At 44.4% G+C, this 536,500-nt stretch overlaps 2 protein-coding genes and 3 long non-coding RNA genes across 11 annotated transcripts; 2 read left to right on the top strand and 3 right to left on the bottom strand.

Annotated features, from left to right (window-relative positions):
* Positions 1 to 5,773: 5,773 nt before the first annotated feature.
* Positions 5,774 to 21,789, bottom strand: LOC309334049 (coagulation factor IX-like). Its single transcript, XM_081848234.1, has 8 exons — positions 21,645 to 21,789; positions 15,359 to 15,522; positions 14,874 to 14,901; positions 12,932 to 13,045; positions 11,225 to 11,353; positions 9,673 to 9,845; positions 7,540 to 7,654; positions 5,774 to 6,442 (listed from the first exon to the last, which is right to left on the bottom strand). Exons 1-8 carry the CDS (start codon positions 21,709 to 21,711, stop codon positions 5,898 to 5,900), a joined length of 1,335 nt encoding a protein of 444 aa, XP_081704360.1. The 5' UTR covers positions 21,712 to 21,789; the 3' UTR covers positions 5,774 to 5,897.
* Positions 21,790 to 82,312: 60,523 nt separating this feature from the next.
* Positions 82,313 to 322,983, top strand: FGF13 (fibroblast growth factor 13). 7 transcript variants are annotated; one of them, XM_081848314.1, is made up of 7 exons: positions 82,313 to 82,469; positions 92,591 to 92,814; positions 198,660 to 198,827; positions 279,812 to 279,922; positions 287,842 to 287,945; positions 318,252 to 318,450; positions 319,919 to 322,983. In XM_081848314.1, the coding sequence occupies exons 2-7, from the start codon at positions 92,766 to 92,768 to the stop codon at positions 320,053 to 320,055; spliced, it is 768 nt and encodes a 255-aa protein (XP_081704440.1). In that variant the 5' UTR covers positions 82,313 to 82,469; positions 92,591 to 92,765; the 3' UTR covers positions 320,056 to 322,983. The 7 variants fall into 7 exon arrangements, with proteins under 7 accessions (XP_081704440.1, XP_081704437.1, XP_081704442.1 ...); XM_081848311.1 differs by having other exon boundaries at positions 198,564 to 198,827; XM_081848313.1 differs by lacking the exon at positions 82,313 to 82,469 and adding an exon at positions 92,008 to 92,103 and having other exon boundaries at positions 198,564 to 198,827.
* Positions 124,424 to 127,490, bottom strand: LOC309334171. The gene is made up of 3 exons (XR_014152930.1): positions 127,330 to 127,490; positions 125,261 to 125,320; positions 124,424 to 124,613 (listed from the first exon to the last, which is right to left on the bottom strand). It is a non-coding gene; the product is annotated as an uncharacterized lncRNA (long non-coding RNA).
* Positions 322,984 to 356,048: 33,065 nt separating the features above from the next.
* On the top strand, positions 356,049 to 364,783 carry LOC309334158. The gene is made up of 4 exons (XR_014152921.1): positions 356,049 to 356,138; positions 359,616 to 359,672; positions 361,838 to 361,952; positions 364,696 to 364,783. It is a non-coding gene; the product is annotated as an uncharacterized lncRNA (long non-coding RNA).
* Positions 357,215 to 385,435, bottom strand: LOC309334157. Its single transcript, XR_014152920.1, has 3 exons — positions 385,239 to 385,435; positions 384,847 to 384,968; positions 357,215 to 359,176 (listed from the first exon to the last, which is right to left on the bottom strand). It is a non-coding gene; the product is annotated as an uncharacterized lncRNA (long non-coding RNA).
* Positions 385,436 to 536,500: the final 151,065 nt, after the last annotated feature.

The raw sequence follows: 536,500 nt of genomic DNA, 5'->3' as shown, positions 1-536,500 counted from the left end.
GCTGAAGTTCCTCCAATAAAATACTTGACCCCCCCCCCCAAATTGATGGGCATTGCCATTCAAATGGTGTGTGTGTGTGTGTGTGTGTGTGTGTGTGTGTGTGTGCTGCATCTTGTCATCAATTACTTGCCCCCATAATATTTTATTCAAGTTGACACCCCTGATTAGACCCATCACCCAGAAGCACACCCATCTCCTCTTCAACATTGATGCATCATCAGGCATCAACAGCTCAGAAGGATAGAGAGGGGAAGGGAAGACTGCCATGCTTCTCCTTACTTCTGTTTCCTGCCTACGCAGGTTTCATTTGGGAAAGAATGGGATTATAAACTGAGTATTTCTCAAATAAATGGAGCAGCACTGCCATTCCCCCCTTCTTGATCCCAGTAATCCAAATATGTAGCATGCTGATCTCAGCACTTCAGAAGGAATAAGCTTGAAATCTCTGTCTTGGGGCCTATTTGCGCTATACATTTAAAGAAGTATTATGCCACTCTCTCTTAGAGAGATGCCTCCCCCTCAAGGAGATGATTCCCCCTGGGAACTATAGTCTGTTAAGGGTGCTGAGTGTTGTTAGGAGGCCTCTGTTTACAGAGCTGTAATCCTCAGAGTGCCCTGGGAACAGGAATTGACCGCTCTGAGAACTGTAGTTTTATGGGAGGGGAATAGTGGGGAGTCTACAAACAACACTTAGCACCCTTAACAAGCTACAGTTCCCAGTATTCTTTGGGCGAAGCCATGACTGTTTAAAGTGGACTGGTGGTGCTTTAAATGCATAGTGCACATGGGGCTTTAGACTAAATCTGTGAGCCATCTCATGGCTTTAGTCTAAAGCCCCATGTGCACTATGCATTTAAAGTACCACCAGCAACGGGGTGAGCTCTTGTTGCTCGGTCCCTGCTCCTGCCAACCTAGCAGTCGAAAGCACGTCAAAGTGCAAGTAGATAAATAGGTACCTCTCCGGTGGGAAGGTAAACGGCATTTCTGTGCGCTGCTCTGGTTCGCCAGAAGCGGCTTCATCATGCTGGCCACATGACCTGGAAGCTGTATGCCAGCTCCCTTGGCCAATAAAGCGAGATGAGGGCCGCAACCCCAGAGTCGGCCACGACTGGACCTAATGGTCAGGGGTCCCTTTACCTTTGCCTTTAATAAAGGTGTTACCAGCTGCTGGCTGACTTTCCTTCTTATTGATGTGCATGGCTGCCTTTGTTCTTCTTAGTTTACTTTGTACTTTTTGCAGAGCACACATGCCGCAACAGAGTTCAAAATCTACATTTGCACCAAACAGCAATGCTCCTGTCTGCAGTAAGGCTGCACTCTTTGGTTACCTTAATTATTTAAGCTTGCATTGGGGTAGAATGGTCCCACCCCATTAATTAATTAATTAATTAATTTACATAATTCATTATTATTTTTTGTGCAAAGCTTATCTGTGATGGCATCAATAAACCGAGAGAGAACAGGAGTTGCCAACCTTCTTAAGGCAATAGGCACATTTGGATTTTTTGGGTGAGTGCTACAGGCACCACCCTGGTTACTCAGCCTCCTCCCAGGAGAAACAGAATGAGAGAAGGTGTGCATGCACACCCATTGCTTTTCCAAGTGATCTGACTTAAAAGTAGAATTAATCATGGGCTTTGAAAAGCACCTGTAAATGTCATGACCTCTGAATCCAGCAGCTGCCAAGGCTTGTGAGTCAGGAGCTGCAGATATTCCAGCCAAGGGACTCAGCAACATTAGTAAAAAAAAACCCAAACAAACCCAAGCATTATAAACATGCAACACCAGATGGCGCTGAAGAGCACAAAACATTTCTAGGCGATTTTATGTAGGAATTTTTTTTCTTTTGTTATAACGATTTGATTTATAACTTATTTATAGTGTGTGTTTTTCCCTGTGTTTAGATCCACCCAAGGAATGAGACCAGGTGCAGGGCTGTGAGTCTGCTGGTGGAACAGGAGCTGAAGCTGATGAACATGAGCCCCCCAAAGAGCCTCCTGCAGTGATGGCTGATGTCCAATGGGAGGGCAGAAAGCAGGGAGGCCAACAGTAGTCTAGTTTTGTTCCCATCCTCCTTGCTGCTGAGTTCTATAAGGGCAACACTGAGGTTGAGGAGGAGGAGGAAGCTGGCAGCCAGCACAACGGCTGGACTTGGATACAAGCAAGAAGGTAATCAGGAGGACACTGGCTGAGGGCAGATTTGAGGTTGCTGGGGCAGTGTACTGTGTCCCAACTGCCCTAATGGTCCAGCCTCTACTGACCTTCTGCATCTGTAAGGACAGAGCGTGGACCTTCATGAGCACCTTCTCCCGAGGAACACCCCCCATCAAGACCTTACCAGCCCAGCACTGAAGGAAGTGTACCAGGCCAGAGGATTGGTCCTTTAAGAATGTACAGTGGTACCTTGGGTTGAGTACTTAATTTGTTCCGAGGTCCGTTCTTAACCTGAAACTGTTCTTAACCTGAAGCACCACTTTAGCTAATGGGGCCTCCTGCTGCCACCGTGCCGCTGGATCACAATTTCTGTTCTCATCCTGAAGCAAAGTTCTTAACCTGAAGCACTATTTCTGGGTTAGTGGAGTCTGTAACCTGAAGTGTATGTAACCTGAAGCGTATGTAACCCGAGGTACCACTGTATAGTTAGTCACAAGGTGGTGGAGAGACTGCCTGAGAACAGAGGCTTAAAAGGGATTGGTCAGCTCCAAACCTCCATCAGGGCAAGCTGTCCACTCAGAGTTATCTGTGGCTATGGAACTTTCTCTATGGAATATGTTACTGGACTAGACTGCGACATTAAAAATGAAACTAACAACTTCCTCCTTCACCTCTGTGTATTTTTCAAGGGAGAAAATGTCAAGCACCCTCAGCTTTTCATGGTCAAGGGGGCAAGGGAGTGGGGGTGAGGCGCTCGGGGCTCAGAGGCTTCACGGGCACCAGGTTGGTGACCCTTAGATTACTGAAATGGTCCCCGAAGTCTGGAGTTTTGTTTCTGTAGGAGAGCTGGAACTCTTTTAAATGATCATTCTTGGCTGTTGAACCACAGTTTTACTGCAAAGCTTGCAAAAGAACATGAGTGTTTATTTTGGGTGGTGATGTTGTAGCAGACACTTATTGAGCTAAAGCGAAGCTGCCATCTGATTGCAGGGTACATTATGCATCTACAAATGCTAAATTGCCAATGGCTTCTGAAGCTCTTCTAATGTATTAGTTCAACAGTATTATTATACCACTCAACAAGAAAATGATACCTTGAATCCATTATAGCTTGAATGATGGTATGCTATCAGGCGCCAAATATTTGGCTTCCAACAGTTTTAAAAGATAGCCATGTCCTAATAATAATAATATGGCTCTCTCTCTCTCTCTCTCTCTCTCTCTCTCTCTCTCTCTCTCTCACACACACACACACACACACTTTAAAAAGAGGTAGGGTTCACTTAAAATAAATAAATTTCACACCTAAATACTTTGTCTAGGCAACCAGAATACACACAACATAGTGTTATGAGTTGGGTGGGGAAAGAGCAGTCTGTATGCCAGGACCCTTCTAATTCCTGGGTACAGCAATTGTTAAAAATCTAAGGAAAGATTTTAGTTCCTAGAATAGCCAGGCTAGCTTCCTGGTAAGGTAATGGCCTAATTATGGGCTATTAAGGAAACAAAGGAAGTGGTTCAGTGCCAGAAAACAAATGGGTGGACCCTCCTTCCTTAACTCAGTGGTAGTTAGAAAGACAAAGGCTGGAAGTAGCTGGAAGTAGCAGGCTGGGAAGGGAGAGGGTTAGAGCCATGCCTGATTTCTGTTTGACAATAAGGTTGTGGCTATGGGAGAAGCAAGACCATCTTGGAGTGTTATTGCCATGAACCCTCCCATCATAGGCTCAGATTGTATACGTGTGTAAATAAATCATATATTTTAATGACCACAGCCTCTGCTGTACTTCATTCTGAAGGAAGCACAAACCCTGGGTAAGCGCCTGGAACCCCTGGAATCTCACACTGCTCAGAGAGTGGGGGTGCAACAGTATTTTAGCCTTTTAATCTCATCTTGCTAGATCTGCATGCAGTTTTACTGATGAAGCTGCCTGGTTCTGCAAACCTGAATGTACTGTCTTAGAATGCAATCCTATATCTGTTTACCTGGGAGAAAGCTCCATTGGGTTTACTTCTGAGTAGACAGGTCTAGGATTGCAATCTTAAGACTTTTAAAAGCTTTACATTCCCATTGGAGGGTTTCATCTCACTCAATTCAGCAGACACCGGCTGCTCCCCCGGTGCCTGCACACAGGTGTCTGAATTTTCCTGCATGTTTTCCTCCACTGCCAATTCCTCAGGCACTGGCTCTTCCTCTTGCATGTTCACACACACCTACAATTTCTCCCACACACCCCTCTTCCACAACAGGCTCCCAGGGAGTGGAAAAATCAATCAGAAGCAGCCTCTCAGCTCTAGCCACCTTACATTTCCCCAATGTGGCTCCCCACCTTGTTTTCAGCTACCTTAGCTGCCCACCCACATTATGGATCTCTTCGGCCACCCCTTCCATCTGGGTGCCTTGCAGCTGGTTCCTGGGTCACTCTCAACCCCCTGTAGCAGGGCCCTCAACTTGCATGGAGTCCAAGGAAGCCTTTCACACACTCTGTTTGCAGCTGCTTCACCTCAGCAAACTGTCGCTGGATCATGTGCTCAAGCCGCCCCATGTCTTGCTGGCTTCACTGCTTCATCTATTTCTGGAGTTGAACTGCTCAAGGAGTGTTGCTGTTCCTCCTTCAGCTCTGGCACATCTTGGTCACAGGTCCCCCTCCAGGACATACAAATCCCACACCCCAATACCAAACAGCTGCAAATTTCCATGGGTTTCAAGCACTTACCCAGGCTTCATGTTTCCTGTGGAATGAGGTACAGTAGAGACTGTGGTTTCCCTATAATATATGGTTTATTTACACATACATATGTACAACCTGGGACGCGGGTGGCACTGTGGTCAAAACTGCTGAGCCTCGTGGACTTATGAGTAATGCAACCCCAGAGTCGGTCACGACTGGACCTAATGGTCAGGGGTCCCTTTACCTTTATGTACAACCTGAGGCTATGATGGGGCAGTGAGGGGAGGATGTTGGGTAGAATCCACAGCCTTGGATTCTAACAGAAATCAGGCATGGCTCTGTCTCTCTGGCTTCCCGGCCTGCTTCCAGCTTCCAACTTCTAGATTTAAACACTTGCCGGATCCAGGAATTAGAAGGGTCTTGGCATTCAGCCGACTCCGCTGCCCATCAACTCATAACACTATGGTACTCCAAACTACACCAAAAAAAATTTCCTCTCACTTTGAAATATAAACTATACTGTTAGCATATTTGTAAATATGTGTTAAATCTATCCGTTGAAAGAGTCTCTCACACACATACACACTGAACTTTTTGTCCCATGTTGTGTCCCAGTTTTGTGACGTTTTGAATTCAAAATGGTGCTGTTTTTAATGCGGTAATTTATTTGTGGTTTTATGGCACTTCATTCTGATACACATAATAAATGCACCAAGTGCTGATAGCATAGTAAGTGCATTAAAATGCTAAGTTCCCAAAGTACTTTACAGAGCTTTGTTTTACAATCATAACAACCTGGTGAGATACTTTTGAAAAACGGGTTGTGAGCTGAATCTGGTGTGGCTTATGATACTAAATATTGGCCTTCTACTGCCTTTTACCTTTCCATACTGTTCTGGACAACAATTCCTATGCAAACCGTTTTCAGATTTGTGCTGCTGGGCTTGCTTCTTTGTTTTTAATTCTACAAAACAAATTCAGAACAATACCTTAGGATGAGTATACCCCCCCCCAACTTACACTACCATGAGATGATTATTTTAAGGAACTGAAGACATCTAGCCCCTGGCTTAATTATGCAAGCTTTGTTGTGTTTCTTATCCACTGAATGTAGTCTGCAACTTCAGTGTAGACATCATAATCGCCCTTCAATGTACATTCTTCCCAGCAGCTGGCTATGGCTGTTAGAAACCAGGTGCCTTCTACATCTGTGGCATAAGGGCCGCCACTGCCTCCCTGGTGTGTTCTCTTAGCTGTGGCAGAGACACCAGCACAGAACATGTTTGGCAAGAGGGTAGACTCGCCATCCCTCTGACAAGTGCTCTGGTCAACACGGTGCACCTTCAGAACCTGGAGAACACTGGCTCTTTTTCGTTGGTCCTTTGGCCTCCACCAACCGCTCGCCATGCCTGATCCATGCTGCAGAAGGCTGTTTGTGAACTTCTCGCCTGCGATGCAAATCGGGGTGACGTAATAGTTCAGCTCCAGCGGTGAATCCAGCTCGAGAAGTGCAATGTCATTATGGTACCTGTGGGTAGTGTTGTATGCGGGGTAGCGAATCGCCCTCACCACCCGACGTTGTTGTTCAGTGTGGTCGAAAGCATCCGTATTGTGCTCACCTGATGAAAAAAGAGCCATTGGATACACATAGGTTCTTTAAATGGGAAATTTGGCATTCTGGACTTACACTTAGTTGTCAACACAGCATGCTCCAGGCTGTGTTAGATTAAAGCAACGAGTCCAGCACTGAACTCAAGGCACCAGTGTTAAGTATACAATATACACTGAAATGGGAAAAATAACTCTACAATGTGTCGTGTCTGTGTCGAACTGTGAAGCATTGCATGTATATTTCTGTTGAAGAGCAGCCTAACAGGTTAATCATTAGAGTGGCTGTATCACAGGACTGCATATCTGCTGGCTCAGTCACATGAAAAAGATGCGATTACAGGTCTGTGTATATGCTAATCTGTGGGCATCCATCTTGGTTGTGTGAGTTCTTTGTTTTCAAGCAACTGGAGAGTATGGATATATTAATTCTGTTCTTCAGTAAATCAGCCTCAGGCTAATGGACTGGATGCAACATATTTATAATCTAAGATACTTATTTCTTTTCAGCTACTGTTGATTAGGATCATAGAATAGGAGAGTTGGAAGGGACCCTGAGGGTCATCCAGTCCAGCCCCCTGCAAATCTTAGCTAAAGCACCCATGACAGATGGACACCCAACCTCTGCTTAAAAGCCTCCACCACTTTCTGAAGTAGACAGTTCCACTGTTGAGCATCTCTTACTGTCAGAAGTTTTTCCCCCTGTATGTTTAGTCAGAATCTCATTTCTTGTAACTTGAAGCTATTGGTTCAAGTTTGATTGTCTTTTGAATATTTTAAGTTATCTGTTTCTTATCAACAATTTAGATGTTTTGTTTAGATTTTTATGGGCTGCTTAGAGGTTGTCTTACAATCAAATGGCACATTAACTTTGTTAAAGGAAAATAAATAGATGGACATAAATAATGATCCCATGGAAAGGGAAAGTACTTTGTACGTGCTCAATGGCATTCTCTCCACCCCACCCCACCCCAAAGTCTAGGAACAGAATAAGGCCCCTAATAAACCTGTATCCAGCTTTATCATTCTACCAGCCCTCCTGAGACTCTAGGCAAAAATGAAGCCAAAGGTAATTCCAGCCACACCTCAAAGTTGTTTTATCACTTACCTGCCACAACAGTGTGTAGCCCATACCCGATGCAGTGTGCTGCGGTGGCAATCCACTTCTCATTGATGATTGTGCCTCCACACAGTTCTTTTCTCTCGTAGCTGAGCATATAAACCTGCGAGCGAAGGAAACAGTATGAGATCAGGATCGACCCCTTAAAGTACATATGCAGTTACAGCCCAATGGTAGTGTTAATGGCAGCTGCCTCTAGAGGGCAGCAAAGGCTGGATGGTGCAGCAGCACGCTGAAATTTATCAAAGAAGAAATGGAAGAGAACCCAAACAAAAGACTGAAAAAAACAACAACAGAGAGAAATACAGTAGCAGGTAAAGTGTATTTACTTATGCCTACATGCATAGAAATGAAGAATCAGGAAGGCTTGAGTGAATGTTTCAGGATACAATCCTATGCAGATTTGCCTGGCAGTAAAGTGAAGCAATTTAGTTAAAATGTAGAATTCTCTCCCGCAAGAGGCTGTGATGGTAGGTTATGTCATTTTAGGTAGGGAAACTTAATTTTTGCCAATTTCTTCAGTGAGGTGTCTGAAAAATACATTTTTGGGTGTGAGGAATTCAATTCTGCTGTTATTTTTGTGACTGGGCAAGTCTACATTTGAGGAAGAAGCACATAAACTGCTTTCAGAAAACCAAAGAATTTTAATCTGACCTTCTGAAAATGTCAGGTAATGCTAAACAACAGCAACAATTTACTGCAAGTATTTGGCAATCATTTTAATGATTTCTATGCAATTTTACACACATTTTACTTGCCAGGCAAAACTAAATTATATTAATTTAACCAAAATAACCTTTGAATTCCAAAGTCATTGTCAGGGAACTGACATCAGAGCGAGCAGAGCGAGAGGCGGAGGCAGGGCTCCAGAGCGATGCCGGAGAGGGGACCAGCAGGGGGGAAGGAATTCAGCATAACACCAGTAGAGAAGAGAGGGAGATGGAGGAATTGGTGACAGGGCTCCAAGACCCTTCACCCAAATCTAGAGGAGAGAGCGCTGGCACGCCCCTGCCTTCCCCTCACTTGCGCAGACGCGTTCCGCGCAGGGAACATAGGAGGAGACTTGGGGTCAAACAGCTTTTATGCTGGAAGAGGTTCAAGAAACGCCCACTGACGGATTCTGCAGGTGACTAACAGGTCACGGAGGGCGAGCTCTAACCCTAAACATGGTTGAGCAAACAAACTGACTAAACTGAAGGCAATTTACGCACAAGTAACCCCTTACAACCATTACAGTCATGTTACAACTTTTTAGCACCCATCATTTTTGGAATTTGAAAGTTGAAAAATTCAACTGGTCTTACATAGGCACTAACTTGGATTTCAATTTCTATACCACCCTTTATCAAAAGGTCCCAGGGTGGTGTACAACATTAAGAACACATTTCATGGAGCATAATTAAAGCAAAAATAAAAAGCATAGTAATAGCATAATAATAAAATAATAATCATAGTATCAGTCTCCCTCACCTCACAACTTTAACACACCATAGAGTATTTAATGGCCAAAGGCCTGGGTAATGTTTTGTCTGGCATCTAAATGTGTATAATGAAGGCACTAGCTGAACCTCCTTGGGGAAAGCATTCCACAGATGGGGAGCCACTGCAGAAAAGGCCTGTTCTCATGTTGCCACCCTCCAGACCTCTCAGGGAAGAGGCATACGAAGAAGGGCTTCAGAGAATGATCTCAGGGTCTGGGCTGGTTCATATAGAGAGAGGTGGTCCTTGTGGCATAGGAGTCCTGATTTGTTTAAGGCTTTACAAGTGAGCACCAGTACTTTGAATTTGGCCTGGAAACTAACTGGCAACCAGTGCAGTTGTGTCAGGATTGACATTATATGCTCAAACTGTCTTGTTCTGGTGAGCAATTGAATTCTGCACCAGCTGAAGTTTCCGAACTGTCTTCAGGGGCAGCCCCATGTATAATGCATTGCAGTAATCCAAACTCCTTTTACCCTTGTCATGTGGTTCCCAGACGATTGCCCAGAAGGGAATGTGTCCCTAAGACTGAAAAATGTTTCCCACCCCTTTAACTAGAGGGAACGGTTCTCCTGTAGATTGACTGATGGGGGCCTTCTATAGCTACCACATTTACAAAACAGCGAACTCTTGTTGCATTACCTGCCATGGAACTTCCCCCTTCTTGCTGTTTGTGCTGATTGGCCTGGGAGGCGTTGGTTCCACAAGAGCAATCTGGGCTTTATTGACAGACACGTCCCTGGGGTCACTGGTAGCATTGCTGCTTCTGTTCTTCGCTGCCTCTGGGGCTCCAATCCTCCCGCATGGAAAGGGCACTGTGGAGAAACTACAAAATCACTCATGTGCTGGAAAGTAGGCTCCGGTGCACAAGCGCACCTGCCAGAATTTGATTAGCCTTTCCTTGATGTGAGGCTGCTGCTGCAAGCATCATCGGATCACTCGTGTGTCCCCTTTTCAAGGGTAAGCCATAAACTTAACAAGGTGCTTTGTGTCAAATTGGACCATTGGATCAGGTCCATATTGACTGGCAACGGCACTCCAGGAATTAAGACAGGAGGCATTTCCAGCACTCCTGGGACACGATCGGGAACGGACATAGGACTTTTGCATGCATCACAGGTGTTCTGCCACCGAGCTAGGGCTTTCTCCATTTGTCCATTGGGTTCACTCAGTCACCTCCACTGACTGAGACATAGTAGGATATACCAGAGATTGAAGCTGGCACCTACTGAATGCAAGACAGGTGTTCTACCATGCAGCTATGAACCAAAGCAGCTCACAACAATGCCGGAAAATAATCCAGTAGTAAGGAAATCCATTGCAGCACATTGCAGTTGGAACGTATCAGCAAGATTTAAAATAAGCACAGACTCAACATTACCACAGGCTGTCTCACATTACAGTATACTGCATACCACCAAGACTGAGCAACCCACTAGCAATTCATACTAAAGTTTAATGATAAACATACTGTTATGTACTGAGTTGAATAGGATCCAAAATGCAGCAGTCTGATTGGTCCTAGAACAATAGGATTCAGAATGCAGCAGTCTGATTGGTTCTAGAACAATGCAGTAGTATGATTGGTCCGCAGGAGCCACCCAATCCAGCTCCAGGTGGAAGTGAATCCACAACCTGATTGGCCTACAGGAGAATCCCAGAATTAGCCAATCACATGCAGCCCATTGTGTAAATAATGTATATAAAGCTGATATTGTGGGGGAACTTCCATTTTTCCTCCTCACCACTATGAGCTGAATAAAGAGCATGGAATCCACTCTCGACTCCGAGTATATTTCACATACCAAGACAAAAATATAATTAATAGCAAAATAGTACATCAGCCTGAGATCTAAGAAACACCCCCCCTGACTTCTCACTTGTTTTTTTAAGGCTTCTTTAGCACTTCATGAAGAGGCAGGAAAAAGTAAAGCCTCCCCCCCCATCCCACCCCATCCCATCCCATCCCAGATGCAACTGACTAGCAAACCTTCTGGTATGACAACTGCAGGTAACTATTGGCTAGTACCCATTCCACCCAGATTTGGATAGTCTGCAAACAAATCCCTCACCTGGGAGGGAAGAACCTTTTATTTCAATGGAACCTGTTCCCACCAGGTTTGGAGTTTTATTCTGCTAAAAGGATAGAAGATTCATAGGTCAAACATTACTAAACAGTGCTCAAATCTTTTACCTGTTGGTTCACAGCTCTTCTGGTCTTCCATCAGTCTGTACCCAGGAGCACAGGAACAGACTGCCTTCCCTGTAGGGCCATTCTCACATATCTGCTTGCAACCTCCATTCTTCGCTGAGCATGTAAGGTCTGATTGGGGGGGGGGGTTGAAATTAAATTGAAATTTGCTTGAAACTTGCCAAAATACAAGACCATACTTGTGGCATGAAACAGGTGCAACAAGGATGCCCCCAAATCAACCACATTTTTGATCTGGTTCACACTGGCATGGTAATCTCATGATCTCCATTTAAAACTTGCATTTCATTCTGTTGGCTCAAGGCAACATACATGGTTCCTCCTCCTCAATTTTAACCTCACAACCCTGTAATTTAGGGCTAGTCAGTGTGGTGCCCTCAAGGCACTGTGGAACTCATCACCTCTGGCCAGCGTAGCCGATGGGAGTTGGAGTCCAACAACATCAGAAGAGCAAACACTTTATTTGTGGACAATGCTTTAAGAGACTTTGATAACTCAAGATTGTGGGAATTCAGATTGAGTCAGTAAGGTCTAAAACCACAGTTTACAGGTATCATAGGTACTGGATCAGACCCTTACTGCAAAAGAACACCCCACTCCTCCTCAACTTTATTGCATCATCATATCATTGAGATCTAAAAAATTGTCTTATGCTGATGACATCATTGGCACAGATCCACAGCCTGTAGTATAGCAGCAAATTCAGAAGCGTAGGGTCCCTTTGTGATAGTCACACCCTGCCCCTCAGAGCCACACCCCCTTCTAAGATTATACCATATTCTAAGACTATACAATAATCTTATAATTATACAATGATAATAATTAGGGATGCATTGAAAAATGATCAGTGCAGATAGCCATGTATTGCCTTTCAGATGGATCTACTCTTCTCTGTGCCGGTACATGGGCAAATGATTTGGAATGCTCCAATAACTTCTTTTGGAATGGCTTACTGTACGTTGTTGTTTTAAGTTCCATTATGCATAGAAGAACTTGCACACCATTCTCTTGCAACCGAAGCACCTGTCGTTTTCAGTGTTCCTAAATACTCGGCTTTGGAGCATGCAGAACAATTCCTCCTTGTGGCACTTCAAATATGAAACAGCCACCCGGGAGAGGTCCACCTTTTAGCATTGCTGTTCACTTTTTAGTGTGTTGTAACAGCCCAACTTAAAAAAGAACACCTTAACTTGTTTAGGTTGCCATTATTATTATTATTATTATTATTATTATTATTATTATTATTATTATCATCATCATCATCATCATCATCATCATCATCAAAGGTAAAGGTAAAGGTAAAGGACCTCTGGACGGTTAGGTCCAGTCAAAGGCAACTATGGGGATGCGGTGCTCATCTTGCTTTCAGACCGAAGGAGCCGGCGTTTGTCCACAGTTTTCTGGGTCATGTGGCCAGCATGACTAAACCGCTTCTGGCACAACGGAACACCATGACGGAAACCAGAGTGCATGGAAACACCGTTTACCTTCCTGCCAGAGCGGTACCTATTTATCTACTTGCACTGGCGTGCTTTCGAACAGCTAGGTTGGCAGGAGCTGGGACAGAGCAACGGGAGCTCACTCTATTGTGCAGATTCCAACCGCCAACCTTCTGATCAGCAAGCCCAAGAGGCTCAGTGGTTATTTAGTGGTTCCAGGCAACTGAGCACCCATTCCCCATTAACATACCAATCTCACAGTTCCTTCCTTCATATCCATCTAGGCACAGACATTGGTAGTCATTGGGTTTGCATTGACATGTTCCACCATTCATGCATGGCCTTGACTTGCATCCCTCGCCACCTTGGAAATAAAGATTCAATTGTAACTGTAACTAATTCATGAGTCATATTGTGATCTACAAATGGCTATCAATGCATTTTACCGCAGAAGCAAAAGATAAAAGAAAACGCAGGGCAGTGAGTCAGGAGCAGCATGCCCCCCCCTTCTCCTCCAGCCCCACTGCAAGGAGGACATTGGAAGTGTGCACTCCCTGCTTAATGCTAGCTATGGTTTAATGTCACATCCAAAAAAAGAGATAGCTGTGGTTGGCTTAAATGATGCCTTATTATTAAAAACAAGTCAGAAATCAAACTGTGGTTTAGTATCTGGCTTTTTTCAGCAAAGCAGAGTTTAAACTAATTGTCATTTCTTGTTTGGATGCAATGAGAAACTCTGGTCAGTTTAAACCAGCAAGCAGATTCTTCCAGTCCCCTCCTCTTCGAAGGAGAAGAGAGGAGAGCATAAGAGCTCTAGGTTCAAGCTGCTTCACTCATGTCATGCTAAATTATGGTTTAGTGATGGGCTTAAACTTCTCATTAATCAAAGGAACCTCTGCTCTGGTAAACAAATCTGGGGAAAAGGGACATCAATGGAGGAATCTAGCAGAAACAGAGTCTATGAACCCTTATAGTTTCAAGGGCAGTGGCGTAGCTAGCTGCTTAGGTGCCCAGTGCGGCACGAGCCACCCATGGGGGCGGGGTGAGTTGCGTGAAGCCTCTCCGTCGCCGCCCCTCAGCTGAGGGAGAGGCAGCGGGGAGATGCAAGCCCCATGCTGCTGTTTCAGGCAGCACAGAGCCTGCAGGCGCCCAAGCCACCACATCACTCCCAGGAGAGTGCACTCTTCCCACCTTGGATCAAATCTATGCTTCCAGGTGCTATAAGAAAGCTGCAGAAATAGCGCAGGATAGTGCACACCCTGGAAATGATCTCTTTCAGCTTCTGCCTTCTGGAAGAAGGTACAGGGTTATAAAGACTAGGACTAGCCGCCTGAGAAACACTTTCTATCCAAATGTGATTTTAGTTTTAAATGCAGTGTAAGGCGTCTCTATGGGAGTGTATTGTATTTTAAAAATGGGGTATCAGAGTTTTTTTGGGAGCTAACTAAGTTGGGATAGCTGGGATAGCAGGCTTGTTGGTTTTGAATGTCTTAGGTAGATTCCCCCCCGCCCCGCCCAATTTTGTTGTTCTGTATGGGACAATGACAATAAAGATTATCGTATCGTATCATATCGTATGGCTCAGGCATGCTGCAGGCCCCCTGGTAAATGCCGGCTCCCGCGGTGTGGCGCCCAGTGCCAGCTGCATTTCATTAAGTTTCTTGACTGAACTAAAAGTTTCATGAGGCCAATTTTTAAAAACTCATATTTTTGTCATCCCCCTCAGTGACGACACCCAGGGCGGCCTATACCCACTGCACCCCTTCCTTCCGCCACTGTTCAAGGGATGAGTGGTTGCGTATGCGTCAGTCTTTGCTGTCTCCACCTATTGTCAAAAATAGTTCAAAGCAAATCCATGGAAGTGTAGCTATCATTGTTGAAATCCAGTGTGATGCTATCCAGTGTGATGATATTCAGTGTAATATTAAAGACCCAAGCTTCTTCCATGTAATAGATAGAACAGTTCAGTGGTCTGTGGGCTGCTATTTGATGAACGCAGAATATTGTGGCAGCCTGTGATAGCCTGGTTCGCTCCAGAAACTGTGGACCAAAAAACTCATTGGCCCCACACCATGCCAGCTGCGACTGATGGAAGTTGGTGTCCAAACCATCTGGCTAGTGAAGGCAATTGGTGGGTGAAGGTAGCTGGGTTGGCGAAGGTAACCAAAGTCAGACAAAAAGATACTGCTTACCATAAGCGTATGTATTCCAAAATCTGATCTAGAAGAAAAATTATTAACATTAACCTCAATGGTAAATGCAGGCAGAGAAACAGCAAACAGGTTTATAGAACATTTGTATTACTTTAGTATTGACATCCAGGCATTTCACAAGCATTTTGGCAGGTTCACACCATAGGTCAGCACTGCCCATCTGTTCTGAAATATGTCCCAGAGTAGTTTAACAATCAGTCCCTCTTCCAGGGAATTCTGGGAACTGGAGCTCTGGGAGGGGAACAGGAGCCTCCTAACAACTCTCAGCACCCTTCCCAAACCACAGTTCCCAGAATGCTTTGGGGGAAAGCCATGACTGTTGAGGGGCTGTCCTGGTGCTTCAAGTGCCTGCTGTGGATGTGGTCCTAGTTGCGTTTAGTAAAGAAGATTGCTAATATTCCCACCCACCCACCTGCTCATTCGCCAAAGCACTCAGTGACCAGCATTTGAGATCTCACAATTACCGTTTGCAAGTCGTCTTCAAAGACTTCTCTTGCTTCCTCATAATCACATACTTCCTCAATACATTCACGCTCAAGGTTTCCTTGCAGAATTTCTTCCAGTAAGCCAGTATTGTGCCTCTTATGTCGGTGCAGTAGAGCATTTGCCTCATTCTTGTCAACAAAAACTTAAACATGAAAAGAAATTAGAAATCCACTGAGAAGGCTGCTACCAATGTTGTCCACCACCAACACCCTGTCCCTCGGAGTTGCATGAGGGGGAGGGGGCCTCCCTGCCCTCTCCATTGCATCACTGGTGCTGCTCCAGCCCTGTATTCCCAGCACTACCAGGCCATGCTGGGAATCGAACCTGGGATGTCCCATTATCACATTCTAAAGTACAGTGGTACTTCGGTTTACAAACCTAATCCAGTCTGTTCTTAACCGTTCTTAAACCGAGGCGAGCTTTCCCTAATGAGGCCTCCCGCAGCAGGTGCCCTTCCACCATTCGGATTCTGTTCTTAGACCGAGGTAAAGTTCGCAAACCAGGACACTACTTACGGTTTTATGGAATTTGTAAACTGAATCGTTCTTAAACAGGACTGTTCTTAAACCGAGGTACCACTGTAGTTGTGTTCTATGTTATTAATCAAGCACTTCTAGGAGCTTTTTTGTTTTGTTTTCCAATGTAAAGGTAAAGGGACCCCTGACCATTAGGTCCAGTCGTGACCGACTCTGGGGTTGTGGCGCTCATCTCGCTTTATTGGCTGGGGGAGCCGGCGTACAGATTCCGGGTCATGTGGCCAGCATGACTAAGCCGCTTCTGGCGAACCAGAGCAGCACACAGAAAGGCCGTTTACCTTCCCACCAGAGTAGTACCTATTTATCTACTTGCACTTTGCCGTGCTTTCGAACTGCTAGGTTGGCAGGAGCAGGGACCAAGCAACGGGAGCTCACCCCATCGCGGGGATTTGAACCACCGACCTTCTGATCGGCAAGTCCTAGATTCTGTGGTTTAACCCACAGCACCACCTGTGTCCCTTTTCCAATGTAGTTCTTATTAATTTTTTTAAAAAATCAGTGTGGCGTGAGCAAATTTTTATCATGACAGTCTGGCCCAGAGAAAAAAAAAGTATGAGAACTACTGCTTTATAAGTATATAAGAAGAGTCCAGCTGTATCAGGCCAATGGCCCATCTAGTCCTGCATTCTGTTCTCACAGTGGCCAACCAGATGCCTCTTTTGGAAAATAGCAGCTAAATTCAGAAGCATTACTGCCTCTGATCGTAGAGGCGGAACACAGCCTTCATGGCTTGTAGCAACTGATAGCTTTATCCTCCATGAGCAGGCATGCCAGGCCCCCTCAAAGTTCAGCAGTGTCCGTGCCCACATGCTGTGGGTTATGCTTGTGCTAAGCATGCAAGCCATGGGGCGTCCGCATGACATGTCCTCGCACCCCGCAGTGTGAATGCATGACGTCGCCCGGCCCCCTCAATCACAGTGGCAAGGTGGCATGCCTGTCCATGAATTTATTCAATCCTCTTTTAAAAGCCACCCTCTCTTAAAATCCTCTTTTAAAGCCATCCGAGTTGGTGGCCATCATCACTAGGGCCTCATACCTACAGGACTGCCTCTCCTGGTATGCCCCGCGGAGGACCTTACGGTCCATAAATAACAACACTTTGGAGGTCCCGGGCCTCAAGGAGGTTAGATTGGCCTCAACCAGGGCAAAGGCCTTTTCAGCACTGGCCCAGACCTGGTGGAAAGCTCTGTTGCAGGAGACCAGGGCCCTGCAGGATTTGACATCTTTCTGCAGGACCTGCAAGACGGAGCTATTCCGCCAGGCCTTTGGTCTGGACGCAGTCTAACTCCCTCTTTCCTTTGGAGAAATTCTTCTATGCAAAAGGCGGCCAGTTGGTTCCACCAATCAGAAAAGCATTTATCAGCAAAGTCCTCCCGATGTTACTGTATGGGGTTGAAATCTGGGGGTGGAATTTAAAAACACTACAACGGCTCGAGATTCTACAAAACTCCTTTGCACGAAAGGTACTGGGTCTCCCCAAGGGCTCGGTTGCTGCACAGTTAAGAACAGAACTGGGCCTCCCCTCCATTGTTGCGAGAGCCCACATTAGAATTATTAGTTTTTATTGTAAATTAATCAAAGCCCCAGGTTCCCTTTTAGCCAGGCAAGCCTTTTTAACTTGTCTCACAGCAATAAATGGTCCAAGGCCATGGAGACTATTACTGCACGCTACTCCCTCCCAGATCTGGACACGCTGTCAGCTTGGGATCAACATAAAATCCGGGCCGGGATTCTTACTAGAGACGAGGCCATGGACCGGGCACAGTCCACCCCAGCTCGCCTCTCCATGTGGCTCCCTAAAGTGAAAGTGGTAAGATCACTTGCCAACTACTTGATAGACCTGACGGAGCCCAATTTGAGAAGAGCGTTTACCGTGGCCCGTTTCCATTCTATACCCATGGCCTTCCTGCAGGGGATTTACTCTAAGACCCCTATTACTCAGCATCTATGTCCATGCACAATGAATGAAGTAGAGGACTTCATACATTTCTTTTTCTACTGCCCTATTTATGAGCTAATAAGAACTAAGCTCCTCCTCTTGATCCTGTCCACCATCACATCTAAGGAAGACTGTTTGAAATCGCTTCTTGTGGACGCAAATCCCCAAGTTACACATGGGGTGGCAATCTTTATAGTGCAGGCCTTGAAACTCAGGGCTACTCTGACGGGGTAGTGTGTCCTAGACCTGGACCTGTCTTAATTCTTTTATTACCTTTTTAACCTAATGTCCCGAGCCTATTTTGGGGCCATTATATGCTTTATATACATTCGCAGTAATATCGCTTTGAATTTTGTTTGGTTGTTTGTCTCTAGCATTTTTATTTTTATTTTTTATTTTATTTTTTTATCCTGCTATGGATGTATGCTAATGCAATAAAGGTTTGATTGATTGATTGATTGACTCCCTCTTTCTTTTTTTTGATGGAACCCCTTATATGGGATCCTGTATATAAATATTCCCTCCGCTCTTTGCTGGCCCTTGTAGGACCAACATGGATAGCTGGCCCTGGTGAATATTTGATGTTTCCTCCCCTTATGGTCTTGATTTATGGGCCGCCAGTAAAACAAGGCTGCATTTTAAGCTGTATTTTAATCAGTTGTTTTTTGTTTGTTTTTTAAACTGTATTTTATATTTGGTGTTAGCTGCCCTGAGCTGGGGAGGGTGGGGTATAAATAATTTATTATTATTATTATTATTATTATTATTATTATTATTACTACTACTACTACTACTACTACTACTACTACATCCTGTGGGAATGAGGTCCACAGTTTAACTATGCACAAACGTTCCCCCCCAACCCTTATGATTCTGAATAAAGTGCTGATTTAAGCTAGAACAGTGAAATATTATACTTTCTGAAGCGAAACTAGGATCTTTTGTGCCACAAACTAGACCCCAGATGCAAGACCTGTGCTCCTTCACGCTCTCACCCTTATACTTGCATATAACTGTTTGTCCTTGTTTCTATCTTTTAAAGTATGTATGATATAAAGGTAAAGGGACCGCTGACCATTCGGTCCAGTCGTGGCCGACTCTGGGGTTGCGGCACTCATCTTGCTTTATTGGCCAAGGGAGCCGGTGTGCAGCTTCCAGGTCATGTGGCCAGCATGACTAAGCCACTTCTGGCAAACCAGAGCAGCGCACAGAAACACTGTTTACCTTCCCGCTGGAGCGGTACCTTTTTATCTACTTGGACTTTGACGTGCTTTTGAACTTCTAGGTTGGCAGGAGCAGGGACCGAGCAACGGAAGCTCACCCCGTCACGGGGATTCGAACCGCCAACCTTCTGATCGGCAAGTCCTAGGCTCTGTGGTTTAACCCACAGCGCCACCCACGTCCCATGTATGATGTAATCACATCTTAATTACAAGTTTTTATCCTTTACCTGTTTTAAGTCTTACGCGTTCAGTTTATCCATATGTTTTATCTTATGCTAGTCTATGATCGAAATAAAGTTTGATACATATTCATATACATATTCACAACATTGTCTACAGGTGCTGTTATTATCCCTCTGTGGTTCATGCAGAAATCTTTTTCCAGCCCTACCCAGAGATGCCAGAGACTGAACATGAGGCCTTCTGCATGCAAAGCAGGTGCTCTGCCTCTGAACTGCAGCTGTTCCTCTAAAGTAAAGCATTTGCTCTTCCACCAAGATAAGATTGTCCTGCAGATATTAACCCAAGTGCAGAATGAAGTTGTGAGTTTTGTACTACTGAAATGCATCGTGTAAAATGTAGATCTTACATTATGCTGCATCTCATGAGCAACAAATGCCAAGATTATAAAGTGTAGACCTGGAGTATTCCAAAGACAGATGCGAAGCTGACGTCAGACTGACAATGCTTTTGGGGTCCATTTTTTATCCCATGCTCTGACTTAAGGTCATAATTAAACTTCCGATTGCCACCCATGGCTTATTTGCCAAAACGGAAGCACACTCTGTAGAGCCAGTTATATGCTCTTTAGTCCTGCTGACTGCAGCGAACAGGGGCTCAACTCTCCTCATCAAAAACAAGGCTACTCTGAAATTCCTAACTTTGGCTGGATCGCGTTTCTAGTTTGCATTATGCAGCCACAGACACATCCTTAAATGAATGGAAAAGGAAGCATTTAATCATTAAATCTAATGTGCATATTTTTTTACTCTGTTCCAAGGGACCTTCCTGGTGCAAATGGGTTGCTGACAACAAGGGTTTTTCAAATCTTGTTTTAATTTACCAGATTTACTCCAGAAAGGGAAAATAGAGGGGAAAGACGGGCTGACATTTTGATGTCAATGTAATTCCAGGTAGAACAGAGAACCCCCTGTCTTAAACCCTGGAGAGCTGCTGTTAAATGGACCTATGGTCTGATTCTGTAGAAGACAGGTTCCTATGTAGCTCATGGAACCCAAGATTTTAAGGTGATCCCAATTTTTTAACCCACACAAAATATCCATTTGATCAGAGCCTTTCTCAACCTCCTGCGCTGCCCAGATGTTTTGAACTACAATCCCCATCAGCCCCAGCTAGCATGGGAGGGGAGTTGCAGTCCAAATCATCAGGGGGGCAACAAGCTGATATTATGAAGGCTGATTTAATGAGGACTCCCTGCAGATATTCCTTTTTTAAAAAAATAAAAAATACCCATTTGGCTTCATACTCCAACATCAAAATTATTTTATTGATTGATGGCAATGTCTCCTGGGGTAGCTCAGGCAGTGGAGCATAAGACTCAGGGTTGTGGGTTCAAGCTCCACGTTGGGCAAAAGATTCCTGCATTGCAGGGGTTGGACTAGATGACCCTCATGGTCCCTTCTTTCCTCCAAGGAGCTCAGGGTGGTGTACATGGTTTTCTTCTTCCTCCTCCTCCTCATTTAATCCCAACAACAACCCCGTGAGGTGGGTAAGGCTGATAGGCAGTGATAGGCCCAGGGTCACAAACTGAACTTCCTGGCAGAGTTGGGATTGGAACCCTGGTCTCCCAGGTCCTAATCTGACGCTAGACTACACTGGCTCTCAGAGTTCGTTGTTCTTCATTATTATTAGTCTACACCTTATCTATGACCTCAAGTTTAATGGAGCTGCTTCCTTCTTCCTTGCATATCTGCCCCGCAAGTGGGTCAATTTTAAATCCGTACTCTAATAGAGACAAAGACCACATTAGATTAGAAATATCTATTCTTCGGACCTGGGAAGAAACCCTATGCAGCAGAGTGGGAGTTACTTCTGATGAAATGTGTACAGATAACAACTTCAGTCCCTGTTCTGTGCTATTGAAGGGGGTTAAGATTGTGCAAGAACTTCCTCTGCCTGACTGCCCAACTCATATCAGATTCAGTTGGGTAGCTGTGTTGGTCTGATGCAGTCTAAATAAATAAATAAATAAATAAATAAATAAATAAATAGTCCAGTAGCATGTTTGTGTGCATGCACACAAAAGCTTATACCCAGAACAAACTTAGTTGGTCTCTTAAGGTGCTAGTGGACATTTTAAGTGGGTAGGTAGGGTGCACCTGGCCCCTGTGCCTTTGCTTGCTGACTCTGTTTGCTTGCTCTAGCTGTTAATGAAAATTGGGTCCTGCATGATACTCCTCTGGCGGCTGAGTTTTCTTTAGAAGCTAGGATTTTAAAGATTTCATGCTGCTTGTAAATGTTTTGTCCCCTATCCGATGCCAGAGCTCCTTTCTCATTTCAAGTCAGAAGAAGCACAGGTGGCCAGATAGCTTTAAAATGAACTAACCTTCACATTCAGCGTAGAGGAGGCATCCTAGGAGACAGGCAGCAAGGGTGAAGAAGCTGATTGCCATCTTCTTAAAAGCACCACGGCTGGTTTGCTAATGAATTGTGGACTGGGAAGTCTCTTGGTTTAGGGGTCCGAAGTGCAAGTACATATTTGTTTTGATTTTGGCTTGACTCCAAGGTCATATTTAAATTTTAGGTCGCTGGATAGACATTTCAGGACATTTCTGAAATGGTTGCCCCTGTGTAAAAAGTTATTTCATTTTGTGCTCAACCCTCAGTTCATTTATTACTTTACGGTCCCTGAATGAATATTTCCAGGTGGTGCCGATTTATGCACAAGTTAAGTAAACTACAGTTTAGGGTGTCAGATTATGAGAGGAAAATTGGGGAGGTGGGGGAATGACTAAGGCCACAACCATACCAGACCATCAAAGTAGTATCATACCACTTTAAATAGCCATGGTTTTGCCCAGAGAATCATGGGAACTGCAGTTTGTTAAGGCTGCTCAGAGCTGTTAAGAGACCATGATTCCCCCCCTAGAGAACTACTGCTCCCAGAGTTCCATGGCAAGAGGGATTGTTTAACCACTTTTGCAGGAGTCATAATTATTATTTGTTTTCTGTATATGTGGATATGCAAATGTGAGAAAACAAGGGAAGCAAATAATTTGTTGGATGCAAACAGATAGAACCAATATCCACAATAACCTTCTCCAACAAACAATTGTTCAAGAAACCTTTGCAATAATGGAAACAAGCATATTAATTTTCCATTTTGGCTGTTTGTTGTAGTATCTAATAAAACATTTAACTTCCTCCAACTCAGTCCTCATTTCTGGGATTTGTATTTCAAAATGAGAAGGAAAGCTTCCATGCTTCAATAGATCACAGCCCAGCAATCCTGATCCGGCTTAATTTGCATTAGTCTGTACTGATAATTGTCAAAGGGCAGCTAATTAAATTTCAAAACGATGGTGCGTGCCCTGCGTTACTCATGTTCCAATGTTGCAACATAGGAACCACTTTATACCACATTAGACTATTGCTCCGTCTGGGACAGCATTGTCCACCCTAAGTGGCAGTGGGTGTCTAGAGTTTCAGTCTCTTGCATCAGAAATGCCAGGGATTGAAGCTGGAACCTTTTGCATGAAAAGCAGATGCCCTACCACTCAGCAATGGCCCATCCCTTAAGTAAGATTCTAGTTCTCAACATTTTGATCAAAGGGATACTTAGGCTGGATCTAGATGCATCAAAGAAATGTTTCAATTAAACGTGTCGTAAATTTAAACAGGGAAAACAGGTGGAGAAAAATGGGACTCCACAGTGCCATCTGGTGGCACAATGTTATAGGTAAAAAAGGTAAAGGACCCCTGGACGGTTAAGTCCAGTCAAATGTGTCTACAGTGGTACCTCGGGTTACAGATGCTTCAGGTTACAGACTCTGCTTTCCCAGAAATAGTACCTCGGGTTAAGAACTTTGCTTCAGGATGAGAACAGAAATCGTGCTCTGGCGGCAGCAGGAGGCCCCATTAATTTTGGAGGGGGAAAAGTGCGTCCTATAGAGCAAAAAATACGGTAATTCGTTCTGGAGGTCTGTTCTTAACCTGAGGTATCACTTTAGCTAATGGGGCCTCCCGCTGCTGCCACCCCGCGACATTTCTGTTCTCATCCTGAAGCAAAGTTCTTAACCCGAGGTACTATTTCTGGGTTAGTGGAGTCTGTAACCCGAGGTACCACTGTAAATCGCTTTTTCTTTACAGATCTAGCTGAGTCCTTAATTTACACAGGAAGTTGCCTTATACCAAGTTGGACTATTGGCCTATCTAGCTCAGTATTGGTGACTCTGACAATAAATACTACAATGGCTCTCCAGAGTTTCAGGCAAGTGTCTCCCCCAGCCCTATGTCAGGGACTGAAGCTAGGGCTTCTTGCAGGCAATCCTACAACATCTGAAGGGCACCAGGTTCCCCTCTTTTGCCCTGGGGCAAATTAGCACATCAAATGAGCTGGGCCAGTTCTTTTAACCAAGTTCTCTGGAGGCGGGTCTGTCTTCAGGGGAACAGACCATTCCCTCCTCTCTTCCTTATTTTCTTTTAATTAGGCTTGCAGATGAACTCACAACACAAATCCAGCTTTCATCATCTCCTGTCCAATATTTACAGGAAGCAACTATCAGGGAAAAAAACCCATAATCCTTGCCTGGCTCTACAAAAATTAAATTGAAACACACACACACACACACACACACACACACACACACACACGGCTTTGAAACTCTTCTGTTCAAAGGCAGCTTCCCTTGTTGAATAAACCCAGGATGCCTGAAAGATTCCCAATGAGATGAGTAAATACAATTATTAATTCATCACAAATGGTGCATTCTGCTGGAGAGCTAATAATGTTCCATCCTATTTCTTTTCCTGAAAGCAAATGCATTCTCAAGATTTTGTTTTAATCTGCTGGTAACTGTCTCATCTGGAAAGAAAAACAGGCAAACGAAACCCTAGACTCTGTGCAAACAGTTTGAGGAACAAGTTGGCATTCACTGACAAGTCCCAACTTTCACTTCCTCCTACAGAGACATTTTTAATGATTAAACAGCAACTAGGACACTGTCCTTGTCTTTATCTAAAAGTGCCCAGAATTGTTTTGAAAAATGGCTGAAAAAGATTCCCCACTCCTGACGTGTCAGCACCGAATCATTGGTTGCTCTGCTTTAAACTGGAAGTGGAACGAGGACTTCCGGGTTAGCGCGAACGGCTAATGGCGGATTCCCTCCGAGCTCCGGAGGGAATCGGCTCTACTGAGGACGGGTCTTGCCGTGCCGGCGACACGGGGACCCTCAGAAACCGCAGGCGCGGAAGCCTGCGGACTTGGTGACTCGGTGGGCACCTTAAGCGCCCTCCCCGACCCACGAAGAGCCTTTTTAAAGGCTGCGGAGAGGGTACGGAGAGTGGCGTGGTGCTGAGAGTAGACCGCTACCTCAGTAGAGCGAAGCCGCAAGCCATGGCCGGAGAGCGCTGACTTTCTTCCCAAAATTTGGACTGGATAACAAAGGACCCGTGAGTAGTGGAATTTGGACTTTAAAAATTTTATCCTGTGAATTCGGCACGATCGGGGGATGTGTTAAAGGGAAGTCCGCACCCCCTCTACTTATAGACGTTTCAAAGCAAGGAACGGAGAATTAAGGCGGATTGAATACTGTTTTGATGATTTAAAAGTTTCTCACAAATTTGATAGAACAAGATTTTTGTGCTGGAGAGAAAGGGAATTTGGAACTTTGTGTGTATCCCCCCCAAAAAACCCGGGAGTGTCCTATTTGGGTCCCGGAGGAAGAAGTGAAAGGAGTTTGACAGCTGTCAAAGAAGCTGTCAAACGGGCGGACAAAGTAAAGAATTTTGCTATTTAATAACTCTTGGAATTAAAGCTGATACATTTGGACTGAGGCGATTGGAAACAAAGTATTGATAATAACAAAGTAACAGATTATTGGAAAAGGACTACTAAATAACTGAAAGCCCCCTAGGGGGAATTAGCGACATTACAATGGCTGCAGAGGGAAAATTACTGGCGGAGATAGAAAAAATGTTCTTTCTCGTGGGAATTCTGCAGGAGCAGAGTATGGCTCTGAGTAAAGTTTTTATGACCTTGAATCCTGAAACAAACAACTCTGCTGAATGCACAAAGGAGATGCATGATAAAAATTCTGCAGCTGAGCAGGAAGAGATGCCTTTGGAATTGACAGAGAAAAAAGAAGGAGTTCAGACACTACAAGTGGAAAATATCAACCAGGAATCTGCAGCGTTAGAGTATGAGCAAGAAGACCTCTGGATTACAGACCTGCGAAAGATGAGAAAGAAGAAGAGAGAAGCCCCTGGAGTACTTGGAATATTAAAACTAGAAAGAACAAAGCAATATGATTGGGACTTTTCTCTTGAGTATGGAAAACTAGATGGTCTTTCGCAGCAAACACTCTTCAATATTCTGAATGAAAGAAAATATGATCTGACTCTGACTGAACTCCTTCGGGGTCTTAGGACCATCAAAGAGGACTACCAATATAGTTGGCAGAGAGGGACTGACAGAGAATCAGACGCCTCGGACGTGAGGAATCCGGGCTAGAAATATTTTTTGTTTGTTTTCTGGACATTTGTCTAGGAAGGGACAGAAACCGGGGCAGGGGGGGGAGAGAATAGAATTATAAAATGTTATGTTTTGTTTTACTTGGTCAATGTGACCTATAATTAATATAATAAAGGGAAAATTTGTGAAGGGGAAGTTAGATCGACCTTAAAAAAAAAAGAAATTAATGATTATAAGAGAATTGGATAGTTGAATATAGATAAACAAAAGAATTTAATTTTTAAAAGCAATGTGAATATCTTTAAGAGGTTAGGTAAGAACTTGCTGAATTAATTTTGGAATTGGGATGTAAGAGGAGGGGGTGGGGGGAAGTCAATGAAAGTGGGTAAAGAAACTTAGGGTATGTAATTGCATTTGTGTGTTTGTTTGTCTTTGTCTTTGTGTGTGTGTCTGTTGTTATAAAATGTAAAAACCCAATAAAAATTATTTTAAAAAAAAATAAAAAAAAAATAAACTGGAAGTGGAACAATGGTTCCACTTCCAGACCTGCAGGCCCTCCAGGTGTCCCTATTTTCCAGGGATGGTCCCAGATTTACAGAATCCATCCCAGTTTCTGATTTCACTCCAGAATGTCCTGCTTTTCCTTAGGACATCCCTATTTTCATTGGAGAAATGTTGGAGGGTGTGGAGTTATGTGATCCCCGAGCCAAGGAGATAAGGAACTATACAACTGGTATTGGAAGGTTTTTAATATTTGATGTTTTATTATATTTTTATATTCTGCTGGAAGCTGGGCAGAGTGGCTGGGGAAACCCAGCCAGATGGGCGGCGTATACATATTGTTGTTGTTGGTATTATTATTAAAAATCTGAAGGCAGCCCTGTATAGGGAAAATTTTAATGTTTAATGTTTCATGATGTTTCTATATGTAGGAAGCCACCCAGAGTAGCTGGGGCAACCCAGTCAGATGTGTGGGGTAATAATAATAATAATAATAATAATAATAATAATAATAATGAATAAAAAAGAATAGGACATCCCTATTTTCATCGGAGAAGTGTTGACAGGTAACTTGTAACAATCAGGGAAATCCCTTTTCTCCAGCCCCAAATGTTGGAGAGGGAAATTTTGATTGGGACCACAGTTTGTGGTTAAAAGGTTTTGTACTCTCAATCATTATTCTCTAACCCTCCCAGTCGCAATTTAGCAGGGTTGTTTGTGTGTGTGGATGCAAACGCAGTTGTATTTGGAAAGAGCTGACTCTTGGAGAGAAGTGACGGAACATAGAGACAGATATGGCAAAAGCAATCTAGGAAATCTGGCTCCGGGACTGACTGCTTTCACAATAAAGGGGAGCCTGTTTGTAATAGCTAGCTAAATAAATAAATAAATAAATAAATAAATAAATAAGTAAGTGAGATTAATCATCATCAATCATAATACACAGTGTGATAACACACCACCTGCAGTCCACTAGTACCAGTACCAGTACTATTTTTTTCTAGAGAGGTGCCGGAACTCACCATGAGCACTGCCCTTGTTCTCTTATAATGGAATGGCGCCCATGTTGCCAGAACTGAGTTCTGGTGAGTTCCAGATTGGGGGGGGGGGGGAAGCCTTGCACTTATCAGAATTTTGCAATGCAGTTCTCCCACCAATCAGTGTTTACAAAAACATATATTACGTAAAAGTGTGCTCAACAATGAATATTATTGGAAAATAACTTACAGTAATGCATTATTACTAGAACAAATTGCTTGCACATGATTCAAAACTGCACACAAAAAAGTGTTTGTTGGGTGGAATTCATACTATAATGAAGAATCTTCATGAGTAAACACCACAGTGCTGTAGAAACGTTCAGAACTGAATTTAAGAATGGGAAAATGAGAAATGGAGAGATCTGAAACTGGCAGATCCATCCACACGCCTACTAGAGTTCAAGAAGCAACACCCTGCAGCTTTCACTTACTTTCTGGGTGATGAGGATCTGCTTTAAAGTATCTGTAATCTAACCTGATCAAAACAGCTCCTTCAGTGCTGCAATTTTCTTGGTTGCCATTTCTAATTCACAGCCATTTATTTAATCCAGAATTGTCACTGTACTATTTCCATTCTATTTCTGTTGCTGTTAACTTTGCAAAGCTGTTTTAATGCCCTCTGGTGGCAAATGTCACAACAAAAAATCCTTGTCCATAACCGGCAATTTGAAATTGCATGGCTGGAGATTTCTCCCCCCCCCCCCAATTTTAATCACAGTGAGATGACCTACTTCTATGTATTTGAATCTTAAAAGGGGGAAAAATTAATTGCTTAGGCTACATGTTGGTGGCGGCAGCAGCGGCGGGAGGAGAGGAATCTTGCATGGCACTGGCTGTGTCCAGGATGCAAAATATAGAACCACCTCGCCTCCCATTCTTCTCCCAGTCCATCTCTCACACAGCCGTCTCCTCAGCAATTGGGGTCTAACAGGCATGTAACGTAGCTTTGCCAAAACTGCTTAAAAGGCTTGGGGCACATGAGTTTATCGGAAGGGCTGCAGCTCACTGGTAGAGCTCATGCTTTGCATGCAGAAGGTTCCAGGTTCAATCGGAAATGTAGAGCACAATTCTGCCTACACTGACTGGCAGCATCTTTCCAGGGTTTCAGAAACACGTCACTCCCAGCCTTATCTGGTGATACTGGGAAATGAACCTGGGACTTTCTGCATGTGAAGTATGTTTTGATGGATACGAATGCACAGACACATGGAGAGTTGCCATCCGCTTGCTTCACTCCCCCGCCTACCCACCACGCCCTTAACCAACCCCCCTTTCCTCCACATCTGGCCAACTCCCCCAACATTATACCCCCTCACTGTGCACCTCGTCCACCCCACCGTCTATCCCCTACCATATCAATCCCCTCCTCTCACAACCAGCCAGGAGCCCTGCCTGTTTTAAAGAAGAGAGGCACTTCAGAGAGTGGTTTTCCGAAGCAGCTTCCCCTCATTAAACATGTCACCCTGGGCTACCTGTCACCCTGCTGCACACACACCTCATGGCAGCCACACAGCTGCAGCATGGCATCCTTACATTTTTATGTACACAGTATAGGAAGATCTGGAGGGTGAGGGTATGAAAATTGGAGCAGGCATAAACACAACCTACGTCTTCTATGTCATAAATCAGTTCGACGCTACAGGTGCTGTTTCTGGGATTCAAGAGGACCTCATAGATCTGAGGCAGGCAATAAGGTACACCATGCCCCACTGGCTAATCCTTTTGCAATCTAATGGGAGCCCTTGGCAGGGATAAGCAGTTTATGCCCCCTTTTTTCATTTATTTGGCCAAGCAATCAAGACTCTGTGCTCCCAAAGGCACTTGTCTGGGACATCTCAAAAAGGCTGATGCCTTGAAGAGAAACTATAATTAAAAGCAACTCTACACTATCCCTTAACAAATCAATATTTTCCTTTCAGCTTGTAACAATCAGTCCAGTTGAGCCAGAGCAGGAAAGGTAATCTTCCCCCTCGATGACTAACATGGACACGTATATGCCCTCTTTCCAACGTGTCCTCAAAGCAGCTCACAACAATGGGGAAGCGGTTATAAAAAAATGCACCAAAATTTAATAAACAGAAACAAAATAAATAAAATATAATCATTTGCTCAAACAAACAAACAAACAAACAAACCTATTTTTCTGGACCAAAATGGAAGGTTTTATAGCTAGTAAAGAGGGAAATTGCTGGGTTCAAAAGGCCCCACTTCTAATAGCTCATATTCATATTAGACATAGGAATAGCAACTTTCCAGGATTTCAGACAGGGATCTTTCCCAGCCATTTCCTTGCAGCCAGTACTGAAAGCCGCATGTGTAATGATACTATTTGCCTCAATTTTGAATGCACATTTCAGGAAATGGGAAAGATGAAGAGGGAAGTTTTCAGGCACTGCCTTTTCTGTGCAAAATTGCCCCAATGCCAGTTCCTTATTGCTACCACCATGATCACCCACCCACTGAAAAAAAAGATATACCTTAGTTCCATTGCTAGTCCCAAGATTTTCTTAGGTTCTTTGAAATAACTTTTTTCCAGTGATGTCTTGGGAGAGAACCAGGGAGCAAAGAAGAAAAGTCGGTTCCTCATGGGCATCAGGAAGACTGGCTTAGGATTTGATACAAAGCAGAATTTGCAGTTCCATGCAAAATGTCTGCATCACCTTCCTCTTAGCCAGAACCTACAAGTCTTCTCCTTTCCATATGACTCTCCCCCTAATTCCTTGCCTTGATTTCTCTTGCAGCATCTCACTCACTATAATTGCCTGGGCATCCAGATCTTTCATGTAGGCTACAGACTGGCTCGCCTTGTTGCAAGTTCCCAGGACACAATGGAAAAATACCTTATCCTGGAACAGTCACTTAAATTGGTAAAAGTTAGGTTTTCAGTTCAGGGAAGGTCTTTTCTGCATCTGACATGGCTCTTCCTATAGTCTTACTAGAGGCTGCCTATCTGATACCCTAAGCTGCCGCCCTAGTTTTCTCCCATCCCACTCCCCCCCCCCAAAAAAGGGCACACCTGCTCCCTGGCCTGGCTTCCTGAAGGGGTGGCACTTTGCTACTGCTCCTCTTCTGAGCTGTGAAGCCCATCAGCTGAAAATAGAACAAGGGGAGAAGGTGTAAGAGAGACCTGGAACCAAACTTTCTGGAGCAGAGAGGAAATCACTGCAGATTTAGAGCTGTTTGACAGTGGAACAGACTTTCTCAGGAGGTTTTGGACTTTCCTTCTTTGGAGGTTTACAAGCAGAGGCCACGTGTCATGGATGCTTTAGGTCAGATTCCTGCATCACAGTGGGTTGGAATAAATGACCCTTGGGATCCCTTCTAACTCTACATTACTATGATTCTATGTTCTGAATAGGTATGTGTCAATCTGATTTGTGTGTGTGTGTGGTTTATTACTGTATATAAGACAATGAGAAAAAGTTGGCAAGGCATAATACGAGTAAAGCTCTCCATTATGAACTTTATTGACCCTGATGCCAGCCTCATCTCAAACATGTTCTGGAAGGGCTCAAGAGACATCCTAGACTCCTAATATTTTGCGTAAATAGCAGCACATGCAATCTAGTTACCAGCAAAATCTAATCAACACCTGCTGTGAAATGATGGTGTCCACATGGACAAACAGTGAATTAGCTTTAAGACAGGAAACAAACAAGGATAACCAGTGGAGTCATTGCTCACTAGGATTGTATTCTTTCCACTTTTAATTAAGCAGAATAAACAAAATGGGAAATAGGCAGGAAACTCTAGAAAGAAGCAACAGAACAATAGAAATATTGAAATTATAGGAATTGCTCATCTAAAAGTCTCCCTCCCTTCTCCATTAGAATACATCGGTTAAAATTAGTACAAAACCTAGATTTTCAATTATTAGTTAGCTCTCCAAGCTCCAACAAGGAAGTTCCTCATGATATTAACACACCATCTGCCTTAAGTGAAGGTATACTCTTCACCTTCTATTTATTGCCTTGCTATTAGTGTGGGTTCTGTGGCAAAACTGTCACACTCACTTTCTGTAGGCTTTTAAGAATAGTTAGATCTAGATGTTTATGTACTGTAAGATTCACTGCCAGCTTAAATTGCATTCATATTATCTGTCACTTTGGTGAATACTCAGCCCAAACTCCCTGATGATCTCTCCCAGCAGTTTCATATAGATACATAGATGTTGAAAAGCATGGGGGGGGGGGAGGACAGAGCCGTGAGGCCCCCACAAGTGAAACACCCCCCACTTTCTGGACATGGCTCAGGAAGAAAAAGCAGAGCCTCTACATAACAGTGCCCCCAACTCCCAGCCCTCCTAGGTGGTCCAGGAGGTTACTGTGGTCGAGGGCTTGAAAAGCCACTGAGAGATCCAGCAGAACCAGGAAACAGCTTTCAACTCTACCCTTAACCCACCAGAGCTCATCTATCAGCCTGACCAGGGCGGCTTCAGTCCCATCTGTGATGGGGCCTGGAACCCAGCTGAAAGGGGTCCAAATGGTCTGCAGTGAAACTTCAAGGATAATGTGGCTTAAGTCACTGAAAGAAGATACTGGAATACTTTAGGTAAAAGTGCAGAAGTCATCTTGCTTCAGGCCGAGGAAGCCAGTGTTTGTCCAAAGACAGCTTTCCAGGGCATGTGGCCAGCATGACTAAACCACTTCTGGTGCAACAGGATACTGTGATGAGTGCCAGAGTGCACAGAAACACCGTTTACTTTCCTGCCACAGCAGTACCTATTTATCTACTTGCACTGGTGTGCTTTCAAACTGCTAGGTTGGCAGAAGCTGGGACAGAGAAATGGGAACTCACCCCGTCATGCGGGTTCAAACCACTGACCTTCCGATCAGCAAGCCCAAGAGGCTCAGTGGTTTAGACCACAGCGCCACCTGCGTCCCTGCCTCCAAATCATGTACATGCACAGAAAACATTAGATCTAGCTGAAAGGCAACATATGGAGATCTGCATTGATTGTTGAAATGCATCTTTAATTGTAATTGTTGTATAATTATAAGATTATTGTATAATTTTAGCAGGTTGTGTGACTATGAGGAATTTGTGGCTGGACTATTATGAAGGGAACTTGCACTTCTGGACCCCTGCCTTTTGACACTGCCTAGGCTTGCCATATTTCAAAAGTAAAATTCCTGAAACCCACAAAGTTAAGCTTTTGGAGCTGATTTCGCTGCTTTATCTATCACATTGTGATACATCTGGGTTTTCCCTGACATTTTGCTGATTCGGCAAAATTCCCCCCATACGCCATTTTTACACCCAGAAACCAGGACATGTCAGGAATTTTCCTGACGTGTGGCAAGCCTAACCCTGCCAATCTCCATAGTCTCTGGCCACCTGTAGCCTCGCCATGCAATTAAAGTGATAACTCCATCCTCCCAGCACTTGGCACGCAGTGCCTGAGGCAGAACAAGCCCTCTGATTCCTCCAACACCAGGAGAGCTGTGGCTTCAGAGGCAATAGCTGTCCTGGTCCCTGTGAGGCCTCACTACAAGTCAAACAATCATCCTTCCAAGTGCTGTGATGCGGAAAGTCAAATTGCGTAAATCCACCATGATCTGGCTAAATGATGCAAATTATGCAAATATTATTTGATTATGTGATCTAATGACTCAGTTCAATTTGATTATACACAGATGCCGTTCGGCGTCAGTGTAAGTGCTTAATGGTTTCGTCTGAGAGCACTGTGCGCATGAACACTACAGGGGTGGGGAAGGGGGTATTTTGCTCTAAATGAAAAAGAAAGAGTAATGGCATTCTCAGAAAGAGAACAAGAGCAGCCCCAGGGGCTTAGGCGTGTGGGACATTAGGGATCAGCAAGGCCAGCCCAAACAATGAGACAACCTGGGGAAGTCAGGGACAAAGGATGTGTTATGTTATGTGGTTTGTCCTGACGTTCAGAGTCTTTTTTCTTTCACAGGTGGCTCAATCGAGATTCAGATCCCTGTGTGGCAGATGAGGTGCGTCAGCTCTTTGTCCTCCACTGATTCTGCATTTATGAGCAAACTATGTGATTAATATCATGGTTAACTTGGTCCTGAACAGAGTGCACTAGGGTGCTTAATTAGGGAGCTGGCACAATGGCATAAGGGTGAGCAGACTTATGGCTTGTCGGGTCAACTTCTTCTTTTTTTAAAACCTCTCAGACCTGGAGACAGTCCGGATTGAACCTGCTATTTAGGCACTCCTCCAGTCTAGAAATACAATCACATTTTGAAATGGAGAATAAGCTGTACACTGGGAACAAACACTGGAGGAAAAACACAACATTGTGATTTGTTGCTCTGCTCTTTAGATGTGTGGCTTGCTTTTTGGCCCTTGCATGCAAGGTCACTCTTGGATGAGCTTGTCAGTGAGTGGATGTACTCTGTGCCCATGGGGAGACTCCTTGTGCTCTGCTTACACACACACTTGATGGAACGGGCTTTGAATTGGCACCAGCTGGGAGCTCCTTAGCTACTCAGTGTTCTGTCAGAGCAAAAGAGAGTTACGGCTTGCTATTGAGGAGCTGGGGGGAAAGGAAATCAGGCTCACGAAGCCAGGACAAAGCAGGCAGGCAGTGATTTTGGACAGTCTGCGCACCTCTTCCTGGTGTGCTGCAAGCTATTGCCATTTCATGATGGCTAAATCAAGAAAATGAATAGCACGGTCATTTCCAAACACTGTACTTGCAGGGAACCTTTTCCATATCCGCTAAGGCTGGTTGGATCTACCTTAGGCTCTCCAAATGCCTTTGCCTGACCCTCAGAAATTTCATTAGGCCACACCCCTCAGTGGCCACACTCCTTGTTGTTTTGCACCCCTGGGGTTTACCTGGTTAGAAATATGGAGAATAGAGAGGAGTGTGTGAATGTGTAAAGAAAATAGGCAAGTAATATACAGTTGCTATACCCACTTTTGCCTCTGATTCCTGGATAGCTCAGTAAGTTAGAGCATGGTGCTGATAGTGCCAAGGTTGCAGGTTTGAACCCTCTATGGGGCAACTGTGTATTCCTGCATTGCAGGCGGTTGGACTAGATGATCCTCAGGGTCCCTTCCAACTCTACAATTCTATGATACAGTGGTACCTCAGGTTAAGTACTTAATTCATTCTGGAGGTCCGTACTTAACCTGAAACTGTTTTTAACCTGAAGCACCACTTTAGCTAATGGGGCCTCCTGCTGCTGCCGTGCCACCGGAGCACAATTTCTGTTCTCATCCTGAAGCAAAGTTCTTAAGCTGAAGCACTATTTCTGGGTTAGCAGAGTCTGTAACCTGAAGCGTATGTAACCTGAAGCATATGTAACCTGAGGTACCACTGTATTAAGATCTCAGCTACCTCAGCATGTAGCCCAGGAGGAAATGTGGCACTCTGGCTGAAAAATTCATAACTCATCAGCTTTTTATTATTTTATTTTTGATGGCCCTGCTTTCCTAACGTTTTGCTAACCACTACAGCAAAACATCGTGTCTCCATGATCACCTACCTTAGGCACGGTTTTTTGAGAGCATGATTAAAAAGAACAAGCTCCCGAGACAAAAAAATGAAATAGCCAAATTGAGCCTGTGAAGAATGGCAGATCGCATCAGCACATTGGCGCTCAGCAGCAAAGTGCTACCATTAAAATGGCATTATAAGGTAATTGATAGCTAAAATGGATCAAGCTGGAGGAAGGATTGACACAAGATAAGCCTGCTGTTGAAAGGGAGCTGGATGAAGAATTGACATGGTAAAAGCAGCTGCAAACTCAAACAATGAAACAGGAGAATGTAAACTAAAATCTGAGTAAATAAAATCATCAGGTGAGGAGAAAGAGGAGGTGCTGATGCAGTGCTTGCTGCCTCTGCATGGCTGAGCCCTTTGCTGCCTGTGTCTACTGCAGCCACCATTCTCTCCACCATCTCCTATGTCTCAGAAGAATATTGTTGCATGTCTTCCCAATCTCCAAGAGGTGGGAGATTGCAGGGGTTCCTGGCACTTACCCAGGGTTCGTTTTCCTTGGAATTAGGGCAGCGCAGGTGCCTTGATGATATATGGTTTATTTACACACATATAAAACCTGAGTGAACAATGGAGGGGCTCACAGCGTTAACACCCCAAGAAGGTCTTGCTTCTCTCATAGTCACACCCTTGGTTTCAAGCTGAAATCAAGCATGGCTCTCCCTCTCAGGCGTCTGCCTTGAAATATACTCGGAGTCGAGAGTGGATTTCATGCTCTTTATTCAGCTCATAGTGGAGAGGAGGAATGAAAGTTTCCCCAAAATATCTGCTTTATATACATTATTTACACAATGGGCTGCATGTGATTGGCTAATTCCGGAATTCTCCTGTAGGCCAATCAGGTTGTGGATTCACTTCCATCTGGAACTGGATTGGGTGGCTCCTGCGGACCACTCATACTGCTGCATTCTTCTAGGACCAATCAGACTGCTGCATTCTGAATCCTATTGTTCTAGGACCAATCAGACTGCTGCATTTTGGATACTATTCAACTCAGTACATAACATGCCTGCTGCTTGCTCCTAGCCTAGATCATTCACTCAAACACCCCCACCTCAACCCTGAGGGAGGGGGCCCCACCCATTTGCCCTCTGGTACAGAGCCACTTTCTTTGTTACCTATACTTAGGGGGCCATTAGCTCACGAAGAAGCTGGCCTGCGAAGTGCTTAGCCTGATGTAAGAAAGACAAAAGCTCTCCATTTATTCCTCCTCGAATTATACACTGTTTTGTTCAGTTTTTTGCACAGTAAAGTGTCAAGATGGCTTTTCTTCTCTGGACCTGCTAACAAAGAATTTTCTCCTAGATAAGCCTTTGCCAACCTTGTGTTCTCCAGATCTTTTGGGTTACTACTTGTGCATCAGCCACAGAAAACACAGCCATGCGGGTTGGGGCTAGTGGAGGAGCACCAGGTTGGCAAAGCTTGTCAAAGAGCTTGATATTGAGCATGCTCTAAACTGGGTAGGGAACCCGTGGTTCATACAGATGTTGTTGGACTTCCAACAGCCTCCACTAGTACAGTAAGTGGTCAAGGATGTGGGAATTGCAACTCCAACAGCATCTGGAAGGCCACAAATTCATCATTCCTACTCTAAATGCTCAAATGTGTTTCTTGAATATTCCCCCAAATGCTACTTTATTTTGATATCTGTGGTTGGGGAGCCAAGCAGCAGGAGAGAGTACTTGCTTTCATGTTCTGATTGCAGGATTCCTAGGAACATCTGATTAACAGAATGCTGGAATGGATGGGCCATTCATCGGATCAAGCAGGGCTCTTGTGACATGTCATCTCCAGCATACTGGTGACTGATAATGTCGTCATCTTGTTTGCTTAGCTTCCATACCACAGAGACTCCAGTGTTGAATAAAAACTACTCTGTAGTTTTTCACTGGGGGAACAAGGAAAGGGAATTGTCCAAGTGCTCTCTGTGGAAATAGCAGCCAAGTGTGAGGCTTGCAGTTTACTTCTAAGCACCGACTCCATTCCAAAGGAAAAAGCTGAGCAGTCACAAGCCATAAAGCAAAAGGCTTTAACTCTCAGCAGGGTATATAGGTTGGTGTTGGCAAAATGATTCATTCACACACACACACACACACACACACACACACACACACACACAGAGCAGCTTTCAAGAGTCATTCTCTAGTGGCTTTAGTTTTATTTCCCAATGCACTGAAGCCTTTCCCCCTAATTATCAAGGGTGCTTCAGAGCACAAATCACAACTTGTTTGCATGTGCTCTTGGTGTGCAGGGAGCATTGCAATCAAGTGTTGGAGGGGGATTTTCATCTGCCCAGAGAACATTTACTGATTTGCTACTAAGCCAGGTTCAAGGTTCTGGTGTTTATTTGCAAAGCCCTAAACAATTTGGGCCCTTAAAGGCCACCTTATCCCTTGTACTCCATCGGCTTCAGTGGGACTTCAGTGTCCCATGACCCTGAGTTTCAGCTGACCTTCACTTGGAGCTGGAGGGTGGCATGTTCAGCCCTGTGGAACTCCCTGTCAGTAGAAGAGCTCCACAAGGTAGCACCTGCCAAAGGCTCATCCTCTAATTAATTGGTTACAGTTGGTTACAGTTAATTTTCACAGGGTGGTATGGGTTTTAGTATTATACAGGTAAGCTGTTGTTGTTTCTGTTTTCAAATTTCTGTTCTTTTGTAAGCTGCCTTCTGTCCTGACAAGTGCATCTAAGAAATCTATTTAAGAAAATAATGTGCAGCCTTAGTTGTTTGTGTGGGTCAGTTTTGTTTTGTTTTTTTTTTTCCATATATTTTTATTAAGTTTTTAACAACACAAAAAGAAAAACTTATTTATATCCAAGTACATATCACTTATTTTCATTATCTGGACTTCCCTCAACTCTTCCGACAATCTTTCGCAATTTCCATCCTATCTACACATTTCCTAACTTCAACATTACTATTAAGTGTTACAGTTCTGTCTCTATATATCTTCACGTAACGTTCCTCATTCTTTCACAGTGGGTCAGTTTTGACTAATGGAATATTTGAGCAGAATGTTAATGAATGAATGCCTCTTTCTGCAAAAGGTAATAGTAGGGGTGAGCTGGTAGGGAAACGGTTTAAACCAGGCTGTGGAAAGGTATACACCTGCTGCTGTTTCTCCACATTTGCTGAAGAGAACCCAGGCATCTTCCCCCAGCCTCCCATATTAAGCAAATCATGACAGCAATGGCTGTGTAGTGACTAGCTGCCAGAGAGAGGTACTGGAACTACTAGCTCGAAGATGAAAAATCTAATGGGATTTGGCTTGCCCCTGAAGACTGAGATGAAAGGGTATGTCGTTCTTACACATGTATCACAGCCTTAGATTAAACCTCACTGGAGAATGAACACTTCAGATTTAGCCACAATAGCTAAATACCTAAGCTCCAGCAATGGTCCCATCACATGCATTCAGTGGTGCTGCAGAAAACCTTGCCATTCTATTTCCAAAATTTTCTTTTCCCTTTTCTGTACTAGCTTCACAGTCCTATATCAACTAATAAACTAGATCAGTTCACGCATCATGGTAAAGCAGGGTAGGCAGTCTTGTGTTACCTCCCTTTAAAAATAAAACCAGTTCCCTGGATCCATACTGGGAACCTAGTGTTTACACTGCAGCTCAGCTGGGCAGCCCCAGAGTTGTACTCAACTCAAAGTTGCACTAAGTATCTGTAGCTTTGTGAGGGGAACAGGGGATCTACTACCAACTCTCAACAGTTAACAAATTGCAGTTTCCAACTAACAAACTACAGTTTCCGAGCTTCCTTGAGGGAAGCTATAACTGTTTAAAGTGGCACAATGCTGCTTTAAATGTTTAGATGGATCTGAAAAAAGGTCTCCAAACATATTGCTTCAAAAATCCACAATGCATGATTGCTCTTCCTGCTCAGATAGCATTTGCAGCAGCTTAGCTTTTTCTGTACTGATTACACCCACTTACCGTATTTTTCGCAGTATAGGATGCACCTTGTTTTAGAGGGGGAGAACAAGAAAAAGAAATTCTCCCCCTCTCTGCTCAGCACCCCTTCAGCGAAGCGGCAGGGGAAACAGAGCCCCTTCCATTTCTCCTGCTGCTTCGCTGAAGGGGCGCTGCGCAGAAAGGGGAAGAATTTCTTTTTCTTGTTCTCCCCCTCTAAAACAAGGTGCATTCTGTGCATTCAAGGTGCATTTTTCCGAAGCCTCCTGAGCACAGCAGGAGTTCCCACTGCGCTCTGGAGGCTGCAGGTCGCTACCTTGGAAGCCTGGAGAGCGAGAGGGGTCGCTACGCACTGACCCCTCTCGCTCTCCAGGCTTCAGTGAAGGCAACCCGAAGCCTCAGGAGAACGGTGGGAGTTCCTGCTGGGCTCCGGTGGCTTTGGGTTCCTTTCAACCTGCTCTTTGGGGCTGGTGGGGGGGGGAGCGCTGCTTTCCCCCACCGCCAGCCTTGAAGATCCCTGAAGCCTTCGGAGCGCAGCGCGAGTTACCACTGTGCTTCACAGGCTTTGAGTTCCTTTTGCTGAAGCCGGGAGAGCAAGACTCTCCTGGCTTCAGCGAAAGGAACCTGAAGCCTCCGGAACGCAGGGGGAACTTGCGCTGCGCTCCAAAGGCTTCAGGCAGGTATCCCTGAAGCCTGGAAAGTGAGAGGGGTCGGTGTGCAGCGCGAAGCCTCCGGAGTGCAGAGGGATCGCTCCCTCTGTTCTTCGGAGGCTTCGTGTTGCTATCACTGAAGCCAAGGAGCCTGCATTCGCTCCATAGGACGCACACACATTTCCCCTTAATTTTGGAGGGGAAAAAGTGCATCCTATAGAGCAAAAAATACGGTAACCATTTACACATTTTACAAAATGCCTGGAGTGGATCCTTACCACACCTGTCCATTTGAACTGTGGAGAAGTTCTTTGTGGGTGAGGGTGAGTGAGGTAGGTGCGTTCCAAAATATTTTTTTTTGGCAGTGTCTCTTTTGCTGCTCTTTTAGATGTGGCAACAATTTTCTGTTCTGCTGCACGTTTTGACCAACCATTTTATGTTATGACTAAATATGGGGGATATATTTAGATCAGTTTGCATTTAAAGGTGAGTCTACTTAATCTGCATTTTCCAAAACAATATGAGAACCAAAACACATCAAAATTCACATGCCTCTGAATTCTGCAATGCAGTTCTCCAGTCAAATGGTGAGTACAAAAATGCATACACCGGGGTAAAGTGTGCATAAAAATCCATATATTAGTGAAAAAATATACAAAGGGGATTATATTAGGGGAAACTGCTTGGAAAAATGAGTACACCTGAAAAAAGAATGCATATGAATATATGTATGTGTAAATTCACACTAAAATGATGATGAAATTTCATGTGAAGTTTTTACTTACCGTATAATGAAATTGAAAAGCTGTCATCATGCTGTGGTTCCCATGGCTGCCAATAGGTGGGCATGACAACTCCAGCATGATGATAGACCAGCAGACAGGCAAGCAAGCAGCAAAGGTGGCAGGCAGCCTAGGCAAGCTTTTTAATGGAGAGTGAAAGCACTTCAGAAAGCTGTTTGGCAAACAATTCTCTAACGTTCCTCCCCTTTCCATCACTGGAACAGTTAGGTGGTCCTTCGTCCAAGCAATTGCTTGGATTATACAGTGGTACCTCTGGTTACATACTTAATTTGTTCCGGAGGTCCGTTCTTAACCTGAAGCACCACTTTAGCTAATGGGGCCTCCTGCTGCCGCTGCGCCACCACCGCACGATTTCTGTTCTCATCCTGAAGCAAAGTTCTTAACCTGAAGCACTATTTCTGGGTTAGCGCGGTCTGTAACCTGAAGCATATGTAACCTGAAGCGTATGTAACCCGAGGTACCACTGTATTTGTATTATTGAGTCAGGCAGTGAAGTGGTATATGACCAAGAGACAGAAATGCGATATTGTCTTTTCAGTGCTATAGAAGCAATTCCATAGAATGTTGCACAGGTTTCCTCTTAATTTTATTGAGATACAAGAAGAAGAAAATGTTGTGTTGGAGTTGTGCCCTAAATTAATTAGATTACCTGAATTCTGGCTTCACTCAGAGGAACCAAATTAATCTATCCTCTCCCTGTTGCTTCCTTCCAGGGTAATATACCCATTGCTGCTGGCCTAAATTACAGTTTCACATTTCCCAGTGACAGGCCTGTTTCATGCAGTTAGCAATGACATGCCTTTCCTGCAACACCATAATGCACCTTCAAAGCAGGCACTTCTAAAAATAGGTTATGCTTTCTCTAAAAAGAATCAATCAGTAAAGATGTTTAAAATTCCCCTCTGTATCCTTGAACAAAAAGAAGTCTTTTCATTTCAGGGCTTCATGGAAGCCATTTCACCATAATGGCCACAGGATATTTCTGAATCAACCCAACAAGGACCATCCCAGGGGCTGATCACAAATTCTGTTTGGGATGCTGAAGGTAACAGATCGGATGTCATGGAAACAGAGACGAGAGCTCGTTCTCAGCCCTAACTGTTGCCTTTATTTATTTCATTCTGATAAGCTATCTCTAAACTGAGAAAGGGGGGGGAGGTGCTGCCTGTGCTATAAATAGCACGCTGTTGGTATTTTAAACTCAGCCATGTTTAATAATATTGCCGGCATCTGCTGTTGGAATCTTTCCTTCATGCATGAGGGATGCATCGGTGCCAGGGAGGAGAAAAATCAATGCCGTCTCCAAGTTCTTTTGGGGGGGAAGATTTGATCAGAAAATTATTGAAGATGCTAATCCCACATATACATATATATGCATGAATGATATTTCCTCCTTGCCCACCTGCCCACTTGCAAACTCCACATTGCAAAAGATGCTGATGCTGCTTTTTGAGGCCAGCCAACTGAGGCCAAAGTCATATTAGAGCTGGCATGGTGCTGTGTTGGGCCAGAGAAGCCCCACAACATTCACTTGGGTGATCCTGGACCAGTGACTCTTTCTCAGCTCTCTCTGCTTACCTTGCAGGGCTCTTGTAAGGAGAGGCAAGGCAGAGGCTCTTCTGTCAGTGACAAGTTGGTCAGACTGGGACCAAGCCTAGGAGAGTTTGCATATAAGGCCAAGAGGGACCTTTATTGGCTGCCAGAGCCACACCAGATTAGGAGGGTCGGGGGAGAATTTCAGCTGCTCTGACTTACTGCTCCAAAGAGGCTACCTTGGCTGATGTGGCTTGTCTCCTCGCAATGCCCTCCATTAGCTGAGGTGTGGCACACAAGTTGATTGCTGTCCCCCTGGTCAACAACTGAAGACTTGTGCATACCCTGGTATCCCTCATGCACGATGTTTGTCAGGGGTTGGGAATCTCACCTGGGGCCCAAATCTGGCCCTTAAAGCCCCTTCCTTCCTTCCTTCCTTCCTTCCTTCCTTCCTTCCTTCCTTCCTTCCTTCCTTCCTTTTCTTTTCTTTTCTTTTCTTTTCACTACCACATTTGCTCACAGAAAGAAAGCTTTGCTTCTGCTCAGTGGTGACTAATTCTGATGGCTATGTTCTGCTTCCACTGTCAAGGGGCAGTATATGCTTCTGAATATCAATTGCTGGAGGCCACAGGAAGGGGAGAGTGCTGTTGTGCTTGGATCCTACTGTCAGGGACTGGCTGGACACTGAGGAGGTTGGATACTGAAGGAGTGGGCACCTGGAGAAGAGGGTCAGAGACTGGAGGAGCCTGTAACAGCAGGAAGATGAGAGGCAGAGGGGGGGAAATGCAGGTAAAGGAGGTAGGAGAGATGGTTCGGACTGGTGTAGAGTCAAGGGCTGCTACACCTCCCCCTCTTGCCCCCACCTCTCCTGCTCCACTGTCTCCCAGGACCAGAAGACAATTGAAGAGGGAGGAGCAAAAGCAGGTTATACTCAGGCATAGTGTAGCAGTTTGGGTGCAGGAGATACATAAGCTGAATGGGATATGTGTGAGGTCTCTCTGTTGTGGCAGCTGCCTCATCATGTGCACAACTAGGGGTAGCTAAGAGACGTAGGACTGAGGGACGTGCTTTACTTCCTAATTTGTAAGTGTACTATTGGCAATAAAGAGTTAATTCCTCACAGGCCATGACACCTACTTAGCATTTGCAGGTTTCCCATAGGCAACAGGTTGGCCTCTGTGAAAAGAGGATGCTGAACTCTGTGGGCCACCTAGGTAGCCCACCAGCAGTGAGGCTCATCTTATGTTCTTGTGATGGGAGGGTGGGCCTCCAAGAGGGTGTTGTTGTATTCTGATAAATATAAATTTGTGGCTAAGAGGCTTGTCCTGAGCAGGACCCAGCAATGGAGGGAGGAAGTGGTAGATGCTGAGTAACATGGGCAGGAAAAAAAAAAAGACTCACCATGTGATTGGATGCAATTATGAAAGTTCTCCTTGAGAGTCATTAAAATTTCCTTTGATAAGGGGGCATAGACCAAAGGCATGTTGACTGTAGGGGAAGCTGAGCCAATGCGATCAGGAGCTGAGGAGGAAAAGCAAACAGTGCAGTGGGGAGATATTTACTGAGAACTTTCAAGGGCACCACAGGAGGTATTGCTGGACACACCGGCACCCATGAGTGCCATGTTGGCAACCCCTGCTTTACCAGCATTCAAATAGCACAGCAGGGTATTGAATATAGATGAAGCCACCCACCTGTAGACATATAGTCTAAAATTTCCATCTAATCATGTTTCTTCCTTGCCTGTAATAGCTCCTAGAATGAAAAATGTTGACGATAAAACAACATTCCCCAGTGTCGTCATCCGAATGCAGAAAATAACTCTACTGCGGTATAGATGCCAGCATGCCAACCCTTTGATGCTAGCCTTCTGCACCCAACTGCCTCCCATTGACTTCAAAGCAGCAACAGGAAATGTGTTCCTCGTTTGGGGATATGATCCATCCTTTCACAGCAGCCCAAAAGCTGGAACCAAAGAGAGCGAGAGAGACAAGGATGACAAGCAAATGTCTCTTTCCTGCTTTCAATTAGCTATGCTCTGTAAAACCATAAAGCTTTTCTTCTTCTTTTGCTGCAGCGCAAGGCGGAAGGGTTAGCTGTCAACTCTCCCCCTCCCGCTTCTTCTTTCAAAGATTCCCCCAACTATGACTGCAAAGATATTCTGGGATACAATGAGATGAATGGGAGCTGCTTTCAGGATCTCTCTTGCTGCAAATTGGCAGATCTTGTTTACCATCCTTTGTTTAAAATCGGCACAAGGACAATGATGCTCAAGTTTCTGACGTATTTAGAGAAAGCAAACATTTTACTTTCCATTTATCATGGCAGTCGGGAGTGGGGAGGGGGGAGGAGGGAAGGGAGCCTGTGCAGTTTCAGAGTGGTGGGAATAGTAGCGGCAAATGATACTGTGGTCTCGTCCGTGCGTCACAGTGAGCCATAGTTAATAGCTCACTATGTAGGAGCCACATGCAGCCCTCCAGGTCTCTCTTTCTGGCACTAGCCCATATCTCTCATGGATCCTGCTTTGCACATGGAACATTTTCACCTGGCTGGAATGTGGCCTTGAATTCTGATCATGCCTTTTGCTTGCCTAAGTGGAGGACAGGGAGGGTTGTGTGAACATGTGTAGAAAACAGCCTACAGTAAAAAAAGGTAAAGTTTGCATTCATTGCTTCACCCATTTTTGCCTTGGGCTTCACCTACCACTGGCATGTGGGACTATGAGAGACTTGGGTCTGTGGTCCTCCTTCAGTGGTCATCTTCAACAGCCATTTCACCAGGCTATCAAAGGCAGATGGTGCTTCATGTCCTTTCCATCATCTCTGCTTCAACACCAGAACATTTTGGCTGCTCTCTGAAATCCCTCAAGAACTCTGCAATGCAGAAACTGTGACCAAGTTTTCTTTTTTTCCTTCTCCTTCCCAACTTGCTTTCCTTTTGTGCCCTGTCTCCTTGGAACCTGTTTTTGGCTGAAGAACTAGATTTTTTTTTTTTTTTAACCAACCTTTTAATTAATTTAAATAATGCTCAGGACTATTCTGTTAATCTTAATACATAACTATACAACAGGAAATGAGAATAAGATACAATCATTCTCATGCCTAAACAACCAGATATATCCCACCCACCCAACCAACCCAATATTCCCATTAATAACATTGCTTTATTGTCTCTGAGCTTTATTGCTAAAGCTTTACCTTCCATTTTCCCCTCATTGAGCCTCTGGAGAGCTTCTCTGATCTCTTGTGAAACACACGGCAATTTGCTTTGATTTCAGCTGTTACCGACTGTAATAGATCTCTCTCCCCCCCCCCCCGCATTATTTCCTGCTTTTCTCCCTTAACAGACAGGCACAAATCTGAGAATTTCCTGATTGCATAAGCTTTTAAAATTTATTTACTCTTGATTGGCGCTTTTAATCTTAAACTAGAGAAAGTAATTCATGCACATCAAAACAAATCTGAATGACAAAGAAAATGGGGGAAATCAGGAGGGAGACTGGAAATGCATTCCATTGCAGGAATCGTCATGCGTTGGTGATTGTTACAACTCCCATCACCATTGGACTACAAATCCCATAATCTCTGACTATCTCTCTACTCAGGACAGGGCTCCATCCATTTGCTGGTTTGAAACATTCTTCACCCGCTAATGCTCTGGTTTAATGATCGCTTCCCACATCAAATGGGGGCACCTTTTGCATGGTTGTACGGAGCCCCCCCCCCCCCCGGATCCCAGTGCGGCTCCCGGTAGTACGGGCTGGCTTCGCCCTCCCCAGGCTGGATACCTGGAGGTCTCCGCCTACCTCAGCCAATCGCCCAACCCCGCCTGGGGAGGCGTTGCCAGGGGATTGGCCAGGTAAGAGGAGGCACCGCCCTGCCCACACAACAGAAGGTGAATCTTACCTGCTAAGTGTCAGTCGGCTGCAGAGCTTCTCCCACCCTCCCCTCCCTCAGTTAAGTCTTCTTTTGCAGGTTAACCTCTTCTCCACAGGTACGTGGGCGCTGCTATGTCAGGGTCGCTGCTGAAGGGCCAGAAAGGAATTTTCCTGCATTGGCAGGTCTTGCCTTCCCTGTAGCAAAACGTCACAACTTTAGTGGTTTCATGCTTTGGGGGGCTTGAAGTGGTGACCCACACCCTCCCTGCGGCGGTGATCCCAGGGTTCCCCGTTAAAGGAGAGGCACTGGCCATACGTCGGCGAAATGGGGGGCGGGCTCTTTACTTGAACATATGTTCTCCAGAGCCAGCCCAATCCCCACACATTCTGGATAACCCTGAATTCGCCCAGATCCCTGCCTGGGGACTGGGAAGGATAAATGCCCAATGTCTGAGCCAAGGTCTCTCTTCCTCTGAAACTTGATAAAGTTGTGGCCAATTTTTATCCCATAGCACGTTGTCTTGAGTCATTATTCCACTCGGGAGTCACCTGGGGTTGGGGGGACTCCGCCTGTCCACACAATGACTCATCTCCCAGGTCACTCCCAGACTTCGTTCCCCTAAAGACCCACAGTCAGTGAGCTATCACCATGCCATGGGCGTAGCCAGGAGTTGGGGGGCAGGTTTTATGTTAGAGGGGGGCAACTGGTGGCGCAATTGGTTAGTTAGTTAGTTAAGTATTTTTATTTATTTAGTTGATTTAGGAGGGGCAGCTCCCCAAACCTTGATTAACTCCCCAAGCCTTGATTAATTCTGACTTTTATTGGATCCATAGATTTATGGTGTCTCACACCCCACAACCTCATAACAATTTGATGGCCCAGGGAAGAGCTGTAGCTTAGTGGCGGAGCATATGCTTTGTGTGCAGAAGACCCCAGGTTCAGTCCCAAGCATCTCCAAGTAGGGAAGGGGGGATGAACCCTTCCTGACATGCTGGAAAGCCAGTGCCAGTCAGTGTAGACATCACTGTACCGGATGGATCAGATGTCTAATTCAGTATAAGGCAGCTTTCTGTTTCCCCATGCAGGCCAGAGAGCTGCTGCCAGTCAGTGTAAGCAATGCTGAGTGAGAAGGATGAGTGGATCTGAGTTTGCAGAAAGAGAGCTGCTAAGTCCCTGTGGGGATTTTGTTTGTTTGCTTCTGTGTCCACGTGTATGCGAGAAGTGCGGTTACAGGGAACCAGGCAGAGGGTGCCTGCCCTGTGGAACACCCTCCCATCAGATGTCAAGGAAATAAGCAACTATCCAACTTTTAGAAGACATCTAAAGGCAGCCCTGCTTAGGGAAGTTTTAAATGTTTAATGCTGTATTGTGTTTTAAATATTTGGTTGGGAGCTGCCCAGAGTGGCTGGGGAAACTCAGTCAGATGGATGGGGTATAAATAAATTACTACTACTACTACTACTATGTCTTTGCATGTAGGAGGGCACATTCCACAGGTAGAGCCACCGCTGTGGCACGGAACCAGAAGTGTTTGCAATTATTCAGACTTAACACACTGAGGTTGAAAAGTACCAAGGGACTGGTCCTGTGGTACATCAAATCAATAATATAAGCTCTCTGAGCCTTCTGAGCTAAGAATAAACGCCAGCTGCATGGAATAACCGAAGATGCCTCTTTCCATCAGGCAAAGCACCCAGGGGAACACTTTGGCATGCTTTAAGTGATTATAGGTCAATGAAGACCAGATCATGTTTGACTTTCATTGCTGATTTTCTTTTCTTTTTTCTTTTGGTTAAAAGAAATCCTCCCCATTGTTATGAGATTAATGCTGATCCCTTTGTCAAGTCTGGGGTGGCAATGTTTGGAAGCAATCATCCTGAACTACGTTTGGACAATATGTGAAGGATAGGAATGAATTTTTATACTACAGATAAGAAAAGAGACATTCATACCAAGGACTGCTGTGCTTTTCTTATCCTCCCACACCCCATGCCTGAGCTCCCTATTGCCTCCTTGCTGGTTGTTGGGTTTTTTTAAAAAAGATTTAGATTACATTTATTTATGAAACCCTCATTTACAGAGAGTCAATCTTTTAAAATAAGCAATTTCTATATCTTGACTTTTTGTAAACCATCTTGTACAGAAAACAGCTGAAAGACTTAAAATTGGAAACATGTCAGCATTTGGTACATTAATAAGTTAGGTTTGAACCAAAATATCCCCATTATGGAAAAATACATATTTTGTTATGTGCAAATGGCTTCAGATACCTAATAGGTGCATAAATTACCATAAAGCATATATTCAATACAAAAAACAGCAACAATTTGTTGTTGACGAAGGACAGCTGGACATATAAAGGGCCCCATTACATTCAATAGCTGAAGGCTTCAGCAAACCTAAATCCAGCCCTGTCTTGGAAGCCAAGTCAACATTTACTTGGTTCTGTTCTTTTTGGTTAAAGAAGTGCTGGGGGAACTTGCAGACAGACACTGTGTTCAGGTGGGATTTAGTCACATGCCATACACTCACCCAGTTTAGGTTGTGTAATTAAAGTGGATTGGGGAGTGATTTGTACAATAAACCCTCTTTCCCAAAATATCAGATTTTTTTTGGCGATGATAGGAATCAGCATTGGGAATCACGGCACAATACTTGCTTTGATGCAACATTGGTAGGTAGGTAGACTAGTGCTGGGTGGGAAATTGTGTGTGTGTGTGTGTGTTTAAAAAATAGTCTGCACTCAGCCATTAAGTTCACCTTAGAATGGATGAGGAGGTTATAGGACATGCTTTATGTCTGAAAACTTCTGGATAGTATTAGAGTAGGTGAAAGCAGGCAATGGAAGGAAAGCTTTGTAGAGAAATAGTCTGTCCTTGCTGTTTTGGACTAATACTTGGAGGCAGTGGAAGCTGGTCCTTTCGGGGAAATGAAATGAACTTCCTCCTGCTAAGTCTCAGTGTTGCCTCTGTAAAACTCAGTAGAAAAAAGGTTCACAGAATCATAGAACTGTAGACTTGGAAGAGACTCAGAGGGTCATCTGGCCCCAACCCCCTGCAATGCAAGAATCTTAACTAAAGTATCCATGATAGATGACCATCCAACCTCTACTTAAAAACCCCCAGGGAAGGAAAGTCTACAACCTCCCGAGGGAGACCGTTCCACTGCCAAACGGCTCTCACTGTGTTTCCTTTGGAATGTAGCAGCACTCAGAAATGTTAAATTTCTAGAGTTGGTGGCGAGGAAACTGAATCCAGAAGCAAACTTTAGGGACCTGTGTTGACAAAAGTTGAACGAGGCATTTCCCAAAGGCAATAATCAAGACAAAATATGGACAGTGTTTTAGCATAACAGGTGCATAAACACACTGGATCAGGCCCTACAGGATCAGGCCAAATGCCTATCTTGCTCACCATTCTGTTCTCACAGTGGCCAACCAAATACCTCTGGGGGAAAAGGAGGATTTGCCTCTGTGATTTTTTGTTCAACAACCCTTGTGAAATCCAAATATCACTGCACAATTCCATCTTGGAAAGTGTCACCATTCACACATGAGAGCGGGGTTCTAGGTTTTGGTGATAATAGACTAGACAGGGCTGCCATACGTCCATAAATTCCTGGACATATCCGGAATACTGCATTCAGAAGCAGTGCCAAAAAATAAAAAGCTCAACAATTTTTCTGTCCAGATTTTCACTGTTTGAAATATGGCAACCCTATAGCTCTTGTGCTTTAGTGTTCAGTCTTCTTTAAAATACAGTGGTACCTCGGGTTAAGTACCGGTACTTAATTCATTCCAGAGGTCCGTTTTTTCACCTGAAACTGTTCTTAACCTGAAGCACCACTTTAGCTAATGGGGCCTCCTGCTGCCGCTGTGCCGCCGGAGCCCAATTTCTGTTCTCATCCTGAAGCAAAGTTCTTAACCTGAAGCACTATTTCTGGGTTAGCGGAGTCTGTAACCTGAAATGTATGTAACCTGAAGCGTATGTAACCTGAAGTGTATGTAACCCGAGGTACCACTGTAATAAAAATAATAAAAGACAACAGCCGTTAATAAATACACACTGAAAAATTAGGGCGAGCACTTTGTGAAAGTTGCCTTACTGTGGTTTTAAAGGAGTTATGAATATGCTCCTCACACTGCTTGCTTAGAGGTTTTTTTAAAAAAGATATACAGAATATTATTTTATGTATGGTTGTGTACCAGCAGACTTCATCTTGTTACCCAGATGATTTATTGGTTCCTAAAAAATTCAAGAGAATTTAAATTGCCCTGTCTTTTTCACATCATTGGATTTGCGCCTGGTTCTCAGCCATTTAAATATTCCGTTAGAACAACGACTTGGAGTGTTGTAATGAAAAATAGGTAATAATGAGTTGAATGGCGTACTTGTGCTGCGATCTTATTAACTACCAACCAGAACCACTTCATTCCATTTCCCGAGTAAAAGGAAGTATTCCAGAATATGAAAATATTCTTAGCCTTGTAGCATCTGGGGAGAGGGTGGATATGTGGGAGCTAGTATGGTAAAAAGGTTGCAGTGTTCGACTAAGACCTGGGAGACCAGGGTTCGAATCCCCACTCAGCCATGAAGATCACTGGGTGACCTTGGGCCAGTCACTGCTTCTCAACCTAACCCACCTCACAGGGCTGTTGTGGGGACTAAATGAGGAGGGGGGGGAGAACCATGCATGCCTCCTTCAGCTCCTCAGAGAAAAAGGTAGAATATAAATGCAATCAATCAATTAATCAATAAAAATAAGCAATGTCTCATTGAAATTGTGCGGCAGAAGTATATGGTCAACTATTATTATTCTTCCTTTGTAAATGTATGTAAATGCATTTTTTTTATTTAAAATATTTATATGCTGTCCTTCATGAAAATAAAATTTAAAAAATGTATTCTAGGGCAGTTAAGAAGAAGAAGAAGAAGAAGAGGAGGAGGAGGAGGAGGAGGAGGAGGAGGAGGAGGAGGAGGAGGAGGAGTTTGGATTTGATATCCCACTTTATCACTCCGTTTAAGGAATCTCAAAGCGGCTAACATTCTCTTTTCCCTTCCTCCCCCACAACAAACACTCTGTGAGGTGAGTGGGGCTGAGAGACTTCAAAGAAGTGTGACTGGCCCAAGGTCACCCAGCAGCTGCATGTGGAGCAGCGGAGACGCGAACCCGGTTCACCAGATTACGAGTCTACCACGCTTAACCACTACACCACACTGGCTCCTGTTTACAACAGTTACAGTTTACAACAGTTTTTAAACTGCTACTACCAACAACACCATAAAATGCAGACATAAAAACAGTTGGCTAAAGTGTTCAGATCTGCCCTACTTGAAAAGCTTGGATGGAAAAAAGGGGTATGCACCTAAAAGATAATAATAGATAATAACTAGTTATGCGATCCCTGAGCTGGTTAGCTGGTTCTATTATATCTGATGTAATGGTTGCTGGATACTTCATGTTAACCTTTTTTTCATTGCATTGTTTATATTTATTGCTTTAGCTTATACAATCTTATATGCAGATGGCTAATAATAATAATAATAATAATAATAATAATAATAATAATAGGCATTATTATAGTGGAGCACCATACCTGGAAAACCCTCTGCCTAGTTGAGATCCACAAAGTCTCAAAAGAACAGGTCCTTGAAAAACGGGGATCAGAAGAATGTTTTAGAAACATAGGAAGATGCAATATAATGAGCTAGATGATGGAAGTTGCAGTCCAGCAATATTTGGAGAGCCAATGATTAGCCACTATCTAGGCTGACTGACAGAAGCTCTCTAGGGTTTCAGGTGTCAAACCCCACAATGATTTGGGGTATGTGTGTCATAGCTGTCAACTTTTCCCTTTTCTTGTGAGGAATCCTATTCGGAATAAGGGGATTTCCCTTAAGAAAAGGAAAACATTGACAGCTATGGTGTGTGTGAACCTCAGAACTTCTGTGTGAAAAGTAAGTGCCGTACCATTGAGCTAACCCCACAAAGGGAATAAGTCTAAGGGACGTGGGTGGTGCTGTGGTCTAAGCCTCTTCGGTTTGCAGATCAGAAGGTCGGTGGTTCGAATCCTCATGATGGAGTGAGCTCTCGCTGCTCTATCCCAGCTCCTGCCAACCTACCAGTTCGAAAGCATGCCAGTGCAAATAGATAAATAGGTACTGCTGTGGCAGGAAGGTAAATGGCGTTTCCGTGCACTCTGGTTTCTGTCACGGTGTCCCATTGCGCCAGAAGCAGTTTAGTCCTGTGGGCACATGACCCGGAAAGCTGTCTGTGGACAAATGCTGGCTCCCTCGGCCTGAAAGTGTGATTAGTGCTGCAACCTCATAGTCGCCTTTGACTGGACTTAAGTGTCCACCCTGGCTGGGTCTGATAGAGTCCAAAAACATTTGCAGCAGACCAGGTCACCTTAAAGGGCCTTAATCCACAGCTGTTGGCTCCTCCAGCCTGCTATGGAGATAGCCTTGGGACTGAATCTTCTGAATGTGGCTGGGAAAGTGGAAGAACCTGGAATGGGAAGATGAAGACTCCTTGCCCAGCTCCTGCTGTGAGCTGTGTCCAGCTTGGAGAAGAGAAGACCTTCCTATTTGAGCTTTGAGAACCAAGGCTTGTGCACATTCCCCACCCCACCCCTGAAATGCTTTAATACATTCAGATCCTTACTACAAATTCTACATCTTCATTTCAGATGTCCATCCTCATCTCCCCCTCTCACCATCTCTCTGCTTCCTTTGCAGACACCCAGATTAGCACTGGTTCATCTTTGAGCCAGTTAATTACCTGTCAGAGCATTCCAACCAAATCAGAATCTCCATCACACAGATCAAAGAGGGGATTTGTGCCTGCCTGCCTAAACAAGAGAATCGGCACATCCATCAGCAATTATGATAATGGATTGGCTTTCCTGAGGATAACTAATTGCTATTTTGCCCAACTTCTACTCAAGTTTGCTGTAGAGATTAATTACTTGGCATATCCAGTATGCTGAATGATTGAGCAATAAGCTCATTTTCAGAGAGGGGTCCGTGGAGAACGTAACCAGTTCGCAGACATCTTAGGCACGTTGTGAGCATAGTTCTGCCTCCACAAGGTCCTTCCATACCTCCATAATAGAAGTGGCCCATCTGCTAGCAGCCACAAAGCCACATTCCCAACACTAAGATGCAGTTTGCCAGGGTATGTGACTGGCTTGACAGGGCAGTGGCAAAAGCACCGGCGAAGCTAATGCAGCACGCCAATTTTGCCCCAACCTTGCCATCCCTCTCATCCTTGTCCAAGTAAACAGCAATGACACCTGGCTTGGCATGAAGGCTTTACCTCCCAACTGACCACTACTGGTATTCTTGACAGCAAGGATGGGGAACCTGTTGCCCCCCAGATGTTGTTGGACTCCAACTCCCATCACCCCTGACAGTTCACCATACTGAGGCTGTTGGAGTTGGAGTCCAACAATGCCTTGAGAGCCTCATGTTTCGCACCCCCACTTTAAGGAAAGTATGTCTGTTGACCCATCTGTCAAACTACTGTGTTAGCAGCACCAAAGTGACCTGGGCAGTGTGTATTGAGATCCTGGGCTCCACAGACAACAAGAACCAGCCCCTCTCAGCCTTGCAGACATGGTCTAAGGGAAAACAGAGCAATATATTTGGTACCAGCTTGGCTGCAGGAGTTGCTGAAAGGAGGCATACAAGGTGCCATCAAGGCGTCTTAAGGATTTCTGTAGGGTTTAGCCTTTTCTTCTGAAGATATCTCACAAGGCAGCAGATGTTTAGAACAAGAGATTTCCTTCTCCTAGACGGGCTACCTTCCCTGGTTAATGAGCCCCATCTACCCCTCACTTACCTCCGCAGCATGTGCAGAAATTGCCTCCAAGATAATTGGACCTACTATTGGTCACATCCACTCAATCCAATGGAGCCTGTCTTGACATGTAGGGGAAGTCCCTACCTCACTGGTGGTTTGAGACCCATTGGCAACCCTCACCTGGGTTAGCTGGCCAGTCAAAGCTGTTTCCCAGGTTATGGCCATTGTCACATGCCGACAGCTTCTAGGAGAGCTGAATGCAGGGTGGGGACCAAAGGTTGACAAACTTCCCCAGAAGGAGCATAATGTGTCCCCCAACATAGGTACTATGCCTCCCCCAACACCCCATAGTGACATATAACAATATTGTAATAATTAATAAAATGCAGCCAATTATTACCCTTTCATCAAGAGTGAGGAAGTTTCTGGCATGGGCTTTTTAGCATCTGCACAGGAGGTTTATTTGCAGTCCTCAAATGACGCATGACAAAAACAAGTGTGTGATGCTGAAAGCCCATCAGAAGGTGAGTGCCAGTTTCTGAGGCTGTCACACAACAGCCTGGGAAAGATGTTTGTGCCCTCTACATCGTTTCTTGGGTGCTGGTGCAGACCCCAAGATGTGCTCCAGGAGGCGTAGGCTCTTGCATCTTAAATGAAGTTCTGGTGCCATTTCCAGCAAAGAGGAGATTTTCTGTCCCCCGTCCCCCCCCCCCTTAGGTGGCAGGCAAAGACCTCCATGGAAGTCAGCCAGCCATTGGAGAAAAGCTTGACAAAATATGAGTTTTTATTTCCGCCCAAACTAGCAGCACTTTGAGAGGAGGAAAACAGTAGTCGGGGGGGGGGGGGCAAAATAACAGGGGGAACAGAATAGCAAGGCCAGCCTTAATATGAAATAACGTGAAGGTTTGGGTGGTTGGTTCTTCCACTTTAAGGCACAAAACCCCTGAAGACTGAATTTATCCATGCTCCAAAATGTGTCTTACAAGCTTATATAGGTAGAGAAAGAAATTGTTCTAGTTTATTTATATCTCACCCCTAAGACATCTAAAAACAATTCCAACACAGATGCAGATTGGGACAGATCTCCACCTTAAAAGGTTTGTTGAAAGAGGAAGGTCTTCAGTACTTGCCAAAAACTGACAAATATTCAAGGAGAGGGAGGTGAGATTCCAAAGGGGAGTTGCCACAACACTAAAAGGCTCGATTCCTGCATTATGTGTTATGGGCCTCCAGATAAGATGATTTCTGCAAGAGGCCCTCACCTTGCAGTGATTGATTGGGTACATGAGGGGTGAGCTGATCATCCAGGCATGGCTAATAGCCCCTGATCATCCTCAGTTTATGTTTTCCTGAAGAACTCTATCTGCTAACCTGCCATGACATATCATTCTTCAGAGCAGCAATGATTACCATCAGCTGCTAACTTTCTGGTAATGATTTTTTAAAAATATTATTTTGTGTTTTTTGCTGCTGCTTTAGTTATCATTCTCCCTGCCTCTTTAGATAAGCTTTTCTGCGTCTGTTATGAGCTATGGTGTCTGCTAGAATCTCTCTCCTGCTACCCCTCCCCACCCGCCGCCGTTGGCTGTTCACATGAATTGATGTTTGAAGAAATTACTTTAGAGATATGTACCATGACTTCTGTTCTAATGATGCTGTGCTGATCGCACTGAGCACATTTTGTTGTCAAAGCACTTTGTGCGTGCACACACAAAAAAGAATAATGATTCCGGTGATTCTGCCTGATTCAAACAAAGGAAGCGTCACTCGCTTCGGAGGAAGTAAATGAAATATAATGCAAACATTATGCAGGGGCATAACATAAGGTGAACCATCATTTCCTCCTTTGAAGTGCATTTGTATAATTCCGTAAGTCTGTGTAGAGAAGGGCAGGCTGTAGCTGAGTGGCAGAATATCATTCTGCATGTACAAGGTTCCAGGTTCAACACCTAGCACCTCCATACCTTAAAGAGCTGCTGCCAGCCAGTGTTGACAATACCAGGCTAGATGGACTAATGGTCTGACTTGGCATAAGGCAGTTTTCTCAGAGCACGCAGGATGTCTAAAGCGCTTGGATAAAGGAAAGTCCTCTATGCAGTTTCAGGGCCAGTGTCAGCTCCTGGAATCCTTGGGCATCTTCCATGGCTCCGACACAAGGCCATGGCGTATCAGCATCTTCGAGAAACCTCCTTCTTTGCTCCCTTTTGCTGAATGCAGCTTGATTGACATGCCTGTTGGGAAAATTTTGTTCACAGCAGTTTTCTCTTCCCCCTCCCCTTCCTCACATCTAAGCAGAGGTGGAGACGTCAGCACCGAGAGCCTCGCTGGAAACATAATGGAGTGGAGAGCTGCCACTAACTTAATGTCTTTGTTTACATGCATCCTCTAATTTGCATAACATTCCCATTAGGTTGGCAGACATACAAAAACCGCCAAGGACGCCATTCACACACAGACCTAGAATCTTATCTTCTGCAGTGGTCAGTGGGGATCTGGCCTTTAAAATAGCTTCCTGTACAGCATGCCACAGTCCCTTGTGCTGGCCATTGTCACCATGTGCTGCTCCATCAGTTAATGGTTATCTGGGACCTTTGGGGTGTTCAGAGTGTCACACCTATGTTATCTTGGTAAAACAACAATCTTGTGGACATATTAGTATTATCACCCCCTTTTAAAACTCTCTTGAGACTCCTGCAGACGCTGTGCTTCAGCATGATAGATATAAGGAAACATCTATTTATCTGGAATGTTTTATTTGTGGGGAGTAAGTTCTGCTACATTATTTATCCCCCTGCCCTTGAGTCTGCTGTATCATTAGACAGAGTGAAGCACCCATCTCAGGGAGCAGTTGTGGTGGGTGGGCAGTGGGGGTAGCCTCCCACACCTTTGCTGAGCTCCCCACTTGCCATTCCCCTCTGCTGCAGGACAGAGCTCATGTGATCTACCTGTTATTCTGCTACTTTCAGCTGTCCCATTGCCCCTGTTGAAACAAGGCTCCATCTGCCCATTTAAAGCAGCACCATACTACTTTAAATAGTCAAGGCTTCCATCAGAGAATCCTGGGAACTGTAGTTTGTTACTGGTGCTGGGAGTTATTAGAGACCCCTATTCCCAGCACAGAGGTACAGCTGATTGTCTTGATTCAAAATGGCATCCACTTGTATCCAAATGTAGATAAAAACCTGCTCCTTGATCTAAGGAATCATCATGCAAAATCTGGTTATCTTGCATCCAAATACATAGTGAACAAACTGTAGAGTAGATACATATTGGGAAACTTTCACAAAACACCCTGAGGCTTATTATCAGAAGATTTGGAGGAACTTCTGATTTCATTGACTATGGCCTTTACCATATTTTTCGCTCCATAAGACGCACCTGACCATAAGATGCACCTAGTTTTTAGAGGAGGAAAGGGGGAAAGCCCCGTTTTGGGGGGGATCAGCTCACAGTTGTGCAGCTTCTTTTGCAAAGGGAAAAAGCCCCTTTTTTGAGGATCAGCTCAAAGTTGTTGAGCTTACTTTGCAAAGGGAAAAAATCCTGTTTTTATGGCGTTCAACTCACAGTTCTGCAGCTTCTTTAGGAAAGGAAAGGGAGCTGTTTCTACAGTTTCCAGACAGATAATCTAATCAGCCAGTCACATGTCGCTGGGGAAACAAACAGCCTCCGTCTGCAGAAAATTCAACAATGGAGGCCTGGGCAAGGGAGCGGGGCCAGAAAGGGAGCCAGCGATTGACCGCGCACTCGTTCCATAAGACGTGCAGACATTTCCACTTACTTTTTAGGAGGAAAAAAGTGTCTTACAGAGCGAAATATACGGTACTTGTATCTAGTAGGATTTCACTTGACTCCTCTGCATGAGATCAGACCACTGCATGTGTGACAGCAGTAACATGTTTCTTAGTCTAAAGCCATGCTATTCACTGACCATATGAAAAAGGAAAAGCACTACTTAATGCCACATAATCCCAGAAAAAAGCCACATCTGCATTATACATTTAAAGCACTATTAGACCAGTTTAACAGCCATGCCCTCCCTAATGAATCTATAGTTTCCTATAGGAGTTAGGAGACCCTTATTCCCCTCTTAGACACGTATCCAAAACTTGAATCTTGTAGCTAAGTGTAGAACCTGTTGCATCCTGCTTCTTATTAATAAGCTTGTTTTTAAATAGATAATATATGTTTGGCTCAGTAATGTGAGGCCTCTGGTTTTATTTGACTGCTTGACATTCTGTCTGCAAGTCTCTGTCAGGTTGTCCGTAACACTGTTAGAAGGGAGATCTGAATGACACACCCGGAGGGCTCAGTTCTATGTTTTGAAGCTTGAATAACAGCTTATTTTCAACATGGGTGAGGGAGTACCTAAAGTGCAGTGTGGCATCTTGCCTTGGAGACTGAGATGTTGGAATGAACATTGGGACACACACCCAGCTCTACCTCTCTTTTAAATCAGAACCAGTGAAGGTGGTGAAGGTCCTGTATGAGTGTCTGGAGGCGGTTGGAGGATGGATGGTGGCTAACAGATTGAGGTTGAATCCTGACAAGATAGAAGTACTGTTCTTGGGGGACAGGGGGTGGGCTGGTGTGGAGGATTCCCTGATCCTGAATAGGGTAACTGTGCCCTTGAAGGACCAGGTGTGCAGCCTGGGAGTCATTTTGGACTCACAGATGTCCATGGAGGCACAGGTCAATTCTGTGTCCAGGGCAGCTGTTTACCAGCTCCATCTGGTATGCAGGCTGAGACGCTACCTGCCCGCAGACTGTCTCACCAGAGTGGTGCATGCTCTAGTTATCTCCCGCTTGGACTACTGCAATGCGCTCTACGTGGGGCTACCTTTCAAGGTGACTCAGGAACTGCAATTAATCCAGAATGCGGCAGCTAGACTGGTGACTGGCAACAGCCACTGAGACCATATAACACCGGTCCTGAAAGATCTTCATTGGCTCCCAGTACCTTTCCGAGCACAATTCAAAGTGTTGGTGCCGATGTTTAAAGCCCTAAAAGGCCTCGTTCCTGTATACCTGAAGGAGCATCTCCAGCCCCATCATCCAGCCCAGATACTGAGGTCCAGCGCCAAGGGCCTTCTGGCGGTTCCCTCACTGCGAGAAGTGAGGTTACAGGGAACCAGACAGAGGGCCTTCTCAGTAGTGGCTTCTGCCCTGTGGAACGCCCTCCCAGCAGATGTAAAGGCAATAAACAACTATTTTACTTTTATTTATTTATTTATTTTATAATGATATTTATTAAGTTTTTGTTTAAACAATAAAAAACATACATAATAACATAGTATTTTCCAATATCCACATTTCATTCTCATCTTTGGACTTCCTCACATCTCTTGTTCCTGCATTCTAAACTCATAGATTTTGCTAGCAAATTATTAACCTATTTCAATTCATATGATGTAGTTTCCAATATTAAATCTCAAATTTTAGAATTTAAATCACTCTTTTGGAGACTTAATTATAACATACTATTTATCCAAAATTTGTCTTTTCTTTCAATTGCATTTAGATTTGTATTCCTTTTAACTAATTTGTTGGAGCCGAACTATTACTATTCTTACATCTTTCTTTAACATTCATACAATTTACAATATTTTTGTAGATAATCCTTGAATTTCTTCCAATCCTCCTCCACCAATTCTTCTCCCAGGTCTCGGATTCTGCCAGTCATCTCCGCCAGTTCCATATAGTCCATCAGTTGCATCTGCCATTCTTCCAGAGTGGGCAAATCTTGAGTTTTCCAGCATTTGGCAATGAGTATCCTTGCTGCTGTTGTAGCATACATAAAAAAAGTTCGATCCTTCTTTTGCACACTCTGGCCGACAATGCCTAAAAGAAAGGCCTCTGGTTTCTTAGGGAAGGTATACTTAAATACCTTTTTCAGCTCATTGTATATCATTTCCCAGAAAGCCTTCACTCTAGGGCAAGTCCACCAGAGGTGAAAGAATGTTCCTTCAGCTTCTTTACACTTCCAACATTTATTGTCAGGCAGATGGTATATCTTTGCAAGCTTGACTGGAGTCATGTACCACCTATATATCATTTTCATAATGTTTTCTTTCAAAGCATTACATGCCGTAAATCTCAAACCTGTGGTCCATAACTTTTCCCAGTCAGCAAACATTATGTTGTACCCTATGTCCTGTGCCCATTTTATCACAGCTGATTTGACCGTTTCATCCTGTGTATTCCATTTTAGCAGCAAGTTATACATTCTTGAAAGTATCTTAGAGCTGGGTTCTAACAGTTCTGTTTCTAACTTTGATTTTTCCACCTGGAATCCTAACTTTTTATCTGACTTAAAAGCTTCTTTGATCTGAGCATAATGTAACCAATCTCGCACTTTCCCCTTTAGTTTCTCCAAACTCTGCAACCTCCAGTTTTCTCCATCTTTTTCTATTATTTCCCAATATTTCGGCCATTTGGCCTCCATATTGAGTCTTTTCGGGGCCTTAGCCTCCATTGGTGATAGCCACCTTGGGGTCTTATTTTCCAATAAGTCTTTATATTTTGACCAGACATTGAACACTGCTTTTCTGACAACATGGTTCTTAAAAGCCTTATGTATTTTAACCTTGTCATACCACAGATATGCATGCCAACCAAAAGCATTATTAAATCCTTCCAAATCTAAAACATCAGTGTTTTCAAGAAGTAGCCAATCTTTCAACCAGCAGAAAGCTGCTGATTCATAATACAACTTTAAGTCTGGCAGGGCAAAGCCCCCTCTTTCTTTAGCATCAGTTAATATCTTAAACTTAATTCTGGGCTTTTTGCCCTGCCAGACAAATTTAGAAATATCTCTCTGCCACCTCCCAAAACACTCCATTTTATCCACTATCTGTAAAGTTTGAAACAGAAACAACATTTTTGGCAATACATTCATCTTGATAACAGCAATACGTCCTGACAAGGAAAGTTTCAATCTTGACCATACATCTAGATCCCTTTTAATTTCAGACCAACATTTTTCATAATTGTCTTTAAATAAATTCCTGTTCTTCGCTGTTATCTTTACCCCTAGGTATCTTACTTTTTTGACCACATTTAATTCTGTCTCTTTCTGAAACCTTTCTGACTCTAAAGGAGTCAAATTTTTTTCCAAAACCTTAGTTTTTTGCTTGTTAAGTTTAAATCCCGCCACTCGACCAAACTCATGAATCAGTTGCAATACCCTTTTAGTACTAGACTCTGACTCCTGTAAGGTCAAAACTAGATCATCTGCAAATGCTTTCAATTTATATTAGATTTATATTTATATTTATATTTATAATTTATATTATATTAGAGCGGTTTTAATCTTTATTGATGCGGAGAAAGCCTTTGACAACATTTCTTGGATGTTCATGAAGAAAAATTTGGAAGGGATGGGAGTCGGGCGGGGGTTTGAAAATGGAATAGAAGCAATTTATTCAGAGCAAAAAGCTAAATTGATTGTTAACAATGTGGTGACAGAGGAGTTCAAAATAGAAAAAGGGACACGACAGGGGTGCCCCCTATCCCCCCTATTGTTTATTTCAGTCCTGGAGGTGCTATTGAACATGATTAGAAAGGACCGGTCTGTACAAGGAATTGAGGTCGGAGTGAAACAATATAAACTGAAAGCTTTTGCAGATGACTTGGTATTAACATTACAGGAGCCAGTCTCTAGTACTAAAAGAGTGTTAGAATTAATTTCTGATTTTGGTCGGGTGGCGGGATTTAAGCTGAATAAGCAAAAAACTAAGGTTCTAATAAAAAATTTGACAACTACAGAAACAGATGAGTTCCTGAAAGAAACAGAATTAAATGTGGTTAAAAAAGTAAAATACCTAGGGGTGTATCTGACCTCCAAAAATTTGAATTTGTTTAAAGATAATTATGAGAAATGTTGGTCAGAAATCAAAAGAGACTTGGAAATATGGTCAAGATTGAAACTTTCCTTGTTGGGCCGAATAGCAGCTATAAAGATGAATGTATTGCCGAAAATGTTATTTCTGTTTCAGGCCCTACAGATCGTGGACAAAGTGGAATGTTTTGGAAAGTGGCAGAGGGATATTTCCAAGTTTGTTTGGCAGGGCAAAAAGCCCCGAATAAAGTTTAAAATACTAACTGACGCGAAAGAAAGAGGGGGATTTGCCCTGCCAGACTTGAGGTTATATTATGAATCTGCAGCCTTCTGCTGGTTGAAAGATTGGATTTTATTGGAAAACACTGATGTCCTAGATCTGGAGGGGTTTGATAATGCTTTTGGGTGGCATGCATATTTGTGGTATGACAAGGTTAAGGTTCACAAATTGTTTAAAAACCATATTGTCAGAAAAGCAATCTTGATGGTCTGGACAAAATATAAGGACTTATTGGAGAGTAAGACTCCGAGGTGGCTCTCACCGGTGGAGGCCAAGGCACGTAAGAGACTTAACATGGAAGCCTACTGGCCTAAATATTGGGAAATAATTGAAAAAATTGGAGACAATTGGAGGTTGCTGAGCTTGGAAAAATTGAAAAACAAGGTGCGAGATTGGTTGCACTATGCTCAAATCCAGGAGGTTTTTAAAGTGGATAAAAAGGTTGGATTCCAGGTGGAAAAATCGAAACTAGAGACAGAACTGTTAGAGCCAAAAAATAAATTACTTTCGAGAATGTATAATTTGCTGCTTAAATGGAATACACAGGACGAGACAGTCAAATCCGCCATGATAAAATGGGCACAGGACTTGGGGCACAACATTATGTTTGAAGACTGGGAAAGGTTATGGAACACCGGAATGAAATTTACGGCATGTAGTGCCTTGAAGGAAAATATTATGAAAATGATATACCGGTGGTACATGACCCCAGTCAAACTTGCTAAGATATATCACCTGTCTGACAACAAATGTTGGAAATGTAAAGAGGCGGAAGGGACATTCTTTCACCTCTGGTGGACTTGCCTGAAAGTGAAGGCCTTTTGGGAGATGATTCATAATGAACTAAAAAAGGTACTTAGATTTACCTTACCTAAGAAACCGGAGGCCTTTCTTCTGGGCATTGTGGACCAGAGAGTACTTAAGAAAGATAGAACTTTTTTTATGTATGCTACCACAGCAGCAAGGATCCTGATTGCTAAGCATTGGAAGACACAAGATTTACCCACGCTGGAGGAATGGCAGACGCAGTTGATGGACTATATGGAACTGGCTGAAATGACTGGCAGAATCCGAGACTTGGGAGAAGAAACAATCGAGGAGGACTGGGAAAAATTTAAAGACTATTTGAAAAAACATTACAAGTTGTATGAATGTTAAAAAATGCACTTTCTAGAAATTCTTGCTTCAGCATCGGTAAATTAATGAAATGGAAATTAAGGTACAAGAAGTCAAAGGTGGAATAATGAAATAACTTTATTGTGTTTAAGCTGAAACATGTAAGATTTGGGTTACAATAGTTTTGAAATTAGGCAACATGATAAAATGAAAGATACAATAAGTTTTGAAATAAGTTAACAAATTGCTGATATTTTGTATTACAGAGAATGCAGGGTTTGGAGGATGTGGGGAAGTCCAATAGATGTGCTGGAAAAAAGGATTATGGAAATTTGTAATTTCTCTACTGTACTTTTCTATTTTTGTCTTTATTTCTTTTTTCTGTATTTCATAAACTTAATAAAAATATTATAAAAAAAAACAATTTATATTGTTTCGCTCCGACCTGAATACCTTCCACTAACCGGTCTCCCCTAATCATATTCAGGAGCACTTCCAGGACCGATATAAACAGCAAAGGGGATATAGGGCAGCCTTGTCGTGTTCCTTTCTCAATTCTAAACTCTTCTGTCACCACATTGTTAACTATCAATTTTGCTTTTTGCTCTGAATAGATTGCCTCTATCCCATTATGAAACCCCCGCCCCATTCCCATTCCTTCCAAATTTTTCTTCATGAACTTCCAAGAGATATTGTCAAAGGCCTTCTCCGCATCTATAAAAATTAACACAGCTTTTGTATTAATGTTTGTTTGCAAAAGTTCCAAAATGTCAATAATATTCCTTGTGTTAGCAAACAAGTGTCTACCTGGGAGAAAGCCTGCTTGGTCCTTATGAATTACTTCATTAAGGACTTTTTTGAATCTTCTTGCTAAAATGTCTGCAAATATTTTGTAATCCACGTTTAAAAGGGAGATGGGGCGGTAGTTCCTAAGTTGCGTCTTTTCAGACTCTAATTTGGGTATCAATGTGATGAATGCTTCTTTCCACGACTCCGGTGCCTTCTTCCCCTCCATAATTTCATTGCAAACCTCCATTAATGGATGCATCAAATAGTCTTTCAATGTCTTATAATATTTGGAGGTAAGCCCATCTGGCCCTGGAGACTTGCCCAATTGCATGTTCTGAATGGCCTCCTCAATTTCTAATTGTGTTATTTTGTAATTCAGGATTGTTCTGTTCTTGAGAGACAACTTTGGTAAACCGTTCTTCTTTAAAAATTGTTCTATCTCTGATTCATTTTGCGGTCCCTGTGTATATAGTTGTTTAAAGTATTTCTGGAAGCACTTTCTGATTTCCACCGGGTTCTGAATATTTCTTCCCTCAGTTTCCAAGTTTGTTACTGTGTTCAACTTTTGCCTCTTTTTCAGCTGCCATGCTAGCAGCTTTCCACATTTATTTGCCGATTCAAAGGATCTTTGTTTCATTAACTTAATTTTCCATTCCACTTCTTGATTTATCAATTTTGAATATTGTGCTTGATGATGTTTAATTTCTCTTAAAATCTCCTTTGATTTCGGTCTCGATCTTAGCTTCTTCTCACCTTCTTTAATTTTCTCCAAAATCTTATCTTTCTTGTCATTCTGTACTTTTTTCTTAATTATATTTTGTTGTATCAGAAACCCTCTCATCACCGCCTTACTTGCATCCCAGACAGTTCTTTTTTCCACCGTAGTGTTCAGGTTTATCTCAACTATTATCTCAACAACTATTTTACTTTTAAAAGGCAACTGAAAGCGGCCCTATTTAGGGAAGTTTTTAATGTCTGATGCTGTATTGTTTTTAATATTCTGTTGGAAGCCGCCCAGATTGGCTGAATAAACCCAGCCAGATGGGCGGGGTATAAATAATAAATTATTATTATATTATCCAAGTCAGCATTCTGTATTTCAAGGGACGAAGCCCAATGGATGCATTTTCAAGCAAGAGCAAGCAAAACCTTTCAGACAATGTGTTCACATCTACAGCATACGTTTAAAGCACACTTAAACCACATTCCCCCAAAGAATCCCAGGCAATCTAGTTTTATATCCTACAATTCCCAGTGCCCTTAACAAGCTGCAGATTCCAAATGTGACCTTAACACACACACACACACACACACAACACAACACAACACAACACATCTGCTGCATAATACCGAGGGCTTAGCCACTCTTTCCAGGAATAGTCCATATTTTAAAGCTCTGTGTCTGAGCACTCCCTGCTTCTTTTGCTACACAAAACCCCACTTTTTAGTGCTCAGTTGGAGCAAACATCAATCCATGAAAAACCCAAACTGATGTTTGCTCCAAAAGAGCACCAAAGAGCAGGTTTCACAGGGAAGGCTCTGGGGTAAAAACAAAAAACAAAACTGCTCCAAAATGCTCAGATACAGAGCTTTAAAGTGCAGACTTTTGCCTGGAAAGAGCTCCATCTAGTTCAGCGCTGCTACCAGTGGCTCTCTGGGGTTTCAGACATGGGACATTTCCAGCCCTACATGGCTGGGATCCTTCTGCAGGCAAAGCAGTTGCTCTACCATTGAGCTCTTCTTAATGGTGCTTGGCAGAACAGACTCCTGCTAAGCCAACCTGGCTTTGTTCACTTTTTCCAGACATAGGCATGCTAACTTTTCCCTGTAGAACATTGTAGCCTACAGCAGGATATGCTTTTCGACCCATCCACTTCTTCCTCTTGAAATCAAGCTGTCTCTTTGCATCAGTCTCTTCAGGAATGTGAGGTAGTCTGATGTACCTTTTTGCTTTTACAAAGCTCTGTGGCACCGCAATGCAAGGGAGGCCAGTTCCCCAGTGGCATTACAGCTTTGATTGTGCGATATCCTCTGGTGGTAATAAGGGACTGGCAGATCTGTGAATTTCGTTTTCTTGCCTCCCCTTCCCAGTCTTAAGGTTAGTTTTCCACATTTCCACATCAGCCTGTGATATCTTTTTAAAAAGTCCTTATGAAAATTTATCAGCGTTCTGTTGCAAGTTTCTCCTAATGGACACATGCAATTTTGCCTAATAAACAAATTTTTATATGCAGAACTGGCACTGTTACAGGCACACCATAATACTTGTTCCGTATTTGTAATGCATTCATCTTTTAGTGTGGCAGTACCTGCACTTCAGAACTCCCTGCCTAGAGAAATCAGGTTGGTGCCTTCACTATATTCTTTTTGGTGCCTGCAAAAAGCATTTTTGTTTAGGCGAGCCTATCCAGATATGTAAACTGCTGACATGTGTTTAAATCTGGTTTTTAGCTTCTTGTCGATTTTAATTATTTTTTTAAATGTTTTAAATAATTTTTTAAACTGTTCTTTAAAATTATATTTTCATTGTTTTATTGTTTGAGTTCTTTTTAAACAATCAAGTGTTTATAAATTCCCCAATGCAACACATTTCTCTATATTATTTTCATGAATATATGCATTTTGATGTTCACTTTACCTAGGGTTGCCATATTTTGAAGAGTAAAAAAAGAAAACACATTTGCTGACTTTTACTTTTAACTATGGACCACTATGACATCTCTCATTTTAAATACTATATGTAGGCTATAGAAGCTGTGATAAATTGCTAGTAGCAATGTTCTAAACTTTCAAAATAATAATAATATATATTGCTCCCTCACTTGCCACATGGAAGTATTTGGGGTCATGTTCACATCTTTGTGAACATACGTGTGCACAGAATAATTTATTAAACTGTTTAACATGTACATATGGACTCTCCTTAAGGGCAGGTGGATGTTAACGCTTGCCCTCCCAGACTCCATCTCCAAGATCTTGTAGGTGAGCCAGCGTCCTTTAAGTTCAGCCACAAGAGAAGGGATTTATACAGTACAGTGGTGCCTCGGGTTACATACGCTTCAGGTTACATACGCTTCAGGTGACAGACTCCACTAATCCAGAAATAGTGCTTCAGGTTAAGAACTTTGCTTCAGGATAAGAACAGAAATCGTGCTCCGGCAGCACAGCAGGAGGAGGAGGCTCCATTAGCTAAAATGGTGCTTCAGGTTAAGAACAGTTTCAGGTTAAGAAAGGACCTCCGGAACGAATTAAGTACTTAACCCGAGTTACCACTATATGTATCTAGTTTAAGATGCTGTTCTGTTGTGATTCTCTGCTGCAGACAAGCTTGGCTGGGTGACTTAGATCTGAGTCTAATGCACTAGAAATTTTTTCTTGGGTTACTGCAAACAAAAAAACCCCAAACAAAAAACCTGGACATTTTTCCAAATTTCAAAAATCCGTCCAGACAGAAATTTTAATCCTGAGAAAGAGGATGTGTCCAGGAACAGGGGGACATATGGCAACCCTAACTTTGCCCCAGGATACATGTTGATACTATTATTATTAATATATGTAGTAGTAGCAGAAACAATTTTTCCCCAATGTGGAATTTGTTTTGTATTTGTTATATTGATTCACTTTTGCTGGAATTTGTAAACTGCTTAGAGATTTCTGCTAGAATATGAAGCAGTATACAGTATAAACTAACCAACTAGCTAAATAGCAATTGTCAGGGCTGGAGTCAGACACAGGTCAGCATGCAAGATGCAAGGCTCCGTTATCAGTGAAGTAACTCCTTATTCAAGGAAATAACATACAACTCTGCAACACTTCCAACTGACCTATCTCTCAGGTCTTGTCCCTTTGGAGCAGTTCCCAGGACTGAAGGTCCCTGCCTTCCACCCTTTCTAAGCCTCCTCCTCTCCCAGATGTTTTCCAAGCAGATCTCAAACTGCATCTTCCCACCTGTGGCCTTTGCTCCACTCTCCTCATTATCCTGCGCGTTCTTGGAGACAAGGTGTCAGGGAAGAATTGGGACGCTTGGAATCACCTGACATGATAGAGAGCACTTGGCAGGAGCCAGCAGCAGCAGAGGAAGGGGCGTCTAGTGAGGAAAGGCCCAGCACAGAGGCGTTAGAAACTGAAAATGCAGGGGATCAGGGAGAAGTGGCCAGTGAGTCGGCAGTCACGCAGGCACCTCAAGGGTTAAGTTCCAATTCAGAAGGAGGGGGGAGTTTTACGTCAAGCGGGAGGAAAAGAGACAGAGCCAGCAAAAGGTCATAAAGTTCCCACACTTTGCATGTTGGCGCCGCCCTAAATCATTGGCTGTATCTGCATCTTCGGGATCAGACTTATGGCGATGAGCTAATAATGAATTCTGTAAATACTTGTAAATAAAGACCATAAAAACTTCAACGAGTGTGAAGTGGTGATTGCCATGAAGAGACCCTGACACAAGGGGAGGGAGGAGCTTGTCACAGCAGGAGAGAGAGACTTCCTGGATTCTTCAGTAGTCTCTTGGACCCAACCCCATCTGCTTCAGCCTCAGAGTCTGAACTGTTCTCTGTCACTGGTGCGTCCTGCTCACTAAACTCTGTTGCCTCTTCAGTGTCCAGCCCCTCCCAATCTTCTCCGTCTGAGCTCTCCTCAGTGTCCCACCATCTATCCTCAGGCTCGGAGCCTTCCTCCTCTGAGGTTTCCATTGGGATTTCTCCAGCTTGTGCCTCCCAGCACTCTTCGTCATCCAGCCAGTGCCTGACAGCAATTTAGGCACTGCCCCCCCATGTCCAGGGTTACATTCCCTTCATCATCATGGGTCTGATTCAAATCTTCCCCTCCCTGCAACTATTTATTATAGATTAAAAAGCCAGGACATTATACCATTGCTTCAACTAATTAGGGCCTCCGTAGCCCCTTTTTTCCACATCAGAAAAGCTCCAAACACATTGAGCATCAGCAGAGAACCAATGTAAACATGCACAAATGTTTAGTATTAAACATTTGGCACCCTGTATTTTCCGCTACCTCAGACTTCTAAAATGGAGCGAGGCCCTGCGACGTTGAGTGAGGAGGGTTGGTTTTTATAGCAAACACAGGATGTGAAAGCCTAGCCAAGCTTCCCAACTCCAGAGTTATCCCCACAGCTGTCTGCTCTCTTCCTCTGCACCCCCCCTCCTGCCAAAAGGTCATCTCTCATGGGGCTGGTCCTTATTGCTTCCAGATGGAACTTCACAGGTCTGTGAGCAGCAGGTGCTTTTACGTGAGCTATGCTCAGCAGCAAAAGGCACAGCACTGCTTATGAAGGTTTAGCATGTCTGTCTCGGGACTTAAAATAGATGGCCAGTCGTCTTTCACAGTCACGTCTGCAGATAGCTGCCACATTTTCGGAAGGATGTAAACAAACTGCAACAGGTTCAGAGGTGGACAGCAAAGGTGGCATGTGGTATGGAATGTAAGTCCTATGAGGAAAGGTTGAAATAGCTGGGGACATGCAATGGGCACAGGGCACAAAATTATCGATGGGTAAATCTCTCAGTTTCTCATTGTTCAAATTTTAGGGCTCATCCACCACATTTCTAGGGACAAGTCCGTTTTCCCAGTGGGCTTTCTATTTTTGTCTCTGTGCGTTCCCTGGGAAAATCTATGTTTTACTGCTGAATCAGAGCAAATGGTGACCAGTTTTTCCATGTATTGCCATTTGCTCCAATTCAGTGGTGGAATGTGAGTTTTCCTGGGGAAAGTGCTGTGACCAAAACAAAACAAAACAAAACACTCAGAGATGGATCACTGAAAGCCTTGACCTGTGCCTAGAAAGTAAGAGTAAAAATAAGTGTAGATGAACCCTCAAATTCGGTTTTCCACATTTCTGCATCAGTTTGCATTTTTTTTTTTTAAAAAAAGAGTCCTCATGAAGTTTCACTAGTGAATTTCTCATAATATATTTTATTTATTTAATTTATATCCTGCCCCTCCTCCTGAAGGCCAGACTGACAATATGCACACATTTCTACTCAAATCTGCCTACATTTCCGCAAATCAGTTTTCCCTATTACAATGTGATTTAATATTATTTCCACCCATACATGCATTTCTATTCTCAATTTATCTTTGTGCTAGCATTTTTGTTTGCATTACTTAGGTGCAAAACTGCATTGCAAAATTTGGAAAAGTACAAATTTCAAGCAGCTGTTATTATTTGAGTTCACAAATTGCTTTGGAAAGTGCCAACTTGGTAGGTTTGCCTTTAAATGTGAAGGGAATCAGATTTCTCCCCCATCTCTAGGCAAGATAGCTCTCTTCAAATACCTGAAAAGGATGTCACAGAGAAGAGGACAAAGACTTGTTCTCTGCTGACCCCAAAGGACAGGTCTCAAGGGATCAAGTTATGGAGTGTGTGTGTGCAGATTATGGCTGAACTTGAGGAGAAACGTAGAGCAGTTCTACAGCAGCAAGAGAATTAGAGGCTGCACTGTGGTTTGTTGGGTTCTATGAATCAAGAAAGGAGTTGGACTAGTTGACATTCAAGGGGCCCACTGTTCCAACTCCATTATTCTTCGTGATCATGGGTGAAGCTGAGAATCAATTGCTGAACTTCACTTGACATATTCTTCCACGAAATGGCAAATGGCAGGTGCTTGTTTTACTGGAAGAAAATGAAATAATTCGAGATGGGTCAACTTGCCCTCCAACATGTCACAGAAGATAGCAGGGAGATGCTTGTCATGCCACTGGCCTCATACTCTGGAGCAGTGCCAAAGTCTCTGTCTCGCTTGCACACTGCTGGAGGCTGTGTTCTACCGACTGCATTCATTTACCATACAATCACTTTATGCTGCCTTATTTTAAATGCCGAGAAGTTGTTTGTTCTTTGAGATGCAAAGTATAATCTGAATTGTTTCCCTAAGTGAGCTTTGCCACCTGGGAAATGGTAGGCTGTGCCTTTGTGGTCCCTTAATATCTCTGCACATGCATCTAGGAGCACAGGAAGATCACTATTGTCTGTGATGACTGACAACAGCTGTGCAGGGTTTCGGGCAGGGCTCTTTGTCACCTGTACCTGGATGGATATATCAGTGATTGAAGCTGCGGACGTCTGCATGCAAAACAGATGCTCTAGCACTATACTACAGATCTTTCATATCACACACACACACAGAGAGAGAGAGAGAGAGAGAGGGAGGGAGGGAGGGAGAGAGAACTTATTCTGCAAAATAATTAATGAATTCCATTGTGAATGGTGGGTATCTGCCGTGGGCTATTTGTGAATGAGGAAATGGGAGAGGGCTCTCTGCAAACGTCATACGTTAGCTGGCTTGCATTCTGAGCAGGTGCACTCCTCTGCTGCAACTTGCTGTTCCCCACCCCTGCTTGCATATATTGATACCAAGCACTTTATTTAGCCAAAATGGCGCCAGGGTTCTTTTGTTGTGATCTGCTTCAACTGACTGCCACTGGCTACCCCCTCTGGAATTTGCTCTCTGGCAAATTAAGAAGCCTCCTGGCATGCAAGGAGCTGGGATTCAAGTTTCATCATTGCCTCTGTCCGAGCACCTGCTATTTAAGTGAGCATCCAAACTGCCTCTGTTTTTATTGGGTCACTTTTCATCATTATTTAAGAAGGCTCAGGGTGTGGGGTGTCTGAGTGGCCCTGCTGAGCTGGTGCCAAGAGGCAGTGATTATATATCTGGTCCAGAAGTTGCAATTAGTGCATAATGCAGTGGCAAGACACTTCTGGTGCTGAGTTTTGGTTGATCTGTACTAGGGATCAAGCCTTCAGTGTGGCAGGCTTCACCCTGTGGAACTCTCTGCCACTAGAAGGCTAGGAAGAATAATTCCTGCATTCTCTTAGATGTCTCCTAAAAACCGTTATTTAGAATTAGAATTTCGTTCTATTAACAGTCCTGTCTGTCACAAAGCCTCTTCCTATATGAAGCTACTTCATGAGAGGGTCTGTGAGCGATGTCATGGGACGGATTCCCCCCCCCCCCATATCACCCCCTGCCTTTGAGAGCCATGTAAGAAGTTGCCTGCAGGAGGGGAACCGCTAGCAGCATCATTCTGAGAGTGTTTCTAAGACCAGAGATGAAACTGACAAGTCCTCTTGTTTCTTTTGCTATTGTCAGGAGGTGCAGTGTTGTTACTTTCATAGTATTGAAAGAACAATCGTGGGTTCAATGGTCAAGAAGGCAGCTTCTGCATGTGCTGTAGAGGGAAGCAAGGGGCAGATGGGGCTCGTCCACCTGGCAAGTACATTGTACTTCTGGGTGTTCTCCCCCCTGGCTAGACTGAATGCTTTGTGCCTTCCTACAGAAGGAATCCTGCCTTCTGTACATAGGTGATATTGACATTCATTTATTGTTCCACTCACTTTTGTTCCTGGCCCCACCTATGCAGGTGGGTTGCTCAGAAAGGAATGCAGCACTCTGGCCAATATAAGGATATATGACACCTACTATTGAACTTGGCAGCTCTGAGTCTGCTGGCCAATAAATCCAAGCATCCTCCCCCCCCCCCATTTCAGTAAACTTTATTTTTAAATCCAGTTAATCTATCCAAGTCATTGAATGAACATTTTTGCAAACCGTGATGGAAGGCATATTACTGAGAACTAGCAAAAAGCTCACTTGCATATCCGCAAGAAGCTCAACTTCCCCTCCTTATTGATTAAGGCAGTGCACCCATAGCAAAAGTTCCTGCTCACCTGGTCAGTTTTTATCACACATACATATACACAAATACAAACACTGGGAGAAAATGAAATGAAGTGGCGAGGGAGCTGCGTTCATGGAAAGATCCCCAATGGGGAGGTCATCTTGCAGCCTGTGCAGGAGAAACCAATTAAGATCATGCAAAGTGACATTTGCAAGCTTTCTTGGTGCAGAGAAACAAGCCTTTGGCAGAGAGCAGCAACAGGGGACTGGCTGGCTTACAAGGGAGTCAAGGGCACCATTTGCTTTTTTTATATATATAAATATTTTTTATTAATTTTCCATTCAAACATATCTAATCATTATTATCCGCTTTACTTCTTTGGCTCTTTAGAGCCTGTCAACTTCCTTCCGTCCTGCCTCTTGGCTTTCAAAACAAACCTTTATATGCACACGAAAGCTCATACCTAGAACTAACTCAGTTGGTCTTTAAGGTGCTACTGGAAGGAATTTTTTTATTTTGTTTTGACCATGGCAGACCAACACGGCTACCTATCTGTAACTTTATATCACAGCATTTTATATATTTCCCAATTCTAATATAACTCATTACAAAATACCTCACAATTTAAATATAGAAAGGTAAGAAATGTCTCATTACAAGTCTTCAGATAACTGTACTAGTGTTGTTAATTGCTTACAATTATTTTTCAAATATTGTATAAATTTTGGAATACTTGATTGTGCTGCTTTCAGATTTTCCCGGTCAGCTTCGCCAATTCCGCAAAGTCCATCATTTTCATCTGCCACTGTTCTTTCGTTGGTACTTCTTGTTGTTTACATTTTTGGACTAAAGGAGTTCTTGCTGCTGTTGTTACATACATGAACAGTCTTTTCTCGTCTTCTTTTTTGTATCTCTTCACCTACTATATCCAGTAAAAAGGCTTCTGGTTTTTTAACAAAAGTGTTTTTAAACATTTTCTTTAATCATTATATATCATTTCCCAGAAAGCCTTTACCTCTTTACAAGTTCAGCACATATGGTAGATGATACCTTCCTTTTCTTTGCATTTCCAACACTCGTTGGATCTTGTCTTTTACATTTTAGCAAGTTTTGATGGTGTTAAATACCATCTATAAATCATTTTCATCACATTTTCTTTAAGTGCACTGCATGCAGTAAAATTAATACCTTCATTCCACAGCCTTTCCCACGATTCTAACTGAATATTATATCCAAAATCTTTAGCCCATTGTATCATCACAAGGGCACCATTTGCAAAACGCAATGCAAGCACCTTGTTGCAGTGAGAAGCTGTCATCCCAGTTGGGATGCCCAAACGTCCTAACAGTTACATTTGCGTGCCATGTTTTCTTGGAATGGTGAGAATTCAGTGGGAAGTGACAGCCACACAGGTAAGGATGGAGGAGACAATCTAATCTAGCCACATTTAAAGGTGAATCTACCCCTTCTCAGAACGAGACAGCTAGGGCTGTGACAAACTTCCCTTCCTCTACAGCATGCTGCAGAGCCAAATCTTTTTTGATATTCCCCACCCCCACCTTTGCCACCACCTGTTGGCGGGTTTGCCTCTTCACATCACACATACGATTGGGTTACACCAAGCTTAAGCCAAAGCCAAGGGAACTCTCAGTTGTACGTTAAGATTGCTGCTGAGTCAGGGCTCTTAACAACTCTCCGGGCCAGAAAGAAGCAGGCTGACAATATGGAAACCATTTGAATGATGGATATGGAGGAGGGCTCATGCAAAGCAGGGAGGGACCCATCTTCATTGCTGCCACCACCCATCACCACACAAAAAGAATCTTTTTCTCTTGTGTTTAGTTGGCGGTAAGCTTTTATCTCCTGCAGGGATTCAGTTTTGCCCAAATGTTGATATGAGCTCACTGGATCCTCACCTCACCAATTAAAATGCAGTTTGGATTGTAGTTGTTCGGTGAGTTTCTCGCTCCACTGAATTTCACAATGTTGTTTTAGGCTCAAGGAAGTGTATCAAAATGCATGGAGAAATGTGCACATTGAGATCAGATAATGCTTCAAAATCTATTATGTAAGCAAATACATTTAAAGTATGTGTTTAAATGTGAAATCTCATGCTTTAGAAACATAGATGGAAAACAGTTTTCAGCTTGAGAACCACATTCTCTTCTGGGGGCCGCATTCTAGTGGTAGCCGAGACCAGAGTTGGTGGAGCAACAAATATATATTTTAACTTTGTATGGTAGGCTAGTGACTACATGCACTAGCATACTGTTCAAAGATACAATTTACAGTTTCTGTTCTGCCCACTTTTGCCTCTAGCCCAGACCACTACTGGCATGTGGCCCCTAGAAAGTTGCACAGAAGGGAATGAGACCCTTGAGCTGATAAAGCTTCCCTGCCCCTGCAGTAATGCAATGGGGCAGTAGATGAATAATATTTTACTGGAGGGTGTGGTAGGAGGCTAGTTCAAATGCCTGAAGAGGATGAGAAGGTTCTCTTTGTGACTCTGCATGTTTCCTTCTGCAATGTACACCTTGCAATTGTACCAGTTTACAAACATGCATATATGAAGCTGTTTGGCTTGAGATGTTTCAAACTTAATGTGCCTTCTGTCATTCAGGCCAGTCTGGTGGTTCTCAAGCTTTTTCCTCTGGGCCACACTTTCAGAATAAAAATTTTCTCGCGCCACAACGAATTATTGATAGGAAATAGATTGGAAAAGGAAAAGAAAGAACTCCCAGCAGCACTTGATTTATACCACAGAACACAACTACCGTATTTTACCATATTTCTCCTGCTGATTCGCTGAAGGGGCGCTGCACAGAGAGGGGGAGATTTTTTTTCTTGCTCTCCCCCTTAAAACAAGGTGTGTTCTGTGTGTTCAAGGTGCGTTCACCCAAAGCCTCCGGAGCGCAGCGGGAGTTCCCGCTGTGCTCTGGAGGCTTCAGGTGGCTACCTTAGAAGCCTGGAAAGCGAGAGGGGTCAGTGCACACTGACCCCTCTCGCTCTCTAGGCTTCAGTGAAGGCAACCCGAAGCCTCAGGAGCGCGGCGGGAGTTACTGCTGGGCTCCGGAGGCTTCGGGTTCCTTTCGACCTGCTCTTTGGGGCTGGCGGTAGGATGGAAGCGCTGCTTTCCCCCACCGCCAGCCTCAAAGACCAGGTAGGGGAGCAGCGCAAAGGCTGCGCACCACCTTCCCGTTGCCCCCCGAGCTTGTGGGGCTGGCGGGGGGAAGCGCTGCTTTGCCCCACCGACAGCCTCAAAGATCCCTGAAGCCTTCGGAGCACAGCGTTGCAGGCTTCGGGTTCCTTTTGCTGAAGCCGGGAGAGCAAGACTCTCCTAGCTTCAGCGAAAGGAACCTGAAGCCTCCGGAATGCAGCGGGAACTCGCGCTGCACTCCGAAGGCTTCAGGCAGGTATCCCTGAAGCCTGGAGAGTGAGGGGGTCGGTGTGCAGCGACCCCTCTCGCTCTCCAGGCTTCAGCGAAAGCAATGCGAAGCCTCCGGAGTGCGGAGGGAGCACTCCCTCTGCGCTTCTGAGGCTTCGTGTCTACTTTTAAAATACTCAATATTGATCTTCCTTTCTTCCTTTTCTTTATCTTCTTCTTGTTCTTTTCATTTACATTTTACCTTTCATTTCTTTTCTTTATTGTGAATATTGTTTTGTAGAGGTGCAAATAATTGTAAATATCAGAAGTTAAAATGTTTTCTAATTTTTTTATTGGTTACATGTATTTTCCTTTTTTTGTATATTTGTATTTTTTTCTAATTTGTACTCAATAAAATTAGTAATAAATAAATAAATAAATAAATACATAAAGCTCATCAAGTGTCCATCTCCTCATCCCACTTGGCGGTGTCAGGCAACTTCATGTTTTGTCACATGAAATCAAGGAACATGGAGGCCTGCAGTAACCGGCCCAGCCTCTGGAAGTGCCGTGTATGGTAGGAGAGACTCCACAGCTGCTTTGATCCCTTCGTATTGCAAGAGCCTCTCTGGCGTCTCATGCTTGAGGAGGGTTTCCACCACTGCCTGAGCCTCGAGGTAGTTCCGCCAGTTTGTGTTCCACGTAATGGAAAACTTCAACGCAGCCTCTGGAAGGTTTGGGGAGGGGTTTGGGGAGGACACGTCAGGAAGGAGTGCAAGTTGCAGGCCGCGTGGCCACCTTGAACCAACACACCTCTCTTGCGAAGCTTGGCCAGGTCTGGGCACACACCTGACCTGCGCCTTTCTTCAAGGCAGGGAAGCAGATCCAAGCCCTCACCCCTTTTCCTGTTCCCGCTGGAGTCTTCTTTTGCTTGCCACGCCTGCGGGCTCTCTTTCGGCCAACGCTGCCAATGACAGATCTTAAAACCTTGGGGTTGGTGAGATTCGGCAATCGCAGCACCTTGCGCCTGCTGGACCTCCTGAGTGGAGCGGGTTGTGTCTTGCTCCTCGTGCAGTAGGGTGAAATGTGAGGAGTGTTGCAAGCCGGTGCAGAGGCCAAAGGTCTGGCCGAGATGGTAGAGCCCGGCTTCTCTGTCAGGGGCTTCTTCCTAACCCAGTGGAACACCAGTATCATACGCCTCTTAGATGGGTTGGACATGCTGAAGAAGGTGCTGGAGGCCCAAAGACCAGGGTGACTTCAAAGCGGAGGACGCAGCAGGCAGTTCCCTATCAATGGTGCCAAATCCAAGCAAATGTTAGCTCCAGTTCTGTTCAATCGATCCAGCAATTATGAACGTTAAAGAAGAGATTAATTCCTTAACCAGTAGGAAAAGACTTTCTGTGGCTTTTTCATAGATGGGAGCCCCCAACTACTGCCACTGTTGACAGCCTGTTTGCCCCTTCACTCTGCTTGAATGGGTTATGTCACAATGGTTCCTTCATCAGGTGTTTGTGAGCATGAAAATGCTGTTGGGAGTTTCAGCAATGAAGGCTCAGGCATAACATACTGTTTGAAAGTCTGAACATTTCCTCTTTTTTTATTTAACAAAATTTATATACCACTTTTATCATTTATATACAAATGATTAGGAGAGTAAGTTAAAAATATACTGTAGTTTATTCACTTATAGGCTATCCCACCTTTCCTCCACAGAGCATACACACTTCAGCCTCCACCTTCTCCATTTTATCCTGACAGCAATATTGTGAGCTAGGGCCATAGCTCAGTGGTAGAACAACTGCTTAGCATGCAGAAGGCATCAGGTTCAGTCCCCAGCATCTCCTGGTGGGCCTGGGAGCGTTCCCTCTGCACTTCGGAGGCTTTGCGTTGCTATCGCTGAAGCCAAGGAGCCTGCATTCGCTCCATAGGACACACACACATTTCCCCTTAATTTTGGAGGGGGGAAAGTGCGTCCTATAGAGCGAAAAAAATGGTACTTTAGAATATGATGAGGGAGCATTGGATTTGACAGTGTGGTGTAGTGGTTAAGAGCGGTAGACTCGTAATCTGGTGAACCAGGTTCGATTCCCTGCTCCTCCACATGCAGCTGCTGGGTGACCTTGGGCTAGTCACACTTCTCTGAAGTATCTCAGCCCCACTCACCTCACAGAGTGTTTGTTGTGGGGGAGGAAGGGAAAGGAGAATGTTAGCCGCTTTAAGACTCCTTCGGGTAGTGAAAAAGCCGGATATCAAATCCATATGAAGTCTAAAGTGAGACAAGCAAGCTCTCACCTCCTCATCAATACAAGGAAGCCTTTCTCTTTTGTCACAGCTAAAAATCCCTGTTCACAATGTCATGGATAATTGTAGAAGAATAGCCAATGCTATTCTCCAGCAATCTGGTTCAAACAATGATTCTGAATCACAGTTTGTCCTCAGTATCTCTTGATGCTCTTGCTCTCATTTTGAAAACAAAACAAAACCCTACTTATCCATATTCTGCAAATAAAAATATTGTTTTGATACTGTACTGTACTGTACTGTACTGTACTATAATGTTTAAATGTTTCTTAGATTGTCCTTGGATTTTCCTGCCATACACATCCTCTTTTCCTGCCATACCAGTATGTCACGCCACAACCTTTGAGAACCATTGGTCTAATCCCTGTTCTGAAAGAAATGCAGGGAAGGGGGAAGCAGCAGGCAAAGAAGTCCAGAGTCTTCAGAGAAGGTGATGACATGTTCATATCATGTTCACTCTCACTGAAACCATGGGCAACCCTTCTCCAAGCTGGTGCTTTCCAGATAGTTTTGACAACAACTGGTGCAACTGGACTTCTCTGCCACCCTTCCCCTCTGCAGGGAGGTCGGACTGATTCGGATGGTCCGCCCCCGCCACTTAATGGATCCAAATGGTTTCCAGTAGGGGATGCTTTATCCAGTGTTGATGGCCTTTCAGCTGATTCCCTGGTGGCCCGCTGGAATGTGGAGTTAACCAGGACTATTGAATGTCTGGCTCCAAAGTGCCCTTTCCGATTGCATGGAGCCCAGACAGCCCTGTGGTTTTCCACGGCTCTGAGGGCAATGAAACAATTGCTGAGAGGGCTAGAGCGCCGGTGGCGGATAACTCATTCTGAAGCTGACTGGACACAGGTTACAGCTCAATGTTGAGCCTACCAAGTGGCGATAGTGACGGTGAAGAATACATTCTTCATCGCCTCTATTGCATCTGCAGAAAACAGCAGCAGGAGACTTTTTCAGGTGGTTCACAATCTATCAGAACCACCTGCTCCATCGTGGCCCAGTACGGGCCACAAGATCTCCTGCAATGATTTTGTAAAGTTTTTTGCAGATAAAGTTGCTCAGATTCGGGAAGAAGTAGACACCACCGTGGGAGCAGGGCCGGGGCGGGAGAGTGCTAGAATGCTGTCAAGTCAAGTTGCGTGGGATCAGTTCCAATTTGTTACCTCTGCGGATGTGGACAGGCTGCTTGGATGAGTGAAACCAACCACCTGTCTCCTTGATCCTTGCCCTTAGTGGGGTGGTAAATGCTTCTCTCTGTGAGGGAGCCTTCCCAGACCCGCTGAAAGAGGCAGTTATCAAACCGCTTCTTAAAAAACCATCTTTAGATGCGGCCACGATGGCCAACTATCGCCCAGTCTCAAATCTTCCATTCTTGGGCAAGGTGATTGAGCGAGTGGTTGCTGAACAACTCCAGGCATGCCTGGAAGAAGCGGACCATTTGGATCCTTTCCAGTTGGGATTCAGGCCGCATCATGGGACTGAAACTTCCTTGGTTGCACTGGTCAACGATCTCCGGTGGGCTAGGGACAGGTGAGAGTTGTTTCCTAGTTCTGCTGGATCTCTCAGCGGCATTTGATACCATCAACCATAACATCCTTCTGGACCATCTTGAGGGGCTGGGAGCTTGGGGCACTGTTATACAGTGTTTCCGCTCCTTGCTCCTGGGCCGTGTTCAGAAAGTGGTGGTGGAGGAATAAGTGTTCAGACCCCTGGGCTCTCACTTGTGGGGTTCCTCAGGGTTATGTCCTCTCCCCCGTGCTTTTCAACATCTACATGCAGCCTCTGGGAGAGATCATCAGGGGGTTTGGGCTGGGCGTTCATCAATATGTGGATGATACCCAGCTCTACCTCTCTTTCAAATCAGAACCAGTGAAGGCGGTGGAGGTCCTGTGTGAGTGTCTGGAGGCAGTTGGAGGATGGATGGTGGCTAACATATTGAGGTTGAATCCTGGCAAGACAGAAGTACTGCTTTTGGGGGACAGGAGACGGGCAGGTGTGGAGGACTCCCTGGTCCTGAATAGGGTAACTGTGCCCTTGAAGGACCAGGTGTGCAGCCTGGGAGTAATTTTGGACTCAGAGCTGTCCATGGAGGCACAGGTAAATTCTGTGCCCAGGGCAGCTGTTTACCAGCTCCATCTGGTATGCAGGCTGAGACCCTATCTGCCCACGGACTGTCTCGCCAGAGTGGTGCATGCTCTAGTTATCTCTTGCTTGGACTACAGTGGTACCTCGGGTTACATAAGCTTCAGGTTACATATGCTTCAGGTTACACACTCCACTAACCCAGAAATAGTGCTTTAGGTTAAGAACTTTGCTTCAGGATAAGAACAGAAATCGGGCTCTGGTGGTGCGGCAGCAGCAGGAGGCCCCGTTAGCTAAAGTGGAGCTTCAGGTTAAGAACAGTTTCAGGTTAAGAACGGACCTCTGGAACGAATTAAGTACTTAACCTGAGGTACCACTGTACTGCAATGCGCTCTATGTGGGGCTACCTTTGAAGGTAATCCAGAATGTGGCAGCTAGACTGGTGACTGGGAGCGGCCGCCAAGACCATATAACACCAGTTTTGAAAGACCTACATTGGCTCCCAGTATGTTTCCGAGCACAATTCAAAGTGTTGGTGCTGACCTTTAAAGCCCTAAATGGTCTCAGTCCAGTATCAGTGGTGTAGCGTGGGGGGTGCAGGGGGGGCCGGGCGCACCGGGCGCAACATCTGGGGGTTAGGATTAGGGGGCGCAAATCCACGGGTTAGGGGGCGCAAATCCACGGGTTAGGGGGCGCAAATCCACGGGTTAGGGGGCGCAAATTACTTGCCTTGCCCTGGGTGCTGACAACCCATGCTACGCCACTGTCCAGTATACCAGAAGGATTGTCTCCACCACCATTGTTCTGCCCAGACACTGAGGTCCAGTGCCGAGGGCCTTCTGGCAGTTCCCTCACTGTGAGAAGCCAAATTACAGGGAACCAGACAGAGGGCTTTCTTGGTAGTGGCACCCGCCCCGTGGAACACCCTCCCACCAGATGTCAAAGAGAAAAACAACTACCAGACTTTTAGAAGACATCTGAAGGCAGCCCTGTTTAGGGAAGCTTTTAATGTTTATTAGACTATTGTATTTTAATATTCTGTTGGAAGCTGCCCGGAGTGGCTGGGGAAACCCAGCCAGATGGGTGGGGTATAAATAATAAATTATTATTATTATTGTTATTATTAGAAGAACTCCCATCAGTCTTGGTCAGGCCAGAACAGTACCAATCACAGCGTTCTCTCTCTCTCTCTCTCTCTCTCTCTCTCTCTCTCTCTCTCTCTTTCTCATAGGATCTTAGACAGCAGGAGTGCCTGCCATTTCTGGGACTGTTTCTTTCTGCTGCTCCTATATTTGCAATCACTAACACTCATCCAAGTTTCCCTTTTGCACCTGTCGGCATACGCCAAAAAGGATGGGGAAATGAGAGAGCTCAGTTGGCAGAACACGAGGCTCTTAATTCCAGGGTTGTGGGTTCAAGCCCCAAGCTGAGCAAAATATTCCTGCTTTACAGGGGGGTTGGACTAGATGGCCCTTGCGGTCCCTTCCAACTCTGTGATTCTATGTACCGTGACCTTCAGAAGCAGCTCTGTTGAAATGAGGCCAAAAGGCCCATTGGCAATGACCAGCCTGGTGCTCCCAGAAAACTCAGAAGCAGATAGTGAGAAATGTAAACTCTGTCTCATTGTTCCATATTTAATATTTAAGAAGAAGACAGTGATATAAACAACCCCTGTACCTCACTCAGCCACAATCACGGTCAGTTATGAGTGGTATTTTCCCCCTTTGACGTATTTGCACATCTGATTGACCTTTTACAGCTGTATTCTCAAAAATTAACAAACATACAGTGGTACCTCGGGGTACAGACGCTTCATGTTACAGACTCCGCTAACCCAGAAATAGTACCTCGGGTTAAGAACTTTGCTTCAGGATGAGAACAGAAATCGTGCTGTGGCAGCGGGAGGCCCCATTAGCTAAAGTGGTGCTTCAGGTTAAGAACAGTTTCAGGTTAAGACCTCCACAACAAATTAAGATCTTAACCAGAGGTATCACTGTGAGGTTTTACAGCTGGTCTACCTCAAGGCATGCAGCTGAGTGAGTCCCTTCATTTGATGTGGTATGCTTTAAGAAATTGAACACTCTCTGTGTGTACATACGTATGCATCACTGTGGTGGGCATGTGTTCAAAATGTGGCAAACCAGCGCTTTTGTTGGCCCTCCTCCAAGGGGAGCCATGGACGGCTGCCCTAATGCCCTTTCTTGACAGCACCCCTGACCACTCGTCTCTTCCTGGGGCCTCTCCTCTCCAACTTTGGCTCTGAAAGGGATCCTCCATGCTGTAAGGTGATCTGGATGCACAGCTGCCTTCTCCAGCAATTAGAGGAGAGCAACTTGGGAAGTCAAAACAACTTGAGGAATTCTGTTTCACTAAAAATAGCTGCTGGAGAAACCCTGTGACTTGCCACTTCTTTGGCTGGGCATGGCAGGCCTCTGACCCTTTTTACTGCATGGCTCGTTCTTCTGTCAACCTCCCCCTCCCCACGTTCTACCAGATTCAGAGGGTTGTTCCTCTGGAGTGTTTTCCCAAGGCCACGGGAAACTGGGAGAAGGAGTTGTGTTATTTTTTTGTTTTGTTTTTGTGCCATTGTTCTTGAGGATTTTTTTAGCACATGCTAAACTCATAGGATTAATTCAGGATTTTTACTTCTGTAGAGCACTGGAACTCCTGGCCAGGAATAGCTTCTAAGGCACACAGCTCACAGCCCTTTCTTGGATTAAGGTAGGTGACACAGTGGTGGTGGGGAGGGGAGCGTTGTTTGGGTGAACTGGATCCAACTTTGAAAGAAAATAAAAAGCTGGTGCATCCAGGGAAGAACATGAAAAAGTATCATTGGTTTTCACACTGTTTATATAGGTTCTTTACAAGCTTCTATCTCCCCCTCGCATAATTCCCTTGTGGTTTAATTGGAATTGTTGTTGTTTAGTCGTTTAGTCATGTCCGACTCTTCGTGACCCCCTGGACCAGAGCACGCCAGGCACTTCTGTCTTCCACTGCCTCCTGCAGTTTGGTCAAACTCATGCTGGTAGCTTCGAGAACACTATCCAACCATCTCGTCCTCTGTCGTCCCCTTCTCCTTGTGCCCTCCATCTTTCCCAGCATCAGGGTCTTTTCCAGGGAGTCTTCTGTTCTCATGAGGTGGCCAAATTATTGGAGCCTCAGCTTCACGATCTGTCCTTCCAGTGAGCACTCAGGGCTGATTTCCTTCAGAATGCATAGGTTTGATCTTCTTGCAGTCCATGGGACTCTGAAGAGTCTCCTCCAGCACCATAATTCAAAAGCATCCATTCTTCGGCAATCAGCCTTCTTTATGGTCCAGCTCTCACTTCCATACATCACTACTGGGAAAACCATAGCTTTTACTATACGGACCTTTGTTGGCAAGGTGATGTCTCTACTTTTAATTGGAATTACAAAGAGGATAAGGATAGTCTGGTTGGGTCTGACCAGATCCTTCTTTCTACTGTGGCCTTGGGAAGCCAGCAAGGAGTGGGTGCTGGTGAATATCCCTCTCCTGCTGTTGCCCATTTGGAAAGCAGCATTCGGGATATACTGATTTTAAATATGGAGGGTCCATTTAACTCTCGTAGCTTGTGGCCAACTCTCTTCCCCCTCTGTGTTTTCCCCCAGAATCAATCTTTGCCAACCAGTGCTGGTGGAGGCTGATGGGAATTGTAGCCCAAAGCACCAGGAGGATGCCAAGTTAGCAAAGACTGCCCCAAATTCCCTCTAAGCTAGTGGCCATCTCTACCTTGAATTTCAATAACTGTACAGGTGAAGAAGTCCTTTCTTTGTCTGGCTTGAATCACCCACCCTTTATTCCACTTTTGACAGATCCTAAGTTCTTGCAGATTTGAGAGCCAGAGGGGAAAAGTCCTTGTAGCATAGCCATTTTCTCCACATCCACCGAGAAGCTCTCTCAGTGCTGTCCTGTCCCTCATTGCTGAAGCAGAGCATCTGCTTTACCTGCAGAAGGTCACAGCATCAGTCTCCAACATCTCCAGCTACAGATGGGAGAAAACCCTGCCTGAAACCCTGGAGAGCTGCCGCCAGTCAGTGTAGACAATACCAAGGGTCTGAGGCAGCATGAGGCAGCTTCCTGTGGTGCTATGCTGCCCGCCACTCCAAGTAAAATAAAAAGTTATTCAAACGCTTTCAAACTTTCCTTCTGGAGGAGGTTTCCCAACCACCTGATCATGTTTGGGTTGCATTGCTAGGTACATAAAGGATGTGGGACCCTGGCCCATGACACAGATTTTCACTAGATTTTCAAATGCTAATTTACAAATATAGATTCTCTTAAGATGATGGGCAGCTGAAGTCTCACCCCATCATTTTTCCCTGGTGCCCTTTTATGCAAAGTATTTTTTTAAAGCTTTCTTAAAAGGGGAGGGCAATGAGGCAAGATATCCTGGCCTTGGAGTGACAAATCTTTGCCTCCCTGCCCCTAAAAGAAAACACTTCTGTTTGTGCTGTAACATTTAACCGTCTTTGTTCCATGACTCTCTTACTGGAGACTCTCTAGTCTTCCAGACTCCTTGTGTTTGTCAACAACCCCGCCCTCTCCAGCAGCAAATGAAATGCAATCCTGAATTGGGGATGGCTTTGCTTGAATCATGGAATAACAGCAGAAAGGGATAGAATGGAAAATGTAGGGGTGATGGGGAGATTTGATCCCTGATGCCCTTTTTGCAGTGGTTTGTAGAATTTCTGTAAAATGTAAGATGAATCCATTCCTGACTACCATGACACCATGCATGGAAAATTCAGAAGTGCAGGGTAGTCACAGCCACACAACACACCCTTCTAAGATTAAGCAACCCTTTAATATTATGCAATAATATTATAATTAGGAATGCATTGCAGTTACCAGTACAGATGTCCACATGTTGCTACTATTTTCTCTGCAGTAGAATGGACAGTTTGGAAGTGCTCTGATATATTCTTTCAGAGTGGTGTAAGTCATGTTTTTCTTGAGGCCCTATTGTATGCAGCAGAACTTGCAGCCACTCTCCTGAAACTGAAGCACCTGGTGTTTTCACTGTTCCTGTGTGCTTTGGAGCACACAGAACAATCTGTGCTCTGTGTTCTTCCTGGGCTCCTTCTCCAGAGTGACCCTAGGAGCCAATAAGAGGCTAAATCACCTCCTTGATGATGATGATGATTTATTAAATATGCATACCATCCTTCATCTGAAGATCACAGGGTACTTAACAACATAGAAATACAAAACGAGAACACAAACTACATAAAAACAAGAACAAGAGCAAAAACAAAAACAAAAACTCCTCCCCTCCAATCAGCTCCAATTGGTTCCAATCAGCTCAAAGGGTGAGAAGATTTATTTCCAGAGGCTAAAAAACTCACTTTCCTGCTAATTGAGTGGCTGAAGGAAATTGGAGCCAGAAAGTCTGCTGGGACCCTGCTGCAGTAATAGCAATGGGTCTTCAACCCTGAACCACTGCTCCTTCAGCCACACATTAGTGGCAGAGCAGGGATTGGCAAGGTTTACCTTGCATGGGCTGATTCACTCAAGCAGAGATCCCTCCATGGGCCAGATTGCTCACGTGCGTGAGCGTGCGCACTTGTGATTTCCAGTGTCTGCGTCTGCGCAGACGTGATTTCCAGTGCTGCGGAAGCGAGTCCCCGCACCACACTGTGCTGGTTTAGCGCAGCACACTGGAACTCGCCGAGTGGGCAGCTTGGTTTTGGGGTGGCTCATGGGCCAGTTAAATGACCCCTGTGGGCTGCTTGTGGCCCATGGGCCTTAGGTTGCCAACCCCTGGTGGTAGAGCATCTGCTGTGTATGCAGAAGGTCTCAGATTCAATCCCCGTCATCTCCAGGTAGGGCTGCAATTTTCCTACCTGAAACCCTGAAGAACAGTTGCCTGCTGTGTGGACAATACTAAGTTTGCTGGATCAGAAGCCTGGCTTAGTATAAAGCATGTTCTTATATCACATCATCCTTAGCTGAGTTTGTTGTGGGAAGTGTGTGTGGAGAAGCATGTCAGCTTTCAGGAGAGAAAAAAATAGCTGTTGAGAGCAATCAGCTAGCACTCTCTGAAGTGCAATGTGCCATCTTTGCCACCACCTGTAAAGAGTGTCATTCTGATTCTTATCAAGGTGTCCCAAACAGAAAACACAATTTTATTTGTTCAGGTAGGTAGCCGTGTTGGACTGACACAGTCGAAATAAAAAAATAAAAAATTGTCCAGTAGCACCTTAGAGCCCAACTAGGTTTGTTCTGGGTATTTATTTATTTATTTTAAAAAATATTTGTTGTTATTATTATTTACTCTTATTTCTTGCCTTTGAAACCTGCCCTTCCCTGCAGGGCAGGAGCTCAGCCTAACCCTGCCCACCCTCTCAATTTTATCCTCCCCTAACAACCTTGCAATGTAGGTGAAGCTGAGAAGGAGCCATTAGCCCAAGGTCACCCAGTAAGCTTCCTAGCTGAGCAGAGATTTGATCCAGTGTCCTATCTCTTGCTCTTGTCTGATGCTCACACCATTTCATCATTCCTGGCTCTCACCTCCTGGTCCAACTTTGCTTGGTTCCAAAGGCTTTCAATAACAGGAAGAAAAACACCTATTCCCCACCCCAGATTTAGACATCTAAAAGTGGCTGTGTTAATGATTGAAAGACTATTTGGCACTAAAATATGTGTTATAAACTCTCTCTCTTTGTTATTGTACCGAGTACAATGGCTCTTCTCCAAATTCAGGGTGACAAGTGAGGGCTGCAAAAGAATGTTGCAGTGCAAAGTTTTGCTGTTTATGATTCTAGCTCCTCTGTTCTGCTTTTTTTTTTCAGTTTTCCATGTCCCCTGCCCCACAGTGGCCAGTGTAGGGTTACCGTATTTTAAAGAGGAAAAAAGAGAGGATACATTTGCTGATATCTGCTTTTAACTATGGAACTCTATGATGACTATTTTACATATCCATGAAAAAGAGGGCATGTCCTGGATAAAGAGGTCAACCCTACTTCATAGAATCATAAAAATGTAGAATTAAAAGTGACCACAAGGGTCATCTGGTCCAACCCTCTGCAATGCAGGAATCTTTTGCCCAACATGGGACTCAAAACCATGGCCCTTGAGATTATGCTCTACCGACTGTCCTACTCTGTGGCCATAGAGCATGCTCAGTTCCCATTGGGCTGTTTTGGAGTTGCCTTCTAAAGATTTTCTGTGTTTCTGCTAACTTAAGGGTTTCACCAAGCCTTCTTACACCTTGAGTAAGGGAGACATTAAATAAACGTATAACAGAACACATGGTATGGTGAAAGGGGGTAGAGAAAAGTTTTTTTTCTCCTTCTCTCATTGCACTAGAAGATAGAGCCACCCAATGAAGAGGAATGTTGGAAGATTCATAACAGACAAAAGGAAGGCCTTCTTCACATAGCGCATTGTTGTACCACACAGCAAGAGACAGTGATGGCCACCAACCTGGGTGGCTTTTAAAGAGAATTAGACAAATCCATGGAGTAGAAGGCTCTCCATGGCTGCTAGCCCCAATCCGTATATTACACCTTCACTGTTGGAATGGGCGAATGAATACCAGTTGCTGAGGATTACAAGTGGGGAGAGTCCTGCTTCAGGGCTTTCCATGGGCATCTGTTGGCCACTGTGAGAAGAGGGTGCTAGACCAGATGGGCCCCCTTTTGGCTTGATCCAGTACGGCTCTTCTTACAGTCTATTGTGCATTGGCAAATGCCCTTTTGGCTACAAAAGGACTGATATGTTGAGACCTGAGATAAGTATTGGAATATAAGACTATGATACTCGTATCTCAACTTTCTAACATTATGGAACTCAAAGTAGTGTCCCACTGGGTTCCTGGGTGATCTCCTATCCAGGCATTGACCAGACCGAGGTGGCTGTATCCAACCATTCCTGGAATTAGACCCTTAATAAAACCATACCAAAATATGTGCCTTTGTGATCTGCAGAAAACCATGCTCCAGATATGGAAATGTTCTGGGAGTGCTAAATATTTTAAAAAGAAAAGAAAAAAAGAAAAAAAGAAAAAAGCAAGCAGACTGAAAGGGCTTGTGGTGGCTGACATCTTATGCAGCTCTGCTGTGGTCTATGAATTAATTGCTGCCTAGCTCCAGACAGCTCCAGAAGGCAAATGTTTCCTGCTCATTAAATTCTGTCTGTGACATTGTGCCTGGGTCAGACTATTGGGGGTTCTGACTTTCATACAGCAAATGGGGCAATGAAGCAGAAAGACCCCATTGATTGTGATTGGCCAGGAGATGGATGACATCAGCTGGGAACATCCACACCTCCTTATCATTATCCAACACTCTTAAAATGCTGGTGCTTCCTGAAAGGCTGGGAAGGGACAGAGCAGGAAGGGTTGGGTAGTGCGAGCATATATCCTATGCACATGTAGCCAGCCATTAATTAGATCTGATTCTAGCTCTTGCCTGCAAAGCTTGTGACCCATTAAACAATTCACCAACCACATGTGGTTCCTCTTGTTTCTGGCAGACTGCAGGGCTCATTGACTGGGCTACATTCAACTAGCAGTGCAGGTCAGTGTAGGAGAGCTACAGTTCCACTCAAGTCTTGCTTGCGGGCTTAAAATAGGCATCAGGTCTGCTGTGAGAACAGGACGCTGGATGAGGTGAGCCGCTGGGCTTGACCTTGCAGCCATGGCCAGAGGAAGCAATGTTTCTGAATAGCCATTGCTGGAAACCACAGGAGGAGAGACTTGGTTTTGTGTTCAGATCCTGCTTTCGGGCTTCCCATGGGGGCATCTGGTTGGCCACTGTGAGAACAGGATGCTGGACTAGATGAGCCACTGGCCTGATCCAGTAGGCTTTCCTTATGTTCTTGTGCGCTTACCTCTTTTGAGGGGCCACTACTTACAACCCTTCTCCACTGATGCAAAAATCTGAGGCATGTGTATAATTTCTGATACACATTCTTAAAACTCAAGCTGGGAAACCTTCAAAAGAACTATTGAGATATGAATTGCATGAGTTTGGAGCATTCCTAGTGTCCTCTAGTAGCAACCCACATCGTTCCCTCTCTAAGGCTGCAATTATTAATCTGTTTTAATCTTCTTCTTTTGAAGTTCGCATCAATTAATAAGACACCTCCAGTTAATCAGGTGACACTGTTTAACATAAAAGGTGATTATTCTTAGTATAAGTAGCTGGAGACATTAGATGCCATTTCAGATGAGGTCTTCTCCCTTCACTCTTCTGCAGGCGGGATGGCCTCTTTTTAGGGCAACATGTAAAGACAAACCATTAAAAAGTGTTATTCCCTCCCCTTCAACCTCCTCATTGTTTCAGTGTGTGAAATGTATGCATACTGAACCAGATAAAGATTGCTTCCGTCAGATAACAAGGCAGCTGTCATCTATCAGATAGCTCAACTGGTAGAGCATGAGACCCCTTAATCTCAGGGTTGTGGGTTTGAGGACCACATTGGGTGCAAGATTCCTGCCTTGCGATGGGTTGGACTAGATGACCCTTGTGGCACCTACCAACTCTGCAATTCTATGATCCTACCTACCTACCTACCTACCTACCTACCTACCTTCAGTGCTATATTTCTAGAAAAAGAGGTGTCAGAACTCACCATGAACACCTCCCTTGTTCTCTTATAATGGCAATGATGCCCAACTGAGAGGTGCTGGCATTGTGTTCCAGTGAGTTCCAGCTTTTTTAAAAAACCTCTGCAGCTACCTATATATCATATAGTTATGTGGATCAGCCCACATAAGCAGACATTGTCTGCTGTCCTAGGTGCTGACTGTGAATGGGCAACTTAATGGATCCAGCTGCTCTCCCTTCTTATGATCCATTATCCTTAAACCAAACTTGGACTGGACAGTCCATAAAATAGAGGATTGCATTCTGCAAAGTAGGACACATGCCCATTATTGGAGACGGGCATCAGAGTAGATTGAGAACGGGGAACCTCAGGCCTGCAGGCTATCTCTATCTGGCCCTTCAAACTTGCCCCAAGTCACCCCTCATCTCTACAACCCACTCTCTGGTCTTGCTTTTCATCCCAAGTGCTTTTGCCAGGCTGGACTGTGTCCTTGAACTCTGATCATGCCTTTTGCTTGCCTGCATGGAGGGCAGAAAGGGTTGTGTGAGCATGGGCAGAAAGCAGCCTACTGAACAAAGGTATAATTCACATTAGTTGCCCTGCCCACTTTTGCATCCATCCCCACTTGTCACTGGCATATGGCCCCCAGAAGGTCACCTGGAGAGGAATGTGGCCCTCAGTTTGAAAAAAAAGCTTTCACACCCCTGGGATTAATTGAAGATTTCTGTTTTAGGCATAAAGTGATTTATTGACTGACTCCAGAATATCAGCCAAGAGAAGCTCAGCATGCAGTCAAATCCAGTCAAAATTTGCATTTTAAGTTTTGCAATGCAAGACTTTGAGTGGAGGACGCAGCTCTGCCTCCTCCAAAATGCACGTTCAGTGACACCAAAGGTAATCATCACTTTTCTTTTCCTCTTTAAGAAAATGCTCAACATCCTTCTTGGGGAGTTATTTGGCATTTAAGATGAAGATGATGTTACCTTTGGAAGCCATTCATTATGGCTGAACACCAAGATGTGTGTCCAGGATTGGAGAACTTGCTCAACTCATCAAAGTCACACACACACACACACACACACACACACACACCCCACTTAAAGAATTTTAAAACCCAGATTTTTCATAATTTGTTTACGGCTAAAGGCGTGGACAATACATAACCTATGGATTCTTTTCACCCAGGTGACTTGGCAAGTCCTACCATTCTGTTGGATGGGGACTTACCTGAGGGGGAAAGGATGGCAAACACTATTCCCCCCTTTCTTAATTAGGAAGAAGAATTCACAAGCAGTGGGAGAACAAGTGTTGTGGATACTTATCCTCATGGTTCTTTCCTTGGTAGACCTTTCCAACTCCTCTGTTCAGCTTTGGTTCTGTTGGCTTCAGGGGCTGCATGACATCAAGAGTCAGCACAGCCAGGCATTTCCTGGGGGCTGCTAACAAGAGCCTCCTGAGACTGGGCCTCCTCTTCACCACTGCAGCCTCCTTGCTTCACCCTCCTCTTGCTCTTGCCCAGGTAACAGGAGCAGTGATGTTGAGGAGCCAGAGATGTCTCAGCTCTCTTGCTCATTGGCTCTCTAACTGGCAAGCAAGCAGGAGGCTGCAATGGTGAGGAAGAGGTGGGGCAGTGGATGGCGACAATGGAAGTGAACTGGGAGCCTCACTGAGGAAGGGGGCTCCCATGGAGGGTGTCTTGCCTGAGCAGCCACCAAAAGCTGGAGCTGTTTGCATTTTCTGCAGCTGTAAGATGAAAACTTGATGAAGGTGAAAAGGGATGGGTAAAAAGGAAGATGTGAAGGTCCACAATTCCAGCATGGGTCTCATCAAAGCCCAATTCAAAAAAGTGGTCCTAGAATTTCTTCCCCCTTCCCATGGTGTAAATCTACCCTCTGGTTTAGTGAATGTTTAAATCCACACAGGGTGGTTGCAGCTGAAAATTAAAGGCATTAATGCCTTCCAGATATTGAGCTAAGCAGCTGGGTGCAGGTGGTGTGATATTTTGCCCTTTTCACCCACTGTGAAATAACAGCATGATCCTAGGCATATCTATTTGGAAGTAAGCTCCATGGTGTGTAATGGGACTTACCACCAGTCCAGCATGCCCAATAGGATTGCTGTCTTGGATTCTTTACTTCTGCTGTCCCAGGGAAGTAAAATTCTGCCTTCCCTAACAGAGGCCAACCCTCTCTTAGAGGCCAGCCCTTTATTGGAAGGTGTCCTTGGTTGGAAGAGATGCTGGGTTGAAGTCTGCCTTAAAGATCAAGAAGGGAGGGCAAGGCAGCCCTTGGAAGTTGCTCCACATCCAGAACCTGGAGAGCAGGCACACAGGTCATAGGTTTCCCTATGGAGGAGCATTGCGTTGCTATGCAAATTTCATATGCAAATTTCATGCAAATTCAAAACCTTCTTTTATTACGCATTTGCTCTCCTTTCTTTTTTGGCCACGCAGAAGCAGCCCCCGCCCATCCCTCTTTTACTCCAAACCCAACAGGTAGCGCCTCTCTCTCCACCTGGGGAACAGCTTTGCCCATAGCTATTCTCCCTACCTGAACATACAATTTGTTGAGCGACTCTCCTGTGTCTGAAAAGAAACCCTGCAAGTTTTATCCACGCCCCTCTCTGCAGTGTAATGACCCCCCCCCTTCGTTTCTTCCAACACCTCCCTAGACTTTTACAAGAATCGTGTGTGTAGGAGCGGGGGGAGGCAGGGAAATTGCACGCTCCCTCCCCCAAGCGGCAACCCCACCGCCCTTCGCTTGAGTGGGGAGAACAAGAGAGGTGTGTGTAATTCTCTGCCTGCCAGTAGCATCTGGGGGGTGGGGGTGGGGGTGGGCTGGAGCTATTAGGAGTGGTGGTCCCCTCCTCCTCCTCCTCCTCTCCTGCTGCCTGGGAAAGGTGGAAGGAGGAGAGGGAATCTCTGGCGGGAGAGAGAGAGGCAGCAAACTGCTTTTGTCTCTTGCAAACCTCCCAGCCAAGGCGAGGGAGAATCCTGCGGATGTCCAGGGGACCCCCCTCGCTTTCACTGCCCCCCTTTCTCCTGTACTAGGCAGGAGGGGGGAGAGAGACAGCACCAGCCAGCAGGTTCAATACAGTCTTTGGCAGTGGTGGTGGGCTTTAAGAACCCTCCTGCACCAGGAAAAAGCACGAGGAGCCATCAAGATTTCCTCCTGATTCTTCCTTTCTTCCCCTCTTTCCCTTCTCTTCTTCCCCCCGTCCCCTTCCTTTTTTATTTATTATTTTTTAAGAAAAATACGTTTTGCTTTTAGGAGTTCCTCCTCTCTCCAACCCCCTCTTCGTTTACCCACAAAAGAAAGGTGGGGGGAAAAGAAGGCGCTCTCATCGCTCGGTCCACATATCTCCATCCACTGCCTGCATTTTCTGGAAGTCCAGTCGGATTGTCCACACGAGGTCTCTTGGGGGGATTTTACAACCAAACTGGGATCTATGAGCGGGAAGGTGATCAAGTCAAAGGAAGAGAAAGATGCATCTAAAGGTAAGGGGCCCGGCCAGGTGTGTGCGTGTGTGCGTGTGTCTCTCTCTGTGTTTTGCCGACCCCTTCTCCTCCTCTTCCTCCTGCATTCTCCACAGCCCCCCACCCCGCGCAACACTCCTTTGTCTATACACCCCCCTCCTCTCCAGAATTTCCTTTGTCTCTCTTTCTGCCTTTCCCTTTCCGTACTGAGCTCTGGGAAGAAAGAACGGGAGGGGGAGAATAAATGGGGACAACGGAAGCCTCTTTCCTATCTCCCCCCAGTTCACCTGCTTTAAGGCATTATTTTATTTTATTTTGCCTGGGTGGGTGGGGGCTGGCTTCCCAAGGTGTTTGGGTTTGACAGGTCCTCTTCTACCTCCCTCTTTCCAGCATTGTGAAGGGCGGGAAAACCACATTTGGGGGTGGAGGTAGACCTTTTCTAATGCTGCAGTGTCTTCCTTGGCGCTGACAGTTGGGGTGCCTTCCTTTGTGTGCGAGCGCCGCGGGGAGAGGCAGCATGTGCCTCGCCGGCTCCCGTGTTCTGCAACAGATCTGGAGGTACCAGGAAGTGTGGGAATATCAAGCCCGCATAGTACACCCTCCTTTATTTCTTTATAATTATCATCTTGGTGGTAGCAATTGGGGCTGGGGCTGTAGCCTGATATATGTTGGGCGTGTGGTGTGTGTGTGTTTGCGCGTATGCGCGCAAGGGAAACGTGCTATTCCCCCCTCCTCCTGGGGTGGGTAGTAGCAGCGAACATAGCCGGCGATGCTCACTCATGCGGTGCTTGGCAAAAGTCAGAAGTCTTCACACGCGTCTCTCTCGCCCTGTTACTCCCCCCCCCCCGCCAAACAACATTCCCAGGGATCTTCAGAGGTGCCACAGATGGAGGAGAGACATGGGGTACCACCACTCCTCCCCCCGGCAACTCTATGCAAAAGAGGCCGTTTAACTACCTGGTGTTGGAGCCCATCTACTAGCACATCTGTCCGTGTGGGTTATTCCAGCCCATATTGGAGAGGAAACAATAGGATATTATGGTCATAGCCCCTTTCAGGCCAGGTGGCCTGGGCGTTTAGATACAGCCCTTGCAAAGAAGCGGGGGACAGGGGTGGGAGGCTGGTGGTGCGGCGTGGTGGGGGGCTTCTTGAAAATTGTCCACCGAAGGTTGCATGTGTCCGAAAGAGGACATGTGATGCTTTGCATCTTATCTTCCCTCTCTCAGCCACTCCCCAAACCCACACAGACTTTCAAGCTTTCCCCCATGCAAGGGACTGGATTGCTTTTCTTCTTCTTTTGAATGCATAACAATTGCCATGGTGACAAAATAGAGTTGGGGCGGGGGGCGGGGACAGGAATGGAGATGAGAACTGTAAGAGGTTAGCGCCAGCGGATTACTTTCATAGACAGCCCCACTAGCACGGAAGGTAGACCAAAGCTCTTCGTGGGCTGGGCCTGGGAGAGAGCAGGGAAAATCGGAATGAGGAGTGCGCGCGCGCGCGTATTACCTCTGTGTGTATGTGTGTGTTGTGGGGAAGAGTAGCGAGCGATGCTTCCCAAACAATCCGTTCCACGCGCACGAGGTTGGTGCAAAGGTGTCCATTGCCATCTCACTTGCTATATTTAACCTTACTAAATTTAACATGCACACACACACACACACACACACACACACACGTTTGGTGCACCAGCCTCTAATCCCTCCTATTATATACAGCGCGCGCTCACGGGCACGCGCGAGCTCCCGGAGCTTTGTAAATTTAGGTTCTTGAAATGAGACATCTCCAGGCTGGGGATTTTTATTATGATTTTATCCGGGTGTGCTACTGATTCTGCAGCAGTTTGTACGTGCATGACCCTGCCTGCACCCGAGTGACCAGGAGCCAGCGGTTCACACGCACATACCTCGAAAAATAAACAAATTAGGGCCTAATGAAAATCGTTCGCATCTCAGGCTACACAGCATGGTTATGCCAAAAACCCTTTGTGGGTTGTGGTGGCTAAACTGTTGTATTCCCACTAGCCTCTGCCTGGACTCAAGATCTGCCTCCATTCCCCACTCCTCATTTAGTCTAAGTGGTTTGCGGACAAACAGATTGGTGTTGAGCATTATAGGCGACATCTATTTTGGGGGAGGAGAGGCATTATAAAGTTACCGTTTGGCCAGATGTCGTTGTTCAGTGAAGATGAATACAGAGATGAGTGTGCGTTTTAAATCAACATACAACCTTATTGTGAGTGGAGACTCTATTCCTACGTTCCCGAAACAGCTTGAACAAGTTGTCTTGCGGGACGAGGGTGTTGATTTTAGATGCATCCTCCCTTTGTAACGTTTCTAGTTCCAGCTGTACAATTTGACCCCCCCCCTGTTAATTCAGTATCAATGTATGCCGTACTTTTGATATCTGTTTCTAGCTCCTTTTGCTCTGGAGAGCCGAGTATGTGCATGGTGGGGCTGATTTATCTAACTGTCCGCGTGATGTTTTCTGGCCAGCCTTTACCACCCCCAATTTGTCTGGTATTCTTTTTATCTTCTTCCTTGTATCAGTTGTTAGAATGATTCTTCCCGGAGTTTTCACGGGTGAAACAATGCCCTTCTAGGTTCCTCCTGCCCACTGTTCGTCATACACAGAGTAAAGTCATTGAAATCTATGGACGTGATTAACTCCGTTAATTTTAATTTGTCTGCTCTGAGTAGAACTCAGCTGAAGTCAGCCCTGTGTTGACCAGACTTTTCAGACCTGATTTGCTGCTGCTGCTGTTGCTGTTGCTGTTGCTGTTGCTGTTGCTGTTGTTGTTGTTGTTGTTGTTGTTGTTGTTGTTGTTATTTCTTGCTGTTTAACATTCATTGCACGGACCCAGTCATGGCTGTTTTTGGAAGCAATGCATGTAGTTGGGGACTTGCTAGGGGGCTGGGTTGTTGATTATTCCTTCTTGCCTTTTTCAAGAATTTTGGTTCTACTGTAGACCCCAGATAAACTCTCCCTCCCCTGTATATTATTTCCTGTGCTGGGCAGACCGGTTTGCTGCATGACATAATCACCATTATGAACGTTACTCAGTGCCCTTAAATATAAATTTCTTAACATTTCAGCACATGCTCCTTAATAAACCCAGTCCTGTGGTCCTTAAAGCGTGAACTGCAACATGCTGTGCACCTAATGCACCTAATCATCCCAAAGGGTTGACTGCACATAGTATGACAATTTCCAGACAGACTCCATCAAAACAAAGTCAAACAGTATGAAAAGTTAGTAGGAATGCTTCAGCAAATACAACAGTGCATCACTTCTCCAGACGTCACCACCATCTGCTGGACGTCTGGCAGCTGCATGTCTGAAAATGATTTTGCACAGAAAAGTGTTGCACTTGAAGTGATGTGTGGTTATGTCTGTGGTGTTATATATTTATAGTGGCCTATTCACACATTCGGCCAGTCATGGCTTGATGTCAGTGTTGGGTGGAGCTTTACTGGGCTCGACTTAGAAGTGCCTTCCTTAAGATGAACTAACTCAGGACAGGCATATTCTGAGCTCCGAATCTCATCTCTCTCCCTCTCCTGACGGGTTCATAGGAAATGGCAATGACATCTTGAGGCATTACTTTGGAAGAGTTAGTGTGCTGTGGTGTGATTAGAGTGCCAGACTGGGACGTGGGAGACCAGGGTTCGAATCCATACTTGGCTATGAAGCTCACTGGGTGGGTTTAGGTCAGTCACTGTCTCTCAGCCTGACAGGGGTGTTGTGAGGAGAAGGAGAGGAGGAGTACCATGTGTGCCCCTTGAGCTGCTTGGAGGGGAAAGTGGGATATAAATGCAATAATAAATAGATAACAAACAAGCAAGCAAAGCTGCTCTCCATATAGGCATGACCATGATGGATGGGGGGGCCTCCTTATCCCAACCCTTCATGCCTCCCCCAATTTGTTTGCCCCAAAATTATCTTTCCTTATTGACTAGCAATGAGTAGAGTGGTGGCTGAGGTTTCCATTACCACAAGAGCATTCCCTAAACCCATGGGAAATGAAATCAAGGTCCCAGGAGCCCTAGGAAACTGTGTTTCCCAGGGGACCTGGCCCTTGTAATGCTACCGTGACCTAATGAAGGCCCCAGAAGCAGCCCTTCTCCTCACTGCCACCTCATCCTGGTAAGTTTCAGTGGGAAAGGTAATGGTAGTGCCCAGGGCAAAAGTAATTAATGAGTTAAGGATCAAAGTTCTGTAGGAGAGCATCTGCTTGGCATGCAGAATGTCCCAGGATCAGTTCCTCACCATCTCCAGGCAGGGCTGAAACTTTGGAGTGTTGACAATGCTGAGCTAGTTGGACCAGCCATCTGATTTGGCATCTTGTTTTTATTCATTTAGTTCACAACATTTCTATACTGATCAGTTGCAATAATACTTTGAAGCAGTATAAGGCTTGTTACTAGCTGAACCCAAACTTTGGAGATTCGTAAGATCTATTCAGTCATCCTCTCCACTGCTCCATCCCCATATTAGTATGACATAAGAAGGAGAGCAGGAGATGAACCCATTGGCCTCATCCCCTCCCTGTAGTTCCTGCAGCCCCCACTCACATCTGGAGGCTGAACATCTGCTGCAGGAAGCCTCACATTCTATTTATTCACTGAAAGCATTTTAAAAATGTCTTCAATCTGAAACAGAAATGAGGAACATCTGTGGGACTCCAACTTCCATCAACCTCAAGCACCATGGCCAATGTTCAGGGTGATGGCATGGAGGGCCAGAGGTTAGGCATCCTTGATCTACAATGGATAATAGGCTGGCATGCAGGAGACACAAAAGAAACTCATCTTTCCCAACCTATTTCCCAGCTACTATTCCCAGAGTGGTTTAACAGCCAGTCTCTCTTCACAGGGAATTGTAGCTCTCTGAGGGGAATGAGGGTCTCTTAGCAATCCTCAGTGCCTTACAACTCCCAAACTTCTTTGGGGGAACCCATGATTGTTTGAAGTGGTACCATAGTGCTTTAAAAGTATGGTGTGAATGTGGCCTCAGTCTCTCATTTTCCGAATCCTTGCTTCAGTTCTTCACATTTCCGCAGTAAAACCCCTCATGAAAATTCACCAACATTTTCATGTGGATTTATCCTAATATGAACAATTTTTAAAATGTAGTTTAGATTAATATGCACATTTTTTTCCAGACAATTGTCCCTAATATAATGCATTTTGTATGTTTTCACCAATGTATATGTCTGTATGCACTCTTTCCCCTGGAATGCACATTTTTGTTCTTGTTGGTTGTTCAGAGAAGTGTGAATTTAGAGGGATAATTGGGTTTCAGTTTGCTGATTTGTTCAGGTAGTTTCTCACTGAAGTGCAAATCCCAATTGCTTATTTCAGAGTCCTGTGCTTCTGAACTTATGAGTAAGCCTCTATTGAACTCATTGGGACTTACTTCTAAAGATTCCTAGAATCATCAAATTGTAGAGTTGGAAGGTACCTGGAGGGTCATCTAGTCCAACCCTTTGTAATGCAGGAATCCCAGCTGAAACATCCATGACAGGTGCCATGCAATCTCTGCTTTAAAAGCTCTAAGGAAGGAGAGTCCACCACCTTCAGAGGGAGTCTGTTCCAATGTTGAACAACTCTTACTGTCAGAAAGTTCTTCCAGATGTTTGTTGGAATCTTTTTTCTTGAATCCATTGGTACACATCCTACCTTCCAGAGTAGGAGAAAACATGAATTCTCATGTAACAGAGGCACATTGTTAATGCCTCCATCATCACTTTACCTGCCTCTGGAAATAGTTGAGACTCACTATTGCAGTATCATGCAAGTATCTTGCAGTATCATACCAACATATGGCTCTCAACCACTAGCAAATTTTTTAAAAAATATCTCACATTTTCTCCACAAAACTCAAGGTGATGTGCATGATTCTCTCACTTCTCATTTAAATCCCACAATTGCCCTGTGAAGTGGGTTCGGCTGAGAAGCAGTGATTGGTCCAAAGTCACCCAGTGAGCTTCATGGGTGAGAGGGGATTGAGTATTAGAGATAGTGGCAAAATAGAGACCACTGAATGTCCCCTTGCTCATTCAGAGCCCTGTTCGGCAAGAAGCAATATGAGAAGGCAAACCCTCCCAAGACATCATGCTTTGAAAAGATTTCAAAAGTGGCAAACAATTGCTTCCTCATTTCTCCAGTGCTAACATTATTCTTTGCTTCTCTCTAGGGGCGTTTGAGTTCTGAGATTCTCATTCTGGCCACGTGAAGCAGTCTGCCCTTGTGCCTATTTTCAGCCACGTGGTATAAATTCAGTTGGCTTCGCCCTACAGCTGGGCATGCTGTGTGGCACCAGCATTAAACTCTTATTTCAAAAATCATGAACAACACTCCCAAACTGGGATGCATTAAGCAGAGCAACTCGTTCCTCAAAACCTGTGGGGATTTGGGTTCAGGTTTCTTGGGTATACTGCACATCATGCCAGACTGCATTTGAAACTGAGGGAACTTCCAAAAGCATTTTTTGGATGTGCCATGGAATGAGGACAGCCTGCTTTTTTGAAGAAAAGTTTTCCAATACCCCTGTACAAATGCCCATTCTAAATTTGCTCTTTGGCACCCAGCCTTTTGAGTTCTAATGAAGAAAAGTACTATGTCCCTCCCTGTTAGTGAAATTTGCTGTCTTCTCCTGAGGGATTGCTCACTCAGTAGAGTATGAGACTATTGATCTCAGGGTTGTGGGTGCGAGCCTTACATTGAGCAAAAAATTCCTGCATTGCAGGGGGTTGGACTAGATGACCCCCGTGGTCCCTTCCAACTCTACAGTTCTATGATTCTATGAACCTTGCCCCACCCTCCCAGAACAGGAGAGATAGCCATATGCTTTGTTGGGTTTTAACGGGAACCCAACTTGCCCTTCCCAGACTAAAAGAAGAAGTGAAAAGCAGCTCTCTTTTGAAATTCACACCTCTAATTTTTGCATGGCAGTTCTCTAGCCGAAGAATGCACATCAAAATGCAGAGGTCACAGTAGTGCTCATTGGATCTGTTTGTACCCTAAATAGGCAAAGCGGGACCCTCCGGGTGGCTCAGCAATAAAACTGCTAGTATATTTGCCAAGCTAAGCAGGGACAAGTATGGTTTCAAATTGGACGGTGGGACCATGTGTTGAGATTCCTGCATTGCAGGGGGTTGGACTTAATGGCCGTGGGGTCTCTTCCAATGCTGCAGTTCTTTGATTTGGGGGTAGTTTTTCATGGTACTAAGTTCTGCTTCATCTGAAAGTTCTGTTTCAACTGAAAGCTTTTCAAAGTTACACAGACCGTTTAGGATATCTTAATGTCTGCTGGTTGCACTGCTAGACCTGACATAATCAGCATTTGTAAAACCTCATTATACAGCCTCATTTGGTAAAGCAAAGAGACAGAAGTAAATTTTTTTGTCTAGCCTGTATGGCTAAGGGGATCCAACAGCATATTAGCTTCAGTACAGAGAGCTCCAGGAAGACGTGGCAGATATTTTAAAGAGCATTGCAACTGAGGCTGTGTTCTTTGAACTTCAAACATCACAGGCAGGCTTAGAGCAAGGAGATAAACCCACATTATCAATTTATGGGATGAACATACCCTTCAAAGGGGCAGGCAGCCTCGTAACCATTTCAATCAGGTTCTCTCCTCTGCCTCAACCCCCCCGCCCCCGCCACCAACAATATTTTCATGGCAATGGACAGGTGTTATTTATTTGTGTATGTATTTGAGCGAGCTCTATTTTGCTTTGTGTCAAAAGACCTCGGGGCGGGCAAGGTTTAAAATGTAAAAATGAAAGCAAGGTGTCAATCACTCTGAATATTTTGACACCATAGGTCAAAGATTGTGTTACCCATAAGCCTGACAGAGGAGGAATAACTTCAGCTGGCCCCCCAAAATAGCTAGTGTTGGTGCCAGCTGAACTTTGGGGTATAGAGCAGACTGTTTCAAATCTGAGAAGGCCCTGCCTGTAAGTCTTGTAAATTCTAAATCTATGTGTGCCTTGCACAAAGTTAGCTCCACTAACAGAGTCTCCTTAGCTTACTATGGAGCCTGGGAAGGGATGTATGGGGTGCCATGTCGTTTGGGTAGATGGATCCTAAGCCATGGAGGGCTTTATCAATCAAAACTAAAGATTTGGAACTGGGGCTGTTGACAAGATGGCAAAAGGTGAAATACCACAATTCTATGATCGTGCGCCATCAGGTCCATGAAGACATGCTCATTGTATTTTGCAGCAGCTGCAGCCTTCAGGCCATATTCAAGGGCAGCTCCACATAGAGTGAATTACAGTAGTCCAAACAGTAAGTTTAGCTATGGCTAGGCTAGCCTTGCCGCAGCTGGACCTAGGAACAGGAACTCTGTGCCACTGAGGTAACTTAGGCCTCCAGCAACAAATTAGAATCTCATGTCCTCCAACATTTCTCCAATGATAATAGGAACATCCCATTCCATAATGATAATTTTGCTATTTATACCCCACACATCTTACTGGGTTGCCGCAGCCACTTCTCCAGAAGAGGGCACCTTCATAATTTCCACCCCTGGGGGTTGGCCATCCATGATGCCCCCATTTTGTCAGGCTTCATCAAGACCAGTTTAAGAAAGGCAGCATGAGCCATTGCTGAAGACGATTGTGAACAGAAGTACATATTATGTAGCAGATGCAGGTGCACCCGTTTGTGTCCTAAGAAAAGCAAGGTATTATGACCTGGATTAAATTCTGCAAACCGGGCAAGGTTGCTTTGTGTGTTTTGTGAAAGCATGGTGACTGGCAAGACTAGTATGGAGGCAGGAGAGAATGTGTGGGTGGGCTTACAGCGAGTGCTTGTTTTTGGCCATCTTTAACCCATATTTTTTTGCACTTGGGCTCCAACTTGAGAACCAATTCTGGCTTGGGGAGAGATGGACTTGGTAGGATGCTGAAAGGGGAGAACTGGCAGGTGTGGATAGAGTTAAGAAGTACTTCTCCCCCTTTTGTAATGCTAGAACTGAGATCAGTCCAATGAAACTGAGTGTTGGAGGATTCAGGACAAAGAAAGCACTTCACAAAGCAGCATAGTTAAACTACCTCCTGCAAGACGTAGTGAAGTCCACCAACGTGGATGGCTTTAAAAGAAGTTTAGATAAATTCATGGATTTTTAAGGCTCTCAGTGGCTACCATCCATGATAAGCTGTATCATGCCTACATCCGAATTCAACACCCTGTTCTGCTGTGACCCCTGATTCTATCTTAATTTCCAACCAATTTACATTTTTGCTCACTTGCCAGTCTTTGTGGCTTTTATTTGAATGACATGTTCTCAGAGACTGTGACTGACGCTTAATGGGCCATGCTTAATGATGTCACTGGGGCCACTCCTTGTGATACCACTGTAGGCCACTCCTAGGTCTCAGGTTTGGACCCTAAAATCTCAGGGTCCAGGATGCTCCTGACCTGGGAATCGTATGTGCAAATACTGTAACACTTCCAAGTGTCCCTATTTTCCAAAGATGTCCCTGATTTAGAGATGCCATCCCAGTTTCTGATTTGATCCCAGAATGTCCCACTTTCCCTTAAGATTTGCCTATTTTCATTGGAGAAGTGTTGGAGGTGCCTGAAGGCAATCCTGTAAAGGGAAGGGTTTCTAAAAAAACTTTTAGCATTTTATGTTTTTATATATCTTGGAAGTTGCCCAGAGTGGTTTGAGCAACCCAGTAAGATGTGTGGGGTATAAACAGTAAAAGTATCATTATGGAATGGGACGTCCCTATTTTCATCAGAGAAATGTTGGAGGGTATGGTATAGCAATTTACAGGAATATGGCAGGTCCCAATTTGTCTCCCACAATGCACCTGCTAACAGGACAAATTCTCTCCCCACTCTTCCCTCCAAATGCCAATCTTATTAGTACAATAAAAAGCTTAACATTTGTTCTAGGAAGTAATACAGTATTAGCAGAACCATAACATGTAATTTGTCTTTCAGATCCGGGTTTCATATCTCTAGCCAAAAAAGCAACACCTTTATACTAAACAAGAAGTTCTGCATCAATCTTTTCCATACAATGATGTGTTGTCAGCTCCGAACATCCTGTTCTGTGAAGACTGCTTGTTTTAAATGGCCAAGCCAGTGTTTGTGGTGTTTTAAATAGGCTGTTCATCATTAGAACTAGAAACATTTAATTCACTGCTGCAATTAATTGTAGAGACAATATTCCACAGAGGTCCAGTTGAAAATTCCCTTAGACTCTAATGGTATCATACTATTCATGTTTACTCAGATGTAAGGCCCATTGAATCCAGTGGGGCTTTCTCCCAGGTAAGCATGCATAAAATTGCAGCCTCAGGGATCCAGGACATATAAGATGCTGATGGAAAATTAAAAATTAGCTGTGTGTATAAAACAACCTGTCCTTTCATGAAGAAATCGTATTACTTGTTTCCAAAATTTCATTATGAAGGGACAAGACAAGAATATGTTATTGAAAGAAGCAGAGAATTAGAAATTGGCTTCCTCAGCAGTTGTGCTTTGCCAAATTGTATACAGTGGTACCTTGGTTTACAAACTTAATCTGTTCTGGAAGTCTGTTCTTAAACCAAAACCGTTCTTAATCCAAGGCACGCTTTCTCTAATGAGGCCTCCTGCCGCTGGTGCCCTTCTACCATTCGGATTCCGTTCTTAGACCGAGGTAAAGTTTGCAAACCTGGACACTACTTCCGGTTTTGTGGAGTTTGTAAACCAAATTGTTTGTAACCAGGGCTGTTCTTAAACCGAGGTACCGCTGTATTGGTTTTCGTTTATATAGCACTAGCAAGGTTTCCTCCAGATGTTGCTGGAGTACAGCTCCCATCACCCCAGATCACTGGCCATGCTGGCTGGGGCTGATGGGAGATGTAGTCCAATAACATCTGGAGGACATCACATTGGCTACACCTGATATAGTTAGCCTGTTGGAACTGAATTTTATAAAAATGTTTCGCTCAAATTAGCATGAATCCAAGCCATTAGTTTCCATATCCACTTCTATTCCTGCCAGAAGAACATTAATTCCCAGATCACAGTTCTCTTCACCTGATGAGTTTATCTACATTCAAAAGAAGTATTCCAAAATTACACCTCTTGGCTAGGTCACATAATCTTTGCAAAGTACTCTGAATGCTCTGAAGAGCAATATAAATACTAATAGTTCTTTGAATAACAAGTTGTTGAAGAAGATCTGTAATTAAGATAAGAGCGTAGAAGAGTCATGAGCACATAAAAAGAGTCCTACTGGATCAGGCCAGTTGCCCAGCTAGTCTACCATCCAATCTCCAGCCATAGTGGCTAGTAGTGGCCACTAATAGCTTACCCTCTATAAATTTCCCCAATCCTCAAAAGCCAGCCAAGTTGGAGGCCATCACTGTCCCACTGGATCAGACTAAAAACTTGTCTAGTTCAACATTATTCTCTTAGCATCCATGGAAGATGCAAAGGGTGAGATCCAGCAGTGGCTGATCTGGGCTCTCCAATTCCAGCCCTGTACAATGCTAAAATTAGGAGCCCTCTTCCTTTGGGTGCCTCCCACCCTTCCTCTGTGTCCAGCCAGTTGGTGACAGATAGGGCCACAACTCTTTAGACTGGGGAGGGGAAGCTCAGGCCCAAGGGTCAAACATGGTTCTCCAGGCCTCTATCTCTGGCCCTTGTAACTCTGTTCAGGCTACACCCATTGCCCAGCTGCACCCTTCTCTGTGTTTTCACCTGTTCTTGAACTCTGACAATGACTCATAATTTTTTTTTTATTAGTTTTTAAACAAATACAATAACCATTAGACACTTATCCAGCAGTACATCTAATGGTGTTTGTTTTATCCATTGTCTCTAGACATACACATTCAACATCCAAACATATTACTTAACATAACCTCTTCACTGAGAATTTTGAGCAGTTGGTATAACAAGGTCTTGGTTTTGGTCATTAACATAGTTAAAGAATGTCCATGTTCCCTGGAAGTCGTCTCTATTCGCTATGCCTTTAATTGCTCTGTGTGCCTGGTGAGATGCTCAGACATTGCTATATCCCATATCTTATGTTCGCATATGTTCAGGGGTACTTCAGTCTTGTCCTTCCATTGCTGAGCTATTGGTAAGCATACTGGAGCCAGTAAGAAGCCTGCTAGTTCACTGTGGTGCAGGGCATAGCCAGGGGGGTTATAAATAAAAATACTTAATTAACTGACCAATTGCACCACAGATAACTTGGTTCTGTCCCCCTTCCCAACATAAAACCTGCCCCACCTAAAATAAATCTTCACTATGCCCTTGGGGTGGAGCCTAAGTCTATGTGCAAAAATAGTAGGGCTAAGGCAGGATTTGGAGAAAGGGGTTGGCTTGAAATTGCAGATATAATGGGGAATACTCAATTCCAAAAGTTTTTAACATGGGGGCGTTTCCACCAAACATGAATAAATGAACCAAGCTAATGACTCTTGCTTTCTCTGATGGAGGATAGAGACGGGTGTGTGAGTCTTTGATGAAAGCAGCCTATGGTGCGATGGTAAAGTGTAGACTTGTTGCTCCTCCCACTTTTGCCCCTGCCCCCTCACACTACTGGCATGTGGCCCTATAAGGATGACCTGAAGGATATGTGGCCCTCAGACTGAAAAAACATTCCCCAACTTTGCTTTAGACATTTGAAGGCAGGTAGTGAGACTAGCCTTCCTTCCAAGTGGCCTTGCTTCCCTATTATAGACAAATTTCAGTCCACATGGAAACGAGCAGTGGAACATATAATAACAACTTTAGGATTCAGTCCACAGATCGTATTCAACATGGGGCACGAACAAGCAAAAAAACAACATTAAAAAGTGTGTGGTAGATATAGAACGACAGGTAGACCTAGCCAGGTCCCCCAAAATTTGGAAGATACTTGGAAGAAACTGGAAGAAACTGTAAACTGGAAGATACTTGACTTCCCAAATGCAGTACATAGCTAATCTCGAAATACCAAAACAACGAAGGGCTTTCACTTTGGCCCATTGTCAGGCCCTCCCTTAAGCAATTCAGGAAGGCTGTTATAGGAAGACACCTTAAGAGGAGAGGAAATGCCCATGTGGCTCTGGGCAGCAGGAAACAATGGAGCGTGCCCTTCTTCACTGCCAGTATTATATAGACATTTGAAACTAGGTTTATCCAACTCATTTTATATAAGTTTCCTGGGCATTCAGAACAACACAACATCTCCCTATTATTACATGACGAGAGCCCAGAAGTCACATATTCAGTTGCCAAATTTTGCGCTGCCATGATAGATATTTGATGAAGAATGGTCTATGCTACAATTCAGTCCTAAGCTGAAGGCCCATATTGTTAGATCTGCACTTCTGAAGCCCACCCCATATAGCTGTGTTAACTGATCTTTTAATTTTTCTTATAAATTTTACTTACCCATTATCTATGTTTAATTAAGTATTCTATATATATGTTGAAATCTACATTTGGTTCTTGCTCCTATTTATTTAATAATTATTAGATTCATATTGTCATGCTATTTATTTAGATGCTTTGCTTATGCTGGTCTGTGACCATAATAAAGTACTTGAACTTGAAGGCAGCTAGTATCATGTGTCCTCTTAACACTATCTGCTCCAAGCTAAACTTAGCCGGCCCTTTCAACAGTTCCTCCTAGATATAAAAACTGCAGACAGAAGAGACATCTCTTGGAGTTGAGGGGGGTGGATTTCTCTCCCTCCTTATATATAAACTGGTGCAGATTTTACCAATTTAGTATCCGATGAATCAAACACAACTCATATGATTAACAAAGTTCCCTTTCATCAGATGACAGCTCTAGTAAATGTGCAATGGGCAGAAATACTATAGCCAGATCCAGTGCTGGATTTACGTATAAGCTAAACAAGCTATACCTTAGGGCCCCACTCTCTTGGGGCCGGCAAAAAATTCAAAGGAAAAAAACCTGGATGTACATTCCCAAAATATAAGATAAAAAACAAATAAAATAAAACCTACATACAGCAACAGTGTTTTGTGTAGGCTCCTATGATGTAAAATAATGGACCACGCCTGCTAGCCTGCTCCCTAAAATATCACTGGTTTGCTCATTTCTATATATAGGGTGCCTACATTCTGCATGGACTGGTTCCATGGTCCATATAGTATATATTCAACACAAAAAATTGTGACAATTTGTTGTTGGCAAAGGCAGCTGGACATATAAAGGGCCCCATTACCTTCAGTAGCTTAGGGCCTCATCAAACCTAAATCTGGCCCTGACCAGATCAGAGCTGGGTTGAAAATAAACTGTGGGGATGAGGTCAGAGGATTATGCCCTTCTATTGACCTGAACACAGGTGGAGTGACTGCACATTTCCCCAACTTTACCTTTGTCAAAAGGATTGCTGCTTGTGGATTTTGCAACCAGGAGTAGTGCTGGTGGTTAAGCAAGCAGATTTCATCAGTGTCAAGAATTTGACATCTAACCTAAGTCTTGAATCATGATTGATAGGCGCTTGGCTGCAGGGAGCCACCTCCTGCGTCGGCAAGCGTTTAATATTAAACATTGTGGGCGATGAGAACAGATGTTCACCTCTGTGATTTGAAATTTAGATCCATCCAAATTTCCCTTTGAAGTTGGTGGGAGTTTGAAAGTCTGTCTCTCTAGGATTTCACCCCCTTCTTAATTAGTGATATATTGTTAACATAGTGGTGCTTGCAGTATTTACAGGAACAACGGCATTTCTGACTCATCATCTCTAATTTCATTTGATGCTGCTGCCAAAATCAAATAACTTGTTGCTTTGGAATGTGAAGCTGCATTGGGAAGGGCCCTGCACCTGACATGCCAGTTTGTGACACACACCCACACACCCACACACCCCTGACACTTTTACATTAGGGAAAAAGCAGAGCCATAAGTGATACCACAGGGAGGCAAGTGCCCTCCTTACATGTAGTCCATGTCCTCCACACATTATAACTTATTCATAAACTGGCTCACCAAAAGGCTGCAATGCTAAGTATGCTTATTTCAAAGCTTCTTAATGGCAAATTCCTGTACAGCATCAATGGGTAGCATGTGACTCAGTAATCCTTAGAGTCAGTGCTTTTCTTCTAGGAAAAAAGGTGCCCGTACTGCGTACCATTGAGCACTCCCAGAAATAAAGAACTCCTCAGAGTAGACCTATTTAAATCAGTTAACCTAATTGCATTGATTTTTGGAAGTCTGCTCTGAGTACCATTTAGTTGGATACTACCAATAGCTACTAGCGGTCTTGGCTATATAGTGCTTCCAAGATCTGGCTATCATTGCTCAATAGAGTGAGAGCTATTGTTCTTATTTCTGATTTGCAGGCTATATTTGGCATCTAGCTGGCTACTCAATCCTGCTTAATTTTAAAGGCTGATTCTAAATTGATGCTTTTGACTGATTTATCTGTTCATCTGTTTTGACTGATTGATTGTTGATTTTATTACTTAGTTGTAGAGACACCCAGAAGGTTTTATTGGAGGGTGACTTAAAAATACTGTAATCAAACAAACAACCAAACAAACAACATTGCAATCCTAAGTGTGTCCACTCAGAAGCAAATCCCTCTTAGTTCAAAGTAACTAAATTCCAGGTAAGCACTTATATAGTTTGTAGTCTAGACACATAACAAGGGAGACACAAGATCAAATTCCGGTGCACTGGATTGTGTTAAGCAAATCACTGATGTCACAACCTAACACCTCTCATAGGGTTTTTGCTGGGAGGAGCTTGGATGACTCCATTTATGTTTCCAGGAAAGCCTTTATGTTTGAATTTACATCTAAACATATAAATTAGGAAATGCACATTTTAGGCAAGCTGGTGTCCTCTTTGCCTGCTTTTGTTTGTGATGCATTTCACCTCTTCTGGCAATTCATAACAAAAGTGACCACCTGTGCTCTTTCTTTCTTCTAGTCAATGAATCCCCAGCACAAGTACTTGCAGCCCGTTAGGCTGATAACTCTTGTCAGCTAAATTTGCAAGCCCGGATTCAGCAAAATGTGATCACTTAATAAATGCAGACTGCTTATCTTCCTCTGGATGGTGTTATGGTAGCTGGAATTTTGCCAGCTCGTTTTCATTGGGCTGGGGTAGGGGAGGGAGACAAAAAATCTGCCATTGCATAGTGTGCTGACAATTAGCTGACATTTTACTCACTGGTTCAATCATTCTCCTGTGGATTTATTCTCTCTGTTAATACATTTCTTTGCAATTGGTGCTTCAGTCTTATCGTGGCACATCTTGTAAAGAGAGCTCACTGCCTCTGGTAGAGTCAATCTTTTAAAATTCTGTTACTGTTCTCCCATTCAGTTAATTTTGCTTTTAGCTGGCTTACAATTCCAAATGAGGCCAATGGGTGGGGAACCTTTGGTGCTCTAGAAGTTGCTGAGGAAAACTCCTCTCAGCCCCAACAAGCATGGCCAATGGCTAGGGATGATAGGAGTATAGTTCAGTAACATCTAGAACAAGGGCTGCATGTGGCCCTCAAGGCCTTTTTGGGTGGCCCTCAAGAACATTTGATGCCCCCCTCCGCAACCATCACAATACCTTCCCAAAGCCTAGTAATTAAGGCACTTGGGGATGCTGCATAAAGACTCTGACAGGTTCTAGAGTCCTCTAGTCTCCTCCCCAGAGCATAGTTAGCACTTTCCCTGCTTTGGGAAGAAGATGGGAGGGCTCTAGGACCCTGCCAGAGCCTCACACAGGGCCATGGGCCACAGGAGAAAAAGGTGGGCTACAAATGCATTTAAATAAATAAATATTGTTTCTGGGTCAAATGGGGATAGGAGAGACAGATACGAATATTTGTCTTTAGAAGATTGTGCTACCTATGGGAAAGATAAATGGCTTTTTTAAACAGAAAATAAAAGGGAGTTTGAAAGACGGATAGATGCTTGTTTTGCATACCTTTGTTCCACTTTTGCTTTGGGTTCAATAGGTTTGGTGGGGTTTGTATGTTTTCCAAAACCTGCCAAACCTCTTTAACCTGGGTCAGTAATGGTGCAAAATACAGGTGTGCCGTATACCATAGGAAGTGATGTCTCTTCCAAATCACTTCCAACTCCCTTAAGCACCATTGTCTGTTTCAGTTCATAGCACGACTTTTGTACTTTGCTTTCTGAAAACCTAAAACTGGGATCACTAATTGTACAGTTAATTAAGCACTTGAAGCAAAAAGCTTGTTAAAACCAATACACCATTTGTTACTTTTAGATGCATTTGATGCTGTCATGTTAGGTATGCTAATTGGACATTTGAGTCATGTCTTGTGTGTGTACAGGGAGAATAACTGTATTTTTATTTTATTTTTTATTTTTTACACAAAAGCTCCTGAATATCCCAATAATTATTCATCTGTGACTCACCTGTCTTTGTTTCTCATTATTTACTGAGGATCATGAAGTACTGTGTAGGTTTTCATAGGCAGAATCAGTTACCCCCTCTCAAAATGCTATGATTTTGAAAGTGAATGAATTCATGAAAAGGCAGAAAATTAATCCATCAAAAAGTTATTTAATGGAAAGACAGCTCTTTCTAGGTGTCTGTTGTGCAGCTTTTGGGGCTCATTTCACATCACAAACAGCAAGTGAAAAACAACAACTCCTCTGTTCTTGGACTGTGTAATCTGAGACAGAAGATTAGGGATAATATATTTTGAATGTGTCCCCTTGAAAACAAATCCCCTGTGCCATATTGCAAACATTCAAAGAACAAGGCTTGTTAAGAACTCCTGCACTTGACATATAAAAAACTTTAAGTGGGCTCCGCAACAAAATGTTGCAGTATGGAGCATTTCTGTTTAGGAATGGCTTCCTGTTGAGGTATGGCCATATTCATCATTAGTAACTTTGAAAAAGAATTTGAAAACATTCCTGTTTTCCTTAGGAGGAAGAATACTGTTCTTGGCCACCCCGAGTACATCGGATGGAAGAATGTTCTTAACCATAATCTACTTTTAGAATGTTTTTGATGGAAAGTGCTTTTAGAATTCTTAAAAACTGTTTTGTTTTTACTTTGTTTTTAAAGTGTGCATCTTCTTGCTGTCTCAGGCTCCTTGAAGAGGAATGGTGGGGTATAAATTCAATAAGCAACATTCACAATAATAATAACCTAGCTTTGTTCACTGGGGCAAGCTAAATCTGAGAACAAAAGAAACCTAGAATTTTCCTAATACCTAATCAGACCATTGCCCTACTAAGCTCCGTACAGTCTACACTGACTGGCAGCAGCTCACTAGGAATTCCCTCCCTGCCTTACTTAGAGATGCAGAGGATTAAATTTGGGGGCTTCTACACACCCAGCAGATGTTCTACCATTGAGCTATGACTTTTACATAGTTGGCAAACATCTGTGTTGGGAGGCAATGGAAGAGTGCACTTTGGGGGGGGGGTGCGTGATGTCAAAAACCTTTACATAGTTCCTTTTTAACTCCCACCATCATTCCTGGCTATATGGGGGCATATAGCCTGTGAGTTCCTGCGAGTTCACCTTGATCCACCGTGAAGGGAAAGTATCAAGGAAAAGCGAAGTCAGAAAGCAGGCAATGACAGCCAGTATTTTTCCAAACCAATACAAAAGCTGCAGCTGCACCGAAAAGCTGCAACGCTGCTAGAATATGATTCACGCAAAGTGGAAGAAACTTGTCTTGGACTAAGGAGGAAAAATGTTAATATTTCATGCATCTGGGGAGACATTCTCTACTCACTGCCTCAGGATGGCATGTTCCGCAGTGAGAACTTATTCCACACTGGGAAGTCTTTCAGTGTGCTTATTTCAAATGCTGAGCAGCAGCTCATTATTATGTGGCCAATCATGAGAGGTGGGGAGAGGGTAGGGAAACAATAAGGAGAAAGGAGAAAAATCCAGCCTTAAATAAGAGCAACATACTAGACGCCCTTAACCTTGTACTTTGGTAAGGGTGCTGAGAGTTGTTAGGAGATCCTTAACAAACTACAGCTCCCAGGAATCTATGGGGGGAAACCATGATTCTTAAAATGCTTTGAGTGTTTTAAATGTATTGTGTGGATATTACACTAAGTAAATTTTGTATGTATGTATGTATGTATGTATGTATGTATGTGTGTGTGTGTGAGAGAGAGAGAGAGAGAGAGATAAAGGGGTTTCTTGAACCATGCCGCCACTGCTACATTTAAGTGGCTTCATTGCTGCATCTAAACAGTCATCATACTTTTTAAAATCACCTCTTTATTACATATGCAAGAAAGCAAGACAATAACCAACCAATACCTCCCCCCACCACATAGAAATCAATATGGTTAACTTGACCCAACAGCAGCACACCCCCCCCAAACACACACACTGCAACTGACCACACCCTGGGCCCTCTGTTCTCTCGTACTGCCAGCAAAAACAAAGCACCTGTTTAAGTGGCAGTGACACAAAAGCTTTGCTCAGAATGAAATTTTACTGTCTTCCCCTTTCCTCCCCTCTTCCCACTTCCTCCCTCAACCCCATATTGCCTATAACAATGTCTCACTCTGAACATGACTGACTTGTTCGAAGGATTCTATGACTTGAAAGCAGAGACTCTGTGAGTTCTGTTGTTACCCAAGAAAAACCTTTAATAAGTGTGTGTGTGTGTGTGTGCGCACGCGCGTGCACACACACAAACACACGTTAGGTAGAAAATACCTGTAAATCATGGGATGATTTGCAGTAGATTTGCACTACCCTAACCTTTGGAATGCCCTGCCTTGGGTAGCTTGAGAGACACAAACTGTAACCAATATTAAATACCCCCGTTTAGCCAAACTCTCACAACCATCACTGCCTTATAGGACATCAGACCATTGATGCATCTAGCTCAGCATGATCTTCACTAACAGGCAGTAGCTGTCCTGCATTTCAGGAAAGGGGACCTTCCCTGCATCTACTTGGAGACACTGCTGATAGAATACACCTATTGGAATTCAAGGAAACAACTAAGTATCGCTAACCTTGCATACATCCCTTGCCTTGCATACAACCCTTGGGTGTCTTTCCTTGGATATGTGTGTGTAGTACATATTTTGGGTCTTTCAATAGCCTTTTCTGCATTGAGGGTTTTAAATCTTCAGATTAATAATAAGATGCCCCCTCTCCACCCAAACAGTCCGGACAATAAGATTCTATGTCTGTCCTCTCCTTCTGTGATGTCAGTGCAGGTTAGCCAATTGTCACCAGAGGCTCTAGACTCCATCACACATTGCAGTATGACTTTGCCTCCTGTGCTGATGAAGAAATCCATTTGGTGGGTTGGTGAGGCTAAAGGAGAAAGGTTATTCCTTAAGCTGATGACCTTAATTAGCAGCAATGTAAAATAAATAAACAAACAGTGGGCACCTAGCAGCAAGACAGCCAGTTTTCAAGGTAGGGAAGGAATAGATGCAAGTAAGCTTGAAAGCTGGTGCTCCCTCATTACCTTTTGATGTTGAGCTGATTACCTTACAGTGAAGACAACTAGTTGATCCCCCTGCTGGGAAGTGGCCTTATTAACCTCAGACTGAAATGACAAAGTCACAGATGTTCTCATCAGGATCCCCAATGAAGATTCATTTGCTGGGCTCCTCTTATGAAAGCAGCAATTAACTTGCTGGCATGGCAGGGGGATATATACACACACACACACACACATTCTTGTTGGTATATAAACGGCAGTGTTGAAAGACAAAAGCGCAAAGGCACTTTTTACTACCTGCAAGAAAGCAGCTCATCCGCTCTTAAATATCCTAATTAAAGGGGATGGTAGTAAACTCAAAGACAGAGATAATTAAGCAATGATCTTTCCAGGCCAGGCAAAAAATAAATAAATCACACACACCAACCTCCATAATGCAAATTGCAATGCCAGTGAAACCCATTGTGCAAAAAACAAAACCTCAGGACAAAAAGACCTACAGAAGCAAGGATCATATCAAAGCATCTAAAATTACCCATGGCTGCTAGCCATGATGGCTGTGTTCTATCTCCACTTTTGGAAGCTGCATGCTTCCAAATACAGGCAGCTGGATTTTACAAGTGGGGAGCCTGCTGTTGCACTCAGGTGCTGCTTGCAAACTTTCCATTGGCATCTCGGTGGGCACCATGAGAACAGTATGCTGGTTACAGATAGGTAGCCGTGTTGGTCTGCCATAGGTAGCCGTGTTGGTCTGCCATAGTCAAAACAAAACAAATTCCTTCCAGTAGCACCTTAAAGACCAACTAAGTCAGTTCTTGGTATGAGCTTTCGTGTGCATGCACACTTCTTCAGATACCACTTCTTATCTGAAGAAGTGTGCATGCACACGAAAGCTCATACCAAGAACTGACTTAGTTGGTCTTTAAGGTGCTACTGGAAGGAATTTGTTTTGTTTTAACAGTATGCTGGGCTAGAGATGTCTGTGTTTCCCCCCACTGCCAGAGGCAGTGTCTCTCTGAATACTAGTTTCTGGACTGGGGGGGGGGGTGTTGCTGCACTTGAGGTCTTCTCATCACTTGGCTGCCTACTATGAGAAAAAAGTGCTGGACTGGCTGGGTCTTCGGCCTGATCCAGAAAGGCTCTTCTTATGCTCTTAGCACATATGATGCAGATAACTCTTTAAGACCCTTGTAAACTAAAACAATGGAACAACAACCTCTAACTATTATCCCCAAACAGGAGCAGAATGCAGAGATTTAAAACACTAAAACAAATTATTCTAAAAAATTTTTTTTGAAAGCTTTCTGAGAATCCCCTTTAAGGAGATAACTTGGGGGGTGGGGGCAACATAAAAGGTCCTTTCTCTTGCAGCCATACTCCCTTTCTGAAGAAGGGTCTCAGCTGTGGACTTTGGTATGGCAACATGGAGGGGCTGGTTATCTTTTTTATAACCAACCTCTGGGACTGCATCATACCCCTTCTGTGACTATGCAGTTCATTTGTCTGGGGAAAATAAGATATGCATTTAAGGCTTAAGTGCACTGAGTATATCTGATACTCACCTGTACTATAACAGCTTTTGCTCTCAAAGGATCCCCCCACAAATGCTAGGATATCTGATATACTAACAGTTATACAGGAAACATACAGGATAGCTGAGATGGCTCAGCTGGTAGAGCATGACACTCTTAATCTCAAGGCCTTGGGTTCAAGCTCCATGTTAGGTGAAAGATTCCTGCATTGCAGTAGGTTGGACTAGATGACCCTTGTGGTCCGTTCCAACTCTGCAGTTCTGTGATTCTATCAAGCTGTCTTACAGCACATAAGAGCATTGTTCCACACTGAGTGGCAGCAACTCCTCAGCATTTCAAGCAGGGGTCTCTCCCAGCGTTTCCTGGAGATGCCAGAATCAAACCTAGGACATTCTGCCGGCAAACCTAGTGCTCTACTACAGACCTACAGCCCTTCCCCAATAATTTCTTATCCACAGTGGCTACCATCAAAAAATGTACAAGCAGCAGGAATTCAGGCTGTTTACCAATTCCATGTAGCATAGCAAGATGATTTCCAAACTTGGTGGAGGCTTATCTTGAACACTGTTTTGGTGAGAGTTCTGGATTTTTGAGTTAGGGAATTGTCTGTGTGACAGGCATTGTGTAAATGAAAATATTTCTTAGATGGTTGTGGTGCTCAGTGGTCTAATATCTGGGTTAGAAGCGCAGCTGAGCCAGCTTTGGAGGAAGGGTTTTTGTATATGGCTAAAGGCAGCCAATACCAGTTCTTGTCTGTTTTTGCAATCACTAAGGCTCCATACCTTTACTCAATGAGCATGAGCTCTACTGAACATAGGCAGAGTTCCCTGGGGAGAGGGATTGATCATTCAACCGCACTGAAACGGTAGCTCTGTGAGGGGAATTGGGATCTCCTAACAAATCCGAGCACCTGCAACGAACTACACTTCCCAAGATTTCTTGGGGGAAGCTGTGACTGTTTGAAGTGGTATCATGCTACTTTCAATGTATAGTGCAGCTGTGACTTCAGTATCTAAGTTTTGAATGGCCCTAACTGTTAAGGTGCTTTTGTTGCCACAAGACCCTTTCTTTGGTCACTGAAGTTTTGGCAACATTTCCACAGGGAACAAAAATCACATCCCCTTTTGCAGTGTCACCTGGTGATTTTTGTGACTGAATAACAATGTTTGGCTTTGCTGGCCCCTGCCACATTCAGTTTCAACCTGTCTTTCCAAGTAAGGAGAATCTGTGCTGGATAAAAATAATAAAACAGTGCCTCTTGGTGATTAATTTTTATTTTTGGAAAACCCCTGAGGGGTGGAAATGGCATGCAGTTTATTTGGGCAAAACTCCAGGTTTATATCAAGCAGCCAGCAAAAGTAACCCACAGGGAATAAAAATAATTTCCCAAATAACCAAGAATAGCATGGGCCAGCCAATTATTGATTGTTGTTAAATAGTTCTGCCCTTTTGTGGAATTCTACCTAGGAATGGATTTCTCTAAAGTGTTGTCACACCCACAATGACTTCCCTCTTCTAAGCACTTGGTAAAAGGGCCCTTTTGGGTACCACCAAAGATCTCAGTGATCAGGCACGGTTTTAAGAAACCAGGAAATTCTTAAGGTATCCTGGATGCAAATTGTAAAGGGCCTTGCAAATTAATTCAAGAACTTTGAACTAGGCTCAGCAGTGTATGGGGAGTTGGTGCAAAGTTTTAGCCCTGGATTCATGTTGTGCTGGCAAGCCCATCAAGACTCCAGCTGCTGCTTGTTGGACCAGCTGGAGCTTCCATATCAGGGGAAATGGAATCCCAAAGTGGATCCCATATAGAATGCATGGTTGATCTACCCCAAAAAGGGATATCATAAAATGAGTAAGAATATAGAAAAGGCCAAACTGAACTGATCAGTGGATTGGAGACCAGTTAAGAAGCCCCACCCTCCAAAAAATAGTCCAGGTTTACAAAATGATGGGTGGTGTGTAGAATGAAGATAGAAAGATGTTTGCTTCATAATATAAGAACTTGGAAGTGTCAAACAAAACTGACTGAAAGGTCAAAAGAAAGTACTATTCAATTCTTGAACGCCCTGAAACTCGTACGTTTTGGTTCCCAAATGATCGAGTGTTCCGGTTTTCTAATGTTCTTTTGGAAGCCAAATGTTTGGTGGCACTTCCTGCAGCCAATCAGAAGTCACGCTTTGGAAGTCAAACGTTTTGGAAGTTGAACGGATTTCTGGAACAGATTTCATTCGACTTCCGAGGTATGACTGTACACGATGCAGAATCGCCTTGTGGGATTAGATGCTACAGGATGTGATAAAGTTGGTCATTAATTTATTTTTTATTTTTTAAAAGAGGATTAGAGAAATTCACAAGAAGAAATATGTCAGTAGGCTAGCAATGGGGGTGAAATTTGCTCCATTTACATTTTGGTGCAAACTTGCCAGATTCATACCTTTCAAACAATGCCCAAACAAAAACACAGCCCTCCTCTGAAATGTACACTTCCAAATTTTTGATGCAGTTCTTCAAATAATGTGTACAAAAAATTGTGTATTAGTAAAGATAGCATGCAAGAGTACATTCTATTAAGTGGAAGCTGCAAAAATCTGTATATTACAATAAACATCCGTGGGAATGTGTACAAATTTTCATGTCATTTTTAATTTTCTTTTAAATCGCAAATGTATGCAGAAATTGACAGGTTCTTCCATTCCTGCAATGAGTTACTTCAGTGTAGCACTAAACCCTGGTTTAGCATTGCAATAACAAGGGTAGCCTCTGGGCTCGCACTTTCCACCTCCCCACCATGCTGTTAAAATGAGGAGCTAGACAGCTTTTGCTTCCATTATACGTACAAATTAACCACAGTATACACAGTGTCATCCAAACTTGAATCAGCCCTGTTTAATCTTAAATCTGGTTAGTAGAAATAAATCAACTTCAACACTTAGTTTATGAAGCTGGCTTGTTTCCATTAATTCTAGGTAAGGTCAACCAGAGTTTGGGATGAAAATGACATGCTAAACTATGGCTACTCTAAAATGGCAGTGGGCAATTCCAATCTCTTGATGTCACATCAGAAGAGGAGCGTGGAGGATAGAGCATGTGAGTTTAGGAGAGGATGGTTTCATTCTTGTTCCTTTAAACCAGGTGTTGGGAACCTTTGGCCCTCCAGATGTTGATGAACTACAATTCCCATCAACCTAGCAGGCATGGTCAGCAGTCAGGGATGATGGGAGTTGTAGTCCAGCAGCATCTGGAGGAAAAAAGATTCCCCATACCTGCATGAAAGCGTAGTTTTATTCAGCATCTGAACACAGCTAAATAACTGCTATATGTAGAGGCAATTTACACTTGAGATTCAGTTGTTGGAAAGAAACATCAGAAAAGGCCTATTTCCTTCAGTTTTTGGGCTTCCTGGAAGCATCCTGATGGCTGTTCTGGGAAATGGGATGCTAGACTAGATGACATTTAATGTGACTCAGCAAGAGAAGAGGGTTGTTTCTTCATAACCCGCTCTTTGGAATAATTTAGTGCTGACGTCTGCAAAATGATGGCAGTCTGGTTGCAACTAAATAGAGTACAAAAAGCTCCCCACCCCCCATATGAACATGTGGGTGTCAAGTGTCTGAACTCAGGCCCTAGATTTAGATCTGCACCTTCTATCACATGGAACAGAAGGGGTGGGGGGCATAAACAGTTTGGGTGTGATCCTAGTGGTTAAGAGCAGTGGACTCGTAATCTGGTGAACCGGGTTCGCTTTCCCGCTCCTCCACATGCAGCTGCTGGGCCAGTCACACTTCTCTGAAGTCTCTTAGCCTCACTCACCTCACAGAGTGTTTGTTGTGGGGGAGGAAGGGAAAGGAGAATGTTAGCCGCTTTGAGACTCCTTCGGGTAGTGATAAAGTGAGATATCAAATCCAAATCCACCCAATGTGGACAGATCAAGGGAAGACCCAGGCTCAAATGCCTATCCAGCCATCAAGTAATCCTGCAAATGTGGGCAAGCCATAATTTCTCAGCCTAGCCTACTTTGCATGGTTGTTGTGAGGATGAAAGGCAGACAGATACACCAGCCTGGGCTCTTCAGGGTCAGCTCTACTACCAGACAGCAGCCTTGGGATGCACAATTTCAATTTGTTTTAGTATTTTAAGTTTCGTATGTTTTAAAGTATGGGTGTGGATTTTTCCTCATTTTTATTGTTTTATCTTTTTGCAAACTGCTTTGAGTTTCTTTGTTTAAAAAGTAGTGTATACAATAAATAAATAAATGCTTAGGGTTGGGCAGTGGACGAAGATGTCTTTGGGCGCCCTAAGATAGACCTCTGCCTTCAGGATAAGTGTAGTATCTTGAAGATTCAACTGCCGGCATGATTGCTTTTGTAAATGGAATTGGGTGAGGCATCAGAAGCAACCTAACTTTTGTCTTGGAGTTCAGCATCAGGGTTGTTGTTGCTGTTCAGAACAGGATCATGTGACCAAGGGTGGCTCTGAGAGAGAGAGAGAGAGAGGTTTCCCTCTCTGGCAAATCTGTTTTCTAGCCCTCATGATAACAGAAGCAAACCTAGCATTGTGGGCAGGCACTATCCAACACCTGGAAACCAGAACAGCTCCAGTAGAGGTCTGGAGATTCCTGCTCTTCCCAAAGGTGGTTCTTCCTCTGCCCCCTTTCAAGGTCTTAATAGTTCCGCCCACATCTCCCAGTTCCATTCTTAACATGTGAACTCCCAATATGAAGATATTTCAGGAAGTCAACGTGAAGAGCCAGCTGAAGGGGCGGGTAATTGCCCCAGGTTAACAATGGAATTTGGAATGAAAGAAAATGACTTCGGTGTGGGTGCACCAAATATTATTTTAATTTGTTTGTTTAAAGCATTTTATATCCTGCTCTTCAGCAATAAAAAAGGGGAAAGGCTCCCAGAGCAGGGCACAAATGTTCATGATAGGACAGCCCCAATTTTCAGGCTTATGGTCTAAAAAGGCATAACGTAGAAGGAAAGGGGATTGGGATGGAGGAAGGAGAAAGGAAAAGAAAACTCAGGCTTTATTTCTTAGTTGTGGAGTTCATGTAATGACCATGTATAAATGTGAGATGCAGGTGGCGAAAAGGCTTGTCGTCACTGAAAGCCAGGACACCAGCAGAATGCAGGCTGTCATGGCACCAGATCCTTTCAAACTCTCCTGGTGAGAGGCATAAAAGCTCCTGTGCAAATGGCAACGTACTCCTTTTGGTAGTTGTCTCATTGGCTTAACGATCAGAAATGTGCGGCTCCCAAGAGAAAAGCAGTAGCATTGATTTCTTCCGGCTTCCATCCCCGGAAAAAATGAAATTATACCTTCAGGACATAAAGGATGAAATACCATATAAAGAAATATAAAGTGTGCAAGAAAAGAAATAAAAAGTCAGCATCCATTGTGGTACAGTGACATGTTTCTTGGAAATTTTCTCAACCGATTCAAATGGCGACCTACTTCATGCATCAGATTTGGCCACCTCAACATGATGTGTGTGTGTATTGGGGGGGGGGATGTCTCCATATATTAGAATTGTTCACACATAACTCTGAGCACAGGAGCACACTGTCTCTGCACATAGGCAAGTGTTCATGGGAAAGAGTGTAACATGCTAATTTGTGCCTCTCAACTGTTCTTTACACAAACTGTGGACTCAATAAATATAATCTGTGAACACGCTGCTATTATCTGAAGGCTATGCGTGTTAGGAGCTCTCAGCTGTTGAGTGACGAAGCTCCATGACACTGGGGAAACAAGAACACAGGAAGCTGCCTTGGTTCACCTAGCTCAGTATTGTCAACACTGACTGGCAGCAGCTCATCAGGGCTTCAGAACAGGATTTTCTCCCAGTCTCTCATGGAGACGCCCAGGATTGAACCTATGACCTTCTGCATGCAAAACAATTGCTCCATCCCTAAGCTACAACCCATTAAGAATTTTAATTCCCATTAGGACTCTTTTTTGCCTTCTTCAAAGTTGTTTTGCTAAACATACATTAGTGTGAATTTTGGTTGGTGTTTGATTTTTCGTGCGTGTTTTTGGAATGGTCTGCCTGACTACATATATTGGGACAATTCTCTTTTGTCTTTCTTCACAGAAAGTTCTCAGTGCCACCCTCCAACCCCAAAGAAGAGTCCCCATGATTAAGTTGCTTTGTATCTCTCTGTACAAGGAGAAGGGGGCATAAATTATTCATTTTCGGTGGGTGTTAAGAGACTTTGGCCTCAGCTGTGCTCTGAATATAGAAACTGAGAGGCTTATTCAGCATGGGTCAGGGGAAGCAGATTTCAAACAGCTTTTTGGCAAGTATGAAAGAAAATGCTGTTTTTTACTTTAAAAAAATTAAAAGATGACTAGACAAAAATAGATTTGCATGGGCATCTGTAACTATTATTAAGCGCTAGTTCACAGCCTGTCCTTATAACAGGTGCTTTTTTTTTTGTATGTGTGTGGGAGTTTTAATATTGAATTAATGCCTTTTATTGAGCCTTATAGCAAATGCAATCCACAAATACAGAATTTTACTTTGGAAATAAGAAGGCAGACATGGTAAGCTCTGACTGAGAGCAGACTGTGGTTGGTGGTGCTTTGCCCCATTTACCCTTATTGGCAAGCCTTCACTGGCCCCACCCCTTTATTTGCATCTCCTCACTGCTGAGTTCTGTTTCTCGCTCATCTGTTTCTCGCTCATCCTTAACCTGGTGCCACCCAGATGCCATTGAACTCTCAACTCCTGTTGTCCCTAACCATTGGCCATGCTGGCCACTGGGGCTGATGGAAGCTGGAGTCCAACACCTGCAAGACATCAGGCCAAGGTTCTGTCAGATAGATGAAAGTCTGTCAAGAAAACTAATGATGACTGAGGCAACCATGATGCCGAGGCAGCAGTGGCAGACATGGTGTTTTTTGTACCCGCCTTGTCTTCTTTCTGAAGCTGATAGCTTCTGAACAGTGGGATTCAATCTGCTGGAAACTGCAGGTGCAAAGGACTAACTCCTATCTCCCCCTGGGCACTTGGCCCTGCCTCAATTTCATGGCAGCTATTAACCAAAGAAAAAGGTTTTGGGTTTGGGTGACCATACAGGAAAGTCTTTATTTGAAGTGTTCCTCTGTTTGACGGACTCTACATCCCTAAGTTTTGGGAGAGTTTTCTTTAAAGGGTAAAAACCATTTGGAAGGAGAGTGAGGCTTTGACGTTTTCCACCAGAAATTAACAGCTGTACAGCGGACAGGGCAGTCACACTGGTCTTTGGCTCACAGCATTCTGTACTGTGATGAAATTGATTGTGTTTCTATTTAAATAATAGTAAATACTGCTAAATTTGCAAAAAAAGGGACACAAATCAATGCATTTTTTTTCCTGCAAATCTCTCTTTGTCCTCATCTCTTTGTTTTGTGACATGTAGAACACCCACCCTAATTTGTTAAATCTGACCAGAGATCTCCCATGTGCCACCTCAGCTGGCCTTAAAATGGATTGGCTTCTACTTTTCCAATAACTCCATCCCTTCTAGAGTCACCTCAGTAATAGCAAGTGGTTGTAGTCTCTCCTCACACATAATCTAAAATCTAGCTAAGAGTGAGATGCAATTGCAGGCAACAGGGCTGTCTGAGAACTTAGATCTCTTTGTAGTGGAAGCAGACATCACTAGACTAGATGGAACAATGGTCCAACTCTGTCTATCTGGTGCCATAGCCCCATAACCTGGGGACCTTGCATTGGACAGCTGAGGACATGGTTGAGGTTCAGAACAACCTTATTTGGAGGCCTCATACCCATCACCATTTTCTGACTCAGAGGATGAGTCTGCTGCAATTCCTGTGCCTCTCCAGAAGCCAAAGGCTACAGAATAAGCAGAGGATGCTTTAACCAACCAGACAGCTCCTCCTACATAAGGCTTCAAATGGTGCCAGCTCCCTGCAGACCCCACTTATCTGGAAGCTGCTTTAGCAGGTCTCATTGGAGCTATCCAAGGTCTGGTATGCTCTCTGACTGACTCCGACTTGCGAATGGGTGTTGCCTGCTCCATATGTGAGCCTCAAGCACCCACAGAACTGGAGGTAAGGCATCTTTGAATGTCAGTGTTGTGTGTGCATCTGAGGCCTTTTGTTTCTGGAACTGGGTCACCGATGGCTTGCTTGTTGTGCTAGTAGAATTGCCTTGCTGGGTTATTGTGGAGGCATTATTGTCAGAGGCTGATCCCCACACCTGAGAGTGAGGTGCATGGTGGCTGAGGTCAGGGTCACTTGGAGCTGCCCACTAGACAGCTGTTATGCCAGCAAAGCTCCTGTAAAGAGGGAGATGTTTATATCATCTTGGGCAGCTCCTTCCCCTTCTTGATCAACCAGCCAGCTCCCAATGGACACCTGGGTCATTTCTGGATTCTCCATGCTCCTGAGCATCAGAGCAAGGACCACCTAGCCCATGAGTGAGGAATCTCAGGTCCAGGGCTGAATGTGGCCCCCCAGACCCCTCTATTTGGCCCTTGGAATGCTCTGCCACACTCCCTCTTCCCAGGCCACACACCTTCACTGGTGGTCCTGCTTTGCACTGTTCTGGAACTCTGATAAATTCCTCTTCCCTGCCTGGGTGGAGGATCCAAAGAGGTGTGTGCACAAGTGTAGAAACCAGCCTACTGCATAAAGGCAAAATTTTCATATGTTGCTTTGCCTGCTTTTGCCTATGACCCGCCCCCCCCATCAGCATGGGCCCCTCAGAAGATTGCCTAGAAGGGAATGTGGCCCCCGGGCTGAGAAAACTTCCCCGCTCCTGATCTAGCTTACAGTTCTGTCACTCTGCTGGTGCTGTGCCAGACTACCTGTTTCCCCCTGCCTTTGCAAAGCCTTTGAGCAGAGCTGTCTCCTGTCTTCTTAAAGCCCAGGCTCCCCCCCTGAGCCTCTGGTGCCACTTTCCACTGCTGAGATATAAATATTTAGGGATCATCATCTCTTCCCTCTCCCAGTGACTTAAGCCTCTCTTGCAGCCAGCTTCATATGAGAGAGGGTTATATTTATACCAATGCTTTTGCTTATTGAGATGTTTATCGTGAAAACCCTCAGTTTTGCAAGCAAAGGCCTGGCAACTTTAGATGCAATATATGCTTACAAGAAATGAGGAATATAGCATTACTTTTCCCGATGCAATGCTAGTACTTCTGCCTCATTTTCTAATGTTCCTTTCACATTGCAATACCCGTTGCAATACCAGAAGTGTGTACTACATTCCATTACTTTTCCAAAATGGGTCCATATGTCAGGTGAAAGCTCAAATCAGTTGCAAAATCAGTTACAAAAACACGCAGGAACTGGAATAAACTGTGTGAATGCAGCCTTGGTTTGCATTAGGGCTGGCAACAAGAGTCAGCATATTTGGGCCTCTGGAGAGGGCTCAATCCCCAGCAGGGGCCAACTGCCAAGAGCTCATTGCGCCTATTGCAATGAAGAGACCAGCTCACCAAGGGAGGATGAGCATGAATGGTGTCTTGCTCCCAGCCCTTCTGGAGCCTGGAGTCAACACTGCTTCGCATGGCAACTTAGAAAGGCTAAGAAGAAAGGCTCAATCTCTTAGCCATATTTAGAAGGATGCTAATAACACCTATGGAGATGTAAGATAGAGGAAGCAGAGATGGGCCACATTTTGGAGTTCCGGATGATGACATTTTGGAAATATGTTGGCTTTGTAAAAGAGTCAGTGCTGCCCGGGGAGATAGAAATAGTTTAATAAAAACAGTTTTTAAAAGGAAAAGGAAAGAAAGAAACCTCTCTGCCTAGTTTCTCCATGTCATTCATACTTTTCTAAACTTCCATGTCACCTTTTCTTGAAACCAAGAAGTCCAGAAGGTTGCAAACGTTCTTCATGTGGATCACTTTGCTTGCCCTTTTCATTTGTTTGTCTGCATGGAGAACGAAGAGGGGTCCGTGAGGTCTGCATGTAGAAACTTCTGCATGGCTAAAATCCCATTCCCTATTTTATAGGATTGCACCTCAATCCTACATGTCAGCAGTGTGTTACAGGAAAAAAAAAAAAAGCAATGGGAATAACTTGTCTACAATCCTGCACATATGTATGTGCCCTTGAAATTAAGCCCCATTGAACTTTCTCCCATTCTGAGCAACCGCATGCAGGCTGTTTATCTTGTTGGGGCCAGAGGAAAATCTATGCCAAGGTAATCTTGTGTGTGTGATATCTCACATGGAACACATTGCTCATGAATTAAGTATTTACCTCCCTCCTTTTTGATAGGGGAGAATGTAAAACATGGGCAGATCATTTAAGGGCTGCCAATGCTCATTATCTTCAAAACCTTCTACACAGGACAAACGTCACTTGAATTAAAATCATTTGGAGGGAGGCGTCAGGGAGAAGAGAGGATGCAAAGAATGGAAAGAAGTAGCAGGAAAATGTGGCTGAGACACCAGTTCAGAGTTCCCAGACTCTGCAGTCATAAATAGCCATTCTGCAGTCATAAATAGCCAGCGCTGAAAAGCTTCTGGGGTTGATGGGACTGTCATTGTTGAGCCGTAAGGCTTGCACGCTTACTTTTCAATGCTTGCTTTTGGTGCTGGGGTCTTCCTAGGAGCAATTCAAGAGAAGGAACATCTAGAGGAATGGTTAGAACCAGATTTCAGGGCAGAACTCTGGGGCCCTGCAGCCTCTCTGCCCCTCAGTGATGGCAGGCACAAGTGACAGCAGGACATAGGGCACTAGCCTTTTGGGACCCATAGACCCCTTTGGAACATTCAGAAAGTGACATGAGCGCCACAGTTACAAAATGGTCGCCATAGGGGTTTGGCATTACACAAAATGGCTTCCACATCTAAAAGAGCCAAAAGAGGACGGGTGGAAAATGGTGCAGCAATGTCTGCACCCCCATCAGCCTGCCGTCAATGAAATAAACACATACCACACCCTCCAACATTTCTCTGATGAAAATAGGGACATCCCATTCCATAATGATACCTTTACTATTTATACCCCACACATCTTACTGGGTTACCCCAGCCACTCTGGGCAGCTTCCAACATATATAGAAACATAATAAAACATTAAACATTTTAAAAAGTTCCCTATACAGGATTGCCTTCAGATGACTTGGGGGATCGGATATCTCCATGCCTTCCAACATTTCTCCACTGAAAATAGGGACAGCCTAAGGAGAAATGGGACATTCCGGAATCAACTCAGAAGCCAGAATGACCTCTCTAAATCAGGGGCATCCCTGGAAAATAGGGACACTTGGAGGGTCTGACATACACCTCAGAAACTGCTACACCAGACCCTCCATGCGTCCCTATTTTCCAGAGACATCTCTGATTTAAAGACGTCGTCCTGGTTTCTGATTTCATCCCACAATGTCTCACTTTTCCTTAGGGCATCCATATTTTCTTTGGAGAAATGTTGGAGGGTATGCTACACTTGCTCACAGAGAGAAGCAGTCCTCTGATCAAAAGGCAGCATCCTGGTATCCAATAAAATGTGGTCACATTGTGCCTGGCCCTCCTCTGGCATCTGGTCCTCTGAAACTTGCCCATGTGGGAATGCAGGCTTAAAAAGCTTCACCACTTCTGATATGTATACAAATGCTCTTCCACTCCCTGCAGTTTTCGCTGGTCAAAAATCGGCTGCATGAAAACTTCTTTGAGCCCAGTGTCTTTTTCCAGCAGGGAGCACCTGAATGTCACTGGAAGATTCACAAGCATGGCTTGAAGACAACAACTGTCTCCTTTGCCCCTCAGCAGTTGGTATTCAGAGCTAGACTGCATATGAATGTGGAGGTTCTATTTTACTGTCATGGCTAGCAGCTGTTAAACTGCTGAGGAATATGAAGAGGAGAGTGTGATTGTGCTCATGACCTGCTTGCAGGCTTGCCAATGGCTTCTTGTCAGAACAGAACACTGGAGGAGCAAGACCTTTTCTCTCATCCAGCAGAGCTCTTTTTACAGACACAACTTTTGGGAGAGCTGATAACAGGCACTTTCTTACTACCATGTGCAAAAACATTCCTTTTGCTCCTCCTTTGCCTCGGGCCAAACAGCTTTCTAGGTTTCTAAAGCCACACAAAACCTGCTTGACCATTTACGGCAAAGGGATAATGAATGTTCCACCTCATAGGTACTACCTGTTGCACTACCATGAACAGGCTAGCAGTGGGGTGGGAGAATAACCCTCCCCTGTCTTCAGCCTGAGCTTTTATTAACCAAAGCATTTATTAAGCAAAGCTGGCAGAACCGGAGATGAGCTGGTACATTTATTTTAATATTTTGCAAGACAAATGTGTTGAGATTTGAAAAGGTGTTTTTTTTGTTTGTTTTTTTGTTTGTGCTCCAGCATCTCCCCCTCCATTTAGAAATTTCAGCTTTCACTGTGGCCCTAAATATGAAGAAACTTTGAAATGCATGCCTATTCTTTCACACACACTCCAACCTCACTTCAATATCCCTGGCCGTGAACTTTCCTTTTCTGAATTTGCATTTAATGTTGTTTACTTGGGTTGGCTAGGTGGTGGGGGAGGAGATCACAGCCTTTTCTTTCTTCCTGCTGTATTATACTTTCAGAAATGGGTTTGGTTTTTTTTGGGGGGGGAAGACAGATAATTATACTTAACTTACATGGAGGTGGATTTCTTTCAAAATCCTTCACTCCTCCTGAAAGAACAAAGTAACATAAAATGTATTGAGCTGTCTCTCTCCCTACTCCCTTCAATCTTTTCTGAACACAATCCCACAGTTGCCTGGACTTGAAGGTTGAGTTTTTAACTTGCAATATTTCACACACACATACACACACAAATTGCAAGTTCTCAGATTAAATATATACAACAGGGGTCAGCAAACTTTTTCAGCAGCGGGTCGGGTCCACTGTCTCTCAGACCTTGTGTGTGTGGGGGGGGGGGGGCGGTAGACTATATTTTTTTTGGGGGGGGGGAATGATGCTAGAGCACTACGAGCCCTGGTGGCTGCTTACCTGTGTCTTGTGAGCGGCAGGGGCTGGTAGCAGTCGGACGATGAGCGGCGCATGAAAGGGCTCCAGAGAGGGGCTGCTTAAAATGGCAGCCGCTGGAGCGCTGCTTCTGCTGCTGGCACCAACAAAGCCCAGCCGCCTTCCTCCTCTAGGCAGGGTAGGGAGAAGCCAGGAGGAGGGAGAGAGGGAGGAGGCAGAGGCGGCACCGTCGAGGGAGGGAGAGGGAAAGAACGCGCACACTAGCGATCCATGCGGCGATTCCCGGACTGTCCGCGGGCCGGATCAAGAAGGCAATTGGGCTTGATCTGGCCCACAGACCTTAGTTTGCCTACCCATGATATACAACAAACTGATGCATTTGCTGGAATATTTCCACTCAGATGCCCCCCCCCCCCGCCACTTCATAAGCCGGTGTTTTCAGAATTGCATTAATGGGGATGCTGACCAAAGATATCATTAGTGTCTTGGGTAGGAAAGAGAGATGTCAATTTTCCTAGTGCGAGTCTTAGATTATGGTGCAATCTCTAAGGGTAGTATTTACTTATTTACTTATTTTCTAGTATTCCTGACTGATCTTTTTTCCACCCAACCTTGCTTAGCTTTCAATAAGGGTAGCTGCTACCTAATTTACTGAGGGTAAGGCTAACAGTGGCTACTTTCCACAATGGCTGTGCTCTCCCTCCAATGTCGTAGGCATCATGCCTCTGAATGCCAGTTGTCTGGAATCACAAATGCATACCCTCCAACATTTCTCTGATGAAAACAGGAATGTCCCATTCCATGATAAAAAATTTACTATTTATACCACACACATCTTACTAGGTTGCCCCACCCCACCCTGGGTGGCTTCCAACATATATAAAAACACAATAAAACGTTAAACATTTTTTAAAAACCTTCCCTATACAGGATTGCCTTCAGATGGCTTGGGGGTTGGATAACTCCATACCCTCCAAAGTTTCTCCAATGAAAATAGGGACTTCCTAAGGAAAGGTGGATGGGATGCGGGTGGCGCTGTGGGTTAAACCACAGAGCCTAGGACTTGCCGATCAGAAGGTCAGCGGTTTGCATCCCCGCGATGGGGTGGGCTCCCATTGCTTGGTCCCTGCTCCTGCCAACCTAGCAGTTCAAAAGCACGTCAAAGTGCAAGTAGATAAATAGGTATCGCTCCAGCAGGAAGGTAAATGGCGTTTCCGTGCGCTGCTCTGGTTCACCAGAAGTGGCTTAGTCATGCTGGCCACATGACCCGGAAGCTGTACACCGGCTCCCTCGGCCAATAAAGCGAGATGAGTGCCGCAATCCCAGAGTCGGCCACGACTGGACCTAATGGTCAGGGGTCCCTTTACCTTTAAGGAAAGGTGGAACATTCCAGGATCAAATCAGAAACCGGGATGGCTTCTCTAAATCAGGGATGTCCCTGGAAAATAGGGACACTTATAGGGTCTGCAACTGGAGAGAGTGCTGTTGTGTTCAAGCCTTGCCCATTGGGACCACTGTGAGAACAGAACGCTGGACGAGATGGGCCTTATTTATTTATTCCACCAAGGGTTTATTTTGCAACGGAGAGCCGTTTAGATAATTTGATTGGCTGGTGCTGCTCCCTTTGTTTTATATATGCTTTAATATGATCATTTCAATAACATGGCAAAGCTTTGCACCCTGCCAGTTACCCTCTCGTTAGCTGCTCTGAACCATTTCGTACAGAAAAATAGGGAGCTGATAGATAGATGATAGATAGATAGATGATAGATAGAAAGATATATAGTTAGATAGTTAGATAGAGATAGATAGATGATAGATATAATAGCAGCATGGGACCCTAGCTCAGCTGCAACAGTGTGACGCGGCAGCTAAAAAAGCCAATGCAATTCTGGGCTGCATCAATAGGAGTATAGCATCTAGATCAAGGGAAGTAATAGTGCCACTGAATTCTGCTCTGGTCAGACCTCACCTGGAGTACTGTGTCCAGTTCTGGGCACCACAGTTCAAGAAGGACACTGACAAACTGGAACGTGTCCAGAGGAGGGCAACCAAAATGGTCAAAGGCCTGGAAACAATGCCTTATGAGGAACGGCTAAGGGAGCTGGGCATGTTTAGCCTGGAGAAGAGGAGGTTAAGGGGTGATATGATAGCCATGTTCAAATATATAAAAGGATGTCACATAGAGGAGGGAGAAAGGTTGTTTTCTGCTGCTCCAGAGAAGCGGACACGGAGCAAAGGTTCCAAACTACAAGAAAGAAGATTCCACCTAAACATTAGGAAGAACTTCCTGACAGTAAGAGCTGTTCGACAGTGGAATTTGCTGCCAAGGAGTGTGGTGGAGTCTCCTTCTTTGGAGGTCTTTAAGCAGAGGCTTGACAACCATATGTCAGGAGTGCTCTGATGGTGTTTCCTGCTTGGCAGGGGGTTGGACTCGATGGCCCTTGTGGTCTCTTCCAACTCTGTGATTCTATGATTCTATGATTCTATTATTCTAAGACTCTCCAGTCAATCTTTGGCATAATCAGTTCTTTTAAAAGGCTCAGGTTTGAAGTGGTAAACAAAAGCCCTCTCTGCTTAAGACCCCAATGAGCTACTGTCAGACAGAGTACAGTGGTACCTCGGGTTAAGAACTTAATTCGTTCTGGGGGTCCGTTCTTAACCTGAAACTGTTCTTAACCTGAAGCACCACTTTAGCTAATGGGGCCTCCAGCTGCCACCACGCAGCTGGAGCACGATTTCTGTTCTCATCCTGAAGCAAAGTTCTTAACCCGAGGTACTATTTCTGGGTTAGCGGAGTCTGTAACCTGAAGCGTCTGTAACCCGTGGTACCACTGTAGGTGTCACTGGGTAGATGGAGGCCTATTCTGAGGTCTCATTGCTCCTTTTTTTCAATATAGTTGGAAGAGCATGAGACTCTTAATCTCAGGTTCATGGGTTCAAGCCCCACATTGTACAAATTATTCCTCCATTGCAGGGGGTTGGACTAGATGGCCCTTCCAGCTCTACAATTCTATGATTCTGTGATTCAGCTTTTCTTTCACTGATGAGGTTGAAGCTCAAGTACAGTACAGGCTGAGCCCCTAGACATGTGATTGCTTGGTTCAGCTTTCAGCTATGTGGCAGACGTGGACCAGATGCTGCTTGCAGAAGGTGAAAACTTAAGGAAGCTGCTCAAATTGGTTTCTGCTGCAAATTAATTCTTAAATTAGAATGCCCTTGAGGCCTGTTTCTCTTTGGGGAATCTTGACTTCACCATTGCTAATAAATAAATAAATGGTGCCACAATTCTCATTTAGTTTTAGCATGGCCAGTAAATAAAATGTAATGTTGTTTATTGATAAAAAGTATTTCTGTATTGCCATATCATAAAATATCTGGGCAATTTTCAATGATAAAATATAAAACACTGCTAAAAACAATGCAGATAATCATTAAATTGACTGGCTGTCTGTACTGACTGGCAGCAGGTTACCATGAATTCAGACATAAACCCAGTGTTAGGTTAAAAGGAGACAGAGTCACCCAGGACATCAGTGGGCACATTTTGCCTGATATTGCATATCTGGCCCCCCCCCCCCTTCTTACGGCTGTGGATTTGACAGGTCTCAAACTGCCTTGTCTCCACATTTTGGCAGTCTTGGAATCTGGGTTTTACACCTTTCAAGAACAATTCTCTCCTTCATGCCTCCACCCTTCCTTCACATTATCCTAAAACATTTCTTTCTTTCTTTCTTTCTTTCTTTCTTTCTTTCTTTCTTTCTTTCTTTCTTTCTTTCTTTCTTTCTTTTGCTCAAAAGAAGCCTATTCCCAGCTATGAAATGGGAAGTTTTGCCTTACACATCTCCCCCTGAAGGGTTTAATTGCGTAATGCATTGTGATGAACAGATAAGTTCTAGAGCTGAGTTTCGCTTATCCAGAAGTTTAATGGGACATGCCATCTTTCTAGCCCAAATAAAGAGCAAGCACACTTGGTCCTCCTGTATGTTGGGTGTCATGTGAGTGTAATGGAGAATGTGGATGTCAGAGGTAAGACAGCAGTAAATCATACTGTGCAAGTTAGAGTTAACTCTTTATTAGCAAAAACACAATCAATACAGGAGTGTCAGGCCTAATGAGCACAGCAATTCATATCTGGAAGGTCTCATCCCCATGAAGCAGATGCTGAGACTGAAGATTCCTGCCTCCCCACAGCTGGCCAGCTGCCTAAGTCCCCTCCTCTCCAGGGTTTTCCCCAAGCAATCAAAGACTGCTTCTGTGCATCCTCCACAATTTTCATACCTCTTGTGCTTCTAGGAGACAAGGAGGGAGAGGTGTTTGCAGGTGTCACAGCAGGAGGGGGAGACACCCATGACTCTTCACCAGCCTGACTCATCTCTGCCTCTTGACTTCCTCTCTTGCTTCAGCTTCTTCCTCGGATTCTGGACTCCTCTCTGCCACTGACTCTCCCCACTCACTAAGCCCTTTTACCTTTTCAGCTTCTGACACCTCCTCCTCCCAGTCTTCACCCACTTCTCCCTCTGACCCATTCATCTTCATCCCACCAGCAATACCTGGTCTCTGAGACATCTTCCCCTGGGGATTCCCCAGCTGGTTCCTCCCACCATTACTCTGCATCCAACCAGTCCATGACAGTGGACCACCACAGTTGATATGCAAGCTCAGACTCTCTTTCAAGGACAGTCGCCTGATTGTGTCTGATAGTATCTTATAAGCATTCACACCCCTAATACATACTCTCAACCTTCAAAAGGACCCTGGCTAATTGCTAACTGGGGGCAGAACATCCCCAATATAGACTCTTATTTTTAGTACATTCAGCTGTTTTAACAGTCTTCCTAATTACCGCTGTTCTGTCAACTGGCAGATGATGAGTTAGATCTTCAGGTATTAAACTCAGCTGAGATCTGGATTAACTTTGAAGTTCAAGCAGCGAGCACTGCACGGCTGTGGAGCGGCACATAATTTTGAGCTTGATCCATAAGCTGCAGAATGAAAGCCGTGGCATAGAACACCTCGGGCCACAGAAATTATTCTGCCTGTGAATCTGAAATGTATATGTCATCCTCAGACAGATGCACAGATCAGCTTGTCCAGGCCTAAACTGTGGCTAAAGGCTGTTTATGATGCAGAAGTGGGATTGGGCAGCTAATTTTTTAGAGATAACTCCACCCCGAACACTGCCAGTTTCTTCTCTTGCAATAAAGTAAAATTAAATGCAATACTATGCTAGTTCACATAAATGACAGATGAACTGGTTTTTGAACTGTACCATTTCAGAATGCAGGTGGGGAGGATCGCTGCATACACACACACACACACACACACACACACACACACACACACACTTCCCTGTACATGTAAAGCAAGGTCGGGGAAATGTTTTGCCACATGCCATGGGTGGGTAGGACCAGAGGCAAAAATGATCAGAGCAACAAATACCAATTTTACCTTTGTACAGTAATCTCATTTCTATGCACATACTTAGGGGCGCGGGTGGTGCTGTGGGTTAAACCACTGAGCCTTGGGCTTGCCGATCAGAAGGTCGGTGGTTTGAATACCTGTGACGGGGTGAGCTCCCATTGCTCGGTCCCTGCTCCTGCCAACCTAGCAGTTCGAAAGCACGTCAAAGTGCAAGTAGATAAATAGGTAGTGCTCCAGCGGGAAGGTAAATGGCGTTTCCGTGCGCTGCTCTGCTTTGCCAGAAGCGGCTTAGTCATGCTGGCCACATGACCCGGAAGCTGTACGCCGGCTCCCCCAGCCAATAAAGCGAGATGAGCACCACAACCCGAGAGTCGGCCACGACTGGACCTAATGGTCAGGGGTCCCCTTACCTTTTTATGCACATACCTCTGTTTCCTTCCCCAGGAAAGAGAGAGGCACTTCTGGGCTTCAGTCACACATTCCAGCCAGGAAAAAATACTCCATGTGCAAAGTAGGGGCAGTGAGGGAGGTGGTCTGGAAAAAGTCCCAAGGGCCAGACCACCTGCACCCATATGAACGCAGGGGCTGACATCATCTATCTGCTTCCTCCTCTTTAGTTTGTGTTGCCCTTGTAGAATTCAACAAGAGGAGGAGAATGGAACGACTCATTTATTAAGAAAGGTTGCAGCATTTGGGATTTTATTTTATTAGTTTAGGGAAAAGGTGAGTAAGAGGTGACGTGATAGATGTTTATAAAATGATGCATGGCACAAAGAAAGAGGGTAACAAAGTGTTTTTCTTCCTCTCACATGCCACTAGAACTCATAGATATCCAATGAAGCTGAATGTTGGGAGCTTTGGGACAGATAAAAGAAAGGAGCTCTTCACTGACTCCCAGAGGAGGCTGTGACAGCCACCAGCTTAGATGCCTTTAAAAGAGGATTAAACAAATTCATGGAGGAAAGGGCTATTGTTGACTACTAGTCATGATGGCTATGCTCTTCCATGGATGGAGGTGGTAATGCTTCTGAACACAAGGTGCTGGAAACCATAGAAGGGGTCCTGCTTGTGGGCTTCCCAACGAGGGCAACTGGTTGGCAACTGTGAGACCAGGATGCTGGGCTAGATGGGCCTTCTTATATTCTTATGACAATACTGCAAATTAGTTGGCTCAGCCTGTCATTGACTCTGCTTTATCTCTGGTTGGTCTTCTGCCCAACCAGTCCTCCCAGCAGGTGATGAGAAGACCTCTGTCTGAGGCCCTGGAGAACCAGTAAGAGTGGATTGCTGAACAGTCTGCCCTGCTTCAAGGCAGCTTTGTATGCCCCACATTGTTTCCATACCTTGTTGTCAAGCTTTGAATTGCAGCTGCCACAGTTACGGTTATTTTTTTATTTATTTTTTTTGCATTAGATGCATTTGCCACTCAGATGACGCAATTAATTTTCTTACTTGAGACTAAATTGCCGCAGGCCCATTTAGATTAATTTAATGAACATCTTTATCATGCCTTTTATCTGAAGATCACTCAGATACAACTGCCTCTGGATTGAAATTCAAAATCCTATCTGGTGGCAAAACCGCAGCATCACGATGCCTTGTTGCAGAATGGTGCCCTTCAATGATGAATCACGAAGCGTGCTTTATTAGCATGGTTTATTCAATTTGTTGATGCTAATAATAACAACTCACAGCATTTATATAGCACAGCTCAAGTGTTCAACACGCCTCACATATTGTATCTCACAGATCCTTATGGCATCCTTATGGCATAGCTCTGGGAACACAGGAGAGAGGGTGGGCTTGCCTGCCTCATAGCTATGCATGGTATAGAGAAAGTGGACTGTTGGTCCACTCTGGAAGCAAGCTGGATGCACTGTGAGCCATTGGCCAATCTTGCATTATGAAACTCCTGCTTTTCAACTGATATATTGTGCTAAATTTCATTCACATCAGTGGGCATAGTGTGACACATCAAAGTACGTCGTTGGACAACGACACTACTCCCCCACCATTTCCACACATGCAAGTTTCTGTCCCCCATATGAAAACATGAAAGAACTGTATGCTATTATGCAGCCCCATATTTTGCCATTTTACTCTCATGATATTCCAGGCCACGAGGGCTGCAAAGGAATTTTTCTAGAATCAAATTACATAGAAATTAGCCTTAAACATGCCCCATGTTCCATTAGTTTTCTAGAAGTGGCTTTTATGCCATGTGAAGCTTTAGGGAAACTTTGGAGAAGTAGAATAAACCAACTTGTGAAGTTTTGAATGCATGGGCATCCAGGGTGGAGTCACAGAATTGTGGAGTTGGAAGGGACCCCAAGGGCCACCTAGTCCAACCCACTGCAACTCCTGCAATGCAGGAATCTCAACTAGATCATCCTGTTAGACCTCTGTTTAAAATCCTCCAATGAAGGAGAGTTCACTAAAATCCAATTAATGAATGAACTAAGTGAGTCTACTCTGAATAAGCTTAGCTGAATACCGTCCCCAAGGAATCTGAATATTGGAAGATTCAGGATGAGCAAAAAAGGGTACTTTTTCACATAGCATATGGTTGAATTTGCTCCCACAGAAGGTAGTGGCTGTCAGCTTGGTGCCAGAACACCTGCTTTGCATGCAGAAGATCTCAGGTTTGCTCCAAGGTTCAATTAAATCAGGGCTGGGAGAGCCTCCTGTCTTGAATCCTGGGGAACTGAGCCAGTCAGAGTAGACAACATTGAACCCGGTGGATGAATGGTCTTACTCAGTATAAGGCAGCTTCCTGTGTTCATTAAAAATAATAGTTCATAGAATTGCAGAGTTGGAAGAGACCACGAGGGCCCTGCAATGAATCTTTTGCCCAGTGTGGGGCTCAAACCCAAGGCACTGAGATTAAGAGTCTCATGGTCTACCAACTGAGCCACGCTCCACCTCACCCCATTTCCTCTTTTTAGAAAAGGGGAAGAATCCTCCAGAATCTCATCTGTTTCTGCCTGTTTGTTTTCCAATCTTCCTCCAGCAGGAGTTTGTGATTTGATGTGCGTATCTGTGTTGTATTTCAGCTTTTCAGTAGCATACCTGTCATCTGTGCAGCTGCGCCTATCACCTGCTATTCTGCTTAAACCACACTGGATTTAATGATCTCTCCTTACTCCCCACTGTGATATATTTGCTGCCATTTAGGCTGCCTCCTGCTGATAAGATTGGCCTTGAAGTCATTCGTTCTTTTTCTTCTTTTGCCAAGGTCCTGGCCAGCTGTCTGCTGGTATGGAAAATAAGAGGGCCAATCCCAAAGCAGTGCTTCACTCCAGGAGCGGGAAACCTTTGGTCCTCCAGATGTTGTTGAATTGCAGCTCACACCAGCAATTGTGTCCAATGGCCAGGAATGATGGGAGTTGCAGCTCTGCGACACCTAGGACACCGTTTTTTAAAACCTGTGTGTGTGTGTGTGTGTGTGTGTGTGTGTGTGTGTGTGTGTGTTGGAAATGGACAGGAACTAACATACATAGAGAATGTCCAGGGTGATCTTATGGCTATTTACATACAAGGAAGTGTGGGATGTAATCCACTGGGAGCAGTCAAATACAACATTGCTTGTTTTGCTAGTGTGGACATGCAAGGGAATGTTTGGTCCAGACAGTCAAATCTTCCAGTTCCTCCTGGCCTGGAGAATCTGTCCTTGCATGTGACTAGTAGGTGGATGTGCCCTTTCCAGACCTGGTAAAAGGCCAAAGCATGCTGCCTCTCTCTCTCTTTTCCATCTTCTTTTCGTCCTGCGAACTTCCTGGAATGAACTGCTGGCTGCCAGCCAAGCAGTCCCCCAGGTTAGCTTCCTTATCATCCTGTTAGTATAAGTTTGTAACTTTAAGCCTTAAGCCTGCCTTCAGGGATCACACTGTGCTCTGCCTGATCGTGAGTAAACTTTCTTTCTCTTTTGGCTTATGAATAAGACTGTGGTGTCTTTATTCTTTTAGGAGGGATTCAAGGGGTCTTACCAGGAAAACATTAGAACACATTTCAATCTGGACAAGCCAGATTGAATTGTGTATTGTTTTAAGAAACTCACACGAGTTTGCAACTAGTTTTCTACTGTGTGAGAGAAGGGAATGTAATCTCTGCTAAGTAAAGGAACTTGCTAGTGCAAGTTAGGATAGATATTAATAAACAATATATCCTCCTCTGCCACCCTGAACATTCCCACAGGAAGTCCCATTGTAGGGGAGATATGTTACTCAGAGGTACCGTAGATGTCAGAGGAGGGGAAGCAGTAAATCACACCATGCAATCTGGAGTTAACGCTTTTTTAGCAAAAACATGATTGACACAGGAGTGTCAGGCCTAATGAGCACAGCAACTCATCTCTGGAAGTTCTTGCCCCTCTGAAGCAGTTGTGGAGACTGAAGGTCCTCACCTTCCCACAGCTGCCTAAGTCTCCTCCATTCCCGGGTCCCTCCCAAGCAATCTGAGACTATGCTGATGTGCCTGCCTTTGCTCCTCCCTCACCACACCTCTTCCGCTTCTGGGAGACCAGGGGGGAGGGGAGCAGGATAGGGAGACACCTGTGCCTCCTCACCAGGCTGCCTCATCTTGGCTGCTTGTCCTCTCTTCTCTCCTGCTTCAGTTTTTGCCTCCGATTCTGGACTTCTCTCTGCCAGAAACTCCCCCTGCTCACTAAGTCCTGTTGCCGCTTCAGCTTCTGATACTTCCTCTTCCCTGTCTTCTCCTGCTTCTCTCTCTAACAACTCATAGTCATCCCACCATCACTCCTCTGACTATGAGCCTTCTTCCCTTGAGGGTTCCTCAGCTGATTCCTCCCGCCATTCCTCTGTTTCCAACCAGTCCATGATAGTTGATCACAGGGCATTGTTTTTCAGCTGGAACTCACAAGAACTCAGTTCCGGCACCTCTCAGGTGGGCACTATTGCCACTGTAAGAGAACAAGGGAGCAGTGGCGAAGCTGCATGCTCTGGCACTGGGGGCAGAGAGCAGGTGGGGGCATGGCTGGCACACGTCCCAGGGGGCGTGGCATGTGTCCCAGGGTCGCGGCATGCCGCCTGCGGGAGTGTGGCGTGCATCTCGGGGATGTGTCACGCTGCCTGCAGGAGTGTGACATGTGTCCCAGGGGCGTAGTGTGCATCCCGGGGGCATGGCGTGTGTCCCGGGGCGTCGCACACTGCCTGTGGGGGTGTGGCATCTGGCACAGTGGGTGTGGGTGTGGCATGTGTCCGGGGGGTGGCCACGATGGTACCCCCCTCCCTGATGGTGCTGGGGGTGGTGCGCTCCCCCTGCCCCCTTGTTCCTCTGCCAGAGCAAGCAAGGCATTCATGGTAAATTCCGGCACCTCTTTTTCTAGAAAAATAGCACTGGTTGAGCATCTGCTTTGCACACAATTCTCCACATCTCCAGGTAGGGCTGATTTTTTGTGGAGAGCTCCTACCAGTCAGATGAAAACAAGAGTCTTACAGAGAAGGGGCACAGCTTAGTGGTAGAGCATCTGACTTACATGCAGAAGGTACCGTGTTCAGTCTTCAGCACCTGAAGCTAAGACTGAGGAGACTCCTGCCTGAAACCCTGGAGAAGGTGGCTCAGTGCTGAATTAGATAGACCAGTGGTCTGAGAGTTTAAGGCTGCTTCTTATGAAAGCAATTGTGCAAGAACCTTGCATCCCTGCAATGTTGGCTTGTGCCCATCTGCACAGGTGAGGTGGAATGCTGGGAGCATAAGCAGACAGAGCTAATTCTAATCTTGTCTCCATCCTCGTCCCTGCTTAGTTCCAGGGGGGACAGCATTGTGACTAAGGAGGAGAAAGCTGATTGGTGGTGTTGCCCCTGAACTGTTTGCAAGTAAGAAGGCAGACAGTTGGGACAGGAGGATAAGACCATTGTGTTGCCCTGATCAGTGGCGTAGCGTGGGTTGTCAGCACCCAGGGCAAGGCAAGTAATTTGCGCCCCCTAGCCCATGGATTTGCACCCCCTAACCCGTGGATTTGCACCCCCTAACCCTAACTCCCAGATGTTGCACCCGGTGCGGCCGGCCCCCCCCCTGCACCCCCCACGCTACGCCACTGGCCCTGATAGACAAGCTTCCACTAATTATTAGTTTTTTGAACATCGCTTTTAGTGTTTTTGTGAAAGGAAGTCTCTTAATCTCTGGTGCAGCATGAAAGGAAGATGGAGATCTTCTTAAGAGGAGTTTTAAAAACGTATCTCACTTTGTGTCAGGTACAAATATTAGAAGCCTTTCATTAATGGAAAGAGACATTGTTTTGTAAAAGGAAGCATTTCCAAATGCTTTGCTGGATAGAGGTTTTGATAGAACTTTGATGTTGGCTTCATGAGAAATATAATTCCTTCGTTAAGTCTCGACAGAAGCAAGTGCATTGCTGTAATTGCTTTGTTAAGCCTCTGAGAACGCAGAAATTAATATCGTCAGCAAGCAGCTGGAGCTGAAACAAAAAAAACCAAAGATCATTATGCTACAAAGCTAATGTACTATTTCCAGCTTCTTTGCTTTGACAGCTAAAAAGGGGGGGGGGAATGGACCATGTTTTGAACAGCGATGGAGCAAGGTACAGACTCTTGTTCAGTTGAAATGCCTCATGTCCATTTAAGGCAAGTGGAGATCCTTTGGGATTGGGGCCTGGGATCAATTTGCCTTGCTTCATGTTCACAACCCACTACCATTGGACTTGGGATCCCTGGGGAACTTGGTTTCCTATGGCTCCTCCTTGTATCTGAAACACTGCTGTTTTCAGCTGTCTTCTAGGTGCCTTGACAGAACAAGGCAGGCATGGTGGCAGGTGAGGAGGAAGTGCTTGCTTCTGTCAGTATCAATGCTTCTACTGATGTGCCCACTCTCAAGCAAATTTAGGGGAAGGCGATAGGGAGGTAAGCATCTGGGATCATGGTGTTGCAGGTACTGAAAGGGGCATTACTCTTCTGGATCTGGAAAGAACCCAAAAATACTTGAGAGTTTCTTTTAAAGCATTTATTTATTCAGTTCATAACATTTATATAGCACTTGATTATAAAAAACAAACAAGCAAACCAACCAACCAACCTTCAAAGCAGTTTGCAAAACAAATAAAACAATAAAATTTATCACTAAAACAAGTTAAAAACAGCTATTTAGAGCATTCAAAAATAACTTAAATGAATAATGAGCTAAACAAACATCAACATTCCGCATAACGGGGTATGCTTGTCTAAACAAAACTGTTTCTAGCAGGCGCCAAAAGACTACAGTTAAAGGCAATATTATTATTAATAATAATTAAATTTGCATACTGCCCTTCATACGAAGATCACAGGGTGGTTCACAACAAAAATATATAAAATGAGAACACAGACACATTTAAAAGGCCATAGAATGTTAATCAGCCAAAGGTGGCTGGTTATAGAAAAACTTTTTTGCCTGGCGCCTAAAGATTATTTATGTAATGAATGCGCCCGGCGAGCCCCCCTGGGGATAGCATTCCACAAACGGGGAGCCACTGCAGCAAAGGCCCATTTTTGTGTTGCCATTCTGGACCTCCCATGTACGAAGCACACAGAGAAGGGCCTCAGGTGATCGTTATGTGATTTTTCTTATTATCAGTTGCTGGAACCCACAGGAGGGGAGAGTGCTCAGGTCTTGCTTGGTTTTCCATTGGCTGGATCAGGCCAAAGCAAGTCCATCTAGTCCAGAATACAGTTATCATGGTGACCATCTAGATGCCTGCGGAAAGCCCTCTAGTAGGGTTTGAGCACAACAGCACTCTCACCTCCTGTGGTTTTCACCAACTCAGAAACATTATTGCTTCCATCCATAGATGGATAGCACAGCCATTCTGGCTAGTAGTCATTGATAGCCTTCTCCTCCATGAACTTGTCTCATCCTCTTTTAATGCCATCCAGGTTAGTGGCCATCACTGCCTTCTGTAGAAGGGAGTTCCATAGTTTAACAAGGTGCTGGGTGAAGAAGGAGGTTCTTTTATCAGTCCTGAATCTTCCGATGTTCAGTTCATTGGATGTCCACAACTTCTGGTGTTATGAGAGGGCAAAAAGCATCTTTTTATCCACTTTATCCAAGTCATGCATCATTTTATAAGTTTCCATCATGTCACATCTTATATTTTTCTCTGAACTAAACTCCCAAATGCTGCAGCCTTTCTTCACAGAGTAGTAATTCCATCTTTGGAAAGGTGGTGTGATTATATTCCCTGTAACACACCTCTCCTGCACATGACTGCATTCTCAGCCCAAGTGGAAACATGAGCTAGCTTGGAACATGGTGTCATGCTTGCTAAGTTGCATTACACCCATGGCAAGATTGTTTGAAGGTAGTGGCTGAAGCTCAATATTAGAGCATCACCTTCGCATGCAGAAGGTCCCAGCAGAGGCAGTTTTAGGGTGGCATGACCAGCTGCACTGGGCACTGTGTTGCAGGGAGTGCCAAAACAATGCTGTAGAAAATGTTGTACGAGAGGTAAGGGGACACAGAATTTTAGCATCACACAGGGTGCCGCTGCTGAAATTTGAGAGCCCAAAGTCTGCCACCGATCCCAGGGTCAATCTCTGGCAGCTCTAGGTATGGCTATCTGAAACCTTGGAAAGCCATTGTCAGTTCGTGTTGACAATACCCAGATGGACAAGCAGACTGTCTCAGTGCAAGGAAGTTTCCTGTGTTCCTATAATAGTAATAACAATAATAATAATTTATTATTTCTACCCCCCCCCCAATCTAGCTGGGTTTCCCCAGCCACTCTGGGTGGCTTCCAACAAAACATTAAAATACAATAATTCATCAGATATTAAAAGCTTCCCTAAACAGGGCTGCCTTCAGATGTCTTCTAAAAGTCAGATAGTTGTTTATGTTTTTGACATCTGATGGTAGGGTGTTCCACAGGACAGGTGTGACTACCGAGAAGGCCCTCTGCCTGGTTCCCTGTAACCTCACTTCTTGCAGGGAGGGAACTGCCAGAAGGCCCTTGGAGCTGGACCTCAAAGTCCAGGCTGAATGATGGGGTTGGAGATGCTCCTTCAGGTATACAGGACCGAGGCCATTTAGGGCTTTAAAGGTCAGCACCAACACTTTGAATTGTGCTCGGAAGCGTACTGGGAGCCAATGTAGGTCTTTCAAGACCAGTGTTATATGGTCTCAGCGGCTGTTCCCAGTCACCAGTCTAGCTGCTGCATTCTGGATTAGTTGTAGTTTCTGGGTCACCTTCAAAGGTAGCCCTACATAGAGCGCATTGCAGTAGTCCAAGCGGGAGATAACTAGAGCAGGGGTCTCCAAACTAAGGCCCACGGGCCGGATAAGGCCCAAGGGACTTGTTTATCTGGTGAGACAGTCTGTGGGCAGGTATTTCTTTTTGGAGAAGATTGTTTTATTTTATTTTAAAATCACAAGTACAGACTGGCAGTGGTTTCTCCATTCCCAGAGATGTTCTGTTCCTCTCTTCATCATTTGCTGGCTGTAGTTTGATAGTGTTCTGCTTGAGTTTAATGCATGTAATATGCTAAGAGCTGGGGAAGTAAGTGGAAAGAAATAAATAAGTGTAAGAACGCTTTCTGTCTGTTGTGCATAACAAAGAATGAAGGCAAATTACAGCCCCAGGAAAGACATGAAACCATGCTAGCTTCTGCAGATGATAAAAAAGCAATAAATAAAAATGGTACACCTTGCGTTGCAGAAGTTGAGGTTCTTTGCTTCAAAAGATGAAGGCTTCTCCTTGTGCCTCTTAGCAGAGAGAGGATTTTATCATTATATATACATGACTATCTATGTGCGATAAGCCCCTGATATGACGCGATTTATTTCATTTGGCATTTCAATTCCTCTCTGCCAAGTTAGGTGTAATTGTGTAGACACGGTCACTTTTAATTTTTTATGGGTTTGTATAATGTACGATTAAGGGTGGCATGTAGGGGCACCAGAAAGTATCACTATCCACTTTTCACTTTAATTTTCTTTCGGCAATTCAATAATTCATCTTAACTGGATGATGAATGCCAGCATGAGAGTATACGATGGGCACACTGGAGAGAGAAATGGGTTTCTGCAATAGTGCCTTAAAGCCAATAGCGACTTTGGAAGACATTTTTGTCTACTATCAGTTGAATAGCTGTTTTAGTAACTGCAGCTTGCATATAATGAGCATAGATATGTTATTGGTTGCTGTCCTATATTTCTACCCCCCCTCCATCTGAGGTTGCCTTAATGAAGTGAACAAGAAAATGCTTGGGATGGACAGGTAGGATGTTTCTGCCCTTGATTTGTAAGCAGGCGAAGCATGTTTTTGACACCACCACCCATAGCATCATCACAAGTTGTGATGGGAAGAATGTTTTGCTTATTGATTTGAACACATTGGGAAGCAGCTTAGGAAACAAATGAGCCTGAAAGTGCAGCAATACATTCCTCTGGGCTGGAAAGCAATCTGGAGTTACATCACAAAAGTCAAGGCAGTGTGGATAGCCCATCAGATGGGTAAGCCATGTGATAGTGCCTGAGGCAACATCTCCAAAGAGCAATGTCAGATACTATTCCCAGCTGTTGGAGTGAGAAAGGGAAAGGGAACCTGGCACAGTGCTTTTCCTTATAGCCTGGGACAAAGTCAGAGAGCTGTACCCATGGTTAAACATACTTGGACTAGACTTCTGAAATTAATGGGAATGGCTGACATAGGTCACATCCACACAGTACAGAGAAAATGCTATTATATCGCTTTAACAGCCATGGCTTCCACTCTGAAGAATCCTGGGAGCCACAGTTCGCTAAGGGTACAGAGAGTTGTTAGGAGACTCCACCCACAGCTACATTTTCCAGCACCCCTAACACACTACAGTGGTACCTCGCGTTAAGAACTTAATTTGTTCTGGAGGTCCGTTCTTAACCTGAAACTGTTCTTAACCTGAGGTACCACTTTAGCTAATGGGGCCTCCCACTGCTGCTGTGCCGCACCGCCACATGATTTCTGTTCTCATCCTGAAGCAAAGTTCTTAACCCGAGGTACGATTTCTGGGTTAGCAGAGTCTGTAACCTGAAGTGTCTGTAATCCGAGGTACCACTGTATCTCCAGGATCCTGGGGTGAGGGGAATCCGTGAGTGTTCAAGTGTTACAAGAGTGCTTTAAATGTATAATGTGGCTGTGACCTTAGATCTTTTAATTCTATCAGGTCTACTCTGAATACAACTCACTTGATTACACAGCAAAAATTCCAAGCCATAGACACACATACTTTCCAAACTTCCACAGGGATGCATGTGTTTGTAACATCACTGCTCGTGCCAAGGGTCACAGCTTGGGAACTCCAGTTTTCTGTACGTAGTACTCATGTGCTCTTCAGTGGTTTGCTCCTGCAAGGGTTTTCCAAGGGATCTGTGTTATGTACTGAAGTTCTCACCCTGGGCCAGCAGGGGGATACTGTAGATAGTTATGCAAATGAAGGATCGAAAGTGACGTTCAGTGATTGGATAGTTTGTATGCAAATGAAGGATAGAAAGTGACGTTCAATGATTGGATAGTTTTAGAAAATGGCAACAGTTACATTGTTCTGGAGCTCTATATAAGCAGGCTGACTGAGCTCCTCAGTTAGTTCTGTTCCAGCTTACAAATAAAGAGCTGCTTTGGAGAAATCACTGTGTCGTCTGCTATGTCAACCCACAACTTAACAATCTGATGCTTGCAGATTCTTTTCCTTGAAATTTAAGAATGTTTAATCTCACAAGAGGTCTGTTTCTCCTTAGTACAGACTACAAAATATGAAAACAAAATCCCAACTCTCCTTCCCTCTTCAGGACAGGTCAAACCAGTTAAATTTGCTGAAATCCAACCTGTGATTTCAGTAGTTTCCATTTTTCAAGGTTATCAGTAAAGTATTTTATTAAAAGAATGCCATATTTCAACCAAATTGTCTACATCATATTCAATGCATGTAATCTCTTTGTTAATTTTTTCTGAAACAGCAATACACAGTACATTCTGTTTCCAACAAGAGATACACAGATGTTCCAGTCCTTTCCAATTCTGCACCACTAGAAGATATGATGCTACTGAAAGAAAAGTAATTACGCAGTTCTTTATAACAAAGGTCAGAGTGCCCTTCTTTAAAAATAATTAACAATCCCAAACTTGGGGTATATTCCACATGTTGGCCTGTAATAGAGTAAAGAGCAATCTACTTAAAACTCAAATTGACATTTGCTTCAACTGACTGCTAAAGAGTAGGTTTTCATGGGGAAAGCTCCGGGACAAAAAAACTTAAAATTAAACAAACACTTGGATATAGTACTTTTAAGTGTGGACCTGTGTCTGCAAAGAGCAAGGCAAAAAGTAAGTGTGGATAAACCCTAACTGTAAATCAAGAGTCCTCAACATTGTTTAGTATTCTACTGCAGTGTGAAATGAATGTTAGAAAGTGGTTCTGCCACCATTATAATCAGCAAAATAAGCCCCCTACTGAATGCACCCTAAGTGCCACATCTGTGCCTCTGTTCACCAATGGAACAGACCCTCACGCTGACCAGAAGATTGCAATGGATTTCGTCCAGGAAGGAGACATGTAGGGGAGGTGGACAACAACAGGGACACCCATTCCTCTGTTCTCCTTTATTATACTGCAACCCCTCTTTCATGAGATTTTTACTATTCCAGGCTGACATTCACAAATTATTTAATGATCTCATAATGGGTGCTAAGGGCACCAGCCTTCCCTTTGTAATGTCACAGGCCCTAGGGTTGCATGACAGGCAGGCCTTGACATCTAGATTAAAGCTAATTGCACTTGCAAAATCCATTAACTTCTGCAAAACGAATGTCTGTGCCCGGAAATGTTTTGGACCTGCAGAATCAACTTTCTTTGGTTGTGATATCAGATCTCAGAAGAATAGATGGGGCTGGGTCAGTTGCAAGCTCTTATCTGCACATAAAAGTCCTGCTCCTTTCATGGCATGAAGTCCTTTAAGGCATTTGCTGTATCGGGGATGGATTAACAATGAAGCGTATTGAGAGAACTGCCTCCTAAATTATATCTCTGTGTATATATATCTCTGTGTGATATATGAACATCAAGTTGCTAGTCCTCAGCATTATGCACAGAATCTTAAAAATCCCAGATCAGATTGTGGATACTCCAGGCCCTCAAATGAGATTGCCTTGCTGCAAACCCTTTCTGCTCTAAAAAGTGGACCCCCCCCCCACCGGCTTTTGAGTCAATAGTGCAGTCATGGGCTGAAAGCACCATTCTTTCCTCCATCCTGTAACCACAAGAGCCACATATTAGGAATGATAGAGCTGAATGAAATTCTCCTTCAGTTGTGTTTCGTGGTGAACAGAATCACTCTCCTGTTAATTCAGCGCCTCATAGAAAGCCTCCCTGCCGTACAAGAGAGGGGGAGAGAGATTTGATCTAGTTTGATTCATTGATTTCCCCCACCCCTAAACCTCTTTTTACATCTGTGTTATGTAATTCTGAATGTATTTTATTCAGAGCAAAGTCCAATTTAGACTCTGACATGTCAAATTCTGTTTGAGGGGGATTTTTTTGATGGAGAGAGAAGAAAATATTCTCCTGAGGCATCTGATTTTTTTTGAGGGGGAAGGAAGAGCAGAAATATGATAATGTGATGGGAATAAGACGTCTGTTCTGCTAATTTGAAGACTTCCCGATGTGGCAGAAGGAGGTCGCAATGTGAGAGGCACTCTTTTCTGTTCTGCCCTGTATTTGTTGCACATAGCAGCGTTTCCATTCCGCTGCAGTTTGCACACCACCAAAGACTATGTTAATCGACTTGCGGTTGACTGTGATAAAATTATGTTACTTAATTTACATAATTTGATTGGGTGGATTACATTGCTATTCTCTCATTCCAGACCATTCACTTCAGTGCAAAGGAAAGAACAATCCAACCAGGGGGTGGGGAGTAATTAATTGCTTCCTTTTTGCACTCTGAAAGCAACATCAGCAACTGTTAGTACAGTGGTATCTCTGGTTATGAACTTAATTCATTCCGGAGGTCTGTTCTTAAGCTGAAGCCGTTCTTATCCTGAGGTGCGCTTTTGCTAATGGGGCCTCCCGCTGCCTGTGTACCTCTGGCGCTTGATTTCCGTTTGCATCCTGGGGCAAAGTTTGCAACCAGGAGCAGCTACTTCCAGGTTAGCGAAGCTCATAACCTAAAGCATTCATAACCAGAAACATTCGTAACCAGAGGTACCACTGTACTGATCATTTTCACCAAACTGGTTTCCATCTTGAACATGGGACGAAAAGGTGGGCACTGGAAAATACATTTTCTGTTCTCACCATAATTCTCCAGCACCCCTAGCTACAAATGAGGGGTGGAATGGTCAAAGTTTTCTGCAAAACAAAACAAAGAGAGGCATTTCTGATATTGTTCAGGGAAATTCTTCAAGTTTCATTGCAAGCAAAAAAGGGTTTGTTATTAATTTAGAGCTCACTTTGCTTTTTTTAAAAAAGAATTCTGTGTCAGAAAGGAGGTAGTAATTTGTTCCTATGACACCGAGTGGGTGATTTATTTTTTTATTTGGTGGGGTATCAACCATTTTCTCTATAATTTTAAAATTAATTTTTAAATGCCTGCCTGCAAACTTTCTTCTGGGCCTTTTGGGAGTCTTTCAGTTATTAATATTCTCAGAACTTTGGGGGTAGGAAGAATCTGAGCCCAGCGTCCTTTTCAACTTGGGTGGGCACTTTATTTGAATGTCACACTAACTTTTTCTTTTAAAAAATAAAAAATGTCAGCTTTAATTGTTCATTTATACAGCTGAGTTAAAACGGAGCAGGCAGGAGAGAGAAGCAAGGAATGCCTTGGAGCATTTCTAAAGGAAGAACTCCAGGACATTCTGTTCTTAAGTCCAAGACGCTCTTCTGATCTTGTGGCATCATTGAATAAGGATAAGTGGTGTTTTTCCCCCCTTGCATTTCATGGGCATTACTTTCTTTTCCTTCTCTCATAACAGTAGCATTCAACATTCAATGTAGCTAGGTGTTGGAAAAATTCAGAAAGTGCTTGTTCACACATTGCAAATTTAAATTATGGACATTTCTCCTACCATGTGGGCCACCAAAATGAATGGCTTTAAAAAAGGGATGAGACAAATTCATGGGGGAAATTATAGGAGACTTTCTCCTTTGTTTTGGTTATGTTGGTGGCTACTAGCCAAGGTGACTTTGTTCCACCCCCACTGTCAGAATACTGTCCCCAGGAATCACAAGTGGGGAAGTTTGCTATTGTTCTCAGGTCCAGCGTGCAGGCTACCACAGACATCTGATTGGGTATTGTGAGAAAAGGATGCTGGACTAGATGGGCCATTGGCCTGCTCCAGCTCTCTTCTGATATTGTTATGGGATGTCAGAAAGAGAGAGAGCAGGGAGAGAAGGGGCTCTGTCCTCCTAGCCCAACATGCTATTCACATCAACAGATTACATCCAAGGAACTGGAACACTTCCCTGGGTTCAGAGACAGGTCACTATCTCTCTTGACAGTTTTTGAAGGAGATGGCTATCAGTGCCTTGGGAAGGCAACCCTCTCCCTAACATGGCCCCATTAGGAGCTGGGGGCAAGTATGCATGCAAAGAGAGAGCCATGCACAGTTTGGCTCATGTAGAACTGGAGAGGAGTGTTGAGACGACTGAAGCCTGAAAACACCTTAGGGGAACAAGGCCTCACTCTGGAGATCTGGCATGAAGTAGGGTACATTCACACCATTCATTTAAAGTGTTATAATACTACAGTAAACAGTCATGGCTTCCTCCAAGGAATCCTGGGAGCTGTAGTTTGTTAAGGGTGCTGAAAATTCTTGGGAAACCACTATTTCCCTCCAAGAGCTGCTTTAACAGTCAATCCCTCTTCCCTGAGAATTCTGGGAATAGTAGCTCTGGGAGAGGAATGTGTTTGGAGTGTGTGTGTTTTCTAGCAACTCTCAGCACCCCTAACAAACTACAGTTCCCATAGTGCTTTAAGTGTATGGCCTGAATGTGGCCTACACCTAAGCCTTGTAGGAGCACGCATGTAATTTGCTTTCACTTCTGCTCTGCTTATGGCATGTAAATATTACAAAAACACTGCACATCTCCAGTGTGCCCCCTCTCTCCCTCATCCAAAGGAAAGCAACCCTAGAACATGTTAGCCATCAGGGAAGTGGAGAACATGCTAAACAGAACACCCCCAGGACTTGCTTTTTCCACAAAGAAGCTTATTGTATCTTAGCTGTTGTTGTTGTTTCTTTAAAAAGAGATATGATTAGGAATTTAAGTGGGTGCGTCATTTTTATTATCTATGTAAATCAGCAGCAATGACAGTTTATATATCAGAGAAGTAGCCCTTCAAACCAATGTAGCTGCTTTGATGAGGAACTGATTTCTTGTGCGTATCAAGTCCCAAGATGTGTTGTTCCTTCCCTCATCTCTCTCCACTCCCATCAAAATATTGTAGTAGGATCTGTAAGAATGAGAGGGAATAGATTTCCCATGAACAGCATGGATGCTCATATGACTTCGAAGTTCTCCCTCCTAAACATGACAGATGTTTCTTATCTCACTCTTAGACACAGATCAACTCCCTGTTGGGAGACACATGTATTTTGTATAAGGCTGCCAGATCTCCAAGTGAAAGGCTGGCTTCAAATTATAGCATAGACGCTTGCGGGGGGCAGGGGCTGGGCTGTCCTTCTTCGCTCTTCTCTCCCAACTAACTTCTGTCTCCAGGACTCACCCCATGACATCACCAGTGGCCTGCCCCCCATAACTTCACCAGCGGCCACTCCTTAGGTCTGAGGTCTGGACCTTGAAATCTTAGAGCCTGGGATTCTCTTGACCTGGCAACCCTAATATTCCAAGGTATGAAGTGCAAACAGGATGGGAACTACATAGCGGTATCCAACTAAAGTGTCCCATCAGTGCAAGAATTTATGCTTGTGCAAAATAACTCTCCTCCCTTTCCTCCCTCCGCCCCTTATGTGCCCCATGCCCTTCACAGTTCTGCTCTGGAGGCTTGAGGCAACCCCTAGGACAGATTTGGGGGAATGCAGAGGAAAGAGGAAGGCAGTCCCATTGCACAAGAGGAAACCCTTGAGTTTTAGTTGGATACCACAATCAGGAAAGAATGGATAGATTCATTCCTGGCCTGTGTTGATGTTGAATGGGTTCATTCACAAGTGCATGCCATCTCATTTCCCAGCACCAGTGCAAGGCATGGTGCCGCCTGAGGTGAAACACGCCAGAGATGCCCCCTTCCCGGCTCTTATCTCTGCTTAACTTTTAGCCCCCTTCTCTCTGTTTTGCTCTGAACTACTCGGAACTTTTAAAGTATTTTTCAAAGAATGTCCCAGCACCCTGGAAAAGTAGTGATGGCAAGGCATCCTCACAGTGCATCACTTCCAGGATGCCTTGGACTGAGGAAGGAGCCCCTCTTCCTTCTTCAGAATGAGGTAAAGAAGAGGGTAGCCCTGTTTAGCGAAGTTTTTAATGTTTAATGCTTCATTGTGCTTTTAATTCTGTTGGGAGCTGCCCAGACAGGCTGGGGAAACCTAGCCAGATGGGCGGGATATAAATAAATTATTATTATTATTATTATTATTATTATTATTATTATTATTATTAAGGAAAGGTGCTGCTGCCACATTAGCCACAACAAAGCTTACTTGTAAGTAAGGGGGCGCCCCCTCTTTTAATTTTGCACATTCTTAAAAAGAGGGCTTTTTAATTTTTTAAAAAAGCAGTTTGTTTTGGGTTCAGAGACACAAGTTGCATCACAAAAATAAAAATAAAAATGTGAAATTCAATTGAGAGCATTGAATTTAGGGACATGAAGGTTCAAATCTACACTCTGGCATGAAGCTCACTGGGTGACCCTCTCAGCTAATTGTGGGGATTAAATAAGGAGAGGGAGAACTCTGTACACCGCCTTTGGCTCCCCTGGAGAAAAAGGTGGGATATAAACTCAATAAAAAAACAACAACAAACACCTATGTTCTAATTCACACACTAGACTGGGAGCTGCCTATATGAGGTCTGTCACAGAAATCAATTTTTGGATAGCTCAGTCAATAGAGCATGACACTCTTAATCTCAGGTCATGGGTTCAAGCCCCATCCCATCCCTGAATTTCAGGGGGTTGAACTAGATGATTCTCATGACACCTCAAGGTGTCAGAGCATTTTTCTCTAGGAAAAATAGAAAAGTGTGAGCCTTCTTGCAGTTGAAATAAGACATTGCATGGACTCTGCTAGCTTCCTCCTTCCCAGGGGCGTAGCTAGCTGCTCTGACACCTGGAGCGCCAGCAGCAGGGCAAACCGCCCACGGGGGTGGGGCGATCTGCGCACGGGGGTGCCACGGCAATCCACCCAGGGGGGCAGCGCAGTGAGTCCGCCTGCCGGATGCAAGGCCCATGCTGCCGTTATGGGCAGTGCAGGGCCCCAAGCCACCACGTCACTCCCAGGAGAGACGCGTGGCTGGGGTGTGCTGCAGGCCAGGCCTCGTGGTAAGTGCCACCCCCCGCAGTGTGCCATTTGGTCACCCCCCCCCTCAAGGCCACACACCCCACACACCTCTTCTTCTGCCTTTTCTATTACACCAACATAGGCTAAGGCAACCTTTGCCAACCAGGTGCCCTCCAGACTTTTAGGACTACAACTCCCATCAGCCCAAGCTAGCACATTGCTCACTGGGGGCTGATGGAAATTGTAGTCCAAACCATGTGGAGAGTATTAGGTTAGACCCGTGATGGCCAAACTTGGCCCTCCAGCTATTTTGGGACTACAGCTCTCATCATCCCTAGCTAACAGGACCAGTGGTCAGGGATGATGGTAAAGAACAAGGATTTATTGTCACACCAGGATGAGGGAGGTTGCAGGAAGGAGGGAGAGAAGACCAAGACCTTATATGGTAAAAAGAACTTATTATAAGTTTCGATTTCCCAGAAATCAGGTGACTTACAAGAAATCAGGTGACTTACAAGAGATCAGGTGGTATTCTATTTTGCAAATCTATATAAAGGGGCGCACCCAGACTACTGTGTACAGGTTGCGTACTGATCGCCCTGTGCCTTTGTTCTGCATATGCACTTCAAATAAAAATCCTGTTAATAACCTGCAAGAGCGTTTTGCCGCTTTGTGTGAATCTGTGCTTCAGGGACCCAAATAGCAGATATGTGTGGTCCTTCAATGGGAATTGTAGTCCCAAAACAGCTGGAGGGCCAAGTTTGGCCATCACTGGGTTACACAGTGAAGGAGGAGCAATGCTAGGGTTGCCATATTTCAAATGGTGAAAATCTGGAAAGAAAAGTTGTTGGCAAGATTGCCCCAAAAAGAAGAAGCCACCTTTGAGCCATTTTAAGGGGAAATCAAGGCTTTTTCCAGACATTCCATCCAGACACTGCTGATGAAGGCGATATTCTGGATATGTCCGGGAAATTCTGGATGTATGGTAACCCTAAGTGATGCCATTCTGTTACCCCATGGAAGCCTATGTCTGATTCAGAGAGGAGCCACAGTCCCAATGCAGCTGTCTCTGCACCACCAACTGCACAAGGGCTCATGTTAGGTTTAACGTCATGGTGACTTTGGCTTCTAAGCTGGATCACGCTGGGGAAGGTTTGCTCCATTAATCTGACAATATAACAAAGGTGCAATGTAACAAACGAGCCAATAAGTGCGCCTAATGATTGATTTGCATGCAGATCAAAACCCGATGGTTAGAGGAGTTTAAAAGCAAAACAGGCTGGTCCCTCCCGGGGTTTAATAGAAGCACAGAAATGAGATTGCTGCTGTTTCATTTTTGTCTCCCAACCCTCCCTCCCCTATTTTGGAAGGATTAAATTGCTTGTAGAATAGTGTGGAAGGGCTTTGTGGTGTGTCAGCAAAAACAAAACGAAAAAACAAAAAACCCGCACCACCCCATTATAATTTAATAGCATTCAGCACAAGATGAAGGGTCTTGATATAAAAGGCCTCAGCTGACGTCAGTCAGGGAGTAAAGCAAGGGAGGTTTGGTAGGAGTTTGGTCAAAATCTATATTGCAATTTGAAGCCTTTGTCATTTTCAGTCAGAAATAAACCCAGCTGCTAATAAATCCAAGCTGGTAGGGTGGAAGGGGGAAAGCAAGAAACGACAACTGGTTGCTGCCAACAACTGCAAAATAAGGGAGAAATCCTCGTGATTTCCTGGATCTTGATATAAATAATTTTTAGGGGTTCGCTCAGTAGAACTGCACCTGCCTTGCATATAGAAGGTCCCAGGCTCAACCTGCAATGGCATTTCCAGGTAGGGCTTGGAGAGAATCTCGCCTGAAAATCTGCAGAGTCACTGCTGGCTTTCGATATTGAGCTAGGTATTTATTTGTTTATGAATTAATAATCCTCACTTTCATAGAAGACATGGCAAGTCAGAACACAAAACAAGCTTCTGAAAGACACCTGAAGGAATGAAGATGTGCTTCCTGCCAAACCTTCTAGTGGCAGGGAATTCCACAGGGCAGGGCCTGCCACACCAAAGGCTCAGCCTCCGGTGAAAGCCAACTGAGCCTCAAGGGCATAGGAAACTGCCAGGAGTGCCCCATTAGATGATTTCAGTCAAAGTGGAGCATAAGTCCTTAAAGTACTTTGGGCCCAAGTTGTTTAGATGGACCAATGGTCTGATGCGCTATAAAGCAGTTTCCTATATTTCTATGAAAATTCATGATGAAATATGGGTACACACAGCTGTCGTCCTTCACAGGTAGATACATTCCTGGATGCCACCGGCAAACACACTCAACAGCAGATTTCCCTCTGCACCTGTTTGCTTGCTCTGTCATTTTTGGCTTTGAGCCAGAGATTAAACAGGGAGCTAAATGCACTCTTGATCTAATCCGATCAAGGAGTTCTTAACGTTCCTGTTTGCTGGATTTGAACAAGGCCAGGCCGCCCCTACGACAAGTGCTATGAGCTAGGGTAGATAATGGGGAAGAATGAGACAGAAAAAGGTAATTGGAGCTGGCAAAAAAGCAAGCATTTGTAGCTCTTTGGTTCATTCTTGAGTCATGAAATCCCATCACATATTGTGAAGCGTCCTCTGTACTCTCCCTCCTTCGCTTTGGTCAATGATGGCTTTGGCAGTAGGTTTTTATTTTGCCTTCTTTGTGTGTTTGCAAGGTGTGATGAAGGGTGCTGAGAGTCTGCTGACAACTGCAAGTGCTGTGGGAGATGGCTGGAGGGTGGTGGACTGGCTAAAAGCAGAACACTTGAGTGTTTGCTGAAGGATCTAGTGAGACTCGCAGAGCAGGGGGAGGGGTGTTTGTAAGAAAGTGTGTTGAAAACTCTGAATGGAATGCAAGGGAGGCTTAGTGCTTGCTGTGCAACCAGGACAGTTTGTGCTCTGTGAAAGTGTGAATGCTCTGAGAGCAAAGTGTCAGAGTCTAGGGAAAGAAAAGGTCACACTTGCCAAATACATACATACATACAGCCATGTGCATAAATTGTGCAAATTGATTATCTTTGCATGTAATGTTTTTGCAAAACAAAACAGAACCCCAACCTTTTTTAAAAACTAAGAAGGTCAAGTTGTCTCAAATACTCAGAGCAGACCCATTAATGGAGACGCAGCGGGTGGTGCTGAGGGTTAAACCACAGAGCCTAGGACTTGCCGATCGGAAGGTCGGCGGTTCGAATCCCCGCGACGGGGTTAGCTCCCGTTGTTCAGTCCCAGCTCCTGTCAACCTAGCGGTTCGAAAGCACTTCACAGTGCAAGTAGATAAATAGGGACCGCTCTCCAGCGGGAAGGTAAACGACGTTTCCATGTGTTGCTCTGGTCCGCCAGAAGCGGCTTAGTCACGCTGGCCATATGACCCGGAAGCTGTCTGCGGACAAGTGCTGGCTCCCGGCCTATAGAGCGAGATGAGCGCGCAACCCCAGAGTCGGTCACGACTGGACCTGATGGTCAGGGGTACCTTTACCTTTAAGTATGGTCCATTCATTTCATTGTGTCTACCCTGAGTAGGACTAGCATTGGATACAACCTTTGTGTAACTTACGTATTCCCCCCCCCCCAAATAGCCAAAGAATACAGAACACCCTTACCCATCATCACTGGTAAATCATGTTCAGCCAGCTTTTTGACTTCTGGAGATTGCAACACCTGTAGCTCACACACTTTCAAACTTACCTTTGCAGCAAACAATAAACACTAGAAATTTGCATTTTCAAATCAAGGAAGGTAAAGTGGAGAATGGCAGGAAGTGGAATTCCATGTCCCTTTTGCAGCTGTTCTGCACTACCATGTGACTTTAGCATGTAGGCAGCCACATGTACAAAAAGGGGAATAATAATAATAATAAAAAAGTGGAATACTCATTCCACACAATGAAGCATTGAGTTGGGATACCTATTCAGGATGTGGGTGCTTTTTCACTTGTACATGCACACCACAAACATTTATTTATATTCCCAACTCTTTCACAAACTATTTCCCCCCTAAAGGAGCTTGCAATAAAAACCTCAGATAACTGCAATGCCAAATAAGTCACTAAAAGCACAGAGAAGTTCTAAAAATCATCAGATTGAAGCATCAAGCAGCCTCTCCCATCTCCCCTGGGGCTGCTTAGAGATGTGAGTGCCCTGGGGAAAAGCAAACTTAAGGAAACCAAGGCCAGAAAGCTTATACATTCAGCTTCTGAAGAGCCAGTCTACCTAAGAGGACTCCCATCGCTCAACATTTTATACCATTCCTTTGTCTTTTAAGATTGTAAACCGCCTTGAGTGCCTTAGCAGAGAGATGTGTAAAGGAAACCAATCCACAGTAAATCAATCAATAGGAAAATCACCTCCTGCTAGTAAAATATACTAGCTGTTCCTTTTATAGATTGCCATGATTTGGTATATCCAAAGAAGGTGCTTCTGCAGGAGTAATAAATGTCATTTGAATTCATGAGGCTGTGTCCAAAGGCCATAGCAACTCACCAACTTTTAATCAGATATACAGTACTCATTTAAAACCACATAGAGGAAGTCTGAAAAAAGATGAATATAAAAGATATATTATGGACACAGGGAAGGTCACCTCTGAGAAAGGGAATGCTAAATGGTCGCAATAATAAATAAAAATACTGATTTGTGTTTTTAAAAGAACCAATAAGGCAAGTTCAACTTCAATAAGCAAGTGTAGTACAAATTACTTAAAATGCCTGCTGAAATAGAAAGGGTTCTGGCAAGCAGCTGAAATTCAACAGGGAGGGAACCTGTCTAATCTCAGGCAGGAGGGAGAGAGTGTCCTTGGATAAAGAATGCACAGCTCTTTTCTGAATCATCCCAGGTTTTGGTGCTGGAATCCTGCATAACGATATGGGTAATGTCTGCTGAATCATAGCTGATTCATCAGTTTCACTTGAGGCATGACAGACATGACTTTGGAGACATTCTTTAAAATAAAAATCTAGTTGTAGCCTTAAAGCTAGTATTCCCAATCCTTGTGCCCTCTGGATGCTTTTGACAACAGCTCTCATCATTCCCACCCAGCATAGTCATTGGGGGAAACTGTATTGAAAGCATCAGAATTCTTCCCCGCCCCCCGTCCCTCACCAAATCATCCTATATGACCACATTCACACCATACATTTAAAATTGCATGTTACTACTTTAAGGACTCATGGGAATTCTGGGAGCTGTAGTTTTTTGTTTAAATTGGGAGCTGTAGTTCGTTAAGGGTGCCGAGAGTTGCTAGGGCATGCCTATTTCCATCTCAGAGCTATGATTTCTAGAGCAGTGTTTGCCAACCTTTTTTGGGCAAAGGCACACTTGTTTCATGAAAAAAATCTCGAGGCACACCACCATTAGAAAATGTTTAAAAAATTAACTCTGTGCCTATATTGACTATATATACAGTGGTGCCCCGCAAGACGAATGCCTCGCAAGACTGAAAACCCGCAAGACGAAAGGGTTTTCCGTTTTTTGAGGCACTTCGCAAGATGAATTTCCCTATGGGCTTGCTTCGCAAGAAGAAAGCCTATAGGGAAATCTCCGGGGACCTCTTTTAAATGCTGGCGGTGGGGAGCAAAGCCTTCCCCCCCTCCGGCCTTCAGAAGAGGTCCAGGAAGGCCGGCGGGGGCCGAAAGGCTTTGCTCCCCACCGCCAGCATTTTAAAAGCAGTCCGGGATAGCAGGGAAGCGCTTCCCGCTATCCTGGACGGCTTTTGAAGGCAGGCGGGGGGAGCAAAGACTTTTGTTCCCCCGCCCGCCTTCAGAAGAGGTCCAGGACCTCTTCTGAAGGCTGGCGGGGGGTGAAAGTCTTTGCTCCCCCCTGCCTGCCTTCCCGGGAGAGCGGAGAAAAGCAGCGTGTTTCTCCGCTGTCCTGGACGGCTTTTGAAGGCAGGCGGGGGGAGCAAAGACTTTTGCCCCCCGCCCGCCTTCAGAAGAGGTCCAGGACCTCTTCTGAAGGCTGGCGGGGGGCAAAAGTCTTTGCTCCCCCCTGCCTGCCTTCCCGGGAGAGCGTAGAAACGCAGCACATTTCTCTTCTGTCCCGGACGGCTTTTGAAGGGGGGGAGCAAAGACTTTCCGCTCTCCCGGGAAGGCAGGCACGGGGGAGCAAAGACCTTTGCCCCCCGCCCGCCTTCAGAAGAGGCCCTGGACCTCTTCTGAAGGCGGGCGGGGGGCGAAAGTCTTTGCTCCCCTCTGCCTGCCTTCAAAAGCTGTCCGGGACAGCGGAGAAACACGCTGCGTTTCTCCGCTCTCCCGGGAAGGCAGGCAGGGGGGAGCAAAGACTTTCACCCCCCGCCAGCCTTCAGAAGAGGTCCTGGACCTCTTCTGAAGGCGGGCGGGGGGCAAAAGTCTTTGTCCCCCCTGCCTGCCTTCCTGGGGGCTTTTAAATCGCCCCGGGACAGCGGAGAAGTCCTCCGCTGTCCCGGGGCGATTTTTAAATGCTGGCGGTGCACTTCTTGCAGCCGGGTCCCAGGCCCAAGCTGGGCGGGCGAAACCCCGACGGATGCCGGCCTGAGGCGCGCCTAACCCTGCCCCGCCGCAGGGTCGAGGCCTAGCCCTCCTCCAACTGCCCTGCTCCCCGTGCCCGTTTCCTCCGAGGTAAGTGGCTCCAGTGGAGCTGCCTCCCGCCGCGCGCGGACTGGGCGCCCCGGGAAGGCGCAGCGGCGCCCCGACCGCCCCTCTCCGCCTGCGCTCGCTCCTCAGCCGGGCCAGCGGAGCACCGCCTGCCCAGCGCCCGCCACCCAATCGCGCGTCCTGGCGGCGGGAGGAGGGGGCGGCGTCGGCGCCCGGAGCCTGTGAGCCGAGGCGATGTGGGCCGGGCCTAAGCGCTGCCTCTGCCGTCATTGCTGCCGCTGCTGCCGCCGCCGCCATAATGCTTGTTTGCTTTCAATGAGTGTGCCCTCCCATGGCACACCAGGCAACGTCTCGCGGCACACTAGTGTGCCGCGGAACACCGGTTGGGAAACACTGTTCTAGAGATCCCTGTAAAGGGGGATTGAGAACTGTCACTCTTTGAGGGGAATAGGGGTCTCTGGCACCCTATTCCAGCACCCTTAACACACTACAGTTTCTAGGATTCCTAAAGGAGAACCCATGGCTCTTGAAAGTGGTATATTACTATTTTAAATGTGTAGCACAGGTGGCATATGGTGTTAATATGATGGGCACTTCCTTTTTTCTTAAGGACAACCCGTAAAAACCTTCCTTGCCATGTTCCAGTATTGTTGATCGACATATCTAGGAAGTACTTTTTATAACTGAGGGATGGCAGGAAAAATATATAGCTACTTCTCCACGATTGCTTGAAAGGCTGATTTCTAATAATAATGCAAATTATGCAAAAATATGTATGCATATATTCTTGAAAGGAGTGCACAAAAATATACATGGTTCAGGGGAAGCCAATTTATTTACACACACACACACACACACACACACCATGTATGAATTTTCATGCTGACTTTCCAAAACAAACTGCAAACTTACCTGGAAACAGGGTGAACTAAACTGGAAAAATGAAAGAGATAGATTGGCATATTTGCTGTCCCCAAGAACATAGGAAGCTGTCTTATTCTGAGTCAGACTGTTAATCCATCTAGTTCAGTACTGCCTACTCTGATCAGCAGCCCCTCCAGGGTTTCAGACAGACCTTCCGGGAGATGCCTTTGTGGGTTGAACCTGGCGTCTCCTGCATTCAAAGCAGATGCTTCAGCCCTTCCCCGAGCACAGGGGGACAAGTGTGGCAACAGCAAGGGACAAAAGTAAAACAAAACAGAAAGAAACAGAGTTGCCACAGAGCATCTCCAGAGAGGAGGCGTTCGCCCACACCTTCCATCTCACGTCCCCTTGGGCTCTTTTTGTAGTGGCTGCTGAGAAACAAATTACAGAGAACAGTAATAAGTCTGGGAGACATAAATGTGTTACTTACCGAAGGGCAATGCTTCAGGCAGAAATCCAAAACAATTACTTGAGTTACGCGCTGAGGAAGGGAAAGAGAGGTAGAGAGAAATTCTGGCTATAAACTGAAAGGTAGTGGGTTCACTTGCGATCTGACTGAGAAGAGTGTTTAAGATTTACATTGATCAGCATTGTTCTGAATAGCTCAGTGGACATCACAGCCTTTCTCAAGCTGATGCTTTCCAGATGTTTTGGGTGGCAACTCTCATCATCCACAACCAGCACATCTGGAGGTAACCTAATTGGGAAAGGCTGAGAATGTAATGGCCCTGCTGAACCAAGCGCCTGTCAAGTCCAGCATCCTGTTCTCACAGTAGCCAATCAGATGTCCATGGGAAGCCCACAAAGCAGGACAGGAGCACAGGAGCCCCCCCCCCCCCCCCGCCGTGGCTACCAGCACTGCCTCTGACAGAGGAGGTAGAACATACTGATCATGGCTAGTAGCCATTGTTAGCCTTATGCTCCATGAATTTGTCCCATCCTCTTTTAACGCCTTCTAAGGTAGCAGCCACTATAGCCTCCTGTGGAAGAGAGTTCCATAGATTAACTGTATGTTGCATGAAGAAGGATTTTCTTTTATCTGAACCTTCTAACCTTCTGCTTGGTAATTGTAAGTCTTGAATTCTTAGTATGTTGACATTGGAAGATGTGTTCCCTCTAGTCCACACTGATATGAAAATGTGGCAAACTGAGCGTGAGATAAATGAGAAAGTGAGAGAAACCCAAATTGACAGATTCATTCATCCTGAGTTGTATGTGCAGTGCTAACACCTGTTGAGATATGGTTTAAAAGAGTACGTTCATGGGAAGCAGCAGTTTTTCTGAATGTCAGTTGCTGGAAGCTGCAGGAGGGGTCCTGCTTTTGGCAACTGGTTGGCCACTGTGAGAACAGGATGCTGGACTAGATGGGCCATTGGCCTGATCCTGCAGGCTCCTCTTATGTTATGTCTTCCTTTTTTCTTCAGTGGGACATAGTTGATTTGTCTTTAATCTGTCTGATCAACAGAGTATTTTATTTTATTTTATCATGGTGTTGTGGGGACAAAAGCAGTGTTTGCTTTCTGATCCTGGCACCAGCCACATCACAGCTCCTTAGAAGTTAAATATTCATCAAAGGAAGCTTACAGTGGCACTTGATTGGCTAGTTCTGAAGAACTAATTTCCTTGCAGATTTCCCCTCTGATTTTAATGCACATGATGCCTTTACAAACAAAATCATGAAATGATTCCAATGTAAAGATTTATACACTGCAATAAAAGCGAAGGAGAAAATGGTAAAAACTGGAAGGGGGAGATAGCGTGTTCTCCTTCATGGAGAGCACGTGTTGCGGTGGGGTGGGATCGTATAGATGGCCATAGCAGTTATTGGTCTGTTTGAGTTACTGGGGAAATTTTGATGTTGCCAATTTGTGGGATAGACCAAGGGTTTTATATACTGAGTATGCAGCATTGAGCGTTCTCTTTTGCTGCGTGCACCGGATCACCTGCCCACCCTCCCTAATTTGGAGCTTTTGCGTTTGACCTTGCTATGCCTGTCATGGGGTCATCTGCTTTGGGGGCAGGGGCCTGGTAGGAATTTTGTCCATTTGGCTGATTGGCTGGTGTCATCTGGTTTTTGCCTAGCAAATCGTCACAACTCGTAAGGTTGCGGTTAGGCACTGGTTAATTTTTTGGTTGGTGGAGGGGAAGTGGTTGGCTGTGCCTGCCCCTCCAATGCTGCTGCTGCAAGGGAATTCCATTAAAGGAATCCAGGGGCTCACTATGCTTTTGTCCGAATCCCTGGCGTGGGGCTTGGGCCACGCAAGCCCCTGGGAGCATGCAGGGAGAGGTGGGGTCTGGTGCCCAGCTCCATTTTCTCCCCAATATTTTTTTCTTTACTGGCTTTCACTGGAATCTGGAAGTCAGTTCTGTCCCTGGGCGAGGACAGATAGTCGTAACCAATGCCTAAGCAACCACTCACATTTATGTATTTTAATAAAGTTGTGGCCAAAATTATGCCAATAATTTTGCCACTGGGATGGAGACTGCGAATAGAAGGTGTGCTTTGCATGCAGAAGGTCTCACATTCAATCGCCAGCATCTCCAGCTTGGGCTGGGAATGTCCTCTGCCTGAAACCTTAGAGAGCCACTGCCAGTCAGTGCAGGCAATACTGAATTGGATGGATCAGTGGTACATAAGGCAGTTTTTTGTGTTCCTAAAAGCAAAGTACTAGTGCAGTATGTATACAAATGGGATGTAAGCCCTGCTGAATTTAGTCACCAATTCACACATTAGTTGGCTGGGGGATTGCATGGCAAAATTTGAAGAGATGTTTTTGAGGGATGGCTGCATTTCGGCATGTGTATTGAGTCAGAAAGTGTGAACTAGGTAAGCTTGCCTTTAAATGAGAGCTGAATCACATTTCACTAGTTCTGGGTGGTTTGGAGGAGTCCAACACACTTATTCAGGCATTTTCCTCCCACGACCCTGTGCACAGTTATCCCATGATGGGAAGCACGGTGAGCTGAGGGGGGTGGGCTAGGACCACTTAGCTCACTCCCATCTCTCTTATTCAGTTGGGTGAGGGGGAATACCTGTCCCACTGTATTCTCTCATGAGGGCAAAATAAAGTTTTCAAATTTTAACTCCTTGTTCAGCCCAGGGTGGGGAATGCGATCCTAATTATTTCTTTCATTTGCAAGTGTTTCTTTTCCTTCTAACGTTAAGATAAAAACAATATCATGATGGGAAGCAGCACAAAACTAAGAATAAAATTACATTCTGAAGTAAGCATAAGATATATCATTAACTTTGTCTTATTGCTTTGAGCCTGGGATATGTGGGTGAGGGGGAGGGAAAGAATAATGTTTGACCAGCTAGAAGTTTGTCCAGCTTTCTGGACAAAACACCATGTTTCACAGCATTCTTTAATAGAAGACAAAATGGATATATTTGCATTTAGATGGTATTCAAAGGATAATATCTTTTCATAAGAAACCGCTGAGCAACCTGATGCCAGCTCCCTTAGCCTTTGTGTGCTCCCAGGGTGTGAGATGAACAGGCTCCTTGAATAAATCACAGGGTGAGAGTGGATAGGTGGTTTTTTTTTTAGACCTCACCATTTTTATAATGGGCTACAAATGAATTCCTCCAAATCTCAGGCACTTCGGCATGAGAGACTGTACTGTATGATATCCCCAACTGCACTTCTAAGTTGTCTCCGGCATTATAATTACACTTATGTTGTTATTCTCAAGAGTCATTTGAGTTTCTAACAAAACTGAAGAGGCACAATCTCAAGAAGCTGAGCTAGGAGGTTGTCTGTCTGTGAAATATTCCATGAAGCAGAACTTGTAGATACCCGAAACCCCTTTCATTTCCCCAGCTGTGAGAGCAATTGTCACTCGTGGGAATTCCAGCATAACTGCACCTGAAGGAGAGGTGAGACAGTGAGTCCCCCTCCCTTCATCGTCATTTGATGCTTCCACTGCCAACTATTTCACCAGAAGTGCTTCACCAGGTCGGGCAGAGCTGCTACACAAACTTTCTGGCAGGCAGGTTGCTGTTGCACACTGATGGGAGAGGGGTTGGGGCAAGGCCACAGAGAGTGTGGTGCTAACCTATTGACAGATCCAATCCAGCACTCCTGCGAGCGCATTTGCACCATGCCAACCTCTCAACTGGTAAGTGGCCTGTGAATGCTACCTGAATCCGAGAAGTGAGACAGCAAGGCCCCCTCTATTGGCCTGCCTTGGATGAGTTGTCATTTGGCTCTTGCTGTCCCAGAACAGCCTCCATCAGTGGCTGAGAGCCAGTGTGGTGTAGTGGTTAAGAGCGGTAGTCTCGTAATCTGGTGAACCGGGTTTGCGTCCCTGCTCCTCCACCTGCAGCTGCTGGGTGACCTTGGGCTAGTCACACTTCTCTGAAGTCTCTCAGCCCCACTCACCTCACAGTGTTTGTTGTGGAGGAGGAAGGGAAAAGGAGATTGTTAGCTGCTTTGAGACTCCTTCGGGTAGTGATAAAGTAGGATATCAAATCCAAACTCCTCCTCCTCTTCTTCTTCTTCTTCTTCTTCATCTTCATCAGCATCAGCATCATCAGCACCTGCCCAAAGCAAAGATATGAGGCCCTGAGGACCCCTCCATCAGCTTTTGCCCTGAGAAACAGGATCCTGGCTTAGGTACATCTTTGGTCTGGTCCAGCATTACTCCTCTTCTATTCTTATGACCATTCCATTAAGCTTCTCTATTTCAGAAGGGGCAGCTGTCTGAGACCACATAGTGAGTTCATGGAAGAGGTAAAGTTCAGAGCATATTCATAGCTCAGACTCTTGGCTGCTGAATGACACCAGCCTTCTAATGGGGCAATCGTGCCCTCTGCAGTGCTCTGGGGGGCTTTTCCAGATTACTGTGCCATCGTGCAGGCAGCGTAGCTAATGGTGGGAACAGCAGTCCTAGAAGAATCCTCCATCAGTCCCCAGGAGGGACTTTATCAAGAGCCATGCAGAGTCCAGTTCCAATGGATGCACAGTCTTGAGCCATTGCTCACTGTTCTGGTGCAGTGATAGCTACACCATGCCCATATTCCATCACTGTTTTCCTTGGGGTTTTCTTTTTTAATGAAATTCTTAACCCATGAGCGACACAGGAATATTACTCATGTGGATTTGTAGAAAAATAAATACCCAAGTGCCTGAACAGAAGGGGTGCTGGCTGTTGCCAAGATGTTATCTTTCTGGCTTTTGACTTGGCCCAAATCAGCTTGTGCCCAGCTGTAGTCAATTCTTTTTGTTGACTATTACTGCTCAGTGCCAGCCAGAAATCTGGCAGCCTTCCTTGATGTTTGGGTGGTGGTTTTTGTTTTGTTTCAAATCATGTGGTATGTTGAATGAGTGTGGGGAATAAAGATGACAACAGACACTGAGTCAATTGGCTTTAAGAGAGGATTAGACAAATCAATGGAGGATGAGGCTATCAATTGCTTGTAACATCATTGATGGCTATTCTGTGTCACTGCTGTCAGAGGCAGCATACCTCTAAATATCAGTTGTTGGAATCTCAAGTGAAGAGACCACTGATGCACTCATCTCCTGCTCTTCACTTAGAGACATGGGGTTGACAACATGAGATTAGGATGCTGTCAAAATCCAGATGGGCTGTTCTCCTAGTGGTACATCAATAAAACTACCAGCACCTTTGCAAAGCTAAGCAGGGTCCAGTATGGTTTCAAACTTGATGAGGAACCATGTGTTCAGATTCCTGTGTTGCAGGGGGTTGGACTAGATGACCCTTAGTGTCCCTTCCAACTTTACAATTCTATGATTATTAATTACTATATTAATTACTATATTATTATATTACTATATTATTAATTAATACAATTACTAAAGCAATGATAAGGGGAGGTTAATACCTTGTTTAGCCTCACTTCATTCTAAAGCTTTTTTAAAAAGGGATAATTAATTTAGGTAACAGGGGGACATGACCTGTGATCTGCTGTTGAAGTCTCCCGCAGTTTTGTGTTACAGTCAGCCTGGGCATTTTTGGGGCCAAGAGGTCCCCTCGTTCCAGTTATCATGCGGAAGTGGTATGACAAGGCCCATTGCTGAGAGATGGAATGTGATGTTTGCATACAAAAGACCCCATATTCATTTCCCAGCATCTCCAGATCAAGGAGTTCAAGAAGCAGGGCTTGGAACACCTTCCTGAGACCTTGCAGAACCAAGCGTCATGAAATGGAGACTATTTGGTGAGATGGAGCAATGGCTTGACTCTGTAGAGAGGGTTGGGAAGGGACAGTGGGTCAACAGTAGTGCAAAGACTTTGCGTGTGGAATGTCCCCAGGCCACCATATGTGCTGCAGCAGAACTGGGAATGACCTACTTCTGAATCATAGAATCATAGAATTACAGAGCTGGAAGGGACCGCCAGGGTCATCTACTCCCTGTAATGCAGGAATATGAACTAGATCATACATGACAGATGCCAATCCAACCAATATATTTGAAGATGGCTACCGTATCTCCTCTCCGTTTCCTCATGGAGGGAACTTAGATAGCTGTGGGAAGGTGGGGGGCTTTCATTCTTGGCAACTTGTTCTCATGGGAATGAGCTGCTCTGCTCATTGGCCTGACACTCAACCAAGTTTGGTGGAGATCGTGTTTTTGCTAATAAAGAGTTAACTCCTATGACACTTGTGCCCATTGAGAACGTTAGGGCAGAAAGCTGTGATACTAATAGTAGGAGGAGTCAGAACCAATGACAAGCAAAGCCAGCTCATCCTAATTTTGCTCCTGTCCTCCTCCCTTTTGAGTTCTACAAGGACAGCACTGAGATGAAAGAGGAGGACCCTGATTGCTAGCATCAACAGTTAGCCTTGCTGTCAGTAAGGCACCATGCAGCTGGGGGCTTGCTTAGGGCCCCTGCATAGGTCTCCCCTAAAGTAGGATATTGCAGAGTTGAAAACAGTTCCAAAAAGGGCAGCTAAAATTATCAAGGGGCTCCTTCATGTCTCCCCTAGGAGGAAAGGTTCCAGCATTTGGGATTTTTTTAGCTTTGAGGAAGGGCGAGTAAGAGGTGGCATGACGTAAGTTTATAAAATCATTCAGGGCATGGAGAAAGTGGATAGAAAGTTTTTCTCCCTCTCTCATAACCCATGAGAGTAGATAAAATGAAGTCCTTCATGCAGCACACAGCTAAATGGAGGAACTCCCACCCACAGAAAGCAGTGGCAGCTACTAACTTGGATTGTTTTAAAAGAAGATTAGACAAATCTGGCTCTGCTCTGCCTCCATCATTGGAGGCATTATGCCTCTGAATACCAGTTGCTGGGAGTCATGGGAAGGTAGAGTGCTTTTGTGCTCCTGTCCTGCTTGGAGACTTCCCAGAGGTATCTGGTTGTCCATTGTGCAAACAGGATACTGGACTGCAAGGGCCATTGGCCTGATGTGGTGGGCTCCTCTTATGTTCTTATGGCTGAGATGGGTGGGACAATGCTCCATTGGCCCCAAACACCAGTCTCCACTACCTCTGCACCTATGGAGTGCGTTTCGAAATGAATAGTAACTCCTTCTTTCTATGTACATTTTCCCCACAACTTCCCCTAATGTATCCTCCTTTTCGCAAAGCATAAACAGAATGCCCTACCCCTTTGCCACAAGGGATCACGGTGCAGAATTCATCTCTTCCTAAAAAGAAAAGAAAAGAAAGAACACCTTTGAAACTGCGCTAAAGTGGTTAATAATATATGAAAAGGAATATATACACACAGTGTGTGTGTGTGTGTGTGTGTGTGGCTTTAAACTGTGCCAGTTGGTTCCAGTGCATCGGATACATCCAATAGTATTCACAATCATGCTTCAGTTAATTCCGTCACAATGTGTTACTCCTTCTTCGGCAACATCTGCCATACCCTGCTCCTTCTTCTCTATTGTTCTTTGAAAAAAAAAAGAAAAAAACCATTTCTTGTAAAGCCTGCAAGGCGGTCAGAGGTGATGGGAGGAAACATAAACCCACCCTCGTGGCTTTTCTTGTCTCTTCCCCCCTCCTTTTTTCGCACTCACCGGGCAGAATCACAAACGATGATGTTTCGTTAGGTGGAGCAGCACATCCTAGTCCAGAATCTGAAAGAGGAGAATTTGCCGCAACATCCTGCTCTTTGATTGCACTGTTGGGAAACATGGTAATTTGTACACAGAGTAAAGAAAGAACAACCCCCCCCCCAGAGGAGCTGTGATGGACACCAGCTTTAAAAGCAGACTAGACAAATTAATGGAGGATGCAGCTATCAATGGCTATTAGTCAGGATGGCTGTGTTCTATCTCCACTGTTGGAGGAAGTACATAATTCTCAGCTGGACATTCATCCAGATACTGGCCAGACCTAGACTTGCTTAGCTTCAGCAAGGTCAAGACAAATTTATGGAGAATGCTACCACTGCCTATTAGCCAGGGCTATGAACTTCCTACACTCTCAGAGGCAGTATGCCTCTGAATACTTGCTGCTGAGATTCACAGGTAGGGAGAGTGCTGAAGTGCTTGGCTACTATAGTTGGCTACTGTGAAAAGCATATGCTGGACTGGATGAGCCACCATCAGGCTGATCGAGCAGGCTGTTCTTATTCTCTTTGCAAATGAACGGATCCAGTATTTTTTCAAGACTACTGGGAATATTCATCCCTTTCCACACCTTAAGCAGAAACCTATGCTTGTCTATGAGAAGTAAGCCCTGCTGTCTTCAGTGTGGCTTAGAGTTCGGTCTTACCCCCTGGCACACAGCAGTGGAGCTCAATGAAGCTGTGGAGTAGCTATCACCACACCTGAAGCACTGCTGCTCACACCAACCGAGGGGCATGAGTGGAGGACATGGGACAGGAAAAGTTTGCTGAGCCAGATTCAGGCGGGTGCAACCAGCAGGCCTGGATTTGGGGGCCTTTCCACAAATGCTGGTAACTGGATTGAAGGGGGATCCTCAGCTGGCTCAGCTCCACCCCTTCCACAAACATTCCTTTTGGAGGAAGGGGTTATGCTGGCTGACATCAATGGGTAGAGTGAGGACCTCCATGGCAGCAGAGCCACTGGTGCATCCTGGTGTGGATAGGCAATGCAGAGCAGAAGGATGCACCCCCCCACACACATTCAAATCCCCTTTGGAAGTGCAGCAGATTGTGGGGTTGGATTGCTCTGCCCTTGATAAAAACTGTGTTTAGGGTTGCAGCTTTCACTGCATAAGCAGTTGCAAATATAAAACATATGCCAAGTCAGTCTACTGCTCCATCTAGCTCACTTTTGTCTACATTGGCTGGCAGCAGCTCTCCGGGGTTTCAGGCAGGGATCTCACTCTGTTCTACTTGGAGATGCAGGGATTGAGCCTGGGACTTTCTAAATGCAAAGCAGATGCTCTACCACTGACCAGTGGCCCTTCTCCAATGTACCATAGCAATTCAGACTGACTAACATTGATGGGTTTCTGTGCTTTTGAGTGGGAACATGATACACAGGTGACAACACATGCAATACACAAAAGAGTCACTTTTTGAGTGGGGGGTGGGGGTGAGAATCCCATATCTGCTTTTGTGGACAGATCATTTGATGGCAGGATGTAGGAAGAGCTGCAGTACTGAAAAGACAACTTTCAAACATTGTGCCCAGCTGCAGCATGAGCCATCTTGAGGTTCCTCATTCATTTCTGACCAGAAGTTTGGATGCATTTTGCCAGACAATTAAAAGGCTTTTGTTAAGAGCCAAATGATTTCGTTTCAAAGATCCAATATTGGATATCCTTTATATTCACTTACAAGCAGCTGTGGTAGCAGAAGCTGAATTGGACTGGAGCAGTGTGTGAGAGAGTGTAAGCCCCCCACTTTATCCCAGAACCCACTGAAATTAGAGGGAAATTTGTGTACAATCTAGTACACAAATACCTGAGCTGTACACTTGTAATATGTAATGACTGTGTACAGTCTGAGCACCTATGTGTTCAATAGCTGGGTGGCACAAATCCACAAATGTACAGTCTTTCATAGCAACACTTGCAGATGTGTAGAGACAGCTTGTACTTATATTTGGGGTAGCCTTCTTCTCCTTCTCCTTCTCCTTCTCCTTCTCTCCTTCTCTCCTCCTCCTCCTCCTCCTCCTCCTCCTTGATTGTGTTTATAGCCAACCTTTCCTCCAAAAAGCTCAAGGTGGCATACATGGCTTTTCCTGTCTTTCTGCTCTGCTCCCAAGAACCCTGTGAGGGAGGTGAGATTGAGAGTTGGTAGCTGGCCCAAGTGGCCAAGTGGGAATTTGAATCCTAGTTTCCCAGGTTGTAATCTTAAGTCCCTGTCTACACCACACTGGTAATATTATTTTTTTTCCAAACCAGGGTACAATTTGCAGTACAGTGGTACCTCGGGTTAAGAACTTTATTCGTTCTGGAGGTCCATTCTTAACCTGAAACTGTTCTTAACCTGAGGTACCACTTTAGCTAATGGGGCCTCCTGCTGCCGCCGCTGTTCTCATTCTGAAGCAAAGTTCTTAACCCGAGGTACTACTTCTGGAGTCTGTAACTTGAAGCATCTGTAACCTGAAGTGTCTGTAACCCGAGGTACTACTGTACATGATTGGAGGAGAGAGTATGCAAGGCTCATTGATGTAGTGCCCAACAATAGTTGACTCAAGGGTTAGTCAACATGGTGACCTCTAGATGCACCAGACAACATAACCAACAGTCAGGGATGATGGGAGTTGTAGTCCAACATCTGTAAGGCAGCATGTTGACTAACCTCTGATGCCTGAAGCAGCCGCATTGGTACAACTCTTTACACCTTTATGTATGAGTGTACAGCATCTTTCTTATTTGTGTTTGTGTGTGTTGAATAGCATTCTCCTTGGCTTGGTTGCAGGGGCAACATTTTACCAGCAAGGCTCTCAGAAGCCAATTACTTTTTATTACTGTCATGCTTAACGGCTTATTGGAAACACTATAAAAAAAATCTTTTAAAAAGCAAAATAAAGCAAGCACACACCAAGCCACACTTCTCCTTCTTTAGGGATCAGAGACTGTGCTGATTTCAGATTGTTGGTACAGCGAAGTCTTCTCCTATCCCCCCTCGTATCTCTCTCGCGGGCATGCCAGCTTGCATCCAGTGCATCTGAGAAATTACTATAATTGGGTTGGGATGAATGATGTGTCTTCAGTTTATTATTTCATTGCCAGTTCATTACTTCATTGGCTCCTTGTCATAAAACTGGAGACAAGGAGGCCGACATCTGGAAGGGAGATGCAGTGGGACAGAGCCTTTGGGGTAAATCATTTTGATGAGGTCAGGGGTTTTGTGTGTGTTTAATATCTGTGATCAGAACATTGGATTAAGTTGCTGTGCGGCGTGGTAGAAAGCCACAGACTCTACGCAACTGAGAGCGCAGTCCATACACCAAGAGCCATATAGCAGGTAAATCAGAGGCCTCGTTCATCCCTCATCATCACCATTAACATTTAACATTTATCTTTCTTAAGAGTGTTAAAGGGCCTAAGGCAGTTTCCAAGCGCAGCAGATATCACAATTTCAGAATGAAGCTAATTGTCTGACTGGTTAGAAGGCAGCTTCGTATGCCTGCATTTCTCATACATGTTCATGTCTCTCATCTTAGTGTTTATTAGTACTGTGTGGTTTGCAAATTGACGGGTGGGTGCACCTGTCAGTTTCAGTTTCTCTCATACTCATTTTCCAAGTCTTAAGTTCAGTTCTCCGCATTGGCCAGATTCACCCCATACATTTAAAGCACTATAATACCACTTTAAACAGTAGTGGCTTACCCCCAGAGAATTCTGGGAGCTTTAGTATGTTAATGGTGCTGAGAGTTGCTAGGATAGTCGTATTCCCCTCCTAGGGTTACAGTTCCCAGAGTTCCCTGGAAAGATAGATTGGTTGTTAAACCATTCTGGGAACTGAAGCTCTGTGAAGGGAACAGGGGCCTCAAAATAACATTCAGCACCCTTAACAACAGCATCTTCCAAAATGCTTTGAAGAGGAAGATGTGGCTGTTTAAAGTGGTATGAAACTGATTTAAATGTATGGTGTGAATGTGGCCATTGCTGCCTCAGTTGTAAAAATTGTAAAACATTGCTCAGCATTTAAAAAATGTGTCAGCATTTTGGTGTGAATTGCACCAAATGCACATATTTTTGTATGCAATTTTACCTAGTATACACAATTTTTTCAAACAAATTTCCTTAATTGCTGATGCATTTTTTAATTATTTTGACTAATAGATGCATTCCTATGCACACTTTTCCTAGTGTGTGCATTTTTGCACACTTTACTTGGTTGGAGAACTGTACTACAAAATTCAGAGGAGTGTGAATTTCAAGGTTGACAGTGGTATGGTTTGGGAAGTGGGAATAGGGTCGATTTGTCTTTAAATGTGAACTGAATGGAATTTATCCCCATCCCCATTCACAGCCATCCTGCGCTCTTGCCTGCTGACAACGCTGGCAGACTGAACGTCCGGACTGGTTGATCTTTAGTCAGTTTACTATAAATAGTCTCATTTTGACATCAGCTGTATTGACAGCAGGTGGGGCCATGCAATGGGCCTTGATTGCCTCTTGGCATTTCTCACACTGAGGCATAAACACAACCCCAAAATGATTTCCAAATGTGGGTTCTGCAGCAGCGCTTTCCGCTGGCTGCTGCAAAGGGCATCAAACTTCTCTTGACTGTTCGCCTTCTAATCTTCATTTATCCCTTTGTTTTCGGAGACTGCTGGAGGTTTAATTTGGGGAGTGCAATGAAATGCAGCAAACGGTTGCTACAAAGCTGTGGAGTTTAGCTGGAGATCATAGTGGCAACTCTTAATTTTGAAGGTATTGGTTTATGTTGGATTAACCCCATTTAATCAAGAAACTTATTTTTCTAAAATAGCTCTGGAAAGTACAGAGGTGCTTCCCCCAAAGGCATTTCATGTTGATTTATCAAATTTACATTTATTCCTGTTGCTTCTTCCAGCTGTGGCTGCTGTTTAAACATGTCCTGTAGTGCTTTCTTCCCTTGTCTGTGTGAGTATTTTCCTTGATTTCCAAGCTGACCTAGCCACATTAGGTTGTATCCAGCTGCATCCTACTCAGAGTAGACCAACTGAAATTAATGGAATGAAATCAGGCATGGATTCAGCCTTGCACCTCTGTGGCAATCAAATTTGCTTGCCAGACTTGAGAAATAGAATGCCATTATTTTCTGCTTGCATGAAATGAACTTTGAAAACTTGAATATTTAGTGAGGACAAACAGAAGGAGATGCGTGGCATCTGATTGTGCTTTCTGGGCTTATAGAACATTCCTGTCTGTCCTATCTACCTATCTAGAAATGCCATTCAGAAACTATGCAAGTGACTAACCCGAGCACTTTCTCCTGAATACTCTGCAGTGCTTCAAGGGAAGGAGTGTAGCTTGCATTGTAAAAAAATTCCACCCCACGCTGTATTATTCTCACACAGCATTGTTTCCATTTTGCTGCAATCCATCTTCCACCAAAAACAACATCATTTCTCTTGCTGTTGTCATTACATTTTCCCACCCCATTTACTTCAATGCAAAGAAAACGCAACAGGGACAAAACTCTTAATCAATTATGTATCGTTTGTGGACTGAAAGCAGCAGCAGCAGCAGCAGCAGCAGCAACAACAACAACAAATATTGATTGGATTTGCTGGATTGATTCCAATTCTGGATGTGGAACAAATAATCGAACATCAGCAATTTCCCGTTTCTAGTGTCATCAGAATTCTCCAACATCCCTAGGTGTATGTAGATCAGTGATTGGGGTGACCTCTTGCTCACTGTGAAGAAAGAAGAAATGCATCACTGACAAAGGAGGACGAAGGAGGGTACCAGTTTGGATAAAATGTGCACATGCTAATTTATCTAGATGTATATGCAGAAAAAATGACTATAATTTAAACATCTCAAGGAAATGCTGGGAAATATTCCTGTCTTAAATCCTGGAGAGCTTCTGTCCATCAATTTATCCCAGGGATGAGAAAACTTGCTGCTTTCTAGATGCTATTGGACTACAACTCCCATCAGCCCCAGCCAGCACAGCTGAAGCTCAGGGTTGATGGGACATGGAGTCCAACAGTATCTGGAGGGTTGCAGGTTCCTAATCCCTGGTCTATGAACAGGGGCCAGAGGATCAAGCAATGTGGCGATGGACCACAGCTCGGTGGTAGATCTCAGTGGTGGCTAGTGCCTCTTAGGAGCCAGTATGGCATAGTGGTTAAAGTGTTGGACTAAAACTTTGAGAGACCAGGATCGGTTCAATACCCACTCAGCCAATGAAACTCATTTGGTGTCCTCATTTGCTGCCTATCAGAGTTTGGAGGAACAGAACCATGTATGTCGCTTTGAGCTCCTTGAGGGTAAGACGAGGCATAAATGCAATGAATGAATGAATGCTGGTAGGGAAGAAGGGAGGGAGCTCAATAGTTGGCAGAGCTAGAGCCAATGACAGGCAGAGACAAGTAATTCTAGCTTTGTCCCCACTCTCCTCTCCCTACAAGGGGATGCAGTGAGGCTGAGGAAGAGGCAGCAAGTGCCACCCTCTTGACTGGTTGTAGGAAGCAAGACTGATGGTCAAGGGCAGACTGAGGTTGGTAGGGCAGTGTCCCATTTTCCCTAATGAACCAGCCTCCTCTGGAGAGCAGCTGCTTTATATTGATTCAGTCAGACTATCTAGCACACCCACATCTTTCCCAGCCTGGCACCCTTCAGGTATTTTGGTTTAAAACTTCCATCATCCCTGGCCATTGGCTGTGTTGGCTGGGGCTGATGGGAATTGTAGTCCAAACTTCTGGAGGCTGCTGGACTGGAGAAGACTGATCTCTGCCGACTGACAGTGCCTCTCTAGGATTTGACATAGGTCCTGGAGATGCCGGGGATTAACCTTCGGCACACAGAGCAAAGCATGTGATGTGCCATGGAGCTAAGACTCTTCTCCTAAAAGATCCCATGTTCAATCCATCACATCTCCCGTTAAAAGGAAGCCAGGTGGCAAGTGGAAAGTGAAGACTCTAATCTGCTTGAGGCCCTGGAAACTGCTGCCAGACAGAGTGGACAATACTGCAATAGATGGACAAACAGTCTTTCGGCCACTATCTCATTCCCAAGCTATGTAGGCAAATGGCTCTAGAAGAAGAAGAAGAAGAAGAAGAAGAAGAAGAAGAAGAAGAAGAAGAGGAGGAGGAGGAGTTTGGATTTGATATCCCGCTTTATCACTACCCGAAGGAGTCTCAAAGCGGCTAACATTCTCCTTTCCCTTCCTCCCCCACAACAAACATTCTGTGAGGTGAGTGGGGCTGAGAGACTTCAGAGAAGTGTGACTGGCCCAAGGTCACCCAGCAGCTGCATGTGGAGGAGTGGAGACGCGAACCCGGTTCACCAGATTACGAGTCCACCACTCTTAACCACTACACCACACTGGCTCTCATGTGGACAGCAAGAGGGGATTTGACAGACCGAGCCCATCCTTTCGGCACCTCACTCTCACTTAGCCTAGGCACACAGGAAAAATTGGTTGAGGTAAAAGCCTCTCTTTCAGGTCATGCTAAATGGGGCTAGAGAAACCCGTATTGGAAAAACAAGTTAAGTTGGAGAAACATCATGGGATCCAGGTGCTCTCACGGAAGCCAGATTCCACCCTTCCCTCCACAACCTCCAGTTGCCTATTCATATATTCAGCAATCACTTGGGTCCTGCCACAAGGGGATAGAATTCTTTGTAATCCTGACATAAATCAGCACAGAACAAGAACGTTAGTGGATGAGAATGTATGCTGAATTAATTCCAGGAAGCAACAGCTGGTTGTTGGCATCTATATTTAGAGCAGTGGATTCCCAAATGGCAGGCCACAACAAGAGAATGACTGGCGGGCCAAGCAATGTTCATGAAATAATTCAGATAGTTGCAAGTGAACAGAGGAGATTCCATCTCTGGATGAGTTGGTGTTCTAGCTTTCCCAATCAGCCTCTGCTCTAGGAGAGAAGGGGTGGGTAATTTGATCCATTTCTTTTTGGGATTATGTCGGCCACCTTTCCATTGGCTGAGGCAGCTTTCAACAAAGCAAAGACTCAATAAAAATTCATAAAGTTTTCTTCTGTTGCATCTCTGCACCAGGTTCAATTGGCTCATTCAGTTGCTCCCATTACAGGGGCTCAGCAGACAGTAGTCCAGTTGGGGGAGGCTGCCTGTTATGCCTCTGCATATGTTCCTGTTGAATTTGTCTCCTACCAAGGAGCTGTCAGGAGCAGCTGGAACTATGCACAGCTTCCATGTGGTGAGTCTTCTGAGCTGCAGATGGCAGCTTCTCAGTGACTCTGCTCACCCGGGTTCACAATTGGTCCTCCTGGACAAAATAATAGAATCATAGAGTTGGAAGGGACCCTGAGGACTATCTAGTCCAGCCCCTGCAATGCAGGAATATGCAGCTGTCCCACACAGGGATGGATCGAACCTGCAGTCTTGGCATTATCAGCACCATGCTCTAACCAACTGAGCTATCCACAGGAAGGAATAGAAGAGGGCTTCCTAATCTACTGGGGCCTTTCTAGAAGAACAAGGTCTTCCTTGGGTATTTTCTTAGTTGCTTTTCCATCCTCAGTCCTGGCTTCTTCTTTGATCTTACCAGCTGGTTTGCCTGAGTACCGGCTGGCTCCACAGTTCCCAATTCTCAACTCCGGGCTCTTTCCAGACTCCTCATGGCCCAGCCTTCTCTAGGGAGGTGTATGTGTGCATGCATTATATCTGATTGGCAGGTCCAATCCTTAGCTCCCCCTTCCCCTGAAGGCTATTTTTGACATGTGGAGGGGTCCACCCACCTGTCAATCACCTAACATAGCAGTAGCAGTTGTCCTGGGTTTTTTTGCCTGCACTGATGCTCAGCTGATTTTCAGGGCTTGCATCCTGATGCCCAAGTCCCTATGATCCAGTTGTGTCTTTTACCTGCCCCACCCCTGACACCCTACATGATATCAGGTGCAGGCAGGTGGGTGTGACCTGGTCAAAATGGCCTTGAAGGCCAAATGACTGAGTTTAATATTGCATTTTTTTACATTGTGGTAGCCTGCTCTGGGACTTTATTGTGAAGAGCCCTAAGAGATTAATAATTAATAATAATAATACCTGTGGGCCAGAGGTTCTCCATCCCATTCCCTTTGAGTCATTATGCACCAGGAACACTCAGTTGCTCCTAACGCAGATAACACAATCGCCTTGTCTCCCTTGCCTCTGAGGGATGTTCACCTTTCACATCTCTGTATGAGCCCTAAGTTAGTATTGCCCTCTTGTGGTCAAGATGCAGAGAACAACAACTCACATAGGGGGACACAACACAGGAGAATGGGCTTCCTGCTGCAGGGGGGGGCAGTTGTTACCATCTCACAGACTGTTCTGCGTGCAAGATTGAAATGAAGTCCAATTTTGATTCAGTGTGGGTGATGTGCTTTACAAACCTTCCAGAGAATAAGCACTCTGCCATCTCCCAGGCACGTCAACAAGCCCAGCCTCTCCCCACCCACCCCCCACTGCCACCACCACGGTTTAGCTTTAATTGTGTGCTTGGTGTGTCAAACTTCAATTTGTCACCGTTGCCCTCTCCCCTCAGGCAAGAGCACAGTGTGCTCCGGCAAGATAGGTGCGGCTCATAAATGGCTCTGACGTATTCACGATTATCTTTTCTCAAACGCTGCAGCTCCAGACGTGGGTGAGCAATTTGGGAGGACTATGGGAGTAAATTTCTCCTTGGTTGTTTAATTTCGAGGTGGTAAATGCTTCAGATTTACGACAAAACATTGCAGTTTTGCAGACACCTCTTTCCCATTTCAAAGAGGAAGTGTTAGCAAGTGCCACAGCTGCACCTGTTTTCCGGGGACAGACCCTCCTTCTAATCCTGTTCCTTTGTAAATTCATGTTCCTACTTTGTCCTGCGGGAAGCACCTTGTTAAAATTCTGGTAATGCTGAGTTGCTAGCCTGGTCCTTCTGTGGGGTCAATGTCACCATATTGGCTTTCTAGAAGCTGATTCTCTGAATGGCTGTCTGTCTGGTGCACAGGTAGGAACACTTGTCTGCCATTAAGAATGGGCAAATCTGTCAGTTTTGGTTCCTCTCTCACTTTTCCCATTCTGAAGTTCAAGGTGTTACTATTAATATAGAAAGCCCTCAATGGTCTTTTAATGTGGCCGCGTTGCAACTTTGCTTAATGTACACCACTTTGCAAGCTTTTCGCCCCAGTATAGTGCAGTCTGCTTGTTATTTTCACCAATGCATGATTTTTATGTATATCTTCCCCTAAAATAGGCATTTTTTCCAGCATATTATTTGGCTGGAGAACTGCACTGTAAAATTTGGAGACGTGTGAATTTCATGTTATTGTTTGGGAAAAGGTGAATTAGGTACATTTGTTTTTAAATGAAAACTGAAACTAATTTCTGCTCCATCCCTGTTGCCATCACACATGCTGGCAGTGATGGGCTGGAGGCTGAACAGTTTATAACCTTTCGTAGGACAAGGATATGGTTTTGGCCCACACCTATATGGACATGCCCAGGCTATGAGTTCAGCTGCAGATCCTTGTTCATGGTTCTGCCATTAAAATCCAGCACACTGGCAGGCGCAAGAGAGGGTGGCTCTCTCCTTATGGAACTCCCTCCCACCAGATGTGTGTTTTGATTTCCTTTCTGGTAATCTTCAAATAGGCCTTAAAAGACCTGATGATTCCAACCCACTTTTAACTGAATACAGATGCTGTTTTATTATTTTAACTACAGGTGACTGGGGAAAATAAGTAAATGGAGAGCAGGGAAATCCCACTCACCATTTGGATATTTCCCACCAACCCGCTCATGCACAGTTCCAATTGCAGGCTTACCCAGTTTGGGGCAGCAGAGCAGGATGGCTCTGGTGTGACTCTCACCTCTTTTCCAAAGCCTGGCTCCTCCCTTACCCAGCTTTGGCAGGATGGTGGGAGGGTTCTCTACCTTGTAGGGGGACCCAGTTCTGAGAGTCCATGGCATTACATGGTTTTGCATTTACACATGGACACCTGGAAGCAAACCCTCGTGTAAAATGCGAGCTACCTTTATATGGTTTTATGATAGATGGCTAATATTCTTATGTTGTTCTTTGTTTAATCATATACCGCTTACTTGTCAACACTACTTATTTGTTCAATGCTTGCATATTGCAGGGGGAAAGTTAACCTACAAAGGGAAGGTGCCTTACACCAAGGGGCCATTGGTCCATGTAGTGTAGTACTGCCTACACTGACTGTAAGCAACTCTCAGACAGGGTCTCTCTTAGCCCTACTTGGAGAGGGAGGCCAGGGATTGAACCTGGGACCTTCTGCATGCACAGCAGGTACCACTGAACTATAACCCTTCCCTGCAACATCTGAAGGTGATCTTGGATTCCAATGGTGAGGGAGTATGGGCTCTCTATAGGGTCACAGATGTTTGCCATCTCTGTATTAAAATAACATTCTGAAGTTCCCAAATGTTGGACAGTGGCACTTATTTATCATAATTGCAGTGTTTTCTGCATCTGATTTTTCTTCTTTTCTCTTCCTTTAATCTCTGCCACAGTCATCCTGGAGTGTCTGAATACTGTCTTGGCACACTCTCGTCAGTATTCAATTTATAGAAACTTGCATGCATGGGTGAATGGTTTGGATTTGGGTTTTTTAAATAACTCTAGCATGGCCACCTGAAGTCCTAAAAATAGATTCTACTGTCTGCTGTCGGTTGAGGAATTTTAGTAAGTAGAAATGCAATTAATATGTCACAGCTCTGAGCAAAGAGTTATTTGCTTCCAGCTTCTTTGAAAAGCAAGACTGCTTTGTCAGAGAACCCACAGAAAGCGACAGCTGGCTGGGGTTATGTAATAATGCCCCTCTCATTATCTGGAAAACAGCAAGCTATGAACTTTTTGCAAGGACCAAAGAGAAAGGAATCTGTTCTCCATTTGAAATGCTAATGAGCTTTGGAGAGTGAAAATTTGCAGTTTGAGCTAAGATGGTAAGATGGTAAGGAGCCTTGGAAAGGTCCAGAGACACTGGATCTCAGGAGCAGAGTGGTGTATTAACCAGGTCCATGCCTGGTTTGCCTGAGGCCTGGAGCAAGAATCCTCAGTTGGCTGGGAGGCCTGGAGTGGCATGACAACATAAGTCTGGCAGACCCCTGGAGGGGCTTCTCACACAGCTTAGCCCTCCGAGGCCTGGGGCAAGTATAACAGGCTCCCCCCCCCCACAGACCGCATGAGCCTGCCATCACCCATTCCTCATATGGCTTGGTTTCCAGACCCTTGATCATCTTGGTCACCCTCCTCTGCACACACTCCAGCTTGTCAACATCCTTATTAAATTGTGGTGCCTAGAACTGGACACAGGACTCCAGGTGTGGTCTGACCAAGATAGAACAAAGTGGGATTATGATTTCCCTTGATTGAGACATACTCCTCCCATGCTTGAATTTAGTTTACAAACCCAAAGAGATGATATTCTTTGCCATGTTTCTTCTTGCACACACAAACAAATATTTCATTACTAATTTTCTCCCTCTTCCCCATCCCTGCCTCCTTTAGAAGTGGAGCATGTTTTGTCCCGTTTATTTCTAAATGAAAGTAACACTTGACAATCAACCTCTCGGGAGCCTTCGTGGCACCCAATTCATAATCTGTGAATCAGAAGCCTACTGTTTTCTTAAGTGGAGGGAAAACAGCAGAATAAAGGCCCGCTCAACAACTCTCTGCCATTTTGCAGTTAAGTACACTTTGAAGAGAATGAAAGAGACTGGGGAATAATGTTCTCTGTCTTAAAAAAATAATAATTCTCAATGAAGGCTCTTGATCCTCTAAGGATTTTTGTAAGCATTCTGGGTAGCAGCATTATTATTTTTTAAATCAGCTGAGTTTTTCTCTCACTCACTTTTCTTAAATTTTATTTAAAAGATCCTCCTTTTTAAAAACCCCAAAAGAGTGGTGCAGGAAAGAGGTGGGTGGAATCAAGTAGATCCCTTGAAATCTAGCACCTGAGGTTGTCATCTCCCTTTGTGGGTCACTTTCTTTCAAAGCCATCCTCAACCTTGTCAATTCTCCTTCCCACCAGCAGAAAATATATATCTCCATTTACTGGACTTCACCTTCCTAAAAGGTTATGGTCTGCGATGTAATTATTCTGACATTCTACCAAGTGCCATGGTAACAGATTGTGATGTCAGAAGTAAAGATTGGAGAAGGAAATGCTTATGGGAGGGAATAGACAGTGGAGAAAGAATTTCTCATTTTCGCGCTGGATTTTTCTGACATTCCTCTCCGGCAGTCTTCTTGCTTACTGGGGTTGGTGTTGAATAAAGAACAGGGTGGCAATAAAGGCAAGAGTTGGGGGTGGGAAGGAGGCAGCAAATTGCTTTTAGGCTCCCTGAGAATTTCATTTATTTCCAAGGTTGACGAAGTGCACACAGAAGCTCCTCAGACAGGAATGAAGGACATTTCAGCAGCAGCAATATGAAGACCTTGGGCCTGATGACCCAGGAACATAGCACGCTGTGTTACACTGAGTCAGATCTTTAAACCATCTAGCTCAGCATGGTCTACACTGGGTGGCAATGGCTCCCCTGCAATTCAGACAGGAGTTACAGAGAGCTGAACCTGGGACCTCCTGCATGCAAAGTAGATGCCCAGCCACTGAGGTGTGACCTTTAAACACAAAACGGAAGGTGCAAACTGTTTTGAATCATAGAATGGTAGAGTTGGAAGGGACTGTGAGGGTCATCTTGTCCAACCCCCTACAATGCTGGAATCCTTTGCTCAACGTGGGGTTCAAACTTGCCCTGTGCTCTTTGGGGGATAGAAATGCAATAGTAGTAGTAGTAGAAGTCATGAGAATGTGAAAGGTTTCACCCATTATACCTGAGGGACTCTTGCAAGGGGGCGGAGGAAATTCTTCTCCAAATACTAGAGGAGAAGACATATCCTTGGGGTTGTTTCACACATGGTGTAGAGGTCAGCCCAGTTTAATACTGAGTGTGCATTCAACAGGAAGCTGCAGCCAATCAGAATTCCTTGAAGTTGATGGCATGGCGTGATTGCTGGTTGGTTGCAGTCGCACTTCAAAGGTAACCTTAGAAATACCCAGTTCTCACAGCAACACACTTGGGCAATGCCGGGATTCCACTTCTGCTGACTCTGCAATTTAGGGTCTTCTTTTCTAGAGCTCAATGAAGGAGCTGAGCTAATGATGCAGTGGCTCTCCTCTTCCTCCTAGTAGCGGAGTGGCAAATTCAGAAGTTTGGAATCCTGCCACAATCACAGCCCCTCACAGCCACTCCCCTTTCTAAGATTCTACAGCCTTCTGAGGTTATACAGTAACATTATAATTATGCAAGAATAATAATAAGGGATGCATTGCAATGATCAATGCAGATGTGTTGCGTTTCAGCAAGATCTACTTTTTCTCTGTGCACGTACACCGGCAAATGACTTGGAGTGCTCCAATATCTTCTTTCCAAGCAACGTAATTTGTGTGTTCCTTGACATCCCATTGTACATGACAGAACTAGCACACCATTCTCTTGATACTGAAGCACCTTGTGCTTTCAGTGTTCCTAAATGCTTAGCTGTAGAGCACACAGAACAACTCCTCTGTGCTCTTTCCAGAAGGACCCTAGGAGACAATCCTCCATGGCTGACTCACCTCCTTTCACTCTTGCTCCAATTAGAAATTTGGCAACTTCTGCTCATCTGCTATCATGCTGACTATGTGGCTCTAGGATGCTGGAGTCAAGGACCCTATCGGGTCCTTGCTGCAGAAATAATATGGGTCTTTGATGCCCTATGACCCCAAACCACTTCACCTTTGCTTCCTTTTCAGCTAAACCCATTCACATGTGCCCCTCAATCTATGGTGCTAAGGAGAAGTGGAGGGGCCATCCCATTACCTTGTGGGGAACACACAAAGCCCCGTGTCACCAACCACTTCAAACTTGGAGACATCTCCAAATTTACATCTGATGTACTGTACTATGACACTGAAATTATGCAATGGGTATTTTTTGGGTGGGGGGAGACTATGGATGCTGAAATTTTAAGTTTGCTGTGCCTTTCATAGGAGTATTGTTTGGCATGTGAATGAAGTGCCATCCTATTAGTTCCACCTTGCTAACTTAAGGAATTAGGGAGATAGTGTTCTGTCTGGCAGTTGTTTTAGCTCCATGATCCTGTCAGTAATGAGTGAGAAAATGTATGCCTCTCACGTAAGCAGTGGAGTTAACCATTTCCCTTCCCTTCCTTTTTTTTTCCAGCTCTGTGTGAGAGCATCTGTTGCTATGTGCATAAACCTTCATAATCTCGGATTTCATTTTAGGAAAGAGTAAGTTCCTAGTCTCTGTGGTTACTAGAGAGAGAGTAGGGTGTTCACTTGTATATCACTGAAAAAGAAGGCACCAATTTGCATTTGCTAATGTTCAGAATTCAGCAATAATTACTGCTGTGTAAATAGAAGTATAGGGACATGGGAGGTGCTGTGGGTTAAACCACAGAACCTAGGATTTGCCGATCAGAAGGTTGGCGGTTCAAATCCCCGTGATGGGGTGAGCTCCCATTGCTCAGTCCCTGCTCCTGCCAACCTAGCAGTTTGAAAGCATGTCAAAGTGCAAGTAGATAAATAGGTATCGCTCCAGCAGGAAGGTAAACTGCATATCTGTGCACTGCTCTGGTTCGCCAGAAGCGGCTTAGTCATGCTGGCCACGTGACACGGAGGCTGTACACCAGCTCCCTCGGCCAATAAAGCAAGATGAGCGCCTCAACACCAGAGCCGGCCACGACTGGGCCTAATGGTCAGGGGTTCCTTTAAATAGAAGTATATCTCATTGTAACTCAGATAGTCTGGTCAGTGTTGCTGTTCACCCTACTGTCTGGGCACTAGCTGTCGATGGGCAGCTTCAAGGTTCCTGTTCTCCTTTCTTAGAGTTGTTTTTTTAAATCTTAAAATAGGCATGGACCAGACCGTTCTTCAAACACTAGATGCATTCACAAAGAACCACGGTAGGAAATGTTTGCAACGCCAGATGTTGCTGAACTACAACTCCCATCATCAATGGCTGCTGGCCCCCATGATGGGGGTTGTAGCTGAAAAACATGGTGAGGGGGCAAATGTCCACTACTCCTGAAAGAGAGGACTATCTTCTGTGTGGGTTTCAAAGAGTTGATCGTCTGTAAATCAGAACAGGTGACTATTCTGAATGTTAGCAGCATATTTTAGAAATCAGAGCTGCAAACCACAATACCATGAAACAAGCTTGTATCAGTAAATAATCAATACCGTCACTGAACAACCCATTTCATTCTCAACATTTCATCAGAGTTTAGCTAATACAGTAATTAATCTGTAGGCTGTGGGTTAAACCGATGAGCCTAGGACTTGCTGATCAGAAGGTCAGCGGTTCGAATCCCCGCAACGGGGTGAGCTCCCATTGCTCGGTCCCTGCTCCTGCCAAGCTAGCAGTTTGAAAGCACGTCAAAGTGCAAGTAGATAAATAGGTACCACTCCAGTGGGAAGCTAAACGGCGTTTCCGCACGCTGCTCTGGTTTGCCAGAAGTGGCTTAGTCATGCTGTACGTCGGCTCCCTCGGCCAATAAAGCAAGATGAGCGTCGCAACCCCAGAGTCGGTCACGACTCGACCTAATGGTCAGGGCCATATATGAATAAACAAAGCATTGCAGTAAGCAATTTGTAACAAGACAATAACACATACCTTTCAAGTTAAAGGTAATACTCTCTATAAACATTTCATCAAAAAAAAAAAAATCTGTTCATACTGCAACTGATAACTATGATGCCAGCTTTTTTAAAAAAAGAACAAAAAACAAACACCAGTTCCTGTGCTTATAACAGCAAGTGGATATGCTGATATTATCAAGTCATCATGCTTATCTTGCTGCCAGGAAAAGACTTACCTACTGACTTCTGTATGTGGGGTGAAACAGAAGCAAAAGAGGGTGGAGCAACAAATGCACAGCTTTCTCCATCTTCCAGTCAGGCAAACAAGAAACGTTATCAGACAGGGAAAAACACACAAGGCACAAAGCAGGGTTGCAAGGTATGTGGCCTGGGGTGTTCCAAGGACCAGATAGCAATTTCTGGCCTGAAGTTACCCACCCCTCTCTTAAAGGCACAAGAAGAAGCCCAGCTCCCCCACCTCAAACAGCTGTCAACCGGGGAACATCACCTGTTTGAAAAATAAATGTAAGAATATAGATATCCTTTGGGAAACTTGATCACCAGAGCCAGCCCAACACATTTTGCTCTCTGTTAACATAGGGAGGATAACATAGGGTTGCCTTATTTCAAAAAGTAAAAACCCAGACACAAAAGTTGATGAGCTGTTTCAGACAACCAAACCTGGCTAGGGTAGGTATGTTATCCTTAAGATTACATAGTTTCGCCTCTCCCCACCAATTCCACATACAAATGCCAGCTGAATTGGCTATTGACTCTGAACTTCAACACTAGCAATGGGACAGTGCCCTCTATTGCACCTGAGGACAGCAAGCTAGCTTAGGGTCTGCATGGCACACACACAGCTATGTCTGAAGTGGCTGCTTCACCCTGCCTGATGGTTGGGCCGGCTCTGTTTATTGCTTCTGCGGCAGGAAGAACTGAAATTAAACATTCTCCCCCCCCCCTTTGTTTATTGGCAAATGATACCAGAGGGAGCCTGAAGCTGCAGCCAGCTTGCATTGACATTCCAAGCACACAGGCTCAACTTGTAGAAAACAAAGAGAGGATCGATGGCAGTTCCACCTGCTGAGTGCCGAAGGAGAACTGGCTACAGGTTTTTCTCTGACCCAGATTTGACCAAGGGTATGCCACGACAACCCACAACCACTGCTTTCCATCTCCCCACATTTAGTTTTGTAGTGCACCAGTCCACTAATGCAAGAGGTGTGGGTGTGGGTGTGTGGAGAAACTGAAGGAGGAATGAAGGATAGAGAAGAACTGCTCAAGCCGACTTCCTTGAGCCAAAGGAGAGGCGCATGGCACAGGATACGCAAGATTTTCACCTTAGTAGAAACCAGGTGGCCTGTGTGCCTGCTCAGACTGCTGTTGATGGACACCCTTAAGGCCAACTCTGCTCTCCCATCTTTGGGTTATTTATTTTTAAACTGGACTTTGGACCACAAAGCCCTTCAAATAGAGTTCTCCTTGAAATAGAGGACTGTCACTTGGAACCTAGGACACATGGCATCCCTTCAACTAGAGTACAGTGGTACCTCTGGTTGCGAACGGGATCCGTTCCGGAGCCCCGTTCACAACCTGAGCAGAATGCAACCCACGTCTGCGCTTGCGCAAGTTGTGATTCGCTGCTTCTGTGCATGTGCGAGTGGCAAAACCCGGAAGTAACCCTTTCCGGCACTTCTGGGTCGCCGTGGGATGCAACCTGAAAACGCGCGACCTGAAGCAAACGTAACAAGACATATGACTGTACACCATGAAATGGAGAACCTTCCCCCAACCAGGTTTGCTGGTGGCAGATGTAGTTCAGGAGGGCACTTGGCTGGAACAGAGGACTATCCTTGGGAAATCTTGCAAGTAGAGAAGTGTCCTCTCTAAAGCAACACACCTGACCACCCTCATCCTCTCTGTATGCATCTGACAATATGGATGAAGTATAGTAACTGTGACCAACTTTGTAAGGCGGTTGTAGGAATTCTTGAGCTTAGGTATGAGAAGCATCTGAGCACTTGAAATGTATGACACCATGGTTAAGTTTTAAAGATTCATGGGCACTTGAAGCCAATGAGCCTCCACCTGACTCTTCTGTGTCCTGAGGTGGGTATAGATAAAATATGTGGCTTTCACAGGCAGCTTGTGGTTTAGTTATGCGAGGCCTGAGATTAGGGAGAAGGGGGGGAGAGAATCTAGTGGTGTCTGCATTGTTTTGTTCCTTGGGAGTGATCTTTCAATTAATGCAGGCAAAGCCAGCAAGTAGGGCCACACTGGCGCCTTATGGCGCAACTGGTGGGTGCAATTATGGTGTGTGCATGATAATGTCAAATGCCACCAAAGACACAAGCCAAAGAATTTGCAAACTGCACTCTCTTGAACCCAGTGCTCACACTGCAATTGGTGAGAGCACCAATTAAACACTGCCCCTCCTGTTCCTGCATTCTAAACAAAGGAATGTGTCTTAGGTTAAGCACAAGCTTTTCTTAAACTGCATTACGCATCATTAAGAAATACAAAAAGGCTACCTGCCCGAATGAGCTCAAATGCTCCCATCTTCGTTGCCTGTCGCTGACAGTGGGCACTAGTGGAATATTCTGTGCAAAGTGCTGCTACTTTCTGTTTTCCAGCTGAGGCTCATTGAACAAGCCCACATACAAAAACCACACACAGAGGCGCAAAGCTGTGTATCTGTGTGTGCACAAACAGAAACTGCAGCAATGCTGTTATCAAGCCAATTTGCTCTGATCTGGTGGCTCTAGAAGAGGTTTGGTTGGGGGGGGGGACCAAATGGCTGAACCCCACAAATGTGTTGGCTTGTTACCCAGTTACAAGTGGGGTGCGGTAGGGTGGGTGTTAGAGGAGGGGTAGTACCTCTGGTGGGGGGCATGTCATGCTCCTTCTGGGGTAGTTTGTCCATCTTTGGTCCCCACCAAAAATGTTTATGTTAAGATAAAATTGCACTAAAATGCTGACTTTTTCATGTGGACTTAAAAAATAGCAATCACAGACTGATGTGGACATGTGGCAAACTGAACCAAAGATTGGGAAAACGTAAAAAAGAGAGAAACTGAAATTGACAGATTTGTGCACTTCAGCAGAGGTGTGGATGAGCTGTCCTACCCTCCAAACTCTGATAACCCCCTCTTTCTAACACAAGAGAGAGATCTTCAGCTATCGCCTAACCATTGCCCCCACTGAAGAAGCACCAGACAATCATTCTGGACTATTAAACAGCAATCTGCCAAAGGGAAATGGCCATTCAGGAAGCAGGAACACCATTTAGGATGCAATAATATGTTCTGCTTTTTTCTGTTTCCATGCATCACGCAGCCATGTCTCACTTAGCCACAGTGTTTGCACAATGTCCCTTCTCAAGTTCCTTCACCTGCTCACTGATGAGTCAAGGTCCATCGGCAGCTATGTTCACAGAACGACATGTACTTGAAGTAAAATTGCTTTTGCTACTTAGCACAATACCCTTTTCTGTATGCAAAAAGCTGGGAATATATATTAAAATATTCTTTCCTGGCCAAATGTTGCAAGGTTGGAAAGAATGAAACACACTGTTAATTTTCCCCTTCCTTTTTATGAGGCTTTCCAGAGCCACGAGCGCGGCAGGGAACAAAGGCAATGTTGGCTGTCCAAAGGAGACTTCCAGGAAACAAGCTCATGGAGCACAATGAAACTGAATAGAAGGCTCTCTCTCTCCCCACTTCGCTGATGCTTTCAGCATGATTCATTGGTGGTGTGTTAATTGGGTTATAGATCCTCAAGGATGTTTCTGGAGAAAGTGTTTTGCCCAGGCAACATTGCAGGCAAGCCTTTCTGCAGTTTCTTCCAAAACATAGAAGCATATGAAGCAGGTTCATGGGATCAGACCCAAGCTTCATGGAGTGTCCGTAGTACAGTGGTAAAACACCAGCTGTGTGTGCAGGACAGGGGTGGGGGAAGCATTCTTTTTTCTTGACAGCCTCAGGGTCACATTCACTCAGGAACAAGCTTACAAGGGCCACATGCCAGGGTTTGTAGGGCCACAGGCAAAAATGAGTAGAGCAATAGAGGTGGCACTTTCCTCTTCTTCTTCTTCTTCTTCTTCTTCTTCTTCTTCTTCTTCTTCTTCTTCTTTATACCCTGCCTTCCCCGGCCAAAACCAGGCTCAGAGCAGCTAACATCAAATGTTTAACACATTAACATTAAAATCAGACAATCAATTAAAATACCTCCTAAAATCAAATCAAGGGACGCGGGTGGCACTGTGGGTTAAACCACAGAGCCTAGGACTTGCTGATCAGAAGGTCGGCGGTTTGAATCCCCGTGATGGGGCTTTAAAGGTTAAAACCAGTACTTTGAAACTGATCCTGATACCTTTACATGGTAAGCTACATTCCAGCCTACCAATGATGCCCCCACTCCATGTACAGTGAGTTAGGAATGCAAGGTCTACCTGCTGGATCAGGCCAATGGCTCATCTAGTCCTGGGTCTTGTTTTCAAAGTGGGCACCCAGATGCCTCCAGGAGGAGGCAGTGGATAACCATTGTGACTAGTAGCTATTAACTGTGTAGGAATGGCTACAAGAAATTCGGCTGCCATGACAAGATAATTTTTTGGGTGTTGTCCACCTGTTAAGCAGTAGCTAAAGGACAGGGCCGGTTTTACCATGAGACAAAGTGAGGTGGCTACTTTGCTGCAGAGGTTGAGGCACTTCCAGAGTCTGCATGCCAGTGGCACTGGGGGCCAGAGGCAAAACTGGGGGGCAGCAATTGCTGCAGCTGATGCCTTTCCACAGTGGAATGCATTTCAAACATGCAAATGTCAGAGGTGCCTCCATACTCCATCCAGGAAAGCAAGAGACATGATCATGTGCTTGGCACAATGTGGCCAGCAAAAGCACTTAAGAACTGCTTAGGTAGAGTGCCCAGGGCCAAACAGCAAGGCATAAAGGGCTGCATCTGGTGCCTGGGCATAAGGCTCCCTACCCCCTTGTATAAAAGGTATGTGGCCTGAGTTGAAAGGCATCTATTGAGAACTTTCAGCTCTGATTTGGGGTCTGGGGTGGGTGGGCCAAGAGGAGGACTGAAGGAGAGAGTTTGGAGGGAGGCAAAACTCACCATCCTTAGCGAAGTGTCTCACATAAGCCCCACCAAATGGTAGCCATCATATTTCTCTCTCTCGCCTGCCCAAAGCTCCCGTCTGAGAAATCCTTCAGTGACCATCTATCAGAAGTGACCATGTAGCAACCTTACTTTAAAGTGGGGAAGAGGAACCTGGTGCCCTCCAGATGTTATTGGACTCCAGTTCCCATCACCCATAGCCATTTGCCATGCTGGCTGGGGTTTATGGGAGGTGTAGTCTAACAATATCTGCAAGGCCACAGGCTACCGACTCCTGCCTTAAAGTATTGAACAGGTAAACTGCAGGCAATGAATAATTCTGACACATTTAGTAGGATGCCTTCCCACTTTAAATATTTCTGTGCTTTCAGCAATCAAATGGATAGTATTGAAACTTTCCATAAAGCCTTTCTCTGTGTATAATGGAGAACATCACTGGACTCAGTTGGGTCCAGGTCCACAAGGCATCTGGTTCACCACAGTGAGAACAGGACATTGGTCTAGATAAGTCTTTGGTATGATCCAGCAGGGCTGCCTTTATGTGTAGAGCCCCAAATTTTTAAAAAGTGGGCCTCAGCCAGTGCTTTAAATGGAAAACAGCTTTGGCTTCTTGGCTACAGAAAGCATCAATTAGTTTGTGGATGTTGTTTCCTTTTCATCAAAATGTCAAGTCATCTGACAAAATGTGTTTCACTGTGTGAAGTTGGTTGGATCCATTTTCCCATGAAGACAGGCCAAGGTGAAGGAGCCTTTTGAGTTGAGAAAACCAGCCAACCAACCAATCAACCATACAACTATAAAGGGATTGAGATTTATATAATTATGCTTGGTGTAGAAAACATGGATACAGATTGTTTTCTTAACTCCCTACCAGTACCCCAGGGAATTATAGAATTATCTGGTCATCCACCGAGATAGGCAGGGAGTTTTGGATGTGATCACAGGCTGAGAAGACATGGTGTGCCAGGAGACTCAGTCCTAAGCCAGGAGTCATCCCCTACATTTCTTTATTTCCAGTAAGATTTACTATGTAATTTTTGAATATAATAAGAATGTGCATATACTTTTGGAAGATGAGACTATGCAAATAAAATAATAGTTATAACACCAGCCCCTCCTCATTGGCACCCCTGCTTCACAGTCTTGAGGCTGTTTTTGAGAAGTGGCTCAGTTTCACTCGGACCCCTGGAAAGCTTCTGAGTAACACAAAAGCATCACTGACGGAGCTGCATTGCCCCTGTCAGAATTCTGACATCTTAAGCTTGCTGCACACATGGAATCAACTTTACAGAGACAATTATCTCACTCTTTGCCGAGGAAGCAGATGCTTTGCAGTAGCACAGTATCATTCCCAGCTTGTCACTGGGGTGCTATAAGTGAAATGGGGGTGTGATGCAAAATGCAATGATTATATTTAGTTGCCCAAGAGCTGAGACAAGGACAGCAAAGTTATGGGGTTGTTTTAATCACTGGAGCAGCCTGGGCGGGGGGATGGGGTAAGAACACAGATTAAACTGTATACTTTTGTACTTGCTCCTTGTTTTTAAAAAATTCAAACATTTCCTGTACGATGTGTGTGTGAGAGAGAGAGTGGTGGTGGTGGGACGATTAAAAATGGGGCTTTCAGAAAGCTTTCAGGGTGCCCTCTAGGCTGCAGTACCAGCCTGCCTGGGAACTAGTCAGCTGAACCCCCCCACCCCAGCCCATCAGATCTTCTCAGTCTGCCCGCCTGGGCTTAAACCTTTGTTGCTAGTTAGATCTTGCCTGACTTTGACTTCACAACTTCCCCCAGCTCCCTTTGATCCCTGGTTCTTGCTTTGGAAGTCAATCGCTACCAGTACTCAAGGATGACGGGACAGTAAAGTCCTCTTAACTGTGTACTAGCGTTTCCAAAGGGAATGCTCTGCAAGCACATTCCTGCTGCCTAGTACCTTAACAGAGTTTGAAAACTTTCTTACACCTGGAAATAAAGACTTCATCACCCCACTTTCTAAAGCAGAGGCAATTTATAGCTCATTGATGTGGTGATATCTTCATTTCACGACAGGCATTTATCTTTAGCAGTCATGATATACAATTATAAGCAAAAGTGCTGTGGTATTAACTTTGCGTACCAGTGTCAGAAATATAATGATTACCCCCCTCCAGCTCTTCACTGTGATTGCTGATTTGAGTTATATTTCATGCCTTTTAATGTGGTGGACATCAAGGCAACTGTGTCACACTGGTTGGTGTAAGACGAGTGTGTGTTTGCATGTCAGAGAGAAAGGAAGAGGGAGATGGGGAGGGAGGGAGAAAGATATTGGCTTATATGGTTGCTGAGTTCTGCCACACTCTACTGTGACCAAAACACAGAATCTGGGACTTCCAGGTTAGCACCTCTGGTAATGGTGGAATTCCTCTGATCGGGAGGAATTTGCTTCGTAGGAATCCGGGTCTGGCCGCCACGCTGAAGGAGCAGACTATGTAAATAAGGGTCTCTTTGATTTCTCATAGCTACTAAATGTAAGAAATGAAAATCAGGCAAGGCTAAAATATTGGAGGGACAGAAAAGCACACATGGGGAAAGAGTAGCAGAATAGCAACATTGTCCAATGACATCCACTTTTGTGTCATGCCACACTTCACTGTTGTCAAAGAAATTTAATGCAACATGGCAGTAGATCGATCATAAAGTCACCGTTCCATAACAACTGGTAATGTAATGTAAAATGAACATTAGAAACTGGGATAGAAGATCTAGCATTATAACCAGGATAACTAACACAATAATCCCTATGTTTGAATGCACTTTCAGAGTTATGGATGTGACTCTTACACTCCACAGACATTCCTCCATTCAGGCAAGCAAAATGAAATTCTCACAGTTCAACGACATATTCCAGCCAGGCACAGGCACTCAAAAACTGGACCAATGAGGAGTCTGACCTGGGGATGGGCAAACCCTGAGGAAAGTTTCAGGGGCCACATTCAGCCTGGGGTCTAAGGTTCCCCACCTTTGCTCTGAAGAAATCCATCTCCATATCCCTCATTCAAGTAGCTGCAGTCACAAAGTTCATAAGACTTTATTGACTCCACTGCATAAATCCCTCCTGTGTGCTTGACCCTTTGTGGCTTACATGACTTTCTCTCTCACACCTGCAACATTTCCTAGCTCACCAGACTATATTGCCAATGCCCCCTTTGACGGAAGGCTGTTAAACATTTCACTCTAATGGGTGTGCTGGAGTAGTATTTAAGATTGTGGACTTGTGTGTGTTCATTGGCTCCATTAAATTGTCCATATCTGCCACTGCATCAAGAAACAGACTTCCACGAGTGTGCATGTTGTTGTTGTTGTTTTAAAAAAGCCAGGCTTATTGTGATTCTGGGTTCTTCAACGAATTCCTTTCCTGGCTTTAGACCATTCATCATGTTAAGAGATGTTTTACTGTGTTTTACAGCAATGGCATCAATCATATCACAGGGAAAGTCCCCTCTGCATTCAAATAATATTTTATGACAATTTCAGATTCCAGGAATGGCTTCCAAACGGTGAGAATACAGAGCTAGTCAGCAGGTTGAGAAAAATTGTGTGGTGTAGCCCTTTGGGAACTGGAATCATGACACTTCTCCATCTGCTGGGGAATTTTTTTCATGGGCCATCGATCACATTCCCAGGAGCCACATGACAGGTGGAGCCAGAGGCAGAAGTGGGTGGAGCAATCAATGTGACTCTTAATTCTGTACAGTGTATTACATTCCACTCATACAAAGGATGGGTCTCCAGCCTCCATCGTGACAACCAAGATACAGGATCAGAGTTTAAGGAATGAAGGCAAAAGCACTTCCAGGGGGTACAGGTCAGGACTTTTGAGGGTTGTGGCATGGCCTCAGGAGATTCCCAAGGACCATAAAGAGGTATCAAGGGCCACATTTGGGCCCCAAACCTGAAGATCCCACCACTGATCTACTGATGGGCAGCAACTCTATGGATTTTCAGACAACTGTTTTCTGTAGGCCTACCTGGAGATGCTGGGGTCTGAACCCGAGACTTTTGACATTCAAAGCATGAGCTCTTACAACTGAGCTACAACTCTGACCTCCTACATTTTTCAGTATTTTTATACCAATCCTTGGCATCTCCAGCAGTTTTCAGAATGGAGCCCTGGAGGCAGTGCTGAACTAGATGGATCAATACCCTGGCCCAGTACAACTCAGCATATTACACTGGGTTATCACCGTATCATACTTTCCTATCCATCAAGGCATGCAGAAAGTCCCAGGTTCAATCTTTGACATCCCCAGGCAGAGACCCCTGTCTTAAATCCTGGAGAGCTGCTTCCAGTCAGTGTAAATAATAATGAGCTCAATGGACCAATAACCTGACTTGGTCTAATGCAACTTGCTATGCTCCTGCTTAAACCAGCCCTTTATGCAGACCCATAACAACTGGGACCTTGCATTATTTTTTTAGGACAAGGAACATTGCCCAGCTGTAGCACACATACTCAGCATGCAGAAGTTCAGTTCCTGACTATCTCCATCTAGGTTTTGGAGGGACATCTGTCTGAAACCCAGCTACTAGTCAGTGTTGTTGATGCTGAGTCGACTCAACCAATGGTCTGACTTGGTATAACGCAACATCCTGTGCCAACCTAGACAGAGTGTCTCAGTGGGGTGTGGGTCTTCACTGAAATGACAGGGGCTGTAACCCAGAGGCATAGCGTGGGTTGCTGGCACCCAGGGTGGGGTAAGTGTTGCACCCTCCTGGTGAAATGGGCAGCGGTCAGTCCCTTTGCCTGCCAGCGTCTCAAGGAAGTCTTTCCTTGCAAACTAGCCCCAACCTGGGAGCAGAGATAAGGCAGAGAAACAAGAAGTCAGGAGTGGGTTATACAGAGGACAGAAATGATGAAAATTCAGAAAGTGCAGATAAGTTGATGTGAGAGCTGAACAGAGATGCAATGAATGTTTGCAAATTGCCGCTTATGAAGTGAATATTCACTGCTGTGGAGAAATGTCCCAAGCAAGTAATGTATTGCCTGATCAATGGAGGAGAGAGGAGAAGTCGGAAAATCACCCTACCTAATGCAGAACAACCAGAATATCCCGTGCTTTGAAGAGGTTGGCAGGGCTGGCGCACAAAAGTCTGACATGATACGTGGCAGTTAGCCAGGACAGGCTGTGCAATGGATGGAAGAACCAAAGGGCAGTGGCAGCACCAGGGAGTGTGAAACAGCTGGTCAGTGCTTTGAATCAGAGACTAATAATTCAAGGTGCTGGTTTTAACCTATAAAGCCTTAAATGGCTCAGGACCACAATACCGGAAGGATCACCTCACTCCATATAAACCATCCCAGACACTGCGATCATCATCTGAGGCCCTCCTTCGTGTGCCTCCTCCTCGAGAGGTCCAGAGGATGGCAACAAAAGAATGGGCCTTCTATACTGGCTCCCTATCTGTGGAATGCTCTCCCCAGAGAGGTTCACCTGGCACCTTCATTAGGTGCAAGGCAAAAATGTTCCTCTTCAACCACACTGTTGGCTGATTAATATTCTACAGCCTTTTAAATGTAACTGTGGGAAGGGGGGGGGGTTGTTTTGCTGTTTTGTTTTTACTTATTTGCTTGCTTTTATCCTGTATTTTATTCTGTGAATCCCCCTGAGATCTTATAATGAAGGGCAGTACATAAATCTAAAAAATAAAATAAAAGGGAAAAGATCCTGATGAACAGAATTGTCCAGATCATGTGATGGCTGTTATTCAAGAAGGCAGCAATATCCATCAAGAAAAAACTGAAGGTTTCAAACTTACTTTATTTATTTAACTTTAAAAATCTTGTATATGACTATTCGTGTGTGTGTGTGTGTGTGTGTGTGTGTGTGTGTGATTTACAACTGTAGAAAATAAAACCATACAATAAAAATATTTTTTAAAATAGAAACCAGACACTGGCTAGCTATTGTGGAAATAGGTATTCTTAATTGCCTGCATAAGCCTGGTGGAATGGAAAAGTTTTCAGAAGGCTTTTGGAAACTGGCACAGAAGCTGCCAGCAGACTCTCTGTTGGCAGAGTATTCCTACGGTACTTTGCTGAGGACACTATATGGCTGAGTTTCTTGCTGTTATCAAGTGAGCCTCGCCAACTTGGTGAATATCCAGCGATGCTCCTGCTGATGACCTGTGCTCAGTCTGGAATATAAGGGTTCAGGCAGTCCCCGAGGGACCCTGGACCTAAGTGGTTCAGGGCTTTTGTAAATTAATACATCTCTACAAAACAGGGAGGAGAGGGAGCAAGAGAGAAACTAAGATCTTCTTGTTCTTTTTTTCTCTCTTGCAAGTGTCCTAGTTTCAGAGTCATTTTGTCAGATTAATCCCAAGCAGAAATATTTGCTTTCTCCCCCCCCCCCCCCGCACCTTTAGCAAGCTCTGTGCAGAACTAAATTTTTGGCATGACATTTTGTGGTGGTGGGGAGGGGGAATTACTAGCTTTGAAGACAACCTCCAGCTTCTCCCTGCTGCTACAAAGTTTCATGAATGCTCGCTTCTTAGTGATATCAACTCTGCCATGCTTTGCTAAATTCCCTTGAAATAAAAGCTGGCTCTTATTTTTAAGAGCAGTTACCCAGCAACACAGCCTCATGCCTTCCCGGATTTCTGTTGCCTTCCTCCTCCACAACTCCCTCCCCACCAAAAAACAACAACCCTGCTTTGTTCTGCTGTTAACTTTATGTGCTGCTTTTAAGTGGTGCATTCGGGTGAGTGTGTTAATGATCATTACCAATGACTGTCTGTTACCCTGTGAAGCGTTTCCTGGTGATTAAAGGGGGCATGCAAACAGACAATGGAACCATAGACCAGGCCAAAGGCCACAGCCTCAGGCTAACTGCCTAATCCCATGGCCTGATTACTTCTGCAAAAGTCATTAAGGTTTTGACGGGCAAATAAAACAATGGACCAGTTCTGCGTCCTTCTTCTAGACCTGGAACAAATTGTCTATGTGGTTTGCAATTGATGTGGGCGCTTGCAGAACCGACTGCTCTTCCATACTAAAATGCGGCAGGGGGCACCCCTAGTATTTCATGGTAAGGCTAGGCTAGTCCTCTTTTTCCTTCCACTCCAGTTCTCCTAGATAAAGGATTTTTGAGGGGATGGCCCCTGGCTTATTACATACCCTCCAACATTTCACTGATGAAAATAGGGAAGTCTCATTCCATAATGATAATTTTAATATATATACCCCCCAACATCTTACTGGGTTGCCCCAGCACTCTGGGCAGCTTCCAACATATAAAAACATAATTAAACATTAAAAAAATAAACTTCCCTATACAGGATTGGGGGTTGGACAACTCTGTACCCTCCAACATTTCTCCAATGAAAATAGGGACATCCTAAGGAAAAGCGGGACATTCCAGGATCAAATAAGAAACCAGGGATGGCTTCTCTAAATCAGGGATGTCCCTTGAAAATAGGGACACTTCGAGGGTCTGTGATTAAATTCCTTCCATATTAAGGATGAGCAAATGTGTGGATTTGTTTCCTGTCTGTTATTCATCTCCTGCCTCATCTTAACTCAGTTTGCCACAATTCTGCATTAGTTGGTGATTATTAATTTTTAATTCCTCTGATTAAGCCATCGGTACGTTTCTCCTAATAGAAACGTATGCAATTTCTCCTAATATAACTCTCTCACTTTTGTAAGTGATTTTCCCATATGTAAAGGAATTTGTATGCTATTTTCACTTAACATACACATTCTTATCCATGTTTTGTCCCTGTTATACACTTTCGGCTGAATTACTGAGTTGAAAAATTTGAAAGAAGCATTAATTTCATGTGTTATTCTGGGAAGTGCAAATTAGGTAGGTTTGCATTAAAATTCAAACTGAACTGATTTTCTCCTCATCCCTCTTCCTGATGAAAGCCTGCATGTTCAGCTCTGTTCATCCCATTTCTTTTCTGCAAGGCCTTTGGAACAGCAAGTCATAAGAGCAAACTGTTCAAGTATTTTCTCCTTGTCACAACCTGCTGTTCTGCAGCACAGTCTGAGGTGCTTAGATGTACAGCACTTATTCCACAAACAGTACTTACTGGGATGGTGACCTTGGGTTGTTGTTTTTTTTGGGGGGGGGGTCTTTGGGCACCCTTGCTTTTAGTATCTATTTCTGTTATTCTTGTGTGAACTGCTTGGGGGACCTAGACTTAAAAATGGGAAACACATTTTTAAAACAACTTCATTTGCAAATTTCACTCAAGGCTGTGGACTTCACAACACTCAAACATCTCACAGGCTATGGAACTGGATTTCAAGGGGCACTTGTTTGGATCATGAAACCTGCTGATTTTTATTTTTTGAAATCCTGAAGTTTAGAAATCAGCTGCCAATGGATATGCATGAGGTTAAGGTTTTGAAAAAATTACTCCCCTAGTGGGCACCAAGTGTTTGCATTTTATAATGCCTCCTGCAGAGCAGATTCGTTTGGAGAAAGTTAGTTATGCCCATTTGTTTCAATATGTCTGCTATGAGTAGGACAGATGAAAGAAAGTGCTTCTTCGTGTAGTTAAACTACAGCAAGCTTCTACTATGTTCTTACAACTAGCAATTCTATAGATATAGGACCATGTGTTACCAGTGCTGAAATTACAACACTAGCTGCCAGTGAGCTAATGGGCCCAATTCAAAGTGGTAGAACCAGCGTGTAAAGCCCCAACGGGCTTGGGACCTGAGTGCCTTCCCTGGTATCAACCATCTTGGACTACAATCAGCAGGTGAGGCCTTGGTGGTGGTTCCATGACTGGGGAATTTTTGCAATAAGGAAAGTGAAAGGAACTTGCAAGGGGAAGTGTGGGATAGCCCTTTCTTTGATGCAACACCATCATGTGACATCTCCACAAACATATCAGATTGATCTGGAAATAGTCAACATTTGCCTAACTGCCCTGCCAATAACACAGGATGCAGTGCAAGCAGGAATCTTGATACCCCAAAGGCCTAACCCGTAGTTTGGAATGTCCCTGACAATATTCTCTAAAACATTATTTGTTCTCATGGCAGGCTTCCAGGGGTTCCTCAGCATATGAGCTGACACGGAAGTATTTTCTGGAATGTAGAATGCAGTGTTTGAATTATTAGGGGATGGGGTAAACCATGAGATCCCCCCACCCCACCCCACCCCACCCCAACATGCTCCCTCTCTTTGCGCCTTCTGGAACGAACTGTAAATTTGAATGCCAGTGATTGATGATCCGTCTTCTGAAAAAAAGTACCTTGGCCTATAGAGTCTAATAGCAATATGATGTGAGTAATGCTGGGTATCTGTGCAAATTGCTCATTGCTGTTCTGAATATAAAATGAGTAGCTCTGGCCATTAAAACCTGCATGATATCTTAGCTGTTACTGTATGTAATCTGCATGCAAAATATAGCCATGTATTTCACTAAAATGGTAGCAAAAAAGAGGGGTTATATGTGGCATAGATACCTTGTATTTAGTCTTTTCCCGAATACATTTTTAAGATATGTAAGCTACCTTTCTTAACACAGTATTCCTTTCTAGACAATGCTAGAAAGACTGGTGTAAGCATGGAAATATAGAAGTAAATGACTCCTGTCCTCTTGTCTCCTCTTCCTCTGCCATCATAAGCCAGAGTACGTTAATTCTCGTCATTCTTTTCTTTTTCTCTCTACCAATGTTTTCCCCTCCCCTCCTCTCCCTGCTCCCATGTCCTTCTCTGCCCCTCCCTGTATCATTATAGAGTTGATTTGCTTCTCTAGATTTTTTTTCTTTGTTTTAATTTTATTTTTTCCCTTTCGTTCTAACTTAAGTTCATTTTGTTATGTGGTGACCGCAGTTATGGATGACGCTCCCCCCGGCACACAGGAATATATTATGTTACGGCAAGATTCCATCCAATCTACGGAATTAAAGAAAAAAGAATCCCCCTTTCGTGCTAAATGTCACGAAATCTTCTGCTGTCCTCTGAAGCAAGTGCACCTCAAAGAGAACACAGAACCTGAAGGTTTGTGCACCACGAGATCCATGTTCGTTTTCTTTTTCCCGGTTTTTAATTTTTTTATTTTCCTTTCCTTTGTTTTTGTTTTTTCGGAGAGAGCGTGCCTGTCCTACGGATTGTGTCTTGTGTGTTCTTTGGCCTGTGTTTAATATAATGCAACTGGATGCAGCAATTTGCCTGGGGTTCATGTTTCACCCTCTGCTACTTTGCTTGCTTGTTAATGTCTGATACGAGTCATGGGCCACTGTATAAAATATAATTCACTGATATAGGAAAACCTTTTGTGGGTGTGTGGGTGTATGTGTGTATGTATGTATATATGTATATATATACGTATATGTATATATATATAAATATATATATATATAATAGTTGACAGTGCTTTAAAAATTGCTGATCAAAACTTTTATTTCTGTCCATTTTCATCATTATACAGTACTTGCCTTTTGGCTGCCAAAACTTGCTTGCTTTTTCTAAAACAGCATCTTAACAGCTCCCTCTTCTCTCTCTTCACCTGAGAAGTTCTCCTCCACCTTAGTATTTCAAAGTTGCACTCAGCTGGGAATAAATATTAGATCGCACTTAAAGCTGGATTCTCTGACACTTTTACACTTCATAAAGCTTTTGCGCATTGATGTCCCAAAAAAAAAAGGCTTATAAAAGCTGTAGTTTGGCAAAGCAGGATAAGTTGAATGTACTGCACGCCCGGTTGCATTTTGGAGAAGTTCTGTGCATGCAGTAGAGCTAATGTCTGAGTGGAATGTTTCCTTTTTATTTTCCAGAGATGGTAATCAGGTATGGGTGACCACTTGCTTGCTTGTTCCCCAGAAACTATTAATAAGGAAATGTGTCTTGTTAGCCTGTCAGTTTGGGGTATATATGAGCTTAAACATCCACCCTCTCCAGACAACCTAATTCTTGATTTTCTGTAATGCTGTTTTTATATGTTTTCTACTACTGCCTCATTTCCTATCTGGTAAGACTTTGCACGTTTTACATGAGCTTCTATATATGGTCCAATAGCAGATGTCTTTATAACAAAGAAAGAGTGCATTTCAGAGGTTGTAAATATATAGGATTGGATCCTACTCTGACTGATACAGGTGTGATAAAATGAGGGTTTGTGCAACACAATTGCCGTGTCACAACTGTCTGGTTTCTACAGTCACAATGTGTACACATGGGGCACATCAGTGTATGTGATGCTTCACAGTTACATCAGCAAAATGGAGTAAGTCTCTGCCCTCAATGAGCTTTCATACTGCTAGTGGTAGTCCTCTTTCCATTATCCAGTTCTGTAGGTTTCCAGTATGCATGTGTGTCCCCAAAATAAACATAGTGGTGCTTTAAAGTTAACATGAACAAAACAGACAGATGTCTGATTTCAAGGAGCTTACATATTTCTAATGGGCCTCATTGCATTATCCCATTCTATGGCCATACAACTATCTCATAGCCAAATAGGCCCATGAAGATTGCATATGTAACATGATAGTTTTTGCAGTTTTAAATGGAAAATATGATTGCCTGTTTTGTCAGAAGATAGGTTGCAAAAAACACTTTCAAGAAGTCTCAGAGGCACATGTGTTTTTCTTTTGCCTGCACCTATGTTTGTCTAGGATTGTTGCTGTTACCCACAAATGTAGATCTTGGCTTTACTAAATATTACAGGAACAACATCTATAGCTATGGAAAAGGAACAACAGTGAAATCTTTCTTTTCTTTTGGGTAGATTGTAGCTCAGTTTAATGCTTTCAGTGGCATGGACATGTGAGATGGGCAACTTCTGAGAGATTTAATTCATGCAGCTACATGTGTAATAAAAGTGGAACAGTTCCTGAATCTCCGAATTGTATTATCTTTCATGTCAAAGCAATGGCCTTTGGTTTTAGATTTAGATGTTCAAAAAACAACAATTGCTCTGCAAACAAACTGGCCAGAAGCTTCAAATGTCAGTGAGTTGTGGCTGGCAAGAGTTGGCAGTTTCAGACAACATTTGGATTTTTTATTTTTATTTTTGTTTCATTTGTATTCATGCATAGTTTCTTGCAAGGAGAAGCTTAGAAGCTCTAGAAAATTATCCTTTACTAACTATTGTGTTGCTTGCTTTTTTTCCCAAAAAGAAAAAGTGATGCTACTGATGTCAGAGAGAAACATGCATTGTTTTAGAAGTAACAGAGTTGTTGAGTGTTTTAAGTTGAATTTTTAACACTACTTGGTTAATGAACATTCAGTTTGGTGTTATCGCTCCTGGTTATAACTTGTGTTTGTAGCAATATTTGTATATTATTGCTACAAGTATGAAGCATCTATTTATAGAAGGCACTAGGGTCTTGATATACATGGGGTCATATCAGACAATACCCTTTTGCTGATCCTACCATTATGCAGGGTGGAGAACAAATGTCTGTCATCCCTGTCTGCCATCCTGATAATGCCATTCACTGGGACAAAATGTTTGATTTTTGGTTCAGGTGTGAAAGATGCAAGATGTGTAGATCAAAATCATGTAGTCAATCTCTTGGTTGAAAAACAAAAACAAAGCCTCCATCAGAGGTTTAATCACAGAATTTGAAGGTTCCAACCTTACTAGGTTTTGCTCACATGAGACTGCCTTGTTTAATTGAGTGCTTGCTAATCTCTCAACTGCTCATGTATTGTCATTCTTTAAAAGAAAAGAAAGCCTGACTCATTATATGCAAAAATTATGAATATTATTCATGTAATATGTATAAAGGTGAAGTCCCACACTGTGCTATATTTCTTCAGCATAATATTTATATTAATACATGCATATTTTAATACAGTTATATACATTGCTTTATGCATCTGTTTAAGTGCTTGTTGCATTGGAAAACCTGGAATAAAAATGTGTACACTGCATTTAATAATGCATATAATCAAGCATATTATGTGCGAGCACTCTCACTATGTTTAATGGAACTGGGATGGGGGTAGAACCATGCATTTTGTTGAGATTAAGAAGTGGAGTGAGGAATCCATTTGGATAAACTCAACATTGGGATTATGAGAAAATTCCACCCCCTTCTTACACAGATTGAATTTCTATGTGTATTGGCTTTTGTCCTGGGATGTATTTGCTCCCTTCCCTCCATGTGATGGGTCAGATTGGTGAAGAGGCATCACCAAGTGGCCTGCTTGTTCCTTAACAAATGTAATTAGCACATGACAATATGAATCTCTTTTCCTTGGGATATTTGTAGAATTGAGCTCGAGATGGGCAGCTACCAGATGCAAATGCCGCTCCCCCCCCCCATATTCCAACAAGTTTCTCTTCATAAAAAGCTTCTTCCACCACCACCACCCCACACCTTGGAAGCATTTCATTCAGCATGGTAGTTCCGTTGCTCCATTTCAGTGACATATTTTAATCATTAAGCCATTCTTCCAGAAAATGTTGTAGAACCAAAGAGACCAGACGGTCTGCCTCATTCTAATGCACATACCTAATAGCAAAAGACAAATGTCTTTTTCTCCTTCTGAGGATATATGTTTCCATTCACAAAGAGGCATCCAGGCACGAGATAAGAAATGGCAATGTGATGTTATCTAATCCATAAATGTTGAGAGGGTGTCAGTTCCTGTACAGATGGAAACAAGAGTGCTGACTTATGCCAACTGCATGAATATTGCACTTTTAAAAAAAGAATGCTGTTTAGTGTGAAGATATATACTCATGATTACTTGCCACATTTTAATTCTTCTCTAACAATATGGGAATATGTTAGTTGGGTGCCTCTTCCAGCATTTCTCTTCATAATTCATGTCATAATTCAGTTCAACTCATAGGATTCAAAAGTATATGAGTCATCTTTAAGATTTTGCTTGTACAGGGACAGCATGCTAGAAGGATCTAGGCTACATGTAATGATGTAGACCAAGGCACTTCTTCACACAAGGCATAGTTCAACTACAGTATTTGCTTCTTCAGGAGGCAATGATGGCCAGCAACTTGGTTGTCTTTAAAAGAGGGTTGGACAAATTCATGGAAGAGAAGGCTGTGCATGACTCCTAGCCACAATGGCTATGTTCTACCTCAGGCTTCCTCAATCTCGGCCCTCCAGATGTTTTTGGCCTACAACTCCCATGATCCCTAGCTAACAGGACCAGTGGTCAGGGATGATGGGAATTGTAGTCTCAAAACATCTGGAGGGCTGAGGTTGAGGAAGCCTGTTCTACCTCAATGGTCAAAGGCAGAGGATAGTGTTATTGTGCTTAGGTGCTGTTTGAGGCTTTCCCATTGGGGCATCTGGTTGTGCACTGTGATAACAAGGTGCAAGGCTAGATGGGCCATTGTCCTGGTCCAGCAGAGTTATTCTTATGTGCTTTTGTTCATATCAACTTAATCTAAAGTTTGTGTCCAACATTAGTTCTACTCTGAGCTGGTCCATGGAAATTAATAGAAATGGCTTACTTAGGTCCATTAATTTCAGAGGGTCTACTGTGAGTAGAACTTAGTTGGACACAACCCTAAGTTTATATCAGCCTGTCCTAACCTTTGGCGTATTTGGCTATGTTTGAAGCAAGAGGAAGAACAAGAAAGTAGTAGGGCCCTTGTGTGGAGAAGATAGAGAAATGCTGTTGGATGACATAGAGAAGACAGAACTGCTCAACAACTACTTTGAATGACTGGCAGTGACTCTTTAGGATTTCAGACATAGGTCTTTCCCAGCCCTATCTGAAGATGCCAAGGACTGGACCTGAGACCTTTTGCATACAAGGAAGATGCTTTACCCCCGAGCTATGCTCTGTCTCCTAAGGTGGGTCTTGGCCAATATCTTAGCCATCTAACTCCACTGCAACCAACCTTGGTTACCTCAGAAGCCCCCACAGAAGAAGTTGTGGAACGGTCCATATGGTTGCCTGAGATTCCCCAGAGGCTTTGCACATTCTCCATTACAGCCAGGCAAAAGCACAGAACATATGTATCACTCCACTCAAGCAGGGAATCTGGTTCTCGCGGCAGGAAGGCCATCTGAGAGGCATGCTGGAGCTATTTGTTCTCCTAAATAGTTTAAACATAAGCTGCTGCTATCTTTCCAAAACAGGGTTACGTAAAGAGAAGCCTGTTTTTGCAAAAACCTAATTTGTGTTAGTACATTCAGAGCAGTGAGGCTATAATGAGGTTGTGTGCGTGTTTCTCCCTTAAACACACACACACAAACACACCCCACCACCACTCATTGGTTAGTTGCCGTCATAGATAGTTTGGCGCATTGCCCATACCTCTGGTTTTGATGCGATTCCCCACCCACCCCTTCCCCTCCTTCCCTCCCTCTGCAACAGTCTGCCTCCCTCAGGGCACACATAACCTTTTAAAACAGGAAAGTAGAGGAGCATGGCCAAGTCAGTGCATGGGAGAGGCTGGTAATGAGGGATGGCAGCCCTCAATGAGCAACACAGAAGTATGATGGGTTAGAGCAGTGTTTCCCAACCTTAGTCTGAAAACAGCTGGAGACCCAAGGCTGGGAAACACCGGGCTAGAGAATGTTAAGGGTGCTAGGCAGAGAAGAGTCAGTGCATTGTGTGGGTGGGTGATCTAAGTTAGCCATGCCCATTTATTTCAATGTGTCTGCTCTGAGCAGGATAGCTAAAAGGGAGTACTTCTTCACACAGTGCAGAGTTACATTATGGAACTAATTCCCACTGGAGGCAGTGAAGGCTACCAACGTGGATGGCTTTTAAAGAGAACTGGGCAAAATGGTGGGGGATCAAGGCTACTAATGGCTACTTGACATGATGGCTATGCTCTGCCTCCACAGTTTGAGGCAACAATGCTTCTGAACCCCGTTTGCTGGAAACCATGGAAGTGGAGGGTGCTCAGGTGCTGCTTGAATATTTTACACAAGCAAAATATTGGCCACTGTGAGAACAGGATGCTGGACTAGATGGGCCACTGGCCTGATCCAGTGGGGTCTTCTTTGCTACTTAATGTTCATTTGCCTTTGACTAGCAATAGAAGAATCTGTACAAAAGTGCATTATTTTAGGCAAACTTGCCTAAACTATAAAATGTGTATATTGGGGTTGGGGTGGAGGTGGATCACACTAAAATGCTGATGAATTCTCATGAAGACTTAGAAGAAGCCCCACCACCACTACAAATAGATGTGAAGATGAGAAGTGAACTTAAAGAAAGAAATACGAGGAACGGAGAGGAATCAAAATTGAAAGTTTTGTTTCTCCCCCATGTGCTGTTTGTTAAAAATTAAGCCTCTGTATATGACCTCCCTATTTCTTGTCTGGGATGTCCTGGAATGAAGCATTCCAGCACCCATCCTTCTCCCCCCAGATAGGCTTAATTTACTTCATCTGCCAGGTATTAGCAGCAAACAATTCACTTCCCTCCTTTGCAGCACATATAGCTCCAGGTCCACCAATTTGCAAAGGTACATAAACAAATAAGTTACATAACCCCCAGCTCCATCCCACAAGTGCATAAATTTATGAACAGCAGATTACAAATCCATGGATGCCAAATAGCTCATTATACCTGCAGACAAAAGAAGTGGTAAAGAAATTACCCAAATGCCCAATTTTGCAAGTTGCACCAAATAATTTCCAGTTCAGAAGAATGGAAGGATTACACCACTCCCCCCCAAAAAGATGCAGTCACTGGTCAATAGCCTACCTGGGACAACATCTGAAGCTATTATCTGAGATTAAATGGTTGTTGTTATTGTTGTTGTTAAGAACTTAAACCTCAACCTTTGCCAACCCAGTGCCCTCCACAAGTTTTGGACTATGCCTATTAGCTGCAGCCAGTTTCTCCCTCCGACTCCATTGGGTTACTACATTTGTGAATAAGAGGATGCTGTCCTCCACCTCCTGTGAGGGTTGGAAGCTTGCAGCCTTCAACATGTTGCTGAACTACACACTTTCATAGTCTCTGGCCACTGATATGCTTCCTGGTGGGAGTTGACATCCAAGGAGCTCCTTTCCTCCCCTACAAGTCATGTGAAATGGCATTGAAAGGCTAAGAACAATTCATAACCAACAAGCCTTTATCCATTATGAACAGCATTGTAGGCAGGATGAAGCTTTCAATGACAGTTGGCCACAATGGCTATGTTGGACCTCCACAGTCAGAGGCTTCTGAATACTTGCTGCTGGAAACCACAGGAGGGAGAGCGCTGTTGCACACAGGTCACGCTTGCAGGCTTCCCTTAGAAATACAGTTCGCTGCTGTGGTCTAGATGGGCCTTTGGGCTGCTCCAGCAGCTAGGCTGTTTGCATGTTCTTAAACTGAATAATTTAAATGTCACCATAAAGGGAAGGAGAAATAAACAGAAATTCTGATGGTGATGGTGATGATGAAGAACCTATTTTCCCACTGACTGATTTGTCATGTCCCTGGAAGACACAGAGGAAGAGGAGGCGCTAAGCTAAAGGCCCATTACTTGGTACAGCTAAAGTCATGTTTTTTCAGTTGAGACTACAGGAACCCTGTCATTGCAAATCATTTGCTCCGAGGCTCCTACTTCCATGGCATTGTCTCTACAAGGAATACATTTTCCGGGGCCATGCTGATTGCTAATGAAGAGCATGGGAGTTTTTTTTAAAAAAAAGACTTGGAAGCTGGTGTATACACAATGACAAGAAAAGTCATGAGTCATGCTTGAAGAGACTGATTAACTACTCATGACAAGGCTTCCGATGAGCAAGCTTAGGACAGAATGACATCAAATGTGGTTGATGGACTTCAGGTAAATCACCTGCCCTATTTGAAACTTGACTTGGGATAGCTATCAAGTACTTTCTATGTTTTAAACAGGAGGGTTTATTTCCCCTTACACAATAACAATTTTATGCATTATTTTTTTTAAGAAAAAGATATTTATTCACCTTTCATCAGATGATTTCAGAGCTGGATACACAAAGTGTGAAAGCTATTGACATAAAACTATTCACACTAGATATATCAAAAGCATTAGGGACATGGGTGGCACTGTGCTTTAAACCACTGAGCCTCTTGGGCTTGCTGATCAGAAGGTTGGCGGTTCGAATCCCCACAACAGGGTGAGCTCCTGTTGCTCTGTCCCAGCTCCTGCCAACCCAACAGTTCGAAAGCATGCCAGTGCAAGTAGATAAATAGGTACCACAGCAACAGGAAGGTAAATGGTGTTTCCGTGCACTCTGGCTTCTGTCAAAGTGTCCTGTTGTGCCAGAAGTGGTTTAGTCATGCTGGCCACATGACCCAGAAAGCTGTCTGTGGACAATCGTTGGCTCCCTTGGCCTGAAAGCAAGATGAGCACCACAACCCCATAGTCGCCTTTGACTGGACTTAACTGTCCAGGGTTCCTTTATCTATCCATAGCATAACAAGCTGCCATTGGTCTATGTAGCTCAGTGTTGTCTATAACAGGGGTTCCTAAACTGTTCACAAGCTTCATTCACGTGGTCTACATCATGTTAGTAAGGAACAGTAACTAAACAGCAGGCACAGTGGCTGCTCTATTATTCTTAGTACCCAGCAGCCTGCCTAGAAAGAGAGTGGGATGTACGGGAAGTGACAAGCAGAGGAGGCACTTGAAAGGAGTGGAGAGGATTAGCAGTGAAGTTAATGGGAGGCGAGAATTAATTAAATCTTGATTCAACTCAAAATCATGCAGCATCCAACACAGCACATTACAATTGTTACAACATTATTATTTTTTAAAAAACCATTAAGTGGTCCTCAGCAACTTTCAAGTGGTTCACTGGGTAGGGGGGAGGGAGGGAATCATAGGTCTACCATGACTGGCAGTGGCTCTCTAGGAAATGCAGACAGGGGTCACACCCAAGCCTACCTGGAGATGCTGGGGACTCGACCTGGGACTTCATTCACACAAAGCAGATGTGCCACACCAGGAGTGGGGAATCTTAGACATTGGGACCAAATGTGGCCCTCAAGCCCTCTATCTGGCCCTTCGAATTTTCCCTAGGCCCCATCCCCTTTCCTCAGAACACTCCCCCCATGGATACTACTTTGCACCCCAAATATTTTTGCCTGTCCTTGAACTCCCACATTGCCTCTGGTTCACCTGGATGGAGAATAGAGAGAGGTGAGTATGTGCAGAAAATACCCTACTGTACAAAGGTAAAATCTGCATTCAACACTCACTTTTGTCTCTGACCCCCACCTACTACTGGCATGTAATCCATGGAAGGGTGCCTAGGTGGGAATGTGGCACTCAGAGTGCATAAAGGGTCCTCACTCCTGATTTCTGCCGCTGAGCTTGTCCCAACCCACCAGGCCAAGTGACCTGTGTGATTCTTGCAGTTGCACTCCTGCTGCGTCAGAATCCACCTGCTGATGAAGCTGAATCCATTAGGTGATGAAAAATTAAACAGCGTTGCCCACTTCAATATCTCTGTAAAGTGTAGCTTGATTATGCAGATGTATTGCTAATCCTTAACTGCATTATAAGTAGATGTTATTTTCCAGGAATGGTCTTTCTCTAAAAGTGAGCATCTTCCATTTCACCATGATAATGGTGAAGGCCACATGACTGGGAGGGCTGTAAGTAACTAACTAAGTCTGGGGTGGTGAATATTTTTCACCACAAGGGCCACATTGCAGGGTGGTCAAGGTCAAAGGCAAAAGTGGGCAGAGCAACAAATGTAAGTGTTTCCTTTGTGCACTTGGCTGGTTTCCACACACACACACACACACACACACACACACACACACACCTCTATCCTCTATCCAGGGAAGCAAGAGGCATTATCAGAGTTCTCAGGTGGTGTGGATGTGTGCAAAGTAGGGCAACCTTCACACCAGACTTTCAAAGCACTATCGCAACCACATTAAAGAATCATGGCTTTCCCCAAAGAGTCCAGTGACTGCAATTTGTTTAGGGGTGCTGTGAGTTGCTAGGAGGACCCCTATTCCCCTCAGCCACAATTCTCAGAGTTCCCAGGGAAGAGGGACTGATGGTTAAACCATTCTGGGAATTGTGAATATGTCCTAGTACTGATGAGGGATGTGGCCTGCAGAACGGTCATGTAGCTGGAAAGGGTGTGTTGCCGAGAGAGAGTTCGGAAGGCCAGATGGAGAGGCCTTGGGGTCAAAAGTTCCTCATCCATGAACTCATCTGTAGACTCATGCATGGCCAGTGGGCTAACCCTGAGTGCTAGCTTTCTTTTTCCTCCCCCCCCCCCACCTCCCACAACTAAATTAAGACTGACATATCCATATAGTGAAGGAAAACTGGAGCTTGGTTCAGACCTATTTATACAGAGCAACAAGACCTTAGGTAGCAGATGTATTTCACCCCTGATACAAACACATACATCAACAATGACACTAAAATGCAGCCATCCTAGGGTTGGATTTATCCTGGTATGGATCAGGGATGAAGGCCAATAGCTGGAAGAATTATTGCAGAATCTGTGGCACAATGAGTTTCCAATACCACAATTGATGCATTGGATTCCTCTGTTGCATAACATTACAACTCACACATCTACTAGCACAAGAGCCCTTCAACTAGCAGACAGAGAACATTGGATACAGCCCAATTATTGTTGCATCTCTGTCCCACAAACCTTCTGCGATGGACCCCAGGGCAGTGTACATAGGGGTTCCCACTGGACTCCCATTCACGCACTGATGAGATCAAGAACATCTTAGCTTCGGCAAGGATACTCCAATCTATGCCTTTGGACTGTGCTGTGTGGATGCTATATAGCACATGCATGCATTATATGTCTCCCATGGGTGCTGTGTGCATCCGAAAAAGCCGCACATAGGGCACTCCCATCTTTGGATGTGAGGCACAGAGTTTCTAGGAATGGGAAGAGAAGAAAAAATCAACCTCGCTGAATGGAGAACAATTCCAACTTACAAAGTGGAGGAAGAAGAAAATAAGCTCTCAGCTTTGAGTAACCCAGTGCCACATGCTGGTGTTCTGCACTTGGAACACAAATTGGTGGATACAAATGGCCAAGCAATGCCAGAAGCAAGAGATGAGCAATTCTGACTGAACCCAGCCCAAGATCATGGCATCACTAACACTACTACAGTGAAGGGGAGAGATATTCAAATGGTACATAGCAGCAAAGAGGAGAGAATCATAAAACCATAGAATTGTAGAGATGGAAGGGACCCTCTGCAATGCAGGAATCTCAGCTAAAGCCTCCATGACAGATGGCCTTAAGATCTCTGTCTAAAAACCTCCAAGGAAGGAGGAGATTCCACCACCTTCCCAGGTTCCGCTGTCAAACAGCTTCCTGTTGTTTAGTCAGAATCTCCTTTCTTCTAATGTGAAGCCATTGGTTTGGGTCCTACCCTCCAAAGCAGGAGAAAACAAGCTTAGAACATCTTCCATTGGCCTACATGACTTTTTTTTGCCCATTTCTTCATGGGCAACTTTCCAGGAGCCACATGCTAGTGGTGGGCTGGGGCCATTGCAAAAGTGGGCAGGGCTATGGATTTAACTCCTACCTTTGCACCATAGGTTGCGGTCCAGCCATGCAAAAGGCAGTTTTCACATGTGCATATATCTCATCCTCATTCCAGGCAAGCAAGAGGCACTGTCATAGTTCATGGACACATTCCAGCCCCCCAAAGGACTCAAGGAGGATGTGCCCAGTGGAAGGAACTGTGGTCCATAGGTCACATTTGCTCTCCCAGCTGGAAGTTTCACACTGCAGACCCAGGATCACCTCTGCGTGCAGCCTCTTACCAGTCTTAGACTGGAGATGGGGAAATGGATTCAGTTGGTGGTCCAGATCCTTCTCTTCTCCAGCCTGATTGCCTCTCCGGCCCACCAGATCATAACCATAGGATGGATTGTGGGGGTTGAATATAGCCCTAGAATCTTCCAACACTCAGCTCCATTGGATGGCTCCTAATTAGACCCATCAACCCGGAGGTTCAAACCCCCCCCCGCAGCCTATTTCAAGAATACATTTGCTTGTATCCTGCTTTCTTCTCTGTCTTGAGACACTCATAATCTAACATCCTCCCCCCCCCCTTCTCCGGCTGAAATCATCCTCCCAGTCAAAAGGTGTTTTCTTTTTATCAGTCTTTGATAGAAACAGTTTAGTTGTACACACATTTCTTCTAAAGTGTGAAACGTTAGTGTGAGCCCGCCAGCATGCAGAGAGATAACTCAGAGGAGAAAATGTGTGAAAAATGTTGTGTTGTGTCCCCCCCCCCCCACATACACCATGGAATGCTTTCTTATTAAAAGCTAGTTCTCTGCACCCCCATCAAACAGAAAGATTTAGGTCAACAAAGAGAATGCCTAGAACTGTCAGATTAATCAATAAATAGGGATGCCCATTCTTTGATTCCTTCACCCTGAACATCAGCCTTGTATTGTTGTAGGTCGAAGTTGTGATCCTTTGGATGTTGCTGGACTTGATCTCCAATAATCTCTGAACATTGATCATACTAGCTTGGGCTGATTGGAGTTGGTATCCAACACCGTCTGAAGGGCCACATCACCCCTGGTTTGGCCATCCCATCCCAAATAGTATGTCTTCATCATTCCACAGATGGGGTGCACTTTATTTTTTTCTTTTAAAAAACAAACACAAATTTTTTTGGGGGGGGGGGAATGGAGAGAAACTGAAATCAACAGATTATTCTATCCATAGTCACAGGTGAATGAACGTAAGTACCAAAGACCCTGCCATATTAGGCCAATCATCCATCTAGTACAGATTCCTGTTTTCCCAGGATGCTGGACCAACCAATGGCCTCCGGGAAACTGGCAGGCATGTTTTTATAGCCTCTTCTCTGCTTGCTGCATTAATTTATTCTGCATGATGTTGGAGACTCTAGTACCAGGAAGAGTTGGGCCTCTGTGCGACAGCCCCACACGGTGTTGCTGAAACTGCAATGCAGAACATTTTCTGGGTAGCAAAATACCCTTTGGCTCTACCTTAGCCCTGCCCACCCAGGCTGGCCATTGGGCTTTCCTGGACAGGAAGAGCTATAAAGGGCGAGAGTCTGCATGAGTCACATTAGTCTCAGTCTTCCTGACTCTGGTGTGTTCCTTGGCTCTGACTCTTGGCTTTGTTCTTTGGCAGCCAAACTCATGGCTGAGTTTCCATCTCACCTCTGCCTCAGTCTTGGCTGCTGCACTTCACTGAGTTTCTTAGCATGTTCACTGAGGGATGTAGTGCATCTAGCTGAGTATTGCCACTGCACAGATTGGCCAAACCCCTTTAGGATTACAAGTAGGGGGCATCTCCTGGCCCTGCAAGGAGATTGGAAGGGATTGAATTTGGGGCCTTCATCATGCAATACAAATACTCTGCCACTGAGCTGAGGCCCTTCCCTGCGAATTATTATTTCTTCTTCTTCTTCTTCTTCTTCTTCTTCTTCTTCTTCTTCTTCTTCTTCTTCTCATAGCCTGCTTTGTCACCATTTAAGGCAGGGCTAAGCAGCATGTGGCTCTCCAGATGTGCAGAACTACAACTCCCATCATCCCTGACCACTGGCCATGCTGATGGGGTTTGTGGAAGTTGGTATCCAGTAACATCCAGAGAGGAAAAAGTTCCCTAGCCATTATCTAGGGCAGTTTCCCAAACCTGGGTCTCCAGCAGTTTTTGGACTACAAAATGCCAAACTCTGCTCCAAGACATGAACCTTTGTCCCATTCCACAAAGGGCAGTAAAAATACTTGAGCTGGCCCCATGAACCTCATCTCAGGACTTTGTTGAGCCTGTTTTTCCTTTTTAGAAGGAGCAGCATCACCACAGAACTGCATTTTTTTAAAAAAGCAACACACCGAGAAACAACAAGGCTATCAATAGCTGTTTGTCATGATGGCTATATACTACCCCCAAGACCAGAGGCAGCCTGACTGTGAATATCAACTGCAGAGGACAAGTGGGGAAAGGACTGTTGTGCTCAGGTTCCCATAGATATATCTGGTTGGCCCCTGTGAGGACAGGATGCTAGACTCCTGTCCAGTCTGATCCAGCAGGGCTCTTCGCATATTCTGAAACTCTTTTCACTGGCTCGTTCCTGCAGTGTGTGCTGGACGAGTGTTAGCTCAGAACACCAAGGAAGAGGACACCTCAGTCAGCAAATAGCTGAATTCTTTTCAACTGAGAAATTATTTATATTTGCAGGATACGTGACCTGCGCTGTACTTTTGCTCTTTCCAAATATATATATACTGCCAGGAAAGGGGCGGGTGCCATGATTGTTCCACAATATGAAAGGCCAGGTCTGATGTTCTTTGATTAATTATAAGCACAGACCAAGGTAGCTAAATCATTTCTGGAATGGTGAATGCACTGAGATTTCAAGCCAAACTATCAACTTCCTTCTCATTGTGGTCTGGATGCCAAGAGCATACATTGTCCTCATTCCCACACATCTTATTTTAAGTATTTTAAATATCATTTTCTGTCATGCAGTTATTTTCTTGCTAGTGTCAGTGACTTGCATGGAGCCTTTGGAATTCAAAGTCAGGCCTTTTCTTTTGCTAAGTTTCAAATGATTGAAATGGACAGCAGAAGCTTATAAAATTAGGTATGGTGTGGAGAAAGTAGACAGACCCCACCCACCCACATATGTCAGAACTTTAGATACTGCATTAGAGTTGGTTGGCCGTAGAATTTTTGAGTCCCATCTACACTACACATTTAAAGCAGTATCATACCACTTCAAACAGTCATGGCTTCCCTTAAAGAACTCTGGGAGCTGTTGTTTGTTTTGTGTGCTGAGAGTTGTTGGGAGACCCTTATTTCCCTCTTAGAGCTACATTTTCCAGAATGGTTTAACAGTTAATCAGTCTTTCCAGGGAATTCTGTGAATTATAGCTCTGCATGCAAGGCATAAAGGGTGGGGTGAGCTAGTAGTAACCATGATGCCTGCAAATGGTCTCAATATCCTTGTAGAAATCCACAGTGCGTAAGACAGTTTGCTCTTCCTGCTCGGTTCCTGTTTGTGATGGCCCAGTGTTTCCTACACACCCTTAAACATCCCCCACATTTCATTGGAGGCCAGGACTGGACACTCACCCTCCTTTCCACTCAGAATAGAGAGATGGAAAGAGCTTCTGTCTGCAAGTGGGTAAGCTGTTGACATGGATGGTGGAGGGCAAATGGATGAGAGCATAAGACAAGCCCTGCTGGATCAGGGAATGGCCCATCAAGTCCAGCATCCTCTTCTCACAGCAGCCAGCCAGATACTTGTGGGAAGTCTACAATGTGGACATGATTGCAACAGGGCTCTCCCCTCCTGCAGTTTCCAGCAGCTGGTATTCAAAGGCACAGTGCCTCTGACAGAACAGGTTGAACACAAACATCATATGTGCACCATTTTGTGTACCTCTCTTCTTCTTTTCAATGTGGCAGCCATTTTGTTTAATGCTCCATGGCAGCCATTTTGTGACACATCCATGGCACTTTCTCAGAATTCTGAACATGTCCACTATCCCTAAAAAACTTGGTGACTCCTACTTTAATCAGTTATGGCTTCCCCCACAGAATCCTGGGAAGTGTAGTTTGGTAAAGGTGCTGTGAATCATTAAAAGCCCCCTTTTTCACCTCACAGAGCTACAATTTCCATAGTTCCCTGTGAAGAAGGATTAATGGTTAAACCACTTTGGAAATTGCAGCTCTGTGAGGGGAATAAGTATACTGTATATTAATGACTCTCAACGCCCTTAACAGACTATAACTCTCAGGATTGGAAGAAGCCGGACCTTTTACAGTGGTTATCATTACATGCATGTTTAAAATGTGGCCCAAATGGACTTTTGGTTCAATCCAGTAGGGTTCCCTATTGTGAGATTTCTTCCTGCTACTCCTTCGGTAGGGAAAGCAACCATAAGCACAGGCCTGATATCTCATGCAACCAAATGCAGCCAGGAATAATTTCATGACTGCTTCATGGCTGTCTTGTTTCATCTTCATGATGGAGAAAAAGACTGAAGGGCATTTTTGAAATCCTGCACCCTCCCTTTCACCATTTGTCCGTCAGAGGGATCCTTCCCACCTAGAACAACTTTTAAAGGTGCCTTTTTAAAAGACCACTTTGGGATGTCGAGTGTTTAAAGATAGATGTGTGCCAGGCCAAAATAAAATAAAAATATTCTCCCCCTTTATCACTTGTCATTGTTTCCAGGCAAAGCACACAAAGATGGAGACCTGCCCATATTTCCCTTGCAAATCCTTGACTAGAATGTTATTTCTGGATAAGAAATTGGTGCACACTCAGCCAAAAATGCAGGCTTCCTGATAGCTGGCAAGAGCTTCGGCTAAACCTTCCAAGTGTTGTTGTTTTTTATAGATAGCTTCAGAGTCCATTACTGGCTTTTTAAAGGCACTAGTGACTTGACTTTTGTGTTTGCCGGCAAGTTCTAAATTTAGCCCTCTTTGTTCACGAGATATATTTCCTGTGCTGGTGCCAAGATCTCCATCTTCTTCTTTGTCCAGTATCCAACAATCTTTCCATGTTTAGGCAATCTGCTGCTGAATAAGAGGGCTGGTTTGGCACCTGCCAAGGTCTACCCTCTAGCAGTGAGCCCAAGATAAGAGTCTATTAGACCTGTACCCTCCTCCGTCTCCTCCTCCTCCATCTTCCCGTACTCCACCTTGCTTATTGGCCTGAGTGAAGTAGCATCATGGGGTATGAAGAGGAGGAGCAGGGGCTGTCATTACCCTCTTGCCCATTGGCTCTGTCTAGCAGGAGCCAACTGGTAGGGGCAATCATAAGGCAGAGGAGCAGCAGCCCCTGGCAACAATGGCAGGGGGCCCACTGAGGGTATCTTGCCCAAAGCCCTCAACCAACCCCCTTCAAAACAACAACAATGACAACCCTGAAGCTGACACTGAGCTGGTTATAAATGTATGAAAATCAGATAGTAATTATTAGCAGTTTAATACTAATACTAATACTAATACTAATACTAATACTAATACTAATACTAATTTATTATCTATATGCCGCCCATCTGACTGAGTGCCTTCCAACACAAGTACAGTAAAACATCAGACATCAAAAAATTTCCCCCAATAGAGGGCTGCCTTCAGATGTCTTCTAAAAATCTCATAGTTGTTTATTGCCTTGACATCTGCTGGGAGGGCGTTCCACAGGGCAGGTGCCACTACTGAGAAGTCCCTCTGCCTGGTTCCCTGTAACCTCACTTCTCATAGTGAGGGAACAGCCAGAAGGCCCTCTAAGCTGGCCCTCAATGTCCAGGCTGAACAATGGAAGTGGAGACGCTCCTTCAGGTATACAGGGCCGAAGCCTTGTATAAAAGTCTATGCTATTGTTTCTGTTTCAGTAGGAGGGAAGGAGAGAAGTGGGGGAAAATTCCACCTTCCTTTTGCCCAAAATAACTCCCCCCAACACTACTGGGGGGGAATGGCAATATATTTCAACTCTAAAACAAACTCATCAAAACATTTGGGGGTACAAAACAGAGCACATGATAGATAATGCAATGCAAAAACCCACAATATGTTCCAACAAAACTGCCAATATGTTCCAGCAAAAATGACAATAACGTTCCAGCTCCAGAACAAAAACCTTCCACTTGAAGGCATGAACTCTTGCTGCTGTACATGTCAGGCTCAGGCCAAGTAATCATGCCATGTTGAGACAGATGTCTTGGCCACAGCCCCTCAGAATCTGAATTCCCCTGATACCCCAGGAATCAGGGCTGCAAAGTGAAAAACATCTTTTGATATGCAGTTCGATATTTACCGGTCTTTTTTTTAAAAAAAAAAGTTCTTAATACTCTTCACATAGAACCTATCTCACTCAAACTCCTTTCATCCATCCAGCCTTGAACTCTGATTATAACTTCTTGCTGGCCTGGGTGGAAGATGGGGAGGGGTATGTAGAAACTAGCAAACCGTGGAATGGAATATTGGCATCCATTTGTTATGAGAGACAATGGAGTGTGCCTCCGGAGGGCAGCTCAAGGCACAAGCCTGGGCAGTGTGCATTGAGGTCCAGGGCTGCACAGACAACAAGACCCCCCCCCCCCGGGTCTCACTGATGTGATCCAAACTTGGCTGCAGGAGTTGCCAGAAGGGGGCGTACAAGGCACCATCCAACCCCCTTAGGGGGTTGTGTAGGGCTTGTGTAGGGTTTACTCCTTAGCTTTTCCTTCTCCTGTAAATATCCCTCAAGGCAGTGGGGGTTGAGGACCACTTTTCTTCTCCTAAATGGGCTACCTTCCCAGGTTCATGAGCCCAATCAGCCCCTCATTTCCCTCTTCAGCATGTTCAGAAACCACCTTCTTAATCGTTGGACCCACCATTGGTCTCATATGCATCAGAGCCTATCTTCACATGCAAGGAGGAGGTAAAATCTGCATGCATTGCTTTGTCTAGTTTTGCATCTGGTTCTGGCCACCATGGTCTTGCAGTACCTGAAAGGTTGCCTAGAAGGGAAGGTGCAACTTGTGCTGGAAAAGACTCCTCCCGTAAAGTAATTATATGTGATCTATAGCAGTGATTCCTATTCATATAACAAAAAACTGCCTCCACGCCATGTTCTACTTAGGTAAAATCTGAAGAACTATGTAAATACTATATATTAATTTAGTAGTGGTTGTTTTTGTTGAAGTAATAGTAACAGTATGGTGGTGCCGAACATCATTGGCTATGTCTAAGGCAGGATTTGAACCAGGTGTCCCTCTCAACACTCTACATACTGCATCCACAGCTGGCCTGAGTCTGATCAATGCCAGGATAATCAGCCATTTGGGAATCTTATATGTACTTTATTTGAATTTTGTAGAAGGAATGTGGGGTATAATTGGAACAAATAACTAGGCACCAATAGTTAAATCTATCCTTGTTTTATGAGGAGAAAATGCAGGTTACAAATATATTCTGGGGGCATCAAGTGGCTACGGCTTAATAGGCACAGGATGGGCAAGCTGGGATCATCGTGCCAGTTTCAAGGTCAAGTTTAGAAATCCAAGGACTGGAGAACAAAATCCTGCTGTCCACTTGGAAACATTTCCAGCATTAATTGACTGAAATCTGCCATGAATTTTGATATATCCCCATGAGGGCAACAGCACGCAAAGAGAATCACTTTGGCACAAATTGTTTCTGTTCCGTTACTTCCCGTTCAGGCATCAACAGAGAGGGACTTTGGAAAATATATTATCATTAAACTCCACAGCAACAGTCGCTTTTAACTCAGGAAATCAGTGAATTGTCACAACAGCTTGATTGCAAAGGAGGAAGATAAGGCAAAGGAAAGACATAATGTGGAGCGTTGTGAGTGCAGTAGAAGAACTAGAGATTTTGTTCAGGGATAAGGAGCCTTCTGCCCTTGGGCAGATTATGGCCTCCAGGCATCTCTGGCTTTTGAGACTCCCCTTCACTTGTCCCCATGTCACAAGCTTGACTGATCTGGCTCCATGCCCTTCTAGGGTACTTTTGCCTGCCTGGAACATATCCTTGAACTACTAGAATTCGTGGACATCCAATGAAGCTGAATGTTAGTGGATTCAGGAAAGACAAAAGAAAATCCTTCTTCATGCAGCGTATAGATAAGGTGTGGAACTCAGTGATGGCCACAAACTTGGATGGTTTTAAAAGAGGATTGGACAAATTCCCTGAGGGGAAGGCTGTTGATGGATACTAGTAGCCATAATGACCATGTTCTTCTTCCACCGTTGGAGGCATTATGCCTCTGAATACCAGTTGCTAGAAGCCACAAGAGAGGATAGTACTGCTTGCACTCAGGTTTTGCTTGTGGGCCTCACAAAGGGACCTCTGGTTGGCCACTGTGATAAGCCAGTGATCTGATCCAGCAGGCTGTTCTTATGTTCTTAATTGTCACTTGCAATTGGGGTTCCTCGGGGCTTGCAAGGTTCCTGGAACCTTGGCTTGCTAACTAGAGTTGTTCCCACGGAGGAATCCTATGCACATACATTTGCACAAAGCCAGTTGCTGTAAACCACAGGAGGGGAAAGTTCTCTTGTGCTTGGATCCTGCTTGTGGGCTTCCCATCTGGACATCATTTTGACCACTGTGAGAACAGGATGCTGGATAGCTCAGCTGGTTAGAGCATGGTGCTGATAATGCTAAGGTTGCAGGTTCAATCCCCATATGAGACAGCTGCATATTCCTGCATTGCAGGGAGTTGGATTAGCCTTGGTGTCCCTTCCAACTCTATGATTCTATGAACTCTATGACTAGGTGGGTCATTGGCTTGATTCAGCAGAGCTCCTGTATTCTTAGCTGTGATAATGCCTTCTGTTTGTTTGGATGGATGATAAAGAGATGTACGCGTGTGTGTGTGTGTGTGTGTGTGTGTGTGTGTGTGTGTGTTTGTGTGTCTGTATACAAACCTTTGTGGCTGGAATGTACAAAAGTAACAGTCCCAGCAATTGCTCTACCTACTCTGTTGCATCTGAATCCACCCACTGCTGGCATACAATCCCATCCCTGAAGATTGTCCACCAAAAATGCATTCAGAGGGGAGGGAGAATCTCAGTGAAATGCTCACAGCTGGGGTAGAAGGATTTTGTTGGAATGTACCTGGATTTTGAAGTGGTCAGGGTTTTGTTTTTTTTTGCAAGTGCCTTTTCTATCATTCTGCAGTAATTTCACTAGTGGCCTGGCACATTGCAGTCTTCCGTGATATCCAGGTTCTCATTAACACCACGGAGAAGACGTTATGAGGTTAACTCCTTTCATTGCAGGGTGTGTGTGTGTTTTGGATCAGGAAGTGTTGACAGCTGCAAATGTTTTACTGGAAAACACACACACACACACACACACACACACACACACACACACACACACACACCCCTCCACCTCACAACCTAGCAGGTAAGCTGAAAACCCCTCACCCACTGAAATTCTACAGAAATCCTAAAGTGCTTAGAGAACGAGGCAGGAAAATGGAAGCCTCTTTCACGGGGAAGTTTTCTTTTTTTACAAACAGTACGACAGGTTCCCACACGGCACTAAGTTAGATGCTACCTGGTTTGTCCTTTCCTCTGTTACAAAAGGGCTTGATTTATAGTACAGCATGGTAGATTTTAGTTTTACAAATGGTGCTGAATGAAGAGTGGAGCAGATAATGAGAAACAATTTAATATGATCCATGAAGAGGATTAATACGAGTACCTGGCTTGTGGCTGGGCGATGAAGCTCAGCACTGATGAATGGGAGATAATCAGCTTAGGAGTAAGGAACTCTTGTAGAGGACTGAAGAGGGACTGGAAATGCTGCGGGAGCTGAGTAAGGGGGTGGGAACTGCAGGAGGCACTGGAGAAAGGGGAGGGAAGAGCAGCCATTGGGGGAATGAGCTACTGAACTGTCAGCATTAAGGTGTGAAGGTTTCCCCCCTTCTGGTGGCCTTCCATTTAAACCTACAGCCATGGTGCCTTACATTATATGGGGGCAGTATGACTCCTTGTGCAGAAGGGAAGATGGCTGGATCCCTGAGGAAGCTCTCTACGGGGAGCTGGCTTCAGGCACGAGACCTGTTGGCAGACCAACTCTGCATTACAAAGATGTCTGCAGCACAGCATGAAGGCTAGCAACATCAACCCCACCATGTGGGAATCCCTTGCAGACGACCACAGCGCCCGGAGACAAAAAGGCAGGCCATGCATCCACAGCAGTGACTAGAGAAGGCCATGCATCTACAGCAGCAGAACCGGACGCCTTCACCTGCTCCAGCTGCAACAAAACATGTCTCTCCTGTGTTAGTCTCTACAGCGCACAGCAGGCACTGTAACTCTCCAGTGCTTTGACTTCATCCCCAAAGGTGCACTCTTCCATTGCTTCCCAACAACAGCAGAATGCACACAGCTGCTTTGCAACACAAATTGCACAATTATCTCATCAATCTGCAGGCCTGTCCCTCCTCCTAATGGAAGGTGGCTGAAGGCCAGGCAGCTGTTTTCAGTGGTGGCGGGCAATCTTTCAGCCAATTCCAATATAATCTTCCACATTCCAGTTCCTTATAGGAGAGTATAGCAAGCAGTCACTTTAAATAAATTATGCAAGTCAATAGGTGTCTGAATAAAACCAACCCGCTTTTGATCCCATTCCCCCTTTCGAGCAAGGGGTTTTAAATGTCTCCTCTCCCAACAAACTGCATCCCACACTACTGCCCATCTTCAGCCAGCCTGCATCTGCATTGACCCACCATAGATTGTATTGGTCATACTGGGATGTGACAGAAATTTGGCAGTGGCTTTGATGTAGATAAGATTGTTAAGACAGAGAGGTGCAAAAACCTTCTTACAAAGTAAAACCCCAGAGGTTGAAAGTGACCTAAGTGAAATAAATATTAGTCCCTAAGGATGTGTGATTCATTTTAAAAGGTGTGACTATGTATTAATCAAAAACTAAGGAAATGAGAGTGCCTGATAATTAAAATTCTGTTGTTTCAGTAACTATTGAGTCCTTTCTCCTAGCTTGATTTTTATGTTAAAAACAGCAGGAATTGGAACATTAAGTTCTACCAGGTATCATAGACATAATTATGTCTACAAGCCATTCCTGGGGGGACAGAGAGGACCCTCTTGCCATAATAGTCTTTCCACTTGCACAATCCAAAATTGCCACAAATGCGTGCAGCCATTTTTTTAAAAAAGCAAATATAATGCATGTTGTTCTCTTTTCTCATTGGTCGGACATGCTGGTCTCTTAAAGCATGGCAGGATGGCCTCCCAGCTGAGGACAGAATAATGCTGGCTGCTTTTGCCTGTGAGATTTGATGTGCAAAGAGGAAGTGGCTCTCTGCTGAGAGAAAGCTTGGGAGGCTTGGGGGGGGGGCACTTATGCATCATCAAAAGTGGGAAAGGGAAGGGATACAGATTGCATAAACTTGAATGTGTTAATTTGGATAAATATGGATGAACAGTCTGAAATAGTTAATGTAGTATCAATAGAAATACAATGCAGCCCAGTACCTGCCTCCTAGGTACTACTACTACTACTACTACTATTACTATTACTACTACTACTACTATTACTACTATTACTACTATTACTACTACTACTATTACTACTATTACTACTACTACTACTATTACTACTATTACTACTACTACTACTACTATTACTACTATTACTACTACTACTACTACTATTACTACTATTACTACTACTACTACTACTACTACTATTACTACTACTACTACTACTACTATTACTACTACTACTACTACTACTACTATTACTACTATTACTACTACTACTACTATTACTACTATTACTACTACTACTACTACTATTACTACTATTACTACTACTACTACTACTACTTTTTTATTTATATTCCACCCTCCCCACCCAAAGCTGGGCTCTGAGCAGCTAACAACAGTAAAAATAGCACAGTTTACATAAAATCACAGTCAAATAATTGAAATACATTCTAAAATCAATTCAGAATCAAATTAATGGCAACCACTGGGCTAGAGTTCTATGAGGATTACAGAAGGAGAGAGGAGGTCAGACTGTGCCTTGGCCAAAGGCCTGGTGGAACAGCTCTGTCTTGCAGACCCTGCGGAAAGACGTCAAGTCCCGCAGGGCCCTAGTCTCTTGTGACAGAGTGTTCCACCAGATCGGGGCCACGGCTGAAAAAGCCCTGGCTCTGGTTGAGGCCTCCCTGTGGACCGGGAACTCCAAGATCTTTTTATTTGAAGACCATAAGGTCCTCTGTGGGACATACTAACTGTTGATGGGCACTTCTTAAGGCTTGAGCAAGAGCCCTGGTCTAGAGCAGTCTTCCTCAAGCTGGTGCCCTCCATGGGTTGTTGGATACAGCTCCCATAATTCCTTATTATTCACCATGATGTCTGGGGGTCATGGGAGTTGTACTCCAACAACCCACGGAGAGCACCAGCTTGGGGGAGACTGGTTTAGATTAACAGTCTCTCTGATTTCACTCTCTGCTCACCCTGCCTTGCAAAAAAAAAAAAAAAGGTACAATAATATCTTACCAAGACTCACAAGTTCATTGTATGTTGGTGATACCATCCTGCCTTACAAGGATAGTGTTACAATTTCTGGGATAATGGAGGGCAATGCAAAGCACTTTGCAGACACATTCTGCTTTATAAAATGCAGAGTAACATTGCTAGGGACATAGGAGGCTGAGTCAGACCCTTCATCCATCTAGCTCAGCATTGTCTACTATAACTGGTAGCAACTCTACAAGTTGTCGAACAAGGGATGTTCCCAGCAGAGCAATACATGGAGATGCCAGGGGCTGAACCTGGGGCCTTCTGCCGCTGAGCTATGGCCCAGATAGAGAAAGCAGAATAGGAAGGGTCAAAGCACAGATTAGAGCAATGCAAATGGCTGGTGGTACGAGGCGCTCCCAGGTAACGTTTCCCTTCCCTCTTTGGGGAGAACAATTGCTTCTTCTTTTTTAGAAATAAATGCAACCAAGAGGGAAGTTTTAACAGCCTTGGTGTTTGCCCACCTATCCTGCTTCCGTTTGTAATGCAAGAATATGAAGGAGCTGCGAGATTATCTGTTAGACTCACAGGCTCGAAGATTTGAATTGCAAAATGTATTTTTTTAACAACAACAGCAAAACACACACCAAGGACTTTAAAAATAGCTTGCAGACAGAATCAAACTGACAGTACGCGGGGAGGGGGTGGAGAGAGAGAGAGAGAGAGAGAGAGAGAGAGAGAGAGAGAGAACAAAAAATGAGGACACACTTGCATGACGTGTCATGGCAATGGTGTCATCTTCTTTTGAACCTCTCCCCACCCCTGGATGTTCCAAAACTGAAACATGTATTTTGTTAAAAAATAAATGAAGGGAAAAGAAGTGTGAACTAGAGAACAAAAAATCTGGTACTCTGAGGGAAATTTGTTTGTTGGACATTGTAGTATCATTCATTTTCACACTGCAAACAAAAAAGTGGGGGGGGGGGTTAAGAAGAGAACTACTGTACTGGATTACACCAGATCCAGAACCCATCACTCCTCAAGGTAGGGATAGGGGAGAAGGTCAGTTTGGTTTACGTTTTAATGTGAACCTCCATACTTTACATGTTCTGAAATGGTAGAAGAAATAACATTTTTGTGCAGCGCACAGGTAAACTAACTCAGTTCTGCAGGGGACATTAATGGATGGCTTTGAAAGACGATTATTAGACAATTTTTATGGAAGACAAGGTTATTGATGGCTGCTAGTCATGATGGTTATGTTCTTCCTCTGCTGACAGACACATTATGCCCCTGAAGAGCAGTTGCTGGAAACTGCGGGAATAATAATAATAATGGGTTTCCCCAGCCACTCTGGGCAGCTTCCAACAAAATATTAAAATACAATAATTAATCAAATATTAAAAGCTCCCCTAAACAGGGCTGCCTTCAGATGTCTTCTAAAAGTCAGATGGTTGTTTATTTCCTTGACATCTGATAGCAGAACATTCCACAGGGCAGGTGCCACTACCAAGAAGGCCCTCCGCCTCGTTCCCTGTAACTTCACTTCTCGCAGGGAGGAAACCACCAGAAGGCCCTCGGAGCTGGACCTCAGTGTCCGGGCAGAACAATGGGGGTGGAGAAGCTCCTTCAGGAAGGTAGCATGCTCTTGTGCTTGTTCCCACAGGCATCTGGCTGGCTAAGAACAGGATGCTAGATGATGGGTCTTTGGCCTGATCTAGCAGGTTCCTCTTATGTTTTTATGTTCATGCACAAACTGAAATCCTTTAAAATGAGGATATCTCTGAATTTTGTGATGGGGTTCACCACCGCCACCCAAAAGTGTAGAAACCACATATTTGGGGACATGGTGCATACCATTGCATTTTGTGGCATCTCTGAGCAGGACAAGATTCCAGGGGTTTCAGATGCTTACCCAGGGTTCATGTTTCCTTTTGAATGAGTGACAGCAGAGACTGTGGTGACTTTATGATATATGGTTTATCATCTATCTATCTATCTATCTATCTATCTATCTATCTATCTATCTAATCTATCTATATCTATCTATCTATCTATCTATCCAGCCTGAGCCTATGATGGGGGTCTTGCTTCCCCTATAGCCACAGCCTGGGATTGCAACAGAAATCGGGCATGTCTCTGAGTCCTTGGCTTCCCAGCCTGCAGCTTTGCTTCCAGCTTCTAGCTCACACAATTCAACTCTCAACTCTGCCTTTGTCTTTCTAACTAAGTACAAGCGTGTTGCCATCTGGCACAGAGCCACTTCCTTAGTTACCTTAAAGACCTGTATTTAGAGGGTTGTTATCAAGAAGCATGTGTGGCTATTCCAACAATTTGAATCCTTCCTTAGAGTTTTCACTCTTCCCGGATCCAAGAATTAGAAGGGACTAAGGCATCCAGACTATTTCTCCTCCTCCACCACCACCATCTCATACTAATATATGAGGCACACCCAATTTCAGAAATACATGTCATTTGGGGAAATCACTTGCCAAAAGTGTAGGTTAGGCAAAATCGCATACAAAAATATGCAGATTCAGAGAGATTCTCTGTAACATGCTAAGAAATTATCAGGACCTTAATGAAATAAACATATGTGGAAATATGGCAAACTGAAGACTGGAGAAATGAGAAACTGAGAGAAACAAAATTGGACAGGTGTGTCTGTCCGTATGTCTAGGCAATTGGCTCCTGATCCAACTGCTAATTTTGGTATGATCTGGTGAAAGCACAAGTGGAGATATCTCCAGAAGGCAGGGAACAAAAGAATTGAAAATGTCTGATTTTGCTGTAGGAGAATGGATGTTTGTGCATGCATGGCTGTGTGTGGTGTGTCTCACATCTGATGATCTGAAGGCCTAAGACCCAAAATGGTCTCCAGGAATATCGTTTTGCCTGAGGTAAAGTCAAGAGGTTGTTCCTCCCGCATAAACCACCCCAGCTGCCAGTATGCATTAGCAACAGCTAGAAATCTGTGATGTTATTTATATAATATGTAAGAGTGTGTGTGTGTGTGTGTGTGTGTGTGTGTGTGTGTGTGTGTGTGTAAGAGAGATAGATAGATATGCATATGTTACAGGAAGACAAGATACAGGCTGGCATGGTGATGTTTTCATTCCTCACATCTGTGCTTGGTCTCTCTCTTTGATGTCTGTGCAAGTCCAGCATGCCCTGAGATAGTCCTTCGGGCTAATCTGTCATCTTTCCCTTGACAACTGTTAAACAAGAATTTATCAACATGATGTGGAGGTACTCCCCCCACTTTTTTTCCCTGGCCTGTTTGAGGGCAGGGAGGGAATAGACCATGTATCCGATGAAGCTCTTAAAGGGCACAGATGCAAACAAGCTAAAATCTGGCTCTGTGAGCCCAAAGCAGATGTGCTGGGTCTTTTATAAATAATTTCTGCATTCAGGAAACACTAATGAAGGATTGCTTGTGTTGCTGTCATATTGACACTGGCTTGTATCCAAAGCTGTTTCTACTTGGAGCAAACCTATTGAAATAAATAGACATGACTTAATTAACTCCGTTCATTTCAGTGGGTCTACTCTGACTAGAACCAACCCACAGCTATTTTGGCGGAAGTTGCTTGCATCAGACAAGACTATCCATTGGACAGAGTAATAGTAATAATGATAATTTTATTATTATTTATTATTATTATTTATACGCTGCCGATCTGGCTGAGCTGCCGCAGCCATTCTGAGTAGCTTCCAACAAACATAATAAAATGTCAAACTTTTTTTTTTTTTAAAAAAAAGTCCTGATACAAGGCTGTCTTCAGATGTCCTCTAAATGTTGCGTACTCCTTTATCTCCTTGACGTCTGATGGGAGGGTGTTCCACAGGGTGGGCACCACTACCAATAAGGCCCCCTGCCTGGTTCCCTGTAACTTGACTTCTCCCAGTGAGGGAATTGCCAGAAGGCCCTCAGAGGTGGATCAGTAGGGCTGAGGAACCTTATTTCCTTGGGAGCAAACCTTCAGGGGAGGGAGAGACAAAAATGAGCAGAGCAGTAAATGTAAATTCTACTTTTGCACAGTAGGTTAGTTTCCATACACACCCCTCTCAGTCCTCTTTCTAGACTAGCAAAGAGCATTATCAGAGTTTAAGGACACTTTCAGCCAGGCAGAAAACTCAAAGAGGGTATGGTTGGAGAAGGGGTATGGTAGAGATGTCTAAAGTCCCTGAACACTCAGTCCATGAACCTATGGTTCCTCAACCCTAGAATGGAGACTTTCACTTGATCGCACCCACTAGAACCTGGCTTCATGAAATCGATTCATGAAAGTGCTTCTTTACACTGCCCATAATTAATGTGTGGAATTCATTGGCACAAGTTGGAGGTTATGGTTTGCATCCATTGCTAATGCTACTGAGAATAGACCTATGGAAATGAATGAACCTAACTCATGCAGGCACATTAATTTTAGTGGGTCTACTTTGAATAGAACTTGGAGACAACCTGATGGCCACCAGCTTACATGGCTTTGAAAAGATTAAGCACATATATGAAGAGGGTCATAAGCAGGATAGTTGATTCAAAACTTAGGAGGTCCAGAGGTGTTTCTCCTGAGTACCAACTGCTGGCCCAATTGTGAACATCCACAAGCAGCTGGTTGGACACTCAGAGGTCCTGGACTTGATGGGGACTGACCCAGGATGGTTACTTTTATGCTCCATGAGAGCATAAGTAGAACTTGCTGGATCAGGCCAATGGCCCATCTAGTCCAGCATCCTGTTCTCACAGTGGCCACCCAAGTTCCTATGGGGAGCCCAATAGCAGGTCCTGAGCACAAGAGCCCTCTCCCCTCCTGTGGTTTCCAGCAACTGGGATTCAGAACTATTACTGGTTCTAACTATGGAGGCAGAGCATAGCCATCATGGCTTATCAATGGATATTGATAACCTTGTCCTCCATGAATTTTTCCACATGACTTGCCTTGTCAGATCAGGCCAGCATCCATCCAGTCCACAGTTCTGTCTCCAGCAGTGGCTATAGATATGTCCTAGGACACTCACAAGCAGAGCAGGAAGTAACATCTGCCCCCTGCTGTTTGTGCCCAGCATCCAGAATGCAGAGAGAGAAAGAGAGAGAGAGACTACCTCTGTATATAGAGTTTCTATTTATCTGTAATCATTTATTGTGACTACGTCGCATGTAGCTTTTCACTCAGCCTAGGCCACTTGGGAGGGAGAATGGAATGGAGTATACAGGAAAAGAGCATGGCTGGCTGAATAGAACCCTGAGCAGGAGCACATCACTGTTTCGTTTATTCTATTTTTGCAAAATCAATTATATACACTGTGGTTTTATATTTTAATTTTGTTCTGTGAGCTGCCCAGAGACCTCCGGGTAGAGGCTGGCATATAAATTCAATAAAAATAAAAATAAATTATACTTCAAGTTGTGAGGGAGGTTAGGGCACTAGAACCCTGCTTTTTGACCACTGGAAATGCCTCTTTTAGCAAGACCTCAGGTTTCACAACACAATCTTCTATTTTTTTTTAACAATAATTTTTATTGGGTTTTTACATTTTATAACAACAAACACACACACAAAGACAAAAACACACAAATACAATTTCATACCCTGATTTTCTTTACCCACTTTCATTGACTTCCCCCCACCCCCTCCTCTTACATCCCAGTTCCAATAATTAATTCAGCAAGTTCTTACCCGACGTCTTAAAGATATTCATATTGCTTTTAAAAATTTAATTCTTTTTGTTTATCTATATTCAACTTATCCAATTCTCTTATAATCATTAATTTCTTTTTTTTTTAAGGTCGATCTAACTTCCCTTCCACAAATTTTCCCTTTATTATATTAATTATAGGTCACATTGACCAAATAAAACAAATCATAACATTTTATAATTCTATTCTCTCTCCCCCCCCTGCCCCGGTTTCTGTCCCTTCCCAAACAAATGTCCAAAAAACAAACAAAAAATAGTTCTTAGCCCGGATTCCTCACGTCCGAGGCGTCTGATTCTCTGTCAGCCCCTCTCTGCCAACTATATTGGTAGTCCTCTTTGTTGGTCCTAAGACCCCGAAGGAGTTCAGTCAGAGTCACATCATATTTTCTTTCATCCAGAATGTTAAGAAGTGTTTGCTGCGAAGGATCATCTACTTTTCCATACTCAAGAGGAAAGTCCCAATCATGTTGCTTTATTCTTTTTAGTTTTAATATTCCAAGTACTCCAGGGACTTCCCTTTTCTTCTTTCTCATCTTTCGCAGGTTTGTAATCCAAAGGTCTTCTTGCTCATACTCTAACAGTGTAAATTCCTGGTTGATATTTTCCACTTGTAGTGTCTGCACTCCTTCTTTCTTCTCTGTCAATTCCAAAAGCATCTCTTCCTGCTCAGCTGCAGAGTTTTTATCATACATCTCCTTTGTGCATTCAGCAGAGTTGTTTGTTTCAGAATTCAAGGTCATAAATACTTTGCTCAGAGCCATACTCTGCTCTTGCAGGATTCCCACGAGAAAGAACATTTTTTCTATCTCCGCCAGTAATTTTCCCTCTGCAGCCATTGTAATGTCACTAATTCCCCCTAGGGGGCTTTCAGTTATTTAGTAGTCCTTTTCCAATAATCTGTTACTTTGTTATGATCACTACTTTGTTTCCAATCACCTCAGTTCAAATATATCACCTTTAATTCAAAGAGTTATTAAATAACAAAATTCTTTACTTTGTCCGCCCGTTTGACAGCTTCTTTGACAGCTGTCAAACTCCTTTCACTTCTTCCTCCGGCACCCAAACAGGACACTCCCGGGTTTTGGGGTGGATTACACACAAAGTTCCAAAGTTCCTCCCTTTCTCTCCAGCACGAAATCTTCTTCTAACAAATTTGTGAAAAACTTTTAAATCATCAAAACAGTATTCATTCCGCCTTAATTCTCCGTTCCTTGCTTTAAATCGTCTATAAGTAGAGGGGGTGCGGACTTCCCTTTAACACATCCCCCGATCGTGCCGAATTCAAAGGATAAAAATTTTTTAAAGTCCAAATTCCACTACTCACGGGTCCTTTGTTATCCAGTCCAAATTTTGGGAAGAAAGTCAGCGCTCTCCGGCCATGGCTTGCGGCTTCGCTCTACTGAAGTAGCGGTCTACTCTCAGCACCACGCCACTCTCCGTACCCTCTCCGTAGCCTTTAAAAAGGCTCTTCGTGGGTCGGGGAGGGCGCTTAAGGTGCCCACCGAGTCACCAAGTCCGCAGGCTTCCACGCCTGCGGTTTCTGAGGGTCCCCGTGTCGCCGGCACGGCAAGACCCGTCTTCAGCAGAGCCGATTCCCTCCGGAGCTCGGAGGGAATCCACCATTAGCCGTTCGCGCTAACCCGGAAGTCCTGCAACACAATCTTCTAAGCCTGTATCTGACACTAGGAGTTTGCTTTTCATTTTCTGAGGAAAGCCAATGTTTTCAGGAAGCTGGAATTTCTGGTGAGTGCGCACGGGACTTGGTTGGAGTCAGCCTACCAAGCCTACATGGGTGGCGCCATGGTCTAAACCACTGAGCCTCTTGGGCTTGCCAATCAGAAGGTTGGCAGTTCAAATCCCTGCGACAGAGGGAGCTCCCATTGTTCTGTCACAGCTCCTGCCAACCTAGCAGTTCGAAAGCACACCAGTGCAAGTAGATAAATAGGTACTGCTCCGGCAGGAAGGTAAATGGCGTTTCCATGTGCTCTGGCTTCCATCATGGTGATCCATTGCACCAGAAGTGGTTTAGTACTGCTGGCCACATGACCCAGAAAGCTGTCTGTGGACAAACGCCGGTTCCCTCGGCCTGAAAGCAAGATGAGCACCGCAACCCCAGAGTCACCTTTGACTGGACATAACTGTCCAGGGGTCCTTTACCTTTTACCCTGCCAATCTCTTGCGAGAGGTTTCTTCCCCGTATTATTATCTCCTGCCCCATCCTTTTCCTCCAGCAGGGAAGTAAACTTGGCTCCCAGTGTAGCAAATTATGTAAATGTTTGCATTTGTTCTCTGCAGGATCTACAAATGGCTGCACTGTAGACAAAATGCTGGTGTTGAAGATAAGCACAGAAATAATGTTAGGAGGTACTCAAATAAGAGTAGATCCAAAGAAATTTTGCAGTGGGGTTCTGTAATGTGTCCTTCCCCCCACCCTTCAGTGGCTTTATAGTGAGAGAACACAGGTGACAAGTAAATGCATCAGGAAGATGTGATGTGTTGATGTCACATAGCTCATGGCAGGGGTTATTTATGAGTCAGCCCTTCTTTCTGTTTGAAGGGTTTTTGAAGGAAAAAATATGGAAGGGAAGCAAGACAGAAAACAGTAGATCAAAGGTTAGTCATTTGTCAGAGGTGCCAATATACTGTAATCAAATCAAGTTTTAGTGTTTACCAAATTGGGATGCATTGCAAAAAATGTAAAATCATAGGGCCTTGAAATAAAACAACACTAGGAGCAAAATTCTTTCCTTCAAGAGAGAATTTGCAACATACATCAGTGCAAGTGGACAGTCCACTATGTTTACCTCTCCAAACAATGGGAACAGCCAGGTGTCATAGTGTAAAAGGAAGGTGAAAGCATTCGAGATGTGCCTAGTTCTCATTGACAAGGTCAACTTGTGCCGGGGCTTCAAACTGCTCATGTGGCTGAATGCTCAGCCACAAGCATTTCCAAAACAGAAGAAAAGCTAGAATGCTTTTGTTTGCCATGCTCTTTTCCCGTGTGGCTATGCAGAGGATATTATCCCTCCTATTTCCTATGCGCAGACTAGGTGTGCCAGTGCTTACTAAGCCAAAAAAGGCACCTCCATGTGCTAAAGGGAAGATTGGAGAATTCCAAGTCTGCAGAAGTACCAAAAAATAGAAGAAAACTGGGGAAGAACCCCTCTCCTTAAAAAAAGCAGCCCAATGGGTAGTGATCTCTGTAGACAATTGGATCAAGGCGGGTCGGGGCTGCTGATCCTTTTAGATTTGTCAGCAGCCTTTGACATGGTCGATCATGATCTTCTGGACCACCGCCTTGCCGAAGTGGGGTACAGGGCATAGCCCGTAAATGGCTGTGCTCTTTTATCTCTGGTCAGTGACAGAGGGTGGCGCTAGGGAGGGAGATGTCATTGCACCACTCCTTGGTGTGTGGAGTGCCGCAGGGCACAATCCTCTCCCCGATGCTTTTTAACATCTTTATGCGCCCCCTTGCCCAGATTATCCAGAGCTTTGGGCTGGGCTGTCACCAATATGCTGATGACACTCAGCTCTGTCTTCTGATGGATGGCCATACCGACTCGATCCCAGACACACTAACCAGATGTTTGGAAGCTGTGGCTGGATGGTTTCATGGGAGGCGATTGAAACTAAATCCTTCGAAGACAGAGGTCCTCTGGCTGGGTCGAGATGGTATGGGGATGAGGGACCAACTCCCTTCTCTTGCGGGGGCCCAATTAGTGCCATTGCCTTCTGTTAAGAGTTTGAGTGTAATCCCTGACACCTCCCTTTCCATGGGGGTGCAGGTTACAGCAACAGCCAAGGTGACATTTTTCCACCTTTGCCACATCAAGCAATTGGTCCCTTACCTTTCCCGCCCTGGCCTGGCCACAGTGATCCATGCGATGATCACCTCCAGGCTTGACTACTGTAATTCGCTCTACGCAGGGCGAATATTCACCCAGTGCTTTTCCAGCTGCACTGGCTCCCGGTGGAGTACAGGGTCAGATTTAAGGTGCTGGTTTTGACCTTTAAAGCCCTTCACAGCCTAGGACCCTCCTACCTATGGGACCGCCTCTCCCAGTATGCCCCACGGAGGACCTTAAGGTCCATAAATAGCAACACCCTAGAGGTCCCGGGCCCTAAGAAAGTCAGATTAGCCTCAACCAGAGCCAGGGCTTTTTCAACACTGGCTCCAGCCTGGTGGAATGCTCTGTTTCAGGAGACCAGGGCCCTGCAGGATCTGATTTCTTCCCGCAGGGCCTGAGTCAATTTGATTCCCTCCCCCCTCTTTCTTTTTCCTTTCTCCTCTTGTGAGGAGGCTGCATTTTAATTGTTTTAATGTTTTAACATTGTATTTTAATCTTGTTTTTAAGTTGTATTCATTCAGCTCATTTTTATTATTGGTTGTTAGCTGCCCTGAGCCTGGCCTTGGCTGGGGAGGACAGGGTATAAATTAATTTATTATTATTATTATTATTATTATTATTATTATTATTATTATTATTAGTGTGTGTGCTTGGTAGCCATAAATCCCTCAGTGAGACCAAATTCACACTGTACATTTAAGGCATGAGATGGGATTGCTCAGTTGATAGAGCATGAGACTTTTAATCTCGACACAGTGATATCTCTTTAAACAGCCATGACTACCCCAAAGAGTCCTGGGAGCTGTAGTTTTTTAAGGGTGCTAATAGTTGTTAGGAGGCCACTATTCCTCTCCCAGAGCCACATTTCCCAGAGTTCCTATTATTATTATTATTATTACTACTACTACAACTGTTATTAATTAACAAATTTATTAAACAAATGTATACCCTGCACTTTCCAAATGAGCCCAGGGCAGCAAATATATCAAGCTAATACAATTAAAACTTTTTAAAAATGGTTTTGAACAGCCTTCTTTTTTCTTTTCTTTTCTTTTTTTAAAAAACACACGTTAAAACTTCTAAAAGCAATCAGATATGTGCATATTTTGGGGAGGGTGCTGGAGTGTTGCAGTGCAAAATTCAGAATTTTGTCAGAGAACTGGGCTTTGGTTCAGTTCAGAAGCAGCAAATTAGGCCAAACCACATTTGCTACATAGGACTTCAAAGCACTACATCATGCCTGGGTTATTCTCCAAAATGTTTCATCCCCAGACCTTTTAAAACATGGACCGAAAGAGCATTTGCTTCCCTGCACGCTGACGGCTGCCTCCCTGTCATGTAAATGCCTCCCCATTCATAGCCTGAAAAGTAGTTGCTTAGCAGCTGAGACTTTTTTCCCTCTTTTTTTGACGTACTGTAGGGATTCAAAGCCAAAGCGCAGAAGGGGGAACGGAAGCTTTGTCTGTCATTTTGATAAATCGTATTGGTAACGCTCATGCAAAGGATTTGACAGATTGGCTGGAAGGAGCAGTCTGGGGACATACGGTCGCCTGCGAAATCTAATTCTGAATGATGTGGTGTCGAGATGCAAAGAAGGCATGATGGAGCGTGAAGCTGTCGCTCCTTATAACTCTGCTCGTCCCTGCCCCTTTATTGACTGAAAAGGGTGTTGTCAATGCCTATGGAGGAAGAATCAGCTTTCTCAGTGTCTCTGCGAGCCTGTTATTGATTTGTCCCTTCTCATTAAAGCAGGCAATTCTTCCTTCTTGGGGAAATAAGTTCTTTGTCAATGATTCATGCTACATCGCTGGCTTTGTACCACCTAGGCTTCTTCCTCAGCTTAGCAGAACTGACACCTCCCCTCCTTATGTTTCTGCCTGTTAATCGTAACCCTTCTAAAAAAGGGGGATTCCTTGCGACCATCTTGACCATCTGGGATGAGTCTGCAAGAGGAACCACCTGAGCCCATATAGACCTGCCTGAATGGTTTGGCTGGCTTCAAAAGTCCTCAGGCAATTCTTCCTTCTTGGGGAAATAAGTTCTTTGTCAATGATTCATGCTACATCGCTGGCTTTGTACCACCTAGGCTTCTTCCTCAGCTTAGCAGAACTGACACCTCCCCTCCTTATGTTTCTGCCTGTTAATCGTAACCCTTCTAAAAAAGGGGGATTCCTTGCGACCGTCTTGACCATCTGGGATGAGTCTGCAAGAGGAACCACCTGAGCCCATATAGACCTGCCTGAATGGTTTGGCTGGCTTCAAAAGTCCTCATCTCAAGCACACTTCATTGGTTCAATTAGAGGGTGGAGAAGCTGAAACAAATAAATTTCAAGTTTCATTTTTTTAAATAGATTTTTATTGAAATTTTAAAGGTTACGTGAGTAATAAAAAAATAACAGCAGAAAAACACCCAATTAGACAAAAAAAGCAAAACAATACATAAAAACAAGTCCCATCAAAGAAAAAAGATAAAAAAGAGAACAGACAAAAAAGAAAAAAATGCATACAATCAAAAAACAAAGAACAAATCAAACCTTTACATAACTTTCTTTCTTTAGCTTATTTCCTTGACCTCCTCACACCTCCCCTCTTTGTATTCTGGTTCAGTTAGATATTTCAGCAAATCCTTCACCTTTGTTTTTATCCTAATAATTTATCTTAATATACTGTAATTTAACATTCTCTTCTTTCACCAATTAATCATCCATTTTTACTTTGTTTAATCTTATTTCTCCTTAAAACTAATATATTTGAGCTTAATCTCTTAAGACATTTCCCCTAGGGTCATAAAAAATTCATTCCACGATTTTTCCATCTCTCATTAATATATATATATTTTTAATCTCCATATATACACTTTAAATTCCCAATTTTCTTCCACCGTCTCCCCTCCCCGGTCTCGGCCCCTTCCATCAGTTCCATCAACCTCCCAGCGTCCATCAACCTGGAGATCTTATATCCGAGGCTCTTAACTCTTCTTCACTTCCCTTTTGCCGATCTTCTTGATAATCTTTGGTGCTAAAAAGCAGATCTCGGGGGAGCTCCAACCCAACGATGCTTATATTCCTTCTTGACAGGTCTGCCAGATTAGTTTCAGAGGGTGGAGAAGCTGAAACAAATAAATTTCAAGTTTCAAAGGAAGGCATTCTTAAACACCTCTGTTCCCTATCCCCCATTATCTATTTCTGATTCTTGTTGGCATCCGTCTGTCTCAAGAGACAATGGAGGAACGCACTTTGGGGAGTGAGATCAAACTGTTGCAAGGTTGCAGCGCCTGCTGTGGCTATAGAAATCAATGTGGTAGAGACATGTTTTTTGCAGCTGGGACAGATGAAAGTGTCTGGTTGTACTGCTGCAGATGCGTCATTTCTTCTCTCTGTGCTCCTCCCAGTGGTCACTGCTACAGATACACAACCTAACTATCTGTCTCCAGGCACTGTGGTTATCTGCAAGGGATTCCCACATGGCAGGACTGATGTTGCCAGCCTTCATGTCATATTGGCAGACACAGGGTTGGTCTGCGAATGGGCCTGGTGCCTGAAGACAGCTGCCCGTAGAGCATGTCCTTGGGGAACCCACCATCCTTCATTCTATGGACACGAACAAGCCAGTGTAGATAACACTGAGACAGGAGTGTGAACATACTGGGAAATTGGGCTTGGGAGAGCACATCTTTGTTTGAAATTCTGTCTTGCAATGTGATACCCAAAATCCTCTTGATGCTGCTTTATATACCCCTTCTATAGGATGATGCTCATTTACTTAAATTCATTTACTATACATTGTATTCAATGACTTGCCTTCTATTGATTTCACAGCCTGGAAAAGGCTGGCTCTCTTAGCTAATGGCATACAAGTAAAACATCATTGTCCCACTATCAGTGACCATTCATTCCAAAATAGGTGCCAGCAGCTGTGGCATATGAAGGACAGGTCAGTGCTCTTCGGATATTGAAAGAGCTCTCACAGAGAATAGGGCCAATATTTATTCTCTGCTGCCCCCAAAAGGCCAGACTAAATCCCATAGGCTTTAGTTACAGGAGGGTGGTTTGGGCTGAACATTAGGGGGGAATGGTAAGAGCCATTCAACAAGAGAACCAATGGCCTTAGTGGGCCCCTTCTAGCCAGAGCTCCTGAAGCAGAAACTGGTGCACACATCTGTTGAGGATGCCCTACCTCTGGATTTCCCACATTGAGTGGACATGGGTGGCAAGTTTGACTAGATGACCCCCATGACATCTTCAAGCTCACCGATTACGGGGAGCTCATGCCAGCCATTCTGGCCCCAAAGGATGGTCAAGGTTCATGCTGTAACCTGCACACCATAATAATAATAATAATAATAATAATAATAATAATAATAATAATATATTATTTATACCCCGCCCATCTGGCTGGGCCTCCCAGCCACTCTGGGCGGCTTCCATAGAAAGCAAAAATACAATAAAATATCACATGTTAAAAACTTCCCTGAACTTAAGATGTCTTCTGAATGTCAGGTAGTTGTTTATCGCTTTGACATCTGCTGGAAGGGCGTTCCACAGGGCGGGCGCCACTACCGAGAAGGCCCTCTGCCTGGTTCCCTGTAGCTTTACTTCTCGCAATGAGGGAACCGCCAGAAGGCCCTCGGCGCTGGACCTCAGCGTCCGGGCAGAATGATGGGGGTGGAGACGCTCCTTCAGGTATACTGGACCGAGGCCGTTTAGGGCTTTAAAGGTCAGCACCAACACTTTGAATTGTGCTCGGAAACGTACTGGGAGCCAATGTAGGTCTTTCAAGACTGGTGTTATATGGTCTCGGCGGCCGCCCCCAGTCACCAGTCTAGCTGCCGCATTCTGGATAAGTTGTAGTTTCCGAGTCACCTTCAAAGGTAGCCCCACGTAGAGTGCATTGCAGTAGTCCAAGCGGGAGATAACCAGAGCATGCACCACTCTGGCGAGACAGTCCGCAGGCAGATAGGGTCTCAGCCTACGTACCAGATGGAGCTGGTAGACAGCTGCCCTGGACACAGATTTGACCTGTGCCTCCATGGACAGCTGTGAGTCCAAAATGACTCCCAGGCTGCGCACCTGGTCCTTCAGGGGCACAGTTACCCCATTCAGGACCAGGGAATCCTCCACACCTGCCCGCCTCCTGTCCCCCCAAAACAGCACTTCTGTCTTGTCAGGATTCAACCTCAATCTGTTAGCCGCCATCCATCCTCCAACCGCCTCCAGACACTCACACAGGATCTCCACCGCCTTCACTGGTTCTGATTTGAAAGAGAGGTAGAGCTGGGTATCATCCGCATACTGATGAACACCCAGCCCAAACCTCCTGATGATCTCTCCCAGCGGCTGCATGTAAATGTTGAAAAGCATGGGGGAAAGGACAGAACCCTGAGGCACCCCACAAGTGAGAGCCCAGGGATCTGAACACTCATCCCCCACCACCACTCTCTGAACACGGCCCAGGAGGAAGGAGCGGAACCACTGTATGACAGTGCCCCTAGCTCCCAGCCCCTCTAGATGGTCCAGAAGGATGTTATGGTCGATGGTATCAAACGCCGCTGAGAGATCCAGCAGAACTAGGAAACAGCTCTCACCTTTGTCCCTAGCCCGCCGAAGATCATCAACCAGTGCGACCAAGGCAGTTTCAGTCCCATGATGAGGCCTGAATCCCGACTGGAAGGGATCCAAATGGTCCGCTCCTTCCAGGCGTGCCTGGAGTTGTTCGGCCACCGCTCGCTCAATCACCTTGCCCAAGAATGGAAGATTTGAAACTGGGCGATAGTTGGCCATCGTGGCCGCATCTAAAGATGGTTTTTTAAGAAGTGGTTTAATAACCACCTCTTTCAGCGGGTCTGGGAAGGCTCCCTCACGGAGGGAAGCATTCACCACCCCTCGAAGCCCATCACCCAGTTCTTCCCGGCTAGCTTTTATAAGCCAGGATGGGCAAGGATCCAGGAGACAGGTGGTTGGCTTCACTCGTCCAAGCAGCCTGTCCACATCCTCGGAGGTAACAGATTGGAATTGATCCCACTCAACTTGACTAGACAGAACTCTAGCACTCTCCCGCCCCGGCCCTGCTCCCATGGTAGAGTCTACTTCTTCCCAAATCTGAGCGATTTTATCTGCAAAAAACTTTGCAAAATCATTGCAGGAGAACATGTGGCCCGTACTGGGCCCCAATGTTGCAGGTGGCTCCACTAAATTGTGAACCACCTGAAAAAGTCTCCTGCTGCTGTTTTCTGCAGATGCAATAGAGGCGGCGAAGAAATTCTTCTTCGCCGTCGCTATCGCCACTTGGTAGGCTCGACGTTGAGCTCTAACCTGTGTCCGGTCAGATTCGGAATGAGTTATCCACCACCAGCGCTCTAGCCGTCTCAACGATTGTTTCATTGCCCTCAGATCCGTGGAAAACCACGGGGCTGTCCGGGCTCCATGCAATCGGAGAGGGCGCTTCGGAGCCAAACAGTCAATAGCCCACATTCCAGCGGGCCACCAGGGAATCGGCTGAAAGGCCATCAACATGGGATAAAGCATCCCCTACCACTCTTTGGAAACCATTTCGATCCATTAAGTGGCAGGGGCGGACCATCCGAATTGGTCCCACCTCCCTGCAGAGGGGATGGGTCGCAGAGAAGTCCAGTTGCACCAGGAAGTGATCTGACCATGGCACTTCTTTCGTTTCGCTTTTACTTAGTGTCAGATCACCAACATCCATAGAGGTAAACACCAGGTCCAAGGCATGTCCGTGACTATGGGTTGGGCCAGACTTATTCAGGGACAGCCCCATGGAGGCCATGCTTTCCACAAAGTCCCGAGCGGCCCCTTGTAAGGTCGTGTCGGCATGGATGTTAAAATCCCCTAGGACGACCAAACTAGGTGTCTCCAAGAGAACATCTGCCACGACCTGAAGCAGCTCGGACAGGGAATCATTGGTGCAGCGGGGAGGTCGGTACACCAAAAGGAATCCTGTACTGCCCCTATTGCCCAACTTCCAGAACATGCACTCGGAAAACTGGGTCTTCCCAATAGGACGCCTGGTGCAAACTAATGACTTCCTAAAAATCACTGCAACCCCCCCTCCCCGCCCACATGACCTGGGTTGCTGTGTGTAAGAGAAACCCGGTGGACAAGCAGCGGCAAGGACAGGCCCATCTGCTTCATTCAACCAAGTCTCTGTTACACATGCCAGGTCAAGCCCTCCATCCATGATCAAGTTGTGCTGGACCCGGGGGAAAGGTACCGTGAGCGTAGTCTGAGTCCACACGAAGAGGGGCGAGGTCCAAGGCGGAGAGCCGGGCGGGGAACAGGAACGCTGGAACAGGAGGCCGAGCAGGGAACAGGAACACCGGATGGTCAGGAACAGGAGGCCGAGCAGGGAACAGGAGCACCGGATGGTCAGGAACAGGAGGCCAAGCAGGGATCAGGAACACAGGAAGGTCCAAAGCCAACAACGACGTTGCTCCCGCAACCTGGGACCGGGCTGACTGGGCTTTTATCCTCTTCTAAGGCCAGGGGCGGTCCCGGCCCCCAGGAGCCCCGCCTCCTCTGGCCTTAAGGCGAGCTCTCCTCCTGGGAGCAACCAGTTCCCTTCGCCTCTCTGCCCTAAGCCTCTGCAGATCAGGAGAGGCCGAAGGGTTACTGGGCCCTGGAGGAGGCTCACCTGTAGCCACTGAGTCCTCAAGCCCCTCTGGGGCCTGAAGGGTTTCACCTGGGGCCAGCTCCTGGTGCTCTGCCACAGGTGCAGGCTCTTCAGCATCTAGGCCTTGCCCCAGTTCAGCCGGCCCTGGAGGCGGGGACTCCTGTGCAGGCTGGGATTCCTCTGGTTCATCCTCTGAATCGGAATCCCAGGCCATCACACCAGTCATGGATGGCAGTGGTCTTATGAATCATTGACCTGGCATTGCACAGCAGCACCTTCAGTTCATGTGGGTATCCCTTGCTGATTCTAGTATCCATCCGGTCAGGACCAGACCCGGAGGCAGGGATAGTCCTCAGACAATGACTAAACCTGCCCCCTCTGTAATGACATGGTCTAGTCTTAGCGTAACTCCTCCTCCTACCCGTGATCACTGAGATCGGTTGTCCCAGTGCATCCCCCCCTGTGGAACATGCCCCAGCCATTTTGTGGGCTGGGGCCCACTCCCCGGCAGCCCTGAACCCTCCCCCTAAGAACAAAATAACACCTTAAACAAACAAAACCAATAAAACAATACAAACAAAAATGTAAAAATTACAAAACATCAAAATAATAATTAAAATAATAATAATCCCCAAGCCCAACCAAACATCCATCCCACCCCACCCCCCACATATAAAGAATTTTTTTTAAAAAGAAAAAAAAAGAAAAAAAACATTTTAAAAACACTCTGCCCCTCCGGCAGTAACAACAACTGTCCTAGTGAGGCCTGTCAGGCCCCGCCCCAGGCCAGGTAGTAAGTGGCAGGAAGCAGCAGGGCCCTCAGGCACTCACTCAGGGGAGTCCTCCTGGGCAGCAGGCAGCAAGCACCAAGCAGTCCTTGTGAGGCTTCAGGCCCCGCCCCAGGCCAGATGGTAAGTGGCAAAAGCAGGGCCCTCAATTTGCTATGCAAATTGCCATCCTCCGTGTCCTGCTGATAGACTGGATTAAAAAAGCAGGTTGAAATTGGCTGCTACTTACACCTGACAGATTCCCTGTATTCCAAAAGTCGAATGGACTGTGGCATACAAATCTCCCCCTGCCCAATCTCCCCCTGCCCTCCCTGTTTGTTCTAAATGCTACATTTCTGCAGTGCTTTACGATATGCAACTTTACGATATGCAACTTTCTCTCCCTCTCTCTCTCTTGATGAAGTATCTCTTTGTATGTAAAGCACAGCAGGGGGCTGGCAATATGACTCTCTTCTTATTATGAGTCATCTTTTAACACATCAGGTCCCTCCCCCCGTTTATGTCCCAGAGAAACTGCTGGTGGCAGCTGAAGAGCTGGTCCTTTTAATTGCGTTTAGCTCTTTGAGCTTTGCTGATCTTAACATCGCTATCAACCTCGCCTGGCATTCTTCATCTTGGTCCCCCACCCACCCTCCACACAGCACAATTAGCATCATTAGCTGTGACAGAAGCAATAGAGGAGTTCATCTAAAGCAGTATTCAGTGAAGAATTGAGGCCAGTGTCATTTAGATGTTATGGCTCGTAGTTAGCCCATAGCTTGCCAAGCTGAATTCCCCATGGGAAGCTCACATTTCTGTGTTTCCTGTAGTTTTAATTGCAGCAAGAGAATGAAAACAAAGTGTGTTATGCGTCACACAGGGAAGGCTGAAAGCACATGGCAAAAAGCAGAAGAGAACATGAGAGGCTGGCCAACCTCAACTGGTGTTTGCTCCTGGGCCCTGTGTCATGGTGGCTTCTAGTTGAGAAGTCAGGCATGCCTTCTATTTGTGAAGAGCTCTACTGATGTGCTGTTAAGAGTAGGGATGGATGAATCTGTCCATTTTGATTTCTCTCCATTTCTCATCCTTCCAGTCTTTGTTTCAGTTCTCCACATTTCTGTAGCAATTTCTCTGGCACTTTTGAGTCATGTATATATTTTTGATGCAACTTTCCACAGTGTAATGCATTTTAATGTCATTGTAATTAATATGTTCATGTCTACTCACACTTTCTCCCACTGTGCACTTTTGTACATGGTTGACTAGAGAACTGCATTGCAAAATTCACAGATGTGTGAATTTCTGAGGATCATCTCGTTTAGGTTTGTACATTGGTATGAAACTGTGAATTAGGTAGTTTCTCATTAAAATTCAAACAAAGTTGCATTTCCACCACATTCTGATGTTAAAGTGTACAGTAGAATCATAGAATTGGAGAGTTGGGGGTCATCTAGTCCAACCCTCTGTAATTCAGGAAACCCAACTAAAAGCATCCATGACAGATTCCATGGCCATCCAACTTCTGCTTTAAAACCTCCAAGAAAGAAGAGTCCACCATCTTCTGAAGGGGACCATTCCGCTGTCAAACAGTCAGAAAGTTTTTTCTGATATTTGGCTGGAATCTCCTTTCTTGTAATTTGAAGCCATTGGTTCGATTCCCAAACTCCAGAGGATGAGAAAACAAGCTTGCTCCATCTTCCATGTGACACCTCTGCTTGGAAGGCTGTGGACTCCCTTCCTTGGAGGTTTTTAAGCAGAGGTTAGACGGCCATCTGTCATGGATTCTTTAGTTGAAAATCTTGAATTGCAGGGGGACTAGATGACAAGATGATTCTTGGGAGTCCCTTATAACTCTACAGTTCTATGATTCTATGGTGTACATTCCCATCCATTGATATGGTTGCTTTTCCCATCCTTATTCCACTGAGGCCCAAAATGATACTAAATTCACCTGTGCCACAGCTAGTATTTATTCATTTCAGGCAACACAGGTTAAAAAGAAGAAGGAAATTTATGGATCTCAGGGGAGCATCTCATGTAAATTGCATTTCTCTGCTCTTCCTAGATGCATTGTCTGCAACATGACGTTGTGCTCAAGAAACTTCTAAATGTCTCCTGAATTAAAGCCCTTCTCCCTAATGAATGCCTTGGCTGTAAATCCAGCTGCCTGTGAAATGTCAAGAAAGAAACAAGCCCATAAAAATTTAACGACTCTGCTACAAGGACAATTAGAACCTGAATGCATTAAGAGAGAGAAACAGAGGCAGAATGTTAGAAGGTGCACCTCATTTGATTTCTAATAGGAAGATGCTTTGTGCTTTTTCCAAAAGTTGTTGCTTGGCTGGTTACTAGATTTGGTGTCAGGCAATAGTTTTCCTCCTTGGTAAGAGTCCAGGCAGGCATTGGGCAGTAGAACTGGAACCAAATTTCCTGCCAAAGAGCTTAAAAAGAAAATTGAAGGTGCAGTACCACTTGTGCAAGTGGTACTCGGAGACGCAGACTCTGACAGTGCAGATTGCCATTGAGACGAGGCAGCTGTGTGTGTGTGTGTGTGTGTGTGTGTGTGTGTGTGTGTGTATCCTTGTCCTCCATGGATTTGTCTAATCTTCTTTTATAGCCATCCAAGTTGGTGCCATCGCTGCATCCTGTGGAAGAGAGTTCCATATTTTCTGCAGCTGTCACTCCCTTCAACAGCTCATTGCTTCTTCCCTGTGTTGCTGCCATAGACTCAATCCTGAGGTCCCACCACATGATAATGAGTGGCAGGCTTAGGCCTCTTTCTCTCTGGAAGAATGTCCAGTTCTTTAACCTGTATCTTGCCCCCCAGGGGACATGGCTCTAACATTAGTGTCAGTCTCGAAGGACAAGCTCCCAGCTACTACTCCATCTTCTAGTCCTTGCAGGTGTTGAGGGGTATAGGCAAGGGCCCTGCTGAGGATAACAGCTGGCTTCTTCAAGCAGGAATAACATTATTCAGAACTGGTCTTGAGTGCAATGGCTTCTGCTACCCAATGAGACAACCTCTTACCAAAGTTCATTTAGCAGGACCCATTGGGAGTTGTCCAGGATTCTCTTTCCAGCCCCGCTGTAGCAAAACATAATAATTTCATTCGTCCAGCCAGGTTTTCCCAGGCCAACTTCTCAGAAGGTGGGTCACTTACTGGGGGGAGTGGGGAATAGGATGAAGTAGCAAGGAAGTCAGTGCAGTTCCAGCCAGGCAAAAGGTATTGAGAGAGGCAGAGATGCGTGGAGCAGGACTTCGGGTGTGGCCTTCGGATGAAATGGGATGGCCTGGGGAGGAGCAGGACCTAGGGGACTCCAAAGGGCTGGGGTTTTTTGCCACCAGGTCTGAGATTCCCCACTCTGCTCTGGTGGAAAGGATCAAGGTGATTCTGTGCCTGAGGCCCTGGAGAGCTGCTGTCAGTCAGAGCAAGCAATACTGGTGGACTAGCCCGCACTGGTGGAAGTCAGATCTCTATGTTCCTGTGCCAAATTGCACATTGCCAAATAAGAGGAAATGCCCTAAACAGGAGGGCAAATGGTGGTACCATGCAATTGGCACATGCTGATTTACGTGTGTAGATACAACTCTAAGAATCACTATCATTTAAATAGAGAAACAATCCACCTCACCATGGTGGGTTGGACTCTGACAAGGAGATTTATGTGCCTGCTAATGTTTGATGGTTAATTTCAAGGTTCTTCTTCTGGTGGTTCTTTATCTTTAATCTGCTCTTAGACCAGACAGAACTTAAAATACAGAACTGTCCTCTTATCTGAAAAGTAGAGCTCAATGACACATTCAAGCCAAGCATAAAAAGAGGAGACTGCAAAACAGGACCAGTAAAGGTCTGGGGAGAGTCGGGAGAGTCAAAGGCCTCATGCATCTCCCAGGTCTGAGGTTCCACATGCCTGCTTTAGTGTGACCTAACAAGGCTCTTACAATCTAACTGGGCTCTTATTATGTCCTTATGAAAGTCTCAGGGGTGGGTGGGTGGGTGGGTGGGTGTGTTATTCTCCTATGTTGTCCACCCAGCAAGTAGTTCTATATTTCCCTAATATCAGCAGGGATGTAGGATGAAGAAAACTTTATATGTTTGCAGAAAAGGATTATATTAACGTCTATAATTAAAGTTAAATCAAAGTGAATTGGTATCTGAAGAAGTGTGCATGCACATGAAAGCTTATAACAAGAACAAACTTAAATGGCCTCTAAAGTGCTACTGGACAATTTTTAAATTTTTTAATTTATTTTGACTGCATCAGACCAACAGAATCTAAAGTTAAATCAGATAGTGATGTGGCTCCCTCTGCTGGCATATTTTTATTACAGCATTCTAAGAAAAAAAAATCTTAGTTTGGGTTTTTTAATGTAGGAAGTTTTTTCCAGGCTAATATCCCACATGGTGTGGGATTGGCTGAGATCTGAGTTCTGAGATACACATATGGTTCACCTGTCTGCAAACTTAGCATTCATCCTTTTACATTTTTTTGGTGCCCCTTTTTTGAGCTTTTCCATTGCCATTCGATTGCTATGGCCAATCCCTCAGTTTGTTTGCTCTGAAATAAGAGGTGTGTTATGGATACAAAATAGGTAGAAGAATAATTAAGTTAGGTTGCTGTATTATATGTGGGTCTGCATCTGAAGATGGTTCAGAAACTTCATCTGGTGCAGAATTCAGTGGCCAGGTTGCTCACCGGAACAAAACTGCACTGGCTGCCAATTAGTTTCCGGGCCCAATTCAAAATGCTGGTTTTGACCTATGAAGCCTTAAATGGCTCAGGACTGCAATACCTCAAGGACCACCTCTCCCCACATGAACTGACCCAGATCCTGAGATCATCCTTGGAGGCCCTTCTTCATGTGCCCTCTCCACAAGAGGTTCCCGCAGAGGGCAGGAACATGAGAACAGGCCTTTTCTGTGGTGGTTCCCCACTTGTGGGGCCCTCTCCTCAGGGAGGCTCACCAGGCACCTTAGTTACATATCTTTAGGTGCAAAGGCAGAAACATTCCTCTTCTCCTATGTGGTTTTGACTGATTAAACAATCTATGGCCATTTAAACTGTGGGAGTAGGTTATTGGTTTGTTTTGTTTGTTTTGTTATTATGTTATGTATTTTTGTGGTTTTTTAATATGATCCTCGGATGAAGGGCAGTATATAAATTTAATAAATAATAATAGTAATAAATAGCAACACTTAGTTAAAAAGAACCACACATGGTTAGGTCTCATCACAATTACTACTCACTTGGGTTAATAAAGCAAACAGTCTAATTTGCCAGCACCTAAATGATATCGAGTGTCATAACAACTTGTCCAAAATAAGGAAATTTTGCCCATGGTATGGCTATTTTTGACCTTCCCATTTCTGCTCTCTGGCAGCATATCTGCATAACCTAGCAATTCTAAAATATAGTCGTGCTTTTACTCTTGCAAGATTGAATGTATTGCCCTGGGCTGTACTTGAGGGACGATTCCAACAGATTCTACACGAAAAACCCTTACGTCCCTGTGGAGGTGGCAGTAATGAATTGGTGGCACATGCCCTTCTGGCTTGCATGCTTTATAAAGACTTGAGGTATAAGGTTATCACCCTTCTTTTAATGTCCATTCCAGGTTGCTCAGCCACTGCCACAGTGTCCTTTCTCTTGGGAGATCAAGATGAGCAGGGGACAACAAAGGTTGCAAGGTTTTTAGCTGGGGCAATCAGAATAAGATCCACTATTTGACTATTGATTCAAAGCCCTAAAATATTTTATATAATTGACTTTTTATTTCTATTCTTTTTATATTGTACTGTTGTTTTATTGCTATGGCCAATGGCTGATGCAAATAAAGCTTCATTCATTCATTCATAGTTAGGTCACTTTTTAAGGGTCTTTTAAAAATGTCAGCCAGGGAGCCCAGGATACCATGCATGTGGTTCCTAAGTGATCACCCATCAGAATGATCTATTTTGACAGGAGATAATGGCATTTGTGAAGCCAACAATATCTGGAGGGCCACAGATTCTCCATTCTTGTAGTACAGTGTTTCTCAAACTTGGTTCCGAAGCTGTTGTTGGACTACAGCTCCCATCATCCCTAGCTAGCAGGACCAGTGGTCATGATGGATGGTGGGAGTTGTAGTCCAACAACAGCTTCGGAACCAAGTTTGAGAAACACCACTGTAGTGAGACATCCTAGATTGTTTTTAAAGAGCTTCCTATGAGATAATGGAGCACTGCAGAAAATGTAGGAACATAGGCAGCTGCCTTATACTAAATCAGTTTATTGTTCCATCTAGCTCAGCACTGTCTACACCAGGGGTGGTCAACCTTTTTATACTTACCACCCACTAATGCATCTTTCTTGATGGTAAAATTTCCTTACCACCCACCAGTGCTCGATGGAAGGAGGATTCAGCTTGTGCCATAGAACCCCCTACCACCCACCTAGAATCCTGACATGCCCACTAGTAGGAGGTAGGAACCAGGTTGACAACCCCTGACCTACACTAACTGGCAGCAGCACTCAAGGTTTCAGGAAGGAACTTTCCCCAGTTCTACCTGGAAATGCAGGCGAATGAACATAGGACTTTGTGCATGCTCTATGACTGAGCTACAGCCTTCCTGAAAGGGAAGTCTAGAAAATGTATACCTGTGTGGGTCCTACACACACCACTGCCAGCTCCAGGTTATGTGGGGTCCTTTAGGAAGATACCCTCAGTGTTTTTCTTCCATTAGTTAGTACTGTCCTTAGTACCAGTGGCGGCGGCAGCGGCTGCTCCTCTTCCTCATTATTGCTAGCACAGGCTTGCTCGCTAAGCAGTGAACCAATGAGCAAGCAGGCCATGGCATCTCCCTTGTGTTCTGCTCCACTGTTGCTTGGACCAGAGGTGGGTGAACTAGTAAGCAGGTTGCAATGGTGAATGGTGAAGAGGTAGAGCCGGCATGTGGGGTTCATCAGTGGGTCGCCAGCAGATGACAAAATGTGCTAACCATCAATCCCACATCTGACAGACAGTGATGGCTGCTGCACACTGGAACTGGTAGGGGAGAAGGCAGGGAGCCACAGCAAATGACAGGCTGAGTCAGAACCTTTTCAAGGCCAGCAGTCTCAGCAATCCCTGCACTCTCAAGGTTGAGCTGCAGAAAGCCCATGTCTAAAATCCCTGAGAGTTGCTGCTCATAAATATATCCCATGGATGGGGAAGCCTGTGACTTTCCATATGCTGTTGGATTCCAATTCCCATCAGCCCCAGCCAGCATGGCCAAAGCTCAGTGATGATGGGACATGGAGTCCAACAGTATCTGGAGTTTTGCAGGTTCCTAATCCCTGGTCTATGAACAAAGACCAAAGGTCCAAGCAATGTAGGGATGGACCACAGCTTGGTGGTAGGTCACAGTGGTGGGTGGTGCCTCTTAGGACTGGTAGGGCAGGAAGTGGGGAGCCCAACAGTAGGTGGAGCCAGAGTCAATGACAGGTGCAAGAGCAGCCAAGGACAGGCAGAGCAAACCAAACTAGTTTTGTCCCTGCCTTCTTCCCTGATGAGCTCTACAAGTTCTACTGAAACTAAGTAGGTAGAAGTTGGAAGCCAAGGCTGCCCCCTAGACTGCTTCCAAGAAAGAAGGTAGGCAGGTGGGGACTGACTGTGAGGTTGGTGGAGCAGGGCACCATTCACCCAAATGAACCAGCCCTCCACTGCAGACCACAGCAATTGACAAAGAAAGATACTAATCAACGATAGAACTGTACAACTGGCTGCAATGCAGGAATTTCAACTAAAACATTCATGAGAGATGGCCCTCCAACCTCTGCTTAAAAACTTCCAGTAAAGGAGAGTCCACAACCTCCTGAAGGAGTCCGTTCCACTGTCAAACAGCTCTTACTATCAGAAAGTTTTTTTCTGATGTTTAGTTGGAATCTCCTTTCTAGTAACTTGAAGCCATTGGTTCAGGTCCTAACCTATGGAACAGGAGAAAAGAAGATTGTTCCCTCTTCCTTCCATGTGACAGCCCTTGAGATATTTGAAGATGGCTATCATATCTCCCCTCAGCCTTCTCTTTTTCAGTCTAAACATATGAAACTTCCTCTGCTGTTCCTCATAAGGTTTCATTTCCAGACCCTTGATCATCTTGGTTGTCTTCTTCTGCAGATACTTGAAAATAAATGGTTATATGGTAGACAAGAAAGGTGACAAGGCACTGCATTCAGTAAAAGCAACATTCCTGAATTCCTGGCAGTTTTCAAAGCCAGAACTTTCCTATGTGTTTAGATATGCGTTTACAAATGGGGATAGATATTTAAGGGAAACAAATGTGAGAGCTTTTAATACTTAAAGCAAGGTTTGTGGGGGTTTTTACAAAATCTGGGGGTGGGAAGAAAAAGCTGGACACTTGTTGCGTAAGCCCAGTGGAGAAAATGCAGAGCTCTTCTGAAAAGTCATCTCTGCCCCAGGAGAAGTTTGGGATAGTTAAATGCTAGAATTTGCTGCCATCTCTTGGTCTTTAGCTGCTATGCATCACACTGCGGGAACAGGAATACAGTGGTACCTCGGTTTAAGAACAGCCCTGTTTACGAACGATTCGGTTTATGAACTCTGCAAAACCAGAAGTAGTGTCCTGGTTTGCGAACTTTACCTCGGTCTAAGAACGGAAGCTGAACAGAGGAAGGGCACCAGTGGTGGGAGGCCTCATTAGGGAAAGCGCACCTCAGTTTAAGAACAATTTCAGTTTAAGAACGGACTTCCGGAACGGATTAAGTTCGTAAACTGAAGTACCACTGTACATCCATCCATACGCTGAGAAAATGGGTCCTTAGCGGGTTGGCATAAAAGCAGCCTTTTCAAAATCATCTGAATGGGGGGGGGGGGACTCCTATCCAGGTATTTCATTTTCACCATATTTGGCACTCACCAACTTAGTAATTTGGTCCTCACTTACCATATAGTGACACTCGACATTTGATGCTCATTTGTTCCATTTGACTTTTACTTACCTTGGCAGTTATAGTCCTCACTTACTTAGACATTTGGGCTGGATCTACATTGATTTTCTAAATGTTATTAAATTGAACGTTCTGTGAGGTTCAATGGCAGTTTCCCTTTGTCGTTGTGTGGCTCTGCAGTGCCCTCTGGTCACATTTTAATAACACATTTTTAGAATTATAAATGGCGAGTGCACATCTGACCTTGGTCCTCACTTAATATATTATGGTCTTCACATACCTAAGCATTTGGTCCATTCCTGCTGAATTTGGACCCTCATTTTCTGGACATTTGATCCTCACTCACAGATCTTTGTTCAAACAAATAATAGTTCTTCATTGCTGATCTGCAAGATGTTCAAAGATGTAAATGTGGTTAGAATTACCAGTTTCATTAGAAGCAGACTTCTCCACGACCCTTCCCCTCTGCAGGGAGGTGGGACCGATTGAGATGGTCCGCCCCTGCCACTTAATGGATCCAAATGGTAGGGGATGTTTTATCCCATGCTGATGGCCTTTCAGCTGATTCCCTGGTGGCCCGCTGGAATGTGGAGTTAACCAGGGCTATTGACTGTTTAGCTCCAAAGCGCCCTTTCCGATTGCATGGAGCCCGGACAGCCCCGTGGTTTTCCCTGGAGCTGAGGGCGATGAAACAATTGTTGAGACGGCTAGAGCGCCGGTGGCGGATAACCCATTCTGAATCTGACCAGACACGGGTTAGAGCTCAATGTTGAGCCTACCAAGTGGCGATAGCGACGGTGAAGTAGAATTTCTTCACCGCCTCTATTGCATCTGCAGAAAACAGCAGCAGGAGACTCTTTCAGGTGGTTCACAATTTAGCAGAACCACCTGGTCCATCGGGGCCCAGTACGGGCCACATGATCTCCTGCAATGATTTTGCAAAGTTTTTTGCAGATAAAGTTGCTCAGATTTGGGAAGAGGTAGACTCAACCGTGGGAGCAGGGCCGGGGCGGGAGAGTGCTAGAGTCCTGTCTAGTCAAGTTCTGTGGGATCAGTTCCAATCTGCTACCCCCGAGGATGTGGACAGGCTGCTTGGATGAGTGAAACCAACCACTTGTCTCCTTGATCCTTGCACATCCTAGCTTATAAAAGCTAGCCAGGAAGGGCTGGGCGATGGGCTTCGTGGCGTGGTAAATGCTTCTCTCTGTGAGGGAGCCTTCCCAGACCCGCTGAAAGAGGCGGTTATTAAACCGCTTCTTTAAAAACCATCTTTAGATGTGGCCACTATGGCCAACTATCGCCCAGTCTCAAATCTTCCATTCTTGGGCAAGGTGATTGAGCAAGTGGTTGCTGAACAACTCCAGGAACACCTGGAAGAAGTGGACCATTTGGATTCCTTCCAGTCGGGATTCAGGCCTCATCATGGGACTGAAACTACCTTGGCTGCACTGGTTGATGATCTCTGGCGGGCTAGGGACAAAGGTGAGAGCTGTTTCCTAGCTCTGCTGGATCTCTCAGCGGCGTTTGATACCATCAACCATAACATCCTTCTGGACCGTCTTGAGGGGCTGGGAGCTGGGGGCACTGTTATACAGTGTTTCCGCTCCTTCCTCCTGGGCCGTGTTCAGAAAGTGGTGGTGGGGGATAAGTGTTCAGACCCCTGGGCTCTCACTTGTGGGGTGCCTCAGGGTTCTGTCCTCTCCCCCATGCTTTTTAACATCTACATGCAGCCGCTGGGAGAGATCATCAGGAGGTTTGGGCTGGGTGTTCATCAGTATGCGGATGATACCCAGCTCTACCTCTCTTTCAAATCAGAACCAGTGAAGGTGGTGGAGATCCTGTGTGAGTGTCTGGAGGCAGTTGGAGGATGGATGGCAGCTAACAAATTGAGGTTGAATCCTGACAAGACAGAAGTACTGTTCTTGGGGGACAGGGGGTAGGCAGGTGTGGAGGATTCCCTGGTCCTGAATGGGGTAACTGTGCCCCTGAAGGACCAGGTGCACAGCCTGGTAGTCATTTTGGACTCAGAGCTGTCCATGGAGGCATAGGTCAATTCTGTGTCCAGGGCAGCTGTTTACCAGCTCCATCTGGTACGCAGGCTGAGACCCTATCTGCCCACGGACTGTCTTGCCAGAGTGGTGCATGCTCTAGTTATCTCCCGCTTGGACTACTGAAATGTGCTCTGTATGGGGCTACCTTTGAAACTACAACTAACCCAGAATGCGGCAGCTAGACTGGTCACTGGGAGCGGCCGCCAAGACCACATAACACCGGTCTTGAAAGATCTACATTGGCTTCCGGTACATTTCTGAGCACAATTCAAAGTGTTGGTGCTGACCTTTAAAGCCCTAAACAGCCTTGGTCCAGTATATCTGAAGGAGCGTCTCCACCCCCATCGTTCTACCCAGACCCTGAGATCCAGCGCTGAGGGCCTTCTGGCGGTTCCCTCACTGCGAGAAGCCAAGTTACAGGGAACCAGGCAGAGGGCCTTCTCGGTAGTGGCGCCCTCCCTGTGGAACGCCCTCCCACCAGATGTCAAAGAGAACAACAACTACCAGACTTTTAGAAGAAATCTGAAGGCAGTTCTGTTTAGGGAAACTTTTATTATTTTTTTAATAATATTTATTAAGAGTTTTTTTGTTACAACACACAAAACAAAACATACAAAAATATCACATTTTATAACATATTTTCTTATCCTCTTTGGACTTCCTCACATCTCCCGCTCCTGCGTTCCAAATTTATAAAAATTAATCCAGCAAATTTATCACCTTGTCCCCACCTTACAATCTAGTTTTCCAATGTTATATCTTAAATTTTAGATATATTCATTTCACTCTATTAAAACATTAAGCTTAGCCTAATAATTATCTTAAAAAAGTTGATTTTTTCATAAGTTTAACTTATCTTCATAATTCACTTCATCTGTTCCGATGGTGCCAAATTGTTTATGATCAAGCATCCTGCTTAACATTCATACAATTTACAATATTTTTGCAAATAAATCTTAATTTTTTTCCAGTCTTCTTCCACCGTCTCCTCTCCCAGGTCTTGGATTCTGCCCGTCATCTCGGCCAATTCCATATAGTCTATCAGTTGCATCTGCCATTCTTCCAGTGTGGGTATATCTTGAGTTTTCCAATGCTTGGCAACGAGTATCCTTGCTGCTGTTGTTCCCTGTTTAGGGAAACTTTTAATGTTTCATTAATTATTGTATTTTAACATTTTGTTGGAAGCCACCCAGAGTGGCTGGGGAAGCCCAGCCAGATGGGTGGGGTATAAATAATAAATTATTATTATTATTATTATTATTATTATTATTATTATTATTATTATACCTGCTTGTCTGCAATGCTCCCATCCACTTTCAGTGAATTCCCCCCATCACAGAATTGCCTTCTTCTTTATACTTCCCAATTCTTGTAGTGTTGTCGTTCTTATTTATTAAATGAATACGCAACATCACAATTGCTTCTGATACAAAATCAAAGATGAGCAGTTTACAGCCAAATCAATGAAACTATATTAAGCAGTATAATAATAATAATAAACCCCATAAACTTACACTTTTAAAAAATCCTCAAGGTAAGATTAAACTCCAATTAAAGTTCTTTACAGCCAACTCTAGTTAATGTTCTATGGCACTTTTAAGAAATTATTACTGAGCAGGATTCATGGGTAGATGCCTGCAGAAAGTACTACAGCAGTCTGATCTAGATGTTGCTGAGGTATATATAAGCTGAGGCAAGTTCTAGATCATGGGTAGGCAACCTAAGGCCCGGGAACCAGATCTGGCCCAATCGCCTTCTAAATGTGGCCCGCGGACAGTCTGGGAATCAGCATGTTTTTATGAGTAGAGTGTGTCCTTTTATTTAAAATGCATCTCTTGGTTATTTGTGGGGCATAGGAATTTGTTCATCCCCCCCCCCCAAAAAAAAATATAGTCCAGCTCCACACAAGGTCTGAGGGACAGTGGACCAGCCCCCTGCTGAAAAAGTTTGCTGACCCCTGTTCTAGATCATCCAGGAGGAGCAGGTACACCAAATGAAACTGGAAAGTGGACTTTTGTTCAGAGCCACAACCTAGAAATCAAGGAGGAAGGACATACACAAAGAAGGTCAGAAAGCAACAGAAGATCCTGCACTTTGCATGCAAAAGTTTCGAGTTCAAAATCCCCCCCCCCACATATTTAGTGAAATGAATCTTGGCTAGTTGGCATTGGGAAGGGGCCCTGCTATTGTCCCAGGGTTGCTGCTGCCAATCAAGGTGTACAAGACTCGCCAAACCTTCTCCTTTGGGGAGAACACAGCCCCATCTTGAGTAAGGGATAGCTTCTTCCCCCGTAGTCTGAACAAGCTCCAGCCTTACTTCCTTTCCACAGAGGTCATGAGTGGGAGTCCTTGCCTGGTAAGGCACCAGTGAAGAACAAGAATGAGAGCAGGAAATGCTGTCAGAACATTTGATATAGACACCATGCCACTTCTTTTCCTGTCCTAGATTTTGAGCGTCGTTTATGTTGGATGATTTCTTGCAAACCACCTCAAAAGCCTATTTTTGCTGTAAAGTATTAATGCTGGGATGGCAGACCTGTGGCCCTCAGTATGTTGCTAGACTACAACTCCCATCATCCATGACTATTGGCCATGTTGGCTGGGTCTGATGGGGGCTAGAGCCCGACAACATCTGTAAGGCCACAGGCTCATGAGAGATATGTATAAATCACAAGTACTGTTATGCTGATGAGCCGTTGACCCTTTCCAAAATAAGGGTTTATTTACACTTACCTTTCTTCCACTCCTTCCAGGCATGGTCCATACTGTAAAACTCTATGTTCAAGCCCCCCCCCCCCTTTTTGTCCCAGAGGTTTCCCTGGGAAAACCTGTTCTTTAAGCCTCCTTGGAGCAAATGGCAATCCACATTTTGTGGGGAAAGTTCTGGGGGAAACAAACATAGAAACAAACCAAAAAACAATGTTGAGATATGGAGCCTTAAAGCGTGGGAAAGAGGGGAGCAAAATGCAAGTGTGGATAAGCCGTAAGTGTCAAAATTTATGGAATGCATTGATTTAAAATGCAGATGTTGCCTAGTTTTACCACGAGGGGGCAGAGTGAGACAAGTGGATTAGCTCCCACTGTTTAGGAATGAAAAACTTTACAAAAGGAAAAGCTGATTCCATCTGCAACCTGCAGCTGAGTTTGGCTGAGATTCTGCCACAAGTGAGGTCGAGGTGCGGGGTGGGGTGGGGTGTAAGCTCATAGAATCATAGAATCATAGAGTTGGAAGAGACCACAAGGGCCATCGAGTCCAACCCCCTGCAAAGCAGGAAACACCATCAGAGCACTCCTGACATATGGTTGTCAAGCCTCTGCTTAAAGACCTCCAAAGAAGGAGACTCCACCACACTCTTTGGCAGCAAATTCCACTGTCGAACAGCTCTTACTGTCAGGAAGTTCTTCCTAATGTTTAGGTGGAATCTTCTTTCTTGTAGTTTGGATCCATTGCACCGTGTCCGCTTCTCTGGAGCAGCAGAAAACAACCTTTCTCCCTCCTCTATGTGACATCCTTTTATATATTTGAACATGGCTATCATATCACCCCTTAACCTCCTCTTCTCCAGGCTAAACATACCCAGCTCCCTTAGCCGTTCCTCATAAGGCATTGTTTCCAGGCCTTTGACCATTTTGGTTGCCCTCCTCTGGACACGTTCCAGTTTGTCAGTGTCCTTCTTGAACTGTGGTGCCCAGAACTGGACACAGTACTCCAGGTGAGGTCTGACCAGAGCAGAATACAGTGGCACTATTACTTCCCTTGATCTAGATGCTATACTCCTATTGATGCAGCCCGGAATTGCATTGGCTTTTTTAGCTGCCGCGTCACACTGTTGGCTCATGTCAAGTTTGTGGTCAACCAAGACTCCTAGATCCTTTTCACATGTACTGCTCTCAAGCCAGGTTTCACCCATCTTGTATTTGTGCCTCTCATTTTTTTTGCCCAAGTGCAATACTTTACATTTCTCCCTGTTAAAATTCATCTTGTTTGTTTTGGCCCAGTTCTCTAATCTGTCAAGGTCATTTTGAAGTGTGATCCTGTCCTCTGGGTGTTAGCCATCCCATGCTAGGGACTGAAATTGCCAATATCATAATGCCATCATGCAACTCTATTGTGCGGCTACATTTGGAATACTGCATACAGTTCTGGTTGCCTCACCTCAGAAAGGATACCATGGAGTTGGGAAAGGTTCAGAAAAGGGCAGTGAAAAGGATCAAGGGGTTGGAAGAAATCTTGTAGTGTTTGGGACTCTTTCAGTTTAAAGAGTGAGAGACAAAGAGGATAGAAATTTATAATACTATAGATGGCATGGAGAGGGGGAAGAGAGGGGAGAATTGCTCTTGTCCTCAGGTCCTGCTTACAGGCTTCCTAAAAGCACCTGCTTGACCACTGTGAGAACAGGGTGCTGGTTTAGTGGTCCATTGGCCTGATCCAGCAGGCTCTTCTTATGTTCATATGTTCTTAACCATTGCTTACAGCTAGGGTTCCTGGGGGATTTGAAGATTCTGGGAGCCCTGACTATAAATAACAGAATGGTCTGCTCATGGGCATTGAAGGTTCCTGCTCATGTGGAGAAGTTCTTGGCCAACCAGAGTTGTTGCTCACATGAAGAAACCCGATGCACATCTAAATGTCCACACATTGCCCACATTTCATACCAACACCAAAAGAGCAGCCTCAACATTTCTCCGTGCATAGCTAGGAGGTATATTCCAACCCTCTCTGATGTGTTCAGTGAATGCCAGGTGTGCCTGTGTGTGTCATAGGAGCCAGCTTCTAGGGGCTGTGGGGGCTTTGGCCCCCACAATAAAATATTTGAGGAGGCCAGGCTCCCGCAAAGTTGATGGGCACTGCCATTCAAATGGTGTGTGTGCACTGTGTCATGTGAACAATTATGCCGGGTGGGGCTTACCTGCCCCCCACCCCAATTTTTCATTCAAGCTGGCACTGCTGGTGTGTGTACAGCTGTAGAGGGCTCCAGCTTCTTACCTAAAATGGATCCAGCTGGAGCTGGTAGATGTGCTTTCAACTTTCGCATCTCTACTGGCTGGGGAGCAATGACTCCATTTCAGGTGACACTTTCTCCTGCTACTTGATTCACAGCAGCTGCAAATGTGCTGGCTGAGAAGGGCTTTGTTTCAAGTGAGAGGCTGGAGCCCTCCCTGTTAGCAGATGTGAAGCTTCCTCACCATTTCCCTTCGCATATGGTGAGGGACAACACAGGGAAAATGTATTCTGCTTTCACTAACTGGACTTTCGCAGACATCCAGCCTGGGTGCATGCACCCCTAATGATCTGTCTGCGTGTACTTGCAACTGAATAGAAATAACACTTTTAGACACATGCTCCTGCCTTGCCACACGGAAGTAAAGTGTGTGTGTGTGTGTGTGTGTGTGTGAGAGAGAGAGAGAGAGAGAGAGAGAGAGAGAGAGAGAGAGGGAGGGAGGATGTGCCACATACCTGTTGAATTCTTAGTGGATTAACAATCAGTACCTCTTAAAAAAAATAAAATCAGTACCTCTTCACAGGGAACACTGAGAACTGGAGATCTCTGAAGCAAGCAGGGACCTCCCAACAACTCTCAGAACCCTCTCAGCTCCCAGGATTCTTTGGGAGAAGCCATGGCTGTTTAAAGTGGCATCATAATGTTCTAAATGTATGGTGTGAATGTAGTCAGTGTCACTCTGTGAGCCTTATGGAAACCCAGCTCCACCAGTCTAGTGTTCCTTCCTTGGGACCTTCTTTGGCCCAAGGGGTGCCTTCTAACCTGCACAACATTCCAGAGACCACTTGCCAGTGGTCTGTGAAGCCAGAGGCAAAAGTGGGCTAGTTTCCAAACACCCTCACTTACAAACCTCTCTATGCTCCACCAAGGCAAAAACACTCCAAGAGGGTGTGAAGGAGGGCTGCTAAGGGGTATAGCCTGCGTGAACTGAGTGTGGGGAGAGTCCAAAGGGGCAGGAGCAGAGGCCTGAACGTCCCTGGGTCTGACGCTCTCACTGCTGCTCTTATCATCACTTCACAGTGGCTTTCTCAATTAAGCCATTTTAAACTACCGGCTTTAATATGAAGGAGACTTCATTTGCATTGCTTCTGAGTTGTTCTGGCTGCTGGGATCAATTTAGCACTGAGGGTTTCATTTGCTCTTGCACTGATGCAACGGAGCACTCCACATTAGAAAAAACAGCTCTGAGGCTGACAAAGCATGCACCCAGGTGTTAACTTGGTGCAAAAAAAAGCAAAGGTTCACACTCATTTACACCAGCTGAGTCTCTGCCCTGTTGGCATCTGGAGGGTACCCAACACAACCATATGGTAAAAGTGTGGTGATTTAGAATGAAAGGATGAAAGAGCAGCTGTGAAAAGTAACTGGCCTTATTTAATAAAACAGCTTGAGGACATGAAATGAATTGTGGCGAGATGTGCTCTGAGGGCAGCTGAACCAAGCATGTTTTCTGTGCCATGCTGAAGGAGTGCTCCAACACAGAGCCAGCAGCTGCTCTGAAATACACCCCCCAATATGTTGCAGCAGGCAAGAGCAAAGCCAGCTCACCAAGCCATGCTTGTGCTGGGGGTGCGGGACCCAAATGGCAATGTGAAGCAACATAGAAATCTGCCTGATGCCAGATCAAACCATTGTTCCATGTTGCTCTCTACTGTCTACACTGACTGGCAGTGGCTACTAGCCATTCCTCCATGGTGAGAGGCAATATGCTTATGAATGACAGGAGGGGAGAGGTTCTCTTATACACAGGTCCTGCTTGCAGGCTTCCCAAAAGCACCAGCTTGGCCACTGTGAGAACTGGATGCTGGAGTAGGTGATCCATTGACCCAATCCAGCAAGCTCTTCTTATGTTCTTAACAAAGAGAGAGTTGTCCAGGTGGTAATTAAATCAGAACGCTCAGCAGGAGTCATTCTTGTCAATGTTTACTATTACTCCTGGTAGTGTTCATTGCCCATCAATAATTCAGCTTAAACAAAACCAAAGTAATGAGCAGTTTTGCCTCTAAAAAGCTATGAAAGCTGTAAAAGAAATACAGCAACACAAAGATACATCAGGAAGGCCTAATGTAATCTGGGATCTGGTTACAGTTGATGGGTATTTTTCTCTCCCCCTCCCGCCTTTTACTTCACTGTTCTAGGAAGGAAAAAAAACCCTGCCATTTGCAAAATAACACATTTAAGCAAAAGATCACAGAAGAGGCGGCACCAACCAATGTCCAAGAAATGGTTCCAAGTTTGCCAGAAAACGACTCTTGGAGGCTATGCATTTTTAATGACTGCTGAAAGTCGTAATGGTCTACTGCTTCTAATGCCCATTAATGATCTCTGTGTATACCACAAAGATGTTTCTGGCCAGTACCTTAGAGAATACTTTAAATATGCCTTTAAACTTTCTCTGAGCTCGCTCTCAAATACAGGCTGGGACTGAAAGGAGCAGCAGCAGCTCCGCTGGAAATATGGCTCTGGGAATAAGGAAGTCTTATTCAGGTAAGATGGATAGAAGGAGCATTTGGAGGGGAGAAACTTTGGGGAAAGGCTGGCAGCTACCAAAGATTTTGGAAAGCATTGTTTATGATGGTGGAATTAACTCACCATATAGTGTGTGTGTGTGTGTGTGTGTGTGTGTGTGTGTGAGAGAGAGAGAGAGAGAGAGAGAGAGATATTTAATGTCACATATTTGATCCAGCTGCTCCATAAATGAATTTTATTTTTGCAATCACCTGCAGAAGCAGCCACCATTATGGACTGTATGGCCGAAGGCATCTGGGTATACTGATGAGATGGCGAATATGCTTTCTCAGTTTTCAAACATGCCTTCTTTTCCCAAGATGGGATTCTAGTTTTGATACAGAAATATAAGAGAGACTGATACAGTTACCTCCGCCAACACATGAAGTATGCATGCTGGTGAATATTTCTTACAAAGGCTTTCTCAGATTTTAATTCTCATTGCAACATATAGTTACAAATTATATTAATATTCTGATGTCGTGTCTGTTTATTTTGAGGTCCCATTAATTTGTAAGTAACTATGATTTAGGATTGTAGTCGGAGAGTAACGTTACAACTATGTCTATAACTATATGACTTTGAAAACAAACAAAAATAATTTAATTCAAATACAATTGTACATAAGCTAAATGGTGTGTTTCTAAGCAAAAGTTTGTTTCCATACAAATTTATCTGTTGCAACATCATGCCAGCACATATTGTATTCCCTTAATGCAAAAAATAACCATTTGGTTATGTGAAATGATCAAATTACCAGTTGAACCAACGCCCTTTGTGGAGATAGAAAAACCACCCCAACAATTCCTACAACAATCTTTTTTCTCTAGATAGCCACTGAAATACCCTCGTGTATATATAATTTCCAAATCTGTTATTTTCTTGGATTTTTCTAAATTCTGTAGTTGAGCAAAGAAAGAAGTAGTGGTAGTAATAATACACCTCATACTTCTATTGTGAACAGTGAATACTTGGGTCAAAATGCATTAGTAAAGAGACTGACACCTCCATCTGCAATAAAAAGGTATTAAATACAAAGGTATTAAATAGAAAATAGCCTGATATTCACAGGCTGTTTTGCTAGTTGTTGACAAAAATGTTTCACAGTGCTATCATTACCCTAAAAATGCAGTTAAGAAAATGATGAATTTTCTCAAATGGAAAATTTGTCTGCAGGACAGCTGTTTTAAAAAAGCTGAACTTGATTCAACTTTTTCTTAGTAAGGAAAAGAAAAGTTAAACTCAGAAGAAATCAGCAACTTGGCTTCTAGCACTGAAATCCTAATAAGTAGCCTTAATGCTAAACATGTTTATTTGGGAGTAAGTTCCATTGAACTTACTTCTGTTTAAACCTGCATATGATTATTTGCCACAGCTGCAATCCTATCACAGTGGGACATGTTCAAATAAATGTGCATATTATTATTATTATTATTTCTGGCCTTTGCTTCAGAACACGATGAAAATACAAAAATATTAGGTTGCATGTCAGGCTAGTTTATATGAATGTTGCTTAGCAATCATAGGATACTTCTCCTCTTCAGGGGTTGATTCACTGGTGCAGCTGGGTAATTTTAGACTTCAGATTTAATGGTTTGGTACAGGGGGATTATCCTCTTTAGATGGTAATGTGCATGTGTTCATTGATTGCAAAATGTAGTAAGCCTCTGCTTGAGGGCCCTCCTTCCTGATCTGCTGAGCGGGGCTCTGGACTTCCATCCTAAAATCCTCCCCTGACAGCCCTCCTAGGTTTATTTGCATGGTTCTGTATCAAAGTTACTGGAACTATGTTAGTGCGAGTTGTGAATTGTGGCTTCCAGGTAGGGAGAGAAAACAGATTCTGTTTGCATTTAGACGCAAGCCTACCGCATTCACACTTTTGAAAACAACACGAGAAGTGAAACACAGGCATCCTTCAAAATCTGCGCTTCAGTGCAGTTCTCCAGGCAAGTGAGGTGCAGAAAAATGGATATTCTGGGGCAACATATGCATAAAAACTGAAAATAACATACACATTTGCATTGTGTTGGGGGGCACTGATTGGGGAGAAAATGTGTATTAAGGAAAAATGCATACAAAAACCGTGTCTGTATTGCGAGAAATTCACACTAAAATGTTGATAAACATTCAGGAGATTCTTAAAAAAACACAAATATGGAGAACCGAACTTATGACTTGGAGGTGGGGTGGGGAGGGGATTGAGAGAAATCAAAACCAACAGATTCATCCATCTCTACCTCCAGGCCAGTTTGTAAAATCAGCACACTCCAAGCTATAAAGACTTCCGTTGGAGAGATCTTATGAATGAATGCTTCTGCTGGGGGGTGGGAGGTCCCACACATGTAAAATGAGCATGTCAGGGAAATGGTGACATGATGAACCTTCTCTCTGACTTCCCAACATTTGCCCAGTTTCTATGTGAGCAAGCATTCCCTCATGTGATTCTGCCTCAATGCATTCTTCCCTCAATGCATTCTGAAATGGGGTGGCCTCATGATGCCCATACCACAGGCCTTTTCTGAATATGTCATTGTGGAACTGAAAGCTTTCCCCAACTGCAATTTAGTTTTCATGATGCAGTTTAAGAAGCCATTCTTGATTTCGTGATTGGGGGTTGGACTCTATGACCCTTTGGGTCCCTAACGACTCTACAATTAAACGATTCAATGAAATGAAAGGGAGCATATTACTATTAATCATCACCACCACCAAATCTAAACCAAACCCCCACCTCCAGTACCCCTCCATACCACCACCAGCCTATAAAAATGGCTAAGTGTTATGACAAGAACACATTATATGGGTAGGTTTGCAGCAGGTCAAATGGGGCACCATGATTTGAACAAACACTGCAGCTGCCAAAGTTTGACTTGACTCTAGTTTCTACTGCAGTGAGGTGAAGAGATTACTGTTTGTGGGTCAAATGCAGCCCTCCAGTCCTCTCTAAATGACCCCTTGGACTCTGCAGAAACCACACCCCTCCTGTGTGGGACATTATTGCAGTCAAACCAACAATTCACATTTGTTACATGAATAGGCACATTAAGGAGCTAAGGCACACAGATCTTTTCTGTAAAAAATGCTAGAGAGAATTCTGTGACATCACTTCCTTTGTTTGCCTTGGCAGGAAGCTGTAATACTATATACTTCCTTACTTCCTGGGCAGCCTCCTGTTTCTTCGTCATGCCTCCAAGCTGACCACACCTGCATGTCTGAGCTCTGCAGCTCAGAAACCATTTTTGAACTTACGTATTGTTCTTTTGTAACTTAGATAGAATTTATGAGTCTGGTTTTGTTTTGCTACTGTAATTGCTGCTTCAAGACCTAGATTATGTAAGTAAATGCTGTTTTTATTTCTTCACAAAACAATGTGTGTGTGGTTGGTGTTTTTAAGGTGAAGAAAAGGGTACCGTATATACTCAAGTATAACTCGACCTGAATATAAGCCGAGGCACCTAATTTTACCACAAAAAAACTGGGGAAACTTATTGACTCGAGTATAAGCCGGTTCACCACACCACAAACCTCCTGGTGGGCTGGAGTGCATGTGTACGTGTGCGCATGCACACATGGCAGAGGGGGCTTCTCTCTCTCCCCCGGCCCCTCCCGTTCCCCTGCCTACCTAGGGTGCTGCCGAGAGGCAGAGGCTGGTGGTGGCAGCAGTGGAGGAAGAACAAATAGTCTGAAAGGGCTCCTCCTCTGCCGACAACAGCCTCCGCCACTCGCAAGGGCAGGCACAGGAGCCGCGCTTGGCAGAGTGGCAGCAGCATGAGTGGCGGCAGCAAACAGCTTGCTCCGATAAGGGGCTGCTGGAAATGTGCTTGGGTGGGACCCTCACTCGAGTATAGGCCGAGGGGAGCTTTTTCAGCATAAAAAATGTGCTGAAAAGGTCGGCCTATACACGAGTATATATGGTAATACCAGGAAAATCCAGTCTGTCTTAAAGCATCCTGGATTATTGTTTCTAGAAGGTTAAATCAACCTTGTCTTAGCTTCCAAGTTTAAAGCTATAAAGGATGCTCCTCTGCTGATCTCACTAACATAAGCAAAGAAGGATAATAACTAAACAACATGTCCTCTCCTGGTATCTAAATCCATTCCCACATCCTGCCCAGGCAATGCCACACACAGGCACTGTTCCATTACCTCTTTGATTGCTTTTGCCCAGCTGGGTTATGTTCTAGAACTGTGACAATGCCTTTTGCTTGTTTGTTTGTTTGGATGGAGGATGGAGGGGTGTGTGTTGGGGGGCATAGAAATCTTTGACTTTTGTGCAGCTGGGATGTAGTCTACCATACTCTGCATACTTTAGCCATACTCAGTAGAGGCATGTGACCCTTGGAAGTTTGCCCGTAAGGGAGCACAGCCCTCGATATGAGACTATTTCCCCCTACTGTAACAAACAGCACTTTGTTATAGACTCTAAAGGACACCAGGTTGTTGCCTGAGAGCACATCTTGTTCCCAGATGAAGGACTAATGACTGAGGGCACTGACTCAATGTTCTCTAACCGTCAGCACAAGAACAGTTGCACTAGCATAAGGGCAAGAATCATGGTTGATTCTAGCAGAACAGTTATGCTGGTAGGAAGTATTGGGGCTACAGTCAGCCACGAGAACCATGCTGGCTCCCTGCACCATCCTTTGCACAAGCCATTCCGCTAGTACACTGCTAAAGGACTTAGCCCTATGCTGAATTCCTCTTGAGGTCTTTAAAGAGTCATAGTCTTAACACTGTTGCTCATGTTCTGGTCTCTGTAGCTGATGGTTATGCCAAAGCATAACAGAGCCATATACTTTAGAGCAGAACAGAACACAGGAATACAACATAGCATCCATTAAAATCAGTGGCACAATGTGCAGAGATGTCACACTGTGACATGGCAACATACAATAGAAGGGAACCATGATTCTATCGTTCTGCTGAATGTCTAGTAGTACTAAAATTGCAGGTAGACATTAGACCTTCAAAGCAAATTTTGTGAATGTTTCAGCAATCTTGCCAGTAGTGTATGTGAAAAGAGTCTAGGAGTCTTAGTAAACCACTAATTAAGATGAGTCAACAGTGTGATGCAGCAGCAAGAAAAACTAATGCTATACTAGGCTGCATCAACAGAAGTCTAGAGTGCAGATTAAGGGAAATAATACTCCTGTTCTATTCTGCCTTGGTCAGACCCCAGCTGGAGTACTGTGTCCAGTTCTGGGCACCACAACTTAAGGATACTGACAAACTGGAAGGTGTGCAGAGGAGGGTGACCAAGATGAATAAGGGTCTGGAAACTAAGCCTGATGATGAATGGTAGGGTTGGGTATTTTTAGAAAAGACAAGACTGAGAGGAGTTGTGATAGGCATCTTCCAATATCTGAAGGGTTGTCATGTGGGATATGGAGCAAACTTTTTTTTACTCCTGCTCTGGAGGGTAGGACTCAAACCAATGGATTCAAGCTCCAAGAAGTGAGATTCTGAATAAACATAAGAAAGAACTTTCTGACCATAAGAGTTGTTCAACAGTAGAACAGTCTCCCTCGGGATATGGTGGACTCACCTTCCTTGGTGCTTTGTAAGCAGAGGTTGGGTGGCCATCTGTCATGGATAAGATTCCTTCGTTGCAGGAGTTTGAACTAGATGATATTTGGGGTCTCTTCCAACTCTACAATTCTGTTTGTGACTCATGCATTTGAAATCAAAATCTGGAATGTGAAAAGAAAACAAAGGATGAAGGGTTGCATAATATCTTCCTAGTGAAGGATGGGGGGACCTTTTGTTCCCCAGATGTTGTTGGACTTCAGCTTTCATCATTTCTGACCATTGGCCACCCTGGCTGGTGCTGATGGAAGGTGCAGTTCAACAACATCAGGAGGACCTTGGAAGCTCCTCATCCCTGGCCTAAAAGCTTGTTGTTCTCCTAACCCAAAGTTGTTTTGTTGTGGTTGTGGGTTTTGCTTATAAGGGAGGAGGCACAGGGGAAATATTACAAACTGGTGTGTGTGTGTGTTTGTAAGAGTTGCATTGTGTTTTGTGCATAGAGTTTCAACCACAATATTACAGTGAGTCCATTGTCCATGCAGAGTTTAATGCATCAGAATGCATTTAGTCTTCCTCCATTCCAGCTATAGATTCCACTGCTAAAACCTCAAATTGATGGCATCATCTGAAAACAACTTTTCTGTCCTATTTCTTAGGAAGAGATAAATGCAACACTTCTTTTCAAAAATGATCGTAATAAATGTTCATCCTCTTAATTCCCGTTGACAAACTACCAATGAGCTTCTGGCTTGAATATGAAAGGGAAGTCAATGAGGAGTTGTTTTCTTGTGTTGGATGAGCACACTGTAAAATAACTTTTTTTCTTATTTTGACATTCACAAGGTAGCACAGAGGCAACAAAGGACTTGTATGTTGTCCTTGGTGGCCAAACGTACCTGTTCTCTCTTGCTAAACAGAAATGCATTATTGTTGTCGCTATTGTTATATAGCAGGCACATCCAACTCCCAAAAGACTGCAATCTACTCTCAGTATAAAAAAATGGCAGTGATGTACCCATTGTCATTGGAGGGAGGAGGAGCGTGTGTGGGGTGGGTGGATTGCTCAGAGTTGTTGAACTTTTGGGGGGTAGGATTGCCCAGAATTCTTCAGCTTTTATTTGTTAACTTTTGGTAAACTTTATTTAATCCCATGATTGATAAGGGTCCCACGATCTACCAGGATCAGCCGGGGATCTACTGGTAGATCGTGATCTGCTGGTTGGACATGCCTGTTATATAGCATGTGAACCAAAGCTCTAGATCTCGTTTAACTCCAGATTTAATATGGCCATCTGCAGTCTGAGGATAATGCTGGCCTACCTGATAGGGAAGCGGGTGGCGCTGCGGGAGGTGCTGTCTCTAAACCACAGAGCCTAGGACTTGCCGATCAGAAGGCCGGCAGTTCAAATCCCTGCAACGGGGTGAGCTCCCGTTGCTCGGTCCCTGCTCCTGCAAACCTAGCTGTTCGAAAGCACGTCAAAGTGCAAGTAGATAAATAGGTACCGCTCCGGCGGAAGGTAAACGGTGTTTCCGTGCGCTGCTCTGGTTTACCAGAAGCGGCTTAGTCATGCTGGCCACATGACCTGGAAGCTGTACGCCGGCTCCCTTGGCCAATAAAGCGAGATGAGTGCCACAACCCCAGAGTCGGCTACGACTGGACCTAATGGTCAGGGGTCCCTTTACCTTTACCTGATAGGGACATTGTAAGGATTGTACAACAATGTATGTGAAGTGGTTAAACATCTGAAAGTATTCTATAATAACTGGAGGGGGGATCCTCAGGCCCGGGGGCTAAAACCAAGCCCCTCATCAGCATCCTTGAGTTCTTTTGCCTGCCTGGAATATGTTCTTGAACAGTCACCCCATCTGCACCATGCATTTAAAGCAGCATCGTAGCACATTAAAAACTCATGGGAACTGTAGCTTGTTATGGATGCTGTGGCCTCTTGGGCTCCACTCTTCCCCTCACAGAGCTACAGTTCTCAAGGAAGAGAGATTGGTGTGTAACTCACTCTGAGAACTGTAGCTGTATGCACAGGGGTCTCCTAACAAAACTACAGTTTCCAGTATTCTCGGGGGGGGGGGGAGCAGAGCCATGCTTGTTTAAAGTGGCATGTTTCTTATTTAAAGGTATAGTGCAGATGGGACATGTGATAATGTCTCTTGGTTCCTAACAACCCACATGTCTCCTGCACCTCCCCGCACCCAGCCTATTGCAACTCCTGGTCCTGAATAATCCCGAACAAACTTCGTAAAGGTTAGAATGGCTAGTAATTTGATTTGGAACTGTGGGTGACTCTGAAAGCAAAAGAGAAGTCCCTCTGTGAACAGTGTGTTCCTAGTGGGGCTGTCATTTACTGAAACAGCCATGTCTGTAATGTTAGGCTGAATTAACCACACTTCATTTTATCCATGCAAAGAGAAATACGGGAACGGTTTTGGCATTATGCACTTACACTGTCATTTGGCAGCCTTGCAAATGATTCCTGGCTACTGCCAGTGGGAATGGATCTTGGCAACTTGGCATCTTGAAATGCATCTCTTTAATTGCCATGCATGACAGCCAGGGACTCTCGTACATGGCTTTCATGTTACCGTGAGGCACTAAGGGACTCTCCAAGGGGCTCAGCCCCTTTGAAGCCTGTTCTTTCTTTCTTTCTTTCTTTCTTTCTTTCTTTCTTTCTTTCTTTCTTATTTATTTAGCTAGCAAATGTATATACCACTTAACAATTTTTTTTAAAAAAAAAAGTCGTGTAAAACAAAGTGTACAGTATAAAATAACTATCTAAATAGTTCAGAATAAAGCAAATCACACATTCCAGCCATACAAAAGTCAGTGTGTGTATACATGAACACACACATATACAAAAGTCAGTGTGTGTATACATGAACAAACACATATACAAAAGTCAGTGTGTGTATACATGAACAAACACATATACACACAAATACCCCTCTCTGTCCTTCAAACAGTCAAGCAAGAGGCATTTACATAGTTCAAGGGCACAGACCAGTCAGGCAAAGCACTGAGGAAGGGTGCAGAGCAGGCTGGTGAAGGATGTCTCCTAGGGTGAGGGAGTGTGGCTTTTGGTGTGTCCTGGGTGGCACATATAGCTCCCAGGCTAGGGGCTTCCAACCCCGTTGTAAATTATGGTATTTTAATTGCTTTCTCCACTGCCCTGGACTTATTATGGAATAAGTGTGGTATATATAATCATAATAAAATATTTTAAAAACAGCTCCCCAAAACACCATTGCCACTTTGTCTCTTTGAAGCCACCGATTTGTTGAATTTTGAATCAGGGTCTTGCACTGATGTGCTCATGGTCACTCCTGTTTAGTCCCACAATAAACCTGAGGTCAGTTAAGCTAAAAAAAAAGATTGTAGCTATCCAAAGAATCAACTTGTCTGACCAGGGACTGGAATCCGGACCCATTTTGTCCCTAAACTCTAGCCATTATAGCACAGTGGCTGTCAGAGGAGTCTAGGTGTGCAGTTGGTTTTACCAATGTAAGCTTAACCCTGTGAATTATGCATGAAATGACATAGACCTATGGACAAGTCTTGGATTTTACAGAGTGATTTTTAGTTGCCTATGTGTAAAAACTGGAGAAAAGTGCCTAGCTGTTGATCGCAAACCAATATTCTTTCTTAATAACACCACTGAACTACATATTTGTTTTTTTTTTATATATAAATATTTATTAAAATTTTTAAATATAAATGCACAAATAATAAACAATCTTATTTCTGTCACAAGCATAATTTCATCACTTCTTTGGACTCCCTCGCATCTCCCGCTCCCATTTACATCGTTAAAAGTTTTTTCCAAACAAATTATCAACTTGTTTACAATCTCATGTCCACTCATTCAAATATAATCTAACACTTTTTCCAAAATTTTTTATATTTTCTTTAATCTCACTTATCATCAAATTTAAATCTAATTTAGTGGTGGCCAATTTTTTATAATCTAGCATCCTTCTTAACATTCAACCAAGTTACAATGTTTTTGTAGATACATCTTGAATTTCTCCCAGTCTTCCTCCATCTTCTCTTCTCCCAGATCACGGATTCTGCCTGTCATCTTGGCCAGTTGCATATAGTCCATCAGCTGCATCTGCCACTCTTCCAGTGTGGGTAGATCTTGAGTTTTCCAGTTTTTTGCGATGAGTATCCTTGCTGCCGTTGTTGCATACATAAAGAATGTTCGGTCCTTCTTTAACACCTTCTGGCCGACAATACCCAGAAGGAAGGCCTCTGGTTTCTTAGTGAAGGTATACTTAAATACCTTTTTCAGCTCATTATATATCATTTCCCAGAAGACCTTCACCTTAGGGCATGTCCACCAGAGGTGAAAGAATGTTCCTTCATTTTCTCTACATTTCCACCACTGAACTACATATTTGATTGCTGCAACATGTCATTTGTGGGGCTGCAACTGAAGATGGTTTGGAAACTTCAGCTGGTGCAAAATTTGATGGCCAAGTTCCTCACTGGGGCAAGATGAGTTGAGCATATTACCCTGAAGCTGGCCTGACTCCACAGGCTGCCAGTTAGTTCCCAGGCCCAATTCAAAGTGCTGGTTTTGACCTATAAGCCTTAACTGGCTCAGGACCGCAATACGTCAAGGACTGCCTCTCTCCATATGAACCAACCCAGTCCATGTGATCATCATCTGAGGCCCTTTTTCATGTGGCATCATTACATATCTTTAAGCTCCAGGCGAAAACATTCCTCTTTGGCCATTAAACCATCCATTTTTTTAAAATAAATAAATATGGGGGGGACTGTTGTTATAACTATTTCTATGATTGGCTTTCATTATTATGCTATGTAAATTATCTTTTTAATGTTGTACACTGCCTGTGGATCTTTGGATAAGGGGCAGTATATAAATTGAATTAACAACAACAATTTGCAAGCCATGATGCAATTAGTGTTTCCATTCTCAGGTGTGGGCAGGCAGGCTCTGCATTTGAATTGCTCCCCTCTGATGTGCCTAGACCTTCACTGAAGATCTCAAAAACTTACTCTGTACTTTCCATCTAGGATATTTTTATTTTTTTATTATTACATTTGTATTCCACCCTTCCTCCAAAGGAACTCAAAGCAGTATACATAGTTCTCGCCTCCCTGTTCTTTCCTCACAACGACCCTGTGAGGTAGGTCAGGCTAAGAGATGGTGACTGGCCCCAAGTCACACAGAGGGCTTCATTATCAAAGTGGGATTTGAAAGTTGGTCTCCAAGGTCCTTGTCTGACACTCTGACAACTTCACTGGTTCCCTGAAGATGGCAGAAGAAATTTCTGAGAAAGAAGAAAGGAGTGGCTGTTGATCATAACAGAGGCTTGTTGCAATGGTGGCATGAGAAGGCAGGTGATGACCGAGAGTACGACAGATGAATCAATTCACTTTTACCTGTCTCAATTGCACTTTGTAATTTGGGTCCCAGTTGTCATCACACAAGTTTCTGCTTGAAATTGGATGCATCATAGTATCTTGTAGTTTTAGATAAGGTGGCTGAATCTCCTTCACTGGAGGTTTTTAAACAGAGGTTGGGTGGCCATCTGTCATGGATTCTTTAGCTGTGATTCCTGTATTGCAGAGGGTTGGGCTGGATGACCCTCGGGGTCTCTTCCAACTTCTTTGATTCTTTCTGTAAGCACTGTCCTGGTATGTGCATACTTTGTCCAGTGTTCACAGCATCACAGGATCAGTAGTTTTGAAGCCCTACAACCAACCCTGCGTCTGTGTATTTGGCTTTGATGACATCTCAGGAGATGACTTGGCAAGAAGGGCTTAGCTGTTCGAGAGGACACAGATGTAGTGAAGAAGTCAAACACTCATTAATGTGCTTATGGCAAGAAAGACCATTTCCTCATTCTGGATAAACATGCGACTGATTAGTCAAAAGCATGACAGCCAGCTGTTTTTAGATCAGTGTTCTGATTTCTCAGAAGAACCACACACTTCAATCCAGATTCTGTTGTTTGAACGTTTTGATGGAATTTTTTGCCTGGCTTCTCTGCATTTAAGAAATCACTAAGGGTTTGTTTTAAACTGCCCCTGTTTGCTACCAGGCTAATATTTGGAAATGGAAAGCAAGGCCACTTTTCACATGTTGGAATGGGAAAGCAAGTCAGCTCTGCAGGCGTACAGAGAAAACCCAAAAGCAAAATTGGAGAGGCAAAAGGTCTCTGCTTACTAGGAGCTTATAATCACCCCCTCACCAAAATCATGCTGCAGTGAAAGCCTTCCCCAGTTTGGGGAAAGCCTTCCTGAGGAACTAGCTCCTTGCCCCTTCTTAAAACCCAGAAGGACCCTGATTGGTTTCCTTTCCTGGGGCACTGCAACCAGTTCTTTTATCACTGTGTTCTGAGGTGAGGGCATGTGGCTAAATTTGGGTGCATATTTTGTGGGGTTTGCCAACCCACCATCCTTCCCCCCCTTTTTTTTATTATTGTCTTCTACTGGCTTCGGTGGGATGCCTGGACTCCTTAACGCCTTGCTGGTGTGAGCTTCCCCACAGGATGAGAACGAGAAAGATTCAAGTGCAGGATTCAAAGGTGGACCGTTTGCTCCGAGCCAACCGTTGAGTCCTCCTTCTGCTCCTTTTCCCTGGACACCCATCGCCTCCCAAGCGTGCCCGCCTGTCGGGTTTCTCACGACGCGTGCCCCCGCCCCCACCTTTCCCCTGCCACTCGGCATCCTAGCTCCTCGAAGTTCTTTCTAACGCAAGTCACGTCTGTTTGGGTGTCTGCTGCCTCTTTCCCCACCGAGAGGCGCTTCTTGCTTAGAGGGGCCGTCCTCGCCCTCTCCCCCCCCCCCCGCCTCTCTACCTACCCAGGGAGACGGCCGCCTCCTCTAGCCACAGCTGCGTCTGCCTCCTAGCTGCTTCGCCCCCTCCCCTTCTTCTTCTTCTTCTTCTTCTTGTGCTTCATCCTCCTCCTCGACTCCCTTCGCTCTTAGTCCGATTTCTGCATTTGCTGAAAAGGAGGGGGTTGCTGAGCTGTGCTGCTGAGGGGCTTTGCTGCGTCGCCGTGCGGCTCCTGGCAAAGAGAGCGCAGCCTCCGTTAGTTCTGCTGCTGCCTTTTTTTGCAGGTACTGCTGTCGAAGGAAAACCCAGCTTCTCTCACCCGCACCCCCCTCCCCATCTTCCATCCGAAAACACGCCAAAGCCAGGAGGAGGATTTGGGAGATGCTGCGGCTACCGCTCCCGGTTTGAGGAGAGCCCGTGCCAATCCGCTGGCGCTCCCCGAGGGACCCGGACAGCCCCGCACGCAGCAGCAGCTTGGAGAACTTACTGAAGAAGACGCCACAACTGGTGCCCACATTTCCAAGAAGGGAACAGACAGCAGCCCGGGCGCTCCCCGCGCCTCCCTCTTTCTCTCCACCTCCCTGTCTCCCTCCGAGTTCCTAAAGGGGTGACAGCCAGTGGTCGAAAGAAAGGGGAAAGGGGACGAAGCTTCGGCGCGAGGCGCCGTCAGGGCCCGACAGCGCCAATGCTGCGCCAAGGGAGCATTTGGAGACGTCGAGGGACCTGTTGGCTTCCTCTCTTCGCTGAGTGGGCAGGCAACTTTTCAGTCCGGGGCCAAGTTTGAGGAGGATTCTTTTCCACCCCTTTCCCTCTACTCTACCCACAGGAACGGATCGGGGCTGGGCGGCATAGTCGGGGCAGCTACCCAAACCGAAAGGCGCGCGGACGCGGACTCACCCCTCCCCGCGTGGCCCCCAACAGGGGCTCCCCACCTTCCTTGCGAGGCGGGAGGTGGCCTGGCCTCCTGTCACGCCAGGACTCGCTTCGTTTATTAATTTTTTTTCCGAGGGGAGGCGAGAGCAGCATGCTGGGGGCTCCCCCCGCAGGCAGCCCCCGCAGCCCCGACGTCTGACCCTCCAGGGTGGCGGCTATGGCAGCAGCCATCGCCAGCTCCCTGATCCGACAAAAGAGGCAAGCGAGGGAGCGGGAGAAGTCCAACGCCTGCAAATGTGTCAGCAGTCCCAGCAAGACCAAGACCAGCTGTGCCGACAAGAAGAAGCTCAGCGTCTTCTCCAGGGTCAAGCTCTTCGGCTCCAAGAAAAGGCGGAGGAGGAAACCAGGTGGGCTGGTCGCTGGTGGGGGAGGCGAGGGGTGGCAGGCTTGCTCCGGGTTGGGGGGAGATGGCCCGGTTCCTGGGTGAGGAGCTGCACCCCTGCGAAAACCGGGGTGGGCTCTTTGGTTCCCTGCCCGGCTGTAGGCTTCCTTGTAAGGCGTCTGATAGGCCACTGCGATTGGAGGGTTCTGGACTAGCTGGACCTCTGATCTCCTGTTCTGATGCTCCTATCACTGGGGAGAGGTGAGCTCTGTTAGTCTTGGTGGCTCTTTGGACTCTGGTGTCTAATGCCCCTTGTGGAAAGGCTCAGAGGTAGAGCATTTGCCTGGCAGGCAGAAGGTCCCAGGTTCATTCCCTGGCATCTCCAGGTAGGGCTGGGAATGTCCCCTGCCTGAAACCCTAGAGAGCCACTGCCAGTCAGTGTGGACAGTACTGAGCTAGATGGACCCAGTGGTCTGCCTTGGTATAAAGGCAGCTCCGTATGTCAGAATACTGTTTAATGTGTTAGGGAGGGCTATTGCTTGGAAGTCCCCCTGCTTCTGGGCCTTTTGGAGGCATCTGCCTAGCTCTTGTTAGGAGATGGAAGCTGGATCCTCAGTCTGCAACAAGAGGGCTTGTCTTCCATTCTTCTTAAACACAGGAGTTAGACCCTCCATGTACAAGAGCAGAATGCCTCTGAATATCAGGTGCTGAGGAGCAAGAGCAGGAGAGGGCTCTTGTCTTCATTTCCTTGCTTCACAGCTTTCCCATAAGTGTCTGACTGGCCACTGTGGGGAACTGGATGCCGAGTTAGATGGACCCTTTTGCTGTGGTCCTGCAGGGTTCTCTGTGGAGGGCCAACACCAGGCATTCTGATTTTCCTACTGGGGGGAGGAAGGGGGAGATGTGAGCAAATGCTGTAGGAGCCTATGCAGCTGCCTTATATGAGAGGCAGACATTATTAGTCCATCCATTCCAGTCATTTCTGCTCTGATTCTGATTCTGCTCTGGGCTGAGAATGCCAAGGAGTGAGTTGGGGACCTTCAACCCAGGCTGCACTACTGATCTGCAACCCCACCCCAACGTGGATCGAAACCATCTTCTTATGTGGCCATAAGGGGCTTGTGACCTGCATGCTCAGGAGGCAACAAAGGGTGGTTTTTTTGGTTTTTTTTGTTTTTGTTTTTTTTAAAGGTATATTTGCAACAGTTCCTGATTAGTTGCAGCCCTTTGAAGTGTGGGAAAAGACCATGGCTCAGTGGTGGAATCCCTGCTTTGCATGAAGAAGGTCCCAGGTTCAATCCCTGGCATCTTCCAATAGGTCTGGAGAGACTCCCTGTCTGAAACCCTGAAAAAATGCTGCCGGTCGGAGTAGACAGTACTAAGCTAGTTGGGCCAGTGTTCTGACTCAGTGTAAGCCAGTTTCCGATGCTCCTTTAATGGAGCAGGATGCAAGTGTTGGCTGGTTGCATGGGGCCTCTTGGCGCATTGTCTGGCCATTGTATGGTGGCAGCCAGGAGCTTCCATGGCTCTTCTGTGGTTGGATGTGTGGAGTGTAACAGCTGGGTGTTGACCACAATAGTGAAAACAAACCTCCATATTCAAAGGTGGTGTACCTCTGAGTATCAGACACCAGCGACAACTGCTGCTTGCAGTGCCTGTGAGTCATAGAAGTATCAGGTTGATTTTGCTTTTGGGTCAGGTACATCTCTGATACATCAGGGGGACTGCTATGTTCAGACATGTTTCACACATGGGTGGTGCTCCCCTCCACCCATGTTGCAGCAACAACACACAATCAAATTAAACAAATGAGTATCTATGTACAAGTTCCATGTGCTTTCTGACACAGATGAGCTTCCTGTAACATATGAAAGCAGTCCTAAGGGACTAGTTTTAACATCAAGCATGCAGGCTGAGATGTGAATGGAAGTTGATTGGCACATCTCTGCTTCCTGATCCATGTATTGGGAGAGAAATGTGGCAATTGACACATGACCATCTGAGCATGATGCTCTTCCATACAGCAAAACATAATGGCTGATGGAGCCAATGGAAAGCCAAGCATTCAAATACCAATGGTAATAATTAGTTACCCAAATCCACCTTTTTTGTTATGGTAACACCTTTAAAACACCTTCCGAAAGAATATTTGGAACTGTAGTTTAAGGGTGCTGGGAACTGTAGCTGCAGTTCCCAGGATTCTTTGTTTTTTGTGGGCGGGGGGGGGGGGGACTTATTTTAAATATATGGTGTATACACAGCCTTGGTTGCATTTGCATTTTGCCCTTCCTCGGAGGAGCTCAGAGGTGGGCAACAGCCCAGCCTTATTTTATCCTTACAACAGCCCTGTAAAGTACTCTGGGCTGAGGGGGGGGGGGTGACTGGCTCAGATCACCCAGTAAGCTTCACAGATCACCCAGTAAGCTTCACAGATGACTGGGGATTTGAACCTGGATCTCGTTGCTCTAAGTTTGGGACTCTGTTCATTCCACTGCTCTGACTTCTCTTTGATTTCCAGTGCTTTAAACGCCCCAGTCTCTGATCTCCCTCTTTTCCTTTTCACATTGCTCTGCCTCAGATCTCCAGCCCCTTTCTTTCTTTCCTCCTTTTCTTATGCTTACTAAAGGACTTCTTGTTATGCCTTCTGAGCATCTTGCACACTCACTAATATAGACAGGCACCAGTTTTCTTGCCTTTCCCACACACTTGTAACTGTCTTTAGGATTACCTACGCTTGTTTCCATTCCTAAGTTCCTGTGCATTTTTGACAATGGCTGATTTCAGTTTCTTATGGAGGTTTTTTTATTTTCTACACACACAAAGGAATCGGCATGCCAAGAATGTGTCTCTCTTTGTGCACCCAGCACCATGGACACAATGGTGAATGGCATCTTCTGCCTCTACCTTGTTCATGTACCATCCTGGATTTCTCTGCTGTTCCAGATTTCTGCACTCACTTGAGATGTATGGTTGCGCATCAGCAACATAAGAAGCCACCTTGGTCTATGTAGCTCAGCATTGTCTACACTGGCTGGCAGTGGTTCTCCAGGTTTTCAGGCAGGGGTTATTCCATCCCAGCCCAACCTGAAGATGCTGGGGATTGAACCTAGGACTTTCTGAATGCAGATACATTTGTAACCTGAAGCGTTTGTAACCTGAGGCATTTGTAACTCAAGGTACCTCTGAGCTACCGCCTTTCCTTATTTGCCTAGATCAGGGGTAGTCAACCTTTTTATACCTACCACCCACTAATTCATCTTTCTTGATGGTAAAATTTCCTTACTGCCCACCAGTGCTCGATGGAAGGAGGATTCAGCTTGTGCCGTAGAACCCCCTGCCGCCCACCCAGAATCCTGAAACATGCACTAGTAGGGACCAGGTTGACAACCCCTGGCTTAGATGGTAGTTGGGTCATAGGAGAAAGTAAAACCATTAGCCCATCTAGCACAGTATTGTCTACCCTGGCAGACAGTGGCTGTCCATGGTTTCAGGCAGGAATCCTATCTGGGGATTGAACCTGGGACGTTCTGCATGCAAAGCAGATGCTCTGCCACAGAGCTATGGCCCTTTGCCACCCCTGACCTCAACCATCGGTGACTTACTCAGAGAATGCACACATGCAGTTTGGCTTATAGGCTCCATTTATTTCCACACACAACCCTGTCATCTGTATTCATGAATCTTCCCATATTTCATACACCCCCTGCATACCCACTCAGGATATGTTACATGAGGATGGAGTTGCGAGGGATGGAGAGATAACCTTACCCAACTCCCGTTGTGTTTATGCATCATTGTCGCATCCCACATTTTCATGTGAATCTGTCTTATTCCTAGCCACCCACTAACTATGCCAAAGTAGTTCAGGGCCACGCATATGCCCATTGCGAACTGAGATGGCTCAGTTGGTAGAAAATGGGACTCAATCTCAGGGTTGTGGGTTCAAGCCCCATGTTGGGCAAAAGATTCCTGCATTGCAGGGGGCTGGACTAGAGGATCCTCACGGCCCCTTCCATCTCTGCAGTTCTATGATTCTGTGATTCTAGATGGTATTATCCCACTTTATCCTCTCAACAACCCTGTAATGTTGGTTTGGCTCAGATAGTGCATTGGTGGAGCTCTCTCTTTTCCAAGGCTGCCCATTCTATCACTAGTATCCCTTTGCAAATCTGTGCATTTGCTCCAGGCTGCTGTTGTCACCAGTACTTTCCTATCACTCTTTTGTAAGGTTGGTCTTCTGTATAAAATGTGTGAGACGAGGGATGCACCTGGGTGGGTGGGGAGGAACGAGCAAGCATCTAAATGCGGAAAGGGGAATGAGCCAATTCCCTCTCCTCTGGTTTTACTTTTCTAAAAAATAAATAAATCACCAAACTCGCAACCATTAAATATTCCAGTTGTTCTTAACCAGCTGAAGAACTAAGAGTTCTGCCTAGCTATTATGCCTGGGTTAACTGTGCTCACTTGACCAGGAGCTATGACACTCTCTGATGCAAGGAACTTGTACAAGACATGTATTTGCAAACACACATCTCAACTTCATATGCTGCATTTCTTGTGTATGTGCGTGTACAGACACATCTTCTGTGTACACATATGCTTTAAAAAAAAAAACACAAGTGAAGGGACCTGAAATGACAGGCTGTAAAAGGAAGTAGAGGGTCGTTCTTGTTAACAGCATTTTGGGCCAACAATCAGCAATCCAGTTTGTGGTGGGTCTGATAACTATGGGCCATTTCAAATGTTACACAGCAACAAGGGATGAGCAAGCATGTAAATGCTCTAGCGTACTTTGGAAAATGGAATTAGCAAATCCCCGCTCCTTGGTTTTGCTTCGCTAAATCTTCCAAACCTGTAAAATCTTCCATTAAGTAGGTGGCTGATGAGAAGTGGTAGCAAAACCTGGTGGGTGCCTGTACGACGTGTGTGTTTTCAACCCCATTTGTCATCACAGTACATCACATTTGTAGAGGTATGCTTCCAAAAACAAAAAAAATCCAAAAGTAACTTAAAGGTAAAGGGACCCCTGACGGTTAGGTCCAGTTGCGGACGACTCTGGTGTTGCAGTGCTTATCTCACTTTACTGGTCGAAAGAGCTGACGTACAGCTTCCAGGTCATGTGGCCAGCATGACTAAGCCACTTCTGGCAAACCAGAGCAGTGCACAGAAATGCCGTTTACCTTCCCACCACAGTGGTACCTATTTATCTACTTGGACTTTGAAGTGCTTTCGAACTGCTAGGTCGGCAGGAGCAGGGACTGAGCAACGGGAGCTCACCCTGTTGCGGAGATTCGGACCACTGACCTTCTGATCAGCAAGCCCTAGGCTCTGTGGTTTAGACCACAGCGCCACCTGCGTCTTAAAGGCCACTTAGATGCAACCTAAAAGAGGGACGTGATGGATGGTGAGGCCCTAAATAAGCTTGACAGCATCACCAGGTTGGTCTGCTTTCCTAATGTTGCGAGGTTGCTTTTGGGAAGCAGTATGAATCACTGCCAGATCCCACTTGAACAAGATGGGAACAGCTTCTTTGCTGTGGCTGGAGGTGGACAACAATTGCTTCTGCACCTCTCACTGTTTCACTGCAGAGGTCCCAAACTAACTAAAACTGATGAAGCCAGACAAATCCCCAGGCACAGATCCCCATATCTATGGTGCAGGTGTTTGTTGACCCTTTCTGGAAAGAAACGTGCCATTCATGAGGCTACATTTCATTGTGTCACAAATCATTCTTCAGTCAAGTCTTCACGTTCCTCTGATGCTCTGACTGAGCCTTACAGTCTCATTTACTAAACATCAAGATGGCAAGGATGTTGTTGTACCCATGAGTTTCGGAAATGTTCATATGTCTGTTTAGCTGCATAGCAGGTCCAGATGGAGGCATGGGCATGCATTTGCTGGGCTCTCTAATCCCAGTCAAGGGACACTCTGCTCCAGCCAGGGGCACCTGAGGGGGTGGGGGACAGGAGTCAGTGGGTTCTTGATGCCGAAATCCTGGAGGACTGCGTAGACTTTCCAGTGAATCACCCGACTGTGGCACATGCTGACATTTGCACATGGATACTGACAATGCCAGATGAATGTCTGGGGAACATTCAAAGACAAATGACAGATTTCCCTACTTTTTGGATACAGACAGATCCCCTTCCTTCCTTCCTTCCTTCCTTCCTTCCTTCCTTCTCTCTCTCTCTTTCTTCTTTCACTATAAGATTCCAGGGTAGGTTATAGGAATGTAAAAATACAACGTTCAACCCAGTTTAAACACTTTAAAGAAATTATTATTATTATTATTATTATTATTATTATTATTATTAATTTTATTTTAAGAATGTAAAACTTTGGATAATGTATCCTTGGTGTTTTTGGACATTCTCAGCATTTGTCTGGAATCACAATACTTGCCAAATTCCACATATTCACTGTGTAGAGTATCTGTCTTTCTCTTTCTCTCACTGTCACACACACACACACACACACACACACCCCATTTGAAACCAAGTAAAATCATAATTTGGGTTCAATTCTGCTGTATTGTTGCTTACACTTACCCTCTTTCCTATTACCTTCCTCTAGCATTTATTTTAGTACTTCTGTCTATTGATGCTCAGTGGTTAATTGGAACTGCAGTGGTACTAACTATACCTCTCAGCTTGGTTCTTGGTTAGCTCACATCCTCTCATTTTAAGAAGTGTTTTTCCTTCCTCTCTTCTCTTTTTATTCTACTGCTGATGAATCTCAAGCTCATTAAAAAGCAGGATCTTTTCCTTGCCAACACATTTCTAATCTTAATAGCAATCAGATCTAGCTCCTTCAGCCATGTAACATACTGTTGGCATTTTGATCCACTGGCACAAGATTTGTGTTTTAAAACCACCTGCATTTCTTACCCCAAGTCAGTGGTGACCACCAGTCCTCCAGTTGCTGATTTGTTTTGGCAATCTCACAAATAGCTGCGAAACTTCTAGCTTGGGGTTTTTCTCTCTGGAAAAATGAGGCATGTCTTTTTTGTTCACCGAAAGCATATGCAATCTCAGTTTCAGAACTGAACTTTTAATTTTTTCCACTTTTTTGTTTTCTTACAGAACCACAGCTTAAAGGCATTGTAACAAAACTGTACAGCCGGCAAGGGTATCACTTGCAGCTACAAGCAGATGGAACTATCGATGGCACTAAAGAGGAAGAGAGTACCTACAGTGAGTATTTACCTTGGAAATGGTTTGTTTGTGCAGTCTACAAGTCCATATGAATGGCTTAAAAACAACAACACCAAATCCAATGGCTGTTTTGGAGATAGCATGTGGCAGATGGAATCAAGGCAACATCATTATTGTCTGTGTGTTTGCTGTTCAACCTTCTGTACAAAAACACTTGAATGTTCGATGAACCAGTGGAGGTAGTGGTGGCTTCTGAAAAACCTGTGCAAATGTTATCTCCATAGAGATCTGGAGGGTTTCATCTCTTTGCTTTGGATCTCATTAGTTTTTTGTTCTCCACCTGGAGAAAGTTTTCTCACCCCCTCATTTTGCCTGGAATAAATCCAAGCCATTGCTTCTCCAAAAGTACCAGAAACAAATGATCCTACCCAGAACTGTGGGGGAAAGGGTGAAGAAACCAGCCCACTTCATTTAATTTGCATGTTCCACACTCTGGTGATAGACCTCAGATAGATTCTGCTTTCAGTCTTTCTTCTCTATCTTCAGAGTTGGATTTAGTCAGGTGAAAATATCCAGTGGGAAAATGTTTTTTCCTTACACAAATATGTCCATAAACCTTTGATTCATTTGTTTGTTGGAGGGTGGGAGTCATCCCAGCACAGCTTTCCTTCAGGAGTCTGTGTCCATGACAATTATTTTAAAAACATATTATTATTATTATTATTATTATTAATTAATTTAATTTAATTTAATTTAATACCGCCCAATACCCAAAGGTCTCATAGTTCAAGAACATAGTTCTTGCAGAGATGGCAGCTGTAGGAGATCTGAATTAGTTATGCACAGTGATCTGGAAGAGAGCCTCCTTTTTTGTTTTGTTTTTGTTTATAGTTTCTCCTCCTCTTCCATGATTTACCCACTCTTCACCCTAAGCTCCCGGGGTGGACCACAATCATTCAAAATACATTAAATGCAATTTAAAACAAAATAACTGGATGGGTCCTAATGATACACATCTCAAGTGTCAAAACTCTTGAAGTATTCAAGTCCATTTAAGTGGCTCATCCACTTCAGCATTCAGACTTTTGATCAGGGCCAACCAGGAAGGTTCTGTGTGTGTCGGGGGGGGGGTTATTTTGCTTTTTATTGTGTTCTGCATTTTTATGTTTTTATATTGTGAACTGCCCTGTGATCCTTGAAGGGTGGTATAGAATGAATGAATTAATGAAATGCCTTTTCTGAAGTACATCTTGTGATCTTCCTCAGAGATTCTTCCCTAGATTTTCCTTGCCAAAGGCAAGTGATTTCTAGGGAGAGGGTCTTGTTAGTAGTGGTACCTCACGGATGGAATGGCCTCCCCAGAAAGGCTCGCCTGGCACCCAGGCCATGACATTGCTAGTCACCAAGCTGCTTCTTCTCCCATGCCTTTTCCATTATGATCTGTCTAACGCTTGTATTTTTCTGTCAAGTTATTGGGTTTTAAGGTGGATTTAGTTGTTTGGGGGGCTTGGTTTTCTGCTAACTTTAGGTGGCTTTCTTTTCCTGGACTTTTTCTGTGTGGGATTATTATTATTTAAAAAACATTGTGTGTTTTTGTTTTTTTAAAAAATGTGTTTTTATTGCAAAATGGATTTTCATTTTAGTCTTGGTTTTAAATGGCCCAGAGATCTTGGTTGAATAGGTTGTATAGAAATGCAATAAATAAAATAATGCTTCAAGGTGGTGCACAAGAAGGGTGTGACAGCAGCATCACAACTCGGCTGTTGTTCTGCTTTTGCCTAACATAGGTAGTCAGTCACAACTAGATCTGTCCAAAAAAAAAAAAAGGGAGCTGCTTAATATTGAGTTGGCCATCTAGCTAAGTGTTGTCTACATTGGACTGGCAGCAACTGCCCAGATTTTTATTCAGGGAGCCTTTCCATCTCTCTACCTGGAGATGCTGGGGACTGAACCATTTATTACTCAGCACAAATGAAGCTTCTCCTGTCATCTTGTGCTTTGTTAAAGGGAGAGAGTTCATGCAATCATTGTTGAAATTCTGAGACCCAAAGGGCTGCATGGACTCCCCTGTCCATGCTTTGCTCCTCAGGGAGCTGCCTCCCAGGCGGCCGCCTCTTCTCTGCACATTTGAAGGTGAAACAACTAGACCAGATCTTCGTGTTCCACATTAAGCAAAATCTTACATGGATGGAAATAAATGGGGGAGGGGAAAAGGGTGCTGCTGTCACGGCCAGTCCCAGATAAGGAAGAAGCACACATCCAATAGTTAATTACTTATTGGCAAGATAAACACTTATAGCAGCTTCCACAGTGTTTTGGATAAACATGCACACATGCTTCTAGATTCTAGGCAGAGGTCCATACGTCTGAGTCCTGTGGTGCAGCTGCAGCAACAGGAGAGCCCCTTCCCTCTTCCAGCTTATATACCTTCTTATGGGTTGTGTGCCTGCAACTTGAGACTTCTCCCCCCTGGTTCTAGGACACAGTTTGTCAGGGGAAGGTGGGGAATCAATTGGCCCGCCCCTCACCTGGACCATCCCTTCTTCCTCTGCCACATCCTGCATGCCTTCTTCTGCCTCAGACTTCCTAGACTCTCCCTTCTCCCAAGGCTCCTGCCTTGCAGGTGGCATGACACCCTAGAAAATTGCTGGTTCCATCTCCTGGGTCACTCCCCTGGTCGCCTGGCTCCACCACACACTCTTCAGAGCACTGCCAACCCCTAAAATCTGTTATCTAGGTTTTACTCGTATTCACTTCCATTTATTGCAGGGATGGAGAGCTTCTGGCTCAGCAAATGTTGCTGAACCACAACTCCCATCAGCCCCAGGAAGCATGGCCAATGGCCAGGGATGGTGGGGGTTGTAGCATGTGGAAGGGGCCATGTTTCTCCACACCTCCTCTATTGCCTATGCCACACTTTTCATTCCAAAGTGAAGCCCAATGCAGCTAACAGCAAACAACCCACTCAAAAGCAAACATTGGACTAATATTTTTAACCAAAAAAAGAAGCATATATCAAAATTCAGAGCAATTCAAAGCCACACTCATGAGAAAAAATATAGTAAATCAAATGAATCTATATTAATGAATTATTTTGATGTAAGTTCTGGTCTCAACAAAAGCAAGGGAGGTACCATGGACAGCTCCATGGCTCAGGATGAATAATGCAACATCAAAACACAGCTTAGATGTTGCTTCAGCAACAGCTACTCACAGGCCGAGCCTTTTATAGGAGCTGGACCTCTGCCTCAATAGATGTGGCTTCTTTAATTCAAGAAGCCCAAGCCTTCTCCAACAATGGTTTGCTTGGGTGGAGTAAGGAGACTCTGCTTGCCCTGGGCCTTCTGAGATGCAGTCTTTTGAGTCAGAGGGTGGAGAGAAGGGTACTGGCTGTTAGGGCTTCTCCGGTGCAAGTACTTCTAAGGCTCACAGTGGTGGTCCCTCTCCCTCCACTCTGAGTCCCCAGCCTCATCTCCCGAAGAAAAGTAGCTTGGCTCCAGGATGGTGATCCCTCCCCAAATAACAAGGGTCCTCCTTCTGGCAGTGATGGACTCACTCCATGCCCCCTTGCTTAGTTTCATATATGATGGGAGCTGTTTCTTCTTGTGATGATCCCATGCTACTGGGAAGTGCATCTGAATAGTCTGTTGGGATACTGCCAGGGAGATAAAGCCCATCATGGCCCCCATGTCGCCTTCGGACGATCCATCAATCTCCCGTAGATACAGTATCAGCAATTAGCGACACGAGCTCCAGAAAATAGCTTGCCACATTCCAGAGCTGATGCACGCTCTATCAGCAGAATTCGTACAGCGAAAGATGCACGCAGGAGAGCATTATTTAGAAGTTTATTCAGCGTTGGTCAGAACAAAGGAAAAAACATGACTGCCTGCTTGTGTGTTCAGGCACAGAGAGAGAAACGAAAGCATAGACACAACAGAAACATCCTGTGAACAGGAAATACGCAGACTCTGTGACTCACAAAGCCTGCTCCCTTTTAAGGTGGAACGGAAATATCCTAACATATTCTTCCATTCAGCCACTCCAAATTTCTGCACCCTCATATGTGTGATGGATGAGGCAGATGGATTATGGGTAGGCCCCTAGACACCCCTCTCAGCAGTCTAAATCTGGTGGCTGCTAAATGCTCATCGTAGCCAAAGGAAGAACCAGGAGTGATACCAATTATGCTGCATATGACAAAATGTGTTCATTTTCAATGAACCTTTTTACCGCTAGCATAAATAATTAGATTCTCTGTTGGGAAGACAAGTTTATGTTAAGACCACATAATAAATGGCTGCCAAAAAACAAAACAAAAAACCATTTCCCCCAAAGCTCTGAAATTATGATACACTCTACAGAAGATATTGTGGCCATTCCTCATGTAGAAACTTTTTGTAACCTGCTTCTCATTGCTATTAGGAACTAGCAAAAATGACCATGATAATGACAGCAGGGTAGAGAGATTGCCAAAAAGAGGTCTTATGAGCATGGTGTACTCCCATGGTGGGTTCCTACCTATGCAGCTCCTTCCCCCACCCTAGAAAACCACTGACCTACAGAAGTAATTTTCAGCCAGCCACTTGTATGGGCTTTTGTAGATGGCCCCTTAGTTAACCTTGAGAAAGAAGGTTTCGACCTGCCTGTATTTTAATCATAGCCCAGTAGTAGGAATGGATAAAGCTGTCAATTTCAGTGTCTCATTTCTCTAATCTTAAACTGAGTTCACCACAAGTCCACATCAATTTGTGCATGGGTGGGGGTTGTGGGGGAGACCTCACAAAAGCATGGCCAGTTTCCCACACACACTCAGCACGAGGATGGCCAGAGGGCAGTTGCGCACAGGGTGATGACCATGGGGACTTTGGGGTTTCAGTGTGCACACATTTGTCCCATGTCCAGTAGCCTGCCTCTCCTGGGACCTCTAGCAGGGGCATAGGAAGGGGTGTGTGGACCGCCCCAGGTGTCATCCTGAAGGGGGGTGACATTCGGCCCCCCCTGACTACTCCCCTAAGCCCAGCGAGAGCGGCAAGTGACGCAGCAGCTGCTGCGGCCCTGCCCCTTCCCCCAGCTTACTGTAGCTTGGGAGTCATGGGGGGTGCCCCCGTGCTGAGATCAGGCCCTGGGGAGGACTGTGCAGCCACACTGAGATCGGGCGCTGGGGTGGATCACACAGCATGCTGATCAGCACAGCTCCGCCGCTGACCACAAGGAAAGACTTCTGTATGTGCCTCTGAAAAGCTGCTTCCAGTCAGTGCAGATAACACTGAGCCAGATAGGCCAATTGTCTGACTCAGTATAATGCAGTTTTCTGGGTGCCTCTATCTGGTTTCTATTCACAGCACTTGGCTCTTTGGAAGAACTGATGGATGACGGATACCTGGCTGCACCGGAAAGTTTTATTGTATCCAACTCATGGCTTATGTATTTTAACAAAATGTATTCTAACAACTGATAAATAATAATTGATTTTGTGTTAGCTTTAGTGGCTGATACTGCCTATCTTCTACCGAAGCTGAAATGTCATTATAATGTCAGCATTATTGAAATGAACTGTTGCAGAATTGGGTCATTTGTTTGGATTGCTGTATTATCATGTTTTGAAATGAATTGGTTGCAGGCTGTTGCTGCAAGGGAGATGCTTTGATATGTATTTCTGTTATTGACTTGCTGTCTAAGGTGTTCCTAAGTGCTGGAAAGACCTGGGGTGCAGGCCCAAATCTGCAAAAAATTACACCTGCTGATTTATATGGGTACATGCAGTTCTAGGTCAACTTTCGAAGAGAAACAAACAAACAAACGCTGCCTTTTGCTGCCAGGTTTTCCTTGAGCTATAGAGCAACAGCTGAGTTTCTGAGTCCCATGCACTCTATGTGGTCTGTGTCCCACCTGCAGTCTATGCACAACACATAGAATATTAGTATGGACATTTGCGTTCTTTTTTATAAAAAACAAAAACCTGTTGATTGTATCTGTATTTTAGAATTTTTATCCTGCCTGCTGCCTTTCAAAGTCTGTCTCTTGCTCTTTAAAAATAATAATGTTCTATATGGTTTTATGTAAATGGCTTAGACGATCTGCTTATTTATGATTAGCAGCATATACATTTTGCTAAACGGACTGCTGCATATCTATGTACTGAAACCAAAGCAAGTACCATCCAAAATCTAACATGTCTTTTGATTGCTCACTGACCCTCTCACACCTACACATATACATCTATATCCTGTATGGGCCATATTTGATAAGTGTGTGGGACCACCTGTCAATCACCTTCCATCACAATGAAGTCAGATGCTGCGGTGCTTTGAAGCCCCGGCAACCAACTGATCATTGGGACTGCTTCTGGGACTTCCAAAGGTTTTCCTCCTCTGCATTTTAGTTATTTGTCCCCTATTTTATTTGATTTCCTATCCATACTTTATGTAGGGTGGGTTGCAACCGCAACAAACTAGGCAATTATGCAACAAATCTATCCCCACCACAGCCCTTTGAGATTGGTTAGGCTGAAAGACTGTGACCGGCTGCTGGCATCCCAGGCCCTGGTTCAGTGCTCTTATCGTAGGAGGGGAGGCGTGAACACAGACTGGCAGGGTACCTACCGACTAGATGAAGGATCAACCATCCTCAAAATTCATGTAATCATATGCCTATCAGTGGCTATTCAACAACAACAACAACAACAAAAAGAGGAGGGGTTCATCATGTGTAAGGAACAAGTTGCAGGAACCCAAGTGAGACCAAAATGGTATCAAAAATAATGATTTAAACATGAACATATGTGGGTATATGCTTATTTTATTTATTTATTATTTAACAGGATTGATGCTACACCTGATTGTAGGAAAACCTCTAAGGAATATTGAAATTATCAATAAAAACACTTAAAACAATTAAAAACCTTTAAAGATAATAACAAGTTTTTTTAAAAAGGGAAAAAGATTAAAGCACACCAGCTCAATGTGCCTGGATAGGCTTGCCTGAACAAGAATAGTTTTAGGAGGTGCCAAAACAGTGCAGCAAAGCTGCCTGTCTGATGTGAATAGGCAGGGAGTTCCAGAAATTGATTCCTTGCAAGTATAGTTGTGTACTGGTAACAGTGCCAGTTCCGCAGATAAAAATGATTCAGTGGGTACATATGGGGTAAATTCATCCCACATTTTGTAAAAAATACAAAATGTTAAAATACAAATTCACCAAATAAGAAAAAATGGTGTTCTCTGTGAATCAGATACTAATTGATACTAATTGATAAGATGTCCAGAATTATATCTCAGGATATGCTACTTGTGAATAATTCTCCAATTTGATTTTGAAGCACATGAAGCGAAGTTTAATCTTGGAGCTCTCGTCCTTAATTATCTGTATTGCATGGAGAACTTCATTGTTTTTCACACAGTCGTTATATTTTGGAGAATTTGTATTTTTGTAATTTTGCATTTTACACATGCATACCCAAGTGTTTGCATATATAATTGTTCATGTTCAAATAATTGTCCTTTCTGATATCATTTCATTGTCACTTGGGGCTCCTGCAGCTTTGTCTTTTCCTACTTATCAGTGGCTACTTGCCACAATGGAGATGCAGAACCTCCATGGTCAGAGACAGTTTATCTCTGGATACAATTTTCTAAAGAGCGACAGTGACAAGAGTTTCCTTAAGGGCTTCCTGTAGGCATCTGTTTGGTTGCTGTTGGATGCAGGAAGCTTGTATATATGGATCCGTGAAATGATCTTATCCGTTGGGGTTCTTCCCCCATTCCACCCCCAAGAGAGTTGATTAGCTTGCCTTTGCTCTATAAAGGGTGTGTGTGGATGCCCTGCCCTGCTACTTTGCTTTAAAAAAAGAAGCTCATATTAAATATTCACAAAATGTCTCTTTCAATGAAAGATTTGAAGTTGTTGCTGAAATCTGGAGAGGTTAACTTCCTTCCTTCTTCCTTCTTCCTTCCTAGCTTTGTTTAACCTCATACCTGTGGGTTTACGAGTGGTGGCAATTCAAGGCGTCCAAACAAAACTGTACTTAGCCATGAACAGCGAAGGATACTTGTACACATCGGTAAGTGTCAACTGCATTCCACATTCTTGGTTTATTTATCCTGTCTTGTGTGTGTCAGAAACCCAGGCCCCGGAAACAATGTAATGATGCTTATTTGGTGCAACGATGGGGGATAGGAGCTGCTCTTTGGAAGTGGTTTATTGCAGCATGCTTCTCTGCTCAGTGTGAAAATGGGGTGGGGTGGGGTTTTTTTTTGCAGAATTGCAGCTGAATCCTTTGCCTTGTACCTTATGTAAACCCTCTTACTTGATCTCCCATGCAGTGGCGTAGCGTGGGTTGTCAGCACCCGGGGCAAGGCAAGTAATTTGCGCCCCCTAACCCGTGGATTTGCGCCCCCTAACCCTACCCCTACCCCTAACCCCCAGATGTTGCGCCCGGTGCGGCCCCCCCCTGCACCCCCCACGCTACGCCACTGCTCCCATGCTAAGTTTGGATAATTGGCAGGAAACTGCACAGGGGAATTTCGTAACTCAAAAGAGAGGCGCTTTCTGTTGTTAAGGCTGTTACGATGTTGCTAAGCAGACTACTAAAAATGTTTATTGACTAATGGATCTGCACCCCCCCCCCAAAAAAAACCCACCAAGGGCATTATCCATTATTTATTTATTTGAATTTATATGCCACTTTTTATCCAAAGATCCCAGGGCTGAGCACTACATTAAGAACTTAATTTATGCAATACAATAATTACCGTATTTTTCGCTCTATAAGATGCACCAGATCACAAGATGCACCTAGTTTTTGGAGGAGGAAAACAAGAAAAAAAATATTCTGAATCTCAGATGCCAGAACAGCGAGAGGGATCTCTGAGCAGTGAAAACAGCAATCCCTCTTTCTGTTCTGGCTTCTGGGATAGATGCGCAGCCTGCATTCACTCCATAAGACGCACACACATTTCCCCTTACTTTTTAGGAGGGAAAAAGTGAGTCTTATAGAGCAAAAAATACGGTAAAAAATGAAATCCACAGCATAATGATGTAATAATCATAAATAAGTCACTGTCACCAACAGTATATCTGGAACCTATTCATAAGAACAGAAGAAGAGTCTGGATGCTGGATCCATCCAATGACCCATCTAGTCCAGCATCCTGTTCTCACAGTGGCTGATCAGATGCTACAGGGACGCGGGTGGCACTATGGTCTAAACCACTGAGCCTCTTGGGCTTGCCGACCAGAAGGTTGGCAGTTCGAATCCCCGTGATGGAGTGAGCTCCCGTTGCTGTGTCCCAGCTCCTGCCAACCCAGCAGTTCGAAAGCATGCCAGTGCAAGTAGATAAATAGGTACCGTTGTGCAGGGCCGGATTTAGGTTTGATGAGGCCCTAATCTACTGAACGTAATGGGGCCCTTTATGTGTCCAGCTGTCCTTTGTCAACAACAAATTGTTGCTGTTTTTTGTGTTGAATATATGCTATATGGTAATTTATGGACCTATACAGCATAAAACACTGTTGCTGTATGTAGGTTTTATTTTTTTTTTTTATCTTATATTTTGGAAATGTATATCCAGGTGTTTTTTCCTTTAATTTTTTTGGGGACCCCAAGAGAGTGGGGCCCTCAGCTATAGCTTGCTTAGCTTATATGTAAATCTGGCACTGTCACTGTGGTGAGAAGGAAAACGGCATTTCTGTATGCTCTGGTTTCTGTCACGGTGTCCCATTGTGCTAGAAGCGCTTTAGTCCTGCTGACCACATGACCCAGAAAGCTGTCTGTGGATGAACGCCGGCTCCCTCAGCCTGAAAGTGAGATGAGTGCCACAAACCCATAGTCACCTTTGACTGGACGTAACCGTCCAGCGGTCCTTTACCTTTACCAGGGAAGCCCATGAGCAGAACCTGAGCACCTCAGTCTCAGGCTAGAAGTAACAGGCATTTTGAGAGTGGTTATGTTTAACATCAAGGTCCAGATTCGTCTGTAGAAAGCAAGCTAGTCAATTACAGAATCTGGTTATGTGGCCATATCCCAAATTCAGAGTTGGAGATTAGGGATGAACAGACTGGTATTCCGTTATTGTTCTGACATTCTGATATTTCTTGGGTTCTGATATGTTTGAATTCCATCAGGAATAAATGTTTTTGTAATGTTGGCATTTGGATTCTGAACATATGTCCTCAGTGCAATACTTAATAAAAACAAAAACAACAACTGTATTTGCATGGAAAAACAGAGAAAAGTGACTTTTATTGTTGCTAGGTTTTTTTAAAAAAAGCCAAAGCAACGAATCTCCAAAAAAGAGAGCCTGCAATCGCAGAGCCGAATAATCCTAAACAGCTATTAAAAACATAAATATATAAATATATGCCAAATGCAATGCCAAAACCCTTGAAATATGACTCAAGAAAAAACACAGGTTACAGCATTTTGAGTTCAGTGCCAGTAAGCGTATCCCATAAAGTGGAACCTCAAAGGGGGGGGGGGAGTCCTGCATAGGTGGATTTCTTCTACGTCATCCACAAGTTTTTCTGTAATCCTCACAAGTTTATACTTTCACGGTGCACTTTTATACTTGTCTACCCATTGAGTTCTATGGGATTTATTTCCAGGTAAATGTACAGCTTAAATGTAGCGATGAATGGGGATGAATCTCCAGTGATTTCTCCTGGCGAAGTGGCAATCACACTTCTGGAGCTGAAGCAGTATTGTCTCACCCACCCAACCTTATATCATAATTTGACATGATTTTATTGTGCTCACCATGTATATATGCTTAATGTATTTGTAAACTGCACTGAGAACTTTCAGGTGGTAAGCAGTCTATAAATGGCAATAATAGTAAGTGCATTGAATCTATGCCCATAAAATATGAGGTGCGACTACATAACAGCAAATGGTAAATATGTATTGAAGATGGAAGGGGAGCTTGGAAAGAAGATAGTGTTTTGTTTTCACTTAAACAAAATGACTGCAAGTGTTTTGCTTGCAGCTGGTGTGTAAGGGTGCTTTGAGCTATTTTGAGTGCGAGGTTGATCTTTGCACCTGCTGTTAGTGCTGGTTGTTTCTTTACTGGGTTGAGGTTGTGCAGTGCAATGCATATTATTATGATGTAGTCAGGAATGAGTGGGTGGAAGTAGTTTTATATCCTCCAAGGCAGGGCTGGCCCACCCATGAGGCAAGATGAGATGACCACCTCAGGAGGCAGGATCTGCATGGGCAGCAGATCCAGCCTCCAAGGAATGAATCACCCGCTGCTGCTGCTGCTGCTGCTGCCAAGTGAAAGAACTGCACTGGCTGCAGATGGGGTACCAGCCAAATTCAAGGTGTTAATTCTAGCAAATAAATCCCTAGGAGGCCTGGGACTCAAGTACCTAAAGTGCATCTTCTCCCATATCATCCATCTCAGATCTTACAATGAGGACTTGGTAGTAGTTCTGCCACTAGGGTTGACTAGTTGATGTTAACCCACAACAGGGCCTTTTTGGTGGTGGTTCCCCATTTGTAGAATGCCCTCCCTGTGGAGGTGCATCTGCCTCCTTCACTACTGGCTTTCAGGAGAAACAGTATAACATTGCTGTTTACCAGGACATTTGATGGTTTGAAAGACACTGTTCCAAGCAACCCTGAGATTCTTGCCTGAGATGTTTTTTAAAACTGTTTTATTCTTGCCATGTCTGCCAGCCTGCGCTCATTCAGGATGAATTCTTGTTATTGTTATTATTGGCAAAAGATTTAATCACCTCCCTGGTGTTACCTAGGGAGGTGCTTGGGCTTCACTGAATCTGCTGGGAGAAGATAAATGCAGAGGTTTCTGGTGCATATAGCTACCAATTGACTTTCTGTGCAGCATCAGCTATGTTCAGCCCAGGACTTCCCATCTGCTCTTAGAGCTTCTTTTCATAGGCTGTAGGGGAGGAAGAAAATTCTAAGGCAGGGAAGGTTGAAAACCTTTGTTCCCCCTGATATTGTTGGACCACAACTCCCAGCATCCCTAGCCAGCATGACCAATGGTAAGAGTTGATGGAAATGGTGGCTCAGCAGTACCCGGTGAGTCAGGGGTTCCCCTGGGTACAGTACTGGACTGGGAGTGACAAGATCCACTCACCCACAAAGACCTCACCTACCTCAGTGGGTTCTTGTTGTGAGGATAAAATGGGAAAGGGTTAAGATGAACAGTGGATGCCATCTCATGCTCCTTAGGAGAAAGGATGGGATGAAAATGCAATAAATCAATGGACATTAGCAATTGCCGACAAATGGAACTTCCATGTGCCATAGCAGCCTATCTCTGACTACTATATCTTGGGGGGGGGGGGGAGCAGGACAAGGTGTTGCCTTCATGGGGACACCAGAGGCATCTAGCTAGCCACTATTGAAAACAGGACACTGCAGTAGATGGCCGTGGGGCTCTTCTTAAATTCTTGGAGAGTTAGAATCCGCTTAACTGTACACCTTTGAAAAGGATTGCTTTATGCAGTGACCTTATCATTTGCCTTATTTTAAAGGAAAGGGACCTGATGAATAAATGATCTTGGACTTAGGTGGTTGGTAGGTTTTTTTGTGGTTTTTTTTTTTAAGGAAATGGCTTCTTCCCCCCCTCTCCCCACTTGCTAATTGGAAGTTTATTTTTCTCATTCTATTCTGACAGTTTGCTCAGGTTCGCCCGTGCCCCAGCGCATAGCAATTAGCATGCCGGGCTCCAGCAAGGAGTCTTCCGCAGCTCAAGTGAAAGCAGTGGCGCGGTGGCTGGTTATGGAGCCTGCTGATCCGTAATCAGGAATGGGGTGGAATTAAGGCTGTGGAGTGTGATGAATGTGTGGGCTGCCAATGCTTGTGTTTGACAGATAGATCTTTCTAGAGATTTCTCACATCTGCAAATTGCAGCCAAAAAAAGATGCTGCTGGTATAATCACAAAAAAAGAAGGGGGGGGGCAGAGAGAGCTCCCCGGCAGAGAGAAGCAGCTCAAGTGCAACTGACTCAACGATTGCAGGAGCATCAGAAGCCACCTTATATTGAGTCAGACCATTGGTGCATCTAGCTCAATATTGCCTATGCGGACTGGCAGCATCTCCCCAGAGTTTCGCTTCCAACTCTGCCTGAAGGTGACTGAATTGAACCTGGAACCTTCCACATGCAACACGTGTGCTCCACCACGTGGCTGCAGCTTTTGCTCTCAAAAAGAAGCTAGGAGTCTAGTCCACATTGTTATTACTTAAGAGGGAACAGAGGAAGCTACTGGCTTACATTGAGTCAGACCATTGATCCATATTCTCTGCACTGACTGACAGCGGTTCTCCAGGATTTCAGACTGAAGGCATTCGTCCCTGGAGACGCCAAGTGCTAAGGTTGGGTCCTTCTGCACACAAAGCATTTGCTCTGCCATGGAAGTGTGGCTCTTCTACATTACACTATCTCTGTGAGCTACTTTTGCACATTACAGGTGGGCTGAAGTGGCAGAGCTTTGGCTTAATGGAGTGGCTGTCTTTGGCCTTGGACTTAATGGTCTCATGGGGCTGGCTTTTAGACAGCTATGTGCAACTGTGATTTCACTCGCAACCCTCACTATTCCAATTTCTCTTCTTCCTTCCTTCCTGCTCCACCCCACCCTGTGCCATCCTTTGCTTTATCATTTCTGCTTCATTCCTGATAGACTTGTGCAAAGCACAGACAAAAAGAAAAAAAAGAAAAAATGTTGCCACCCCTGAATTATTTCTTCAGAGGAAATAATTTGAGCCTGTGCAGTTTTGCACCTTAGCTTAAATCATAGCACGATCAGGACTAGGGGAGTAAAAACACGAGCAGGATTTTCCTCAAAGGCCTCAGGTGTAGTATGCATTTAAAACAGCATGATGCCACTTTAACCAGTCATGACTTCCCCCAAATAATTATGTTAAGAGTGTTGAGAGTTGTTAGGAGATCCTCACAAAGTCACAATTCTCAAAATTCCCTTGGGAAAGGGATTGGAAATCAAACTGCTCTGAGAACTGTAGCTCTGTGAGGGTAATAAGAGTCTTCTAACAACTTGCAGCACCCTTAACAAACTACAGCTCCCAGGAATCTTTGGGGGGAAGCTGCAACTGGTTAAAGTGGCATGATACTGCTTTAAAGGTGTGGAAGGTGCTAACAATAGTGCATTAGTTGTAGATTTATACTGTCTGCAGATCATTCCACTTTATTAGTTCTGGTGTCTGGAGGGGCCATATCACAACAAAATCAGTCAAACAACCCCCAGAATGTTTGTCGTGTGAAAAGTTAAGGGGTTTCAGTAGGAAGTTACAGGATATGCAATGATTGGAAATGAAACAGTTTGTCCACAGTGAAACCTTAGCAGGCACAGACAGTATGGAAAGAGGGGCTGTGTTTGACCAGCCCTATAGTTTTATGAGCACAAATCTTTATGAATGCACAATAAAGAGGACCTCAGGAGGGGCCCTTCCTGAGTGTAATATTAGAGAATTGGCAAGAATCTCTTTTCTTTCCTTGGAGGGAGAGTTGCATGCATTTCAAGAGACTCAAGGGGAGAAAAATCCCAGCTGCCTTTTTACCTTGTGCTTGTGCAGTACAGGCAGAAGAGCGATGTTTCAATTGTTCCAGCCAGGAATTCGCTTGTCGAAGGGATGTTTCTATATGAAGCCAATTATCTCCCTCTAAGTAGGGAGGGTTTTACCCTGGTTTTTCTTTTCTTTTTTTTTTAAAAAAAAATCCTCTGGGTTCATTCTGCAATAGGTCATTGCAGAGTCGACACAGCAAACAATGTCTGCACAAGTTCCATTTCTGTTGCTTTCTTCCAGATGCAAACCCGTGACTTTGGCAATGGTTTGGACAGTGAACATTTCCTGCCTTGTACTGGTTTATCCAACTCAATACTGTCTGCAGTGACTGGCGGTAGCTCTGTGGGATCTTTCCCTCACCTACCTAAAGGTGCCATTAGAGATTAAGCCTGGGGCATCGAAAGGAGGTGTCCAACCACTGAGCTATGATTCATTGGCTCTTTCTGAGCTTCTCTTGTGCTGGTTACCATAGAATCATAGAATTGTAGAGATGGAAGGGACCACGAGGGTCATCTAGCCCAACCCCCTGCAATGCAGGGAACCTGCCTGCAGGGCCACTTGTTGTTTCCACAAAACAGACAAAGCAAAGTGGAGAGGAACATTTTTTATGCAAAGGAGCACTTGAGCCCATGCAAGGCTAACATTCCCATTACAAAGCTGACCAGAAGTATGCAGCTAAAGAACCAACTGGCCACTTCCGCTCAATGTGTGAAATTCAACCTAATCAAATCTCCCCTCCCACCATGTTCCTTCCTTCGTGATTACATTTGTATCCCACCTTTCCTTCAAGAAGCTTAAGATGGCATATGTGGTTCCTCCCGCCACTCCCCCATTTTATCCTCACAATAACCCTGTGAAGTAGGTTAGGCCAGGAGACAGTGACTGTCCCAAGGCCACCCAGTGAAGTGCACTGGCTCTTGGGTGCTTTTAATACATTCAGTGGCGTTTCCTTCCCCTCTTGTCTTTCCTCTTCCCTTGGCATTTTCTGTTTTTGAGAATTTCATGCAACTTCTGTGCATTTCATTTCATTTTAAAACAACAAACCTCCCCACCCCCAAATCACATTCAGAGTAGTAAATGAAAAGCCAGTGACAGTCTAGAATTGATCAACTGCACGCCCACACACTCCTTTTGTCATTGCGAGGCTGATGCTTGCAGCTTTTGAGATGGTTCAAAAAAGATAAGAAAAAATCCCTCCCCAAAAAACTCAGTGCTAGCACAAAGGAAAGGAAGATCTAACGTACGAGAGAGAGCAAACCTAGTTCTGCCCCTGCCTTGCTAAAGCAGCTCCAAATGGCCTCAAAAAATGGATCTGATTTGAATTGAATAATGCAAGAAGTGGCACATCAGCAGAGGTGAGGGTTGCCACATGCCCAGTCATGTTCTGCCCCACCAAAAATCTCTCTAACACTGGATCAGATGGGCATCCTTAGAATTCATCCGTTCTCTCTTCTGTAAGATTAAATAAGAACAAATTCCTGTGGTTCACTGTGGGGGAACTGTGGGGGAAAGCTAGGCCAGGGTCAGGCACCTTTTTAAACCCTGAACAGCCTTTGGCGGGGGCGGGGCCTGCATGTCTGTAGTAGATGGAGCTGGAAGTAAAATTGAGTAAGGGGCTGACGGTAAAAATAATGGGCAGAGCATCCAATACGACGGTCACTCCCTAATTTTTTGCCTCCTGCCCCTGCAGCCAAGGGCCATGGCTTAATGGACTGCAGTATACTATAAACATAACTTTTATATGCACTGGAAAACAAAGAAACAATATTGGAATATTTGCTTTATTGCAGTGGTCTGGAACTGAACCAGCAGTATCTCTGTGGTATGCCTGTATATTGTATTATTACAGTACAGTTTGAATTCCATAGAATTGAAATTGTAATATAATAAAATACAATATAAGAAGCAATAAAAATGCCGTCAGAAACCATTGTTGACATTTAACGTGATCACCATCTCTCTTCTTCAGCCACAAATCCACAGATGCCATGGACCACCTGAATGAAGTTTGCAGAGCACTGGTGGACCAAGGATCACAGTTTGGGGATCCTTATCCAAGAAAGTTAGGCAACCAGGAGTTTGAACCACCACATTTGGACAACCCCACTAGGTTCATTGTTTTCATTACACATGCATTTGCAAATTCATCTAAGCTGCACATGGCTTTGAAATCCTTAATGGATAAGAATTTTCTCTGCAATGCATAATGGGGCAGTGAGATGGAGCAGTGAGAGAGAGATATCTCATAGGTGCTTGGGGGGGGGTGCAAGGATCTTCACCCCCCACTCCCCACTGCCCAAATCCTCCATTCAGGAAACTCTGAATTATGTGTCAAAAAACACACACAAAAACCTAATACTGCACTCTGAATAAACAAGCCAGTCTGCAACATTCATTTCAATTGCTGCATTTGAGACCTGGAAGAAATTGCTATATTAGTTTTGACCCTCTGAGTACTATTTATTACTTTTAATTGTACAATTAATAGCTGACATTAAAAGAAAACTTAAATACAAATAACAAGAACAGCCAGATATCAATCAGAAAAGCAAAGTTAATTGACTCCAAATTAAACTGATAATGAGAAGATCTCTCCACATTAGGATGTCTTTGTCCAATATAATCAATAGGCATCAACAGCACCTATTGGGAGGGTCTGAAATGGTGGAGATGAGCATCTGCAAACCCTGGAAACAGGTCATATGGCAAAATGTTCAGTAGAACTGGCTCTGTTGATCAGCTGCTTCAATTTCTGTGGGATTTTCTTTTTCCCCAGTGGTCAGGTATTATTTTTTTTCCAATTTCTCATGTAATTTTTTTCTTATGACAGTGGTGTCACAAGACACAGAAAGTTGCCTTGTACTGAGTCAGACCACTGTCTGTCTAGCTCAGTATTGTCTATGCTGACTGGCACAAGCTCTCCAAGGTTTGCGACTGAAGTCTTTCTTAGCTCTACCTGGAGATGCTGGGGATTAAATGTGAAATCTTCTGCATACAAAACAGATGCTGTGCCACTGAGCCACATTACAGCCATATGAACATTTGCATACCAATAGACCCTTTGGATTTCCCTCTGCATGTGAAGACAGGCTTTGGCGAATTGAATGGGCAACACCAGTAGTGGGTCCAACAGCCAAGAAAGTGGTTTCTGCATGTGCTGCATGTGAGGGGCAGATGGGGCTTTTCCACCGGGGAAGTTAGCTCATCAGGGAGAAGGAAAATTCTGATCCTAAACCTCTGCTGGCTTGTGGGATATCTTCAGGAGAAGAAAAGGCTAAGGAGTAAACCCTACACAAATCTGGAGAGGAGTCTCTAAGGCAGTTGGGTAGTGTCTTGTATGCCTCCTTCCAGCCACTCCTGCAGCCAAGCTGATGCCAAATGTATTGCTCTGCTTTCCTTTGGACCACATTAGTGAGGCCAAGACAGGGTCTTGTCATCTGGGCAGCTCAGGAACATTCTCCATACACACTGCCCAGGCTTGTGACCTGGAAAAGTCACATTGGTGCTGCTAGGGCAGTGGTTCATCTCCCCCCACCCTGAGGCATACACCATTGTCTCTTGAGACAGACAGAGGCCAACAAAGCAGACCCTTCCCAACATATCACAGTGAGCTTAGCAGATGTCTTTCAGATAGCCTGGTCCCAAGTTGTTTAGGGCTTTAAGTCAAGAGGAATACATTAGACTTGGTAGCAAATTAATGCTGGTGCAGTTTGTCCAGCAAAGACACAGTATATCCCATACAAAGCCCCTCTAAGCAGCCAGGCTAACACATTCTGCATTAGCTACAGCTTCCAAATCAACTTGTAACATAAACATGTTGAAGCAATACAGTCTAGAGGTTACCAGAGCATGGATCACCAGTGGCGTAGCGTGGGGGGTGCAGGGGGGGCCGGCCGCACCGGGCGCAACATCTGGGGTTAGGGCAAATCCATGGGTTAGGGGGCGCAAATCCACGGGTTAGGGGGCGCAAATTACTTGCCTTGCCCCGGGTGCTGACAACCCACGCTACGCCACTGTGGATCACAGCAGTCTAACCCTGTTCAGGAATGGTCATGGCTGCCATACTAACCAAAGCTGGTAGTAGCCACCCTTTCCCCCCAAGGCAAGGCTGCCCCACCCATGAGGTGGACTGAAACAGCCACCTCGGACTGCAGAATCCATGGCAGCTCCCCTGTTGGCACCCTGGGGCAGCTTCTAGCGAGATCTCATGAGATTTTTCTGGAAGCCACAGCCACTGAGCAAGGCTTCAGTAGGGGAGGTGACACCTTCCCATTTGGCCTCAGGTGGCAAAATGGGATGGGTCATCCCTGCACCAAGGTGACTTGGGCCTGAAAGAGATGGATCCAAGAGCACCCCCAAACTATGCATATGGATAAATTTATTTTAATCCAAGAGTGTCTTCAGGAAGGGGATGTTTCATATCTTCTGGCTTAAGTTTCTTCAGGATTTGGCTACTTAATACTTCTTTTAAAGAGGTCTGTGCCACAACCCCCCCCCCCCAGGAACTTGCAGCCTCCTGAATCCTGTCAAGCATCCCCACCCTATTAGATAAGATAACCCAAGAAGGTCAAGGGATTAGCCAGAGAGAGGATTAGTCAATCTGGCATTGTCCTCACCCTTCATCTGCAACAACTGAAAGATGAACCAAAGTTCCAACTCAGAATAAGGCAAGTTCCTCTACCCAAGGCTGCAATATTATCCACACTTAGCTATGTTGAAACACCATTAAACACAGAAGGACTTAACTCCGGGTTACGCATTTGCAGGAGCTGGCTGCGAGTTGTCCTTCCAAAGCCATTACTGTTGACAGATGTTGACTTTTCTGCAGCATGGAAGCAGATCTGGAAAGTTTATCCTCTCTCTTAATTTTGTAAATACACATTGGCAGGGAGTAGTGGTGGTGGAAAAATATCCACAGCATTCAGCTCGGGAAAGCATTAATTTAATAATGCCAATTTGCTCAATTAAGTGAGGAAAACATATTTTTGTATTTGCAAATCCTGTCCTGTTAATATATATCTCCCCCTCCCCTCCTTGTTGGCATGTGTGCACATTCTGCTTCTCGTTTAATCTTGTTTGCCTTGAAATTAAGTTTTTCCGCGGCTTCCGATTTAAATAACAAATTCCAGCTTTCTGTTGGCTTTAATTTTTTGCTTTTGAAACCGTGACATTTCTGACAATCATAGTCCTCTGAAATTATTGATTTTTATTTTTTGGGTAGAGATTAAATGTGCAAATGAGCATGATGGTGATTTAGGCAGAGGAAGACTATGGTCTGCGAACACAGCTCTTGCTGGGAAGCTGGTTAACGGATTTGCCACAAATAGATATCAGCTCTGAGCCTGCTGTCGGAGCTTCAAAACTAATATTTATGTGCTGACTTCCCTTGGTGTGTTAAGAAGCCGAAAGAAAATGCTCTCTAAGAATGTGAGAAGAGCCCTGCTGGATCAGCCCAAAGGCCATTCTAGTCCAGCATTCTGTTATCACAGTGGCCAACCAGATGACTTAATCGGAAGCCCTCTAGCAGAATGTGAGTGCAACAGCACTCTCCCCAGTTGTACCAGTGTGCAACTGGTATTTAGAGGCTCTGAGAATGGAGGAAAAACATTGCATTATCATCCATGAACTTCTCTGACCCTCTCTTGAAGCCATCCAAGATGGTGGCCATTGCTGCATCTTGTTGGAGCAAATTCCAAAGGCTTAATTATCTGCTTTGTGGATACGTTTTTCCTTTGATCTGTTCTGAATCTTCTAACATTGGATTTCCCTGTGTTCTAGCACTGTGAGAGGGGGAGGAAACCCCCCCCCCAGTCTGCTATCTTCACACCATGCCTACTTAAATACAGTGGTACCTCGGGTTACAGATGCTTCAGGTTACATACGCTTCAGGTAACAGACTCTGCTAACCCAGAAATATTACCTCGGGTTAAGAACTTTGCTTCAGGATGAGAACAGAAATCGTGCTGCGATGGCGCGGCGGCAGCAGGAGGCCCCATTAGCTAAAGTGGTGCTTCAGGTTAAGAACAGTTTCAGGTTAAGTACGGACCTCCGGAACGAATTAAGTACTTAACCTGAGGTACCACTGTACATGCCCTTCCTCTCTCTCCTCCCCTTTTATTCTAAACTAATGTGGCCTCTAGATATTGTTAGATTACCCCATCCCTGGCCATTGGGGGCAATGAGAGCTGTTGTTGTCCAATGACCTCTGGAAGTCACCACATTGGCTACTCCTGAATCTATACCTCAAAAGTAGGAGTTCACTTGTTTGGAAAAATATGCACAGAGTAGTCATCAGAGGGTGGGTGCCTCGCGAGATGCCCATTCTGATTAATGGTAGGGGTGGATCAGCCTATTTATATGCTCCTGACATGAATGCACTTCCATTTCTGGGCTCCTAGATATCTTCAACTTTTAATTGAAACTGTGGGCCTAGTTCTCTTGACTGGCATTTCTTCTAAAGTTTCAGTCTACTAACTGCTTGGGGTTGTTGGCCATTTTAGATCTCCTGCTCCTCTTTGGTTGCTAATTTCATTTCTTCATTTTTGGCTAACCATTGCCTTTATTTAATCAAGACATACATATCTGTTTCTGTAAGATGGGACATTTTCCAATTTTGCTGGTGTAAGAGATGGTCATTCTCACCATTTACCTTGTGGTATTCATATTGGTATGTCAAAGCATTAGTAAATGTTATGACATTTTCCATTAATCCTCTTGATCCGGTGTCTCACTAATGAGACTGAGAGATGAGGCCAGGATGGGGAAACCTTTTTTCAGTCTGAGAGTCACATTCCCTCCTGGGAAACCTTCTGGGGGGCCACATACCAATGGTGGGCAGGGCCAGAGGTAAAAATGGGTGGAGCAATGGGTGTGGCTCTTGCTTTTTTACGGCTGGTTGCATTCCAGCCACACAAAATTTGGAAGTTTCCATGCACACCAAGACATCTCTCCATCCTTCATCCAGGCAAGCAAGAGGCATTCTCATAGCTCAATACATTCCAGCCAGGAAAAAGCACTCAAGAAGGGTGTGGAGCAAGGCTGGCAGTGGACACAGCCTGGGGAGAAGGCATTGCCTGCAAGAGTACCAAAGGCCATATAGAATCTCCAGAGGGCCACATTTGGCTCCCAGTCCTGACAATCCCCGTCCCTAGGCTAGGCAAATTGGGCTGCATTTGAATCTACAAAGTGGGAGCTTACCAGGGGCCCAAACAAGCCAGTCAACGGGCTCCCCATGTGACCACAATGTGCAAGCAGTTTTCTGCAGGAAAAAGTGGAAATGTTTTGTTTGCAAGTTTTCTTCTTCTTCTGGATTAATCTTTAAGGAGCTTTGAGCAGTCCCAGAGGGAGGGTAAACAAGTCGTGCCGTTATTTAGATTGGTATCTCTTGCAAGCTTGCAAGCCACTGTTGCTTTCTCTCCTTTTGAAGGCTTAATTACCTGTTGGCCCATTTTTCAAAAGCATGCCACATCAACGCCACTATCTTTCATCTCTTTCCTCTTCTCCTCATAAATATTCTTTCTTGGGTGTCAATGGAGGCTCTTGCCATGACAAACCTTTATCTTTTCTAATATTGGACTCTGCTTGATCTTTTCTGATATTACAAGGCAGCACGTGGGGGTGGGAAATCTTCTGGCAGCTCCTACGTAAATTGTTGTCATGATAGAGCCTTCTGTTTTATTTATTCATTTAAGAGAGTAAGAAGAGTTTAGCTGGATTGGGACCAAAGGCTGCCCCCTCCCCCAGTCCACTATCCTGTCTGATGGCAGCCCAACAGGATTCATCTGTGAAGCCCACAAACAGGATCCAAGTGCAACAACACTATCCACAACTGTGATGCCCAATGAAACAAAAATATAAGGCAAGGCCCACTGGATCAGGCCAAAGGCCCATCCTTGTCTAGTATCCCGAACTCACAATGTCAAGCAGGACCTGAGTGCAACAGCACTTTCCACGCTTCAGATATGCAAGGAGGCAGGCATCCTCTGTCGCTGGAGGCAGAACATAGCCATTGTTGTTGGTTCATTTATTTGCTTACATTTATTTAGTTATTGTCAGTTTTTAACCAGCTCTTCATCAGATGATCCTGGGGCCGGTTGATATTTGAAATGATAGCAATTAGCCAGAAAAAATAAGAGCAAGCAAAATGAATGTAATAATCATGGTTTTTTAAAAAAACACACACACACACAGCTAATTTCAGCAACAAACTAGGATCCTAGGATCACTGGTGTTGTGTGTGTGTGTATATATATATATATATTTCAAAAGTTATGCATTTCAGTGAGGTGTCACAAACCAAGACCAGGTTTGATATTCTCCCCTTTACATGTTTCTGGGAAATGGGGGCAAACAGGTGGTGGTGAAATTGTTTCCATGTGTGTGTATGTTTGTGTGTAAGTGTAATCAGATGCCAGTGGAAAACCCAAAAACAGGACCTGAGCACAACAGCTCTCTCCCCACTTGTGATACCCAGGCTTTGGCATTCAGAGACACAGTGGATCTGATAGTGGAACATAGCCCATTGCGGCTAGTAACCATTGATAGCATTCATTCTCCCTGAATTGGTCTAACACTCTTTTAAAAGCCATCCAGGTTGGTGGCCATCAGCGTTTTATCAAGCATTGTGAAATGGGGAGGAAATGCATTATGAAAAGTTCCATTATGAAATGGAAAAATGGCCATGGAAAAACAGAGCCCTTCAAAACTTTCTGGGGTGTTTTTTTTGGGGGGTGGGTATCCCCAACACTGCATGGCCCCAAGCTAATCAGGCCTTAAAATATAATAATAAAACCTTTGCCAAGAGGCAGTTGGTGCCATCTTTTCTTTCTTTTTTTTAAGCATAGGTGCTATATGTGTGCAGTAATATGTGTTTTAGCAATCAACCTGTCTGCCTGATGTGAAAAGGCAGCCCCCGAGTTTGAACAGTGCTGGAGTTCTTTCATCATCGACCAAGCCTGTTAGATCTTTGGGGAAAGCCCTTCCATTTACTGAACAGCTTTGAGCTTTCAAAGGAGTTGGCGGTTTCAACCATTGCAAAAGAGCTGGTTAGCTTCTCTTCTCTTCTCTTCTCTTCTCTTCTCTTCTCTTCTCTTCTCTTTCTGGAGTAAAAAATGCTGGAAAGGGCTGTTTCACATAGACCAGATTCCAGATCCATCTGAGGGGTTATTATGCAGAGCAGCACGGTGAAGAAGCTTAAAATAATAAGATACTTGCTTTGTTTGAACAAAAGGTCTGGCTAATTGCCAGTTTGGAGCACCAGGCAGCGCAAAGAATTATGGGTGGCAAATGGAACTTGCTGGGCCTTTTCTCTTTAGTACAGAAGTTTGGTTTCTGCTGTAGGGGTTGTGAATTAGTACTTCTTCATTTTACTACTGCTGCTACTACTACTACTACTACTACTAATATTCAACTGGTTAAGTGGATGATCTGAGGTCGTATCAACACATCCTTTACAACTCTCAGTACCCCTAACAAACCACAGTTCCCAGGATTCTTGAGAGGAAGCCACAACTTCTAAAGTGCTATAAGAGTGCTTTCTATGTACTGGGTGAATGTGACCTGTTCTGATATAAGACTGATGCATATGTTTTCACAAAAACTTAAGAACAGCCTGCAGAATCAGGCCAATGGCCCATCGAGTCCAGCATTCTGTTCTCACAGTGGCCGAACAGATTCCCATGGGAAACTTTCAAGCAGAACCCCAGCAGATGGGCAGTCTCCCCTCCTACAGCCTCTGACTGTGGAAGCAGAGCATAGCTATCTTACTTAATGGTCATTTATTGCCTTGTCCTCCCTGAATCCATCCAATCCTCTTTTAAAACCATCCAAGTGGGTGGCCATTTCTTCCAGTGCTGGTTGGCCTGCCCTAACAATCAGGCTGTGGAGTTTGGCTGCAATGTGTGTGTCTCTCTGCAGACCTCAAACAGACAATATTGGACTCCTGACAAAAACACCCTCTTAACTTCTTGGAATATATGAGCCTGCTCTCTAAACATGGCTCACCCATTCTAATGGTGGGTTTTCAGAGGCTGGTAACTCATAACTGCTGCCTCCCATGTTGTTTTTGCTGCGTTAGTAGCACCAAAGTGATCTCTCTGGGATTGAAGCCTAGGCAGTGTGCATGGAGGTCCTGGGCTGCCCAGACAATGACCTCCTCCTCAGCCTCGTTGATGTGGTACAAGTGAAACCAGAGCAATACATTTGGCACTAGCTTGGCTGCAGGAGTTGCCGGAAGGAGGAATCCAGGATGCCACTCAAACGCCTTAGGGATTCTGCTCTGGATTTGTGTGGGATTTACTCCATAGCCTTTTCTTCTCCTGAATATATTCCACAAGGTAGTGAAGGCTTAGGATCAGAGTTCTCCTAGATGGGCTACTTTCCCAGGTGGACGAGCCCCATCTGCTCTCCACTTCTCTCTACAGCATGTTCAGTAACTGCCTTCTTGATAGTTGGACCCACTATTGGTCTTGTCCACTCAATCTGCTGCATTCTGCTTTCTCATGCAGGGGAAGTCCCTAACTCAACAAAGGTTTGAGACAATTTTCAGTACATTGCTTATTTCAGGAATAGCTAAAGGGAAGCACCCCCCACCCAAAGGTTGTTTCACGCACCATCCCTGACCGTAGGCCTTACTGCATTGGACTGGAGGGCAAACTGTGTTAGCTACCCCTTGTCTATATACCCCTTATCTATTAGTTTGGCAACTAGTCATCAATCCTCCTTCCCAGAGAACTCTGGAAGCTGTAGCTCTGAGAGGGGAATAGGAAGCCTCCTGTCAACTCACAGAACACTTAACCAACTTCTTTAGGGGACACCTTGACTCTTTGAATTGCAATTATGGTGTTTTTATTTACCGTATTTGTTTGTTTTTTTGTTAAAAAAAATTATTTGGTTTTTTACAATACACAAAGAAAAAGGACAAACACCCATTACACCTAGACCATACAAAAACAAATATCTAAGAATATCATTCATTATATCCTTCATGGGTAGAAATAATGATTCTTCTAATTTTTTGTAATAGATAGCCGGGAGGCCATCCGGGCATGGTGTCTTCCCTATCTTAGATCTTTGAATGGCTTGTTGCACCTCCACAATGGTTATTGGCAAGTTCAATGTTGTTATTTTCTCTTTGGGGAGTATGGGCAATTTGTTACGGTGCTTTAAATGTATGGTGTGAATGTGGCCTTGCACGGGATCAGAACTTTGGTCCATCTTGCTCAGGATTGTCTGAAGTGACTTGCAGCAGCTCCTCCAGGCAGGTTTTCTTCCTAGCCCTACCTGGAAATGCTGGTGGTTGGACCAGGGATCTTCTGCATGCAAAGCAGGTGCTCTACCACTTAACCACCGCCCTGATCCCATTGTTGTTGACTGATCATTGACTGACTGATGGTGGAGGCTGTCGAGGTTAACTTTTAAAGCAAAAACAAAAACCCTGCAAATTGCATCTCTATCAGTCTGCCACGGAGGCGGCTGGCGGTATCTTATAATTTAATCCTGATGTATCAAGAGCTGGATGGAAATGCCAACTTCATGTTGTTCTTTTTATAAAGACACTTTTAGCTCAGTGGTCATGCTGTGGTAATGGGATCCTGCTTCTTGATAATGTGCAAGTAGCAAAGGAGTGGGTTGCTGAGTGACTGAGAGTAGTCACTCGATAGAGATAATTTTCACGAAGAAAACCCCTGAGGGTTCAACAGCACATTTGGCTGCCTTCAGATTCTGCACTATATGGGCATTTCCAAAAATAAACTTGCAGGGCAGGGGAGAATACTTTGCTCACCAAAGGTCCCCAGTTGAATCCCTGGCACTTCTTCATAGAATTATCAGGAATGGCACTTCTCTGCTTAAGATATTGGGGAGCTGCTGCTGGTCAGAGTAGACTATTCTGGGCTAGAATGACACATTGCCTGACCCAATATGAGGCAGACTCCTGGATGCAAAGAGTAGATAAGTGTTCCTAGAAATACCTTGGATGGATGAGTCAAAGGGGGTCATCAGCTGAGGTTCCTAGAAGACCGGCTTGTATTGACATTTGGTTTCCTGCACCACAAACATCTGATGCACCTGAGTTCTGTGCAGCCCTGATGACCAGTAGCCAAGGATAAAGCACGTAGCTATTAGTGTGTCCCAAAACACATAGTTATCAGCTTATGTAAGCCAGTGTGGTTAGAAAGCATTGGGCTAGAAGCTGGGAGACTAGCGTTCAAATGCCCCGATCAGTCAACAGCTACCCATGTCTCCTAAACTTATGCAAGCCCACGAAAGCATCCCACCGGGTGAAAGTTGCAGCTGCATTTCCAGCACGACTGAGCAAGGGGGCCATAAGAAGAAATTGCAAGATGAAGATGGTGTGGCTTGGCTCCTAATTTGATCATTCATCTCTGAATGGAGCAAGTGTTGCACTCTCTGCACAGCAGCAAATTACTGTACACAAGCTATAATCACCCGCGGCATGCTCTTGGCTCCGCTTCTACTGCTCTTAATTGGATGACGTACTCCACGGTGTTACTCTTCGTTCCCGCCAGCTTGCTTCAGCAAGCGTCAAGCAAAAGAAGTGCTTTACTCTGAACCGTCTGGAATGCTGTGAGCACTTTATCCTTTTTACTGCACTGAATGTACATGACAAATACATGTGTCTGAGGAGAGGAACAAGTATATTTACCGTATATGCTTTATTACATATGTATGCGTGTGTGACACACTCAAACATCCTGTGGTGTGATGGGTCAGTGGGTCTGGCTGTTAACCAGAAAATTGTTGGTTCGAGCCCACCCAGGGATGGCTGTGAGCAGGATTCCTGCATTGTAGAGGGTTGGACTGGATGATCCTTGGGGTCTACAATTTTATGGTTCTATCCATATAAGTCTCACAGAAATATTCACTTGCAATATATCCCTCAAACGTAAAGATCTACGGTATTTATCAAATTTTACAAAATGTCATGTTATTTCTTTTGTGTTGCCATAGTCTGTGCCTCCAATGTATGCATTTATTTATTTCCATTAATGGTTAGCATACATTTCTAAGCAAAATACTCGAAGTGGTTTATAAATAATGATAATAGTTAATACTGGTTTGATTTATTTAATAATTTTACTTGCTACATCAGGAGTCTCTAAGCAACTTACAACACAGGCATAACAGAAAAAGCTAATATTGCTTTGTTAGCATATTATGCAGAAGATACCCAAGATTTCCCCCATAAAGACCTTATAGCCCACCCTAATGACAGCAGCAAAGCTTAGCATCTCCAGGTTTGAGAGGACATTAAACACAGACTAATTTGAGGCTTGGCATTCACAGCTTTGGGGCTTGATATCGATGGACAAATTAACTACTCCAACTTGACTAAATCCAACACTTTTTACTCAACTTGCTATAACTCTATTACTTATGCAATGTCAAAGGAGCATGATTAGACTGCCAGCAACACATTGGGACTTTTAGAATGACACTTTTGTTCATTGAGGGAAATAATTATTCTCTTTGATTTTTTTCTAGTTTGTGTACTTCTATGAGGGAGGGGAAGGGGCTATTTGTTCTTATGTTACGTGTTTTTATCTGAAAATAGAAATAAATGGTTTTAAAAATTAGAAGAAGAAGAAGAAGAAGAGCAGGATAGAAATTTAATAAATAAGATGTAATGAAATAAAAGCCATACAGCAACCCATAGCACAGACCCATAACTGTTCATAAACAGCAAACACAGAACAGTAGAAACCATAGGTTATAAAATAATCACATTTATAAAATATAAGTTGGATAGTGTGATCCAATGCATGCTGACTATGAAGTAAGCCCCACTGAACACAATGGGTCTAACTTCTGAGAAAACATGCATAGGATTGCATTGTTGTATAAAAGTAGTAATTTGAGGCAAGCAACAGGAGACTAAAATATGTTTAAATCAGTCAGTTGAAAGCAAATGCCTGTTTGAGACAGTTACTTGGGGAAAGTACTGTTGTTGCTGTTAGAATTTATAAACTGCCTTTCATTTCAAGACAAAATGCCAAGCAAATCAAAGCCAACAGCAAAGAAACAAGAATAAAAACAATTATTAAAAAATTACAGCTACCCATAATTAAAATAAGGAGATAGTACAAGAATACTTGGCTAGTTTAGATGTATTCAAGTCTCCAGGGCCAGATGAACTGCATCCAAGAGTATTAAAAGAACTGGCAGATGTGATCTCAGAACCACTGGCAGTCATCTTTGAGAATTCCTGGAGAGCAGGCGAAGTCCCGGCAGACTGGAGGAGGGCAAATGTTGTCCCTATTTTCAAAAAGGGGAAAAGAGAGGACCCAAATAATTACCGCCCAGTCAGTCTGACATCAATACCAGGGAAGATTCTGGAGCAGATCATTAAGCAAACAGTCTGTGAGCACCTAGAAAGGAATACTGTGATCACCAATAGTCAGCATGGATTTCTGAAAAATAAGTCATATCAGACTAACCTGATCTCATTTTTTGACAAAATTACAAGCCTGGTAGATGAAGGGAACGCAGTGGATGTAGCCTACCTTGATTTCAACAAGGCATTTGACAAGGTGCCCCATGATATTCTTGTAAAGAAGCTGGTAAAATGTGGACTTGCCTATGCTACCACTCGGTGGAATTGTAACTGGCTGACTGACCGAACCCAAAGGGTGCTCATCAATGGTTCCTCTTCATCCTGGAGAAGAGTGACTAGTGGGGTGCCACAGGGTTCTGTCTTGGGCCCGGTCTTATTCAACATCTTTATCAACGACTTGGATGATGGACTCAAGGGCATCCTGATCAAATTTGCAGATGACACCAAACTGGGAGGGGTGGCTAACACCCAGAGGACAGGATCACACTTCAAAACGACCTTGACAGATTAGAGAACTGGGCCAAAACAAACAAGATGAATTTTAACAGGGAGAAATGTAAAGTATTGCACTTGGGCAAAAAAAATGAGAGGCACAAATACAAGATGGGTGACACCTGGCTTGAGAGCAGTACATGTGAAAAGGATCTAGGAGTCTTGGTTGACCACAAACTTGACATGAGCCAACAGTGTGACGCGGCAGCTTAAAAAGCCAATGCAATTCTGGGCTGCATCAATAGGAGTATAGCATCTAGATCAAGGGAAGTAATAGTGCCACTGTATTCTGCTCTGGTCAGACCTCACCTGGAGTACTGTGTCCAGTTCTGGGCACCACAGTTCAAGAAGGACACTGACAAACTGGAACGTGTCCAGAGGAGGGCAACCAAAATGGTCAAAGGCCTGGAAACAATGCCTTATGAGGAACGGCTAAGGGAGCTGGGCATGTTTAGCCTGGAGAAGAGGAGGTTAAGGGGTGATATGATAGCCATGTTCAAATATATAAAAGGATGTCACATAGAGGAGGGAGAAAGGTTGTTTTCTGCTGCTCCAGAGAAGCGGACACGGTGCAATGGATCCAAACTACAAGAAAGAAGATTCCACCTAAACATTAGGAAGAACTTCCTGACAGTAAGAGCTGTTTGACAGTGGAATTTGCTGCCAAGGAGTGTGGTGGAGTCTCCTTCTTTGGAGGTCTTTAAGCAGAGGCTTGACAACCATATGTCAGGAGTGCTCTGATGGTGTTTCCTGCTTGGCAGGGGGTTGGACTCGATGGCCCTTGTGGTCTCTTCCAACTCTTCTATGATTCTATGATTCTATGAAAATACACAGACCACCTCTCTCATACCTGCGTGCCCCATACGAAACCTGACAGTGGCAAGCCGTGGATTACAGAATAATTAGAAGGGTCCCTGAAAGTAATCTAGTCTAACTACTTGCTTAATGAATAAAATCTAAAACTGGATCATCCCCAGCAGATAGCTGTTGTAGCCTCTTGAAGACTTTCAGTGAAGGAGAGCCTGCCCACCCCCTCAATGGTAATTGGTTCCACTGATGAACTGCTCTTACTGTTTATAAGTGTCTCCTAATGTTCCATCAAAATCTACCATCCTGTCACTTAAGCTAATTAAATCTATTTCTAACCTGTGGGGCAGCAGATGAGGCTGATGGCGTGGATCATAAGGCTCAAGAAAGCTAATATGGGAAATGTGAAAACAAATGCTTACTGATTGCAGTAAGTATGTCCCCATTTTGCATTTAGTATGTTAATCTTAGAAGACTCGAGATTACCAATCTCTGTCACTCCAGTGCAGGACCTCACCTGGAGTACTGTGTCCAGTTCTGGGCACCACAGTTCAAGAAGGACACTGACAAACTGGAACGTGTCCAGAGGAGGGCAACCAAAATGGTCAAAGGCCTGGAAACGATGCCTTATGAGGAACGGCTAAGGGAGCTGGGCATGTTTAGCCTGGAGAAGAGGAGGTTAAAGGGTGATATGATAGCCATGTTCAAATATATAAAAGGATGTCACATAGAGGAGGGAGAAAGGTTGTTTTCTGCTGCTCCAGAGAAGCGAACACGAGCAATGGATCCAAACTACAAGAAAGAAGATTCCACCTAAACATTAGGAAGAACTTCCTGACAGTAAGAGCTGTTCGACAGTGGAATTTGCTGCCAAGGAGTTGTGGGAATGTTCTGGGGTGCAGGAGAGGATATATTGACTAATTATATCCTTATCCAACTTGTGCTAACAAGTTCCCAAAATATCAGCAGAGTTTATAGACACTCCCCTTTAAGTTCGCAACAGTAACGCTTGCACAGATTCGCTAGAACCTCTATAATAATTACTCTGGTAATTTCCCCTTTGTTCCCTCTTAAAATACAAGACACGACACAGTCTTTATAAAAGTATAAAAGAGTTTACTCACGTTCTGTTCACAATATGATCCCAGAAGGTAGGCAGGCTTAAAAAGGTTACATGCACTTAGAAACATGCACTTATAGGAAGATAGTACTGTCCTCTCTTGGCTGAGAGCCAAGAGGGCATCCTTAGATGTTTCCTCATCGAAGGAAGATGGCAGAGAGAGAGGCAAGAGGCAAGAGGGGCAAGAGAGAGAGAGTGGCTGCCTGCCCTGTGCTTTTATCATTACCTGCACAGGTGAGGCCACACCCACCTCTGGTCACATGCGGAGGAAGTCCGTCCCCAGGAAGTTTACCTGCTTGCTGGACAGACATCCCTCCCCATGTTCTAACATGTACACTCTAGGAATGTTGTCATTGACTGCTCCTGTGTTTACATCCCACATACCCCTTCTCAGGCAATACAACATACACAAAACATAAACAACTTTATTCAACCACCCAGAGTCCCAGCTTGACACGTAGATTCTGGAAACTCTCTCTTGGTAGGGGTTTCGTCAGGATGTCAGCAGTCATCTCTTGGGTGCTGCAGTAGGATAGTTCCACAAGTCCATCCTGGATCATCTGGCGTATGTAGTGGTATTTAACCCCAATGTGTTTTGTTCTGGCCAGGAACTTCTCACTCTGCGTCAGCTTCAGGCAACTTTGATTGTCCTCTAGCAAGCTGACAGGCCCTTTTCTCACCAACCCAAAGTCCTTTATGAGTTGATCAAGCCAGGCGATCTCTCTGCAGGCTTCTGTTGCTGCAACGTATTCTGATTCTGTGGAAGATAATGCTACACAGCTCTGTTTATAACTGCCCCATGAAACAGGTCCATCACCAAACATGAAAACATGACCACTTGTTGATTTATAATCAGCATTATCCCCAGCCCAATCCGCATCAGTATACCCAACCAACTTAGGGTCTCTGACGGCTGGTAACCTTAATTTACAATTCATGGTACCCTTCAAATATCGCACCACCCTCTTTACACCTGCCCAATCATGCTCAGTGGGAGAATTCACTTTTCTGCTAAGAATCCCCACAGCATTAGCTAAGTCAGGTCTACATGTGGTAACTAAATACAAAAGTTTACCAATCGCCGACCTGTAGTCATTGTTGTCTGGCAACTGCTTCGAATCCTGCTGATTCTTCAGGAAGTCAGTAGCCATCGGTGTAGCAACTGGATGTGCGTCTTGCATCTGCATGTGCTCAATCAGCTCGTGGATCTTCTGTCTTTGGCTGAGAAGAAATGAGCCGTCCTCTTCTCTTTCCACCTGGATCCCGAGGTAGTACTGGACATCTCCTAGCTCCTTGACCTCCACCTCTTTGCTAAGGTGTTTTACTATCTGTGTATAGTCTTTCTCACTTGCTGTGGCAATAATCAGGTCATCAACAAATGCTAAGATATATGAGAATTGTCCATTATTTGACTTACTGTACAAGCACTTGTCAGCGTCGCCTTGCTTGTACCCAAGTTGCGTCAGCATTTTATGCAACTTCTGGTTCCAGGCTCTAGCAGCCTGTTTAAGTCCATAAAGTCCTTTCTGCAGTTTGCACACTAAATGTGCCTCATGTGGTTTCACAAAACCTTTGGGCTGTTTCATATAGATTTCTTCAGAAATCTGCCCGTGTAGAAAAGCGGTAGCAATGTCTATGTGTTTCACTCTCATTTTCTTGGAGGCTGCAATGCTTAAAAGCATTCTTACGCTGCTGTACCTCACGGTTGGTGCAAAAACTTCATCATAGTCTTCACCAAAACGCTGTGAAAATCCCTGTGCTACAAGTCTAGCTTTGTAGCGCTGCACTTCTCCTTCTGACCCCTTCTTAACCTTGAAAACCCATTTACTGCCAATGGCCTTCTTACCGGGAGGCAGCTCAGTGAGTGTCCAGGTCTTGTTCTGATGCAGTGCATCCATCTCCTCCTGCGCGGCCTTCCTCCAGAGACTGGCTTCTGCAGCTGGCATCTCCTGTATCTCTTCCCAAGTGGAAGGTTCTTGTGGAAACGCCGACCCTGCAAAGTAGGACAACCGTAATGGTGGGACACCTTTGTTGGTTCTGGACGAGCGCCTGACCTCTGGTTCTGCGACCGCATCAGCTTCCTCATCCTCCTCCAACGCAGGCATGTCCCCATCTGAGTCCTCATCTTCGTCTCTGGTGCCGCCAGGGTTCTGGTCCTCTGCGTCTTCTGGTGCGTCGCCTGTAGGGGGCGCTGTAACACTCGAAGGCAGATTAGTACTTTGTGGGGTCTCAAAAGGGAAATATACAAGTTCTTGAGTCCTTTCTGACTCATCAGAAGAATCCACATCAGTGTTCTTAGTGTCTACTTTTCCATATTCATCAAAATAAACCGCATGGTATGCATTTGTCTTACCAGTTTGTAAGTCCATAATTCTATATCCTTTGCCTCCAGAGGCGTATCCCACCAGGATACCTGCTTTTGCCCTGGAGTCAAGCTTGTGTCTGTGTTCCTTGGGCACGTGGAAGTAACACGGACTTCCAAACACACGTATGTGCGACAGATTGGGAGCTTTCCCATGCCAAAGTTCAAATGGTGTGCGCTCTGCACCTTTAGTTGGCAGTCTATTCTGCAAATAGACCGATGTGTACACTCCTTCGGCCCACAGCTTCTGTGGCAAACATGCATCCTTTAGCATGCACCTTGTCATGTCCATAATGGACCTAAACTTTCTCTCAGCTATGGCATTCTGCTGTGGTGTGTAAGGAATTGTGGTTACATGTGCAATTCCTTCCTTGGCCAGGAGAGCCTGCATTTCATTTGAGCAGTACTCACCTCCATTGTCGCTCATTAGCACAGCTGGAGCTCTTTGGAATTTATTCTTGACCATGGCAATGTATTCCTGGAGCTTGTCCACTGTCTCACTCTTCTCTTTGAGGAAATACACAACACAAAATCTTGAAAAGTCATCCAGAAATATTAAAATATATCTATTCTTTCCCAGTGAGGGAACATTCATGGGTCCACATATGTCAGTGTGCACTATGTCAAGCACTTTGTTGCTTCTTTGTTCTGCACAACATGGAAATGAAGGTTTTACAGCCTTCTCAGTAATACAGCTTATGCACTTTGCTGGAGCTTTGTTGCTCTGCTTTACCTGCAAACCTCTTACAAGATCTCTTTTCTGTAGATCCAGAATGACGTTGGTGTCTCTATGTCCAAGCCTTCTGTGCCACAGGTCCAGATCTGCTTCATGCTTCTGGCTGGAATGTGCCACTTTTGCAGACTGGTTCTCTGAAAGATCAAGCTCATATACACCATTGATTAGCTTTGCTTGAGCAAACACTTTGCCATTTCTAGTCACTTTACATTCTCCATTTCCAAATGTGATCTGGAAACCTTTCTTGTCCAGTGTGGACACGCTGATTAAATTGCAGCTCAGCTCTGGTACATACAAAACTCTAGAGATTGTGTTCTCAATGCATTCATTGTTTATATTGCATTTCAGACTCATGGAACCTGCACCTTTTGCTTTAACAATGTTCCCATCTGCAATTTCAATTTCAGATCCTTCTTCATCATTTATCTCATTAAAATAGTCCTTTTTATATGAAAAATGCGAACTGGCACCTGAATCTAAAATCCATTTATTACGTCTATTTTCACGATTCTGGACAGTTAAATTCCTTTCTTGCAGTAGCCATGTGCATTCACATTTCCCCTTCTTTTCTCCTTTTGGCTGAAAGGGGTGGGGTTTCTTGGCTTTAGGAGCCCTGCAATTCTTTGCAATGTGTCCTTCTTTGTTACAATTGAAACAAATCACTTTCTTAGGCATCTCTTTGGACTTTGTAAATTGCCTAGATGCATAACTACTGTCTTTGCTTCTAGCATTTCTCACTGGAGATTCAGCTCTATCTCTGCATTCTTCTTTTAAATAACCAATCAAGTCTTTAAAAGTCAGACCTTGTCTATGATCCATCAAACTTACAAATGCGCTAAAGCGTGGTCCAAGTGATGATAACAAAAATGCTATCTTTGTATCTTCATCAAAAGCTTTGGGAGTCAAATCAATTCTCTGAATAATCTCAGTGAACTTGTTGATGTGCTCTGTGAATTCCTCTTTTGAATTCATCCTCACTCTGGTTAATTTACACACCAAGTTTCTGAAGCAGTTTATGCTAGATTCTCCATACACGCGCTCGATATCTCTTAAGATTTGAGATGCATCATCTGTACTATTTATTAATGATAGCTGCTCATCACGAAGTCCACTCAAAATTATGTGTCTAGCTTTGCTGTTCATGCGTTTCCAAGCACTTATCTTGGGTAAAGCTTCCTCAGACGATCCCGTAGGTTGAGGGTTTAAAGCTTCCAAAATGTGCTTATAATCTAAACATGCTATCAAGCGCTGCTTCCAGTGTATGAAATTGTGTTCATTCAGCACAGGCATTCCTAGCTTTGCATCACTATCAAAAGCTGCTCTAGCCATCTTAAAATCCAAAAATTTGAAAATTCTTCAAAATTTCAAAATTTCTCAAAATTTTAAAATCAAAATCTCAAAAATCTCAAAATTCAAAACAATTCTTCACTGCCTTGGGTCACTGTGAACTCTGAGGGAAGGGGGGGGGTGCTTAATCCCCACTGCACAATGGAACAAAGGACCATGTGCTTACCAGGAAGTTAACTCAGAAAAATACTACTCAACTCAAAATCACAATCCAACGCAATCCTTCAAAAATACGCAGAAATATGCAATACTGGGGCCAATAACCCTTTGTGGGAATGTTCTGGGGTGCAGGAGAGGATATATTGACTAATTATATCCTTATCCAACTTGTGCTAACAAGTTCCCAAAATATCAGCAGAGTTTATAGACACTCCCCTTTAAGTTCGCAACAGTAACGCTTGCACAGATTCGCTAGAACCTCTATAATAATTACTCTGGTAATTTCCCCTTTGTTCCCTCTTAAAATACAAGACACGACACAGTCTTTATAAAAGTATAAAAGAGTTTACTCACGTTCTGTTCACAATATGATCCCAGAAGGTAGGCAGGCTTAAAAAGGTTACATGCACTTAGAAACATGCACTTATAGGAAGATAGTACTGTCCTCTCTTGGCTGAGAGCCAAGAGGGCATCCTTAGATGTTTCCTCATCAAAGGAAGATGGCAGAGAGAGAGGCAAGAGGCAAGAGGGGCAAGAGAGAGAGAGTGGCTGCCTGCCCTGTGCTTTTATCATTACCTGCACAGGTGAGGCCACACCCACCTCTGGTCACATGCGGAGGAAGTCCGTCCCCAGGAAGTTTACCTGCTTGCTGGACAGACATCCCTCCCCATGTTCTAACATGTACACTCTAGGAATGTTGTCATTGACTGCTCCTGTGTTTACATCCCACAGGAGTGTGGTGGAGTCTCCTTCTTTGGAGGTCTTTAAGCAGAGGCTTGACAATCATATGTCAGGAGTGCTCTGATGGTATTTCCTGCTTGGCAGGGGGTTGGACTTGATGGCCCTTGTGGTCTCTTCCAACTCTATGATTCTAGGGTTCTAGGACTGAAGGTAAATCATTTCATTCCTGATTTTTGCTGCAAATATTCTCATTGCAGTTAGCAAACTGAAAATCAATTCAAACTCATATTTTGTTCTTGAGTCCTTCACAGTATGCTCAATTTCAGAGACTCTGGCAAAGTATGGTTTGTGCAAAACACATAACATACAAACCATGGCTAAATACTAAAAAGGCAAATGCTGGCTAAGAGCTGCCTGAATTGCTTTCAGTTTTTACATCCTCAGCTTCATAAGTATACTATCTCTAGCAGCATCTGATGGTGGAGCAATAAGCATAATTGGATTTTGTTGATTCAGAAAGTTTCCTGATTCTGTGGTCTTGATTGCAAACCATAGTTCATCAGTCCAGGCATCAAGCTAAGTTTCCCTAACTGTGGTTTCACATGATGTCTGAATGGATTCCAAATATCATTGTATTTATTCATACACAATCTATGTCTAAAAGCTATCCATTCATTTATTGCAGGAGTTGTCATGTCTTCTATCCATTGCTCAAGGGGGGGGGTATGGTATTATCTTTCCGATGAATCACTTGGTCTTTTGGAAGAAGTTACAGTGCAGAGAGTCTATCTATGCTGACCCGCTGTCAAACCCCATATAGTTGGCATATGGTTTCAAATAATATTATCATCTGAGAATTGTAACTTTTAAAATTTAACATTCTCCTGCTCGGCATCTTAATGCAGAGGCTAAGCAGGCCTCTCTTGGAGAAGCTTCAGATTTCCTGCAGCAGACTAGATTGCTTACAAAGCCCCCTATATGCTTCCATTGCAAATGAAAGCAAAGCTTGAAGCCCATTTCTCAAAGAGGTAAGAGCAGCACCTTGCCTTTGATAATCACTTTGACAACTGTCCGTCATTCTTTACCATTAAGCCTCATTCCCTTCCTCTCTCAACTTTTCTCCAAAACTCCTGTCAGCTCACAGAGGCCTCACACAAGGAATCCTTGAGAGAGACAGTCATGTAAATTTAAGACCACCATTTTGTCTGTCGCTCTCCCTGTTTTGTTTTGGTTTTACATCGTGGGTCTTGCAGTAGCTATTGTAGGCTTCCAAGGGCATCCAGCCTGCAGCATGCTGATAAAAGGGTATGAATAAATAATTGCAATGTAATGAGGTAGCCGGTAGATGTTGTTTTAACATCATTCAGTTGGTAAAAGACCATTTGCTCCCTGCATTCTCCCTCTAAATCTTTTTTTTCAGTCTAGGCATTTCCCATCCTTGACGCAGGTCTGTTCACCCCTGTCTTCTTGCTGGTGCTCGTGATCTGATAACAAGATTCTCTTTATGATCAATACTTCTTCACTTGAGATTTTATTATCACGCTACCTTCAGGCTGCTCCTAGAATTGGTCCGTGTGCTCCAAATTGTGTTATTTCTTGCACTAATTCTTTTGAAGGCCACTGATCTCTAAATGGGGAGGAGGAGGAGAAACCCTTTTGGCCTGTGGAAGCCTGCAAATTATCAAATGTTTCCACCCTCCCCTTTGCATTAGCAGATGTTATGTTTGGCACATATTGATCCTTTCCCTTCCCTTCCTTTGCAGGAACATTTCACACCAGAATGCAAGTTCAAAGAGTCGGTTTTTGAAAACTACTATGTGACATACTCGTCCATGATCTACAGACAGCAGCAGTCAGGGAGAGGCTGGTACTTGGGTCTGAACAAAGAAGGGGAGATCATGAAAGGAAACCACGTCAAGAAAAACAAAGCGGCGGCACATTTCCTTCCCAAACCATTAAAAGGTAAAAAAATATCCAGGCATGCACAGAGGTCTGCAGGTGCATTGGAATGCCAGACTCCCCTGCATGCTTGACCAAAGTGAAGGCTTTTTTGACATTAGTTGAAAATGTGCAGGGAGGAAGTGTAGTTCAGTGGCAAGGCCCCCTCTTTGCATTTAGAAGGTCCCAGGTTCAATTCCTGGCACTTCCAGGTACGGCTGGGAAAGATTCTCTGTCTGAAACCCTGGATAGCTGCTGTCAGACAGTGTAAGGCATTGATGAACCAATAGTCTGATTCATTATAAGGCAGCTTCTTGTGTTCATATGGATAAGAGTTTCTACAGGGCTGAGATGAAGCTATTCTAAGTATAGAGAAGGGGGGAGGAATTCAAGTCAGTTAGCGTTTAAAGGCAAATCTTCCTAATCTGCACCTTCTGAAACAATACATGAGCTGAAACTCAGCCATCCTTCAAAATTTTCAGTTCTCCAAATTTTGCAGTACAGTGGTACCTCTAGTTACGAACTTAATTCATTCTGGAGGTCCGTTCTTCACCTGAAACTGTTCTTAACTAGAGGTGTGCTTTCGCTAATGGGGCCTCTTGTTGCCGCTGTGCCGCCAGCAAACGATTTTCATTCTCATCCTGGGGCAAAGTTCTCAGCTCGAGGTAACTCTTCCAGGTTAGCGGAAGCGTTTGTAACCTGAGGCGTTTGTAACTCGAGGTACCGCTGTACAGTTCTCCAGGTAATTAACATGTACAAAAAAATACATACACCGGGGTAAAGTTTGCACATAAATGCAAATGCATTAAATTGGGGGGGGGGTGCATTTTTAAAAGCAGTATGTTCAGATAAATTTGCAATGAAATGCTGGTAAATTTCCATAGAGGCTTTAAAAAGAATAATAATCTGAAACTGATCCGGAAATGTGGAGAACTGAACTTAAAATGCAGAGAGAGAGAGAGAGAGAGAGAGAGAGAGAGAGAGAGAGAGAGAGAGAGAGATGGATGGAAACAAACCACAACTGACAGATTTACCCATGCCTACATGGGTAGAGTTCCCTGGGGATAGGAGCTGATTGTTAAACCACTCTGAGAGTTGTAGCTCTTGGTGAGGGGTGTGGAGTATGAGTCTCTTACCAACTCTCAGCACTCTTAACAGACTATAGTGCCCGGGATCCTTTGAGAGAAGCCATGACTGTTTAAAATGCTAAGATGCAGCTTTAAATGCATAGTGCAGGTGTGACCTAAGTGAAGCACTTTTACTTGTGCATGGGAAGTTCCCTTCCCTCTCTTCATGTGCTTCCACAACATAGCCCCGCACCCCCAATATGCTCTGGGGTCTCTCCAATCCTCTGGAGCAGATCCCAGAGCAGAGAAATGCATGGGAAGAGAGGAAGGGAAAGTGGAATAAAAGAAGAAGACAGGAATAATGTGACACCGGCCCTTACATATATGAACTCTCTTACACCTTTCTTGTTTTTCTTCTCCTTCAGTGGCTATGTACAAAGAACCTTCCCTCCATGATCTTACAGAATTTTCACGGTCTGGCAGCGGGACCCCCACGAAAAGCAGAAGCGTCTCAGGAGTGCTAAACGGTGGGAAATCCATGAGCCAAAACGAATCGACGTAGCCAGGTTTAGGGAGCAACTGGAGAGACGCGTAAATGGAATCTTACCTCTGGAATCATAGATATAAGCACTTTCTTAGCTGCCTATCATCCAGCGAGGCAAGCCAACAAACTGGCATAGGTCACATTGTCTTATCAGCCATTTAGACCTTCTGGTTGTTCTAAAATGATTTTAAACAAATGATAATAGTAAAAAAGAGAGAGCCCAATAACATAGAATGTGCTTGTGCAATCACACAAGGATAGCCAGACAAAACATAACTTGCGGCATAAAGCCACAGAGAGGAAATGTCCCTCTTGCTCACTCACTCTTTAATCTCACCTGTGCTTGGGGGGGGGGGGCAGAATTAAGTAGCAGGAAAACATTTTTTGCAGCACTTAACTGCTGATTTGAATTTGCTGTCCAGCCAAGAGAGAAGTCCAATCAAAGACCACTTTTTTGCTCTTTAAGGGAAATTCTAATGCTTAATGTTTTATACATATATATATCTATAGCATTAGAAGGTAAACAAACAGGATATGTGAACTCTGTGGTTTTTTTTCTCAGCTTACCATTTTATATCTCTTAAGGCTTGATATTGATAACAAACCCAATGTATTCTTTTAATTTGGGATAGTGCAACTTTCTGATTCCTTAACTCCAATGGGTCTTCTTCAGCGCTGTGTCTTTTCAAGCAAAATAATGCTAATAGTAGTATAATATAAAAATAAAAAAAAATCAGGTTTGGAGCTGAGTGTCAGTGTCTCAGTCTCCAGAGAAGTGTTCTTGCGAAAAAAAAAAAAACTACACTGAGAGATATACATTTTTTAATAGATTTGTAGTATTCTGTTTAAAGTCCTTGTGCTGACCCTAGTCTGTAGGAACCAAAGTGTTAACGTTAACCCCCAGTCAGTGGAAGATAATGTTTTTGGGTTGTTGTTTTTCTAAAAAATAAAAAATAAAAATAGAGGGGATGAAAATATCCCCAATATGTAGAGTTTCTTTTTCTCCCCCTCCTCTCCCTCTGCTTTCTCTTAATTACATTTTATGTAACATATTTTAAAAAAACAAACTGTTGTCGTGGCTTCTTTTTTCTAAAGACAGAAACTGTGGAATTGAGGTGACTTAATTTTTATAAGGAAAATCAATATTGTTTGTAAAAAAAATAAAAATTCTTTCTTTCACTTACATGAAATTAGGGTAGAAGAGAAGCATCACGACAAACAACCCCTAAAGCATATCTACATGCTGTTGGGAAGGAGAACACTGCCCGGTGTCTTCTGCCCACAAAGAATAAAGCCAGCTTCAGGTGCTACCTTTAGGCTGATGTAATCATGTGTGGGGTGGCAAGCACACTGTCCCCACTGCTTTCCCATGCTATCATTCTTAACTCCTCCCAACTCATGGAACACAAACTTCTGCAACGAGGACCCTGTTGTATCTTTGGAGGCTCCCCATGCATTTTTGGAAGCCTGCAAAGCCATGGTTCTGAAATGCATATGGAGCATCCATGACTCCAAACAGGGCTGGATTAACCATTAAGGAAATTAAGCACGTGCTTCGGGCATCAAGGGAGGAGGGGGGCACCACAAAAGTTTTCCATTGCCTGATTTTTCATATTCATGGTCACAAATTACTCAGCTGAGCATTCATTTTCTCAGATGAAGTATATTAAAAAATCCCAACAGTTCGAACTGCTTTCAGATTGCTAGGTTGGCAGGAGCTGGGACAGAGCAATGGGCACTCACCCCTTCGTGGGGATTTGAACCGCCGAACTTCCGATCGGCAAGCCCAAGAGGCTCAGTGGTTTAAAGCACAGCACCACCCATGTCCCAGAAAAACTATACAACGAGGCAGGCTGGATGCCTTATCTCTACTAAGTGTAGAAGCAAACGCATTGTGTAAGATTAGTTCTGAGGGTTGCAACTAGAAAAAGTAGACCCCCCTCCCCCCAAAAATATATAAATAAAATACAAAAATGAAGCATGTAGGTTTTGGTTTCATTTCGTAACATACAATTTTATTTTAGGGTTTATAGTTGTTTATATTTTGAATTAGGAATATATGGGGGCACCAAAATCTTTTAAGTGCTTAGGGCCTCTAAAGGTCTGCATTTTAACTTGCATTTTAACCTGTATTTTAAATTGGTTTTTTTCCCTATTATGTTTTTACTGTAATTTTACTGGTGTTAGCCGCCCTGAGCCCGGTTCTGGCCGGGGGGGGGGGGAGGGTATAAATAAAATTTATTATTATTATTATTATTATTATTATTATTATTATTATTAATCAGGCCCTGTCTTCAAATGGCACCCTGTTGCAGAAGTTTACCTTCTTTGAGTTGGAGTGTGATAATATAAATAATGGGGTCGTGGGGTAGGGCTGACACACCTGTTCCTGCTGCTCCTACCATGTGCTCACATTAACCTGATTGTAACACCTGAAGGGGCTTAAAGTGCAAGGGGCTATCAGATAGATGTATTGTGGTCCTGCCATGGAAAGGAGCAAGCTCCTGGATAATATTTAAGGGGTTTTGCCTTGCATGAACTGCAGTCATAGTGGTGTGACAATGGCCTGGTGGGAGAAGGGAGGGATATGATGCATTCCTACAAGGAGCCCATCTGCCCCCTGATCTCTGCCCAAAGCAGAGTTTTGATTGTGCCCTCCTTTCCCCTTTTTTTAAAAAGCAAAAACCTATATATATTTAAAAAAAATTCATTAGGTTTCCATTTAGTTCCTCATATCCGTTGCATGGGAGAAAGTTGGAATATTGGCTTAAGAGTTGCATGACATGTTACGATTTCGTGCATTGCTCAACGTCAGCATCTGTTGCAGATTTGTACAAAGCTGACATGGATCGGTTCGAGCTGTTTCAGACTGCTTTGTACAAGGAGATGTTTATTATTTGTTGTATACAACCATGCACTGAATAAACTTATTTATATTAAGATGTACTTTCTAAAAAAAAACAACAGCTTGTGGATTTGTTCAGAAAACTGGATCATTTTGACTGGCTCGTCTGGAGGAATGGGAGGCATGCAAGACACCTCCTCAGAGGTTGTTCAGATTGGGAGTGAGTGAAATGAGAAAACTTAGAGAGTTAAAACTCAGGTCCCAATTCCCACTCATGTGTGACCAGCACTCTTTACTAGGACTGAAGTCACTTTGAACTGCATAGCAGTCTTCCCTGACCTGGTGCCCTCCAGGCATTTTGGATTTCATCTTCCATCACCTCTGACCATTGTCCCTGCTGTTTTGGGTGCTTAGGTCTGGACTGCTATAAGCTCAAACTGCATGGGAGGCTTGTGACCTGTTTTAATGATTAAAAAAAACCAACACTACAGGTGGGAATGATCAGTTGAAACTCCAAGAGGAAGGCGTGCTTAGCCCTTTCCCCACTCCAAATTGTCGCTCAATCTGTGCCCCCACCACCATGACCACCACAAGATTTTCACTGAGCATTTTCCTACATTTAAAGCCCCACGGAGGGTAGGGAACTGCTGCGACAAGGAGAGTTGGAGTACGGAAATCATTCAGCACTTTCCCAAGCACCCCTCTCTGATGGGATCCCTGCTCCCATTCCACAAAAGCAGCTTAGCTTCCAAATGAGATGCAGCCTTTGATTAAGTGAGTCAAAGAGTCCCTCGTAAGAAAGAGAAGTCGTGCGTCACATTTTTGGGGGCTGACAAAGATTAATCACCCCTCCTTTTTCTTTCTTTTTTAATTTCCTGCACTGCTCAAGACCAATCAATATCTCATTGTCAGCACAACCCAGTAAACCATTACAGGCCATCTCCGAGCCTCTATATTTCTTTCATCAAAGTGAGGCCATCCATGTATATCTTTGCAGATGGGATTCCACCACATTAGAAAAAAATCAGGACCAGTTTTCTAGGTGGTTTCTGGATATTAGGATATTCAGTGGTTGGAGATTTCTCCAGAATGGGACTCTAAAAAATATAGATATATGATTGGAAAGTAGAAGACGTGGCTGTAAGCTGGTTGAATGTTGGAGTGAACTAAATCTCTCTCTGCCTTTCTCTCTCTCCCTCCCTCTCTCTCTTTCTCTGTTTGCTGCCTGCCAGAAATACCTCCTTGTCTTAATTCATGTTATGTGATCATGATTTTAAATAATGTGGGAATGACCATAATTCAGTGGTAAAGCACCTGCTTTGCTTACACAAGATCCCAGGTTCAATCCCTGGTGGGGCTGGGAGGGACAACTGGAGATGGACCGATGGTTTTACATGGTTTAAAAGGGGGGCAGCTTCCTTCCTTTGTTTCTAATAAAGCATCCATGTAGCAGCAATGCTGACAATGTTTGCACAGAACAGGCTTATATCACTCCCCGCCCCCTACTTATTTGTATGCAGTTTTTGTTTGATGGGAACACACGGCTTAAGGATAGAGCACATCTGGAGAAAGAAGGACCAGATCAGAATGTTTTTGTCCTGACAAAGGACACAATGTCACCCCACCATCCCATGTTCAGAAGCTGAATGGAATGGCAGCTGAGTCTTGCTTCAATGCTGGCGACAGGGTCACATCCGCCACCGCACCTGAAGGAACATAGGAAGCTGCCTTATACTGAGTCACACTGATAATCTATTTAGTTCCGTATGGTCTACTCACTGAATGGCAGCAGCCCTCTAGCCCTTCTGGAGCTACTGTTAGGCATTGAACCTTGCTGCGGGGCCTAGGCCCATTTTATATTGACTTTCCAGAGGGAAATTCTGCTCGGTACTTCTGCTGGCTGGGGAATTCCCTTAACTATTGGGCAGCACTTGGGTTGCTGCTGCTGGGATGGCTGATAGGGTGAAGGTCCGCAGCTGTCACCCTGAGAAGGGTGAGCAAACCACTCTCTACCACTGAGTTACAGCCCTTCAAAACAGGCCTGCTCAAGACAGCAGAGGTCAGAGAATGTAGGAGATGCATTCTGTTTTCTTTGCATTCTAATGAGAAACTACCTGATTCACGCTTCTCAAGGCAAGGTACAAACCAAAACACAGCTCTCCTTCAAAACCCACAGTTCTCTGAACTTTGTATTGTGGTTCTTCAATGAAACAATGTGCAAGAAAAATGAATATATTATGGTGAAAGTTGACATACAAAAATACTGCCTATTAGGGGAAGTGCTCGCAAAAGAAAAAGTGCATTTTAGTTTCAAAACTGCATACAAAAATGTGTTTATAAGGGGTAATGGTTTTCATGGCGATTTTAAAAACAGACCAACACATACTGTTATGGAAATGTGAAGAACCGAAAAGGGGGAAATAAGAGACCAGGAGAAAGTGAAAGTGGCAGATTTGCCCATCCTTATGTGGCAGGCACAGCCCTGTGGTCCAACATTTTGATGCCAATTTTCAGCATCTGCTCCATCTTTCTGCCTCATGGTAGCGATGGCTCAGCTCTCGTTGACAGTGATGGGAAAGACATTTCTCTGATGCTCTGGGCAGCTGCTGCTAGATTGGAGTTAAATAGGTAGTCACACCTGGGGTAAAGCTGGTGCCTATGCTCCTAAGGGGTAGTTCACATTAATGGCATCTAGGCATGAAGGACATACAAGCCAATGAGAAGCCTGCTGGAGCAGGCCAATGGCTCATCTAAACCACCATCCTGTTCCCACAGTGGCCAATATCATGGGAAGTCCATAAGCAGGTCTTGAGTGCAGCAGCGTTATTCACACCTGGCATTCAGTCATACTGCCTCCAACAGTAGAGGCAGAACATGGCTTTCCATGGCCAGAATCTGACCTGAAGCTTCCAGTCAGGACCTAAACAGGCTAAAGGGCTCATCTCCAAAGATGGTGCTAAACTGCACATCTTACAGGGTTTGGCACACCGCGTTGATGCAGCAATTCAATATGGTTTAAGACTAATAACATCCTCCATTTCTGTACCACATATGCCCTCGGAACTCTCTTCCAGTTGCCTCTGAGCATATTCAGAGTGCTTGGAGGTCACCTCCATCCATGTCACTGCATGGAAGAACACACAGGTTGAATATAGTGACATCCTTGGAAGGTAGACACACTGCCTGCCTGCTTACTTTGGGGTATTTTGTTTTGCTTTGTTTTATTGAACAACATTTGCGTACTGCTTACTTGATCACCAAAACCTCTAAGTGGTTTACAAAGGACCACTCAAGATACACATTTTAAAATACCAATTAGCACAACCGTGAAAAACAAGGTATAAATATAAATTAAATAGGCAATCTTATAACCACTGGGTAATACCTATGGTTAGTCCTACTCAGAGCAGACTCATTGAGATTATTAGTAGTAGCAGGAATATCTATTACATTTGTACACTGCACTTCATCCGAAGATTACAGGACAGTTCACAACATAAAAATGAGAACACAAAACTCATAAGAAAAACAAGCAAAAGCAAACTGATAACACCCCCCCCCCTCTCACCCTTCCATGATGGGCATGATTAACTTTCAATGTGTCTACTGTGAGTAGAATTTAAATCCAGTCCATTATACATGCTAAAACTGCATGCTCAAATTGCAAGAGAAAACGACATTTTATTTTATTTTTGCATGGCCTCTCTCCTTCTCTTCAGCAGTCATAATGTTGGGGAGGATTACCTAGAGGTTAACAAAAGAATGAGGGGAAAGATTCTGATCTTCCACACCTCTGATTAAGGCAGAGAGCATAACAGTGGCGTCTGAGGCTACTGTACCATTGAGGTGTGAGGATACAAGCCTACGGATACAAAACATAGGCAAATCCATTTTTGCCGTTGCTTAGAGACACAGCCAAATCCCAGGGTGGATTAGAGCAGGTCTTGTGTTGAAAAGGGATTGTGCTCAGACACCGGAACTGCAGTGTAGTGGGTTGCTCCTTGTGGCCGAGCATTAGCATCAGATACAGTCTGCAAAACACATCAGTGCCTGCCTGTCAAAACCAGTCCAGTCCTCAACAGAATGCAGTCGTGATTCATCGTCCCACATCCCCACCAATTGCTTCTATCAGAAGTGAAAACACAGAAAAGTCTCTGGAGCAACCCTCCTCTCTTGAGAGTGTCTGATCCAGGCTTCTGTGGGCAGCTAGGTCACAAGCAACACACATTCGTACCCCAGACATGGGGAAATGTGGCAATGCCTCTGAGCATGCACAAAGTGCTTCCTCCTGCATAACCACATAGACTTAGAAAGAAAGGGGGGTTGTCGTTTTAGGGCAAAGGATTTTAACTTCCAGGGAAAAACCCTTTTCTCATTATTATTCTTTTTTAAATGAAATCTGAGCCTGTAGTTTTCAGCAGGAATTGTTGTGGGCTGGTGAGCATTGCAGCACACCTGGGAACATGAGGAATGGGCTGTATTAAGGTTTGTGCAATCTATTTTGTTTTCTCTATTTGTCTTTTCATTTAAACCTCGCCTTTCCTCCAAGGAGCTCAAGCATGTGTGACCCCACACCCCATTTTATCCTCCCTGCTGAGAGGCAGTGATTTCCTCGAGGTCACCCAAGGAGCTTCATGGCTGAGCAGTGGTTCTGAACCAAGTCCTAGTCCAAGAGTCTAACCAATGTACCTCACCAAATCTAGGTCCGCACAATGTCCACAAAAAGGGGCAAGAACCCAAATGGTGGCTCTGAGGGCAGCACAAATAACCAATGACATCCCATGAGACATAAGAACATAACAATCTGCCTTTATGCAGACTCATACCATTGTTCCATCTAGACTAGCACTTGTCAACACTGACTTGCAGGCAGCAGGTCTCCAGGGTTTCAGCAGGAGTCTCTCCTAGCCCTATGCGGAGCTGCCAGTGAGGAGTGAACCTCAGAATTTCTGCTTGCAAGCAGATGCTCTGCCACTGAGATACAGCCCTTCCTGGATATGCAGATACAAATCTATATCTGACTTTCTAACTGCTTAACTCAGAGCTGAGGTGAGTCTTTCTGTTTGCTCTCATTAAGCAATTAGGAATCAGAAACCTTTGTCAGTATGCTGCAAATAATCTATATATTGTATCTTAATGTATATCTGCCCAGCCTTGGTGTATGAGCAGAGCAAAGACTACCGTAAATATCAGCATTAAGGTAGGGCAGGACATTCTAAGGAGTGTTTCAACCACACAACCTTCATGCTGGATTAGAGTTGCCAACTCTCTTTTTTTTTTTTAAACTGGACACTGCCTTGTTTACCCATAGCCTAAACTAGCTTTCATAGCAGGACATTAATAAATGTAAAAAGTGACAGGGGAAAAGTACCTGTCATAGCTATAGATGATGGAGCAAAATGGTTTTCTCTTACCCCAAACTCCACTTGAGCCTGAACCAAAGGGTTCATACTAGAAGGAAATCCATGATGTCTATTTTCTAACTCCATTGTCAGAGGCAATATGTCCCTAAAAATGCCAGCTACTGTAGGGAGAGTGCTCTCACACTTAAGCCCTGAGGCTGGCCTTCCCGTAAGCATCTGTGATAACAGGATGCTGGATTATATGGTCTCATCAGGGCGAATGGTAAAGGGGATGGTGTCACTGAGGTGCCAGAGAATTCTGATCAAAGCAGAATTGGAAGAAGAAATTGCTACTGTTTGCTTATTTGTCCCATATCCAGAACAGAAATCAACCCAACGAATACAATCAGAATTTGCTGCTGCTGCTGCTGCTGCTTTCAATCTGCAGCAATTGATTGGGCTTTCCTTCCATTTGCATTGCGCTTCTGTTGCATTGAAATCAACATTGGAATGACAATGTAAGTTATGTCATTTGCATAATTACTTGCATTAGTTACACAATTTCACCACAGTGGACACTGCGACAAAGAACTTTGTTTTTGGCAAATACGGTTGGCACGCTAATGTTTGGTACAACAAAGCTGGAATACGTAAAAGTTTTGCCAACCATGTTATTAGAAAAAACTTAATTAGGGTATGGGAAAAATAAATATATATATATTAGAGAACAAAACACCAAGGTGGCCATCCCCAAAAGAAGCAGAGACAAGGAAAAAAATGAATATGAGTGACAACTGGGGAACCTATAATGAATTGTTAGACTTTTCCAAAGGAGAGCAAAAATGGGGAAAATGAAGAGGTTAAAGAATATGTATCGGACTGGCTAAACTATCACCAAATCAATTTAAAATCTAAGGTAGATAAGAAATTGGGATTTGCAGAAAAACCATCAGAATTCAAAAAAGAAATATTAAGTTTTAGAGTTAAAAAATTATCTGAAATGTATAGGATATTACTTGACTGGGAAACGAAAGAAGAACTTGTGAAATCATCTATGATCAAATGGGCACAAGATGTGGGTCATCATATTGATTTGAATTTGTGGGAACAATTGTGGAAAACAAATTTAAAATTCACTGCTAGTAACGCTTAAAAAAAAAAAGAACTACTTAAAAATGATCCATATATGGTATTTGACACCAAGTGAACTAGCCAAAATATTTAGATCAAAAAGTGACCTATGTTGGAAGCTCAAAGAAACAACCGTGACATTTTACCATTCATGGTGGTCTTGTAGAATAATTTAAATTGTTAATAAATATTATTTTTTTTAAAAAAATATAATATGTAGAACTTACCAGCATGACAAATAGATTAAGAACTAAAAATGATAAGAATTTAAAAAGAGGACTGGACATTATATATAGAATATATGGAAAATATTATAACAAGAAAATAATCGTATCAGGCTCACAAAAAATACTTAGCAGTAAAGGTTACAACATGGGATAATGTAAGGTAATGAAAACAACTTACTAGAGAGACTTCCGGGTTAGCGCGAACGGCTAATGGCGGATTCCCTCCGAGCTCCGGAGGGAATCGGCTCTACTGAGGACGGGTCTTGCCGTGCCGGCGACACGGGGACCCTCAGAAACCGCAGGCGCGGAAGCCTGCGGACTTGGTGACTCGGTGGGCACCTTAAGCGCCCTCCCCGACCCACGAAGAGCCTTTTTAAAGGCTGCGGAGAGGGTACGGAGAGTGGCGTGGTGCTGAGAGTAGACCGCTACCTCAGTAGAGCGAAGCCGCAAGCCATGGCCGGAGAGCGCTGACTTTCTTCCCAAAATTTGGACTGGATAACAAAGGACCCGTGAGTAGTGGAATTTGGACTTTAAAAATTTTATCCTGTGAATTCGGCACGATCGGGGGATGTGTTAAAGGGAAGTCCGCACCCCCTCTACTTATAGACGTTTCAAAGCAAGGAACGGAGAATTAAGGCGGAATGAATACTGTTTTGATGATTTAAAAGTTTCTCACAAATTTGATAGAACAAGATTTTTGTGCTGGAGAGAAAGGGAATTTGGAATTTTGTGTGTATCCCCCCCAAAAAACCCGGGAGTGTCCTATTTGGGTCCCGGAGGAAGAAGTGAAAGGAGTTTGACAGCTGTCAAAGAAGCTGTCAAACGGGCGGACAAAGTAAAGAATTTTGCTATTTAATAACTCTTGGAATTAAAGCTGATACATTTGGACTGAGGCGATTGGAAACAAAGTATTGATAATAACAAAGTAACAGATTATTGGAAAAGGACTACTAAATAACTGAAAGCCCCCTAGGGGGAATTAGTGACATTACAATGGCTGCAGAGGGAAAATTACTGGCGGAGATAGAAAAAATGTTCTTTCTCGTGGGAATCCTGCAGGAGCAGAGTATGGCTCTGAGTAAAGTTTTTATGACCTTGAATCCTGAAACAAACAACTCTGCTGAATGCACAAAGGAGATGCATGATAAAAATTCTGCAGCTGAGCAGGAAGAGATGCCTTTGGAATTGACAGAGAAAAAAGAAGGAGTTCAGACACTACAAGTGGAAAATATCAACCAGGAATCTGCAGCGTTAGAGTATGAGCAAGAAGACCTCTGGATTACAGACCTGCGAAAGATGAGAAAGAAGAAGAGAGAAGCCCCTGGAGTACTTGGAATATTAAAACTAGAAAGAACAAAGCAATATGATTGGGACTTTTCTCTTGAGTATGGAAAACTAGATGGTCTTTCGCAGCAAACACTCTTCAACATTCTGAATGAAAGAAAATATGATCTGACTCTGACTGAACTCCTTCGGGGTCTTAGGACCATCAAAGAGGACTACCAATATAGTTGGCAGAGAGGGACTGACAGAGAATCAGACGCCTCGGACGTGAGGAATCCGGGCTAGAAATATTTTTTGTTTGTTTTCTGGACATTTGTCTAGGAAGGGACAGAAACCGGGGCAGGGGGGGGAGAGAATAGAATTATAAAATGTTATGTTTTGTTTTACTTGGTCAATGTGACCTATAATTAATATAATAAAGGGAAAATTTGTGAAGGGGAAGTTAGATCGACCTTAAAAAAAAAGAAATTAATGATTAATAAGAGAATTGGATAGTTGAATATAGATAAACAAAAGAATTTAATTTTTAAAAGCAATGTGAATATCTTTAAGAGGTTAGGTAAGAACTTGCTGAATTAATTTTGGAATTGGGATGTAAGAGGAGGGGGTGGGGGGAAGTCAATGAAAGTGGGTAAAGAAACTTAGGGTATGTAATTGTATTTGCGTGTTTGTTTGTCTTTGTCTTTGTGTGTGTGTCTGTTGTTATAAAATGTAAAAACCCAATAAAAATTATTTAAAAAAAAAAAAAAAAAAGAAAACAACTTACTAGAGTAAGAAAACACAGCTGGAAAGATAGCAGATAGGAAACCACGGAAAGGGTGGAAGGGGAGCAAAAGTAAAGGTTTATAAGAGTCAAATAAATTGGAGGGAAAAGTTATGATTCCATTAATATTCATATACAGTGGTATCTCGGTTTAAGAACAGTCTAGTTTAAGAACGATTCAGTTTACAAACTCTGCAAAAAGGAAGTAGTGTTCCAGTTAGTGAACTTTACCTTGGTCTATAAGAACGGAATCTGAACGGTGGAAGGGCATCAGCTGAGGGAGGCCTCATTAGGGAAAGCGCACCTCAGTTTAAGAATGGTGACGGTTTAAGAAGGGACTTCCAGAACCATTAAGTTCATAAACTTAATGGTACCACTGTATATATGTCTTATATTTATGTTTTTTTTTATTATCATCATCCTGTGTATGACTGTAACACAGTATGTGTTGATGAATGAATGAATGAATTGATGATGATATGATAGAAAAGCAAATAAAAAACTATATGTTAAAAAACAAAACATTGCTTTTGGGCAGAAGAACTGCAGCAGAATGGAAATCGTGCTGCATATGGCAGGGAGGAACAGGAAACATCACAGAGACACAGAATTCATAGTGGTCCATTTATGAAGCTTCCCCTACCTTCAAAGGGAAGTCGGGAAGTTCACACATGACCATACAGGGTGTTAAGATCTACCAATTTGTCCAAGTCCTTGGAACATAGTCAATTGTGAAATTTGTACTGGAGGACTCAATTACTGTCATGCTGGTTTGACTGTTTTTATGATGTGTTGTTTGTTTGTTTGTTTGCTTGCTTGCTTGCTTGCTAGCCACCCTGGACTCTCTTCTAGGAAAAATGATAGGTTATAAATTTGATACCTAGTTGTCAGTCCAAAATCGACTAAATCCAGATTGCTTAGGGAGTAATAATTGTGCTAACTTACTGATTAGCTACTAACAGTCTTCCCAGATGACCAGCTTATTGAGCATTCATTCTGATTTGTTTGTGGGGAGATAAGACAATGTGGGCTATTTAATGAGAACTCACTCACATATTTTTTGAGGGGAGGCTAGACAGAGCTGCATCAAAGCTAGTGTTATCCCACACTTGACAGTATATTTTCACAGTGTTTCTTATTGCAAAATCTCCAATCTTTTGGGGTGGCAGGTTTGTAGAGCAAGAGCTCCAAATCATCTTTGATTGCGCAACCAACATTTTGACAGTGTGTGAGTGAATCCCACCGGAAAATAGTGACAGTCTGGGAGCCCCAAAACTAAGTGAATAAATATCAGCAGAATATTCCTGCATTGGTGGGGGATGGAACTAAATTGCCTTTGAGGTCCCTTCCAGCCACAGAAGCCAATTCCTAGGGGCCGATGGGCCGATTATTCAAGTTGGCACCCATGCTTCCAGCTATACGGTTTTCTGAGACTCTAATTACACCCCTCAGTCTATCGTATCGTACACCAAGATGTAGTGACACCAAAGTTTAAATGCACAAACCCTTGTGTGACACAGATCCATAAGAATAGGGCAAACCCCCACTCTAGGATGGCGTCAGAGTCTGAAAACTGAGGCATCCCGGTGGGTGGTGCATCAGGAAAAAGTCTGCTTAACAACCTTAATCACGTCTTATCCTGCAAAATAAAATTGGGGGGAGGGGGAATCCCCCTGAGACCTAGAAGTGTCAGCAGCTTCATTAGCTGATGTGCTTTGCAGTAGCGGTGCAGCTTTAGAGGAAATGAAAGGCAGGAGGGGAGAGAAATACAGTCACCATCTGTAAAAGGAAAGCCTTTATGGAACACCTCTGTGACACTCAGCATCAAAGCGTGGAAGATGGCAGGCCTCATCTCGAGATCTGGAGGGCATATGTGGCCTACTTGCCAAATCTGGAACTAAGTGGAAGGATCACTAAACTTCTGGTTGCAAAGCGTCTGGTACCTGGGAGAGATCAGGGGGATGAGCCTGTGACAGAAGGAGGAGACCAGTGGACTTCAGTGGGAACAGAGCTGAGAGGAAAGCATTTGCCTTTTGTCTGCTTCTTTGGCTCATGTTAAAAGATACACTGGAGTGGAGAGGGAGGGAGGAAGAAGTGGTAGCAACCCTCCACATAGCTACCAATAGGGATGGGGGAGAAACTTGATTCAGATGGCATTTCAAAGCAAGCCTACTTAATCTGCACCTGCAGAAGGTCCAGGGCCGCTATACAGCTTCGCTTCCAATCAGTGCATGTCTCATAACTTCCTGATTAAATCCAGTAGCTTTTCATATCTTAAATGCTTGTGGGCCTCTTTTGCTTGCCACGCCTGCGGGCTCTTTTTCGGCCAACGCTGCCGATGACAGATCTTAAAAACTTGGGGTCAGTGAGATTTGGCAATCGCAGCACCTTGCGCCTGCTGGACCTCCTGAGCGGAGCGGGTTGTGTCTTGCTCCTCGTGAAGTAGGGTGAAATGTGAGGAGTGTTGCAAGCCGGTGCAGAGGCAGAAGGTCTGGCCGAGATGGTAGAGCACGGCTTCTCTGTCAGGGGCTTCCTCCTAACCCAGTGGAACACCAGTATCATACGCCTCTTAGATGGGTTGGACATGCTGAAGAAGGTGCTGGAGGCCCAAAGACCAGGGTGACTTCAAAGTGGAGGACGCAGCAGGCAGTTCCCTATCAATGGTGCCAAATCCAAGCAAATGTTAGCTCCAGTTCTGTTCAATCGATCCAGCAATTATGAACGTTAAAGAAGAGATTAATTCCTTAGGCAGTAGGAAAAGACTTTCTGTGGCTTTTGAATAGATGGGAGCCCCCAACTACTGCCACTGTTGACAGCCTGTTTGCCCCTTCACTCTGCTTGAATGGGTTATGTCACAATGGTTCCTTCATCAGGTGTTTGTGAGCATGAAAATGCTGTTGGGAGTTTCAGCAATGAAGGCTCAGGCATAACATACTGTTTGAAAGTCTGAACATTTCCTCTTTTTTTATTTAACAAAATTTATATACCACTTTTATAATTTATATACAAATTATTTGGCGAGTAAGTTAAAAATATACTGTAGTTTATTCACTTATAGGCTAGTTTACATACTTTATTCCTTCTTATACTTCTATCCCACCTTTCCTCCACAGAGCATACACACTTCAGCCTCCACCTTCTCCATTTTATCCTGACAGCAATATTGTGAGCTAGGGCCATAGCTCAGTGGTAGAACAACTGCTTAGCATGCAGAAGGCATCAGGTTCAGTCCCCAGCATCTCCTGGTGGGACTGGGAGCGCTCCCTCTGCGCTTCGGAGGCTTCGCGTTGCTATCGCTGAAGCCAAGGAGCCTGCATTCGCTCCATAGGACGCACACACATTTCCCCTTAATGTTGGAGGGGGGAAAGTGCGTCCTATAGAGTGAACAATACGGTATGTTGTTGGGGCGGGGGGCAGGACACCCACCTGTCCTGTTCCAGAACTGAGCTACCTGTGACGAGACTGGTCACTTCACAGAGGCCTCACCTATCGCTCAGTCGAGTTGCCAGTTGTGTCGCTAGAATGCTCCGCGACATCATTCAACTGACCTCACAAAGCATTTTAATTTCAAATATTCTGATTATTTATACTTTTACTTAAGTATTTTTATTTATTTACTTGATTTAGGGGAGGGGTTGCTGCCCCCACTGCCCCCCACTGGCTACATCCATGGAAATGTTCTAAGGTCGGACTTCCGGGTTAGCGCCATCGGCAATGACGGCGTTCCTCTGACTGAGAGGAACCCGCTCCGTGGAATTTGGTTCGTGCCGCCGCGGCGAAGGTGGAGACCCTTTAGAAATCCCAGGCAGAGGAAGCCTGGGAACGTGGGATTCAGCTGACACCAGGAGCGCCCCCCCTACCCGCAGGGAAACCCCTTTTTTGGGGTTCCGAAGTGACGTGGAGTGAGCGGCACGGTGTTTTGAATCGACCGCTATTTTTACGAAGTGAAGCCGCGTAGCCGTTGCAGGAGAGCGCTGACTTTTTCTTGTGGACAATTGGATTTCAAACAACAACCCGTGAGTAGAACGAAAATTGAACTTTTAAAGAATTTTTAAATTGGCACCGATCGGGGAAGGTCTAAACAGGAAGTCCACCTCCCCTTTCTGTAAATATACTGAAGCAAAGAACTTGTTAACTAAGGTCGTGGAGAGTCTCACGTTAAGGATTTAAATTCCACTGATTGAAAATACTATTATTATTATTATTATTATTATTATTATTATTATTATTATTTGGAAGCAGGGGAGCCTGCAGGAGGAGGTTAAAATTCGGGAATTGAAGCGCCACTTCCTTAAACCCGGGAGTGGTCTGTGAGAGCCCGTTGACGGTGAATAGATAAATCTGACAGCTGTCAAGCGAGCTGTCAAGATACAAAAGAAGGACTTTGTTTCTATTGTCCGTCTTTGTGTTTAAAAAGAAGGAAGGAACTGTTACAATATTACGTTTAAAAAGAAGGAAGAAACTGTTACAAATTTTACGTATGGGACCTCTGGGTCTGTGCTGGAAGGAGTGATAAAAGGAACTTGTGTCCCTCTAGAGGGAGCTTTGGGATATTTTCGTAAGGATGCAGCTGGGAAATTGCTTCTAAAGATAAAAGCTTTGAGAAACTAGTTTTTGACCTTGGACTGTTTAAGGATGGAGCTCGGGAAGGAAGTCGAGTGTGAACTGAACAGGACATTTTATCTGTTGGGAAAGCTGCAAGACCAGATAAATGTTATGGCTACCAATGTTGTAATCTTGGGAACAAAAGTGGGCATTAGTAAAGAAGCTGACAAGAACTTGGCACAGGAACCTCTTCCAACTGAACAAATCGAAGAATTTGAGAAGGAGAAACTTGTTGTGATTAAAGTGAAGAAAGGGGGAGCCGTAACCCTACAGAGGTAAATGGTGGATTATAATTCGAGGCCCTACATGATGGCAACCAGGAGGAGCCAGTTTTTGGAAATGGAAGCCTGGCTTGGTTTGGAAAATGAAAGATGGGGAGATCACCTTATGTGGAGATCAAATGACTTTTGGGATATAATTCTGAGCCAGGTGGAGGTTGGAGTTTTGGGGGCCTTTGGATTTGAAAGGAGTGTGAAACAAGATTTGGAATATCCTATAGGCCCTACTTTTAACTACGGAAGTCTGGCATACCTGCTAAGAAGGAATATGACTACCGATGGGTTGGAGCTTCCCCAAAATCTGTTCTTTAACACCAAAGACTACCAAAAAGACCGGCAGAGGGGACATGAAAGAGTTTTAAGAGCCTCGGACTTAAGATCTCCGGGTTGATGGTTTTCCGAGATTGATGGAACTATTGCTAGAGGCCGAAACCGGGGAGGGGAGTTGGTGAAAGAAAATTGGGAATTTAAAATGTATATATTATGATTTGTCTTTTTTCTTTTTCTTTTAATGAGAGATGGGAAAATCGTGGAATGGAATTTTTTCTGACCCTAGGGGAAACGTTTCAAGAATAAGTTCAGATATATAAGTTTTAATGAGAAATAAGATTAAATAAAGTAAAAGTGGATGGTTAATTGGTGAAAGAAAGAATGGGAAATTACAGTATAATAAGATAAGATATAAGGATAAAAATAAGGTGAAGGATTTGCTGAAATATGTATATGAATTAAAATACAAAGAGGGGAGATGTGAGGAGGTCAAGGAGTTAAGTTAAGAAAGGGAGTTATATTAAGGTTTAATTTGTTCTTTTGTTTTCTTTTTGTTTTTTGGATTTGTATTTTTTCCCCTTTTCCCCCTTTTTAGCTGTTTTTGCTTTTTTATTTTCCTATTTTTATTTTTATTTTTGGATATATGTTGTGTTTTTCTTTGTAACCTTTTAAAATTTGAATAAATATTATTGGGGGGGGGAGAAATGTTCTAAGGTGTTGTTGTTTGGTCTGGTTTTGTTGCATTGTAGTACAAGATTGCTGCTTCAGGCAGCGCTAATGTGATGCCCTTAGGGAAGCATTGCAGGACAACTTATAAAGAGGAATAATGTGTGTGGACTGTCCATCAACGACATAATGCAGGAAACACCTACAGAAAACATCTCCCAGTCTGGAGGACCAGAGATTGTCTGGAGAAGTGAGGAAGAGGAGCTATAGTCTAAAGCTTTGCTTTTGGTTTTTGCAAGCTTTGTAGACTCATGCAGGTCAAAAAGCAGGCTTTAAAAAGCCTTAAGAAAATGAAGATGCTAACAAATACTACCCAGAGAGAGAGAGATATTCTTTCAAGCATTCCCTAATCTTTGCTGTTATTTTGCTTCAATTTTGGCACTGGAATGGGCTCTACTCTGAGCCCCATGTGACTGGCACTTCTGAAAGGGCACTAGGGGAGCGGTTTCTGTAGAAACAGATATGTGAGGGTTATCTAAAAAAAATAAAAAATCTTTCTGAGCATGTTTCTCTCCCAATAAATAAGTCTCTTCTTTTTCCAGCTGACTGACTAGGGTGGTGATAGCAGGGAAGGTGGAAAACAAATGTGCATTCAAAAGCCCTGAGCTGGCGTTACAAAGTCTATGAACAGGAAATTTTATAGCGAGTTAGGTAAGAAAACATCTGATTTTTGTTTTATGGAAAATACATGGCTTGGTTGGATAACTTGATTGGAAAGACAGAGAGACAGAAAAACTGGGGCATTTAAAAAGTTATCAGTGACAAGGAAGCAATAATAATAATAACTGATAATATTTATACCCCACCCATCTGGCTGGGTTTCCCCAGCCACTCTAGGTGGCTCCCAACAGAATACTAAAAACTCGATAAAATGTCAAACATTAAAAACTTCCCTAAACAGGGCCGCCTTCAGATGTCTTCTAAAAGTTAGGTAGTTGTTTATTTCCTTGATATCTGATGGGAGGGCATTCCACAGGGCAGGCGCCACTACCCAGAAAGCCCTTTGCCTGGTTCCCTGTAACTTTGCTTCTTGCAGTGAAGGAACTGCCAGAAGGCTCTTGGCGCTGGACCTCGGCGTCCGGGCAGAACAATGGGAGTGGAGACGCTCCTTCAGGTATACTGGACCGAGGACGTTTAGGGCTTTAAAGGTCAGCACCAACACGGAAATGCTCGGAAATGTACTGGGAGCCAATGTAGGGACCAAGGTGCAGTCAGAAAGGTACCAAGGGCCACATTTGGCCACCAGAATGGAGGCTGCCCACCCATTTCCTAGGTCACACCCACAACATACAGTCAAAGCACATTTAAAGCACATTCTTCACACGGTCTCAAGAATAATCCTGGGAACTGCAGTCTACCCTTCACAGAGCTGTAATTCCCAGCTCCCTTAACAGTTCCCAGGAATCTTCAGGAGAAGCCATGTGCTTTAAATGCTTGGTGTGGATGCGATCCTAAGCTAAAAGAGAAAGGGAAGGTAGGAATCTGGGTTGTGTTTTAGAGGTCATACTGAATTCAGTGTGTCTGGATGACGCATGTGCACATAAGTGCCAACCTGAAAACGGGGGACTACATACGAGCTGAAACTGACAAGCCTTGGTGCAGGCAAAATGGGCAGGAGTTCCATGTCATTTTGACTTCAGCTGTAGTGCAGGCTCAAGGCAGTGTCAGTGTGTTTGCGTGTGTGTCTGTGTGTGACACTGACAGGCAGCCTACTCACATTTTTCTTGTGGACTAAAACCGTTTTGCATGCAAGTTCCCTCTCTGCTGCCCGATCTCTGGGTTGCAAAAAGGGGTGGCTCTGAAGGGAATGGGAAGGTGCATGGCTTGCTCAGCATCAGTGAGGGCACAGATACTTTCCAGTCAGTAACAGTTTTGAGGAAACATTGGCATTGAGAAAGGGCAAATCATTAATGGTATTAAGCCTGGGAGCAAGGAAGCCTTCCAGATATAGGGGCAGAAAAGCTGGAAAGACACAAACAGCTCTCCTGTATTTTTAGCTGCTGTTGGTGTAGAGAACCATCTTCAAAATGACTTTTTTGGTGCCACATGCCAATGGCGGGGCTGCAGAGGAAAAAGTGGTTAGAACAACAGAGGCGACTCTCAAGTTTGCAACACAGAAGTTGGAGGTTTCTACACTCATCCTCTGTCATGTACACCTTTCTCCCTCCTCCATCCAGGCAAGTGAGAGGCATCATCACTGTTTAAGAGTTGCTTCCAGGTGGTCCTTTTGCTGAGCATCCAACCAACCTGATTTGTTTGCACAAAAGTTTGCAGCCAGGTTAGACAACATTGCATCAAGCAATCGTCATCCCACATTTTCTAGTGCATTTTCCTGCCACTTTCCCAAACAACCTGAATTTGCTGGAATGTGATTGAATTCCAGTCTGGAAACACCCAAGGACACATCTGAATCAGGCAAAAGCCTTGGGGAGAGTCCCATGGGCTAGACAGGAAGGTCTTCAGCCCACAAACTGGGCTATTATTTGTGGAAAGCTGCCATATTGGGACCAGGAGCATGACGCCCATTAAAGGTATGTAATATGTTCCCTTCTTCCATCTCCGTGGAGCCCTGTCTAATTTGCCTGCCATTGATGACCAGCATACAGTCAAACAGAGCAAAAACAGAGCAAAAACTATTAGGAAAACTGAAAGCTGCCTTATACTAAGTCAGATCATTCGGCTATCTAGCTCAGTATTGTCCACACTGACTGACAAGGAGGGGACAGCTTTCCCTGTGGGAAATGGAGACACAGGACACAGTGTCTGTTTGCTGCCCAATGTACTAAAGTAGTGCAACTGCTAACGCAAAATTCAGTATTTAAATTAACAGCCTTTCCTCTCTGGTCACCAGGTATGATTTGGCTGTGTACTGAAAACTATGTCGTTGTCCCCCACTCTTCTCCCCTTATGTGCTGGAAGCTGCCCAGAATGGCTAGGAAAACCCAACCAGATGGGCAGGGTATTTTTTATTATTAGTATTAGTATTATTCAGACTGGGATCCCTTTCATCCCTACCTGGAAATGCTGGGGAATGAACTAAGGACCTTCTATCACTGAGCTAAGATCCTTCCCTAACAGATGCCAGGAGAGGTCATTTCCTTTCCTTGAGCTATGACTAGGCTCAACAAGGCTGCAAACATGGAATAGCTGAGCACACTCAGGACCAAAAAAGATTTTGTGCCTGCTCCTTTCACTTTAAATGAGCATCGCAGACCTTTTGGTTTCATTTGGCATTCTGTGGGAGAGGAAAGGCAGGCAGCCTAGCTAATTACATAAGAGGTCGGGTTTTGATTGGAGGTTTTATTTTTAGGCAAATGTAATTGGCGGTATGTGAGTTGGGGGGAATAATCAGAAAACTTGTTGGATTGCCTGTGTGTGTGTGTGTGTGTGTGTGTGTGTAGGAGCTGGTTGTGGATTTGCGAAAGGGGAGACATACAGGCATATTTATCAAATTCCCTTCCCCAGAATATTTTCAAAAATAATCAAGTTATAGTATCGGCACATTGGGAATAAAGCATGCTAGCCTCCTGTGTGCATGGATTTTTATTGTTTGTGTGTGTGTGTGTGTGTGTGTGTGTGTGCGTGTGTTGTTTTTGTGAGTTGCCACATGCTGCCTGAAGTCATGAAACAGCCTTACCATTGTTGGAAGGGCAACAGTAGGGATCATTCAATTTGTAACTTAAGGGATAGTTCTGTTGGTGTTAAAGTCAACTAGCCCAGAGGGGGGGGGGTGGAGGTGTTGCTTAGCAACCAGGTAGACACCAGACATGGTGTTTACTGAAGTAGCACATGCTCTGATTAGCTGTGAAGTTCTCAGGGAGTTTTTCTTCTGTACGTTTTGTTTAGGGTTGCCATATTTAAAAAAGAGCCTCCCCCAAGTTGTTGAGCCTCCCCACAAAATATAGTGATTTTAAGCTTTTGGAGCTGCTTCCAGTGCTTTTTCCATTGCGTTGCCATACATCCAGGTTTTCCCTGATATTTTGCCATTTCGGCAAAAAAACAGAACATATCAGGAATTTTCCTGACATATGGCAAGCCTAGTTTTGTTGAATGACTTCCCACTCTCATCAGTGCTCATCCCATTGCACTACATGAGGCAAAATGGAAAGTTGCTGCCTTGCCCCATTGTGGCTGCAGCCTTTTGCCGAAGCCTCGCTTCCTGGGGTTGTGCAGTGACTTCCAGCGAGATCTCATGGAATTCTCCTGAGATCTCACTGGAAAACGCCACCTCCACTCTGTGACCCTAGCAGCAGGGCCAGGGGCAAGTGGGGCAACAGCAGTGGTAGCATCCCCCTGGATTCTGCCACCCAAGGCAGCTGCTTCAGTCTGCCTCTGCCTGCTCTGTACAAGGCCTGAACTCAGATGATGCACTGTTTTTGTTTGGTTTCTGCAGTAAAACATTATACCATCTGGACTCCATCTGCATTGTTCAAGTGCATTTGCTAACAATAGTCACATTTGGTGTGTATGGGACTTGGTATACAAGAGGGGTGGAAAACTTGTGTCTCTCCAGGTATTTCTGAACTACATCTGCCATCATCCATAGCCACTGGCCACGCTGAGGCTGATGGGAGCTGGAGTCCAATAACTTCCCCATCCCCCTTCTACACTCATGGCAAAATTAGGCCACAGCATCCCTCCAGATGTATAGTGTACTTTTTTTTTAATGCTTTCCCATGTATAGAAGCTCATGGAAAGCAGAAACAAAGCAAAAACAGGTGCTTAGAGGAGAAAAAGTTTTCCCTTTGCCGTTCCACTTTTCTTCATTCAGAGAGTTGCTAGGGTATCATCCAGAGATGTAATCTCCCACCTAGGCCACAACAGACGTGATGTGGGAAGCCTGTGATTTGGTCTGCTGGTGTCTTCTTCTTTGCTTACCAAGGGTTGTGTGACAGGTTGGGAAAAACTGAATCTCCGGGCTATGACCGTCGGATATGAACCCCCCCATTCTGCACTATCATTTCCCTGACTGAAATTAATAATCTTTTCACCAGGTTGATTTTAGCATTGAGGGTTTTGGGGAGAGAAAGGTATTTGTAGTTAATAGCGCTCTCTCTCGCTCTCTCTCTCTCTCTCTCTCTCTGTGTGTGTGTGTGTGTGTGTGTGAGAGAGAGAGAGAGAGAGAGAAATATACAGTATATTGTTTATGTGGGTTTGTGACAGACTGTGTGTGTAAGGGTGTGTGTGAGAGTTTGTGCGTGTGTGTGAAAAATATATGTGCCTGTGAGAGGGTGTGTTGCAAGAGAAAGAGTTTGTGTAATAGAGTGTGTTTATGTGAGAGAGAGGGAGTGTGTTCTGGAGATACATAATTTTGTTTATTATATACATATAAATATATAGATAGATTTAGAGGGTCCCCCTTAAACCCTAGAAATTAATAAATGCTAGAATTTGGGTTATTTGTGATGTGATATGAAGGGAGAATGCAAGCTGCAAAGGAATTCCTTATGCAAAACAACCTGGCTGAGCTATGACTATCAAAAGAACAATTGAGGGACATTAACAATACAAGAGAACTCTTTCCCCCTTGCCCCAGGATTTGGAAGGTTGCCAGAGTAACTGCTGGAGGGGAGCAGTGTTGCTAGGATGAAGGGAGGAAGGGAGGAAGAGGAGCTGAGATCCATCCTGGGCAGGCTGGCTGAAGGCTGCCAGCACTGCTGTGGGGTACCAGCCCCTCTTGAAAGGACTATGATGTAAGATCCGGTACATTCTATTGTCTCAGGAGGACTATACCACTTCATTCAGACCCTCCAAGTGTCCCTATTTTCTAAGGATGTCCCTGATTTAGAGAAGACATCTCAGTTTCTGATTTGATCCCAGAATATCCTGCTTTTCCTTAGGATGTCCCTATTTTCATTGGAGAAATGTTGGAGGGTATGAAGTTATCCTACCCTCAAGCCGTTTGAAGGCAATCCTGTAAAGGGAAGAGTTTTTTTAATGCCAAATGTTTAATTATGTTTTTATATATGTTGGAAGCCACCCAGAATGACTGGGGCAACCCAGAAAGATGTGTGGGGTATAAACAGTAAAATTATCATTATGGAATGGGATGTCTCTATTTTCATCAGAGAAATGTTGGCAGGTATGTTTCATTCTGGTGCATGTGCAGACTGAGCCTTAGAACTGAACCTTCAGGGAGAGCAGGTGTTCAGAAAAGACTACTCTAAATGGTAATCAGTGAAGCAAAACACGGGTTTGAGTAGAAGGCAATGCGATGAGGTTTGCTGGGGCATTCCATTTCCCAACAACAGCACATGGTGAGGCAGGGCCTGCCCCCAGATGCTCCAATGGCCCCCATTTTCTGCTACTTGTTCCCAGAAAACCACTCTCCCTTTGTGGGGTGGTGAAAGGGCTGCCATATGTCCTGATTTTCAAAGACATGTCATGGAATTCACCTCCGAAAATGGCGTCCTGGGTTATTTTTCAGAAATTGGGCAGATGTCCTGGAAAACCAGCAATGGGAGCTCCATAACTCAAAAATAGGCAGTGGTGCTTTTAAAAAGCAATGTCAATATGAGAGGGCTGGGTTTATATCTTTATTGGTCAGTGGACACATTTAGAATTTTAAGGAAGCACTGTGGGTACCAGTCACAAAATGGCTGCCATGAGGTAATTGCATAACATAGCATGGCTGCTTTGGGGGCATGGCATACAGCACAAAATGGCTGCCACATTTAAAAGAACAAAGAAAGAGCCAGGACCAGAAAATGGCACAGGCATGCTCCTCACATCAGCTCCCACTAATGCAAAAAAGACACCTCCATCATGTTTAAGAGAGCATGTTTAATTGAGGAGGGGCTGAGCCAAGCCAAACAGGAACAGAACAGGAAAAGCAGTCTCTCAGGCACTGTGGATTTTGGGGGTAGGGGGACTGTGTGTATGTGTTTTGGTCATATGCACTTTGGGCTTAGTCTACCACTGGTATGCAGCCTTCACCACTTTCTCCAAAGGAAATGAAGCCCTTGGCAGGGAGCAGGGAGCAGTTCCTAACTGCTGAAGTACGGTAAATACATGAGCTCTTTTGGGGGGAGAGGGGAGATTTCTAACCATGATGTATGTTATGTATTGAAGTTCTCCCCCTGGCCACCAGGAGTATCATGCATATAGTTTTCACTCAGGTCCACATCAGTTACTTTAGGCAGGAAACCCTGGGTTGTTGCTACCATGTTGACAGCCGGCTGCCTATAAAAGCAGGCTGGCTGAGCTGTTTGCTGTTCAGTTCTGTTCCAGCTTACAAATAAAGAGCTGCTTTGGAGAAATCGCTGCATCGTCTGCTATGTCTACCCACTATTTAACAATGTACATGCAAGTGCAGGAATGCAAGAGGCACCATGCAATGCACAGCCTATTTCACAAACATCAGCGTCTGTTTTCCATTTTGAGCTATGGCAGCATATTGCCAGGCAATTGCATTTCGCCAAATATACACCTTCAAACCAAAAGAACAACTCATTGACTTTTAAATTGTGGATGACAAGCAGAGTAAATGAAAAACTTGTGCAAGAGACAGAGCAAGACCTCCAGAAACACATTTGCAGATGTGCAGAGCTCAGATCGAGATTTTTTGGAAGACAATATGGGTGTTAGAGGCTAGGAAGAGCATTTCTAGGTGATAAAAAAAAAAACAACCTCAGGGAACATGCCCATGGAACAAATTTGTCTGGGCAAATTAAGATGCAGGGACATGCTGTGGTCCCACACACACCCATCTACCCCGTAAGCAAAGTTGTTAACAAAATTTAAAAGTTTAAAACAAGGGGGGAAGGTGCAGAAGATCTGCTGCCCAATGCAAAATGCCTTCGGCCTTGTGGGACACAACCAAATCTCATGGTGCCACATGTAACTGAATATAACATGGTTCTGATGAAACCCTGCTACTGTTTTGTTTTTAAAATCTATTATATTATTTTTGCTCACTTTAACAAATACAATACAAAAAATACAATTGGGACAACGGGACAACCATGCAACGTCTGCTTGTTTACAATTAGGGAGGAACAAATTACCAATTTTGGATTTTCTCCGTTTTCTCTTTTCCCCAATACTAAGTTCCATTCCCCACATTCCCATGTCAGTCTGCGAATCCTCAGAAAAACCCAACAGCCTTGTGCAAATTTCCTAACCTTCCCTCAGATATAATGCATTTTAACTCTACTAGTATGTGAATTTATGTGCACATTGCTGGGCTGGAAAATTGCATTGCAAAATTCAAAGAAGTGGAACATTTAGAAGATGGCTGTGTTTCAGTTCACATTTTGTTTTGGGAAGTGTGAGAGTGTAGGAAAAATAGTTTTGCTTTTAAATGGGAACTGAATCATTTTTTTCCTCCATCCCCTACTTACAAGCCATGGAAAACAGGAAGCTTAATACTGAGTCAAACCATTTGTCCATCTAGTTCAATATTGTCTGCACTGACAGGGGTCTCCCCCAGCCTTGCTTGGGGATGGGCAGACTGAACCCAGAATCTTATGAACGTATGATTGATGTAATACCTGCAATCATTGGCAGAAAGAGAGTTGGATATTTGACAGTGAAACAGTGAGGTGTACAACAAAGAAGCATAAAGCAAAATCTGTTTTGCTGACTCTGTGTATGCTAAGAATGTGTGCCATTTTTCTAAGAAGTGATCAGAATATTTGACATCCTATTTAGCTGCAGGGAAATCTTATCCATTATTAGGTTATTCCAATCCTTTACAAACTATCCTCTTATTGGGAGGAAACGAGCAATTTAGAATAGAGCTTTTTCTGATGGCTCTCCTTGTTTCTATATACTTTTAATTTTTGACGAGCTTCCTTGCTTAGACTTTGCTTATTCCCCATCTGAGTTACCAACCACCCCAAATCCTAGATGGCTCAGAACATTTATTTTTTAAAAAAAAAATTGCAAGAAGCAGTGCTGATCCCTTAATGGGGTATTTTGAGACAATCGAGGGAACATAATGAGCAAAACGAAAGAGGAGAAACAAACCCCTTTCGGCAATGCAGCAGACCTCTGCCCACGCACTTCTCACAGACTGAGAGCTAGTGGGGGGGGGAGAGAATCTGGCTTGTTTTGCTAGCATCATAGTTTTATTGCTATCATACATTAAGCTCCCTTTTATAAATAGAGGTGATAAAGGCCGGTGGGGAGGAGGGATGTAAGTTTCTCACAACTTCACTGTGTTCATACTGGAAAAGACCAGTGTCAATTTTGCCTTTGAGCATGCTAATCTCCATCCCCCCTTACTTGCACACATGTACGTACTAACACACTTGTTAGCATATTATTCTCAGTTCTTCCTTCCACACCCACACCCCACGCCATACATTTATGTGTTGTGAATAAACAGGGTGGAATCAGTACTCAGGTTTGAGGCGTGGAAGGGAAGGAAGTTTTATGAAATGGATATGCCCAATACCTATGACTTGAGGGGGGAGACTGTGACTTAAAGGGGTGGGCAGGAAAAGTGGGTGCCATTCAGCCTGCCAACACCCCTTAAGATACCTTCATGCTCCTAGGCACATTAGATAATGCTGCCTCACCACCAGTACTGAAGTAATAGTCATCCTCCAGTCTGGTCAATTTTTATACAGGAATTTAGGAAGCTGCCTGTCAGAGGATTGATCTAGGACACCAAAAACATGATTTTTCATTTTTCCATGACAAAGTGCTGCTAAATTCCCCCCAGATGTCAATTCTGCCTTTGAAAATCCAGATGTATGGCAGCCCTAATTGATCCATCTAGCTCAGTCTTGTCTAACTGGCAGGAGCTCTTTGGACAGAGGTCCCTCCCAGTCTTATCTCAAGATGCTGGGGACTGAACCTGGGACCTTCTGCGTACAAAGCAGATGTCCTGCCACTGAGTTATGGTTCTTTTATCTGCTAATAAATTTGCAACTTCGTTACCTCTTTATTTATTTCTAGTGTTGACTCAGTGCTTCACCAGTTCAGTTGCTTGCCTCTGACCTAATCAACGTTGATCAGAGGAACACAGGCCTCGTACTGATTAAGATCACTGGCCCATCTCTGCCCCGAGTTGCAGTGGCTTTGCAAGGTTCCAGGCAAGAGTTTCTCCCTGGAGATGCCAGGAAATGAACCTGGGACTTTCTGCATGCAAGGCAGATGCCCTGCTGCTGAGCTATAGCCCCTATTTGGAAATGTGGAGCTACCATCTTGTCCACTTCAGAAAGCACGGTATCTTGGCCTAAAGATAGAGGGCAGCCCTCTCTGTTCCTGCCCTATAATTGCTATGGCTGCTATGGAGAAACAAGAGCATTGCCAAGATACTCATGAGGTCAATGCCTCAGGTTCGTGGCCAATTAATGATGTGGTGGGCAGTTATATCTGGGCCCCAGAGTTTATCAGCCAAGTATTTTGTTCACAGGCTCAATCCTGTGAAGCAAAAAGTCAATGACATTCAGTGTGCACTAAGAAGCACTTTAGACCCCAACACTTTGTATTGCAGATGGGTGAAAATACATGTTTAAATGGCATCAGCTCATGGTTCCCATCCTGCACAGAGAAGAGGTCCTGTCAAGGAGAAGGGCTATAGCCTAACCCTTTCCCTGAAATACCTAATCTTCTGTGCTCAGGGAGCTTTCAACAAATTTTAGACCATACATTTACAACACTATGATACCACTTAGAAGACAGGGAAGTCTTCTAAACCTGAAGGCAGCCCTGTATAGGGAAGTTTTTATATTACATTATGTCAGGGAACTGCCATCGGAGAGACAGGTGGTGGACAGGCTCCAGGAGAATAGGGGAGAATCTGCAGCAGAAGAGGGAACCAGCAGGGGGAGTGCAGGAGTCACAGCGGAGGGGAGGCTCTGGGATGCTTCCAGTGAGAGTAGTGGAGAGGTAACGGGACCCCCGTTGGGAACGCCCACCCTTCGCCGGAAACTGTCACGCAGAGAGTCACGAAAGCGCATGTCTGTCAAACAGCTTTTATGTTGGCGTAGATTCCGTAGACGCCCACTGTCAGATTCTACCAGCGACTGACGGAGTCATGCTTTGGGGGCTCCGTTAGTGCATCGGTTTGGATGACCAGCCAAACCCCAGAGGGATCAAGCTTTTACGCACAAGCAGCTCATTATCCCATCACAGCAATCTGACAGTCTTTGAAAGCAGCTTGTGCAAGCAGAAGGCATCATGAGCGAACCAGCCGGAACCGGGGGAGCAGGAGCCGGGGCAGATCCAAGCCTGGAACAAAGGTACAGGGCGTTGGAGGTCCAGCTGGCACTGCAAACGGCGAGGCTCGAGGAGAGGAGGGCTCAAGATGCAGATAAGGGGAAGACCACCCCACTTGCCAGACGGGTGCCTGGACTGGTGCAGAAATTTGGGGGGGATCCCCGGAACTATCAAGCCTTTAGGACAGAGATGCAATATGCTCTCAATCTGCTGTTTGATGACTTCCCCGACGAGAACTCTAGAGTGGCGTACGTGATTGGCCATCTAGAGGGAGGGGCGAGGGACTGGGTTCGGCCCCTGATGGCAGCCAATAATGAAATCTTAAAGGACACAATGAAGTTTTTCCGCGCCATGGACTTGATGTTTTCCAGCGAGATCGAGCAGGGAGTGGTGCGCAGGCAGTTAATGGCGTGTAAACAGGGGAGCCGATCTGTACGTGAGTACTGGACTGAGTTCACCATGCTGATTCATAGACTTGGGTGGGATCTTGCTAGTGAACCTATTCAAATGCTGTTTGAAGAAGGTCTCTCTCCGGCAGTGAAAGATGAACTTTCCCGGGCGCCTAGGGCGGAGTCTATGGATCAGCTGACTAAATCAGCGCTGTCCATTGGGGCACGCCAGGAAGCTAGAGCTATGGAAAAGCGGGAAGGAAAGGGGGAACGTTGGAAGGACTTCCGCATTCCAGAGATTCCGGAGCAGCCTTTCCCGCCAGCAGAGCCGATGGAACTTGGAACAGCGCGCGCGCGCGCAGTTTCAAACACCAGTGAAGGGCGGAAGAAGGAGGGAAAGAGCGGCAAGAGATGCTATCTCTGCCAACAGCCAGGTCACTTTGCCAGAGTCTGTCCGCAAAGGAAGGAATGGCAAGGGATGGCGGGAACTGTTGGGGGGAAGGAGGAAGAAGAAATCACGGAGCAAGTAAAAGCCAACGCCTGGTTGCCGACATCAGGGCACAGCAGCCAGGCCAGGGAGTAATGAATGTGCCCACGCCGGAACCTCCAAGACCAGCGCTTGTGATAGAGGTGTTGCTGGAACTGGCAAACGGACACCCACTGAAGATAAAGGCGCTATTGGATTCAGGTAGCTCATGTAATTTCATGAGCAAAGAGTTTGCAGCTGCACACCAGATACAGACTATCCCATTGAGTAAGCCTTTGCAGGTTACCACGATTGATGGGAGGGAGCTGTTGGGAGGAGAAGTGAGCCAACAGACTGTACCAATGATAATGAGGGTGGCACGACACACCGAACTGATAGCGTTTAACGTAGCCACCTTGGGAGGAGCTCCTATTATCTTGGGTATGAGCTGGCTGGCGCTACACGATCCGCTAGTAGGCTGGCATCAGAGAGTGGTTTCCTTTGGATCAGCACATTGCCTAGAACACTGCAAGGAGGGAGAGGCTCAGGCAGGCGCCAGGGCCACTCTAGCAGGGATGGAAATGATGGACAAGGGGAGGGTGCCACCACAATACGCTGACTTGATTGACGTATTCAGCGAAAAAGAAGCAGATAAGCTGCCCCCGCACAGACCCTTTGATTGTCAAATTACCTTACTCCCAGGAGCACAATTGCCAGTGGGCAAGCTGTATGCAATGTCAGACAGTGAGATGCAGGAGTTAAGGGAGTTCATTGACAAGAATCTCAAGCGAGGTTTCATCAGAGAGTCACGAGCGGTGGGGGGCAGCCCAGTGTTCTTTGTGGACAAAAAAAACACGGGCAAGCCCAGGCTTGTATGTGATTTCAGGGCCCTAAATGCAGTGTCAGAACCAGTGACTTTCCCTATGCCCAGAATTGATGACATTCTAACACGGGTGAGAAAAGGGAAATTTTTTACCAAGCTGGACCTTAGGGGGGCATATAACTTGATATGTGTGAGAAAGGGGGATGAGTGGAAGACCACTATGTTCACCCCCTTGGGGGCCTTTGAGTACTTGGTTATGCCTTTCGGATTACAAGCGGGCTCCGCCTGTTTTCAACCATTCATGAATCACGTCCTGGGGCCACTGCTCTACAAGAACTGCGTAGCGTTCTTAGATGACGTCCTGGTGTACTCAGACAACGAGGAGCAGCATGTGCGAGATGTAAGAGAGGTACTGAGCAAGCTGAGAGAAAACCGGCTGTGGGTGAAACTGGAGAAGTGTCAGTTTCATACCAAGGAGGTGGAATTCCTGGGGTACCGGTTGTCTGACAAGGGATTGGCCATGGATCCCAGCAAGGTTCAAGCGGTACTGGAATGGAAAACACCAAAGACCAAGAAGGACGTGCAAAGGTTCCTGGGCTTCGGAAACTTCTATAGGAAGTTCATCAAAAACTTTGCCCATTTAACAGCGCCCATCACGGATTGTCTTAGTAGCAAAAAGAAATTTGTTTGGACGGGAGAAGCGCAGAGGGCGTTCGAACGCTTAAAGCAGGCGTTTGCGTCGGAAGAGCAACTTTTGCACGTGGATCTACAACAACCAATGAGAGTGGAGACTGACGCGTCAGACCGAGCGGTGGGGGCCGTTCTTCTCCAGCCGGGAAAAGATACGTCTGAATGGAGACCGTGTGCATTCTTCTCGCGGAAGTTGAACAAATCCGAGAGGAACTACACAGTGTACGACCGAGAACTGCTCGCCATTCATGAAGCATTCCGGAAATGGCGGCACTTACTGATTGGGGCACAGCACAAGGTTCAAGTCTGAACTGACCACAAAAATCTGGAATACTGGAGAACAGCCCGAGTGCTGAACCAGAGACAAGTGAGATGGGCCCAGGAGTTCTCCAAATTCCACTTTGAGATTCGTTACGTACCCGGCTCCGAGAACGTGAGGGCGGACGCTCTTTCCAGGAAACCTGAGTACTTAGAGGGGGAGGGAGCGCCTGAGGCAAGGCATGTAATCCCTGAAGACCGCTGGGTGTGTGGGGCGGCATTGGTGGGGCAGAGGGAACTGATAGAGGGTACGGAGAATGATGAATACGCCCAAGAGAAACTCAGAGAGCTCCGGAGGACAGAGGAGAACACGGGGGGGTTCGAAGAAAAGAACGGGGCGTTGTATTACAAAGGGGCACTGTACATACCCGACGGGGAACTGAGGGGCAGAGTACTCAAGCAGTTGCATGACAGCCCCACAGCGGGACATTTTGGACAGCACAAAACCATGTGGTTGGTTACCAGGGAGTTTTGGTGGCCCAAGGTGAGGGAGGACGTACGGGAATATGTCAGGGGTTGCGACAGGTGCCAGCGAGCGAAAGGAGAGAGGGTGGCGCCAGCGGGGCTATTACAACCCTTACCCACGCCCGAAAGGCCATGGGAGGCAGTATCCATAGATTTTATGACGGACCTTCCAAAATCCAAAGGCAAAACAGCTGTCATGGTGGTGGTAGATCAATTAACCAAGATGTGTCATTTTATAGCCTGTTCACATGCAGTCACAGCGGAGGAAACCGCCAAGTTGTTTGTAGAACATATTTTTAAGTTGCATGGCGCCCCCTTGAGGGTTTTGAGCGACAGAGGGAAACAATTTACTTCCAGGTTCTGGAGGAAACTTATGAGCTTACTGCACGTAGAACTCAATTTCTCAACTGCCCGGCACCCAGAAACCAATGGGCAAGCGGAAAGGGCAAATGGGGTTTTACAACAATACCTGAGGTGTTATGTAAAAGACAGAGAAAATGATTGGGTGGATAAGTTACCTCTAGCAGAATTTGCCTACAACAACGCGGAGAACGTGTCCACAGGGATGAGTCCCTTCCTGGCAAATTATGGGTGTCACCCCCGGGCATTCCCAGGAGAGGGAGGGGAGAGGTGGAGCGTGCCGGCGGCGGAATATTTTTTTGAAGAGATGGAGGCGATCCACCGTCAGCTTCAACTTAACTTGGAGAAAGCCAAGGAAGAATATAAGAAGCAAGCAGACAGAAATAGGAGGGAGGGTGAAACTATAAGGGTGGGGGACTGGGTGTGGTTGTCCACCCAAGGGCTACCGTTCAAGGGCGGGAGTAAGAAATTGAGGCCCAAAAGATTGGGACCCTTTGAGGTCACACAGCAGGTCAACCCAGTGGCATTCAAACTCAGGCTGCCCAGTCACATGAAATTACACCCAGTATTTCACAGGTCATTACTGTCGCCGTACCGAGAGGGACGTGAGTGGGGGGAGCGTGAGAGAGAGGCCACCCAAACGCCCGTGATAGAAGAGAGAGAGCGCGACATGAACGTGGCAGGAATCATTGATTCCAGGTGGAAGGGGAATCAGGTGGAATATCTGGTAGAATGGGAGGGGGAAGCAGAGTCGGAAAACACTTGGGTACCAGCAGAGGTAGTCAATGACGAGGTTTTAATAGAAACATTTCATCAGCGTTTCCCAAGAAAACCGCAACCCGTGGCTCGATTTAGAAGGGAACACTTTGGGACCACCGATGAGGAAGGGGAGTTTGAAGGGTTCCCAGAGTCAGGGGTGGGTGAAGAAGCCGACTCCGACGAAGAAGAGGAAGACGGGGAGAGAGACGGTACGCCGTGGCTGGAAGTGTTAGAATCCTCGGACGACGAGGAGAGTTCCTTCAGGGGCTTTCCGCCCTCACCGCCAGTGGGAGAGGAGGCGGGAGGGGGTGAAGGGGGCCCTGGGGGGGAGGTGGATGTCAGGGAACTGCCATCGGAGAGACAGGTGGTGGACAGGCTCCAGGAGAATAGGGGAGAATCTGCAGCAGAAGAGGGAACCAGCAGGGGGAGTGCAGGAGTCACAGCGGAGGGGAGGCTCTGGGATGCTTCCAGTGAGAGTAGTGGAGAGGTAACGGGACCCCCGTTGGGAACGCCCACCCTTCGCCGGAAACTGTCACGCAGAGAGTCACGAAAGCGCATGTCTGTCAAACAGCTTTTATGTTGGCGTAGATTCCGTAGACGCCCACTGTCAGATTCTACCAGCGACTGACGGAGTCATGCTTTGGGGGCTCCGTTAGTGCATCGGTTTGGATGACCAGCCAAACCCCAGAGGGATCAAGCTTTTACGCACAAGCAGCTCATTATCCCATCACACATTATATTTTAATATATGTTAGAGGGCACCCAGAGTGGTTGGGGCAACCCAGTCACATGGGTGGGGTATAAATAATAAAATCATCATTATGGAATAGGACGCCCCTATTTTCATCGGATAAATGTTGGAGCATATGGAATTCTGGGAACTGCATTTTGTTAAGGGTGCCAAGAGTTCTTAAGAGACTCCCTAGCCCCCTCCCAGAGCAACTATTTCCAGAGTTCCCTGTGAAAAGGGGTTGATTGTTAAACCGCTCTGAGAATTGTTGCTCTAAAAGGGAAATAAGGACCTCCTAACAACTCTCAGCACCCTTAACAAACTAAACCTCCTAGAATTCTTTGGGAGTAGCCATGACTGTTTGAAGTGGCATTATAGTGCTTTAACTGGTATGAATGTGGGGGGGGGGGGTTTACCTAAGATAGGGATGCCATATGTCCGAAATTTTCTGGACATTGCCGGGATTTGGCTGTCGGAAACAGTGTGCAGGTGGGAATGGCAACTTCCAGATGCATGGCAACCCATGTCGGAAGTGTAGATTTTGGCGAATTTCCTTAAAAATAGCTCAAAAACTTTGCCAACCATTTTTTTCCCATCAGGATTTTGACTTTTTGACATATGGCAACCGTACCTTCGCTTCAACGGAGCACCACGTTACAAAACCTTGGCATTTCCATATGATTACTAAATGCAAACAGTCACCATAATTGGAAATGGGTGAGTGGAGGAAATGTCCAGACACCGATTCTGTGTGCCAGTGTTTCACTTGATCAAGATATATTTACTTTTAGGAATGCAAAGTGCCCAGTAATTGGTATTGTACATATTGCCCCCTCCCCCGCCCAGTCTTAAAATTAATGGATCAATAAATTAACAAGTACTATGTTGGCCCAGCCTGAATATCCTGGTGCCAAAGTGTCTTTGCACTTGGCATCGCTCACATCCTGTAATTAAACCAAGCCCACTGGTGAACCTGAGCTGCTTGGGAAGGAGCCACTGCATAATAGAACATGGGAGCAAAGTTGTCGCATTTAAGAGAGATCAGTAATCCATTATGGGCCACAGCCAAGCTGGTGATGCATTGCTGAAAGCGCCCTTTCAATATTGCATGAAGGGAGTCGGCCAAGCAAACCATATTAAAAGCTGGTTTCCTGCTCTTTTGGTAAGGCAGGCGCTCAGTCAGCACTCGCCTCCCCAGCCAGGATCTTGCATGCCACAATCAATAGGGCTGTTCCAAGTCCTCCTAAGAATGGCAGACAACTCGCCACAGAACTATGCTCCAGGTTCTCTCAAGCCTGGAGCTATGGGGATGCTGCAGTCCACAGAAGCAGCTTATCTAGTTCAGTATTGCCTGCACTGACTGGCAGCATCTCTCCAGGGGCTCAAACTGGGGACATTCCCAGCACTACTACATGTGAAGCAAATGTTCTGCCACTGAGATATGAACCATCAGTTGGAACTCACAAGCTCATGGAAGGAAGCACACCCTTGCCTGGTCTCAGTTCTAAAACTTTGGACTGAGTCGGTCAACTTTGCAGGTTTTTGTTTGGTTTGCCACATTAAGTTAGCCTGGATAGCTCAGTTGGTTAGAGCATAGTGCTGATAATGCCAAGGTTGCAGGTTCAATCCCCATATGGGACAGCTGCCCAGTCCTGCATTGCAGGGGGTGGACTAGATACCTCAAGGTATCTCTTTCTTCCAACTCTCCAATTCTAGAATTCCAGTCACTAGCTATGAGTTGGATTCATACTGTATCTTTGGAGATCACACAGGCAGGATCAGACCTAATGGTAACCATAACTTGTAGTGAGTCAGACCATCATAAAGTAGTAAATTTCAAAGTGTAGCTGTGTTTCAGTCCACAGATTGTTTCAGAAAGTGCAAATTAGGTAAAATTGCCTTTAACCTCGTCTCAATTATTGTAATGCACTCAGTGTGGGCCTACACTTGGTCCTGGCCCAGAGATGCCAAGGATAGGAGCCAATTCCCTGGGACTGAGGTCCCTTGCGCACCCCCCAATAAAGTTGATGGGCATTGCCATTCAAATTGTGTTTTTGTGCTGTGTCACATGATCGAGTATACAGGGCAGGACTTATTTGGGGGCCCGAATATTTTATTCACGTTGGCAGCCCTTACACCAAGCATTGCCACCCTACCTGTATAACCAAGCAATTCTAAAATATAGATACGCTTTTACTTTTTCAAGATTGAATGTATTGCCCTGGGCTGTACTTGAGGGACGATTCCAACAGATTCTACACGAAAAACGCTTACGTCCCTGTGGAGGTGGCAGTAATGAATCGGTGGCACATGCCCTTCTGGCTTGCATGCTTTATAAAGACTTGAGGTATAAGGTTATCACCCTTCTTTTAATGTCCATTCCGGGTCACTCAGCCACTGCCACAGTGTCCTTTCTCTTGGGAGATCAAGATGAGCAGGTGACAGCAAAGGTTGCAAGGTTTTTTTATATAAAATAAGATAAAATAAAATGCATTTTTATTGGGTTTCTTTGTTATAGCAAATTGCAAATACAATTATCCAAATTTTATATTTTACAATCCCCACCCTCCCATTGACTTCCTTCATCTTCCCTTTCTGGTTTATTTCATTACTTGTTATCTTTTGCATGTTAAATAACTATACATGTTGTTACACTATCTTTCATCATATTCTGCTTAAAGTTGTGAAACCTGCCAATGAGTCCATCTCTTTTTGTTGTTTCTATAGGTAAGTTGTGAAAGGTTCTCAATCTTTTTTAAAATCACTATTGTCCTTTTCATGTACATTGTCTGTTAACTTTGCTAATTCTGCATAATTCATCAATTTTTCTTGCCATTGTTCTTTCATTGGTACTTCTCCTGTCTTCCAGCCTTGTGCTAACAAAACTCTTGCCGCTGTTGTAGCATACATAAATATTTTTCTTTTTTCTTTTGGCCATTCTTGACCCAGCAAAAAGGCTTCTGGCTTTTTTACAAATGCCATTTTAAACATTTTTTTCAGTTCATTATATATCATTTCCCAAAAATTCTTTACAACTCTACATTCCCACCACATATGGTAAAAAGTGCCTTCCTTCTCTTTGCATTTCCAACAATTTTTTGATCCTGTTTTATACATTTTTGCCATTTTTACCAGTGTAATATGCCATCTATACATCATTTTCATGTAGTTCTCTTTCAACAATATGCAATCCGTGAATTTCAGATTCACTTTCCATAATTTTTCCCAATCTTCAAATTGTATATTATGCCCCAAATCTTGTGTGCATTTAATAATTGCCAGCACATAACTCTACAAAGCTTGAACTAGTTGCTCATATACTAGCTGGTTAGGTTCAAGGTTCCTGTATTAATTTACAAGGACCACCTGATGCTTTTTATATCCCTGTTCAATTTCCTAGGTTTTCAGCGGAGTCACTGTTAATGGTCCCCCATAGCTTGGATGCACAGCTTAGATCCAAAAGAGTCTTGTGTTCAGTATTATGGTCCAATTTTGTTTAACTTGCCTCCAGTTGGAGTCAGACAGGTCCTCTCCTTGTTGAACTTCTTGCACTTCCTGAAGGCCTATTTTTATTATTATTTATCCCAGCAGGTTTTTAAAATCAACTCTAATTTCACAGTTTTCACTCATCTTTTGCCCTCTACAGCTGGTCTCCTGTGCACTGCTTAGAGATGACTGTGATTATGCGGTATGCAAATTGCTGAAATAAAACTAAAAGGTGAAATAAATGTGAACTGAGTTGAATATCTTCCCTCATCCCTGCCTGCAAATCATGGTAACTCCTGGCTTTGTTGCTGCTGAAGCAATTCATTATGGGTCAATGCAGCAATGCTCTTGAGCAACCCCCATTCATTTCAATGGGGCTTGAGCAGGAAAACTTTCCATTGCATAGTTTTTTATCAGCAAGAGGAGCCACCTATGCCTAACACAATAGATGTTGGAGTGGCAATGGGGAGGGGGGCGATAATTGCTTTTTCTCTTTTTAGTCCAGACAAGAATCCTTGTTAACCCTTCACTCACCCCACCTTTTGACAGTCCCTTAATAAGAAGCCAGTTTGGGAGGACAGCAAAGAAGCCTTGGCTTAAAATTGGCTACAGAAGCTGGCAGCTCTTCTTAGTAGGTGTCAAAAGCGTATGTCCAATTATAACACTACATCCATCGCAGATGGGAAGAGAAGCAGATGGCTATCAGGGGACTCAGATGCCATTCTGAGAGGAGGAAGGAGGAGGAAAGAAAACTGCATTTGTTTGCCCTCTGTAGAAATTAAATATTGGTCTGTTTGATTAGAGACGGATGCAGGGATATAACTGGCCAATGAGACAGAAACAGTCTGGGGTAGCCTGGCTCACTTTCTACAACTGGGAACCTATGGGAATAGAGGGGGGGGGGAAGGACATACGAAACTGCCATATACAGAGTCAGACCATTGGTCTATGTTAGGGCTGCCATACGTCTGGATTTTCCTAGATGCTACCAGACATCCGGGGGAACTTTTCGAAAGGCAGATCTTAGGCAAATCAATTGAGAAACCTCTCTCTCTCTCTTTGCGTTTTTGTGAAAGCTCAACAACTTTCAGGTTTGTGTAGGGGCCTCCTTCAGCCATATCTGGAGACGCCGCTGGAGATTAGACTTTCTGCATGCAAAGCAAATGTTCTACCACTGAGCTACAGGGACACTGTTCAGTCTTTTCAAAGCTTTCCTCTGCAATCAAGAGGGCTAGAAACTTGACGGGGGGGGGGGGAGCAACCACCCTTAGTGGGCGTTACTGTATATTCCAACCTCTTCTCTGGCTCAGCTGCTAAACTGCATGTGTGCAAAGTAAAGTCACAGAAGCACAAAAAGTACATTGACACACATCCTGGCAGTATGATTATTTATTAATTTTTTGTCATAGGATATGGTTTTTTTAAAGCATGGGATCCTAACAGGATCATTTACTTAACTGCCACCAATAGTAACAGTGTCAAACTGAAATGTCAATTCATTCCGCCTTGAGCTGAAACCCACTTGGTTCAAAAGTAGTCATACTGCAAGAAACATCTAATAGGTAGTCTTGTCCAGAGCATTTTAGCAATTGCCTCATTACATGTGTGCCCTAATAAGAAATATGTTTCCCATCTTGACTTCTGTACATCTGAGAAATTGGCATAGCCGATCAAGCAGAAGCCATTGTGCTCATTGTCAGAGTTATCTAGGTCTTTAATGAGTCTCTGGGGGGGTCTGCAATGGATTTTGTTGCCAATTTAATGTTCAGCTGCTCACTGCAAGGGAGGGGGGTGGAGACAAAGAACGGGAAATGGATTTGGTGCTGCAAATTGTATCCACAACATGCTATCCATAAACCTCTATCTGGTCCAGCATCTTCAGGCATTGCTGGTGTGGGGTCTCCACGATAGCATCAGGTATGCAAGTTTCATGGACCAGTTGCTCTAAAAGGAAGTGTTTCATGGACCATCTTGCTCAAAGAAGAGATGCCTTGCTCAGATCTTGGCAATCTGTTATGCAGAAAAATAGAAAACTTCTTTATGCTTGGTTTGATTATTTGTCCATTGAGCTCAGTATTGTCTGTTCTGGCTAAAAGTGACTTTCTGGCATCTAAGATGGGGATCTTTCCCATCATCTGCTGTCTAATTCTCTTATCCACTGCATGCAATGCATGTACCTAAAGGTTGAGCAACGGGTTAACCCATTCAGCTGTGTTCCTAGCAATAGTATAAAATCATAGACTTGGAAGAAATTCTGAGGACCATCTAGTCCAAACCTCTGCAATGCAGAAATATGTATAGTTGGCTAATTTCCCAAAGCAAACTTAAAGAACAACGCCCCCCCCAAACCCCACCCACCTAAATGCTGGTGGCTGAAATCTAGCAAAGCACTTTCAGGGGTGAGAAGGGGGAAATTAAATGAAATTCTTTTGCTTCTTCTTATCTTTAGGTTCAGGAGAAAAGAACAGGAGAAGAGAACCAGTCACTAGAGGGACAGTAAGCGCGGGTAGGGAAGCACAATCTTGTCTCTTTCAGTTTTGCCCAGTTTCTCATTATTCCAGTCTTAAATTCCATTCATCCATTTCTGAATTACTTTGCCCTAAATATATTTGGTAGCAAAGTGCTAAGTCAAACACTCTATGATGTTGAAATCTGGAGCTCTGTCCTGAACTCCATTAAAGTTTTGGAAACAATGCAGAATAAATTTTTTGGGAAGCTATACTCTCTATCATCTAGAATATCAGCAGCTCTTCTTCATACTTAATCTGAGTAGCCAACAATTAAGGCAATAGCAGACTGCACTCAGTTAAAGTATATTAAAAGAATTGCTACTATGCCCATTGAGTGTTTTCCTGCACTGTGCTATATGGAATTGAGTGATACCAGAGTTGGTGGTTTTAGACTATTACTAATTTCCAGAACTGAGCTCTGCTTGGGCCTTGAATAAATGTCAGCTAAGGGATTGCCTCTTCTGGATAGAACTCAGAAGGGACCTACAGCTAAATAGAAACACAGCTCCCCCTCCCCCTTGGTATGCACTCTCAAGAACAGAGCATTTTACAGCTAGTTATCTGACCAAACTTTCACCAGTTTCCTCAGGCTGCATTTCCAAGTGATGCTCACTGCAGTCTGTGGACAACCTCAGGTACAAAACGTTACTCATTATCTGTTAGGCTGCCCCTTGTGTAGAGACCCAAGAGTTCACTTTACACATGCAAGCAGTTACACCCCAGCATAAATTGTTTGGTTTCTTTCGAGAGGCACTAATAGCTTTGTAATACAGAGAGTAGCCTTCTGTACACTGGCTGCATAAAATAAAATCAGGAAAAAGGAGTTGGATAAAATCACTGTAAGTTGTTTTGGTGATTCGGAGGTTTAATCTGAAATCAAGCTATGTATGTTCTGTATTATTTTATTAATAATATTGCTACAGTTTTGTATGGTCTTTGGATGGAACACTAAACTTATGAACTGAACAGAAAATGTGTATTCATTTTCACATGTATTCCTCCTAATAGGCACATTTTTGTGTGCAATGTTGCCTAAGACAGACATTCCCCACAAAGCAATTTCCTCTAGTGCCATTTTGCCCATTGTTTCCACTAAACCTGTGTGTTTCAGTATACACTAACCTTCCAATTCTTTCTTCTTGGTATGCTTAAAAAAAGAAAGATATGTATCAGAAAATTCAGAAGAGTGAATTCCAAAGGATAGCTGAATTTTATGTGACATTTCAGTTCAAGACATGAAAACGGGGCAAGTTAACTTGAAAACTGGAACCAAATTAATTTCTCCTCTTTCTGTAGTATATGGAAAGATTGAATCATTGTTAACCTCGGGGAAGGGGCACAGCTGGAGTTGCCAACTCAAGTGCATGCTTTGCATTGCAAAAGGTCCTTCAATTTAAAAGGAACTCAAGTAGCAGAACTGGAAGAGAGCGTTCTGTCTGAGGCTCTGAAAAGGTACAGCCAGCCAAGAGTAGAAAAGGCTGGGATGAGTGCACCAGCGATATGACATGGTATGTAGAAGCTTCGTGTGTTCCTATTTAGCTTGCCCTCCTTTGATCAGAATTCATTTCCATGTTGACATTTAAAATGTATCGACCTTCTTCCAAATCAGACGAGGAACAGAATGTTGAATATGGTACATCACGACATTGCAAAGTTTCAAAAGATCTAATGTCATTTAAAATGGTAATTAAAATATTGTGTCCCACCTTTTGAACCCAAAAGTCTCCCCACAAAGCAACTAACTGTGAGCTCAAATACTGCTAAGCCAGAGGTGTGGATCTTGTGGCCCTCCAGCTGTTACTGGACTTCAACTCCCATTATCCATGACCATTGGACTATGCTGACTGGGGCTGAGGGGCGTTGGAATCCAAGAACTACTGGAGGGCCACAGGTTCTCCGCCCCTGCTGTGCAAGAATAAAATAATGGACGAAACATTTCCTTAGGCTCTAGAATGAACAGACATAACCTCTGCAGAGAAGTCCCACCTCCCAATGACAGGAAAGAATGCTAACTGGTGAAAGTCTCTCTTATCTAGAGGGCTGTAGATAAGAAGCATCAAGGCATTGCCAGTTCCATGGGACAAGGGTTGTGAATGGTTGCTTGGGGTTATCATAAATATAAGCAACATAATCTCTTCTGGCTGTTACTATTTTCATTCAGGAAGAGCTTTCGGGTATCAAAACGTTAACCTGCTGCGAATTAAAATGGCCTTTTGCCGCTTCAATCAAAGCCCACTGAAACTGACAGAAGTGTTTCCATGGCATGTCCCATGCAGGTACTGTTGCGGTGGGGGGGGGGCTTATGTTTTCCACCTATTCCATTTTGGCCTGTGCCCCACTTTTTTAAAAAGAAAGAAAGATGTAAATGGATTAGCAGAGCCTCCTTCTTTCACCACCAAGCAACCACAGTTTGCCCTACTAAGAATTTAGGAGAAGGGTTTCATTCTAAGGCTTATAATACTCAGGCTGGACTAAATTTTTGAGCCACTGGAAGCTCTACCTTAATCTCAAGTAGGGGGGTTTGGATTCTGCACTGAAACTGCCTCCTCTTTTTTTGCATCTTGGTCATGAGGAGCAAGTCAGCTGGTAGATGCCATTCACACATACCCTTTATGCTCTCATTCTGTGAAGCATCCTATGAAACTCCTTGCAATCAATCCTACAATTCTCAGAGTTGCTTAACTGGCAATCCTTCTTTGCAAGGAACTCTGGAAGTTAAAGCTCTGTGAGATGTATAGGGGTCCTCTCAACAACCCTCAGCACCCTTAACAAACTACAGTCCCCAGTGCGAAGTCCTAAAATCCAGGTATAACTAGGATTCTTTGAGTTGAAACCATGACTCTTTAAAAGCGGGACCATGGTGCTCTCTCCCGGGATTCTCCTCATCTAAACACAAATGCAGCTTCTTCTCTTGTCACCCAGAGACAATCTCCTTGTGGCTGAGACAACTTTAGACTCCACCTCTCGCCTCATGGCGCCTCTGTTTTCTGTCTCTGCCATGACTCTCCTCATGGCTCCTGCCCCCTCGCCAATCTGTCTTCACATAGTTGCTCTGTGGTCCCTCATGGCTTGTGCTATAAATGTGCTATAAATGTATGGGGTGTGCACAGCCTGGAACAGCTTCCTCAGATTTAGACTTCAGATCCCATGTCAGTGTTGGGGAGTGGGGAGGATGGAGAGCTGTGCTGGCAACTCAGTAGGACTTTGGGATCACCATGGGCACCATATATTGATGGGTACAAGTCAGGGACCTATATTCCTTGAAGAAGGGCAAACACTTAATATTAAACCATGCGAGCAGAAAGGATTTCAGAAAGGTTAGAGAAGTGTCAGGGAGGATGATGTTGTAAATAGGTGGGTGGGAGGGAGGGGAGTTGAAGAAAGAGCCTATCCCCCTCCCCACAACTCTTTCTTGAGTTTCAGAGCAGAGGTGCGAATAAAACTCAAGTCTCTGTGGCTCATTGTAGCTCACATGCTGAGCCTCTACATAGCACCTTGTCTCTTTCTTCTAAAAGCTGACAGCAATTATTCCTGAGGGAATAATTGCCAGCAGGCACAGTTCACCTAAGTGGTCTTTTTAACCTCTGGGGGTCCTTACAAGTTTATTGGTGATGCTGGGTTCCAAGTGACAAAATCAATTGTTGTTTTATTTTTATTTTTTTCTGTCAGCTATCGAGGTGAGGCAGGCACAGGAGCCCCAAGAAAACAAAGTGTTGGCAACTCAAGTGGATAGGAGGGAATAGACCTAGATTTCCCTCCTGGGTCTCCAGCTGTTCCCCTGAGCTGCCTCCTCAGGCTGGGGTTGCTCCTTAAAAACATTTGTAGTCCACCCTTCGTGTGCACTAGGGAGGGTTGCTCCAGAGAACTGGGATGCTAGATCTCCCATGGCAAATGCATCTGCCTGGCAGTTTCATTCCTGACTTCAGCCTGCCAACTTCCACTGGCTTCCACCTTTGAATAGCCACTGGGCTGGTTCATCCTTCCACCCTGTACCTGGAGCTGGCTCCTGTCACATAATTCCCAGGAATGTCACATCTGGTGGGCTACCTATGCCAGCCCAATGCACCCAGACACATACCATTCGCCTCAACAGCATTCAAAACCTCCCATTCACACATGGAGACACATACCATTCGCCTCAACAGCATTCAAAACCTCCCATTCACACATGGAGACACATTCACTCATCAGCCACTCTCCATTCACACACGTATATGCCCCAGCTTCAGTCCACAAATATCCACACAGTTTCTGTCAACGGGCTTCCAAAGCTGAGTTTGAACCTGCTTACATCCCAAACAACAGTCTGTTTCAGGAATTGCAGTGTCCACCATTATCCAAATGTGAATGCTACTGGCTTCCATTTCCCAACATTTGCCAGCTTCCACCAGGTCCATCGCCAGACATCAGCCAGCCTCCAGCCATGGAGACCTTCAAGGCACAAACCCACCCATCATGCCACAACCTCCCACTGCCAGATGATCTCCTCCTTGGTCAGTGAAGTACTTAGCCTCGGGAGACTCCTGGAAGGCCACCCTCAGCCTCAGACTAGAGGTTCCCCATCTTGGTCATAAGTAAATGGTTTTTAAAATTGGCGTTTCCACCATTAGTCATTCTCAGAGTAGACCCATGGAGTCAATAGACCAAGCGTGAGGAGGAGGAGGAGGTAGGTGGCAGGAAGTGCCACCTGCCTGGGCTGGCTGCACAAAGGCAGGCAGGTGAGGGACTGGCCAAGGGGAGACTGGGGTTGATGGGGGTGTTAAGGTCAGCAGAGGTGGGGGCCTCTTAGTAGTTCCATCACCCTCAGAAGTGCAGTGGCACAGGAGAGGGCATCCTCCTCCTGAGTTGTGGAATTCCCTCTCCGCAGAAGTGCATCAGGTACCCTCGCTATATAACTTATGACAAATGTTGAAGACGTGTCTCTTTACCCTGATATTTGAAATCTGAGGTGTGTATTTTCTGGGCCCTCCCAATTCCTGTGACTAATTTGTTTTAAATGTTTTTAATACTTTATTTTAGACTGCTGCAATCCACCCTGTGATCTGCTGGTGGAAGCAGGTACAGAACAACAAGGCTTGCTGCTCTTCCAAATGACTGCCTTCGGACCCCCCAGAAGATATTGTGGCCCTCGGGCTGAGGAAAGCTCCTCCCCTTCTTGTTTTCAGTGAGGTTTATAGGTGGGATGTGTTGTTCATTATAGGTCATCCCGGTTCAAATGGAGACACCCAGATTTATCTATATAAAATGCATTTCAAGACCTGCACAAGAGAAACTCCTTTTCATACAAAAGCAATTCCTTGTTCTTGACACATCTTGGCTCCTCCAGCCTGTGGGGGAAGTCAAGCGTGCATCAAACTGAAGTTGGGCAGTTCTAAGGGAGAAACAAATCAACCACAGCCTTGATTCTGTCCATCCAAGCAAACCCAGATGGGTAGGCAAAGCCTGGGGGTGAAAAGAAGAAGGAAAAGCAATGTTTGCTCCTAAAATGCCTTAAGTAATTATATTTTAGCATAGGCTTTTAAAAAAAATGCTACAGATTAGTTTTGGTGGCCTTAGTGGTTGTGGGGGAGCTGTGTTGTTATTCCATTAAACAGGAACATATGTAAGCCCTAAGCCAGGATGTATATCAGCTTCCAGCCAGCTTAATGTCTCCTGAATAATAGAAATTTAAAGTTGGAAGCCTCAGACGTCACACAGTGAAACCCTCTGCTCAATGCAGGATCTGCAGTGCAGGATGCAACTAGGGGAAACAGCCATAGCTCAGCCATACACCATCTCTTTTGCATGCCATAGGTCCCAGCATCCCCAGGTAAGGCTGGGAGAGAATCCTGTCTGATTTGGTATAAAGGTGTGGCTTGTGATGCTTATTTAAAGGAAAGAGAGCAAGTGCAAAGCCTTTTGTGGTCCTGGAAGTGATGAGATATCTCAGGTTAGCTACTTAGTTGAACCTCAAAACTAGCCAGGTGATAGCTCAAGAAATACCATGTCATTTCCCCCCCCCCTTTAAAACAGTGAAATGCTGGTTACTGTAAGGTGCTTCCTGCTATCTATTAGAGAAGGGCCATAGCCATAGGTAGAGCATCTGCTTTGCATGCAGAAGGTCCTAGTTTCAATCAACAGCATCTCCAGTTAGGGCTGGGAGAGACCTCCTGCCTGAAATCCCAGAGAGCCACTCCCAGCCAGTAAAGACAATACAGAGATAAATGCACCGAGTCATGAACTTTCCCGTGTTCCTTCCCAACTACAACATCCCTGGAAGATTGCCAGTTCAGCCTCTGCCTAAGTACCTCCAGCAAAGATAATCCCATCACCTCGCAAGGGAGAATCTCCCCCTGCCAAAGAGAGCTTATTGTTAGGTAGTTTCTCCTAATGATTACCCAGAAACTGCTTCCTTGCAATTTCCTCTCATTAATTCTAGTTCTGCCCTCTGGAGCAACCAGTGACAAGCCTCCTCCATCTTCTGTATGACAGCCCAACAGATATTTGAAGACAGCTGTCATGTCTCCCCTTAATTTTTTCTTCTTCAAGCTAAACCTACACCCAGCTCATTCCACTTTTCTTCATAGGACTTGGTTTTCCAGACAGACCCTTCACCATCCTACCTGCCCTCTTCAGGACATGCAACAGTTTGCAAATGCCATTCTTAAAATGTGGTGTCCAGAACTGGACACAGTCCTCCAGATGAGGCTTGAAATATAAGTGCATCTCATTGAGATGCCTCACTTCCTGGTTGCACCTTTTTGGACCTCCTTATGACCTTGCATGCCCCTTGCATTGAAGCCCTCTCATTTGCCAGTGTTCTTCTTCCAATGTGGCATCCTGGGATCCTTAACCCTCTCCTGACCCTGATAGTTTAGGAAAGGGGGAGGGGTTAACTTGGTAAACCAGATTACACAATGAAATAAAGAAAGCAAAATAGCCCTATAGTCAACACTAGCTGAACTGGCAAATAGATTCTCCTCCACATCCCCAGAGAAGGGCTATAATTTAAAAGGTAGCAGCTTTGAGGCACAAAATAAAGTTTCAGTCTGCCCTCCTGTTAGAAGGGGCAGCCTTGAAACAGTAGCTTCCTTTAAACCCATTTAGTGGCCCTAGTATCCCAGAGCAAGTCACAACCATTTAAAGTACAACATCAAAAACAGCTTAAAAGAAATCACAATCACAAGGCGTATGCCTGAACATATATACCTCAGGTGTCAAAGGACAAAGAGGTGCATCTTTGGTGTTTATGGTCCACCTTCAAGGGGCTTAAGGAGACATGCATGGTTCCCCTCATTCTCATTTAATCCCCACGACAACCCTGTGGGGTAGGTTAGGCCAGGAGGCAGCGACTGGTCCAAGGTGAAGTTCATAGCTGAGTGAGGATTTGAACCCTGGTCTCACAAACTTTAACCACTGTACCACACCAGCTCTTCATTGCATGAGCCCACTAAACATTAGTCCATCCAGCTCAATATTGCCTACACTGACTGGCAGCAGCTCTCCAGGGTTTCAGGCAGTGATATCTGCTAGCCTTACCTGGAGATGCCAGGGATTGAACCGGGGCATTCTGCACCATGCATGCACGTATTGGGAGCTGAATGATGAAGAGGACAGAAAGAAAAGAGAAAACTGTGCTTGCCTGTACAGCTGTAATGCTCACTTCAGTGGCGTTGCAGAATGTGGGGTGAGTGAGAAGTTTAGCATGGAGGGAAACATCAAGGGGAATAAAAGTCGGCTGGCAAAGAGAGACCTGAGGGAGAGGAGGGAGGGGAAGGGAAGAGTGTGCAGCTGAGATGAGGGAAAGTGGGCGCATAGTAACAGACCTGAAAGGAGCCTGCTCTGACAAGAGACTGTGATCCAATTAGTGGCAAATAACTGACGTCCTTGTCATGTAACCAACAGTGATTTCGGGTTGGGTTCTTTGGTGACTTTGTTTATTCATTGTTATCATTGTTAATTAATTGGGTATCTTAACTGTTTCAATCCATAAAGAAATACTGCTCAAGATGCCATTAGACTCAAAGATTGATTGCCTGTCTGCCTCTCTGTTGAAATTGAGCACACAAGAGGGCTGGCTAGATCTGAGCACAGCGCCACCTAGTGGCGGGAGAGAGGGGGCTAACTTCTATCATTACAGCATGCAATAGGAAGGAATGACGTGAAAAGAGGTCTCTGGGCCTCATTCAGCACCCAGAGGCTTTGAGAGCATGACCTTGAAGATGCACAACTCATTTGGGAAGGATGCAGGTTGGTTTCCAGGCACCCCGGGGCTCCTGGGCAATTGATGGAGAGGGCCAGTGACTCCCATAGATAGATGATTGGACATCTGCCTTGCATGCAGAAGGTCCCAGGATCAATCCCCAGCTTCTGCAGGAAGGGCTGGGAGAGCCTCTGCCTGAAGCACTGGAGAGCTGCCAGTCAGTGCAGACAATACTGGACTAGGGGGACCCAATGTCTGACTTGGTCTAAAGCAACTTCTCATGTTCTGGTGTTCCTAAACCAGTGAAGGCTCAAAAACCCAATCAAAAGGTTTATTTAGGGCAAAGGCTAAAAAGAGGAAAATGGGAGAAACAGTAGGTGGTGTTCAACTAGGTTTTAATCAAGAGCATACCCATCGAAATTGATGAGCATGACTAAGTTCAGTCCATTCACTTCAGTAGGTCTACTCTAAGTAAAACCTAGTTGGCTACCACCCAGTATGCACAACCAAAAGGAAAGTAAAATACTTACCTGGATTATTGGTCTACCTAATCCATTGTTTCCCAAACTTGGGTCTGCAGCTGTTGTTGGACTACAACTCCCATCGTCTCTAGTTGGCAGGACCAGTGGTCATGTATTATGGGAACTGTGGTCCAAAAAGAGCTGGAGGCCCAATTTGGAAAACGCTGTTCTAGTCCTATAGTAGGCAAATGAACATAGCAAAGAGTTATGCCTAAGGTCACCCCCACAGGAGTAGCCTGATCATAGATGTCAACTTTCAGATTTGAAAATAAGGGATCAGCAGCCTCACCTGTCCCAGAGACAGTCTACGGGATATCTAACAATCTGGGATAGCCATGGGAAGCAGTGGGAAACGGCGCTGAAATAAGGGAATTTCCCGCAAAAAAAGGGAAGGTTGACAGCTATGAGCCTGATGGAGTCCATCTAAAGCAGTTTCCTATGTTCCATTGCTATAGCCTTGTCCTCCCTGTAGAACGGGGGTGGGGAACTTGCGACTACATCGGATACTGCCTTGTACCAAGTCTGACCACTGGTAAATCTGTGTTGTTGGCACTGGCTGACAGCTGCTCCCCAGGCAGGGAACACCCCCAGCCTTACCTGGAGATGCTAGGGATTGAACCTGGGGTCTTCTGCATGCAAGGCAGATGCTCTTCCACTGCGATCCTTCATCATCACCACTGCTGACCCTCATGATCTCTGACCTTATGGGGGCTAGAATCCAAAATTTCTGGATGGCAGCACTTTGGGTGCCTCTTGCTTAGGAGGAAGAAAAAACTAGACAAATACAATTATCCTTTTCATCAAGAGGCACAGAAGCACACAAAACAGTGGCAATACACAAACGAAGAGTTAACAAAAAGAAATGCTGCTTCCTTAACAAACCTTATTTTTTATTATTTTTCTTTCACGAGAAGAGGAATGAATAGGCACCACACATTTCATGCAGACACATCAATCTCTTTATCCCAAGACAAGCCTACTCTAGCTTTGTACTAGACCTAATTAGGTTTTAAATGAGATTCCAGCACCCATAATAGCATATTCTGATTGTTCTTTTTATATTGAGCAGGTCCCGAACATTCCTCAAGTCTACATTATTAAACACCAAACCACCACCTGTTCACATTCACAGGGTGAGGCCACGCATCGCAGCCTCACAGCCCACCCTCACGCAACCTGCAGGCACATTCCACCTCCCACCAAGATACATCAGCTGGTGTTTAGTGCATGCACAGCCTGGCCTGTGCGATTGTCATGGTCTACAAAATCTTAAAGCATTGCAATCTATAAAAATTAAGTGCATGGTGACCTGTTTGCATGATTTTGGCTCACAGCAGGGATGTGTGTGTTGGTTGCGCATGGATAATTTTAAAAAATTATTTTCCAGACTGAAGATGGTAAAAAACTATATTTCAGGCTTGGGCACTGGGAATACTATGTAGTGTTTGTTTTCCTAAAGACTCCTATGCATTAGGAGAATAAGAACATAAGCAGAGCCTGCTGATCAGGCCAGTGGCCTATCTAGTCCAGCATCGACACAGTAGCCAACTAGATGCCTGTGGGAAACCCACAAGCAGGACCTGAGCACAAGAGTCCTCGCCCCTCCTGTGGCTTCCAGTAACTGGTATGCAGAAGCATTCATGCTCCCAATTGTGGAGGCAGAGCATAGCCCCTGTGGTTAGCAGCCCTGATAGCCTTTTCCTCCACAAATAGTCCAATCCTCTTTTAAAGCCATACAGGTAGATGATTGTTGCTGACTCCTGCAGGAGCAAGTTGCACAGAAGAATGTTGTGAGTCGAGGACCCACCACCCGCATAGGAGTATAATAAGACACAAAGACACATTATTTTAGGTTAATGGGCAAAATTAGGCCACAACTTTTATTGGTTACAGCATGTGAGTAGTATTCGCTTAGGCACTGGATGAAACAGCAATACAAGACTCCACCCCGCTCAGCAGGGAGTCATATCAGGGTTAACAACCAATGGGAGGAGCTTGTTGATGCAAATACATCTGGAGGCTCCCCCATGATGTCACCGGGGGTCGTGCCATGGCCCTAGCCACCAGCAGGGCATTGAACAGGATCCACGATCGCAGGATTCCTTTAGCAGAATACCCAAAAGAGGAGGGGTAGATGATGGCCCATACCCAATCCTCCAACACAGCACACATATTCCAATGCCTAACTTCCAATACCAGAAAGTTGTGACAAATTGCTATGAGGTAGGCGAAAAAACCGAGAGGCTGGTGCCAATTTGCCAAATGGATAAAAAAAGTCCTACTAGGCCCCTTGGGCAACCAAGGCAACCATCCGAAGTCCATAGCAAGGTCAATATGCAAAAGAAGCTGACCTAAGAGGGAGGGAGGGAGATCCGAAGAAAGCAGGAACAGACTGGGAGCTGAGCACTGCCACAGCTGTTTAAATGCGGCTAGTACCGCCCACCAGCCGGCCCTGTTGGCCAGCTGAAACGTTTGGCCGCGGCAGCAGAAGATATCAGGAGCAGGGAGCTGAGTACGCCTTCCTACCCCTGTGGGAAGCTGTTCCCGCTCACAACCCCTCCCCTCTGGGAGGAGGAGAGGCCCTGCTGGATTAAATCAAGGGTCCATCTAGCCCTGTGCCCTATTTCTCACATTGACCTATCAGATGTCCAACAATCATGGTGACCAGTCAAGAGCCAACAAACAGGGCTTGAAAGCAACAGCCCTCCTCCTTTGTCTCCTGTGTCTGATATTCTGCAATATACTGCACCTGTAACATGGAGGTTTCTATTACTACCGTGGCTAATTAAAATGTAAGGTTGGTGCTGCTAGATCAGACTACATCTCTCAGAAGCCCACGAGTAGTCCTTGAAACCAGAAGCCATGTTCTGCTGCGCAGATGATGCCATTTCCCATCAGACAGAGTCTGAACCAAAAGTCCTGGCATCCTAGTTTGGACCGCATAGTCCGGATGGTGGAGGAAGGCCTGACCACAAACCTCAATAACTACAGGGGCCGGGAGGAATAAACAAACCTTGGTGGGACACCAGTGCTAGGACTCAGCCAGGGAGCCGGCAGAATCAGGAGATGCAATGAATCCAGACCAACCACAAAAATATCAGTTAAAGGCTTGCCAAAATCACTCGAGGGCCTTCTCGGTAGTGGCGCCCTCCCTGTGGAATGCCCTCCCTTCAGATGTCAAGGAGATAAAGAATTATACAACTTTTAGAAGACATGTGAAAGTAGCCCTGAATTGGGAGGTTTTTAACGCTTGTTGTTTTATTATGTTTTTAGATATGCCGTTAGACACCCAGAGTGGCTGGGGAAACCCAACCAGATGGGCAGGGTATAAATAATTAATTTTTTTTTTATTACTGTTGCCCCCAGGACAGAAGAACCTAAGAAGAGCCTGCTGCATCAAGTCTGTGGGCCATCTTGTCCAGTATCGTGCTCTCGCAATGGCCAACCCAATGCCCATGGGAAGCATGCAAACAGGACCCGAGAGCAACAACAACTCTCCTGACTTGTGATTCCCAGCAACTGATGTTTAGAGGCATATCGCCTCCGGCAGTGGAGGTGGCAGAGTCAACAACACACCTGAACTGAAGCCCAGAGCAGAATTGTGTGGCTGGCAACAGAAAGGCCTGCTCAGGAGGAGACATCATAACGTCAAATGGCCTCCAGAGAGGGGCCTCACAGATGTTCCACAAACTGCTGGGGAAACACGGGTAGCTATAAAACATTTTGTTTGCTGCCTGACTATTACTAGTGGAACATGAAGGGGTCAGAGAGCAACTCCCCTGTGGGGAAAGATTACCACCTCAGGGGCTTTTAAGCTTACAAAATAATCTAGTAATAGGGTTGGGGTATGAAAAATAGTATATGAATTTTTGTGTACTATATATAGGAATAAGTTTTCCTCCCTCTCTCATAAGGGTGGAGCCTGGGGTCCTTCAATAAAGCTGAATGTTGAAGGATTCAGGACAGACGAAATGAAAACAAAATGGCATCAGAGTGCATATTGAGAGGTAATGTGATGTAATGGTTAGAGTGTCAGACTAGGACCTGGGAGACCAGGCTTCAAATCTCCACTCAGCCATGAAGCTCACAGTGGGACAGCCTCAAGGAGTTGCTGTGGGGGATAAAATGAGGAGGGAGAGATCCACGAATGCCATTTTGAGCTCCTTGGAGAAAAAGGTGAGATAGAAATGCAACAAAGAAATCAATCAATGACTCTGTTTACCCTCCACTGTCAGAGGTAGTGTGCTCCCGAATACCAACTGCAGGAAGGGAGAAGGCTATTGCGCTCATGGTCTGCTTGCAGGCATCTCAGAAGCGTCTGGCTGGCCACTGTGACAACAGGGTGCTGAGCAAGATGAGCCCCTGGCATGATCCACCAGGGCCCTTCTTATCTTTTGGAATTCCTCTTCAGCACAAGTTGTGCAACTGGATAGCTCACTGCTGGTATCAGCATGTGTGCACAAAAACTAGCGCCTTGCCCCTCTGGACAGCTGCCCTACCTCACCAGCTGATGGAGAATCCCAGCCTTGCACTAGCCCTGTTAAGGGAAACCAGACAGCAACTGGTTTTCAGTAGCATAGTGCTTCTGAGAATGGAGGTTTATGGTTTGTTGCCATTGGCAGAACTCATTAATCTGCCTAATTCGGGGTGGGCAAGCTGTGGTCTTCAAGATGCCACTGGACTCCAGTTCCCAGCAGTGGTCAATGGTCAGGGAATATGGGAGGTGGAGAACTGCTGAATGGCCACAGGTTCCCCATCCCTAGATTAATCCTAAATAACATAAGAACCTAAGAAGAGACAGCCTAGTGGATCGGACCCAAGACCCACCTAACCCAGCATTCTGTCCTTGCAGTGGTAACCAGGGAGGCCTCAAAGCAGGACCTGAACACAACAGCACACACCCCACCTGTGATTTCCAGCAACTGGTATTCAGGGACACACTAACTCTGACAGTGTAGGAAGTGCAAAGCCATTATGACCAGCAACGATTGATAGTCTTATCTGCCATGCATTTGTCTAACCCTCTACTAAAGCCATTTTGTCTAACAGCTCCATTATCACATATTGTGGTGGCAAATTCCACAAAGTGAGTGTGCATTGTGTGAAGAAGGGGCTGAATCCACTGCCTATAAAATGTTAGCTCCTTAGTATGAGCATTACAGGTCTGTCTCTCTCTCTCTCTCTCTCTCTCTCTCTCTCTCTCTCTCTCTCTCTCACACACACACACACACACACATGCACAGACTGCTTGCCTGCCTGCCTGCCTGCCTGCCTGCCTGCCTGCCTGCCTGCCAAAATATTATGTCTGGGGCCAGCCAGCTTCAAATGAGATACAAATGTTATCTCCATGGTAATTATATCTCAAGCTGCCCCCATCACTGATTCTGCTTCTACCTCAGAACTGATTTGCCCACACATTCCGCCCAAAATAGACTGACTTCTCATCAGCAAGGGACCTTTGCTAATTTCTTGTTATTAGAATTCAACTTCATTTACATTTGCCAATTGATAACTGGCTTCAGTTTGATGTGAAGACCAAGAGGCACCCAATGAAAGAAGATGAAGATGATGAAAAAACAGTGTGCTGTAGTGGTTAGAGTGTAAGACTTGTATCCCAGGGTTCAAATCCCCACTCGACCATGAAGCTCACGGGGCCAGGGACTGCATCTCAGCCTAACCTACCTCCACAGGGTTGCTTTGGGGATTAAATGAGGAAGAAGAGAACAAGCAATAACTAAATAAATAATAATGAAGAACGCCAAATAGGAGCCTCCCCCTCAGAACCCATGGAATAACTAGCCAATTTGACCTAGAGGAGTTGTCCTTCTGAACCCCAAAATTGACAGTCAGTTTGACCATGACACTTAGAAGGAGTATAACTCCACCCCATCCATTGCATTCACTCTCAGAGCATAACTGTCTGCAGTGCCCTAATGGAAGGAAGAGAGACCTTCCTCCACTTACACTGAGCATTTATAGGAAATAATTAGGGCTGCCAAACAGATTTTATATCTTTTTAAAATGTTATCTGCTCTTAGCTGATTGATTAAATTTGGAAATGTACACATATTTACCCAAATATCAGTATAGAGGCCCTTTTCCGGGTATGAAAGGGAGAATATTTTATTTTTCATTCAGTGTTCCAGTAGCCTGCCTAAGATAATAATAAATAGCACACCTTTAACCAGTGTTATTAAAATTTGCCTGCATCGGTTAACTCTCATGCCCACTGATTAAGCTTTGGTCAATTAATCTTTCAACTATTCCAGTCAGAGCTTGCAGCCCTAGAAACAATCAAACAAATCAGCTAGATAATTTTCTCCATGAGTGTCATTGAATAAGCATAGGGTAGGAATTTGGTTTCGTTTGCATCTTAATGCAAACCAGCTTAATTTGCACTTCCTAAGATAATAAGCATAAGATAATAAGCAAACACAGCTTACTTTTGAAATTTGCACTTCTTTAGATTTTGCAACGCAGTTCTCCTATCCAAAATGTGCACAAAGATGCATTAAATTAGGGCAAATTGCTTGCAAAATGTGCATGGTAGGCAGGATCATGTGCAAAAATGGGTATTTTAGAGAAAATGCAAACTAAAATGCTGGTGAATGTTCATGAGGACTTTTTTTTTTAAGAAATCAAGTTGCTGCAGCCATGTTGCAAACTGAATTTGACTGGGGGGGGGGGAGAGAGAAACGAAGATAAACCAAAACATACGCAATCATCTATGCTTCTGACTTATATACTGCCCTTTGCTGATAAGCCCCTAGGGCATTTAATTTGATTATTCTTCACCTTTACTGTGGAAGCTCACCCCAGCATTCAGCTAGTCAAAACATTATTGTGTGGAGAAGTTGACATTTACTGGTAAGCCCTAGGATTTGGAAAGGTTCAAAGGGAAATTGACCAAGAAGCATCAGCAATGAAATGCCTTAAAAAATATATATATGACCCAAAGTCATCCATGTGTCTAACATTTCTAGGTAACAAACATTAACAATGAACATAACCTGTTGCCATGTTGCTGACATCAGACCTTCTATTTCCATTGTTCCAGTATGAATCCTTATTGCCGTGAAAATGATGCCATGCACAAGAAAAAGGTCTCAGTAGTAAAAATAAAAGGTAAAGAACCCCTGGACGGTTAAGCCCAGTCAAAGGAGACTATGGGGTTGTGGCGCTCATCTCACTTTCAATGTGAGGGAGCCATCGTTTGTCCACAGACAGCTTTCCAGGTCATGTGGCCAACAGGACTAAACCACCTCTGGTGCAATGGGACATCGTGATGGAAGCCAGAGCGCACGGAAACACCATTTACCTTCCTGCCGCAGCAGTACTTATTTATCTGCCTGCACTGGTTTGCTTTTGAACTGCTAGGTTGGCAGGAGCTGGGACAGAGCAATGGGAGCTCACCCATCATAGGGATTTGAACCGCTGACCTTCCGATCAGCAAGCCCAAGAGGCTCAGTGGTTTAGACCACAGCGCCACCCGCATCCCTATTGGTCTCAGTAGTAGGCTTGATGGAACCCCAACGTTATGGGGTTGAAAACCTATGTGAGAGGGAATCTAGAACAGTGCAGTGAGGACTGTGAGGACCCAGGGGCCATGGGATGTTGACTGATTATTAACATAAGAACATTAAAAAGCCCTGTTGGTCAGGCCAATAGGCCATCTATTCCACCAACTTGTTCTAACAATGGCCACCCACATGCCAGTGGGAAAGGAGCAAGCAGGACCCTAGCACAAATGCATCATCATCAGCATCATCATCATCATCATCATTATTAAAAAATTTATATACCGCCCTATACCCAGAGGTCTCAGGGCAGTTCACAGAAAAGATCACAATATATAAAATAAAAATAAAAACAATAACCCAATAACACTCCCCCCCCCCAAAGAGCATCATTTTAAATGGGCCTAGGATGTCAACGAAGTCAACCAAAGGCCTGATTAAAAAGGAACATTTTTGCCTGGAGCCTAAAGGTGTATAACGAAGGCACTAGGCAAACTTCCCTGGGGAGAGCATTCCACAGACAGGGAGCCACTGCAGAGAAGGCCCATTCTCGTGTTGCCACCCTCCAGACCTCTCAAGGAGGAGGTACACGAAGAAGCGCCTCAGAAGATGATCTCAGGGTCTGGGTAGGTTCATATGGAAAGAGGCGGTCCCTCCTGCGGTTTCTAGCAACTGGTATTCAGAAGCATTGTTGCCTCCAACTGTGAAGGCAGAGCAGATCCATCATGCTTTATGCAATACTCATTCTACATCTACCTACAGTGGTACCTCAGGTTACAGACGCTTTGGGTTACAGACACTTTGCTAACCAGGAAGTGGTTGCTCCAGGTTAAGAACTTTGCCCCAGGATAAGAACGGAAATTGCGCACCAGTAGCAGCAGGAGGCCCCATTAGTGAAAGCACGCCTGAGGTTAAGAACTGTTTCAGGTTAAGAACACACCTCTGGAACGAATTAAGTTCTTAACCCGAGGTACCACTGCATCTACGGTATATCTATCTATCTATATCTATCTATCTATCTATCTATCTCTATCTATCTATCTATCTATCTATCTATCTATCTATCTATCATCTATCATTAGATTTCCACAAATTTCACATAGACATTCTAATACATAATATTTTTTCTTTTATTTGATCGACTTCCTGTCCCATTTTCCATGGTGTTTTGCTTTGTTTTAATTCCTCCCCTTTGCTGCACCCTATCAATATTCTTTTAAAGCCATCTAGGTTGGTGGCCTCCTATAGGAGTGAGCTTCACAGTAACTATTCACTACATGAAGATGTTACTTTCTTTTATCTGCCCTGAATTTTCTTTTGTTGCAGGGAAAAAATTGGAATCCAGGGGAAGAGGGAATGGTGTCAAGTGGAGGGACTGGAATCCTGCACAGTGAGCAGCCTAGACGGCAACATCCCATTGCAGGTTTAATCTCTTCCATCTAATATATCGTCAGCCAAGGATTTTAAAATTCAATTCGAAATTCAGCCACAATGACTTTGCCTTTTAGCTCATGACATACTATGTTTCATAGTATTATTCACATAAACAGCATTGTTGCCAAGAGGTGGGGGGTGGGGAGGGAGAGAGAGAGGAGGAGGGAACATCCTATTTCAGGAAATCTGCTTGGGTCATCTTGCTTCCTCGTATATTTTATAAGATGAAAGCAATCTGGCCAGTGTTAAGAGCAAATCAGAATCCAGCACTGATGGATCAAAGCCGGTAATCAAATGAAACCTTCTATTGACTTTTGTTTACAAGTTTGCAGCTGTGCTGCTGGGGTGAAAATGTGAGATTTCATTTCCTTTCCTTTCCTTCCGTGGGCATATGGAGATAAGAGCATTGGGGCTTTCATTTCCCTTTTATATCAGATGGAAATCATCTGTGTACTTGCTGAATGATTTTTAAATTGCATTTTGGACACTGATGGTCAGAGGGAGGGGGGAACTGTGCAGTTTGTTAAGCTGTTCACATCTCCCTTTCAGTGGCATTCCCCCCCCCCTTCCAGCTTTTTGTTATGCACAAGCTATGTGAGAGCACAGACATCACTCTGCTATTCAGGAACATATTTGCCTGTGTCAAAAAGTGCCCATTCTTTTGACAATTTCCCCACAATGCCTACAAAAACGTTTGCTTATGCAATTATATTATGCTCTTTCTCGTTCTCCGCTTTGTTTACCTTCAGTAATGTCCCTTAGCCAAAGCAATTGGATATGTAGTGCAGTCACATCACTCCAATCACCAGGTAATCCCTGGTTGGCTAGGATGACCAAGGCGCTTGATTCAAGAGGCACTGCTTCTTCACTCACAACTGGCTTTGTTTGCCCTCACTCGATATTATCTTGTAGCAAGACCAGATTTGCTACACATTGCCATGACACCATCCCATCCACAACATACCCACATATTTTCAGAAAGAACATAGCAGCAGTAACCAGAAAGGTGGAGAGACGTACAGAAGCAATAGCAGAGAAGGGAAGCAATACCCCACCATGTGTTGCTTGACTCTGAGCTCCCACCAGCCCCAGACAGCAGGACCAATAGACAGGGATGATGGGAACTTCAGTCCAGCAATATCAGGAGGGCCACAGGTTTATCATTCCAGTCTTACAGGAAAGAGGACAAAGTTAACAATGTATGGAGGGAATGGCACAGAAAGAAACTATAGTCAGCTCCAAACAGAAAGTGCCCCTTCTCTCTTGGTCTCTCACTCTCTCTACCTTCCCCTTGAGTAAACATTGGAGCAACTCCAGTCTGAAATGCAGGCTGTAGCAAGGTATTTGGCATAGCTATTTAAGTTAGTGCTCACCTCTATTGGCCACATTGAATTCTAAGTCTTTGCTTCTATGTGTGCCCTGTTGGTTGCTTAGCATGCAAACAGGTGTGGAAGGAGAGAGGAACTGGCCCAATGGATCTATATATCATGAAAAGCAGTGCCTTTGCTCTTTGGTGATTTGGTAATTTGGTGCAGGGGAAGAATATCTCCCCAAAGAAAGGTTGTAGGATTCACAAATGGTGCCTATTAGAATCCTCCCCCTCTCCGCATTCAGATGATACCTCTCCTGCCTACACCAGCAAATGCTTCAGGAGAAGCTGCAGAGAGAAAGAGAGAGAGGGGCACATGTGTAGGACATTGGTAATTTGGATAGCTGTGCTTCCTATTCACCTTAGTTGTTTGAGCATTAACTGAATGCTATCTCTCTCTTTTTCAGTACATCCCCCCATGTACAATGGGATGTAACATTCGGCTAAAGAGTCTGCGATAAAAAGAAGAAGCTTGCATCCCCCTGTCTGGCTGCAGCTGTTTACTCCTGTGCTCCAAAATGATTTCAGATTTTCCGACGCTCTTCCCCAGAAACACGGAGGCCATTGATTGCTTGCATGCACACTGCAAAGACATATGCAAATCTCAATTGTTCCAGCTTTGAAGAGCTCGTTATTTCAAATATTGTTTGACTTTGATATATGCTCAAATTTCTAAGATAGAAGAATGTTTCCCGTTGATTGAACTTGAGCTTTTTATCTTCACTCGCATGCCAAATAATGAGGAGAATAACTCTGTGCATTAACCCAGCAGTAACCTTGCATGTCCCTTTCCAACAATTTATAGGTCTGCAGAAGGAAAGTGAGGAAAGGGAATGGCTTATCTTAGCCGAATGTTAACCAAGTGACATTGTATGGGATATGAAATGGAACAGTTGTCCGTAAGGCTGTCACCTGATGATAATGTTAACAATCTAAAAAAACCTGCAGTCAATTAACTGGGTAAGGTGTTGATCAATTAAATCTGCATATTTTTGCATACAAGAGAGAAGTATTGTTTCAAAGGTTAAAAAAATATGTCATGCTTAGGGAACCTTTTTGAGGAGGGTGGACATGTTTCAGTATTGGGGTGGGGAGACAGAGGCAAAGGTAGGTGAGGCCAGAGCAATAGATTCACATCTATTTACATCTTTTCTTTGTACAGTAGGCTCTATTTCATCCATGCAGAAGTCAGAGATTTCTGTGCACACACATGATTCCTTAGTCAAGAGCTGTTATCACAGTTCTATGATACTTTCCAGCATGCCAGAAGCACTCAAGGAAGAGATGCAACCAGGTCAGTAAGGAGTGTGGCTCAGGAAGAGGCAGTGTAGCCAGGGAAGGGGGGGGGAGGAGTCACAAAGGCCAAATAGAGCTACCTCGAGGGCCACATTTGACCCCTGCAGCTGAGGTTCCTAATCCTGTTTTTAAGATGAAGCACAGCTGGTAATACCTCCACTTCCAAAACTGCAGTTTTTTGAAATTCTAGAAAGCTACCTTCTAAAAAAATGAAGTCTGCTTAATTCTGACCACCTTTTAATTTAAAGTGCTGCAATCAAGACACCTAACTGAATAATTAACCAAACATTGCACACCAGTGCATCATTCTGCACTGACTAGGCAGAAACTGGTGGTTCAGTAGAGTCCCACCAACTTCAATGCTCTGCTTCCAAGTCCATGTATGCCAGTTGTTTGAAACTGCGGGGGGGGGGGGTGCTGTTGCACTCAGGTCCTGCTTTTGGCAGAAGATGCATCAGGCTGGCTACCGCAAGTACTAGACCAAATAGGCCTGTGGCCTGATCCAGCGGGAGTCTTCTAACCTGGATGAGGGAGATCATCTGGAGCTGAGCATGGGACAATTACTGGTAAATGAGAGAAATGAGGGTGAAACCGATTCATTTACTGCCAGCCCTTCTTGACACTTGAGAAGTAAATCTTGCAAAGGATTGTGTCATCACAAGGTGCATTTTTTGAGACTGACCCATGACCTGTTTTAAGTGTTATCCTTTAGCACTGGAAACAAAACATCAAATTTGGCTGTTGACCAAGGTCAGTCTCCCTAAAATCTTAAGACCTACCAGTAAAATTCAAAGAGGTTTTGACATTTGCACATTTATTTGTGGATTTTTTTTATTTTAAAAACCTGCCCTTCAGTGCAAAGTCCAAGAGTGGGTTACAGCAACATAGTAGTACAGTATTAAAATTGAGACAATAATACACACAAACATGCTATAAACTGGGAAACCTGTGGCCCTCCAGATGTTGTTGTACTCCAACACCCATCATTCTTGGTACTGCCTATGCTCCAAAAATGTCTGGAGGCACACAGGTTCATCACCACATCAGCACATCAGTATATACAGTAGATAAATGCTTAAGAGAGAGGGAACATTAGAGTAACTGGGTGTTCGTCTCTTTTATATTCATGACCTACAATTCTGACTTGGCTGTCTTGGTTTCAAACAGTTCCTCTTCTGATATGGACTCAGCATTAATTTAATGCTCACAATAAAATTTGACTGGCATCACTTTTTGTCTCAGTAAACTAAACCAACAAACAAGCAAAGGAACACAGGAAACTGCCTTATGCTTAGTCCACCTAGCTCAGTACAGTGGTACGTTGGTTCTCAAACTTAATCCATTCTGGGAGTCTGTTCAACTCCCAAAACCATTTGATAACCAAGACGCGGCTTCTGATTGGCTGCAGGAGCTTCCTGAACTCAAGCGGAAGCTGCATCGGACATTCGGCTTCCAAAAAACGTTTGCAAACTGGAACACTTACTTCCAGGTTTGCGGTGTTCAGGAGCTGATTTGTTTGGCAACTAAGCCATTTGAGAACTGAGGTAACCACTGTATTGTCTACTCTTGACTGGCAGTGGCTCTCCAGGAATTCAGGAAGCAAGTCTCTCCCAAGCTTGTTTGGAGGTGCCAGGGATTGAACATGGGACCTTCTGCATGCAGAGCAGATGTCCCACCACTGAGCTCTGAAACTTCCTCAACAAACTTGTGTGGTGATGGGGGGAGGTTTAATGAGGGGGAAAGTCCCTTATTAAGTAACATTCCATGATATGGTTGTGGTGTGTAATTTTGTTGTTGCTGTTGTTTAAACCGGCTTTCCCATAAGTACCCTTGAGCAAGATGTTAATTCCATTTATTCATCAGCATCTAGGCCATCTCTACTTTATGTCAGGTCTTCTCTGGTTCCCAGAAATTCATATTATGGCAGCAGATCATTCTCCATGATTAGGTTTGATTGTGATTGAGAAGAAAATGGAACACACAGTAGATGTAGAATTGGGAAACAGCCAGCTAGAATTGGAAATGAGGGCTGGCCAGAGTTAGTTTCTTGGATAGATGTCAGGATGTCAAGGGTTGCATCCAGCTACTCAGTGTAGACCTACTTAAATTAATGAACCTATATGAGTCCTATCCTTTGCTTTCAGTGGGCCTACTCTTTGTAGGATTAACATCTGATACAGTCCAAGTCAGGAGGGGAAATTACTTTTTGCTGTTTGCTGCTGTGCCTCTGCTTTCTATGTTGTGCTTTTGAGCACGCACACACACACACACACACACACGAGAGAGAGAGAGAGAGACTCTACACTAGAAGAGCACTCTGCACATTCTCTGAAGCACCAGAATCCTGAAGAGGAATACCACTTGTATTTTTATGATCTTGATCAGCAACTAGAACCCAGGCACAGATCAAGCGGCGCCTGTGGTAGAGTACCTGTGTGGCATGCGAAAGTGCCATGTTTCATCCCCAGCATCTCCTGCCAGGGATAGGATAGACTCCTGGCTGAAATCCTAGAGAGCCACTATCAGTCAGTGTCAAAAATACTGTTACATGTACCAAAGGCTAAATTTAGAAGAAGGAAGCTTCCATTGTTCTATTAACAGTGAACAGTACCATTGATGGATGCAATAGACCCAAGTTCTGATAACAATAACCAGGATCTCCTGGAACCCATAACTCCTCAAGAAGGTTCCAAGAAACAGCAACCTCCTGAGCCAGGCTCCCCACATGAACCAGGGCCCTCCTCCCTGGGGATCCCATGCTCCATGGTTTGTGCTCACCAGTGCAGCTGAGAATGGATTGGGGGCCTTTAAAAGAGAGACTAGGATAGTGTTTCTCAAACTTGGGTCCCCAGCTGTTGTTGGACTACAAATCCCATCATCCCTAGCTAGCAGGACCAGTGGTCAGGGATGGTGCTAGTTGTAGTCCAACAAGAGTTGGAGACCCAAGTCTGAAAAACACTGGCCTAGGATGAATAACCAGGGTCTGGAATGAAAAACACACAATTGAAACACATTGAAGTGTGCATCACACACGAAAGCTCATACCTTGAAAGCTTATATTTAGTTGATCTTTAAGGTGCCACTGGAATTATTAAAAAATATTTTTCCATCTTTCATCTTGTTATTTATTATGACTATGACAGATCAACATGGCTAGCCACCTGAATTGAGACACATGATTACTCTCCCAGACGGTTCTGGTCCATTGTCCTGATATCTGGGTTGCTGACCATCTTTATTCTAGCAGCTTTATTCTAGGTAGCTCACTGCCCTGAAGCTATACTTGGATGTGCTCAAGTTTCTAAATGGTTGTGCTCTATGGTTGTGACAGATTGGGCTCTGCTTGTCCTGGCAACGCTGAAAGACATTTGTTCTCCAGGGCTTAAAAGATGAGTCCCTCCTAGCCCTCCCTGGAGATGCTAGAGATCTGTTACTGACTGTACCATCTGCCTCTACTTCCATGGGACACAATAGATTAATCCACCACAGATTAATCAACACAGAGATGACTTGCAGGTCACCTGGCAGCAGCTCAAAATGGAAATCACATGCTCAGGAGGCATTGATGGCCACCAACTTGGATGGCTTTTAAATAGGATTGGACAATTCATGGAGGATACACCTATGAATGGCTACTAGCTGTGATTGAGACTAGAATATACCTCCATGGTTGGAGGAAGTAATACTTCTGAATACCAGTTGGTAGAAACTTCAGAAGCAGAGAGTGCTCTTGTGGGTTTTGCTTGTGGGTTTCGCAGTGGGTTGGCCACTGTGAGAATAGGACACAGGACTGGGTGAGCCATTGGCTTGATCCAGCAGGCTCTTGTTATGTTCTTAGGTTCTTAAATGCACCATCGCTCTTTAATGTAGCCAGTTCACACATTCAACTGTAAGCCATCGAGTAATGAGCATTATATACTTGCACATGTCCTCTCTTTTTCCATGTGGCTTTGATTGGACATTAAGCTTTCCCATGTGCGATGTTCCCATGTGTCCAAGGCTATCTTTAGTCAGTACCAAGAGGCAACAAGCTGTGACACTTCTGGAAGCAAATGGGTATAAACCATCACACTCGTTTGGTATAAAGGCCGTGACATCTCTGATTCACCACATCCATAGATGTGGGATTTTTGAATATTTAGATTTGGGGGAAATGAGGATAGAAGATAGGGACCTATGTGAGAGAAAGGCCAGAGAAGGTTTATCCTCATGGTGTGAGGCTGAGAAAGGGGGAAGCTTCCCCAGGTGGGAGCTGGGAAAACTCACTTATTTGTATGTGGATTGAAGATTAAGATATAATTATGCTAGAGGGCTATATACATATAATTTAGTGCCTCGTTATATTACTATTATTATTGGTGTTAATTTTTAATTTTTTCCTGTCTCTCTGTTCCTTTCCCCTTCCCCTTCTCATTTTCTTTTTCTCTTTCCTTTGGTATTTCTCTCCTTCTTGATTCTATTTCTTTCAGATACTATTTTATTGTATTTTGAAAACTTTAACAAAAAATATTTGAAAGAAAGCAAACAAGGGGGGAAAAAGCCTTCTGTATCTCTGACCTAAAAGATTCAGGTACTGTGTGGCAGGAAATACTTTTCTTTGCTCCCAAACCCTGGAAAATCCCTGCCAGTCAGGAAAAGACACCACTGGGATAGATAAACAAAGATACTGAGTGATATAAGGCAGATTCCAGTGCCCTCCCCAAAGGTAACATCAGTACAGACATCAATCACATCACAGACAGGAGTTGCAACATTTAAGGGGTACAAATAAAATTATTATTATTATTATTATTATTATTATTATTATTATTTCCACAGCCCCTTTCTCCATCCCGGCAGAAATAAGCTTACCGGCACCACTAAGGCAATGCGGAAGAGTTACATTTGTAAGGCAGAAACCAAGAAGAAGGGAACTCCCTTTGGTGAGTCACTAGAATTTCTCCATAGCGGGGGTGCTGCTGCTGCTGCTGCTGCTGCTGCTGCAAGGGGAAAAACAGAATCCACACAAGGAAGGGAAAGATGAAAAGGCAAATATGTATTAACACATGGAGCATCTTTGCATAGGCTTTGTGCATGAGGTGGGGGGGGGTTTCTGCCCCCCAAACAACCCCCCCCCCACTCTGCCTCACTGGTCTGCATAAACAGTTACTTTTTGGTACAATTAAATAACGATAATAACTCTCCCACTTCCTCCCCAACCCTCTGCTAAAAAGCCTGGGGGCACAACTGTGATTTCGGCTCACCCAGCTGCACACAAAGGTATCTCAGAATTAAAGGATGCTCTTCCAGATTTTATGATCCTGCAGGAGAGAGGGAGCTGTGAATCTTGACGCATTTGTGTCGTGAGATTGGGGGATTTCTTTTCTCTTTTTTCTCCCCCCCACCACCACCACCCCAAATTAATATTCAGGTCACTTTGCACTATTTCACTCTTATTCCCCTCTCCCATCACCCAGCCAATGGGAGGGTTGTTCATTGGCATTCAGGAGCCCCATCCACTTCCTTGCAAGGATTTGGGGGAAACCTTGGGATGCCGGCTGAGGGGACCTCCTCAGATATAGGCTAGAGTTATTGTGTTGCCATGGCAACAGCGATGGCAACTGGCTGCAGAGCACTATAAATGAATGGGGAATGTCAGCAGAACCTGCTTGTTATGCTGGGTGCAGAATCCCACAGAGTTCTCCCTGTGAAGGATTTTCAAGCTCTGTCTGCATCCACCGCACTCTTGTTTGAATCATCAGCTTTAATTGTGATTTTCTTTTCTTTCCCATTTGATGTAGGGTAAGAATGTTTGTGCTTCTGTAGAACTCTGAGGTGTACAACACACTTTACAATTCTTGTCTCATCTAGCTTTAAAAGAAAAAAGAAAAACCAACAACCACAACCCTGCCATGTGAGTCAGATTAAAGAGGACTGATTTCCGCACTTTCCAATCTGGAAGAAAAGGAAGAGGGACAGTTACAAGACATGGGGGTGTTAGCAATGAAATAATGCAGATGGTGGCCAGAGAGAAAAGTCCTGATAACACATCGCTTAAGCAAGCTGAACAAAAAACATGTATAATTTGAGAAGGAAGGAATAGAGAGGGTTTGTCATCCTTCCTTCAGGCCTCCTACATAGACTGGAGACATTTAAACAAACATACAGAAGAAAATACCCCTCAAAGCTACAAAAATTGCATGCTTCTTTGGTAAAGATCATGCCACTCTGTTTGGTTACTATGCAACACCTCCAGCCCTCCTTTTAAGAACAGAATTAACCCCTTAAGTTACAAACTGAACAATCCCTGCTGCTGCACTTATAATGGGGCAATGGCAAATTTACCCCTGTAAGCTGCTTGGAGCAAAGAATGCAGGTGATTTTTGTTTATGGTTTCCTCTATAAATCATAGAATCATAGAATTGTAGAGCTGGAAGGGATCACTAGTATCATCTAGTCCAACCCCCTGCAATGCAGGAATAATTTGCCCAATGTGGAGCTTGAACCTACAACCCTGAAGTTAAGTCCCTTGTGCTCTACCATATGAAGTATCCCAGAGCTTAAGCGCCATGTGCTATGATGGTACATTACAAACACACAAAAGTGGAGTCCTGCTGAATCACACCAAAAGCCCATCTGATCCAGCATCCTCTTCTCATCATGGTCAATGAGATGGCCTGATGGGAAGCCTACAGAGATAACCTGAGAGCAACAACACTCTCCCCACTTGTGCCCCCAACTACTGGCATTCAGAGGTAGAGTGTCTTCAGTCCTGGTAGGGTCAGCAGCTTTCACAGCTAGCTACTGATACCCTTTTCCTCTCTGTGAATTCAACTAAACCTCTTTTAAAGCCATCCAAACTGGAGACCATCACTGTGTCTCATGATAGTGAGTCCTTTATTTTTTACTATGTGCTATGTGAATAAGTGCTTCTTTTTCGCTTTCCTGAATCTTCCAACATTCCTTGCATGACCCCAGAACACATGAAGCTGCTCAGTGGCAGAGCGCAGGCAGGGTGGGACTGGCACGCATCCTGGGGGTGGGGTGCACCACCTGCAGGGGCAGGGCACCCAGCGCAGGCACGGTGGGGCAGCTGCGATGGCACCCTGCAATGGCACCCTGCTCCCCACACACTCCTCTTCCTCCACCAGTGAAGCTGCTGTATGCTAACTCAGGCCACTGATTCATCTGGCTCTCTCTCTCTTGTCTACATTTACTGACAGTGGCCCTCTAGGGTTCAGCCAAGGTCTCTTCCAGCTCCATCTGGAGATGCTGTGGGTTGAACCAGGGACTTTCTGCATGCAAGGCAGGTGTTCTGCCACATGCTCTTCAACAATCCTCAGGCCTGTGACCCACCCCCATGGGGGAGCCACACCCTATTATAAAAGCAACCATGAAATATGGCAGCCACATTAAAGGCTCACACATTTAGCAAGGGTTATAAGCCCTTGTGCCCAGTGCTCAGTTGCCATCAATATTTCCTCGCTGCTTATGTCAGATCTCAGCAAGGGTTGGGCTCCAAGAAGCTTGGTTCTGGAAGAGCTAGCTGACATCCCAAGTGGGCAGTGGTATGCAACAGGCAGGGTGGAATCATTTTACAAAGCAGCAGCTGAGGATTTGGAGGCCCAGGTCAAGGCAGAGGAATCAGAGGCTAGGCAGCTCCTTCAGGCAAGAAATGAGTTACTATGTCTGAGGTGCATGCAAGCTTTATGGAGTCTGGCAGACAGGGATTGGCCCTTCAATTTCAGTTGATGGGAAGTTCAGGCAGGCTGGTACTGCATTTGAATCCTGGAGCTCAGTGCTGCTGAGGTGGAAGGAAAGTTGTGGTACTGCTAGGAATTCCATGTTTGCGCTCCTGGATGTGGCTTACATCATTAGACTTGTGCCCAGTTATTGATGTTAATAGTTTTATTGTTTTGGAAAATAAAAATATTTGGAGGGGGGAAACACCATGCACCCATTACCCCCAGTAGATACATTTTTGTACCCCAGTAGATGCACACAGTACTTGATGGGAAATCTGCACTGCAAAATTCAGAGAAATGCAAATTCTAAAGAATGAACCTAAGAGGAGCCCTGCTGGACCAGGACATCTGCTCCAGGATCCTGTTCTCACAGTGGCCATCTAGATGTCCGCAGAACAGTTCCTAGCAACTGGTAGCTGGATTTTCATTTGTTAATTGTTTTAGAAAAGGCAAATTAGGTAAATTTGCCTTTCAATGCAAACTGAATTGAATTCAACCCCCCCACCCCACCCCACACTCTCCACTGTTGCCAGGAAGAACACATTGTTTGATAGACAATTGGGTTGACCTAACCTGGCAACATTCTTATGAGAAGTAGATTAATTTCAACAGGAGCTTTCAAAGAGCATTGAAAAGAAAGGCACAGCATCAGAAAAGCACAAGTACCAGTAGACTAATTTCCTTAGACAGGTAAAAAGAGAGAGGCTAAAATCGGTGGCAACTTTCTTATCTCTTCGCTTGCTAACCACCCATCATGCTGCAGCACTGTTGCTTCCTTAACACACCACTTCGTCCTTTCCTGTCTATTCCTGGTGGACTGAAATTCAACCTGACTTGTGCAAGTGAGGCACAGAAGACATTACGACACTTGTATCTGCCATACCATCATAGTCAAGCCTTTGGTGTGGAGCAAGGAAAGACTTTAAAGCAGCATTCATTTACATTCTTATGTTCTGGTCTCTGCCAACGCGGTGCCCTCCAGATGTTTTGGACCACAACTACCATCAGCCCCAGTCAGCCTTTGGTACAAGGGGAAAGTTAAAAAAAAAAGTAACCTGTAGCCTTCCAGATGTTGTATGACTCAAACTCCCAACAACCTTAGCCAGTCAAAACACCCTGATCACAAACCACCTATCTTCAGTGTTAGCACTTAAAAAATGCAGACAGAGTCCAAGAGTCCAGAAAGAAAAGGAATGCTGACAACACTTTTCTACAGAAATGGAATGAAACGTTCTATTATTTGAGGAGAAAGGAATAGACAGATTGGAATAAAGAGGTGTGGGATATTAATGATAAATTAACATATGCTATTAAGGTAAGATGGGGTATATGCAGGAGAAATGATTTTGAGGAGATATGGAAGGTGTTTGTAGAATTCGTACTGTTAAAACGGAAAGGGGTCAAACCATCGCAAGAGATGTTGAAATTTTGGGTGGTTGGATAGTTGCAATGGAATGGTCTTGGGGTGGAGTGCACATTTTTATTCTTATTTATTTATTATTATTACTTTGTCCAAAAAAATTATATATAAAAACGAAAGGAATAGAGAGGCTTTGTCTTTCATACTTCAGGCCTTGTACATAGTAGGGAGATATTCAACCAAACATACAGAAGAAAAGCTCCCTCAGAACTACGCAGCAAATCAAAGCACATGCTACCCCAGCAAACATCAAGCCACACAGCCTGGTTGCCAAGCAATTCCTCTACCTGCCCCTCCCCCCTCTTGAGTAGTTAACTTTAACACAAACTGAATTAACCCTTAGGCTGCACACAAAATGATCTTGCTATTGCACTACCAACATTCAGTAGCTGAACAATATAACATTCAGAGAGAATACTTATGGGAGTGACTCAGGGCATGGCAGGCTTTCTCAAACCATGGCAGATTCCAATATGACAGCCACATGTCTGGGGGTAGAATTTGTATTTACTGGGGAAATCTTAAAGGAGACATTCAACTCAAAAGCCAGTTTTGGCAATTTCAGCTGAGTATCGCCTGCTTCTTGGGAGAAGAGCAATGACAAACCTAGACAGCATCTTAAAAAGCAAAGACATCACCTTGCCAACAAAGATCCATATAGCTATGGTTTTCCCAGTAGTGATGTATGGAAGTGAGAGCTGGACCATGAGAAGGCTGATCGCCGAAGAATTGATGCTTTTGAATTATGGTGCTGGAGGAGACACTTGAGAGTCCCATGGACTGCAAGAAGATCAAACCTGTCCATTCTTGGGGAGATCAGCCCTGGGTGCTCACTGGAAGGACAGATCCTGAAGCTGAGACTCCAATACTTTGGCCACCTCATGAGAAGAGAGGACTCCCTGGAAAAGTCCCTCATGCTGGGAAAGATTGAGGGCACAAGGGGATGACAGAGGACGAGATGGTTGGACAGTGTTCTCGAAGCTACCAAAATGAGTTTGACCAAACTGCGGGAGGCAGTGGAAGAGAGGAGGGCATGGGGTGCTTTGGTCCATGGGTTCACGAAGAGTCGGACACAACTAAATGACTAAACGACATCTTATAATCACAAACTGTAAAAGTGGCAGGGGGGTTGGGGGTAGTTTTAAAGAACCCAATGATGTTATTCCTGTCCCAGTTTTGTTTGAGTCCATTGTGCACAGTGCTTGTTTTTTAAAAATCAATTCCATTGCCAAAAGATATCAGAAAACGAGATCACCAATGCTTTTCCTGGATTTCTATGGTGTGAAAGCTTGATTGCATTTTGCCCTCTCAGGGCTCCATGAAACACAATAAGAAAACTGCATTTTAATTATCACCCCAGGATGAGATAGGTTGTCAAAAGGCAACCATTTAAATTATTTGAAATCAAAAGGAGACTGAGTGCTAGCAGAATGCACGATGTGTCTTATCAGCCTTGTTAAAATCAAACAGTACAACACGCCCTATCTAGCTAAGGTTGCGAGACTCGGCAATTCAATTTTGGAGAGTGTGAAGCTATCAGATTTATGAATATGGATGAAACAGATGGCAGCAAGGACTTTGGGTGAGGGGAAGAAGCACATCAGTTGTTGATTAGCTTCAATGAACTGGAAGATTCCTTTGCTGAAGTCCCTCAGCCACCAGCCACACATTTGGAGGGGTAAAGAACACAAAGCGTGCATTGAAGTGACCAGAAGCACCAGCTGCAATCACACCGTGCATGTGAAGCACATTTAAAGCACACCACACACAAAAGAATCCTAGGAACTGTAATTTGTTGAGGTTTCTGGGAGTTGTTGCTCTGTGGGGAAAACTTTTATTTATTATTTTAGGGACTGTTGTCACCCATATGAATCTGTCTGAGCCTTAGATGGGCATCAGAGGCTCAACGTTAGCTGAAAGCCAATTGCTGGTTACTAAGTTCAGGGTCTTTTCAGTGCTGCCACTAAGTTTATAGAATTCTCTCTCCTCCTTCTCTCTTCCCATTCATATATGGCATTTTAAAGATGTTTTTATTCCAGAAGGTATTTTATGACTGGGCTGGCTCTTTTTAATCTGCTGTTTTTATCAGCTTTTTATAAGTCTTATGCTTTTAATTTCTCAATGCAATTTTATATTGCATTTGCTTGGGGGATTTTTTTGGGGGGTGTTAATGTCACATGCTTTGGAAAATTTATTTGAAAGGCAAGGTAGGAATTATTTAAGTAAATAAATTAAATGTCAAATAACCATGCTAGATTTATCAACAGCATTCTCACTCTTAAGATTCCTCATCTACTGCACGATGCATATATAAAGCAATAATGCAGTGAATATTTTACATATACATTATCTCTGTCTCTCCTTTTTCTTCTCCCCCCCCCCACACCATTTACTGTTGGATTTTTCCTAGTTTATAAAGCAAAGCTTTAATACTCTTCCTGTTGATGGTGGAGTAATGTTAATCATACCAACTTCAGGGTGCTAAGGCTTCTCAATCGGGAATATTAAGCACTTGTTGAAGTTTCTATCGTTTTTTAGACGTGACAAGCCAGACATGACTGATGGATTGATTACGGGGAAGAAAAACCTTTCTGCAGATCCTTGATTGGCCTGGAAAGAACAACACTCAAAAAGCAAAAGACTCACTGATGGGCTGATGGAAAAGCAAGCAAGGTTGATGAAAATAACCTTGAGAGCGAAATCCTAGGGAACATTTCACTGATTTTGCAAGAGCACTTTCTAAGGTACTCTGCCAAAAAATATATAATAGAGGCCTCTAAACCCACTAGTTCACTTCGCCCCTGCCAGTGAAGTGCACACTTAGATGATGACGGCTTAGAAACTGTTTTTGCATATAAAAGGTATATAAATTAATAAATAACAACAACACTTGACTATGGGCTATGTTGTCTTTATTTTCTTACGTTTATATCCTGCTTGTCTTCCACTGTGGTTCCCATATAGTTACCTATCCAGGCACTGACCAGACCCAGACCTGCTTTCAAGCAAGGTAGTAGCCCCATATGCCTTCAAACCACACTCTTAGACATAATGAAGTATCCTTTGAAAGAGGTTTTGGGCTTGTCCACATTTCCGCTTGCCCAACCTGCTGTTTACTGCTGAACTGGAACAAACAATCTTTTTTTCTGCAAGTGGACATTTGCTCTGATTCAGTGGTAAACAGTGCAATTTCCCAGAGAAAGTAGCAAAACTGCTCAGACTCATGCCTAGAAACCACAGGACAAGTGGAAAACCTCTTGGACCCGTGCAAAGGACAAGCAGAAGTATGGGTGAGCCTGTTGACTGGATCTCCATCAGTCCCTGTGTTACTCCAAGGCTATTGCTGAACTTTTGGTTCCTCTCTGAAGGTATTTTCAGTGCTGCTTATCAGTGGCGTAGCGTGGGTTGTCAGCACCCAGGGCAAGGCAAGTAATTTGTGCCCCCTAACCCATGGATTTGCGCCCCCTAACCCGTGGATTTGCGCCCCCTAACCCTACCCCCCAGATGTTGCGCCCGGTGCGGCCGGCCCCCCCTGCACCCCCCACGCTACGCCACTGCTGCTTATATATGTCTTTCGTTGCATGCACTGCATTTGTGATGGTAAAGCCTTTGATACTGACTGACAGAGAACTGGTGTGATGCCACAGAACATTTCATTGCTCAGGGAACAGAGCAGTTCACAGTCCAGCTTCTGTGGGGGAACTGAAAGTTGTCAGTTTGACAGCAATTAAACCCTTGTCTGGGCAGGTGGGAGATTGAGAAAAGTTTCTGGGACACAGGAGAGAGTTCTCATATTGCCTTGTTAACTTAGTATCCCCATATTCTGGCCACACCACACAGTTCTAGTCAATTTGATGGGCTAGATTCTCCCCCCATTTTAAAAAAATAATAATCACTGGCACTTATAGATGCAAAGAGACTAACAGTGCAATCCAAACCAAGGATTTGACAGAATGGGGCAGTTTGGATTTGATAGTCTTTGGCTTGCCCAGCTAAGATGTGCCTAAGTTGGCATTAAGTCCCTCACTGTAGCTGAGTCTAAGATATGCTGACATATGTCCCTCACCCAGACAGGGCTCAGCCAGAAGAACTTACAATGGCAGAACCTATATTGGCATAAGTCTCCCAAAAAGGGTATTCTGGATTTGTAGGGTAGCATAGGAGGAGCAGGACAGAAACTGATGCCTATTCCACACATCTTTCCGCTTAGTCACATGACCTACTAACCCAGAGGAACTTAACCCCCCCCAAAAAAGGTGGTGTAAATCAAATTCTTCCCAATTCCTCTTGAACTGAGTTTGGAATAGGGGTACCCGAAGTTGGCTTTCTTTAGTTTGAATTGTTCAGTGAGTAGCCAGTTCTTTGGCTTCAGGCTTTCAGTTGTGAAGGGACATTTTGGGTCTATTCATTGGGTATTTTGATCCCTGTTTATCTAAACCATGCATTCACCTGAGTGCTTTGCTATCCCTTTCAGCTCTTGTGGGATAACCTGGTTTCCTGGCTTCAGCTGACTCTCCTTATAAATTGGCACAGCACTGTTTATTAAATCTGCTCCATGGCATGCAAAATCCATTCCCTGGCTTAAAAATAGCACCAGGATCGTGTACACCTCAGTTCTTGTATACCATCTAATGCTTTCTAAAGCATTGTGGTTAGCTGTTGATGTCCTGTTTTTAGAAGTCTGCAAGCTATATGATCATTACTGTGCAAGCTGTAGACAGAGGCAAAAATAATAATAAATAAAAATCCAATATGTAAGCCAGTGTTCTTTTCCGCAAGGTGACCATATTACACATGGAGCCTATATTTCTGGAAGGAGTTTTATGGCTGCTCATTAGCTCCCCAAGATTATCACAGGGGGCCTGTCAGAGGAAAATCCAACTTATGATTGGAAACCACAGCTTAAAAAATAAATAAAACCTGCCTGTTATGTATTTTTGTTCTTAAGAATATGCCCAGGAAGAACAGGACATTGAGGGGGCGAGGGAAGAGGGAAAGACTTCTGCAGTTGAAAAGAGATCTATCAGCTGATAGATAGATAAGAAAGAAAGAAAGAAAGAAAGAAAGAAAGAAAGAAAGAAAGAAAGAAAGAAATATTATACCAGTCCTACAATACTTAAAACTGTTGATTTTAATTATTAAGAAGTGCCAATGGCCCATCTTGTCCAGCACCCTGTTCCCACCAGATGCTTGTGGAAAACCCATAAGCAGCAACACTCTCCCCTCCTGCAGGTCCAGAAACTGGTACTCAGAAGCATTACTGCCTTCAACTGTTGAGGTAGAGCACAGCCATCATGGCTAGTCGCCATTGATAGCCATCTCCTTTATGAAGGATAACCCTCTGTTAAAGCCATGTAAATTGGTGACCTGTGGGAGCGAGTGCCATTGTTTAACTACACTTCTCGCTGCCACAGACTCTCCCAGCTCACTAAGCCCTCCTGCCTCTTCAGTCTTCTCCCTGTTCTCCCTCTGACCACTCATTGTCATCCCACCACCAGTCCTCCCACCACTCCTCTGCATCCAACAAGTCCATGACAATAGCCATCCAAGTACGAAGCCTTCGCTACATCTTTTGGAAGCAAGTTCCATCGTTAAACTATGCTCTGCATCAGGAGTGGGAAAGCTTCTTCAGAATAGAGGTCACATTCCCTTCTGGGAAACCTTTTGGGAGCCACATACCACCAGTGGGTGGGGCCAGAAGCAAAAGTGGGTGGAGCAGTGAATGTAAACATCATCGTTGTTGTAGATTTATTACCTGTCCTTCAAAAGCTGATCCCAGGGCAGGCTACAACAATTTGAAATTCAGTATTTCAAATACTGGCAAGCAAGAGGGATCTTCAGAGTTCAAGGACACATTCCAGACAGAGAGAAACCCTCAAGGAGAATATAAAGCAGTTCTCATGTGGGGTGCATTTGTATTTATTATTCTATTTATATCTCACCTTTTCTCTACAGGTGGCAAAAATAGTTCTCCCCATTTTATCCTCACAAGAACCTTGTGAAGGAGAGAGGTTAGGCTGGGGGGGGGGCACTGTGAATGGACTGCAAACTACACAAAAAATGGACTTCCGGGTTAGAGGACTTCCGGGTTAGCGCCATCGGCAATGGCGGAATTCCTCTGATCCAGAGGAACCCACTCCGCGAAAATTGGGTCTTGCCGCCGCAGCAAAGGCGGAGACCCTTTAAAAATCCCAGGCGGAGGAAGGCTGGGAACGTGGGATTCAGCTGACACCAAGAGCGACCCCCCTACACGCAAGGAAATCCCTTTTTCGGGGATCTGAAGTGACGTGGGGTGAGCGGCGCGGTGTTTTGAATCGACCGCTATTTTTACGGAGTGAAGCCACACAGCCGTTGCCGGAGAGCGCTGACTTTTTCCTGGAGACAATTGGACTCTAAACAAGTACCCGTGAGTAGAACGGAAAATTGGGCTAAGAAACACTTTAATTTGGCACTCAGTGGGAAGGTTCTAAACAGGAAGTCCGCCTTCCGCTTTTGTATATAGTCTGAAGCAAAAATCGTGCAAGCCAAAGTCCGGAAAGTTGCACATAAAGGTTTTAAATTCCTCCTGTTTTGATCATCTAAACCCCTCTTGGAAGCAGGAGTAAAGAGGGAAAATTTGATTGTTCAAGCCTGCAGGAGAGAGAGTAAAGAAAGATAAATTTCCACCGTCTCAAACCTGGGAACAGGGTGTCAGAGATGGAGATTTTTGGTGGTTCATTGACTGTGAATGGAACATCTTTTGACAGTTAGTTGAAGAAGAGAAACAAATTGATTCCAATGTTGCCTTTTGCATTTAAAAGAAACAAAAAATCCGAAAAAATGAAAGTAATTTTTCTTTGTTGGATCTGCTTTTAAAAGATGGATACAAATAGAAATTGCCTCCTCTAGAGGGAGCTTGTTAAATTGTTGCTGGAGTCGTTCTGGGGATTTTACAGCTGTGGAGATTAGGATCGTGGGACCAGACTGTGACCTTGAACAAAAATGTGTTTGGAAGAAGTTTTGGTGCTTGCTTTTTGCAAGACAAGCGCTTTGTTGGAGCAGATGCATGAGAAGATGGATTTGATGACTGTTGCAGTCAGAAACTTTGGACAAACAGTGAATATGTATACAGAAACCATCCAGGAGCCAACTCAGGAATCTGTTTTGATAGAGCAAGTGCAAACGCAGAAGACAATGGAGGAGGCTGTGAATAACAGAGCCTCTGCAGAGGAATTAGCAGCTTTTGGAATTAGAACATTTGTGCAGGAGAGCAGGAAAAAAAAAAAAAAAGGAGGAGAGGGATTAACAAGAACAACAAGAACAACAAGAATTGGATAAAGTTGGAAGTGGGAACATTTGGGACATCCAGATTTGAAAAGTCTAAGAAATAAAATTGGAGTTTTTACTCCTAAATATAAAAATCTGGATGGAAGAAATGGGCCTTTTTGAGATAGACTCCTTCCAAGATTGGACATTCGAAATTAAAGATGACTGGTAAAGGACTATGGCCTAGATAGATGTGGGAACTCCAGGAAGACATCAGACGTTGATGAACATTGGGAACGCAACCGGGAAAGGGGGGAAGGAAATTTGGAATCCAAAGGGTGTAAAATTATATTTGATTATCTTAATTATATTTTTACAATTTTATTTTAATTAATTATATTTGATTATTTTAATCTGTATTGTATATTAAAGGAGGGAACGCGCGGAAGGGAACAGGTCGATTTTAGGGGATGGGAAAATATTTTTAAAACTGGGCTAATGATAATAAGTTCAAAATCTGGGATAAGAATTTGCTGAATTCATTTGTAAGAATTGGAATACAAGAGGGGGAGGGGAGGGGAAGTCCTGGAAAGATGCTATTGAAAATAAGATTTTAAATTGGGATGTTTTGTTCTTTTTATTTTTTTTGTAATTGGAAATTTCTAATAAATATTATTAAAAAAAAAAAAAAGATAATGGAGGAGGCTGCTGTTGAACCTCAAGTAACATAAATGGAGAGGCCCGAGGCCCTACAGGAGCATAAGCTATTGTTGTCGAAGGCTGAATTCGAAGTGGGCCAGGCGGGGTCTGGAGTTGTGGGGCCCCTTAAGTTTGGAGGGACTTTGAAACATGCTTTTAAATATTTTCTGGACTACACTGTTGACTGTGGGGAATGGGACTGTGGGGAATGGGCTGATCTGCTGAGGAGAGATGGAGATATTTTTGAGTTGGAACATCCCCGAGACCTACTCCTCAATGAGAAAGGAAAGAAATTAAGAAAGAGATCTACAAAAGACAAGGTAAAGTGCAAGTACAAACAAGAAGAAGTCCTGCAGAAGGGACATGGAAAAGACTTAAGAGCCTTGGATATAAGATTACCAGATTGATGGACTAGATGGAATGGACAGTAAGGACTGACATAACCCGAGACCAGGAAAAAGAGACGCTGGAGGAAGATTGGAAGAAAACTTTTAAAAATTTATTTTGGGAATTAGTGTAAAATTAAAACAAAATAAATTTATTTTGTTTTGACTATGGCAGACCAACACGGCTACCTATCTGTAGTGTAAAATTAATGGGTATTAGGAAAAATGTTGGAATGAAAATATTTGGATTTAGCAGAAACGTTATAAGGAATTATGTATAAATAAATATTAAGTTTTAAGTCTTAAGGTATTTTTGGGAAGATAAGATTAAAATAAACCAAGGTAAACTGAATGACAGAATATAGTGAATGATGGAAAGGATTTGTTGAGTTAATTAATAGGTTAGACTGTTAAGACAAACTATTAAAAAAATAATTGAGAAGGATGGAAAGAATTTGCTGAAATAAATAACTAAACTAGAATACAAAAAGGGAGGTGTGAGGAGGTCGATGAAACAAGTTAATAATAATAATAATAATAATAATAATAATAATAATAATAATAATAATAATTTATTATTTATACCCCGCCCATCTGGCTGGGCCTCCCCAGCCACTCTGGGCGGCTTCCATAGAAAGCAAAAATACAATAAAATATCACACGTTAAAAACTTCCCTGAACAGGGCTGCCTTAAGATGTCTTCTGAATGTCAGGTAGTTGTTTATCGCTTTGACATCTGCTGGAAGGGCGTTCCACAGGGCGGGCGCCACTACCGAGAAGGCCCTCTGCCTCGTTCCCTGTAGCTTTACTTCTCGCAATGAGGGAACCGCCAGAAGGCCCTCGGCACTGGACCTCAGCGTCCGGGCAGAATGATGGGGGTGGAGACACTCCTTCAGGTATACTGGACCAAGGCCGTTTAGGGCTTTAAAGGTCAGCACCAACACTTGATATGGAATATTGTGTTTTTATTGTTATTGTTGTACTGATTTTTATGTTTTTCTTCTTTTTTCCCTCTTTTAAGTATTGTTACATATGTTTTGAAAATTTTCTTTTGTTGTTGTTGTTTTCTTCTTTTTTCTTTTTCTGTAATTTTTGAAACTTCTAATAAATATCATTTTTAAAAAAAGGAAATGCAAACTACACAAAAAATGACCCTCAAACTAAGCCCTGTGTGGATGAAGCTTTCCCAAAGAGCAGCCAAGCTTCCTCACCAGTTGCAAACTGCAGCCCTTCCCTTGCCATCTTCCCCCAACCGCTCAGAAGTCTTTTATTTAAAAACAAATGGAAAGAAAAGGGGGGGACAGCTCCTAATCCATGTGGATGGAAACCAGCCGGACCATTGTGAGACAGGAAGACAGAGAGGTAGATGGAGATAGTCCGAAGTGGAAAAAGCATTTCTGGGAACCAACTGAGCCAGCAGGGAAATGACAACCATGTGTCCACCTGGAACTGTTCTCTTAATGACAATTTCTACATCATAAACCCGGGAACAATTTATTAGCGAGTGAAGAAGAAAAATAGGGAAAGGGGGAATGCTTGATGCTATTCAACTCGTTCTTTTATTTTGCTATGGTGCTGTTTTTAAATCTACTGTTGTGTTGGCATTATTTTAATAAGTATTTACTGTTTTTGCTCCTTTTCTGTGTGGGATGCCCTGGAAGTATGTGTCATAAAGGGTGGTATAAGAATTCACTAAATCTAGAGAAATCTAGCTGTGATTCCTGCATTGCCTGGGGTTGGGCTAGATGGCCCTTGGAGTACCTTCCAACTCTTCAATTCTATGAAATACCGTATTTTTCGCTCTATAGGACGCACCCGACCATAGGACGCACCTTGTTTTAGAGGGGGAGAACAAGAAAAAAAAATTCTCTCCCTTTCTGCTCAGCACCCCTTCAGCGAAGCGGCAGGAGAAACGGAGTCCCTTCCATTTCTCCTGCCATTTCACTGAAGGGGCACTGCGCAGAAAGGGGAAGATTTTTTTTTCTTGTTCTCTCCCTCTAAAACAAGGTGCATTCTGGGCGTTCAAGGTGCGCTCACCCGAAGCCGCCGAAGTGCAGCAGGAGTTCCCACTGCGCTCTGGAGGCTTCAGGCGGCTACTTTGGAAGCCTGGAGAGCGAGAGGGGTCGCTGCGCACTGACCCCTCTCGCTCTCCAGGCTTCAGTGAAGGCAACCCGAAGCCTCAGGAGAACGGCGGGAGTTCCCGCTGGGCTCCGGAGGCTTTGGGTTCCTTTCGACATGCTCTTTGGGGCTGGCGGGGGGTGGGGTGGAATCGCTGCTTTCCCCCACTGCCAGCCTCAAAGACCAGGTCGGGGAGCAGTGCAAAGGCTGCACGCCACCTTCCCGCTGCCCCCCGAGCTTGTGGCTATAGTGGTGCAGCTGGGGGAAAATGATGCGGCAACTACTGATTGCCTTGCGTTGTGCACCACAATCCAAAGGGATTTGGAAGAATTGGCAGCCTTTCTACCTTCAGTGAGAATAATTTGGTCTCACCTGCTGCAGAGGCGAACCTGGCGCGACATTTCCTGCCCAGAGGCTGCTGAGAGGGCCAGGAAGCGCATAAACTCTGCTGTTTGCGGGAAGGTATTGGAACTGAGTGGTTTGGTGATTTTGCACCCAGACATTAATTTTAAGGCCGAGGCCCTTTACCAGGCAGATGGAGTGCACCTCTCCGATTTGGGGAATGATGTTTGGCTGGATGCGGTGGCTGCAAAATTGGGTAGTTGGTTCTGGTTGTGAGTGGTTTGGCGGCGAGCGTAAGAGCTCGTGTGGCGGTTAGGCATCGGTTATAAAAATTGGTGGAGGAGTGGTCAGGATAGGCTGTGTCTGCCCCTCCAATGGTGGTGTGGAAGGGAATTCCGTTAAAGGAATCCTGGGGCTTGCCCGATTTCATCCAATCCCTGAAATGGGACCAGGGCCATCAAGCCTTGGGGAGCTGGTTGGGTGAGTGGTGAGGGACTGTCGCTCAGCTCAACTGATCCCCAACATTGTTTTCCCTTCACTGGCTTCCGAGGGAGTTCGGAAAGTCAGTTCTGTCCCAGGCGGGGGGACAGATAGTCATAACCAATGCCTAAGCAACCACTCACAGACTATGTATTTTAATAAAGTTGTGGCCAAGATTACGCCAAAAACCTTAAACAAAAATTACGTGTGATTTGTGAATTATTTTGAGGGGTGGCTTGGGGACCTCAACACGCAAATGGACTACCAAAAATGTGTGAGGCAAACGGTGGAAGTCTTTTAAAAATATTTTAATTAAGATAGATAAGGATATGATGAAAATACATAACTGAACATAAATATAGATTGGAAATCGCTGTGTATAGTGAATACTTATCTACTTTTAAAATTCTCATTCTTGATCTTATTTCTTCATTTTCTTTATCTTCTTCTTATTCTTTTATTTTATATTTTACCTTTCATTTCTTTTCTTTATTGTGAATATTGTTTTGTAGAGGTGCAAATAATTGTAAATATGAGAAGAGGTAAAATGTTTTCTAATTTTTTATTGGTTACATGTATTTTCCTTTTTTTGTATATTTGTATTTTTTTCTAATCTGTAAAAGGAAAGCCTTTATGGAACACCTCCGTGACACTCAGCATCAAAGCGTGGAAGATGGCAGGCCTCATCTCGAGATCTGGAGGGCATATGTGGCCTACTTGCCAAATCTGGAACTAAGTGGAAGGATCACTAAACTTCTGGTTGCAAAGCGTCTGGTATCTGGGAGAGATCAGGGGGATGAGCCTGTGACAGAAGGAGGAGACCAGTGGACTCCAGTGGGAACAGAGCTGAGAGGAAAGCATTTGCCTTTTGTCTGCTTCTTTGGCTCATGTTAAAAGATACACTGGAGTGGAGAGGGAGGGAGGAAGAAGTGGTAGCAACCCTCCACATAGCTACCAATAGGGATGGGGGAGAAACTTGATTCAGATGGCATTTCAAAGCAAGCCTACTTAATCTGCACCTGCAGAAGGTCCAGGGCCGCTATACAGCTTCGCTTCCAATCAGTGCATGTCTCATAACTTCCTGATTAAATCCAGTAGCTTTTCATATCTTAAATGCTCGTGGGCCTCTTTTGCTTGCCACGCCTGCGGGCTCTCTTTCGGCCAACGCTGCCGATGACAGATCTTAAAAACTTGGGGTCGGTGAGATTTGGCAATCGCAGCACCTTGTGCCTGCTGGACCTCCTGAGCGGAGCGGGTTGTGTCTTGCTCCTCGTGAAGTAGGGTGAAATGTGAGGAGTGTTGCAAGCCGGTGCAGAGGCAGAAGGTCTGGCCGAGATGGTAGAGCCTGGCTTCTCTGTCAGGGGCGTCTTCCTAACCCAGTGGAACACCAGTATCATACGCCTCTTAGATGGGTTGGACATGCTGAAGAAGGTGCTGGAGGCCCAAAGACCAGGGTGACTTCAAAGTGGAGGACGCAGCAGGCAGTTCCCTATCAATGGTGCCAAATCCAAGCAAATGTTAGCTCCAGTTCTGTTCAATCGATCCAGCAATTATGAACGTTAAAGAAGAGATTAATTCCTTAGGCAGTAGGAAAAGACTTTCTGTGGCTTTTTCATAGATGGGAGCCCCCAACTACTGCCACTGTTGACAGCCTGTTTGCCCCTTCACTCTGCTTGAATGGGTTATGTCACAATGGTTCCTTCATCAGGTGTTTGTGAGCATGAAAATGCTGTTGGGAGTTTCAGCAATGAAGGCTCAGGCACAACATACTGTTTGAAAGTCTGAACATTTCCTCTTTTTTTATTTAACAAAATTTATATACCACTTTTATAATTTATATACAAATTATTTGGCGAGTAAGTTAAACATATACTGTAGTTTATTCACTTATAGGCTAGTTTACATACTTTATTCCTTCTTATACTTCTATCCCACCTTTCCTCCACAGAGCATACACACTTCAGCCTCCACCTTCTCCATTTTATCCTGACAGCAATATTGTGAGCTAGGGCCATAGCTCAGTGGTAGAACAACTGCTTAGCATGCAGAAGGCATCAGGTTCAGTCCCCAGCATCTCCTGGTGGGACTGGGAGCGCTCCCTCTGCGCTTCGGAGGCTTCGCGTTGCTATCGCTGAAGCCAAGGAGCCTGCATTCGCTCCATAGGACGCACACACATTTCCCCTTAATGTTGGAGGGGGGAAAGTGTGTCCTATAGAGCAAAAAATACGATAATTAAAATCCAGGGTTATGTGTACAGCCTAAGTGGGATTCCACTCCCCCTTAAGTCAGTTTCTCATGTTGATCTGCATATAGTGGGTATGTTTAGCCTGGAAAAGAGGAGACAGAGGAGATATGGTAGGCATCAAATATCTCAAGAGCTGTCATATGGAAGATGAAGTGAGCTTGTTTTCTCCTGCTCTGGAGGGTAGTGTCCAGATCAAGGAAAGTAACAGTACCAATCTATTCTGCCTTGGTCATACCCCACCTGGAGTACTATGTCCAGTTCCCGGAACCTTGGAGGAGAACCAAGTTGACAAACAGTCTGGAAACCAAGCCTTATAAGGAACAGTTAAGGGACCTGGGTATGTTTAATATGGAGAACAGAAAACTGAAAGGGCTGTCACAAGGTCCGGATGATGGAGCAAACTTGCTTTCTGCTTCTCCAGAGGGAAGGACCTGGATCATAGGATCATACAACTGTAGAATTGTAAGGGACTCTGAGGATCATCTAGTACAACTTCCTGCAATGCAGGAATATGCAGCTGCCCCATTCAGGGATCAAACCTGCAGCCTTGGCATCATCAGCACCACACTCTAAACAACTCAATGGATTCAAACTATAGGAAACGAGATTCCAACCAAACATTAGGAAGAACTTTTTGATAGTAAGAGTTGTTTGATAGTGGAATGGACTCTCTCAGAACGTGGTGGACTCTCCTTCATTGGAATTCTTTTTAACAGAGGTTGGATGGCCATCTGTCAGGGATTCTTTACTTGTGATTCCTGCATTGCAGGGGGTTGGACTAGATGACCCTTGGGGGTCCCCTTCCAACTCTACAGTTCTAGGATTCTGTGATTCTGTAAAGGAGCCATGATGTAAGAGGGGAGGTTAGAAGCACAGTCCCACTCCAAATCAGTTTCGGTAGCACACTATGTGTGAATAACGCCTGAGTATTGCTTAAATGCCCCTCAGATTCGGGTGAGGCTTCCAAGTAAGCAGGATTGCAGCCTCCCTCTCACAGGCTGAGCATCTGAAGAGCTTAAATGACAAAGGCTGGTTCATGTAGCTAAGAGGAGACGCTAACCCAGCACCAAATTCTCATTTAAACTCCCTGCTGTGAAGAATGTGCTGGCTCTTGTTCCTTAGATTTTGCTTGCTCAAGGTCTCTAAGGGACAAGGGGATTACCAGAACATGGATAAATGTTGTGGAAGTGCTGTTGTAGCACAGCAATACATCCCGGAAGTGCCCACATGAGGATTCTTGCAATCCTTTTTTTTAAAAAAATATACCGAAGTTAAAATATACCAGCTAAAACATCAGAACAACAGAAGAGTCCTGCTCAATCAGGCAAGCGGCTCATCTAATCCAGCATCATGCTCTCACAGTGGCCACCCAGATGCCCATGGGAAGCCTGCAAGCAGGACCTGAACACAACAGCCCTCTCCCCACGTGGGATTCTCAGCAGCTGGTATTCTGAAGCATACTGCCTCCAACAGTGGAGATGGAGCGTAACCATCTGGATTAGCAGCCACTGATAGCCGAATCCACCATGAGTTCATCCAATCTTCTTTGAAAGCCATTCAAATCCTCTGCAGGTATGGTTGACTAGCATCCTACAGGTTTTTCCCCCTAGTGTTCTTCAAGCCTTCCATGCCATATTGTCAAAGCTGGGTGGCCCTTCAGCTGGAATCAGGAGTCAAGCTTTATCTAGGAGTGAAAACGCAAGAAGGGCCTCCCCTGTTGATCTTAATATAGTAGGAAAGCAGATTCCACAGGTGAACTCTGGTGGAAGAGGAGCTGTGTAGGCAGGCAGACTAGCAAGCTTGAAACCTTCCAAGGGATGAGGGAGAAATTTGATTCATCTTGCATTTAAAACAACCCTAATTAGCATTCTGAAACGGAAACACAGACCTCTTTTGAATTTTGCAGTTCTTTGAATTTTACGGTGCAGTGCTCCAGCAGATTCATACGTTCCATGTTCCTCTTTCAACAGATCTTCTGAAATCTTTCTCCCAGTTGGAAGCTGTCTTGGATTTGAATTGATCTTATGTATGTGGACCGGGAACTCCCAGAAGTGCAAGCCTGATTTCGAAGGAGCAGAGAAACCAGAGACCAAATTGCAAACATGCGCTGGATTATGGAGAAAGCTAGAGGGTCCAGAAAGATATCTACTTATGCTTCATTGACTATGCAAAAGCCTTTGACTGTGTCAAGCACAGCAAACTATGGCAAGTTCTTAAAGAAATGGGAGTGCCTGATCACCTCATCTGTCTCCTGAGAAATCTCTATGTGGGACAAGAAGCTACAGTTAGAACTGGATATGGAACAACTGATTGGTTCAAAATTGGGAAAGGAGTACGGCAAGGCTGCATATTGTCTCCCTGCTTATTTAACTTATATGCAGAATTCATCATGCAAAAGGCTGGGCTGGATGAATCCCAAGCCGGAATTAAGATTGCCGGAAGAAATATCAACAACCTCAGATATGCAGATGACACAACCTTGATGGCAGAAAGTGAGGAGGAATTAAAGAACCTTTTAATGAGGGTGAAAGAGGAGAGTGCAAAATATGGTCTGAAGCTCAACATCAAAAAAACGAAGATCATGGCCACTGGTCCCATCACCTCCTGGCAAATAGAAGGGGTACAAGGAGAAGGGGACAACAGAGGACGAGATGGTGGGACAGTGTTCTCGAAGCTACCAGCATGAGTTTGACCAAACTGTGGGAGGCAGGGGAAGACAGGAGTGTTTGGCATGCTCTGGTCCATGGGGTCACGAAGAGTCGGACACGACTAAACAACTAAATAACAACAACAACATGTGGTGTTGTTGTTTTAAACTGTTTATATGCATAATAGATAACTGTTTTATATAGGTTATTATATTGTAAATTGGTTTTGGATGCCTTAATAAATGAAATGATGCTGCTGTTGCTGCTGCTGCTGATGGTGATGATGATGATGCATGTGCCACAGTAAATAACTATCCATAGAAACACATATTTTTTTTTTATAATGATATTTATTAAATTTTTGTTTAAACAATAAAGGACATACATAATAACATAGTATTTTCCAATATCCACATTTCATTCTCATCTTTGGACTTCCTCACATCTCTTGTTCCTGCATTCTAAACTCATAGATTTTACTAGCAAATTATTAACTTGTTTCAATTCATATAATATAATTTTCCGATATTAAATCTCAAATTTTAGAATTTAAATCACTCTTTTGGAGACTTAATTATAACATACTATTTATCCAAAATTTGTCTTTTCTTTCAATTGCATTTAGATTTGTATTCCTTTTAACTAATTTGTTGGAGCCGAACTATTACTATTCTTACATCTTTCTTTAACATTCATACAATTTACAATATTTTTGTAGATAATCCTTGAATTTCTTCCAATCCTCCTCCACCAGTTCTTCTCCCAGGTCTCGGATTCTGCCAGTCATCTCCGCCAGTTCCATATAGTCCATCAGTTGCATCTGCCATTCTTCCAGAGTGGGCAAATCTTGAGTTTTCCAGCATTTGGCGATGAGTATCCTTGCTGCTGTTGTGGCATACATAAAAAAAGTTCGATCCTTCTTTTGCACACTCTGGCCGACAATGCCTAAAAGAAAGGCCTCTGGTTTCTTAGGGAAGGTATACTTAAATACCTTTTTCAGCTCATTATATATCATTTCCCAGAAAGCCTTCACTCTAGGGCAAGTCCACCAGAGGTGAAAGAATGTTCCTTCAGCTTCTTTACACTTCCAACATTTATTGTCAGGCAGATGGTATATCTTTGCAAGCTTGACTGGAGTCATGTACCACCTATATATCATTTTCATTATGTTTTCTTTCAAGGCATTACATGCCGTAAATCTCAAACCTGTGGTCCATAACTTTTCCCAGTCAGCAAACATGATGTTGTACCCTATGTCCTGTGCCCATTTTATCATAGCTGATTTGACCGTTTCATCCTGTGTATTCCATTTTAGCAGCAAGTTATACATTCTTGAAAGTATCTTAGAGCTGGGTTCTAACAGTTCTGTTTCTAACTTTGATTTTTCCACCTGGAATCCTAACTTTTTATCTGACTTAAAAGCTTCTTTGATCTGAGCATAATGTAACCAATCTCGCACTTTCCCCTTTAGTTTCTCCAAACTCTGCAACCTCCAATTGTCTCCATCTTTTTCTATTATTTCCCAATATTTCGGCCATTTGGCCTCCATATTGAGTCTTTTCGGGGCCTTAGCCTCCATTGGTGATAACCACCTTGGGGTCTTATTTTCCAATAAGTCTTTATATTTTGACCAGACATTGAACACTGCTTTTCTGACAACATGATTCTTGAAAGCCTTATGTATTTTAACCTTGTCATACCACAGATATGCATGCCAACCAAAAGCATTGTTAAATCCTTCCAAATCTAAAACATCAGTGTTTTCAAGAAGTAGCCAATCTTTCAACCAGCAGAAAGCTGCTGATTCATAATACAACTTTAAGTCTGGCAGGGCAAAGCCCCCTCTTTCTTTAGCATCAGTTAGTATCTTAAACTTAATTCTGGGCTTTTTGCCCTGCCAGACAAATTTAGAGATATCTCTCTGCCACCTCCCAAAACACTCCATTTTATCCACAATCTGCAATGTTTGAAACAAAAACAGCATTTTGGGCAATACATTCATCTTAATAGCAGCAATACGTCCTGACAAGGAAAGTTTCAGTCGTGACCAAACATCTAGATCCCTTTTGATTTCAGACCAGCATTTTTCATAATTATCTTTGTATAAATTCATGTTCTTCGCTGTTATGTTTACCCCTAGGTATCTTACTTTTTTAACCACATTTAATTCTGTCTCTTTCTGAAACCTTTCTGATTCTAAAGAAGTCAAGTTTTTTTCCAAAACCTTGGTTTTTTGCTTATTAAGTTTAAATCCCGCCACTCGACCAAACTCATGAATCAGTTGCAATACCCTTTTGGTACTAGGCTCTGGCTCCTGTAATGTCAATACTAGGTCATCTGCAACATAGAAACATATAAAGGTAAAGGGAAAGGACCCCTGACAGCTAAGTCTAGTCACGAACAACTCTGGGGTTGCGGTGTTCATCTTGTTTTACTGGCCGAGGGAGCCGGCATTTGTCCGCAGACAGTTTTTCCAGGTCATGTGGCTAGCATGACTAAGCCACATCTGGCAAAACCAGAGCAGCGCACAGAAACGCTGTTTACCTTCCTGCCAGAACAGTACCTATTTATTTATTTACTTGCATTTTGACGTGCTTTCGAACTGCTAGGTTGGCAGGAGCTGGGACTGAGCAACAGGAGCTCACCCCATTGCGGGGATTTGAACCACTGACCTTCCTATCAGCAAGCCCAAGGTCCAGTGGTTTAGATCACAGAGCCACCCCAATCCTAGGAACACATACATTACTGCAAATAAGAAAGAAAATGTATTATTTTAGTAAAAATAGTATTGGAAAAAATGTGTACGCTAGAAAACATTTGAACTAAAATGCCCATGATTTGCCATGAGCACTAAAAACAAGGGGGGGGGGTTGAAAGCTGGTGTCGAAATGTGGGGAGCTGAATTTAAGAATTTTAAGAAAAATGAGAAACGGGGAATATTAGAAGAGCCTGCTGGATCAAGCCAATGGCCCACCTAGTCCAGCATTCTGTTCTCAGAGCAGCCAACCAACTGCCTTTGAGAATCCTGCAAGCTGGCCCAGAACACAAGAAAAACTGAAATTGACAGCCCTGGCTATCCCTGTGTCTTAGTCCGGCTGCACATTCTCCCCACCCTGCCTTCATTCCCTTACAGCAGCACAGTCCATCAGCATTCATGCTACAAACGCCTGCTAAAGCTTCAGTGTTTTTCTAGCAAAAAGATCCCCCACTAAATTCAATAAAATCAATAACTCCCGGGAGTGATAGGTTACTGAGCCGATGACTCACACACTTAACGTCATAGTTGGCCCATGCAGCCTGTATGTTACAAATCCAAATGGCACAGCATTGAGAGTTCGATGAGCCAATAAAGAGGAAAGGTCTCTGCAGGGATCTTGTTACAAGAACAGTTGTTGTTAAGAACCTCAAAAGAAAAATTGCAGCCCTGTACGCACTCACACTAGGTTACCCTTCTGGTTATGCTCAGGCAGGATATTTGTAAAGAAAGCAAGAGTTAGAGAGACAGTGTGTCTCCAGTGTGTTCTCATCCACAGGAAACCAAACCTGAGTGGCAATAGCCCTGGATGAAAAAAGCGTCCTGCTGGATCTGAAAAACTGCCAGTCAGTTTCAGGGTCCACTTCTACATATAGACCAGCCAAATATCTCTTTGGAAGCCCACAAGGGGGACAAGAGGGCACAGCCCTCTCCCACTGTTTTTGCCCAGCAACTGGAAACTAGACGCAGTGAAGGGCCATCACTGAGTGGTAGAGCACCTGCTTTGCATGCAGAAGGCCCCAGTTTCAATCCCTCGCATCTACAATGCCAAACTAGATGCTCTGACTCACTATAAAGCAGTTTTCCATTTTCTTATATTCCCACAGAAGAAGCACAGAGCAAGCCATATCCATCAAATCAAACTTATGTGGTAACTATAGCATTATAGTGACAACCTCTCGGGGGCACTAGCTTGGGCAGTGCGTATGGAGGTCCTGGGCTGCCCAGATGACAAGACCCTTCCTCTCAGCCTCACTGATATGGTCCAAAGAAAAGCAGAGCAAGGGAGAAGTTGCCAGAAGGTGAGGCTTCTGATCAAGGCCTGTATTTTAAAATGAGCTTAAAGATATATTTGCAAATGTTTGTATGTTTCATGCCAGGCAGAAACCAGCTGGCTAAGTACTCTGGCAGTTGTTTATCTTCCTGCTCTCCTGAACAAGGGCCCCCCGATTTATAGCAGTAGGAGGAGACAAGTTTCTCAAAGTTGTAAAAGGGAATTACAGGCTGGGAGCAAAGGTTACACTGTCCCTAAATATTACAGAATACAATCAAGCTGCAAAAACACTAATTAAGAGTTGGTAAATAGTAAGATTTATTGTTTAACAGAAAATAATACCATGTGCCTCCCATCAGACTCTAGCCATATTTTCCTAAGGTTTAAGGTATACTGAGAGAGTTAAAGGGCAATAAATTTTGGGAAGAGCTAATGGGAAAAGGGGGTGTAAACTGAAGAGGCTTCTTTTGAAGCTGTTTTTTACTGACTTCCTTTTTACTTTGCAAAGGCCTTTTCTTCTAAAAAGCTATCTATGTTATGTATGAGATTTGTTGGCTTAATGTAATTAGGCAAAGGATTTAGAAAGTAAGAAATGTTAGATTCTTATTTCATTGATGGTGTGTGAGAATGTGAACCCAAGATCTCTGTTTAGATAGAATTTAATACCACGAGCCATTTGTTTTAGCCATTTGTTTTGGAATGCAGGGGTAACAGGGGCAAAAGGTGATCTGGTAATTAAGGTGCCTTGTCGAGGCAAATGTAAGATATATGGCTACTTGTCTGCCATTTATGGATCGAAGGAAATATAGCTCTTTGTCTCCCATAAAAGGTAATAGGAAATGGGTGTATCTTTTATGATTGGTTCTAGCAAACAGCCAATAGGAATTTCAACCAGGCTGATTGGACAGAGGCAGCCAAAGGAGGAGCAAGGGGGCTGGGCTGAGGAAATATAAGTGCTGGCCATCAGGGCTGGAGGGGGCAGAGCTTTGGTAACCATATACCACTGTGCCTATCATCTATTTGTCTGACAAATAAATTATTATTTTAATTTCTCTATTGCTGCGTTGAATATTTCTCTTTTTTTCCTTTTTTTATTGATATTTTATTAAGTTTTGTCAAAGAAAAAAGGTTACATGAAGAAAAACACAAACTATATAAACATACACAACACATCAGAATACAATAAAACAAACAATTAACACATGAAAAAAAAGAAAAAAGAAAAAATTTAAACACTAAAAGAGAATTCAAAAAATTTAAAAAAGATAATCCCTCTCTTTAATTTCTTACCATTCGTAAACCTATTTTCTTGACTTCCTCACCCCCCCTTTCTTGTATTCCAATTTAAAATTTATTAGCAAGTTCCTTCCTTTTAATTTTATCCTTAATTATCTTTCTTCTCATATTGTTTGTTCCTAATTTTCATTTAATATCTATCCCTTCTTTCATATTTATATTTTACCCTTTTTACTAGAACCCATTCATTTCATTTCAATGTCATCAACATTCAGAAATTTTGCAATATTATTGTAAGTAGATTTTAAATTTCTTCCAATCTTCTTCCAACAACTCTTCTCCCTGATCTCGTATTCTGCCTGTCATTTCTGCCATTTCCATATAGTCCATTACTTGCATCTGCCATTCTTCCAAGGTGGGTAAGTCCTGTGTCTTCCAATGCTTTGCGATGAGTATTCTTGCAGCTGCTGTAGCGTACATAAAGAAAGTTCTATCCTTCTTTGACACCAATTGGCCGACCATGCCCAGGAGAAAGGCCTCTGGTTTCTTCAGAAAGGTATATTTAAATACCTTTTTTATTTCATTGTAAATCATTTCCCAGAAAGCCTTGATCCTTGGGCACGTCCACCAAAGGTGAAAGAATGTACCTTCAGTCTCTTTACATTTCCAACATTTATTATCGGGCAAGTGATAGATTTTTGCAAGCTTGACTGGGGTCATGTACCACCTGTACATCATTTTCATAATATTCTCTCTTAAGGCATTACATGCCATAAAGTTAACCCCAGTGGTCCACAACTGTTCCCAGTCAGCAAACATAATACCAGTCAGTCCAACATCTTGTCAGTCCAACATCCCAGTCAGTCCAACATCTTGTGCCCATTTTATCATAGCAGATTTTACCGTTTCATCCTCAGTATTCCATTTCAACAGCAAGTTATACATTCTTGATAGTATTTTAGCATTGGGTTCTAACAGTTCTGTTTTGCTGCGTTGAATATTTCATTCCAGCTAAGCGTTAACCACAAGCAGGGTGCTACAAAGGAGGTGTACAAGGTGCCATCCAACTGTTTTAAGGACTCCACTCTGGAGTTGTGTAGGGTTCACGCCTTAGCTTTTTATTCTCTAAAAGATATCCCGCAGGGCAGTGGAGGTTTGGGGGCAGAGTCTTCCTTCTCCTAGGTGGGCTCCCTTCCCAGGTTAACAAGCCCCATCTGTCCCACACTTCCTTCTACTGCACGTGCAGAAACTGCCATTATTATTATTATTATTATTTTACTTTACTTTTATTTTATTATTTATACCCCGTCCATCTGGCTGGGTTTCCCCAGCCCCCCTGGATGGCTTACAGGATATATAAAACCATAGTAAAATATCAAGCCTTAAAAAATTCCCAATACAGGGCTACAGATGTCTTCTAAAAGTTGTATACAGTGGTACCTCGGGTTACACATACTTCAAGTTACAGACTCCGCTAACCCAGAAATAGTGCTTCACGTTAAGAACTTTGCTTCAGGATAAGAACAGAAATCGGGCTCCAGCGGCGTGGCAGCAGCAGGAGGCCCCATTAGCTAAAGTGGTGCTTCAGGTTAAGAACAGTTTCAGGTTAAGAACAGACCTCCGGAACGAATTAAGTACTTAACCTGAGGTACCATTGTAGTTCTTTATCTCCTTGACATCTGGCGGGAGGGCGTTCCACAGGGCAGGCGCTACTACTGAGAAGGCCCTTTGCCTGGTTCCCTGTAACTTTGCTTCTTGCAGTGAGGGAACCGCCAGAAGGCTCTCGGCACTGGACCTCAATGTCCGGGCAGAACAACGGGGGTAGAGATGCTCCTTCAGGTATACTGGACTGAGGCCGTTTAAGGCTTTAAAGGTCAGCACCAACACCTTGAATTGTGCTTGGAAACATACTGGGTAGTAGTAGTAGTAGTTGTTTGGTGATGTGACATGTTGATCACCCAGAGGACAAGGCGAGGGCACAGACTGGAGAAGCTGAACCTTGTGGAAGTCTTCTTTGCAACCCTTAAAAAGAGCCAGATCCATCACCACATATAACACAATGAATTTTCATTAAAAACAACAGGAAGCCAAACCATTTGAAAACAAATGAAGAAGACTTTAGGTTAATGGGGATTAATGGCAACAAGTGTTATTAAGCATTAATCATTCCCCACTTACTGTCCAGGACAGCATTAAAGGCAGCTAATTCTTTCCCTGCTCCCCCCCCCCCCCCGCGCTATTTCACTTTGGTAAGTCAAATGCATAATCAACATTATACATTGTGAGACTCCTCCCTCTCCTCTTCCCAAGTCTTTGGTTCTAATTAGAACATGTAGGAAGAGGGATTGGCGAGTGCACATTTGATACAAGGGTGAATTAAGCTGTTTTTCGAGGGGGTATCATTTTGTGACATTTGAATGTATTAATTATTCATGCACTCTTTGAGCCAGATTTTCCAAAACATCCTCTGCTCCAGTGCCAGGACCAGAATTTCAAGATAATGCAAGCTTCTGTTTGGGGTGTTGAATAACTGGGCCATGAAAACATCGTCGCAGATACTGCAGAGGGCTTTGGGAAAACAAATTGTGTTCCTAAGTGGACTGCACAGTCAGCCAGTGAGCTACAGAGACCAGTTCATGGTGTTGGTTTATAAAGACCTAAATGACCCAGGGTCCACGTATCTGTAGGTAGGCCTGCAGATGTATACCAGATCAGACCACGGAGCCATCTAACTCTGTACTGTCTACTCTGACAGGCCGTAGCTCTACAGGGTTTCAGGTAGGATGCTCTACCAGTCCTGTGTGGAGATGCTGGGGAGTGGAAAGGGGGCCTTCTGCATGCAAGGTAGATGTTCTTCCCCTGAACCATGGCTCTTACCTCAAAAGTTTTTTAAAAAATCTAGTCCTCATGGTTCTGAGTAAAGGCTTGGTTTAAAGTATAAATCAGTATAAAAATGAAAACAACAACAACATTGACTATCAACAGCTCTCCAGGGTTTCAGATGAGGAGTCTCGCCTAAGCCTACTTGTAAATTCCAATGGGGATTGAACCTGGGACATTCTGCATGCAAAACAGATGCTCTGCCACTGAACTATTGCTCCTTCCCAACTGAGTGAGTAAGAACAAGCACAAAGTCCCTGAAAAAGAACTACAGTGGTACCTCGGGTTACATACGCTTCAGGTTACACACTCCGCTAACCCAGAAATAGTACCTCGGGTTAAGAACTTTGCTTCAGGATGAGAACAGAAATCGTGCTCCGGCGGCATGGGGCAGCTGGAGGCCCCATTAGCTAAAGTGGTGCTTCAAGTTAAGAACAGTTTCAGGTTAAGAACGGACCTCCGGAACAAATTAAGTACTTAACCTGAGGTACCACTGTATGGGGGAGAGACACTGAGTGGGGAGTGAGTTAAGGGGGAGTGGGTTAAGGAAAGTTAATTAGAACTCAGCACCCCACAGCATCAGTAGTTTCACCCAAGAGGAAAATTCAACCCCCTCCCCCGAAGATGGTTGTGTGTTGTTTCCATCAGCATCACTCCAAGTCACTTGTCCCATAGAGGTTGGGGTGGGGTAAACCGCTAAAGACTCTGAAACAAAAGGCCTATAAATGCTTTAGCAGTGACGTGAATCCAGTAGGCTTCTCCAGCTTGCATATCCAATTCATTTTGCATGGGATTAATTCTTGCCAGAGCTGCTGCAGCTGTCTTGTTCGGCTACTGTATCCTTCTCAGGCAGAAGCTCATTAAGGAACGGCGTGTCATCACCCAGTGATGGGTGCTGTAGGTCACTGAAAATTTATACTCCCAGCTGCTCTGCTTCCTGCTTTGTCATTAAGGGCTCCTCTGGAGACAATCAAGTTTGTCAGTTAAGGTTCATATGAATACTCTGAATCCAAAGGATTTGGCATATTCCCCTCCCGCCCTTACACATATGATTCGTCAAACCAGGATCACAACTTTTTCTTTGGCAGTGAATTAACTGTGTGGCCTCCAGATCTCTCCTTCCCCTCTTTCCTTGGACTGAGTAAAACTCAGTGAGCCATAGAGAAGCTAAACATGCACCTTCCCAAATAGCCACCATCTTGGCTCCTAGGATTGTCAAGTGAGTCCTTGTTGGTGATGGCACAACTGGGTGCTGCCTGGTTGTCATTGACCTGTTGTTGTTGTTGTTGTTGTTGTTGTTGTTGTTGTTGTTGTTGTTGTTGTTGTTGTTGTATTTCACCTTAAGATCCCAAGGCAGATTACAACAATTAAAACACAATGTGTGTGGAGTATGAATGTAATAGTTGAGGTTTGACAGACTGTATCCCCTCAATACTCCCCAAGAGGCTGCATAAGCTCATTGCAGGAAAGCATGATAATCTTTTCTTTTCTTTTTTAAATAGCAAATTTTGTAAAGATGAGGCAGAGAGCTCATCCAGACCTCTTCTTTAGACACAGGTCTGTACTTTGAAGTGCCATACCTAAGCACTTTCTTTCTCTTTTTGGTCCTGGTGCTTTCCTTGCAAACCGCCCCCCCCCCCCCCGCTCTTTGCCACTGTATTGGAGCAATGAAATTCTACGGAAAACCCAAATTGCCATTCATTCAGATTTAGCCTTAAAAAGTGGGTTTTCAAGGGGAAAGCTCCCAGACAAAAACAAAAAACAAACCCCAAGCACTTGGACACAGAGCTTTAAAGTGTGGACCTGTGCCTAGAAAACATGGGGGAAAGTAATTGTGGATGAGCCCAGAATGTTAGACTTGGAGAGATAAACACACAGAGAGAATCCAACACTCACTCCCCCAACTGCTCCCTGAATGCAAAGAGCACATCATTTGTATGCAGGGCATTGTTGATTAAATTTCTGACATTTCAGTTAAAAGAAAAGAAAAAAGAGGACCTGGTAGCCAGGGGCATAGGAAGGGCAGTGCAGGGGGTGCAGTCCACCCCGGGTGTCATTCTTGAGGGGGGTGACAAAATGGCACACCACCGGGGGCAGCACTTACTGTGGGGCCTGGCCTGCAGCGCACCCGAGGCACGTGTCTCTCCTGGGAATGACAAGGTGGCTCGGGGACCCTCGCTGCCCAAAACAGCAGAGTGGGGCTTGCATCCACCAGGTGGACTCTGTAGGCAGCTCACCGCGCCACCCCCCTGGATGGATCACCGCAGCGCCCCCGTGCAGTGCCCCTGTGGTGCCAGAGTAGCTAGCTACGCCCCTGCTGGTAGCAGGTGAAAGATTCCTATCTGAGACACTAGGGAGCTGCTGCTGGTCCAAAGACAATCCTGGTCTAGACTAGTGTTGCCCAAAAACCTGAGTTCATCGAACACTTGGTGAGCTTATAAAGTTCTAAAATCAGCCCCAAACTCAGGGTCTTAGAAATGCAAATGGAATAACGTCAAGGAATATCTGTATATGGTCAATATTTACTCATCATCACTCTCCACTGCCAGGAATCATAACATGTAAGAAATAAGGAATACTGTAAGAAATATGTAAGAAATAAGGAATACAATAAGGAATATTGAAGAACTGCCTTATTATAAATATGGTGGTTCTTTATTGGCTAGGCAGGTGCACTCTGTACATGCCTATGCTCATAGTTCCTAAATAAAGTTTATGCACTATATCTCATAAGCCTTTTTTTCTGCACAGTCCCATTGACCCCAAGGGGTTAATAGCATCAGGCATGAAGAGGAAATTTTATCCTTTCCAGCCCTGCTGTCCTGAGGGAAAACAGAAATTTGGGGTGCGGTATCCTTAATTAGTGCCTAAAAAGCCTTGTCTCATGTTCTGAGAGCTTGGGCTAGTCACACTTCTGTGAAGTCTCTAGCCTCACTCACCTCACAGAGTGTTTGTTGTGAGGGAGGAAGGGAAAGGAGATTGTTAGCCGCTTTGAGACTCCTTCGGGTAGTGATAAATAGGGGTATCAAATCCAAACTCTTCTTCTTCTTCTGTTGACATGTGGCATTGAATGCATCTTTGCAGATGGCAAGGAATGGATGAGAACGCACAGGATGGTTGATACGTAAAGAGGTGGTGCTTAACACACCCTGCTTGCAGACAACAGGCAAGTCATAAAAGGCAGAGGAACTCTTTCTGGGCCCTGCAAATATATGAATCAAGCTACTCAGCAGATTTACAGAAGTGGCACTAAGAAAAGAAACTGCTGGCCACAGTTGTTTATGAGCATGCTTAGGATGCTTTAAGCCACTGCTATGCAATATGCTTGCAAAATCTTCCTTTTTTTTTTCAAGAAAAGGAAAGCTTTAGCAACTGTTGGTGGAAGTAACATCATCAATCACATCATTAAAGTCTAATGACTCTGTGATGGCCTCAAAAGAATGTGCGGGGTGCATATGCAGGCATGATGTATTATACTTTGAAGGTAGCGTTTGATGCATTTCCAAACAGAATAATTTGTCTGCATCAGTGTTTGATGTGAGATGGGGCAAAAGCACTATCTCAGCACGAAGCAAAAGCTGTGCCATCTAACACTTTGCACCTCCTTGAAAGGAGGTGATAAATAAGGGGGGGAGGTAAAAAGTCCGCAGACGTCCTTCTGGTCAGGTTAACTCCCTTCAGTGTCCAAAGCTGACTGAGGTTCATGAGAGAGGCATCAGAAACGCTTGCGCTTAAGGCATTTTTACCCCACCCTCCAGCCATGAAGACACTGAGTGCATGCACAGCATACAGTTCAAACCCATGACTTCCCCCAAAGAATCCTGAGAATTGTAGTTTGCCTCTCACAGAGGGACAACTCCCAGCACCCTCAGTAAAATATAGTTCCCAGATACTTTGCAAGAAGTGATGGGTTTTTAATGTGCTTTAATTGTATTGTGTGTGCCATACATAAACTGCCTCAGCCTCTACTTTCCAGCACCCACAGGAGCACCATAAAGCTGTCTCCAGTGTTTCAGAAGCATGACTGGTTTCAGCTAGAATTTGGGCATTTCCCTTGACTAGTCCCATGCTGCAGAACACTTGAACTTTCAGGTGTCCCTCAAAGACCTTTTTATGCCAGCAGGCCTATTCAGCTGTTTAAACATTTTTCATTGTGAGTCAGCCATATTTATTTTGGATTTTTTTTTTGTTTAAAAAGAGTTTTTAAGGTTTTATTATACTTGTCAGTTTTGTTGGATACTACCCTGATGTTGCATATGAGGGAGGGTTCTATAAATAGCTTGTATGCATAAAAAGGGCACTACCTTGCCCATATATTCCCCTTTCCTCCCGTGTGTGTGTGTGTGTGTGTGTGTGTGTGTGTGTAATGGAAGGGGAGTTGAAATCAGAAGAAATTGCACCATTCTCAGAAGGAGGGGCCATCCCCTGGTCTGATAATTTGAAAAATGGAAGTGTAAGCATTTGCATATAGACACCGCTACATGCTGCAACATTCTAAGCAACACCCCTTCCTATGAAAGTGATACAGCCAGCAGGAGAAATAAGGAGAACCCTTTGGGATGTAGTACAAATTACTTCCTTCTTGTTCTCCATGTAGCATCAAGAAGCTTTGGGCACTGAAACATCTTGCCGCTGTCCAAGTAACAGAGAAAACAGCAGACATGGCACCATTTCTTAGACTTTTACCTGAGATAATAATGGTTTTCATCCCATTTTGTTACTCAGCAAAGCCATTAGCGTGAAGAGGGGTACCTCTGGTTTCCCTAGAGCGCATCCTTCCGCAAAATGGTTCCAAAGTGCTTCTTAACAGTCACATTGAGTTTTGTTTCCTGCTCGTGAATATCTTTTAGCAGAAAGGGTTGGGCAGATTGATTTCACTTGCAGGCCTTTCCAAAGAGGCCCATCCCTCCTTCCCTCTAGCATCCTTCCAAACCCTGTTCCTCCAACCCCATATTTTCCTCAAAGGTTTTGGCCTAACTCAAGAGACTGTGTGGCAATTTTAGGACCACATTCACTTGTGGATGACCTCATAGGGGCCACTAGGCAGAAGTGGGCAGGGCAATGGATATGACTCTTATCTTTGTATGGGAGGCTACAGACCAGTCGTGCAAACATCAGCCATTTGGATGGCTGTTTCTAGAAGGTGGTGCTGTACGATTGCTGTATGACTGCCAAGGACTGCCAGGACGCTGACGAGTGTGCACTGGGGAAAGGGAGCCTGGAGTCTGACTCAGGAGAGGGAGGCAGTGATTTGTGGGGAACTGTACCAGCCAGGAGGCAGGAGGTGGGCAGGGGAAGCTTCAGACCTAGAAGGTGGAGCACAGGATCTGTCAGAAGATCCTCACCCTCTCCTGCACTACTGTCTCCCAGAAGCAGGGGGGTGGGATTGAAGAGGGAAGAGCAGAGGAAACTTCCATGCTCCAGGTGTAGTCTTGGGCTATGTGTGTACAGCCTGTGAGGGGAGGGAGATAAATAAGCTAATGAAGGGGGTATGGCCCAATATTACTGCAACTGCTCCATAGAGCATTGGCTAGGCAGGGGTGCATGGGTATTCAGAGCTGTAGAAATGACTGTCAGCTTTGACAATAAAGCGTTAACTATCTGCCATGTGAGTTCTTTTGGCTGGGGAGCACCCATGGCAATGACCCATTGGTAGTCATGCTTTGAGGTTTTGTAAAGCCCGGTCCATCTCAGTTCTGCATGGAGATGGGATTTAAGGCAGCTTTCCAGATTACCTGTTTTTCAAGGTGACCTGAGGGTCATGTAGGTGACCTGAAGATGGGGCTGCAGTCATTGCTAGTCATGCTTTGGGAGTATGTAGGAATGGATGGACCAATTAAAGCCAGGCACAGTTCTACACTGAGCTAAAGTCACTTCGACATGACCTGTTTTTTGAGGGTTGATCCAAATCTGTTTGCAGTGAGATTAGACAATGTCAGCTAATGAAGAAGAAGCTTTAACTTGAGCTCTCCAACAGTACTTTAGAAGACCCAGAAGATGTGAACCACCTTTGCTTTTTCCCCAGGTGAATGTTTAGTATCTGTCAGTGAAAGCACTCAACACTGTTCTTTACAGTGTAAATCACCAGGCTGTCAGCAACCTAATCTCAGTCAGACAGCCATAGTTGTCCTTTATCTGTGCAGCCCCAAGCTTGAGGATTATTATGCCACTGGGCCACAGGTTGTGCTTGTTTTATTTCCTGGCCATGCTGAGCTTCATCTTTTTGGATCTCCACATCATTTTCGTTTGGCACAGTTTATGCACATTGCTGCCCTCGGCTCCTTTGGGTGGCATACAAATTTGACAACTAATATTTATTGAGCATTCAGTCCAGCTTGTTTGTGGGGAGGTTAGAGGCAGCACTTCTTCTGTCTGGTGACATTTTTCTTTCTTTCTTTTTAAAATGTTGAGCCATCTGGCCATCCACAGCCGAGAATGGCAGCACTTACCATAGGGCAATTCAGAAGAATGTAGGGCGTATAGCTCAGTAAGTAGAGCAAGATACTCTTAAACAGAGTTGTTGGTTCGAACCCCACATTGGCCAAAAAGATTCCTGCATTGCAAGGGGTTGGATTAGATGACCCTTGTGGTCCCTTCCAACTCTACAGTTCCATGATTCTCTAATTCTTATAATCTATTACTCCTCCCCATAAACATAGCTGTTCTTCCCCCTTCCGCCAAAAGTCTCACTCCTTCTCACTAGAAGCCCCACTTTTTATTTGGAAGGCTGTAAATCCCATATGAAATCATATAAACTTAATATTGAATGGCATTAATGTTATCTTAAATTAATTAGAAATATAAATTTGATATTCTAGAGTTTACTTCTGTAGCTGAGACCTGAGGGACATACACACAGTAAGGACTTCCCATTATTTAAAACCAAAAATAAAAAAAAATACTTAACATTTATAGCATTTAAATTTTATATCATTTATATGATTTAATATCATATTTATAGTATTTCATATCAAAAGGTGGGACTTCTGGTAAAAGAAGGTGGGGCATTCATTACTTTTTCTGAATATATAGGTGGCATGACTTAGATACTTTTCTCCACTTTCCCTTGGAGCAATGGGACTTGATGGGATTCCATCACTCTCAGACACAATTGTTCAGGGGGGGAAGCAGTCCCCACATAAAATTGAGGGGGGGGGGACAATGCATTTATCTAGATCAGGAGTGTGGGAGGATTGATCTGAAGTCAAATCACAAAAGCATAATGTCATATCCGCTAAACTTTTGTGGCAGGAGAGGGGAAACAATAGAAATTTAATCTTCTTCTTGTCACAGCACACCCTTCTTATCTTCAGTAGGATATGTTATAAGCTCTCCTTCAGAGAGTGCACTGCATTTTGAACTGGACTATAGACTTTTGTAACTTTTAAGGATTACTGTCTTGACTGATTTTCAGCGCTGTAACTGTTGAATCCTGGCACAACTTATAAGTGAGCAAACTTTTTATTTTTCTTGTTTACTTAAGCCATCCTAGAGGAATACTTTGTTAAGAGGGAAACACAGAAAGGAGAAGAGTGATCCAAGTCTGTCTAGGCATCCTTGGGTTTCATAATTGTTCTAGGTTACACAGCCTTGTCTCTAAAAGCTTCTAAGATAAGCTGTGCACTGATAGTTATTTGCATTCTAACAACAGTAAGAAAAGGAAGGATAATTAGTAAATAAAGTATCCACTTCATCTGATTCAATCCAACAAGGAGCAGTCCTAGCCAGTATGGCCAATGGTCAGGCATGAGGGGAGTTGGAGGCCAATATCCGTAGGGCACCACATTGACTGCTTTAGATGATTTATTTAGATGGCATATAGGCCACCCCTTTGCAAAGGTCACAGAACTGTTTACATTAAAGAGAAGTAGATGCCCATACATGAAATCCATAAAAAATAAAGTCCGCTGAAAACAACGGATCATTGAATGATGGTTACTAACAGCAGCAGCAATAAGGTCTTTTCTCCAAATGCTCTCTGAAAAAAGATGCCACTTTGTGCTCCTTGGAGCAAAGGCAGGATAGGAAGGCAATAAATAGATTTTAATGGGCAGTATCCAATGCTAGTCCTGTTTAGAGTTGACCCGTTGAAATTAGTCAGCATGACTTCAGTGGGTATGCTCCCAGTGGAACATAGCTGAATACTTCAAGTATTTGTGCAACAATACTATTCTATTTGTTTTAACAGACTATAAAACTTGGGCTAAATAATCAGGAGGACTTTTTGGCCTCTGCTTTGGGAGGTCTCTCCTGACACCTCCTTGCTCAGCGCTGGCTGCTGTTTTAATAATGGAGTGCATGTGAGATCACAAGGTGAAAATGAGAAAACCCTCTGAGATCAGAGAGTTACAGCAGCATAAAAAGAAAGATGTTCACAAACAGTTTGTCTCTGATTCTACCATCTCATTACTTTAATTGATACGGACAACACTGCCAGCCTTAATTTCAACGAAATGTGAAAGCTTGAGGTGAACTTTGCACCTAGACTGCAGGAAATGTGTGGTTTGGGGATTCTTCCACCCTGCATTTGATGGGCTTCAGGAGTCATGTGCTAGAGAGGAAAGATGGGGCACCCACTCTTCATGGAGAACCATCAAAAAAGGTCAACATTTGTCTGGCGGAGGGGGGAAAGAGTGGAATACCATGGTTTGGGAAAATAAATCAACTTACATTTAAATGTTGCACAGTAAGCCAGCAAAAGGATAATTTAGGTAATTTATTAGAGAACAATACTTTCACAGGGCCTGAGGTTCCCCACCTCTGCATAAATAAAGGGCAGTTTAGAAATGTAATAAATATTTCATCAATTAACAAGCAAGTAAATGGAACCCTGATAAAAAGTTCCATGGTGAGAAAATCAGTAGCTGCAGACAAGACTGTTTGCATGCTCACCACTACAGATCTTCCCCTGGGATATGCTGTACAAACTCTATTAGACATGCTGTAGGTTGCTGCTCTGATATGAACACAAGAACCCTTGCAGCTTACACCAAGACATGCATGCTGAAGCTAAGCAGGTGTGGACTGGTCAGTATTTGGATGAGAAAAACCTTGGGAACCACATGTATGCTTTCTTTGGTACCATGATGGAGAGCAAGTGGGATATACATTGTTCACTGTCTAATTCACACTGAAATTGGGAATGTCCAAATGTGTATTACTGAAGGCTTTAAACATGGGGATTTTCCATGGGGCTATATTCAGCTCTTTGAGCTCCTTGATGGATTGGTAGCTAATTGTTGTTGTTCTCTGCTAGCTCTGAAATGGTGTTTAACCTTAGATCAGTTGATTAAGGTACTGAATGGCAAATGGGAATTTGAAGGGAGTTGCCTTTGGTCTTTTTTCCTAGCCAGCGTGGGAGTAATATGTCTCTTACTGCATAGCCATGGGGCTGGATTGCAGACTAATGGAGCCTGTGAGAGAGGGAGCTATGTTTGTCAGCTCTGATTATAAGTTAATTTATTTCTTATAAGATGCTGAACCTGTGCTAAACTTGCACATGATATTATAGAATTATTTGGATGCATCATGTACTGTTTTTAGTTCTGTATTGAAGAACGTTCTGCAAGTAAAGTTTTGAACAATCTAATGGGTCTGGGAAATGTTTTATTCCAAAATGAGTCAGTTTTTATGCTTCCAATCACTTCAAGCTGTGCAATATTAATATCTGCAATACACATAAATAAGAGAGACAAGTCTCATCCAGGTGTCTGATTCCTGCAGAAGTCAACCAAATATATCTGGGAAGCCAACAGCAAAGTGCAAAGCCTATGCCAAGGGATCTGCACTGACTACTTATTAGATGCTGAGCCAGTTTTAAGTTCTTGCTACAGTGGAACCTCAGGTTGTGAATGTGATCCGTGCGGGAGGCACGTTTGCAACCTACAGCGTTTGCAACCCGCAGCACCACTTCTGAGCACGCAATTCAGTGCTTCTGCGCATGCGCAAAGCACGATTTAGTGCTTCTGCGCAAGTGCCAAAACCCAGAAGTAACCAGTTCCGGTACTTCTGGGTTTCGGTGCGTCTGTAACCTGAAAATGCGTAACCTGAAGCGTCTGTAACCTGAGGTATCACTGTATTTTCATATATAGCCTGAAACAACTCCGAAAGACTGACATCCATTGCCCAAAAAGCATTTTAAGTACATACTGAACGGTAGGCTGTATACACATAACAGTTTATTCCTAGTACACATTGCCATTTACTCTGCATCCACTGTGCTTCCACTGCTGGGTTTTGAAGTACACATGACATTAGCCACAATCCATATCCATCCTATAGTAAGTTATTTGAGAAATCCTGCTGCACATGCAAGACAGTCATTGCACATGTGCAGACAGCAGCTTCATGGAACAGGAGCTTGGGGTGGTTGCAACAGCATGGAAACAAATAAGGAAATGTGTATTGGGTGAAGACATCCCCACCTCCTCTCTGGTGTGCACAGCAATATAAAAACATGACTTGAAATGCAGCGAGGGGAGAGAGGAGGGAAACGACCTTCCTGCATTTTAAGATGCTAATGTGCATATAAATGAGGAACTGAGAAAAGCTGGAGTCAACATATTTATTCACCCTTACACATTGCAAAATACACCTGCAAACAGACCATCAGTCCGGAGGGACCCTGCCAGAGAGCTTCTTCCCTCCCTTGGCCTAACAACATGCTAAGCATTTCAGAGCACTTTCAAAGTCTCAAGCTTCCGCAACGGGCCTCCAGGAAATCTGAGCTAATTGCAAGGCGAGTTTGCCGATCACTTGAACCAATTTTTGCGATACTTCTTAGGCACCCCACTGTCAAGATCCCCATTCCTTCAACAGTGCCATTTTGTTGATTTGTGAACCACCACCGCCCCATTATTATTTTTTAAGAGTCTTTGGTTGACAGCCTGATTTAAATCCTGCTTTTCCTGAGCAATTTTGTATATTTGCTATTTGTAGCTCCAGGAGTCAAGGACCAGAGGGAGGAGGGATGAAGCGGGACAGCAATTTAATAACATTGATGAATAACAGTGTGGTCTTTCGAAAGCAGCTCCTTTCTCCCTTTATTTAAAAATGCCTGCTGGGGATAAAAAAGCAAGTGTCACCGTGGACTGTAATGAATTTGGTGGATGATAGATAAGTATCCTCTTCTTCGCAAGCTTGGCATAAGACACCAGCAAGGGAAACAAGCAAACACAACCTTCCAGTACAAAACTGTACATTTCAACCAGATTACTGGTTGTAATTTGGGCTCGGACTGAGTTGGGTCAAGACAGCACTGCATCAAGTCGGGCCTCCTGGATAATCTAGGATTGTCACAACAGGCCCTCCAAGTGCCCCTATTTTCCAGGGACATCTCTGATTTAGAGAAGCAGTCCTGGTTTCTGATTTGATCCTGGAATGTTCCACTTTTCCTTAAAGGTAAAGGGACCCCTCACCATTAGGTCCAGTCGTGGCCGACTCTGGGGTTGCGGTGCTCATCTTGCTTTACTGGCCGAGGGAGCCGGTGTACAGCTTCTGGGTCATGTGGCCAGCAGGACTAAGCCGCTTCTGGCGAACCAGAGCAGTGCATGGAAATGCTGTTTACGTTCCCACCGGAGCGGTACCTATTTATCTACTTGCACTTTGATGTGCTTTTGAACTGCTAGGTTGGCAGGAGCGGGGACTGAGCAACGGGAGCTCACCCTGTTGCAGGGATTCGAACAACTGACCTTCTGATCGGCAAGTCCTAGGCTCTGTGGTTTAACCCACAGTGCCACCCGCGTCCCCAACCCTTTCCTTTGTTGTTGTTGTTTAGTCGTGTCCGACTCTTCGTGACCCCATGGACCAGAGCACGCCAGGCACTCCTGTCTCCCACTGCCTCCCGCAGTTTGGTCAGACTCATGTTTGTAGCTTCGAGAACACTGTCCAACCATCTCATCCTCTGTCGTCCCCTTCTCCTTGTGCCCTCCATCTTTCCCAGCATCAGAGTCTTTTCCAGGGAGTCTTCTCTTCTCATGAGGTGGCCAAAGTACACGAGCCTCAGCTTCACGATCTGTCCTTCCAGTGAGCACTCAGGGCTGATTTCCTTAAGAATGGATACGGTTGATCTTCTTGCAGTCCATGAGACTCTCAAAGTCTCCTCCAGCACCATAATTCAAAAGCATCAATTCTTTGGCGATCAGCCTTCTTTATGGTCCAGCTCTCACTTCCATACATCACCCTTTCCTTAGGATGTCCCTATTTTCATTGGAGGAATGTTGGAGGGTATGGGATTATCTGACCACCGAGCCTTCTGAAGGCAATCCTGTATAGGGAAGGGTGGGGTATTTTTAATGTTTAATGTTTTATTATGTTTTTATGTATGTTGGAAGCTGCCCAGAGTGGCTGGTGCAACCCAGGAATAAAATTATCATTATTGAATGGTACGTCTCTATTTTCATTGCAGAAACGTTGGAGGGCATGTCACAGGGTAGTGGTGGGGTTGGCTGAAGGCTACAGGGATCTGATTCACCAATGTGTTCCCCACAGGAAATGTGCTGTGGTTGCAGACCCCAGCAGGATTAAACCCTCTGTTGACTGGCTGCCATTTGCAGGTGCTTCTTCACACGTGCTGACTTAGGTGTCAAATATCTGAAAGACCATCCCCATTATCCTGTATCCTGGGTGTTAAGAGCAGCAGGGAAGGGGACTCTTTTCATAGTTTTCCCATTCTCAGAAGTGCAGGGAATTGTGGTCTGAGAGAGCCCCTAACCTATGAAATGTCCTCCCCACAGAACCCTATTCCCAATCAGTGGTGCAGCTAATTGGGAGCTAAATGGATCAATGCTCTCAGCTTCCTGTGTTCCTTTTCTTGTGAGAGAAAAGAGGGGATTTGTCTTTTAAGATGATGCTTGTTATATTCCAGTTTTTGCTACAGGTGTTTTCAGTGGTGGTTCCCTGATTACAGAATACTCTCCCCAGGGAGAGCTTCCAGGCTGAACATGTGTGCGTACACACACACACACACACACACACTGCCCCCTTTCTCAGGAGGTGAGGGCGGTTACTTTTTCCTCCCTTGGAAAGTAGATACAGCTAAAGGAGGAACTTGGAAAAGTGGTCTCTTTCCCACTTCCTCTTTCAGCTCTATGGTCTTTTCAGGATTACCTACCATAGGGTAAGATTGCCAGATGTCCCTGGATTTGCAAATCAGTCCCCTGACAAAATCCATCTAATTAGCAGGAAGTTGAAAAGGTTCCCCAGATTCATTGAAAACAATCTGGTAACCTTACAACATGGAGTTGCACACACATTATAATACTTGCCACTGTCATCTTCAGCTAGGTAGAAGGAAAGAAGGATTATCCAACCACACTTGTTCTAGACTGTATAAATTAGTTCCTCTCCTCCCATTCCCAACCATAAAGTTTTATCACTTGAAAATAAGATTCCCAGAAGGCCATTTATGGAATGGACCCACCTCTGGCTGAAAAGAGCTGCACGGAGCTGCTTCCCAAGCCACGGGTGGCTTCAGAGTGCTTACGATAACATTCTCTTGTAGCATCAAATCAATAATTTTGCATTAAATATTTATCCAGAGATACTCTGCACTCGTCTCTCCTCTTTGCCGGCCTTCCACAAAATCATCACAATGTATTAGCATTAGTAAAGTTCATTGCTTAATATGGTTAGGACAGATTAATATGAATATTTTGCTTAAATGAGCAGACATGCCAATCTCAGTTAGACAACGCTTGCAGAATGGAAATCTGTTCTCAAATCAAGACAGAGGAGAGTATGAAAGAAAGGCATTGACTGCGGTGCAATTAGTCTGAGCTGGAAAGCAAACAAACAAGCAATGGAGTTATTTAGATACTGAATACTCCTAAGAACTATTCTGAATCACAGAAAGGAGAAAATAGATAGAAAAAGGTCCCCGCCCCCCTTAATAAAATTAGAATTTGTGGGCTTCCAGTGAAGCTGAATGGTTCAGGACAGATAAAAGAAAGTATTTCTACACACAGTGCATAGGTAAACTATGGAACTCACTCCCACAGGCAGCAGAAATGGCCAGTAACTCGGATGGCTTTAAAATAAACAAACTTACGGAAGATAAGGCTATACTCATCTTTGGAATCTGTAACAAGGCGGTTTCTGCACATGCCATAGAGGGACATAAGGGGCAGATGGGGCTTGTTCACCTGGCAAGGTAGCCCGTCTAAAAGGAGGAAAGCTCTGACCCTAAACCTCCACTGTCTTGTGGGATATATTTGGGAGAAGAAAAGGCTAAGGAGTAAACCCTACAAAACTCCAGAGTCAAGTCCCTAAAACAGTTGCATGGTGCCTTGTATGTCTCCTTCCAGCAACTCCTGCAGCCAAGCTGGTGCCAAGCATCTTATTTTGCTTTCCTTTGGACAACATCAGTGAGGCTGAGTCATCTTGTCATCTGGGCAGCCCAGGTCTGCCATACACATTGCCCAGGCTTGGGCCCGGGGAGGTCACTTCACTGCTGCTTATGCAGCAAAAACAATGTAGGAGGCAGCAGCTACAAGTCCCTGCAGCCACAGCAGATACTATGATTCTCCATGACTTCACCCCTAGAGATGCACTCAATTCTCTCTCAAGTCACAACTGCATTAAGAGCACATACCTCTCAACTGTCCCTGGAAAACTGGGACATCCCATTTTGTTAATGTGAGAGCACAGCAGCCATTTTGCGTGCCACAATCTCACTCAGTAAAAGTGAGTGTGACCTCGCAACCCCCCCCCCATAACATGCGCTTTTGGGTGCTGTTCTCCTGTACAGTTTTTGAGGGGGTTGCGATATAATGCTGGTCACATGGCTCATGTGGGAGCATGTCCACAGAAGATGGTGTCCCAGTTTTTCACCTTGACATGTTGGAGAGCTTGAAGAACACTAGGGGGGGAAACTGTTGGATGCTAGTCAACCATACCAGCAGAGGATTTGAATGGCTTTCAAAGAAGATTGCACGAACTCATGGTGGATTCGGCTATCAGTGGCTGCAATGGTTATGCTCCATCTCCACTGTTGGAGGCAGTATGCTTCAGAATACCAGCTGCTGGGAATCCCACGTGGGGAGAGGGCTGTTGTGTTCAGGTCCTGCTTGCAGGCTTCCCATGGGCATCTGGGTGGCCACTGTGAGAAAACGATGCTGGATTAGATGAGCCGCTTGCCTGATTGAGCAGGACTCTTCTTAATACAGTGGTACCTCGGGTTAAGAACTTAATTCTTTCTGGAGGTCTGTTCTTAACCTGAAACTGTTCTTAACCTGAAGCACCACTTTAGCTAATGGGGCCTCCTGTTGCTGCCGCGCCACCGGAGCATGATTTCTGTTCTCATACTGAAGCAAATTTCTTAACCCGAGGTAATATTTCCGGATTAGCGGAGTCTGTAACCTGAAGTGTCTGTAACCTGGTAGTACTTAATTAAGTACTTAACCCGAGGTACCACTGTATTAATATTCCTGGAATTGTGAATGACATTCAGCTTAAAATGCAGACCATACCAAATTTCTACCCCCATCCCTTGGGGAGATATGGGCAGAAAAACAGAAAAGAGATAGACCAGGCAGAAGATATACTTTCCTGTCACCACTCGGTTAAGATGGGAATAAAACCTGTTTATTGTGGCAGCTATTTTCAGCCAATTAATGTCTGGAGGGACTTGGACTTAGTGATTAATCAGAGGAGTAGATGTTTCTTGCAGAGCTGACCTGCCCTTTTCTAACTCATTGGGTTTATTTTTAGAAGTTCACCAGAAGGAGGTGTGATTTAGGCCTTCTCAAATGGTCTTATCAGTATAGCACAACGTTAGTAAGAGATAGTTGTTGGTGTTTTTCGACACACACTCTCTTTGCTGTTGACCAATTGATTATGTCATCCTAGATGCATTATCTTGTCCTAATAGCAGGCATAAATTGTCCAACAGAGGAAGGCTAAAGAGGGGGTGGATTTGTCTTTGTAACAGTATGAGCAAAAAGGACTAAGACTTGTTGCTGACTGAATATCAGATATCCCTCTCCTTAACCCAGAGAAATATATTGTTCTTAAACTCTGGTGGAGCTGATGAGACTTTTAATTTAGATAACCACCACAAGTTTTCTCCATGCCATGGCTACCTTATAGAAATATCATAATGAAGCAAATGGTCACATTTCTGTACATTGGAGGCTTTTCTTGCTGTGAACTCCATGCTGGCAGTGGGAGGAGCCAAAGTGGATGATGGGAAGAGTCAGAGAGAAAAGTGTTTGGGATTATCTAATCGGGAAAAAGGACTGTCATAGTCCCACTATCACCGTTGCTGCTCCAAGTTGGAATTCCAATTCTACACTGAAACTGGGATGTCGATCATGGTGTTGTGGGACCCTGACTATCCACATCCAAAAAGAAAAAAAGCTGATCCTCCCCCCAAAAAAGCTGAACACCTCTGGTCAATCCAATGGGTAGATCACTGCCAGTTTTTTTTTTTATAGTGGGAGTAGATTGCAATCTCTTGGAAGTTGGACGTGCCTGCTATATAGGGATAGGGGTGGGGTATGTTTAAAAGATAAGAAAAATGATACGGGAAGAAGTAGCAAGGAAAGAACTTATTCTCACAGAAGGCAGTGATGGTCACCAATTTGCATAGCTTTGAAAGAGGATTGGACAAATTCATGCAGAAGGAAAAGACTATCAAGGTCATAGCCATGATGGGGGCTATGCTCTACCTCCATGATTAAAAGCAGCAATGCTTCTGAATATCAGTTGATGGAAAGCACAGGATCAGAGAGTGCTCTTGTGCCCAGGTCCTACTTGCTGGTTTCCCTCATGGCTTTTTTTTTTTAAAAAAAAAACCAAACAAACACTAATTTTGATGCTTGCGAAATACCAAGTTCCACAGACCTAAGAAGAACATACTTCAGAGTAAACACACTTCAGGTGGTGTTGTAAGGCCATAACTCCTTTTAACTGAATTGGGGCCCTTGTATCCTAGCTCTCTGAACTGCACTGAGTTCCTTATGACTTGCAAATTGATGAAGACTTTTTAATTAAAAACTTGAGCAAATGTCTGCCTAGATGAATTGTAGATTTAAAAATAGGCCCTGACGGGGAGAATTTTATGGCATTCATCAGTGGCAATGGATATTCCAGTTACATAACATTTAATGTCCATTCATCATGTGCCAACTCTTTTTAATTCATTCACCTGTGACTCGGGGATTGCTTCCTATGAGAATCATCACTTTGGTAGACACAACTGCATCTTGTCCCCCTGTGGTCTTAGGGAATTTCCTTCTGCTGTATCGGATCAGCATTGTTCACACTGTCCTGTTCTCATTGGGGTTCTGCACAAATGGAGGACTTGTCAACAGCAATGCCAGTGTGGGCAGCAACAAAAACAGTATTCAAAACTGGTCCAAGCTCAGAATCCAAACAAGAGAAGTCCACATCAAGAGTTACTCGGAAGACAAAGTCAGAGCAGTCTGTGATCAGGTTTTTAGCATAGGTTGGAGATCTGAAAACAGACAGGGGATGGAGCTGGGACATAGATGAACCAGCAGCTCTTCCAGCCTAGCATTGGCATTTCTAAGCTGAAGCAGCTGGAACCAAACCCTGAACTCAGCTGACTCCTGTCAACTCCCTTCATCCAGAAGTCTCTTTGAGAGGAGAGTCTTATTTCTGAGGAGAGCAGAGGGGAGTGTGAGGCAATGACTCTTCCTCAGCCTTGGGACCCATTTAGCCTCAGTTTCAGAGGCTGAATTAACCTGGGTGTGGATGACACTTTCTTGGCCTCATCATAGGATCCTAGCTCCTCCACCCCAGAAGGATCCTGACCCAGGGCTGGGTATAGGGCCAAGACCTCCTTGTCATCCTTGAACAAAGACTCCTTTAACTTGAAGGAGTTTGTAAATGAAAGCAAGTGGAAGTTTTTCTCTTTGTAAACTGACTCCTGTTTAGAAATAAATTTCTCCAGTCCCCCCCCCCCAAAAAAAAATGGTTCAAAAGATTTACTAACAGAGCTTAGCTTCAAACATTACAAAAACAATGAAAATACTTTGTCTCAGATATACATAAACATATACTGTTCCCACTACAAGACTTAAAGACCTAACTTTGCTAAAATCCAACTTTTGCACTAAAAAAAAAAAATCAAAGCTCTTTCTCTCTCCCCTATGTGCCTCAGGCAGTTGAGAACAGAAGGCAACATGCTCTCAGATGGAGGACCCTACTTCATTAACATATGCAAACATCTTGTAAACCAATCCAAGTATTACGGCTGCATGTGATTGTAGTATAAAGAGTCAGATCACTCCACCTCTGTAATGGAAATTTACAGCAGGTCGCCATCTCAAACCCCATGGAAAAATACAGGCATGAATTTCCCTGCAATACAATACAATACAATACAATACAATACAATACAATACAATACAATACAATGATCACATTTGTTCAAAATCTTATGTAACATTAAATAAATGTAACATGTCTGAGATGTGGCATGCATTGTTCGGCAGCAGCTTTCTAAGGTAAAACATTCCCAGAAAATTCCTTGCCCAAGTTGGGGATGTGGGGAATGAACCTGGAACCTTCTGCATGCAAAAGAGATTCTCTACCACTGAGCCACAGACCTTCCCTAATATTGCACTAACTCTGCAATGTGTGCTTGAATGGTCAGCTTCAAAATCTCCTAGAATGCTCTGCTTCTTGCTGGGGCTGGGAACCTGCAGTCATCCAGGTATTCCTGAATGCCAATCCAGTTGGGGAGGAGAAAGTTCAATCCTGCTCAGTTTGACTGTGTATGTGTGGTCCCTTGCCAAGAACAGGCACACTGAGCCAAAGCCCTTTCTCTCCCCCACCCATGCTGTATCCCCTGACTATTGCAGTCATTAATATTGCACATTTGGAAGCAATAGAGTGAATAAAAACGGATTCTTCCTGAAATTAAAATTGTCCAGTCTAAAAACATGGTAATTGCATGAAATCATGCGCTGTTCCTAGCACAGGCATAATGTCTTAGAAATATGAAATAACTTTATCCAGAGCTGAAAACAAAGGTCTGTCTCTCCTCTGCCTGGAGGCTGTTTTTTTTCCTGGAGAGATTCATTAGCACACCATCCTCTTTGGTGGCTTGAAAACAAAGACTAAATCACACAAAATGGATGCCCACAGATTAGCATGGGCATAGGCCTGAAATTCAGTCTCTTTCATGTGACCTAAATTGAACACCTCGTGTCAGAGCAGCATTCTAAGTGGAAGTTTCCATACTATGCCTTCAGCACAACACATACAGAATTATTTTCAATGTACAATTAAAAAATTATAAACACAGACAGCCCCAGATCATTCTGAAGCAACCCAGGGCTACCTTTACCCAACTCAGCCAAAGGGTGAATCTTAACTGGTTCGGGCTGAATCTGGTGCACAGCTCTTGAGACTATCTCCTCCAAGCTCCCATCCACTTGTGGAGGACTTTTAGGGAAGCTTTTAATGTTTGATGGACTATTGTATTTTAATATTTTGGTGGAAGCCGCCCAGAGTGGCTGGGGAAGCCCAGCCAGATGGGCGGGGTATAAATTATATGTTGTTGTTGTTGTTACTTCAGAGCATTAAAGGGCCAGCCCTCTGGCCTGAAGATGGGCACTCATCCTCCATACCATTGTCTCTTTCCTGGTGCACTCCTGGCACGACTGGTGACATTTGGTGGAAAGCATCTGGTTTTCCCAGTAGTGATGTATGGAAGTGAGAGCTGGACCATAAAGAAGGCTGATCGCCGAAGAATGGATGCTTTTGAATTCTGGTGCTGGAGGAGACTCTTGAGAGTCCCATGGACTGAAAGAAGATCAAACCTCTCCATTCTGAAGGAAATCAGCCCTGAGTGCTCACTGGAAGGACAGATCCTGAAGCTGAGGCTAGAATCCTTTGGCCACCTCATGAGAAGAGAAGACTCCCTGGAAAAGACCCTGATGTTGGGAAAGATGGAGGCCACAAGGAGAAGGGGACGACAGAGGACGAGATGGTGGGACAGTGTTCTCGAAGCTACCAGCATGAGTTTGACCAAACTGTGGGAGGCAGTGGAAGACAGAAGTGCCTGGCATGCTCTGGTGGTCCATGGGGTCACGAAGAGTCGGACACGACTAAACGACTAAACAACAACCACAACAATCTGGTCCCAGTGATGCAGAGGGGGGGGGGGCACTTGAGGTTTACAATTTTATTCATGGAGAGGCAAAAACAAATGCAGATAACTTTCTCCCTGTCTCAGAGTCCTAGAACAGAGGGCCATGCCATGAAATTGATTGTCAGAATATTCAGTCTAGATAAAAGAAAAAAACCTGAGGTGCTGAGTGCTTTTTTGTGGGATCAGAGCTCCTCGGGTATCTTAGAGTGGGTGGGGTGTTTTTAATGTATTGTTTTAATGTATTTTTGCTTGTCTGTTTTAATACCTATTTGGTTGCAAGTTGTTTTGAGTTGCCTTTGGCAATAAATTTAATAAAGAGTAATATGCAAACATCTTTCAGAGTCTGCACCACAGTGTTGGCATAAAAATAACAGCCCATATTGCCTCTCCACAATTAATCCAGATTTACCCTTTTAGCAGAAAATCAGTTAAGGGGGAAAAAATCAGGTAGGAAAGAGAAACCTACCACCAATTACCTGTTTGTGATATCTCAACACCACAATTTGCCTCATTCATAGCTGAAATTTACTGCCACATGATACAACAATGACTATTAGCCTTGGCTTTAATAATGGTGCGTCTCATCATTAAACCTTGCTGAGAGCACTGCATTTCATAGCGTCAGCACAGAATGGTGTATCTTGTCAAGGGCTTCGGCTGGGGAGGGCAGGATATAAATAAAATTTATTATTATTTATTATTATGGCACATTTGTCAGATTTATTCAAAGGAGATTAGGCAAATTCCTGAGGTAAGGATATTGTCACTGAATACCACTTGATGGAGGAGAGGTGTCTTGGCCAGTGGTTGTGAGGTGAGCCAGCTCTCTCCTAAATAGCCTGCTTGTTTGAGGTTTCCCCATCTATTGAGTGAACACTAGTAATTGGCCGCCAAATTTGCAAATACAAAATAATAATAAATCCAATGTGCCCAGGAACAGCCTCTGCAAGGACTGTTAAGTTCTGGGGTTTTTTACCCTGAGTGAAAAATTGATCAATGCTGCCACCTACTCCACACAGAGTGAAATGTTGCCAAAATTTTGAGCCATTAAAAAAAAAAGAGAGAGAGAGAGAGCAGGGCTTTTTTTTCAACCGGAACTCACCGGAACTCAGTTCCAACACCTCTCAGTTGGGCACCATTGCCATTATAAGAGAACAAGAGAGGTGTTCATGGTGAGTTCCAGCACCTCTTTTTCTAGAAAAATAGCACTGGAAAAAAGGCTTTGGATATCATCTAATTTTATCACCTTAAAAAATAAACCAACAAAATGAACATTCCACTTTTCTGCAGAAAAAGTGTCCTCCTCCTCCCTCCCCCTCCCATACTCAAAACTCGAACCATTACCATCACAGGAAGATTTGAAAGTTTTATTGATGAAGTCAGTGCAGCATCCCAACTTTGGGTCTACAGGTTAAAGATAAAGGTAAAGGGACCCCTGACCATTAGGTCCAGTCGTGGCCGACTCTGGGGTTGTGGCGCTCCTCTCGCTTTATTGGCCATGGGAGCCGGCGTACAGCTTCCGGGTCATGTGGCCAGCATGACTAAGCCGCTTCTGGCAAACCAGAGCAGCGCATGGAAACGCCGTTTACCTTCCCGCCGGAGCGGTACCTATTTATCTACTTGCACTTTGACGTGCTTTTGAACTGCTAGGTGGGCAGGAACAGGGACCGAGCAACGGGAGCTCACCCCGTCGCAGGGATTCGAACCACCGACTTTCTGATCGGCAAGTCCTAGGCTCTGTGGTTTAACCCACAGCGCCACCCACATCCCTCGGTCTACAGGTTACGATGAGATAAAGTGTGACAGAGCACTAAGATTCATGGCTAGGCTTGGCTAAGTCACTGATCCAACACGTGATATGCCCCCTGGACTCTCCTTTTGAAGAGCACAGTTTATTGGCACAGCTGACATCCTAGGTTTCAGGCAAGCAAACAGGAACTCCTCTAGAGAGCCTGGGCATGCATGGTTTGTTTGCGCCTGTGCTGCTGCTTGCACATCTTTGGAGATGGCGGTGGAGTCAATGGAGTAAGCTTAAAATCAGAATTATTTTCTTGGGAGGCCCTTACCTGAAAAGGAAGTCATTGGAGTCACCATTTCAGCCAGTGGTGTATCACTTGGATGGGGTGCTCCTCTAACAGGCCACTAGGCCCTTCCCCTGAATCATGGGACTAATCTATACTGGTGAGTTATAACATAAATGCATTATAAAAATGTGACACCAGGGGTTGTTGTACAGCAGTCAGTGGAAAACTGCATTGAGAGTTATATAACTTTTTTCCTTAGCATTTTTTTAGATCAGTATAGATCCAGTCTAGATCTCCGCATCCCAATCCACTGGGACCCTCCCCTGGATCAGTTGTGTCTCAGAGCCCCGGGTTCTAACCCCCCAACCCTGCTAGGACTTACCCCAAGGTTGGCATCTCCTAATACTCTGAGCTTTTCCCAACAAAGATTGACCTGAAATGTCATTATGCACTTTGTTCAGAGAGTACCAGACTTGAGCGCATTGTCAGCAGTTTGAACCAATGGAAGTTCCCAAGGGCAGCCCCATATAGAGCATGCTACATTAGTCCAGACTGAAGGTTAAACCAGTGTGAACGAATGACCTTGGTTAGGTCTGTCTTCTCAAGTCTGTGATATTGGCACATAATTGGCACATCATCAGAATGCCACTTCTTCTTTTTACATTGGTGATTTCCAAATGCTCATGTGCAGAAGGTCTGTAGAAAGTCCACAAAGGCTAATAATAATGTACAGTATTCCTTTCTTTCTTTCATACCAGAGTATGCCCATCTTTCCTGTCTGCTCTCCTTCCATTTTCTCATAACTGTCAGACTTTAGATGGGAAGTCCCTTGATGCAGAGACCTGAAGTTTGCTCCTATTATAAAGCACCACAAGCATTGGTAACCCTCAGTGTTGTGCAGTGAAATTTTTCATAGGGGAATGGTTAGGGCCAGAGACATCACCTTACAAGGGTGATCGTGGGGGTGACATCTTGACACCCCATGAGTGAGCATCAGACCTCCTTCCCTAAGCCGGGCAGAAACTTCCCTGGCTTTGGGAAGGAGGCTCCAGGCTTTAATAGTTTAGTACTCTAATTTACCAGGAACATTCAGGGAACTAGCCTAGTTCCCCATGCCCACTGACCACATGCCATTGGTAACCCTGTATAAATAGTAATCTTGACCAGGATCTAAAGAACTGTTTGCACTACCGTATTTTTCACCCCACAGGGCGCACCGGCCCATAGGGCGCACATAGTTTTTTGCGGGGAAAATAAAGGGGGGGAATTTCCTTTATTCCCCCCCCCAACCAGGTCAGGGAATCCAAACCAGGTCGGGGAACAGCGGGATGGCGGCGCTCCGCCTCCCCGCTGTCCCCCAAGCTTGTGGGGCTGCCTGATATCTGCACGAAGCCCAGCATGCCGGGCAGCAGGCTGCTATCCGCAAGCCTTGGGAGTCCAACGGGAACTCCCGCGGAGCTCCCAAGGCTTGCAGAGAGCTTCCTGAAGCCTGGAGAGCGAGAGGGGTCGGTGCGCACCGACCCCTCTTGCTCTCCAGGCTTCAGCGAAAGCCTGCATTCACCCCATAGGACGCACACACATTTCCCCTTCATTTTGGGAGGGGAAAAAGTGCGTCCTATAGGGCGGAAAATACGGTAATTCAAGGAGCTTTTAGTAGTCCAGTGGAATTTTTGGCTTTCTGGGGAGCAGGGAAAATTGAATGTGTAATCCTCCTGCTGTTTAGCAATCCACTTGCGCAACTCCCCCACATTTCATCCCAAAAGCAGTTTGCCATGTGGCATACAGCAGTGAGTGGGCGCTGTTTGAAGAGAAACAAGTTTAAAGTCCCCAACAATAAATACCCAAATTGGCTCCTCTGATATAACAGCTGGTGAAAAGTATTTTGCCGTGTTTAAGGACTGAATGGCTCCTGTATACCCACCAGTGCTTACAGAGCCAGGTCTACTGCACAGGAGAGTGAGACAACTGCCTCAGGTGGCAGATGCTGGGGGGGGGGGGCGAAGCAGCAGCCCCCAGCTCTCCCTCTTGAGATCCTCAGGCATTAATATACTGAATCAGACCATTGCTCCATCTAACTCAGTATTTTGTACACTGACTGGCAACATCTCCCCAGGGTTCCATACAGGGTAAATTCAGCAGAGATGCTGCAGATTGAACCAAGGGCCTTCTGCATGCAGAGCAGATACTTGAGAACTGAGCTATGGCCCTTTGTGGTCACACTCAAGGACTGTGTCCCTCCAAATTGCTTCAGCTGTCTGGCAATGCATGAAAAGGGTTCAAGTGCATGGGAGATGGTGTGTGATGAGCAGGAAACTCAGAATTTGGCTCACAGTCTGCTGTTCTCAAGGAGCACCCCTAAGTCAGCAGCAGTCCCACAGCTCCTGGTCTCCTTGGCAAGCAGAGGGTGGCAGGAAGAGAACAGCATCATGGCATACCCACTGCTAGTGGGTAACTGTTCTGGGTTGGTGGTAGAACAGGGTGTTGCCATTCTTGGCTGCTGGAAAATTCACAGCAGACATGGTGCAGAGTTAAACTATGGAAGTAGCAATGGCCAGCAATTTGGAAAGCTTTACAACAAACTCATGGAAGATAAGGCCATCAAGGACCACTGGTTATGATGGCTACATTCAACAACCCCCATTGGAGGCAATATGCCTCTAAATACCAGTTGCTGGGAATCACAAGTGGGGGATAGTTGCTGCTGCACTCAAGCCCTACTGTCAGGCCTCCATACCTGCCAATAGTTCTCCAATAAAAATAGGGATGTCCTATTCCATAACAACAAACAACAACAACAATTTCCTAGACAATGACAGTTCTCTTTCTCAAGCTCTGGGAGGAAGACCTTTCATTGCCTACAGACAGCCACCCAATCTGTTCCAACTCTAAAGACAGAGACTCTCACCGAAGAGATCTACAGCAAACCCTTTTAGAACTAAAATATCTGCCCAATGAAGTTAAACAACACACCAACAGAGCCAGACTGATACCTAGAGAGAACCTGCTGCAAGACAGACCCCCAAAAAATAAAACAACAGAACACCAATAGTAATCACATACAGCTCCCAAGTTAAAACAGTTCAATGCATCATCAGAGATCTACAACCTCTCCTAGACAATGACAGTTCTCTTTCTCAGGCTCTGGGAGGAAGACCTTTCAGTGCCTACAGACAGCCACCCAATCTTAAACAACTCCTCACCCACAATAATACAACAACCAGACTTAACATGGACACTGGTACCAGAGCCTGCAATAAAATCAGGTGCCAACTTTGCTGCCACATACACCCGGACAACACCATTACTGGCCCCAACAACATCAAACATACCATCCCACGACTATTTAATTGCTCATCTTCTAACATTGTGTATGCCATCAAATGCCAACAGTGCCCTTCAGCTCTCTATATTGGACAAACAGGACAAACCTTACGCCAAAGGATAAATGGACATAAATCTGACACCAGGAATCACAAGACAGAGAAACCAGTAGGAGAACACTTCAATCTCCCAGGACATTCTATACAAGATCTCAAAGTAGCTGTCTTATTACAAAAGAATATCAGAAAAAGACTGGAAAGAGAAGTTGCTGAATTGCAACTTATTACCAAACTTAAAACCATGGAGAGACCTGGTCTGAATAGAGACATTGGATTCTTATCTCATTATACATATATACATATACACTATACATATATAAAGCTATTTTTAGCCATCTTACCCCTTGCTTTTTCCTGTAAGACCAATTGCAGACGTTAACAGTCATCAACAGGTTTACCACACCTATCAGCCAATCACCCATTCCCACCACCCTTCTGAATAATACCCCGCCCCACCCTCTCACTATATATAAGGGTCTGGTGACTTCTGTTTCAGTGTATCTGAAGAAGTGTGCATGCACACAAAAGCTCATACCAATAACAAACCTAGTTGGTCTCTAAGGTGCTACTGGAAGGATTTTTTTTTTTTTTTGTTACAATTTCATTATATACCGGTATACCCCACCCATCTGACAGGGTTGCCCCAGCCACTCTGGGCAGCTTCCAACATACATAAAAACATAACAAAACATTAAACATAAAAAAACTTCCCTATACAGGGCTGCTTCCATATGTCTTCTAAACGTCGTGTAGTTACTTATCTCCTTGATTTGGTGGCTGCAAAACTCCACACCCTTCAACATTTATCAGATGATAATGGGGACATCCTAAGGGAAAGCGGGACATTCTGGGATCAAATCAGGATGCCGCCTGTAAATCCAGAACTGCCCCTGGAAAATAGGGACACTTGAAGGGTCTGGGCAGTGGCGTAGCTAGCCACTTGGGTGCCCAGGGCATGCATGTGCCACACACAGGGGGGGGCAAGCTGCCCACAGGACGGGGTGGGATACACTGCTGGAATCCCAGTGCCCAAGCTGCCACATTCGGCTCAAGCACCCTGCAGGCCTGAATTGCTTTTTTGAGCAGCACAGAGCGTGCAGGGGGTCTGCCCATCCCACCCCACCCTCAGCTGGAGGGTGGCTGAGGGAGAGGCGGCCAGCCCCACGCTGCTTTTTCTGGCAGCGCAGTGCCTGCAGGTGCCTGAGCCACCGTGTCACTCCCAGGAGAGACACCATGACTCGGGAGCGCTGTGGGCCCAGTGCCGCTTGTGGGGCCAGCATGTGCCAGCTTCGTGCCCTGAAAGCACAGCCCTGGGCCGTGTTGCTTTTGGGAGCGGCGCACCAGGCTCTGGGGTGCCTAGACTTGGGCATTGCCTTGGGCTCTGGCGTGCTGCCCCCAAGGTAACTGGGGCCCAGTGTGTCCTGCCCTACCCACCCCACCCCTAGCTATGTGACTGGGTCAAGTCTTCCCATTATGGGTTCAGCTTGGCCACTGTAAGAAGAGGATGCTGAGATAAATGGCCTGATCCAGCAGGGCTCTTCTTCAGCTATGGTCTTCTGTTCTTGACAGAAATTCTCTTGGACCTCTGAGTAGCTGGATCCAGATGAAAGGAAGAACAAAGGAAAATGCTTTATACACAGTCAGAACATTAAACCATCTAGCTCAATATTGTCCGCCTGACTGGCAGTGGCTCTCCAGGGGTTCATGCAGGGAATCATTCCCGGTCATGCCTGGAGATGCCAGGGATTGAACCTGGCACCCTCTGCATGCCAAGCCAAGACTCTACCACTGTGGCGCTTCTTGTAGCCATGGGAATGGGGCTCCACTACTCTGCGTTTCAGGGGATTTCTATTCCTGGCATAATAGCCTGCAGCATCAACTCCCTTTCCATCTTTCAAGTGTGGGAGGCAACACTGAAAATGGAGTCATGCAACAAGTGTGGCAAGGAACGTAATTTGATAAATCTGGTTCATTAAATCTGGAGCAGCCCTAGGCAATCTTCTACTTTCTAGGCCGGCTTAGTCACAAACTCTACAAAATGTCCCACAAGCTGTGTTATTAGTACTTCTGGTTCTGGATTTTAAAGGGCTACGTGCGGTGAATGTAAAAAAACAATACGCTGCAGCAGACAGGCAGGACTTGGCGTTATTATTCAAGACAACTTGAGCATATTACACCAATCCCGGTCCGACCGATCTGGCTGCAAATTACTTTCCAGGCCCAGTTCAAAGTGCTGGTTTTGATCTATAAAGCCTTAAACAGTTCAGGACCACAATACCTCAAGGACCCCCTCTTTCCACATGGACCTACCTGGACCTTGAGATCATCTTCTGGGGCCCTTCTTTGTGTGCCTACTCCTCGAGAGGTCTGGAGGGTGGCAACACGAGAACAGGCCTTCTCAGAAACAATATATTTCGAAGATCTCTAATAGAAATATGCGATAGGTATAAAAACCTATTGGAAAGAAAAATACCACACTGGTTATCCCCATTAGAAGTGATGAGTGTGAAAAAGATCAATATGCAGAAGAACTGGGTAACTTATGAAAGGTTACTACAGAAAGAAGGAAGTAAATGGAAGTTGAAAACATATCAGGAAGTCAAACAATATGTTAGAGATTGGTTACACTATCACCAGGCAAATGAAATGTTTAAAAAGGATTATAAAGAAAAAGGATTTGATGAAAATAAGTCTAAGTTTGAAGTTGAAATATTAAGTAATAAATGTAAAATTTTGTCGAAAATGTATAAATTACTGCTGGAATGGCATTTAAAGGATGAAGAGGTAAAGTCGGTTATGATTAATTGGGCTAAAGACTTTGGGTACAATATACAACTGAATGAATGGGGAAAATTATGGAAAGAAGGTTTAAAAATTACTGCATGCAATGCCTTAAAAGAAAATGTGGTGAAAATGTTTTATAGATGGTATATTACACCCGTTAAACTTGCAAAAATGTATAAGGTAAGCAGTAAATGTTGGAAATGTAAAGAAAAAGAAGGAACATTTTACCATATGTGGTGGGAATGTAAAAAGGTTAAAAACTTCTGGGAAATGATATATAATGAAATGAAGAAAATGTTGAAATATACATTTATTTAAAAAAAAAGAAGCATTTTTATTAGGCATTGTAGGAACTGATATAAATAGAAGTGATTGTAAGTTGTTTTTGTATGCAATGACGGCAGCACGAATTTTATTGGCACAAAAATGGAAGCAAGAAGAATTACCGACAAAAGAAGAGTGGAGGATGAAATTGATGGACTATGTGGTTTGAATTTATACTTGTTTTTGAATTGTTTGTTTGTTGGTTTATGTTTTTATTGTCCTTTGTGTTTATATGTGTTTATTCAAAACTTTAATAAATATCATTTAAAAAAAAAAAGAAATTGATGGACTATGCAGAACTGGACAAATTAATGGGAAGAATCCGAAACCGGATTCTATACCAGAGATTCACAGAAGATTGGCGTAAATTTATGGACTATATGAAAAGTAATTGTGATGATTCGATTACATTTGTAGGTTTGCAGGAAGTTTTGTAAGGGGAATAATTCAAATTATTGCCTGATTGAATGAAAGGGATGATATTGGTTATGAGGTTAAAGGTAAGATAAATTTAAGAAATGCAGGAGAAATCTTAAAGATGGGAGATCATCAGAGGAGCTGACGGAAGTCCAAAAGATTGTATAAGAGCTGGAAATTTGTAAAATGTATGACAATATAAATGTGTTTAAAACGAATAAAAAATTATATATAAAGAACAGGCCTTCTCTGCAGTGGCTTCCCGTCTGTGGAATGCTCTCCTGAGGCAATTTTGCTTGGCGCCTTCATTATACACATTTAGGCACCAGGTGAAATGTTCCTCTTCAGCCACACTAATATCTTATATCCTTTAAAATATGTTTGTGGGAGGTTGTGTGTGGGTTTTTGTTTTGCTCTTGTTTTTGTCTTGTATTTTTATGCTGTGAACCACCTTGAGATCTACGAATGCTGCTGCTGCATCCCCACTAAACTTTGCATATTTATGACTGGAACTCCCAGTTAACAGCTGTTGAGCTACTGGCAAACTGGCCACCTTCGACACTGCAGATGGGACCTTATCGCCAGGAATCTAAGGCGAGGAAAAGTTGCCCCCAGTTCCAGTCACCACACAGAGGCAGCTTAAGGTCCAAAACCATTTGCTGCTGCAGATGATTAGGCTTCTGGACATAGAATCATAGAATTGCAGACTTGGAAGGGACCACAAGGATCATGTCATCCAACCCTCAGTAATGCAGGAATCTTTTGCCCAATGTGGAGCTTGAACCCACAACTCTGAGATTAAGAGTCTCATGCTCTACCAGCAGAGCTACCCCACATGGAGCAAATGATTATACATCCATGTAAGTAGCTTACTGCAGGTCTCCAAGGTGAAGACTTTCTCAGCCCTATTTAGGAGTTGCTGGGGATTGGGACCTTCGTCATATAAAGCAGCTGCTCTTCCCACTGAGCTTTGGCTATTACCCCTGTGTATACATTACTATACATACATACCCATTTGGTAAGTGAGGGGGGGCAAATTTAGCAGGGGATCAAATACTTTCCCCCCTCACTGTACATACAGCTTGTAGACTTTACAGCTATAGATATAAACAAGTACAAAGTATTTTGTTGTTGTTGCTCCAGCAATTCAAGATGCAACACAGACTCTCGAGAGTCGCTGGCCGAGTAATGAGCTGGCCTGCCTTAATTACTTATAAATATGGCACTGGGCTGTTGCTTGGCTGACCAGGCATCTGTTGGTGCATGGGGTGATTTGTGCCCATGTGAAAGCAATTAACCCTTTCCCCAACATGTATTTCTGAAAATATCGCTCAGAAAAACCACCAAAAAGAAAATATTTTGAATCTGGGATCCACAGTAGGGGAGTAAGCTCTATTTAGATCAATGTGACTTACTTCTGAATACACATGAAAAGAATTGCCCTTTTAGAGTGCAAGCCTGTAATCGGGAATGAGCTGTTTTTTATGCCAGGGATTGCATTTCCTCAGGGCAAGAGTTGGGAACCTCCAGCCCAGGGTCGAAATGCCGCCCTCAGGACTCTTCAGACTCTCCTTCATTCACCCATTCATTCAGCCTTGCTCCATGACCTCCCTAAATGACCTTGCCTGGTTGTGACCATATTTACACCATACATTTAAAGCATTATTATACCATTTTAAATAAAATAAATATTTTTAAAAGCATGTGAATTGGGCAGGACACACACACACACACACACACACACACACACACACACACACCACTTCTCATTGTCATGATGTTTTCTGCCACAAGTCGTCACTGTTGCACTTCCAACATTTCTCTCTGCCAATGAAGAAGTCAAACAGTTCCAAAACTCGGGGTTCCAGAACTCGATGCTACTCAGAAGTTGGTAGTCAAATCATACTGTGGAGCCAGAAGGGACCCGGGGGGGGGGGGGGTCATCTGGTACAACTCCCTGCAAGGCAGAAATCCTGTCCTGGGCAAATCCTGGGCAAGGTATTGCCTGAAACCTGTTTAAACTTGTAATTTCAAGACAAAAACAGAATTTCCGAACAGGCAATGTCTCACAAATCCCCGGGCAGCATAGCACACTTCAGTCAGGCCTCCGGATGGCCACCTAATGCTCACCCACTCCCTCCCTCCCTCCCTCCCTCCCCCAGCAGTCCAGCCACCAGCCTCAGGAGTGGGGCTTGCCTGCCAGTCAGCCAACACCTTCATTTCTTTCTCTGCCTCCATGAGTGCTGGCAGGCTGCCTCCTCTCTCCGTTCCTCTTCACACCTAGTGGAAGTGGAGGAATGGTCAGAAGCTGAAGAGGTAACAGGGTTTAGTGGGAACGGAGAGTCCATGGCAGAGAGAAGTCCAGAATCAGAGGCAGGAGCTGAAGCAAGAGAGGAGGGAGGGAGGCGAAGAGGCAGAGATGAGTCTGGCTGGAGAAGAGCCATGGGTGTCTCCCTCTCCTCTTGAGATGTGAATGCTCTGCAATCCCTTCATCCTGGCTCAGGTTGTATATATGTGTAAGTAAACCATATATCCTAAAGACACCACAGTCTCTGCTACACAGACTCCTACACCCTTCTCTATCCTCCATGCACATAAACAAGCATTATTGGAGTTTATGGACACATTCCAGCCAGCCAAAAAAGACCCAAGGAGGGAGCAAAGGGGGTTGCTTTGGGAATGGGATATGACCTGGGAAGAGCCCTGAGGGCCAGTTAGAGAGGATTGGATGGCCACAATTGCCACCCCCAACCTCTGAGGTTCCCCAACTCTCCCCACTGGCTATAGACTCTCCTTTTTCTTCTTTAATATATTTATTTATTATGAATCCAGGCATAGATAGCTCTATTTAGCTATAATCCATGTTCTGATGAAGGATTTAGGCATTCTATTAAAACAGATTTTCCAGCAGACATTGCAGAATCTGCCAAAGTAATTGTGGGATAAGCAGCCTCATATAACCAACATGCTTAACCATAATGCATGAAGGGGTTAAGACCATAGAGTAAGCTGTCCTGCCAGGCTTCGCTAGGTCACAGCTTGCTCACAGCTTGCTCACCTTGGCAGGAAGGGTTATCGAACTCTTTGTTTTCACTCTTTTCCACAATGTGAACCTCCACGAAGAAGATCTATACTGGATGCCCAAAGTTTAATCTTTGTGGGTTAAGCAAGCCATCTTTGTGTTTCTATATAAATAATTTGGAAACAGTTACCATTTTGGAAACTAAGTTTTACAGTCTGTCTTTTCTTAGGGCTGTAAGGAAAAAAGCACAAATCCAACAATTGAAAAGTTTGTAAGTAAGCCATTTTAAACTCACCAAATGTGTGTTCTTTTCTATGCTAAGGGGACTTTGGAAATGACTTAGGAGGAGATATTTTAAAGGTCTACCAGCCTAATTTTCCATTCTTTACTTTGCTGCATGTTTTGTGATTTGAAATCTCTGCTGAGGCTCTCTCACCAAAGAGTAAAGGTAAAGGTAAAGGGACCCCTGACCATTAGGTCCGGTCGCGGACGACTCTGGGGTTGCGGTGCTCATCTCGCATTATTGGCCGAGGGAGCCGGCGTACAGCTTCCAGGTCATGTGGCCAGCATGACTAAGCCGCTTCTGGCGAACCAGAGCAGCGCACGGAAACGCCGTTTACCTTCCCACCAGAGCAGTACCTATTTATCTACTTGCACTTTGACATGCTTTCAAACTGCTAAAGAGTACAACCAAAGAGTACTTGACCCAAACCTGGATCTAGGCACCCAGGGGATTCTCCTTTTATTTTACCATATCTAGCATTTTTCCTTTTAGCCAAACCAAATTCAACACTAATAGGCAACCTTTTGGCTCATAGCTCCCCATCAGCACCATGTCAATTCCTAGATCCCGCCCCCCCTTCATTTATTTCCAATTCTGGTACCCGTGGCCATGGCAACATACACTGAAACCTTTCAAGCAGAACAGAACTGACAATCACTTTAACAGCACAAAATACCTGAGTTTGGGGTGTGTAGGGGGAGAGAAGCACAAAGAGGCAGCTGTTGAAATTAAAAGCTAATGACTAGAAAACAGCTGGAAACAAATCAGGAGGGGATCACGTGATCTTCACTTGCTGGTTCTCATTTGGTTTTCTTTCCTTTTCCTCTCCCTGATCCTAGCTGGTTGGGTATGTTAATGTTTCACGAGAAGGCATGTTTAAAGCCAACATGAGAGTTTCTAACAATTCTAGGGTGGGGGGCAGGGAGGGACTGACTTATATTGCCACTTTTGCCATTTGAAAATAATATATTTCACAGCAATATTCAAATTTGTGCTTGGAATTGTGGAGAGAGGTGCAACGCCACACTAAAAAACAAAACGAAAACCTTATACCTCTCAAGTTGTTAATTAATAAATTGATTATTTTTGTATACTGCCCTTCATCTGAAGATCACAGGGTTGTTCACAACATAAAAATACAAAATGAAAACACAGAATACAATTAAAAAAACTAAAGCAAAAGCAAAACAAACCAATAACCCCCTCCCCCAACAGAAACATTTAAAAGGCCGTGGAATGTTAATAAGCCTGGTTGAAGCCTGGTTGAAGATAGGCGTTTTTGCATAGCTCCTACAGATATGTAACAAAGGAATCAGGTGAGCCTCCCTGGGGAGCGTATTCCACAAATGGGGGGGCCACTGCAGAAAAGCACTGTTCTCATGTTGCTGCCCTCATGACCTCTCCTGAGGGAGGCACCCGAAGAAGGGCCTCAGGGATGATTTATATGGGGAGAGACGGTCCTTGAGGTATTGCGGTTCTGAGCTGCTTAAGGCTTTATAAGTCAAAACCAGCACTTTGAATTTGGCCCAGAAATTAATTGTCCCAGTGAGCAACCTGGCTGCCAAATCCTGTACCAGCTGGAGTTTCCGAACTGTCTTCAGTGGCAGGCCTACATATAACGTGCTGCAATAACATAACCTAATGCATCAATGTTAGGCTACTGCTGTCCAGATAGGGCTGCAGCTGGTCCACCAGCTGAAACTGATGGAAGGCACCGCAATTGCAGAACAAACATTTTATGGCACTACTAAATGTGGCTGTTCCACAGATTGACTCAGTCAAGTGAACACATATGAAGGAAGGCCAAGTAAACTGGTCCAAAGCTGTTGGAAACAACGGTAAATTAATCAACACAGAGTCTTCTTTATAAACAGAATAAAACTTTGCTGAATAAAATAGACTTGTTCAGAAACAGCATAGTTAAAGAGCATACACAGAGTGCTCATAGCAGCTATCTGACTCTTCACAGAGGCACAGTCTTAGTTACTGATTTACTGGAGTCCTGGAGCCACTCTGTCTGCCTTAGCTTACATTCACAGCAACGCATTACAACAACAGCACAGACACTACACTGGGCCTGCCTGCAAACAGGATACAGACTTATAGAGTGATTGAGTCAATCATCCTGTAGACGAGTCACAATGATTCAGCAGTTTGCTGTTAACAGTTAGCAGGCTTGAATGATTGTGTGGGCCTTGTAGGCCTTACTGCTGCTGCTTCTCTCAAGATCCTTTGTCTCATGACATTATGTACCAATAGTTACACTTTGAACAGACCTGGTAATGAATCATCAGCTAGTGTAGGTCTTTAAACAGGGCTGTTTGCCCCAGCCTCTGAGTCATGGGACTCCTACCTCGCTCGGTTCGACTGCTACCTCCAAGCAAATGAGCTGACAAGAGGGTCTGCAGAGCAGAAGCAGGGCCTCTTCCTTCAGCCTTTGTGGCCCCGAAGTGTTCACGATGGCCCGAGCATTGGTTGCGCCTCTAGCAGTCTAGGCAGAGCCGTGGGACACGATTCAAGAGAAGCTCTGCAACCACTACGCGCCAAAACCGTCCAAGATTGCTGCCTGCCATGCGTTCTACCACCGGAACCAGGCAGAGGGGAGTCAATCAACAACTACACCACCGCCCTGCGACAGGCTGCAATGCACTGCGAGTTCTGAGACTTAGACGATGCCCTGATGGATCAAATCGTCTGCGGGGTCCGGGACATCCATCTGCAACGGCGTCTCCTCGCCAAGCCAGACCTCACGCTGCAGAAAGCCATTGAGGAGGCTGTGGCCTCGGAGGCTGCTGGACTCTCCGCCCAGAAAATCCTCAAGGCCAGTAGCCCATATTTAAAAGACTGTTCACTGGACAAACTGCACATGTAAAGCTGTTTGGTGAATAGGGTCAATTAATATGCTTATGTGCCTTACTGAAACCAATAAGGGTATTGCTGTATGTAATGGAACCACTATGATTGTAACTAATGCCTTATCTCGGTGGGGAGGGGTGTTATGTATTGAAGTTCTCCCCCTGGCCACCAGGAGTATCGTGTATATACAGTAGTTTTCACTCAGGTCCACGTCAGTTACTTTAGGCGGGAAACCCTGGGTTGTGGTTGCTACCATGTTGACAGCCGGCTGCCTACAAAAGCAGGCCGGCTGAGCTGTTTGCTCTTCAGTTCTGTTCCAGCTTACAAATAAAGAGCTGCTTTGGAGAAATGGCTGCATCGTCTGCTATGTCTACCCACTATTCAACAGGTATGGTTTGCTGCTGGGATGTCAACCCTGTTGGTAATTGTGTGGCAGGATTCTGCACTAGTTGTGGTTTCCAGATCAAGCAACAGGGAAGCCCCACAAAGGGTGCATTGCATTAGGCCAGTCCTAAAGTTATACAGAGTGCAGGGATGGAGACACAGGACTGTAGGCAGTTGCCTTATCCTGAGTTAGACCAATGGTATATCCTGCTCAGTACGGCCTACATTAGTGGCTCTCCAGAGCATAGGACATCCCCAAGCATATCTGGAGATGCCAGGATTTGAACCTGGGACTTTTTGCATATAAAGCAGGTGCTCCACCACTGAACGATGGCTCAGTTCAAAACCTGCTGTGGTTTCCCCCACCCCACCCTTTCTCCCTCTCCTAGATTCATAGTTTGGGTTTTACTTGTTGTCACCCTGAATGTGTTGTAGCACTAAATCCTGTACAGATTTAAAGTGAGACGATAGGATGACATGTTGCACAACAGCCCCCAAATGGGAGCATCATTAGTGCCAGGAACCTGCTTGACAATGGGATTAATCCAAGAGCAAGAGACCTCTGTTAGTATTGCTGCCCAAACTCGTTGCGAAGGAGATGGGATGTCATTTGTGCTTCTGTTTCTAAAGCCTCTCTTTTTCCTTTGCCACACTGGTGCACGTGAAAGAGTTGTCACTCACTGTCACCCAGCTAATACTAGCCTGTTCTTTCTCTGGGGAATTGGCTTTTCTGAAGCAATATCTTCCCTTTCTCTTTTTCCATCTTCAGGGGTTGGGGAGCGGTTGTGAAAGAGAACATTTGGGTTGTCTTCCACTGACTTTCATTTTTGCATATATTTTGTACATTCTCTTCTCACTATGCACAAACGCTTCGCTTAGTTGTTCTCATTGCTCCACGATTTTGGGGTTAACATATTATTACTTATTAACATATTGTTACTTGTTATTGTTTGTTAGGATTGTGAGTTTCTTGTTACCCAAAGGTTTCCAGGAGATTTCAAAACAGTTTAAAACATAAGTATGTTATACAGTTAGCAAATTATACATAACATTAACAAACTCATACAAAATGCCTGCAGTTCATGTTCAGTATATATACAACATATTCCTCCTATATACATAAAAGCAGCCCCAATCCAGCTCCTGTTCCCATGCAAGAAGCAACGCTGCCTAGAAAGAGCAGCCCGATCCCACTCCTACTTGCCTGCAAGCAGGATCAGGCTGGGGGGGGGGGTAGCGGTGACATCCCTTGCCCCCTTGCCTGCTTGCTTGCCCAGCCTTCCCTCACTCAGCACCTCTGAAGCTGGAGGAGGGGTTGTTGCTGTTGTGGCTGCGGCAGCAGAAGGACCCAGCATTGGAGAGTGGCAGGTGCCTACATGCTTGCTGCCCAGCCCAACTTCCATCACTCTGAAAATGGAAGTGCGGCAATCAAAACGGAAGTTATACTCAGAACATAGCATGTTCCGCTTCCGATAAAAGTTCAAAAACCAGAACACTAATTTCCGGTGTTCTGCTGTTCGAAAACCAAGGTACCACTGTGTTGCTCCACTCTCTTTCTACATGGATGCGCCAACCTCCCCTTCTAAACTAAAACCTCAGTATTCAGGTTAAATTGCCATGTTGGCACTTTGCGATAAATAAGTGGGTTTTGGGTTGCAGTTTGGGCACTCGGTCTCTAAAAGGTTTGCCACCACTGGACTAGATGATCCTCGGGGTCCTTTCAAACTCTACAGTTCTATGATTCTGTGTTACCCCGATGAGCCCCCACATGTCAAAACCAGCCCAGGCCCTCTTGCTGATATTTGATGCTGCTTCTATCAGCTGTTGTTGCTCTCCGGGTGGTCATATGGTGTGAGGTGGTTGCCCTGGGCATGGAGGCCCTGGACTTCAGCCCCAAGGCTTAGTGATGGCTGCAATGCTGTCTGGAGGTGAGGCAGGTGACTGCCTGCAAGTTAGCACAAGAGGAAGCAAAATGGTGTCCTTCATGTGTTGGTTGGGCTCCAACTCCCATCAGCTCCAGCCTGCATAGCCAAAGGTTGAGAATAATGGGAGTTGCAGTCTGGCAACACCTGGAAAACACCAAGTTGCCTCCCCCCGAGATAGTTGGTCTTTTGAGCATTGGAACCTCATCTTTAGAACACTCTCCCCAATCAATTTTAGCAAGTAGCACCTCAAGTCCTGATATGAAAAGGCAATTGTAACATGTTGTTGTTGTTGTTGTTGTTGTTGTTGTTGTTACTACCACTGCTATCTAGGTCATTTGAGCAGTTCTTCTGCTTCATGATTCTATGATTCATTACTGGAGTGGTTCTTGGATATAGAAGCTGCTGTTTAATTGACTCTAGCTGCCGCCTGTTGTTAATTTCTGCTCTGCTAGTACTGTATTAATTGTTTACATATTTTATTTGAATGTCAGGCACTTTCATGTGGCAGTTTGCTGCAGACTGCTCACACGTGCAAGTTCTGTACACTGTCCACATGACATTGTCCTCATCAAAACACATCCAATATTACTTTCACATTTAATCTGGGTTTGCTCCTCTCACTGACATTCCAATATATATTTTCAAACACACATGTACACATACACATCTGGATGGCATCAGGTTGCAGAAGGCTAGGCAGTATCTTCCTTTCAATCAGGGATGGGGAGCCTGTTGTCCTCCAGATGTTGCTAGACCAGCAATCTCATAATCCCTGACCATCAGCCATGCTGGCTGGGTCTGATGGGATTCTCAGTCCAACATCTGGAAAACCAGAAGTTTCTCCATCCCTGCCTTAGAAATTAAGGAACAGCAACTCTTGACCTTAACATCTGCCTCTGTGCACCCTCTTGCCCAGTGAAACCTAAAACCAAACTTTCCCAACCTGGTGCCCTCCAGATGTTTTTGATTACAGTTCCAATCAGGCTCAGGGCAAATAGGTGTTGTCACCCAAAACAAAAGAGAGAACAAACTAGGGAAAGGTTGGCTTCACATTAACAACTGTGGTCCCTGATGTGAGCCTGACGCTTGTGAAACTTTCACATCTTGGACAGATTCCTCTTTAAGATGAGTGAATTTGCCTTGGGACCCAGAACTTGAAGATTTCCTCGCTGCCCCTAGATGAAAGAATAAAACTGAGCCCTGGAGCCCAACCAAAGCATTTCCTGCTCTGTTTTTTATTTGCAGCCATGTATGAATTATTCCAGGGAGGATGCATGACGGAGAAATGGAGATGCAGCTGAAGGATCAGTCAGAAAGGCATGACACTTGGCAGGTCCACAGCACACGGTTGAAGTGCTCAGGTTGATGATACAGCCCAAGTTGAATGTGCTTCTCAGAATCTTAGCCAGTCTTTGGAAAAGTGAGGTGGGGACAGGATGGGGGTGGGGGTGAGAATGAAGCTTGCCGGGTGGATTTTGTTTCATGTGCGCGGCCCAAATGGTTGCTGCTGCCTTTGAGCCTGAAAGAGAAACTGGCTCTAATCATTATGTGCATCATTGAACATATATGAACACAACAGGATGTATCCAGTTTGGTGCTGAGTCTAAGTCACTTGGTGGTATACTTCTGTTCCCAGAATGTTTTTTGCCGGTGCAACATTGCTGTGCAAAAGAAAGCATGTTTGTAGTTTTATATATGTGGTATTAAGTGGAATTTTCTAATGCACTTCTACAAAAATTCTAGAAAGTTTTTTTTAAGCGTAAGTAGGTTGCTGGTAGATTAGTTGTGCAATAGACTCCACAACTGATGCACAACACGTTCCCACTACTAGTCACAATGGCTCGGCTCTGCCGCCACAGTCAGAGGCAGCAATGCTTCTGAATACCAGTTGCTACATAACATAGGAAGGGAGACTGCTCTTGTGCTCAGGTCTTGCTTGTGGATATCCCATAGGCATCTGGTTGGCTGCTATAAGAACAAGGTGTTGGGCTAAACAGGCACTGGCCTGATTCAACAGGGCTCTTCTTATGACAACTAGTGTGTTACACAACATTAAAACTCACCAGTCCACTTGTGATAGCAGAGAATGCTGGATGCAGCCCATGGTGCCCAGACTGGTGATTAAGGTGCTGGTCCATTAGAACACCTGAAGCACTGGCTCACCAGTCTGCCCCTGCCTGCCTGCCTTCTTACTTAACACTAGTCAGGGTGTGGTTCTGCTTTTTCTTAGCCCTTGCACCACCTACTGTTGGCCTCCCTACTTTCGACCCTGTCAAGTTGTAATGTCTTCTTCTTTGCAGAGGACTTCTCTCTGCTTGAAGGTATTGCCCATTTGGAGGGCTCTGCTCAGTTTGGTTTAAAGATAAAGAGTCATAAGAAGGGAGAGCAGCAGGGGCCTTGCAGCTGCCTGTCAACAATGAGTGCCTGGACAGCAGACAGAGCAAGCACCAGCTCATAGTCTTCCCCGCCATCATGAGATTGTATTTCTATTTAATTCAGAGATGGGGAACCTTTGGTCTTCCAGACATTACTGGACTCCACCTCCCATCTCCCCCAATGGCCAATGATGAAGGTCCAGGAGTTCTGCCATCATCTGGAAGGCCACAGGTTCCCCACTCCTGATTTAAATGATGATAATAATTTCTAAATTTGCACCATGCACACTTAATGCAATTCTATGCAGATCTGTGTCCTTTTTGTTGTTCTTGTTTTGTTAACATTAAAGTTTTGCAGTTCCTTTGGGGGCTTTTTGGGGGGGTAGGGTGGGATGCAATGCATAAGTGGTCACACTTCTAGCATTTCTTATAGCCCAGTGTTGTCTACGACAAGTGGATTCTCAAAATCTCTGCTGAATGATACCTGGAGGGGACTGGAGCTGGGACCTTCTGCATGCAGCTCTACGATCTATCACCCAGCTGTAGATCTTTCTGAATCATGTCATATGCAGAGCCAAGTAACTGATCCATCGAGCCCAGTGAACTGTATATTCTCTGCCAGGGTCTCACCAGGACCTCAGACAGAGCTAATTTTCCAGCTCTGATATTGACACCCTTTTTGTTCATTTCATTAGCAATGAAATGTTGTACTGAATCAGTCAAGATGTAAAACTGTGTGCCATTACTTTTTACTCCAGTGCAAGAAACTAAGAAAAGGCCATGGATATTTTGGAATTTCCATTTTCTTCTTCAGCATTGAAAGCAAGCAAGCAAGCAAGCAGGCAAGCAAGCAAGAAAGCCTTATGGGATGTCTTTTAGCTCTGGCAGACTCAAGCTAAGGCAGGTTTTCTACAGCTACAGTCTCCCTCTCATGATTTCCTCTATGCTGAGTTCAAGCCCTTTCCAGCAACCTAAATTGCAAGCATCCTTTTCCCGATGCAACCATTTATTCCGCTCATCTGGCCTGCTCACTCGCCACCCCTCACAGAGTTGGCAGTTAGACATCTCTTCCCCCACCCCACCCCACCCCACCCCCGCTGCATCGCCTGGCACTGTTTCGAGCAGGAAACCTGCTAAAGAGCACCTGTTTTCCATTTTGACCTGCAAATAACAAAACACTATCAGCTGGCAAAGATAATTACTCACTTGTCAGAGCAAGTGCTACTGCTTGATTTGCCACTCGGCACACACAATATCAGCACCACCTTAAGTCAGGTTGTATTAAGCAATTCCTTGGTCACGTGCCCCAGTGTGTGAACAGACACATGCTGTGCTGTTGCATTAGATGGCAGGCTGCATACATAAAAGGAAAGATAGCAGATACTGTATAGACCAAGGACTTGCACTGCTGATAGGCTGTCCTTTTCTGAGTTGATAATGCAGCTAATGCCTTGGGTGGGTTGGCCATCACTTGGCATGCCACAGCAACTAATGACAGCAAAATAGGGGAAAATCAATAGGGGAGAAACTCTTTCAATTCAAGGGCCACATTCCCACGTGGACAACTTCCCAGGGACCATAGTGGATGTGGCCATCCACATACCCTCTTCCTTCCTCCATTCAGCCAAGAGACATCATCCCAGTTGAATGAAAGATTCTAGCCAGGTACAATCTTGAGGGCCAGACAGAGGGAGGTGGAGGGCCACATTCAAGCCCAAGGTTTCACACCCCTGTGCATAGGGTTTACTCCTCCATGAATTTGTAGAAACCTTCACAGGCTTGGTTGCTCATTTCTGTAGAAGCCTGGAAAGAGAATACATTCCCTGCCCCTTTGGAAGAGGGCTTGCACATATGAAATACCCCAATATCATGTAGTAGCATAACAATCTGAGGAAGTGATGAAATCTGCAAGGAACATCTTCATCATCAACATCATTTATCTGCATGCTGTCTCTCCTTGTTAAATCCAGGCCCAGGTGGGGCAGGGGAGAGTTTTTTTTGTTTTAGTTTATAACTTTATTATAACAAGACTCCTGCCCTGGACCTCAGACAAGCTCTGCTTAGGCCTGGTTAAGCCACACTCAAGGCAGTTTACAACATCAAGAGATTTACCTACTTACAAAAATATTACAAAAATTAGTAAAAAAGGTAAAAAGGTAAAGGGACCCCAGACCATTAGGTCCAGTCGTGACAGACTCTGGGGTTGTGGCGCTCATCTCGCTTTATTGGCCGAGGGAGCCGGTGTACAGCTTCCGGGTCATGTGGCCAGCGCACGGAAAGGCCGTTTACCTTCCCGCTGGAGCAGTACCTATTTATCTACTTGCACTTTGACGTGCTTTTGAACTGCTAGGTAGGCAGGAGCAGGGACCGAGCAACGGGAGCTCACCCCGTCGTGTGGATTCGAACCGCTGACCTGTGGTTTAACCCACAGCGCCACTTGCGTCCCTATTACAAAAATTAAGTAGCAGTAAATAAATGAAAACAATAAGTATACGATCAAATTAAACAATCCCCACATGATTCATAGTAAGGTCTAACAACAGATATACAAACAAACAAAACAATATGATAACAGGAACTAATGAAGCACCTACAAAATTAAATCTTGACCCCTTACAAAAAAACTCCTAAATAATACCCCACCCTGAGAATCTCTGGGCATCCTCAGCGTCAGGTTCCGTAGCACTCACGAGTATGATGGTCTGTAGGCCACTTCAGTAGCAGCTTATGTGGCAGGAATCCCTTAGCTCCAGCCTGCTGCCTCTCACTGATAGATCACTGCCTCTATAAATGGCTTGGTGGTTGGGACAAAGCCACTATGCTAGCTTCCCCACAGGTGTGTTGCTGTTGCTTACTGGAAGGCTATGATGGAGGAAAGATGGCTTTGGTGCAAACCCACTGACCAAAGCACCAGATTAGCTCTGCTGGTGTGCTTACCCTGTACGAAACTCCCTTCCATTTTGTCCCGTCTCTCTCCCTGCATGATCACCAGCTGCACACCCTCCAACATTTCTTTGATGAAAATAGGGATGTCCCGTTCCATAATGATAATTTTACTATTTATACCCCACACATCTTATTGGGTTGCCCCAGCCACTTGAGCAGCTTCCAACATATATAAAAATATAATAAACATTAAACATTTAAAAAAACTTCCCTATACAGGATTGCCTTCAGACGGCTCAGGGGTTGGATAACTCCATACCCTCCAACATTAATCCAATGAAAATAGAGACATCCTACCATACCCTCCATCATTTCTCCAATGAAAATAGGGACATCCTAAGGAAAAGAGGGATATTCCAGGATCAAATCAGAAACCGAAATGGCTTCTCTAAATCAGGGGTGTCCCTGGAAAATAGGGAGCCTTGGGGGGTCTGCAGTTGGCTAGGATCAGGTAGTTAATCTATTCCTTATTGGCTAGGCAATGACAGCAAAGAAGGAGCAGTTTGGATGATAAGCAGACACAGAAAATGTGAACAGACTCAGAAGTCAATTTTCTTGGAGAACATTGTGCCTGCTCCTCTACTACCCACCCCAGAAAGCACAGCAGAAACCACAAACCAGAAATGAGTGACTATTTGGTGCAACCCTAATTCTAACCCTGGTGATATATCAATTCAATGTTTCAACTTTGGGTGATCAAGAATGCCCAAAAAGTAAAGTAAGACACAGTTATGGCAAAGGATCACTTTGTTGCCTTTGGAAGCATGAGGGTACAAAGTATTAAGAAGATAATGTATTAGAACTGATATGGGGGACCTGTGGCCCTCCAGATGTTGCTGGGCTGTGATTCATCACTGCTGACTATTAGCTGTGCTATCTGGGACTGAAGGGAGTTGGAGTCCAGCAACATCTGGAGGGCTACAGGCTCCCCATCCTTCAGACATCAAAGGCAGGGTATATCCAAGTTCTGTCAAGGCAACATGAAGCAACAAGAGGCTTCCAGATGTACAGCTAAAAGTGGAGCTGGAACAAGGTTTGAACATTGCTCCAGCAGCAGATAACCCAAGACGGAGCCTTAAATAATAATAATAATAATAATAATAATAATAATAATTATTATTATTATTACTCCCCCCGGCCTGAGCCAGGCTCAGAGTGGCTAACACCAGTAAAATTACAATAAAAACATAAGGGGGGGGGACAATTTAAAATACAGGTTAAAATGCAGCCTCGTTTTAAAAGTAGCCCATGGATCAAAACCATAAGGGGAAGGAAAACATAAGGGTCAGACTGAGTCCAGACCAAAGGCCAGGCGGAACAGCTCCATCTTGCAGGCCCTGCGGAAAGATGTCAAGTCCCGCAGGGCCCTAGTCTCTTGTGACAGGGCATTCCACCAAGTCAGGGCCATTACTGAAAAGACCCTGACCCTAGTTGAGACCAATCTAACCACCTTGCGACTTGGGGCCTCCGATGTGTTGTCATTTGTGGACCTTAAGGTCCTCCGCAGGGCATACCAGGAGTGCAGTTCAGCTCTACCTTCAATGGGAAAAGCCTGCTTAGTTAAAGGGGGAGAATTTCCTGTTTCAGCAGACATTGCCTCCAACAGCAGAGGGCAGACAGGGTCCTCAGGGAGGGAGGGTTCCAGTGTGGCTTTCTCCTTAGGCCAGAGGGGTGCTTGCAGAATGAGCAAAGGGAACATCCAAAGCCAACTCTGAAGGTACCCCCCTCTCACTCTCTGACTCGTCTTCTAAATCCCAGCCTTGTCCCCTCCCTCAACCCACCACAAGTCATGCCACAGCAAGGGAGTAGCAGAAATCCCCACAGCCCAGTGGGAAAACTATAGCCTTAAAAAAGTGGCACCATCAAACCAATCCAAAGGATGCATCACTGCATTCTGCAGCACACTAATGGAATCATGCCAACCACTTGTGTGCACGCACAATTAGCAGGCCCATTCTCAATGCTATGGTTGGCACCATGCTTGATGGCCACACAAACCGTTCCATGATGCAGCTTTGTGTGTTGGGCTGAAAGGACAGCTGCAAGCAAGGACTTCGTGGGTGCTAGTTATAGTGCAAACATTATTGCCAAGGCAACGTCACCCCAGCTTTTGGGGGGTACATGTGGAGAAGGTTTCTTTTTTTGCCCCGGTATACACAGTGCAGCTTCCAAGTAAGGCTGGATACAAATGCTCCTACGCAATACAAAGATTTTGTTTTCCCTGACACTTTAACAGGAGAGCAAACTGCAATTAATATACCCCATTAAAGCAGACAGCACCCAATTAGTTATCATCCATTTTCAGACTGGGAATCTAGATGCACAAAAAAGAGAGAGAAAAGTGGAGGGGGTGAAGCCATGGAGCCAGCTTCTTATTCAAAAGGAAAATACATTCAAAACTACAGGTTTTCAAAGACACATTTAACTCACAATGGCACGGATACTCACTTGGCCTTTAATGTGAAATGGAGTGTTAATTTTTTCTCTGTCACCTCTTAATTGCTTCCTTATTATACTGTTCAAGCAGTTAATTGCTAGACAGAGTGAAGGAGTGTTTGCCGGGGAAAAGGAAATGCCACAGAAAGCAGCGCAGTGGAGTAATTGGGTTTGATATAACATTCATTGCAGTATTACTTTTAATGGCATCAACAACATTAAGTGGCAAAGCTAAATTGTTTTTCTAACATGAGGTGGGGGTTGGGGTGGTGGGTTGAAGGAAGTGGAAGCAAAAGACTGAAGCAGGAACATAGTGTGATGGGCTGCCATTTCGAATTGTTTTTAAAATATCTATGCACCAATCTGTTGTGCATAGGTGAGCATGATGACCAGCTGTGCTGGAATATGGAGGGGGGAGGGTAATGTGCATGCAAATTTGTATCCATTTGAAAGCAATGCAGTGTGGGAACTGTATGTATGGTATACCCTGCTTTCCAGCCAAGATGGTCTCTCAGAGCAGGTTGCCATTCAAGTGCATGTAAAAGGACATCAGGAATATGGAGATGGCACACTCAGAGTAGTGTTTTCCCAACAGAGACAGTGCCTCTGCCTCTGCTTTCTCCATGCTTGAAGCTAAGAATGTAGGATTGTTGTTGTTGTTGTTATTATTATTATTATTATTATTATTAGATTAATCACCTTCTAACCAACCATCTCAAAGCAATTTACAGATACGATGATTAAAAATGGTTGAAAACACAGAAAAACAACGGATAGGTTTAAAATAAGACCAAAGGCTAAGACTAAGGAACATAAGAAGAGCTGGCTGCTGGATGAGGCCATAGAACCATCTAGTCGAGCATCCTCCTCTTACCGTGGCCAAGAAGATGCCTAGCTGGGAAGCCCAGAAGCAGGACCTGATTGGAACAACATTCTTTCCAGCTATGATTCCTAGTAACTTTTATTCAGAAGCATACTGCTTCCAACAGTGTAGACAGAACATATGAAGCATCGTTGGTCATCACTGATAGCCTTTGCACTGATAGCCTCTTTTAAAAGCCTCCAAGTTAATTGCTTTTCCAATCCAGTAAATTTCTGAGGAGTCTTGGAGTACAGGACAGGAGAGGTAGTGACAGCAGAGTGGGTACTTTTCACATGTCTTTAAGATTTTTGCATGCATTTGCGCCTAACATGTTCAAAGCTTCAATGCCTTTTAGAGTGAGCTCAAGGATTAGAGTATTTATGGTACGTCAAGCCTTCAGCACAATTGCTTTGAGTCTGTGGCATGATGAGGTCTGCAGAATTTGGGGAACGTATTAAGTTCATAGCAAGTCAGCCAATGGTCCATTCAACTCAGCACTGTCTACACTGACTGATAGCAGCTCTCCAAAAGTTTCAGACGGGTTCTCCTCTGGCGCCTCTTTAAGATGCCCAGGATTGAACCTGGGGCCATCTGCATGCAAAACAAATGCTCTACCACTGAGCCATAGCCAAGGCATTTCACTGGGTCAATCTCTGGCTTCTCCTCGTATGACTTGGGGATGCCTGCTTCCTGGGATCCTGCTGAGCCACAGCCAGTCTTTGTAAACAATAGTGAACAAGATGAACCAATGTCCTGACTTGATATAAAGAATCTTCCTATGTGAGGAGAATATATAAAACCTCATTTTACCTACTGGTTAGTTGGTGTTGTGGTCCTGTGTTGATTCTATTGCACTCAGTGGTTTTTCTTTTGAAATAGTTTCAGAGGCATCTTTATTGCTTTGCTTTGTTGAACACTGCAGAAGCAGAGGGTAATAAATGTTGCAAGGGAAGGCTTAGATGAAACAGGAAGCTGTGCTTGGACCACCAAGAAGCCTGAACTAGAAGCTTTCCTAGGGCACCAGTGTTGTCTCATCTGCTCTGCTCTGAGAAGTTAGGCTGAGCACCACTTTCTGGGTAGAAGCTGGAATTGCAGGGAGTACAGCCACTCCAGCCAAGAAAGTCTTCTTGTGGTGGCTCATTGGCTAAAGTCATAGGACACTACCTTCTGCCAAGTCAGGCTACTGGTTTATCTAGCTCAATATCACCTACACTGACTGGCAGTGGCTCTCCAGAGTTTCAGACAGAGGGTCCAACTTGGAGATGCTGGGGACTGAACTTGGGATCTTCTGTGTGCAAAGTAGATTTTCTACCCCTGAGTCATACATGGACCTCTCCCACAAATTCCCACTAGCCATTGCTCACTTTACCTGGTCAGTACCAGGCAGTAAGATCAATTCCTAATAAGAGACATCAAGATATGACTGTGCTCACCGAACGAGTGGGGGGGGGGGGACTAAATCCCCAGAATGTGAAGGGAGGGATTACATGCACTTACTTAAACAACAAAGCATGGATCACTGACTTTAATGAGGTTCATTGCAAGCTAAGTGCCAGTATTCAGAATTGGTATTATTTCTTCTGTCCCTCTTATTTATTAAATGCATAGCAATTATTAATGCAGACAAAGCAAAGGAAACATTGAGATTGAAGAGCAACACTGTCCAATTGCTTTAACCATCACACTTAAAAATAGGTATCTGAAGAAGTGTGCATGCACACGAAAGCTCATACCTAGAACTAACTCAGTTGGTCTTTAAGGTGCTACTGGAAGGATTTTTTTTATTTTGACTTAAAAATACATTGATATAAGACAACTGGAAATTGCAGAGTTTGGAGAAAATCAAGGATAAAGTGCGAGACTGGTTACATTATGCTCAGATTAATGAAGTTTTTAAAAATGATAAAAAGCTAGGGTTCCAGGTGGAGAAATCGAAGCTAGAAACAGAATTGTTAGAACCAAAGACTAAGGTACTTTCAAGAATGTATAACCTGCTGTTAAAATGGAATACACAAGACGAAATGGTTAAATCAGCTATAATAAAATGGGCACAGGACATTGGGTATAATATTATGTTCGAGGACTGGGAAAGGTTGTGGACCACTGGGTTGAACTTCACTGCATGTAATGCTTTGAAGGAAAATGTAATGAAAATGATATATAGATGGTACATGACCCCAGTTAAACTTGCAAAGATATACCATTTGTCTGATAATAAATGTTGGAAGTGTAAAGAAGCTGAAGGAACATTCTTTCACCTCTGGTGGACCTGCCCTAGAGTGAAGGCTTTCTGGGAAATGATATATAATGAGCTGAAAAAGGTATTTAAGTATACCTTCCCTAAGAAACAAGAGGCCTTCCTTCTGGGCATTGTCGGCCAGAAGGTGTTAAAGAAGAACCGAACATTTTTCATGTATGCAACAACGGCAGCAAGGATACTCATCGCTAAGAACTGGAAGACTCAAGAACTACCCACACTGGAAGAGTGGCAGATGCAACTGATGGACTATATGGAACTAGCCGAGATGACTGGCAGAATCCGAGACCTGGGAGAGGAGAGGGTTGAAGAAGATTGGAAGAAATTCAAGATTTATTTAAAAAAATACTGTAATTTTGTTGAATGCTAAGAAAGGATGCTAGATCATAAATAATTGTGCACCACTAAATTAGTGAGAATTAAGATGATAAGTAAATTTGAGAAAAAAACTATAAACCTTTTGGAGAACTTATAGATTATATTTAAATGAATTTGACATAAGAGTGTAAACAAGATGATAAATTGCTGGCAAGAATTGGCAATGATGTAAATGGGAGCGGGAGGCGCGAGGGAGTCCAAAGATGTTATGAAAAGATGTTATGATATATGTTACACTGTTTTTTTTATTTTTGCATTTATGTTTGAAAAATCCAAATAAAATATTATTTAAAAAAAAATACATTGATATAATGGAGAGAAAAAGAATGTTTGTCGAATTCAATAAGTACCGTTTTTGGCAATGGACAATCCAGAGGGGGGCAGGAATGCTCCAGTTTTTAACTTTGCCTATTGGTGTTTAAACATGCAGATTAACTCATTAGTAAGGCTATTTTTACACTCTGTGATTTATTTATTTCCCATTTATATTTTAAAACAGCTGGCCTTCTCAACACACCCAAAAGACAAGCTACAACAATAACTTGTGTTGAACCAAATAGGCTTGTCTCGGAAGAGACTCTGTGCAGCATCAATTAAATAAAAAGAACACCCACATTTCTCTCAGTTCAGAACTATTTTTCATAGTTTTGTTCCTTATTCATTGGTGTTAGGGACCAGCAGAGAAATTCTGCAAACAGAGGGCTCAAACATTGTAGCTGGGGAAATAGCTCAATGGTAGAGCCTCTATTTTACATGTGGAAGATCCCTGGTTAAATTCCCTGTACACTGGTACCTCGGGTTACATACGCTTCAGGTTACATATGCTTCAGGTTACAGACTCCGCTAACCCAGAAATAGTACCTCGGGTTAAGAACTTTGCTTCAGGATGAGAACAGAAATCGTGCAGCAACAGCGGGAGGCCCCATTAGCTAAAGTGGTGCTTCAGGTTAAGAACAGTTTCAGGGAAGAATGGACCTCTGGAACGAATTAAGTACGTAACCAGAGGTAGCACTGTATCTTCAGACAGGGCTGTGAGAGGCTGCAGGTTCCATCACCAGCATGTAACTTTTTTCTTTTTTTTCTTAAGTCGTCTTAAGAAAGCAGCCATCATTGTTAGGGATGAGTGAATCTGTCAGTTTGGGTTTCTCTCTCTCTCTCTCTCTCTCTCTCTCTCTCTCTCTCTGTTTTTCCAGACTTACAGTAAGTTCAGACCTCTGCAGTTCCACCAGTTTGTGATAATAAAAAAGGAAAAAGCCCTCCTGAAAATGTATCAGCATTTTAGCAACAGCTTCTGCTAATGTGCACATTTTTGCATGTAGTGCTGCCTAATATACACATTTTCAGATAAAATCACAGCGGACTTTGCTACCAAACTGCCATTTTGTCCTCACCCACAACCACTTCAAATTTGGTGATGATCTGTTCCTCCAGATCAGCAGCACAGCATTGGGCACCCGCATGGCCCCACAGTATGCATCTTCATGGCAGATTTATAACAACATTTCCTCCAACCCACTTAAGCTTCTCTTGTACCTGCGATATATTGATGATATTTTTATTATCTGGACACATGGTCAACAGACCCTGGACACATTCCACCAGACATTCAGTGACTTTCACCCCACCATCAACCTAACAATGAACCAATCTATGCTAGAAATACGGTACATTTTTTAGGACACTACTATAAAAATACAGGATGGGCATATAGACACCACCTTATACCGTAAACCAACTGACTGACAAACATACCTACATGCTTCTAGCTACCATCCCAAACATACCAAACAATGCATTATATATAGCCAGGTGCTACGTTACAGCCACATCTGTTCCAACTCTACAGACAGAGACTCTCACCTAAGAGATCTACAGCAAACCCTTTTAGAACTAAGATATCTGCCCAATGAAGTTAAACAACACATCAACAGAGCCAGACTGATACCCAGAGAGAACCTGCTGCAAGACAGAACCCCAAAAAAGAAAATAACAGAACACCAATAGCAATCACATACAGCTCCCAAGCTAAAACAGTTCAGCGCATCATCAGAGATCTACAACCTCTCCTAGACAATGACAGTTCTCTTTCTCAAGCTCTGGGAGGAAGACCATTCATTGCCTACAGACAGCCACCCAATCTTAAACAACTCCTCACCCACAATAATACAACAGCCAGACTTAACATGGGCACTGGTACCAGAGCCTACCATAAACACCATTACTGGCCCCAACAACATCAAACATACCATCCCACGACTATTTAATTGCTCATCTTCTAACATTGTGTATGTCATCAAATGCCAGCAGTGCCCTTCAGCTCTCTATATTGGACAAACAGGACAAATCCTACTCCAAAGGATAAATGGACATAAATCTGACATCAGGAATCACAAGACACAGAAACCAGTAGGCAAACACTTCAATCTCCCAGGACACTCTATACAAGATCTCAAAGTAACTGAGTTATGAGAAATTAAAGGATAAAGTGCGAGACTGGCTACATTATTTTCAAATAAGGGAGGCTTATAATTTAGATTAAAAAATCGGTTTCCAGGTGGAAAAATCAAAACTAGAGACAGAATTGTTAGAATCCAAAGCTAAGACATTATCAAAAATGTATACCTTGCTACTGAAATGGAACACTGAGGATCAAACGGTAAAATCTGCTATGATAAAATGGGCACAAGACATTGGTCATAACATCATGTTTGCGGACTGGGAACAGTTGTGGACCACCGGTATGAAATTTACGGCATGTAATGCCTTAAGAGAGAATATTATGAAAATGATATACAGGTGGTACATGACCCCAGTCAAGCTAGCAAAAATATATCATTTGCCCGATAATAAATGTTGGAAATGTAAAGAGGCTGAAGGTACATTCTTTCACCTCTGGTGGACGTGCCCAAGGATTAAGGCTTTCTGGGAAATGATATATAATGAACTGAAAAAGGTATTTAAATATACCTTCTTGAAGAAACCAGAGGCCTTTCTCCTGGGTATGGTCGGCCAAGTGGTGCCAAAGAAGGATAGAACTTTTTTCATGTATGCTATAGCAGCAACAAGAATACTTATTGCAAAGCATTGGAAGACACAAGACCTGCTCACCTTGGAAGAATGGCAGATGCAAGTAATGGACTATATGGAATTGGCAGAAATGACTGGCAGAATCCGAGACCAGGGAGAAGAGTCAGTGGAAGAAGACTGGAAGAAATTTAAAATCTACTTACAGAAACATTGTAAAATTTTTGAATGTTAATGACGTTGGAATGAAACGAAGTGGTTCTAGTAACAAGGTAAAATAAGAATATGTAAGAAGGGGTGGATTTGGATGAAAATGTGAAACTAGAATCTGTGTGGATAAATAATTAAGGATAAAATTTGAGGTTATGAATTTGCTGAATTAATTTTTAACTGGAATACAAAAAAGGGAGGTGCGAGGAAGTCAGGAAAATAAGTAAATGAAGATAAGATATCATAAAAGAGGCTTTTTTTTAGTTTTGCATTTTTATTTTTATTTTTTATTTTCTATGTTAAATTTTTTGGCTTTGTATGTTTGTATCTTTTTTTGTGTGTGTGTGTTATGATTCTGTAACTCTCTTTTGTTAAAAATTCGATAAATATTAATTTTTTAAAAAAAGATCTCAAAGTAACTGTCTTATTACAAAAATAAATAAATTCAGGAATAGACTGGAAAGAGAACTTGCTGAATTGCAACTTATTTCCAAACCTAAAACCATGGAGAGACCTGGTCTGAATAGAGACATTGGATTATTATCTTATTATATATGATAAAGCTATTTTTAGCCATCTCACTCCTTGCTTTTTCCTGTAAGACCAATTATAGTTGTTAACAGTCATCAACAGGTTTACCACACCTATCAGCCAATCACCCATTCCCACCCCCCTTCTGAGTAATACCCCTCCCCACCCTCTCACCATATATAAGGGTCTGGTGACTTCTGTGTCAGTGTATTTTAAGAAGTGTGCATGCACACGAAAGCTCATACCAATAACTAACTTAGTTGGTCTCTAAGGTGCTACTGGAAGGAATTTTTTTATTTTGTTTTGACTACGGCAGACCAACACAGTTACCTACCTGCAATATTTTCACAAAGCAGTTTTCCTGCGTATGATGCATTTTGTATGTTACTTTAAACTACATATGAATTTGCCCGAATGCATGCATTGAACCCAGCTCAGTAGTAGTTGAGAAGCCAGTGTAGATGTTTTAACAACAATGTTATGTTCTGCCAGCCAGATACTCCCATCAGCAGCCTGGCTGCTGCATTCTGCACAGGCAGGACCTTTTGGAACAGGCCCAAGGGCTGCCCCACATAGAGTGCACTGCAGTAATCCAGCCTTCAGGTTACCAAACACATGGACTCCCGTGAGCTTATTGCTACTCTGTCAGCCACCACAGGAGTGCAAAATTTATGCAAAAGGTTTGGGACAGAAATAGTTAAATAAGAACTAGATATTTTTAAAAAATAACCAGGTGGCTTACCTGCATCAAAATCCATTACCTTGACCTGCCCCTATTTTCCTTGATGAAGTCCCTTACCTAAACCTTTTCCCCGTCTACTTCCAATTTGCTATTGTTTAAGCAGCCCAAGAACATCCCACATAACCCTGAAATCAATTTAGTGAGGTCGTCCTTTGGTACAACAGTTTTTAAATCTGTGACATTTACATTTCTATAGCTTTTTTACTTTATTTAAGAGCCCCCCACAAAGGATAGAATATTTTTATATGAAGGAAATGTGGGGAAGAGAAGAGAACCAACCCTGAGCTCTGAAAATATGAAAATCATTTCCAAATTGGTTCAAGGATTTAAAATGTTTGGCGTTAAACGAATCTGTAATATGAGGAATTTCTTTGTGTGTCAAAGTTCTGACGCTTCCATTTTTAAAAAGTGTGCAGAAGGTCCTCATTATACCGTGAGCGAGTTGGTGGAGGCAATTTCTCATTCCATCCCATGAATTTATGTTCTTTCCCTCCAAGTTCTGAAAAAAGAGCTAGAAATAATCTTTTCCTGACACTTCATTTCTTACAGATGTATTTATACGCAGAGCTTGATTGACTCCAAGATAATTCTGCACCTTCTTCCAAGGCCAAAGAAAGAATTTAGACATAATGATCAGCACCGTCATTGTCAAGATAATCAGTTGTCAAACTTTTGTGCAGCAGAGGAACCTGACTCATAGAATTACTTTGGAGGCTTAGAGCAATGGAGGAGCCCTGCTGGATCAGACTAAAGGTCCATTGAGGGAAGAAGCAGAACTCTTTTTCACCCAAAGGCCACAGACCCTTCCATAAGGGGGTCGCCAAAGCTCAACAATTTTGCAAAACAAAAAACAAAAAAAGGTCAACAACTTTGCCAGGATGTTCACTTTTTGAAATATGGCAACCCTATGTTCCAGAGGCCGGTAGTGGGTGCAACCAAAAACAATAGCAGACTGTGGCTCATATCAGTGCAAAGTAGGCTACATTCCAGGCATGCAGAAGGCATACTTCTCTGCAGACTCCTGCACATACATCTATCCAACTTCCATACAGGCGGGCAAGAAGCATTGTCATAGTTCAAGGACTTGCTGCAGCCAGGCAAAAGCATCTGAGAAAGGTGCAGAGTGGGGCCAGTGAGAGCTGTGGCCTCCTGAGGGCCAGGTAGGCCCCATCTGCACTATACATTTCTATTTTTTGTAATAATTTTAATTAAATTTTCCTGTTTTACAATTTCAAATAAACATTTTACAAACTTTGAAATATCCAATGACTTTCCTTCTTCTCTTTCCATGGTTCATTTTACAAACCACACATCCCTGCATATTTTACTATAACCATTCAAATCAATTTTCCACTTTTACATCCATCAAAAATTATTTACTCTGTTGAATTTATCTTAGTGCTGTTAGCGTTTTCAGCTGTATACAGTTATTTCCCATATATTCAATAAATGTTTTCCAATCTTCTTTAAATGTAGGTTCTTCTTGCTCTCTTATTCTATATGTTAAATTTGCAAGTTGTGCATATTCTGTCAACTTAAGTTGCCAAACCTCTTTAGTTGGGATCCAGCTCACTTTCCATTTCGGGGCTAACAAAACATGAACCTCAGTTGTTGCATACATAAATAGCCTTTTCTGACACCTGGGAATCTCAGTCTGGATTATTTCCAACAAAAAAGACTCCAGTTATTTGGGGAAATTAAAAAAAAAAAGTCAATTCATTATAAACCATTTCGCAATACCCTTCCACCACATGTGGAAGAACGTTCCCTCCACTTCTTTACACTTCCAACACTTATCTGATTCTGCCTTATAAATCTTAGCCAACCTACTCAGAGTTTAGAACCATCTATGAATCATTTTCAAATCGTTCTCTTTCAATGAATAGCATGCTATAGATTTCAGGTCACTTTTCCAGAATTTCTCCCAGGGGTTAAGATCTCTATTGTGTCCTATATCCATCTGCACTAGGCATTTCAAGCAGTATCATGCCACTTTAAGAAGCCATGGCTTCCCCAAAGAATATTGGGAAGTGTAGTTAATTAAGGATGCTGAGAGTTGCTGGAGAACTCTGCCCCTGCTCCCCTCTATTATTTCAGGATTGATGGTTTAACCACTCTGGGAATTGTAACTCAGTGAGAGGAGAATGAGGGGTTTGCTAACAAACCCTCAGCACCCATAGCAAACTACAGTTCCCAGAACTCTTTGGGAAAACAATGGCTATTTAAAGCAGAGTGATATAGCTTGAAATAGTTCTCCACCCCAGGTCTAGTGAGTAGCCAATCAATATTCTAATTCAACATTCTGCTTCCCATAGTGGCCAGCAGTGGCGTAGCGTGGGTTGTCAGCACCCGGGGCAAGGCAAGTGATTTGCGCCCCCTAACCCGTGGATTTGCGCCCCCTAACCCTAACCCCCAGATGTTGCGCCCCCCCTGCACCCCCCACGCTACGCCACTGCGGAGTCGCCCGCCATCCTGAGCCAGCGGACCGACCGATCGCTCGCCCGCCCGGAGCCGCTGCGGCCGGAGAGCTGCGCCCGATCGCTCTGCGCCCTCTGCCCGCCGCTGGCTCTAGGCCAAACCCCGGGCCCGACTCGGGAAGCAAATACCGCGCATGAGAGGAAAAGATGCGCAAACCCCCGGCGCAGGCGCCCCGCTTGTTGACACGGGAGGGGAGGGGGGGAGAGGAAACGCTGCTGGTGCCGCTGCTCCTCGGCAGCGGCTCCTCCTCTTAGCCCGCCCTGCTTACATTTGCGCCAATCCCCACCCACTAAAGCCTTCGCGCCTCCCAATGGGAAGCCTTGCCGGGCGGCGGCCTCTGCTGCCTGAGAGTTCTAAAGCCACGCCCACTTTCCCAGAGACTGGCTGTTCTGAGGGATCCAGGGCAGGGCCGGCGTGCGCGCGCGCTTCTTGCTGCCCGGGCGCTTGCTCTAATCCCGCCTTCCCTGGGAGGGAGGGACGGCGGTGGCCGCGAGCGTCTGGGGTGGGGCGCGCGCTGGCTCTCCCTGGCGGCCCCCGCGCCTGGCGTTCTATCAGCGTGCCCGCCCGCCTCCTCTCTCTTTCCCCACCCATCCTCCACGTGCTGCGCTCTAACCCGGAGTTAGAAGGGAATTAGAACACGCCCCCTGTGTGGGGTGGTTTTTTTTTTTGCTGCTTCTTCTTTTTTTAGGGCTTTAAAGTTATGCTTAATATCTGCAACACATTGAGTGCTCGTCCAGAAAAGTTGAGACTCACCCTCCAGTGCTATGCTCATGAGGCGCTTTCCTTCTCGTTGCTTAGGACTTCGTAGCAGCGGGGGAACCGCCAAAAAAGCCCCTTCGGGCGCGCGGGAGGAGCGAGCCGCCCGCTTTCCCGCCCTCGCCGGCCTCCTGGGGCGCACGCAGCGCTCGCGCCCTCCGCAGCCCGCCCAAACGCGCGCCAATGCCGGGCGGGCGACGCGCCCCCTCCGGGAAGCGCGATGTAGGCGCCGCTCCTGCACCCGACGGCCTTTTCTGCAGGGCTTCTAGCTGCAAGCGAGTGTGCGCGCAGAAGGCGGCGCCTGGGCTGGGGAGCGCGCAGCCTCGTCCTTTCCATCGCAGCCAGCACTGTGAGAGAGAGAGTGAGCCACCAGGACCAGGTAGGGGCAGAGAGCTCTGAGTGCGCCCCCAAAAATGTTGCGCCCGGTGCGGCTGGCACCCCTTGCACCCCCCACGCTACGCCACTGGTGGCCAGACCAATCCTTTCAAGAAGCCCTTAAGGAAACTATGAAGGCAATAGTCCTTTCCTGCTTTACCTTCCCAGAAATTGGAACCTGGTGGTTTACTGCATATCTGGACATGCAAACTCCATGACTAGCCACCATGATGAATAGCTGCCAATAGAACCATCCTCCATGGATGTGCCTAAAGGCATCTGAGCTAGCAACTACACCTTGTGGCAGCAACTTCCATCAATTAGCATGGTACTGTGTAAAGAAGGACTTCCCTTTGTCCCGAATATACCTCCAATCCAGTTCATGAAGGAAAGTACATGGGTCTTCATAACTATGGTTAAGATGGCCCCCATTGCTCTCACAAACCTTCTGACTTCCATGTCCTCAACAACCACTTATCCAACATATGCATGAGTGGTATAGCCTGAAATATGGGACAGGGAAGGTAACAATCCATCCCAGGTTTGGAAAACCTGTGGTTCTCTTCCAGATGTTGCTGAACAACCTCGTCCTCTGTGACCAATGACCATTGACCATTCTGGCTGAGGCTGACAAAACCTGAAATCCAGCTACATCTGGAGAGCAGCAATATCAAAAGCAACGCAATGGCCAGAAACAATTACAACGTGAAAAACTTTATGGACTAATTCAGAACATCAAAACTAACAAACTGAAGTCTCTGAAAGTCCTTAAATGAATCAAGGTGCCAGACTTTACCCAGCGGAGAGCAAGCTGTGAAGCTTTGTATAATCAGCAAATGTCCGATTCTGATGTCCTACTCTGAACTCTGCTGAACAGTGTTTCTAGATAACAACTACTGTTTCATTGAATTCTTCATCAGCCAATTAGTTCAACACTCATGAGTAGAAAGATATGTAATTTCTTCATTAACCAATCTTTTTTCAAATAGATATAATATACATCTGGACAGCAGCAGACATTTCCTATGCTTGATCTACCCTGCTCTGTTGAGGCAAGGGAAATGTTAGCAATTACTGGAGTCTCTTCCAGTCCGGTAAGATTCAATCTCAGCAAAGTACAGTGGTACCTTGGGTTAAGAACTTAATTTGTTCTGGAGGTCTGTTCTTAACCTGAAACTGTTCTTAACCTGAGGTACCACTTTAGCTAATGGGGCCTCCCGCTGCCACTGTGCTGCCGCTGCACGATTTCTGTTCTCATCCTGAAGCAAAGTTCTTAACTCGAGGTACTATTTCTGGGTTAGCGGAGTCTGTAACCTGAAGCGTCTGTAACCCAAGGTACCACTGTAAAGCAGATCAGGACCTTGGCAGCTCCCAGTGGGACCTTGCCGGCTGAGATACGGAATGTGATGCCTCTGCAAAGGATTAGAGTCTCAACTAACATGTTCCATGTGTGTTGAACGGTTTTTAGCCATGCCTAAATTTAGTTAATTAACAGTATATTTATAAAATGAAACTAAAGTCCCTCTGGGTTTATCTCCACAGCAGGGGGTGGGTGGGGGCAGGGGAGAGGCTGAGATGAGCATTTCTAGACCTTTTGGCTTAGATCAAATGTAAGCTAAATATAGTTGGGTGATGGGCATTGATTTTTGTGGCACTTAGGCTCATCTGACTTCCTTAGAATTGTACTATTAGGTTATTAATTGTGTTTAAAAGTCTATTTGCCATGATTTTGGCAGGCTTAATCCACTCTGAAGGATTTAGCAGGCCTGAAAATTCCATCCACTTCTGTCAAAGGGGTAGAGTTGTAGATCATTAAAAAATAAAATAAAATGCCCCTAGTGAATGGAGAAATTAAGCAGATTCATGAGCTGAATCAGGCTACTTTCTGTTGTTTCGGTTGTTGGCATCCATCCATCTCAAGAGACAATGGAATCCACCTCTTGGGGGCATAAGCCTGAGCAGTATTTATGGAGGTCCTGGGCTGCCCAGACATCAAGTCCACCCCCGTTTGGACTTGGTGGTCCAAATGAAAGCAGAGCAAGACATTTGGTACCAGCTTGCCTGCAGGAGTGCCATTCAACAATCTTAGGGACTCCACCCTGGAGCTTTAAGGGTTTACTCCTAAGGGTTTACTCCTTAGCCCTTTCTTCTCTTGAAGATATCCCACAAGGCAGTGGAGGTTTAGGATCTGAGTTTTCCTTCTCCTAGATGGGCTACAATCCCAGGTTGACAAGCCGCATCTACCCCTCACTTCCCTCTACAGCACATGCAGAAACCACCTTCTTGAGCATTGGACCTACTATTAGTCTTCTCTGCTCAATCTGCTGGAACTTGTCTTTGCATGCAGGGGAAGTCCCTAACTCACTGATGGTTTGAGACCTATCGGCTACCCTCACCTGGCTCAGCCAGACAGTTGAAGCCATACTCAGAATGTGACCACTGTCACATGCTGACAGCTTCTAGGAGCCCCAAGTAGGAGTGGAGACCAAAGGTGGACAAACTAAACCAAACTGGGGTGCAAATTGATCTTGTGGTTAATGTGCACCCCAAATAACTACCCAGTCACAGTAAAATATTACATTAACCCTGCTTAAAACATTTAACATAAAATCCCTGCAGCCAATATTCAAAGCCAGCATAAACCATATAATAACAACAACTCAGCAAACGCTTATCTACTGTCCATGTCATAATTAGTCCTGGGGGCATAGTAAAAGTAAGGATATTTTAAAACAAAATGTCAAGCAAAATGGTCAAGGGGTTGGATCAACACTCCTGTGTGGAAGGGTAATGACATTTGGGACTTTAGTTCAAAAGTGAGTCAGACAGAGGTGTGTGATGTTTTAAAGGGTGTGGAGAAAGTTGATAGGTAGAAGTTATATTCTCCCTCTCTCATAACACTACAACCCAGAACCATCCAATGATGCTGAATGTTGGAAAATTCAGGACAGAAAAAAAAAAGAAATCCTTCTTCATATAGTGCATAGCTAAACTTTGGAATTCGCTCCCCCAAGAAGCAGCAATGGCCTCCAATTTCGGTGGTTTAAAAGAGGATTAGACAAATTTACGGAGGATAAGTCTCTAAATGGATACTTATACCAGTTGCTGTAAATCACAAGTGGGGAGAGTGTTGTTGTGCTCTGGTCCTGCTTCTGGGCATCTGATGGGCATCTGGTTGGCCAGTGTGAGAACCAGGGCTCTTTTTTTTTCAGCCAGAACTTGCTAGAGCTCAGTTCCGGCACATCATATATTGCCATTGCCAATATAAGAGAACAAGGCAGGCATTCATGTGGAGTTCCGGCACCTCTTTTTCTAGAAAAATAGCACTGGTGAGAACATGATGCTGGACTAGATGGGGAGCTATTGGCCTGATCCAGCAGTTCTTACTTCGAGGAATGGAGTCAGAGAGAGAGATGGCTGCCTCCCCTGTGCTATTTTGTTACCTGCACAGGTGAGGTCATGCCCACCTCTGGTCACATGTAGAGGAAGTTTGTCACAGCCCAGGAGGAAACAGGAAGTTCCAACTGGCTGGTCCAGACATCCCCTTTTAATAATAATAATATTATAATATATTATAATATAATATAATATAATATAATATAATATAATATAATATAATAATATTATTTGCACCCCACCACTCTGGGCGGCTTCCAACAAAGATTAAAAATGTCACACATTAAAAACTTCCCTAAACAGGGCTGCCTTCAGATGTCTTCTAAATGTCAGGTAGTTGTTTGTCTCTTTGACATCTGATGGGAGGACGTTCCACAGGTCTTTTTATGGCCACTCTAGGAATGTTGTATTTGACTGCTCTGTGTTTCACACCCCACAGTTTGCCCACAGGACCAGTATTTTAAAACCTTTTCTCCTTATTGCTCAACTCTTATTTTTCTCTTCCAAGCATCTCCATCTGGTGCAGCTGGGACCTGGGTCCACTGTGTCACCCAAAAGCTTTCCTGAAGTCTCTTACTTCAGAGCATATTCAGTTCAAGATGCTGATCCTTTCCCCCTCCAGCAGCTTCCTTGACGCAGGATAATCCCAGCAGTTTCTGAAAGGTCGCAGCTCAGATTTGAAGGAGTTAAATAGCTGGAAGCAGGTGGACACAGGAACTCTAGGGGAAGATGAATAGGCTTGATGGCTGGAACTACAGGGAATCTATTGAAGGCCCAGATGTAAATGCTGGCCTTGCTTCACACACTGTTCAAAGTGGGGTGAAGGTGCTTGGGTAATTGGCTATAAATAACTAACCTCTAGGAGGAAAATTGCCCTGGTTCTTAATTGCTTCTTGTTGAGAGTGTCATGTGGCCACCTGGCCTGGAAATTATTATCACAATGTTGTTTGGGACTTTGCAGATGAAATCCAACAATTAATAGCTCCCATTTTTATCCTCTATCTCTATCTCTATCCCCTCTCGGGAGCAGAGGGAAACAGAGACCGTTCCTGTACATCCCCTCTGATCTGAGTGGGCTTCCAGAATAATGACAGGGGGGCGGGGAGTGTAACGTCAAGGCAGGAAGCAGAAAATCATTAGGAGTGCAACACAAACTAGAGGGGAGGAAAAAAGGTACAAAGAAAGAGAAAGTGCCCCACAACACAAACGTTATCATTGTTAGCATCTTAAGGAAGGGGTGGAGAATAGATTGAGTAGTTGTCTCAGTTTCACTGACTTTCTTGGTCAAAGTTCCTTTCTACGCCATTTTGAGTTCTTGTTGTTGTTTACAGAGCTGGCTGCAAATCCATCATCAGGACAGTTAGCATTGGTAAGACAGTTGGCCCTTCCAATGGGCATTCACTGTGATTTGTTTGCAGACAGACTAGGGGACATTGGCTACTTAAAGAGCATTCATTATGATTTGTTTACGGGGAGGTTAGATGAAATTGCATCAAAGCAAGCATTATCCTGCACTTCCTCACTATTGCAAAAAGTCCGGGCCTCTGGGGAAGCAGGTTTGTTTCACGAGACCTCCTAACCAGCTATAATTGCATAAACCTGAATTTGCTGGAATGTGTTTGAATCCCACCGCAAAAGAAGGATTGTCTAGAAGCACTCACTTTCGCATTTCACTTCCCCCTCTTGGCCACTAGATGGCAGGCAATGATACTGTTTCATGGTGAACTGCAGGCTGGATGGGAACGCTTTCTGCCACTGCTGCGACCATCTCAGACGCTGCTCTGGGTGACAGTTTTTGTAAATTATGATACACCCTAATTAATCATTTGCAACCACCCATGTTACGCCTCACCCCAGCAGGGACCTTCAGCATTGATACAGTTCTGTTCCCGTATGGCTTTCTCAGCTGGATATTTTACACTGTTGACCTTAGGACTTGATGCTACAGAGAATCTCCTAAATACATTCAATTAATATCAGCCTACTTTATTCATTTCTGTAGGAACCTGAACCAAAACTGCAGCAAGCCAACACCTGACATGCAGAAAGGCATGGAAATTGAGGAAGGGTTGTGTCAGATTGTCTACTTTATTCTCTTCTTCTTCTTTAGCAATCACTCGTAGCCGAGTAAGATTGTCTTCCATAAACACAGTCTTAACAGTGAGTCCGTAAGTGACTGTGGAGGCCAATTCTGGATCCACACATCCTTCCACAGTGGGGACATTGGTTTCCAGGCAGGAGTTGATCACAGTGTGGATTTGCCAAGTGTTCCTTCCTCTTAGCATGTTTTTTCCTGAGTTCAAGTGTCTTCAAAGCCCATGACACCTTTGGTAAAGGCTGTTCTTCAATGGGAGCACTTGCAGGCAAGTGTTTCCCAACTGTTGGTGTTTATACTACATTTTTTAAAAAATTGCCTTGAGACAGTCCTTAAACCTCTTTTGTTGACCACCAGCATTACGCTTTCCATTTTTAAGTTTGGAATAGAGTAGTTGCTTTGGAACTACTGATAATCAGGCATCCACACAACATGACCAGTCCAACGAAGTTGATGTTGAAGAATCATTGCTTCAACACTGGTGATCTTTGCTTCTTCCAGTACACTGGTATTAGTTTGCCTGTCTTCCCAAGTGATGTGTAAAAAATTTTCAGAGACACCGTTGATTTAATCTTTCGAGGAGTCAGAGATGGCGTTTATAAGTGGTCCATGTTTCCCAAGCATACAGTAAGGTTGTTAGTACAATAGCTTTGTAAACAAGCATTTTGGTTTCCCTGCAAATGTCCCGGTCCTCAAACACTCTGCACTTCAGTTGGCCCTTGTGGAAAGATAACTGCCCAGATAGGAGAAGTGATTGACATTTTCCAACGTTACACCATTGAGTTGGATTTGTGGTGCTGCAGAGGGGTTATTTTGTACTTGTTGGTGCAGCACTTTGGTTTTTTGGATGTTGAATGATAGGCCAAGCTTTTCGTAAGCTTCTGTGAATATATTTAGGGTGGTTTGGAGGTCATCCTCTGAGCGTGCGCACACTACATTGTCATCAGCATACTGAAGCTCTATGACGGAAGTTATGGTAACCTTACTCTTTGCTTTCAGCCTGCTCAGATTAAAGAGCTTTCCTTCTGTTTGATATATGATTTCTACTTTGACAAAGTGTAGGACCATGGCAATGAAAATAATGAATAGAGTTGGGGCAATAACACAACCCTGTTTAAAACCTGATCCCACTGTGAATGGTTCACTTTGAGAGCCATTATTATCTGCAATTGTTGCTGTCATATTATCATGGAGGAGCCAAATGATGTTCACAAATGTCTACTTTATTATCTATGTTGTGAATCATAATCATAGCATTGTAGAGCTGGAAGGGACCCTGAGGATCATCTGGTCCAACCCCCTGCAATGCAGGAATCCTGGTTAACAGTGTCTGAAGTATTGCAAGAGAGGAGTATGAGGAACTGAGGCTAATAGTGATGATGAGAAATGAAGCTCTAGGGCTAACTGACAAAAAACAATCAAACTGGGAAATCTCTGTGTCAAGGTGGGATCCACCCAAGCAATCTCAAGGAACTCAAAAGTGAAAATTCTAACAAAAATATGTAGATCAACCTCCACATCTGAGTACTGGAAATTAGCCAATGTAACAGCAATATAACACTAAGATTAACAAATCTATTATGGCATAAACCTTTGTAGATTAAAGTATAAATCATCATCATCAGATGATGATGATAATCAAGATGATTATTTTGTGTTAATATACAGATGAGTGTGAAAATGTGGGCACAGCAGTAACAGGTGGCAACACAAGCATCTTCGCAACATTGAGTAAGGGTACAATCCAACACGCACCTGACAGAAAGCCCCACAGAAATCAATGATTTCATCATCATGGCTCAGCTCTGCCTCCACAGTCAAGGCAGTAATGCTTCTGAATACCAGTTGATGGAAATCACAGGATGGGATGGTATCCTTATGCCTGGGCTTTGCTTACTGGTTTCCCAGAGACGCCTTCTTAAGTCCTTATGTTCTAATCATAGCTGTCAACTTTCCCCTTTTCTTGCGAGGAATCCTATTTGGAATAAGGGAATTTCCCTTTAAAAAAGGGAAACATTCTAATGTTCTTCCTATTCAATTATATTCCCTTCTTGTGTAATAATGGCACTCAACTTAAAATGTTACCTTTTGATACCACTTGCAGAAAAATTCCTTTGGCACTTTGCAGTTGTGCAAAAGGATGGGTTTGTGATCATTTCCTAGCTCTCTTGGTTCATGCAAGAGGACTTTAGGACAGGGGGTGATAGACCTTTGGGAGAGGCAAGATGCTATTAAGGGCTGTCTCTACTCCCCATGCAAGCCGAGATTGATCTTGGCAGAGAGAAGCAAGTTGCTGCTACCCAGGTAGCACTAAGGAAACAGGATGCTATTTCGGGATCCTGATTCTTTGAGCACCTCATAATCTCCTGTCTGGAGCTGCAGATTTAAAAAGGGGTAGTGGTGGCAGCAATAACTGGATAGTTAAGATGCAACTGGCCCACCCTTCAGGTCTGTTGTACAGCAGTTACACAAAGAAGGGCTTGAGCAGACTGTGCTAGCCTTTCCCCTTCTGTTACAAAAACAAAATTGCATATTAAAATACAGGCCAAATTTATATCTCTGGATAGGCTTCACTAAACAAAAATGTTTTAAGCAGGTGCTGAGAAGTACAGTGAAGGAGTCTGCCTAATGTCAATACACAGGCAGTTCCAAAGTGTAAGTGCTGGGCAATGAAGGATTAATTTCTAAGAGACATGGAATGAACATTATGTGCCCCTACCTTTATAACCTGGGATAACCTTTATACCTTTATAACTTGCCCACCTAGCAGTTCGAAAGCACCCCTAAGTGCAAGTAGATAAATAGGTACCGCTTTCTAGCGGGAAGGTAAACGGCGTTTCTGTGCACTGCGCTGGTGCTGGCTCGCCAGAGCAGCTTCGTCACGCTGGCCACGTGACCTGGAAGTGTCTTCGGACAGCGCTGGCTCCCAGCCTCTTAAGCGGGATGAGCGCGCAACCCTAGAGTCAGACACGAGTGGCCTGTACGGGCAGGGGTACCTTTACCTTTACGACCTTTATAACAGCATAGAAATGTTATCGAGGGACACAAGGCAATAACTCATAGCCGCAGTCAGATATCATGCAGATAGCGACTCCCCTATAGTTTCTGACTTGTTAAACTGCAGGGGGGTAAGATCTGCTTAACACAATCCTGCCCCTCACTCAGTTTGCAGCCTTCTAACCTGAGTAAGGGCTCTAATAAACATACTTGGGAAAGTCTGGGATGAATTACCCCAGCAGGAGATGCCCTGCAAGTACACCTCTTTCTCCTTTGGTTCCATAGGGTATATGGCGTACAAGGAACCTTTACACTGAAGCTAATTAAATGAATATTTTATATACTTTCCTGTTCCACCACCACCAGCAGGCCATTTCTAGTTAGAAAACTGTAATTGCAGTGTAAGCAAACCCTTACCATTCCTCATTCCATCAAGAAATATTTCCCAGTTGGCTTCTTCATTTTCTCTCTGAGAGCTTCTAGACAGTTAGTGTTTTCAAGTGAGATTCAATTACATACCTGCAAATCCAGGTTGTGCAATTAAAGTGGATTAGGAACAGTTGCCCAACCAAGTCATTTCCCAAAAAAAGAATGGATTTGGGGAGTGGGATTGCAATAAGGAAAGTGATGGGAACATGCCCAGGAAAGTGTGGGGTGATGCTTGCTTTTACTGTCTAACCTCCCTGCAAACAAATCAGGATGAATACTCCATAAGGAAGTTATCTGGGAGCATAAGAGTGTAAGAGCTAGGTCAGGCCATTAGCCCATCTAGTCGAGCATTCAGTTCTCACAGTGGCCAACCAATTGCCCATAAGAAACCCACCAGCAGGACCCAAGCACAAGAGCACTTGTCTTTTAGAGAGTTGCCTCTGACACCGTCTTTATGACTATGATATATTTTATATTTAAGATATAAAATATATATCTAAGAGATAGGTAAGGTAAAGGTAAAGGACCCCTAGACAGTTACGTCCAGTCGAATTCAATCTTGGGGTGTGGCACTCATCTCATCTTTCAGGCTGAGGAAGCCAGCGTTTGTGACTAAACCGCTTCTGGCACAACTGGACACCATGACGGAAACACTGTTTAACTTCCCGCCACAGCGGTACCTATTTATCTACTTGCACTGGCGTACTTTCGAACTGCCAGGTTGGCAGGAACTGGGACAGAGCAACGGGAGCTCATCCCGCCACAGGGATTCGAACCGCTGACCTTCCAATTGGCAAGCCCAAATGGCTGAGTGGTTTAAAGCACAGCACCACCCGCATCCCTAGTAGAGATAACCAGAACATGCCCCACTCTGATGAGACAGGGTGCAGGCAAATGGGTTCTCAGCCAGCGTACCCAAAGGAGCTGGTAGACAGCTGCCCAGGACACAGAATTGACCTGCACCTCCATGCACAGCTTTGATCCCAAAATGGCACAGCTACCCCATTCAGGACCAGGGAGTCCCCCACACTTGCCCACCTTATTCACCTGAGCTATTAAAACTTTGGATTGTTTTAGTAGCAATCCAATGCAATTTAGGATTTTTATTTTCACTTTTTGAGTGCAGAAATCAAATAGGAGCTGATCTAAAGGCAGCCGACTGGATGAATCTGTGCAGTTGCCAGCAAGGGTCGTGAGAAGTATTTGGCGCTGGGTTCAAGTTCATCTTGCTATCAAATCCTTCCTGTGTTTCATGTGGCTTCAGTGGTGGGAGCAGCCTAACTGCGTCACCTATCATCTGATGGAACATTGTGAACTCAAAACAGCAGCCGTATTTACATATTTGCGATGGTTGTGGGGAGAAAAATCTCAAGGCCAGTTATTTGAAGGATCACAAAGGGAAGAGAGAGAAGAAGATCAAGAGTGAATGGGTGCAAAGGGCCCCTAATAGCAGCTTGCAGCTTGTTTATGAAATTGAGAATATCAAAAGATTTCTCAAGAGGTTGAGAATCTGAATCAACATCCTTTGTTTTACACACACACACACACACACACACACACACACACACACATATATATATATATATATGTGGGGATTTTGGCACAAGAAAGCTCCCTCATTAGCTATAGTCGAAGCAAATTGCAAATCCGCGCCCCCCCCCCAGCACAAGTCGGACACATCACTGAACAGGATTCCTGCTTGGATTACTGGGGAGGGAAAGAAGGAAAGGGGCTTCAAAGAAATCCAGAGGCCCCTCTCCAATTTCTTGTCCCAATTTTAGTCAGGACCCCTGATTTCATATATTCATCTGAAGCAAACCCAGCTTTGCTATTCACACATAAGGAGACTTCGATGAGCACACACTCGAGAGAGAGCTTCAGTCAGTCTCTGATAACTCAGTGCTTATTTGTTGCATGCTATTTGCATTCACTTGTTTTAGTGCACATTATTATTATCATCCTCATCAACAACAAGAGTTTTTCAAGAGCTGTGTAAGATTTTTTTCCTCACTGGTAAGGAAACAATATTTTGGTGTGGCAGTAACTACACTGTGGAACTCCCTGCCCACTCATATTCCTCAGGCACCTCCATTGTACTATTTTTGACGCCTGCCAAAAATGTTTTATTTTAGGCAAGCCTATTCCAATATGTAATGAAATTATGCATATTTGTTTGGATAATTTTGTCATGTCTACATTTTTTTAAAAAAAATACTTGCTTTTCTATTATATCACACCATCAACACTTACAGTGGTACCTCGGGTTACAGATGCTTCAGGTTACAGACTCCGCTAACCCAGAAATAGTACCTCGGGTTAAGAACTTTGCTTCAGGATGAGAACAGAAATCGCGTGGTGGCAGCGTGGAGGCAGCGGGAGGCCCCATTAACTAAAGCGGAACCTCAGGTTAAGAACAGTTTCAGGTTAAGAACGGACCTCCAGAACGAATTAAGTTCTTAACCCGAGGTACCACTGTACTATATTATAGTCAAACACAGGATAATAAGATAGCACAAATATAATACATATATAGGTGGTGGTTGTTGATGTCTACATGTTTTTAAAGCCTGTTTGTTATCTTGGTGTTTTTAATGAATCTTCTTTTTTATGTTAACCACTTAGAGGGTTAAGTTGTTGTGTGATTAAGTTGTTGGTTGGTTGGTTTATATTCTACCTTTCCTCCAAGGACCTCAAGGTGATGTGCATTGTTCTCTCCCTCCTCATTTAATCCCTGCAACAACCCTGTGAGGTAGGTTAAGCTGAGAGGCACTGACTGGCCAAAAGTCACGCAGTGGGGACCTAAAGCCCAGCCTCCCCCCCCCAAGTCCTAGTCCAATGCTCTAACCACTACACCACACTGGCTCTCTCTATAAATCTTGATAAACAAAATAAAAAGAAACAGTCAGGGCAGTAACGGCGCCATTAAAGAGACAACAACGACTGAAAGCAGAGTGGCTTGGATCCTAAGGTAAGTTAAGGGATTTTGCAGAAGGGACATCCCTCTGCCTTTCTCCCTTGCAGCCACCAGAGTTCCCTGTCACCCGAAATCTCTCTGAAGGGTCAGGATGCCCTCACAAACAATTCATGACGGGACATGTTGGGCTGTTGGAGAAAGAGGGGAAGTTACTAACACGAACCTCCTGAAGTTTCCTTATCTTCAGCCCAATCCTTTTTTATACATGCCAGGGTGGGGAGAGGGGAATATCCAGATGTTGATGGGCTCTCCCTTTTTAAGAGGCCAGAGTTGTTGAGATTTTTTTTAGAGAATTGGCAAAAGCTTTGAACTTCTTTGGGGGAAATCACCCAATTTCTTTAGCTGGCAGCTTGAGGAATGGACAGTAGCTGTGCCCCCCCCCAGCAGCACCCAGGACAATCAGTGACCCCTGTGCCACCCAGCAGCCCCTGCACCCTAACCCCCACAATCCTGCCTTCCTTCACTACTGCCCTTGGATCCAAGTCAGCGTGGCCAAGAATCAAGGAAATGATTCTTGTAGTCCATCAACACCTAGATTTCCCATCCCTGCTCCATGCTGAATATATTTTCAACATAGCCCCCCAAATTTCTGGGAAGTAACAACACGTACTGTGCGATCCTATGCAGGTCTACTCGAAAGCAAGGCAAGTACTATCGCATTCAATAGGGCTAATTAAGAGAGTACAGTATTGCAGCTCCAGCATTTATATATGCATCACATTCACTGCCTTGAATGTTCTTACAATGACAAGGATAAAGCGGTTCCGTGTTATCATCCTCATTGCAAGTGAGAGGGCTGAGGTTACTTTCTCTGTGCCATGCTGAATTGGCCTGATTCCTGTTGATCTGGACTTCAGCTGGATCAGGTCGAGACAGTCCCAGATTACTCCAGGTGGGAGTGACCCCACCTGGACCAATCCGGGGCTGTCAAAAGGGGTGATCGGATGGGGTGGGGGGGAGAAAGAAGCAGGCAGCCTTTGCAGGGTCCACCTGTTTGGCACTTCACTGCAGGAAACATGCTGGAGAAGCATCACCCAGCAGGACTGAACTCTCTGCTCATCAGCTGGTGAGTGGAAGGTCCAGTCCTGCTCTCCGCAGGAGTCTGCTTTGCTAGCACTTTCCCCACAGGATAGACAGCATAAGGAGAGGAAGACTAACCTCAAAAACACTGATTGGAGCTGCTTGAGTGAAAGGTGGAATAAAAACATAATAGACAAATATCCTTAACTCTTTCCTTGCTACCTTGAATGGCGGTAGCAGATTCAGAAAATATAGTTCTGCTCTCCCCTTTTTTCTCTTGCTCCATCAACCAATGAGGACTGTGAACTTAGGGCCTGGAAATGTCAACCTTTCTTTTGGTTAGCAATGTGCTGAAAAGTTCTCTGTTTTCCCTGGCCACTCTCCATCAGTTCTGTGCTCAGAAATTATCAAAGGGGAAATAATATTTCGGTGAAATACCCATGAGTGGGGCGCAGAGGTTTTTGATGTGCTTGTCTTAGTTTTGAGATGGCTGAAGGTCATTTATGAGTATCCTTTCATCCATGCTGCATCTCATCATATCATCAGTTGTATGAACTCTGCAGCCTTCCTGGGTGTTTTTGCTTCAGTCAATGCCCAGGGGAAGACATCATGAGGTTAACTCCTGCCATGGGGCTTTTTCAGATCAGAAAAGATGAGCAGCTGGGGAGGCTACTGGCAAAATATTTATGGGAAAGGGGAAAACACACATGCTACCTTTGCAACAAAAAGGTGCATTCAAAACCCACAGAACTTCTAGAGAAATAATAAAGAAATCCTTCAGCACCAGTTGCAGACAGCAGACTGGGATATGACCTCCTGGCAATGAAGTCACTGCTGCTTACTGAGAGGGACAATGGGAGGGGTAAGTTGGTAGGGAAGAAACTTTCAAGAAACTGGCACAGAATGAGTTTTAGCAGAAGAGGCCCAGTCGCTATTTTAAAAACATGAAATGAGTTTGTAGGAATCTGTAAGAAAGAGTACAAAAAAAAACTACACTTCTTTTTAAGTACTTTGTTTTTAAAACCCAAGGTGTGGGGATGGGGAGGGGTGCTGAAGAAAAGGAAGCCAGTTAAGAGGCCCTGAAGTCAAAAGTGAGGAAATTAAAATCCTTGGACTCAGCATGAAAGCTACTTAAGGCACCATAACAGTCGCTGAAGGAATGTTGAGGGCCAAGCAAGAAAAGGAGCAGGTGAGCAAGGAGGAAATTAGGGAAGGAAAATGGCATCACACGCAAAATTATTGTTGCCAAATGGTTATCCAAACCCGGGGGGGGGGGATGCATGTTGGAATCCCAAGGGCAAATGAAGGATGCAATATGTCAGGATGTTCTCCTCTGTGAAATGAATGGCAGCAGCAAGAAAGAGATGTAGGTCAGTCCCACTGAGGGTTGTTGTCCGTGGTGAGTTCTGCAGGCCAGAATGAGAGATTGGGGGGGGGGCACATTTGGCTCCAAGGCCTGAGGTTCCCCACCCTTGCTCTACAGCAACCCATTATGCAGTGGATTTCCAGCTGATGAACACTTGGGTTTCTTTGCAGCTACGCTTTCATTCTGTGATGACAAGGCTAGAGACAGCTTGTACTGGGCCAAAATCATTTCTCTGGTATTCTGCTGTAAAACAGGCTTTTGTTTTTCTGCCTCATTTTTGAGGTATTTGAGAATTTGTTTAGAATTTTGGTGGGTTTTAAGCTTACCTTGAGTGGTGCATGTTTTCTTTCCAGCAAGCCTTTCTCTCCAGCACATTTCAGCCTTCCTGGCTGCCTGCACTTCCTGATCTGAAGCAGGAGCAGTTAACCACACAATGTCTTCCCCTGCACTTTACTTGAAATGTGGGCACCTGGGACAGCTGCAGAGTGCACCACACTGCTCATATGATTTTGCAGAATGAAAGAAACAGCATTTGCAAACACCCCCCAGCCACCTTAAGCTTGCCTAAAGTAAGAACCTTGCAATTCCACCCATGATAATTTCACTATAATTTTCTCTCCCCTTTGAATGCAATTTCCTTTCTCATTAATTGATGGGGAACAGTCAGGGTGGAAGCAGGGGGTGGGATATTACAGCACTAGTGATAGCGGACAATTTGCTTGAAAGGCAGGCCATCTGCCATTGCTGGTCTTCTCTTTCTATGTGCACACAGCTACAAATGAACGCCTGGGCATTCTAAGGCACTATCCATATTTTGGCTAGACCTAAGAGGCTTTACCTGAGCCCTGTGGAGAGCATGTTCAACTGATTTAGGGCTAATGTATGCACATGTCAAACATCACAGAAGCTATATTCATCTAGGTTTTCAGCTGGCTGGATTGTGCAAGGAATGTGTCCTGTTAATTGAAAAGGTTTCGGTTAAAGTCGAACGCTCTGGCCAACCCATACTGTGCACATGAACTCCGCACAACCTTTGGAATACCTCTGTGAAGGCAGGAAATTGAAATATTGTGCTGTATTGGCAACCTAAGTGGCCATTTATCATCCATGGCTCGATCTGGAGCAAAATCATATTTGTTTTGTTTTGTTTTAGGCTCTCTGAGGAGTCCTCATTTAATATTTTTGAGTGAATTTTCTTTTCTTTTCTTTTTTTTGTTAAAAGCACATATATAGATTTTTCCCTCCAGCCTACAAAACCTTTGAGATGTTTGACATTTGCTTCCACCATTAGCAGCCCCTCTCTAAGAACAACGCTGGGCTAAATTCACACACACAAGAACTGCATTAAAATACATTATAGGCAGGACACCAACAGGCAAAAACAAGGAAATCCACAGTTAAAAGGGGAAAGCGGACCATATGTTCCCCAGTACTTAGGAACAACAGGGAGTGTTCAGAGTCATTAAAATGGCACCCAGTTGGGCTTAGGTATTGAAGAACAGATGGAATACTTGCCTCCCCAAGTAAACGTTCTATTGACGTTGCGAGTTTATAGGCCAACCTTGGGTATTTCTAATATAGGGTTTCAGGGAGAGAGATATTAGTTTCAAAAAAGAAAACTTTTGTGTATTTATTTAAGGGGTAAAACAACAATAAGGTTTTCACTTATTCATCTATTTAGCAAGCAGCCTAATTCCCCAGCCCCCAACCCTGGCAGGATTTTGCAGAGTTGTGGAGCCATGGTGGCCAGGCATGTAGATTGCTATGCCAGACTCGAGATGCTGCAGCAGTTCAGTTTGGATTGGGCACAGTGCCCTCATGTGATGAGAGCAGAGCCAGCTTGAGATCCAATGAACCAGCTCAGCCTCACCCCTGGAAAGCCCTGATGAAATCCTGTAAGTCTCCGTACTACAAAGTCTTCATTATTTTGTCCTGCTTTTGTTAGATTATAATGCAAGCATTACCCTTGATATGGCAATAATACTACAACACTGTGACTGTGTCGACCACAGCAAACTATGGCAAGTTCTTAAAGAAATGGGAGTGCCTGATCACCTCATCTGTCTCCTGAGAAATCTCTATGTGGGACAAGAAGCTACAGTTAGAACTGGATATGGAACAACTGATTGGTTCAAAATTGGGAAAGGAGTTCGACAAGGCTGTATATTGTCTCCCTGCTTATTTAACTTATATGCAGAATTCATCATGCGAAAGGCTGGGCTGGATGAATCCCAAGCCGGAATTAAGATTGCCGGAAGAAATATCAACAACCTCAGATATGCAGATGACACAACCTTGATGGCAGAAAGTGAGGAGGAATTAAAGAACCTTTTAATGAGGGTGAAAGAGGAGAGCGCAAAATATGGTCTGAAGCTCAACATCAAAAAAACGAAGATCATGGCCACTGGTCCCATCACCTCCTGGCAAATAGAAGGGGAAGAAATGGAGGCAGTGAGAGATTTTACTTTCTTGGGCTCCATGATCACTGCAAATGGTGACAGCAGTCACGAAATTAAAAGACGCCTGCTCTTTGGGAGAAAGGCGATGGCAAACCTAGACAGCATCTTAAAAAGCAGAGACATCACCTTACCAACAATGGTCCGTATAGTTAAAGCCATGGTTTTCCCAGTAGTGATGTATGGAAGTGAGAGCTGGACCATCAAGAAGGCTGGTCGCCGAAGAATTGATACTTTTGAATTCTGGTGATGGAGGAGACTCTTGAGAGTCCCATGGACTGCAAGAAGATCAAACCTATCCATTCTTAAGGAAATCAGCCCTGAGTGCTCACTGGAAGGACAGATCGTGAAGCTGAGTCTCCAATACTTTGGCCACCTCATGAGAAGAGAAGACTCCCTGGAAAAGACCCTGATGTAGGGAAAGATTGAGGGCACAAGAAGAAGGGGACGACAGAGGACAAGATGGTTGGACAGGGTTCTCGAAGCAACAAACATGAGTCTGACCAAACTGCGGGAGGCAGTGAAAGATAGGAATGCCTGGCGTGCTCTGGTCCATTGGGTCACGAAGAGTCGGATACGACTAAACGACTAAACAACAACTACAACACCAGAGAGGCATTGCAGAAGGAAGGGGAATGATGTGTGGCTGGGCCAGTAAAAATGCACCACTAATGCATCAATGGCACATTGCAGAATACATGCACAAAACCATTCTGGAGGAGCCCTCGGTCAGCCCTTAGCTGAAATTCCTGAAGAACACCCATTTTCGAAGCCTGGTACCAAGCGAAAGCTATCTTTTCCCAGAGAATTTTGTTCTCTGTTTGGCAATCAATGTGGGGTTAACCAGAGAAGCTGTCGAGGAATACTACCTGGGAGTATAACTCTACAAGATGATTAAACGGAGCAGGTGGCTTACTGAATGAGAGCTGCCCTGTAGGTAGGCTAGTCCATTTAACACATCTGCATAAATAGGCAAGAGGAAATGATAGTTTAGAAGGATGATACAGCCCAATAGCTGACATGGAATCAAAGCGAAAAGACAACAGGCTTCAAGGGCTGGTGAGTGATGATTTACATTTACTTTCCAGCGCTGTTTTCTTTCCCCAGTGCTCCTGGGAAGCAATGCATTTCTTTTTTTATTAAAGTCCTTGAGAAAGCACATACTCTACAATTCAGATTTTAACATTCACTGTTGATGTTGACTCCTCAGTTATTAAGCTGTCTTCCAGAAGTTCATCTGAACCTTCCATCTTAAGAATCTGTGGAGCAAAACACATCAATTTTCTCCTTCAAATTCCTTTCCACTCGCTTGATGGCTTGACAGCCACATCTTTGGGGCAAAATTGTTCCTGAGTGCTGATTTATTTGGTGAATGGGCAGATTGGTTGCTGGGGGATTCATGACCTTCAGTTTCTTTCTTAACTGGAAAGGAGTGAGATGCCACCAGGATGGAGCCTGTGCCACCCAGCTGTTGCACATCTGTCAGTGATACCATGAAGGTCTATAGATTTAAGGAACAATGCCATAAAAATGTAGCCAGCGATTAGGAAGAACTCATGAAAGTACAAGCCATTTGGGGCGTTTGCCTTTGTGAGAGGATTTTAAAGCGCAAGTTGGGTGGTCACCTACAAGGGAGGCTGCAGCAGTAGTTCTCCTGCATCATCAGTGTTGGGAGTAAAGCAGCAACACTTGCAAGAAGCTACCTGAACCAGCTGGCAGCAACAGACAGAAAGACAACCTAGTCTTCCCTCTCTTTAATTGTTGGTAAAGTAGACCCTCTCAGGCTTTACTTCCTTCCTTCCTTCCTCTGCAGTTTAGGTAGGCCAAGTATGAGTTAGCATGTTCAAGAGTTAACTTCTTGGATCCCCCTTGGCCAGATGTAGAGCCTGCACTCAGAATGGCTTTGCTTGCCATGAATCATTAACCTTCAGATTTCTTTATTCTTTCATCTAGCACTCTTACCAAACTATTTCATTCTGCACACTGCTGCAATACATTTATGAGACTCCAACAATTGGGAAGTTGGACTAGATGAAGTCCTTTTTCCTACTGTGATTACCAGAAACCTGCAACCAAATATATTTTAAAACTGATGTGTAAAATGAAGCCTCAATCATCTCCTGGCCAGTGGCCATGTGAGCTTTTTCTTCTCTGCCCATTCTCTCTCTCATTTTCTTTCCCAGGGCAAACATCTCCCTCTGGCTTCTTTCACCTCATTCCTCTGGCCAAACATGGTGCCTTCTACATCTTCCTGGACAACCACTTCTATCAGCCCCATCCAACATGGCCAGAGGTCAAGGATGGTGGGAGTTGTAGTCCAACAACATCTGGTGGACATCACATTGGCTACCCTTCTGGACCATTTTATTGCATGCAGAAGGTCTCAGACTTGATTTCCAATCAAAAAGGCTAGGCTGCCTGTGATGAAAGTGACTCCTGAGACCTTGGTGATCCACTGCCAGTAAAAATAGCCAGTATTGGACTTGGTAGTCTCACCTAGCTCCCTCTGCTCCTATCCTTTTGACTGACTTTTCAGGTGGTTCTCCATCCAGACAAGCAAAAATCATTATTGCAGCTCAAGGACACATTTGAGCTGGCTCAAAAACATTTAGGGAGGGTGCAAAGTAGAACTGAGGAAGAGATTTAGCCTGGGGATAGTCTCAAGGGCCAGACAGAGAGACCTGCAGGTCTGCCTTGCACACCCCTCCCACTAGTGGTTCTTGACACTTTACCTTGTCCATTTCTAAGATTGGGAGGGCTATGCATCCACCTTTCTGTTGTGCATTACAAGACAGTTGACATTTCATTCATTCCATATCTATCTATCATCTATCTGTCTATCATCTATCTATATTGCTTGTAGATGATGACTGAAGCAGCAGTTGAGAATATCAGGTTTTAATGAGGAACACCATGAACTCAGGGAAGGAAGACCAGGAAACCCTTGGGGTTCACCTTATATTTCTTGCCGAAGAGCATCACACAGATCACTTTCTCCAGATTTTCTTCCTTAATAAAAACTCCCTCCCCCTGCCACCTTCTGCAACTGTCCTTGGCACTGATTCCCAACATATCCAATAGGCATGCTCAGTGTACACTGGGGGGGGGGGAGAGCATGAAGCCAGAGGCGGGGAAGTGGAATGGAGTGTCTTGGGAAAAGGCATGGGTGGCTGCCTGGAATCCTGAACAGCAGCACTTCACACCACAATATTTTCCCGCAGCTCATCAAGACCTCTAGGCCAGTTTGGGCTTTAGAGGCCACTATCCATAATAAATGCAGCCATGGAAAAATGTTGACATGCAAAAGCAAAGCAAGATGCCAAAAGAAGAAGAACAGTGAAACATAATTTGAATTTTACCTATTTAACAAAAGCTTTTCCAGTCCTTTTTCTGGGCAAATGCACTAAATACTGAGGAGAAAATCTTGCTTTCATTCAGCATCGCACTTCATGTTAAGCATATGATAAAACCTGTGATCAGTTAATGAAAAAGGTTATGTATTTTACCAAACCACATTTCTCTTATCTAACTTAAATTTGCAGCTGTTGAGTTGAGAGAGTATGTGAGCCTAGTCACTAAGTTCCTTGCTGATGCATTTCAGTGCCACCCTTTATTCTGCGAGGGGGTGAGTGTCACTGGGGTGGTAGTCATGGTGGGAGGCCCTGCTGCAAAACAAGCAGCAAAACTTATCAAATGTCGAAAAAGTGTCTGAATTTATGGGCCCCATATGAACATAAGAAGTCCAGCACCTTCTTCTCACAGTGGCCACCAAGATTCCTGTGGGAAGCCTGTAACCAGAATCCAAGTACAGGATCTCTCTCCCAACCCCAAATTATCTCCAGAAAATGATATTCAGAAGAACTGAATGAACTGTCTCCAAGTGGAGTCACAGCATAGCTGTTGATAGCCTTCTCCTCCATGAACTTGTCCAGTCTTCTTTTCAAGCCATCCAAGTTGATGGCCATTGCTACCTCCCATGGGTTCCATAGTTTAGCTACACAATATGCAAAGTAGCACAGCCTTTTATCTGTGTTGAATCTCCCAACAATCAGCTTCATTTGATGCTCAGGATCAGTGCCGGATTTACGTAAAAGCTAAACAAGCTATAGCATAGGGCCCCACTCTCTTGGGGGTACCCCAAAAAAATTAAAGGAAAAAAACAACTGGATGTACATTTCAAAAACATAAGATTAAAAAAAAATCAAATAAAACCTACATACAGCAACAGTGTTTTGTGTTGTATAGGCTCCTGTTTGTTATGTGCAAATGGCTTTAGATACTGTAATGGTTCTAGGGGTTGCTCGTGCGTAAGCCGGTGCAAACACCTGGCTGGGTTGCCTGAGTGAACCTTTTCTGTCCGGACAGCCACTCACCCGTGGCTGCCTCAATCGCTGGCAGAATCCGTCAGTGGGCGTTTCTTAAACTTCTTCCAGCAAAGAAGCTCTTTGACGCCTAGTCTCCTCCTACTCTCTCTGTGCGAAAGCCTTCTGCGCAAGGAGGGTGTAGGCAGCGGAGGACCCGTGCTCTCCCTGCTGGTCCCCGGCAAGGAGTCATGGGACCGCCTCGCCACTTCCCCCATCTGCCCCCCTTCTCCACTGGTGCTACACTGATTCTCTTCCCCATAAGATGGGCTGCCTCTCCCAATCTCAGGACGCTCTCTGGAATCTCTCTGGATTTTGCTCTCTCCCTCTGGCACTGATGGCAGTTCCCTGACATCCACCTCCTCCTCAGGACCCCCCCCCCCTCACACAATCTTCCGATACAACCTCCTCTCTCTCCTCGGTCAACGATGCGGGAAATCCCCTGAAGGAACTGTCATCATCTTCTGAGGATTCAAAACCAGCCTCCCATTCACTCGGATCTCTTCCCGCTGGTTGAACCTCCCAGTCTGATCCTTCTCCCTCAGACACTTCCCCTCCCTCCTCTTCAGAGGCAGGAAAACCCACAAAGTCCCCTTCGTCGTCTGTGGGTTCAAATTCTTCCTCCCAGAATCTAGCTAATGGTTTGGGCTTATCCGGGAACAAACCATGGAATTCTTCCACCAGATACCCGTCAGTGATTGATTCAGCAGGGACCCAAGTGTTTTCCGCCCTGGGTTCCCCCTCCCAGGCTACCAAGTACTCTACCTGGCGACCTCGCCACCTTGAATCGAGTATTTCCGTGGCTTCGTTACAGTGTTCCCTCTCCTCTACCCGCAGGTGGGTGGTAACCCCTCCCTCCCATCCCAGGAATTCCCGCCCCTCCCTGTAAGGTGAAAGTAGGGACCTATGGAACACCGGATGTATCTTCATGTTGTCAGGCAACTTGAGCTTAAATGCCACTGGGTTAACCTGCTGTATTATCTCAAAAGGCCCCAGCCGCCTAGGCTGCAACTTCTTGCACCCTCCCTTTAGGGGCAACCCTTGGGATGACAACCACACCCGGTCTCCCACCCGTATGGCCTCCCCCTCCCGACGATGCCTGTCCGCCTGCCTCTTGTAAACTTCCTTGGGCCACTCCAAGTTCAGCCTGAGTTGCTGGTGTAAGGCCTCCATTTCTTCCACAAATTGCTCAGCCGCAGGTACACTCCATCCTTCGTCCCCCCCACCCCGGGAAGGCCCTGGGGTGACAACCGTAATTGGCCATGAAAGGGCTCATTCCCGTGGACACGTGTTCAGCGTTATTGTATGCAAATTCAGCCAAAGCTAATTTCTCCACTAAATCATTCTGTCTCTCGCTGATATAGCAGCGTAGGTACTGCTGGAGTATACCGTTCACTCTTTCGGCTTGTCCGTTGGTTTCTGGGTGCCTTGCCGTCGAGAAGCTCACTTTGACCTGTAGCAAGCTCATGAGTCTCCGCCAGAACCGGGAAGTAAATTGTTTCCCCCGATCCGAGATTACCCTCAATGGATCTCCATGCAGTTTAAAAATGTGATCCACAAACAGCCTGGCTGTCTCCTCTGCGGTTGCTGCATGCGAGCAAGCTACGAAATGGCACATTTTAGTCAGTAGATCGACCCCTACCATGACCGCTGTCTTTCCCCTTGACTTGGGCAGATCTGTCATAAAATCAATGGACACCACCTCCCAGGGCCTTTCCGGTGTAGGTAAGGGTTCCAGTAGCCCCGCGGGGGCAGCCCTTTCCCCCTTTGCCCTCTGGCATCGGTCGCACCCTCGTACATATTCTCGTACGTCTTCCCTCACCTTTGGCCACCAGAACTGCCTGGTGACAAGTAGCATGGTCTTGTGCTCTCCAAAGTGCCCCTGGTGTTCAGACCCAGAAACCTCCCCCCTAAATAAATTCACACTTGACTCAAATTTTGGTTTTGGTTTTTGGCAGAATTTAGGCCACAACTTTATTGATTACAGAAAGTGACTGGTTGCATAGGCTCTGGTTTGACTAGCTCCCTGCCATGCAGGGAGCGCTGACCCAGAGTTCCAGCATAGGTCAGCCAAGGGTGAACACCTGGATAAGCGGAAAGCTGGGAACAGGCTATCTTCACCACCCAAATGTCCACCTGGACTCAGGCACGGGCACAACCCCCTCTCAGGGGTTGACCAAACCATTGAGTCCCTGGATTCCTTTAACGGAATACCCTTCACATAGGGATGGCGAGAGCATTCTCCCATCCCCATCACCTGAACCAGAGCCTATCCACAACCTTACAAGTTGTGACGATTTGCTACGCAGCAGGCGAAACCCAAATGGCAACAGGCAGTCAGCCAAGTGGGGAAAATTCCTGCTGTGCCCCTGTCCCAACGAAACATGACGGCATAGCAAGGTCAAGCGCAAAATGCCCTAAAAGTAGGGAGAGGTGGTGGGTGTTCCGAATGCACGCGCTGAAAGAGGAAGCTCTGGGTCACATGCATGGGTATAAATGAGTCCCTCGAACCATTTGGACTGTGTCGCATTGGCCAGATTGCACCCAGCTATGAGGGACCTACCAGTCAGGTGTTGTGGCTGACCAATTGTACTCACCCACAACACAGGGTGTCAGTTTTCCAGGTTTCACTGCAATACATGCCCTCTTTAAGGGAGGACCCGATTTCTCCAGGACTCATTGACCTGCCATTGCACACAGCATTTCAAAACAAGGCCTTCTTGTCTCTCCTTGCTATTTTTTGGAAATCTGCATTCAATTTCCTGTATCTTTCTCTATCTCCCTCGCATTTTGCTTGCCTTCTCTCCCCCGCTATTTGTAAGGCCTCGTTGGACAGCCACTTTGCATTCTTGCATTTCCTTTTCATTGGGATGGTTTTCGTTGCTGCCTCCTGTGTAATGTCACGAGCCTCCATCCATAGTTCTTCAGGCACTCTGTCCACCAAATCTAAATCATTAAACCTGTTCCCCACTTCCACTGTGTATTCATAAGGGATTTGACTTAGATTGTATCTTACCGGCCCAGTGGTTTTTCCTACTTTCTTCAGTTTAAGCTTGAATTTTGCTATAAGAAGCTGATGATCTGATCCACAGTCAGCTCCAGGTCTTGTTTTTGCTGACTGTATCGAGCTTCTCCATCTTTGGCTGCAGAGAATATAATCAATCTGATTTTGATGCTGCCCATCTAGTGATGTCCATGTGTAGAGTCGTCTCTTGTGTTGTTGGAAAAGAGTGTTTGTGATGACCAGCTTGTTCTCTTGGCAGAACTCTATTAGCCTTTGCCCTGCTTCGTTTTGAACTCCAAGGCCAAACTTGCCAGTTGTTCCTTTTATCTCTTGATTCCCTACTTTAACATTCCAATCCCCTATAATGAGAAGAACATCCTTCTTTGGTGTCATTTCTATAAAGTGTTGTAAGTCTTCATAGAATTAGTCAATTTCAGTTTCTTCAGCACCAGTAGTTGGTGCATAAACTTGGATTCCTGTGATGTTAAAAGGTCTGCCTTGGATTCATATCGAGATCATTCTATCATTTTTGTGATTGCATCCCAGTACAGCTTTCGCCACTCTTTTGTTGATATGAAGGCCACTCCATTTCTTTTACGGGATTCTTGCCCACAGTAGTAGATATGATGGTTATCCAAACTGAATTCACCCATTCCCGTCCATTTTAGTTCACTGATGCCTAGGATGTCGATATTTATTCTTGCCATTTCATTTTTGACCACATCCAACTTACCAAGGTTTATAGTTCTTACATTCCAGGTTCCTATGCAATATTTTTCTTTACAGCATTGGACTTTCCTTTCGCTTCCAGGCATATCCGCAACTGAGCGTCCTTTCGGCTTTGGCCCAGCCGTTTCATCAGCTCTGAATCTACTTGTACTTGTCCTCCACTCTTCCTCAGTAGCATGTTGGACGCCTTCCGACCTGAGAGGCTCATCTTCCAGTGTCATAACTTTTATATGCCTGTTGTCTTTGTCCATGGAGTTTTCTTGCCAGGGATACTTGCCGGTTCCTCCTCCAGGTGGATCACGTTTGGTCAAAACTCTCTACTATGACCTGTCCATCTTGGGTGGCTCTGCATGGCATAGCTCATAGCTTCTCTGAGTTATTCAAGCCCCTTCGCCACGGCAAGGCAGTAATCCATGAAGGGGTAAATCCTTAATATCAGGAGCAATTACTTTTGGTTGGAAATCACCTTTTCTCTTCCTCCACTGAAGGAGTGGTGCAGGTGTGAAAAATTGCATATAATCTAATTTCCTAGTTTTTCAAAATGCATGTGGAGTTTGTTTTTAGATTTAGACTTTTACTTTGCCAGCTTAGGTTGTTTACCTAGCTTGGTCATCGCTGATCATTGATCATTGGTGAGGAATATCCCGTTTTATTGCCAGAGGGAGTGAAGTAGCCTAAAGTCATTTAAATTACCTATGGAAGCAATCCTACATGCAAAAAGCTGCCCTAAAACAAGCCAGTGTGTAAATTAAGCTGACATAAAATTACACCAGACCCCATTCAGACCCTGTTAAGCAGCCTAAACCTAGCAGAAGGAAAACAAGCCTTTAAAAGAATGTTCTGTGCTGAATTGCTAGGACACCTGACCAAGCAGAATGGGCTTTTGATCCAGCCAAAGTCCTCTATCTCTGGTCCCACCCCAGCCATGCCCTGGAATGTGCCTTTTGGGGGACTTGCACTAACCCTGGCTCAGTCAGCTGAACCCTAGCTGAGCTGTGTCTATCAAGTTACACTGGATTCAGGTAGGTAGCCATGTTGGTCTGATGTAGCTGGAATAAAAAAATTGTCCAGTAGCACCTTAGAGACCAACTAAGTTTGTTCTGAGTATAAGCTTTCATGTGCATCTGAAGAAGTGTGCAGGCACACAAAAGCTTATACCAAGAACAAACTTAGTTGGTCTCTAAGGTGCTACTAGACAATTTTTAATTATTTTTTGTATTAAGTTACATTGGCATATCTTTGCCTGAATCAGGGTTGGAGCCTTAATGCTGGCTGAGCCAGGAACCAACCAGCCGAACTGGAGATCTGCTGCATCCTAAAGTGCTTATCCCTGTGGATCTGGTCATAAGATTGGGGTGTGTGTGTGTGTGTGTGTGTGTGTGTGAATTCTTTATTGTTACTTTTTCATTTTTTTACTTGGCTTGACTTAAGAAAATGTTCCCCGCATTTTGGAACAGGAGGGTGACAAACTGAAATTGCAGAGTTTTGAGAAATTAAAGGATAAAGTGCGAGATTGGCTTCACTACTTTCAAATAAGGAAGGCCTATAACTTGGACAAAAAAAAATGGCTTCCAGGTGGAAAAATCAAAATTAGAAACAGAATTGTTAGAACCCAAAGCTAAGACACTATCAAGAATGTATAACCTGCTGTTGAAATGGAACACTGAGCATGAATTGGTAAAATCTGCTATGATAAAATGGGCACAAGATATCGGACATGACATTATGTTTGCTGACTGGGAACAGTTGTGGACCACAGGTATGAAATTTACGGCATGTAATGCCTTAAGAGAGAATATCATGAAAATGATATACAGGTGGTACATGACCCCAGTCAAGCTTGCAAAAATCTATCATTTGCCCAATAATAAATGTTGGAAATGTAAAGAGACTGAAGGTACATTTTTTCACCTTTGGTGGACGTGCCCAAGGATTAAGGCTTTCTGGGAGATGATATATAATGAAATGAAAAAGGTATTTAAATTTACCTTCTTGAAGAAACCAGAGGCCTTTCTCCTGGGCATGGTCGGCCAATTGGTGCCAAAGAAGGATAGAACTTTCTTTATGTATGCTATAGCAGCAGCAAGAATACTTATTGCAAAGCATTGGAAGACACAAGACCTGCCCACCTTGGAGGAATGGCAGATGCAAGTAATGGACTACATAGAATTGGCGGAAATGACCGGCAGAATCCGAGACCAGGGAGAAGAGTCGGTGGAAGAAGATTGGAAGAAATTTAAAATCTATCTACAGAAATACTGTAAAATTATTGAATGTTAATGATGTTGGAATGAAACGAAGTGGTTCTAGCAATAAGGAAAAATAAGAATATGTACGAAGGGATCGATATAAGATGAAAATTTGAAGTTAGAATATGTGAAGATAAATAATTAAGGTTAAATTAAGAGGGTATGAATTTGCTGAACAAATTTTTAAATGGAATACAAAAAAGGGAGGTGTGAGGAAGTCAGGAAAATAAGTAAATGATTGGAAGATACCAGAAAGAGGGATTTTTATTTTTATTTTTATTTTTATGTTAAATCTCAGTTTTTGTATTGTATTTGGATTTTCTTTATGTGCCTTTTGTTAATTGTTTATTCTTTTTCTTCTTTTTGTTAAAAAACCTAATAAATATTATAAAAAAAGAAAAAGAAAATGTTCCCCGCCATGTCTTTGTTAGAAAGAAAGAATTGGTAGCAATCTCACCAAAGGTAACAACATGACTGATTACTTTTGGGAAAGAAGTGTGAGTGAAAACCATCTGTCAAGCAAAGCATTTTGCTCCTCTTTGATACAAATGCAAGAAATGGTTTGCTTTAGTTTAGCATACGGAACTGGTTTGTACACTTAGCACTCAAATTACCTGTGGATTTAAAGGATCCTTAAATACTTTTTGACAGGTGAGACTATAATTGTTATTGGATCAAAAGCACCTTTCAAAAATGCATTGCATGTGTTTGCTAGCAGCGCACATAATTTCAAAACGTTCGGCCTCCCTTTCAGTGATCCTTTTATAATTTGATTGTAAAAAGGGGTGCAATTTTCCCATATCTTCCTTTCCATCCTTTAACAATGAATACCCAGAAAGGAAGAAGACAGTATATAAAATCAGCCCATAAATACATTGGAAATGTTTATTTCATAGGTTTAAAGAAAACATTTGAACACCAGCCCAGTATGAAGATGAGAAATTATTGCTGCGTTGTGGTTTTTTCACACTGTGGAATAAATGATCTATCATCAGCTCTGCTGTAATCACTGTACTAGTTGGGCGTTAAGTATTATAAAGTTACTTTAATTACCTGAGTATAATTAATATTACATATATAATTAGTATAATTAATATTACATATATTGTATTAATAATTAATATAAGAGTTCCCTGGGAAGAGGGTTTGACTCCTTAACCATTCTGTGAATTGTAGCTTTGTGAGGAGAATAGCATTCTGTTAACAACTTTCAGCACCCATAACAAACTGCAGTGCCCAGGATTCTTGAGGCGGGGGGGCGGGGGGTGCAGCCAAAATGGTATTGCAATGCTTTAAACATATAGTGCAGGTGTGGCCTTGCACTGGAGTAAACCTCTGCAGAAGTTAGTAGAATTTGCCTCTGAATAACCATGCATGGTGGGATGCACTTAGGAATATGGGGCACATACAATTCAGTTCACATCTGAAGGCAAACTTACCTGACCGGCACTTTCCAAAATGATACACAAACCAAAACTCAGCCATCCTTCAAAATCTGCAGTTCTAGAGCCAAGTAATGTGCACAACAATGTTTTGGGATGAATTGGGTATATGAATGCACATATTACCATCCCCACCCACAAAAAACAGCATATGAAAATGTGCTGCATTAGGAAAAACCACTTTGCAAAAATGTGTACACATGTGTAGGAGAAATCTGGCCTAAAGAGCTGATGAGGCCTAAAGAGCTGATGATGACATAATTACTTCAAACATCACCCCCACCTCCACCCCCGGAAAAAGAAAAGAACTATTAATGTAGAAATGTGGAGAACTGAAGCCTGGAAAAATTAGAGAATTTGAGAGAAAATGAAATTGACAGAGTTGCTCATCTAGACAATACAGTGGTACCTCAAGTTAAGTACTTAATTCGTTCCGGAGGTCCATACTTAACCTGAAACTGTTCTTAACCTGAAGCACCATTTTAGCTAATGGGGCCTGCTGCTGCCACCGTGCCGCCAGAGCACGATTTCTGTTCTTATCCTGAAGCAAAGTTCTTAACCTGAAGCATTATTTCTGGGTTAGCGGAGTCTGTAACCTGAAGCGTATGTAACCTGAAGCGTATGTAAGCTGAGGTTCCCCTGTATCTAGATGAGCAAATGAGCAACTCTGCCAATTTCATTTCAACAACATGGCGCCCATGGTACAATGGTTCCTACAAAGATGCAAGAAGCCAGAAAAGTGACACTCTTTCCTCCTTCATCTTGCAGCAGTTTGTCCTTTTCAACATCCAGATTCAGTGGATGTAACCAGAGGTGAGGATGCCTGAGGCACTCTCTCAAAAATCCAAATATGCCCACAAGCCTAAAACATTTGCTGACTCCAGGGCTGCACTTTGGCCCCAGATATCTGAGAGACCTCTTTCCTTACAGACCCCAAACTGCTTCGGTATTCAGAATAGCAGAGGGCCCCCTCTTGGTAGTTCCACCTCCCTCAGATTCCCATGTTGCCAGGGAGGGTTGCTCATGGATGTGAGGGGCAATACATCAAAGCCATGACAGACTGAAACCCTGAACCCAAGAAATCTCTGCACATTGTAATTCACATTAAACTCTGCTTGAGTCAAAAGCCCACAATAGTTCTAGGTTCAGGTGCTGGGCGCTTCAGCTTTCAGATGCTGCTTTTATATTGTTTGGCCAAATATATAACCAAATAGTGGTGGGTGCAGGGGGGGGACTGAGATTAAGAATGAGAGATACACTACCATTTATCCTATACATACATATTTACTGCTCATGACCACTTTATGTAAATTCCAAGTATGCCCACTAGCCAAAAAATCACACGTTGCCAACCCCTGGTCTATAGCCAAGTCCTATAATACAACCACAGCAACTTGGGTTCATTGGACTCACAACTGAAAAAAATCCATCAGGCATTTCTGAGACATAGTACAAGATCCACTCAAGGAAGTAGGTTGAAAGCAGATCAACAAGGCCAGACTGGAATAATATTTGGCCTTAAAGTTGTTGCTAAACTCCAACTCACATCATCCCTGGCCATAAGCCACCCTTGTTAGGGCAGATGGGAGCTGCAGTTCAGCATCCTATGGGGTGGCTGGGCAAAGGTTCCGTTCACCTGGTATGCAGGCTAGACCTAGAAGAGAAAATGATAGGACACTGCTTGTATAGCTCCCAGCTAAAACTATTCAAATGCATCTACTGGAGAAGGACATGTCCCTCGCATAGGCATTGGATAAATGTGAGAGAGGCAGGCCTGCACTTGCTTGCAGACGTTCTCCCTTCTTCAGCCTAAAACAGCCACTTATGAGCAATGGCAGACCGTATAACCAAGACACCAACATAGGAACTGGAGCCTGCATAGGAACAAACTGCAGCGCCAGCAATGTTCCCTTCTCAGCCCTATTACAGAATTTAATGATGTCTGCAGTCCATTCACCTGCTCGTCTCAGGAGCACAAGAAGCTGCTTTATACCAAGCCAGACTACTGGTCCATCTAGTTCAGCACTGGCAGCACCAACTGGCAGCAATCGCTCTCCAGGATTGCAGACTCAGACTCCCCCAGCTCTGCCTGGAAATGCTGGGGAATGGGGGATTGGACGTGGGACCTTCTGCATAGAAAGCAGATATACAGTGCTACCTCCAATAACAAACTTAATCTGTTCCGCAGGTCCATTTGTAACCCGAAACCACTCGTAACATGAGGCGCGCTTTCGGTTATGGAGCCTCTCGCTGCTGCCGCACTGCCAGCGCGCGACTTCCACTCGCATCCTGGGGCAAAGGTCGCAACCAGGAGCATCTACTTCCAGGTTAGCAGAGCTCGTAACCCGCAGCGTTCACAAGGGGGATGGTATGTAACACGAGGTTCCACTGTACTATGCTGTCATCACAGCCCTTAAAAGGCATTTTCTGCCAGCAGCGCCCTTTGCATTGCATGTAAGGCTAACAGGTCAGTGACTCTGCAAAAGAATAGATACAAATCTGATATCACAACAGTCCAGGTCAGTCCGTAATTGACCCTAAGATGGCCATCTTTGAACAAAAGAACTTCAAAAGGAAACTCCAGCAGGAAATTGCTGAATTACGGTTTATCAGGCAAGTTAGTGCTGTCACCTGTGCCTTGAATAAAGATTATGTGTTTGAGGTTTCTTTCTCTTTTTAATCACACTACATGTGTTAATTAGCTCACCAATATCGGCATGTTTGTGTTATCAGCAACACACTGTCTTGTTAATTGGTTACAGTAACTTTCAGGTGGTGGCCTTTGTATGATCCTCTTTTTTTACTTCACTTTCCTCTACATTTATGTATTTTATTAAATAATCTGTTAATCTCTTCATATAAAAACGAAAAAAGCAAAGCAATGTACGAGAGATTTTAAAAATCACCATAACATATAAAGGAACAATAAAACTTATAGTAAGCAATAACAAATACAGTTCTACTATTTCATGAAACTGACACATACACACAACCTACCATGGCTTTCCAGTTTAGGAATGCATTTTCTGCATCTGCTGAAGTTGAATGTGTTCACACAAAAGCACATGCGGACATGAGCGTGTGATGTGTGATGTGGACATGCCATCCATGCACACACAGAGAGATTGCACACACAAATACTGCATTCCCAATATGGCATTCTAGCATGTTCTTTATTTTCAGACAACTGTGCCACAGATTCTCATAAAGATTTCCTCTTGCTTAATCTTTCAAAATCTTTGTGAAATGTGATAATATTGAGCAAAAAGATGAGAAGATTCTTAAAAGCAAACAGGGCAAACTTTGTGATGAAGTTTGTATTCCCAGTAGCAAAAGAGTAGCAACAGAATCTGTTTTTCATGATCATTTCATGCTGGAAAACTGTTGCAGCTGCTGATTCTGCAGAGATAGCAGCACTATAACACTTTGAATTTTCAAAGGACTCAGTTGGTCAAAACAAGAGAATCCAAAGAGATTTAAAACTACACAGCAGGCTCAAGTTAGCTGACTATCAAATGAAATGCGTGCTACATTCTGTCTCTGTTTTACACGGATGGTCCTTGTTTTCTAATCCCAGTCCTTGATAAATTACTTTCTTTTTTTGTGCTTTTACAGATGCCTTTTTAACCACTTCACTATGAGATGCTAGAATCATCACTTCTCAAACTGCAACTCCCTTCCCAAATTAAGAGTTCTTCCAGAGCACCTATTTATTGATCATTCATCCAGATTTGCTGGCACAAATCTTACATGGAGGTTAGATTATGTCTGATCTTTGTTGATCATTCATACTGATTAGTGGGGTGGGGGAGGTCATACAACAATAAGCAGTCATCCCAGACCTTCCAAGTGTCCCTGTTTTCCAGGGACAGTCCCTGATTTACGGTAGCCATCCCAATTTCTGATTTGATCCTGGAATGCCCAACTTTTCCTTAAGATGTCCCTATTTTCAACAGAGAAATGTTGGCAGGTATAGAATAGGATGTCCCTGTTTTCATCAGAGAAATGTAGGAGGGGACATCTCTATTTTCATTTAGAAACGTTGGTCTGTAAGGAATAGGATGTCCCTATTTTCATCCAAGAAATGTTGGAGGGTATGTCATCCTTGTTTGCAGTTCCAAACAATCCTTTCGCCTTAGAAAGGATACTGTAGAATTGGGGAAAATTCAGAAAAGATCACCCAAAATTATCAAGAGGATGGAGCAACTTCCCTTTGAAGAAAGCTTGCAGCATTTGGGACTCTTCAGTTTGGAGAGCAGGTGAGTGAAAGGCAACAGAAGAGAAGTTTATAAAAATTATGCATGGCATGGAGAAAGTGGATGCAAAGAAGTTTTTCTCCCTCTCTCATAACACTAGAACTTGATGACATCTAGTAAATCTGAATGTTAGAAGATTCAACACAGAGAAAAGAAAGAGGCTTCTTAACACAGCATGTACTTACATGATGGAACTCACTCCCACAGGAGGCCACCAGCTTTGGTGACCTTAAAAGAAGCGGCTTAGTCATGCTGACCACATGACCCGAAAGCTGTACGCCAGCTCCCTCGGCCAAAAAAGCGAGATGAGTGCCACAACCCCCGAGTCGGCCACGACTGGACCTAATGGTCAGGGGTCCCTTTACCTGGACAAATTCATGAAGGATAAGGTTATCAATGTCTACAAGCTAGGATGGTTCTGCCTCCCACTGCTTCTGTCAGTGGCATACCTGTTTTTAATATTTACTTGCTTACTTGCTTGCTTACTTATACTCCAGAGGTGGTGACACCATTCTGCAGAGCTTGAAGGCTTTCCTTTTTGCAAGCCACAAATTGGCTTTTGGTGGTTTTTCATATTAGGATGCCCCCTGCTGATAAAATGGGCAGTTATCACCTCCAAGGAATCTAGTATGCCTGTGTGAAACTCCCACTGACCTCCAATGATGGTCAAGGGATATTAGTTGGGAGGGGCGGGGTCATCAAGATGTAAACAGCTGCCTTGAGGTCATCCTGATTCCTGCACAAGCTTAGGACAAAGTGAACCAGCCTTGGGATAGAAAAACAAGTATTTTGGGTTACTCTTCCTTCATTTTGTTACCCTCTCAAATTCCAGAGCAGCCAGTCTTCATTTATAGATCAGGGAAATCATAGGTCAGGAGTGGAGAAGCTTTCTCAGCCTGAGGGAAGGAAAAAACCTGTACATTTAATACAGTAACACAGACTAAAATCCTTTTCTGAATTACCTGAGCAGTATGGGACTTACTTCTGTCATGGAAAACTTAGAAAAATGTGTCAGTCAGGAAACTAGACAAGAACCTTTTTGATCTCTTTCAGACAAGAACAGAAGACAGCGGGCTGCCTAGTAATTAAAGTTTACAACCTTCTTATTAAGCATGCATTAGTACAGAGTTTCAAGGTTATATGATGTTGGCTGTTTATTGAGCATTCCTACTCATTGGTTTCCAGAATTGTTACCCCACACCTTCGATTGCATTTCCCCATCACTTTCCTCACTGCACAAAGTCTGACTTTTTTGAAGGGGGGGAAGAGGGTTTATTGTTTAATTGTGCAACCTGAACTTGCTGGTACACATTGAATTCCCCACTAGTATGCATTGAATCCCGCAAAATAGTGACAATCTGGAAGTATCCAATCTTGCATTTAAATTGCTAGCAGGAAGCAGGTACCCCATCAAAAGAAAGGACAGAGTGACCTAGCCTCTGCTTGATCATTTTGCTCTTTCTCACATTCTTCTGTGCTACTCTGTGACAAATGTGAAAGCCTCATGTCATTCACTTCCCAGAGCAAGACAGGTTGATTTGTTATGCTGACACTCTAGATGACATCATTGCCCTGCTCCGTCCACTACACCATTGACTCTAGTCTGCATGATCAGGGTCACATGTACAGCAGGCTCACCACTTCAGTCCCAGCATGGGGATGGTGGTGTGGTCAAGCCATTGGAAGTAGGAACCCAGTCTCCCTCTCATGTTCTTTTAACACATCTGCATAGATTTCCAAATGGCTTCTGGACACAATTCTAAGTGTTGTTGTTTACTTTCAAAGCCCCCAAAGAATTGAGCCTTGAGAATCATAAGAGTGTGCTTCCTCCTGTAAATCATAGAACCGTAGAGTTGGAAAAGACCGCAAGGGTCACCTAGTCCAACCCCCTGCCATGCAGGAATCTTTTGCCCAATGTGCAGTTCAAACACATGACCCTGAGATTAAGAGTCACATGCTCTACCAACCAAGCTAGTCCACATTCTGAGGCTATTACCTACCCCTTAAAGTCTCCATATGAGTTATTTCTCCAAGGTCTATCTTACAAGAAAATTAGATTAGCGTCTCTTAAGAGCAGAGTCTTCTTCATATTGGCCCCCATGATCTGGAATTCTCTTCCAAGAGCAAGACTTGCACAGCCCCCTGTTATGTTTTCTTTGCTCTAGAGATTAAAAAAAAAACAAAACTTGGGGGAAGGGCTGTAGGCATGCATACCTGAGGCTCCAAATTCAGTCCCAGCATCTCCAGATAAGGCTGGAGGAGACCCTGTCTGAAATCCAGGAGTGCTGCTGAAAGTCAGTGTGTACAACACTGACATGAACCCAATAGTTTGGCTCATTATAAGGTCAAGTGCCCTATGTCTTTACTAACTGTTAACTCAGTTGCCAACTGGAGATTGCCCTCTTTTATTCTACTTGCTGTCTTTTTTAAAAAATAAGATTAATTGGGTTTTAATTTCCTGCTTTAAGTTTGCTTTGTTACCTTGGTGGCATTGTTTCATAGTTGGGTACTGCTGCAGGATCTTTTCGATGAATGGTGTTTGTTTGTTTTTAAAATGCAAACTAAATAATAAATTAAATCATTCTGGTTCAGCCCTTTAGTACACTGATTTATGATTGCTACATGAACCAGGGCACCAAACACGCAAATCCGAGAAAGCTAGCAAAATGGGAAAGAAGATATATTGAGCTAGTAAGAATCAGTTAACTGGAAGGCTGACATCAGAGAGAAGAGAAGTAGGGGGTGGGAAGTGAAGAGTTATTTCTCGTTTTACTATGAGACTTGCTGCTGGCTTTGTCTCCATAACTGTTTTTAATATTTGCCGTGTTTGGGTTGTAACTCAACCTTGGGGCCAGGGGCTGATGTTGAGCACATGTAAAGACTTTTATGCCGGATGAACCTCCTTGTCTCCATTGCCTTGGAAAGTGAAAAGAGGGGAAAGGTTTTGAAAAAGAAGCTACAGCTCTAGTTAAGCTGAGAGCGGACCAGGAACATCTTAAACCATTTGGCACAGGGGAGACATTTGTAAAGGAAGAGAGAGAATGCAGAAATACTGGCTTTTGGCTCTGGTTACCTTGCTGAATGGGAGGGTGGGCTGCCCATTCCTTTGCTCTGCCATGTGGAAGTGGTCAAAAAGTCATCAGGTTGATGTCCAATGGCCAAAGTGGAGCAAAATACCCATTTATTTATTTATCGTTTTTCTTTTGTTTTGTTAAAAAAAAACCACCCTTGGTGTTGACAAGGTGCTTAGAGTGGCTGCTGGCCCTTTAAAACTAGTTAAGAAGGTGTGATGAGAAAATAAAGTTATTCACCATGTGAGCATTTCATGTTGGACACCAGGAAGTTCTTGAATCTAACCATCTGGTTAAAACTGGAATAAACCACAAGGGATCATTTTGGTGTCAGAAAGCAATTGATCTATAAAAGAGAGAGAGAGAAGTGTACAGAGGCTGTGCACCATCTTCTTCTGTACGTCAGCATAATTGTATTTCAAGATGACTCAGGAGCTTCTTTGGTGGAATGGCATGAGACCAATCCTTATATAAAGTGGGTTAGAGCATAGGCATAGTCAGGAGGTAAGGGGGCAGCTGCTCCCCTCCCCCACAAATCAAGAAAATAAATAAAAATGTTTAACTAAAAGTAGAAATTGTGAAAAGATTTTGATAGATTTTTATGAGCGCTTGGGATCAAAAGAAACAATTGTTGTTGAGACATTTCACTCCAAGTCTGCTAGACAGAGGATGATGACAGGTGGGTGTCCTGCCTCCCCCCCCCAACATAAATCCTGGCCACACTCATGGATTAGAGCACCCTATTGCCCCATTTCAAGAAAGTCATTTTTAAAAGAAGAGAAGACTCTTTGCAATTTTGAAAATGATGGGAAAACGCACTGAAAAGTGAAAAATGAGCTATTTATTTATTTGTTGTACTCATATCCCACCTATTTTTTCCAAGGAGTTCAAGGTGATGTACATTGTTCTCCCCTTCCTCATTTAATCCCCACAACAACCCTGTGGGGTAGGTTAGGCTGAGAGGCAGTGACTGGCTCCTAGTCATGGCTGAGTGAGGTTTTGAACCTGGTATTACAGGTCCTAGCCCAACACCCTAACCATTACACCACACTGGGGGTAGTGATGAACAGGAAGCATCCTGCAAGTAAATCATGGTGAATGCAGGAAGAAAAGTTATTGTCATCCTCTCTCTCTCTCTCTCTCTCTCTCTCTCTCTCTCTCTCCACCCTTCACCCCCACAGCCTGAGGGAATAGCTGCTGTAGATAACAGCTGGTGTAGTGGTTAAGAGCAGTGGACTCGTAATCTGGTGAACCGGGTTCGCTTCCCCGTTCCTCCACATGCAGCTGCTGGGTGACCTTGGGCCAGTCACACTTCTCTGAAGTCTCTCAGCCTCACTCACCTCACAGAGTGTTTGTTGTGGGCGCGGAAGAGAAAGGAGAATGTTAGCCGCTTTGAGACTCCTTAGGGTAGTGATAAAGCGGGATATCAAATCCAAACTCTCTAATAGAGTCTCTAGGCCTCTCTAGGCATGGCCAGGAGAGACTCTGCCTGAAATGTCTAGAGAGCTGCTGCCAGTCAGTGTAGAAGACAATACAGAGCTAGGAGGGCCAAGGATCTGATGCAGGATAAGGCAGCTTCCTGTGCCAAAAGACCTTCCAGAGAACTGGTACCCAAGAAGCCATCTGGCTGGATATCCATGGATGTACCTTACATGCTGAACCATTTGTACCAATAACAGCTGCCTTTCTAGCAGGGTGGCTGGCCACCTGGGCATGATGGTGATGACATGACACTTTGAATGAAAGGGGGATAAACAGTGCAGAGGTGTGGTCCGGAGGTTGGAGCAACAAGCCACTAGTAGGGTCATCATCATAGAAAAGATTAAAGTCAACTGGTACCAGAGCGAAGACGATTCTCTTCCCCGCCCCCTTTACAGCTCCTCATTCCACCACATGCTTAGTAGAACTTCTAAGGGTGCAGGGAAACTGCTCCGTTGCACAAATGCATACATATAACCCATGAGAGCCTAGCTCTCAATTAGGATATTTCATTTAGTAGTTTGCTATGCTTATTATTGATTTCCCATGTATCTTAGCTGCAGATTTTTATGTGCAATGCTTAGTTCTGTACTAAAGCGGCTGGTTTGTTTAGAGTTTAATTCAGTTTTATAGGATGTAGGCCTTCCCTGGTATTTTTTTTTTTGTATTTTTTGTTTATTTGAGATGTTTTAACCTATATTGTAAACTGCTTAGAGTTTTGCTTTGTACAAATAAAAATAATTTAGGGGGTAAATGTGTACCTGAGAGGGACCATTCCAGATTCCCCACAGGGACTCATTGATTCAAAATCTGCTCCATTTTTTTTTTTAAAAAAAAATTGATAATAATAATCTAGCAGACAGAAAACCAGATATCATGGAGAAAGATCTTATCCTAGCTTTATCCTTTGTGTGCTGTTTGCCTAAATGCAGGGATTTGAATTTACTTGCTTGTTAGGTATGCAGCAGAATTTAGTTGTGTGAGCTCCTGCCAGCATCCTGAAGTAGGAAACTTCAGACACACATTCACTGTTCCAGTGAGAATTAGGCCTAATTCTCACATCAGTGTTAACATAATTCATGCACGTGCAAGGGGCAAGAACTAATCAAGGAGAACTGACCTGGAAAGTGGGTGTCCGTGATTTGGTCTCTTCTCCTGTCAAAGTGTCCAGGGCTGGGTGGAGGATCAATGCCTGCAGCAATGTTAGATTTAGGCTGGTTTCCCTGCACAGGGTCCTGAGCCAAGAGGGTGCAAAATAATAATGATGATACTGATAAAACCTATATTGGTACTCAAAGTACCAAAAGGAACTATTGTGAAAACAACAAATATTGAGGCTGGGGGTGCCAAATTGTGTCTTTGTTTATTACCAAAGTCCACCTCTGCCTGCAGCTGGAGTCTTTTAAAAGGTTATTCCATTTGTTTTAAACAAAGTGTTATTTTACAACTCAACAAAGTTTTTTTTTAAAATTGTTTGTGGAACAAACCTGAAAATAACTGTTCTTTTTCTTTTGATGACAAAAAGTATGTTAGATCAAATATTGATTCCCCCCACCCCCAAGCACAGGTTTCTAGTCCTCAGTGGCCATTACATCAGTTTGGGTTGTCCTTAACCCAGAGATCCGTATACGAATCTGGCTCTACTATTTTCTAACACCAATGGAGTCCCTTATTCATTGCAGTGGAGCAAAGTTTGGTAGAGCAAACATCCATATTTTTTTTTCAGACACAAGCTTCCAGTCCTCTTTACCACTACAGATAATGCTATCACTTTGGGTTTACCTTAACCCAGAGATCCCTATACAAATCTGAGTGCCCTGTTCCCTAACATCAGTGGAGTCCCTTACTCATTGCAGTAGAGGACTGAACCACTTCAGAATGCTGGTTCGTAAATCACACTGAGCAAGTCCAAGCTAACTCTTTATTAGCAAAAGCAGGAGTGGCAAACCTAATGAGCATGGCAATTCATCTCTGGTAGGCCTTGCCCTGGTGGATCAGTTGCTGAGACTGAAGGTCCCAACCTCCCCACAGCTGCTTGTCCCCTCATCTCCAGGGCTTTTCCTAAGCAGCCTGAGATTGTGTCTGCATGGAGCTAACCTCTCCATTCTTTTCTTTTTTTAAAAAAAAAAATATATTTATTAAAGTTTTTAAATATAAATGCACAAATAATAAACAATCTTACTTCTGTCACAAACATAGTTTCGTCACTTCTTTGGACTCCCTCACGTCTCCCGCTCCCATTTACATCGTTAAAAGTTTTTTCCAAACAAATTATCAACTTGTTTACAAATCTCATGTCCAGTCATTCAAATATGATCTAGCAATTCTTCCAAAAAATTTTATATTTTCTTTAGTCTCACTTATCATCAAATTTTAATTCTAATTTAGTGGTGGCCGATTTTTTATAATCTAGCATCCTTCTTAACATTCAACCAGATTACAATATTTTTGTAGATACATCTTAAATTTCTTCCAGTCTTCCTCCATCTTCTCTTCTCCCAGGTCTCAGATTCTGCCAGTCATCTCGGCCAGTTGCATATAGTCCATCAGCTGCATCTGCCACTCTTCCAGTGTGGGTAGATCTTGAGTTTTCCAGTTTTTTGCGATGAGTATCCTTGCTGTCGTTGTTGCGTACATAAAGATAACCTCTCCATTCATTTCATTCCTCTCCTGGTTCTGAAAAACCAAGGGGGAGAGGAGCTTGTTGCAGGAGGAGGGGGAGACACCCATGACTCTTCACCAGCCGAACTCCTCTCTACCTCTTGGTCCCCCTTGAAATAAAAAAAAAGGAAACACGTACATAAATATATAAGGTCCGTATAGTAAAAGCTATGGTTTTCCCAGTAGTGATGTATGGAAGTGAGAGCTGGACCATAAAGAAGGCTGATCGCCAAAGAATTGATGCTTTTGAATTATGGTGCTGGAGGAGACTCTGGAGAGTCCCATGGACTGCAAGAAGATCAAACCTATCCAGTCTGAAGGAAATCAGCCCTGAGTGCTCACTGGAAGGACAGATCGTGAAGCTGAGGCTCCAATACTTTGGCCACCTCATGAGAAGAGAAGACTCCCTGGAAAAGACCCTGATGTTGGGAAAGATGGAGGGCACAAGGAGAAGGGGACAACAGAGGATGAGATTGTTGGATGGTGTTCTTGAAGCTACCAGCATGAGTTTGATCAAACTGCGGGAGGCAGTGGAGGACAGAAGTGCCTGGCGTGCTCTGGTCCATGGGGTCACGAAGAGTCGGACACAACTAAACAACTACAACAACATAAATATATAAACCACATGGCTGAAGCAGCACAGGAAAACAGCCATGAAGCCATTTTGGCTCCCAAACTGACCAAATGTTTTCTCTGCAAAGTCAGTGGAAAATGGAAAAGCCTCCCCATTGTCTTTTCCTTCACAAATCCTGTCTTAAGGGTATGTCTGTGTATGAATAGGGTGAGCCTGTGACCTGGCTCAGGAATTAAGTATTTATCATTACAAAAGACTGGCCAGGCTTCCCAGGGTATCCAATCAAGTAAGCATTAACAGATAACCTGCCAGACAGAAGGTAAACAACAGCACTCAGATTTCTGTTGTAGACCACCCCTTTCTGTGATGTAGGTATGATGTGTCTGGGGGTGGTCTTGGACTCCAGGGCGGGCACTTTAAAATGTCTATATAAGGGCAGGCACACCTTCTCCTTCTCCTGGGTGTTAAGTTGGCACCCTGTTGCAACAGTTCAATAAAGATCAGGCTTACGAGCTGCTTTGCTTCTCAGTATTCTCTGGTTGGCCTCTGTTATTTTCTCTGACTGATGGAGAACCTGCAAAGGACTCTATAAGGGCTCTTGTGTCCCCCATAAGGGAATAAGGGCAGATTTACGTTTATTACACCCTCCTCTCCATCCTCTGTTTCTGCCTCTGATTCTGGACTTCTGTTTGCCACAGACTCTCCCCGCTCACTAAGCCCTGTTACTGCTTCAACTTCTGCCACCTCCTCTTCCCAGTGGTTAGAGCATGGCGCTGATAATGCCAATGTTGCAGGTTTGATCCCCATATGGGACAGCTGCATGTTCCTGCATTTCAGGGGTTGGACTAGATAATCCTCAGGGTCCCTTCCAACTCTACAACTCTATGATTCTTCTACCTCTGACACTCATTGGTATCCCACTGCAAATCCTGAACCATGGCTCTGAACCATTTTCCTCTGAGGGTTCCCCAACTGGTTCCTCCCACCATTCCTCTGCATCCAACCAGTCCATGACAATAAGACAGCTTCCTGTGTTCCCAGAATAGCAATCTGATGTAATCAGAGAGGGCCTGCACGGTTTCCTAGAGCTGGAGGAATCCCCTACATTCAGGGGATCCTATACTGCCAGCAAGGCTTCTTTCCAAGCAGGAAATCTGCAGGAACTTTGTGCAAAAGAGTGGACACTTGAGAAATTTCTTTGGAACATCAGCAAAGGGCGTGCCTTCTGCACATGATATAGAGTGTGAGATCAGAAAAGCAGCTAGGATCTGGACTTGGAAGAGATTCTACTGGAAAAAGACACTGCAGATGGAAACTGGATCAATTCGTAGTAGACTCTTCCACCAGGAGGAGGCAACTAAACATTCTGATCACTTCCAGTTTAATGGCTTAAGTCCCATTTCATCTGCTTGCTGTTTGCGTCCTTTTGTGAATGTTCCTTTAAAATAAAAATAATTTCTACATTTCAACCAGTCTAAAGGAGTTGGAAAGCAAAAAATCATTGCAAAAGTAAGTATTTGGCGCTGGACAACATCTCACTTCATCCCCAGTGCTACGTTTGAAAACATTATATAATTCTACACTGCAGATGGAAATGACCATTAGCACATCAAGAAATCAAGATGTCAGCAAATAATAGGCATCACTGAAACCTGGTGGGATAAGTCATAGAATCATAGAATCATAGAGTTGGAAGAGACCACAAGGGCCATCGAGTCCAACCCCCTGCCAAGCAGGAAACACCATCAGAGCACTCCTGACATATGGTTGTCAAGCCTCTGCTTAAAGACCTCCAAAGAAGGAGATTCCACCACACTCCTTGGCAGCAAATTCCACTGTCGAACAGCTCTTACTGTCAGGAAGTTCTTCCTAATGTTTAGGTGGAATCTTTTTTCTTGTAGTTTGGAACCATTGCTCCATATCCGCTTCTCTGGAGCAGCAGAAAACAACCTTTCTCCCTCCTCTATGTGACATCCTTTTATATATTTGAACATGGCTATCATATCACCCCTTAACCTCCTCTTCTCCAGGCTAAACATGCCTAGCTCCCTTAGCCGTTCTTCATAAGGCATCGTTTCCAGGCCTACGATTGGAATGTAATAATGGAGGGATACAATCTATTTCAGAGAAACAGACCAGACAAGAAAGGAGGAGGAGTGGCGTTATATGTCAGGGATGTGTATACCTGTGAAGAGATCCAAGATTTAGAACCTCAAAGCCAAAGTGAGAGCATTTGGGTCAAAATTAAGGGAGAGAAGAATAACAGTGACCTAATTGTGGGAGTTTACTATAGATCCCCAAGCCAAACGGAGGACATAGATGATGGCTTCCTGGAACAGATGGCCAAGCATGCAAAAGGAAGGGAGATAGTAGTAATGGGGGACTTCAATTACCCGGATATTTGTTGGATGTCAAACTCAGCCAAGAGCATAAGGTCAAACAGATTCCTCACTGGCCTTGCAGACAACTTCATTGTCCAGAAAGTGGGAGAAGCAACAAGAGGAACAGCCATTTTAGATCTGGTCCTAACCAATGTTGATGACCTGGTTAGTGGGGTAGAAGTGGAAGGATCATTAGGCGCGAGTGATCATGCTCTTCTGAAGTTTACTATACAGCGGAAAGGAGCAGCCAAGCATACTAGGACTCAATTTCTTGACTTTAAGAAAGCCGACTTCATAAAACTTAGGGAAGTGCTGGGTGAGATCCCATGGACAGTAATACTAAAAGGAAAGGGAGTTCATGATGGCTGGGAGTTTGTTAAGAGGGAGATAGTAAAAGCACAACTTCAGGCAATACCAAAGAGACGGAAACATTGAAGGTGCCTAAAGAAGCCAGGGTGGCTATCTAAAGAACTTTTAACTGAGTTAAGATTAAAAAAGGATGTGTACAAAAAATGGAAAAGGGGGGAAACCAACAAAGAGGAATTCAAACAAATAGCCAGCACGTGTAGACACAGTCAGAAAAGCTAAAGCACAGAATGAACTCAGGCTTGCTAGAGAGGTTAAAAGCAACAAAAAAGGCTTTTATGGGTATGTTCGTAGCAAAAGGAAGAACAAAGAAACAGTGGGGTCACTCAGAGGAGAAGATGGTGAAATGCAAACAGGGGACACAGAAAGGGCTGAACTCCTCAATGCCTTCTTTGCCTCAGTCTTCTCCGATAAAGAAAACAATGACCGACCTGAAGAATTTGGAGCAAATGATTCAGCAGAGGAAACACAGCCCAGAATAACTAAGGAGATAGTACAAGAATACTTGGCTAGTTTAGATGTATTCAAGTCTCCAGGGCCAGATGAACTGCATCCAAGAGTATTAAAAGAACTGGCAGATGTGATCTCAGAACCACTGGCAGTCATCTTTGAGAATTCCTGGAGAACAGGCGAAGTCCCGGCAGACTGAAGGAGGGCAAATGTTGTCCCTATTTTCAGAAAGGGGAAAAGAGAGGACCCAAATAATTACTGCCCAGTCAGTCTGACATCAATACCAGGGAATATTCTGGAGCAGATCATTAAGCAAACAGTCTGTGAGCACCTAGAAAGGAATGCTGTGATCACCAATAGTCAGCATGGATTTCTGAAAAATAAGTCATGTCAGACTAACCTGATCTCATTTTTTGACAGAATTCCAAGCCTGGTAGATGAAGGGAATGCAGTGGATGTAGCCTACCCTGATTTCAGCAAGGAATTTGACAAGGTGCCCCATGATATTCTTGTAAAGAAGCTGGTAAAATGCGGTCTTGACTATGCTACCACTCAGGGGTTTGGAACTGGCTGTCTGACCGAACCCAAAGGGTGCTCATCAATGGTTCCTCTTCATCCTGGAGAAGAGTGACTAGTGGGGTGCCACAGGGTTCTGTCTTGGGCCCGGTCTTATTCAACATCTTTATCAACGACTTGGATGATGGACTCAAGGGCATCCTGATCAAATTTGCAGATGACACCAAACTGGGAGGAGTGGCTAACACTCCAGAGGACAGGATCACACTTCAAAATGACCTTGACAGATTAGAGAACTGGGCCAAAACAAACAAGATGAATTTTAACAGGGAGAAATGTAAAGTATTGCACTTGGGCAAAAAAAATGAGAGGCACAAATACAAGATGGGTGACACCTGGCTTGAGAGCAGTACATGTGAAAAGGATCTAGGAGTCTTGGTTGACCACAAACTTGACATGAGCCAACAGTGTGACGCGGCAGCTAAAAAAGCCAATGCAATTCTGGGCTGCATCAATAGGAGTATAGCATCTAGATCAAGGGAAGTAATAGTGCCACTGTATTCTGCTCTGGTCAGACCTCACCTGGAGTACTGTGTCCAGTTCTGGGCACCACAGTTCAAGAAGGACACTGACAAACTGGAACGTGTCCAGAGGAGGGCAACCAAAATGGTCAAAGGCCTGGAAATGATGCCTTATGAGGAACGGCTAAGGGAGCTGGGCATGTTTAGCCTGGAGAAGAGGAGGTTAAGGGGTGATATGATAGCCATGTTCAAATATATAAAAGGATGTCACATAGAGGAGGGAGAAAGGTTGTTTTCTGCTGCTCCAGAGAAGCGGACACGGAGCAATGGATCCAAACTACAAGAAAGAAGATTCCACCTAAACATTAGGAAGAACTTCCTGACAGTAAGAGCTGTTTGACAGTGGAATTTGCTGCCAAGGAGTGTGGTGGAGTCTCCTTCTTTGGAGGTCTTTAAGCAGAGGCTTGACAACCATATGTCAGGAGTGCTCTGATGGTGTTTCCTGCTTGGCAGGGGGTTGGACTCGATGGCCCTTGTGGTCTCTTCCAACTCTATGATTCTATTCTATGGCTTTGCAATCTCTCTCTCCACCCACCATCACTCAACATTAGCAATAGATGTTGTCAGGATCTCATATACAATCTTGTGAGCAAAATGAGGAGGACTGGTGGTCCCAGATTAGTCCATGGGTCAGAGGTTCCCCATGAGTGTTCTATAATCTGGCCTCTTAATAGAAGATGAGATGAAGGTGACATCCACACTGGGCATTTAAGCATCATCATACCACTGTAAACAACTATGGCTTCCCCCAAAGAACCCTAGGAACTGTCATTTGTTAAGAGTGCTGAGAGTTGTTAAGAGACCCCTGTTCCCCACACAGTTCCCACAGTGGCTTAACAACTAATCCCTCTGTTGAGAATTGTATCTCTGAGTGGGGAATACGCTGGCTCCATGGTTGGAGGCAGTGTGCCTCTGATTACCAGTTGCTGGAAACCACAGGAGGGGAGAGCTGCTCTTATTCTTGGGTCCTACTTGAGGGCTTTCCACAAACATCTGACTGGCCACTGTGAGAACAGGATGCCGGACTGTATGACCCCCTCCCCGCCCCCCTTGGCTTGATCCTTACATTCTCAGTCTGTCTAGACAAAATGTGACACCTGCAACCTTTACATCAGGCAAGCAAGATGCCATGTGGTGCACTACGAGGCGTATCCTCAGTGCAAGAAGGATATTAACTCATTCCCCTGAAGTCCCTTCTAAGAGAGCCTTTCCACCTACCTGAGACACCCTCTTTTCCAGAGACCCTCATCGTCTGTGCAAGCAGAATAAATGGGATATTTCACATGTATTCTCACTCTAATCAGCACAACAGTCCTGTTGAGTAGACTGATGCTATTCTATCTATATTGCAGGTCCAGGGCTGAGGGTGGGGTGGGGTGGGGTGGGGTGGGAAGTCCTGCTGCTTTGTCTCATTAACTGCTGAGGTGAGAATTGAGCTGTGGGCATCCACACTCCCAGGCATTGCCCATAACCTTCAGCTCCCTGACCAACCCACCCTGTTTTGTCTAATGCATTTATACATTGTTTTGCTTCGCTTCAAAGCCGCCTGCCCAGCTTCAGTAATCCTGCTTGAGAAGCTGACTGCTGAAATGAATCAAGGGAACAGGCTTGTTCATTGGTCTGAACGACAGGTCATACATAATCACCCTACGAATATATAATTACACCTGTCAAACCCATATTGTGTAATTGATTCAATAACTAACAATGTCAGAAGCAGGAAAGCTCAGAGGTCTCCCTGTGAGAAAATGCTTGAACACGGTGAGGCATCTTGGTATTTTAATTGCTTGTCATCCTGCCAAGGTCCAGTACTGTTGCCATCTCCACAGCAACCGACTGGAACGAGTAAACTTAATACCTGGAAAAGGTGAATTTATAGCTTGCGATTCCGTTTTCTTATACACCCATGTAACATACTGAAAAATCACTGAGTGCTCTCAAGTCATCCACCAACAACATAAAGCTGGGGTGCTGTAGGAAAAGCTCATTGGCTACCTTTTTACTAATTGCAGTAAGGCTAGAGATTTTCTCATAATGATGCCCCTCAGAAGAGATCAGTTTATGCCTCAGAGTTTCCACAAGTACAGACTGACAAGAAGCCTTAATCCCAAATGTGCCTGATGGGAAGCTGCATGAAAGCCCCTTTCTCCTAAGCCAACTGATTCCAAGATATGGCTCTCCTCGGAGAGAGGAATAAAAAAAAAACCACCTAGAAATAGCTCTGCTCTGTATTTCAATTATATGCAATAAACGTTACTCGCTCATTAATGCTTCATTCCACAGCGTCTTCTCAGAGTGACATTCGCAGGGGAGCACAGCCTCTTGAACAATGGGCCCCATGCATGGTTGATCTGCACATTACAGTTTCCAGACAGAGAAGGCCTCCCCCTCCACTCCACCCCCCGCAATATGAGTCATTCCCAGCTCTGGAAGTATGGCAAGGTGGGTGTTGTGTAAATTTAAAACATAGGTAGCTTGTTTCCCAAGGACTCATGTTGGGCAACATGGCCTTCCAGCCAGCACTGTAGCCTACTTGGAACAGATACCTGAGTTTTATTCCTTCCTTCCTGCAATAAGATCATGGCAGTTCACATGGTCTGGGTTGGCAGCAAGTGTCAACATGGTCAAGCACCTGCCAGGGTCCACACTCCAATGGGGGCCCAATGACAAGAGCCCCCTGGACCTGCTCCTCCTCTCCACCTCTGAGAAGCTCATAGGAAGGCCATCCAAACAACATGGAAGGGATGTAGCTCAGCGGTAGACCATCTGCACTGCATGCAGAAGGTCGTAGGTTCAATCCCCAGCATCTCCAAGTAGGGCTGGAAGAAAAACCTGTCTGAAATTCTAGACAGTTTGTGTCAGTTTTGTTGACATCTGTCTGTCTCGAAAAACAATAGAGTGCACCTCCAGGGATGAAGTTAAACTGCTGGAAAATCACAGTCTGGCTGCAGAGACCATTAACTCATAACCACTTAAATTTTCTTGTGTTAGCAGCACCAAAGTGACCTCTCTGGGGTGCAAGCCTGGGCAGTCAAACAATAGAAATAACTAAGTGACCAATCAAGTTGATTCTGCCCCCCCCCCAAAAAAAAATCCTGCCCTGCCCCACAAAAATTCTGGCTACATCCATGCATCACATCAGAATTATATGATAAATACAGTGGTACCTCGGGTTACAGACGCTTCAGGTTACAGACGCTTAAGGTTACAGACTCCGCTAACCCAGAAATAGTACCTCGGGTTAAGAACTTTGCTTTAGGATGAGAACAGAAATAGTGCTCCGGCAGCGCGGCAGCAGCAGGAGGCCCCATTAGCTAAAGTGGTACCTCAGGTTAAGAACAGTTTCAGGTTAAGAACAGACCTCCAGAATGAATTAAGTACGTAACCAGAGATACCACTGTATAGCATTATGGTGACTTCATCTCTGGGGCACAAGCCTGGACAGTGTGTGTCGAGATCCTGGGCTGACCAGATGACAAGACCCCCTTCTCAGTCTCACTGTTGTGGTCCAAAGGAAAGCAGAGCAGTACATTTGGCACCAGCTTGGCTGAAGGAGTTGCCAGAATGAGGCGTATAAGATGCCATCCAACCACCTTAGGGACTCCACTTTGGATTTGTGTAGGGCTCACTCCTTAGCCTTTTCTTCTCCCAAAGATATCCCACAAGGCAGTGGAGGTTTAGGATCAGAGTTTTCCTTCTGCCAGATGGGCTACCTTCCCAGGTTGATGAGCCCTATCTGCCCCTCACTTCCTTCTAATGAATGTGCTGAAACCACCTTCTTGACCTTCTGACCTACTATTGGTCTCATTCACTCAATCCGCTGGAGCCTGCCTTAGCATTCAGGGGAAGTTCTTAACTCACTGAGAGTTTGAGGTCCATTGGGAATCCTCACCTGGTTTAGCTGGCCACTCGAAGCCATTTCCCAGGGTGTGACCACTGTTGCAGACAGACAGCTTCTAAGAGCCAAAGGTGAGAACTGAGTGCAAGTTGGGGAACAAAGGTGGACAAACTACAGTGGTACCTCGGGTTACAGATGCTTCAGGTTCCAGACGCTTCAGGTTACAGACTCTGCTATCCCAGAAATAGTACCTTGGGTTAAGAACTTTGCTTCAGGATGAGAACAGAAATCACGCAGCAGCAGCAGAGTGGCAGCGAGAGGCCCCATTAGCTAAAGTGGTACCTCAGGTTAAACACAGTTTCAGGTTAAGAACAGACCTCCAGAACAATTTAAGTTCTTAACCCGAGGTACCACTGTACTCCAAAAGGAACACAATGTATAGTATAGACAATACTGAGCTAGATTGACCAATGGTCAGACTTCAGCAATTTCCTACATATCTAGGCACCAGTAATGGGGCAATGTTAGAGAAGCATCTCAGAATAAAGAAGAATTATGTGTGAACAGTGCTATATAAATCCACCATGAATACAGTATCACGGCATCAATGATATGCAGCAGAATACACACAAGAACACACACACTAAAAAAACCCAGTCTGGAGGAGCCTCTTGTTATTAATTCATTTCAGTTTCGCTCTTCAGATGGAATGAAGTTCTAAAAGTATTCCCTTGTCTTTACACCACTTCTTTTTTCTTTTTAAGGGTGGCCCGAGTTCAGGGCAAGAAAGGCGGGAATGACTGAACAAAAATCTGACAAGTGTGTTACTTATTACTCTTGACATCACTCCAGCCAGGGTCATTCTAGTTAAATATTTCGTTTGTTGCAATGTCCATCTTCATCAAGGCTTTCTTTTTCAAAAAGCAATCTGCAGATCTTTCATTCTTTGTGCTTTTGTGAGGGCTGGTTCTCTCTCCAGCTGCTTACTGTACCACTTGGCTAAACCTCTTCTCAGAGAACTTGATGGAGAGGGGGCTTAGCAGCTGGTCTTCCTCTTGGCATATTCTTTCTCCTTCCTTGTGGCAGCTACCAAGCCTTTGATTGTGCCATTTATCTTAGAAGCAAAGCAAGAACAGAAGAAAAGCCTGATTGCCGGATAAGGATATTGGCCCATCTCTTCCACCATCTTGCTCCCACGTGGTTAACCTATGGGGAGCCTATAAGCACAACATCACTCTTCCCACCTGCAGTCCCCAGCAACCCACATTCAGAGGCATACGGCCTCCGACAGTGGAGATAGAACATAGCCATCGTGGCTATTAGCCATTGATAGTCTCATCCTCCATGAATTTGTCTAATCCTCTTGAAAGCTGTGCAAGTTGGTAGCAATCAATGCCTCTTGTAGTGGCCTGGAGAACTACATTTGGCACCTAGGTCTGACGATCCCCACCCCTTGTGCAAACAATAATGAGTTAGATGCGTAAAGGTAAGGTAGAGGACCCCTGAATGATTAAGTCCAGTCAAAGGCGACTATGGGGTTGTGGCACTCATCTCACTTTTCAGGCTGAGGGAGCCAACATTTGTCCACAGACAGCTTTCTGGGAACACCGTGACAGAAGTCAGAGAGCACAGAAATGCCGTATACCTTCCCACCACAGCAGTACCTATTTATCTACTTGCACTGGAGTTGTTTTTGAACTCCCAGGCTGGCAGGAGCTGGGACAGAGCAACGGGAGCTCATCCCATCATGCGGATTTGAACCACCAACCTTCCGATCGGCAAGCCCAAGAGGCTCAGTAGTTTAGAGCACAGCATCACCCACGTCCCCCTGGTGCAAACAATACTGAGTTAGATGGACTAATGGTTCAACTGAGCATAAGGCAGATTTTTGTTGCGTGGACCAACCGTTCGAGTCAGCAGCAGTGGGGGCTGCTCCCCATAGGGACTTGGTAGGGCGGACATCAGGGACACCAACAGTATGAGGAGCCATAGGCAATGACAGGTGAGGACAGCTAATTCTTGTGTTGCTACTGTGCTTCTCCTCCCTGCTAAGTTCTAGAAGGGCAAAACTGAGACTAGGAAGAAGGAGAAAGCAGTGCACCTCTTGGACTGGTTGTAAGAAAGAAGATAGGCTGGTGGGATCCAGCTGACGATAGACTGAGGCTGGGTGGGGCAGCAAGTTGCTGCACTAGATTTTGAAACTAATCTCTGCACCTCCCAGCTCTTGGATTTTTGACAGGGATTCAGCGTGGCAAGTAAAGACCAACTGTAATTTGCATCCTACAAGGCACCATAACCAGTGGCCATTGATTACCCGATCTAATACCCATTTAAAGCCATCAAAGTCTTCAAACAGCTTGGAAATAGACTGTTAGCTGCTTTGCTTTGACTGCTTTGCTCTGTGGATCTAGCACATTTATAAATGCCATCTAATGTTGTGCTGTTGTTGTTTTTCTGTGTGTGTTAGTAGTCAGCCTTCAGTGTGGCAACACCTATGCTGTTTTAAAATGTCTTTGCTTAAACAAACCTACCCCAATTCAAATGTATAGTACTTTTAAACATTTGCTGATTTTATCTGTGTACTGTTAATAATTTTCTATTCCCACCCCCCACCCCCATTTTCCATTCAGCTGGTCCAAGTCCATAGAATAGAATAGCCTTCTGCAACCTGGTGCCCTCCAGAAGTTTTGGACCCTCGACATCTGGAACATTTTGTTTTTTTAAAAAATAATATTTATTAGAGTTTCCAATAAAAACATATAAACACAAACAACAATAAAAACATACACAAACAAAAAACCAAAAAACAAGTATAATTTCAAACCTTATTTTCTTAAACCTAACTTCCCCGACCTCCTCATACCTCCCCCTTCTGTATTCTAATTTCATTATCTAATCAGCAAATCCATTCCCTTGTTTCCCATAGTTTTTGATAATTCTGTTCTTTTTCCTTAATCAACACCCCTGAAAACCACATAGTTTTTAAACCCATGTCATTCTAGCCTTCATTAATTTTATAGTATTTATTAAGATAGTCTTTAAATTTCTTCCAATCTTCTTCCACTGTCTCTTTCTCCTGGTCTCGGATTCTGCCCGTCATCTCTGCCAGTCCCATGTAGTCTGTCATCTTCATCTGCCATTCTTCCAGAGTGGGTAGATCTGGTGTCTTCCAATACTTTGCAATAAGTATCCTTGCTGCTGTTGTGGCATACATAAAAAAAGTTCTGTCCTTCTTTAACACCACATGGCTAACCATACCCAGGAGAAAGGCCTCTGGTTTCTTCAAGAAGGTATATTTAAATACCTTTTTCATTTCATTATATATCATTTCCCAGAAAGCCTTGATCCTTGGGCATGTCCACCAAAGGTGAAAGAATGTACCTTCATTTTCTTTACATTTCCAACATTTATTATCTGATAAGTGGTAAATTTTTGCAAGCTTGACTGGGGTCATGTACCACCTATACATCATTTTCATAATATTCTCTCTCAAGGCGTTACACGCCGTAAATTTCATACCGGTGGTCCACAACCTTTCCCAGTCAGCAAACATAATGTTATGTCCGATATCTTGTGCCCACTTAATCATAGCTGATTTGACCGTTTCATCCTGTGTATTCCATTTCAGCAGCAAGTTATACATTTTTGACAAATTCTTAGTTTTGGATTCTAACAATTCTGTTTCCAGTTTTGATTTTTCCACCTGAAAAATGGAAAAAACATCTGGAACATTTTGTTCCAGACCATCAACCGTACTGACTGATCCTGATGGGAGCTGAAGCCAAAAACATCTAAAGGCAACAGATTGTGGAAGGTTGGCCTAGCTACTGTATTTTGCACTGGCCAAACGTGCTTAAGAAATAGCCTCATGTACAACACACTGCAGTACTAAAAATGAGATGCTATCGGAGCATATTTGACCCTGCATCTCAGTGTTCCTTGGAAGGAGAAGTGTTTTGTCTGTGCAAGGTTTCGGTAATGAGGGAGTCCCGCGGCACTTAAAAATTCAGTCTGTGCAGCTGATAAATTTATTTTGACACTAATTAAATTTTTTGAAAAGCCCCTGGTTTGCAGAAGGGTAGACTGACATGAAATGAGAGAATTGCCGAAACAGAAGGCTGCTCTGAACAGAAAATTGCTGTTAACTGTCCAGCAAATTGCTATACCAATCTTAAGGTTAGCACTGCTTTTTACAAAACAATGCCTCTCCGAGGTATCATAACAGTGCAGATCTAGCAGTTGCTATGGCTCCCGCCTCTGTGTTGAACAACAAAAAGTTCTAGATGTAGTTCAGTAAATCTCCTTGCAAGTTATATGTCCCCTGTTAACTTTTCTACCCAGCTTTTTTCCCATGCACACAAGAAAAAGGAGGAAAAAATAAATTGAAGAAGCATGTTTTGGCATCCCAGCACTGTATAGGAGGACTGTGTATGTATACATTGCCTTTTCTGGTATTGTCATTAGGTATTGCAGCTCACATTGAACTGCATGTGATGATGTGCCAGAGATGAACCTGAAATACAATTTTAGCCAACCAAACTACCTGCGAAGATTTAGGGAGAGGTGTGAAAATCAATCCAGAACACTTCTGGATAATCAAATTTTAAATGAGTTGACACCAATGTGAAATAAATGGGGGGGGGGGGAGATACTGTATTCAAAGACTCTGGAAACAGGGAAAATCAAGAAGCGGTGCTTTTTACTAACACTAATGCCCACTTTCTGGGTGCCATTTTTTAACAATACAAGTATATTCCTGCGGGTCATCTCAACACCTTAGGGCAGGAGTGGTGAACTACAACTCCCAGAATTCCCCTGGCTATGTGGGCTGGGGCTTAAGGGAGTTGTAGTCTGGCAACATCTGGCAGGCCATGGAGGTCCCACCCATGTCTTAGGTGCACACACCCCTATCTTGGTGCTCTCCAGATGTCATTGAATTCCAACTCCCATCAGATCCAGTCAGTGAGGCCAATGGTCAGGGACGATGGGAGGTATAGTTTGCAACATCTGGATGGCATGACATTGGGCAAGGGTAAAGTTTCTTTAGGGCCAAGTATCAAATTTTGTCTATCAAGTAGCTATTTGACTTGTCCAAAACCAGTAGCTGTCCTAGTTTGCTACCAGAGTAGCTAACAGTAGACTAGGCAAAGATTTTGAGTGTAGGAATGGATTTAGACCATGGGTCAGCAAACTAAGGCCACGGGCCAGATCAGGCCCAATTGCCTTCTGGATCCAGCCCATGGACAGTTCAGAATAACCACGTGGATCACAAGCATGTGTGTTCTTTCCCTCTCTCTCATGGCGGCAGCGGCACCTCCTCCCTCCCTCCTCCTGGCTTCTCCCTGCCCTGCCTATAGGAGGAAGGGGGCTGGGCTTTGTTGGTGCCAGCAGCAGCAGCAACGCTCAAGCGGCAGCCATTTTAAACAGCCCCTCTCCGGGGCCCTTTCGTGCACCACTCATCATTCCTTTGCTGCTGCCGCCGCCAGCCCCTGCTGCTCGCATGACACAGGTAAGCAGCCACTGGGGCTCGTGGTGCTCTTGCATCATTTCCCCCCTCAAAATATAGCCTGCCCCCACAAGATCTGAGGGACAGTGGACCAGCCCCCTGCTGAGAAAGTTTGCTGACCCCTTGGTTTAGACACCAGGAGAGGATCTATTGTTTAATTATTATCCTTCCTTGCTCACATTAGGGTTAGCAAGTATCATCCGTTGCAGCTTGAACCTGGAATAATAATAATAATAATAATAATAATAATAATAATAATAATAATTTATTATTTGTACCCCGCCCATCTGGCTGGGTTTCCCCAGCCACTCTGGGCGGCTTCCAACAGAGATGAAAAATACACTAAAATGTCACATATTAAAAACTTCCCTGAACAGGGCTGCCTTCAGATGTCTTCTGAATGTCAGGTAGTTGTCCATCGCCTTGACATCCGATGGGAGAGCATTCCACAGGACGGGCGCCACCACCGAGAAGGCCCTCTGCCTGGTTCCCTGCAACTTGGCCTCTCGCAGTGAGGGAACCGCCAGAAGGCCCTCGGAGTTGGACCTCAGTGTCCGGGCAGAACGATGGGGGAGGAGACGCTCCTTCAGAAGTTACGACAAGGTTAATTTAACCTTCTATAAACAATAATCCAGGATGCTTTAAGGCAGACTGGATTTTCCTGGTATTACCCCTTTTCTTCCCTTTAAAAACAACAAACACACAAACATTGTTTTGTGAAGAAATAAAAGTAGCATTTACTTAAATAACCTAGTTACAGTAGCAAAATGAAGGCAGGTTTATAACTAGTATCTATGTTAGGTAAAGGTAAAGGGACCCCTGAGCATTAGGTCCAGTTGTGACTGACTCTGGGGTTGCGGCGCTCATCTTGCTTTACTGGCCGAGGGAGCCGGCGTACAGCTTCCGGGTCATGTGGCCAGCATGACTAAGCCGCTTCTGGCGAACCAGAGCAGTGCACAGAAACGCCGTTTACCTTCCCGCCGGAGCGGTACCTATTTATCTACTTCCACTTTTGACATGCTTTCGAACTGCTAGGTTGGCAGGAGCAGGGACCAAGCAACGGGAACTCACCCCGTCATGGGGATTCAAACCGCCGACCTTCTGATCGGCAAGTCCTAGGCTCTGTAGTTTAACCCACAGCGCCACCCGCATCCCTAGGACTGCAGCCTAAGCACCCTTAAAAACATGAGACCCTATGCATGTTTGTTTGGACATACTTCCCACTGTATTCAGTGGGGCTTACTGGTTTGAAAAGTCACAAGGGTCATGGCTGGTGCTGCAGTCAGGGGTACCCAAACCCATTTTTAAAGAAAATGATTGTGGTCCATTTAACAGCAGCCCTCTCCCTGCAGAGGCTAGTGCTGCAGAAATGGATCCAAGAGGCAGGGAGCTTGAGGGAAGGAATAGATCAGGGTGGGTAATCAGATATATTTTTCTTAATACACATCCTGTTTTTCTGTTTTCACCAGCTGTGTCACTGAGTATAATGTCAAGGCTCTTTTGCAAAGCACCTGGCTTTGCAGCTTATCTCCTTCTGCATCTCAGGGCAACTGCGTAGGATGATTAACGTGAATGAAAAGATGAACTGTTGCTGGCTGGTAGGTAGGCACTGGGTGGTATCAGACCTCCAAGTGTCTCCATTTTCCAGGGACACTCCCAGATTTACAGACACCGTCCCGGTTTCTGATTTGATCACGGAATGTCCTGCTTTTTCTTAGGAAGTCCCTGTTTGCATCAGATAAATATAATAATAATTAATAATAATATTTTTTTATTTATACCCCGCCCTCCCCAGCCAAGGCCGGGCTCAGAGCGGCTTACAAGCAGTAATAAAAACAAGATGAATGATTACAACTTAAAAACAAAAATAAAATACAACATTAAAATAATGGAACATTAAAATATTAAAATGTAGCCTCATCGCAGGAGGAGAAGGAAAAGAAAAAAAAAGAGAGAGAGGGAGGGAGGGAGGGAATCAAATTGGCTCCAAGCCAAAGGCCAGGCGGAACAACTCTGTCTTACAGGCCCTGCGGAAAGAAATCAGATCCTGCAGGGCCCTGGTCTCATGAGGCAGAGCGTTCCACCGGGCCGGAGCCAGAGTTGAAAAGGCCCTGGCTCTGGTTGAAGCCAATCTAACTTCCTTAGGGCCTGAGACCACTAGGGTGTTGTTATTTATGGACCTTGAGGCTCTCTGTGGGGCATACCGGGAGAGGCGGTCCCGTAGGTATGAGGGTCCTAGGCCGTGAAGGGCTTTAAAGGTCAAAAGCAGCACCTTAAATCTGACCCTGTACTCCACCGGGAGCCAGTGCAGCTGGAGGGTATGGTAAAGGTAAAGGGACCCCTGACCATGAGGTCCAGTTGTGACTGACTCTGGGGCTGCGGCGCTCATCTCGCTTTACTGGCCGAGGGAGCCGGCGTACAGCTTCCGGGTCATGTGGCCAGCATGACTAAGCCGCTTCTGGCGAACCAGAGCAGTGCACGGAAACGCCGTTTACCTTCCCGCCGGAGCGGTACCTATTTATCTACTTGCACTTTGACGTGCTTTCAAACTGCTAGGTTGGCAGGAGCAGGACCGAGCAACAGGAGCTCAGCCCATCACGGGGATTCGAACTGCCGACCTTCTGATCGGCAAGTCCTAGGCTCTGTGGTTTAACCCACAGCGCCACCCGCGTCCCTACTATCTATGTTACCAAAGTACAAAATGTAAGTTCAAAAATGGTGTCTGAGCTGCAGAGCTCAGTCACGCACATTTGGCCAGCTTGCAGGCATGATGAAGAAAGAGGAGGCAGGAAGTAAGTAAGTAGTGTTACAGCTTCCTGCCAAGGCAGAGAAAGGAAGTGATGTCACAGAGTTCTCTTTAGCAAATTTCACAGGAAAGCTCTGTGAGGCTCAGCCCCTTCATGTGCCTGTATGACAAAACACGAATTGTTGGTTTGAGTGCAATAATGAACCAAAATATCCAAGCACCGCCCCTAGCAAAGTCACTGCACCTACCTGAATCTCAGAAGTCTTTCCATGGGGTAAAGTGGTAGAGCATCTGTCTTGCATGCAGAAGATCTCGAATTCAATCCCCAGCATCTCCTGCCTGAAAACCTGGAGGGCCACTGCCAAACAGTGTAGACAAAACTGCACTAGCTGGACCAATGATCCATTTCAGTATAAGGCAGCTTCCTTTATTCCTCAGTGTCACTCAAACCACCTCTCAAGTCCTCCTTTGTGGCTGAAGGCAGATACCAACCATCACCTCCAAAGTCAATCAAACAGCTTTGAGTGACTCCAGATGCCCATCAGATGTCACTCCACGCTATAGGTACTGGCTCTCTGGGGCCCAGAGTGCCTGCACACCCACAAAATTCCCTATGAAGAGGCTGGGTACCCATAAATTTCAGTGCACAGGCCATGCATGGCACTTAGGGCCCCAGGCACCCACAATCGCAGTGCCAAGCTGGCACTCCTGCTCCATGCCTTCATGTCGGGTAAGCCATGCATCTGAAACCCAAAAAGATTCCCAAGAATTTTGGAAGGCAGGACACCCATCCAAACTACCAAAACTGAAAGATTTGGACAAGTAGTCTTTCCTGACAATCAGTCTAGCTGAAAGAGAAGTCCAGTTGCTCTGGGAAAAGCAGGATAGTGGCCCAGGGTAAGGGACTGAACAACTGTCATTTTCAGACAATGAGATTCCAAGAGCTAGTATGTCTAAATCAGGGATGGGGAACCTGTAGCCCTCCAGATGTTGTTAGTCACCAACTCCCATCAGCTCCAGACAGAATGGTTGATAGTTTGGGGTGGCGGAACCTGGAGTCCAACAACCTCTGGAGGGCCAAAGGTTCCCCACTTCTGATTTAGATGGATGTCTGCTAAAAGCATTACCCATCTGATGCTGCATCCCTGAACCAGGGGTGCTGGTTGTACTTCAGGTGAAATATGTTGACCTAGCCAATTTTGACATTCAGTCTGGCTGAAACATTCCTCCTCATACCCCAGGGAAAAAATGATAACAATCCTAATTTTTGTGAGCTGGAGTTTGAAAGGGCAAATTTGTATTAAATATGGGGTGGGGGTGGGGGGTGCGCACATGCACACACACATTGATTTTTTCTGTAAATCTGAGCGTAACCAGCAATGCAGTGGAGTCGCGGTTCAGGGGGATACAGCTTCATGACTTTTTCCAAAGCAGGAATGACAACACTATTTGCCAAGCACAAGAGTAATTAATGGAGCCTCCTTGCTCTGGCAAATGAATGAGGTGATAATGAGGCTTTCAAATCTGTTTCAGATGAATTAGCAATAGAGGAAGCCAAACCATGAGGAGAGGCATCATAGTCCAAAGGGTCATCTAGTCCAAACCCTTGCAATGCTTATAAGCTGAACCCATGAAGTCAGCCACTCTGAATTCAAAAGAACTTATGCTTAGCAGACTGTGATCAGAATTGTAGTCATTGTAGCCCTAATAAATAAGTTGCAATGGTATATACTGCTGCTTGTGTGTGTGTGTGTGTGTGTGTGTGTGTGTGTGTGTGTGTGGCTGCGTTTGTTTGTTTGTTTGTTTGTTTGTGAGTGATTCAAAATGTGCCACTCAGTATAATGGAAGACTCTCTGTTATCTTCAGATGTATATTGACCCATTGTGCAGCACTTGTGAAAAAGGCAAATTCCATGCTAGGGATCATTAGGAAAGGAATCATCATTATACAAATCTGTGATGCAACAGCAATTAGAATGCTGAATACAGTTCTGGTCACCTCACCTCAAAAAGGATATTGAAGAGTTGGAAAAGGTTCAGACAACCAAAATGATCAAAGGCATGGAGGGACCCTGCAATGAGGAAAGGTTGCCTTTTGTAGAAAAGGCAAGTTAAGAGATGCCATGATCGAAGTTTTATAAAATTATGCAGCACACAGAGGAAGTGGGTAGAGAAAATGTTTTTTAACATTAGAGCATTTGGATGTCGAATGAAGCTGAACATTAGAAGTTTCAGGACAGGTCAAATACAGTACTTGTTCATGCAGTACATAGTTAAACTGGAACTTGCTCCCTCAGGAGGCAGTGAGGCCACCAACTTAGATTGTTTTAAAAGAATATTAGACAAGTTCATGGTGGAGAAGGTGGCAGCTGCTGGAAACAAAATGGCAGCTGAGTGCTCTTGTGTTTGTGTCCTGCTTGTGAGTTTCCCACAGGCACCTGGTTAGCGACTGTGAGAACAGGATGCTGGACTAGATGGGGCACTGGCCTGATTCCGCAGCCTCTTCTTCTTCTTATGTTCTCATCCATTTCTGCCCAGAGGCTTATTTCATCCATGATCACCAAAGGGAGCAACATGCAAGCATTGCTGGTTTTGTTTGTTTGTTTGCCTGAATACACATGTGGAGGCTTGTGGGAAGGGGAGAAAAAGAAGTATCTTTTCAAGTTCATGCCTCTAAAAGCCACTTCCATGGACCAAAAGATGTTTGAAGTATGTCCATCTTGCTTTCATGCAGGATCTGATCCAATCAAAATGGATGCATCCCCCACCACACATTTGACAATCATAGCCCCTTTTCTGGAAATTGGATGGGGAGTGTTGTCAGTGTGTTTCTGAATGCCAGTTGCTTAAAATCTCAAGAGGGTAGAATGGCTGTTGCACTCAGGTTCTGCTTTGGAGCTTCCCATTAGGGAATCTGGCTGGCCACTTTGAGAACAGGATGATGGACTAGATGGGCTTGATTCAGCAGCTGTTTATGTCTTTGTTTGCATTTGCTCTGAATAACATTCATACAATCTGCACTTCAGCCTCTAAAGATGCACATAGTGCTGAATTGTGCTGTGTGTGTGTGTGTGTGTGTGTGTGTGTGTGTGTGTTGGCGGCAATGTTACAACTAGGGGCTGCCTGGTTGGCACAGACCCCATGACAGGGCCTTTTCAGTAGTGGCTCCCTGGGTGTGGAATACCTCCCTAATGAGGTGCACCTGCCTCCATCATTATTAACTTTCAGGAGGAATTTGACAACTTTCCTGTTGAATATATGCGATATATACCATATATGCTATATTGTAATTTATGGACCAATAGGTATCTAAAGCCATTTGCACATAACAATATATGTTATCAGTCTACAAGCACTCTTTAATATTAGATAACAGGTACAACAGCTTGACCTACATTCAACTGTGCTGCGCTGCAGTCTGCAGCTACATGCTACATGTTGCCATGCAACCAATCCATGCAGAATGTAGGCACCCTATATATAGAAATTGCAAACCAGTGATATTTTAGGGAGCAGGCTAGCAGGCGGGGCCCATTATTTTACATCATAGGAGCCTACACAACACAAAACACTGTTGCTGTATGTAGGTTTTATTTTATTTGTTTTTTATCTTATATTTTGGAAATGTGCATCCAGTTGTTGTTTTGCCTTTAAAAATTTTGGGGGGCCACAACAGAGTGGGGTCCTAAGCTATAGCTTGTTTAGCTTATACGTAAATCCAGCACTGTATACACTTGTACATGTGCAAAGTCAGTTTGTACCTGTGTTATTAGTGCATTGCGTGAAGAAGCCAACACACACACTTCATGGATTCAAGCAAAGCCCATCTTTGACATGCAATAGTCTGACCTAAAAGTGTATGTGTGCCATGCCAGTTCTGTAACCCCTGGTCTGTTCTGCATTCACATTCGGTATCTATTTGCTTTAAATAAAAATAAAAATCTTCTAACAGAATATATAGAACTCTTGCAAGAACAAAACAACAACCCCGCAACTTTTTCCCACTCTATTGTTCCTCTCCCTTTCATCTTTCTTTTCCCAAGAGTCCCAGCATTCCACTGTAACCAGAACTATATTATCATAACCCAACTTCCTTTTTTGTCAGAGAGAAAACACATTTCTCTCTTCTGAAAATAATACTTGGGGATTGAAAGACTTCAAACTCTTCCCTGCCACCCCCCAAGCCCCCCCCCCCCCGACCATCACTTTTCATCAGGACTTGGTGGAGGAACAGAGCTTATTTGCAGTGCATTTACATATTGTGTATTTTTGCAACTGTTTCATTTGCTTGCTTTATCTCAGCAGGGATAACAGGCGTGGAAGCCAGGCATCCCTTCATCGATGAAAGATTGTATGCAAGGAAGGACCAGTGTTTTGCCATGTTGTGGCTTTCAAGTTTAGCAACTGAGGAGGGGTAGGAGGAATGACTCTGTTCTGCCTCTGCTGTCAGAGGCAACATGCCTCTGAATGCCAGTTGCTGTGAATCACAAGTACAGTGGTACCTCGGGCTAAGAACTTAATTCATTCTGAAGGTCTGTTCTTAACCTGAAACTGTTCTTAACCTGAAGCACCACTTTAGCTAATGGGGCCTCCTGCTGCCGCTGCGCTGCCACGACACGATTTCTGTTCTCATCCTGAAGCAAAGTTCTTAACCCGAGGTACTATTTCTGGGTTACTGGAGTCTGTAACCTGAAGTGCCTGTAACCTGAAGCGTATGCAACCCAAGGTACCACTGTACCGAGAGTTGCCATTGCGCTCAGATCCTGCTTGCAGAAGAATCACTTAGTTGGCCACTGTGAGAGCAGGACACTGGGCTAGATAGGCCTTTGGCTCTTCCGGTGTTCTTATGTAATGTCTACCTGCACACACAAAGAAACAAACAAACAGCCCTGCAGATCGTCTCACAGGCTGTGACAGGTCAGACCTGCAACAAAATGTTGCAGTATGTGATCACTTCTTAACGGGGGTTGGAATCATGTTCAGGGCATCAAAGTCAACCAGTCAGTCATGCCCTCCTCCAAGATAATGCACATTATTATGGGTTGGCGCCAAGCTATTCACTTTGCCACTCTTTTCTTTTTTTTCTCTCTCCAACATTTCATGCTCCTGGAGACCAGAGAGAACACTAGTCCTTATTGACTCTGAGTGTGCATAGGAAGCTGTCATATGCCAAGCCAAATCCCCGTCCAGCTAGCACAGAGGTGTCTACTCTGTGGATCTCCAGATTTTGCTGAATTCAATCACCCCCCAGCCGTCACAGACCATGGTGGGAGTTGGGATTCAACAGCATCCAAAGTCACTGAACTTCTCTATGCCTGGTCTTCCCCATCTGGCAACAGTGCACTAGGGTTTCATGAATGAGTCTTCACCAGCCCTACCTGGGCATGCCAAAGATGGAACCCAGAACCTACTGCTTGTGAATCAGATGCTCTACCACTGAGATACAGCCCTTCCCAAATATTATAATAATAATTTATACCCCGCCCATCTGGCTGGGTTTCCCCAGCCACTCTGGGCAGCTTCCAACAAAATATTAAAATACAGTAGTCCATCAAACATTAAAAGCTTCCCTAAACAAGGCTGCCCTCAGATGCCTTCTAAAAGTCTGGTAGGTGTTTAGGTGTTGTTCTCTTTGACATCTGGTGGGAGGGTGTTCCACAGAGCAGGTGCCATTACTGAGAAGGCCCTCTGCCTGTTTCCCTGCCATCTTGATCCATAGGACAGCAATGCTCTGGGTACAGGAACAACCTCTTTAAAATATAGCCACATCCCTTCCAATATCTGGCAACCTCATCTAAGTCTTTGCTGGCCCTCAGTCTATCAAATGTCATATTTGCTTGCAAAGTGCTGGTACAAATTGGTAATTCATTTTAACACTGCTTCTGATCTTTTCCCCGTCACTGTGATTTCTCCCATCCTTCATTTATCAGCTTTCATTAAGCTGTATCTAAATTTAAAGTACTAATCCTGAAAGGAGACCGTTTTAACTTCAGAGGCCCACAAGCTCTGTCTGTACATTGCATAGTAAGTGTGGCTGGGGCTTAGATTGCAATCACCTCAAGAGCAGAGACCTCTTCCTTTTAACCAAGGACCCTACTGTGAAATGGATTCACATTAGTTGATCTTATTTCTGAGATGATGAGGGTCAAAATCCCCTTTGGGTGGAGGAGAACTGGCTAAAGTCATAAAATTAAAGAGGTTCAAATACACCCTCTTAATTGGAAGGTTTTCTGCTCCAATAAGAAGATACAAATTGCATTGCAAGATGTAGGATTGAGCTGAAATTTATCAGAAAACATTCCCCCCCCCAGGAATTTCCTCCCCCCTTTTTTTCTCCCACACCCCACACCCTCCAGAAAGAAGAATGGTTCTCTACCATCAGGTGGTCATAATTTTCATTTCTCAGTATACTGGAATGATTTTTTATCAAGAGCACTGTAGAATATGCAAATAGGCAACCAGGTTGTGTGCACAGTTGCTGATGCTCCCATGTGCCTTGTGGGCAGGGGGTGGTCAAGGTAAAGAGAAAGAAGCAGAATTACCACAACTGTCAGCGGTGAACCCCTCCTGTATTGTTTGACCACAGTAGTTCAGGCATTGGTAATTTCAAGATTGTATCACCACATTGCACACTACGTGGGGCTTCCCTTCTGCTTAGTCTGGAAACTGCAGCTAGTGCAGAATGTTTTAGCAGAACTACTGACAGGAGTGAGACCCTGTCAGCATATTACACCTCCGCCCAGAAATCTGCATTAAATGTTGATTTCCTACAAGGCAAAATTCAAGCTGTTGCTGTTGGTATATAAAGCTCTTAATAGATTTGAGACCAGTTTACTGAGAGAATCACCTTGCTCTAACCGAACACACTTGACCACTTTGATTTACAAGACTAGCACATTTACAAGTGCCACATAATGTTCATTTTTGAAAACTGAAGATTTTACTTACAATTTGATAATATTTCCAGGTCAGCCTGCTTTTTAATGCTTGATTGTACCAATATTTTTATGACCATTTTGCATTCTATGTAAACTGCTTCAAGGTTATGGACAATCAACAAATGTATAAATCTGCCTAGATAAATAAATAGATAAGAAAGTAGGAGATTTACTTCTCTTCTGGGAAAAAAAAATCCATGAAATGCTGCCCTCTTTCCTGTTTTCTGTACCCGCAAAATTTCAAGAGGCCACATGTTTCCAGCTGCATGGGGCAGTAGCAGTTGGTGAAGGGGGTGGCATTCACCTAGCCTCTGGTCACCTACATGTTGGGCAAAAGATTCCTGCTTTTCAGAGGGTTGGACTAGATTAGCCTTGTGGCTGCTTCCAACTCCACAGTTCTATGATTCTGTGATCAGTGCTGCATGTGAAAAGCTGAGGTCAGCATGGTGCAAATGCACTAGCAGAACCAATCTGTTCTTCCCAGCTTAACCAATCTGTTCCTCCCACCTCCCTGACCCAGTATTTAGCAGCAATTCTGTTTGAACGGTGGTCATGAACCTACTGCCATGGGGACATTTAAGCCATCTATTTTTCCCCCAGGTGTGGCCAGCCAGGGACCCCTGATATTTAGTGGTTTACAGCCTATCTACATGGAGGTTTTATTTAACAGACATGGCTAATGATCTATAGCAGACACGTCCAACAGGTAGACCATGACCCACTGGTAGATCACTGGCTCCCCCCCCCCCAAGAAGCTCAACAGGGCTTTCCTCCCTAAAAAAGCTCAACAACTTTTACCTGAACCCCCCCACTGCCAGTTTTTAACTCTGTGAGTAGATCACAGTTTCTTGGGAGCTGGCCACCCCTGATCTATAGTAAGGTAAGCTTCATATTAAATGCAATGTTTCAGCTCAGGGGTGCTGTGAAAGAGAAGCAACTCAAGACTAACTTTTTAGAAGTGTGAGATAGATAGATAGATATATATATATATATATATATATATATATATATATATATCACCCTGTAAAACAGTGCTAGCTTCTGTAAGTGATGAGCTGGAACTGGGGGAGCCAAGCCAAAAATTCAGCTGAGAGCTGACCAAGAAGAAGCTCCTAGAAGGACTGTATGATGCAAGTTGTGTAGAATCTTTATTCCATGCAAAGAACCCCAGTCCCTGTTAAACCCCATATAGACACAGTCTAACATCTGCCCAGACTCCTTTTCAGCTGTTTCTTATTTCATATGTCTACGGGATGTGACTTTCCTAAGAACAGTTACTCCAAGGTCCACAACCCAGCGCCCGGGAAGTTTAAAATGATTTCTCAATGGTGTATTGATGTTTTCACTCTTTATATTTCATTTGTGATCATTCTTTGCCTTAAAGAAGGCACATCTGCCCAATGCAAAACTGCTGGTGGAGATTTGAGGTGTTATAGAAAAAAATGGGTTTGGTTTTTACAGCCCATTAAGTGATTCTGTGTCACCTAAGTCCATTATCAGTCAGAGAAAAAATTGGATTAGAGGCAAGAAATTAGGTGCTTCACATTGGTGAGGTTTGCTTGTTTGTTTTCTCCCTTGAAAACTGGGATTTGAATTTGCAGTAATTTGCAATACAATATTATATCTGTCCATGAAAGAATAAACTAATAATGCCATTTGAACCATCATTTTGGGAACAACAAATATTTTAAGGAACCTAATCCAAGTAACCAAGTAAGAGGGATCATGTTTGCATCGATCATAATAAGTAGCCAATAAGCTGATCACAAAGAGCAAAGATACATCTGGATTGCACATTAGATCCACAAAACTTGGCCAATTGCAGGATGCAAAAAAAAAAAAAAAAAAAAAAACCACCAAAAAAAGGAGAGAGGCCATCGAGCTGGAGAGACACACAAAAAAAATCCCTTTTTTAAAAAAAACAAATCGAAACCTGCCTAGATAACATAAGTTTGTTCTATTCATGCACAATGAATTAACTGTGTCAGTTGAAGAACTTTCAGAAATATGCCCTGAGATGCATGTCTATTTACGCAAGTAGCGCAATGAACACGTTTATAAAAGGCCTTTCTTTTGCCTCCAATTTTCTTTTAAAACCGTCTACTCCTTTATTGCATGAAAACCTAGCCAGCAATTTTGATGGCAGAGAAAAGATGAATGAGGCGGGGGCGGGAGGGGGGAAGCGGAGACTGGACTAAGCCACTTTTTAGCTTTTCTCCATTGACGGGGGTACATCTAGGAAGGAGCGTTAGGGGCCCAGCCCTGAATAGCCAAGAAAGGCCC

Source organism: Podarcis erhardii, assembly GCF_964252035.2.
Source record: "Podarcis erhardii genome assembly, chromosome: Z".
NCBI classification, from domain to species: Eukaryota; Metazoa; Chordata; class Lepidosauria; order Squamata; family Lacertidae; genus Podarcis; species Podarcis erhardii.
The sequence above is the reverse complement of the archived record's forward strand: the minus strand, read 5'-3'. Positions and strand labels throughout refer to the sequence as shown.

Coding starts and splice junctions, on each gene's coding strand:
- FGF13 (XM_081848311.1), top strand. CDS start 92,766: ATGAGCGGGAAGGTGATCAAGTCAAAGGAAGAGAAAGATGCATCTAAA. Junction 198,828..279,811: donor AGAGAACACAGAACCTGAAG/GTTTGTGCACCA, acceptor GTTTTCTTACAG/AACCACAGCTTAAAGGCATT. Junction 287,946..318,251: donor AAGGATACTTGTACACATCG/GTAAGTGTCAAC, acceptor CTTCCTTTGCAG/GAACATTTCACACCAGAATG.
- LOC309334049 (XM_081848234.1), bottom strand. CDS start 21,711: ATGGCAATCAGCTTCTTCACCCTTGCTGCCTGTCTCCTAGGATGCCTC. Junction 14,902..15,358: donor TTGAAGACGACTTGCAAACG/GTAATTGTGAGA, acceptor TTTTTCTTCTAG/ATCAGATTTTGGAATACATA. Junction 13,046..14,873: donor TTGGAATACATACGCTTATG/GTAAGCAGTATC, acceptor TTTATTTCCAAG/GTGGCGAGGGATGCAAGTCA.